This window comes from Lynx rufus, unplaced genomic scaffold (assembly GCF_022079265.1).
Source record: "Lynx rufus isolate CCGP_SWC_20201006 ecotype Redwood Valley unplaced genomic scaffold, mLynRuf1.p SCAF_8, whole genome shotgun sequence".
Taxonomy (NCBI): domain Eukaryota; kingdom Metazoa; phylum Chordata; class Mammalia; order Carnivora; family Felidae; genus Lynx; species Lynx rufus.
In genome coordinates this window covers 52,018,501-52,595,216 of record NW_025814896.1, presented here as the reverse complement: position 1 = coordinate 52,595,216, position 576,716 = coordinate 52,018,501, and the positions used below count along the sequence as shown (strand labels likewise).

General features: G+C 38.1%; 4 protein-coding genes, 1 long non-coding RNA gene, 2 other non-coding genes and 3 pseudogenes across 22 annotated transcripts; 7 read left to right on the top strand and 3 right to left on the bottom strand.

Annotated features, from left to right (window-relative positions):
* The first annotated feature begins 24,990 nt into the window (after positions 1–24,990).
* Positions 24,991–91,477, top strand: GCC2 (GRIP and coiled-coil domain containing 2). 2 transcript variants are annotated; one of them, XM_047067842.1, is made up of 23 exons: positions 24,991–25,063; positions 25,428–25,484; positions 26,465–26,549; positions 27,679–27,746; positions 30,717–30,821; positions 31,525–33,990; positions 34,683–34,752; positions 37,428–37,528; positions 37,754–37,852; positions 44,425–44,544; positions 47,293–47,457; positions 47,757–47,861; positions 48,736–48,898; positions 64,356–64,456; positions 64,544–64,621; positions 65,303–65,440; positions 66,346–66,467; positions 68,261–68,437; positions 71,004–71,221; positions 72,878–73,072; positions 74,058–74,197; positions 83,133–83,334; positions 89,782–91,477. In XM_047067842.1, exons 1-23 carry the CDS (start codon positions 25,058–25,060, stop codon positions 89,850–89,852), a joined length of 5,052 nt encoding a protein of 1,683 aa, XP_046923798.1. In that variant the 5' UTR covers positions 24,991–25,057; the 3' UTR covers positions 89,853–91,477. The 2 variants fall into 2 exon arrangements, with proteins under 2 accessions (XP_046923798.1, XP_046923797.1); XM_047067841.1 differs by having other exon boundaries at positions 25,058–25,159.
* A 34,616-nt stretch (positions 91,478–126,093) lies between these two features.
* Positions 126,094–127,149, bottom strand: LOC124502965 (leucine carboxyl methyltransferase 1-like; annotated as a pseudogene).
* A 13,632-nt stretch (positions 127,150–140,781) lies between these two features.
* On the top strand, positions 140,782–297,910 carry LIMS1 (LIM zinc finger domain containing 1). 11 transcript variants are annotated; one of them, XM_047069448.1, is made up of 11 exons: positions 199,429–199,565; positions 218,453–218,507; positions 271,593–271,752; positions 286,728–286,794; positions 287,599–287,719; positions 288,141–288,290; positions 289,673–289,823; positions 290,564–290,656; positions 291,434–291,482; positions 292,786–292,861; positions 295,181–297,910. In XM_047069448.1, exons 3-11 carry the CDS (start codon positions 271,597–271,599, stop codon positions 295,293–295,295), a joined length of 978 nt encoding a protein of 325 aa, XP_046925404.1. In that variant the 5' UTR covers positions 199,429–199,565; positions 218,453–218,507; positions 271,593–271,596; the 3' UTR covers positions 295,296–297,910. The 11 variants fall into 11 exon arrangements, with proteins under 11 accessions (XP_046925396.1, XP_046925401.1, XP_046925403.1 ...); XM_047069440.1 differs by lacking the exons at positions 199,429–199,565; positions 218,453–218,507 and adding an exon at positions 140,782–140,944; XM_047069445.1 differs by lacking the exons at positions 199,429–199,565; positions 218,453–218,507 and adding an exon at positions 196,892–197,408.
* LOC124504117 (uncharacterized) lies at positions 288,312–319,672 on the bottom strand. Of its 2 annotated transcripts, none has more exons than XR_006960310.1 (3): positions 319,385–319,672; positions 293,733–293,876; positions 288,312–288,420 (listed from the first exon to the last, which is right to left on the bottom strand). It is a non-coding gene; the product is annotated as an uncharacterized LOC124504117 (long non-coding RNA). The 2 variants fall into 2 exon arrangements; XR_006960309.1 differs by lacking the exon at positions 319,385–319,672 and adding an exon at positions 307,164–307,287.
* Positions 314,683–314,779, top strand: LOC124504440 (uncharacterized; annotated as a pseudogene).
* Positions 319,673–319,766: 94 nt separating the features above from the next.
* On the top strand, positions 319,767–401,933 carry LOC124504377 (E3 SUMO-protein ligase RanBP2). 3 transcript variants are annotated; one of them, XM_047069859.1, is made up of 30 exons: positions 319,769–319,895; positions 344,265–344,332; positions 345,722–345,833; positions 346,325–346,477; positions 351,523–351,753; positions 352,096–352,241; positions 354,357–354,549; positions 358,820–358,907; positions 361,471–361,680; positions 363,326–363,507; positions 363,595–363,770; positions 363,970–364,093; positions 365,001–365,162; positions 365,432–365,569; positions 365,649–365,795; positions 367,768–367,947; positions 368,031–368,114; positions 372,136–372,271; positions 375,617–375,711; positions 376,679–381,302; positions 381,938–382,015; positions 384,805–384,975; positions 385,620–385,712; positions 386,226–386,404; positions 392,872–393,076; positions 394,962–395,063; positions 398,819–398,964; positions 399,645–399,918; positions 400,250–400,584; positions 400,977–401,933. In XM_047069859.1, the coding sequence occupies exons 1-30, from the start codon at positions 319,824–319,826 to the stop codon at positions 401,280–401,282; spliced, it is 9,210 nt and encodes a 3,069-aa protein (XP_046925815.1). In that variant the 5' UTR covers positions 319,769–319,823; the 3' UTR covers positions 401,283–401,933. The 3 variants fall into 3 exon arrangements, with proteins under 3 accessions (XP_046925817.1, XP_046925815.1, XP_046925816.1); XM_047069860.1 differs by lacking the exon at positions 381,938–382,015 and having other exon boundaries at positions 319,770–319,895; XM_047069861.1 differs by lacking the exons at positions 386,226–386,404; positions 394,962–395,063; positions 398,819–398,964; ... (1 more) ...; positions 400,250–400,584; positions 400,977–401,933 and having other exon boundaries at positions 319,767–319,895; positions 392,872–392,983.
* LOC124504479 (small nucleolar RNA SNORA42/SNORA80 family) lies at positions 334,758–334,894 on the top strand. Its single transcript, XR_006960452.1, has one exon. It is a non-coding gene; the product is annotated as a small nucleolar RNA SNORA42/SNORA80 family (small nucleolar RNA).
* A 1,776-nt stretch (positions 401,934–403,709) lies between the features above and the next one.
* Positions 403,710–545,569, top strand: CCDC138 (coiled-coil domain containing 138). 2 transcript variants are annotated; one of them, XM_047069862.1, is made up of 15 exons: positions 403,710–404,171; positions 405,796–405,853; positions 407,311–407,431; positions 409,364–409,491; positions 419,842–420,026; positions 425,585–425,743; positions 432,416–432,535; positions 447,045–447,122; positions 447,220–447,327; positions 450,933–451,097; positions 464,631–464,747; positions 479,484–479,676; positions 500,956–501,132; positions 543,211–543,349; positions 545,076–545,569. In XM_047069862.1, the coding sequence occupies exons 1-15, from the start codon at positions 404,079–404,081 to the stop codon at positions 545,239–545,241; spliced, it is 2,007 nt and encodes a 668-aa protein (XP_046925818.1). In that variant the 5' UTR covers positions 403,710–404,078; the 3' UTR covers positions 545,242–545,569. The 2 variants fall into 2 exon arrangements, with proteins under 2 accessions (XP_046925818.1, XP_046925819.1); XM_047069863.1 differs by lacking the exon at positions 405,796–405,853.
* LOC124503192 (ubiquitin thioesterase OTUB1-like) lies at positions 448,512–449,703 on the top strand (annotated as a pseudogene).
* LOC124504528 (U6 spliceosomal RNA) lies at positions 470,844–470,950 on the bottom strand. The gene has a single exon (XR_006960484.1). It is a non-coding gene; the product is annotated as a U6 spliceosomal RNA (small nuclear RNA).
* Positions 545,570–576,716: the final 31,147 nt, after the last annotated feature.

The window sequence follows — 576,716 nt, the reverse complement described above, 5'->3', positions numbered from 1 at the left end:
TATACATCAGAGTGGCCAAAGTGAACAAATCAGGAGACTATAGATGCTGGAGAGGATGTGGAGAAACGGGAACCCTCTTGCACTGGTGGTGGGAATGCAAATTGGCGCAGTCGCTCTGGAAACAGTGTGGAGGTTCCTCAGAAAATTAAAAATAGACCTACCCTATGACCCAGCAATAGCACTGCTAGGAATTGACCCAAGGGATACAGGAGTACTGATGCATAGGGGCACTTGTACCCCAATGTTTATAGCAGCACTCTCAACAATAGCCAAATTATGGAAAGAGCCTAAATGTCCATCAACTGATGAATGGATAAAGAAATTGTGGTTTATATACACAATGGAGTATTACATGGCAATGAGAAAGAATGAAATATGGCCCTTTGTAGCAACATGGATGGAACTGGAGAGTGTTATGCTAAGTGAAATAAGCCATACAGAGAAAGACAGATACCATATGTTTTCACTCTTATGCAGATCCTGAGAAATTTAACAGAAACCCATGGGGGAGGGGAAGAAAAAAGAAAAGGAGGTTAGAGTGGGAGAGAGCCAAAGCATAAGAGACTGTTAAAAACTGAGAACAAACTGAGGGTTGATGGGGGGTGGGAGGGAGGGGAGGGTGGGTGATGGGTATTGAGGAGGGCACCTTTTGGGATAAGCACTGGGTGTTGTATGGAAACCAATTTGACAATAAACTTCATATATTGAAAAAAATAATAAAAAATAAAATGTGATATACACATACACTGGAATATTATTCAGCCTTGAAAAAGAAGGAAATCCTGCCATTTACAATGACAGGGATGAAACTTGAGGGTATTCTAAGTGAAATAAGTCAGACAGAGAAAGATAAATATTGTATGCTGTCACTTATATGTGGAATCAAAAAAAAAAAGAAAAAACTGAACTCATAGACACAGAGAAACAGACTGGTGGCTGTCAGGGGCAAAGATAGAAGGTGGGTACAATGGGTGAAGATGGTCAAAAGATGCAAAAGATCCAGCAACAAGATAAATACGTCCCGGGGACATAATGTACATCATGGTGACTGTACTTAAATTGCTGTACTGTATATTTGAAATATACTAAGAGAGTAGATCTTAAAAGTTCTCACCACAAGATAAAAAAACTCTAAGAGATGGTAGATGTTAACTAAATATATCGTGGGAATCATTTCACAGTATATACGTATATCAAGTCATTATGTTGTGCACCAAAAGTGAATGTTATATGTCAATTATATCTCAATATTTAAAAATTTGTGTTAATAAGAAATTAAAGTGTTTCATTATCCCCCCAAAAAATGAAACACATAGTGAATGTTTCCTAACTTGTCTTTCATAATTTTCAACTATTTGTCTTTTAGCACTAAGTTCTAGGGAATTCATTTGCATCATATTTTAGATTGTTATGACTTGCATCATATTTCACAATATTCATATTTTCAGATTACAGCCATGTCTAGTCTACTTATAAACTTATATAAAGTTTTTTTCTTTTGTTTCATTTCAAAGAGTTGTCTCTTACTCTCCAATTGTTTCTTTTTCAGAGTAGCCTTTATTTTGTGGGTACAATATCATCTCAATCATTTCTGAAAAAAAAAGAGAATTTAAGTCATCAGTTTCCTCTTTAACTGTTTCCTCAGTATTCATTTATTTACTAGTTTAGTTGTTCTTCTTCACACTATTAACAATGTCTAGTGATTTTTAGTAATCTACCCAGAGTTTATAAGTGCAAAGCATCTCTAGCTAGTGTATCAAAATCACTGCATTCTTCTCTTGAGAGCAGAGTCCTGGCCGTGGTGGATGGACACAAAAGTGAAGCCAGGAGAACTGCCTCTCATGCTTCTTGAGGAATTTATTTCATAAGGCAAATCTCTGTGTCCATTTCAGTGGACTCAGATTATGACATCCCACCCTCCAAGGAAGACCCACCCACCCCACTCCACCCCCTGCCACTTATGAAAAACAAGGCTGTCTTCAGCTACTGCCTAAAGAGGGAATGCCCATATGGACACTCTCTGGGCCTGACCCAGCTCCAGCAATCTTGACTTAATGATCCTACCATCTTCCCACAGCCTATTACCCACTGCATTCTTCCAAGCATCTATGACTATTAACTTGTCCAGTATATTGTTTTTGTAGGGTCTTTGCTTTTGCCAAAAATCCAATCCCTTCCTTCACATCTTCCAGAAACCCCTCCTCTGTTGCACCAACAGAATATATATGATTTCTAGTACTGCTGCAGTCACTACTGTTAAACAATGCAGAATTTGGAAAGGAGCTTGTGTAACTGAGTCAGTCAGTCAGCCATCTTGAATCAGAAAGCTGTTCAGCATTTAAACACACTAACATCACTCTTGGTTTAAAAAACACTTAGAGGGGCGCCTGGGTGGCTCAGTCGGTTGGGCATCCGACTTCAGCTCAGGTCACCATCTCGCGGTCCGTGAGTTCGAGCCCCGTGTCAGGCTCTGGGCTGATGGCTCAGAGCCTGGAGCCTGTTTCCGATTCTGTGTCTCCCTCTCTCTCTGCCCCTCCCCCGTTCATGCTCTGTCTCTCTCTGTTCCAAAAATAAATAAACGTTAAAAAAAATTTTTTTTTAAATAAAAAACACTTAGATTTGACTTTTAAAATAGTTGATTGCATGTACCTTCTCTAATGCTCTCTTCCACTCCCTTCTCATGCTAGGTGTAGTCATGCTTCTGTCCCAAGCAGTCCATCAAAAGTATTATTGTCAAGGTCACCCAGGGACCTTCATGCCACTAATCCAATGGATACTTTTAAGTCTGTATCTCTTGATTTCTCTGCATCATGTAACAGTGTATAACCATTATCACTTTCTTAAATTGCTCTCATCCCTTAGCTTCCCTAATAACAAATATTCCAGATTTTTCCTTCTACATTTCCAATATTACTTTTTCATTTGCTCTCATCCTCTTTCTCAATGATTCTAAATTCTTCCTTTTTTTTTCCCTCCACTCACTCCCTGGGTTATCTCACCCACTCAATTCTCTCTACATGCTGATGTCACTTGGATATGTATATTCAGGCTAAATCTTATTCTAGAGCACATCAAACATTGGACATTTCCAGTGGACATGTCCATTGGACATTTTGTTGGCACTTCAAGTTCAACACACAAAACCAAATTTACCACCTTCCTCCATTAAGTCTATTTTCTCTGGTCTCTTATTTCATCAGTAGCCCACCATGCTTCCAACTGCCAAGGCCAGACACACCCATATATCATCCTGAACTTCTTCCCTCATTCCCCATAACATATCACCAACACATTAGAGCCTTGATATTTCTTAAATTCTCCCACTTCCTTCCAGTGATGGATATTGCTGGCATTGCTGGTTTCATACCTAGCTACTATGCCAATTCAGGTATCTACCCCTTCTCCATGTAGCCCATGTGCCTCAGGATAAATTGATGTCAACCTCTACTCCAGTAGTTAGCCTGAAGAGAGACAGGGCCTCAGCATCATTCCAAACTTTCAACAGTACGTATGGCAAATGGACACAAGCCTGTATGTACCAGGTACTATTGACCATGACAGATAAAGTAGAGATATCGCTGGAGCTGTTTTTATAATATGTGCCCTTCCAGGTTTGTAAATGGTTGAGGGCAGCAGTTAATTTCCATATATACTTCTGTAATGGTCCTTCTTGTAAATGAGGACTGGGTGCAGAAAATCCCTCACCATGCCCAACAATTGAGCCATTAGTAGTGGTGTTGATAGTTTGATTATGAACACACAATTGTAGATTTTGTAATGAATTTTTAAGGCGAGCTGAGCCCATAAGGCTCTAATCAATGACATTTCCATAGGAAGTATTTAAAAGAACTCACTCCATATCCCCTCTACATGTTTCCCAAGTCACCCATCCATCCCATTCTGACAACATACAAGTAGCACAAGACAGAAGCATTGGAGGAGTGCCATCAATTGTAAGATTGGAGCCAGAGAATGGGCTGATAGTAAGAAAATATGTTTGTGCTGGTTCCTGTTTTTAAAAATAGATAGCTATGCTTGAGGCTTACTTTTGAGGCAGTTGTTAACCATTTTAATGTAAGGCATAAGGTTGTTCATGAACAGTGGCCCTTACACTAAATTTGAATTCTGTATAGGATATTCCAGTCCCATATAAGGAGGCTGCATTTTGGCAGTAATTGGCTCCATACACCTATTTTCTTGTCATCCAAGCCCTTTTAATGGATTATAATTCATTTTGGACATAATATTGGCTGCAGCAGGAGAAACATAAGGAACATTAGTATATGCTTCCCATTGACTTAATAGGTCTCTTCCCCCCAGATTAATGGCTCTACCAGTAACATAAGGCTGAATAGTAGCAACCTGGACTCCAGGCTCTTTACATAGAAAAATTTCAACACTCTGCTGGATATCAGTAGCTTGTCCTACACCCATAAAGACTGCGGATACAGGATGAGGTGGCCAATTCTTTATTTTTTTAATATGAAATTTATTGTCAAATTGGTTTCCCTACAATACCCAGTGCTCCTCCCAACAGGTGCCCTCCTCAATGCCCATCACCCACCCTCCTTTCCCTCCCACTCCCCATCAAACCTCAGTTTATTCTCAGTTTTTAAGAGTCTCTTATGGTTTGCCTCTCTCCCTCTCTAACTTTGTTTTTCCTTCCCCTCCCCCATGGTCTTCTGTTAAGTTTCTCAGGATCCGCATAAGAGTGAAAACATATGGTATCTGTCTTTCTCTGTATGACTTATTACACTTAGCATAACACTCTCCAGTTCCATCCACATTGCTACAAAAGGCCATATTTCATTCTTTCTCATTGCCACGTAGTATTCCATTGTCTATATAAACCACAATTTCTTTATCCATTCATCAGTTGATGGACATTTAGGCTCTTTCCATAATTTGGCTCTTGTTGAAAGTGCTGCTCTAAACATTGGGGTACAAGTGCCCCGATGCATCAGCACCCCTGTATCCCTTGGGTAAATTCCCAGCAGTGCTACTGCTGGGTCATAGAGATCTATTTTTAATTTTTTTGAGGAACCCCCACACTGTTTTCCAGAGTGGCTGCACCAGTTTGCATTCCCACCAACAGTACAAGAGGGTTCCCGTTTCTCCACATCCTCTCCAGCATCTATAGACTCCTGATTTGTTCATTTTAGCCACTCTGGCATGAGGTGGTATCTCAATGTAGTTTTGATTTGTATATCCCTGATGAGGAGTGACATTGAGCATCTTTTCATGTGCCTGTTGACCATCTGGATGTCTTCTTTAGAGAAGTGTCTATTCATGTTTTCTGCCCATTTCTTCACGGCATTATTTGTTTTTCAGGTGTGGAGTTTGGTGAGTTCTTTATAGATTTTGGATACTAGCCCTTTGTCTGATATGTCATTTGCAAACATCGTTTCCCATTCCATCGGTTGCCTTTTAGTTTTGTTGATTGTTTCCTTTGCAGTGCAGAAGCTTTTTATCTTCGTGAGGTCCCAATAGTTCATTTTTTTAATCATTTTTTTAACGTTGATTTTTGACAGAGACAGATATAGAGTGAGAGTGGGGGAGGAGCAGAGAGAGAGGGAGACACAGGTTCTGAAGCAGGCTCCAGGCTCTGAGCTATCAACACAGAGCCCGACGCAGGGCTCGAACCCACAAACTGCGAGATCATGACCTGAGCTGAAGTCAGATGTTTAACTGACTGAGCCACCCAGGCACCCCCCCAGTAGTTCGTTTTTGCTTTTAATTCCCTTGGCTTTAGAGATGTGTCAAGCAAGAAACTGCTGCAGCTGAGGTCAGAGAGGTTTTTTCCTGCTTTCTCCTCTAGGGTTTTGATGGTTTCCTGTCTCACATTCAGGTCCTTCATCCATTTTGAGTTTATGTTTGTGAATGGTGTAAGAAAGTGGTCTAGTTTCATCCTTCCACATGTTGCTGTCCAGTTCTCCCAGGACCATTTGTTAAACAGACTGTCTTTTTTTCCATTGGATATTCTTTCCTGCTTTGTCAAAGATTAGTTGGCCATACCAAAGTGGCTAATTCTTAGGCCAAAACTTGGAAGCAATGATGGTGACATTAGCTCCTGAGTCTACCAGGCCAGAAAACGATTTTCCATGAATTGTACGCTCATCTAAGGCCTTCTGTCCTTTAGAAATGTTTGCCAAAATACCTGTTTGCCAGTAGATCCAAACCCTCCCTGCCGTTCTATCGGCGTGGGATTTAAAGCAATGTAAGGCAACAATAATAGTTGAGCAATGCAATCTCCTACCATGAAACGCCAAGGAACAGAAGTACTAATCATTACTAAAATTTCATCCTTAAAATCAGCATCTATGATTCCTAAGTGGACATGAACTCCCTTGGACAAGACTACTTCATCCAATAAGAAGACCAACAGACCCTGAAGGAAGAGGGCCATAAATCCCAATTTTAACCTGATAAATTCCAATGGAGAGTTCCAGGACCAAAGAATCTGGGGCAGGGATATCTAATGCAGCGCTCCCTCGTGTGGCATGGAGGAGGTCATGGACAGATTTGAGTGATAAGTCCCCGTCGCTCATGGGATAACAACGTGGAATCTCATTCCCCATATTGTTTACCTTCGGGCCCTGGGGAGGGCCCATTATCCCCTTTCTCGACCGAGGAGGCAGGGGAGCTCCATTTTTATCGACTTTGGATGTACATTGATTTGCAAAATGATAGCCTTTATTGCATCGGGGGCATAACCTAGGAGGTGTAGTATTTCGTTCTGGTAGGAGAACCAAGGTAGATCCTGGGAATTGTTACGATTCGGCTGTCTACAATCCCTTTTATAATGTCCCAATTTGCCGCAGCGAAAACACTTGGACTGTTTGTAAGGTCCAGTGCCTTGAATAGCCGCTGACAGTAACCCCATTTTATAGGCCTCTGAGCCGATATCTTGATAGGCCTTTAAATAATCAGCTAAATCACCCCCTTGAGACTTCACTGGGCATAAAGCTTGTTGGCATTCCTTATTAGCGTTACCAAAAGACAGCAGCTGTAAGAGGAGATCGGGCAAGCCCGCCCCAGAAACGGTTTTTATAACATCATTTAGCCAACATCCTTTAGCTGAGCGATGAAATCTACATCAGGCTCGTTAAGACTCTGTTTAACTTGAACAAAAGAGGGTGTCACCTGTCCCGGGATAGCTATTTTCTCCCAGGCATTAAGGCAGCACAATGTAACTTGCATACTGGTTGATCATCACACTGAAGCCGAACCTGCATGCCAAACCCTTGTCCGGCCAGTAAATTGTTCTAGGGTAATGGGCACAGGAGCTTTGGCGGCCGCATCACGCCGGGCCTGTATCTGTGCTTCATCCCACCAAGTTCTAAATTGCAAAAATTCAGAAGCACTTAGGACAGTGCGACCTAGGACCTCCCAGTCCTACGGAATGAGTCACTCTGAATTTCGCTAAACCAGACACCAATCCCAACATATAGGGGGAAGTAACACCGTATTGTATGCAAGCCTGTTTCAAATCCTTAATTACCTTAAAACTTAAAGGAACATCATCAAATTGTTGCCCTCCTGAGTATATTGCTGATCAGGAGGAATTTGGGGAATGTTGACAGGATAAACTGCAGGCATACTAGCCATTAATTCAGTGTCCCTGCAGCCTCAGCTTGTTGAAGCATCTGCATCATGGAGGACACAGGAACTGTGATTCTCCAAGCCGAGGTATCAAAAAATGGGTTTTTTGAATAAGTGGAGCACTTAGTTTCCTCAAAAAGATTGACAGGCCCAGGGCCGTGGGGCAGTGCAGGAGGCAGGGGTGCGGAAGCTTGAGCTGAGACTATCTCTAGGCCATTAACCCGGCACCCCGTAGGTTTCCGTTCCTCCGTTCCTCCGGTGGTGGGGGTAGGGTCTCGGGTTCCTCATTATCTACAAGCTCATGATCATTTTCAGCCAGTGAGGGGTTGTGAGGACCAATGCTCCCTCCTTCCCCCGATTCTGACTTCAAGGGCTGTAAAGCCAGGGAAATTAAATTACATAAAGACCATATGGAGAGAGGGATGGCTTCTCTTTGTTGATGAGTTTGAGCAAAACACATAAAATCAAATGCCATTGTTTCTGATTCAAAGCATCTTTGCCAGAGGGCGTAAACCAATAACAATGTTTCTTTACTAAATAAAACAAATCCTCAAATACGAACGTTTCACTTTTATCCCTGAGCTCTTTAGTAACGCCTGCAGGAGCTGAATATATGAGTCATAATTAAATGAGGTGGCATTCCCCATACTTGCCCCACAGAAATCCCAAAGGATGAGCTTCCCCGGCTCAAAGGTTCCCTTCGGTTCCCTCCGCACTTCTTCAGCGGTGTTGCACACTTCGACCTTCAGGCCCCTGTTCCAGCACCAGCTGAAGAGAGACAGGGCCTAAAGGTGCGGTGAGGAGAGAATTACAAAGCAGGGGGCTGACTCTCCAGTAGCCAAAGCACCGGTTCCTGCCTCAAGCCTCTTTTAATTTTGCAATATGTCTGATAACAGCAAGCACATACAACATAGTGTTTGTCATCTTGCCAGGTCATGCACTTGAAGTGTATTCCACGCTGGGTCATGAGTACCTTTGGCGCCAGACAAAACATTCTTATCCCCAGGCCTGGGGCCCACATGATGTCCTTCTGAAGAGAACATGCAGTCCAAGGTTTTCCGCCTGGGAACGGAACTGCTTTCAATTCCTTGCTGCTCCGTCCCTTTCCTTCAGGACATTCTTATGGTGGCTCTGGCTTCTTGTTCTCCAATATTAGCCTATTGGTTAAATATAATCCCATTCCCCTGGATGGTGATTAGTTTAGGAATTGGCATGGAATGCACTTTGGCCAATAAAAGCCATGAAGAGGTTTGCAGAGAATTTTGATTTGCAGGAAATTTCTCCCTAGTCTGGGAATGCTTCAAGAATTGATCTTCTTGCTTCCTTTGTGCATTTCATGTGTATGATATGAGGTTTGAACATGCTGCAGCAATTTTGCTGCTATACCCTAAGAATAAAGTAATGAAATAAAGAAAAGCAACACCAATAAATTCATTTCTTGCCTGTCCAGACCATGGATTGTCTCTATGACTAGGCCCATGATACAGATCTAGAGAACTATAGTCTAGAAAGCAATCTAAATATTCCACTATAAAAGTATAAAACCAGCAACATTTGTAAGTAATACAATGGCATCTAAATAAATCAGATCAATTTAAGAATAAACACCCAACAAGATAAATTCAATTAGTCAGTCAAACTTAGGAGAGACAAAAGTTAAACCGAATTGCTCTAAACTTACTGTACAATCAAACCAAATGTCTTCTAGTGTGTGTCTTGCCCAGGTGACTAAAATGGTGTTTATATTATAATTTATGATCAAAAACAGAACAAAAATTATACATTTCTTTTCTTATTTTCAAACAGACCTCAAATATGTATAAGTAGGTCAATGGCCATCAGTATGTACCTGTCACATAAATGAACAGTATCATCTTTACACAAAGAATGTGGTGACTATATAGAACAACAACAACAACCTGAATAACAGGTTCTTGTGGTAACCAGGGCTGAATGAAAGAATAATTTAGTATAGATTTTAGTTTATATTAGGACAAAATTCTGAACCAAGAGATTAAAAACAAGTTTGGGTACGTGGACAAGCACCTCAGAATGAGAGGAGACTGAATTTGGAAAGTGATTTTTAAAAAGTCTTTATATCAGGGCACCTGGGTGGCTCAGTTGGTTAAGTGTCCAATTTCGGCTAAGGTCATGATCTCATCGTTCATGAGTTTGAGCCCCGCATCCGCCTCTGTGCAGACTGCTCGCAGCCTGGAGCCTGCTTCTGATTCTGTATCTCCCTCTCTCTCTGCCCTCCACCACTCACAGTCTCTCTCTCTCTCTCTCTGTCTCTCAAAAAAAAAAAAACAACATTTTTTAAAAAGTTTTTGTGGGGGCGCCTGAGTGGCTCAGTCAGTTGAGCCTCCGACTTCGGCTCAGGTTGTGATCTCACAGCTTGTGAGTTTGGGCCCCGTGTGGGGCTCTGTGCTAACAGCTCGGAGCCTGTAGCCTGCTTCAGATTCTGTGTCTCCCTCTCCCTCTGCCCCTTCACCACTCATACTCTGTGTGTGTGTGTGTGTCTCTCTCTCTCTTTCAAAAATAAACAAACATTAAACAATTTTTAATTAAAAAAAGAGTCTTTGTATCAATTCTGTGTATCAATTCTATGTACCTACCAAGCATCGAGTTTTTACCAGCAGACTGGAATCACTGTTGCTTCTAGAACTATATTCATTACTGAATTTTAGTAGACTGTATTCAGCCTTTGCTTATACAGTCACACAAATTGAAGAAATGAAGTACAGAATGAGATAAGACAAGGGACCTATTGGCCTTTATAACACATTAGATGCCACGTTTGATGTGTCCTTCATAGTGTTGGACTGAAATGTAAACATACAAGTGTTCAAACAAGACACTTCCCAAATGTCTCCCACGTTCTGAAGGCAACAAGGGAAGTGAACTAGCTTGCAACCATCTAGAAGACAGTCATCTATTCACATTGAAGGACACTATCCTTTCTTTAAATTCCAACCATCACATCCCCCTTCTCTCAAAAAGTTTGCATTGTTTACACCATGGGAAATGGTGTGGGAATAACAGATGTTGAAAGTAAGAACACTCTAATCTCCGAAGAGAAATCTCAAAATTTGGGATATTGGTGTGGGGTATGGCTGAGTGAGTCAGAATCCATGAAGTGCTGAATTTCAGGGCAATTGGATGTCATTGTAGTTAAGCTGGTTCTAGAATTATGATGCTGAAGTATTAGATGGGTCATTGGTATGGGTCCAGAAGTGTCTGTTCTGATGGCAGGGGGTACAGCAAAGAGGAAACAGTGAGCCAGTGGAACAGTGTGGTGATTTTCACAAGATTACAAAGGTAGGTTATAGACATTGTCTGTTGCCTTCTTGTTACGCATTTACTTGTTTTCCTTGCCAAGAGAGCCTCAACTTTGTTCAGAATTATGGTGGCCTCATGATCAGGTTCATGATTTGTCTAACCCTTAAACCTAGGTTGGCCTAGTTCTGGGTGGTAAGATGCAATAAGAAGTCTATTGAGGAAGGGTTTTCTGGAAATATTTTGCTGTTTTGATGGTAGGAAAAAATTGTGCTGGTGACTCCTATTTTCCTTGGAGCTATGAGAGCCATCTCTTGATCATGGGGAAATGGCCAAGAAAATAATAGACTCTAGCTCTAGTATGAAATTATTATCTCCTTACTTCCAGATGTCTTGTTTGGGAGAAAATAATCTATTTAAGCCATTGTTAGTCAGACGTTATTGCTGAAAACAATCTTTACTGATACAACTAACATTATAGTAACAATTTTCAGATTCCTTAATTCACTGTTGGTTAATTTATTAGTTTTCTAGGGCTGCAGATTGGGTGGCCTAGACAACAGAAACTTATTTTCTCACAGTTCTGAGGGCCAGAAGTCTGAGATCAAGGTGCCAACAGGGTTGGTTTTTTTTTCTGAAATCCTCTTGTCTGCTTCATGGATGTCTATCTTCTGCTAGTGTCTTAAAGTTTATTTATTTATTTTTGAGAGAAAGAGTGTGTGTGCAGGGGAGGGGCAGAGAGAAACACAAAGAATCCCAAACAGGCTCCGCACTGTCAGCGCAGAGCCCATTGTGGGGCTCGAACTCATGAACTGTGAGATCATGACCTGAGCCTAAATCAAGAGTCAGACACTTAACCGACTGAGCCACCCATATGCCCCATATCTTCTCCTAGTGTCTTCACATGGTCTTCCTTCTGTGTGTGTGTGTGTCCAATTTTCCTCTTGTTATAAAGACACCAGTCATGTTGTGTTAGGGCCTACACCAAGGACATCATTTTATCTTAATTACCTCTTTAAAGACCTTACCTCCAAATATAGTCACATTCTGAGGTATGGGGATTGGACCTTAACATATGAATTTGGTGGGGGGGGGGGGGGGAGAATAGTATTCAGTCCATAGCAGACAACTACAACAAACATTTAATATTTATGGTTCTCAGACTCTTTCAAATGACTGTTGGACAACCACAGCATAGGGTCTTTAAGGAGATTATATTTGTCACTTTTTTCTACTCATTCATTCAACAAATAATTAAATGTGACTGGTGTTATAATAGATGCTGGAGATGAATGCAAGGGAAACTAAGAGAAGTTCCTTCTCTTTAATACTGTATAGATAGTCGAATGTGTGGACTAGAATTGGAAGGAATTCCAAAAGTCATCCAGACAGGGCTGTAAAATGTAAGAGTTGGAAGGACCTGGCCTGTTGTCTTGTTCAAGTTCTCCATTTTATATTTGGGAAGTCAGCAGCCTTCTTATATTTCAGAACCCACTTTACAAACCCAGGCAAGTGGGTTCTCTCTAGTCAAAGAATCTGCTTAAAATATCCCAATAAGCCCAGTTAAAGAGTCTTAGGATTAGTGGGGGTAAAATGACATTTCATGAGCACTTACTGTTATCTAGGCACGATGCTATGAACTCTCATGGGGGACAAGCCCACTTCATGTGAGCCCCACTTTGGGTAAAACACAAATCCTGCTTTGGGTGAGCCCCACTTCTCTCTCTCTCTTTGCCCCTCCCGGGATTCTATCTCTCTCTCACTTATGCCCTCTCATCTCTTAAAGGAAAAAAAAAAAAAGAGTACACTTATGATGACCACTGAGTAATGTATATAATTGGTGGGTATATTGGGGCACCTAGGTGGCTCAGTCAGTTGAGTGTCCAACCTCAGTTCAGGTCATGATCTCACAGTTCATAAGTTTGAGCCCCACGTCGGACTCTGTGCTTACAGCTCAGAGCCTGGAGCCTGCTTCAGATTCTGTGTCTCTCTCTCTCTCTCTGCCCCTCCCCAGCTCATGCTCTCTCTCTCTCTCTCTCTCAAAAATAAACAGTAAAAACAATTTTTAATAAAAAATTTTAAAAAAAGAATTGGTGAGCATATGGTACACTTGAAACTAATACAACACTATGCATTAATTATATTGGAATTAAATAAATAATAAATAAATTTTCTAATTAAAAAAAAAAAAAGAATCCTTGGTTTTGGTCCTGGTTCTGCTACTAGCCATTTTATGGCCTTTAACCAATACCTTAAATTCTGGCCTTAGTTTCTTATGCCTACTTACAAGTATGTGGGCAAGAGTCATACTTTAAGAAACATAACTGAAGCACTAGTGAGCCAAGAACTAATTTCCTGAACTAACTCTTGCTAATGTACTAACAAAAAAGATCAGGCATCTCTCAGAACCCTAAATAACAGATGTATTGTAATGAGGCTTTTCTGGAAATAATGCCCCACCTTTGTCACCTAAACCATATAAGGAGGGAACAGTGGCACCATGGCAAGCTGGTGAAGAAGATATATTTACTTAGGCAGGGCCTTTCAACATCCTCAAATTATATTATGTGAACAATGCTGGTTGACACAAAGCAGTCTCCATCTGGCATACAATGTGCTCAGTAACATAGCATGTATTATTGACAAACACAATGACAAGTGTCTCTATTTTCTATTTCTAATACATTTTCAGGGTGATTTTTATTTTCTGAGATTTTCCTCTATTTTCCAGATGTTATCTTTACAACTGAAAAGAAACACATCATTAAACTGGTGATAGTATCATTACATTAATATATATCTCAAAAACATGAACTAATTAGCAGTCAAAAATGTAAAATATCAATAATAATTTTTCTAAAATCTAAATATGTATTAACTATGGACTGAAGAATATCAGGAGACCTCAGAGTACTCACAATCAATTCATAAATATTGTTTATTTCACTTAAGAAAGTATGAAAGATGATAGGGCACCTTGGTGCTCAGTTGGTTGAGCATCTGACTTCGGCTCAGGTCATGATATCATGGTTCAAGAGTCTGAGTCCCACATTGGGCTCGCTGCTGACAGCACGGAGCCTGCTTTGAATCCTCTGTGCCCTTCTTTTTCTGCCCCTTCCCCACTTATGCTCTCTCTCTCTCTCTCTCAAAAATAAATAAACCTTAAAAAAAAAAAGGAAAGTATGGTACGCCTGGGTGGCTCAGTCGGTTAAGCATCCGACTTCAGCTCAGGTCATGATCTCACAGTCCATGAGTTCAAGCCCCATGTTGGGCTCTGTGCTGAAAGCTCAGAGCCTGGAGCCTGGGTCAGATTTTGTGTCCAGCCCCCCCGCCCCTCCCTTACTCATGCTCTCTCTCTCAAAAATAAATAAATGTGAAAAAAATCAAAAAGAAAGTATGAAAGATGGTAAATATATTTTGGGGATTTCAGTGCTCACTGTAACTAGTAGAATAAGAAATAAAATAATTTTTCCCTTTAGAGGAACAAGAACAGAGCTACCATATGGTCAAGGACATTATGCCCGTCTATGTCATCTCAGAGAATAAAATTCTTGCACAAATGATATCCAGAAAGACAGCTGGCAGTGAACTGGAACTGAGTGAGGTATTTGGTTGCTAGGCAGCCTGGGGACACTGTTAAGGATGCACTGATCTTTGTCTCCCTGAGGATTCCATGCTGCTCTACCTGACCTACAACTTATGGACAGTGTTACTCAACCTAATGCTAAGAGAGAACAGGATGAGGGATGGAGGATCAAAAGGAAGAAAGGTCCTTTTGGTGTCAAATGTGGGAAAGACAGAATTCTACTGTAACAACAATTCTTCTGTGGCTATTCATACAGTTCATTCCTAGAATTTATTTCTTGCTGTGTTTCTCTGAACAACTTCTACAGGATTGGAGTGAACAGTATAGCTGGTTAACCTGCTATTTTATGGCAAGTTATTTTCCTTTGGGTTATTAATCAAAATAGAGTTTACCATAAATTTCTCTTAAGTCTGGAAAATACTTTGCCGTGGATGAAGGTGAAGTAATGTGGGTCTTTAAAAGCAGTGTATACTTCGGGACTATATATATAGTCCACACACACACACACACACACACATTTATATATGGTACATGTGTGCATGTGAGCCCCTAAGCCCACTGTAGAGAAGGCACATGAAATGAAAACATTTGAGTTTTTCCTCTCACCCCAAGACTTAGTGAGTCAGGAATGCTAAAGGGGAAAAAAATCCCAGTAACTTTATTTATTTAATTATTTGTAGAGATGATGCTGTTTACCTCAGTCATGAGGAACAAAATTTGAAAAGAGTGGGAGATCAGAGGATTTCAAAAAGAACAGGATGATTTAGCACAAGAAGCAAGTTAGCTATAAGCACATAATTAGGGTGCCTCAGGAAGTTACAATGAATGGCAAGTAGAAATGAGTGTCAATGGAGCATAAAGGGTACCATCCAACCTGGAGAGCTAAGCACCAAAGATCTATGTTAAAAGAACATGGCCAACTGCAGAGCCAATCTGTAGGGACTCCCATAAACCAAAAATGGGACAATTTGAACAACAGCAAGAATAAGAACTGCAATAAATTTAAACTCATCAACTATTTTTATTTTTTTTATAAGTTTTTAAATGTTTATTTATTTATTTATTTGGGGGGTGGAGAGAGAGAGAGAGCAGGGGAGGAGCAGAGACAGAAGGCGAGAGAGAGAGAATCCCAACCAGGCTCTGCACTGACAGTGAAGAGCCCAATGTGGGGCTCAAACCCACAAACGGTGAGATCTGAGCCACAATCAAGAGTTGGATGTTTAATCAACTGAGCCACCCAGGCACCCCTCATCAACTATTTTTAAATCCATGCATATTAAATAGTTACAAGAAGAAAAATATTTAACTGGTCAATCTGAGAGGATTATTTTGAAGTCTATTGCTTTGAAAACTAGCAAGTAAAGTGCAAATCGAAGTCTTATCTTCAGGGTAACAAAATAGTTAATGAGAGGAAATTTCTCCTTGAAGAATTATTTCAGTTAATAAGTTGAAGAACGATAGAATCAGAATATCACCATTTTGCAACTAATGATCTAGGCAATGATCATCAGTGATTGCTCACATCACAAGACAACAGATTTTATATATCTCCTGGTAGAAGTACATAGCATCCCTTATCAAGTACTCCTCACACACACACATGCATACACACAAACAAATGTAACTAGTAATTTATAGCAAGCAGAAAGGGAAAAGAAATATGGTAAATGGGACACAATCAGAAAAATCCAACTGTAAGAAACTGTTTAGGATAAATGACTCCATTTCTCTAATAAGTGAAAGGAAAAAGGAATAGATGGCAGGGGAGACCTTTAGATTAAGAAACTTAAGAGACATATAAATCCAGAAGGAGGGCAGGGCAGCATGGAACTTTTCTTTTGCATCCCTCATCCCTAAAATGCAGCCAAATCAACACTGAACCATCTTGCACAGCTAGAAAACTGATCTGAGGATCAACACAACAATCTGCACAACTTGAACTACAGAACTTGGCAGGTACGTGGTGCAGAGAGGTGAACTTGGGGAGAGAGAAACTGTTGAGGGTAGGGAGCTGTTTTTGCCTGTGGAGAGAGAATGGAAACAGAAGAAGAGTCCAGGAAAAGCATTGCTCTATGCCCCCTGAGAGCAGCTGGAGAGAAAGAGAGTGGAGTGAGCAAAAAAGGAAGAATGGAGAAAGGGACTACAAGGGACTGAACAAAAAAGGGGGGGAGGATAAAGGAGACAGTCTAAATTCCACTAAGACGCCATAAAAAGGGGAGTTCAGAGTCTGAAACTCCGCAGTTTGATACCTGGAGGAGTTCTAGCGGGAAGAGCAAAGCCTAACAGCAGACAGCAAGGTCCGAGGAGTCCTCAGGCCACATGGGGAATGGCTTTTTCCCTGCTGGGAGGACAGTTGATAGAGGCAGTACAGTCTCCTCCAGCAGACCCCAGAGAACAGCCACTTTCACTGGTGTTGAAACAAGGACATTAAGGGTTCACTGAAGCTTGGAGCCAGATGGGCATTGTGATTTACCATAATCCCTGAAACGCTGCTGCTACACAATCCCCTAAACTTTTTCTGGGGCAGGCTGGCACCAGCTGCAGTTTCTGTGCATCTGTGGCAGCACAGTCTTGCAAACATTCCTGGGGGCAGGCCGGCCTCCGGCCACTGCTCAGCAAACCCTCCCTCAGAGGGTCTGAGCAGGTCAAAGCCACAGGGCACTCAGAAGTGAGGTTTGGAAACACAGTCCCATCTGAGATAAAACTCAGGAGGGAGGTGACACCTGGCAGGCTGACAGCTTGGTCATGGACAGTGTAGAAGCAGGGAGTGGATGGAAGCCAGACACAAAGGAGGGGTGCTTGATTTCCAATCTGTGAGAGCACAGAGTTCTGATACTAGAGACTGGGTAGCTCGGTGATGCCATTTTCACCCCTCCCACGCATGCGCATGCACATGTATACCTACATAATGATCCAGTCCAATTAACTAAGCAGCTCCATCTAGTGGAGAATGGAGCTGCTGAACCAAGACCCACCCAAATGGGCCATAACGCTCTAGTGGAACACCACAAATCTCTCTGCCTACTTAGTTTACATACTATAAAGTACTCCATAGTTTGACTTCTAGGGGAAACTGGACATAATTTCAATTGTATTTCATTCTGTTCATGGGTCTATCTATTCAATTTTTTTTCTTTTTCTTTTCTTATTCTTGAATACAGAAAGAGAAAAAAATTATTTTTATTTTGTTTCTATGAAAAAGATTTTTCTACAATATTTTTTACTTTTTTGTAAATTTTTTAGTTCTATTTTACGTTCATCATTTCATTTGATTCTATTTTATTGCATTCATTTTTTTTTAATTTCTAACATTTTCCTTTTTTTTATCTTTTTTCTTTCTTTTCCATTCTTTTTTCTCTAATCTATCAAACATCCTTCAAACCAGACTGAAATATACCTAGGAGCTAGCATCCTTTATTTGATTTTTTGTGTTGTTTTTATTTTTATTTATTTTCACTTTTATTTTATTAATTCTTTTTCTTCCTTCAAAATTACAAAACAAAGGAATACACCCCAAAAGAAAGAACAGGAAGAAAGGGCAGCCAGGGACTTAATCAACACAGATACAAGCAAGATGTCTGAACCAGAATTTAGAATCACAATAATAAGAATAATAGCTGGGGTTGAAAAAAGCATAGAATCCCTTTCTGTGGAGATAAAAGAGGTAAAATCTAGTCAGGACAAAATTTAAAATGCTATAACTGAGCTGCAATCTCAAATGTCTGCCATGGCAGCAAGCATGGATGAAGCAGAGTAGTGAATCAGTGATATAGAAGACAAACTTATGGAGAATAATGAAGCAGAAAAAAAGAGGGAAACTAAGGCAAAAGAGCACGATATGAGCATTAGAGAACACAGTGACTCATGAAAAAGGAATAACATCCAAATCATAGGGGTCCCAAGAGATGAAGTAGAGAAAAATGAGTAGAAGGTTTTTGTGAGCAAATCATAGTGGAAAACTTTCCTAACCTGGGGAAAGACACAGACATCAAAATCAAGGAAGCACATAAAACTCCCATTAGATTCAACAAAAACTGACCATCAACAAGGCATATCATAGTCAAATTCACAAAATTCTCAGGCAAGGAAAGAATCATTAAATGGCAAGGGGAAAAACATCCTTAACCTACAAGGGAAGACAGATAAGGTTTGCAGCAGACCTATCCACAGAAATTGGCAAGCCAGAAAGGAGTGGCAGGATATATTCAATGTGCTGAATCAGAAAAAATATGCAGCCAAGAATTCTTTATCCAGCAAGGCTGTCATTCAAAATAGAAGGAGAGGTAAAAAGTTTTCCAGATGAACAAAAACTAAAGGAATTCATGACCACTAAACCAGCACTGCAAGAAACTTTAAGGGGGACTCAGAGGGAAGAAAAGAAGAAAATAACAAAAAAGACCAAAAGCAAGTAAGATCAGAAAGGACCAGAGAACACCACCAGAAACTCCAACTCTACAAGCAACACAATGGCAATAAATTCATATCTTTCAGTATTCACTCTAAATGTCAATGGACTAAAGGCTCCAATCAAAAGACATAGGGTAACAGAATGGGTAAGAAAACAAGATCCATCTATATGCTGTTTACAAGAGACCCACTATAGACCTACAGACACTTTCAGATTGAAGGTAAGGGGATGGAGAACCATCTATCATGCTAATGATCACCAAAAGAAAGCCGGAGTAGCCATACTGATATCAGAAAATCTAGATTTTAAAATAAAGACTGTAAAAAGAGATGAAGAATGGCATTGTATCATAATTAAGGGGTCTATCTACCAAGAAGACCTAACAATTGGAAACATGTATTCTCCAAACATGGAAGCAACCAAATATATAAATCAGTCACAAACATAGAGAAACTCATTGATAATAATACCATAATAATAGGGGATTTCAACACCCCACTTACAGCAATGGACAGATAATCTAAGCAAAAAATCAATGAGGAAACAATGGCTTTGAATGACACACTGCACTGGATGGACTTAACATACATATTAGGAATATTCCATCCCAAAGCAGCAGGATACACATTCTTCTTCAGTGCACATGGAACATTCTCCAGAATAGATCACATACTGGGACACAAATCAGCCCTCAACAAGTACAAAAAGATCGGGACATATCGTGCATATATTCAGACCACAGAGCTATGAAACTCGAAATCAACCACAAGAAAAAATTTGGAAAGATAACATACTTGGAGACCAAAGACCATCCTACTAAAGAATGAATGGACTAACCAAGAAGTTAAAGAGGAAATTAAAAAGTATATGGAAGCCAATGAAAATGATAACACCACAGCCCAAAACCTCTGGAACACAGCCAAGGTGGTCATAAGAGGGAAGTATATAGCAACCCAGGCCTTCCTAAAGAAGGAAGAAAGGTCTCAGATACACAACCTAACTTTATACCCTAAAGAGCTGGAAAAGAGCAGCAAATAAAACCCCAAAACAGCAGAAGACAGGAAATAATAAAGATTAGAACAGAGATCAATGCTATCAAAGCCAAAAACAAACAAAAAAAACCCCAGTAGAACAGATCAATGACACCAGGAGCTGGTTCTTTGAAAAAATCAACAAAATTGATAAACCCCTAGTCAGTTTGATCAATAAGAGAATATTATGGGCAATTATATGCCAATAAAATGGGCAATGTGGAAAAAATGGACAAATTCCTAGAAGCATATAAACTACCAAAACTGAAATAAGAAGAAATAGAAAATTTTGAACAGACCCATAACCAGTAAATAAATTGAATTAATAACCAAAATTCTGCTGAAAAACAAGAGTTCAGGGGAAGATGGCTTTCCAGGGGACTTCTACCAAACATTTAAAGAATATTTGACACCTATTCTTTTGACACTGTTCCAAAAAAATAGAAATGGAGGGGAAACTCCCAAACATATTCTATAAAGCCAGCATTACCTTAATTCCAAAATCAGACAAAGACCCCAATAAAAAGGAGAACTACAGACCAATTTCCCTGATGAACATGGATGCAAAAATCCTCAACAAGACATGAGCCAAACGGATCCAACAATACATTAAAAGAATTATTCACCAGGACCAAGTGGGATTTATACCTGGCATACAGGGCTGGTTCAATAACTGCAAAATAATCAATGTGATACATCACATGAATAAAAGAAAGGACAAGAACCACATGATCCTCTCAATAGATGCAGAGAAAGCATTTGACAAAATACAGCATTCTTTCTTGGAAAAAAAACCCTCAAGAATGTAGGCATAGAAGGATCATACCTCAAGATCATAAAAGCCATATATGAAAGACCCAATGCTAGTATCATCCTCAATGGGGAAACACTGAGAGCTTTTCCCCTACAGTCAGGAACATGACAGGGATGTCCACTCTCGTCACCGTTATTCATCATAGTATTGGAAGTCTTAGCCTCAGCAATCAAACAACACAAAGGAATAAAAGGCATCCAAATCAGTGAGGAGGAAGTCAAACTTTCACTCTTCACAGACAACATGATACTCTATATGAAAAACCCAAAAGATTCCACTAAAAACTGCTAGAACTGATCCATGAATACAGCAAAGTCGCAGGATATAAAATCAGTGCACAGAAATCAGTTGCATTCCTATACACCAATAATGAACCAGCAGAAAGATAAATCAGGGAATCAATCCCACTCATAATTGCACCAAAAACCATAAGACACTTAGGGATAAATATAAGCAAAGAGGTGAAAAATCTATACACTGAAAACTACAGAAAGCTTATGAATGAAATTGAAGAAGACACAAAAAAATGGAAAAATATTCCATGTTCATGGATTGGAAGAACAAATATTGTTAAAATGTCAATACTACATATTCAATGCCATACCTATCAAAATAACACCAGCATCTTCACAGAGCTACAACAAACAATCCTAAAATTTGTATGGAACCAGAAAAGACCTTGAATACCCAAAGCAATCTTGAAAAAGAAAACCAAAGCAGGAGGCATCACAATCCCAGAATTCAAGCTGTACTACAAAGCTGTAATCGTCAAGACAGGATGGTACTGCAACAAAAACAGACACTCAGATCAATGGAACAGAATAGAGAACCCAGAAATGGACCCACAAACGTATGGCCAACTAATCTTTGACAAAGCAGGAAAGAATACTCAGTGGAATAAAGCAAATGCTGCTGGGAAAACTGGACAGCGACATACAGAAGAATGAACCTAGACTACTTTCTTACACTATACACAAAAATAAACTCAAAATGGATGAAAGACCTAAATGTAAGAGAGGAAGCCATCAAAATCCTCAAGGAGAAGACAGGCAAAACCTCTTTGACCTCAGCTGCAGCAACTTCTTATCTAATGTCTCCAGAGGCAAGGGAAACAAAAGTAAAAATGAACTATTGGGACCTCATCAAGATAAAAAGCTTCTGCACAGCAAAGGAAACAATCAGCAAAACTAAAAGGCAATCAATGGAATGCGAGAAGATATCTGCAAATGACCTATCAGATAAAGGGTTAGTATCCAAAATCTATAAAGAATTTATCAAACTCAACATCAAAACAAAACCAAACCAAACAAATAATCCTGTGAAGAAATGGGCAAAAGACATGAATAGACATTTCTCCAAAGAAGCCATCCAGACAACCAACAGACACATAAAAAAATGCTGAACATCACTCATTATCAGGGAAATACAAATCAAAACCACAATGAGATACTACCTGCAACACCACATGTTGGCAAGGAAGCAGAGAAAGAGGATCTCTTTTCCACTGCTGGTAAGAATGCAAACTGTGCAGTCACTCCGGGAGACAGTATGGAGGTTCCTCAAAAAATTAAAAATAGAACTACCCTAGGATCCAGCAATTGCACTCCTAGGTATTTATCCAAGGGATACAGGTATGCTGTTTTGAAGGGGCACATGCACCCCAATGTTTATAGTAGCACTAGCAACAATAGCCAAAGTATGGAAAGAGCCCAAATGTCCATCCATGGATGAATGGATAAAGAAGAGGTGGTATATATATACAATGGAGTATTACCCGGCAATCAAAAAGAATGAAATCTTGCCATTTGCAACTACATGGATGGAACTAGAGGGTATTATGCTAAGTGAAATTAGCCAATCAGAGAAAGACAAACACCATATGACTTCACTCATAAGAGGAATTTAAGATACAAAACAGATGAACATAGGGAAGGGAAGCAAAAATAATATAAAAACAAGGAGGGGGGACAAAACATAAGAGACTCTCAAATATAGAGAAAAAACTGAGGGCTACTGGAGGGATTGTGGGTGGAGGGATGGGCTAAATGGGTAAAGTGGCATTAAGGAGGACATTTGTTGAGATGAGTACTGGGTGTTATACATAGGGGATGAATCACTGGAATCTACTCCGGAAATCATTATAGCACTATATGCTAACTACCTTGGATGTAAATAAAAATAAAAATAATAATAATAATAACAAAATAAAAGATATTATAATACCTTCTTCAAAATTTAAAAAAGAGAGAGAGACATATAAACCAGTTGCAAAGAATGGGTGTTAATATTCTGAATCAAACAATCAAATTCTAAAAGGACTACTTTGGCCAACGTGAACATTAATTGGATATGCAATGATATTAATAATTGTTTTTTGTATCATAATAGTATTTGTCTACTTTAAAAAAAAGTATTTTACAAATACATTCAGAAATATTATAAATTAAATGATATGCTCCCTGGGATTTATTTCAAAATAATGTAGGAGAATTAAGGATATGGTAAATGTGAGTAAAAGTGAAATAAGACTAGCCATGCGTTGTCAATTGTTGAGGATTGATGATGTATATCCAGGAGGGGTTAACCATATATTTGAGAGAGAAAGAGAAAGACAGAGATAAAAGGATGTGGCCATCTCCTAGGCCATGCTACAACAGTGGAACAGAGGCCCCCAATAAACAAAACCATAAACCATAACTTTTGGGCCCTCACTTAAAAGACTTAAATGCAATCAGAATGTCATCAAACAGTACACAAAATAGGAGAGAGATGAAGGGGACACAACATGAACATGAGCATTTTCAGAAGTATAGTGGACTGAGGAAAATCATATTTTTAATTTCATCAGACCAAAATTTTATGTTCATAATCAAGACATAATGTTTTTTAAAAGGGAGTATTATTATTGTTATTACTGCACGTACAGAGAGTTGATAAAGGATATCAGTATTAAAACCTATGGCTGGGGTGCCTGGGTGGCGCAGTCGGTTAAGCGTCCGACTTCAGCCAGGTCACGATCTCGCGGTCCGTGAGTTCGAGCTCCGCGTCAGGCTCTGGGCTGATGGCTCGGAGCCTGGAGCCTGTTTCCGATTCTGTGTCTCCCTCTCTCTCTGCCCCTCCTCCGTTCATGCTCTGTCTCTCTGTCCCAAAAATAAATAAAAAACATTGAAAAAAAAATAAAATAAAACCTATGGCTAACATCACATTTAATGGTTAAGTTAAAGACTGAATGCTGCTTCCCTTAGGTCAGATCAAGGCAAGAATGTACACTGGGAACACTCCTTGTGGGATGGGGAAGCACCAACAAACAACCCATTAGTTCCACATAAGGTGCTGTCTCTCACCATCTCTGTTCCTCCATCTTGGCCCTGAGAGAGGCCGTTTCTCTTGCTTCCCACATCAGCAAGGGTTCAAAGCCCCCTTGGACAAAAGCTCCCCTGGGGACCTCCTCACAGCCTTGAGAGCCAAAAAATGCCTGCTTCGGGAGGCCGCATCCTTGGCTCCATCAGCTCAGGAGAGAACTCACAGGGCACCCTGCTGGACGGCATCTGCCTAAGAATCCTCTTGAAAACAGCTATCTGACAGGCATCTGAAGCTTTCCATAAAGAGTAAGGTAACTCACCAGGCGCCTAGGTGGCTCAGTCAGTTAAGGGACCAACTTTGGCTCAGGTCATGATCTCACGGTTTATGAATTCGAGACCTGCCTCAGGCTCTGTGCTGACAGCTCAGAGCCTGAAGCCTGCTTCCAATTCTGTCTCCCTCTCACTGCTCCTCCCCTGCTTGTGCTCTGTCTCTGTCTCTCAAAAATAAATAAACGTTAAAAAAAATTTTTTTTTAAAGAGTAAGGTAACTGGCCTTTTGGGGGTACCTGACCCTCAATACAGTACTCCCATCATCCTAACAGCATTTTAAGGTATGGAAAACGAGGGTCTCAGGGGTGATTTGCCCAATTCTCATAGCTACTAAAACATAGCAGTGGCAGGATTCAAACCTACCAGGGTTTGTGACACCCAATACCAGGGTTTGTCCCCCCCGCCCACCGGAACGTGCAGAAACCTCCCCCACCCCGGGTTAGGCCACGGAGTCGGGCGGAGCTGGCAGATGGCGGGGCAGGGTGCGCGCAGGGACCCGCCTCCCGGAGGAGAAGCGGAAGCGGAAGCGCCATCAGACGGTAGCCATGGAGACGCGGGGGGTGGCGGGTAGCCACGGAGAAGCGCGACCTTTAACCTGCAGCCGAGGGTACGTCAGAGGCGACAGCAGACGGAAGTGCGGAGTCGGCGGCGGCTGGGCTGTGGGGTTGCGGGGCAGCGGGGCTGCGTGGCCACTGCAGGCCGGCTGCCATGGAGGTAACGCTGCTCGGGCGACCGGACTGGGACCGGGGCCCACCATCTCCCCGCGGGGCCTTCCCGAGCCGCGGTTTGAGACACGGGGATGGGCGCCGTGTGAGTTCTTGGCAACCTTCCCTTTGCGCCCCGCAGCCCTGCGCTGCTCCGGTCTCTGCCCCTACTGCCCCAAACTCAGTCCCTAGATTACCTGGCTCCTTAGAGCCAGATTGTATATGATTTGCCACAGCGACAGACCCCCACCTTCCCTAACTCACATAGGAGTTTCCTACACTTGATTCCACGGAGAGGCTTTACCTGTAAAGGTTCCAGCGTTCTGAGATTAGGAGAAGAGTTCTTGATACGTGGGTTTGATTTTGTTTTGCAGGATCCTGTTCAAGATGGGGTGGCTTCACCAGCCACCTCTGGGACCGGGAAATCTAAGGTGAAGAGAATACAGTACTTGACTAGCCAATTCACTGAAGAGTGGAAGGGTGATGAATGGAAAACTTTGGCATGGGTAGGAGGGTGGCCTATTTAAAAGAAACCCTTCCCCAAGGGCTCTCGATTCTAATTGACACAGTAACCAATCTGTTATCTTTTTTTTTTTTTTTTAAGTTTCATGGTGTGAAAGGAATGGACCTTGTTTACTTCCTGCTCCTGGTTAGCACCGCTGAGAGATTCTGCAATTTTTCAAACATTAATCTATGAGGATTTATATAGTGTAGTGGAAAGAGTAGTGACATTAAGTAGGAGTCAACGGACTCAATTCTGTAGGTTACTCCTACAGTATGAAAAAAAGGTTGAATTAGGTAATTTTTATGGTCTGGTACAACGTTTAACATTCCATGATTCTAAAAAGATAGTGGTTTATTGCTTGCATACTAAGTTTTCAGTACTTCCCTGAACAGTTACTTCATCATTTAAGCTTCATGGTAACCATGAGACAAGTACTTTTGTTATCCCAATTTTACAGATGAGAAAACTGAGCCCAGAGGTTAATTTCCCTGATTTCTTAAAAAGACTAAATGCACCCTGATTTGTCTTGTTGCTATATTTATGCTTACATATTTTCAGGTAGCCAAAGACATTTTAGCCTTGAATAATTTTACAGCTCCAAGGAACGTTAAGTAGAATTAGTCCCAGTCCCCTAATTTTACAATTAAATCAAAACCCAGAAAGTATCTTAACCTAAACAAGAATTTATGTGAGTAAGAGGATATGTGCTGTTTTTTATATTTCATAGCAGTCCCTTAACTGGTATTTATTGAGTTGAAGTTGCAGTTGCTACTTTTAAAAAATATGGTTTGGTTGACATGAAGATTTATTCAGTAGGATGTTTTTAAGAAGATATTATATTTCTTTTTTTGTGGTCTAAAAGGAACATGAGTTATAACAAATTAGTAATATCATTACATCTTTCAGCTGGAAACCTTGCCCAAGGAAGATCTTATCAAGTTTGCCAAGAAGCAGATGATGCTAATACAGAAAGCTAAAGCCCGATGTGCAGGTATTGAGTTGAAAATACTCATCTTTACCACAATCTCATTGAATCATGATTTAAAATACTAGGTTTTTAGTTGTATATTGGCTTATTTTGTTTACCAGTGAATCCAATAAAATCTTACTCAGTGTGAAATCTATTATTATTTAACATTCTAACAATTTACCTGTGATTTTTTTTTTTTACCATCACACATCTCTAAACGGCAGTTATTTTTGAACTATTAAAATAATTTAAATAGTAAAATAATAAAAGTCAAGGAAGAGGATCTTAAAGAAAAATTTGGTTAAAATTAAGCATTTTTTTGGATTTGGATTGTATATTGATCTAGATAAATCATTTTTTTCTAGGGTAGTCAGTTGAAATGTCAGAGATAGAAGATTGTGAGCCCAAAGAAGTAAAAAGAGGCCTCAAGTAAAGTAATAAAATATTTCCATTCCTGGAATGTTGAAATATATTTGTTGAAGTTGATTGATTGCTTGTTCAACTTTATATTCCTAAAGAATGTAGATATTAGTATTCTTTTCAATATGTGCTGTGAGGTCATGAATTTCCAATGACTTAACAAATGTTAATTGCTACAAGCCAAGATTTATTTTCTACTAGAAAACGTCGCATTGTGTTTAGGGAGATTGGGCCAGTTTGTGATAAAGAGAGTAATAAATATATTTGGAAACGTGTTCTAGGCTCCAGACCTGGACATGAGTTGATGAAATAGGTTAGTATTTATGCTTAGTATGAGGTTAATTATTGCTTTAAGATTATACAGTAAGAAGTTATTTACAGCTAAAATACTATAATGTCTCAGATTTGCATCAAAAATATCAAGATAGGTAAGAAAAAAGGAAAAATACAGGTCAGGATGAAACAAGAGTCCATGTAATTATTGCTAAATTAAGGTGATGGGTGTATTAATCATACTGTCCTTTCTACTTTTCTTACTTGTCTGGAATTTTCCATAAGAAAAAAGGAAAATAAAAGGTAATATGGGGTGAAATGAGTACTTTCTCAAAATATCTGCTGCTTTATTCTAATTTATAGTGTCTTTTTTTTTTTCTTAAAGAATGTACTTACCACTTTAGACAATAATTATTCTCTTCATTTCTGAACTGGAATTTTTTTAATAATTATTTAGAATTGGAGAAAGAAATTGAGGAATTCAAAACAAAACCTGTTGCTGGAGGAACTGGTGATATTATTAAGGTAATGCAAAAGTTGCAAATATTGCTTTAATTTTTATTTATTTACTTAGAGGAAATGTGTAATAACAAATCAAATTTCCTTTAAAGCTGTCAGTGTGCCAGAGTCCTGTCTGGCTTTTGCCTCTGTTTTTCCACTTCCTCTCTGCCCTTGGTTAAGTTTTTTACCTCTCTTTCTGTGTGAAACGAGTGGTACTCTCTTCTCTTTTCCATCACACACACTCTGTAATTAAGGCGCTGCCTTAATCTCAGCCCTGCTCTTCCGTCTCCCCCTCAGAAAACCCGTGCTCAGGAATTTGATGGTGATTTTTAGGCCAATGGATGCATAAAATCTATAAATAGATATATATACCTGGATGTGATTACTGACCCACATCTCACAGTTGAATCTCTAGCTGTTTGGGGAAAGATTTAAATATTCACCCATTTCTCTTGTCTTTTCTTTGTGTTTAGCATGGCCAAATCCCTTTTACTGGACAACCAGTGGCAGCACTGTTTTTCAGACCTTTTAACTTTAGAGACTCTTCAGTTTTCCTGTTTCCTTTATCCTGTACATGTGTCAGCCACCAGTGATCTATAGTTCCTTCAGGATAATGCTGCAGTTTATCAGTACACTTTCTCTTCCCTAACCCGGCTCTCTCTTCTCTTTTTGTTTTATATGCTCTTGCCAGATCACAGGGTATTGTTTTTATCTTGTTTATCTGTTGAAGAACCTGAATTGCTTATTCTTACTTACAGGCCCCTAATGCTAACTAAATGTACCCTCCCCACCCATTTGGTCTAATCTTTAGAGTTTCCTTTGTTTCTCAAAGCTTTGTAATGTTTTTTTCCATGCTTTTCTAAATTTTCTAAATTTCTAGTAGTCATCTTATTTCTAGTAGTTATCTTCTAGCACATTGGGATACATCTAAAGTTTTATTCAAAGCTGATGTATTTGACTTTCATTTTTAGAAGAGGAATAATCATATTTTCCATGTCAAAATTTGAAGGTATATGAAGTTATATGCTGCTTCCAAATGCAAGGGGGAGGTGAAATTGCATGTTAAGATAATGAAATTTCTAGTACATGTCACTCTTGTTATTATCTCTTTGCTGGAATCAAGTCTGTATTTCCTAAGAAATAACTGTGCATCTGTGCCTCTAATCTTCAAGATTTTTTATAGCTGTTTTCAGTTAATGACCTGTATATATCCCCTAAAAATCAGTGAGTGTTTTTAGGATTGCCCTGATATTTACCAATCAGAAGTTTATATTGCAATATTCTATGTAATGTGAAAAAGCTAATTTTAAAACTAAAATTGTTTTAACCAGAGTAATCTGTGCACATAATTTACAAATAATGCTAATAACTAAATAACTTATTAAAACACTAATAACTTCTAGAAATTGTTTCTGTATTTCTAAATAATACAGTTGCACTGCTATTCCTTGATTTATCCATTTTAGACATTTAGCTATTAACTTGCTGTTAACAGCATATGAAAATTTTGCTATCTTTCCCAATAACTCCTACTTTCCATTGATCAGATAGATCAGATCATCTTTACTGTTTTTTCCTGGCCCCCCCCCACCCCCCTTCTAAAGCCTTCTGTCCTGCATTAATTTGTTCTGGTTGTTCTCTAGGTCTGCCACCCAGTTTTCCTGGAAATGGCCTTGTGCCATGATCCTGTGAATTTTTACACTGCTTTTCTATATTGGCCCCCCATTTGCTAAGTGACATGTTATTCACTTTGGTGGTTAACCTCATCTTCATAGAGTATGCCCTTCTGTAGCATCCTAAGAAGGGATGTATGGGAGGAAAATGTCATCCCATATTTTAAAATGGCTTTATTCTACCTATGTTTGAATAATAGCTATAACTTGATATAGAACTCTAAATTTTCTACATCTGTTGTTTGGTTTGTTTTTATTACTTTACGTAAGTTCAGAAGTAGACAGATATAGAGTGATAGTAGACTAATTTATTTAAGATTTTAACATTTTTATAGATTTTAAACATTTAGGTTTAACTTAATCTGGATTCATGATGAATTGGATTTGTGATTTTCCTGTTTGTAAAGTCTTTCAATATTTGTATCATGTTATGCAAATTTTGTAGAATAACAGAATCTGCTTCTTATTTTGTCTGAACAAGTTCATATGTAATTGGGATAATCTGTTCTTTGAAAATTTGATAGAATTCACCTGTGAAACTATTCCTTCTGTTACCTTAGGTGGACAGTTTTAAACCACTAGTTTAATTTTTAAATTGTTACAGTATTAGGCTTTTTAATTTTTTTTCTTGAGTTAATAAAGCTATATTTTTATTTCTTTCATTTCAGTTTTTAATGTTATTGCCAAATAATTGTTCATAATATTCTCTTTAGCTGTTTAATCTCTGATTTATATGTAGATATGTTTCCTTTTTATTTTTATTGTTGTGACTTCTGTCTTCTCTTAATCAGTCTTGCTAGAAGTTTTACTTACTCTTGTTGATCTAGTTTCCATTTCATTTACTTTCTATCCTGTTAAATTTCTGCAGAGAACAAACCTGTCTCTGAGGAAGATGGGACAGGGGTGATTTCTTGCCTTTTATTCTCATCCTCCCTATTCATATTGTCAACCAATCCCCAGTTTTTGATTCCCACACATTATACTTCCCTCAACAATATCTAGGGCCTCCAATTTCTGGACATTTAATTTACTAGAGTATTTGCCAGCTTCTCGTGTGTTTCCCTGTGAAGACACTGTAAGTTTTACTTTTCTTCCTCTTTCTAATTCAGTTCCTCCTCCACTTTTCAGTTTTTCAAAAATATGGTGAAATTTCCCGTAGTCCTTATTTATTTTCTCCTTTCTCTTTGTTGTTACGTATAGACCTTTTTAAGTCTTTTATTCTTACTTCAGTGTGGTTTGGAAATGGTGAAGAAAAAATTACGCATGTGTTCAATCCATCATTTTTAACCTCTGGCAAACAAATCACCCTGCTCCAAAACAGGCATTGACTGAACGTCTGGATGCTCTTCTTCTGGAAAAAGCAGAGAGTGAGCAACAGTGTCTTTATCTGAAGAAAGAAAATATTAAAATGAAGCAAGAGGTTGAGGTAAGGCAACAATGTAATGTTTGGTTTTTTAATTTATTTACTATAGTCATGAATTTTAGAGCTAAAATCTTAACAAGCATGTGATTTGATGACTTTAATAATTTACAACAACAAATTAATATCTAAAAAAGAAAAACAACTGAAATCCCTCATCTACATAGAGATAGAACTAGCATTTAGTTTTTGCATTTCTTAATCCTCTTTATTGCTGTAATGTTACTCTTTAATGAGAATTATTAAAAATTACTTGTTTTGTGAAAACATACTTGTTTAAGTAAGTTGACTCTCACACATACTCTAAATGAATCATTGTTCAGTTCTGGAATAGTCAATTGCCTATTGGGTCTGGGCTAATTTTCCCCAAAAGTCCCCTATTGTTCAACTCAGGAGATAACTCATTAAAACTTTGTGACTCAATATAACTTCCGTAATTTATCCCTTTTTAAAAGGAAATTAAATCCAGAGATTTCTTAGATTTTAGTTATTACCCTGAATAACACATTTAGTATTGCAACGTGCAGTATGATACTTAAGGTAGTTGCAGCCTGAGCAGAATTCTTGGGAGTCTCAGTGTCATATTGCTCTATGTACATTTTTGCTCACTTCCTTTTCTCTCCAGTTAGCCTGTGGCTAATATTTTTCCTGAAGGCAGGCATTTCTTTTGTCTTAATTAGGTATTTTTGTGTGCTGATTTTTATAATAGGATTCTATTACTAAGATGGAAGATGTGCACAAGGAGTTTGAACAATCACAAGGAAACTATGTGAAAGAAATTGAAAATCTGAAAAATGAATTAATGGCAGTACATTCCAAACACAGTGAAGATAAAGCTAGCTTGCAAAAGGAACTGGAAGAAGCAACAAAAAAACAATTAGAACTTTCCGAACAACTTAAATTTCAGGGTAACTGTGAAGATAATGTTAAAAAACTACAAGAGATTCAGAACATCAAGCCAGTCTTTGAGGAACAAATTTTATATCTGCAAAAACAATTAAGCACTGCCACAAATGAAAAGGAGCAAGAAATTACGCATCTCCAAGAAGTCATTGAGGCTAATTCCCAGCGTTACCAAAAAGATATTAATTGTTTGCAAGAAGAGATTTTGCAGTTGAAAGTTGCACACCAAGAAGAGGTGAAAGATTTGATGTGTCAAATAGAAGCATCTGCAAAAGAACGGGAAGCAGAAGTGAGTAATTTAAACCAGCTAAAGGAGAATTTAGTCAGACAATGTGAAGCAAGTGTGAAGAACATTCAGGAGAAATATGAATGTGAATTAGAAAACTTAGAGAATGTGCCAGATGCAAACCACGAAAATCAGATGTGTCCTATGCTCTTACAAGAAGAAGCTTTTGTAGAACAAGTAGTAAACGAAAAAATCAAACACTTAGAAAACACCTTAAAAGAACTGGAGTCTCAACATAGTATCTTAAAAGATGAGGTAACTTACATGAATAATCTTAAATTAAAACTTGAACTTGATGCACAACATATAAAGGATGAGTTTTTTCATGAACGGGAAGACTTAGAGTTTAAAATTAATGAATTATTGCTAGCTAAAGAAGAACAGAGCTGTGTAATTGAAAAATTAAAATCTGAACTAGAAGATTCAAACAAACAATTTTGCTGTATTGTAGAACAACATAACAAAGAAGTACAAAGACTTAAGGAACAGCATCAAAAAGAAATATCAGAACTAACTGAGACATTTTTGTCAGGTTCAGAAAAAGAAAAATTAACACTAATGTTTGAAATACAAGGTCTTAAGGAGCAGTGTGAAAACCTACAGCAAGAAAAGCAAGAAGCAATTTTAAATTATGAGAGTCTGAGGGAGATTATGGAGATCTTACAAACAGAACTGGGGGAATCTGCTGGGAAAATAAGTCAAGAGTTTGAATCAATGAAGCAACAGCAAGCATCTGATGTTAACGAACTTCAGCAGAAACTCAGAACTGCCTTTAATGAAAAAGATGCTCTTCTTGAAACTGTGAATCGTCTCCAGAGAGAAAATGAAAAGTTGTCCCAACAAGAATTAGTGCCAGAACTTGAAAATACCATAAAAAGTCTTCAAGAAAAGAATGAAGTGTGTTTAGTTAGTCTCAGTCAAAGAGATACCATGTTACAAGAACTTGAAGCAAAGATAAGTTCCCTCACTGAGGAAAAAAATGATTTCATAAGTAAAATAAAAACTTCTCATGAAGAGATGGATAATCTCCATAAAAAATGTGAAAGGGAAGAAAGATTGATTGTAGAACTTAGGGGAAAAGTAGAGCAAACTAGCCACTGCAACAGTGAACTGGAACAAAAGGTAAATGAATTAAGAGGAGAACTAGAAGAAACTTTAAAAGAAAAGGATCAAAATAACCAAAAACTAGAAAAACTTATGGTTCAATTAAAAACTGTCTCTGAGGACCAGGAAGCACTATCATCTGAAGTTAAGTCTCTTTATGAGGAAAATAATAGATTAAGTTCAGAAAAGAACCAGTTGAATAGGGATTTGGAAGTTCTCCTGTCCCAAAAAGAAGATGTTATGCTTAAGGAACACATTTCTGAATTAGAAAAGAAACTTCAGGTAACAATTACAGAACGAGATAATTTAAGTACACTGTTTGAAAATGAGCAGGTTCAGAAGTTATTTGTCAAAACTCAGTTATATGGTTTTCTGAAGCAGATGGAGTCAAAAGTTTCAGAAGAAGATGAAGAGCAAGATGTTGTAAATATCCTACAAGCTGTAGGTGAATCCTTAGCTAAAATCAATGAGGAAAAACACAACTTGATATTTCAGTATGATGAAAGGGTAGCAGAGTTAGAAAAAAAGATTAAGTGCCTTCAAGAAGAGAATGCAGTTCAGCATGAAGAGCTTCAGTCTCTACTAAGAGACCATGAACAAGAGAAAGTTCTCTTAAGGAAAGAATTAGAAGAAACCCTGTCGCATAAAGAGGCCTTGCAGTCTGATCTTCTAGAAATGAAGAATGCTAATGAAAAAACAAGGCTTGAAAATCAGAATCTTTTAAGTCAAGTTGAAGAAGCCTCTCAAAACTTACATAGCAAAAATAAAACCCAAAATGAAAAAGAACAGTCTTTTGTAAGGGAGCTTGAAAACCTGAGGCTATCGCAGGAACAAAAAGAAGCTGAATTGCAGGACGTGAGAGCAGAGTTGTTGTTATTAAAGGTACTATTATTTCAATTTTATTAATTTAAATAAATTCTTAGTTCTAGTACTAGACTAGAAAATACATACATTAAATTTTTACACTTTTAAGTCAGAAGTAAATTGTTTTCTGAAAAGTACATTAAACATTTTCATGTTACGTATTCTGTATCCATATTGGTCACTTTTTGGTTTTAGATCATTTTAGAATCTTGATCTGGCATAAGATTAAATGATTAAGGGGTTAAATGTCTTGGTCAAAATTGCATAACTAGTCAACACCAAAACTACAACATGAAAAAACTAGAATTTCATTCTGGTGTGATACACATTTTACCTTTCTTAAAGAGCACTATTGAGCAGAAAAGTGGGCTATTGTGGTATTTAACTTTAGCCAAAATTTTAGATTTTTGTCCAAAATTTGTGAAAGTATGATAAACTATAATCATTTAATCTTTTCTTTATTGCATTATGTGTTTGGTATGTGTCAGGTTGTTCATCTTGGCCTTGGATACTACTGTTTTTTTACAGTAAATTCTATATGCATAAGGTCAGTATTACTTGGTCTATCAAGGTAAGAAAAAGACTGCTCATCAAATTGCTTTTTGTGTGAATTTTCTTTAATGAGGATTTTCTCATGCTTGATATGATGGCCAATTAGTTCATCATGGGAAATGAAGTGATTTTCTTTTTGTTTTTCCTATAAAATCTAGGATTCCTTAGAGAAATCACCTGTAGAAAATGATCAACCTTCTTTAGTAAAAGAGTTGGAAGAAAAAATAGGTAAGTATGGTTTTGTATATGTTGTCACAATGAATTACACAGATTCTTCTAGAGTTAGAATACATTGAGAAATGTAGCTGATTAATGAGTTGTTAAATCATGATAACTAGCTGTCTCTAATGCCCCCATTTTTGCTTCTCTGCCATCTGTTTGCCTTCCTTTCCAAAATTACCACTCTCTTGTTTAATTGTTTATTCTAAAGGACTGATGTGATTCCATTTATAAATGGTTCCATGATGGTTTGGGGATTTTTCATTTATTTAGCAAAGTTTATTTGAATGCCTAGCTAGATAGGCACTAGTAATAGCAAGTGATTAAAATACAGACCATGTCTTCAAAGAGCCAAGTGCCAGAGGGGCTGTTGTAGTTTGAAGTGTCGACAAGGTGTAATGCTGGAAGTACAGGAAGGCATGATCGGCTGTCTGTCTTCAGGTAGGAAAAACATCACAGAATAGGCTATACTTTTGTGTTGAAGAATGAGAAATTTGACATGAGAAGAAAGGTATTCTGGCAGGAGAGAACAGCAGGTGTGTGAATATCAACATACATAACATCAAGGAGCATACCAAGAAGTTCCTAGAGAGGCAGGAGTATGACCACAAAAGCACTAGAATGTGTGCAAAGAAGTTGAGACTTTGTCCTATACACATCTTTGTCATAGTAACGTTATGGAGTAGCTATTTTATTCCCATTTAAAAATAAGAGACAAATACTTAGAAGTGTTAAGTAATGTGCCCATAAATCTTCAATTTAGCGTCTAGTTAGTCTAGTGAGGGGGAGGTAGCAGCGGAAGCTGGAAGATTTTTAAATGAATGCTAGTTTTCTTATAGTGGATGACTGGGACAAGTGGGGTTAAAAATGAGATTAGGAACTCGGTTTGAGACAAATTTAACAACTCAGATGGTGATGTCAGGTAGACTACTAAATATGCAAATCTGGAGTTATGGGGAGAGAGCTAGATCCGAGGTAAAAAGTTGTAGTTAACAGAACAGTTAAAAGCCATGAGATGGAGATCACCAAGGAAGTGAATGTAGAAAAAATATGAAGACCAGAGACCATTCTCTGTCATTTAAAAGTCTGAAAGATGGGAACAGCACAGGAGATTGGGAAGGAGCGGCCAGTGAGTTGGGAAAACCCAGAATATAAAATGTGTTGGAAATTAAGATCGATGAAGTGCAAGTAACAGAAGTGTTTAAAGAGGGAAAAAAGGGGCGCCTGGGTGGCTCAGTCGGTTAAGCGGCCGACTTCGGCTCAGGTCATGATCTCGCGGTCCGTGAGTTCGAGCCACGCGTCGGGCTCTGTGGTGACAGCTCAGAGCCTGGAGCCTGTTTCAGATTCTGTGTCTCCCTCTCTCTGACCCTCCCCCGTTCATGCTCTCTCTGTCTCAAAAATAAATAAACGTTAAAAAAAAAAAAGGGAAAAAATATTTAACCATGGCAAATGCTAGAATAGGTAAAGTAACATCAGTACAAAGAACTAACCATTGGATTAAGCAAACTAGAGGGCATTGGTAACTTGATAACCTTTTCCGTGATATGCTAAAGCCAGAGCCTGAATGAAATATGTTCAAAAAAAAAAAAAGAAAAAGAAATTTGAGAGCATGTGTACACATGCTTACAAAGGGATTTGCTTATAAAAGAGATGAAATAGTATCCAGAGGGGAAGTGTGGTGGTTTGCCTTTTTTTGTTTGTGTGCTGTTTCAGCAATCCTTTTATGACCTTTCCCATCCTCTTTGGTGCTTCCACTGGGGCACCTGGGTGGCTCGAGTCAGTTGAGTGACCAACTCTTGATTTCAGCTCAGGTCATGATCTCACGTGTTCATGAGTTCGAGCCCTGCATCGGGCTCCATGCTGACAGTACAGAGCCTGCTTAGGATTCTCTTTCTCTCCCTCTCTCTCTGCCCCTCCCCACTCTCTCTCTCTCTTTCAGAATAAATAAATAAACTTTAAAAAAAAAAGGAAAGAAAGAAAAAAAGAAAACTCCATTAGAGAGGGGGATTTGCTGCACTGATTCTTGAGTACGTGAGAGGTGTAGGATGAAATGCAAAAGTGGAACAATTGGCCAGTGCTGCACAAACACACAGACAAAACAATAACCTGTAGCAGCAGAGAAAGGCAGAGTCTGTGAGCACAGGTGCATCTGGATTAATGAGCGAGGACAGAAATTCAGATAACTTAAGCAGAGATATCAAGAAATAAGATCTGGAACACAGGAGCTGAAATAGAGGAAATGGCTAAAGATGTTAAGGAAGAGATCAGGATTGGAGTGTGTCTACAGAGCAAAAGTATTTAACTGTATCTGATATTTCCCCATATGATCCTGATTTGCAAATTGCCGCCTAAAATCCTACCATAGTTGAGTTTCTAGGAAATCTTCTAACGTTAAAGGAGCACTAATAGCCTCTCCAATTCCTAGACACTTATGAAATGAGTAGGCTATTTTGACAGTTGGAAGGAAATGGACATTTTTACCATTGTTTCCCTTGCTTAGGTAATGACTAAACTTTCACTTAAAAAAATAGATACTAATATTTTTGCTACTTATTACTTTAAATTACAGATTACAGATTTTGCGTTCCAGATTAAAGGTCAATTTCTAAGGCTAAAACAAGTAAATAATTTGGATTTTTTCCTTTTGAGTCCATATATATAATCCTTTCATTTTGTGTTTTTAGGATATCTGGAAAAAGAATCCAAAGAGAAAGAGGAAAAAATAAATAAGATAAAACTAGTTGCTGTGAAGGCAAAAAAAGAACTAGATTCTAGCAAAAGAGAGGTAAGGTGACTTAAAAATACAAGATTCAATAATCTTGCATATTAGAAAATCTAGTTTTTCTGTCCATAAAAAACTTTTTAGGGGCGCCTGGCTGGCTCAGTCGGTAGAGCACATGACTCTTGATCTCAGCATCGTGAGTTCAAGCCCCACATTGGGTGTAGAGATTACTTAAAAATAAAATCTTTAAAAAACAAAACAAAATTTTTTATCATATATTTAAAATAGGCCCAGACTCTACGGGAAGAGCTTGAATCTGTTCGATCAGAAAAGGATCAGTTGTCTACTTCCATGAGAGATCTCATTCAAGGAGCAGAAAGCTATAAGGTAAAAATAGTTATTTTAATAGCAAGTTATATTTGTAACTTTTAAGTTAAGGAATGTACTAGAAATGTAAAACTTGTCCATAAGACAGTCACCTTGTATTTTTTAGTAAATTTGTTTCTATTTTTTTGTGTAATGTCATAGCATCCTAGTATCAAGATTTTAAGTGTCTGAGATTTAAAGTACCTTCAAGCTGTTGTTTTTTAAAACCAAAATTCTGTCTTGGGATTTCCTAATAAAATCAGTAACAAAAAAGATGACTATTATTACTGTTATTATTTTATATTCTGGCCAAGTGAATAAACTTGAAACTCAAACAACAGGTTTAAAAGGAAAGTAAAAGCATTATTTGGAGGTAATATGCTTATCAACCTAACAGAATATTATAAAAAAATTTAAAATTAAAATAAGAGAGTGCAACAAAATCCCTGAATGTAAGATAAATACCTTTACATTCTTGTATGTATTTATTCAGCAAATATTTATACAGTCAGAGTGAGTACTGAGTACTAGGGAGATGCAGTCCACCAAATAGACTAAATTCCTGCCCTCTAAGGACTTAAATTCTAATGGCAATAACAGAGAAGTAGACAAAAAAAATTTAAGAAACTTACAGTGTATAACAATAAAAGAGGATGGTATCAACAAGAGAGTGAGCCAAGTGGGATTGATTGAAAGAAGAAAATTCCATAGAAGCCAAAAAATAAAATTTCAGGAAGAACTTTAATGAGTAAATTTGGCACTTCATGAAGAAAACTGCAAAACATATATATAGCAACTATTATTATTTGATATACTTGTTTTCAGGTTGGTTTACATGTTCTGAAACAATTTCAGTAAAGATTTATTTATCTATTTTGGTTAGGCAATCTTGACAATTATTTTAAGTTTCAAATGGGAAATAAGCTCACAAGAATAGTTAATACTTTTTAAAGTGAAAAAAGAAAAGCATCTTGCTCTAGCAGGTGTGAAATTTATTACAAAACCATAATAATGTGATACAATTCTGATATAAAAATAAGACATTAATTTAACAGAAGAGAGAGACCTCTGCATAACAACAAACACTTCTAGGCCAGCCTCTTTTCTAAGCACTTTACATATCTTATCACACTTAATTCTAAAAAAAAATTTTTTTTAGTAAAAAAAAACAAAAAAACAAGAAACATATAATTAACATTGCTGCTATCACAGAGCAAGTAACAGAATAAAGCCAAGTTTGGATTCAGGAAGTCTGGTTCCAGATCTGTTCTATCACCAACTAAGCTAGATTGTATACTAGCCCAGTAAGATTTGAAAACATCGAAACCAACAAAGAAGGAATTAGGTAACTACTTCAGAATAATTAATTAGATTTTTACTTTACTCCCACACACCAAAATAAATTCTAGGTGGATTTAAAGAGTTTTGTGAAAAGTGAAAAGGATTTTTTAAAACCTGGTATAAAACAATCATTTTACTGCTGGATATGAGATATGTTCCTAAACTTAAAAGCAATTGAATTTACAAAGGAAAAGGTAGACTGAACTATATAAAGTAAAAAATTAACATGAAAATATGACAAGGGATTAATATCCTTAATATATAAAGGTATTTGACACATCCATTTTTTTAAAACACTTATTTGAAATTTAAATATAGGCTCATTTGTCTTTTATGAGCCATTAGCAGCTTGCTTCTTTACATTTTAATCTAATTTATTAATTTTTATCAATGGGTAGACCAGGTATGCCAATTTCTTTGTTTAAACTATAGAGATGCCTGGGTGGTTTAGTCGGTGAAGCATCCAACTTTGTTTCAGGTCATGATCTCACGGTTCATGAGTTCGAGCCCCGCATTGGGCTCTGTGCTGACAGTTCAGAGCCTGGAGCCTGCTTCGGATTCTGTGTCTCCCTTTCTCTCTGCCCCTCCCCTACTCACACTCTGTTGCTCTCTCTCAAAAAATAAGCAAACATTAAAAAAATTTTTTTTAATATAGATTTCAGGGGCATTTGGGTGTCTCAGTCGGTTGAGTGTCCAACTTTCGATTTCAGCTCAGGTCATGATCCCAGTGTTGTGGTTCCTGTGTCAGGTTCCGTGCTGAGCGTGGGGCCTTTTTAAGATTCTTTCTTCCTCTGCCCCTCTCTCCTTACACATGTCCACTGTCTCTCTCAAAAACCAATAAAAATTAAATATATATATATAGATAGATTTCAAAAGACAAAAAAAAAAAAAAAGAATATCAAAGAATGGTGAGCCAAGTACAAAAGGTACAACTGCATAATGAGAATGCTCATAGGAAAAGAAAGACATGCCTTTCAAGAAATGTTAAAAATTTAGGGCACCTGGGTGGCTTAGTCAGTTAAGCATCTGACTCTGGATTTCAGCTCGGATCATGATGTTACAGTTCGTGGGTTCAAGCCCTACATCAGGCTCTTTGCTTAGAGCACAGAGCCTGCTTAGGATTCTCTCTCCCCCTTGTCTGCCCCTCCTCCAGTCTCACACATGTTCTCTCTCTCTCTCTCTAAATAAACTCTTAAAATTTTTAAAAGTTCCTTAGAGAAGGAAAATGATGTAGGTCAGACTCAGAAAACAATACTGAAGAAGAACAAAATGGGAGGATTAACCTGACTTCAAGACTTACTATAAAACTACAGCAATCAAGACAATGTGATATTGGTAGAAGAATAAATAGATCAGTAGGAGAGAATAGAGAGCCCAGAGATAGACCCATATAAATATAGTCAGCTGATCTTTGACAGTGGAGGAAAAGATAATCTTTTAAACGGTGCTAAAACAATTAGACATCCACCTGTAAAAAAAAAAAAAAAAATTGAATCTAGATACAGACCTCATACCCTTCACAAAAATTATCTCAAAAGTGGATCATAAGCCTACATGTAAAACAAAAAACTGTGAACTCCTAGAAAATAACTGGAGAAAACCTAGGTGAATTTGAGTGTAACAATGACTTTTTAGAACATCAAAGGTATGATCCATGAAAGAATTGATAAGCTATATGTATACACACACACACACACACACACATACATACACAGACACACACACACATATATGTTTAAATTATAAGTATTTGTTCTGCGAAAGATAATGTCAAGAGAATGAGAAGGCATAGACTGGGAGAAAATATTTGCAAAGGACGTACATCTGATAAAGGACTGTTATCCTAAAATATGCAAAGAACTACTAAAACTCAACAGTAAGAATACAAAAAGCCTGATTTAAAACTGGGCCAAAAAACTTACACCAAAGAAGATAAACAGATGGCAAATAAGCATATGAAAAGATATTCCACACCATATGTCATCAGGGAAGTGCAAATTAAAACCACTGCATGCCTATTAGAATGGCCAAAATCTGAAACACCAACACCAACAAATGCTGACAAAGACATGGAGCAATAGGAACTCTCATTCAGAAAATCTGGTAGGGGGTACAAAATAGTACAGCCATTTTAACAGAAGTTTGGCAATTTCTCACAAAACTAAACCTACTCTTACCATATGATCTAGTAACTATTGGTGTTTATGCAACGGAGTTGAAAACATATCCACGCAAAAACCTGCATGTAGGTGTTATAAACAGCTTTGTTTATAATTGCCAAAATTTGGGAACAACCAAGGTGGCCTTCAGTAGGTAAATGGATAGATAAACTGGTACATCCAGACAATGGAATGTCATTCAGCACTGAAAAGAAATGAGCTATGAAGCCATGAAAAGGCATGAAGGAAACTTAAATGCATGCTACTACCAAGCAAAAGAAGCCAATCTTAAAAGTCTACATAATGTATGATTCCAACTACATGACATGTTGGAAAAGGGAAAAGACAGTTAAAAACAAAAAAATCAGTGGTTGGGGAGGAAGGGATGAATAGATGGAACAGAGGATTTTTAGGTTGTGAAACTACTCTGTATGATACTGATTAATGGTGGATGTATGTCATTATAAATTTGTCCAAAGCTAGAGAATGTACAACACCAGAAGTGAACCCTAATGTAAACTATGGACTTTGGATGGTGATGTAAGGTCATCCATTGTAACAAATGTGCCATGTATTATTGATAATATAGAAGGCTCTGCATTTGGGGGTAGAGGAGTAATGGGAAATCTGTACCTTCCTCTCTGTTTTGGTGTGAACCTAAAACTGCTCTTAAAAAAATGAAGTCTAAACATTTTCAAAAGTAAAACATTTTCAAAAATACATTTTAGGGTCACCTGGGTGGCTCAGTTGATTATTCAAGCCCCACATCAGGCTCTGTGCTGGCAGTGTGGAGGCTGCTTGGGATTCCCTCTCTGTCCCTCTCTCCGCCCCTCACCAGCTTGCTCTCTCTCTCCCTCTCTCTCTCTCTCTCAAAGTAAATAAATAAACTTAAAAATACATTTTATAGTTGTAGAATTTTCTCAGTCTTTGAATAAGCTAGGGATTCCATTTGTGAGGAAACAACAGGATGTACAATTAAATCGGTCCTGCTGATATGTTTAAGAATCATGATCATTTTTTATAAAAATAGACATAACTGAGCTCCATTAGGTTCCTCAGGGAACATCAATATTAGGATGCTGAGGAATTTTGTAGACTTGTGAACCTGGCCAGTTTCTTTTTTCAGTGTTCATATCACTTAAAATAATCATTTTTATCAGTTTTTTAACGTTTATGTTAAGAGAAAGAGAGCAGGTGCACGCACACATGAACAGGAGGAGGAGAGAGAGCGATAGAGAGAATCCCAGGCCAGCTCCATGCTCAGTGTGGAGCCTGATGCAGAGCTTGATCGTGACCTGAGCCAAAATAAAGAGTTGGATGCTTAACCAAGTTCCCCAGATGCCTCTAAGTTGTTGTTGTTGTTGTTGTTGTTGTTGTTGTTGTTGTTGTTTTAAAGATCTGAACAGGGGCGCCAGGGTGGCTCAGTCAGTTGGACGCCTGACTTCAGCTCAGGTCATGATCTCACAGCTCATGAATTCAAGCCCCATGTTGGACTCTGTGCTGACAGCTCAGAGCCTGGAGCCTGCTTCAGATTCTGTGTGTGTCTCTCTCTCGCCTTCAAAAGTAAACATACATTAAAAATATTTAAAAAAAAAAAAAAAAAGATCTGAACGTGCAACAATTCTGAAGCAGTGATAATTTGTAATTATTCATTTGCTTGGAGTCAATATAGGCATATGCATCGAGGAAATTAGACCATTGCACGCATGGCATTCATTTTTTGTTCCAGTGCTCCCCTTAGGAATGATATGTGATTATAGTCAGAATTTCCTGTGGCGAGCCATTATTTATTTAAGTCAGCTTTGTTATAGGAATCCCATTTTTGCAGCTCTTGACAACTATTAGAACCATAGCAAGTAAAAATGAAGATGAGATAGAGTTTAAGAAGATAAAGATCTCTGATCTATAGACTTAGAGGAATCTGCACGAAATACAAAAACAGCATGGAATCTTCTCTCTGTGGAAGATAAATGATTTCTCAACCCCATATTCATTTAAGCCAGGAAATAGCAGAACCCTCAGACACATAAACATGGACAAACATATATATATAAGCCAGATTTTTGGTTCCCACATCCCGTTTTTTGCCGATCATTAGATGGGTAGACCATAAAATTGAAACTCAGATCCCAACATTCAGCTACTAGTGTGGATAATAGTTGATTATGTATAAATCAGAATTAGAAACAAAATTACACTTAGCCAAGAATCGGATTTGGCAAGCAAGAGCTGGAAAGAGCCTATAATTGTCACACATGAAACCCCAGAGGAGCCTGGGAAGGACTCAAGAAGTCCTGGTCTGGATGAAGGTCACTTTTTAGGCTTTCCAAAGTAAACTTTCAAAGAAAACTCAGATTTTGTTAGTTATTCTGTACACAAATTCATTATGTGAAGAACAGTCGGTAGTTTTCCAAGAACCAAGGCAAAAGCAGGATTTATTAGAGGAGGGGGAAAAAAAAAACAGTACACACAGTCTCAAAACAGTGAATCTCATTTACATACTTTGGAGGATAACCTAATTTGCCAGTATGTTGCAAAAAGGTCAGCCTGGGCATTTTGTTCTTGAGTAGGGACCAACCAAAAATATCAAAATTCCATTGGTTTTAGAGTCCAAAAAATGGTAAACATCTTGCCACAGAGAGTGAGACACTGATTGTATGAAATATCTTCCTATGTCCTTCCATTAGCACTTATACCTTATATTAGGCCAGGCCTGAAACATCTCCCTCATCACAATTCTTTAGGTGGAGTTAATAGGCCACCAGGTTAAGCTTTTTCTCCTCCCTCTTTAAATTTTGTTTATGTTACAGGAGTTTATTTTTATTGATGACTAGAATATATTTAACTTGCTGGTACTGTATAAATGTAAAATCCTTTTGCCCTTTAATAGTTCCATCCCATACTAAAGTCCTCTGAACTATGTTAATTTTATTATACAGTGCCAATTAGATGTTCTGTCAAATGTTGAACTTAGCTAAGCGTTTTAAACTTTCAGAATGGACTCAAATGTTATATCAAGATGGTTTGGTAATATAGTCTGATTGGTCAAATGTATAATTGTCTAAAGTTAAATCCTTTTGTTTTTTATTGAAGAATCTTTTATTAGAATATGATAAGCAGTCAGAGCAGTTGGATGTGGAAAAAGAACGTGCTAATAATTTTGAACATCACATAGAAGAACTTACAAGACAATTAAGGAATTCAACTTTTCAGGTAAAAAAATTTTGTGGAGGTATAATTGACATACAACATTGTATCAGTTTAGTTTCAGGTGTACATCATGATTTGCATATATTTTGAAGTCTGGTTACCACCTATCCATACGTAGTTACAGAATTTTTTTTCCTTGTAATTAGAACTTTTAGGATTTACTCTCTTAACAACTTTCAAATATTCAATACAGTGTTATTAACTATAGCACCATGCTGTACATTTCATGACTTATTTATTTTATAACTGGAAGTTTATAACCTTTGACTGCCTACACTTATTTCACCCACCCCCACCCTGTGCCTCTGGCAACCACATATTCTATGAGCTTAGTTGTTTCGTTTTTTTTTTTTTTTAATTGCACATATATGAGAGATCATATGGTATTTATCTTTCTCTGATTTATTTCACTTAGCTTGATGCCCTCAAGGTCCATCCATGTTGCCACAGATGGCAAGATTTCATACTTCTGTATGGCTGTATGGCCAAATAATATTCCATTTCATATATACACATACATACACATACATACATACATATACCACATGTTTTTTATCCATTCATCCATCAGTGAACACTTAGGTTGTTTCCTTATCCTGTCCATTGTAAGTCATGCTGCAGTAAATGTGGTTGTGCATATATCTTTTTGAGTTAGTGTTTCTATTTTCTTCGAATAAATACCCAGAAGTGTAATTACTGGATCATATGGTAGTTCTGTTTTTAATTTTTTGAGAACTTCCATAAGGTTTTCCACAGTGGCTGCACCAATTTACATTCCCAACCCTTTTCTCCACATCCTTGCCAACACTTGCTGTTTCTGTTTTCCGGATGATAGCCATTCTAACAGATATAAGATGATATTTCATTGTGGTTTTGATTTGCATTTCTTTGATAATCAGTGATGTTGAACATCTTTTCATGTACCTGTTAGCCATTTGTATGTCTTTGGAAAAATGCCTGTATAGATATTCTGCCCATTTTTAAATCGAATTGTTTGGTTTTTTGCTTTTGAATTGTACAAGTTTAGGCTGTTAACCCATTATCAGATATAAGATTTGCAAATACTTTCTCCCATTCAATAGGTTGCCTTTTCATTCTGTTGATGGTTTCCTTTGCTATAAAGAAGGTTTTGAATTTGATGCAGTCCCATTTGTTAATTTTTATTTTTGTTGCCTTTGCTTTTGGTATCAGGTTCAAAATATCATTGACAAGACCAGTGTCAAGGAGCATACTGCCATTGTCTAGGAGTCTTATGGTTTCAGGTCTTACGTTCAAATCTTTAAACCATTTTAAGTTAATTTTTGTGTAAGATGAAGGTAGTGGTCCAGTTTCATTCATTTGCATGTGGACATCCAACTTGTCCAACACCATTTATTGGAAGAGACTGTACATTTCTTATTGTATATTCCTGGCTCCTTTGTCATAAGTGAATTGACCATATTATCATAGGTTTATCTCTGGGCTCTTTGTTTCATTGACCTGCATGTCTGCTGTTATGCCAGTACCATACTGTTTTGAGTACTATAGTTTTGTAATATAGTATGAAATTGGGGAGCATGATAGCTCCAGTTTCATTCTTCTTTTTCAAGATTGCTTTGGCTATTTGGGCTCTTCTTAGGTTCTGTACAAATTTTGGGATTGTTCTAGTTCCCTGAAAAATGCCATTGAATTTTTCATAGGGATTGCATTGAATCTGTAGATTGCTTTGGTCAGGATAACAATATTTGGACTTTTGAAAAATATTAATTCTTCCAATCTATGAGCATAGAATATCTTCCCATTTATTTCTGTCATTTTCAATTTCTTCCATCAGTGTCTTAAAGTTTTAAGTCTTTCACCTCTTTGAATTTATTACTAGGTACTTTTTTTCTTTTTGATGCAGTTTTAAGTGGTATTGTTTATTCTTAATTCTTCTTTCTGATAGTTTGTCATTAGTGTATAGAAAACACAACTGATTTCTGTATATTGATCTTGTATTCTGCAGCTCTACTGAATTTGTTTATTCTAACAGTTTTTTGGTGGAGTCTTTAGGGTTTTCTATACATAGTATCCTGTCATTTGCAAATAGTGACAGTTTTACTTCTTCTTTTGTAATTCGGATGCCTTTTCTTTTTCTTGCTTATTGTTGTGATTAGGACTTCTAATACTATGTTAAATAAAAATGTCACAAGTAGGAATCTTGTCTTGTTCCTGATCTTAGAGGAAAAACTTTTCACTATTGAGTATGATGTAGTTGTGGGCTTGTCATATACGGCCTTTATTATGTTGAGGTACATTCCTTACACACCCATTTGGTTGAAAGGACTTTTCAGGTAATTTTAAATTGAGTAAAAGCAAACATGAAAATTGTAATAAATATGTCTAAATTTCAGTATTTTTGCATAAAAACTTTTAATTAAACTTAATATAAACTTAATTGCATTTTCTTTTTCCCCCTGTTGGGGGAAGACTATGACAAAACAGCTGGCAACTCTCCTGTCTTATCTACTGCTCTAATCTCAGCTCCCTGGGGTATTTTTGGTTTTGTTTCTTTTTTGCTTTTCCTCTGCCAGTGCTTGTGGTCTCTTGTAATGTTTGCCAAATTTATTTTAACAATAGTGTTTTAGACTTCTCAATTTTACATTATGTGGAATTGTTTTTGAAATCTTCAGTTTTCAAATTGTGCCATAATCTCATAATGTATTATTTTATTCTTCCTGTCTTGTACATATTTTTCTGCATGTTTACAGTAGTGAACATTTGTCATTCTAGTGTGAAAAATTAAATTCTGATAATGAAGATCTCCTGGCTCGTATTGAGACACTACAGTCTAATGCAAAGTTATTAGAAGTACAGATATTAGAAGTCCAAAAAGCCAAAGCAGTGGCAGACAAAGAGTTGGAAGCCGAAAAACTTCAGAAAGAACAGAAGATAAAGGTACAAACAGTCCCATGGGATTAATTTGTTATATAGTGATATTTGTATTATATTACTTAAGTGAAGGAAAGACTATGAATACAACAGAGTTCATTAATTCCCTAATGTATGTGAACTATGAACTTGAGAATCCCAAGATATAATTTTGGGGTGCACATTTTTTAAATATTAAAAGGTTTTCAAGCTTTTTTTTGTATTTTAGTATGTCAAATTCATTTTATAGACCCTTACAAATACCTTTTTTTAATGCTAGTTGGCTTGGGGGGATGAGGTGGCAATATTTTTATTTTTAATTTCAGGAGCATGCCAGTTCTGTAAATGAACTTGAAGAACTTCAGCTTCAACTTCAGAAGGAAAAGAAACAGCTTCAGAAAACTATGCAAGAATTAGAGCTGGTTAGAAAGGTAAAATAAAATACTAAATTCAAAACTAAGATCAATATTCACAGTGTTAAACTATTCTAATAGTTTAGAAAGGAAATATGTCAAAAATAAGGTTTTTGAGGTACCAAAATAATCATGTGTAAATTGTCAGCCTCAAAAAATTGCAAGTTTAACTTATTTCTCTCAGTCCTGTTTTTTCAGAAGAATCTAGGCTCAAAAATGATTAGATTTTGGTTTGATACTTCATTTTTTGTACAGGATTATTCTATGACACATGAAGATCTAATTAATGTCAAAAATGGGAATTTGTATTATACTTAAAACTTTGGCTAATTTTTCTCTACTTCTTCAAAGATGAGGCCAAAAAGAAAAGTACTGTAAGAGCTGCTTAAAATGTTAATATTTTAGGGGCACCTGAGTGGCTCAGTTGGTCAAGCGTCTGACTATTGATCGTGATCTCACAATTTAAGAGATTGAGCCGCACTGAGAGCATGGAGCCTGCTTAGGATTCTCTCTCTACCCCTCCCTCTCTGTCCCTCCCTGGCTCTCTCTCTCTCAAAATAAATAAATTAATTTAAAAAAATTTTTCAATGTTAATATTTTATAAATAAGAGCTCCATAGGTAGAACTATGAATTGTGGTTAATGAAAATTATGATGAAATTCAGTGAAACTGAGAAAGTTAGATTAAACTATTAGAAAATATTTTATTTTATAAAATTACAAATTAGAAAGTACCAATTTCTAGTTTGTTCATATGTGTAAACTTTCCATATTACAGAAAAGCATAATAGAATATGTTTATTCCTGTGGCATAATTTATAATTATGCAATTAACAGTTTTGCAAATCAACTGATCTACTATTATGTGGATCTTTTATTTCTGATATGTGCAGGATGCCCAGCAAACCACATTGATGAATATGGAAATAGCTGATTATGAACGTTTGATGAAAGAACTAAATCAAAAGTTAGCTAATAAAAACAGCAAGATAGAAGATTTGGAGCAAGAAATAAAAATTCAGAAGCAGAAACAAGAAACCCTGCAAGAAGAAATGGGTGAGTAAAACAAAATTCACTTTAACTTACAATAATTTCATCATAACAGAACACAGGGCAGAAACATTAGTTGTTCATTTCACCAGTCTTTGACTGCCAACCAGAGCTTTCACACAATGCTCACTATTCTTAAGGACCAGGAGGGTTGTAAAACCATGTTTTGTTTGGGTGTGTACAGTCCGCGTTGGTGAATAATGCATTCACTTACTTAAACATTTCTTAAGTACCTGCTATGTGAGTGATACAAAGGTAAGAAATGGTCTTATCCACGATTTGCTGGTTGTCAGCAGAGTAGGAACATCAAATAGCAATTAAACCTTCTTTATAAGGTGATTACATTCCATTCTTTCCATAAAATGATTTCTCATGTATGCACCTAAAGCTCTAAATATCCCCAGGCACTCCTTCAGCCACATCTCATAAGTTGGTATGTTATACTTTTTATTCCACTCAAGATTTTTTAAATTTCCTTTGGATTTCTTTTTTGACCTATGGGTTATTTACAAGTGTGTTATTTAATTTGTTTGAAGGAATTTCAAATATCTTTCTGTTAATGATTTCTAACTGAATTCTGTTGTAGTTAAAAAACATATTCTGCATGATTTCAGTCCTTTTAAGTTTATTCAGTTTTGTATTAGGGTTCAGAATAAGATTTCTTTTGGTGAATGCTTCTTAGGCACTTGAAAACAATGTGTTCAACTGTATTAGTTGTTGGATAGAGTGTTCTAACTAATGTCAATTAAGTCAAGTTAGGTGACTGTTTAAGTTTTCTGTATTTTTAATGATTTTCTGATTACTGCTTTATCAAGTATGGAGAGAGGGATGTTGAATTTCCTGAACATAACTGTGGATTTCTTTCTCTTTTCATTTCTGTTAGTTTTGGCTTCATATATTTAGAAACTCTGGAATTAGCTACATTTACATTTAGAATCATTACTTGTTCTTGGTAATTTAATTTCTCTATTATTATGAAATGTGTCTTATTACTGGTAATATTTATTTTTCTAAAGTCCACTTTGATATTAATGTAACCACTCCAGCTTTCTTTTGTTTATTGTTTACATAGCATGTCTTTTCCTATCCTTCGGCTTGTGACCTAAGTCTATAAAATATTCCTTTTAGATAGCATATAGTTGAGTCTTCCTTTTCTCTCCAAGCTGAGAGTCTCTGCTATTTAATTGGAATATATAAGTCATTTATTTTTAACATAAATATTTATGTGATTAGATTTAAATCTATCTTGCTGATTATTTTCTATTCTTGTAATTCATTTCCTTTCTCCTCTTTTATCTGCCTTCTTTTGAATTAATTTATATGATGCTATTTTATCTCTTTTATTAGCTATACCATTGTACATGGCAAAAAAACATTACCATGTACATTTGTGTGTATCACCTATGGTTACTTTCATGCTATAACAACACAGTAGAGTAGTTGTAACAGATACTGTATCACCTGCAACACTATAATATTTATTACCTCACCATGTAAAACATTTTCCAATCCCTGTTTTAAAGAAATAAAAAACTAGAAAAAAATTTTTTAACTATTTACCCACATATTTACCATCTCTGTTGCTCTTCATTTCATGTATATCCAGATTTCATCAAGTATGACTTTCCTTTTGCCTGAAGGACTTCCTTTAACATATCTTGTACTGTGGGCTGTAGGTATTGAATTCTGTCATGTCTTTCACCCCCAAAAAATTGCCTTCATTTTTTTCTTAACTGTAAAATTTTATTCTTTTTTTTTTTTTTTTTTTACATCCAAGTTAGTTACTATATAATACAACAATGATTTCAGGGTAGATTCCATAATGCCTGTTACCCATTTAGCCCATCCCCCCCCCACAACCCCCCAAGTAACCCTCTGTTTGTTCTCCATGTTTAAGAGTCTTATGTTTTCCCCCCCTCCCTGTTTTTATATTACTTTTCCTTCCCTTCCCTTGTGTTCATCTGGTATGTGTCTTAAAGTCCTCAGAGTGAAGTCATATGATATTTGTCTTTCTCTGACTAATTTTGCTTAGCATAATACCTTTAGTTCCATCCACATACTTGCAAATGGCAAGATTTCATTCTTTTTGATGGCTGAGTAATACTCCATTGTCTATATATACCACATCTTCTTTATCCATTCATCCATCTGTGGACGTTTGGGCTCTTTCCATACTTTGATTGTTGTTGCTAGTGCTGCTATAAACATTGGGGTGCATGTGTCCCTTCAAAACAGCACACCTGTATCCCTTGGATAAATACCTAGTAGTGCAATTGCTGGGTCATAGGGTAGTTCTGTTTTTACTTTTTTGAGGAAACTCCATACTGTTTCCAGAGTGGCTGCACCAGTTTGCATTCCCACCAGCAGTGCAACAGGGTTCCTCTTTCTCTACATCTTCGCCAACATCTGTTGTTGCCTGAGTTATTAATTATAGCCATTCTGACTGATGTGAGGTGGTATCTCATTGTGGTTTTGATTTGTATTTCCTGAAGATGAGTGATGTTGAGCATTTTTCATATGTCAGTTGGCCATCTAGATGTCTTCCTTGGATAAGTGTCTATTCATGTCTGTTGCCCTTTTCTTCACTGGATTATTTGTTTTTTGGGTGTTGAGTTTGATAAGTTCTTTATAGATTTTGGATAATAACCCTTTATCTGATATGTCGTTTGCAAATATTTTCTCCCATTCCATCGGTTGCCTTTTAGTTTTACTGACTGTTGATTTCAAGTTTCATAGCATTGTGGTCTGAAATATGCACAGTATGATCTCGATCTTTTTGTACTTGTTGAGGGCTGATTTGTGTCCCGATATGTGGTCTGTTCTGGAGAACGATCCATGTGCACTAGAGAAGAATGTATATTCCACTGCTTTAGGATGAAATCTTCTGCATATATCTGTTAAGTCCATCTGGTCCAGTGTTTCATTCAAAGACATTGTTTCCTTGTTGGTTTTTTGATTAGATGATCTGTCTATTGCTGGAAGTGGGGGTGTTGAAGTCCCCTACTATTATGGTATTGTTATCAATGAGTTTTTTATGTTTGTGACTAATTGATTTATATGCTTGGGTCTTTCCACAGTTGGTGCATAAATGTTTACAATTGTCAGGTCTTCTTGGTGGATAGACCCCTTAATTATGGTAAAATGCCCTTCTTCATCTCTTGTTGCAGTCTTTATTTTAAAGTCTAGATTGTCTGATATAAATATGGCTACTCTGGCTTTCTTTTATTGACCATTAGCATGATAGATGGTTCTCCATCCCCTCACTTTCAATCTGAAGGTGTCTTTAGATTAAAGTGGGTGTCTTGTAAACAGCATATAGATGGATCTTGTTTCCTTGTCCATTCTGTCACCCTATGTCTTTTGATTGGAGCATTTAATACATTGATTTACAGTGAGCACTGAAAGATACGAATTTATTACCATTATGTTACTTGTAGAGTTGGAGTTTCTGCTGGTGTTCTTTGGTTCTTTCTAGTCTTTGTTCCTTTTGGTCTTTATTTTATTTATTTATTTATTTACTTACTTACTTATTTATTTACTTAGTCTTTTCTCCCTCAGGGAACCCCCCTTAAAATTTCTTGCAGGACTGGTATAGTGGTCATGAACTCCTTTAATTTTTGTTTGGGAAACTTTTAATCTGTCCTTCTATTTTGAATGACAGCCTTGCTGGATAAAGAGTTCTTGGCTGCATATTTTTTCTGATTCACCACATTGAATATATCCTGCCACTCCTTTCTGGCTTGCCAAGTTTCTGTGGACAAGTCTACTGCAAATCTGATTTGTCTTCCCTTGTAGGTTAAGAACTTTTTTTCCTTTGCTACTTTCATGATTCTCTCCTTGCCGGAGTATTTTGTGAATTTGACTATGATAGGCCTTGTTGACAGTTGGGTTTTTTTTAATCTAATGGGAGTCCTCTGTGCTTCCTAGATTTTGATGTCTGTGTCTTCCCCCAGCTTAGGAAAGTTTTCTGCTATGATTTGCTCCCATAACCCTTCTACCTCTTTTTCTCTCTCTTCATCTTCTGGGACCCCTATGATTCTAACGTTGTTCCTTTTTAATGAGTCACTGATTTCTCTAATTCTTAAATTGTGCTCTTTTTCCTTAGTCTCCCTCTTTTTTTCTGCTTCATTATTCTCCATAAGTTTGTCCTCTATATCACTGATTCTCTGCTCTGTCTCATCCATCCTTGATGCCATGGCATCCATTCGAGATTTCAGTTCAGTTATAACATTTTTTATTTCATCCTGGCTGGCTTTTACTTCTTTTATCTCTGCAGAAAGGGATTCTAATCTATTTTGGACTCCAGCTAGTATTCTTATTTCATGATTCTAATTCTGATTCAGACATCTTGCTTGTATCTGTGTTAGTTAAGCCCCTTCCTGTCATTTCTTCCTCCTCTTTCTTTTGGGATGAATTCCTTCGTTTCGTCATTTTGAGGGGAGAATGCCTTCATTTTTGAAAGATAGTTCTGCTGGGTATAGAATTTTATGATGTGCCTTGTTATGTTTTCTTTCCCTGTTTATATCCTGCTTGTGGTTTTTTGCATTTCTTTGCTGTATTTAGATTTTCTAGTTTTCTTCAAGTTGATCATATTTTTGGCCATTGTTTACTTTATTCTTTCTTGTTTAAATCCTCCTTCTTTTTTCCCCTGAGACTCCAATTACACACATTTGACCACTTGATATATCACCATAGATTAGTGATAATTTGTTCATTTTTTCTATTCTTTTTTCACTTTCTGAGCTTCTTTTTGGGTACTTTCTATTATTAAATATAATATAGTTTCTATTCTAGTTGTTTCTATTAGTAAGTAATTTTTAAATTCTCTCATCTCCAGAGTCTAATATTTTATTACCATCCAGTGATATTTTCTTGAGGTATTATATTTTTCATCTCCAGAAATTCCATTTGTGTTTTTTTTTGTTCCTGTTTTCCATTTATCTCTTCATTATATTTTCCTTCCAGTCTTTAAGCATATTCTGTGATTTATTGTTCTAAATCTATTGATTGAATTTTTTTTCTCCTGTTATCAGTAATAATTCCCTGCTTCTTTGCATGGGAAATAATTTTTTAATTGGATGTGAATTTTACATGTTGAGAGCTAGATTTTTTGTATTCACTTACAGAGTTAAACTTTGGCAGGCATTTATAGATCAGTTTTATTCTTTTGTGGCTTGTTTTTCCTTCTTTTTTATTTTTTAGGACAAGTGTAGAGAGCCCTTTCATACAGATTTAGTTCAGCCTCTCTACTAAAATAGGGATCTTCTGATGTCTACTGAGTGCCTATGTATTAAACAAAGTCTCTTTACTCTGGCTGGTTGGAACAATTTATAGCCCTTTGTGAGCCCTGGGAATTGTTCCAATTATAGTTCCCTATTCACTGTTCTTTCCAAAGCTATTGTTCTTTGAATCTCAACAAGACCACTGCTCTGTTTGGGAGTCCCTTTCTGTACCACAGTCTAGAAATTGCCTCCTGACCGAAAGCTGGGACTGTAATAGGGCTCACCTTGTTTACCTTCTCTCAGGGATCACAGCTCTATAGTGCTTATTGTCTAATGTCAGAAAGCAGGATTTTTTTTCATATATTTTGTTCAGTTTTCTAATTGATTACGGTGGAAAGTAAGTCTAAGACTTGTTACTCCCACATGACAAGAAGCAGAAGTCCCATAAAATGACTTGAGGTGGCTGCAAAGATACTACCGTACAATATTTCACATATATAAATGATGAGGAAATGAGATAAAAGCAAATGTTGAGATATAGGACTATACAGTAAAGTCAGACATAAGATCAAGACATAAAGTGTATGTCTGTGCGCTTTTGGTATCACTTTGGTCTCCATAAATTGGCTTGGAGTTTCCCAGAAACCATACAAAGACAGAAACATTCTCAGGTACAGGGTTTATAATAGCCACAATATTAAAACAAATGTGATAATTGCCAGAAACATAGCTTTTCCTGGTACTGAGATGTGTGAGAGAACTTTTTATAAGACATTTTTATAAAAGCGGGTGCCTGGATGGCTCAGTTGGTTAAGCATCCAACCTCGGCTCAGGTCATGACCTCACGGTTTGTGAGTTCAAGCCCTGCATTGGGCTTTGTGCTGACAGCTCAGAGCCTGAAGCCTGCTTTGGATTCTGTGTCTCCTCTCTCTGCGCCTCCCCCACTTGTGCTCTGTCTCTCTGTCCATGAAAAATGAAAAAAAAAATTTTCTTTAAAGACATTTTTATGAAAGAAACACTGTGTTATGTGGTCCCAGACCATAACTTGAATGGTCCTAGACCTAACTTGAATATCACACAGTATTGGAGAGCTTTTTGGAAAGCCCAGGCACAGATGTAAAGAATCAGAATCTTAAAGTGTGGGGCATTAAAATCTGTGTTTTCCAGGCATACCTGGGTGGCTTAGTTGGTTGAGCGTCTGACTTTACCTCAGGTCATGGTCTCATGATTGTGGGTTCAAACCCACCGTTGGGGCCTGTGCTGATAGCTCAGAGCCTGCTTCTGATTCTGTATCTTTCTCTCTCTCTTCCCCTCCCCTATTTGCCCTCTGTCTCTCAAAAATAAAAATAAATGTAAAAAAAAAGGTTTTTTTAATAAAATCAGTGTTTTCAATAGTCTCATATGTGATTTTGAAGCTAATGCTACCTTAGGAATGTCAAACATCCAGAAATAGCAAAAATTAAAACCACCAAATCAATAAATAATATTTAGTAAGAATCTCGTGTGCATATAAGAACATTTCACAAAATGGGAGTTTTCCAATTCAGAGACTGATAGCCCAGGGGTATTACCTTACAGGATAGGCTTGTAAAGTGAAAATAAGTAAATTTAACCTTTACAATGATTGGTTATTACAATGGGGGTTCCCATATGACAAGTTCACTTGTTTTGCACAATAAGCTAAATAAGTTTCAGTTATATGACTTAAATGGTTTTGTCTGCTCGGGGAATTTTCAAACCCAGTATCCATTTTATATTTACTTTTAACAGAAACCACTGATAATCCAGATAATCCAGATTTGTATTTTCAATGGCATCCCCACAATAAATAAAGTAACAAATCTCCCATGAATGTTTCATAATGGGTACTTCATTCAACCTGTAGCCAAATCATAGCTGAATAAACGTGATTCCATGAATAAACAAAGGAATGAAGCCACATATGCAGAGTTCTGATATCTGCCTGCATCCAGGGGGGAAAAAATAACATATTCAGATAATCGAAACGACTGTAGAGTTTCCAGACAATTCACTATGCATGTATCTCTTCTTATGTACATACCATATTTTCCAACTGTGTTCTTGGTGCATTGAATGGTAGAACTCTAGATTATATTCCTTCAATAAAACATTTGGGGTTCTTTTGTTGTTTTTTTTCAATATATGAAATTTATTGTCAAATTGGTTTCCATACAACACCCAGTGCTCATCCCAAAAGGTGCCCTCCTCAATACCCATCACCACCCTCCCCTCTCTCCCACCCCCCATCAACCCTCAGTTTCTTCTCAGTTTTTAACAGTCTCTTATGCTTTGGCTGTCTCCCACTCTAACCTCTTTTTTTTTTTTCCTTCCCCTCCACCATGGGTTTCTGATAGGTTTCTCAGAATCCACATAAGAGTGAAAACATATGGTATCTGTCTTTCCCTGTATGGCTTATTTCACTTAGCATCACACTCTCCAGTTCCATCCACGTTGCTACAAAGGGACATATTTCATTCTTTCTCATTGCCACCTAATACTCCATTGTGTATATAAACCACTATTTCTTTATTCATTCATCAGTTGGTGGACATTTAGGCTCTTTCCATAATTTGGCTCTTGTTGAGAGTGCTGCTATAAAACATTGGGGTACAAGTGCCCCTATGCATCAGTACTCCTGTATCCCTTGGGTAAATTCCTAGCAGTGCTATTGCTGGGTCATAGGGTAGGTCTATTTTTAATTTTTTGAGGGACCTCCACACTGTTTTCCAGAGTGGCTGCACCAATTTACATTCCCACCAACAGTGCAAGAGGGTTTCCCTTTCTCTACATCCTCTCCAGCATCTATAGTCTCCTGATTTGTTCATTTTGGCCATTCTGACTGGCGTGAGGGGATATCTGAGTGTGGTTTTGATTTGTATTTCCCTGATGAGGAGCAACGTTGAGCATCTTTTCATGTGCCTGTTGGCCATCCGGATGTCTTCTTTAGAGAAGTGTATATTCATGTTTTCTGCCCATTTCTTCACTGGATTATTTGTTTTTCGGGTGTGGAGTTTGGTGAGCTCTTTATAGATTTTGGATACTAGCCCTTTGTCTGATATGTCATTTGCAAATATCTTTTCCCATTCCGTTGGTTGCCTTTTAGTTTTGTTGGTTGTTTCCTTTGCTGTGCAGAAGCTTTTTATCTTCATAAGGTCCCAGTAGTTCATTTTTGCTTTTAATTCCCTTGCCTTTGGAGATGTGTCAAGTAAGAGATTGCTACAGCTGAGGTCAGAGAGGTCTTTTCCTGCTTTCTCCTCTAGGGTTTTGATGGTTTCCTGTCTCACATTCAGGTCCTTTATCCATTTTGAGTTTATTTTTGTGAATGATGTGAGAAATGGTCTAGTTTCAATCTTCTACATGTTGCTGTCCAGTTCTCCCAGCACCATTTGTTAAAGAGACTTTTTTCCATTGGATGTTCTTTCCTGCTTTGTCAAGGATTAGTTGGCCATACGTTTGTGGGTCTAGTTCTGGGGTTTCTATTCTATTCCATTGGTCTATGTGTCTGTTTTTGTGCCAATACCATGCTGTCTTGATGATGACAGCTTTGTAGTAGAGGCTAAAGTCTGGGATTGTGATGCCTCCTGCTTCGGTCTTCTTCTTCAAAATTCCTTTGGCTATTCAGGGCCTTTTGTGGTACCATATGAATTTTAGGATTGCTTGTTCTAGATTCGAGAAGAATGCTGGTGCAATTTTGATTGGAATTGCATTGAATGTGTAGATAGCTTTGGGTAGTATTGACATTTTGACAATATTTATTCTTCCAATCCATGAGCACAGAATGTTTTTCCATTTCTTTATATCTTCTTCAATTTCCTTCATAAGCCTTCTAAAGTTTTCAGCATACAGATCTTTTACATCTTTGTTTACATTTATCCCTAGGTATTTTATGCTTCTTGGTACAATTGTGAATGGGATCAGTTTATTTGTCTTTCTGTTGCTTCATTATTAGTGTATAAGAATGCAACTGATTTCTGTACATTGATTTTGTATCCTGCAACTTTGCTGAATTCATGTATCAGTTCTAGCAGACTTCTGGTGGAGTCTGTCGGATTTTCCATGTATAATATCATGTCATCTGCAAAAAGTGAAAGCTTGACTTCATCTTTGCCAATTTGGATGCCTTTGATTTCCTTTTGTTGTCTGATTGCTGATGCTAGAACTTCCAGCACTATGTTAAACAACAGCGGTGAGAGTGGGCATCCCTGTCGTGTTCCTGATCTCAGGGAAAAAGCTCTCAGTTTTTCCCCATTGAGGATGATGTTAGCTGTGGGCTTTTCATAAATGGCTTTTATGATGGCTTTTATGATGTTTTTTATGATGTTTAAGTATGTTCCTTCTATCTCGACTTTCTGAAGGGTTTTTATTAAGAAAGGATGCTGAATTTTGTCAACTGCCTTTCTGCATCGATTGACAGGATCATATCGTTCTTATCTTTTCTTCTATTAATGTGATGTGTCACGTTGATTGATTTGCGAATGTTGAACCAGCCCTGCATCCCAGGAATGAATCCCACTTGATCATGGTGAATAATTCTTTTTATATGCTGTTGAATTCTAGTTGCTAGTATCTTACTGAGAATTTTTGCATCCATATTCATCAGGGATATTGGCCTGTAGTTCTGTTTTTTTTACTGGGTCTCTGTCTGGTTTAGGAATCAAAGTAATACTGGCTTCATAGAATGAGTCTGGAAGTTTTCCTTCCCTTTCTATTTTTTGGAATAGCTTAAGAGGATAGGTATTATCTCTGCTTTAAATGTCTGGTAGAACTCCCCTGGAAAGCCAACTGGTCCTGGACTCTTATTTGTTAGGAGATTTTTGATGACCGATTCAATTTCTTCACTGGTTATGGGTCTGTTCAAGCTTTCTATTTCCTCCTGATTGAGTTTTGGAAGTGTGTGGGTGTTTAGGAATTTGCCCATTTCTTCCAGGTTGTCCAGTTTGTTGGCATATAATTTTTCAGAGTATTCCCTGATAATTGCTTGTATCTCTGAGGGACTGGTTGTAATAATTCCATTTTTATTCATGATTTTATCTATTTGGGTCATCTCCCTTTTCTTTTTGAGAAGTCTGGCTAGAGGTTTATCAATTTTGTTTATTTTTTCAAAAAACCAACTCTTGGTTTCGTTGATCTGCTCTACAGGTTTTTTAGATTCTATATTGTTTATTTCTGCTCTGATCTTTATTATTTCTCTTCTTCTGCTGGGTTTAGGCTGCCTTTGCTGTTCTGCTTCTAGTTCCTTTAGGTGTGCTGTTAGATTTTGTATTTGGGATTTTTCTTGTTTCTTGAGATAGGCCTGAATTGCAATGTATTTTCCTCTCAGGACTGCCTTCGCTGCATCCCAAAGCGTTTGGATTGTTGTATTTTCATTTTCATTTGTTTCCATATATTTTTAAATTTCTTCTCTAATTGCCTGGTTGACCCACTCATTCTTTAGTAGGGTGTTCCTTAACCTCCATGCTTTTGGAGGTTTTCCAGACTTTTTCCTGGGGTTGATTTCAAGCTTCATAGCATTGTGGTCTGAAAGTGTGCATGGTATGATCTCAATTCTTGTATACTTATGAAGGGCTGTTTTGTGACCCAGTATGTGATCTATCTTGGAGAATGTTCCATGTGCACTCGAGAAGAAAGTATATTCTATTGCTTTGGGATGCAGAGTTCTAAATATATCTGTCAAGTCCATCTGATCCAATTATCATTCATGGCCCTCGTTTCTTTATTGACTGTGTGTCTAGATGATCTATCCATTTCTGTAAGTGGAGTGTTAAAGTCCCCTGCAATTACCACATTGTTATCAATAAGGTTGCTTATGTTTATGAGTAATTGTTTTATTTATTTGGGGGCTCCCATATTCGGTGCACAGACATTTATAATTGTTAGCTCTTCCTGATGGATAGACCCTGTAATTATTATATAATGCCCTTCTTCATCTGTTGTGACAGCCTTTAATTTAAAGTCTAGTTTGTCTGATAGAAGTATGGCTACTCCAGCTTTCTTTTGACTTCCAGTAGCATGATAAATAGTTCTCCATCTCCTCACTCTCAATCTGAAGGTGTCCTCAGGTCTAAAATGAGTCTCTTGTAGACAGCAAATAGATGGGTCTTGTTTTTTTATCCATTCTGATACCCTATGTCTTTTGGTTGGCACATTTAGTCCATTTATATTCAGTGTTATTATAGAAAGATATGGGTTTAGTGTCATTGTGATGTCCGTGTGTTTTATGCTTATAGTGATGTCTCTGGTACTTTGTCTCACAGGATCCCCCTTAGGATCTCTTGTAGGGCTGGTTTAGTGGTGACGAATTCCTTCAGTTTTTGTTTGTTTGGGAAGACCTTTATCTCTCCTTCTATTCTAAATGACAGATTTGCTGCATAAAGGATTCTTGGCTGCATATTTTTTCTGTTCTTCACATTGAAGATCTCCTGCCATTCCTTTCTGGCCTGCCAAGTTTCAGAAGAGAGATCCGTCACAAGTCTTATCGGTTTCCCTTTATATGTTAGGGCACATTTTTCCCTCGCTGCTTTCAGAATTTTCTCTTTAACCTTGTATTTTGCCAGTTTCACTATGATATGTCGTGCAGAAGATCGATACAAGTTACGTCTGAAGGGAGTTCTCTGTGCCTCTTGGATTTCAATGTCTTTTTCCTTTCCCAGATCAGGGAAGTTCTCAGGTATTATTTTTTCAAGTACACCTTCAGCACCTTTCCCTCTCTCTTCCTCCTCTGGAATACCAGTTATGCGTAGATTATTTCTCTTTAGTGCATCACTTAGTTCTCTAATTTTCCCCTCATACATCTGGATTTTTTTATCTCTCTTTTTCTCAGCTTCCTCTTTTTCCATAATTTTATCTTCTAGTTCACCTATTGTCTCCTCTGCCTCTTCAATCCGAGCCGTGGTCGTTTCCATTTTATTTCGCAGCTCGTTTATAGCATTTTTTAGCTCCTCCTGACTATTCCTTAGTCCCTTGATCTCTGTAGCAATAGATTTTCTGCTGTCCTCTATACTGTTTTCAAGCTCAGCGATTAATTTCATGACTGTTATTCTAAATTCACTTTCTGTTATATTGTTTAAATTCTTTTTGATCAGTTCATTAGCTGTTGTTATTTCCTGGAGATTCTTTTGAGGGGAATTCTTCCATTTGGTCATTTTGGATAGTCCCTGGAGTGGTGAGGAACTGCAGGGCACTTCCCCTGTGCTGTCTTGAATAACTGGATTTGGTGGGCGGGGCTGCAGTCAGACCTAATGTCTGCCCCCTGCCCACCCCTGGGGCCACAGTCAGACTGGTGTACCTTCTCTTCCCCTCTCCTAGGGGTGGGATTCACTGTGGGGTGGGGTGGCCCGTCTGGGCTACTTGCACACTGCCAGGCTTGTGGTGCTGGGGATCTGGTGTATTAGCTGGAGTGGTTTGGCAAGGTGTACAGGGGCGGGAGGGGCAGGCTCAGCTCGCTTATCCTTCGGTGATCTGCTTCAGGAGGGGCCCTGCGGCACCGGAGGGTGTCAGACCTGCTGCCAGACGGATGGATCCGCAGAAGCACAACGTTGGGTGTTTGCCAGGTGCAAGCAAGTTCCCTGGCAAGAACTGGTTCCCTTTGGGATTTTGGCTGGGGGATGGGCGAGGGAGATGGCACTGGCAGCGCCTCTGTTCCCAGCCAAGCTGAGCTCTGTTGTCCGGGGCTCAACAACTCTACCTCCTGTTGTCCTCCAGCCCTCCGGCTCTCCGATCAGATGCTAAGTCCCACTTGCTGTCTGAACACACTCTGTCTGGCCCCTCCACTTTTGCAAGCCAGACTCGGTGCCTCTGCTTGGCCGACGGGTTGCCCCTCCGCCCCGGCTCCCTCCTGCCAGTCCGTGTAGCGGGCTTCACCTCGCCGCCCTTCCTACCCTCTTCCGTGGGCCTCTCGTCTGCGCTTGGCTCCGGAGACTCCGTTCTGCTAGTCTTCTGGCGGTTTTCTGCGTTATTTAGGCAGGTGTAGGTGGAATCTAATTGACCAGCAGGACACGGTGAGCCCAGCATCCTCCTACGCCACCGTCTTCCTTCTACAAACATTTGGTTTTATGAATTAGTTATTACGTGTATGTTTGATCATCAACTAAACTGAAAGAGAAGATTGATTGATACCTTGGAAAAACTAAAAAAAAGATATTCATTCAATAAATAAGTATAGAAATAAGTGGTACAGGAAGTGAGTACTAGAGTTCAGAGGAGAGAGATTCTGTAGACTGAAACAATTGCAAGTTGGGCCTCAAGGTGAGTCCTGAAGGTAAGGTTTAGAGAGAAAAAGCAGACAGGGAAAGCGTATTCCTTTATGCAGCCATGGTACAAGCAAAAGTTAAAAGAAGTAACATAATTTTGGAAGTCTTGATCAGTTGGAGTGAAAGACTTGACCTGCCAGGGAGAAGTGAGGTATGATTAGGAAGACATTTTTGATCCAGTTCATAAAGTACCTGAAGAATGTATTGGGGCCCTTTTTAAAGACAGTGGGGGAAGATTGGTCTGCCAACATATTGGATTAAATGGAATGGTGTAGAATCTGCCAAAAGCTGCCAGGCTAATGGCAGGAAGGGCCTTGGAAGGCTGGGTAAGGAGATGTGGTAGAGTAGGAAAGAGATAAAACGTCCAGACAATGTTCTGGGGGCGGGGGGGGGAGGTTGCTTAATAAATTAGCAACACACATCTTAATCTGAAACCCCTCCAACATTTATCCCCACTCTGTAACTGTATATCTCATATCTAAAGGAAATCTCCTTTCATGCCCTCGCACTCCCGCCATCATGCCCACGTTTGGGAATCCTTCCTAATCTTCAGTGTTTCCTATTCTATGAATTTTTTTTTTGTCCTGTGCAAACTTTATATAACCTTTGGCTCCTGTGGATCTCTGTAGCCTTTTGTATTTCTTTCATACATTTATATCTTGCTTTATGTTATCATGTGAAATGTTATCCCCCAATTTCATTTTTAGACGGTTTGAGCTCAGGAACTTACTGTATCTTATCATAATTCCTGAAGCACTTAACAAAGGTTTTATATGTAATTTGTGCTTTAGAAAATGCTTTTCAGAACTGAGCAAATAGTTGCCAGAAGTTAACTAAATTAGACTTATAAAAAGTCATAGTTAAGATATATTCTTAAAGTATATGTGTTCATATTTACATGTAGTACAACTACATAAAGTTAATCATTGATTATAATATACTTTAGTAGCACAATTACATAGTGCCCATGTAATTGGCTTAGACCAGGTGTCCAGCACACTGTTTCTTGAAGGACCAGGAAGTCAGTCTCCATGGCTTCACAGGCTACGTGGTCTCTATCATACACTCTTCGTCTCTTTCATAACAGGCTGTTGCCAGATTTGGCCTGCTGGTTGTAGTTGGGCACCTGTGATCTAGACAGTAAATCCACTTATTCCTATATGATTTTTTTTACCTCTGTTAGCATAAAAGTTTTTTGTTTTTATCATGTTTTATTTGTTCCTTAGTGAACTGTCACTGACAGTCCCATTCCATAAAACAATTAGTACCACAAAAACAGACAACCAGGTATGTGCCTCTGCTGTGATAGAATTGGAAATACATGGCACCTCTTTTGAGGTACTTCTTAAAAGTAAAGCTTTTATCTTTTAGTTATACACTAAGTATATAACTTTATTTTAAGAGATGTATACTGAAATATTTACAGTTCAATGGATTTCTTGTGAAGAACCAAAAAAACAAAAAACAAAAACAATCACCCAAAAACCAGTGAGGGCATAAGGAATAGGTAAGGGTATAGGTTAGTGGCTGGCAAACTTTTTCTTTCAAGGGCCACACAGTAAATATTTTAGGCTTTACAGGTCATATCATATCTCTATCGCCATTAGTAAGTTTGTCATTGTTGTACTAAAGCAAATGTGAACAATATGTAAATAAATGAACTTGACTGTGTTCTAATAAAACTCTTTACAAAACAGGCAGCAGCCAGATTTTAGCTTGCAGACCAGATTCCTGTTCTGGGTGAAATAAGATTGGCCATGTATTGGTAATTGTTAAAGCTGAGAGAGGGGTGCCAGGAGTTTATTACACTGTTAGCACTGCTGTCGTGTATATTTGAAATGTTCCATAATAAAAGGCTAAGACAAGTTTCTTTTAAATATGGGTTAATACAAAGAAAAGACTTGTCATTTCTTTATTTAAAGTCATTCATAAAAATTGTTCAACCTCTTCTGAAATTATTTCCTTTGCTAGCTTCACTACAGTCTTCAGTGCAACAATCTGAGGAAAAGAATACCAAAATCAAGCAGTTGCTTGTGAAAACCAAAAAAGAACTGGCAGATTCAAAGCAAGCAGTATGTTAATTTCCCATTTTCATATTTCAGTTTATGTATCTATAAATCCCTTCTTTTCTAAATATAACCAGGATTCTTATTCTTTAGGAAACTGATCACTTAATACTTCAAGCATCTTTAAAGGGTGAGCTGGAGGCAAGCCAGCAGCAAGTAGAAGTCTATAAAGTAAGATTCTTTTTACTTCTGAGGATTTACAAAAGAAGTAAGGTACCATGTAGGGATTTTTCTAAATATCCTTATGTACATATATTTATATACCCACACACATTTCCACCCCCTCCCCACAATATCCTTCCTCAACATTTTGAAAAAGTAGAAGCAGTAAGCCAGGTATGGCATATAACTGGAGTATCCCATTTAGCTTAAGCTAGATTCTCTTCATGTATTTGAAAATCCTTAATGCACTAAGAATAGTGCAACACAAAATCAACACAGCCCCAGAGCTGTATCTGAGCTTTCTAAATGATAGTGCAGTCACAAGAATCAGTTTATAAAATGGTTTCATATGTTTATATTGTATACATATGTATGTATATTTCCATTATTATATATATTTTTATAACTTATATTTATATAATATTTTGATATATTCAATTAAACATTGAACTATAACAAGTAGTCTGGAATTTATGATTTTTCATGATTGATTTTAAGGAAAACTGAATTTATTGGGGAAATGTTCTATTATATTGCCTTTACTCTTTTAATAATAATAGATATTTTAAATTCTATTTAGTTTTATACCTTATACATACTCATGATCCAAAACTCAAGTTTATTTAAAGGAACATCTTTAATTAGTGAGGATCCAATTTGCTAGAGCTTAATTGAAAGGTTTTGTCCCAGATTCAGCTGGCTGACATAACCTCTGAGAAACATAAAGTTCATGAACAGCTGAAGACCTCTGCAGACCAGCACCAGCGCACATTGAGTGCATACCAGCAAAAAGTGACAGCCCTTCAAGAAGAATGCCACGCTGCCAAGGTACATGCTTCACATGGACACAGACGACAGGTGTTGTTATCACCTAGCAAGCAGTTCACGGGAGGGCTGTGGTCTGGCCTTTTAGTGTTTGCTGTTATTTAAGAGCACTTACTAGAGGAAAACTCGGTGCAGCTCATCTGACTCTAACCCCAACCCCATCCCAATCCTGTCATGTGCATAACCTTTTTTTTGTTGTTGTTAATAGGGAAGACATAGGTACATGTTTCCATTTTAACCTTGTTTTGCAATTTCTGTATGTAAGAGTTACTTTCTTTAAATTTTATAATCTAAAAAACATATAGTTGCTTCTGAGGGCCAAATGATTATAAAATAACATTCTACTAGAATGGCTCTGAGGGCCTGCTTTCTTCAGCATACAAAACAAACTCAATACAGTAGCTTTGTGAGAGGTGCAGCTATCATCTAAGCAATTTTGGCAGAAGGGTGATGGGAGATCACCTTGGGAAAGTGAAAGACCTAGAATTTCACTTTTCCCTCTCTCCTTGGAAATCTGAAGTTCAAGTAGCTTAATTTCTTTGAATTAATTTTTCTTGTATTTATGAAAAGAGGGACTATCTTAAGTAAAAATCTTTCCAAGTTTCCAAAGGCAAAAATAGTGCCATTACAAAATTTATGGGTACTCAATGAATCTACCAGGGAGGAAAACATGTAGAAACATCTCCTGTCAAACAAAATTATATCATTCAAAGAATTAAAAAGTGTAAGGCCAACAGAAACACACTTTTTAGGGTAAGTTAATCAAAGGGATAAAGAGTGTCAGCCATTTTATTCATTTTCTAAAACAGGTTTTCATTGTAAGTCATTAATCTGAAAGAAAATAAGAGGATTATGTTACAATAGAAAACACAATAGAAAAATTATTCTCTCTCTTTTAAATGTCATAGGCAGAACAAGCTACTATAGCCTCTGAATTTGAGAACTACAAAGTCCGCGTTCACAATGTTCTAAAACAACAGAAAAATAAATCTGTGTCTCAGACTGAAACCGAGGGAGCTAAACAAGAAAGGTAAAGTCAAAATTGAAAGAAACATGCAGCTTTCCCTTCCTCCCCCTGAGATAGGTCATCCACCAAGTATGTTGAAAATCCGACTGATTTCATTTGACTGTGGAATTTTACATGCAACGAGAGCAGGGTGTCTTGGCTTCACTATCTCCAGGCAGCAGCAGGGAAATATCACTACCAAGGGCACTGTTACAAACTCAGAAACTGTGTAATACGGGCAGTGAAATGAGGAGATGGTCTTTGAGGTATAGACTAAATAGTGCCATCTTGTTGTAGTAGGATCTGGTCATAGTAGAAATACAGACATTGAAGTTACATTATGATTAGTTTTTCCCATTTTGAAAATTTAGAAATAGAAGGGAAAAAAATGCTTTCTTGATATACCCACCATTAATTAAGCTAAATAGGGGTGCCTGAGTGGCTAAGTCAGTTGGATGTCCAACTCTGGCTCAGGTCATGATCTCATGGTACGTGAGTTCAAGCCCTGTGTCAGGCTCTGTGCTGACAGCTCAGGACCTGGAGCCTGCTTCAGATTCTGGGTCTCTCTCTCTCTCTCTCTCTCTCTCTCTCTCTCTCTCTGCCACCACCCCCCCCCCCCCGCTCACTCCCCCTCTCTCTATCTCTCTCTCTCTCAAAAACAAACATTTAAAATTTAATTAAGCTAAATAGAAATTGCTTTAAAACATTTTACTTATTTCAAAAAGTTTTAAATTAAGTACTAAATTCTAGTCTGGAATTAAATTTTTCTTTTTAAATTTATGACCATGTCAATTATTTGTTTCTGTAGTATATTTTTAATGCATCTTTAAAACTAGCATAAGATCACTTTTGTAAATTATTTGAAGGTATGCTAGGAATATTAAACAAGGTATTCTACAGCAAATGTGTTTTATAAGTAGAGATTCAGTGTTGAAAACAATTTTACATCTGCTTCTTACTATTCTAGGACTAAATATTCTGCAATGTTTGTATGTTTACACTTTTGCTACTTTTTATTTAAGTATTAAATATGGGAACTATAGACTGAAAAATGAGATATTTTCTCTGTCAACCCATTTTCAAATTTCAAAGCAGAAATTGAATATTGACACATTTAATATGAAAATGTCAGCATCTGCAAGAGCCTTTTTTGAAAATTTTTGTGCTGTTCTTTTTTTTTTTTTTTAGTGTTTATTCTGAGAGAGTGTGAGTGGGGGAGGGGCAGAGAGAGAGGGAGAGAGAGAATCTCAAGCAGGCTCTGCACTGTCAGCGCAGAGCCCGACATGGGGCTTGATCTCATGAACCATGAGATCATGACCTGAGCCGAAATCAAGTCGGACTCTTAACCAACTGAGCACCCAGGCACCTCTAGAGCCTTTTTTGATCGTTCTGGAATTTTGGATTCAAATTATTTTAATGTAAATGTTTTACATTTCTTCTATTTTCTTATGCATTAAATGCTTTTTTTTTTTTTTAAGGAAATTAAGCTTAGACCTGATTTTTTTTTAACTAAAAGCGTAGCACTATAACAAAATGGGCTATTTTAATACCATTCAATGCTCTCTTCTCCATTTGAAATGGAGTTTATAAATGAAATTTATAAATTCACAGCCTTTTTTGTAAATCTGCATTTGCCTAAGACACAAAATCTGACTCTAATGAATTCTATAACTGAGTTCTTCCAATTATACTTCGCTTAAAATAGTCCATAATAATAACAAGAATATGACATTAAAAGATGAAATGATTAAAGTAAAATTTATTTGAAACCAGGTTTACATCTTTCAAAATTTTTTGTAAAACTGTTTCTGTTTTAGAGAACACCTGGAAATGCTGATTGATCAACTAAAAATCAAATTACAGGACACCCAAAATAACTTACAGATCAATGTATCCGAACTTCAGATGTTACAGTCTGAACATGACACTCTGCTAGAAAGACATAACAAGATGCTGCAGGAAACTGTATCCAAAGAGGCAGAACTCCGGGAAAAGTAAGGTTGCTAGCAGCACTAACAGTGTTTATACTGGGCAGCAAAATATTTCCTTGCTAGAACTCCTAAAGTGTTGCTCCTTGGGATAAATTGAAAATAAGAAACAGATATTCCTAAAGGCTTGGTAACTTTGTTTTCCTATCTTAAAGCCCTCCTTTTTTATTGTTTTTATGCTTCACTTTTTTAAAAAACAATTAACTTTATCTGTTCATCCAATATTCTGTCTCTCCTATGGCCTTCATGACCAGAATGTTTCTTTTAAAAAAAACCCACTTTCCAACTCAAGTTTCAAATTCTAAGCATTTTTCTTTTCTCTGGAGAAGAAAACATTCAGACAGCTGCTGGCTGAAAAGGAATATACAACTTACCTTTGCAACTGTCTTCAACTTGTTATATTATTACTGTTAATCAGTACTTTCAGTAGACCTTAGGGGTACTGGCAGGAGGAGTAGATTATTGTGAACAAGGAACTTTGGATTCCTAATGAAGAAGTTGGGTGGTAATATTTGTTGTATCTTAGACTAAGGAAAAGAGTTCTTCATTGAGCATCATTCATCAAGGATGTTGGAATACTTTACATGTCTCAGGTATGCTTTTAATACCTACCTAATCTATGGTAATCTCAAAAACTTCATTTTATTGGCTTTCTAATCTTTTAGCAGTGTAATTTATATAAGTTAAACATGTAAATCAAAAGTTTCCAGGAAGATCTACCGATTTTCTAGCTCCTTATCATCGGAGTTTACCATGAGATTAGCTTAAGTATAGTGATGCTTGCTTGCTCTTTACATTAGAAATTTCCCACACTTATTCTTTACTCTAGAAAAGTTATTGCAAAATATATTGCTAACACAAATAAAAGTGCAAATGATGCCTTTAAATTTCAATAAATATTTTTTCAGTACCTACTATGTGCCAGGCACTCTTAGTCCTAGAAACTTCACAGCATTTGAGATATCTTTAGAGGTCTTAACCCCCTTCTTCACACATATTAAGAGTAATATTGTTACTATCTGTGTCCCAGTATGAAGAAATAGCCTTTTCTTTATAAATCCTCTTCTTTTTTAAACATCTTAATATTCATACTTTCTCTATATGAGATTGTAAAAACATCTCAAGAGGAATAACTGGGCTGAGAAGCTAATACCTACTACATTGCCCAGAGGGTACAGCTACTATAAACACATCAATAACAGCTGAGATGGATGGTAAACTTCCATCAGCACAATTGTTCCAGGTCCAGGTTGGGATTCAAGCTTCTAGCTTTTAACTAGGTAAAGTCAGAAGTGTCACTGATACCACCTGCAAACTACCAACCTGACCCTAGCTCTAAAATGTAGCTATTATCTTCCTTAGAAAATTGTTGTGACTGCCGATGATTCTTCCTTTACTTTCGTGGCAGATATTATTTAAACAAAGGCTTACGAAAAAAGCAGGCTTGAGGGGTAACATATACACTAGCATTTTCTGAATTCATTGATCAGTATAAATTTGGCAATTAAGAAACCTTTTCTGAAGCATATATTTTTATTGTATGTCACCCTTTAGCCACTAAATTTTGTTTTAAAAGTATATGGTGTGCATATGTGTAGCACATAGGAAATAGCTCTTGGAAAGCTACATGTTGAACCATTAACAATGTCTGTGCCTGAAGTTGGGATTTTACACTGTGGGGGTGGAATTGAATAAAAGAAGGCTCTCACTTCTTTCTGTAATTGGTTCCATATTGTTTGAATTTTTATGAGAGTACTTGTGGCTCCCTTGCATTAAAAGAAAACTTTTTTTTTTTTTTTTTTTTTTTTTTTACCAAATCCAAACATAAAACATCAAGAGTGAACCATTAAACATAGTGGTTCCCAAATTATAGTTGCATGGCTAGCATCAGGCTGACAACATAAAAATTGCATGCAAAACTGCTAAAAGTAGGCAATTTCTAGGACCACCTCCAGACATTCTGATTCAGTGGCTCTAGGATGAGAACTAGATGTCTATGTTTTTAACAAGGGACCCAATGATTCTACTGTGCAGCAAGATCTTAAAACAGCTGTAATAAACCAAGTCTGTGTGTTTCAGAGTTTTGCATTACTTGGCTCAGAATGGCTCAGAAAACTTTCCATAAGGCTTTCCCTAAGGCTTTATTTATGAATCAAAAGAAAGTATTCATTTTTGTGTTTCCAAGGTAATACAGAAAAGGTACAGTAATCCTATTACCACATAAGATAACTTGAAAGGGGGACAATTTAAAATATAATTATATTATGCTCTAAATTTAACCCTATTTTCTGATAAATGATGAAGGAAGTTCCTCATCTGAACCATTGTAACATGGTTACTCAAATGAGGTTCCTCATGAACTATAGAACACAGAAATGATTTGAACTAGATGACTGCCAAAGTCCACAGATGGTTAGCACAGCTAGTACCATTATAGATGCTTTTACAAGTTAATCCATACATTTAGTAAATATCTCAGGGCTAATGATCTAATAGAACCCAGTTGAGAAAAGCTGAGTCAGCATGACAAGTTGAAAGATCTCCTATGAAGTAAGTTCCTCTCACCCTTCAGGTTGTGTTCAATACAGTCCGAGAACATGATGCTAAAGTCTGAACATGCACAGACTGTGAGTCAACTGACGTCCCAAAATGAGGTCCTTCGCAGCAGCTTCCGTGATCAAGTGCGCCATTTGCAGGAAGAGCACAGAAAGACAATGGAAACTTTACAGCAGCAACTCTCCAAAGTGGAAGCTCAGCTTTTCCAGCTTAAGAGTGAACCGACCACAAGAAGTATGTGTGTATGCATGAAAACATTGGTTGTTCATGTTCTCATGTATTTATGTCACTTAAATACATTCTCCACAAGTTCATAAGAAAATAGAAAATGTATCAGGTGAAAGCCAGTGCCAATGAATTTTGGATTAGCTTACTGAGAAGATATTTGAACCATTTGAACCCTTGTTGATTATACTTATAGCCACCTCCTCACCTCTTACAGTACTGACTTTCACGTGTTTGTTACCCTCTGTGTAACACTATTTCCTGTTCTCTCACTCAGACATAACCTGCAGTCTCATGACATGTATCCAAATTCCAGTATTCACTGAATCTGGTGTTCTCCACTGTTGATCACCAAATGTGTCTGTTTTGTGATTAGGATTATGAGAGTTAGCAGCTTACTAACAGCAACTGGGCAACATTGAACTTGTAGGATCAATTGGCCAATATAGTTTCTTAAATTTCTGCTTAATTAGATGGGTGCCTTGGTGGCTCAGTTGATTAAGTGTCCGACTCTTGATTTCGGCTCAGTCATGATCTCATGGTTCATGAGATTGAGCATGGAGCCTGCTTAGAATTCTCTCTCCCTCCCTCTGTCTCTGCCCCTCCCCTGCTCATGTGCATATTCTCTCTCTCTCTCTCTCTCTCTCTCTCTCTCTCTCTCTCTCTCAAAATAAATAAACCTTAAAAGAAAGAAAGAAATGAGGTAACTTCATGGAATGGAAAATAAATGAAATTGGAATTTAACAGATCTGGGTTAGAATTCTTACCCCTAACCCTACTATGATACCTTGGACAAAGTCATTTAATTTCTCTGACCTTTGGGTTTCTTGGGATTAATAAAGTAATGTGTTTGAAAGTGCCTTACAGATCTTACAGATCTATGCAAGTGTTCATTATCAGCAAACAGGAAAGCCTGGCCTGAGGAGTGTAATAGATCCCTGCCCTGGATCCTAGGCCTTTCTTTGGCTAAACACTGAAGATATGAAGAGGCAGTGGTAGGAACCGGCAGAGGTAAAGGTGTAAGGCAGTAATAAACAAGAATATCTGTCCAGCAAATTTCAGCAAGAGTGTTGTGTTAGAAAGCATGCAGCTATCTGAAATAACTAATCCTCAAAAACAGAGTCTAGTTTTAGAATTTCTGCCAGTATTTTGCAACAGTATAGCTCTATTACAATATTTAATAGTATATCTTATCTAGGTGGTAGCAATTAATTTATAGCTTCTGTTGAAATTATTTAAGTGATTAAAAGTTCAATAACTTCTATTTTAATAAATTTTTAGTACTGACAGAAATTCTTTTTTTTAATTTTTTTTTAACATTTATTTATTTTTGAGACAGAGAGAGAGCATGAGCAGGGAAGGGTCAGAGAGAGAGGGAGACACAGAATCCAAAACAGGCTCCAGGCTCTGAGCTGTTAGCCCAGAGCCCGATGCGGGGCTGGAACTCACGGACCACGAGATCATGACCTAAGCCGAAGTCAGACGCCCAACCGACTGAGCCGCTAGCTTAGAAATTCTTTATGCACCTATTGTCTTCTAGTTCTTCAAATTCCCTATCATACCATTTGACATCCCTATGATCATTTTAATCTCATCGTGTATCTCAGTGAATGCTGAATCCATGGTTTCGAACAATCTCACACTTTTAAAAAAAAAATTTAATAGGCCCAGCTTCTTCCCACCAACCTTTGAAGAACCTTCGAGAAAGGAGAAGCACAGACCTTCCCCTACCAGACATGTACACCATAACCCGGGAGGAGGGAGAAGGAATGGAGACAACTGACACAGAGTCTGTATCTTCCTCTGGCACTCACACACAGTCTTTAGAGCAACTGCTTAATTCTCCTGAAACTAAACTTGGTAGGTCTCTCTCTTTGGGTATGTTATTCTTATTTAGCTCTGTTGTCTTGTCTAATAAATCCTAACCCTTAAGTTATACTTGTTTTTTTTAACTACTCAAGGAAAATTTCTTTCAGTGTTCCACCCCAAATGGAAGACTCTTCTACAGAATGAAGCAATTGTTTGTTTGTTTTTAATGCTAGTTCTGCTCTAAGCTTGAGCCAGAAATAGATGGTTGTAAGCTATGTAGTATTAGAAAGTAGGATGAACTATTCTCTCACCCTTCTAAGAAACTGACAGCTTTCATTTATTCCTCTGGGTGACTTAGTAGTGCTAAACGTATTTAAATATGGTAAAGTTTTGGTACATGTTAGTCTTACCTGTCATGAACATTAATGTTCATAATTCAGAGAGACTCTATCCTCTAACTGAAGTTTCAGGATCTAGAGTAAGGACTGTTTGTGTCCACGGTCACTGCAGTTAGTCCTCCAGGCAAGGTTAGTAGTAATGGCATGGAGGCATCATGAGAGACTGGCAGCAGACTCAAGAATCAGATCTGCCAAAATTCCTTGTCAACTTCGAGCCTGTTCCTTCTCTATAAAATTTGAATAATGATACCTACCCACTTCATATAAAATTCTTACAAGCATCCATGATATAAACGATTGGTGAATGTTACTACTCCCTTTGTTTATAAGTAAAATGACATAAACTCTTGGGACATAGAGGAGTGTGAGTAGTGAAACTGATAGAACTGTCTACAAATTCTAGAACTGGGGTTCATAGAACGTGAATGCAGTTAGATTACATGCTTTACAACAGAGATTCTGCCTTATTAGTGTTCTATTCAACATGTAACAGAGATATGTTAAATAGAAGAATGACAGAGAGTGGACCTGAGTAATATTGCAAACTAAAATATCCATACTTAGATATATTTCTTACTTAGAATCTTCATCTATAATCTCTGATTTTGAGAATTAATTACTGGAACAACATCTTGCAGATCCTCCTCTATGGCATGCTGAATTTACCAAAGAAGAATTGGTTCAAAAGCTCAGTTCTACCACAAAAAGCGCTGATCACTTAAATGTCCTGCTTCGGGAAACAGAAGCAACCAATGCAATCCTTATGGAGCAAATTAAGGTAAGATCAAACACTGCCACCCAGAAAATACTCTTTGTACCAGATTGGTTTTCTTGACTGCACCCCCTACTCTCACAGATGAGACACATCCATCACATCTTGATTGTTTATGACACTACATTCCTGAAACTGAGAAATACTACTTGCTTTGGTATGTGTTATATATAGGAAGACTACTTTAATTCCTGCTTTTTCTAAGAAACCATAATAGATTTAGAAATAGATTAGAGTAGGTTCACAAGTCATTGTTCCACATGTGCTTATGTAAAACTCAAATAGGTATGGGCCCTTAAGTTCTAAAGATAAACTGTAGACACTTCTCATTCATATCATTCAGCTGATATTTATGGCCCTAAACTACTTATCACAATTGTGGGTAGAGATAGGAAGGTAGCATAGGAAGCTTTCCTATTTAAAAGCAACAGTAGAAGGGAGAAGCCAAGATGGTGGAACAGCATGGAAGTTTTTCTTGTGTCTCACGTCCATGAGATACAGCCAGATCAACACTAAACCATCCTGCACACCTAGAAAACTGAGGATTAACACAACAATCTGCACAACCTGAACCACAAAATTCAGCAGGTACGCAGCACAGAGAGGTGAACTGGGGAAGAGAGAAGCCGTGGAGGGCAGGGAGCCGTTTTTGCATGTGGAGAGGATGGAGGTGGGGAGAATACAGGAAAAGCACCCCCCCCCCCACCAAAAGCAGCTGGAAAGAAAGTAGAACCGTGGAAACAGCTGCAGGGACTCAACTGAAAATGGAGAAAGGAAAAAGAAAGGGTTTAAACTCTATGAAGACTCTTTAAACAGGGCAAGTACAGAGTCTGAAGCTCTGCAACACAATACCTGGCGATGCTCTGGTGAGAAGGGTGAATCCCCAGGAGCAGAGTGAAGCCTGGGGGTCTTTGGACCACATGAGAGAGGCAGTTCCCCTGCTGGGAGGACACCTGGTAGAGGCTCCGTGACTCCCCCAAAGGCAAAGGCCCCAGTGGACCTGGAAGAACAACCGTATTTACTGGTTCTGGAACAAGGTTGCTGGGGGTGAAGCCTGGTGCCAAATGTGTGTGGTGATTTGTCATAATCCCTAAAACGCTGCTGCTACCCAATTGCGTGAACTTTTTCTGGGGTGGGCTGGCACCTAGCCGCAGTCCCTGGGTACGGGCAGCAGCGCAGTCCCACGAATGTTCCTGGGTGCAGCCAGCACCTGGCCGTTGCTTGGTGACACCCTCCCGCAGAGGGACAGAACAGGTCAAAGCCACAGTTCCTCAGAAGTAAGGGGTGGGGAAAAACAGCCGCATGTGAGATAAAACTCAGGAGGGAGGTTCTGCCTGGGGCATGGCTACACACTGTGTAAAGCCGGGGAGTGGACGGGAGCCGAAGACAAAGGACGGTACTGAAGACAAAGGATGTGTGTGTGATTGCTGATCAGGGAGAACAGAGTTCTGATACGAGAGACTGGGTAGCTGGATGACACCATTATCACCGGTCTTGCACGTGCACATACACACCTACAAGTGCCACACCAATCCACCCCAGTAAGCTAAGCAGCACCATCTAGTGAAGAATGAGCCGTTACACTAAGCCCCACCCAACCAAGCCAACCTCACTCTTCAGGAACATGAGTCTCTCCATATGCTTAGTTTATGGACTAAACTAAAGCTATTATTAAAGCTATTCATATTATTAAAGCTATTCATAGTTGGACTTCTAGAGAAAAATGAAGTCGTTTCTATCATATTTCAGTCTGTTCACTGGTCCATTTATTCAATTTTCCCTTTTTTTTCTTTTCCTTTTTTCTCTTTTTCATTTCTTCTTCTTGAATACAGAAAGAGAAAAACTTTATTTTTGTTTTCAATTTTTATAGAGAATATTTTTCTTTAATTTTCTTCTATTATATTTTTTACATTTATGTAAATTTTTTCTAATTCTATTTTATTTCCATCACTTCATTTTATTCTACTTTAGTCTATTCATTTCTTCAAATTTTCAAAAGATTTCCTTTTTTTCCTTCTTTCTTTCCCTTTTTCTCTGATCTATTAAGCCCCTTTCAACACCCAGACTAAAACACACTTAGGATCTAGCATCACTTATTTGAGTTGTGTGTGTGTGGGTGTGTGTGGGTGTGTGTGTGCATGTTTAATTTTTTAATTTTAATATTTTTTTAATTTTAATTTTTTTAATTTTAATTTTTTTACCTCATTAATTCCTTTTTTCTCTTCAAAATGATGAAATAAAGGAATTCACCCCAAAAGAAAGAACAGGAAGAAATGACAGAGGCTTAACTAACACAGGTACAAGCAAGATGTCTGAATCAGAATTTAGAATCACAATAATAAGAATACTAGCTGGAGTCCAAAATAGATTAGAATCCCTTTCTGCAGAGATAAAAGAAGTAAAAGCCAGTCAGGATGAAATAAAAAATGTTGTAACTGAGCTGAAATCTCGAATGGATGCCATGGTGTCAAGGATGGATGAGACAGAGCAGAGAATCAGTGATATAGAGGACAAACTTATGGAGAATAATGAAGCAGAAAAAAAGAGGGAGACTAAGGAAAAAGAGCACAATTTAAGAATTAGAGAAATCAGTGACTCATTAAAAAGGAACAACGTTAGAATCATAGGGGTCCCAGAAGATGAAGAGAGAGAAAAAGAGGTAGAAGGGTTATGGGAGCAAATCATAGCAGAAAACTTTCCTAAGCTTGGGGAAGACACAGACATCAAAATCCAGGAAGCACAGGGGTGCCTGGGTGGCTCAGTTGGTTAAGCGGCCGAGTTCAGCTCAGGTCACGATCTCACGGTCCATGAGTTCGAGCCCCGCGTGGGACTCTGGGCTGATGGCTCAGAGCCTGGAGCCTGCTTCCAATTCTGTGTCTCCCTCTCTCTGCCCCTCCCCCGTTCATGCGCTGTCTCTCTCTGTCTCAAAAATAAATAAACGTTAAAAAAAAATTTTTTTTTTTAAAAATCCAGGAAGCACAGAGGACTCCCATTAGATTAAAAAAACCAACCATCATCAAGACATATCATAGTCAAATTCACAAAATACTCAGGCAAGGAGAGAATCATGAAAGCAGCAAAGGAAAAAAAGTCCTTAACCTACAAGCAGACCTGTCCACAGAAACTTGGCAAGCCAGAAAGGAGTGGCAGGATATATTCAATGTGGTGAATCAGAAAAAATATGCAGCCAAGAACTCTTTATCCAGCAAGGCTGTCATTCAAAATAGAAGGACAGATTAAAAGTTTCCCAGACAAACAAAAATTAAAGGAGTTTGTGACTACTAAACCAGCCCTGGAAGAAATTTTAAGGGGGGACACCCTGAGAGAGAAAAGACAAAAAAATAAATAAAGACCAAAAGGAACAAAGATAGAAAGGACCAGAGAACATCACCAGGAACTCCCAACTCTACAAGCACAAGCAACATAATGGCAATAAATTCATATCTTTCAGTACTCACTCTAAACGTCAATGGACTAAATGCTCAAAAGACATAGGGTAACAGAATGGGTAAGAAAACAAGATCCATCTATATGCTGTTTACAGGAGACCCACTTTAATCTAAAGGTACCTTCAGATTGAAAGTAAGGGGATGGAGAACCATCTGTCATGCTAATGGTCAATAAAAGAAAGCCAGAGTAGCCATACTTATATCAGACAATCTAGACTTTAAAATAAAGACTATAACAAGAGATGAAGAAGGGCATTATATCATAATTAAGGGGTCTATCCACCAAGAAGACCTGACAGTTGTAAACATTTATGCGCCAACTGTGGAAACACCCAAATATATAAATCAATTAATCACAAACATAAAAAAACTCATTGATAACAATACCATAATAGTAGGGGACTTCAACACCCCCACTTCCAGCAATAGACAGATCATCTAATCAAAAAACCAACAAGGAAACAATGTCTTTGAATGAAACACTGGACCAGATGGACTTAACATATATGCAGAAGATTTCATCCTAAAGCAGTGGAATATACATTTGTCTCTAGTGCACATAGATCGTTCTCCAGAATAGACCACATACTGGGACATAAATCAGCCCTCAACAAGTACAAAAAGATGGAGATCATACCGTGCATATTTTCAGACCACAGTGCTATGAAACTTGAAATTAACCACAAGAAAAAATTTGGAAAGGTTACAAATACTTGGAGACTAAAGAACATCCTACTAAAGAATGAATGGGCTAACCAAGAAGTTGAAGAGGAAATTAAAAAGTGCATGGAAGCCAATGAAAATGATAACACTACAACCCAAAACCTCTGGGACACAGCAAAGGCGGTCATAAGAGGAAAGTATATAGGAATCCAGGCCTTCCTAAAGAAGGAAGAAAGGTCTCAGATACACAACCTAACCTTACATCTTGAAGATCTGCAAAAAGAACAGCAAATAAAACTGAAAACCAGCAGAAGACAGGAAATAATAAAGATTAGAGCCAAAATAATGCTATCAGAACCAAAACAAAACAAAACAAGACAGTAGAACAGATCAATGAAACCAGAAGATGTTTCTTCGAAAGAATTAACAACATTGATAAACTACTAGCCAGTTGGATCAAAAAGAAAAAAGGAAACGACCCAAATAAATAAAATCAACAATGAAAGAGGAGAGATCACAACCAACACAGCAGAAATACAATCAACAATAAGAGAATATTATGAGCAATTATATGCCAATAAAATGGGCAATCCGGAAGAAATGGACAAATTCCTAGAAACATATACACTATCAAAACTGAAACCGGAAGAAATAGAAAATTTGAACAGACCCATAACCCATAAAGAAATCAAATTCGTAATCAAAAATCCCAAAAAGACAAAAGTCCAGGGCCAGATGGCTTTCAAGGGGAATTCTACCCCACATTTAAAGAGGAGTTAACACCTATTCTCTTGAAGCTGTTCCAAAATATAGAAATGGAAGCTGTTCCAAAAAATAGAAATAGAAATGTTCCAAAAAATAGAAAACTTCCAAACTCTTTCTATGAAGCCAGCATTACCTTGATTCCAAAACCAGACAGAGACGCCACTAAAAAGGAGAACAGAAAACCAATATCTACCAAACATTTAAGGAAGAGTTAACACCTATTCTGTTGAAGCTGTTCCAAAAAATAGAAATGGAAGGGAAATTTCAACACTCTTTCTTGAGTCCAACATTACCTTAATTCCAAAACGAGAGACCCCACTAAAAAGGAGAAAGAACTATAGACCAATATCCCTGATGAACATGGATGCAAAAATCCTCAATAAGATTTTAGCCAACCAGATCCAGCAATACATTAAAAAAATTATTCACGGCGATCCAGTGGGATTTATACCTGGGATGCAGGGCTGGTTCAATATCCGCAAAACAATCAATGTGATTTATCACATCAATGAAAGAAAGGACAGGAACCATGTGATCTCAATAGATGCAGAGAAAGCATTTAACAAAATATAGCATCCTTTCTTGATAAAAAAAAAACCCTCAAGAAAGTAGGGATAGAAGGATCATACCTCAAGATCATAAAAGCCATATACGAAAGACCCAATGCTAATATCATCCTTAGGAACAAGACAGATTGTCCACTCTCACCACATAGTATTGGAAGTCTTAGCCTCAGCAATCAGACAACACAAAGAAATAAAAAGCATCCACATTGGCCAGGAGGAGGTCAAACTTACACTCTTCACAGATGACATGATACTCTATATGGAAAACCCAAAAGAGTCCACAAAAAACTGCTAGAACTGATTCATGAATTCAGCAAAATTGCAGGATATAAAATCAATGCACAGAAATTGCTTGCATTCCTGTACACCAACAATAAAGCAACAGAAAGAGAAATCAAGGAATTGATCCCATTCACAATTGCACCAAAAACCGTAAAATACCTAGGAACAAACATAACCAAAGAGGTGAAAAAAAATCATACACTGAAAACTGTAGAAAGCTTATGAAATAAATTGAAGAAGACACAAAAACATGGAAAAATATCCATGCTTCTGGATAGGAAGAACAAATACTGTTAAAATGTCAATACTATCCAAAGCAATCTACATATTCAATGCCATCCCTATCAAAATAACACCAGCATTCTTCACAGAGCTACAACAAACAATCCTAAAATTTGTATGGATCCAGAAAAGACCCTGAATAGCCAAAGCAATCTTGAAAAGAGGCATCACAATCCCAGAATTCAAGCCGTATTACAAAGCTGTAATCATCAGGATGGTATGGTACTGGTACAAAAACAGACACACAGATCAATGGTCAGAATAAAGAACCCAGAAATGGACCACAAATGTATGGCCAACTAATCTTTGACAAAGGAAGAAAGACTATCCAATGGAATAAAGACAGTCTCTTCAGCAACTGGTGCTGGGAAAATTGGACAGCAATATGCAGAAAACTGAACCTGGACCACTTTCTTACACCATACACAAAAATAAACTCAAAATGGATGAAAGGCCTAAATGTGAGACAGGAAGCCATCAAAATCCTCGAGGAGAAAGCAAGTAAAAACCTCTTTGACGTTGGCCGCAGCAACTTCTTAATACATCTCTGGAGGCAAGGGAAACAAAAGCAAAAATTAACTGTTGGGACCTCACCAAAATAAAAAGCTCCTGCACAGCGAAGGAAACAATCAGCAAAACTAAAAGGCAACTGATGGAATGGGAGAAAATATTTGCAAACGACATATCAGATAAAGGGTTAGTATCCAAAATCTATAAAGAACTTATCAAACTCAACACCCAAAAAACAAATAATCCAGTGAAGAAAAGGGAAAAAGACACGAATAGACACTTCTCCAAGGAAGACATCCATATGGCCACCCGACACATTAAAAAATACCCAACATCACTCATCATCAGGGAAATACAAATCAAAACCACAACCAAATGAGATAGCACATCACACCTGTCAGAATGGCTAACATTAACAACTTGGGCATCAATAGATGTTGGTGAGGAGGCAGAGAATGAGGATCTCTTTTGCACTGCTGGTGGGAATGCAAACTGGTGAAGCCACTCTGGAAAACAGTATGGAAGTTCCTCAAAAAATTAAAAACAGAACTATGTATGATCCAGCAATTACACTATGAGGTATTTATCCAAAGGGATACAGATATGCTGTTTCGAAGGGGCACATGCACCCCAATGTTAATAGCAGCACTCTTAATAATAGCCAAAGTATGGAAGGAGCCCAAATATCCATCGATGGATGAATGGATAAAGATGTGGTATATATAGAGAATGGAGTATCACTCGGCAATCAAAAAGAATGAAATCTTGCCATTTACAAGTATGTGGATGGAACTAAGGGTATTATGCTAAGCAAAATTAGAGAAAGACAAATACCATATGATTTCATTCATATGAGGACTTTAAGACACAGAACAGGTGAACATAAGGGAACGGAAGCAAAAATAACATAAACAGGGAGGGGACAAAACATAAGAGACTCTTAAATATAGAGAACAAACAGAGGGTTACTGGAGGGGTTGTGGGAGCGGGGATGGGCTAAATGGGTAAGGGGCATTAAGGAATCTACTCCTGAAATCACTGTTGCACTATATGCTAACTAATTTGGATGTAAATTAAAATTTTTTTTAATTTAAAAAATTAAAATAAATAAATAAAAGCGACACTAGAAACACGTGGTAATAGATAGATTGTGGTGCAGTTGAGGGTTACACAATGCACCCAGGCTCACTGCTAAGTCACTTCTCCAAAAATAGTCCTATTACTTATTGTGCAATTCTCATGAGCCAGGCCCTTGGCTTTACATAGACCATCTCATTTAATCCTCACATCACTGATGAGAGAAATGATTGAAGCTGGTAAGTGGGGAGCAACATTGCAGCTCTTGTATGTCTGGAGAGCACATGGCTTCTGCCCTGTACATGCTTGTCCAAATAGGCTGTCCTTCGGTGGAGAGCCTCAGCTCTCCTTGTTCAGTTAACTGTTTTATACTGAGTTATTACATTATTCATAGTAAATTGTATATACTATGACATTCACTTCTAAATATTGTAATATGCATCTGTATAACATTTTCTACATATTCCAAACATATCACATATAACAAATTGCTAACTAGCCCAATGAGTCTAAGTGACTATTCAAATGTTATATTTCCACAAATTTACATTCCTGAATGATTTCTTGGACCTTATTGTCACTTTTCAGAATGACCGTAGATTTTAGGACCGAGTTTGCTAACTTTCCTGGACTAACATAAAATGATGAAGTATAACTATTTTTGTCTGTTTCAACCCACAAATCTCCAAAGACTTTAACATTTTACCATCTTTTCTATCACCCTTTGCCCCATTTTTTTTGGTAATATCTTAGATTGTCTTATATTCCTTATATTTACTCTATCATGGACTTGGCTTTTGTTTGGTGAAATGCTGTGCATCATGTAAACATAACTTCACTGTGGACACCGTGACTACCTGCAGTCTGTGAGCAGGGCAGGGAAGGGGTTTGTGGCCCTTGTTTTCAAACTCTGGCTTGCCCTCTTCACAGCATATCTTATTCCACAGCCCTGAGCCCACTGGTTTACTTTCTGTAGAGAATAGGAGATGGAGGGAGCACCATAGTACCAACCTATGTAGGCTTTATATCAGTCCCCCATTTTCAGCCCCAATTTCCATGCTCCTCTGTACTTCTGAGGCAGGAGCTTCTTGGTATTTTTGTGGAATCCATTGTGTCCTCCTGTCAGTGGTAGTTGGTAAGCTGCTGGACTGAGTCTTGTCCACTTTTTCTGTTTCTCATCTTTTAGGAATTTCTTGATATTTCTATCTGCTTTTTTTTTCTCCTACTCTCTTTTAGTCATTTTTGGGGGGCATTTCAGCAGGAAGGGAAGAAAAGTGCATGTGTTCAGACCACCATTTTTAACCCAAAGCTCCTAAAACCATTTTTAACTCATTTATTTAACATCAGCTCCTCAAAAGTGAAATAAGAAGACTGGAAAGAAATCAGGAACGAGAAAAGTCTGTAGCTAACCTGGAGTACTTGAAGAATGTCTTGCTCCAATTCATTTTCCTGAAACCAGGTAGTGAGAAAGAAAGACTGCTTCCTGTTATAGATACAATGCTGCAGCTCAGCCCTGAAGAAAAGGGAAAACTTGCTGTAATTGCTCAAGGTACGTGAAGGAAAGTATTAGAACTTCTGTTTCATAACTTACACTAAATGCTGGCCTTGTGGATGAGACTTTGTGTGTGCACTTACAATCTTTTTCATGACACTATGACTTAAAATATGAGTTCTATCATATGTGTAACCTGTGACTAGATTTGAAAAGGTAACATGTAATTTTAAGATGCATCAAAATACAATACAGTGTTTAGTTAGATCTTTTGAATAGTGGACTTGTAATTCTAGCATTGAATTCTATCAAAGAATGTGGTTTTATTTTATATGATACTTTTTTTTTTAACTTGTATTGGTTTAGTCTTTCTTGCTTCATGTCCACCTTTACCTCTTTTCCCCAAAGAGTCTCAAGGCAACAATGATATGGCTCAACACTTGGTCCATATCATACCCAACAGTCCATTTCTTAAGGAACATTCAGCTTTAAAGCTGTCCTGTGTTTGGAGTTTAGATTTTCTATCAAATAGATTTAATGCTGTGATTTCATTAACTCCTTTAAAATGATGCACATACAGCTGCTGTAGTTACCTGACTTAAGACTGCGTCTTAAGGATCATGGTTTAATTTTTTGTTAGTTTCCAATGTTTTTATCACTGACCCTTTCAAGCATGCAGGCAGAATACTGTCATGTCCCTTATAGTTCTCAGTCATCTTTAACAGTTTTCAACTCATGGTCAGACTTCTTTTGACAGGGGAAGAGCAGAGCTAGAGATTTTAAAACAAGTTCCACACATCATATGATTTCCCCAGCAAATATTTGCTGTGTATTGGACCCCTCTGCTGTCTACACCAAGTTCACCCTCAGTGTTCCCATTATCACAGATGTCTTTCTACAGCATCCCAAATAGGGCTCACACAGTGCATCTGGTTGATGTCCCTTAAGCTCTGTCTTATTGTTATTATCTATAGCATTTCCATGTTCTTTTTTGTAGTATGTCGATTATTATTTGAAGAAACTGGTCATTTGTCCTACAGAAGCTCAGTTCTGAATTTGGCACTTGGAGATAGCATTTAACTTGTTCCATTATTGCCTATAAATAGGAAGTTAGATCTCTGATTAGATCCAGGTGTAAATGGGTGGGGTGGGAAACAAAAAATACCTCATAGGTAATGTTGTATAATTTCTGAGACATCGTATCAGTAAGCCCAGAATGTCCAGTTGTCCCACTTTTGACTGGTTTACCTCATGTTGGTGCTCTTTAACATGTTCTTCTATTCCCTATAAGTCCTGATTAAACTGGTAATGCTGGAGAGTGGTGCTCAAAATTGAGCAGGTATCAGAATCATCTGGTGCAATGATTAAAACTCAGATTGCTGGACACCCCCCTCCCCACCAAGTTTCAGATTCAATAGATTCAAGAGTTCACATTTTTAACAAGTTCCCAGATGATACTGATGCTCTGGGGACCTGGTCTGGTGACCATACCTTGAGAACCCCTGATCTAGAGGACTGATATGATTCGGGGTTTGTTGTTTGTTTGTTTGTTTGGTTGGTTTTGGTTTTGCAGAAATACTTCATACATAGTGCTGATTGTTTCTTTCAAAATGTTGTCTTACAATATATCTGAGTAATGATGAGGGAGGAAGATTCTCAAGTAACCTCAGTTCTGCTAATTGTAGGGCACATTACCTTAGCTACAATTGTATTTTTGTCACAAGAACCAAAATAAGAATACATAATGTACATTTTTTGTAATTTAGTTATCCTGATAATAAATTTGCTTTTATATATTACTTTTTGTTTATTCTACCAAAGTTAAAACTATTTTTTTCATTGTAAAATTAACCAGGACTTTAGGAATGACATGTGTATTTTTAAATTAAAACATACTTCAATGAAATGATCTCAAAATACTTAGCATATCTAACAGTCTTTTTTAAGGCCCAGATATTTAATGTTATGTAGGTGTTACATTCAAGTGGCTCCTATAAGTTGAGTGCCTGTTGATTAAAAGATCTCAAAGAGACTAACTTAAGGGTTCTGATAACACAGATGTTAGTGATCATCCCACAGGGTATATATAAGAAGCTCATTAAAAACCCAGAACTCTAATACAGGTTTTTTGCCAAGTCCCGTAAACGTATACGAAAATTCCCTAAACTACTATATGTTATAAAGATTATTCACTTATCTCTTATCTATGTGAACAAACAAAAGAAAACTTATAAAAATTGAATTAAAAACAGTTGTAGTCTGGCGGCAGATAGAGATACAGCTTAAGCGAGAATTATTAAACTGGAAGATGGGTCAGAAGGAATCATTCAGAATTCAGCATGGAAACACAATGGAGGAAAAAAACCCAGAAAAGTAATAGATGTAGAGGATAGAATGAAGACATCTAACATATATTTAATAATTGAAGTTCTAGAAGGAGAGGACAAGAAAGAATGAGGTAGAGATGGTATTGAAGAGAGTGGCTAAAAATTTTTCAGAGCTGCTGAAGGACATCCCTCCACACATTTGAAAAATCTCAATACAATTTCAAGTAGGATAAATAAAAGGAAGTGTACCTCTTCACATAAAAGTGAAAATGCCCCCTAAAAGAATAGAGAAAAGTCTCAAAAGAAGACCCATTACCTCATTACCTTTAAAGGAGTGATAGGCTCACAGTGTACTTTTCCGTGACATTGGTGGAGTACTGTCTTTCGCATGCTATAAGATATAAATGTGAACCTTGGGGCAGCTGGGTGGCTCAGTTAAGCGTCCAACTTCAGCTCAGGTCATGATGTTGCAGTTCATGAGTTCAAGCCCCACGTCAGGCTGTCTGCTGTCAGTGCAGAGTCAGCTTCCAATCCTCTGTTCACCTCTCTGCCCTTCCCCTGCTCCTGCTCATACGTGCACTCTCAGAAATAAACATTAAAAAAAAAACAATAACTGTGAACCTTGAGAAAATATTTCTCAAGATCTTTTCTGATAGAAACTTCAAGAATTCACCTCCATTGGAAATGCTCAACTATGTACTTCATGTATAAGGAAAAGTTAAGTGGAAGATCAGAGATACAAGAAGGAATGCCATGCACAGGAAACCTGGGTCCCCACCAGCCCAACCAAGGACATTTATCAAGACTTGGAAACAATAGACCACGTTACAGATGTCCAGAGTACCAGAAGAGAGGGTCTGAGGGCTGCTCTTCCTGACAGTGAAAGGAATGGGACCATAAAAGCAAAGAACACAAGTACCTCTTGCCCCCTTCATCTCCTTTGAAGCAGGGTTTATACTCTGATTTTGTGTAGAGATTATACCAATATTTTTCATTCAGGTTGGTAATCACTAATGGATATTGAAATTAATTTGGTGAATCACATACAGAACATTTTTTTTAATTGAGACAATGAGAAAAACATCAGACTTTCTTGAATCTGATAAGGGTAAGAATTGTTTCTTGAAGTTCCCTGGGTATATGTGTGAATGTTGGTTTCTGTCTGACTGTATCAGACAGATGTTTGCCTTTCTGTGCATCTGGGTCACAAATATTTGAGAAACATTAACTTAGGGGATAAAGTAGGTTTTCTACCTCTGACAGGTGATGTCCAACTCCTTGTAATAAATACCCAATAAGGACCCAACTTGCCCCACGGGCAAGTGTCATTAGCTGCTCAAAGCTGCCTGTCACATCTCTACATAAGGCAAAACAACACAAAGTGCTACGTTAGTCCCCAAACAAGTAACATGAAGAAATACTGCTCAGTAGCATAGGTTGTTGCTCTGCATGTGGTGCAAATGATAACTCCCCTGCTTCCCTCATGTTGGATCCCAGCACCATTCACAGGCTGCGGATTTCTCTTCTTCTTGAGCCACAACTTGAGGTAAGCAGGTTGTTGGTCATATCGTGCTTCTCTTTGAAAGACTAGAATCTCAACTTGGCTGCTCAAGTAAGAGCAAAGGTTGCTTCTCTACATCTTTACTCCCCAACTAGGTTATAATTTGCAGAACTGTGTATTGTTCTTTACTGTACAGTGTTGCCAAAATCTAATACTTTATAGAAGTAAGTAAAGAGGAAAAATACCTAAAACTAATAGAAGAACCAATTTTACCTCAATTAAGAAAAAAAAAAGAAAGAAAGAAAAAGAAAAAGGCTAACAATTCAATAGGAAAAAAGGTGAAGACCGTGAAGCTTTTTTGATCATCTCCAGACTGGCAGGAAGAGAACACTCACATACTCACTGTACGGGCCTGATTTGGTTTGAAGAGGATGTAGAATTTTATCAGAAGAGAGCAATTACTCAGTGCAGGAGCAAATGCACCCTATCTCAGCCTTTCTGTGGTCCTTGTTTACCAGAGAAGAACAGCTGCCCAGGGGTGCCTGGGTGGCTCATTTGGTTGAGCAGCCAGCTTCAGCTCAGGTCATGATTTCACGGCTCGTGAGTTCGAGCCCCACATCAGGCTCTGTGCTGACAGCTCAGAGCCTGGAGCCTGCTTCAGATCTATGTCTCCTTCTCTCTCTGCCCCTAACCCACGTGCATTCTGTCTCTGTCTCTCTCAAAAGTAAATAAACATTTAAAAAACAAACAAACAAACAAACAAACAAACAGCTGCCCAGAACATTGTCTGCATGGGGCAGAGTCCTGCCAGATCTGAGACACAGATCAGGTCATGATCTCACAGTTTGGGGATTCCGGTCCCACGGCAGGATCTGTGCTGATGGCGTGGAGCCTGCTTGGGATTCTGTCTCTCCGTCTCTCTCTGCCCCTCCCCACTCCCACTCTGTCTCTCTCTCTCTCTCTCTCTCTCTCTCTCTCTCTCAAAAATAAACATTTTTTAAAAGGTTAAATAATAATAAAATAAAGTTCCTCTATTTAAAATTTTGAAAATGCCTTTCTGCATGAGATCCACTTGTGATACATTATACATGCTTGAAAACACAGAAGAGCATCTGGGAGAGAGTATACTGAATTTAATAGTCATCACTTTTGGGGAGAAGTGGGAAGGTGGCAAAGGACATGTAATAAGAAGAGGGGTTCACTTTTTTTAAGGTTGTAAAACTTGCAAATCATATATATTAATATTCAAGTCATAGTAAGAAGACAACAATAAAGGAGGCCTTGTCTGAAATTTTCTTGGAAGCCCAGAATTTTTCTGAATTTTAAGACAGGATTTGTTTGTGTTGATCATAAAAAAGATAAAAGGAAACTGGAACACTCAATACAAAATGATATAATCCCCTGGGAAAAGTTTGGCATTTTTTATAAAGTTAAACATGCTTACTGTATAATAACAATCCCACTCAGAGGTATTTATCCAAGAGAAATGAAAGCCTTTGTTCACACAACAAACTGCACAAACCTAACCACTGAATGATACACTTTAAAAGGGTGAATCTTACGGTATGCAGATCATTTCTCAATAAATGTTAAAATTAAAAACCCATGCACAGGGGCGCCTGGGTGGCGCAGTCGGTTAAGCGCCCAACTTCAGCCAGGTCACGATCTCGTGGTCCGTGGGTTCGAGCCCCGCGTCGGGCTCTGGGCTGATGGCTCAGAGCCTGGAGCCTGTTTCCGATTCTGTGTCTCCCTCTCTCTCTGCCCCTCCCCCGTTCATGCTCTGTCTCTCTCTGTCCCAAAAATAAATGTTGAAAAAAAAAATTAAAAAAAAAAAACCCATGCACAAACGTTTTTAGCAGTTTTATTTTAAATTGGAAAAAAATAGAAACAGCTCAGATATCCTTCACTGGTAAATGAATAAAACAAACTAGTCTGGTACAGCCACACAGAGGAATCTACTCAGCAGTAAAAAGGAATGAACTACTGATACACACGGAACATGGACAATTCTCAAATGCATCCTCCTAAGTGAAAGGAACCAAACTCCAAAGATACACAATGTAATTAAATTTATGACTTTCTAGAAAAGGCAAAAAGGTAGGGATGGTGGTGTTATACCTAAAAAGGATGAATTTTACCATGAGTAAATTATACCTCAGTGTATTTGATTTTAAAATGATTACAGGGCGCCTGGGTGGCTTGGTCGGTTAAGTGTCCGACTTCGGCTCAGGTCATGATCTCATGGTCCGTGAGTTCGAGCCCCGCGTCGGACTCTGTGCTGACAGCTCAGAGCCTGGAGCCTGTTTCAGATTCTGTGTCTCCCTCTCTCTCTGCCCCTCCCCTGTTCATGCTCTGTCTCTCTGTGTCTCAAAAATAAATATACGTTTAAAAAAAATTTTTTAAATGATTAAAAACAATGATTTTTTGTTTGTCTTGGTTTCATTTTGAGGTTTACCACAAAACTATTGGGTTTAGATTCTAAGTTATGTAAGGCTTCTGTTTTAAAAGAATGTAAAAATTCCCCTTATTGTCAATAATACTTAGTTGTGCTGGGGAGTTTCTTTTGGAATTGTCTAATGGAGAAAGCAAATACTGAAAGTTCAAGAACATACTTGTAATGTCAAAGTATGGTATGAAAAGATTAATGCCTTTTTTTTCTTTTTTAACTTTCCAAAGGTGAGGAAGAAAATGCTTCCCGTTCCTCTGGCTGGGCATCCTATCTGCATAGTTGGTCTGGACTTCGATAGATTGACAGGAAAACATTATTTATTTACCAAATAGAATCCATTTGGCAAAAAAGTTTCACATACATTGCTGTCATTCTTTTGTCCAATAGTGTGTGTATATATTCACATCTACATATATTTATACATATCTATGTCAGATGTATTTTAAAAGTCTCCGCTTGAAGTAAAAGTATGAAGTAAGTACAGCAGCCTGAAGTGTTGATACCAGTCCACAGCCCTTTGACTCTGACCTCCCATGTGTGCTACCAGATGAAAACACCAAGAACGAAGTCACTCCCTTCTTCTGTAGAACCTCAGGACCCGCCTGTTTCTGGGCAGTACTGTGAATTTTGAAGTTAAATTTTGGTACAGTACCAACTGGAATTTAGGTTTTTAAAATAATGTTACAAGACTGTTTATTGCAAGATCAGACTTGCAGATGTATTATTATTATAAATTGTTAAAGAAAACTTGTTAATTAGAATATGAAGGAAAATACTTTATTGGTAAAGTTGACATGTTTATTAAGAGATTATAAAGCAAATATGTGCAGTTAATTATGAAACTAAAATACAGTTTAATTACTTTAAAATGAACTGTCCTTTTTTTCCTCTAAAGTATATTATCTCAAAACTCATTATGTTGTTAGAGACTCTACCGTTGGCTGGTGTGACACGGAACATGAACGTAGGGGACAAAGCTCATTACCTCGGGGTGATTTCATGATGTCTCTCCAGGCTCTTGAGGGGACTCATCCACTTTTAAGCCATGAATCTGTTTTGAGAATTCTTTCCATCTCCCCTAATAAAAACTTATCAGCACATTGACTCTGTCATTAGCATTGTATCTAATATGAGAGTGGTGCTTCCCGTGGCCCAGCAGACATGCCATTCCATGAACTCCATCACAAGGAGCTTCAGGAAGACACCTTAGAGGCCAGGGTCATGGTTCCACAGGTCTTGTGAATAACTTTAGGTGGTGGTGGTACCTGCCTTTGATTCCTCTGAGTATATTTTATAGACTAGATCAAAATTGTGTTCCTAAATCATAAATTTGAGAATTCCATTTTTAATATTTATTTGATGGAAAAATCACCACACAGTATGCTCTGTAAAGTTCTCTTAAGCCTTCCAATTTATACCCTAATTTTCAGTCTCAGCTGGTGAACTGACTTTATATTTTGGTTACTCAGAACATTTGTTTCCAATTTAATTTAACTGAAATTTGCTGCTGACATGTTGAGTTTGTTCTTTAAAGAATATCTCCTATTTCTGTCTTTCCTCCTGTTTTAGAAGAACAGACTTAACTAGTGAATGTATTAATGAAAATGCATCCATTTCAGAGCTGACTTTAAAAGTTTAGCTTTTTTACTTTATGAACTGTGAAGATGTGTATGCCAGCAGCATACTATGTAACTACTAGTATTTAAATAAATTTCACTTTAAGTCTAGGCCTTTTTGAAGTCTATATAAACTTGTTTTGAAATACAGTCTCTGCTTATGAATGTAATAACAAAAATACCTTTTTGCATGATAAAAAAATTATTACTTTGATTACAAAAGTGATATTCTTTCATGGCTTCAGCAATGAGAGGAAATGTAATGATTATTTTAATATTTCTATTAAATATATTTAACTGCATATTATATTTTTATGCCTACTCTTTTTCTGTTAGACACTGTCTCTTTGGGGTTTTTTAGTCCATGAATTGGCATTACAAATTCCTTCACTGCTTTCTTCAGACAGTTGGGACCTAGAATGTCATTTGCTTGAGAGAACTGACATTTTGGTGCATAAAGTGTAGCCATGATGCCTTCCATGTCAGACATCTACCTTCCAGCTGGATCCGGGAGCCACATTTAGCCTTACTTTGGGCACCTCTCAAGTTCCAGCCTCCTCTGTGGTGTAGGCCTCTCTTGTATACAGTGAGATTTGCTTATGCTCCAAACTGTGTAAGATCAAGAATTATATTCCTTTAAACAAACTTCCACAATTACGTTCTTTTAAACAAACTTTGGCAGAAGTGTAATTGAATTGCTTACTAGCAAAGCTAAGGCTTGGAAAGGCATGCAGTGTTTTGTGTTCTTTTTAAGCCCCATGTTAGCTAATGATGTCACTGGAAATACATAGTATTGAGGAATGTGAAATTTCCAACAAAGACACAATTTGGTATTTGGTGACACAAAAAAAGTACTCGTACTATGAGTAAGTTGGAATGTAGGTTGCAATTTGGTTTAAGACTATTCTGTTTTGATTTGGTTATCTGAAAATCAGCTATTATTTCAAAATGAATATACACTAGGTAAAACAACCTGATACAACTTTGCAGGTGTCTTTGAGCTAATTTTTACCCATGAGTGTTAAAAAGGATTTGGTTATTTATGCATAAGTTATATATAGCAGAAAAATCTTTTCCTCCTGCATTCAAAATGTGATTACATGGCCTTCAAATTGTTACTTTAAAAAAAAATAGCAAGGTGCATATGAATAGAACACTGAATATTGTTCAATATTAATATGGTGAAGAAATAAGATTTCAGTTTCAATAATGTAGATGACCACCCCAGCTTCCCTTTGAGGTGAGCTCACTTAGAAACCATAGTGGTTAACGCTCCAAATGTCTGCCTAGACTTGAAGACGACAACAATCCTCTCCACCCCTGCCTCTCATTGGGAACTTTTGCCCCACCACCATACCAGGAGGCAACCATAGGCCCAACCAGAATCAACTGAACCAGGCACAGAGCCCTAACCCAGGTGAAATTGATTAGATTCAATGATGTGGATTTGGTACTACAGAGTCAAGTCCGCATTTCTGTGTAACTCAAATTATGACAAAGACAGGAGCTCTGGGAGACCCAGAAAGAGCAAGGAAAGCTCACCTAGGAAGCACAAAGAAAGCTAAGCTGACAGGCAGAGGTAATACATATGGGGTGAGAATGTTGGGAGACTTCAATTCTGCTCTAATGCCTGAGACAGGTACAGTGGATTCTAGACCATGTCCCTGCATCCTCAGCAAACTTCTACATGTGCTTCGAGAGTGACTATCAGGTGTCTGGAACACAGTGCAGTGACGAGAGGAGAAACTCTACACTTAGATCTGGACAGAATGTCCACTTTACTACTGACTGGCTCGGGGCCCATTCTTGACAGTTCTGAGACCCCATCTGTTTATCTGCAAGAGGAAGACAACAAATTACACAATTGTGAGTTATTAAATGACATAATCACCCCAGCACAGAGTGGGCACTCCAATGTTAATTCCCCTTTTTGGAAGTTATCTTCCTACTTCCTCAGCCTGCAAAAAGGTTTACCAATTCACTTTTCTTTTTGTGCCCAGTCCTTACTTAAGTGCACGGCACATAACACTAAAGTGTGCTTAATGAGTAAGTTATTTAATTAATCAACAAGTGAATGTAACATTTACCTGCACATGCCTGTAATAATCACCTCTTGCTTGGGGCACCTGGATGACTCAGTTGGTTAAGCATCTGACTTTGGCTCAGGTCATGATCTCACAGTTCATAAGTTTGAGCCCTGTGTCGGCTCTGCTCACCGCTAAGAGCCTGGAGCCTGCTTTGAATTCTCTGTCTCCCTCTCTCACTGCCCCTTCCCCGCTCGTGCTCTGTCTCTCTTTCTCAAAAATAAACATTAAAAAAATTTTTTAATAAAAAAAATAATCACCTCTTGCTTTTTAGGAGCACCTAAAGGAAATATGTTTAATTTGTTTAGTTTTGATGATGAGTCTGTGCTTTAAAAGAATTACTTTTAAAACATGATGAAATATTTACAGTTGAAATCATATTTGATCCAAAGTATTATGGGAGAAGAGTGGGTGAGGGTGGCAGTGAAAGAGGATTGACAATGAGTAGAAAGTTGTTTTCTTATCTACTCAAACATTTTCACTCAATGCACTCCATAAGCATACATCTTTTTTTTTTTCTGACATCACTTATACATTGTGTTTTGGTTTTTACTCATTTGTTGAGATATAATTTACATATCATAAAATTCCCTTGTTGAAAGTGTACAATTCAATGGTTTTAGTACAGTTACAGGGTTGCAAAATCATCCCCATAATCTGAGTTTAGAAATTTTTATTACCCCCTAAAAGGAACTCCCTGCCCATTGGCAGTCACTCCTCCATTAGCCTGCTTCAGTCCTTGACAACACTAATCTACTTCCTATCAAGTTGCCTATGATAGGCTTTTCATATAAATAGAATCATGTGTGTGATCTTCTGTGACTGACTTCTTTCACTTGGCATAATGTTTTCAAGGTCCTCTGCATTGTAGCATGCATCATCCCTTTTACTGCTGAAAACTAATCCCTTCTATGACATGTTATGTTTTATATATTCATCAGTTGGTAGGCATTTGAGTATTTCCAACTTCTAGCTATTAAGCATATTGCTGCTATGAAAATTTGCATACAAGATTTTGTGTGGATATGTTTTCAGTTCTCTTGGGTACATGTACATACCTTGGAGTGGAACTTTTTGCATCATATAGTAACTGTATGTTTATTTGTAGAACTGCCAAACTTTTCTAAAGGACTACTCCACTTTACAATCCCACCAACAAGGTATGGATTCATTTTCCCCACATCTTCATCAAAACTTATCTGTCCTTTTGATTATAGCCATCCTAGTGGATATGAAGTGGTATCTCACTGTGGTTTGATTTATATTTCCCTAATGACTAATGATGTTAAAAGTGTGTTTCAGGGCACCTAAGAGGCTCAGTCGGTTATGCATCCAGCTCCTGATTTCACCTTAGGTCATGATCTTAAGGTTCATGAGATAGACCCCTGCATTGGGCTTTGTGCTGACAGTGCAGAGCCTGCTTGGGATTCTCATTCTCTCTCTCTCTCTCTCTCAGTATAAATAAATTTTTTTAAAAAAGTGTGTTCCATGTGCTTTGTATTTCTTCTTTGGAAAAATGTCCTGTTTCAATTATTTGCCCATTTTAAAAATTGGATGATTTGTCTTTTTATTATTTAATTGTAAGTGTTCTTTACATACAACTTTATGTGATATACAGTTTTGGACATAAATCTCTTATCAGACATATGATTTGCAAATATTTCCCACCATTCTGTGGTTTGTCTTTTTACTTTCTCGATGACTCATTTGCAGCACAAAAGTTTCATTTTGATGAAGTCTCAATTTACCTACTTTTTGCTTATCCCCTTTACTTTTGATGTCAGATCCAAACTTCATTGCTTAATCCAACAATTACAAAGATTTATTCCTATGTTTTCTTAAAAAAGTGTTCTAGTTTTAGCTCTTACATTTAGGTCTCTGATTCGCTTTGAGTTAATCTTTTTAATATGATACAGGAAGGAGTCCAACTTCATTCTTTTGCATGTTGTCATCAATTTGTCCCAGCACTATTTATTGAAAACTTGGTCCTTTCCCTATTGAATTGTCATGGAACCTTTGTTGAAAATCATTTGCCATAAAAGTAAGGGTTTATATCTTAACTCTCAGTTCTAGTTCCTTGACCTGTATGTCTGCAGCTAGACCAGTCCCACACAGTCTTGATTACTGCAGCTCTTTAGTAAGATTGAAAGGGGGAAGTGTGTTTCCTCAAAATTTTACTCTTTCTTTTCAAGATTTTTTGTCTCTTCCAGATCCTTTGCATTTCCATATGAACTTTAGGATCAGCTTGTCTGTTCTCCAAAAACACAAATTGGGATTTTGATGGGGTTTATGTTGTCTATAAATCAATTTGGAAAATATTGCCTTCTTAACAATATTTAGTCTTCCAACCCATGAACATAGGGTATCTTTCCATTTCTTTGGATTTGCTTTAATTTCTTTTGACAATATTTTGTAGTTTTCAGTATACAAGTCTTGCATTTAAATGTTAAATTTATACCTAAATACTTCATTCCTTTTGACGCTATTGTAAATTGAATTGTTTTCTTAATTTCATTTTTGGATTGTTCATTGCTTATATATAGAAATCTAATTGATTTTCTGTATGCTGATCTATCCTGTAACCACACTGAATTCTTTATTAGTTCCAGTAGCTATCTGTATGTGGATTCCACAGGAATATAGGTAACTATATTCCACAGATCATGTCATATGCAAATAAAGATAGTTTTACCCCTTCCTTTCCTATTTTGATGCCTTTATTTATTTTTTCCTGCCTAATCACCTGTCTAGAAACTCTAGCACAATGTCAAAGTGAAGTGACAAAAGAGGCCATCCCTATCGTCCTGATGTTCAGAGGAAAGCATGCAGTCTTTCACCATTAAGTAGGATGTCAGCTGTGAGACTTTCATAGATGCCTTGTATCGGATTGAGAAAGTTTATTTCTATTCCTAGTTCGTTGAGTGATTGATCATGAAAGACTATTGGGTTTTGTCAAATAGTTTTTCAGTCTCTTTTGAGATAATCATGAGGGTTTGTCTTTTGTTCTATTAATATGGTATATTATTACATGGATTGGCTTTTGGATATTAAACTAACCTTACATTCCTTGAAATAAGAGTTGAGATTTGAAGCTTAATAATGGAGGCTGGAGTATATATAGTAGTATTCTCACCATTTTTGTATGTGTTTGAAATTTTCCATAACAAAAAGTTACTAAAAATTTAAGAGTCCTTTAATTTGTCTGTTTTTTCTTTGTTTGTTCATTTGTTTTTGTTTTTAAATTCCACATATGAGTGAAATCATATGGGATTTTTTTCCTCTGGCTTATTTCACCAAGCATAATACCTTCTAGGTCTATCCATGTTGTTGCAAATGGCAAGATCTCATTTTTTTTTTTTATGCCTGAGGAATATTCCAGTGTGTGTATGTGTGTGTGTGTGTGTGTGTGTATCACATCTCCTTTATTCATTTGTGGATGAACACTTTGGTTGCTTCCATATCTTGGCCAATGTAAATAATGCTGTAGTAACCACAGAGATGTAGAGAACAAACTGATGGTTATCAGAGAGGAGGTGGGAGGGGGGTATTGGTTGAAACAGGTGATAGGAAATAAAGAGTACACTTACAACGATGAGCACTGAGTAATGTATAGAATTGTTGAATCATTGTATTATGTACCTGAAACTGATATAACACTGTTTGTTGGTTATATTTCAATTTTTAAAAACTTTTTTAAATGTTTAAGTTACTAAAAATTGAATAAAGAGTAGAAAGTTCTTAGAGAATTAGTGAAATGTAAGTAGGAGACTAGGAAAGTGGGGGGAGTCAATGTTAACTTTAGGAAACACTAAAAGGTGAATGACAAAGAAGATATAGTACACTTTTGGCTCACTGGATAACAATATAAAGTCAAAACACTATTTGCAAAATATTAGAATGTTATATTGGAAGAATGGGTATGGGTGAAGTGAGGAGACACAAAGTTCCTAAATTCCCACCTCATGTAAAAGCAAATCAAAAAGATAAAAAATGGGACACCTAGGTGGCTCAGTCAGTTAAGCATCTGACTCTTGACATCAGCTCGGTCATGACCTCATGGTTTGTGAATTCAAGCCCCCCATTGGGCTCTGACCTGACACTGTGGAGCCTACAATTCTGTCTCTCTCTCTCTCTCTCTCTGCCCCTCTCCTGCTCTCAAAATTAATAAAAATAAACCTAAAAATCATAAAAAATGGATTTAACAAATCCATGTATTATTTAGAAATATGAAGGTAAATACCAAGAGAAAAGTTGAAAGAGGTAAAAGTAGTACTTTTGGAGAGAGGGCCTTGGGTCAGAAAAGTAGAGCAAGGGATTCATGTTTTTCTTTTATAATCCTTTAAAATAAAACAAGTAAATGTTACATTTACATAATGAACAGGAATCCAAAGATACCAGAGATATTGCTCTAACACACATAGTTATAGACTGAATTGTGCCCCCCTCAAATCCACATGTGGAAGCCCTCCCCCACAATGTGACTGTATATGGAGATGAGGCCTGTAAAGAGGTAAGCTTAAATGAAGTATAAAGGTGGAAACCTAATCCAATAGGATGGGCATCCTTATAGGAAGAGGAAGAGACGGGGGTTCACTCTCCTTCTCCCTGCGTTTACACACCAAGGAAAGACCAGGTGACGACATAGTGAAAAGGTGGCTGTCTACAAGCGAGGAGGAATGCTCTCACCAGAAACCAAATCAGCCAGAACCTTGAGCTTGGACTTCTGCCCTCCAGAACTGTGAGAAAATAGATTTCTGTTGTTTTAGCCACTCAGGCTGTGGTATTTTGTCATGGCAGCTGGAGCTGACCAATACACACATCAACACAGAATAGATGCTAAAGTTATATTTTTAGGATCTATAATTATTGCCTATTTTTTGTTGTACTTACTAAATCTACTGATCTTGGATAACAAATATCAGTAGAAAACATCAATAATTAATGGATTATTAGGACTCATTATTTCTCAGGATAGTAAATGAATGGATTTTTGTGACTATTTTTCCTCCTATTTCAGTATGTAGTACTATATTAGTCCAGGTTCCCCAGAGAAACAGAACTAAGAAGTCCCATGATCTGCTTTCTGCAAACTGGAGAGTCAGGAGAGCCAGTGATGTAATTTGCAGCCCAAATGCAGAAGACCAGTGCCCCAGCTAGCTCAAAGAAGGTAGAGAAAATGAGTTCTCCCTTACCCTGCCATTTGTTCTACTCTGGCCTCTGGTGGACTGGACGAGGCCCACCTACACTGGGGAGGGCCATCCTCCAATTCAAATGGTACTCTCATCCAGAAACACCCTCAAAACACACCAGAATAGTATTTAAACAGATACATAAGCATCCGTGTCTCAGTCAAGATGACATAAAATTAACACTCACAACAACTATATGTAAAAATACTCCTAGAGACGCCTGCCTGGGTGGTGCCGTTGGTTAAGTATCCAGCTCTTGATTTCAGCTCAGGTCATGATGTCACAGTTCGTGAGTTCATGCCCCACATCCAGCTCTGTGCCGACAGCTCAGAGCCTAGAGCCTGCTTCAGATTCTGTGTCTCCCTCTCTCTCTCTGCCCCTCCCCCAGTTGTGTTTTCTCTCTCTCTCTCTCCCAAAAATAAATAAACAATAAATAGATAAAAAATTAAATATTTATAAAACTAATATAAATGACATTTGGATCATTCCTGTTACTGCTTTCCTAATTTGCAAAAGCAATTTAAAATGTAGTTTACCCATAATATTGCAAATTCTGTTAGTTATGTTCCTTGAATATTTTATGATAACTTAAGAGAAAATATGTGTTTTTTTGTTTGTATTTTGATCAACTTTTCTAAACATTGTGCTCACTCTTTCTTAACAGTGTTGTTGCTGGCTAGATATAGGGTTTGCTATCCTTTGGGGGCCTCATCAAGAACTGGCTATGTCTTCTTGCTCTTTTTCTTACTCCAGTGGATTACCAGATCACATTCCCTCAAGAAGCCCTTCAGTTTCACGTTCAGTATTTACTTTCATGAATTTTCCCAAGGAAAGGATCTATTCATTAAGTCTGAGCTCTCTGACTTTCTATATCTATATCCATCTACATCTATATCTATATCATCTATATCTATATCTATGTCTATATCTGTATATATCTTTAGACTATATGTATACTGTATATCTATAGCACTGATGTATTATTGCAGCTGCTTTGTGTGAGCATGGATGTGTTACTCATTGCACAGCTAGGTGGTGATAGAAGGCTAGTGGAATAAAGATTGAGGATAGCTTGAAGTCCCACCACAGACGTGAAAAGGACTCTTTTTAACTGCTTAGAAAACTTATAAACGTGTAAAACAGTTAATAAGTCGATCAATGGTCATACTGTGGTATACCAAGTTCTAGAAAGAGTTACCCTTTTGCAAGAGCACTGTTAGTTAATCACCATTGATTGCTTTTAGTGTCTTGTTTATACACAAAAGCACTACTTTTACTACTTCTCTTATAACCAAAGTAGAGGCTAGGATTCAGACCCACTCTGAGGAAATTAACAGTTTATATTCACTTTAGTGCAGTTTAAGATTACAATAAGATACAAATCCCAAAAAACGAGATATAACTTTTTGCTGAGTATGGTCTATGGTAGTCTATAGAACAATGTATCCTACACTGAGCATAATTAGAAAATGTCTACATTTGGTGGTATAATGTGATCTTATTATAAACTAAAAAGTCATGTTGAGCACTGGACATTGTCCAATGTTTAATTCATATGATTCATTCTGAGTTTCTGACTGAGATCATTCTCTCTGGCCTTGCATATTTCTCCTGGGACCCATAAAATATGCAGCTAACTTAATTTCATGACTGTACTATTTCTGCTTCCTTTCCTGGAAAAGCGGAAATCATTCAGATAAGCTTTCAAACTGCCTTATAGACAATGACTGAAATATTTTAAAAGGAATTCCGTTGTTCTAAAACTGCTCTAATACAGTAGCCACTAGTCACATGTGGATTTTTGAAAGATTAAAATGTGGTTATTTCAAATTGAGACATACTGTAAGTATAAAATACACACCAGATTTCAAAGACATATGAAAAAAATATAATAACGCATCTCATTTTAAAATGTTATAATGTGGGGCACCTGGGTGGCTCAGTCGGTTGAGCATATGACTTTGGCTCAGCTCATGAGTTCAAACCCCACATCAGGCTCTATGCTGACATCTCAGAGCCTGAGTCTGCTTCAGATTCTGTGTCTCCCTCTCTCTCTGCCCCTCCCCTGCTCGTGTTCTCTCAAAATAAATAAGCATTAATTTTTTTTTAATTTTATCATGATTGCATGCTGAAATTTCAAAATTGTGAACATATTGGTTTAAGTAAAGTGTATTTTATTGGTAAAATATACTCTTAAAATTAATTTCACCTATTTCTATTTAGTTTTTATAATGTGACTACTAGATAATTTTTAAGTTACTTATAAGGATCTCATTTGTGGCTTATATTACATTTAGAACAATACTGTTCTAAAGAAACATTCTGTTAAGTTCTAAAATTAACTCCAAATGCCTTCTGGAATAAAGTGCTAACTGAGAGGCTTCCTTGAAATTCAATTTCTAAAAGCCAGCAAGCATGAGAAATACACTTTCTTCCTTCAGAAATATTCACTCTTCGTCTCCAATTACTTATTACTTGGGGGTTATTAAGGTCCTCTTTTAAAATGTGAATTGAAGAAGATTAGGCCAGGGTCATTTCCATCTTGGTATCAATTAATATAATCAGATCATTAGATTGCTTTTTCTCTAAAATCTGGAAAGGATAAACTAGTCTTCAGAGAACTACAGGACTTTTTTGTAATGTGATTCATGAATTACAAACTAAAATAAAGTCTCTCCTTCTCTTCCACAGTAGAGCACAGAGCACATGTGAAAGTTCTGTTAGCCCTTAGAATAGTTAAAAATTCATAAACCTTGAAATAAGTGCAGGGTATAAAAATCATTGCATTTTACAAAACAAAATTTAAAACTGACTTTGAAAACTGCATAAAATAATGAAACATCCTCTCCCTGACTCTCTTTTGTCCAAATGATGAACTCTTTAAAGCAAAACTCAGTTGTCACTTCTGCTTTTAAAATGTTCCTGGCCTCACACCTCAACGTGGACATCTTCCTTTGGGAGCTCACTATGCCTTCTGCAGATATACACCCCTTCATTACTTGCATGCATGTTTATGTTTGACCCTACATAATTGTAAGGTCCTTGAGGACAGGCAGGAGGTCTCACTTATTGGCAAGTCCCCATGTTTCTCACTGTCAGAAAGAGAAAGAAATTACAAATAAGCAAAAGGAGAAGGCTAGAATGAACCTCAAGGTACTAGATTGGAATCAGAGGTATCAGTATAAATCATGTTTGTTGTTTTACTACACACACAGAGATAGAAAACTAGCTAAGCGTATATACATGGATTGATATACATGTAGCCAACAAATATTTAAGGGGGAGATACTTTCAGCTATGCAATATCCTGCTCCTTCTTAAACTATGGTCCATTAATTTTCATATTCATCATTTGGTTTTGCCTACAGCAATTATTAGCTTTAGTATGGTGATAGAAATCTAGCTAAGCGTATATATATGGATTGGTATACATACACATACATTTTTTTTAGCTTTGTTGGCTCAGAGAGCCTAGATGAACATACCTACTGCCCAGCTCTTGGTTTTAAAATTTAAAATATTATCCCCCCAAAAAAAGAACCAAGACTCCTTGGTGAAATGGTTGATGCCAAGGCTGAGTAGGGAAAATACAAAATGAGCCTGGAGCATCTTGCAGTGCCAAAAAGTAAGTAAGTGCCAAAAAGACAAAAAGATGGGGGCATATCAAAGGGACATAAGAGCCAGCCTTGAAGAGCTCCCAATGGCCAAAACTGGAACAATTTGAACAACTAAATAAATAATAATAGTATTAGATTATAATTCAAAGAATAAAATAGATACCCATGAGTACTCTGGGTGAATTTAAAAATGAGGGAGAAGGGACAACTCTTCCATACAGAAGAATTCTAATTGATACATTTGTTAGGAGTGGGAGAAATAAGAATCACCATACCAAAGCTAATAATTGCTATAGGCAAAACCAAATAATGAATATGAAAATTAATGGACCATAGTTTAAGAAGGAGCAGGATACTGCATAGCTGAAAGTATCTCCCCCTCAAATATTTGTTGACTACAAGGAATAACAGTGACTTAACATTGGAGAAACCTGACAGAAAACGCCCTAGGCCAGGGAGCCAAGGCTGATATCACCCATCATGGGACGTATCAGGGCTGGGTACCCTCTATAGGATGCTCTGGAGAGGGCATTACACCTCTGGGGTATCCTTCCCCCAAATCCATGGACTTTATTTAACCATGAGAAAACAGCCAACCCAAACGGAAGGACATTTCACAAAGTAAAGAGAGCCAAAGATCATGAATTGAATCCTGATATAGACAGGATACTGGAGGAAAGGCCGGTGAAATATGACTAAAGTCAGAGCTGACGAATCTTTTAGAATATGTCCTGGTTGAAAAAAAAAAAAGATGAACATAACCTTCCAATAGAGAGATACCTTAACCCCTTGATCTAAGCACCTCTAATAGTTGTGCTCTAGACATTATGTGCCTGATGAAAATAGTATTAACTGTGAATAATCCTTGCTAAAAATGTTTGATAGAAGTAATTCAAACCTTTAGATTAAAGTTCCAGTCTACTGGAAATAAAAGAGACAACAGTTAAAGAAAGGACATAATCAGGAAACAATCAGATAAACACAGAAATTGAGAAAATTGGCCTTAGACAACTGGCTGAGTCTCTCCAACAAGTTCAAGGTCAAGACAAAAAATCAGGGCCAAGTACTGTGCTTGGTTTTAAAAATGTTTAGAGACAAAACAATGAAATGTAATGCATGCTTCTTAATTAGATCCCGATTTAAACAAACCAGCTCTGAAAGGCATTTTATGGTCAATAGAGGAAATTTTAATGTTGTTTGACTATGAGGTGACATTAAGAAAGCATTGTAAATTTTTTTAGATATGAGAATTATATTGTGATTGTGTGGTAAAATAATTTTCTTTTTTAAAAGGATACATTCTGAACTATTTAGGGGTGAAAAGTTTAAAGTCACTTGTAAAAATAGATTGAACAAACCAGGAATAGTTGGGTAGACACCCCCAAGATGTTCTCTACACTCTCCCTGCATTTCCATTGACATAACTTGCTGAATTATTAAATCAGATTCCTACCTTCTCTCCTTGACCCTAGATTTCCTTCTCTCAAACAACATACACATAAATGCATTCATAAATATTGCCTTTGAGTTTTTCTCTATTCAAAATCATCCACATCTACTTTTTTTTTTCATTGAAAATCTAGCATTCTCTAATATTTAGGACTGTTGTGACCTGGATCAACCTGGCTTATTTTAATTTCATGCTCTTTCCTTTGGCTGTTTTGTACCCAGAATATGCTACTGTCTGTCTTTATGCTACATAAAATAAAATTCACCATCCTATTAAGTGTATACTTCAGTGGGATTAAGTACACTGATGTTGTGGGGCACCCATCACCATTGTCCACTTACAGAACTCTTTCATCTTGCAAAACCGAAACTCTGTCCCATAAACACTTCCTCCTCACCCCTCTGTTCCCCGCCCCCAAGGTCCTGGTAACCACAATTCTACTTTCTGTATCTATGAATTTGACCTATTCTAGGGACCTCATGTAAGTGGAATCATATAATTTCAGTGTTTTTAAGATTCTACCTGCTCACCTTTTAAATCAGATCCTGGGCCAGAAGTGAGCCCTGATAACCCCATCTACTCTTATCTCATTTGGTTTTGCTCCCGCCACAGCTTTTCTGACTTCTCCAAATATTTTAGACCCTTAAGTAATTGCCTTGTGTATTACTCTGATTGTCTCACTTATCTCTCTCCCAAATTTGATTATTAGATCTTTGACTCATAAAATTTTAAGTTTTTTATATTTACAGCCATCTGTCTTACATCCATCTTTCTACTGGATGTTGGATGCCCCACAAACTCCTCAAATGTGGCAAATATGATACTGAATGTGTCATCTGCCTGCTACTTCCTCTCTACTTTCTCCTTTGTGCTCTATTTCAGATTATGGCTACACCATTCACCATGTGGCCTAGTCAGAAGCCTGGAGGTCATTCTACATTCTTCCTCTTTCGGTACATTCTTCCTCTTTCCACATTCATGTTCATTCCATCCCATCAATGTCTTACAAACCACTCTCCCTGGTGTCACTCCTACTCCCATTCATCAGCAGAGCTCACTTGGATTTCTATAACTGGGTGCCTCCAACAGCTCTCCTGGCTCACTTCCCTCCACTCATCTTCCACTCTCAGGAACTATGGGACATCTTTATACATTTTTTATTTATATTATACTTGTTATTTATTTATAAGACAAAAAATATTTTTGTTTAACACAAATATAATACACTTTGATTGCAGAAAGTATTTGATAATAGATTTTCTAAACATCCTTCTCAGACAAAACTTTATCAAGGATATAGACGATTTGAATGGAAATAGAAGATCTGAATTAATAAGTTTGACCTAAAGGACATATATAGAGGGCTGCATCCAATAATTAGAAAATACTTTTTTTCTCAACAGAGAATGTAATTTTGGAATATTCACAAAAATTTATCATGTCCATAAAAAAAATCAACAAATTTTAAAGAATAAGTGTTATTCCAAACTAGATCTCTATTACTAAGTCAGACTTAAATAACAAGACAAATATACCAACAAATTGGACAACCTACAAAAATAGGTAAATTCCTAGAAACAGACAACCTACCAAGACTGAATGATAAAGAAAAAGAAAATATGAACAGACCAATTACTAGTAAGGAGATTGAATCAATAATAATAAAACTCCCAACAAATAATAGTCCAGAACCAGACATGTTCACTGGTGAACTCTATCAAACATTCAAAAAAATTTACCAACCTTTCAAACTCTTCCAAAAATAAAAGAGGAGGAAACTCTTCCAAACTCATTTTATGGAGCCAACATTATCCTGATACCAAAACCAGACATAGATGCCACAAGAAAAGAAAATTACAGGTCAATATCCCTGATGAACATAGATGCAAAAATCCTCAACAAAATATTAGCAAATTGAATTCAACAATATGTTAAAAAATCATACTCTAAGATCAAGTGGGATTTATTCCAGGGACACAAGGATGGTTCAAAATATGCAAATCAATGAATGTGATACACCCCATGAACAAAATGAAGGATAAAAATCATATGGTAGTGTTGGGGTATCTGGCTGACTCAGTACAGCATGCAGCTCTTGATCTCAGGGGTGTGAGTTTGAACCCCACATTGGGTGTTGAGATTACTTAAAAATAAAATCTCTAAACAAAACTCTAAACAAAATAAGCATACTGGGAACATACCTCAACATGATAAAGGCTATATATGACAACCATCAGTTAACTTCATTCTCAGTGATGAAAAGCTAAAAGCTTTTCCTCTAAAATCAGGAGCAAGACAAGGATGTCTATTCATAGCAGTTTTATTCAACATAGTACTGAAAGTCCTAGCCACAGTAATTAGGCAATAAATAGAAATAAAACATCCAAATTGGAAAGAAAGAAGTAAAACTGTCACTATTTGCAAATGACATATTATATATAGAAAACCTAAAGATTCCACCAAAAAAACTGTTAAAACTAATGTACAAATTCAGTAAAATTGCAGGATACAAAATCAATATACAAAAAAAAATCTATTTTGTTTTCATTCACTAATAGCAAACTATGAGAAATAGAAATTAAGGGAAAAATCCTATTTACAATCACATCAAAAGTCATAAAATACCTAGGAATAAATTTAACCAAAGAAGTGAAAGACCTGTATACTTACAGGTATAAGACATTGATGAAAGAAATTGAAGAAGACACAAAGAAATGGAAAGACATTCCATGCTCATAGATTGGAAGAACACATTAGGCTCCCAGAAGACAACATAAGCAGTTGTCATGGCTCCTTGACACCAGTCTTAGTGATGATGTTTGGAATCAGACACCCAAAGCAAAGACAACAAAAGCAAAAATAAGCAAGTGTGACTGTATCAATCAAAACCTTCTTCACAGCAAGGGAAACCATCAACAGAATGAAAAGTCAACCTACTAAATGAGAAAAAATAGTTGCCAATCATATATCTGATAAAGGGCTAATATCCAAAATATATACAGACCTTATACAACTCAATAGCAAATAAACAAGCAACACTATTTTAAAATGGGCAAAAGATCAGGGCGCCTGGGTGGCTCAGTCAGTTAAGCATTCGACTTCAGCTCAGGTCATGATCTCACAGTTTGTGAGTTTGTGCTGACAGTTCAGAACCTGGAGCCTGCTTCAGATTCTGTGTCTCCACCACTTGAAAGAGAGCACAAGTAAATAAACATAAAAAAAAATTTTAATGGGCAAGAGATCTAAGTAGATATTTTTCCAAAGAAGACATACAAATGGACAACAGGTACATGAAAATATACTCAACACCAGTAATCTTCAGAGAAATGCAAATCAAAACCCGATGAGATGTCTCCTTATACCTATTAGAATGGCTATTACCCAATAAATAACACGTGTTGGCAAGTATGCGGAGAAAAGGGAACACTTGTGCACTGTTGGTGGGAATGTAAATCAGTGCAGCCACTGTGGAAAACAGTATGAAGTTTCCTCAAATAATTAAAAATGGGACTCCCATATGATCCAGCAATTTCACTTCTGGGCTTTTATCTGACGAAAATGAAAACACTAACTCACCAATATATGCACACTCATATTCACTGAAGCATTATCTACAATAGCCAAAATATGAAACCAGCCTGAATGCCCATCAAAGGATGAATGGATTAAAAAAACTGTGATATATAGATACAATGGAATAATATTCAGCCATAGAAAATAATGTCTTTTGTGACAACATGGACAAATTTGAGGGCATTATTCTAAGTGAAATAAGTCAGACAGAGAGACACAAATACTGTATTATCTCACTTATATCTAGAATTAAAAACAAAACAAAACAAAACAAGCTCATAGATAACAGAGAACAGTTTGTGATTACCATAGGCAGCCTATTTTAGAAAGGTTTATTAAATTTATTATATAAAAAATTATGTTTTTTTATTATTATAAGTAAAACAATCTCTAGTTATTCCTGGGATATATAAAAGCTTTGTTTTTTATATGTTTATTTTGCAATTGTACATCTTGCTGAAATTTTGTAAGAATGCTGTTGTTTCAATTAATCATATCATCTACAAATGATCGCATTTTTTTCTCTTTTCCAAAAGTTATACTTCCTCAATGGTCTCCTTAATTTTATTCCTCACTATAAGCGTGTAGCTAGTTCTTCATTGTAAATATGTCTTTGATTTCATATTTCTTTAAGCACACTGTAACAACATTTATCAGCAACATAACTTGAATTATAACACTTCTAGGCATTTATTAAGATGACTATATGGTTCTTCTCCTTTACAAATAGAGTAAAATGTATTTTTCTTACCAGAGAGCCAACCTTGTATTTCTAAAATTTCTAGCATGCTAGCTTACTTGGTCATGGATTAATGTTCCTGTGATATATAGTTGGTATTGATTTGTTCATAATTATTTAAGATTTTTCAATCTATTTAATTCTTTCCTACTTCCTTTGGCAATTTTTGGTACTGGATTCATGCTAACTGTGTAAAATGAATTAGGATGATTTTTCTACATTCTGAGACAGTTTAAATAGCTTTAAACATTTCCTCCTTGAAATGTTAAAATAATTCTCCTGTAAAACACGTGGACTTGATGTCATTTTTAAAAAGAATTCTTCTATAATTTTATCAGACTTCACTGATTTTCTATTGCAGATTTCTTGAGATGATTTTGATAAGTTGTTTCCTAGAAAAAAAATAGTTCATTTCATCCAGATTTTCAAATTTATCAGCACACGGTAATACAGAATTTCTAATTTAAAATACACTTTTTGGGTGCCTGGGTGGCTCAGTCCGTTAAGCAGCTGACTTCAGCTCAGGTCATGTTCTCACAGTTTTTGAGTTCAAGCCCTGCATGGGGCTCTCTGCTGTCAGCTTAGAATCTGCTTCTGATCCTTCTGTCTCCCTCGCTCTCTGCCCATCCCCCACACTCACTTGCCCTCTCTCTCAAAAATAAATACTAAAAATAGTTTTTTTCAATTTCTATAATGTTTATTTCTGTTTGAGAGACAGACCACAAGCTGAGTAGGAGCAGAGAAGGAAACACAGAATCTGAAACAACAGGTTCCAGGCTTTGAGCTGTCAGCACAGAACCCAATGCAGGGCTTGAACCCACGAACCATGAGATCATGAGCTGAGCTGAAGTCGGATACTTAACTGACTGAGGCACCCAGGCACATCTAAAAAAAAGAATGTTAAGACACTTTTGGGGCATCTGTATGCCTCAGTCAGTTGAGCATCCAATTCTTGAATTCAGTTCAGGTTATGATCCCAGGGTTGTGGGATCGAACCCTGTACCAGGCTCTGCACTGAGTGTGGAGCATGCTTGAGATTTTCTCTCTCTCTCCCTGTCTCTCTCAAAATAAATAAATAACCATTTTTTAAGCTAAAATAAAATACAAATAAAATAAAAAGACACTTTTATTTATCCTAATAAGTGTTTTTGTTCTTTACAAATTCCTGACTTCTGTTTTTTGCTATGACTAAGTATTTTATTTTTCTTCTTCAATGTTTTGAGAATATTGATCCTGCCTTTAATTTTTATAGTAGTTACCTTGACATTTTCCAAAAACATTTCTTCATTGTTCATTTCTCTAATTGTCAACCTTAGTTTTGATATGGAACATTTTGACTCTATTTCTGATGAAAATATGGAAAACTTTATTCATTAGCTCCTCCATCTGTGCCTCAATCTCAGGGCCCCATTAATTCTCAGTTTTTAACATCAGTTAATATAGTTTATCAAAATACTACTGAATTATTGCTTTTCCCATTATTTATCCTTTTGAAGACTTTAACATTTCACTCCATTTTATAAAGAGATTTAGGACAATGACTTAAATTTATTTGTGTTTATGTGATTTCAGTTTCACTACAGTCTTGTGGTATGATGTGGATTTAATAAACTCAATTTTCCTTCATGTCTAAATTGGTTGGAATAATCTAAGTAAGCAGCTTCTTGTCTCAAGAAGTGGTATCATTTCTGAACACTTACATATCTGAAAATGTCTTTCTTCCATTGTCTTCATCTGTGAAGGCATCTTCACTAGGTATAAATTCTTTAATTGGGGCTCCTGGGGGGGCTGGGTCAGTTGAGCATCCAACCTCATCTCAACACATGATCTCACAGTTTGTGAGTTCAAGCCCTGCATTGAGCTCTGTGCTGACAGCTCAGAACCAGGAGCCTGCTTCAGATTCTGTGTCTCTCTCTCTCTGCTCTTCCCCCGCTTGCTCTCTCTCTGTCTCTCTCAACCATAAACATTACAAAATTTTTTTTTAATTTTTTAATTTAAAATTTCCCTCTCTAAAACGCAGGAGGATAGTTTCCTATCTGGTAGTGCATGAGGCTAATTTGGTTTTTCATCTCTTGCAGGTAACTGGCTTTTGTTTGTCCTTGCCTTTCCTTTCATATTTTAATGCTTAGAATTAAATTATAGTTTGTGTTTAAATTACACGATGTGTCTAGTTATAGAATGCTTTTCTCATCAATTTTTCGAGAACATGATGAGCTCTTTCAATCCATACATGTAGATCTTTCTTTGGTGCCCCAAAATCTTTGTTCAACTATATCTCTGAGCAGTACTTTTGCTCTACCTGTTCTGTTTTCTTCTTCAGAAACATCAAATACGCAATGCTCAAATGCCAACCTTTGCTCTTCCATCAGCTGTCCACTCTCTCGTTGGTACCATCTCAAGGTACTTATGAAAGCTACTCTTTTTCCTCGTGACACTGATTCTATCTTCTGCCGTATCAGTGATGGTATATTTTTGTGTCTGCTGTGCATTTTCTTTCTGCATTCTTCAGTGCCTAAAAGTGTCACCATACTCAACCTGTTCTCTCTTTATGGCTTTCTGTTTTGGCTTCACAAACAGCACATTTTTTGACACTCACTTGAAGAGGTGCAAGCGTTTCCTGAAAATTTCTCCCAGTTTCTGGAAATGAGAATATACACTGATACAGCATAATTTTCAGTGTTTAGGACAATGCTCCTTTTCTGTGTTTCTCAGTATTCTGTCCCAGGTCCCACCATCTCCACCTCAACAGACCTGCAGCTACATCACTCATCTTTGGCAGTAGCAAGAAATATCCCTGGATGTTGGGAGACTAAGATATTTGTATGTTTCAGTTATTTTTAATTTTTTAATTTTTTAATTTACTTCCAAGTTAATTAGCATATAGTGCAACAATGATTTCAGGAGTAGATTCCTTAGTGCCCCTTACCCATTTAGCCCATCCCCGCTCCCACAACCCCTCCAGTAACCCTCTGTTTGTTCTCCACATTTAAGAGTCTCTTATGTTTTGTCCCCCTCCCTGTTTTTATATTATTTTTGCTTCCCTTCCCTTATGTTCATCTGTTTTGTATCTTAAAGTCCTCATATGAGTGAAGTCATATGATATTTGTCTTTCTCCAACTGACTAATTTTGCTTAGCATAATATACTCTAGTTCCATCCACGCAGTTGCAAATGGCAAGATTTCATCCTTTTTGATTGCTGAGTAAGACTCCATTATATATATATATATATATATATATATATATATATATACACACTACCTATACTACCTCTTCTTTATCCATTCATCCATCGATGGATATTTGGGCTCTTTCCATACTTGGGCTATTGTTGGTAGTGCTGCTATAAACACTGGGGTGCATGTGCCCCTTTGAAACAGCCTACCTATAGCCCTTGGATAAACGCCTAGTAGGGAAATTGCTGGGTCATAGGGTAGTTGTATTTAAAAAATTTTAAGGGACCACCATCATGTTTTCCAGAGTGGTTGCACAAGTTTGCATTCCCACCAACAGTGCAAAAGAGATCCTCTTTCTCCGCCTCCTCACCAACATCTATTGATGCCCGAGTTGTTAATGTTAGCCATTCTGACTGATGTGAGGTGGTATCTCATTGTGGTTTTGATTTGTATTTCCCTGATGATGAGTGATGTTGGGTATTTTTTAATGTGTCGGGTGGCCATATGGATGTCTTCCTTGGAGAAGTGTCTATTCGTGTCTTTTTCCCTTTTCTTCACTGGATTATTTGTTTTTTGGGTGTTGAGTTTGATAAGTTCTTTATAGATTTTGGATACTAATCCTTTATCTGATATGTCGTTTGCAAATATCTTCTCCTATTCCATCAGTTGCCTTTTAGTTTTGCTGACTATTTCCTTCGCTGTTCAGAAGCTTTTTATTTTGATGAGGTCCCAACAGTTAATTTTTGCTTTTGTTTCCCTGGCTTCCAGAGATGTGTTGAGTAAGAAGTTGCTGTGGCCAAGGTCAAAGAGGTTTTTGTTTGCTTTCTCCTCGAGGATTTTGATGGCTTCCTGTCTCACATTTATGTCTTTCATCCATTTTGAGTTTATTTTTGTGTATGGTGTAAGAAAGTGGTCCAGGTCCAGTTTTCTGCATATCGCTGTCCAATTTTCCCAGCACCAGTTGCTGAAGAGGCTGTCTTTATTCCATTGGATAGTCTTTCCTCCTCTGTCAGAGATTAGTTAGCCATACGTTTGTGGGTCCATTTCTGGGTTCCCTATTCTGTTCCATTGATCTGTGTGTCTGTTTTTGTGCCAGTACCATACCGTCCTGATGATTACAGCTTTGTAATACAGCTTGAATTTTGGGATTGTGATGCCTCTTTTCAAGATTGCTTTGGCTATTCAGGGTCTTTTCTGGATCCATACAAATTTTAGGATTGTTTGTTGTAGCTCTGTGAAGAATGCTGGTGTTATTTTGGTAGGGATGGCATTGAATATGTAGACTGCTTCAGGTAGTATTGACATTTTAACAGTATTTGTTCTTCCTATCCAGGAGCATGGAATATTTTTCCATTTTGTGTGTGTGTGTGTGTGTGTGTGTGTGTGTCCTCTTCAATTTCTTTCATAAGCTTTCTATAGTTTTCAGTGTATACATTTTTCACCTCTTTGGTTATGTTTGTTCCTAGGTATTTTATGGGTTTTGGTGCAATTGTCAATGGGATTGATTCTTGATTTCTCTTTCTGCTGCTTCATTATTGGTGTATAGGAATGCAACCTATTTTTGTGCATTAATTTTATATCCTGCAACTTTGCTGAATTCATGAATCAGCTCCAGCAGTTTTTTGTGGAACTTTTTGGGTTTTCCATATAGAGTATCATGTCTTCTGTGAAGACTGAAAGTATGACCTCCTCCTGGCAGATTTGGATGCCATTTATTTCATTCTGTTGTCTGAATGCTGAGGCTAAGACTTCCAATACTATGTTGAGTAACAGTGGCGAGAGGGGACTTCCTGTTGTGTTCCTGACCTTATAGGGAAAGCTCTCAGTTTTTCACCATTGAGGATGATTATTAGCGTCGGGTCTTTCATACATAGCTTTTATGATGTCGAGGTATGATCTTCTATCCCTACTTTGTTGAGGGTTTTTTTTTCTAAAATAATTTTATTTTATTTTTTAAATTTTTTTTAGTGTTTTTATTTATTTTTGAAGGAGAGAGACAGAGCATGAGTGGGGGAGGAGCAGAGAGAGAGGGAGACACCGAATTCAAAGCAGGCTCCAGGCTCTGAACTGTCAGCACAGAGCCCAACGTGGAGCTCGAACTCACAAACTGTGAGATCATGACCTGAGCTGAAGCTGGACGCTCATCCAACTGAGCCACCCAGGCGCCCCTCTTGAAGGTTTTTATAAAGAAAGGATATTGTATTTTGTCAAATGCTTTCTCTGCATCTATTGAGAGGATCATGTGGTTCTTGTCCTTTCTTTTATTGATATGATGTATCACATTGTTTTGTGGATATTGAACCAGCCCTGCATCCCAGGACCCACTTGGTCCTGGTTAATAATTTTTTTTTTCAACGTTTATTTATTTTTGGGACAGAGAGAGACAGAGCATGAACGGGGGAGGGGCAGAGAGAGAGGGAGACACAGCATCGGAAACAGGCTCCAGGCTCTGAGCCATCAGCCCAGAGCCCGACGCGGGGCTCGAACTCACGGACCGTGAGATCGTGACCTGGCTGAAGTCGGACGCTTAACCGACTGCGCCACCCAGGCGCCCCTGGTTAATAATTTTTTAATGTATTGTTGGATCTGGTTGGCTAGTATCTTGCTGAGGATTTTTGCATCCATGTTCATCAGGGATATTGGTCTGTAGTTCTCCTTTTTAGTGGGGTCTTTGTCTGGTTTTGGAATCAAGGTAATGCTGGCTTCATAGAAAGAGTTTGGAAGTTTCCCTTCCATTTCTATTTTTTGGAACAGCTTCAAGAGACTAGGTGTTAACTCTTCCTTTAAATGTTTGGTAGAATTCCCCTGGAAAGCCTTCTGGCCCTGGACTCTTGTTTTGGGGGATTTTTGATTACTAATTCGATTTCTTTACGGGTTATGGGTCTGTTTAAATTTTCTATTTCTTCTGGTTTCAGTTTTGGTAGTGTATATGTTTCTAGGAATTTGTCCATTTCTTCCAGATTGCCCATTTTTTTGGCATATAACTGCTCGTAATATTCTCTTATTATTGTTTGTATTTCTGTTATGTTGATTGTGATCCCTCCTCTTTCATTCTTGATTTTATTTATATAGGTCCTTTCCTTTTTCTTTTTGATCCAACTGGCTAGTGGTTTATCAATTTTGTTAATTCTTTCAAAGAACCAGCTCCTGGTGTCATTGATTTGTTCTGCTGGTTTTTTTGTTGTTGTTTGTTTGGTTGGTTGGTTGGTTGGTTTCGATAGCATTAATTTCAGCTCTAATCTTTATTATTTCCTGTCTTCTGCTGGTTTTGGGTTTTATTTGCTGCTCTTTTTCCAGGTATTTAAGGTGTAAGATTAGGTTGTGTATGTGAGACCTTTCTTCCTGCTTTATGAAGGCCTGGATTGCTACGTACTTCCTTCTTATGACCATCTTTGCTTCATCCCAGAGGTTTGGTCATGGTGTTATCATTTTCATTGACTTCATGTACTTTTTATAATCCTCTTTAACTTCTTGGTTAGCCCATTCATTCTTGAGTAGGATGGTCTTTAGTCTCCAAGTATTTGTTATCTTTCCAAATTTTTCTTGTGGTTGATTTCGAGTTTCATGGCTCTGTAGTATGAAAATATGCGTGGAATGATCTCAATTTTTTTTGTACTTGTTAAGGGCTAATTTGTGTCCCGGTATGTGATCTATTCTGGAGAATGTTTCATATGCACTGGAGAATAATCTGTATTCTGCTGCTTTGGGATAGAATATTCTGAATATATCTGTTAAGTTCATTTGATCCACTGCCATTCAAAGCCATTGTTTCCTTGTTGATATTTTTTTTATTTTTTTAACATTTATTTATTATTGAGAGACAGAGAGACAGAGCATGAGCAAGGGAGGGGCCAAGAGATGGGGAGACACAGAATCCAAAGTGGACTCCAGGCTCTGAGCTGTCAGCACAGAGCCCAAAGCGAGGCTCAAACTCACAAACCACAAGATCATGACCTGAGCCAAAGTTGGACACTTAACCAATGGAGCCACCCAGGTGCCCCTGTTGATTTTCTTTTTAAATGCTCTGTCCATTGCTGTAAATGCGGTGTTGAAGTCCCCTACTATTATGGTATTATTAATCAATGAGTTCCTGTAAGTTTGTGATTGATTTATATATTTGGTTGTTACAATGTTTGGAGAATAAATGTTTACAATTTTTAGGTCTTCTTGGTGGACAGACCCCTTAACTATGATAAAATGCCCTTCTTCATCTCTTGTTACAGTCTTTATTTTAAAGTCTAGATTGTCTGATATAAGTATGGCTACTCTGGCTTTCTTTTATTGACCATTAGCATGATAGATGGTTCTCCATCCCCTCACTTTCAAACTGAAGGTGTCTTTAGATTAAAGTGGGTCTCTTGTAAACAGCATATAGATGGATCTTGTTTTCTTATCCATTCTGCTACCTTATGTCTTTTGATTGGAGCATTTAGTCCATTGATGCTTAAAGTGAGCACTGAAAAATATGAATTTATTGCCATTATGTTGCCTGTAGAGTTAGAGTTTCTGGTAGTGTTCTCTGGTCCTTGCTTCTCTTTGTTGCCTTTGGTGTTTTGTTTGTTTGTTTGTTTGTTTATGTCTTTTCTCCCCTCAGAGAGTCCCCTTTAAATTTCTTGCAGGGCTGGTTTAGTGGTCACGAATTCCTTTAATTTTTGTTTGTCTCAGAAACTTTTAATCTCTCCTTCTATTTTGAGTGACACCCTTGCTGGATAAACAATACTTGGCTGCATATTTTTCCAATTCAGCATATTGAATATATCCTGCCACTCCTTTTGGCCTGCCTAATTTCTGTGGATAGGTCTGCTGCAAACCTGATCTGTTCCCTTAAAGGTTAAGGACTTTTTTCCCTTGCTGCTTTCATGATTTTTTCCTTGTTTGAGTATTTTGTGAATTTGACTATGATATGCCTAGTTGATGGTTGGTTTTATGTTGAATCTAATGGGAGTCCTCTGTGCTTCCTGGGTTGTTTGTCTGTGTCTCTCCCCAGGTTAGGAAATTTTTCTGCTATGATTTGCTCACATAACCTTCTACCTTCTTCATCTTCTGGGACCCTATGATTCAGATGTTATTCCTTTTTAATGAGTCACTGGTTTCTCTAATTCTTAAATCGTGCTCTTTTGCTTTAGTCTCCCTCTTTTTTTCTGCTTCATTTTTCTCCACTAGTTTGTCCTCTATATCGCTGATTCACTGCTCTGCCTCATCCATCCTTGCCACTGAGACAATCATTCGAGATTGCAGCTCAGTTACAGCATTTTTAATTTTGTCCTGACTAGCTTTTACTTCTCTTATCTCCACAGAAAGGGATTCTAATCTATTTTCAACCACAGCTAGTACTCTTATTATCATGATTCTAAATTCCGGTTCAGATATCTTGCTTGTATCTTTGTTGTTTAAGTCTCTGGTTGTCGTTTCTTCCTGTTCTTTCCTTTGGGGCAAATTCTTTCATTTCATCATTTTGATGGAAGAAAATGAATAAATAAGGTAAAAAAATTAAAATTAAAAAATTAAAAACAACACAAAAAATGAAATAAATGATGTAGATCTCAGGTGTGTTTTGGTCTGGTTGTTGAAAGGAGCATGATAGATTAGAGAAAAAAGGGCAAGATAAGAAAAAAAAGAAAAGGAAAACATTTGAAAATTTGAAAGAATGAATACAATGAAATAGAATAAAATGAAATGATGGAAGTAAAATAGAATTTGAAAAATTTACAAGAAAGTAAAATATATAGTAGAAAAAATTAAAAATAGTTTTAATAAATATTGAAAATAAAAATAAATTTTTCTCTTTCTGTATTCAAGAATCAGAAAAAAAAGAAAAAGAAAAAAATTAAATAGATGCACCAGCGAACAGACTGAAATATGATTGAAATTACATCAGTCTCCCCTAGAAGTCAAACTATGAAACACTTTATAGTCCATAAGCTAAGCAGGCACAGACTTGTTGTGTTCCTGAAGAGCGACATTGGCCCAGTTGGGCAGTGCTTAGTTTAACGGCTCTGTTCTCCACTAGGTGGTGTGGCTTACCTTACTGGGGTGGATTGTTGTGGTGCTTGTAGGTATGTATGCGCATGTGTGGGAGGGGTGAAAATGGCATCACCAAGCTACGCAGTCTCTAGTATCGAAATTCTGTTCTCCCCAACCAGCAATTGTGCACCTGTCCTTTGTCTCTGGCATCCACCCACTCCTCACTTTACACTGTCCATGACCAAGCTGTCAGGCTGCCCGGTGGCCCCTCCCTCCTGAGTTTTATCTCAAATGCTGCTGTGTTTCCCAACTCCTCACTTCTAAAGGACTGTAGCTCTGACCAGTCAGATCTTCTGGGGGAGGGTCGATGAGCAATGTCCAGGTGCCCACCTGCCTCCAGGAATGTTCAGAGGACTGTGCTTCTGTCAATGCCCAGAGACTACTCCTGGGTACCAGCCTGCCCCATTAAATGTTCTGGGATCATGTAACAGTATTTCACGGATTATGGTAAATCACAACACACATCTGGCACCAGGTTTCTCCCGTAATGTCCTTGTTCCAACACCAGTGAATGTGGTTGTTCTCTGGTGTCCGCTGGGACCTTTGCCTGTGGGGTGGCCACACAGCCTCTACCAAATGTCCTCCCAGCAGGGGAACTGCCTCTCTCCATGTGGCCCGAGGACCCTGAGGACCTGAATCTCTGCTCCTTGGGATTCACCCTTCCCACCAGAGCACCAGAACGTATCAAGCTGAAGAATTTCAGACTCTGCACTCTCCAGGTTTATAGCATCTTAGTGGAATTTAAACCCTCTCCTTTCTCCTTTCTCCATTTTTTGTTCAGTCCCTGTGGCTTTTTCCCCTTTTGTACTTTCTCTCCAGCTGCTTTGGGGGGATGGTGCTTTTCCTGTATTCTCCCCCCCAACTCCATCATCTGTCTACATGCAATCACAGGTCCCTTCCTTTTGTGGCTTCTCTCTCCCCCAGTTCACTCTCTGCTCTGTGTACCTGCTGAGTTCTGTGGTTCAGTTTGTGCATATTGTTGTGTTAATCCACAAATCATTTTCTAGGTGTGCAGGATGGTTTAGTGTTGATCTGGCTGTATTTCATGGATGAGAGACAAAAAAAAACTTCCATGCTCTTCTGCCATCCCTTATGTTTCAATTTTTTTTCAAACCTTCTAATGTACATATATAGTTTGGTGATGATTAAATTATTTTGGAAAAAAGAAAAATAGAAAAAAAATTCTTTAATACATTCTCTGTGGAACAAAAACAGACACTCAGATCAATAGAAAAGAATAGAGAACCCAGAAATGGACCCACAAATGTATGGCCAACTAATCTTTGACAAAGGAGGAAAGACTGTCCAATGGAATAAAGACAGTCTCTTCAGCAAGTGGTGCTGGGAAAACTGGACAGTGACATGCAGAAGAATGAACCTGGACCACTTTCTTACACCATACACAAAAATAAACTCAAAATGGATGAAAGACCTAGATGTGAGAAAGGAAGCCATCAAAATCCTCGAGGAGAAAGCAAACAAAAACCTCTTTGACCTTGGCTGCAGCAAGGTCAAAATTGTGTTCTTACTCAACACATCTCTGGAGGCAAGGGAAACAAAAGCAAAAATTAACTGTTGGGACCTCACCAAAATAAAATCTTCTGCACAGCAAAGGAAACAATCAGCAAAACTAAAAGGCAACTGATGGAATGGGAGAAGATATTTGCAAACGACATATCAGATAAAGGGTTAGTATCCAAAATCTATAAAGAACTTAACAAACTCAACACACACACACACACACAAAAAAAAACAAATAACCCAGTGAAGAAAAGGACAAAAAACATGAATAGACACTTATCCAAGGAAGACATCCAGATGGCCAACAGACACATGAAAAAATGCTCAACATCACTCATCATCAGGGAAATACAAATCAAAACCACAATGAGATACCACCTCACACCAGTCAGAATGGCTAACATTAACAACTCAGGCAACAATAGATGTTGGCGAGGATGCGGAGAAAGAAGATATCTCTTTTGCGTTGCTGGTGGGAATGCAAACCAGTGCAACCCCTCTGGAAAACATGATGGTGGTCCCTTAAAATTTTTTAAATACAACTACCCTATGACCCAGCAATTTCCCTACTAGGCATTTATCCAAGGGATACAGGTATGCTGTTTCGAAGGGGCACATGCACCCCAATGTTTATAGCAGCACTACCAACAATAGCCCAAGTATGGAAAGAGCCCAAATATCCATCAATGGATAAATGGATAAAGAAGAGGTAGTATATATATATATATATATATATATATATATATACACATACACACACACACAATGGAGTATTACTCGGCAATCAAAAGAATGAAATCTTGCCATTTGCAACTGCATGGATGGAACTAGAGTTTATTATGCTAAGCAAAATTAGTCGGAGAAAGACAAATATCATATGGCTTCACTCATATGAGGACTTTAAGATACAAAACAGATGAACATAAGGGAAGGGAAGCAAAAATAATATAAAAACAGGGAGGGGGACAAAACATAAGAGACTCTTAAATGTGGAGAACAAACAGAGGGTTACTGGAGGGGTTGTGGGAGCGGGGATGGGCCAAATGGGTAAGGGGCACTAAGGAATCTACTCCTGAAATCACTGTTGCACTATATGCTAACTTGGATGTAAATTTAAAAAATAAATTAAATATAATGGAAAAAAATAAAGTACTCTGTGAAGAGCACAATAAAAAAATCAGTTTTTGTGAATCTAGGATATATATAAAAGTTATGATATGAGGATGGCAGTTAAAAATTATGTGCTTTTGCTTCTGAAAGGGAAGTAGATATATTGAGAAAGAATGACAACATTCTTTCCCTCATAAACTCCAATTTTATTCCAAATAATCACATAAGTTAAAAAATTTTCCTAAAATACTCTTACAAAAAAGTAACCCCAGTGTCACCAATTCTGGAAATTCCATTTTTTACATTAGTAATTACTACCTCAGTTGAGCTGAAACAGTCCAAAAATTCCATAGCTTCTATAGATTTCATCTTAAAAGTTAAAAAAATTCTATTTTTCATGATAAATGATGCTACTGATAACTTTACTTGGTAGACTTTTAGTTACTTTGGTTATTTTTACAATCTTACAAATAAGCAACACATATATATGAAATAATATTAAGCCAGTCTAATGGCTTTCATTGGAGGCCAAGGAGTTGCATTTTGTTAAACCCAAACTGAACAGAGTTTAATTTAGGTTAATACAGAGAAAGGCATGCTCTGGATGTGTTGTCCTTTGTTTTTCTTGAAACATCAGATGAATTGTAAAATGTTCAAAGAGCTTCTTATTACTCCTATAACAGAATGAATACCTTAACTTAATTGCACACAGTTAAGGGAAATTATCTGGAATGGCAATGAGAGATCATTTACTTGTAAATTTGGGCAAATGGCACCTGGTTTTCAACCTAGTGCAGAAAATAAGGAACTAAAGAATTAATATGTAAAGGCAAACAAAAAAGGGTTTTAGGAGAGAAGCCCACAGTAGAAAAGAATTCAAGAAAAAAAAGAATATGCTCTATGATCCTGAAAATTACACTCTATTCATTATTATCATGTTTGAGAAAAAAATAATTTCCTTGTAGCATGAAAAAGGAAAATACTTGATCATCTTATTTTAAGTGAGTAGCAGAATATTGGGTTAACTTTTGACTTAGATCCAACATACCCATTTATCCATCCTCCTCCTAATAACCAGTCGGTAATTTCATTTTCAATCAGAATAATATCTGAAACATATTTCTTATTTCCTTGTCTACATATATTTACCTCCTGAAAGAAATGATCAAATAACCTACATAACCACCCACTTTAATACAAAACGATTCACATCTTTGTGGTTTTAAAGATATACTTTAAGACCTGCTTGAGCATCAGCTATTCCCAGCCCTCCTGTTCAAGCTCTTTATCTCAGTCTGAAATGAATGTGAGCTATAAAACACATCAAGAATAATAAAATGCTTTGACTCAAGGATATACTTGCATTTTGGGACTACATAAAAAAAATTCCACAAATTAAGAGCTAAGACCAGGGGCACTTGGATGGCTCAGTTGGTTGAGCCTTTGACTCTTGATTTCAGCTCAGGTCATGATCCCAGGGTCATGGAATCAAGACCTGCATCAGGCTCCACACTGAACATGGCCCCGCTTCCCTGCTCGTGCTCCCTCTCTCCATCTAAAATTTAAAAAAAAAAAAGCTAAGACCAAATCAAACCCAAGTAATGTTACTGCAGCTTCATAGCACCATAGGTAAACCACAACAGGTCTTCCTGATAATTTACTGATTAAAAATCAAGATAACCATGGTACAGTCAGCCTGTAAGTAAAGGAAGACAATGAATTGATAAGTTTAACTGATGCCAGTCCAAAACAAGTAATTTGGTGAGATGAGTAGTATAAGGTTCGTTTGAGAATTAATAACTTACTGTGGTATGGTACAGTGTACTAGGTACCAAGCAGAACACGTAGGTAGACCCACTAGCACACATCTACAAATAATTTTAAGATGTATCATATTTACTATTCAAGTACACTGAGTCCTGGTAAAATACCTCAGTTCACTACCATGCAAATCCAGGGGAGGGGAGAGGGAGGGGGCAGTGGAGCTGAACCAAAATCAAAAGTTTACTGTTATATACACGGAATGAGACAGGTGCTTAATTGCCCCAAAAGAAACACTGGAGAATACCTCAATATTAGGAAAATAAAGCTTAAAATTTATGTCCTTTATTTATAATTTAATAACTGGTTATATCAATGTCTGCATCAGGGGGAAGAAGAGGAAATGTAGAAAAAATGGCCTTGGTTCTTACAATAAAATACAAATTAGTAGCATAAAAAGTCCATAACTGTTTCCTAAAATAAATCCAGTTACCAACATCATTTTAAATCTCTTCTGACTGCTTCACTTTTATTCCCTAAATTCATTTCAGTACAGCAATAAGGATCTGCAAATATATTTATTATCTTTTTTATTTTCACCTGTGGTATTACAGAGTATCAGTGTGCAGTATTTCACTCTGATACTACCACTTGGTTGCTAAAAACTGCTCTTATTTTTAATTGCCTTACAGTACTCTAAGTTTATTTAGCAGAAATGAACTATGGAACCAGGATGTTCTTAGATGGGCACTCTGATTCTCATTTGTCACTGCGTATATATTGTAGACATACAGTAATAGTTCATGAATCTCACTTTGCTACATTTAGAAATTGGAAATTTCTACACTGGAATTGTGACTTAACAAAGTTGAACCAATATAGGATTCAGAAAGGCCTAAATCATCATAATGATATATCTTTCAATAAAAAATCTTAGAAAAATTCTTACTTGATTTTGGAAAGTTTCTGCAGAATCATATTGTGCTTTCCTAGTATTTGAAGATCAACCTTAGGGGTTCAAAGCAGCACAAAGCAAGAACAAAAATATAAAGTGTTGCTACAGGCTTCCAGGAAAGGCTGCAAGGATTCTGCAAAACAAATCACTGGTGCTTTACTGTTAGGGAGTAGCTAAAAAGGAAATTAAAAACAAAATAAACCAGAACTATGTGGGTTATTCATAAATATTGATTTGGATTTTCACTCTTTTCCTACTTAATCTTTGGGGCAAAAATATCATCATTTGAAAACTTAAAGTCTCCACTGGCTCTTGTTGAACCATGCAAACCAAAAATAAGATTATTTTCCCTAATATCCAACTTCTACTAAGTAGAATTTAGCAGAAATCCCAAGTTTGAAAGAATGGGGGAAGGCCATTTCTTCAATAATTTCATGACAGTAGGCTGTGTTTAATTAGCAAAAAGAAATTTTGTTGGGGGGCACCTGGGTGGCTCAGTAGGTTGAGCATCCCACTTCAGCTCAGGTCATGAGTTCAAGCCCCTCATCAGGCTCTGTGCTGACAGCTCAGAACCTGGAGCCTGCTTCAGATTCTGTGTCTCCCTCTCTCTCTATCCTTCCCCTGCTTGTGCTCTGTCTCTCTCTCTCTCTCAAAAATAAACATTAAAAAAAATTTTTTAAAGAAATTTTGTTGCAGTAGCAATTTTTTAACACTAAATTTAAGGATTTTATTTAAAATAACAAGTGTTGGTGAGGATGTGGAGAAAAAGGAACCCTTGTGCACTGTTGGAAATGCAACTTGGTGCACGACTCTGGAAAACAGTATGGAGGTTCCTCAAAAAATTAAAAACAGAAATAGCATATGATCTAGTAATTCCACTACTGGATATTTACCCCCCAAAATGAAAACACTAATTTGAAAAGATATATATACCTCTATGTTTATTGCCGCATTATTTATAATAGCCAAGATATTAAAGCAACCCAAGTGCCATAGGTAGATGAATGGATAAAAAAGATGTGGTGTGTGTGTGTGTGTGTATACATACATATATATATATATATATATACACACACATAAATGTACACACACACAAAAATGGAATATTACTCTGCCATAAAGAACAAGATATTGCCATTTGTGACAATCTGGGTATACCATAAAATTTCATTTATATGTGGCCTTAAAAAACAAAACAATGAAAAAAGACACAAATGAATAAACAAACAAAAAACAGACTCTTAGATACAGGAAACAAATGGGTGGTTGCCAGAGGGGAGGGGGAGGATGGGTGAGATAGCTAAAGGGATTAGGAGGTACAAACTTCCAGTTACAAAATAAATAAGTCACAGAGGTGACACGTACAGCATAGGGAATAGTCAATAAGATTGTAATGGGGCGCCTGGGTGGCTCAGACGGTGAGCATCCAACTCTTGATTTCTGCTCAGGTAATGGTCCCAGGGTTGTAGGATCAAGCCCCACATTTTGGGATTCTCTCTCTCTCTCTCTCTCCCTCTGCCCCTCTACTCTGCTTGCTCTCTTTCTCTCTCTCTCTCTCAAAAAAGAAAAATTATAATAAGGTTGTATGATGACTATACTTATCATGGTAACACTGATTAATGTGTAAAATAGTTGAATCATTATGATGTCTACTGAAGCTAACACTCCCTGTTAGTATACTGCAATAAAAAAATTTAAAAATATGTCATTTGAGCATTATTGGCAATTTACATAATCTATGTATAGGGAATAACTTTCTACTCATAAAAGCAAAAGGGAGAAAAGATTCATAAAAGAAAAGATTTTAAATTTTTTTAAATAAACCTTTAAATGTCTATGTTAAAAAAATTTTAACTTAAAAAGCTCTAAAAAAGCTCTAAAAAACAAACAAACAAACAAACAAAAAACAAATGGGAAATGTCAAACTTGGGGCAGGGTGGTGGTGAGGAATTCCCCTTGTAATATATCTGCCAGAGGATTGAAATTATTGTTATAAAAGGAGTTCTTATAAGAGAACTTAAGAAAAATATGGACCTAATATTTTTAGTAATGAGCAAAGGGCACAAGCAAGTAATCACAACAGGATAAATATAGAAAACATATTCAATCTTAGTAGGAATAAACTAATTAGAACTTGGCAAATTTGTATCAAAAGCCTTGGAAGGGTATATCCTTTGATTCAGCAATTCTGCCTGTAAGCCTGTGTCGGAATCAGATGTATGCAGAGTTTTGTGCATACGGGCCACAGAAAAGTCTGTAATAGTGAGAACTAAAAGCTCTGCTAAAGTGGTTATGAGCTGAACACAATAACGTATAAACATACTTTCTGAGATGTACATCACGAGTATTGGTAATTAGGGGGGCTTGAAAGGAAGCAAAAATCAGAGAAAAATAATAAATTATGGCCTTTAAAATAGTTACATTCCTGGGGCACCTGGGTGGCTCAGTTGGTTGAGTGTCCGACTTCAGCTCAGGTCATGATCTTGTGGTTTGTGAGTTCAAGCCCCGCATCCGGCTCTGTGCTGACAGCTTGGAGACTGGAGCCTGCTTCGGATTCTGTGTCTCCGTTGTCTCTCTCTGCCCCTCTCCCGCTTGTGCTCTGTCTCTCTATCAAAAATAAATAAAATGTAAAAAAAAATTTTTTTTAATTAAAAAAATAGTTACGTTCCTGTGTAAAAAGCCTCCGTAAAATTCAGTGGCTCCCACAGTAAATACAGGACTTTATTTAACACAGATAAATAAGTCCATAGATACAAAGGACATAAAAAATATGAGAGCTTTAGGGGCGCCTGTGTGGCTCAGTGAGTTAAGTGTCTGACTCTTGGTTTCAGCTCAGGTCATGATCTCCCGGTTTGTGAGTTGGAGCCCCACATTGGGCTCTGTGCTGACTGTGCAGAGCCTGCTTGGGATTCTCTCTCTCCCTCTCCCTCTCTCTCTCTGCCCCTCCAGCATGCTCTCTCTTGCTTTCTCTTTCTCACACACACAAAATAAATAAATGAACTTAAAAAAAAGAAATAAAAAAATGATAGCTTTGTATCATCATTCTTTCTGAACCTACAAACATAGCTTGAAAGACTCTGTCTTTATTGAGTAAAATATTCAATAATGAAACCAACAAAATCCACACTAGCAAAGTCAGAACATTGTTGTGATGACAGAAAATGAAAGGTGGTACAGGCTAGCAATGGAGCACGATGACAATGGTCATGTGTCTTCTGCATATTACCATGTGGCAAAAAATAGGATAAAAAATGTAATACTTTCCCCAGTATTACAGCAGTCTAACCTAAGTATGGACTAAACTGAGTTCACCAAGTCTTGTGTATGTGTGTGTGTGTGTGTGTGTGTGTGCGCGTGTGAGTGCCTATGTGTGTGTGTGCACGCATGTGTATCTCAGTTACAGAATCTCCTTAAAGATTGAAAATGTAAATTACAAATATAGCACACATAATCCACAAATAGCATTAAAATGCATTGATTGAAATTTGAAGCATCTTCATTAAGCAATTAATTTTACATAGTTTTCTTTTTTTTTTTTTTTAATTGGCAACTGAGATTTATTTAAATTAAGTCAATGGGCACAGCAGGTGGTGCCTAGCCCTGGGAACTGAGATTTCTCTGGGTGTGGGATGGGACCACAGCTGGCCACCAGCCAGGAAACACAGCCTGTCAACTCTGGGAAGGTCAGTGTCTTCAGCTCCAAGCTCAGCATGGGCCTCAAACAGATTAATAAGTGATTTCCTTCAAATCTATTTCATTTCCTCCTTTGGTTGCCCAACAAAGGCAGTAATGCTGCAAAAGCTGTTCGAGAAGCTCCATTTCATCCAGAAATTGAAGACTCTGTTCTGTTCCCTTCAGCTTGAGGCAATCTGCTGTACAGTTCCATCATGTCAACTGCTGATGCCAATTCCCACCCATTAGACAGGAGCCGTTCTTTCTGTGACTCTAATGACTTGCAGGTCTCCATTTCTGCCAGGTCACACTTTTGCCTCTGCAGTTTTCAATCATGATCTGTCCAAACCAGTCATCCATGTGTGTTCATAGTTTATGAACATGGCAGTCCCAAAACCATTGGCTGCCCACTTGAGAAACTTGGCCATCTGCTCCAGAGTCATGTAAAGCAGCACACATTCAGTTATCAGGAGTGTTGGCAATTGTGGATTCATGTTACATTTCTTTAGCTTCTCTTCCAGTTCAGGTAAGTTTCAGAGATCTGCTTCAATAATGGCATATCTCTTTGAATCCAACAGGTGTCCATTGATTTGAAGTGTGCCCTCTGAATGTAGTTTCATGATGGGTTGTGATAAGAAAGGTTTGATTTGATGCTATGCTTTCTCATGACTATCAATGGAAAGTAGACTTCAAAATATTTACTTGGGAGATCTTCATCCTTTAATCTCCAGATGGTGATATCCATCCCAGCTCCAAGATTTAGAATTTAACAATGACGTTCTGTCTTCAGTAAAAATACTGACTGATGCCATGGACTTCAGCAAAATATTCTGTTAATTTCAGAGGCCTCCCTCTCCTCAGACAGTCTAACAAAATGCTGGATGTAAGGGTCATGCCAGTAGCCAATGCTTACTGTAAACCTAAACAGACTTGTTTGTTTCTTTTCTTGTGAGCTCTGCTGCTTTCAAGTAGATCTGCAAGGCCTTAAGTTTTGAATCACCTCTTACATATAGAAGCATCTTTGCAAGTGCCATGCACACCCTCATCATCTGTGTCTGTTGAGGAAGAAGAACAGGAGGTGAAAGAGGGCCTCCTCAGGCTAGTGGCCATGGGTGTGGAGGTTCTGGGGTGCTATTCCCACTGAGGATGTGGAAGTGGGATCCACAGATGCCCGGGAAGAGCAAGTCTCTGAGAAAGCAGGAGAGATGTGTACATAGTTTTCTTATTCAGATCCTGAGATAGATGATTCATGCCAACTGTCAACAAGGAAGTTAATTATTGTATGGTGAAGAGAATTGAAGTCAATTGATAAAAAGCAATCATTAGTCACTACCAGAAAGATCACTGAGAGTTTTTAACATACCTACAATCTACAGTATCAGTGTTTTCAATCTGAAAGCCTGGAAACCACATCATAAATTTATGATGGTTGTTTGTATAGTTGACCATTGAACAACACATATTTGAACTGTTCAGGTCCACTTATAGATGCATTTTAAAATAAATACATTACAATACTGTAAGTTTATTTTCTTTTCCTTATGATTTTCTTGATGATATTTTCTTTTATTTAGTTTACTTTATTGTAAAAATATAGTATAGAATACATACATATACAACATATGTGTTAATCAACTATGTTATTTGTAAGGCTTTCATTCAACAGTAGGCTATTAGTAGTCAAGTTTAGGGGGAGTCAAAAGTTATAGACAGATTTTCAGCATTGTTGACCTGATCGTTGTTCAAAGGTCAACTATAGTTCTAAAATTTCTGAAAGAAAATTCAATTAACAAATTGATTCCAACTATATATAAAAGAGGATAATACACCATAACTTGGGTTTATCCTAAGTAGCAAGATAGTTTAATATTAGAAAATCCATAAGTACAATTTATTACATTAACAGATAAAAAGAGGGGTGCCTGGATGGCTCAGTTGGTTAAGTGTCTAACCCTTGGGTTTGATTCAGTTCATGATCTCATGGTTGGTAGGAGTGAGCCCCGCATTGGGGTTTGTACCCGCCATTGGGGTTCTCTCTCTCCCTCTCTCTGCCACTCTCTGGCTCTCTCTCTCTCTCTCTCTCTCAAAATGAATAAACTTTTAAAAAATAGATAAAAAGAGAAAAGTCAAAAAATAAAAGAGGGGCACCTGGGTGGCTCATTCAGCTGAGTGTCTGATTATTGCTCAGGTCATGATCTCGCAGTCTGTGAGTTTGAGCCCCATGTCAGGCTCTGTGCTGACAGCTCAGAGCCTGGAGCCTGCTTCGGATTCTTGGTCTCCCTCTCTCTCTGCCCCTCCCCTGCTCATGCTCTGCCTCTTTCTCTTTCAAAAACAAACATTAAAAATAATTTTAAAAAGGAGAGAGAGAGATGGAGAAAAGGTATTGATCAAATTCACCATACATTAATATAAACTATAAGTAAATGAAAAATAGAAAAAAATTCTTATACAGAGAAAGAATGTGAATGAAAAATGAGGAACAAACATCATCTTAAATAGGCACTGTTAGAATCATTCATTTTAAAATCAGGAATGATAGCATGATGTTCACTTTAATTACTTTGATTTTGTGTGACATTGAAAGCTGTAGATAGTGTAAAAAATAAGAGAAAGAAATTACAGGCACAAGATCTAGAAAAGAAAAAATAAAATTTATAATTCTCAACTGATATGATGGTTAACATTTAAAACACACAAAAACCTATGGATAAATTATTAGAAAAAATAGAAGCACCTGGCAATTTGGCTGATTATAAGATTTATATATATTTTTTTTGAGAGAGAGAAACAGAGAGACACAAAGAGAGCATGAGTGGGGGGAGGGGCAGAAAGAGAATACCAAGCAGGCTCCACACGGGGCTCGAACTCGCCAATGGTGAGATCATGACCTGAGTCAAAACCAAGAGTCGGACGCTTAACTGACTGAGCGACCCAGGTGCCCATAAGTTTAATATATATACATATTTTAATGCTTATTTATTTATTTTTGAGAAAGAGAAAGTGTGTGAGCAGGGGTCGGGGGAGAGAGAGAGACAGAGAGAGAGAGAGAATCCCAAAAAGGCTCTTCGCTGTGAGTGCAGACCCTGATACAAGGCTTGATCTCATGGAGTATGAGGTAATCATCTGAAATCAAGAGTTGGATGCTTAACCAACTGAGTGACCCAGGAGCCCCAAGATTAATATATATATATTTTTTGGGGGGGGGGTTTGGTGATGAGGTGTTTCTTTTTATGAAATTTATTGTCAAATTGGTTTCCATGCAACACCCAGTGCTCATCCCAAAAAATGCCCTCTTCAATACCCTTCACCCACCCTCCCCTCCCTCCCACCCCCCATCAACCCTCAGTTTGCTCTCAGTTTTTAAGAGTCTCTTATGCTTTGGCTCTCTCCCACTCTAACCTCCTTTTTTTTTTCCTTCCGCTCCCCTATGGGTTTCTGTTAAGTTTCTCAGGATCCACATAAGAGTGAAAACATATGGTATCTGTCTTTCTCTGTATGGCTTATTTCACTTAGCATAACACTCTCCAGTTCCATCCACGTTGCTACAAAGGGACATACTTCATTCTTTCTCATTGCTACCTAGTACTCCATTGTGTATATAAACCACAATTTCTTTACCCATTCATCAGTTGATGGACATTTAGGCTCTTTCCATAATTTGGCTATTGTTGAGAGTGCTGCTATAAACATTGGGGTACAAGTGCCCCTATGCATCAGTACTCCTGTATCCCTTGGGTAAATTCCTAGCAGTGCTATTGCTGGGTCATAGGGTAGGTCTATTTTTAATTTTCTGAAGAACCTCCACACTGTTTTCCAGAGTGGCTGCACCAATTTGCATTCCCACCAACAGGGCAAGAGGGTTCCCGTTTCTCCACATCCTCTCCAGCATCTATAGTCTCCTGATTTGTTCATTTTGGCCACTCTGACTGGCGTGAGATGATATCTGAATGTGTTTTTGATTTGTATTTCCCGGATGAGGAGTGACATTGAACATCTTTTCATGTGCCTGTTGGCCATCTGGATGTCTTCTTTAGAGAAGTGTCTATTCATGTTTTCTGCCCATTTCTTCACTGGATTATTTGTTTTTCGGGTGTGGAGTTTGGTGAGCTCTTTATAGATTTTGGATGCTAGCCCTTTGTCCAATATGTCATTTGCAAATATCTTTTCCCATTCTGTCGGTTGCCTTTTAGTTTTGTTGGTTGTTTCCTTTGCTGTGCAGAAGCTTTTTATCTTCATGAGGTCCCAATAGTTCATTTTTGATTTTAATTCCCTTGCCTTTGGGGATGTGTCAAGTAAGAAATTGCTGCGGCTGAGGTCAGAGAGGTTTTTTCCTGCTTTCTCCTCTAGAGTTTTGATGGTTTCCTGTCTCACACTCAGACCTTTATCCATTTTGAGTTTATTTTTGTGAATGGTGTGAGAAAGCGATCAAGTTTCAACCTTCTGCATGTTGCTGTCCAGTTCTCCCAGCACCATTTGTTAAAGAGACTGTCTTTTTTCCATTGGATAGTCTTTCCTGCTTTGTCAAGGATTAGTTGGCCATACATTTGTGGGTCTAGTTCTGGGGTTTCTATTCTATTCCATTGGTCTATGTGTCTGTTTTTGTGCCAATACCATGCTGTCTTGATGATGACAGCTTTGTAGTAGAGGCTAAAGTCTGGGATTGTGATGCCTCCTGATTTGGTCTTCTTCTTCAAAATTACTTTGGCTATTCGGGGCCTTTTGTGGTTCCACATGAATTTTAGGATTGCTTGTTCTAGCTTCGAGAAGAATGCTGGTGCAATTTTGATTGGGATTGCACTGAATGTATAGATTGCTTTGGGTAGAATTGACATTTTGACAATATTTATTCTTCCAATCCATGAGCACAGAATGTTTTTCCATTTCTTTATATCTTCTTCAATTTCCTTCATAAGCCTTCTATAGTTTTCAGCATACAGATCTTTTACATCTTTGGTTAGATTTATTCCTAGTATTTTATGCTTCTTGGTGCAATTGTGAATGGGTCAGTTTCTTTATTTGTCTTTCTGTTGCTTCATTATTAGTGTATAAGAATGCAACTGATTTCTGTACCTTGATTTTGTATCCTGCGACTTTGCTGAATTCATGTATCAGCTCTAGCAGACTTTTGGTGGAGTCTACCAGATTTTCCACGTATAATATCATGTCATCTGCAAAAAGTGAAAGCTTGACTTCATCTTTGCCAATTTTGATGCCTTTGATTTCCTTTTGTTGTCTGATTGCTGATGCTAGAACTTCCAACGCTATGTTAAACAACAGCAGTGAGAGTGGACATTCCTGTCGTGTTCCTGTTCTCAGGGAAAAAGCTCTCAGTTTTTCCCCATTGAGGATGATGTTAGCTGTGGGCTGTTCATAAATGGCTTTTATGATCTTTGAGTATGTTCCTTCTATCCCGACTGTCTCGAGGGTTTTTATTAAGAAAGTTGCTGAATTTTGTCAAATGCTTTTTCTGCATCGATTGACAGGATCATATGGTTCTTATCTTTTCTTTTTTTTTTAATTTTTTTTCAACGTTTTTTATTTATTTTTGGGACAGAGAGAGACAGAGCATGAACGGGGGGAGGGGCAGAGAGAGAGGGAGACACAGAATCGGAAACAGGCTCCAGGCTCCGAGCCATCAGCCCAGAGCCTGACGCGGGGCTCGAACTCACGGACCGCGAGATCGTGACCTGGCTGAAGTCGGATGCTTAACCGACTGCGCCACCCAGGCGCCCCTCTTTTCTTTTATTAATGTGATGTATCACGTTGATTGATTTGTGAATGTTGAACCAGCCCTGCATCCCAGGAATGAATCCCACTTGATCATGGTGAATAATTCTTTTTATATGCTGTTGACTTCTATTTACTAGTATCTTATTGAGAATTTTTGCATCCATATTCATCAGTGATATTGGCCTGTAGTTCTCTTTTTTTTTAATGGGTCTCTGTCTGGTTTAGGAATCAAAGTAATGCTGGCTTCATAGAATGAGTCTGGAAGTTTTCCTTCCCTTTCTATTTTTTGGAATAGCTTGAGAAGGATAGGTATCATCTCTGCTTTAAACGTCTGGTAGAACTCCCCTGGGAAGCCATCTGGTCCTGGACTCTTATTTGTTAGGAGATTTTTGATGACTGATTCAATTTCTTCACTGGCTATGGGTCTGTTCAAGCTTTCTATTTCCTCCTGATTGAGTTTTGGAAGTGTGTGCGTGTTTAGGAATTTGCCCATTTCTTCCAGGTTGTCCAGTTTGTTGGCATATAATTTTTCAGAGTATTCCCTGATAATTGCTTGTATCTCTGAGGGACTGGTTGTAATAATTCCATTTTTATTCATGATTTTATCTATTTGGGTCATCTCCCTTTTCTTTTTGAGAAGTCTGGCTAGAGGTTTATCAATTTTGTTTATTTTTTCAAAAAACCAACTCTTGGTTTCGTTGATCTGCTCTACAGTTTTTTTAGATTCTGTATTGTTTATTTCTGCTCTGATCTTTATTATTTCTCTCCTTCTGCTGGGTTTGGGGTGTCTTTGCTGTTCTGCTTCTATTTCCTTTAGGTGTGCTGTTAGATTTTGTACTTGGGATTTTTCTTGTTTCTTGAGATAGGCCTGAATTGCAATGTATTTTCCTCTTAGGACTGCCTTCGCTGCATCCCAAAGCGTTTGGATTGTTGTATTTTCATTTTCATTTGTTTCCATATATTTTTTAATTTCTTCTCTAATTGCCTGGTTGACCCATTCATTCTTTAGTAGGGTGTTCCTTAACCTCCATGCTTTTGGAGGTTTTCCAGACTTTTTCCTGGGGTTGATTTCAAGCTTCATAGCATTGTGGTCTGAAAGTATGCATGGTATGATCTCAATTCTTGTATACTTATGAAGGGCTGTTTTGTGACACAGTATGTGATCTATCTTGGAGAATGTTCCATGTGCACTCGAGAAGAAAGTATATTCTGTTGCTTTGGGATGCAGAGTTCTAAATATATCTGTCAAGTCCATCTGATCCAATGTATCATTCAGGGCCCTCGTTTCTTTATTGACCATGTGTCTAGATGATCTATCCTTTGTTGTAAGTGGGGTATTAAAGTCCCCTGCAATTACCACATTCTTTTCAATAAGGTTGCTTATGTTTATGAGTAATTGTTTTATATATCTGGGGGCTCCCATATTCGGCGCATAGACATTTATAATTGTTACCTCTTCCTGATGGATAGACCCTGTAATTATTATATAGTGATCTTCTTCATCTCTTGTTACAACTTTTAATTTAAAGTCTAGTTTGTCTGATATAAGAATGGCTACTCCAGATTTCTTTTGACTCCCAGTAGCATGATAAATAGTTCTCCATCCCCTCACTTTCAATCTGAAGGTGTCGTCAGGTCTAAAATGAGTCTCTTGTAGACAGCAAATAGATGGGTCTTGTTTTTTTATATTGTGATACCCTATGTCTTTTGGTTGGCGCATTTAGTCCATTTACATTCAGTGATATTATAGAAAGATATGGGTTTAGAGTCATTGTGTTGTCTGTAGGTTTCATGCGTGTAGTGATGTCTCTGGTACTTTGTCTCACAGGATCCCCCTTAGGATCTCTTGTAGGGCTGGTTTAGTGGTGACGAATTCCTTCAGTTTTTTTGTTTGGGAAGACCTTTATCTCTCCTTCTATTCTAAATGACAGACTTGCTGGATAAATGATTCTCGGCTGCATATTTTTTCTGTTCATCATATTGAAGATTTCCTGCCATTCCTTTCTGGACTCCCAAGTTTCAGTAGAGAGATCTGTCACGAGTCTTATGGGTCTCCCTTTATATGTTAGAGCACGTTTATCCCTAGCTGCTTTCAGAATTTTCTCTTTATCCTTGTATTTTGCCAGTTTCACTATGATATGTCGTGCAGAAGATCGATTCAAGTTACATCTGAAGGGAATTCTCTGTGCCTCTTGGATTTCAATGTCTTTTTCCTTCCCCAGATCAGGGAAGTTCTCAGCTACGATTTCTTCAAGTACACCTTCAGCACCTTTCCCTCTCTCTTCCTCCTCTGGAATACCAATTATACGTAGATTATTTCTCTTTAGTGCATCACTTAGTTCTCTAATTTTCCCCTCATACTCCTGGATTTTATCTCTCTTTTTCTCAGCTTCTTCTTTTTCCATAATTCTATCTTCTAATTTACCTATTCTCACCTCTGCCTATTCAATCCGAGCTGTGGTCATCTCCATTTTATTTTGCAGCTCATTAATAGCATTTTTTAGCTCCTCCTGGCTCTTCCTTAGTCCCTTGATCTCTGTAGCAATAGATTCTCTGCTGTCCTCTATACTGTTTTCAAGCCCAGCAATTAATTTTATGACTATTATTCTAAATTCACTTTCTGTTATATTGTTTAAATAGTTTTTGATCAGTTCGTTAGATGTTGCTATTTCCTGGAGATTCTTTTGAGGGGAATTCTTCCGTTTAGTCATTTTGGATACTTCCTGGAGTGATGTGGAACTGCAGGGCACTTCCCGTGTGCTGTCTTGAATAACTTGCACTGGTGGGCGGGGCGCAGTCAGACCTGATGTCTGCTCCTAGCCCACTGCTGGGGCCACTGTCAGACTGGTGTGTACCTTCTCTTCCCCTCTCCTAGGGTTGGGATTCACTGTGGCGTGGTGTGGTGTGGCCCGTCTGGGCTACTTGCACACTGCCAGGCTTGTGGTGCTGGGGATCTGGCGTATTAGCTGCAGTGGATAGGCAAGGTGCACAGGGGTGGAAGGGGCAGGGTCAGCTTGCTTATGCTTTGGTGATCTGCTTCGGGAGGGGCCCTGCGGCACACGGAGGGAGTCCCACCCGCCAGAGGGATGGATCCACAGAAGCACAGCATTGGGTGTTCGTGCAGTGCAAGCAAGTTCCCTGGCAGGAACTGGTTCTTTTTGGGATTTTGGCTGGGGGATGGGCGAGGGAGATGGCGCTGGCGAGCGCCTTTGTTCCCCGCCAAGCAGAGCTCTGTCATTCATCTGGGGCTCAACTATTCTCCCTCCCGTTGTCCTCCAGCCCTCCCACTCTCCGAGCAAAGCTGTTAGCTTATAACCTTCCAGATGTTAAGTCCTGGTTGCCCTCGGAACACACTCCATCCCGCCCCTCCGCTTTTGTAAGCCAGACTCAGGGCTCTGCTTGGCCGGCGGGTTGCCCCTCTGCCCTGGCTCTCTCCTGCCAGTCCGTGTAGCGCATATCGCCTCTCTGCCCTTTCTACCCTCTTCTGTGGGCCTCTCGTCTATGCTTGGCTCTGGAGAATCCATTCTGCTACTCTTCTGGCGGTTTTCTGGGTTATTTAGGCAGGTGTGAGATCTAAGTGATCAGCAGGATGCGGTGAGCCCAGCATCCTCCTACGCCGCCATCTTCCCCCGATCCCAAGGTTAATATATTTTAAAAGTCAGTTGTTATTTTCATTGTACTATCATCAAGCAACTGGAAAATGTAAAGAGAAGACACCATTGTAAATCAGAGAATACCAAGTACTAGGAATAAGTATAAGAAAAGAAATGCAACACCCCTAGAAAGTGAGAAAGCTTATTAAAATATATATTAAAAGACTTAAGTAAGTAGACCAGATTCATGAGTAGCAAAACTCAATATTACAAAGATGGCAGTTTTTTCCAAAATAATCTATAGATTCAAAGCAATTTCAACCAAAATACAATAGGAATTTTATGGCACTGGAGAAAATCATTGTGTATATTGGAGAGGAAAAGGCAATAACCTGGGCACTTCTCAAAAAGAAAATCAAGGACCAGGGACTTTCTCTAATAAATACCAACAATTATACAAAATGACAAAAATTAAGAGAGGCCACAAAGATAGACAAAGTGACTAATAGACTAGGACTGTGAGCTCAGAATAGACCCACGTGTATATGTAACTTTGGTATTTCAGTGTGTATAAAATCAGCTCTAAAACTATGATATATGCTGTATAACAGAATCTTATTTAGCCTTAACAAGGAAAGAAATTCTAACACATGCCACAACATGGATGAACCTTATGGATGTTATTATGCTAAGTGAAATGAGCCAGTCACAAAATGGCAGATACTGGGGGCACCTGGATGGCTCAGTGAGCAGAGCATGCAACTCTTGATCTTGGGATCATGTGTTCAAGTGTAGAACCTACATTTAAAAAAAGCAAGCAAGCAGGGCACCTGGGTTGCTCAGTCGGTTGAGTGTCTGACTTCAGCTCAGGTCATGATTTCAGGGCTGGTGAATTTGAGCCCCGCATCAGGCTCCGTGCTGACTGCTCGGAGCCTGGAGCCTGCTTCAGATTCTGTGTCTCCCTCTTTCTCTGCCCCTCCCCCACTCATGTTCTGTCTCTCTCTCTCTCTCTCTCTCTCAAAAATAAACATTAAAAAAATTAAAAAAAAAAGAAAACATGTCAGACTAAACAGCTTTAACAAAATAAAAGCAAGCAAGCAAGCAAGCAAAGACTATATGATTCTACTTATATGAGGTACGCAGAGTGACCAAATTCATAGAGACAGAAAGCAGCACGGTAGTTATTAATCTGCTATTTTGGGACAAATAAATGCCCTTTTCCCTGGCCTCTTATTATATAAGTATTTGTTGGAGATTAATGAAGTTGGAAAAAAAGAAAAACCATATTAAATAAGTGTTTATTATGAACACAACCTTCAAAATACTTGCAGTAATGTGATTTGTGTGTGTGCTTGTGTGTGTATGTATACACCTACATATAATACACAAACTTACAAATACCAAATTTCATTTTTAAAAGCTGGGTAATGGGAGTGAGAACAAAAATGAGCAAAACAGTTTTGGGGACATCTGTGTTTTCATTCTGGGAAACTCTGTAGGAACATGAGCAATAAGAGATTCAAGTTAGCATTCAAGACCAACAGACAACATTTTTTACAGCTTTGTGACAGATATTGGTCAACCACGAAAGCAGTCTCCCCCAGACAGCACATTCCACAGACAGGATAGCTATGACAAAAATGAACTACAACTTTAAAACCACCAATAAGAAACCAAGAAGAAGCCACTGTTTTTAGCCAAGTATCCTGAATTGACAGCATGATTAATTGATCACAAACTACAGCATGTTGGAAGCAAGCTACTGTATAAAGAAACCTGCTTTATGAAATATAAGCATAACAACAATTAAGGCAATTTATCCAGTAATGAATCTTTTACTCCACCTTTAAAAACAGGAGCACTTGGTAAACACATGCAAAAAAATAAGTGCTTGTTCAAAAAGAAGTGGGAGATGAAAGTTGTCAGGAGATGGGAAATCAAGACAAATAAGGTCTTTAAATTTTTTTGATATTTATTTTTTTCTAAAAATCAATACATATCATTTCCTAAAAAACAGAAATGTAGAAAAACATCACATTAACTGTTCTTCAAACAAAACACAATTACTAAGCATTTTTAACCTACTTGTAAATCACACACTCTATGTAAACTTTTTAACTTATCCCATACAATTAATCATATTGTGTATTTTCTCATATTGCTACAGTCTCATAACTAATTTTTAATGAATATATAATACTCCATTAGGGAAATATAGATCTTGTGCATGTTGCCCCTCACTTAGTCCCTAGTCCTTCTACAGATTCAATTTCTGTTATGTTTCTTGTATATCTTATCATTCCAGATATTTCTACATATACAAGCAGGTGAATGTGTGTATGTGATGATAGCATACTTTAACAAACTTTTCCCCCTTGTGTCATTTCCTTATTTAAAATGTGTCATTGGAAATCGTTCTTTATTACTGCATAACATCTGCCTTATTTTTATTTTTTAAATTGTGGTAAAATATACAAAACATAAAATTTACCAGCTTAGCCATTTTAAAATGTGCAGTTCAGTAGTGTTAAGTAGATTCACATTGTTGTGGGACCAACCTCTAGAACTTTTTCTTTTTACAAAACTGAAATTCTGTACCCATTAATCAATCAACCCCATTCTCCTTTCCCAGCCCCTGACAACCATTATTCTATTTTCTGTTTCTATGAATTTGACCACATTAGACCCTATTTAAGTGGATTGATACAGTATTTGTCTTTTTGTGTCTGGTTATTTCCCTTAGCATGTCTTCAAGGTTTATCTATCATGTGTCAGACCTGTCTTCCTTTTTATAGTTGACTAATATTTCAGTGTGTATACACCCGTTTTGTTTATCCATTCATCTTTCAATGGACATTGAAACCTTGAAACACTGGGTTGTTTCCACCTTTGACTATTGTGAATAATGCTATGAACATGCATGTACAGATATCTCTCCAAGATCTCGCTTTATGTTCTCTTGAACATATACACACCGAAGGGGGATTGCTGGATCATGGGATAACTCAATTTTTAATTTTTTGATGAGCCACCATAGTGTTTTCCACAGTGGCTGCACCATTTTACATTCCTAGCAATAACACACAGAGTTCCAATTTTTCTACATCTTTGCCAACACTTGTTGATAATAGTCATCCTAATGGGGGTGAGGTGGTATCTCATTATGGTTTTGATTTGCATTTTCTTAATGATTAGCGTTGTTGAGCATCTTTTCATGTAATTGTTAGCCATTCTTATTTTAAGAGCTGAATATTATTGTATATAGAAACTATAATTTTTAAAATTAATATCCTGGTTAATAAACTGTCTCAGTTGCTCTTAAAAACAAAACTGCAATGACTCTCCTTTTACATTCTTCTGGTTTCCATTTAAAAAACCTTTCATTATGGAATTTCAAATATACACTAAAGTAGGCAAACTAATATGAAGAACTCCATGTACCAATGACCCAGTTTCAACAATTACCAACTTCTGGCCAGTTTTGTTTCACTGACATTCTTACCTATATCCCTCACCCCCACCTTTTATTTTAAAGAAAATCCCAGTCATTTTATCATTTAGTTTATAATTAGTTCCCCTTGTATCTTTAAAACTTGTACAGAGTTTTTATGTGCACACAATACATTTGTAAGATAAAGTCCAAAATGTGGATTTTCTGGGTCAAAGTGGAGCTGAATTTTACATTATGATAGATATTGCTAACTTGTCCTCAGTAAAAATTGTGTAGATTTATTCTTCCATCATCAGTAAATCAAAGTACCTGTGCTCCCTATATTCTCATCAGAACAGCATATTGTCAAACTTTAATTTTTGCCTTTATGTGAAATTTTTTTTAACATTTTAATTATGACATTGGATACCTTCTTGTACTTTTAAAAGTCATTTCTATTTCTTTTCCTGTGGAAACCTGTGTATATACCTTGTCTATTTTTCTGAGTGGTTGAACGTTTTCTTACTGACTCCTTTTGTAATAAGGAAATTAGACCTTTTTTGGTTGCTATTTCTCGTATTTGTTTGCTATGTAGAAATTTTAATATTCCTATTTGGTCACATTTATTCATCTTTAATTTTAGGACTTCTGGGGTTTGTATCCTGTTTGGAAAGTATCTCTCCAGAGCAACCTTAATTTTTTTCTCCTGTGTTTTCTTCTAATATTTTAATATGCTCCCCCTTTTTACATGTGAACCCTTGCTCTGTTTAGAATTTTGATATAAGAATATCAAAGTCATCCAGTGACCACTCCGCACATATACAGGCTGGTGGGGCACATGGTTATAAGACCTGATATCCTGAAGAGATCATGTATATTTGTGCTGTGTAACCTATATTACATCCTTGGTAGAGTTCAGGTTTTGGTGGAGGTAATAAGCAAAGAGGATGAGAACCAGCAAGAGAAGAAACAATGCAGAGACAAGACCATCTCAAAAAAAGATTAACTTTCCCAAATTCACCATTTGTCAGCGCTGTGAAATCCTAGAGGGCACCCCAGAACGTGCCAGGCTTCGTGAACAGGGATTCAGTACTGACTGGCCAATGCAGAGAAGGACCGCTCCGAGAGTCTGGGGAGCTTACTTCATTCACCTTCTTACGGAGTCTCCTCGGGACCCCTCACCCAGATGGGGTGGAACTCCAACACTCTGGGCCCAAAGTCTTCGGGCAGAGCCACGCGGTCCGTCAGCCCAGCCAGAGGTGTCTCGAAGAAGGAAAACCTAACAGTTCCTCCGCTCGCGGGGTGACAGCGTCACCCCAGAGGAGCAGCAGAGGCCAGTCCCACTACGTCCAGCGTAAGCCTGGAGCTCTGGGGAAGCCGCCGTCTGGCCCTAGGGCCTTTTTCTCCACCACCCAGGGTTGGTCTCGGGCGCGTGCCTCGGGGCGGAGCTGGGCGGCAGAGATCGGGCAGGGGCGGAGCTGAGGCGGAGCTGAGGCGGAGCTGGAAGCGGGGGCTGTGACGGTAGGGCGGGACTGGGCGGTGCCGAGACGCGGGATGGAGCGCGGGGGGGGGGTGGGGGAGGTGGGACTGGGCGGGGCCTAGATGCGGGGGCGTATTGGGGGCGGGGCCATCCGGGGCGGTGCTGGGAGCGGATCGGCGCCGGAGTGTGGGGTGGGCAGTGCTAAAGTTAGCGAGGTGGGGCCGAGGACTGGCCGGAGGCAGGACGAGGCCCCGGAAGGGAAGGAGTTGGAGGCGGAGCCAGACGGGGTGGGCGGGGGAACCAGGCGGGGCGCCGGGCCGAGGACCGGCCAAGGAAGGCGGGGCCGGCGGGGCGGGGCTAGGGCGGGGAAGAGGCAGCGTTTCGCCGCGCCGCGGGCCGGGTCCCCGCGCCCACCTCTCCTGGACCCTGTCCCGCGCGCGCCCCCGTGCGGCACTCCCAGCCATTTGCCGGCTGCGGGCCGGAGGCGGCGGCGGCCTCCCCGCCCCTTGCTGGCCTCTCCTTCCTGCTTGCGGCCCGCCCGCCAGCCCGCCAGCAGCCGGCCGAAGCGCGAGGGAGGAGACGGCGGTCGGAGCTGCGCCGGCAGCCAAAGTGCAGAGGGACAACGGCCGACTGCGGAGAGATGCTGGGCGTGGCGGCAGGAATGACCAACAGGTAAGGGCCGGGTCCTGCCGGGGCCGCCCTGCGCTCGGCACCCGCCACGTCGGCAGCGGACCGCTTCCCCGGCCTTCCCGCGGGCCTGCGCGCCGGCCGGGGGCGGGCGGCCTCTCTCCCCGCGCTCCGGCCTCGGCCCGAACCGCTCGGTGGCCGCGGATCCCAGCGCGGAGTGCGGTAGCGTCCCCGGTCTCCCGCAGCCACGCTTCCGCGCTGCCCCCTGGGGCGCTCAGACCAGGGCTGGCGGCCGCTCATGAGAGGTTCCACTAGTTATTGGTGACGTGTCCAATATCGCCTAAGCCCTTCGAGGGCTTAGCGCAGCAGCCCACAGCAGATGCTTGTTGACTGAATAATTCATATCCCAGCGGTTGGAGCACGTATATAGACCAGCGACTCTCAAACGTCTTGGTCTTAGCACGCATTTTAAAAATAAGAGAACTTTTTGCTTGTGATGGTTATTCCTGTAGGTATTTACTGGATTAGAAGTGAAATCTGAGGCATTTAAAAATGTTTAATTCATTAGAGAAACAGTTAATTCATGATATGTTAACAGACATAACACATTTTTATGAAAATAATCATTTTCCTAAACAAAAAAATCAGTGCAACGAGTGGTGTTCTTTTACATTTTGCAAATCTCTTAAATGTCTGCCATAGTAGGACAACTAGAGTTTCCTAAATGCATTGCATTCAGTCTACTGCGATGTGTTTTGGTTGAAAACCTGTGTGAAGAAAATCTGGTCTTACACAAATATGTCGTTGGAAAAGGGAGGAGTGTTTTAATACCTTTTTCAGATAATTTGTGGATATTTTTTTGCTGCTACCCCCAATGGTAGATTCGTTTGGAAGTGGAATCTGAAGCCTTACCAGTAAGCTTTTCACACTCTGTTAGGTTAAAATTCATTGGTCTGTCTTGCAGTTTGAATGGACTTGTTACCCATTGTAACATCATATGTTGGTCATTTGGAAAATGTTGGTTCATAGAGTTAGGCACATCTTCCAAATGCTGACACATTTCATTGTACTATACTACGGGATAATATTTGTTAATATTACCACTGATTTCATTAGAAATCTCTTTAAGTATGAGAACATGCCAAGCTCAAGGTGGTGGCAACAAGTTTCCACCATTCGGAATTTCAGTTGAAAGTTTGATTTTTATTATTGGCAGGAAACTACTGTCAGTTGTTTTCCTCAAAGTGAGAGGCTCACTTTTTTGAGCCTCAGGAAATGTCTGCCAAGTACCAGTCTAAAAACCATAGTTTATCACTTATTATTTCCAGTAAAAATGGTATATCCTGAAGAACATTTAATTCACCTCATCACTCAGGGACACATGTGCTTTTCCTGGAGACAGCCACCTTACTTTGGTATGCAGCAGAACTGCTGTATGCATACCTCCCTTTTCATCACAAGTAACAAGAAAGTCAGGATTTAATAACATTAATAATTTGTACCACTTCATCAAGGACATTTTTTCGTTTTTTGAAAAATTAACTGAATATCAAGTCGATACAAAATTTAAAAGATATGTAAGATATAAAGAATAATGATACAGTGGATACACAGTATAAAAAACATAAACTGTTTCCTTTTAAGGCCCTTGAACACCTTCCTGATCTAGGATCCCTCCTTGATCCCATCCCCTTCCCATCTTGAATTTGCTATTAGCAATACTTTTTTTTTTTTTTTTTTTTTTGGTATTAAGTACATTCATGTTGTTGGATGACCATCACCACCACCCATGCATCTCTGGAATTCTTTTCATTTTACAAAACTGAAACTCTGTACCCATTAAACAACAACTTTCTTTTCCTCCCTCCCTATCAACCCCTGGTAACTCCTATTCTGATTTTTGTCTCTGATTTTGATGATTCCAGGTACCTCATATACGTGGAATCAATTATATACAGTGTTTGTCTTTCTGTGATTGGCTTATTTCATTCACTTGGCATAATATGCTCAAGGTTCATCCATGTTCATCAGCATGTCAGAATTTCCTTGCTTTTTAGAGCTGAATAATATTCTGTTGTTTATAAGTACCATTCATTTGTTTTATAAGTACCATTCACTTGGCATAATATGCTCAAGGTTCATCCAAGTTCATCAGCATGTCAGAATTTCCTTGCTTTTTAGAGCTGAATAATATTCTGTTGTTTATAAGTACCATTCATTTGTTTTCTTTATCTGTTCATCTTTTGATGGTTACTTGGATTGCTGTATGTTTTACCTATTGTGAATAATGATGCTATGAACATAGGTATGCATTCTTTAATTGAAAAATTTTTAAGTTTATTTATTTATTTTGAGAGAAAGAGGGTGTGCGTGCATGTGTGCAGGTTGAGGAGGAGCAGAGAGAGAGAGAGAGAGAGAGAGAGAGAGAGAGAATCCCAAGCAGGCTCCATGCTGTCGTGCAGAGCTCCATGTGGGGCTCCATCTCACAAACTGCGAGATCATGACCTGAGTGGGGCTCGAAACCACAAAACTGGGAGATCATGACCTGAGCCAAAATCAAGAGTCAGATGCTTAACCCACAGAGCCACCCAGGTGCCCCTCTTTAATTGAAGTTTTTATAGTTTCACATACAGTTATAAAAAATAATTAAGAGAGATCCAGTGTATCCTTTACCCAGTTTCCCCCAATGATATTTTGCAAAATTGTAGTACAGTATCACAATCATGATATTGATGGTAATACAATCCATCAGTTTTATTCAGATTTCCTAGTCATGTGTGTATGGGGGGGGTGGTGGTGGGTGGATGTGTATTTAGTTCTGTGTAATTTTATCACAGGTGGTGGTGCATGTGTCTATCACCACAGTCAAGAACTAGAACAGTGAGTTCCAGGACCACAAGGATCCCACGTGTTGCCATGTTATACCCACACCCACCTCCATGTTTCTTCCTCTTTCTTAAAGCCTGGAAACCACTCATCTGTTTAGCATTTCTAAAATGTTGTCATTTCAAAAATTTTATAGAAGCAAATCAGACGTATATAACCTTTTGGGATTGCCTTTTATAAAATCCAGCTTAATTCCCTGGACATGCCTCCAAGCTGTAGTTCTTTGTTGTGGCTGAGTAGTACTCCATGGTATGGGTATGGGACAGTCTGTTCTCCAGTTGAAGGATCTTTGGGCTATTTCCAGGTGTGGACTGTTAATAAAGATACTATGAACTGGTTTTTATGTAGATAACAAGTTTTCCTTTCTCTGGGATAAATGTCCAAGAGTGTAGTTGCTGGATTGTATGGTAATTTCAGTTTTCACTTTCTAAGAAATTGATGGATTATTTCAAAGTGGCTGGAATTCAGTTGCACCACTAAGGGACCAGCTTTTATACCCACTTATACCCACTTTTGCTTTTGCGTTGTCAGTGAAAGTGTCAGTACAGTGCAAAAGGCTACAGCAACTTTTTTTGGAACTTCTTGGCACCATTATTAAGAGGGTTTTGATCTCCCAGACCTCTTGTAAAGGTCTTGGAGATTACCCCCCCCCACCCCCCACCCAGCCACCACCTCCTCCAGGGTTTTGAGATTACATTTTGAGAACCACTGTTAATGACATAATCCTAAATGATGAGGGAAGTGCAGATATTTTTAAAAGAATATATAGAAAGATTTCTCTTAAAATATATATTAAAGGCTTGTTGTAGTGTGTGTGTTCTGGTTTTGGAAGTTTTTAGTGGGACTTACTAGCTAAGACTTGAAGAACCACTATGGAAAAAGCAGTTTTCTGCCCTTAAGGATTTTCAGGACAGGATGACTAGTGTTGTTATGAAAAGGGAGAATGTCATGGCAGCGAGGGTCTTCCTAAAACTTCAGTGCTGTATGCCTGTTTGTTTGTATTGGTGAGGAAATTGGGCTCTTCACTTTTAAGAAAAGTAATGAAAATTAGGTGGTGAAAAGATACCTTCAATTCTGGTTGTTCTGTGCCGTATGAGCTTAGAGACAACAATCCAACAGGAATGCTGTCTTGATTTTTTTTGTTTTATCATTGATCTGCAATGTTATATTAGTTTCAGGTGTACAACATAGTTATTGGACAATTCCATACATTACAAAGTGCATACGTTACAAATTGCTCACCACGGTAAATGCAGTTATCATGTCACCATACAGTGTTGTTACAGAATTATTGGCTGTATTCCCTATGTTGTGATTTTTATCACCTTGACTTAATTTATTTTAGAACTGGAAATCTGTAAATGCCCTTCACCTGTTTTGCCCTTGCCCCCATCCCCTGCCACATCTCCCCCACCCCGTGACCACCAGTTTGTTCTCTGAGGCTGTTTGTGTTTTATATTGTTTGTTCATTTTTGTTTTTTAGATTCCACGTATTATCATTCCCATCCCTTTCCTTTTTGGTAGTCCCTTGAACTGTCTTCTGGAAAGCTCTTTCTCTTGCCCAATGTGGATATAGCACTTGAGCTTTCCTATCTTCCTAGAGAGGGCCTTTCTGCCCCTCCACTGGGTCAGAGAAACTTCAATAGCTATAGCAGATCTATAATGGGAGAGCAGAGCTTTGCTCTGAGAGTCTCTATTTTTAATAGTGTTGTGTTTGTTCTTCAGATAATCATTTAAATAAACCCCAGTGTAGGTCATGTTCTTAGTTAAGGTTGCACTTAAATAGAAGACAAAACATCTCAGGCCATTTGTCGATTTTACATTTCTTGTAATTACGCTTTAAGCTGTGGTTTCCCACCCACAGGAGTATTATCTACATTACATGCTGGACTGTTGCCATGTTGTCTTCCAAAAACTTCAATTTTAAGATACTTGAGAAGCAAAGGCTGCTTCACCTGCTGCTACACACTGTGCATTCTACCCCACAGTGGTTTTATCTCCCCTCATACTGATATCATCTCATCTCTTTTATTTGATCTCATCAGACATTTCTACACTGGAGTTCACAGGGGGGGAGAGGTGGAAGCATTTTCCTGCATATTTCTTTTTTTTTTTTCCTTCATGTTGGAGCCTGTTTTGGAGTTTGATGAGTCCACAAGGACATTTAACATAAGGGTTGGGAAGTTGCAGATAAGTCAGGCTCTGAATAGTGTGTTCTGTGTAGGGTAGGTAAAATGGTGCTAGCAATTGAGTTCGAATGCTGACAGATATGTTGGGGGTGGGAGACACCTGAAGTCTGGGGTCTTACCAGGATGTCTGAGGGTCATGTATGATAAAGTGATAAAAACAGATAAAAACTGTTTGCAAAAAATGTGTATATATACACACACACATACTCTGTGTATAAAAATGCAATCATAGTTGTACTGTTTTGCAATTGCTTTTTTTAAAGATATTTTTTAAATTTTAGTAAAATACATGTAACAAAATGTACCATCTTAATCATTTTTCAGTGTACATTCAGTGGCATTAAGTACATTCACATTGGGGTACGACCGTCACCACTGTCCATCTCCAGAACTTTCTCATTATCCCAAACTGAAACTCTAGGCCCATTAAACAGTATTGCCCCAATGTGGGAATAAGCTTAGGAATTCCCTGAGCTTGCACCCATGGGTTAGGAAGGCATAAAGAAATAGAAAGCCATAGGATATACACACCCAAGTTTGGGCAAATAAGATTAGGTAAACGGGGCAAAGTCCCCCAGAATAGGTAAAGTGGGGCAGAGGCTCTCAGTATAGGACAAAGGTATAGGAATAGGGAACCTCAGGATGAAAACATCCAAGATGAGGTAAACAAGATTAGGTATTCAGGGTGGAAATGCCCCCCAATTTAGTAATAGCTGAAAGCTGCTTTCACAAGAAGGAAGGACCAAATTAGGTAAACAGGTAAATAGGGCAGTGGACCTCAGCAGAGTGAAGTTGCCCAGAGGGGAGCTAATTAGCAAAAGAAAGGTGCCTTGTTGACCCTGAGATAGCATGCTTTGTCTTTCTTGTCCCCTAGGCCAGTTTAGGTAAACAGAGGTGGGGCCTTATGTCTGCTGTAAACAACCTTCTGCCTGGCACCAGGATTTTGTTTTGTATTGACCCAAACCCCTAATCCCGCATATCTTCAAAACCCCCTTTCCCCCATGCCCTTGAGTTAATGTTCACAGATTCATGGTCTCTTTGTGCACACCCATCACCACATTTGTAAGCCTTCTGATCCCAATAAAAACGGAGCAACGACCCTTACTTGGGGCTCTTGTCTTCTCCTGGATGTTAGCATCTCTCGCATTTTTAATCCTGCATCCCACTTTCTTGCTGGACAAGAAAGAACTCCAGACCCAGAGTCTATGACACCCCCTTCCTGGCAGTTGTTTTTTCTAACTTAATAAGCTGTCTTACAGGTTTTCCTGTGTGGCATATCTAGATCTACTGTAAGTTTTAACTTTAGATTGGCTGTGTATAGTAGTTCAAAGTATGCATGTGATGTGACTTACATAACCAGCCCTTGATAGACATTTCAGTTCCAGATTTTTGTTATTACAAGCCCTTTGAACATCTGTGCCAGTGCTTCCATAGGAGATACCTGAGGGTAGAGTGGGTGTGTGCATGGATGGTTGGACCCATGTTCCAGTCCCACTTCTGTCCCTTCATGGCTCTGTGGCCTTACCCGGTTAAGCTCTTTAAGGCTTATTTCCTTAATTTATGAAGTAATATCTATCTCAGAGAATCATTGTGAGCATTAAATATAATGGCAAATATAAAGATTTCTGAAAGATACAAATGTAGTTGTTAGTAATTGTTGCCCCTGGAGAGGCAGTCTATGAATCTAAGGAATTTAGGAATCTAGAATGAGAGGGGAATTTTTTTACTATGTGCCTTTTCGTACGGTTTTGATTTTTTTAAAAATCTTTTTTAATGTTTACTTTTTATTTCTTTGATAGCACAAGCAGGAATGGGTCAGAGAGAGGGAGACAGAGGATATGAAGTGGGTTCTGTGCTGACAGCAGTGAGCCTGATATGGGACTTAAACTCACAAACCATGAGATCATGACCTGAGCTGAAGTCAGACGTTCAACTGACTGAGCTACCTAGGCACCCTGTTTTGATTTTTTTTAACCTTGTGCATGTAAAATTTTTTAATGGGTCTGACTTCATGCCAGGAACATAGTAGGTGTTCAGTTAATAGTTAACTGTAGTTGTTGATGTTGATTTTTTCCTATCATCCTGGTTGTTTTTTCCAAGCTTACAACTTCTGACCTCATTGTCTGTTAATGGCATTGATTCAGTCCTTTGTGATTTCTTCCTTTCCTTTACTTCCTGTACCCACATTCTTGCTGAGTTCCTACCTTAGAATTTTTTTTTTTATCCATATTTCTTTCTCATTCCTTTCTTACTAACTTTTCCACCCTCGTCCTGATTACCTTTCAAGTGAGTGTAAGAAAACAATATTAAGGCTGGGGAAGACTTAGAGAATGCAAAATAAAATATATATGCATATTAAACATTTGAGGTGGAACACATAATTTTGTGTGTTCCTGTTTGTCATTTAAATGTTGGTAAAGTACAGATTCTTTTAAAAGTGTTATGAGATTTGTGGTAGCATTTTTGTACTGTATGCTTTCTGTTAGCATATACTGAAAACACAATTACAGTAACATGAAGATCTAAGAAATTTGCCTAGCATTTAAAAAATGTTTTCATGTGGGAAAAAGAATCTACTAAACTGATGTATTCAATGCTTTTGTGGGCCTACTATAGTAGTCCACTAAACTGTTCCTTTATTTTATAGGTCAGGAGTTGGATAGAGAGGTAATTTTATTTATCTCTGTTCAAGGCCACAGAATGAGTGGCTCTAGTGCTTAGGACTAGACCCCAAACTTTGAAGGTAGTGTGGAGTCCTCTCTGCTGTGCTACATTAGTTTGTTCTATTACTGCATTCAAATTGCACTGTTAATAGTTTGTTACATATATATTTTATCTTCCTATCTATATTGTAAATGCCTTGAAGGCTGAGCCTTTTATCTATCTGAGCCCCATTAACATAGTGATTCTGGAAATGTCCAAATGAATTATTAAATGTTGCCTTAGAATTGTTCTGTCACAGAGGTCCTGGATGTCACTCTTTTTTTCAGGTGGATTCCTTTTGTGAAATGTGTTTTTTGGGGCATGGGATTCGTAGGCACACATGATGGTGATTGTATTTGTTCATTCCCAGAGCCTTAGGTCTTTTTACCCACACATGTCCACTGCCCTCACATGGCATAGTCTGAGAGTTTCCTTCCTATCGATAGGCTTCTTTACTGATATATCAGTTAAGTGACAAATATACCAGCTGCTTAAACAGATTGTAAATTATTTCTCATTGGTAAGTGTAGTAGTTGTTGGTTTTGTTTTTGTGTGTTTTTTTGTTTTAAAGCTGGACGCACTGCTGTTCCGTATGGAATCTGCCTTACTAATATAATATGGAAGAGAGGGGATGCAGTTGCTGCCTCTGCCACAGCTGGTAGTTCCTTCTTCTCAATTCAGTAGATTCCACAGATTTTTTAATATATAAGGTACAGTGCACATACAGCTGTGGGGATTGAAAAGGCAAATAAGACATGGTCTCAACTCTAGAGTGTCTTCCAGTTTGACTATTCTGTCATTCATGTTGGCTCCAGATTTTCCTGCAGCACCACTTTGGTCATATTACTCCACTTTTCAGAATATCGAGAAGGCTTTTTATTGCCTATCACAAAGTCCAAACTCTCGAGCCTAAAGTTTAAGGCTCTTTGTGGTCTGGCCCCAGCCTGTCTTTATAGCCTTGTCACACACTGTTCCCTTAGTCTGTGTTTCACTAAACTCTCACCTACTTGCCATTTTCTGAAAACATCTAGTGTTTCCCGTCCCTGTGTCTTTGTTCATACTATTCTTTTGGGCCAGAAAACGTATTCTCCTGTGTCTTTTTGGCACTTGGGACAAAATTGCCACTTCTCTCATGAAATAATGAATTTCTGGAACATTTATTGAGCTCTTGTTGTGTGCTTGGGGAATTAGGGATTCAGAGCTTGTGTTTGTCCTCTGAAAGCATTTAGACTTTTTTTGGTAGTTATCAGCTTCTGTTTTGTGTTATACTTGTTTGTGTATATGTCTAACTTTTTCTGCCAAATTGTGATCTCTGAATCTAAAGGAATGTCTTAATCAAAATTTGTTAAATGTCCAAAGAAAAACAAACTAGATTTAAATCAACTTTATTTCTCCTTTTATTTCTTCATTTGTTAGTGAATGGAAAATTCAGTGCTGGTTCTGCTTAGTGCCTGTGACACCATTGAATAAACCCATCACACTTTGAGTAAAACAACATAGCTTTCACATTTGGTTTAACTTAACTCTTCAGTATAGTGTATATTAGTGGTGGAGACCCAGCACCCATGAAACATTAGGAAGAAATTCAAATGATGTTTAGTCATCCATGTTTATTTAGATAATTTCGTTTCATTGTCAGTCCACTGACAAAGCTTTTGAAAGCTTTCTTAGTGATAACCACCTTTTATTAATTACCTACTTCGACAAAAAGTACTTTAAAGATGTTGAACATTTATGTAACAAATTTTACCTTCACAGTCACATCGTGAGGTAGAGTTTTTTTATGCCCACTTTTACAGATGAGTGATCTAAACTCAAGAGATGAAGAACTCACCAAGTTCCACATTCATGACAGAGCCGGGGTTCACCTGTGTCTCCTCCATTTGCTTCAGTATTCAGTAGGTCAGAGCTCTCTACTTTGCCTGTATTTCAAATCTTTCTCTTATCTTCGCGTGCCAGCCAGCCTATCCAGTTTTATTCCCCATTACTCTTTCTTTACATCATCTTATTGCCAGACATACAACAGTTCTTCTTTCTGAACTTGGTTTTTCCTTTTTTGTGAGGCAGAGAGTTCCAAATCTTGTGCTCAAGGCCCAGCTTAAACTTGAAGATGGTTTCCCTGGCTGCTTCAACCTCTTGTTAGTCTTTTCTTTCTTGGCCTCCTAGAGAACATATTGGATAAGATTAAGTTATTTACTAAAATTTAGTGTGTGGATACTTGTGTGCAACACACAAGTGACTCCTATGTTAAGTTTGAACTCTTGGCTATCTATGCTTGTATATACTAAAGTATTATTTATAAATTTGGGAAGATAGTTCCAATTCAGTGTGCATTCATTTGTGTATGCTGTGGAGCATATTATAATATAGTGAGGGATTACATTTATCTACTTTGTATTGCATCTCATATGTGTATACAGGTATCATAGGAGAAGTTTTAAAAAGTCTTTTAGAAATTTAAAGGAGGAAACGATCATTTGTCACCTGTTATAGACTTACTGTTATTTATTTAAGATGTGGGGATCAGTCAAATGTTTATTGAGATCTCTTTGGAGGTAGAGACATATCGGTCATGGCAGTGTTGAACCAGGGGCTGCTTTATTTGGAACATTGTAGGGGAGATTCGTGACTCTCAGTCTCAATACATGGGCCACAGACCAACAGCGTGGGGGGATCATACTAACTGCAGATTGCTCACCCTCTTCCCGTACTTCTTGGGGGAAAATGTCATGAAATCTGTACTTTTAAATTTTTTATTATGGAGAATTTCAGACATTTACAAAACTGGAGGGATTAATGTATCCCCATGTGCTACCACTCAGCTTCACTAATTATTGACTGATGGTAAATCTTTGAGGGCCAATCTTTTTTCATTCCTCTCTTTCCTATGGCATATCACAAAGATTTTAATATGTATCCTTAAAAGATAAGGACTCTTCTAATAAAACTTTTTAAATGTCACTACAACATCATTATCACACCTGAAAAATATTACTAACAATTCCTTGGTATCATCAACTACTCAGTTAAACTTTCCATTTATTTCAGATATCCATTTTATTTTATAGGTATTCTGAATTGGCATCTAAGTAAGGTTTATGTGTTTTGGTAGCTTGCTAAATCTGTTCATCAGATCCCAGCAGCATACTAAATTCTCTGGGTTTTAACGTATATATTCCAGACTTGGAGCTGAAGAATCTGGCAGTCTGGAAATGCCAACAGATCAGATCAAAAAGCCACAACAAAGGGCTGCTCTCTGTAGCCAAAAGACCAGGAGAGAGACAGTCTAACACGATATAAAACATCTAGACAGCATATGCTGTACTCCAATCAAACACCCAGAAAAAACTGTGGCCACACCACTACTCATGCCAGCAGAGTCCAAGGGGGAGACTAGACTCACCAGGCTGGACCCAGGCACCCCAACACCTCTGTCATGGTGGGGTCAGTGAATGTCAAGGAATCAAGACTTTCATACTCACCAGCTGGTAATTACTGCCCCCCTCTCCCAATTATCACAGTGTTAGTAGAGACAATGTGGGGAACTAGAACTCTCATCCTGGCTCACCATTAGTGAAGAATCCCCATCTTGGGTGTCAACAGAGGCCAATGGGGAACATATACTTCCACCTCCATTTGGCAGTAATGAGGGCACTCCTTTGCCAAAGAGATTTCAGAGAAAGCCAGTTTCATAACATAGTATGAAAATATTCATGTTTTATTAGGAAATAATTTATCCTAGCAAGAACCAGGAAAATCTCAAAGTGAAGAAAAAAGGACAATAAATAGATTTTAGCACCAAGATGACAGAAATGTTAGAATTATCTGACAGAGATTTTAAAGCACTCATAATAAAAATGCTTCAGTGAGCTATTGTGAAGATGCTTGAAACAAATGAGGAAGTAGAAAGCCACAGCAAAGAAATAAGATATAAAGAAGATTCAAATGGAAGTTCTGCAGCTCAAAAATATAATAACCAAAATAAAAATCTCAACGGAGAACTCAATAGTGGATGGGTTCAACTGAAGGAGACTGAGGAAGGAATCAGTGAACTGGAATGTAAAATAGTAAAAATTACCCAGTGTGAACAACAGAGATAAAATAGACTGGGGGAAAAAACAAAGCCTCAGGGACTTGTGGAACTATAACAAAAGAGCTAACTTTGTGTCATTTGAATTCTGAAAGGAGAGGGATGGGGGTAGGGTAGAAAAATACTAGAGGAAATAATGGCTGAAAATTTCCCCAGTTTGCAGGAAACATAAACATACAGATTCAAGAAGCTGCACAAGCCACAAACAGAATAAACCCAAAGAAATTCAGTCCAAGATGCATAATGATTAAACTTCTGAGAACTAAAGACCTAAAAAAAAAGCCTTGAAAGCAGCCAGAGAGGGGAAAAATGACACCTTACCTTTATAGGAGAGAATTTGGATGACAGCAGAGTTTTCATCAGAAACTATGGAGGCCAAAAGGGTATTGGCGTAATATTTTCAAATTTAGAAGGAATAATTGTCACTTGGTATTCTATATTCTCTGAAAATATCCTTCAGGAATAGAAGGGATGCAGTAAATTCTCATGAAGAGAAACTAAGGGAATTTGTGATCAGCAGATCTTAACACCTCACTCCCCTCACTGTTCCCCCATGGGTAAGAGAAGTTCTCTAAACAGAAAGGAAATTATAAAAGAATGAACCATGGGGCACCTGGCTCAGTTAAGTATCTGACTTCAGTTCTGGTTATGATCTCACAGTTCGTGAGTTCGAGCCCCATGTCAGGCTCTGTGTTGACAGCTCAGAGCCTGGAACCTGCTTCAAATTCTGTCTGACCCTCCCCACTCACACTCTGTCTCTGTCTCTCTCTCAAGAATAAATAAACATTAAAAAAAATTTAAAAGAATGAACCGTGGAACCTTAAGAATGAAGAAAGAACGTGGTAAAGCATAAATGTGAATAAATACTATAGACTTTCTGCTTTTGAATTTTCAAAGTTATGTTTGATGAATGAAGCAAAATTGTAACAGTGATGTGATTTTAAATTAATGTAGAGAAAATTTTTAAACAGGGATGGTAAAGGGTTATAGGAGAAAGTTTTGTATACGTCACTCAAGGTGGTAAAATGAGGACACCTGAGGACTATAAGTTACATATATATGGTATACTTAGAGCAGCCACAAAGATATCAAAGAGATACCCTTAAAACTAGACAAATCAAAGTGGAATTCTAGAAAGTGTTGAAGTAACCCACAAAAAGACAGGAAAAAGAAAACAAACAAACAGAATAAACAAAAAACAAATGGCAGACTTAAGCCCCAATATATCAGTAATTACATTAAATGTAAGTAGGTTAAATATACAAATTATAAGACAGAATTTTATGGAGTAGGTTAAACAGTGTGGCCCAACTATATCATATGTAAGAAACTCACTTCAAATATAGTATAATGATATAGGCAGATTGAAAGGAAAAGGATGCGAAAAGATATAACATGCAAGCATCAATTGAAGGAAATCAGGCGCCTGGGTGGCTCAGTTGGTTAAGCAACCGACTTCAGCTCAGGTCATGATCTCATTGTTCATGAGTTCGAGCCCTGCGTCAGGCTCTGTGCTGACAGCTCAGAGCCTGGAGCCTACTTCAGATTCTGTGTCTTTCTCTCTCTCTACCCCTCCCCTGCTCATGCTCTGTGTCTTTCTGTCTCTCAATAATAAATAAATGTTAAAGAAAAAAAATTTTTTTAAATCAAAGGAAATCAGGAGTGATAGTGTTAATATATCAGATATAGATATCAGATAAAGTAGACTTCAGGGTAAAGTAACTTACCAGAGACAGGGGTTATGTAAAGGATCAGGCTACCAAGAAGATGTAGCAATCCCAAATGTGTCTCTACCAAACAACAGAGCTGTAAAACATGGGAAGCAAACCCAGTAGAAGTAAAAGGAGAAATAGACAAAACCACAATTATAATTAGAGACTTCAACACAACACCCAGCAGAAAATTAGTAAGAACATAGTTGAACTATGTTCAACACCATCATTAACTGGAAATTGACATCTGGAGACTACTTTATCCAGCAGTAGCATAATATACACTCTTATCAAGCTCGTGTAGAATAGTCAACACGATAGACCACATTCTGGGCCATAAAATAAAACTTACCTAATTTAAAAGAATAGAAACCAGACAATTATGCTGTCAGACGACAACATAATTAAACTAGAAGTCAACAACAGAAAAAAGACTGGAAAACCATAAAATATTTGATTAAAACACACTTCTGAATAATACATGAGTCAAAGAAGAAATCTCAGAGAGAAATGTAAGAATATTTTCAACTAATGAAAATGAGCACACAAGTTATCAAAGTTTGTGGGCTGCAGTGGGAGCAGTGCTTAGAGGGAAATTTATACCACTGAATGCATATATTAGAAAATAAAAAAGAACTAAAATCAGTAATCTAAGTTTTCACCTTAGGAAACTAGAAAAGGAAGAGCAAATTAAATCCAAGTAAGCAGAAGGAAAAAAAAGTAATAAGAATTAGAGCAGAAATCAGTGAAATTCAAAACAGGAAATGAATAGAGAATATCAGTAAAACCAAAAAGCTGGTGTTTGGAAAAGTTTAACAAAAGTGATAAGGCTAAAAAAAAAAAAAAGTGATAAGGTTATACCAGGCTAAGAAAAAAAAAAGAGGATACAAATTACTAATACCAGAAATGAAAGAGGAGATATCACTACAGATCCCATCCCATGGAAATCAAAAGGATAAGAAAGAAATACCATGAACAACTCCATGCCCAGTGATAATTTATGTGAAATGGACCAATTCCTTGAAAGACACAATTTGCCAAAACTCACACAAGAAGAAATAGGTGATCTGAATAGGTTTATATCTATGAAAGAAATTGAATGAATGAATGAATGAATAAACAAACAAACAAACAAACAAACAAACTTCCACAACAACTCAGGCCCATGTGGGTTCACTGGCAAGTTCTACCAACTATTTTAAGATTTATACCATTTTTCTACAGTCCTTCAGAGGATAACATTAGAAAGAATACCTCCCAATGCTGTCTATGAGGCTAGCACTGTCCTAACACCAAAGTCAGACAAAGGCATCACACAAAAAAAGAAACTGCAAACCAGCAATACCTCTTGTGAACATTGATGCAAAAATTGTCAACAAAATATTAGCAAATTGAATCCAAAAACATAAAAAGAATTGTACATCGTGACTAAATTTATCCCAAGGAAGTAAGATTGACTGAATATCCAGGAAGCAACTTTATTCCTTCTTTTTTAAGTTTATTTGTTTATTTATTTTTGAGAGCAAGAGAGAGAGGGAGAGCATGAGCAGGAGAGGGGCAGAGAGAGAGAGAGAGAGAGAGAGAATCAATCCCAAGCGGGTTCCATATTGTCATCATAGAGCCTGATGCAGGGATCAAACCCGTGAGCGGTGAAATCATGACCCAAGCTGAAATCAAAAGACGCTTAACCAACTGAGCCACCCAGGTGTTCTGCAACTTTATTCTTAATACCCGCATACTCGAAACAGGCCAGATGTCCTTCAGCAGGTAAATGCTTAAACAAAGTGTAGTTCCTCTCTATCATGGTATACTATTCAGCAATAAAAAGAACTAGACTATTGATTTTTGTGACAATTTGGATGGTTCTTAAGGGCATTATACTGAATGAAAAAAAAGCCAATGTCAAAAGTCACATACTGTGTGGTTTGATTTATATAATAATTTCTAAGTGACAGAATTATAGAGATGGAAAACATATTAGTGGTAGCCAGGGGTTAAGAGGAGATGGGGGTTGGGGGTTAGAAGGAGGGAGGGTATAGGTATGAAAGGGCCACATGGGGAATCCTTGTGGTGATAGAATGTTTCATATCTTCACTGTACTTGATCTTAATGTGCTACATTTTCATAAGATTTTACCATTTGAAGAAACTGAGGAAAGTGTACATAAGATATCTATTATTTCCTAGAACTGCATGTGAATCTACAATGATCTTAAAACACTTAATTTTTAAAAATTCATGCTTACCTAAGGGCAACAGCTATCATTTTTCCACCTGTGTCTTACTGAAAATTGTATAGACTTATTACATTGATATAATATTCCCAGACAATGCCTACTCCCAATTTTCACTGACACTCTCTAAGAGTAAAATGGAGAGTCAATTAAGGTAGGGAAAATAAATGTGTTTTTAGGAAACTTGAATTAAATTATCATGCTGCAATCCCAGACTTTAACCTCTACTACAAAGCTGTAATCATCGAGACAATATGATATTGGCACAAAAACAGACACATGGACCAATGGAATAGAATAGAGAACCCAGAATTGGACCCACAGATGTATGGCCGACTGACCTTTGACAAAAGGAAAAGGTATCCAATAGATAAAAGACAGTCTCTTTAGCAAATGGTGCTGGGAGAACTGGACAGCAACATGCAGAAGAATTGAAACTGGACCACTTTCTTACACCATAGACAAAAATAAACTCAAAATGGATGAAAGACCTAAATGTGACACAGGAAACCATCAAAACCCTAGAGGAGAAAACAGGCAACAACCTTTTTGACCTCAGCCACATCAATTTCTTTCTTGACACGTCTCCAAAGGCAAGGGAAATAAAAGTAAAAATGAACTATTGGGACCTCATCAAGAAAAAACCCTTCTGCACTGCAAAGGAAACAATCAACAAAACTAAAAGGCAACCGAAGGAATGGGAAAAGATATTTGTAAATGACATATCGGATAAAGGGTTAGTATCCAAAATCTATAAAGAACTTACCAAACTCAGCACCCAAAAAACAATCCAGTGAAGAAATAGGCAGAAGACATGAATAGACACTTTTCCAAAGAAGATATCCAGATGGCCAACAGACACATGAAAAGATGCTCAACAGGGGCACAGTTGGTTGAGCATCTGACTTTGGCCCAGGTCGTGATCTCACGGTTTGTGGGTTCAAGCCCCGCATCGGGCTCTGTGCTGAACACTTGCTCAGAGCCGGGAACCTGCTTCAGATTCTTTCTGTGTCTCCTTCTCTCTCTGCCCCTCCCCAGCTTGTGCTCTCACTCTGTCTCTCAAAAATAAACAAATGTAAAAAAATTTTAAAAAAAAGATGCTCAATGTCACTCATCATCAGGGAAATACAAATCAAAACCACATCGAGATACCACTTGACACCAGAGTGGCTAAAATTAACAATTCAGGAAACAACAGATGCTGGCGAGAATGTGGAGAAATAGGAACCCTCTTGCACTGTTGGTGAGAATGCAAACTGATACAGCCACTCTGGAAAACAGTGTGGAGGTTCCTCAAAAAGTTAAAAATAGAACTACTCCACAACCCAGCGATTGCACTGCTAGGTATTTATCCAAAGGATGTAGGAGTGCTGATTCGAAGGGGCACATGCACCCCAATGTTTATAGCAGCACTTTCAACAATAGCCAAATTATGGAAAGAGCCTAAGTGTCCATCAACTGATGAATGGATAAAGAAGATGTGGTTTATATATACAATGGAATACTACTTGGCAATGAGAAAGAATGAAATCCTGCCATTTGCAGCAACATGGATGGAACTGGAGGGTATTACACTAAGTGAAATAAGTCAGTCAGAGAAAGACATATCATATGTTTTCACTCCTATGTGGAACTTGAGAAACTTAACAGAAGACATGGGGGGGGGGAAGGGAAGGGGAAAAAATAATTACAGACAGAGGGAGGCAAACCATAAGAGACTCTTAAATACAGAGAACAAACTGAGGGTTGATGGGGGGCGGGAGAGAGAGGGAAAATGGGTGATGGGCATTGAGGAGGGCACTTGTTGGGATGAGCACTGGATGTTGTATGTAAACGATGAATCATGGGAATCTACCCCCAAAACCAAGAGCACACTGTATACGCTTGTGTGTTAGACAACTTGACAATAAATTATATTTTAAAAAAATTATGTTAATTTCTTGCCTTATTTACCAAAAGCAGAGGGACACATACGAAATTGGAGCAGCTATGTGGGTAATCCAGGCTCTGTATGTTGGACCCTCACATCTCCAAAAGGAAATGGCTGAAAAGTCTTTTTTAAAGGACCCCTTCGGGGCACCTGGATGGCTCAGTCAGTTAAGCGTCCAACTTCGGCTCAGATCGTGATCTCACGGTTTGTGAGTTCAAGCCTCACACCAGGCTCTGCACTGACAGCTCAGAGCCTGCTTCAGATTCTCTGTCTCCCTCTCTCTCTGCCCTTTCCCCTGCTTCTCAAAAATAAATAGATACGTAAACATATTTTTTAAAGGATCCTTTAGATCTCAGATTTCTCTAAGTTTCTGTCAGAAACACAGGCTGGCTTCTCCAAATGCAGAGCATCTAACTGAGAACTAGAGTGTTTAAAAATTGCCATTTTACATGGAAAATTATAATTCCATCTCAGATGCTTCTGCAGTAGAGCTCAGGAATAATCTTTTCAGAGTCTGATGTATTTGAAAGGCTCCCACATTGTAAGATTGTCTAGAGCTGTATGTACATTGCTGGTGTTGCATCAACTGAGGAGATGTCCGACTGTCAGTAAGGACTTGGGTCTTTAGTAAAGAATATATTAAGAACCATTGTCTATTTTTGCAGTGCTTTGGAATTGATGAAATATTTAGTCTTCTTCCTCAGTCCTTACTTTTCCAGCCCCACTTAAGATTCATACACCCCTACCCTCAGCTGCCCAGGAGATGTGTTCTACACTTTCAGAACTGTTTGAAATTAGGATCTCTTCTGTGTTTCTTCATGTCTTTACATACCCTGTCTCCCTAACATTTTTATGTTCTGAGAGGCATTCCTAATCTTTCAAGATTCATTTCAAAAACCATCTTTCCCATGATGTTTTCCCTGATGGCACATTTCCCTTTTCCTTACCTAGAGAAATGTTACATATTTCTCTCTCTCCACTGTGTATATTATTCTTAACATACAGTAGCTCCTATGGTGTGAAACCTTCCACATAGCATGTAAGGGGTTCTTTTCCCATATCTCTGCTTTAGACTGATTTCCTTCAGGGAAATGATTTTTCTCCATTCCCCTTTATGTACCAAGATCCAGCAACAATGCCTGACATTAGGCCCTCAATAATAGTAAATGAGTGAGTTAAAGTAAATATGAACATTTTTTTTTAACGTTTATTTATTTTTGAGACAGAGAGAGACAGAGCGTGAACGGGGGAGGGTCAGAGAGAGAGGGAGACACAGAATTGGAAACAAGCTCCAGGCTCTGAGCTGTCAGCACAGAGCCTGACGCGGGGCTCGAACTCACGGACCGCAGGATCATGACCTGAGCTGAAGTCGGACCGACTGAGCCACCCAGGCGCCCCAAATATGAACATTTTTATTTTCACACTAAGAATTGGAGGTTTGGAAATTTAGAAGATGTATTCTGGGTGCCAAGCTGACACAGAAGGAACTGGAGCTTGGATCCAGTAACTGACTTCAAGGATAATGGTTTCTCCCCCAGGGATGCCTGGCCCCTTTTCCAGTTCCATCTTACTGAAATGAAAAGAGCCATTGGTTTCACTGATCTGTGCCAATTAGACATTACAAATGGGAAGTGGCACACATGGAAAGTAAGAGCATTGATTCTGGAGCTAAACTGTGCTCAATCCCAGCTTCTTACCTTTTGGTAATTGTCTGACTTCTCTCTGCCTCATGTGTAATAGTACTCATCCCCTGTGATTGTCACAGAGTTAAATAAGCTACTATGTGTAAAACATTTAGAACAGTGCCTAGCACATTAGGCACTCTATGTATTTATTGATATATGTGTTGTTGATAAAAATGGAGAAATGAAGAATTCCTTAATAAATATAAAAATGCGAGAACTCTTTCAGCTCACAGCTCATACAAAAATAGGCGAGAGGCCATATTTTGCGGACTTTCAGTCTAGATCATTAGTTCATTAAGAGGTTGCAAAGTGATGCTATTGTTGTCTAAGACATTTCATGTCCTATCTGAAAGTGCTTCTAAAAAGAGAAGCTTCTTCCCTATTAACTAATTTGGTAACCTGCTGGTACAACTTGACAGATAACAAGTGTTACTATATAATAGAGTCCAGTCCCTATGGGAAGTCCAGTGCTGCCTTACCATATATCACTTTTGTATTAACTATACTGAGCATGAGATCTGTGCTCAGAAAAGTACATTGTCCATGGTACCTACATAATACTTCCATTTTGCAAGCACTTAAGTTAGAGTTGAGATCCCGCATTCTCTCACTTGGACCGGTGTTTTTTTTTACCTCACTTTCAGGCTGCCTCGCAACTCTTGAAGAGCATGTTGCCTTTGTATTGTGAGCCCATCCAGTTCGGGTGCCATCAGGAAGCCCACTGGAGTGTGGATAACTTCCTCTTCACACCTAGTGATCCCTATTCATTAGCATAAAACCACACCATCCAAGGATGTAGTTAATATTTGTGTTGTTTGTAGTGGAACTAGCAAAGCTTAGCTATTCATTACTTAGCAAACCTGTCTCTAATTTGAGTGACCCTTTTTTAAGGCAGTGGTATAAATGGTTCGTGTTAAATATCACTAACATGTTGTCCAATGAGAGCTATGAAACACCTTATCATTAACGTGTTGTCCAGTGAGAGATATGAAACATGTTATCTTTAACATGTTATCCAGTGAGAGATGTGAAAAAAAATAATCTGTAAAGGGTCAGGTAAGTTGCTTATGGAGACTTTTTAAAAGCACCTACAAATCATTTGAATGTTAATGATATTCACTTTTTTAATGGAAAGCAACATTTCTTTAATGATGCTTGTGCTTTCATTAAAACTTTTTCCTTTCTAGTAGATGCCTCCCTGACTGTAATTATGTCTTTGTGACTTTAACCTGTGACTGGGAGATGAAATGACTGATTTAGAGTTCTTTTTTTGTTGTTGTTAACATTTATTTATTTTTGGGAGACAGAGAGCACAAGCAGGGAAAGAGCAGAGAGAGAGGGAGACACAGAGTCCGAAGCAGGCTCCAGGTTCTGAGCTGTCAGCACAAAGCCTGACACAGGCCTTGAATTCACAAGCCATGAACTCATGACCTGAGCCAAAGTTGGACACTTAACCGACTGAGTCACCCAGGAATCCCTGGATTCTGATTTCATTATATGATAAGAAGAAAGGATGGTGGACTTCATCAGGTGGAGTTGTGTTTGAAGTTAAATTTAATATACATTTTGAGTAATGTGTTTTTCTTCATCCTTTGGATTACAAATGACATTTAGACTCTGACTTCACCACACAACCAGTATGCTTCCACACTTACTAGTCATGGGGTTGAACTTGAAATTGCTGGGAAGTAGGCCAGTCATATTCCAGGGGAGTGGACAACCAGTCAGGATGTCGTTGGGAATTGCAACGTTCTACATGTCATCACCAAAGGGTGGTATGAGGGAGAGATGGGATTTGGTGAGACTGAGGACATCTCTTTTTCAGACCTTTAGAACATGGTAGTGAGAAAATCGTCAACACAGGCTGAAGTTTTCCAACTGTTGGCTCCAAGTGGCTGGGTGCCCTCTGAGGTAGTGGTTCAGATTTTGGTCCTGGTCTTACAGAGACAGAAACAGAAGTAGGTAAAAATGACATGTGCTAAGTGCATAATTAAAGAAGGGACCTTTGGCATTTTGACTTTGGCCTTGTGTCTAGTTAAAGCATATAAATGTAGATTAAAATTTAGCCTGATTCCTCAGGCTTGACTTGAATGCCTCTCTTATTCTAATGGGAAAGTTTAGAACAAAACAAATTTCATTTACTATTTTCAGATTTTCTCATTTAGAGAGTGTGTGGGAAAATGATGTACAAAATAATCACAGTTTAGAGTCATTGCCCACATTAAAATAAATTGATTCCCTTGGGTTTTAATGAGTTGCTGTCAGAATAGTTCTTTCTTTGGAATACAATGCAGATTTTGTCACATAGAAGCATGTTTTAGGGAATACAGTGTGGTCTTCATTAGAATCTTGAAATGGAGAATTTCATACACCAAATGAACAGCCTTTTGTTTTAGGAGTGTGGGTAGTGATATTTTTGTAATAGTCATGATCCTTTGTAAACATGGTTAGAGACTAGTTTTTTTTTTTAATATTTATTTTTTGAGAGAGAGAGAAAGAGAGTGTGAGTAGGGGAGGGGCAGAGAGAGACACACAAAGAATCTGAAGCAGGATCCAGGCTTTGAGCTATCAGGACAGAGACCGATGTGGGGCTCAAACTCACAGACTGGGAGATCATGACTTGAGTTGAAGTCAGACGCTTAACATACTGAGCCACCCCGGCGCCTCTATACTAGTTTTCCTTTTTAAAATGATCCAAGGAAATAAGAGCTTTGTGACTAGCCCCATGACATCTGGAAAATTCTGTTAGCACTTAGCCCATTTCGGGTGATTGAATATAGTTACATGATTGAAGATAATGGTGAAAACACCGTGTTTAAAAATTTTTTTGAAGATATATGTATAGGATATTAGGTTATCTGTTTTATAAAATGGACCAGATTTGCAATGCTGTAACTTTCAAGTGGGTGGAAGGCTAATGTCTGAAATAATTTAATGGAGTTTCTGGACGTAATGTGCTTTTTTTTTTAATGCTGGCTAACTCGAATCTTAAAATGAGAGCATTTTTTGTCTTTTGGGCATTTGCCAGATCTGTACAAAGCATGAAACATCTGCAGATGTCTGTTTAAGGCAGTTTCTTAATGCTTTGTAGTTGAACGTTTTAACCATGAGTACTTATGCAGTTGTACGAAAGCTACTTTAGTTTTGCTACTCTATATAGATCTGGATTTTCCATTACTTTCAGGTGCTTTCCCTTTGGAAGTGTTGCTAATGATGACAAAGGGCACTGGTGAAGTGTAAAAAGTAATGCTTAATTTTAATATATAGCTCTTTTGAACTTGACAAAAGATAAAAAAGTTGCAGTGATTCCTCACAATTTCAGAGGTCTTCCCCCTGCCCCCCGCCCCACAAGGTCATTTTGGGACCGTGAGACCAGACTTGAAGAGTTTTCTGAGCTTGAGCCCTTTTGATTTCTAAAATAAACACTCACATCCCTTTCTGATAATATATTTGGTCATTTAGAGTGCTTTCTATGAAGGAAGTTGTGGTGATAGGTTCTGGAATGTGAAGCCTGCAGCAGGCAAGAGTGATTAAGAGGGTGATGGGAACTCCAAGGATACAGGGTTGGGAACTTTTTAGAGATGAATTTTTCTTATGCTCAGTCAGGATTAATCAAGCTTTCTAGGAAGAAGCAGTGCCAGGTTAGCTGAACAAATGGGATGGAAGTTGAAATATGAGGTTGGTTTTTAAGTATATTTTGATAAAGAGGTTAAGTTCTAAGAATATAGCACTGTCATACAAAAAGCTACTTATGCTTTTTGGGATACCGATGTATCCCAAGCTTATATAACAATAATGGTCATTCAGTAAATACTTGTTAAGTGAATGAATAATGATATAGTATATTTTATTTGGTATATGTGGTTTTTGGTTTAGTGAAGTATATTTAAATACTGCTATAAAATAATGCGTGAGTAAATGCTAATAAATTAGCTTCCAGGAAGTATTAAATTAGACTTGAAGGGTTATTTCAGCTTTTCATAGTTGCGGTAATACTGTGTAAGTACAAGTATTTGTACGGTACTGTGTACATATTTCTTTTCTTTAGGACTTAGTGCAGGAACAGTTATTTGACATGGGAAGATGCTGTATTCTGGATTACTGAAGCTTCTAGGTGAATGGGTTAAATCTTTTAGATCAAACATTAACATTTTCTCGTGAACTTCTTCAGTTTTCCATATTAATACATATCTTCAATAGTATTCATCAGATTTCCAGGTGCAACTGTTTTGATAAAATTGATGGAATATCCTGAAGTTTCTTAAGAGGCATAAACAGGCAAGAATAGCAAAAAGCTAGTTATTGAAGGAAGAAAGGTGGTGAGGGAGAGGACATTGGCTGTGTTTGCTGTTTCAACACATGGTTGGTACAAGTCACACAGTATGTCTCTGAGGTAGGATCAGATATGTCAATGGGCTAGAGTTCGTAGTATGAGCACTGTGATAAACAAGGCTTTGCAGTGGAGAGGAGGCAGATTATTCCATAATGTCCCACAAATGGTGAGATAATTTGTTAGCATTTGGGGGAAAAAAGTTTAGAGCTTTATATGATATCCGAAGACATTCCAGAGGGCGATATTTAATAATTATAAAATTCAAGCCAGATAAACACTAAAATAAAATAGAAACAAATGTTTTTCAGACTTCTAGAATGAAAAGTACTTTTTAAATTTAGTACTTTTAGGAATAAATTCCAAAAATATATATTTGAGTAAGACTAAATTAAACTTCTATGAATTAAAAAAGAGGCTGGGAAGAACATTTACAACAAAACAATATAGAAAGTGTTCATCAGAATATGAAACTCTAGTACATATGTAGGAAAAAATGAAGAGAGACAATATTTTAAAAATAGAAACAAAAGAAAATATAACATATACAAAAGTATAAAAAGTGTTCGATATTAGTGATTCACCAAAGAAGTATATATTAAAGTAGATATTATCAGTTGCCTGCATTATTACAGAGCTTGTTAAGAAATATATTTATCATGGGGCACCTGGGTGTCTCAGTTGGTTAAGTGTGTGACTCTTGATCTCAACTCAGGTCTTGATCTCAGGGTCTTGAGTTCAAGCCCCATGTTGGGCTCTGAGCTGGGCATGAAGCCTACTTTAAAAAAAAAACAAGGGGCGCCTGGGTGGCGCAGTCGGTTCAGCGTCCGACTTCAGCCAGGTCACAATCTCGCGGTCCGTGAGTTCGAGCCCCGCGTCAGGCTCTGGGCTGATGGCTCGGAGCCTGGAGCCTGTTTCCGATTCTGTGTCTCCCTCTCTCTCTGACCCTCCCCCGCTCATGCTCTGTCTCTCTCTGTCCCAAAAATAAATAAACGTTGAAAAAAAAAATTAAAAAAAAAAAACAAAAAACCAAAAAGCTATTTATCATATGTTGCTGGTATGAGGGTATAATTGATAAAATTTATTAGTAAAATAATTTGGCAATACATGTCAAGTCTGACATGATTTATAATTTGTAATCCACAATTTCCACTTCTGTATATCATACCTAAGAAAGTTATTGTATGGGGCGCCTGGGTGGCTCAGTTGGTTAAGCATCAAACAAATTTTTGAATTTACTATTCGAAAATAATAAACGTGGAAAAAAAACCTAAAAAAAAGATTATTCTAAAAGTGGAAAGAATTTAATGTGAAAAGATTTGGCAGCATTATTTATGCTAGTAGGAAGTTTGAACATACATAAGTAATGATAGAAGCTCATTTAAAATGCCTGATGATAGCTGTTTAGTGAAATCATGTAGGTATTTAAAATGATAGTTATTAAAGTTTCATAATGTCACTATATCATGATCACTTTTTAGTCTTTTATTTAAACCTTTAACCTGTTTCAGTTATCACTGTAACAAAACAAGAGTAATTTGAGAATATGTTAGCAAATGGGAGGGGGAGGTTGTGGACTCTGGATGAAACTGACTTGAATTTAAGTAGATGCTAAAATGATTATATTCATTATAAATCAACATTTTCTAATTTAGGCAATTGGTAAGTTTCTTTTTTGTTGATTTAAAAATACTGCTATTTTTCAGCTTCTTATTCCCTGGTATTTCCCTTTTATGCTGACAGTCAAGTTACCCAGGTAAGATGGTTAGAATCATTAGCAAGTCATTGCTTTAACCCCAAGTGGTTTGGCAGATTGTTTTAAAAATTTCGTTTAATGTTTTATTATCCACATTTGAGAGAGAGGGAGACAGAGCATGAGCAGAGGAGGGGCAGAGAGAGAGAGAGAGAGAGAGAGAGAGAGAGAGAGAGAGAGGAAGACACAGAATTTGATGTAGGCTCCAGGCTGTTAGTAGAGAGCCCAATGCAGGGCTTGAGCCCACGAACCATGAGATCATGACCTGAGCCAAGTCAGATGCTTAACTGACTGAGCCACCCAAACGCCCCTGGCAGATTATTTTAGTGTGCGTACCTTTACTGTAGATCTGGCCTCATTTATATAGCATACTTAACTTTGTTGGGTTAACTCAAAGTGTACTGTTGATTTGCTTAGAAGTAACCAGAAAAAAACAGGTTGTCTACTAGCTAGTTAATACTTTCTTCTTAGCAGATATCTGTGTTCTAATCCAGTATAGCTGCACAGAAGTATTTCAGGCAGCATTGAGAGCTATGATTATTTATTATTTCTTCATGTTTGGAATGGGGATAAGGAAAATAGTTTTTCTTCCAGCAATGCAAAATTAGGAAGTGGGCTACCGGTCTCCTCTTTTTCTGTATCTCTCCCCCATCCTCTTTTCTGAAGAGCCCTTCTACTTTGTTCTGGATCCAGTTCCTTTCAGCTTCCTGATGGAGCTTGTCTCTGTACTTTTCTCTTCCAGTAGTTCTTCCTAACAGTGGTAATCCTTCTGGTCTTACTTTTTGCCTTCTATTTAGACAGCTTCCTTGAATAATTTGCCCCATTTCTCACCTTCTTTCCACATTACTCCCAGAAGCTTTGTTTTCACCATTGAGGTGAACTTCTTTAAGATTGATAATGACTTTTCTTTAGCAAAGTCTATATACTTTATTAAATGTTGATTATTAACTTTTCTTGTTTACTTCACATTATTATCACTCTTGAAATTGGCCCTTACTTTGACTTCTCTGTTATTCTATTTGAAGACTTTCCTACTGGATACTCCTGCCATTCTCTTTCTATAGTCCTGCTTTATTGTCTTTTTGAATCCTATCTGTGGTTTATTTCCTGAACTTCACTTCTGCTAAATTAATTCCTCAAGAAACTTTTTGGTGATTCTCCAGAGCTGGCCAAATAAGCAGGACTTCTCTGTGTTTCATCAAACTAAGCTCTGCTTCTCCCCCACCCCCTTCATACAGCCTGCCTTCTATCTATAGCCTGAAACAGATTCACTTTCTATATTACCTTTACTGGTTTTCCATTACCTGTATAAAAAGGGCATTTTAAACCCTTGACAGTTTAGCCCCAACCTAATTTTACTGCTAATTTTCTACTAATCTGTATATTCTTTTTCTCCAAATGTCATTTCCTCTGCTCTTAACTTGCCTTGAATAACTCTTCATAAACCCTTCATAATCTCCTCAGGCCACTGAGTCCCACTCCTAGTTTCTTTTATATTTGTAAATTCCTAATTGTATTTAAGATCCAACTCAAGAAGTCACTTCCTTGGTGATAATGTCCAGAGTTTCTTTTCTTCTTTTTTTTTTAAATTAAATTTAATTAATTTATTTTTTTAATATGAAATATATTGTCAAATTGGTTTCCATACAATACCCAGTGCTCATCCCAACAGGTGCCCTCCTCAATGCCCATCACCCACTTTCCCCTCCCTCCCACCCCCCCATCAACCCTCAGTTTATTCTCAGTTTTTAAGAGTCTCTTATGGTTTGGCTCCCTCCCTCTCTTTTTTTTTTTCCCTTCCCCTCTGCCATGGGTTTCAGTTAAGTTTCTCAGGATCCACATAAGAGTGAAAACATATGGTATCTGTCTTTCTCTGTATGAATTATTTCACTTAGCATAACACTCTCCAGTTCCTTCCACATTGCTACAAAAGGCCATATTTCATTCTTTCTCATTGCCACGTAGTATTCCATTGTGTATATAAACCACAATTTCTTTATCTGTTCATCAGTTGATGGACATTTAGGCTCTTTCCATAATTTGGCTCTTGTTGAAAGTGCTGCTATAAACATTGGGGTACAAGTGCCCCTATGCATCAGCACTCCTGTATCCCTTGGGTAAATTCCCAGCAGTGCTATTGCTGGGTCATAGGGTAGATCTATTTTTAATTTTTTGAAGAACCTCCACACTGTTTTCCAGAGTGGCTGCACCAGTTTGCATTCCTACCAACAGTGCAAGAGGGTTCCTATTTCTCCATATCCTGTCCAGCATCTATAGTCTTCTGGTTTGTTCCTTTTAGCCACTCTGACTGGCGTGAGGTGATATCTCAGTGTGGTTTTGATTTGTATTTCCCTGATGAAGAGTGATGAGCATCTTTTCGTGTGTCTGTTGGTCATCTGGATGTCTTCTTTAGAGAAGTGTCTATTCATGTCTTCTGCCCATTTCTTCATTGGATTATTTGTTTTTCAGGTGTGGAGTTTGGTGAGTTCTTTATAGATTTTGGATACTAGCCCTTTGTCTGATATGTCATTTGCAAATATCTTTTCCCATTCCGTCTGTTGACAAAAGCATATTCTTCCCGAATATCCAATGGAAAAAAGACAGTCTCTTTAAAAATGGTGCTGGGAGAACTGAACAAAGTTCCTTTTCTTCTGATACAAAATTAACAATCACAGGGGCTCCTGGGCTCAGTCAGTTGAGCATCTGACTCTTGGTTTCGGCTAGGGTCATGATATCATGGTTCGTGGGTGTGAGCCCCACATCGGACTCCGCGCTAATGGTGCGGAGCCTGCCTGGGATTTCTCTCTCCTCTCTCTCTACCCCTCCCCTCCTTGCACTCTCTGTCTCTCTTGAAATAAATAAATAAACTTAAAAAAATTGTTTTTAAATCAAAATTAACAATTCCTTTTTTTGTACTTCTGTGGTGCTTTAATTCATACTGTTGGCGGAGTAGCTATCACATTGTGTTTTGTGGTTTATACACGTGTTGTCCCTTTCTAGGCTGTGAACCACTTGAGACATTACATCTTTTTCATGTCTAAATCCCTAACATAATCTCTTGCACAGGATAGACCTTCTATACATGTTGAATGGAATAGGCCTGCCGGTAATACTCAGTAATCATCAGTCCAATACTCTCCTACACTAGAAACAGTGGCATTCAGCCTTTCCCATTCTCTGTACATATTACCTGGCTTTTGCTAATGAAGTTATTTCTCTGTTGATCCACATGTCTGTCTTTATGCCAGTACCACCACACTGTCTTGATTACTGTAGCTGTGGAAAAATTTTGAAATTAGCAAGTATGAGTTCTCCGACTGTCTTTTTCAAGAATTGTGACCTGTTTTAGGTTCCCTACTTTTCCATATGAATTTTAGAATTAGCTTGTCAATTTCTCAAAAATGGATTTTGATGAGGGTTACAGTGAATATGTAGATCAGTTTGGGGAGTAATGCCATCCTAACAGTGTAAAGTCTTCCAGTCCATGAACATGGATGTCTTTCCATTTATGTAGGGCTTCTTTAATTTCTTTCAGCAATGTAAATTTATTCCGTATTTTCTAAAGGGCCTAGAGTATTTATGCTGAATAGAATCTTTCCCCTTGTCTTAGTCTTAGTCATTTAAGTGAAATAATGGAAGATGGCAGCTCTGGCTGAAAGGTCTCTGTTACACTTTTAAAGCTGAATTACATATTATGCTGTGCAGGGAAGTGAGTAGTTCAGAGTTCTCTTTAATCACTCTGACTGTCCATTTGGCTCTTTTGCTTGCAAACAACAGAAAACAATTCTGACTAATTGAAGTCAAGAACAGGAGTTATTAAAATACTGTGAAATAGATAAAAGGAAAACTGATTATTCAGGTCTTGGAAAGAACAGGGGTATTAGTCACAGTCTCTTCAGAAGGACTTTCTTGAGATGAGTCTTTCCAGCTGGTTTTTATGCTTATATCATTTAGTTCAAGATTTCCATATCTGGAGAAGAGAGTTTGCCTGGCCTGATTTGGGCATGTATCCTCCCTTGGCCAGTGGAAGTCAAGGTTTCCTTACTCAGCCTCACCAAAGGAGAATAGAGGTGTTGGTACTAGAAAAAAAGGAATGGATCAGTATATGCCACCATGAGGGTGCCGGCTAATTTGTGGTTCATACCTTTAAAAACAAAGGTAGTTCAGGTCTCATTAATCCTATTATCCAGTGCCCAATCAGGTATGCAGTCAGCTGAGATAGATTCTCTCCAAAGAATTTCCAACACTGACCAACAGACAAATGTTCTACAATCTGATACTAAATAGAGATACAGTAGGACTTTGAGAAGGTAGGTGAGGTGGAAAACACTTTATTAGTCTGAAAAAAATGGAAAAAGGTAGTAGGGATATTCTAGTTCATATAGTAAACAGTATTTTGAGAAACAGATCCTCACAATAAAATATATTTCCAAACTGCTGATTCTAGGAGATGCTAGGTTGATGTGAATTGACATGGTTGACGTGGTTCCTGTCTTCCTACCCAGATTCAGCCTGGCTCAATGCAAGTAAATTCCTTCTGAGAGAATTAGTACCCCTTTGGGGGATCGCTGCCATTTAAAAGAGAGCTTTTTAACTTTAGTTCTTTTAAAAATCGTTGTTCCATGATTGAACAAATGGCCAGTGTTAACTTATATAAATGTAGAGGGGTGGTTGAGGACAGTGGCTGATACTTGGCAGGATTAAGTGGGTTTCATGATAATAGAGGCTTTTGATAGCTATGGAATCTGGGCTAAGCTTTCTCTGAGGCAAGCAAGGCTCTGGATCACAGAATCCTAAAATGGCAGAGCTGGAAGAGACTTTAGAGAACTAACCAGTCCTCTTTTGTTACAAATAATGACAGTTTGCATCAAAGTTATAATTTTGTGGCATTCTCTCTGCTCAGAAAGAACCCCTCACTTTGTAAACTACCCTAATCAGTGTCATAAACCGCTAAGGAACAGGAAATTTCAAATTGCAGTCTAGTGCAGACTCACTCCAGTCATCCCAGAATCTCTGGGGACCTGGCTTCAGGCCATGCACCACCAGGACTGCTGCTGTGGACTCTAGCAGACATACATACATTGTATATGGAAGAGTCAGGGTCCAAATCATTTTCAATCCAAAGTTACAGAATTCATCAGTTCTGGAGGTCTCCGGCAGATGGGGAAACCTGAGCTTTGAATGATGGTGACGAGACATTTGTATACCATTTCATGATTTACAAAGGATTTTTCTCTTATGCCATTTTATTTAATCCCCGCAACTTTTGGAGATGAGCTTAATTCTCATCATTCTCTTTTTTCAGATGAGCAAGCCGACTCAGAAAATACTTGTCACACGGCTAGTTAGTAGAGTGGCAGAGCTAAAATTAGAACCTGGATCCTGGAATTTCAAATCCCATACATTTCTTATAGCATTAACCTGTTTCTGGGTAATTCATTTAGTAGTGGGGAACAAACTTTGTCCTGTTTATTCTCAGACCAAGGAAACTGCCAGGCTGCCAGATGTTTTACAGAGTTTCACCTGTCTAGCTACTAAGGAAGGGGTGGGGCATGACAGCTCCTGGCAGGGTCAGATGGCTATGGAGATCCCAGGAAAAGTCTAAGACATGTTGTTGCTGCATATGTCCCGTGTATTCACTTGCCACTTACTGCTCCTTACTTCTTTGGAATGATTCAGACCAAGGCCTGACTCTACTCTATGCCTCTGGAGTCTGTACCCTGATTCTCAAGGACTTGTCACTCCTCCCTTAGGTTTTTAGGATGGAATCCTTTGATTAGTGCTTTTGGAGGACAGCCTTTCTCTGAAGAAATGTATCTTCCTTTATTCTAGAGGCAGAAATTATGATGCAGATGGGGTGTTAAAATCATAATGGCTTGCCATTAGAGCTAGAGTACATTGTTTATTCATCACCATTGATTATTTTGCCAAGTGTTTTGTGTAAAAAGCTTCTTAGCTTCTGGATGCCGCAGGATAATTTGTCACCTACAGTACTCAACACCCATTGCCATTGCAGCTGAGAGGAGCATGCTGGATTGTAAAATCCAAGGCCCATTTGGCAGCCAGCCTGCCCAAATACATGATGACTTCAGGAGGCTGCAGGTTCTTTGCTGACTAGAGGAGGTGAGTTCTTTAGGTAAGAAATATAGAACCTGATGTTGATTAGCTCCTGAGTATACTGAGGGACCAGCAGCACCAGCATTACCTGCAAGCTGTTGGAAATGCAGAATCTTGGGCCCTGCCCCTGACCTACTGAATCTGCATCTGCATTTTAGTGAGATCCTCAAGAGGATTTGTGTGCATATTAAAGTTTAAAATGCACTGGTATAATGGACATTGTTGGTTGCCTGTCAGCACTCATTTCCCTTGTTTTATGCACATGTTTTTCTGTTATTTCCCTCTCCCCTGCAGATAGCCCTGTGAATCTGTCCTTTGTTTCAGTTGGTCAGAGCATAGTTTTCCCTCAGTGACTGTTGATGGTGCAGGGATAGTCATGTGACTTAGGTAGTTAGCTCAGTCATCAGGAAAGACTGATTCTTTGTTTTGGGTAAGCATTTTCTATCCCATCTAGCAGGAGAGAAAAATAATGAAGCATGCTCCTCACCATCATCATTATCATCATTAATCTTCAGATAATGGAAATGTAGCCCTTATTTCCACTGGTAGCCATCCTATGCCATGAGGGGATTAGTCTTGAGATGAATCTGACATTGAAGTTGTTAGAGCAGAGAAGTAGAAAGAACCCAAATTTCTGATTCTGGCATTGAGCTGTTGATCTATCTTGTATTTGGATCTCTCCTTGCCTTTAGTCTCTCGATTATGTGTAATAATAAATTTTTCTCACTGTTTTATGCCAGTTGTCTTTAAGTAATTTTTATTACTTGCAGGTGAAAGTATCCTAGTATATTCATACACAGAAATGCTTGCTGGATTCCCAAAGTATTGTATATGCTGATCCTCCTGTAAAATATCTACTTTTTCAGCTGGTTTTAGGTTTTTCTCCTAGTATTTTGAATAATACTTTTACCATGTGGTGATCATTAAATTGTTCAGATGAAGGTTGGTATAGGGAAAGGAAAGCTAGAAGTAAGAAGAATGAGAAGGCTGTCCTGAGAAAAGGCATACTTGGACTCACAAGTGCTGTGTGCTTGATTGTAGAGCCCAGTAGGACTGCAGAGTCCCCTAGTGTGTGAGCCCACTAGACTGTAGAGCCCACTGGTTGGGTGCTGACCCATGCTTTGCCCCTAATTTGGTGTTTGGACCTCAGTTTCCTTATTTGTAAAATGAAAATAATAATGAAATACTGGAAGTAGAAATGCTTTGAAAACTGGACTTTTTTTTTCCAGTCTATTTCTCATTTCTAATTGTTTTTGTTTTTTCCTTATTTATGGTGGTAAAACATATATAATGTAAAATTTACCCTTTTAACTATTTTTTGAAAATTTTTTAATGTTTATTTACTTTTGAGAGAGAGAGAGAGAGGCAGAGGCACAAATAGGGGAGGGGCAGAGAGAGGGGGAGACACAGAATCTGAAGCAGGCTCCAGGCTCTGAGCTGTCAGCACAGAGCCCGACGTGGGGCTTGAACTCGTGGACTGCGAGATCGTGACCTGATCTGAAGTTGGATGGATGCTTAACCGACTGAGCCACCCAGGTGCCCCATCCATTTTAACTATTTTTAAGTGTACAATTCAGTGGTGGTAAGTTCACATTAACAGTGTGTGCAACCATCACCACTATTTCTAGAACCTTTCTGTCACCCCAAACAGAAACTCTGTTCCCATTATATAATATCTCCCCATTCTCCCCTGACCCCAGCACCTGGGTACTTCTATTGTACTTTCTGTTTCTATCAGTTTAACTAGTCTAGATACCTTATATAAGTAGAATTACACAGTATTTGTCCTTTTGTATCTCGCTCATTGCACTTAGCATAAGGTCCCCAAGGTTCATCCACGATGTAGCATATGTCAGAAGTTGGGGTAGCTCACACTGGCTATTGCGAGTAATGCTGCTGTGAACATTGGTGTACAAGTATCTGTTTGAGTCCGTTTTTAATTTGTTTGAGTATATACCTCCGTTGCTGGATCATATGATGATTCTAGGGGCAATCACCAAATTGCTGAAAACTTGACTTTTTAAAAAAATAAGTTGTTACCATGTATTTGGAAACAGATTGTAATATGGATGTATGTTTTTTCTCTTAGGACTATAGTGTTTTCATTGAGAGAATGTAGTAGTTTAACATGGGACTCATGAACTGACCCTTTATAACACATTGAATCTATATACTGTCAGATTTATGTACATTCTTCTCCTTAATCAAATAAGAGAATAGTTTCTTTAAGTTAAATGTGTCAAAGATTTATGTGTAAAATGATTCATGAGACTGTTGATGTCAGAATACCCAACTTTGTGTATGTGTTTGAGAATGAATTGATATACTACTAATAAGGACAGTAACATCTTTATGACCTGTGAAAAACAAAAGGCTGAATGTATAATGAAGAAAATATGGGTATAAAAGCTCTTGCTCTTCTGTTAACACTTTTCTATCAAACAAATGTTTGATTATTAGATGCCTAAATAATTATACATACAGAATTAGGAAGAAAGTCATTGTGTGAATTCTTGTTGTAATGTCTCTGAAATATACTAGAAGGTAATCTTGGATTTAAAATTGTTTACCCTTTCTTTACTTGAAATTGTAAAATGGGATCTGTCAGCCTACCAGAGCATATATGCATTTTTATAATACTGAAAATGCCTTTGCTGTTCTGGCATTTCTCATCCTTTTTTAATGTGACTTAGACTGGCTTAGTCTGCAGGATATATTGGAGACAAATATCATTTTACATCCACTGTGAGAAAATCTTTAAGAACACATTTAAAAGTAGGAAAATAACACTGCGGAAACCCTGCCACGGTGACCGATGCCATGCCAGATTCCCACTGTCAGGAGTGATTGATCAGGGAGCTGCATCCCTTCCAAGAAGTTACTCCATATGGATTAATTTATATGCCCTTATATGCCTATGGCTTTAGTTTAGCTTGCATATAAAATCCACATTAGAAAGCTGTGGAGATAGAAAATTGTAACAATCCTGGACTTCTGTGGTAATTGGAGATATTAGTCTGAAATGTCCTCCATGTGTGGAAATGTTTGAAAAATAACTTCTGAAGTGTGTTGTTCTCAAGTAACTCACACTACATATAATTGAAAAAGTTTCTTTTCATTTATTTTTTAGTTTATGAATATGAGTTGATTTTAATTGGCTGTGATTTAGAATTACTTATGTTCCATAAGGAGTTTGAAGATAAAACTTTATAATTGTGGTCTTATAATCTATCTTAATAACATATGAAACTATTACTTTTATTTTGCAGCATAGCGTTAGTTTTGTGTTACATTAGAAACGACTTCAGAATTACGAAAGGGCATGATAAAACTATCTGTGTAAGAATCACATCCTTCACGTTTAGAAGAAATTCTTCTTGAGGCACGTGGGTGGGCTCAGTCAAGCGTCCAACTCATGATTTCAGCTCAGGTCATGATCTTGTGGTTTATGAGTTGGAACCCCATGTTGGGCTCTGAGCTGATAGTGTGGAGCCTGCTTGGGATTCTCTGTCTCCTTCTCTCTACACTTCCTCCACTCGCTTGCTTTCAAAAATAAATAAATACACATTAAAAAAAAAGAAGAGGTTCTTCTTGACTCTTAACATCCTGTCACCCCCTATTCTCAGGTGAAACCTATGTGAAATTAAACATATTCTGTGATATGTTTGCTGGGGAATCTGGAGAGTCTCCTTCAAGATGTGCTTGTGAGCAGTGTGCGTGCGTGTGTGTGTGTGTGTGTGTGTGTGTGTGTAATATTTTCAGTGAGGTGGTTAAGATTTAAGCAGATAGGCAATCATTTATAAAGTGGTTTGATGCCAAATCAGCCTTGAAAACCATTATTCAATAGTCATTTATTCTGCAGATACTTATTCTGTTCCAGGAACATTTCTAGGCCCTGGGGATTTAGCAGTAAGCAAACAGAGCCCACCCCCATCCCCTCACCACCATAGCATATACAGTGTAGAGAGTTCTTTAAATTTTTCATTTTCTGCCCCAGGGAGAGGTGGTGAAGAATGCCTTTCTAGTGCCCTTTCTGAGGGGAGTTTTTCAACCCTGTATTTCTGGGGCCAGCAGAGAGCCTGGCACTAAGTGTGTGTCCCATGAACATGTGCAGAGTGAATAAATGAGTGATAATGAGGTCACTATCACTTCTCATTTGGATTATTGCATTAACTTCCTAACTAGTCTTGCTTTTCTCCTTGCTCTCCCGCCTCCCTAAAACTCCCAGTCTGTTCTTAAAACAGAAACCAAAGTGATCTTATTAAAAGGTAAATCACATCCAGTTGCTCTTGTTCAGAGACCTCCAGTGAGTCTCCAGTATACTGGGTGGAAAAGCTACAGTGTTTAGAGTGACCTACAAGGCCCCACAAGTATCTGGCCTCCTGCTGCCTTCTGGCCTCATGCCCTATTGGTCTTCCCCTCATTCATTTCCCTTCAGCCACACCTGCTTCTTTGTTGTTTCTCAGACTTACCAGCCAGGCTCCCATCTCAGGACCTTTCATCAACTGTTCTGTCCAAAATGCTCTGTCCACAGATGGCCAAAGGGCCCACTCCTTCACTTCCTGTGGATCTTTTCTCAAATGTGTTTTCCTTAGCAAAACCTTCCTCAGCTACTCTTATCAAAAATTGCAACTCTCCTTTCCCTGACACTCCTGATCTCCCTTCCCTTACTTTCCTCCTGGCACTTATCTCTAAACACACACACACACACACACACACACACACACACACACACACACCCCTTGGATGGATGGATGGATTTTAATTTTGTTGTTCTCTTTCTTTTTTTTAAATTTTTTTTTCTACGTTTATTTATTTTTGGGACAGAGAGAGACAGAGCATGAACGGGGGAGGGGCAGAGAGAGAGGGAGACACAGAATCGGAAACAGGCTCCAGGCTCCGAGCCATCAGCCCAGAGCCTGACGCGGGGCTCGAACTCACGGACCGCGAGATCGTGACCTGGCTGAAGTCGGACGCTTAACCGACTGCGCCACCCAGGCGCCCCTGTTGTTCTCTTTCTATCACTATTAATTACCACCTAGGCAATCTACAACATTTATAAGGGTTCCTGTTAGTGACTCAGTATTTGTCAAATAAGTGAAACAAAACAAAAACAACCTATAACAAATGTTTCTGTCTGAAATATACTTTTAGTAGGGCCAGAATGATGCCTTCTGTGTGTGTGCTTTGGTAAATGACCATTGGTTTTGCCAACCCTGTGGCTCTAATTCTAGTTCCAGTTGGACAACAGAAAAGTTTACTTCTGGCCTTCTGTAATGAATATAGTAGTTTAATGAAAAAAATTAGCTGTATTCGTCTTTTTTTTATTTTCTATTTTTATTTATTTAATTTATTTATTTAGTTTATTTGAGAGAGAGAGAGCACGAGCTGGGGAGGGGCAGAGAGAGAGAGGGAGACACAGAATCTAAAGTAGGCTCCAGGTTCTGAGTTGTCAACAACAGAGCCCAGTGCAGGGCTCGAACCCACAGACCGTGAGATCGTGACCTGAGCCGAATGTGGATGCTCAACCAACTGAGCCACCCAGGCTCCCCAGCTGTATTTGTCTTTTGACTGCAAGGTGCCAACACAAATGAGTACATCTCTTAACTGTCTGTGGTGTTGATATTTATCACTTGCCTTCTGTCAGAATCTTTCAGTCTATTGATACTGTTTTTAACTGATACAGATTGAAGGGTATGGCTCACATCCAGAGTGACATGTGCTGACAGGATAAATGTCGAATGTTTGCTCTAAAGATGCAGACAATATCAGATCCTAGAGGCAACCTCAGCTATTCCCTCTCATCTTTTTCACCTGCTTGAAATATCCTAAGCATCTCCAGATCTTTAGTTGGGTTCTCCCTAAGGAGAGGTTTCATTGAATTTTATACTGTGAAGTACTTATCAATTGATGGGGAATGGGAAGGTCCAGAATTGAAAAGTTCCATACTTTCTAATCTTTAGATGAAAGAAATTTTGACATTCCATTTGCTGGTTTAGATGTGTGGAGTCCTTTTGATTGGATATAATCAGGGGCCGGGTAGTGGTGGGGAGCATGGAGTTTGAAGTTGATTAGACCTTTTGCAAGTTGCTTAACTTCTTTGAACCCCAGTTTACCATATTTTACATATTTTATCTTCATGAGTGCCCTATGAAGTAAGTACTATTATTAGCCATTTTACAGATGGGGAAACAGGTTTGAAGAGATTAAGCAACATGATCAAGATCATATAGGAAATTAATAATAATCTGCATTAGGGTTCTCCACAGAGGCAGAACCCATAGGGTTTGTGAGTATGCATATGTAGATTGATTGATTTTAAGGAATTGGCTTGCACAATTATGAAATCTGCAGGGTGGACTGATAGTCTGGAAATCCAGGGAAGAGCTGATGTTGTAGTTCAAGTCTGAAGGCTGTCTGCTGGCAGAATTCAAACCCAGTCTTACTTTCACCATTATGCTATATGCCTCTTCTCAGATAAACCTGCTGGTTTAGGGCTTGGCACAGACTGATACTGAACATAAAATTAAGTTCCACAGGGGTGGTTGAAGTGGAATGCATATTGCTACAGCTATGTTGCCGTGTTAGGACTGAAGCTGAAATGGTGATTGTGTAGAAGATGTGAGAGATGACAACAAGGGTGTGGATAACACAGCATAGCCTGAAGAAACCTGTCTGTTGCAATTATCCAAAATGGGTATATTGTGCTGTAGTCATTGTAGCCCAGGGTTACAGGAACAGACACAGCCAGAACTCTGCCCTAGCTCTTTCAGAAAAACTTGTAGTTTCAGGAAGGATGTGTGCTGGATGAGATCTCTAAGCTTTCTCCAAGTCCATTTCTGTCTAAACCCAGAATTGCTCTGTAACCAAATTGACCTTTGAAATACTTGATTGTTTCAACCCAGCCTTGCTCACTGGGTACTGTTAAAAGCGAAGAGGTGATTTTTTTTCCCCTCTCCTGCATACCCTGTCTACATTCCACAAGGGTTGAAGTGGGATGCATAAAAGGTTGCTATAGTGATGTTGTCATGTTAGGGCTTAGCCAAGGTGGTAGAGTTTCTGGCAAGGTTGCCAAAGTGGATAGTTAAAATTTGGTAGGAACAAAGGTCTCTGAAAAAAATATGGCTGGCACATAATTGAGTCATTTAGTAACCATAGAGGGTGTTAACCAGCTCTTTGCTATCTTAGCTAGAGGAAAAAGAAGTAAATTGTATCAGGAGGTAGAGTTAAAATTCTGTCTTGGAGATAGCTGCTTATTAAAATGACTGCTTAGGGGAGGAATGAACTTGTTTAAAAGATAGGCAGAGTGATTATATGAAACCAGTCCTTGGAAATGTACATTGTAAAGATAAAATTATTTTTCTTAATTCTGTCCTTGTCTGTTTTTTATGTTATGCCCCTTTTTTTTCTTTTGGTGTGTTTTTTAAAAGTTTATTTTGACAGAGAGAGGGAGAGAAGGACAGAGAGAAAGGGAGAGAGAGAATCCCAAGCAGGCTTTGCACTGCTGGCACAGAGCCTGACATGGGGCTTGATCACATGAACCGTGAGATCACGACCTGAGCCAGAATCAAGAGTTGAATGCTTAACTGACTGAGCCACCCAGGCTCCCTGTGCCCCCTTTTGTTTTTATTCTGTCAGTTTTATTTTCTGCATTACTAGCTCTGTCTCATGTCTGTGTGCAATAAAATGAACGGTTTCAGGGTTTACCAGGCATCATCACTTATGCCAGGGCTGGGGCAATTTAGGCCACTTCTCTGCTTCACTTTCCTCACCAGAAGAGTGAGGACTACAATCCTGCCTACTTTCCTTCCTGTGAGGATTAGGTGTGGATTCCTGGTGAATCATCCAGGGCAGTACAAGACTCAGTAATATAATTTGCATGAGCTGCTTTAATGTTGGTGATGCATCAGTGCTGTCCCTGGGGGTAGAGTTAAGGAATCCAACTGTGAGTGTCTTTGTCAGCAGTTGCCATCTCATCTGCAGGTCAACTTTTTAAGGTCTGTATTATTTATGCCCTCATTTATATAGATGAGGAAAGGGAGTGTCAATGGATAACTTGCCCACAGCCATGCAGCAAGTGGCCCAGCTGACCACGTTGCAAACTTGAATCTGTAATACTCACACACCCATGCTCTTTCAAATATATTGTGCTAATTTCTGTTTTGTTTTTATTATGGTAAAAAATATGTGTAAAATTTACCATCTGAATCATTTTTTAAAGTTTATTTATTTTGAGAGAGCGTATGTGCATGTGTGTGTGAGGGAGGGGCAGAGAGAGGGAGAGAGAGAATCCCAAGCAGGCTCTGACGTGGGGCTCAGACTCAAGAATCGTGAGATCATAACTTGAGCCCAAATCAAAAGCCGGATGCTTAACCAACTGAGCCACCCAAGTGCCTGCCCCACCATCTGAACCATTTTTTTTTTTTTCAACGTTTATTTATTTTTGGGACAGAGAGAGACAGAGCATGAACGGGGGAGGGGCAGAGAGAGAGGGAGACACAGAATCGGAAACAGGCTCCAGGCTCTGAGCCATCAGCCCAGAGCCCGACGCGGGGCTCGAACTCACGGACCGCAAGATCGTGACCTGGCTGAAGTCGGACGCTTAACCGACTGCGCCACCCAGGCGCCCCACCATCTGAACCATTTTTAAGAGTGTAGTATAGCTAAGTAGTGCTAAGTATATTTACATTGTTGTGAAGCAGATCTCCAGAACTTTTTCATCTTCCAGAACTGAAACTTTGTAACCATGAAACAGTTCCCCATTTTCTGCTCTTCCCAGCCACTGATCATGGTCATTCTTTCTATATCTATGAATTTCGTTACATTAGATACTTCATATAAGTGAAGTCATACAGTATTTTTCCTGTCGTGACTGGCTTATTTCACCTGGCATAGTGTCCAAGTTCATCCATGTAGCACATGCCAGAATTTCCTTCCTTTTTAAGGCTGTATTGTATTCCACTGTGTATATATACCACATTTTGTTTTATTTGTGCATCAATGGATATTTGGGTTGCTTTTACCTCTTGACTACTATAAATAGTGCTGTGAATATGTGATATGTGCACATATCTCTTGGAGACCCTGTTTTCACTTCTCTTGGATATTTACCTAGAAGTAGGGTTACTGGATCATATGATAGTTCTATTTTTAATTTTTTGAGGACCTGCCATACTTTTTTTAATAGCAGTTGCACCATTTTCAATCCAACCAATAACACACAAGGGTTCCAGCTTCTCCATATCCCCACCAACACTTATTATTCTGCTTTCTGATTTAGGGTTTTGTTGGTTTGTTGGTAATAGCTGGCCTAATGACTGTTAGGTGGTATCTCATCGTGGTTTTGATTTGTATTTCCCTGAGATTTAGTGATGTTGAGCGTCTTTTCATTATGCTTGTTGGTTATGATTGGTATATCATCTTTGGAAAAATGTTCCAAGTCCTTTGCCCAAATTTTTAGTCAGGTTATTGAGTTTCTTGTGGTTGAGTTACAGTTTTTTATATATTCTGAATATTAACCTTTTATTACATACATGATGTGCTAATATTTTATCCCATCCGATAGGTTGATTTTTTTACCCTGTTGATGGTATCCTTTGATGGACAAAAATTTTGAAGTTTAATGAAGCCCCCCACCATTTATCTATTTTTGCTTTTGTTTCCTATGTTTTGGGTATCATATCTGTGGAATCATTGCCCACTCCAAAGTCATGGCGCTTTTTCCTTATGTTTTCTTCTAGGAGTTTTATAGTTTGGAGTCTTAAACATTCAGATCTTAAATCCATTTTGAGTTAATATTTGTTTAGGATATATTTGTTAATATAGTTTAGAATAAGGGTCCAGTGTCATCCTTTTGTATATGGGTATTGAATTTTCTCAGCATCAGTTGTTGAAGAGACTTCTTTCCCACCATGCAGTTATTTAAGGAGAGAGAGAGAGAGCGATGAGACAAGGAACAGGTAATTATTTGGGGAAAAAATAATGCTAAAATGTTTTTTCCTTGTTTGGTGCTACATAGAGAAAGGTATCTATAAATCTTTGCTTGTATGATATGTTTACAAGAATTATGGAGAATCTGTTTCCTTAACTTAGAGTTGAATTATTATTTATATTTGTTCATGTGGAGAAAAAAAAATCAAGGTATTACAGTAATACAGTATTCTCTTTGGCTCTGAAGAGACCAACTTTGCAGAAATCTAGGGTCTCTGGAATCCAGAAGTTGTTGGCAGGTTGGTGGTGGGGGGAAGGAAACCCTTTTAATGGCAAACTAATGAGGCCCTGAGCTCCCAGAAGCAAACAGACATGGAGGAGAAAAAGACCCAAGGACTCAAAGAGCCTGTATTCTGTGTACTCTGATGGCTTGATCCACAGTGGGGGCACCAACATCTCAGAGGGAGTGTGACCATCTCCAGAGGCAGAGGAGAACAGGGAAAATTAGCACAGAAGAGCCAGAAAGCAGAGGCATGGGGGTTAGCAGCACTGGCATGAGCAGTAGACCTTAAAGAAGGGGTCCTGACTGAAGGTACTCAGCACTGTGGCCTGGTGGTGGAGGGTAAAGGGGGTAGGGGGACACAGAACCATTTTCCCTTCACCTGAAGTGTTAGCCTTCAACTAGCTAAAAAAAAAAAAAAAAAAAAGACTTTCCAGAAAAACTCAGTCCATAGGAACTCTGAATAACTAACTGGGGAAGGAAGTGTGTGTGTGTGTGTGTGTGTGTGTGTGTGTGTGTGTGTGTGTAGCTTTTTTACTAATGTGGTAACATTTCTCAGAGTTGCTAAAACTTTTCAGATATCTAATACTCTTGTTAAAATCCCTGGGCTTTGAGTAGGATTATAGAAATCTTATTTGTATCTTTATTCCTTTCCTTTTTTCAGTAAGTATTAAGTATCTGTGTGTTATTCATTGTGAGGGATACAAATATTATGCATCCTTCCGTCAGGGTTATAATGCAGTAGAGAAGATAAATGTTTATAAGTAATAGTAATAATGATAATAAGACAAAAGGTTGTCTTTTTAGATAACCTTTTGAGGTTATCTAAAGGAAGAGGAAGGTCTTCTTAAGGATGGAGAAACTGAGAGCTGAATATTATGTAGTTTATAGGTCTAGGTCCTTGATCATATTACATCTTATGGGAATGACAAAAGACTTCAAAACCGTAATTCTGTAGACCATATTAGCATGAATAGCAACTGTAGAATGTTTGATTCTACTGCTCTCCTACTATACTAGATCTCTCTTTGAGCTATTTACACACAGTAAAAATACCTCTGAAAATAAATATGGAAATGTATAAATGCTTGTTATCCACATCATTTGACTAAACTGGGACAGTAGATACTCTGACAGAAATGTAATACCTTTCATTGGAATACCATTCTGTGGTATACAAAATAGTCTCACATAATACTACAGAAATAGTGTGAATCTTAAACATTTAATCTTTTCTTTCTTTGAAGATTCTCACTTTTTAGTTTATGAGGATGTAGCACATAATCCTGTATGGTGAGAAAATAGAGATAGAGGCATGGGCTAAAAGACATTATTTAGGAGAGCTCTTCATTGTGTGCACAGGGCAACTGAGAGACTTGAACTTTGCTGAGGGCGAGTATCTCATCTGTTCTTCTGGAGTTCGGCCAGATTTGACTGACAATGTTCCTCCAGGCCAAAAACCACTGATCCTTAAATTTTAAAACAGGTGGTAAAGGGTAAAGTTCTACCAGAAAATCTCAATTTAGTGCATCAGTTGCAAAACTGTAATAAAACATACATACATGTGTGTTTATGTTTGAGTTTATGTTCAAATACCGATTGCATTATGAGTGGCCCATTACAAAGCCACTAGAAAAGTTATTCTGAAGAAGGATTTGAGTAACTGTGGCTTTTTTTTTTTTATCATGGGACTTGTATCTTAACTCTGACTTTGTACCTATATTCTTCATGTCTTTATGTTCTCCTTTGCCTTCCATGAATTTTCCTTTATTGAGGTATACTTGGCATGCAGTAAGCCATTCATATTTGAATTTTACACTGTAAGTTTTGACTCATGACATCATCACCACAGTCAAGAAAATGTCATTGCCACTTGTCGCATGCCCCTTTGTCAGTCTCTTCTCCACCCACTGCACCCTGTGCCTTTCTTGGCCTGAAACCCCACAGAAATTGAAGTTTTGAATGTGTAGTACAAGATAGCTTTGTTGGTGCTCGACAGCTTCCTGGGCCACATCAAGTGTGGTTGGCCAGTGCTTTCCAAATTATAGTGAAGAGTGAAGCTTTTCTTTAAAAAAAAAAAACAATAACTTTCAGTTCATAGCTGTCTGATGCTTATATAAAGGACAGTAAAAATGGGTTACTAGAAAAATGAAATGAAAAAGAAGTCATGAATGCAAGTCTCAATTTTTTTTTCTTTAGACCAGCAGATATAAAATTTCTCTGTCAAATTTTAAGTTTATAAGTTCTTGTTCTTAATTTCTGCACTGATTTCATTGCAGATTGACAGCAAAATCTCATGATTACATAGGCTATGCTGAGTAGGCAACCCTGCTTTTCTCCCTGTGTGTTTCACTGGGTATAAAGATCTCTTGGGCATGCTTTTAAAGTTTCCCACTTGGACTGTTCTGCAACTTCTGGCAGCTACTTTCACTTAAGAAATGATAGAAAACTAACAGTTGTTGGGTACTCTCTAAATGCCAGCCAGTATATAAAACATTCTTCTATGAGGCTAGTTGTGAGCTTGTCATATATGGCCTTAATTGTGTTGAGGGACACTTCTGTACTCCCTTTGTTGAGAGGTTTTTGGATTTGTTTTGTTTTTTTATCATGAGTGTATGTTGAATTTTGTCAAATGCTTTTTCTGTATCTATTGAGATAATTGTCTGATTTTTATCCTCCATGTTGGTAATGTGGTGTATCACTTAAATTTGTAGATGTTGAACCATCCTTGCATCCCTGGAACAAATCTAACTCTGATCATGCTGTATAACCCTTGTTGAATTCAGCTTGCTAATACTTAGTTGAAGACTTTTTCATCTGTGCTTGTCAAGGATGTTGTGAGTAGCTTTCTTTGCTTATAGTGTCCTTGTTTGATTTTGGTGTCAGTGTGATGCTGGCCTCTTAAATTTTGGATGTGTTCCTTCCTCTTCTTTTTTTTTTGGAAGAGTTTGAGAAGGAAGAGTTTGGAAGAGTTTGAGAAACATTTAATTAAATGTTTGGTGGAATTCACCAGTGAAGCCATATGCCCTAGACTTTTGTTTGGTTGGAGGTTCTTGATTACTGACTCATTCTCCATACTAGTAATTGTACTCATACTAGTACAATCTTTCAGATTGTCTATTTTTTCATGATTCAGTCTTGGCAAAGCATTTGTATTTTTTCTTTCTGAGTAATCCTCAGAACAACCCTAAAGTATGGGTGTATTAGCCCCAGTGGGAGGTTGAATTAACTCACTTATATTTATGCATTTAGTTAAATGTTTCTGAATCCTTGCTATGGGCAGGCTTGTCCTAGGCTCTGGGGAGGCAACAGGAAGCAGAGCAGACAAAACCCCCTGTCCTTGAGGGACCTACCTCTTTTCTAGGGGGAGACAACATAAACAAATAAATGAAACACATTAGATGGTGATCGATAAGGTAAAGAGAAATAAACTAGAGAAAGGTGTAGGGGACAGGAGGTGGGGATTGCACCTTTAAATAGGGTGGTTAGAGAAGTCTTCACTGCCATGACATTTGGGCAGAGATCTGAAGGGGCTGAAGCAGGGAGAAGCACTCAGAGCTAATAGCAATGGTAAAGTTCCTGGAGTTTTTTGAGATGCTCACTGATATGAAAGACCTTTCTCCCACCTAGTAAATGGCTCATCTGGGTTTGAATTCAAATTTGGCCTTTTCTGTTATGCTTTCCAGTTTTTATTCACTATCCATGCTCCTGATTTAAAGATGCCTAAATCCAAATAAAGTGGAAATCCATTTGGGAGTGGGAATGTAATTTATGTGTGTTAGGGAGTTAGATGGAAAACCTACTCTCTGTGTGATCTTGCTTTTGATTATGTCTGGATATTTTCCAAGACTTTGAGTATCTTACTCCTAAGGGTACAAAATTGGTGAGTTTTGTAGTTGAGTTTCCATTTTTAAGTGGATGAAATTTCTCTAGAGGACATAGAAAGCCAGACAAAATCAGGGAAAGAATTTTCAAAGAACAGATGATTAAAGCTTCGGAAAGAAGGCATTGCTTTTGTTTAAGCACTTTGAAGTTAAGGATTGTGTAAGTCCTTCCCTACCATTAGTGACCTGGTGCTTAACAGACAGCTCTCCTCGGCATTGACTGGAGCCTTTGCTGGGACTCTCTTCTCATCTGGCTGCTCTCCCTGCCCAAGACTTCCCTTCTGCACACGCCGACAGCTCTGACCCAGACCCTTTACCTGTGGTTCCAAAAGAGGACTTCAGCTACCTCCATTTTGATCTCAGTCAATTATTTCTAATTGATTAAGTTCTTCTTGCCAGCTTATCTCAAAACTCAGGCAAAAGATCCTGTGGGCTAAGCATCCTATGATGGGAATGGAAACTACCTCCTCAAACAATACAGACTGCCCTGAGTCAGCAAGACCCCTTGTGACTGACCCCATGACGGATGGACGTGTTGACCTTTACTGCCCACCACCCTTCATCCCACATTTTCCTTATATAAACCTAGATGTATTTTCAGCACCTTGGAGATGGTTAAGACATTAGTCTGCTGTCTTCCTGGTGTTGGCCTCACTGAAGTAAATTCCTTTCTTGTTTCACTGCCATTCCTCTCTCTGCCTTTGGATTTTGTCAGTGGTGAGTGGTTGAACCTTGTCTGTTAAGGACCCCTCGCACCAGGTGCTCTTGCCCCTCTGCATCCTGATTACAGTCCTGGCTGTTGAACCTTAGATTCTTTGCCCTGTCACCTCCTCCAGCAGCCCCAGATTGGGTTGGGGAGGAGGAGGAGCGGTATGTTGTCATTCATGATTGTTAGGGTGCACTGTTCTCAACTGAGCTTGAGGGCTGAAATTGGCAGAGCAGGTATTCCTATGTCTATTTAACAGATGAGAAATGTGAAGCTTAGAGACATTAAATAATTTGTTCAAGCTAATCATCCCCCAGTTAAACCATTATAGATATTTGAACCAAAGTCATTGGTTTCCATATTCCCTGATTGCTGCTATGTGGTTTCTTTTTTTCAGCCTGATTTTGGATAAACAAGCTTTTGTGGATTGGTCATGATTTTGTTGTATGGAATTTATTATATGGCTCCTATGGAAATTGTAGAATTTTAAATAATATAGAATTGGCTTCACATTTTTGATGATTGAGTTGGGGGACTAATTGATGTCATTTTTTTTTAAGATCTTATTTTTGGGGAGCCTGGGTGGCTCAGTCGGTAAATCATCTGGCTCTTAATTTTGGCTCAGGTCATGTTTTTCACAGTCTGTGAGATCAAGCCTTGCATTGGGCTCTGCACTGACAGCCTGGAGACTGCTTGGGATTCTTTCCCTCTGTCTCTCTGCCCCTGCTGCTTCTCTTTCTCTCTCTCAGAATAAACTTAAAAAAAAAAAAACAACTTAAAAAAAGATTTTATTTTTAAATAATCTCTACACCCAGTGTGGCGCTCAAATTTACAACTCCGACATCAGGAGTCCAATGCTCTATTGACTGAGACAGCCAGGAGCTCCTGATGTCATTTGATTTTTACAGTATCTTGCTAATTTTCTTTAAATGGGAAGGTAGATTTCCCATATACCCCCCCGCCTCCACACACGTGTAGCCTCCCTTACTATCAACATCCCTCACCAAAGTGTTATATTTCAGTTGATGAACCTACATTAATACATTATTCACCCATAGTCCATACTTTACATTGGAGTTCACTCTTTGTTGTATTTTCTATGGGTTGCATAAATGTATAATGACATGTATCTATCATTCTGATATCATACAGATTATCTTTACTGCACTAAAAATCCTCTGTGCTCTACCTGTTCTTCACCCTCCCCACCACTTCCCATGTCTTACTGATTTGTTTGTTTGTTTGTTTGTTTTAAACGTTTTTAATGTTTATTTATTTTTGAAGGAGAGAGAGACAGAGCTGAGCAGGGGAGGGGCAGAGAGAGGGAGACACAGAATCTGAAGTAGGCTCCAGGCTCCTAGAGCTGTCAGCACAGAGCCTGACGCAGGCTTGAACCCGCGAACTGTGTGAGATCATGACCTGAGCGGAAGTCAGACGCTTAACTGACTGAGCCATCCAGGTGCTCTCTTACTTCTTTTTTTATTTTTATTTATTTATTTATTTTGAGAGACAGTGCAAGCAAAGGAACATGAGCAGGGGAGGGGCAGAGAGAGAAGGAGAGGAAGAATCCCAAGCAGGCTATGCACGGTCAGCACAAAGCCTAATGCGGACTCATTCCCATGAACTATGAGATCATATCACGACCTTAGCCGAAAGCAAGAGTTGGATACTTAACCAACTGAGCCTCCTAGGCACCCTTCTCTTACTTCTTATACCTACATCTGACTACGTTTTGTTGTGGTCAGGCTGCCAGGCTGAGTGCATCTGGACTGAACACTGACTTTCAGAGGGGCAACTTTAATTACAACTCTCCTTTTCTCCATCTTCCTTTAGGCACTGTTTATTTCTTTTCTTTAAAGAATGTCATGGTTTGATTCATAATGACTATTCCGGAAGTCAGTCTTGAGTCATCAGAGTTATTTAGTCTGTCATCTTGGGTGCATGTGTGTGTCAGCGTGGTGGTATTCATTTTGGATATTTGGAGAACATAAGATATAGTAATCTTGATTCCATAACTAAAATCAACTCAAAAGAGGTTGCCAACAGGACAAAAAACAGCAAGATAATGCTAATAGGCATATGTGCTGTACACGTGCATCAGGAACCAAAAGCAGCTGAGGCCAGGATTCGAAGTTTTTCTACACTTAATGGTAGATGAGACATAACATGAGCAGAGGGCTTGGGAATGGGGGAGAGACCTGGTCTTGATGTTAATGTTAGAGTTACAGCAGCAACAGGGGCTTATTATCAATCATTCGTTTTCCCTAATCATTTTAGCTCTGTTCTTTTTATAAGGTTTTAGGATTCATGTACATGAATGAGAGCTACTAGTTAACCAGGTTTTATTCATCCTGTGAGGGGGTTGTATTAGAACTTTTGATAATGAGTCAGTACCATTACCATTCAGTTTAAGGTTAAGGAACAAAGCTCCTGGTCTCAGATTACAATCTAGTAGGGATAGGCAAAATAAGCCCTTTCTTCCCTTTCCCCTCTCCCTCCTTTTCTTTCTTTTCCTTTCCTTTCTCTATTTATTTATATTGAGGTGTAATTGACATATAGCATTATATTAGTTTCAAATGTATAACGTAATGATTAAGTATTTGCATATAGTGCACAATGATCACCACAGTAAGTCTAGTTAACATCTGTCCCAGATTTATCTTGATATATGAGAGCATATGGTAAATATCCTAAAGAGACAGGGACAGAGTGATCAGTACTCACACCCTTAAGTAGGAAGAAAAGTACTCTCTAACAAGGGTTTATGACCACCCCAAACAAGGGTACTCATTTCTGTTACTGCTTCACACTTCCTGACACTGTGGTTTGATCTTGACTCATATGTCCAAGTTCCTTGAACACGGGTTAAACCTCTCAGAATACCATATGATCTCATAACTGTCAGTGCACTGAGCATATTGTCTAATCAGTGACCATTACTTGTCTCCCGTAATGAACCTAATCTCATTAAAACCAGCGAAACTGTGGCTTCTTCTTGTTCCCTGAGGCACAAGTGCCTGACATGTACTAGCAGATGGTGCTTCTTTGTTATCCCCATCCCTGGGAATGTCCTCTCCCTCCTTTTCTGCTTTGTGAGCACAGCCAGTTGAGACTCACATTAGTCCCTTACCCCCTAAAGCCATCCCTGCAGCTTCTCTGTACCCTGGCTCCTTGCAAACACTGCCTCGACTATTTCTCAGAATACTGTGATGTGTTTTGTATGTATCTCACAGTCTGGAGAGCTACTCAGGGGAAGGGGCTGTGCCTTGTTCAGCCTTCTGTGCCTTGTGCCCATACAGTTAGTTACAAGGTAGTCATTGGGTACATATTTGCTAAAATGAAAATGAAGGGAAGTTTCTGGTGTACAGGTTATTTGTTTGCCACTCACCCCTCTGTTTTAGTGGTACAAACTGGGTAATGATAAGTTAACATTTGCATTGGCACAGAAGTTATTTTTTACTGTTTTACATTCTTAACAAATGCAATTTCTCTGAATTATGATACTTCACTTTTTAAGTAAGAGGTGCTTCATATATTTTTAAACTACTGTTTAGCATTTCTGGGAACTTACAATGCAGGAGTTAAAAAATGAAAAGCTGTTTTTTCTGGGAAATGAAATCGTATCCATCTATTCTTCCTTCTTACCAAATCACTGTTGAATGCACTTATGAGCTTGTACATGTTTTGACACTCTAGGGAAGTATATCATGAATTGCCAGTTAGTCACCAATAATTTCTAATTGTGACTCAGTTTTTAACAAAGTACATTCTTTGCACTTAGGTGTGTAAACACTTGTTTCGTGTGTATCTGACCCATATACCCCATCCTATTTTGTTTTATTTTTTTTTAATTTTTTTTTCAACGTTTTTATTTATTTTTGGGACAGAGAGAGACAGAGCATGAATGGGGGAGGGGCAGAGAGAGAGGGAGACACAGAATCTGAAACAGGCTCCAGGCTCTGAGCCATCAGCCCAGAGCCCAACGCGGGGCTCGAACTCACGGACCCCGAGATCGTGACCTGGCTGAAGTCGGACGCTTAACCAACTGCGCCACCCAGGCGCCCCTCCTATTTTGTTTTATACTCTCTAAATAGAAACATTATTATTTTGAAATAGTTTTGCAGTGTTAAAGCTAACACTATAACTTGGTAGTATGATAAGATCCTGGCCACATGGATATGAAATGTCTTTGCTTTCCTGCACCCCCATTAGCCAGAAGGCTTAATGCTCTGGCTGAACTCTAAAAAGCATCTCTGCTGTCATAAGTATGATGAATGTTTGTGTTAGTTCATAAAATGTAAATGAGTTTTTAATCTATTTCTCAAGAAACATGATGATGTGGGGGTATCCTTTCTTCCTCAAGAATAAATCAAATCTTAAATTTCATGTTAGTATCTGGATTCATTATCCCATTTCACCCTTTTTGGTATGCATTCGTGGGATTTTGCAGGCATTTTTGTGCCAAAGTGTTGTATATTTATGGTTCTGATTTTTATCATTTCAGCTAACACTCACTCTGAGATGATAGAGAATTTTGTAACAAAAGCACCTTGTTTGACTTTTTTTAATTTTTATTTTATTTATTTATTTATTTATTTATTTATTTATTTATTTATTTATTTATTTTTTCAGTATATGAAATTTATTGTCAAATTTGTTTCCATACAACACCCAGTGCTCATCCCAAAAGGTGTCCTCCTCGATACCCATCACCCACCCTCTCCTCCCTCCCACCGCCCATCAACCCTCAGTTTGTTCTCAGTTTTTAAGAGTCTCTTATGCTTTGGCTCTCTCCCACTCTAACCTCTTTTTTTTTTTTCCTTCTCTCCCCCATGGGTTTCTGTTAAATTTCTCAGGATCCACATAAAAGTGAAACCATATGGTATCTGTCTTTCTCTGTATGGCTTATTTCACTTAGCATCACACTCTCCAGTTCCATCCACGTTGCTACAAAGGGCCATATTTCATTCTTTCTCATTGCCACGTAGACTTTTTTTTTTTTTTTTAAGCCCAGTGTGGGTCTTGAACTCATGACCCTGAGATCAAGACCTGAACTGAGATCAAAAGTCAGACGCTTAACTGACTGAGCCACTCAGGTACCCCGCCTTGTTTGACTTTTTACATTTATGATTTCATCTAATCTTTGTGTAGCCAAGTTATTATCCCATTTTGTAGTTGCTAAAGCTGAATACACTGAACCAAGATGTTACATCTAGTAAGTGGTACAATTAAGACTGTAAACCAGGGACTTTTACCTGTAGTCAGGGCACCTTCCACCATTGTATGGTGTTTCCATGCATATTGAACTTATTACTAGCCTAAAGCTGTGGTTTTCAGCTATGTTAAATACATTTACATTTTTTTATTCATGTTTAATATACATACAAAAGAGTGCACAAATCTTTTTTTATTTATTTTTTTAATGTTTTACTTATTCTTGAGAGAGAGAGAGACAGAGCATGAGTGAGGGAGGGACAATGAGAGAGAGGGACACAGAACCCAAAGCAGACTCCAGGCTCTGAGCTGTCAACACAGAGCCCGATGTGGGGCTTGAACTCATGAGCCATGAGATCATGACCTGAACCTAAGTCAGATGCTCAACCAGCTGAGCCACCCAGGCACCCCAAGAGTACACAAATCTTAAGTACACAGGTTGATGAATTTTCACAAAGTGAACACATAAATTGAACTGTTTTGAATATGAATTAATATTAAAGTGAATTTAACATTGAATATGTAAGACCTCTTGATTCTAAATAAATATATTTATTTTCAAACTTCTTTAAATTTTTTTTTTTCCAACGTTTATTTATTTTTGGGACAGAGAGAGACAGAGCATGAACGGGGGAGGGGCAGAGAGAGAGGGAGACACAGAATCGGAAACAGGCTCCAGGCTCTGAGCATCAGCCCAGAGCCCGACGCGGGGCTCGAACTCACAGACCGCGAGATCGTGACCTGGCTGAAGTCGGACGCTTAACCGACTGCGCCACCCAGGCGCCCCTATTTTCAAACTTCTATTACATTTTCCCCAGTACTAATTTGATTGTTTAAGTGGACTTCTAATTTCCTAGTTTGTTCATTTGTTTGAGAAGCATTTACTGAGAGTCTTCTCTCTGGCAGGCATGTGCATAGGTGTGGGGAGATTCACCACTTGTAATAAACTTCCTTTTGGACTCTAATAAGGAATCAGGCAACAGATTGTGCGGTGTTAAACTCCATTTCAGGAGTACTGAGTGCCAGGCCTTATGGGAGCATGAGGAACTTAGGGAAAATATCACGGAGAAAGTGACATCTAAGTCCTGCCAGATGAATGAGAATCATCCAGAGATGCCATTGTAGACAGGAAGAGCAGAGGGAGGAGCAGGTAGGATACTGAGATGTAGCACGTAGGTCCCCATAACTGGCTTAGAGCATGTGAAGTGTGTAGTGTACCTGGGGAATGCAGAGTGGGAGCAGGGACATCTAGATCAGGAAGGATCTTTTGTCAGCCTGAGACTACTTTTATTGTTACTTAAGTTTCCTTGGCTACAAATAAGAAGAATTGACTCTGGCAAACATAGGCTAAAAAGGAATTTATTGGAAAGATAGTAGGGTGGCTCAGAGAACGAAAGGGCCAAACATCCAGGTCTCTGAGAGAATAAACAACTAGAGCAACTCTGAGCATCTCAGCAGAAGAACCTGTGCAATTTCTCTGTAGGATAATATCATTAGTTGACTTGTTCTACTTCCTAAGGATTATTCTCTATTCAGATTTCTAATTTTCAAAACATAGAATCTGATTAGCTTAGTTCAGGTCCAGTGCCCAAACCAGGACCAGTCACTGTGGCCAGGGTTAAGAACAAACGCTGTCTAATCAGTTGCCTGTTACGTGGTCAGGAGAGCTAGCTCTGAAACAGAGAGTGGAGGGAGGTGGGTGTGCTGCCTCAAAAGCCACGTTGCAACAGTGTGGAAAGGGGGTGGGTTGGAGACAGTGATCAGGAAGAAGTGCAAGTCCAGAGACCAGTTAGAAGGCTGTTATATTAATCCAAGTAAGAAGTGATGGCGCCAGAAGTAGGTACTGTCCACAGGGATAGAAAGAGGTGAATAGACTCAGGTATTTAAAGGCAGAAAAGAAAAGACTTTGCGTTTGGACATTGTGAAGTGTGTGGACATTTGAGGAGTTGAGGATGACTCCAGTGTTTCTGGCCTTGGCCACTGAGTGAATGGGGGGACCTTGTGTGGAGAAGAGCTACTTTCAGGTGGGGAACAGGGCTTTCATTCAGTTTTGAAGTGTTGAGTTGACATACCTAAGCAGACCATGTTTAACTTGAGAATACTTGGTGCCTTTTGGGATTCCAACTTTGCCACCAGGGCCCCCTCTCTCTGACATAGAGGCCCTTGCCAGCATTGTCCCTTTTTTGTCATGTCCTTGGGCAACTAGAGTCTTCCTACAATATTGCCATGAAAATTGACAAGCTTCATTCCCCTGCTGTGCCTCCTGTACTTTGGACAGTTTCAGGTCTGAGTGGATATTGGGGATTATACATTGCTCATACTCAAAAAGTCTCCCAGAGCTAGGAACATTCAGGACCAAGTGCTGTCCTTTAGGATCTTTCTTAGATATCATTGTGATTAGAAAAGTCTTGTTCTTTTATGACATTCTTTTCCTGACGTGATTTTATCTGAGTTTGAAAATACTTGAAAATTGAGGAGTTACTTGATTAAAGAGTTTAAATTATAGTTGGAAGTTTTTTAGGTAGTGTTTTAATTTTAGTAGTATTCAATGTCGTAGGTTAAGTCACACCCTGACAAGTAGTTCCTTAAGACACTTTAATCAGTGCTTTGCCATTAGGTAGCTTAATGGCTTCTGAAATCCTCTGGGTCAGTAATTCTCAGTGGGGCTAGAACTGTTTCCTACAGAGCAACTGGGAACTTGTGGGGTAACAAAAAATACTCCACAATGGTTTGGGGTAAGGGGCACATAGGCATTGAGTTGGCTAGGGTCAGGGATGCTGGATGCCATGGACTTTGCATCCATAGGACTTTGATGCAGGTAAAAAAGAAAAAAAAATTATAATTATTTGAGCATAGCACCTAATTCTATTTTAGATATAATCATGGCCTACTTTTACATGATTTCAGTAGACACTAAGTTTTTCAGGAATGCTATGAAATTTGTAAATTGAGTGAAAAATGAAGTTTGCTTAAGATTTTACTGTAAGTTCTACTCTCATAGGTGGTATTAATTTCTTTTTTTATCCTGTTTATAACTTCAAAGACTTTAAGATAATGATGAAAATATATTGAAAATATTAAGATAATTTTGTTTTGTTTTTGTTTTTAATGAGAGATGGTTGGAAAACTAATGTTTTCTCAAGTGAAATAAGGCAGACACCCCAGGGAAAGCATATGTCTGGGGATGAACATGATGAACTTGCTGGGTTATAGATGTGTTTCATAAATAAGAACCTAAGAAGCTTATAGAAAGGTGGAAACATTCAGTAGCACTTGCTAGACTGGGTAAATCAAATTGGGTGAAATTACCCCAGATTTTTTAAAAGGCCAGAGAGGAAAAGATGCAAAGATGCAAAGGCATTGAGTAAGTTACAAAATAGATATGTGTCCATTTAGAGTGTATTCTATGGAAAACATGTATCTGGATTTCCTTTTATCTGTGTGAGAATTATGAAGGAAAAAGGAAGCGTGGCAATGGATGAGTGAAAAAGGCTGGTTCTTTTAACCAGGCAGGGCACCCAAATGGTAGCTGGTAACGATATGGAACCATAGCTCCATCTGCTGGAGAGAAGCAGACCCTCTCTTGCACCGTATACAAATAAAGTGACCCTCTCTGTATATATGTTAGTGAGCCACCCAGTATTTATTAAATACTCCTGTCTGAGAGGCAACACCTTGCCAGGCTCTAGGGTAGCAGTAATAAAAACTTAGATATATTCCCTGCTTTCACCTCACCATGCTTAGCTGTGATAGGCTTTCTGCTTTTAAGAAAAAGGCTTCATTTTTGCATTCTGAGTTTCTCTCTTAGATTTCTCCATGGATGACTTTAAAGAAACCACGTAACCTCTTTCTGAGCATCATTTTCCTTATCTGTAAGATGAGAACGACTGTCTCTCCTACAGGCTCAGTTTAAACTTTATTGAATGCCTAGTGTGTATGGCAGCCATAGGCAGGAAGGGCATAAGATAAGCAGGAGCCTTGTTCTTGCCCTCACTCGGGTTAGAAAAAGAAGCTCTTACGAGATAAGTGAGAGGGCCTCATGAGAGCCCTGAGGAGGAGTGCCTGATGCAGACAGGAGAATGGGACTGGAGAGGGGTTGAGGCACGGTTTTTTGAAGACCTTATGCTTCACTTCAGTTGTACAAGGATGTTAAAATTAGCAAGAGGAAGATGAAAAGCTCTTCCAGGCTGAGGACTGGCATAAGCAGCAACATTGAGATGGGGGCCTACATGGCATATGTCATGGCTGGGTTGCATGAAGTGAGTGGCAGGGAGTGTCCAGAGATGAGGATTGGAGGAGGTTGGTGGGCCAGGGCATATTGGGTTTGTATTCTTCTTTAAGGGGCTTAACTTTGTGCTCAGTGCACCAGAGAGCCATTGCAGAGTTGAAGCAAGTTCTGGAGAGATACCTGGCTCCTTAGATCACTTGTTGGCTGAGTCTCCTGGATTTGGTTAAAGGCAGAGAGTTAGGAGGCTGCCACTGTAGACCAAGTGTGTAATCATGAGGGCTAGAATGGTAACAGGGCTAAAAATGAGAGTGAAGTAGCACAGAGGGACTAATTTAAAAATGAGTTAGGAGTTAAAATTAGCAGAAGTGGTTGGTTTGAAGGTAAGAAATCAGGGGTGACTGGGAGATTCCTAACTTGGGTGACTGGTTGGATAATGTTGCTGTACCTAAGAGAGTACATATAAAAGGAAGAGCTGGCTATGGGCATGGCAGGAGGGGGTGAGTGGTTTATTTAGTCATCTTGAGTTAGGGTGTCTCCATGAAAGCAGCCAGAAGACAATTTGATGCATGACTGCAGGTTCAAGAGAAAGGTCTGGCCGGTGTTGCTAACATGGGGGGAGTAGTGGAGCCATGAGAGATGGTAAGTCATCAGGGAGAATGTTCATATTGTTCACAAGCAGGGAGCCAGGGTACGAATTAGGGAAGTTGCCACACCTAAAAGGCAGGCAAAGGAAGGGGATCCTACAGAGGAGACAGTGATGGGATGATTGGAAGGACAGGATAATGGCCTGGAGACCAAGGGTTTTGAGTTGAAAATGTCCAGGAGAGCACTGTTTATAAATGTCTAACGTAAGATAAGGATTGAAAAATGTGTTCTGGATTTGCTCTTGCCTAGAAGAATTTATCCGAAGAGAGGAGGAGGGAGTGAGATAAAAGCGAGAAGGACTCAAGATAGACTTCTTCTAGTCACCTCCCTAGGCATGTGTGCCCTCTTTGTTCATGACAACACCCTGTTTCCTTCACAGTGCGTGGTGATCAGTAAAGAATTGGGACACAAAGAAATGGCAGATGTTTGCCTCTCTGGATTTTAATTGCAATAACATAAGTTACTTTCTTGAAGAGAATTCCATATGCTGGGAATTTAGCTCACAAGACTTCCGTTCTTTTACTTCTCCCAGGAGAGATTGTGGCTGCTTTCCAGGGTTTATATCTCCGGTATAGTACTATCCCTCATGGGAGTGGGGGTGGGAGGCCTCTTCTTACCCACAAACAGCCTTGTACTTCCAGTTTCCTTCTGTATCCCACTCACACCCCCCAAAACAAAGTAAGTAAATCAAGGCCAGAAAAGTCCTCTGGCTGGAATTGTACATACGTTTAGTCTTGTATTTCAAGTCCAAACCCAACTCTGGTGGTCAGGCTTTAGAGTGAGCCATGGAGATGGAGCCTGTGTGGTGCCTCCAGGGGTGCTGGGCCAGAGCCCTGAAGTTTAGAGCTCACTGCCTACAGCTTGTCTTAGGTGAGCTCTTTCACCTCTCCAGACATCAGACTGCTTCCCTATAGAGTAGATGGAGTTCCAGGGTGCCTGTCACATCTGCCCTTCTACTGACAGTCGCCATCTCTCAATACTGCCAATACCCAGTCTCCATTTTTGGCATAACAAGCAAAGGTGAGGAATTGTTCTCTTGTTTTTAAAGATTAACCTCAGGTCCTATAACCAAGAAATGCTGTTATCATTCTTAAAATGACTGCTTTATAATAAATTTTTTAAGGGACTTTCTTGTAATATTCTCAATGAATCAGGGCAAGGAAGTCTTCATTCATGGAGGTGGAAGCCTGTATTAAATGCTCCTGAGTTCCTCCATCTCTACCAAAGAGCCCTTGATTAGTCTTCAATGGAAACTTGGCATCCAGGAGTCCTGCGAGATGACTCAGTCGGATGTATGAGGCCTCATTAGCATTGGCCCTGCTCCTTCTCTGCACTGTGTGTGTCAAGGATATCTGGGACAGAAGGCTATTTCCCCTACTTAGCCTGCCAGAGTTTGGCCTGCCTGCCTTTAAACTGGGCTGAGCTACCAGGAGGATAAAATAGACTAGCTGTTCAACAATGACATGGTAAAGCATTCAGAGGAGACTTAAAAGAGGCTCTATTATTTCAAACATGTAGATACTATCAAGATCCAAAAGGGTGGAGAATATCTTTTTATGAAAGCTTCACCTCTTTCTATACTAATTATTGTTTGTTTTTCTAAATATTTTCTGCACAGCTTTCAATAAATTTGTGGATGAATTTCTTAACTTAGTAAGGTACATAAAACAACAGGATATGAGTTATGACATTTAGGGGTGTTGCCTTATTGCTTCAGAACTTTGGGGTTATCGTGTAACATACCATGTCACATGACTTGACTGAATGCAGGAAAAAAGCCCTCAATTTGGTTTCATTGGTTTAAATATAGCTCAAGGCAACAGACACAAAATTAAGATGAGGAAGTACTATACAGTATAGGAAACAGGAGCTTTTAAAGATAATCCACTGTAATCTGGAACTGGTTGCCCAGGCCCTGATAAATGAGAGAAAATAAGAGCAAAAGTACCAGAAAGGAGATTCTTTATTCTTGAGGTGAGAAGAGAGTGTAGAGGCTCATCAGGTAAAGTGCTCGGAATATCAACTTGCTTTTGCAGAGGTGGGGCTGTGTGTGCAAAGTGATTAAGACAGAGGAGTGGAAGTCTGAGAGAAGACATCCATCGAAAAGACATTCGTCTAAACTTGCATATCTAGTAACAGGAACAGTCTTGGGTAAGTTGTAGTAGCTTTTAGCCATGGTAATTAAATTTTTCTTTTCGCTGCTGCAAAGTGTAATGGTTGTGGTTCTAACTTCCTGTGGGTGCATATTTAATTACTGAGTATATGTAAAAGTAACTTTATATTTTGTTGGTTTTATTTTTTTTTTAATTTTTTTTTTCAACGTTTTTTTATTTATTTTTGGGACAGAGAGAGACAGAGCATGAACGGGGGAGGGGCAGAGAGAGAGGGAGACACAGAATCGGAAACAGGCTCCAGGCTCCGAGCCATCAGCCCAGAGCCTGACGCGGGGCTCGAACTCACGGACCGCGAGATCGTGACCTGGCTGAAGTCGGACGCTGAACCGACTGCGCCACCCAGGCGCCCCATATATTTTGTTGGTTTTAAAGTGGATGAGGAAGGGAGGCTATACCCTTATATTTGTAGAGAAAACATTAACAGTCTTGATAATGTTTTGTGCCATATGGTCCTGCAGAAGCATAGAGTGCTTTTTGTCATTTTATTACATTAAATATTTTTAACCCACATTCTGTGTAGGGTCTTAAAATAAAATAATCATATACTGTTTAGCACTACGGTTAGTGAGTATCTGTCTTGCCATGGTATGGAAAAAGCAACTATAACTACTTGAGTTATTTATTCGTTAACCTATATAAGTCTGTAAAAACCAGCAGGCCATTTTTAAAGTGACCTTAATGCACTAAATCTACATTTGTAAAACATTTATTGAGAGGTGATTATTCACCCCAAAAGGATCTTGTGCCTTACACATGATCTGCCTTACACAGTGTACTTCCTTAGAGATTTAAATGTAGTTATGAAGACATTTATTTTGCAGTCAGTCTCCAGAAACATGATAACCTTGAGAGGAACAGAGCTGTGATGTAGAATAGGGTGATGTGTAAGGGACTTTCTTATTTTGTATGTTACATATTTATAGATATGTTTTTTATAAACACATTGTCATGAAATAAGCAATAGTTATAGTATTAAGAGAACAGATTTATTTTTTTCAGGGACAAGAAATAAAAAGTTCTAAAGGATGATCGCTTTGCTTTGGGTCTTGCAAGTTAATAGAAATTAACTTCAAATTAACTGCCTTGCAACAACAAGGCAGTGTACATGGCTCATAGAATAAAAAATGAAAAAGATACTTTGGATAAACATACATAAAGGTGGTGTAAAAAAAATTGCCCACAAATAACCAAGCACAATCAGACCAACATGAGTATACTGTCAAGTTTGGAGGCATAACCAAAAGTAGGAGTGACCTGTAATTCTCAGGGACCAGCACCATTTAGTTGATTCTTAAGTTGGGCTTTGAAGAATGAGTAAATTTCAGCATTTAAACAATGATGGGGAAGGGTATTCTTCTAGCGAGTTGGTGACATCTTCAGCAAAGGTCAGTTTTACTTCCTTGTTCAGAATCCTCCCATTGCCTTTTCACCTCGCCTGAATGGAACCTGGAATCCTTATTCTGGTCTGCAAGGGCATACTTGATATGCACCCTGCCCTTGGTTTCCTCTTTCTTTCAGATGCCATATCTCTACTGCCCCTTTCCACTAGACTCTAAGATTGATGAAGCAGGGGCTTTGTCTTCCATGTTCCCTGCTGTATCTCCAGTGCCTAGCTCTAAGTGCTCAATAAATGAGTATACAATGAATGAAAAGAATTCAAAAGACATCTAATGTGCTAGGATGTAAGATGTGTTTGCAGGATAAGAGTGATAGGGAGTGCGCATAGATTACTGGTCTTGAATACGATATAAAGTTTTGGGTGATTTTAAGGGACTGGATATGGTAACATTGCAGTGTGAAGGATGGACCTGGAGAACTCCCGTTGCCTGACTACTATTGCAGAGATTTGCTTCTCTCTCTTTTGCTTTTTTTTTTTTTTCTTAAATCTGCTCCCCTTCTCTTATGTTTTCTTTCTCTCACTAATTCTTTCCCTTACCCCCTGTGATTCTGTTACCATCTTCTATCTTTTCTAAAGGGAGGAAATCTGTCAGGAGCTGGTCCTTCTTCTCTATCCCCCAGCCCCACCAGGACCCACCAGAACCTGGAGTTGTTGTCCTCCTGTGGAAGGGGTCCTAGTGGTAGAATGAGATTCAGACGCTAGATTGCATTGATGCATAATAAACTTCTTCAAGCCAGACTGTCAAAAGGATTGGCATTTGTAATAAATAATAGCAGGTATTTGGGAAAAGTCAGGTGGAAAAAGAGGGGAATTCAGTCTTCAGGGTTGTCAGCTCAGCACACTATTAGCAACAACTTGGAGGAAATCATAAAAAATTTTTCACAGATCAGCCAGAAATAAACTCCAGACTGCCAAATCAGGTGTGATTTCTTAGAGAAGTTGCTTTTCATTCCCTATGATCCTGTTTGGTCTGGTCAGTAATCAAAAGTCAATATTAAGTTTGATTTTACTTCTTTCTAAGACCATTATAAAAGTCTTCATTCATTGTGTATCTGATGAGACACAGGGAAATAAAGGATGTATCCATGCATCTTAGGAGAATGGAGTGCACACACATGAAGTAGCTAAAATTATAACAAAGCTACATTTAAATTTAGGCAGTAGCAGGATGCCTGGGTGGCTCAGTCGGTTAGGCATCTGACTTCGGCTCAAGTCATGGTCTCACACTTCATGGTTTCAAGCCCCATGTCAGACTCTGCTGATAGCTCAGAGCCTGGAGCCTGCTTCAGATTCTGTGTCTCCCTCCCTCTCTGCCCCTCCCCCGCCCATTTTCTCTCTCCCTCCATCTCTCTCTCTCTCAAAAATAAATAAAAGATAAAGAATATTTTAAAAACAAATAAATTTAGGCAGTAGCAATGAGCTATTGATAACGATCCTAAGGAGAAAGTGAGCAGCAGCCAGAATTTTGACATAAATTTTAACGATTTGTCAATGTGTGGACCAGTGGAGAGGTGAAGGGAAGAATATGGCAGATAAATAAATGATGGAAATAGATAATACAACTGTGGGGAAGGGGACAGATTTTGCTAGAAAGCGCCCCACATCCCTGACTGGTAAGGGTGATTCTGTAGAAGTAATTAGAATGGAAAGGAAGGAAAAAAGAGTCTTGTACTCCAGACTTTCTATGACTAACCCCAAAATGACTAAATCAGCAGCCGAACATACCCACAGGGTTTCTGAGACTCCAAGAAAGGGAAGTAACAGTCACTGAGAATGCACTTTGTGTTGGTAAGTGCTTAAATGTTTTCTTTCTATTGAAGTCCTTGAAACATTGAGGGGGTTTTATTATGACCACATTTATAAATGGAGACCTAATCTGTAGGTGAAGAAATCTGCCCTGGCTAATAAGAGATAGAGCCAGGATTCTAGTCCAGGCTGCCACTTCCCCTTGTTTTCTGGGATACATTTCTTTATTCAGTAAACCTAGATTGGTGCTATCCAATAAACACATGAGCCACATCATATGTGTAGTTTAAACTTTTCTACTAGCCAGTGCAAAATGAAACAGGTGAAATTTATTTTCATAATATATTTTCTTTAACTCCATATGCCAAGCTATTGTCCAAACTATATACATATCATGTAACATATTAAAAACTATTGAGATATTTTACATTTTTGTGAGCTAAATCTTTGACATCCCAAGTCTGTTTTACACTTAAAGCACATCTTGATGTGAACTTAGCCACATTTCAAGTTGCTGTATGTGGCTACCAAATGAGCAGAAGTCCAAGAAAAAGGATTGAGGCTCATCCTGAAAAATCAAAGGTAGAAGCTCTGCCTTGAAGTCATAGGGAGGAATTAAGATGGGGCAGGAGAGCAGCTTCCCCTAAGATGGGAAAACCGTGGAAGAAAGGTACCGTACATGGAAGGCAGGACTGCTTATTAAAGGAAAGTAAAGATGCAGAGCACAAAGCACAGAGTTTTGGAGTCGCTGTGTTGTACACTGGAAACTAATGTAAACACTGTGTCTCAACTATACTTCAATAAAAAATTAAATTACTAAATTAAGAAAGTAAAAAAAAATGTTTTAAATTAAGAAAATAAAGACATGGGGTGCTTGCCTGGCTCAGGCGATGGAGCATGTGACTCTTAATCTTGGGGTTGTAAATTCAGGCCCCATGTTGGGTGTAGATATTACATAAAAATAAAATCTTAAAAAAATGTAAAAAAGAAAGTAAAGACATTACCATGTCATTTAAGACATATTACGGACTGAAGGGCCATTTATGGAGAGCAGTAAAGTCATACCAATCTTTATCACTACCTCCAGTAACGACCACAGGAAAACTGTGGCATTGAGTGCTAGATGCTGAACCATATTTAGCCAGGGGGATAACATGTTTTGGCAAATGTGGTAACCATTAAGAATGGAACCACAGCTCTTAATACATATATTTTTATATATGCATGGTGTTGACAAAAGAATGTCTTCTTCCAAAGGCCTAATGCCTTTTTCAGATGGGAAATGTAATGTCCTGCTTTAGGAAATAACCATGAACAAACTACCTTATATGGGAATTTCCACAGACTTCAGCTCCACCTAGAGCAAGATAAATGATAGTTTCAGACTTCTATTGCAGCAAAACAGGAATTATTTTAAAATGTTCTTGGAATTTCCCCTTCATTCCCTTCCTGTGATTGTGCTGCCTACTTTGTTGCCTTTGTCCCACTTAACCCCTGTCTTTCAGTCTTTTCCTGTTATATTTACTTTACTTTTCTTTTCTTTCTTTTTTTTTTTTTTTTTTTTTTTTGATGGTAAGCTGTGTATTAGGGTCATGTTCTCGGTTCTCTTACATCTTGGACTTTAATTCTTCTTCTTTAATTCTTTTTCTACACCTGAAAAATGAAAAGGATGAATTAGAAACCTTCACCATCATTCACATCCTTCACTTTGCAGCTTGGAGACTCATTTTTTAAAATAATAGTGAATATATATATATATATATATATATATATATTTTAATTTTAGAGAGAGCACACAAGCAGGGGAGAGGGGCAGAGGGAGAAGGAGAGAATCTTAAACAGGGTCCACACTCAGCACAGAGCCCAACGAGGGGCTCCATCCCATGACCCTGGAATCATGACCTCAGCTGAAATCAAGAGTCTGACGCTCAACTGAGTGAGCCATGGCCGCCCCCCATGGTGAAATACATTTTTAAGTGTATAGTTCAGTGGCATTAACTACATTAACATTGTTGTGCTACCATCTCCAGAACTCTTTTCCTCTTGCAGAACTGAATATCTTAACTCCCCATTCCCCTCCATCCCCAGCCCCTGGCACCCACCATTCTATTTTCTGTCTCTATGAATTTGACTACTTCAGATACCTCATGTTACGTTTAATCGTAAGCATTTGTCTTTTTGCAACTGGCTTATTTCACTTAGTGTAATGTCTTTAAGGCTTATTCATGTTGTTGTATGTCTCAGAATTACCTTCCTTTTTGAGGCTGACTAATATTTCATTGTGTGTATATATCACATTTTGTTTATTCATTTGTCAGCAGATATTTGTGTTGCTTCCACTTTTGTTTTGGCTGTCATGAATAATACTGCTGTGAACATAGGTGGACAGATATCTCTTGGAATCCCTGTTTTCAGTTTGTTTAGATACAGAAGTAGAGTTGTTCGGTCACATGGTAACTCAGTTATTTTTTGAGCATGACCATACTGGTTTTCATAGTGACTGCACCATTTCATATTCCCACTGATGGTGCAGAAGGGTTCCAATATCTCCACATCCCGAACGTTTGTTATTTTCCTTTTTTCTTTTTTTTTTTAATAGTAGCCATCCTAATTTGTTTAAGGTGGTATCTCATTTTGATTTTGATTTGCATTACTCTAATGACTAATGATATTGAGCATCCTTTTATGCACTTATTGGCCATTTGTATACCTTCTTTGGAGAAAAGTCTATTCAGGTCTCCTGCCCACTTTTTAATCTGGTTGGTTTTTTGGTTGTGGTTGAATTGTATGAGCTCTTTATAGATTCTGGATATTAACTCCTTATCAAATATATAATTTGCAAATATTTTCTCCCATTCCATGTGTTGTTTTTTAACTCTGTTGTTTATGTCCTTTGATGCACAAAAGGGTTTTTTTTTTGCTTTTTTGGGTTTTTTTGAGGGCTTAACGAACAGCATTTATTATCTCTTAGTTCTGGAGGCCAGGTGTCTGAGATCAAGGTGTTGGCTGGGCTGGTTCCTCCTCAGAAGGTTATGGGGGAGAATCTGTTCCATGTCTCTCCCCTATCTCCTGGGGCCTTTCCTGGCAAGCTTTTGCATCCTTGACTTGTAGAATCATCACTACCATTCCTGGGTTTGTTCTCATGGCCTCCTTCCTGTGTGTATGATGCACAGAAGTTTTTAATGTTGATGTAGTCCCAGTTGTCTATTTTTACTTTTGTTGCCTCTGCTTTTGGTGTCCTATCCAAGAAATCATTGCCACATTCAGTGTCATGAAGCTTTTCCCATATGTTTTCTTCTAAGAGTTTTATTTGACCCATTTGGAGTTAATTTCTGTATATGGTGTAAGATTAAGAGTTCAACTCAATTTTTTTGCTTGTGGATATAAATTTTCCCACCACCATTTGTTGAAAAGACTCTCCCCATTGAATGGTCTTGACACCCTTGTCTAAATGGTGTTGACACCCATTTGACCATATTTGTGAGGGTTTATTTCTAGGCTCTCAGTTCTATACCATTGGTCTGTGTGTCTGTCTGCTTTTTTTTTTAATTTTTTTTTAATGTTTATTATTTTTGAGAGAGAGAGAGACAGAGAGCAAGCAGGGAAGGGGCAGAGAGAGGGAGACAGAATCGGAAGCAGGCTCCAGGCTCTGAGCTCTCAGCACAGAGCCCAACGCAGGGCTTGAACTCACAGACCCCGAGATCATGACCTGAGCCGTAGTTGGCCACCCAACTGACCGAGCCGCCCAGGCGCCCCTGTGTGTCTGTCTTTATGCCAGTTGCACGCTTGCACACTGTTTGATATTAGACTTTTATAGTAAGTTTTGAAATCAGTGTGAGACCTCCAACTTTGTCTCTTTCAAGATTCATTTGGCTTTTTGGGGTCTCCTGGAATTTCATATGGATTTTAGGATGGATTTTTTCTATTTCTGCAGAAAAACATTATTGAGATTTTGATAGGGATTAAAGCCTCATTTTTGAATTCTGTAAAGTAAGGGGGTTATTTTTGCCCAGGAATTTAAATCAAGGCAGAAGTTTCTACCTATAGCAAGATGTCAAAGAAGGCTTGGAGGCTTGGGGATGGCCTTAGGCATCTATGGGTGGTGGGAGGCATATGCTGGAATAGTTCTGTTGGAGCAAAGATTAGGAACAAGGAATGATCTCACATATACTTGCAGTAGTGCCTTAAAACATGCTTAAGGAATTGTGTAGGGGTCTTCACTCTCTGCTGCAGACACTTTTGACTTCTGATACCCTTTTTGACTTCTCTGTGACCCAGTAGTAGTATACTGAGTGGCTGACATTGCTATAGTAATTAATTATCTTCCCCACTTTGTTTCTAAATTTTTTTTTCAACATTTATTTATTTTTGGGACAGAGAGAGACAGAGCATGAACGGGGGAGGGGCAGAGAGAGAGTGAGACACAGAATCGGAAACAGGCTCCAGGCTCTGAGCCATCAGCCCAGAGCCCGACGCGGGGCTCGAACTCACGGACCGCGAGATCGTGACCTGGCTGAAGTCGGACACTTAACCGACTGCGCCACCTAGGCGCCCCTTCCCCACTTTGTTTCTAATATGCTATTTAATTCTTACAAAAAGATTGTGAAGTAAACAGACATGTGCTGTCTTTGATGTACAAGCAAGGAAAGTGAAGACTTTGCAGAAAACTTGCTGGTGGCTATGTAATAGCTAGAATGGCAGAAAAGCCAGAGGGAGGCCTCAGGAGCCTAGTGCAGCCTTCCCTCTGTGGGGCACTTGGGCACCAAAGCCAAAGGGTAGAGATGTGATCACTCCTTACAGTGGTGGAGGCTTTATGGAAACCATCTAGCATAACCCACTGGCTTCTTTGACTCTCTGCTGCCTGTCCTTAAGGGGACACAAAAGAGTGTGCTAAGTTGGGGGAACTTAGTGTGCTAAGGCGGCTCATTGTGGGAAGGGGGTTCACAGTTGGAAGGAAAAAAAATGGCTGGCAATGAGGCCAGAAAGGTAAGTACGTTGTGAAGAGTTACGTTGTTAGAAGATGGGGGAGGGACAGTACATGGTTCCCCCAACTGAAAAGGCACTTTGAAACCAGAAAAGGAAGCAGGTGGCTCCATACAGTTTACAGACTTTTATTTAGGGTAATTTACTGACAAGGGGGCAAAGGGTGGGGAGGATAGAGCAGAAAACAATCCATGGCAGCTGCATAGTTATTTTCCACAAAGTCCAGATCTTAGTCTACAGATTTTATAGAGCAAGGGGACATGCAGAAGGGCACTATAGTGAGATCAAAGGGTTTGCACACACCTCAAAGGGCTTGCATGCACCTGACAGCTAACCTTTAATTAGATCTTGTGGCATCACCTGTGCGTCAGGAAGGGGGAGGGCTATGTTATATCTAACATAGAGAGGCCAAAACAAGCCTTACTCATCCCAGCCATGGCAGGCATTTCTAAGGTATGCATGTCAGTCTCCAAGGGGCCTGGAACATATAGCCCCCAAAGAAGCCATCAGTTGAACTTGAACATGATACAGAGCCAAAGGGATGGGGTCAGTATTGTCAGCACTCCTACATATGTTGCATATGTTATGCCAAAGTCTTTAAACTGTATCCCATATAAAATAGACATCCATAGAAATTTTCTAAACTGAGACATGGTATGATCAGATTTGCACTAAGAAAAACTTTGATGGCAGTAGGGGAGAGGAGAAATATTGATAATGGTGATATTTATTTTGTATTTAACACTTAGTATGTGCCACTTAAAAATAAAATAGCCAGTTATTTTCCTAGGAAAATGAGTTTATCTGGGAATAGGATTGGAACTGCAATTTGGGACAAGTAAACTATGGCAAACCATAGGTAAGTCCAAAGGGACAAAGAGAAGCTTGCTTTTATTAGGTGTTAAGGGGAAATTGGGGAGGATTGTTGTGAACAAAAGTTCACTAGGGAAGAACAGGAGTTTGAGACTGTGATTGATTTTGGAGCAGGGAGCAATTGTCCTACTTTTTCTTAAAATCCAGAGATAAAATTTCTATGGGAAAAGTGCCCTTTCTTGTCAAGATAAGAATTACCTTCCTTCTTCCTGCTGATTATGAGTGGTGATGGTGCGTTAGTTAGAGCTCCCCCTTCAGGGCTTCCTGCCATTTTCAGTGAGGTTTCCATGTGCTTTTCATAGGAGCTGTATGGGGTATGGCTATAACAATTTCCTTTTTAGAAATAAAAGTGGGGCACTGGGGTGGCTCAGTCCATTAAATGTCTGATGTCATCTCAGGTCATGATTTCACGGTTTGTGGGTTTGAGCCCCACATTGAGCTCCGTGCTTACAACTCAGAGCCTGGAACCTGCTTTGCATTCTGTGTCTCCCTCTCTGTCTGCCCCTCCCCCACTTGCACTCTGTTGATCTCGCTCTCAAAAATAAATCAACATTAAACAAATTTGAAAAAAAAGAAAGAAAAGAGGGGCACCTGGGTGGCTCAGTGGGTTAAGCATTGACTCGATTTTGGCTCAGGTCACCATGGTTTGTGAGATCAAGCCCCAAGTGGGGCTCAGCACTGACAGTGTGGAGCCTTCTTGAGATTCTCTCTCTCTCCCCCTCTCAAAATAAAGAAATAAACTTTTTTTTTAAAGTGGGGGGCCTGGATGGTTCAGTGAGTTAAGCATCCAACTCTTGGTTTCAGCTTGGGTCATGATCTTGTAACTTCATGGGTTCAAGCCCCACATCGGGCTCCGTGCTGGCGGTGCAGAGCATTCTCGGGATTCTCTCTCTCCCTCTCTGCCCCTCTCCCCTCACGTGCTCTCTTTCAAAATAAATAAACTTTTTTTTTTTTTTAAAAAGTAGCTATTAAGTATAAAAGCTGGGATCTGAGTTCAAGGCTGGTTGACTCTGAACCCAGCCTCTTAAGGAGAGTGAGGATGGGCTCATCAGCTGGGTATGCAGGACACTATGGGAAGGACCTTAGACATGTAAATATAAATGAAGAGAGAAATGGAAATGACATCTCATGCATTAAATCAACTACTTTTGGTGAGTGGGTTGGTGAGAAAGAAGTTGCTGAGGATGACTTCAAGAGTTTAGTTTGGGCATCCAGGTGACCAGGGACCCTCTTTTTTTTTCAGTTTATTTATTTATTTTGAGAGACAGAGACAGTGTGAGTTGGGGAGGGGCAGAGAGAGAGGGAGAGAGAGAATCCCAAGCAGGCTCCACACGGTCAGCACAGAGCTCAACGTGGGGCTCGAACCCATGAAACTGCAAGACCATGACCCAAGCCAAAACTAAGAGCTGGGCTCTTAACCCACTGAGCCACCCAGGTGCCCCACCCAGGGACACCTTTGATCAGAAGGCCATATTGGGCACTGCTGTACAATATTTGGGGGGCAGTGGGGGCAGCTGGTGATAAATAGAATGTAGTGAAACATGCCAGTTATCTAATACCTTTACTGTATAGGTATTGCTTGTGCAATTAATTTTACACAGGGACGTGTTTCTAACTAGTTAAGATTCACTGTGATACAATTTTTAGGTTTATTTCTCTCTAACCTGGATATTCGGGAAAGATGTTGATCTCTCGTAAAATTTACTATTAAAAATACTGAATTCTAGGGGTGCCTGGGTGGCTCAGTCAGTTGAGTGTCCAACTTCAGCTCAGGTCATGGCCTCACAGTTTGTGGGTTCAAGCCCTGCATTGGGCTCTGTGCTGACAGCCTGGAGCCTGCTTTGCATTCTGTGTCTCCCTCTCTCTCTGCCCGCCTCCCCCCAACACCACTTGTTTGTTCTTTCTCTCTATCTCTCTCTCAAAATAAACATTAAATTTTTTTTTAATACTGAATTCTAAAGTACAAAATGAAGTGAAACTTAATGTTATGTACAAGGTTTCTTTTTACTGTGTTCTTTCTGTTCATTTACTTCTGGGTTTTGACGTTTGTGTGTAGATCTTCATTTAGCTATTAATGGAATTGCATCTGAAAGCCCATCTTTCTGCTGGTCTTGACTATTTAACCTTAACGTGTCTTACGTTGATCCTTCTCTCTTAAACAGTTTCTTTCCAATAACTCTCTCATACTTTTCTTCTTCTGAGTGGGCTTCCTACCAAACTGGCTTTTATGATTTTTGTTTTTCCAGCTTTATTGAGATATGATTGGCATATAACATTGTGTAATTTTGAGGTTTACAGTGTGGTGATTTAAGACATGCAATCACCATTTTGTTGACGTTATGGTGAGAACATTAAGACTACTGTCATAGCAACTTGCAAATATATGTATTTTTAACTATGATAGTCATCATGCTGTGTATTACATACCCAAAACTTTCTCATCTTACACCTGGTAGTTTATGCCCTTTGATCAACATCTCCCCATTTCCCCCACCTCTCAGCCCTTGGCAAGCACCATCCTACTCTTCATTTCTATGAATTCGGTGTTTTTAGATTCCACATATAAGTGAGACAGTATTTGTGTTTCTCTGGTTTATTTCACTTAGCAGAATACTCTCAAGGTCCACCCGTGAGGTTGCAAATGGCAGGATTTCCTTTTTTTTTGTAAGCTGAATAATACTACATTGTATATGTATGCATACATATGCTACATTCTTTATCCATTTGTATCAATTGATGGACACTTAGGTTGTTTCCATGTCTTAACTATTGTGAATAATGCTGCAGAAAACAAGGGAATGCAGATATCTTTTTGAGATAGTGATTTCATTTCCTTCAAATGTATACCCAGAAGTGGGATTGATGGATCATATGGTAGTTCTATTTTCAATTTTTTGAGGAACTTCGTACTGTTTTATACAGTGGCAATGCCAATTTACATTCCCACCAACAGTGCACAAGGGTTTCCTTTTCTCCACATCTTACCAATACTTAACTCTTATCTTTCTGATACTAACCATTCTAATAGGTATGAGGTGATATTTACTTGTGGTTTTGAATTTTCCTGATTATTAGTGATGTTGAGTACATTTCATGAACTTGTTGGCTATTTTTATATCTTTGGAACATCTGTTCATGGCCTCTGCCCATTTTTTCGTCAGGTTGTTTGTGTTTTGTCTGTTGAGTTGTATGAGTTCCTTATAAATTTTGGATATTAACCTTTTCTTAGATGCATGATTTGGAAATAGTTTCTTCTTTTCTGTAGGTTTCCTTTTCATTTTGTTGATTGCTTCTTCTGCTGTGTGGGAACTTTCTGGTTTGATGTAGTTCCACTTACTTATTTTTGCTTTTGTCGCTTGTGCTATTGGTATCTCATCCAAAAAAATCACTATCAAGACTGATGTCAAGTTACTTTTCTGCTATGTTTTCTTCTATGAGTTTTATAGTTACAGGTCTTACGTGCAAGTCCTTAATCCATTTCGAGTTAATTTTTGTGAATGGTGTAAGATAGGGGTCCAGTGTTATTCTTTTGCACCTAGCATATGTTTTATGTTTTCTGTTTTATTATTATTTAGAAGTGGTAAGATGTTTTTAATAATGGTTATGTATCAAGTAAGTGGCTTACTCAGGCTTCTCTGTGGGTTACATCCATATGATCTTGTACCTGAGAATTAACAATGCCTCTTTTTAAACTTCCTTTCTTTTTCTGAAAATTGTGTGCATGTAATATCTTTAGGAGCCACATGATGGCAGAAGCAGTGCTTTGAAATTTGTGGACTTACAAATATGCTGTCTAAGAGAACGTCTGCTCTGTATTTTCATCCTTTTTTCATTTAAAAAAAATGGCATAGGATTTACTAGAAGGAGGCTTCAAATGCCTATCACATATCTGAAGAAAGAAAACATTACAAATATAGTCGAGGGGCACTTGCATGGCTCAGACTGTTAATTAAACGTCTGACTCTTGATTTCAGCTCAGGTCATGATCTCATGGTTGGTAAGTTCAAGCCCTGAATTGGGCTCTGCATTGACAGTGGGAGCCTTCTAGGGATTCTCTCTCTCTCCCTCTCTTTCTGCCCTTCCCCCACTCGTGTGCACACACACTCTCTCTCACACATAAATAAACTTAAATAAAAATTTAAAAACATCAAAAAAATAAAAAATAATTTAAAAAACAAATATAGTTGAAATCTCTTGGTATACTTTCCTGTTTCAGATATCCTCCCATCCACTTTTCTTCCATGAGGAAAACATTTTCCTAAATTTGTATTACTTCTGTGTATGTCTTTATACTTTTATTACACAGTTATGTTTTCTTAGCAGTGCATGAGATTGTTTCTTTTGTTTTAGATTGTATATAGTGTATGCTATTTGTGTTACTATGAAACTTAGAGTTTTGACTTAACATTTTTTAGATTAATTCATATGGATTTATGTAGCTTTAGTGAATTACTTTCATTTGTAGCTATATAGTATTCCATTGAAGAGATCACAACTTTTTACATCTTGTTTCTTAATGATAGACATTTAGAGAGACGGTACAATAGAGTGATTATAGATTGGAGAGCTGGGGACCTGATATACCCATTCAGACTCCAGTGCTGTCATTTGCTAAGTATAGAGTTTGGTTTCTACTTCTGCAAAATAGGGATAGCACTTGTGTCACAGGGTGTTGTGACCATTACATGAAATAGTATGTAGAGCATTAACACCATAAGCATTATTGTCATTAGCACCACAACAAGATGACAATAATGTAGAATCAGTGTTATTTTGTGCCATTTATTAAATTCTGTTGAAATGGAAGTCATCCTGTAAGAAGGGGGGAGTATAGTGAAAACGAGGGCTTGTAGACAGTCGAGGTGGCTTCTTTCAGATGACTTCTGTTTTCTCTAAGGTAAGCAAGGTTATCCACAAGAGTGATGGGAAAGGAGGGTGGACGGATGATTTGAGAGTGCTGAGGGTTTGAAGTGGCCTTGTTTGGGGCATTGTCTGGCTAGGTGTTTGCAAAAGAATTTCCTGTTTCGGTGTATATACTCTTGTTTGTTTTGTTTTTTCTCACCAACCTTTTCACCTCACAAGTCATGAAGGCTCCACCTCCATTCTCGAGTCTTCTCTTTCCCTCCTCACATGGCACATCTTGCTGCCTAGCTGGTCTTTCACAGATGGATCTATCCAGGCCTATAACCTTCTCCATCCTGAATCCAAACCATTTGTGACCCTTTATCACACGTTTCATAATATTTCCTAGCTTGGCATTGACAGATCTTCAAAATATGGCCCTGTCTTGATGCCTTATCTTCTACTTCTCTACTCATACTCTTTTCACAAAATGAGGCTATCTGCTGTTCTCTGGGTCAATTTACCACCATTCTGTGCTTTTGTTCTATTTCTTTCTTCTCTACCTAGAATATTATTTTCTCCTCTCTCCCTGTGCATGTGGGGGCTGTTTTTATACTGCTGTCAGGGTATTATGTTATGACTTCAAGGTAGTTATGCTTGTTTTCATCCCCATTGGTTGAATTTTGTTTTAAGTTAAAATAATTTTAGTATGAAAATTTTCTAATATAAAAATGGAAGAAATGAACCTCCATGTACTCATTACTCTGCCTTAGTTACTGTATTACCATGTTTGCTTCATATATCTTGTTTTTGTCTCTTTTTTAATGGAAATATAATTGACATAGTTTCAGGTATACAACAAAATGATTTGATACTTATATACTGTGAAATGATTACTACAGTAAGTCTAAATATCCATTAAGATAGTTACAAAAATTTTCCTTGTAACGAGGACGTTAAGATCTATTCTTAGCAACTTTCAAATATGCAGTGCAGTATTATTAACTACAGTCACAATGTGTATGTTACATCCTTGTGGTTTTTTTATTTAAAAAATTTTTTTTAATATTTATTTTATTTTTGAGAGAGGGAGAGAGACAGAGCACGAGCATGGGAGGGTCAGAGAGAGAGAGGGAGACACAGAATCCGAAGCAGACTCCAGTCTCTTGAGCTGTCAGCACAGAGCCTGACATGGGGTTCAAACTCCAGAGTGGCGAGATCATGACCTGAGCCGAAGTCGGACCCTTAACCCACTGAGTCACCCATGTCCCTTCCATGATTTATGTTATAACTGGAAGTTTGTACATTTTGACCACCTTCACCAATTTTGCCTACTCCCCAATTCCCACATCTGGCAACCACCAATCTGTTCTTTGTATCTCGGAGTTCTTTTTTCTCTGTGTTGTTTGTTTGTTTGTTTGTTTGTTTTAGATTTCACATATAAGTGAGATCATAAGATACTTGCCTTTCCCTGTCTGACTTACTCCACTTAGCATAATGCCCTCATGGTCCTTCCATGTTGTTGCAAATAGCAAGACTTCATTCTTTTTTGTGGCTTAATCACAGTGTGTGTGTGTGTGTGTGTGTGTGTGTGTGTATGTGTGTATACATGAATATATGTATATAAATTGCATTTTCTATATTCTTCCATTAGTGAACACTTAGGTTGGTTCCATGTCTTGGCTTTTGTAAATAATGCCACAAGGAACATGGGGTTGCAGATATCTTCTAACGTTAGTGTTTGTGTTTCTTTCAGATAAGTACCCAGAAGTGCAGTTGCTGGATCATATGGTAGTTCTGTCTTTAAGTTTTTGAGGAACATCCATACTGTTTTCCACAGTAGCTACGCCAATTTACATTCCCACCAACAGTGCACAAGGGTGTTCCCTTTTCTCCATACCTTTGTGAGCACTCCTTATTTCTTGTCTTTTTGTTAGTAGCTAGCCATTCTAACTGATGTAATACAGTATTTCACTGTGGTTTTGATTTGCATTTCTCTGATGATGAGTGATGTGGAGCACTGTAGGACCGTCTGTATGTCTTCTTTGGAAAAATGTCTAGATCTTCTATTTTTTTTTTAAATTTTTTTTTAATATTTGTTTAGTTTTGAGAGACAGAGCACCAGCAAGGAAGGTGCTGAGAGAGTGAGAGGGAGACACAGAATCCAAAGCAGGCTCCAGGCTCTGAGCTGTCAGCACAGAGCCCAATGCAGGGCTTGAACCCACAAACTATGAGATCATGACCTGAGCCGAAATCAGATTCTTAACCAACTGAGCCACCCAGGTGCACTGCCACCCCTTCCCCTATTTTTAAATCAGATTGTTTTATTTGCTGTTGACTTGTGTGAGTTCTTATGTTTTGGATATTAAACCTCATGAGATGTATGATTTCCAATATTTTCTCCCATTTGGTAGGTTGCCCTTTCATTTTGTTGATGGTTTTCTTTGCTGTGCAGAAGCTTTTTAGTTTGATGTAATACCACTTGTTTATTTTTGCTTCCCATGCCTTTGACTTTTGGTTTCAAATTTTAAAAATCATTGCATGGGGCACCAGGGTGGCTCAGTCGGGTAAGTGTCCCACTTCAGCTCAGGTCACGGTCTCACAGTTCATGAGTTCAGGCCCTGCATGAGGCTCTGTGCTGACAGCTCAGAGCCTGAAGCCTGCTTCAGATTCTGTGTCTCCCTCTGTCTCTGCCCGACCTTCTCATGCTATGTGTGTGTCTCTCTCTCAAAAATAAATACACATTAAACTTTATTTTAAAAAAATCATTGCAAAGATGATGTGAGGGAGCTTACTACCTATGTTTACTTCTAGGAGTTTTATGGTTTTAGGTCTTATGTTTCAGTCTTTAAACCATTTGAGTTAGTTTTGTGTGTGTGTGTGTGTGTGTGTGTGTGTGTGTGTGTGTGGTATAAGGGAGTGGTCTAGTGCCATTCTTTGCATGTAACTGTTCAGTTTTCTCAGCACCATTTACTGAGGAGACTTTCCTGTCCTCGTTGTATGTTCTTGGATCCTTTGTCATAAATTAACTGACCATAAATTCATGGGTTTATTTCTGGGCTCTCTATTCTGTTCCATTGAACTATGTGTCTGTTTTTATGCCAATACCATACTGTTTTGATTACTGTAGCTTTGTAATGTAGTTTGAGATCAGCTTTGTTCTCCTTTCTCAAGATTGCTTTGGCTATTGGGGTCTTTTCTCTCTCTTAATTTACTTAAGTATTTAAAAGCAAATCCCAGACATTAGGTCAGTTGATCTCGATACACTTCAGAATTAGTCTCTGATAATCTGGTCATTTTCTTACATAAACATGTGCTATTATCACATCTAACTGAGTGAGTGATAAATCTTTGGTATCAACCAATACCCAGTCCCTGGTCAAATTTTACCACCTATCCTAAGAATATTCTTTTATAGTTGGTTTGTTTGAACCAGGATCTAAACAAAGGCCATACTTATTAATACATTTGATTGTTATGTCTCTTAAATTTCTTTTAATTTGGAGGAAAACCCCTTCCCCATTTTTCTTTCTTGTAATTACTTTTTTGGAGATACTAGCTCTCTTGTCATGTTGAATTATCATTTTGAATTTTTTAAATAAACTTTTATTTTTAGAATAATGTTAGATTTATGGGAAAGTTGCAAAGATAGAGCATTCAGTCTATACCTCTCACCCAGTTTCCTCTCTTGTTAAGATCTTTCATCACCTTCATAGTGTCTTTTTGTCTATTTCAGCATCCTGTCCGGGATACTACCTTGTGTTTATTAGCCTGGGTTGAATTTTAAAGTAATTTCTGATCGTAAGCTCTCTTCTACTGTTGAGAAGAATAGCCATTTTCTGGCTAGGGGGCAGCACACTGTAATGGTTAAAAGCATGATTTAAAACCAAGCGTAAGGTTTCAAATTCTTAATCACATAAAAACTGTATGATCTTGGACAGATTACATGCACTGCTACCACAGTTTCAGCATCTTTAAAATGGGAATAATAGGGGCGCCTGGGTGGCGCAGTCGGTTAATCGTCCGACTTCAGCCAGGTCACGATCTCGCAGTCTGTGAGTTCGAGCCCCGCGTCGGGCTCTGGGCTGATGGCTCAGAGCCTGGAGCCTGTTTCCGATTCTGTGTCTCCCTCTCTCTCTGCCCCTCCCCCGTTCATGCTCTGTCTCTCTCTGTCCCAAAAATAAATAAACGTTGAAAAAAAAAATTAAAATGGAAATAATAGTATTATTTACTTTATTGTATCACTGCAGAATATAAATTTGATAAATGCTTGCAGAACATGCCTGGCTTATAGTAAGCACTCAGTAAATATAGCTCTTAACAGAGGTATTATTTCCTAAATCATAGTGAATGTCAGGGAAGAAGCTGGGTCCCATGGTAGGGGAGAGATGAGTTTGCTAAGAGATGAGTTCCTTTGCTTTGTGTGATATGGATCTCAGTAAGTTTTAGGTATTTCACCTCTATCTTAAGAATTTTTGTTCAGTAGAACATATTTCTCTAGTATGTGGAGACCAAATATGGCTTTACAGGGATTTCTTAATATCAGGATTGGGGAATAAAACTGCATACTTTTTTTTCTTTATTATTCTCATGTAGTGATTGGTTTGTGTTTTGAAATAGCCTCCTTTATAAGGTACCAGAAGCAGGTGGTGTGTATGGCTTAAACACTAACATTTGTTTATGGCATGAAGTGCTCTCAAAGGAATTAAAATGGGCTTGGTCATATTCTCAGTGCCTCTTCCTGCACCCACACCCTCCTAACATCGCTGTGTTGTCTCAGTTGCTTCCAGAGCCTCCCTTGTTGCCATGTAACAGTCTACATGGTTTCAGCAGACTTGCTCTGTTAGAGGAAACCTGTATTCATTAGAAGTTTTGCCTTTTTTTTTCCAGAACTCATGGAAACATTGAGTCATCACATGTACTCTGCAAGGAAGCATTGGTAATTTCAACCTGCAGAACTCAAAGGAATCCAGGAGTTCAGTTAAATTTAAGACTACCAATTTGACTCCTTTCTTTCACAGGCCTTTACTTCCGGACTGGTGGGAGAAAATTAGCTGAGGAGGAAGATGTGTATTAGTGAGTATTGTACAGGAGTGCACTATAGGTCTCCTTCCAAATCCTCAGACTCCCCATTCACAGTATTCATCTAGAGCATAACTAGACTACTTTTCATTTCCGGGGATGGAAAGTGTGGGCCAGCTGTCTCTAGTCTGTGTTTATAGTCTGGGACTTTTCCTCAGGGCACCTGTGCCTGTCAGGGTCCTGAGCTTTCCAGAAGCTTCCTGGGTTAGATTTATTAGTATTGAAAGGCAGTTCTAGTTCAGAGTGACCTTTTGATGATCTGTGAGGAGAGCATTTGGGGGCCCAGAGACAGTGTAGTCATTGGCTAAAACAGGAACATTTGAGTCAGGTAAACTTGGGTTGGGATCCACATTATCTGCCTTATTGGTTATGTTGTTTGGTCAAGACATTTAACTACTGGGGTGCTAAGTGACTCAGTCATTTGAGCATCTGACTCTTGATTTTGGTTCAGGTCATGGTCCCAGTGTCATGGGATCGAGCCCCACAAGGGGCTCTACACTGAGCGTGGATTCTCTCTCTCTCTGTCTCTCTCTCCTTCTGCCCCTCTCCCCGGCTCACACTCTCTGTCTCTAAAAAAAAAGAGAAGAAGGAGAAGGAGAAGGAGAAGAAGAAAAGAAAGAAAGAAAGAAAGAAAGAAAGAAAGAAAGAAAGAAAGAAAGAAAGGAAGAAAGAGAGAGGGGCGCCTGGGTGGCGCAGTCGGTTAAGCGTCCGACTTCAGCCAGGTCACGATCTCGCAGTCCGTGAGTTCGAGCCCCGCGTCGGGCTCTGGGCTGATGGCTCAGAGCCTGGAGCCTGTTTCCGATTCTGTGTCTCCCTCTCTCTCTGCCCCTCGCCCGTTCATGCTCTGTCTCTCTCTGTCCCAAAAATAAATAAACGTTGAAAAAAAAAATTTAAAAAAAAAAAAAAAAGAAAGAAAGAAAGAAAATACAATTTTGAAAAGACATTTAACTGTTTTAACACTTCGTAACTTCATCTGCAAAACGGGAAGAGTGATACACACCTCATAGGACTGAGATGAACATTAAACTAGATAGTAAGTACAGGGTGCTTGGTAGGCACTTAGACCCCTCTATTGTTAGTAATGATCAACCATATTAGAGAGTTGGGAGACTTTGAACTTTGTGAGGTGAACATTTTTGTGTCCCAGCTTTTTCTTTTGTAAACACTCTCTAAAAACTATTTATCAGATTCAAAGTAGGTTAAAAATGCCTGCCTCTCTGTGAACAAGATTAAAGGAACATGAAGTACAGCTCTTGCTGTATTTCCCCAGGTCAGTGTTATTGCTTTGTCACAAACAGAATACGGGGAGATGTTAACGGTGTCAGTGCTTACTGCCTCTCCTACCCCGGCCTCTCCATTACCTCCTAAATTCCTCTCATACCACTATAGCTCAGGCTGTTATCTCTTCCCTGCACTGCCTCCATGATTGTCCCCACTTGCTCCTTAAAATCCACCCTCCCCACATGCCACTGTGACAGCAATCTTTGTGGAACAGATTTGATCCTGTTGGGCCCTTGTTTAACAGTATGGTGGCTTCCCTTCACTCTTAGGTTAAAAGATGCCATGCCACTGCCTGTCTCTCACCTCACCTGCCAGCACTTCCCTTTAGCCACAAGGTGGGATTTCCTTTCCTCCTGGCCCTGGGTCTCTATCAACTGACCCTGTTTCCACAAATGCTCCTCACACCTTGGGCCCTCTTGCCTTTAGTGACTTCATACCTTTTGGGTTTGCGGGGTATCAGATCCCAGCTTTTGGGGGTAATGTTTCCATTTCAGAAAATGTTTCCCTGCCATCCCTCCCCACTCCTTGCTGTAAGCATTCTCATGGTACCCTATTCTATCATTTGACACGTTTTTAAATCTGTATTTGTGTGATTGTATGATTAGTACTAGTACCAGCAGTAGACTGCAAGCCCCACAAGGACAGTGGGTCCCTGGTCTTAGAGCAGGGCTTGCCACATGTTTGGGGCTCTCTCAGTGTGCAATGATTGCCTTGGGGCGGTCACAGCACACTCTTCTGTGCCCTTTTGCTGAGCCCTGCCCATCAGTCCTGATGTAATGTTGTCTGTGCCTGTCCCCTTCTCATTCCCATGAACAGTCTCAGCTGGACCCTCATCTTACACTTGGGCAATGAGATCCTCTGTACATGGCTTTCCTTTTTTTTTTGTGCTACCTTGAAAGCTGTGGTCCTGGCTTAGAAGATCCACTGCTCTGTCAGTCTCACTTTCCTCTTGACATATCTCTCAATCACATTGCACTGATGTTTCCTCCACCTGGAGTGCCGTCCACTTACCTCTCCCCAAATCCTCTTCTGTACTGCTGTTCCCACTCAAACCCGACCCACTCTAGAGGATGCATCCATATTTCATTATATATATTGAGGGTTTCTGAGGTGTCCTTTCTTCCTGATTTGATTAGAAATCCCTTTGGAAGATGGGATAATGGATCTTAATTTAATTTTTCTGTTCGTTACCTCAAGCATTTTAAATTTTGGTTCCTTATTGGGGCGCCTGGGTGGCGCAGTCGGTTCAGCGTCCGACTTCAGCCAGGTCACGATCTCGCGGTCCGTGAGTTCGAGCCCCGCGTCAGGCTCAGGGCTGATGGCTCGGAGCCTGGAGCCTGTTTCCGATTCTGTGTCTCCCTCTCTCTCTGCACCTCCCCCGTTCATGCTCTGTCTCTCTCTGTCCCAAAAATAAATAAAAACATTGAAAAAAAATTTTTTTTAATAAAAAAAAAATTTTGGTTCCTTATTAAATAGAACTATATTTTTCTGTTGTAGAAAACTTAGAAGATATAGACAGTCCACAAGAAAAAATAATTTTGAATCTTTTCAAATACTGCCAACCAGAGATATTTTGGAAGGTATATACTCTTCCAGACTCTCTGGTGTTTGTAGATGTGTGGATGTGCATACATACATGGTGTATACATTTGTGGTCTTTCATGTAAAATGGAAGCAGTGGGCAGTGTCCTCAACTCTGTTTTCACAAAGTACTATATCGTGAATACCTTTTTGTATCAAATAATTGTCATCAGTCACTCTCAAATGGTAAAACTATGCAGGAAATATTGTCCTTATTGAAATAATTATGCCTTTAGAGCTTTCTTAAAATTTTAAATTCTTTTTTTGTCATGGTATTGAACTTTTATCTGAGCTAGGGAGAAAAAAATAACAGTAAGTGAAGAGATGACACTGACATTAGAAATGAGGCGACACAAATTTTTTTATGTTGCCTTTGAGATTAGAATTTATACAGAACCTGGAAGTATTTTGAGAACTTGGTGAAAACAGTTTTGATATAAAAGTTGATGTGTTGACAGTGCTAACTGTTGTAATGAATCCTATACTGGGGTAAGGCAGGTATTGTGGTTTATTTTTTATGACACACCTCTTGAATTCCAGGGCAGGGAGCAGAACTGTATTTCTTCTTCCAGGTTCTCAGAAGATCAAAATTCCTGGCTCGTGACTGACTCTCTTGGAATGTGGAAATAACTGTTTCTTCCCTCCTCTCACACACAAGTACTTCACCTATTGGATTTTTTAAAATGAGAGTTTAGTTTAGAAACAGGCTCAGCACATATCGAGGTATAAGGTGGACAAGTAGAAAGAGTAGAAACAATATTTATAACAATGTTATAAAAAGTTATATTAAAACATATGTCTTAGGTTGAATGTGTGAAAATTTTTATTTTCAGAAAAGCTCCCTTTGTTGAAATATTACCAGTAGGATTTCTTTTTAAAACAAGTTTCCTTAGAGAATTAAAAATTATTCTGTTAAAAAAGTTTAATCTTACACTCAGTTTTCCAAAAACATGTTTAGTACATCAAATGGGGTACCAACATTATAATTTATGCTCAACTGGGTGGCTCAGTCGGTTAAGTGGCCGACTTCGGCTCAGGTCATGATCTCGCGGTCTGTGAGTTCGAGCCCCACGTCAGGCTCTGGGCTGACAGCTCAGAGCCTGGAGCCTGTTTCAGATTCTGTGTCTCCCTCTCCGTGACCCTCCCCCGTTCATGCTTTGTCTCTCTCTGTCTCAAAAATAAATAAACGTTAAAAAAAAATTAAAAAAAGATAATTTATGCTCCGGAGGAAAAGTGCAGTCCTCCTGCAGACACGTACTTCCTTATTCCTTCCCTATGGTCTCAGGACTCTGTTGAGGAGGATTCTCTGGTTTTGCAGCAGATGTGTTTTGGGGCTGGGATGATCAGTATGCCTTTTCATGGCATTTTATATTCTCATTAGATCTTACTTTTGGAATAGTTCTTTTCACCCAAAGAGAAAGTACACAGGGAAAGAACAATCAAGAAAAGTTCAAAGATGCTCAGTATCTTTCTCCTCTGTTCCTGCCTCTACACTGAGGATCTGACATATGGTAGGACTCCAGGAAATACTTTTTGAAGAGCTAATGTATAAATCCTGACCCTTGTGTTCCTAATTTACTCAGCAATGGAATTTCTCACTAATGCAGTCATTAGGGGTAAAGTGTGCTGTGTCAGAACTTAGTCGACATTGGCACATCATGTTACTCAGGTCCTTTCTTAAAATCAAGTCCTTTTAATATAGGGGAAAGACCAGTGATATCATCTAATTTGGTTTCTTGTGTTTCTAAATGGAAAAATTGAGGATTTTCATAGTGAAATGACTTCCTGTGTGCTTATATGTCAAGCATAGCAAGAAGGCTGACAAACATGGAATATTTCTGGTTTCTTTCTTGTACCCTTACACCAACTTACCCTGTACTTAACCCTTTCAAAATGTGGATGGGATAAGTTACTTGAAATTTTATTTCAAATTCCTTTGGAAATAGAATTCACCATATTTTGACAGCATCTTTTGAGAACAGTCTTTAATTGTCTAACAAAGTACTGCAGATGACCTCATGTTGTTGGTCATGAGAGAAACTTCAGTGTGTGTCTGGCTCGGAATGATGCAGTGAAGTTCTCACAAGCCTCTGATGACAGGTCAGGCTGTCCACTCAGGTGTGTCCAGCTTGAGTTACAGAAAAGCTGATTAAGGAAAAAATTCAGGGGGACTTGTTGCGGTGTCATCTCCTTATGAATGGCATCGTTTTTTTGGTGATTTTTTTTTTTTTTTTGACTCTGGCCTGGTTTTTTAGGCAGTTTATTCTGCCTTCCCATATTCTTTGTTCTAGTTAATTTCATCTTCAACCTACTTATGATGGCATGTCAGAGTTAGAACTCTTAAGCAGCAGATCTGTTTTCAGTACTGCGTCCTTCCTGCATATTGATAGCCCAGAGCACTCTAGAGAGGTCTCATTTAGAGAGATAGCAGGGCTGATAAATATTTAGGAAATGAATGTGTTAGACATAGTGAGAAAGGACGATATTCTTACTTTACTAGAGAGTTTGCTTTCCCCTGTAAATGATTATTCATAAGATAAAATTTTAAAAAGGATTCATTTTCATTAAGTTCAAAATTAGTTGCAAAACATAAAATTATTCTCTTATTATGTGTCACACAAGGAAATAAATGGCGTGGAAATGTACAACTGCTCAGCCAGTTTACAGGCTCTTAGTAGCTAGTACAAAAGTTACTGCTAATGAGGCCCACTTAACTCTGCCATGGAATCTGGTTTGTCGCTGTCTTATTTCTGTGTAGGAGAAAGATTCACAGTTTAGTAATACTAATGATCAGTTTTAGAAGTTTGATGTTTAACTAGGTTTCTTTACCCTTTTGTGCCTGAAGGAGTACTTAGACCAAGTACACTAAAAACTGGACTATGTCATAGGAGTACACTTATCATGATGAGCACTGAGTAATGTATAGAATTGTTGAGTCATTATATGTACGCCCAAACCTAGTATTACACTGTATGTGAATTATACTTCAACTTAGAAAAACTAGATCATGTCAGGCATAGGTAAAAATCTAGGCTAATTTTTTTTTTTTTTATTCCAGTCCCAAGTGGGAAGTGTTTATACTGTGGGAGGTACTGTTCAACTCTACAAAAGCTTTTGACTTTTTACAGTATCACCAAGAAAGTAAATTTTTGTAAAAGTATAGAATAGGTGTGCCTTTTAAAAATCTCATTTAGGTAATGTTGAATGTCAAATGCAAAAAAAAAAAGTTTCAAAATCTCACAAGTAGCACTGTAAAGTGATTAGGCTGTCAAAATCAATTGGTTGAACCACTAAATCAAAGAACTTATTTAAATAATGCAAACGTCTACCATGTATCTGGTCTTGTGGACACAGTTGTAAATGATCTGATACATTACTACCCTCACAGACCTGTTATGCTAAGGGGAGAGGTGGGTAGAGAAGCAACCTGTTGTGAGGCTGTGTGATTATGAGGACAGAAGCACAGTTGCCAGGGGAAGGCACTCTGGGAACAACAGAAAGGGAACTGTGGGTGCTTAGGGTCTAGAAATGCTTCTTATAAGTGATGATCCTTGCACTGAGTTGTAGTGGGATGATTAGGAGTTGGTCCATCTTCTAGTCTTATAAAGCTGCATGTGGAAAGGCCAGGAGGTGAGAGGAAGTGATGCCTGTCCTGGGAACCTCCCGGAATTCATTGCAAGTGTGGGAGGGCATGGGCTCAGCAGGGTTCACTTGGTGCCCCATGGCAGTGAGCCATTCAAGAGTTTTTCAGCAGGATCAATACATGATATTTTAAAATTTTTTTTTTTTTTCAACGTTTATTTATTTTTGGGACAGAGAGAGACAGAGCATGAATGGGGGAGGGGCAGAGAGAGAGGGAGACACAGAATCGGAAACAGGCTCCAGGCTCTGAGCCATCAGCCCAGAGCCCGACGCGGGGCTCGAACTCACGGACTGCGAGATCGTGACCTGGCTGAAGTCGGACGCTTAACCGACTGCGCCACCCAGGCGCCCCAGTACATGATATTTTAAAAGAGCACTTTGACGGGACACCTGGATGGCTCAGTTGGTTAAGCATCTAACTTGATTTCAGCTCAGGTCGTGATCTCATGGTTCATGAAATCCAGCCTGCTTGGGATTCTCCGTCTTCCTCTCTGTCCCTCCCCTGCTCTCTCTTTCTCTCTCTCTCTCTCTCTCTCTCAAAAATAAAGAAACAAAAAAAATTTTAAAGAGCACTTTGAAATTTGGAGGATATATTGGAAGAGGGTAAGATAAGTGGAAGAAAGATTGGTTCGGAGACATTAAGGGGAGACAAAGGAACTCTTCTGAAACAGTGCCTAGCCCAGTGCAGAGCACTGAGTGAAAACTTATTGAACAAATGAGATCCAAAGTCCTACACTGTGGTGTTGCAGGTTTCCCCTTCCAGAGAAGGGGAAGATCAGTGCAAATCAGAAGATCCAAGGTAAAGTCCATCTGTTGGCTTCTGAAGAATCTGTCGTTTCCCTGAAATGATGATAAAACTTTGTGTTCACATGCATTTTCTGAGTCATTAACTTTTGTCAGGTTCATGAAAGGTTCCTGACCTTCTGAAAGGTGAAAAACCACTGGGTTGGATGTTAGCCTGGCAGAACAGGACCTTGTGTGAGGCTCTGTAGAACTTTGTATTTAGTCATCTCAATAAAGGGCTTAAATTTATAAAAGATATTATCAGCTATTCTGATGACGTTAAGCTGGAACAGATATCTAATTATGCCAGGAGTCAAAGTACAGATTCAAAGAGAACCTAGCAGTTTGGAGACAAGTGAACAAAAGTTGTAATCAGGTTCACAGCCCAACTGTACTGTATTGAAAGTGGGATAGAAGATGCTTCACCTTAACAACTTTTGTGAGCTGTTGCTCCTTAACAACCACTGGGCATGGGGGCTGAGGAAAGCTCTGGGAGTTCTGGAGTGCTGCCTGGAAGCCTCTGAGAAGAGGCAGAATCCCAGGTGAGTGATGCTGTATAGGAGTATGAGAGAGGAGTATTCCGCATCGGCCCTCAGAGATTGTTTGGAGTGCAGAATGAACTATTTCCCTCTATAGAGACCCACAGAAAATGCACTGGCACAGGCCTCCTCTGTGCTGTTAACAGAGGGCACAACTGAGAGCTCTGTTTCTATGGAAAAGTATAAAAGTTAACAAAAAAAAGATGAAGACATGAGGCCACTTTTGCTGACACCGCCCTGTTGTGTGTTCCAGGGGTGGGTTCTCCTTCCCTTGGTGCTGAATGAAGTTCAGGAACACCATTGTGAGGAGAGGAGTTGATAATCTGGCTATCCCGTGAGCTGCTTGGTCAATGGTGTGTTTTGTGGCATTTGTGAATTTCCTATTCAGAAATTGTGTGGGTTCCCAGCGTGTATCGTAGTGCTGGTTCTACTTACAGCTCAATAAAATCTCAGAGCACATCCGAAGGGGTGCTAGAGACAATGTGAGAAAGCTTTACCTTCAGCCCCAGAATTTAGTTTTACTTGGTTGTGACAATTTCGTTAGGCCTTAAGCATTCATTTACTGAAATTCCTATTTGTCATTACAACCATTTTATAAATTTTTTTTAAGTGCTTATTTATTTTTTGGGAGAGGTTGGGGGGGGAGAGAGAGAGGGAGAGGGAAAACGAGAACGAATGAACATGGGGGAGGGGCACCAGAGTGGGGTAGGGGACAAAGGATCAGAAGCAGGCTCTGTGCTGATAGCAGAGAGCTGGATGTGGGGCTCTAACTCACGAACCGCAAGATCGTGACCTGAACTGAAGTCCGATGGTTAACCAACTGAGCCACCCAGGCACCCCTCATTACAACCATTTTAAAAGTCAGAGAGCAAGAACTGTTTCAGTTTGTTTGTTATATAGCTTGGGAACTTTTTTTTTTCTGTTCACATCCTTTAACCTTAGACTCATCAAATACAGGATTCGTCCTACACAGTTAGGTGTTTCCTGTCTCGTTAACCTTTAGTAGTTGCCAAGCACTTTTTCCCTGTCAGCATGCTGCATTACTTTTTTTAAAGCTCTTTTAAAAATCAAACTCTGTTATTTATATCTTTCTATAGAAACAAGTCCTATTTAATGTTGAGCTTTCTTGAAAGTAATATTACACTCTATGTTAACTAAATGGAATTTAAATAAAAACTTGAAAAAGGAAAAAACAATGTCAAGGTCCCTGTGTTTGTAGTGAATATAATATTAATTTGTATTGTATTCATCAAGCATCTAGAGTGATGCCTAGAGTGAAAAGAAACAGAATTGGTGGTTGTTTCTCTTCATTTGTTTTTCACATCTGTTTTGACAAAACTGTGAGAATTAGACACTTTAGGAATCCTAATTTTATGTTTGTTATGGTAAACTTTAACCTTTTCTGTATTTTAGGTCTCAGTAGGATACTAGGGCTTTGTACAAAAGGCATATGTAAAGACATATGTATTTTTTATTTATTTTTGAATAGGCAGAATATCCAAAGTTCTGAACAGAATTTGGTAATAGAAAGGCTTTCTTCTGCTACTGTCCCCAAGTTCCCCAGAGGCCTCCAGTATTACCCTTTTTGAAAGAGATAACATTCGTCACTTGATTCTTTTACATGTTTCACAACTATTTAAATCTAGTGTTAACAACAAAATTAGTAATTTCTTCCTTGAATCTTTAAAAGTGTGTGTTATGGGGCACCTGGGTGGCTCAGTCAGTTAAGTGTCTGCCCCTTTGTTTCAGCTCAGGTCATGATCTCTCAGTTCGTGGGTTTGAACCCCGTGTTGGTCTCTGCTCTGACAGTGTGGAGCCTGCTTAGGATTCTCTCTCTCTCCCTCTCTTTCTCTTCCCTTCCCCTGCTTGTGCTCTCTTTCAAAAAAAAAAAAAATATGTTACATTTTGGCGGCGCCTGGATGGCTCAGTAGGTTGAGTGTCCAACTTCGGCTCAGGTCATGATCACGTGGTTCTTGAGTTCAAGCCCTGTGTCAGGCTCTGTGCTGACAGCTTGGAGCCTAGAGTCTGCTTTGGATTCTGTGTCTCCCTCTCTCTGCTCCTCCCCTACTCACACTCTGTCTCTTTCTCAAAAATAAACATTAAAAAAAATAATTAAAAAATGTATGTTACATTTTGATGGCAGCTGTAAGTTGTCTGTTTTCTGCTGGGGTGGTGGAGCCAAGGTGACAATTGTGGCCCTGAAGGGAGCTAACATCTGCGTGTCCTGAGTGAAGGAGTAAGATATGGACCCCCCTCTTCCTTGTGGGTGCCTTAATATTTGTATTTATAATATAGATACTCTCAGGGGAATATGTTAATTCTTTAACCCTTGATGCAAAAAGAAGTTTCAGAGACATTTCTATGTGCTCTTGTTGAGGGGATTCTAGAAGGGAAGGAGGTTGATACAGATCACTCAAGGAGAAATTATGGAAACCATAAAGTCAAACTATTGGCTAAGAAGTTGCCAAGGCTCTAGCCTGTATCTGTGAGACAGTGCTGTATACTGAGTGGAACTGAATCAAAACTGGAGGCTACAATCCTGCATGCTGTTGCACTAACATCATTTGGAACTGTAACAGTAAAGACTTGCTCCATGTTATTTGTCCTCCATTTTTTGTGAACCCCTCTTGCAAACACTCACCTATACCCCCCACACACTAAAACAGAGCCCCTTTCTATCTTTGTCACCATCTGGTGTCAAATGTGCATCTACTAGGGCTGCATAGGCACCCAAAACACCTTTAGGCAGACAGTGTTGATTACACTGAGGTGCATATTTGATGAGAGGGAATTTTTAGAATAGGTAGTTACAGATTTAGAAAATCACTGAATGGAGGTTGATAGAAGAAAACATGTTCCTTTCAGTTATGAATTTTTGAGTAACATCTAGGGGGGGAAAGACACTTCCTTTCTAAAAAGGATTTCAGATAGAATGGGGAAAGGGAGGAATTGCACTGTTTCCCTCACAATTGTGCCTTTTTTTTTTTTTTTTTTTAAGGAAAATATCCCAAAGAGCTCTTGATGACCAGGCACTTCTTTATACTGACAGCTGCTTGTGGAGTCTTCGTGCATTTCCTGGCAAATAAAATAGGGCAGGACCCTTTAGTCATTACCCTACTGGAGCTTTTTAGCCTAATTTTAATTCAGAATGATGCTGGAAAGATTTATAAAGGAATTGGTGTGATTATTCATAACAATTAAACTTTGCTTATTAGTAAACACGTGAGACCCAGGTCCCTGACACCTCCCCCCACCCCCTCCCCCAAGGTGCAAGGCCCAGAGATAAGGCAGGCCAGGCCTTGCTGAGGAGGGTGTGTACCAACAGAGAAACAGGAAGCTGTGCTTAGCCCGGCTTGCCTGGAGGTTTCCAACTCTGGTCAGGTGTACTAAAGTCCCGGCAAGAGACACGTTCGTTCTGAGCCCTAGCAGCCACGCTGCTCGGCACAAATGCTTCAGACTGTCAATAACTGATGTGTAGAGAGAAGTATGACTGCATTACAGCTTAAAGAGCTGTCCCACTCAGGTCTCTACCGGAGAAGACGAGATCGCCCCGATAGTGTGAGACTAAATGGGTTACCGGAGGAAGAGCTAAGGTGAGTGCAAAGTCATGGTTGGCTGGAGGTCAAGACACCTAGTGATTGCGGCGAGATTCCTGCCTCAGTGGATGCAGCAGTGGGGAATACACGTTGAAGAGGTTCCACTGAAACCTCTCAGTCTGTAATTAAAGATTGAACACTACCCCCAGATTGTGCTGGATTGGAACTGTGCAAAACTAGAACTCATTTTTCCATTTCTTCACAAATCCTGTAAGTTGTTTTAGCTGTTCCCCAAAACTGCCGTGCTGTCTTTAAAAATTATATAATCATCAAAGTAATATTTGGAAACAATTGATATTTCCCCCTTAGTTTAAAGATAGATTGCTTTGGCTTATTAGAACATGTTTCTGTGAGGAGTTTTTCTTTGAATTTTGGTGGTGAGATTAGTTTGTGATGTTTTGAGTGGGGGTTGGGGGGTGTTCATAGAGCATTCTTTGTTATTGAAATGGTTGAGCAAAGGAATGCAGAAACTATTGAATGTAACCTAGGAAGGAAGGACATCAAAAATCTGGAGACCATTTTAACTAAAAGGTTAGGGTGTTTTGTTTTGTTTTGTTTTCAGACTTAATTTGCCTCATTTTAGTTTTTGTTACAGCTATTAAGAATTGTTTTTAGATTTTTAGGTTTTAAAAAGTCCCTGCAACATTAAGCCATATGTTAAAATATTATGCTAACTGTGAAGGGTTTAGATTTTGTTTCTGAGATGAAGTGTTCCTGTTTTAGTGCTGACAGGAGGCTGCAGTAAAGAGAGACTTCCTTTTCTTTTTATTACGTTTACTCTATAGTACTTAAGTTTGTTTATGGACTCATGACTTAAGTATTTGAATATTTCAACTAGATGGTGAGAGGGATATTTACATGCTGTGTGTTATTTCTCTTTTTTCTATAACTTCATTTTTAGAGTTTGTTTTAAGTTCTGTATTTAAATTTGACAGGGAAACAATTATCAGGAATGCTTTTTTAAACTTCTGTAAGTCTGTTTGTCTTACAGCCAGCTATATATACTACAGGAGCTATACTTTGGGAGGGAAACATTTACTTGAAAATTATCAACTCTTTCATTAACTTTTGAAGAGAATAGTAGCATTAAAGGACCATTATTGATGCTAACATTATTAGATTTTATTCCTTACTATGTCAGGTGTCTCTTAGGTATGTATAATTGTATCAATTTTGAATTGATTGGATTTAAAGACAGAATTTAAAGGCTTCAGAGTTTGAATTGTTACAAATTTTATGAGGTTTAGTGAAAATATTGAGCTCTCTCTTGCTAAACAGATAGGCTTTTGGAAGTGTCCTCTGAAATCAACATTTACAGGCAGACTCCAAACTACTCTTGAGCCAAGAGTGAAAAGTTACCAGAAACAGTTTTAATTTCAGATTTGGGGTCCTAAGGAATTTCCTTTATAAAAAAAAATTAAGATATATAAAACAACATTTGAGACCAACCATATTTTATTTATTTTTCAGACAGTAGCAAAAGTACCCATGAATAAAATTGCGTTTATGCTCAAGGAGGTAGTTATTTTTATAATGACCTTCAAAACAACTGGATATTTTCCTTTTGTGTAGACTTCAAATCAAAGGAGGAAGAATATATTTTTCTTGAGAGAGATGGGGGTAGGTAGGGGCAGAGGGAGAGAGAGAGAATCTTAAGCAGGTTCCATGCCCAGTCCAGAGCCTGATGCAGGGCACAATCTCACCACTGTGAGATCTTGACCATGAGATCAAGACTTGAGCCAAAATCAAGAGTGGGACGCTTAACCAACTGAGCCACCCCAGTGCCCCAAGGAGGAAGAATAATTATTAAGAAGTATTGCTTGTTCTGTTGAGTTAAGGGGAAATATTTTTCCACCCATTCTGGTGATACAGTTCTCAAGTGATAATAAGGGACTTCTGCTTCTGTGATTTCTCTGTCCTTTACTGCAGAGAGAATGACCATTATTCCTTATTTTATTTAAAAAAAATTTTTAATGTTTATTTTTGAGAGAGAGACAGAATGCAAGCAGAGGAGGGGCAGAAAGAGATGGAGACACAGAATCCGAAGCAGGCTCCAGGCTCCGAGCTGCCAGCACAGAGCCCGACGTGGGGCTCAAACCCATGAACTGCAAGATCATGACCTAAGCCAAAGTCAGACGCTTAACTGTCTGAACCACCCAGGCGCCCCTATTATTCCTTATTTTAGGAGTGTGGTACTTAGCTAGTAAAAGTAGGCAATTGTCTGTTTTTCCATGGACTTTTTATCAATTTAGAGAGTCAGGTTGTTTGTTTTTCTAATTTTATAGTAAGCCTATTTTTAGCATTAAATCAGGTTTCTTAGTTAATAGGAATCAGGGAGGGTAGGGACTTTGAAATTAGGCACACTCATTTCAGCACCACTCTGTTGGACAAGTTATGTAATCTTGTTAAACCTCAGTTTGTTCCTCTTTAGAACGAGGTAAAAATAACTGCCATTATTGAGCATCATTTACTATCTCATAAATTCCTCACCACCAACCTACAGAGGCAGAGGCGTTATTTAAAAAAAAAAAAAATTTAATGTTTATTTATTTTAGAGAGAGAGAGAGAGACAGAGCACGAGCGGGGGAGGGGCAGAAAGAGAGGGAGACAGAATCCGAAGCAGGCTCCAGGCTCCCAGCTGTCAGCACAGAGCCCGATGACAGCACAGAGCTGTCAGTACAGAACCGCGAGATCATGACCTGAGCCAAAGCCGGATGCTCAACTGACTGAGCCACCCAGGCTCCCCGAGGCAGGGGCATTATTATATTGTGCATAGTGGTATAGGATTAATGGCTTTCATGCATTATTCAGCTAATTGTTATTAGGTGCCTACTCTGCTAAATAAAGATGTAGTGATGAATCAGACACAGTTCTTCCCCTTTAAGGCATGCCACGGTTTTGGCACATGAACTGTGACCACCAGGTACTCTTCACACAAGCAGTTGTTTGACTTTGAATACATGTAATATCAAACATTTCTCACACCGCCTCAGTATTGCACAAGACCCATACCTGCTCACATTCCTTCTCACTCTCCTGTTCACTTTCTTGGCATATTTATGAACTCTAACAGAATGATAGAAACTAAAAGAGCTATGCTCATTGCCAGAAAACATTTTTCTTGAAAGTTAAAAATAAAAGACTATGCTCTGAAACAAAATACAAGTGTTTAAGGAGGACCGTGAAAGACATGAAAACAACCCTGGCTTCAAACTTGTAAGAGGCAGCATGAAAAACACTGACTTTATAGACTTTTATTTTGATGTACTAAATATAACCTGAAACTTTCCCTATTGCATACTTTGTACAATAGACCATTACCCTCTACATTTGAGGGTTATGTTATGGCAATTTATTTTATTTAAATAGTAGTTGTTACTACCAGTAGAAAGTGTCCTGTGGGTCTTTGTCTTGAGTTCTAGAGCATGTCCTTAATTTTGGCTAGATTCTAACATGTCAAAGAAACCATTGGAAATTATTTTCCCTTGTGAAGCTCAATGTTAAGGATTTGGATAAAGTGTGGATGTTCATTTGTATCCAAGACTATATAAAGTCTGTGTATACAAATACAGATTGTCTTTCTGTCCAGTTCTCATGACCTGGATACAACTGGTATGACTTTCAAATTTGAGCAATGGACTCCTTAGCACAACATAGCTCACACTTTTATGTCAGTCAGCTCAGAGCTTGTTCTGAGTTTCACACCTCTAAAAAGCATTCACCCTTTTTTCCTTGGAATTTTTGATCTTCAAAAATCGCATCTAAGATATACCCTTGGGGCCCCTGGGTGGCTCAGTCAGTTGAGTGTCCTGACTCTTGATTTCGGCCTAGGTCATGATCTCATGGTTCATAGGTTTGTGCCCAACATTGGGCTCTGCACTGACAGTGTGGAGCCTGCTTGGGATTTTCTGTCTTCCTCTCTCTCTGCCCCTCTCTTGAGTGTGTGTGCATTCTTTCCCTCTCAAAAATAGATAAACATTTAAGATATACCCTTATCTGTATACTTAATCCTTAACTATTTATTCCATCCCTCAAACTGTGTTCCACCCAGACACCTTGTTTTTTGATGAAACATGAAGAATACGCCTAACACAATACACACACACATATTCACATACACCCTTTAAAATTCTCACTCACTTTTGGGGTGCCTGGGTGGCTCAGTCAGTTAAGCAACTGACTTCAGCTCAGGTCATGATCTCACAGTTCATGGGTTCAAGCCCCACATCAGGCTCTGTGCTGACAGCTCAGAGCCTGGAGCCTGCTTCGGATTCTGTGACTCCCTCTCTCTCTGTTCCTCCCCTGCTCATTCTCGGTCTCTCTCTCTCAAAAATAAATAAATGTTAAAAAAAATTAAAATTCTCACTCACTTTTGCTCTCTCTCAGATATAAAGGATCTGTAAGTAACTAATTGGGGATACCTCAAAAGTCAAGTCTTTGCTGGGTAGGCCTGAAACATAGTTTACATAGCAACATTGGCCACATCTGGCCCACTGCCTGTTTTTGTATGGCCCATGTGGATTTTATATTTTTCAGTGGTTGGAAAAAAATTGAAAGAATATTGTATAACATACTGAAAATTACATGAAACTCAAATTTCACTATCCATAATAAATGAAGTATTTTTATTTTATTTATTTTTAATTTTTTAAATGTTTATTTTTGAGAGAGAGAGAGAGAGAGAGAGAGAGAGAGAGACCAACAGAGTGCCAGTGGGGGAGGGGCAGAGAGTGAGGGAGACACAGAATCCAAAGCAGGCTCCAGACTCTGAGCTGTCAGCACAGAGCCCAGTGCAGGCCCGAACCCAGAAACCGTGAGATCACTACCTGAGCTGAAGTTGGGTGCTTAACCGACTGAGCCACCCAGGTGCCCCTCAAAAATAAACATTTAAAAAAAATTTCAGGGGCACCTGGATGGCTCAGTCGGTTAAGTGTCTGACTTCGGCTCAGGTCAAGATCTCACGGCTCGTGGGTTCAGGCCTTCTGTCGGGCTCTGTGCTGACAGCTCAGAGCCTGGAGCTTGCTTCAGATTCTGTGCTTCCCTCTCTCTCTCTCCACCCCTCCCCCACTCATGCTGTCTCAAAAATAAACATTAAAAACAATTTAAATATTTATTTTTGAGAGAGAGAGTGGGGAGGGGCAGAGAGAGAGGGAGACAATGGATCCAAAGCAGGCTCTGCACTGATAGCAGCAAGCTCCATGCAGGGCTTGAATCTAGGAACTGTAAGATCTTGACCTGAGCTGAAGTCAGACACTCAACCAACAGAGCCGCCCAGGTGCCCCATAAATGAAGTTTTGCTGGAACACAGCCAAGCTTATTTGCACGGTTGTCTCTAGTAGTTTCTTGCTACAGTGTGCAGTGGCATTAGACCCTTGGTCTAGTTCTAAGATATAAAATCCTTCTGTTTTTCCCTGTTGTTCCTTTAGTTATGCACCTACTCTCTCCACTCCTCCACCTCCCAGTTAGATTTGTTGTACCTGGATAAAATCAGGGCTGTGTCAATCTTGAAATGAGTGAGGAAAACAAAAGAAAAAATACTTTGAAGTTTGTATCCCTACATGAAGTTGACTAGATGCAGCAGTAAGAATTTATTTACTTGTTAGAACTTCTTAATGCTATCTTTCCTGCACTTTTCGTGATGGCACTGGCCAACGAGGAATAGGAGGAAGTGCAAAGTAACCTTTACTTTCTGATTATTAAGTAAACCTTCTGAGCTTGTATCTTTCTAGATATAGGACATAATCATTTTTAAGTAATGGGAATGTCCTTGGGTTTCTGGGGTGGCTCAGTCAGTTAAGCGTCTGACTCTTGATTTGGGCTCAGGCCATGATCTCACAGTTCGTGAATTTGAGCTTCATGTTGGGCTCTGTGCTGGTAGTGCAGAGCCTCCTTGGGATTCTCTCTCCCTCTCTCTGCCCTTCCCCACTCACGCTGTCTCTGTCTCTCTCAAAATAAGTAAATAAAAAGTTAAAAAAAAAAAAGGTAGTGGGAATGTACTTGACTTGGTTTGAGAGTTGAAAACTCAGATCATGTGTTCTGAATAATATATTTCCACTGGTTGAGCCCTTGTTATGGGTTGGGCACTATACTAAGAATTTTCATAGTTTGGGAGTTTTTTGTTTGTTTTTTAACTCACAATTCAATAAGTGAGGAAGAAGAACCTAAAGTTGGAAAAGGTAATCATCATTATTAACCAGTTCCTGTCCTTGATTCTGAGTTCAGTTGAGGTTGGAGTAGGTCAGCTTAGGATGTGCATTTCCTTGCATACTTGCTTTGCAGTTTGCTTATTATTTCTTTGCCTGTATTTTGGATGAAAAACCAATGTTCATGTTTGAGTTTGAGACATATAGTTTGTGAGACAGTTAGGGGGATAAAATTGCAGCTTTGCCATTTTTGTCTGTTCTTATTATTTAATGGTTCAGCGAGAATGTATTTAATCTTCCTAACAGTGAACACATCACATAGTTAATAAATATTTTTTTCTCTGAAAGATGTATCATTTTGTCAGTTTTGGTTTCTTTAAAGGTAGTAGTGCTTTCTTATGTGTGTTTAAGGGTGTAATATAGACAAATACATGGGGGGGGGATCATGCTGGAATATTATGCAGCTGTGAAGAAGGAAATCCTGCCATTTGTGACAACATGAATGGACCTTGAGGGCATTATGCTGATAAGTCAGAGAGGGAGGCACAAATACTGTATGATATCACTTTTATGTGGAATCTAAAAAAACTCACCTTGTGAAACCAGAGAGTAGAATGGTCGTTACCAAGGCCTGTGGGCTGGGGGTGTTGAGCAGATGTTGTTTTAAGGGTACAAACTTGCAACTAGTAGATAAATAAGTCCTGGAAATCTAATGCCCAACATAATGATTATAGTGAACAATACCATATTCAACACTTCAGAATTGCTAAGAGACTAGATGGCAACTGTTCTCAACACAAAAAGGAAATGATAATTATGTGCCATGGTAAAGATGTTAGCTAAAGCTACCTTAGCAATGATACCACAATATACAAATATATCAAACCAACAGGTTAGGTTGGCTTCTTCAAACTTCTACAGTATCACATATCTCAATTATATGAATGTTTCTAAAATAGTATAATCCACAAGTATTTATATTGTAATAATTGGCTTTACAGGCATACCCCTCCTCATCCTGCTCACTTTACCTGTCCCTCTCCTGTGCTCCTCGCCGTTAATAGAGGATTCTCCAAAGCCAGAGGCCTGGCCTTATTTCTGTTGCATCCCTAGCATCTACCATAGTACCTAGGAGGTCATCACTGTCCAGTATCTATTCCTCACTTGATGAGTGAAGAAATTAGAAACTAAACAGGCTTAGAGGTATCTCTTATATCTTCCAAAGCATCATGGTCAAAAAGATCATGGTCATTTTGTTTTTCAGTAGTTTGGGGAAACTTATTTTCTAAAGGGGAATATATTTTCCTCTTTATCACCTAAAATATTTCTATATAGTTTAGAGACTATATGCTGAAGTTAAAAATAGCAATGTTAGTGAAAGGAATAATTAAAAAGTGAAAAGTCTTTAGATAAGGATCCCTTTTCTGTTTCTCTGTACAGCTAAGAGACATTTAGGAATGAACCTCAACTTCAGAATCAGTTTGTGAATTTGTTGTCAATAAACATAAAATTTTCTCAATGATTTGCTATCACAATTAAATGCCAACATTTTAATCATCATAATTGCTTTCCTATAGCTTCAAAAATACACATAAAACCTTAAAGTATCAGTTATAAATCACTTATAAAAACAAAAAAAATAGCAGTTGACTAATAATTGCACTTTACCTACATTATTTGGATAGATGCTATTAAAATGAAACCATATTACTTATTTTGTATATATTTGCATATAAAAATATACATTTTGAAAACATAACCACTTATTGTGTATCTGTGAGACCCAGTTTAATTCTGTGATTAAAACAGGCTTTGAGGGGTGCCTGGGTAGCTTGTAGATTGAGCAGCTGACTTTTTATTTCACCCAGAGTCTGCTTGAGATTCTCTCTGCTCCTCTCCCCTGCTCATGCTCACACTCTCTCTCACTTGCTTGTTTAAAAAAATAACAAGTTTTGAACGTGAATATTCTTTTATAGAATATCTACTTTTAGGGGTGCCTGAATGGCTCAGCTGAGTGTCCAACTCTTGATTTTGGCTGTAGTCATGATCTCATGGTTCTTGATTTGGAGCCCTACATCAACTCTGCTCTAACAGTGTGGAGCATGCTTTGGAAACTCTCTCTCTCCCTCTCTCTGCACCCCACCCCGTTCGTGTGCATGCTTTCTCCCTCTCTCTCTCTCTCTCTCTCTCTCTCTCTCTCTCTCTCCTGTGCACGTGCTCTTTCTCTCAAAAATAAATAAACAACAACAACAAAAAGAATACCTGGGCGCCTGGGTGGCTCAGTATCCGACTTTGGCTCAGGTGCTGACAGCTCGGAGCTTGGGGCCTGCTTCGGCTTGTGTCTCCTCTCTCTGCCCCTCCCCCGCTTGTGCTTGCTCACTCACTCTCTGTCTCTCTCAAAAATCAATAAATGTAAAAAAAAAAATTAAAAAAAAGAATACCTGCTTTTAGAAGTAAATACTGAATATGTTTTCAAATAAATATACGACTCCTTAAGTCTTTTTAAGGCCATGTTGGTTTCCTAGAGCTGTTCCACAAACTGGGTGGCTTCAAACAGCAGGTTTACTGTCTCACAGTTCTGAAGACTAGAAGTCAGAAATCAGTGTGTCAGCAGGACCACATTCCCTCTGAAACCTGAAAGAGAGAATCCTCTTCTACCTTCTGGCATTTGCTGGCGTTGCTTACTTACTGTTGGCTTGTAGATGGCATCACTCTAATCTCTGCCTCTTTTATAACATGGCTGTCTTCTCCATATGTCCATGTCTTCACACAGTGTTCTCCCCATGGGTGTGTCATATCTCTGTGTCTCCTCTCCTCTTTGTGTAAGTACACCAATCATCTTAATTTGTATCTTAACTATATCTGCAAAGACTCTATTTCCAAATAAGGTCCTATTCAGGGTACCAGGAGTTAGGATGTGATTGTATCTTTTTACAGTTTACTTATTTTTGAGAGAAAGAGAAAGAGAGAGTTTACTAGGGAGGGCGGGGGGTGGGGGGGAGAGAGAGAGAGAATCCCAAGCAGGCTCCTAACTGTCAGCCTGGAGCCCAACATGGGGGCTCAAACTCACAAACTGTTAGATCATAATCTGAGCCAAAATCAAGAATTGGACGCTTAACTGACAGCCCCCAAGCACCGCATCAGCGTATCTTTTCAGGAGACAGAATTCAATCCACAGTAGCAGTCTGTTCGTAGAGTGTATATAAAGATTAAAAATCAATCTCGTGTGCAGTTTTTTAAGAAACAGCTTTGTTGAGGTTGAACTAATGAACCTCAATGAAGTGCACAATTTTAATGTGCAGTTTGATCAATTTTGACAAGTAAACACAGTGATATTTTTACCACAGTCAAAATAATGAGCACACTCATCATCCCAGAGCTTCCCTCTCTCTCCCTTCCCTGCATCCCCAGGTACTTTGATCTGCTTTTTGTCATTCTAGATTACTTTAGATTTTTAAGAATTTCAGGTGAATAGAATCATACGATAATGTGCTCTTTGTTTTGATTTGGTTTTTTAACTCAGCATACTTATTTTGAGATCCATCCATGTTATTGCCTATATCAGCAGTCCCTTCCATTGTGTCTTTGAGTGATGTTCCATTCTATGGGTAAGTTATAATCTGTTTAGACAGTTGCTTGCTGGTTGACATTTGAGTTGGTTCCAGTTTGGGGCTATTACAAATAAAGCTGCTGTGAACATTCTTGTACAAGTCCTTGTAAGGACATATTCTTTCATTTCTCTTGGGTAGAATGACTGGTTGTTAGGTAGGTTATGTATATTACATTTTTTGAGAAATATCTAAACTGCTTTCCAAAGAGATTGTACCCATTTCCACCAACAGTGGTTGAGGGTTCTGTTTTCTCCACATCCTCACCAAACTTGGTTTCATAATTTTTTTTTAAATTTTAGCCATTTTGGGGGTGTGTAGTGGTGTCTGTTGTGGCTTTAATTTGCATTTTCCTAATGACTCATGTAGTTGAGTATATGTTCATGTGCTTATTTGCAATCTATGTATCTTTGGCAAAACGTTCAGTTTTTTGCCTATCTTTTATTGGGGTATTTCTTACTGGTATTAAGTTTTCACAGTGTTTATATATTCTACATACAAGTCTTGTCAGATACATATTTTGCAAATGTCTCCTCCCACTGTGTGGCTTGTCCTCTCATTTTTGTAAGTGTCTTTTGAAAAGCAAAAGGGTTTTTTTGATACTTTATTGATTTTTTTGTTTTTGAAGTTTGTACTTTCTGTGTCCTATTTAAAATCTTTCCCAAACCCACAGTAAGATTATTAATACATATGTCTCATATAAACTCATTAATTATTTTTAAAAACCATCATGGCCTTTCATTTAGTGCTTTTCTGGCTATGTGGTAAGTGCGTCACAGCCTCAGTGAATCTTCACAATAATCCTGTGAGGTGCAGAGTATTTCCCCTTTTCACAGAGAAGGGAAAGGACTCTTAGAGACACATGATTTGTAATTTGGGCAATTGGGATTTGAACCCAGGGCTGTACCCATTTGTGTCTTGTGTTCAAAGTGTGAGCTCTTAACCACAGAACTTAGGCTTCATTTAGGTTTTAGGGTAAGGTTTCTTATGTGGAAGTTTTGAATATACGTGATCATATCCTAAAAGTTAAAAATTTACCATTGAACGTGAAAGTAAACATTAACCTCCTGTGCTCGCCTGTAAGTAATAAGATCAAAACAAAAATAGAAATTTTATGCCTCCTTTTCACAGATATTTGTCAGAGAAAATATCCAGGTTTAAAAAGCTAAAAATATTACATTTGTATGTCATAATGAATATATTCCTTTTTTTTTTTTTTTTAAAGTAGGCTCCATGCCCAATGTGGGGCTTGAATTCACAGTCCTGAGATTGAGAGTCACGTGTTCTACCAGCTGAGCCAGCCAGGTGCCCCATAATGAATATATTCCTTAAAATTAAAATTGAACATCATAAAAATATCCAAGTTTTTATCTTGCCAACAATATTGTACTCCTGCCTCTGGCAGCCAGAGTGTGAAGGGAACCAGACTGAGATAGGAAGCTACAATGAATCATTGCGTGTAGGATGTTGACTTATGTTTGACAGTTTCTGCTGCCAACTTTAGTTTTTAATTCTGACATACAGAATTTGTTGGAACAAAACTGAAATTCTACAGTGTTTTGGAAAATTTCAATAATATTTCCAAGTGCTGGAAGATATATTGTTTATTTCATGGTTAGAACTAATAACAACAATCTTGGGAGTATCTGATATAAACTGACATACAAGTATTTTATTTTATTTTTTTTATTTGTAATTTAACTTTATTTTTTATTTTTTAAAATTTACATCCAAATTACTTAGTATATAGTGAAGCAATGATTTCAGGAGTAGATTCCTTAGTGCCCCTTACCCATTTAGCCCATCCCCCCTTCCACAACCCCTCCACTAACGCTCAGTTTGTTCTCCATATTTATGAGTCTCTTATGTTTTATCCCCCTTCCTGTTTTTATATTATTTCTGCTTCCCTTCCCTTATGTTCATCTGTTCTGTGTCTTAAAGTCCTCATATGAGTGAAGTCATATATTTGTCTTTTTCTGACTAATTTCACTTAGCAAAATACCCTCTAGTTCCACCCACATAGTTACAAATGGCAAGATTTAATTCTTTATGATTGCCGGGTAATACTCCATTGTCTATATATACCACCTCTCCTCTATCCATTCATTCCATTGGTGGACATTTGGGCTTTTTCCATACTTTGGCTATTGTTGATAGTGCTGCTATAAACATGGGGGTGCATGTGTCCCTTCAAAACAGCATACCTGGACAGACAGGTATTTTAAACATGAGGTTTTATAAAAGTGTAGCTAGTTTAAAAAAAATTTTTTTTTCAACGTTTTTATTTATTTTTGGGACAGAGAGAGACAGAGCATGAACGGGGGAGGGGCAGAGAGAGAGGGAGACACAGAATCGGAAACAGGCTCCAGGCTCTGAGCCATCAGCCCAGAGCCTGACGCGGGGCTCGAACTCACGGACCGCGAGATCGTGACCTGGCTGAAGTCGGACGCTTAACCGACTGTGCCACCCAGGCGCCCCTAAAAAGTGTAGCTAGTTTAAAAGATAACAGTTTTCCTGCATCTAGAATCATTGTTTCTGTGACAGACAACAAATGCTTTTAAAATGGATTCAACTGAAAATAGTAGCTCTTTTTTAGCACCATTTGTAGTTTTGGTTCTTTTTAATATAATGTTTTCTCTTTCTTTCTTTCTTTCTTTCTTTCTTTCTTTCTTTCTTTCTTTCTTTTTCTTTCTTTTTTAATGTTTATCTCTGCGAGAGAGAGAGCAGGAGTGGGAGAAGAGCAGAGAGAGAGGGAGATACAGAATCAGAAGCAGGCTCCATGCTCTGAACTGTCAGCACAAGTCCCGATTTGGGGCTCAAACTCACAAACTGTGAGATCATGACCTGAGCTGAAGTCAGACGCTCAACCGACTGAGCCATCCAGATGCCCCTATAATGTTCTTTATTTAAAGGATATATTGCTAGGTTGTGAGTTTCCCATGTTAGTAGGTAAAATGTATTTGTCTAGGCATTCTTGGTTCAGTCTACATTTATTAGATCTGACTCTGTGCTAGGGAAATGGGGATATGAAGTTGATCAAACCATTCATTATCTGCTAACACGGAACTTTGTATATGGTGGAAAAACAGACACACAGAGACAATTAAAAGATAGCTGGAGGAATGGCCATGATGCTATAGGATCAGAGTGCATTGGGGGCGCCTGGATGGCTCAGTCGGTTAAGCGTCCAACTTCAGCTCAGGTCATGATCTCACAGCTTGTGGGTTCGAGCCTTGTGTCAGACCCTATGCTGACAGCTCAGAGCCTGGAGCCTGCTTCGGATTCTTATCTCCCTCTTTCTCTGCTTTTCCCCCACTTGTGCTCCCTCTCTCTCTCTCTCTCTCAAAAATAAATAAACATTAAAAAGGATCAGAGTGCATTAGCTACCTATTACTGAATAACAAATCACCTCTAAACTTAAGGGCACCTGGAGTCGGCATACTTTTTTGTAAAGGGCCAGATAATATTTTAGGTTTTGCACACTATACGTTCTGTGCCACAGCTACTCAACTCTGCTGTTGTAGTATGAACACTGCTGTAGAAGATGTGTAAATGAATGAGTGTAGCTCTTTGTGTTACAATAAAACTTCACCTACAAAAGCAGACAGTGAGCCACATTTGGCCTGTGGGTACGGATTTACTGACTAGAGGCTTAAAACAATGAATCTTTGTTATCCCACAGTTTCTGTGAGCACGGAGTCCAGATGCATCTTAGTTCATCGAATTCAGCTCAGGATCTTTTGTGGTATTGCTGTTGAGCTTTCAGTCAGGGCTGTAGTCTTCTCAAGACTCAAATGGATGAGAGGGAGAGAGCTCAAGAATGGCAGCCACAGTCTTTATATAGACAAATCTTGGAAGTGACTTACCAGTTTTGCTGTAATGCCTTCATTAAAAGCAAGTTAGTAAGTCCAGTCTACACTGAAGAACAGGGGATTACGCAAAAGTGTGACTACTATTAAAGAAAAATGGGGCACCCCAGTTGGTTAAGCATCTGACTTCTCAGGTCATGATCTCACGGTTTGTGGATTTGGGCCCTGCATCCCGGTCTGTGCTGATAGCTCAGAGCCTGGAGGCTGCTTTGGATTCTGTGTCTCTTGCTCTCTCTCTGCCTCCCCGCTCCTCAAAAATGAATAAACATTTTAAAATTTTTAAAAAAAGAAAAACAACATCCAGTGACACCTATTACAAAACAATAAGGCAGACTATTCAGGATCAAGATAGATATAGGGACCACTGCAGTGGGCTTCCTGGTGGGGGAGATTGATGAGGGCTGAACTCCCAAGTACACCAAGGAAAAGTGGGGTTTATAGCCAGGGAGCAGAGTAGGGTTCAGTGGATGGAGAATTACTGAGAAGAAACATCAGAGGTAAGGGGGCATTCTGGCAAAACTGACCTAACAGGATTCTTGCTAAAGGCAGGCCAGGTGAGCAGACATCACCTGGGGGGTGGTAGTGTTAGGGAACCAGGCTGGAACGCTGGCGGAAAAAACAAGCGGCACTCGGATATCTTGGTGGATTGGAGATTTATTGTACACCGGCGGGCTCAGAGGAGACTTTCTCCAAAGATCTGAGCCCGGAATGCAAGTGGGGAGGGTAATTTATAGCCGACAGCCTCCATATCTGTGGAGGTTTTCGCGTGCACAGCAAACAAAGGAAGAAGAAACCGGAGGAGGGGTCTCTAAGCTAGAAACCAGAGTTTGTTTTAGTCCAATCAGCCATCTTTGGTGTACTTTATCCACTTCTCCAACAGTAGAGGATGAGGAATTTAATTAGTTGGAGAGATTGAGCAGATCTCAAGGGTGGGAGGTTACAGTCACACTGACCTAAGAGAAATATTGACGAAGGCAGGTCAGGGGAACAGACATCATCTGGGGAATGATGGAGGATGAAGAACCTTGTTAGTTGGAGAGACTGAGTAGATCTCAAGGGTGGGAGGTTAAGTTACTCTGATTCTGGCTGTAGAAACTCAAAAGTCAGGGCCCAGTAAGAAAGAGCTTAAAAGAGCATGGTTGGAGTTCATCAAGGAGAGAATCTTTGTCAGTTCCAAGAGGCGGGGTCTCCAGGGTTATCCTCTGGGCTGCCTGCCACAAAGGGGTGGACTGTGCCACTTAACTCAGCCTGGGGAACCTGGAAAGAATGAAGTCAGGGTAGTCAGGACCAGTTGTGTATGATGCATAGAGAATAAGAACACCAAGTCAGTCAAATGTTAAATGTTAAAATCAGCCCTCTGTTTCTCTTCATTCACAATCCTTATATATATGTCTCTGAATCATCTCATATCCGTCATTGGCCCTGTCCATCGAGATCTGCTTGTACCTTTGTGAATGAATGAAGCACTATGCCTGCCTTCCATGTTTTCTTCCCATCCTGCTGTGCCATCCCCGATTTCACGCTCCACTCACTGCTTTAATTGTTTGTTGAATGAAGACAGAGGGAATCCATGAAAGAAAGTAGCATGTCGAACTTGTATGAAGCTAGTGCTATTAGACATTTTCATGTGTTCTCTTGCTTAATCCTGCCTTTGCACAATCAGTGAAGGGCAAGACTGCAGGAGAGCAGAATTCTTCATCCCCAAGCCCGCTGCTTCTCGTCACCCCTGCCCACCCGGTGCCATGTGCCCCACTATCCCATAGGATACAGTCTAGCTTATGTCACTGTCAGTTGTACATGCATCTAGGCTTCTTTGCTAAACTAAGATGTCTGAAGGCAAAGCTGTGCATTGATCATTTGTTAGGGATTTGTCCCCCCCCCCCATTTTTTTCCTTCACAGCGGTTTCTACGTAATACTCATAAAAAAAGTTCACTGAGTTGTAGGAATAAATGAAAATCATGGTAGCTTGTTGTCAACTTTGTGGTTCCTTGTATTCCCTCCTATCAGCTTGGTCACCTAGACCTCATGGTCACACATCACTGATCCAGAGCCATTCCTTAGGTTACGTTTTCCCTCTCTGGCAGCAGCCTTTATCCGATCATCCCTCTCATACAATCCGTAGTAAGTAGTGAGTCTCTTCGCTGTACTGCTAGCTGGCAGGGAGGAAGTAAGTGTCTGTCGTGGGAGGGAGGCCCACCTCACAATCCCAAGGCTGTCACTATAAATCAAGTTACTTTGCCTTTACTTCTTTTTGAATTTGTATAGCAGTAATACTTCCTTCTTAAAACTTTCTCCTTCGTTCATCTCCCCAATGCTGCCTTTTCTTAGTTTTCCTACTAGTTACTGCTTCTTTTCGATTTCTCATTTGTTGTTGCCCTTGCTAGTGTTTCCAAAAGCTCTTCAGTATTCATGGTGTCAGATACCATCTATGTAAAGGTAACTGTCAGATCCAGGCTGGGAGTAGTTTCTAACTCACTTTGTGACTAGCACAATTTAAACTACTAGATGTTCAGGGGTGCCTGGGTGGCTGAGTCGGTTAAGTGTCCAACTTCAGTTCATGTCACAATCTTGCGGTTTGTGAGTTCAGGCCCACATCCAGCTCTGTGCTGACAGCCTAGAGCCTGGAGCCTGCTTCGGTTTCTGTGTCTCCCTCTCTCTCTGCCCCTCCACTGCTCACGCTGTTTCTCAAAAATAAATAAATGTTAAACTACTAGATGTTCAGTTAATATTTGTGAATAAATGAAATGAACTATGAGAGCATTGTATTAGGTCATTCATTGAAGAGATTGTAAAATCAGAGTAGAATATTTTGGTTTTTCTTTCCAAACTAAATATGAAGCCATTACAAGACATAAGTGAGGCTTTTAAAAACATGACTGTTTGTTTTGTGCTTTAAAAACAAAACAAAACATGGGGCGCCTGGGTGGCGCAGTCGGTTAAGCGTCCGACTTCAGCCAGGTCACGATCTCGCAGTCCGTGAGTTCGAGCCCCGCGTCCGGCTCTGGGCTGATGGCTCAGAGCCTGGAGCCTGTTTCCGATTCTGTGTCTCCCTCTCTCTCTGCCCCTCCCCCGTTCATGCTCTCTTTCTGTCCCAAAAAATAAATAAACGTTGAAAAAAAAAATTTAAAAAATAAATAAATAAATAAATAAATAAAAACAAAACAAAACAAAAAATGTTTCTGGGGCACCTGGGTCTCAGTCAGTTGGGCCTCCAACTTTGGCTCATGTCATGATCTCACAGTTCATAAGTTTGAGCCCCGCGTTGGGGGCTCTCTGCTGTCCGCGTGGAGCCTGCTTCCTATCCTCTGTCTCGTTCTCTCTCTGACCCTCCCCTGCTCATATGTGCTCTCTCTCTTTCTCTCTCTCTCTCTCTCTTAAAATAAATGAACAATGTTTTTGTTATTGAAGTACAGTCAGTATACAAGATATCGTAGGAGTTCAGATGTATGACGCAGTGATTCGACAATCATATACATAACCAAATGCTCACCACATTAAGAGTAGTCACCATCTGTCAGAATACAATGTTATTACAGTATTATTGATTATATCCCCTATGCTGTACTTTTCATCTCTGTGATGTATTTTATAACTGGGTGTTTGTACCTCTTAATTCCCTTCACTTATTTCACCCATTCCCCTCTCTCCTCTCCTCTAGCAACCATCATTTTGTTCTCTGTATTTATGTAGTCTGTTTCTGTTTTTTATTCATTTGTTTTTTAGGTTCCACATATAAGTGAAATTACATGGTATTTATCTTTTCTGCCTTACTTTACATAGCAAATACACTGTAGGTTCATCCATGTTATCACAAATGGCAAGATTTCATTCTTTTAATAGCTGAATAATATTTCATTGTAAATATACATACAACATCTCTCTCTCTCTTTTTTTTTTTAAGTAAACTCTACCTCCAGCATGAGGCTTAAACTTACAACCTTGAAATCAAGAGTTACATGCTTGAGGCACGTGGGTGGCTCAGTCGGTTAAGCATCTGACTCTTGGTTTCAGCTCAGGTCATGATCTTGCAGTTTCATGGGTTTGAGCCCCATGTCAGGCTCTGCACAGGCAGCACAGAGTCTGCTTGGGATTCTGTCTCTCTCCCTCCCTCTCTGCCCCTCCCCAACTTGCACTGTCTCTGTCTCCCTCAAAATAAATAAGTAAACATAAAAAAAAAGTTGCTTGCTCATACCACATTTTTTATCATTCATCTATCATGGGCACTTAGGTTGTGTCCGTATCTTACTTATTATAAATAGTGCTGCAGTAAACATAGGGATGCATATATATGTTTTTTAAACTAATGTTTTTGTTTTCTTTGGGCGAATACCCAGTAGTGGAATTCCTAAGTCATTTGGTGTTTTTTGAGGAACCTCCATATTGTTTCCTGTAATGACTGCACCAGTTTACATTCCCACCAACAATGCATGAGAGTTCCCTTTTCTCCACATCTTTGCCAACAATTGTTATTTCTTGTTGTGTTTTTTTCTTGTTATTTTTTTCTTGTTAACAGTAACAATTGTTATTTCTTGTTGTGTTTATTTATTCATTTAAGTAATCTCTACACCCAATGTGGGGCTCGAACTCATGACCCTGAGATCAAGAGTTGCATGCTCTTCTGACAGAGCCAGACAGGGGCTCCTCTTGTCTTCTTTTTTGTTTTTAATATTTATTTATTTTTGGGAGAGAGAGACAGAGAGAGCAGGGGAGGGGCAGAGAGGGGTGGGGGAGACACAGAATCTGAAGCAAGCTCCAGGCTCTGAACTGTCAGCACAGAGCCTGACATGGGGCTTTAATCCACTGAGCCACCCAGGTGCCCTATCCTCTTGTCTTTTTAATAACTGATGTTCTGACTGGTGTGAAGTGATATCACAAGTGGTTTTGATTTGCATTTCCCTGATGTGTAGTGAGATTGAGCATCTTTTCATATGTTTGTTGGCCACCTGATTGTCTTCTTTGGGAACACGTCTGTTGGATTTTGATAGGTTTTGTGGCCACTGTAACCGATTCTGCAATTTAGCAGATTACTGCTGTCACCTTTGTACATCTTTGTATTGCCATCTGCTATTATAAAAACTTAAAGAAGGCATTGTCAAATGGTACTGAGATTAAATGGTACATTTTATTATCAAAATTCTGTTTAGGAGTTATAGAAATGAAAAAAATGATAGTATTATGGGGAAGAAGTATGATTGTGCATGGACCTAGAACTGGGCCACAGCTTACATGCAGGCTGCTCATTTGGAATGTTTCAGCCATGTTTGAAGGGAAAAAGAAGGAGTTACAAGATTGTTTCCAGGAAAGATGCTTCTCTGTGAATGAACTTAGGGTGGTCTTCTGAGCTATATAGAGAGAACTAAAGACTGAGATTGATCTACTCAGTCACCAGTTAAAACTGGTATATACCAGTAAGTTAACTTTCACTCATAATAGAAGTGGTAAAATATCAGACCATTTCAGAAAACTGGTCAATGTTTTTAGAGCTTCTGATTTTCACAGGAATGGACCAAAAAAACAAAAACAGGTATCTGAAAATCTCAGAAAGAAGTTGAAGTTCCAGTCAGAAGGTTTTTAAAAAAATCATCTTTTCCAGACAGGATGTCCCTGGGCACTGTGGTGTGTAGAACAAAAGCAGTGATGCTCTGTGGAAGTGATGAGAAGGGAAGGGGTGGGATGGCTAGACCGGATTCTTTTCCTGAACCTTCCCCTAGTCCTTTGGCAGCTGCTGAGGTGTCTCAGTATGATTTGAAAACTAGTGGAGGACAGTCTACCCCCACTTATGAGTCCCACAACCCAGGGATCATGACCTGAACCAAAATCAAGAGTCAGATGCTCAACAGAATGAGCCACTCAGGTGCCCCAAGAATCTGTAATTTTGAAATAGTAGTAGGTAGAACTCAAGCATCTCTATAATGAGCCTCCTTCACAATTTACTATGCTATATTACATCCCTGTAGGGGAAAATAGAGCTTGAATATATACATTATGGTTATATGCTGAAGAATTTATGGATCAAATGATATGTATGGAATTTGCTTCAAAATATTTTATGGTTGAAGAATAGATAAAACAAATTGGTCACGGTTTAATAACTTTTGGCACTGAGCTGGATATGAGGGGATTCATTTTATTTTCCCCACTAGTTTAATATGTGTTTGAAATCTTCAGTAATTGGAGTTTATAATTTTTTGATATGTATCATGATGAGTGGCACAATTTTAACCTTTCCCTCCTGTGTAACACATTATAATTTAACACTTGCTGGGCTTATCAGTAGTTTGCCTTACCCAACATCTATAACGAGAGTCTGTCAGTCACTTGCCTGTCAGTGTCATATAAACCAACCAGGATTTCAGCATTTGTGGCTCTAGTATGTGTAATTTGGAGGTTGATGGGAGGAGGAGAGTGGAAAGAGATAGGAGCCCCTTACCTTACCCAAGGAGGTCTACCTGTGGTAATTATTAAGCCTTTCTCAATTTGTATCAAAAGAGATTGGACTGAACATCTCATTTACTGTTCTTACCTCCATGGCAGAGAGAGATTTGTTTCATCTGTGGGACAATTTACGTTTATTTTGAAAATAAGAGCTTGGCTCATGGACTGTGGGCCATTATAGTTTAGAGTCTGGGGTAGCAGAGACTACATCCAATATCTGGTATCACCACTTAGTAATTGACTTTTACGAGTCACTTATTTTTAGGAGCTTGAGTTTCTCCATTTGCCAACTGAATATGATTGATAAAAAGAAAAGGTGTTTTGATATTAACAGATTTAGAGTTATTCAAGGAGGAATTGTATTTCGTTTTGAATATCAAATGACTGGACACTTTCCATTTTTACTATTTGGGAAGACACATCTGTTAGCAAAGCTGAACATTAGTTTCTCTTTGCTTCCTGAGTACCTATGTTAGTAATTTGTTGGAATTCTGCTGTGGTCTCTCCTTGAAAGACACCTTGTTAAAAATTAAGTGCTGGAGCCACTTAACATGTGCAAAATCAAGAAAGAATACCCAAAGGAGCATGTACTCAGAATTCTCATGGTTCAGGACAGTTTGTTCTTTCTCTGCAAGGCAGTGCCAGACCTTAGGGCACAAAATGATGTTTAGGGTCAAATGAATGGTAAATGAGCTGCAGAAAAGCCTCTGGCTTCTTTCTGTGCCATTTGAGTCTTGAAAAATATAAGAGGGAATGCAAATGTTACGAAAGAACCAAAATGTAGATCATGGCCTGTCTGAAACTGCTTCTACAGAGCTAAGTGTGACCCCCTGGGGTTCTGACCTCTGGGCTGTGTGATAATGACTCCAGCTGTCTGCATTTACATGGAAACATTCAATAAAAGGGAAGGTAAACTGGCTTGTTCATATGTGTTTATATAGGCAGTTTACCTAGAGGCAGTCTGTACCTGCATAGCAAGTATATAGATTGATATCTGGATGAGAAAACACATTGCTTTATGAGCCATTATAATATTGAGCACTGATTGTATTTGTGCTCATGATAATGAACTGTGCCATGTGATTTTTCCCCCTCATCCCTTCCCACTCTGTCCCTGAAAGCCTTCATGCATCCCATATGACTCTTAAAATGTTTATCATGACAGCAGTGTAAAATTTGGATTTTGTCCTTTTAAAATATTAACTGTTCTTCTGTCCCTTTGCTTTTGCTAGCATCTTTTTTTTTTATTTTTTTAATGTTTATTTATTTTTGAGAGAGACAGAGTGTGAGCAGGCGAGGGGCAAAGAGAGAGGGAGACACAGAATCAAAGCAGGCTCCAGGCTCTGAGCTGTCAGCACAGAGCCCGACGCTGGGCTTGAACCCACCAACTGTGAAATCATGACCTGAGCCGAAGTCAGACACTTAACTGACTGAGCCACCCAGGCACCCCCCCTTTGCTAGCATCTTAACATAGTGATTAATTTGATGTTTGCTTTTCATTTATCCTTTCAATACAGAACTATTTCCTTTATTTCAGAGCAATTTTATCTAAAAGGATAAAACTGTCTCTTGAAATAATGGTGATCATTTGTCTCTACTTGTTTGAAATATCGTTATCTGTGGAAGAGTAGAAATGACTACCACTTTTAATAGAGACAGATCATTGATTTTTGATGCAACATCACAGATACAATCACTTGAGGGCTAGACAGCTCTTTTACTTATATTCAGACCATATGGTTTTATTAGTTTATGTGGACCATTCTCAGCATTTCATCATTTGATTTGCTTTCCTACTAGATTCCAAGCTGTTTAAGAACTCAAGTATTTTGCTCTATTTTTCCAGCTTAGAATTTGACCTGGTACCAAGTTAGTTTTGATGACATTTTGCTTCCTTATTTATGCCATGAGAAGAGATCATTCTGTTTTATGCGTTGCTATGGTTAAAGATTTATATAGACATTGTCATCCCAGTACACGTTTGCTGTCCTAAACTAAAATCCTTGGTGTCAGTTCTGTTTATAAGAGGATTAGAGCAAGGAGTCTCCATGCCCTATAGTCAGGAAGGTTTAAGTTTTGTTTAATATTATTTAAGCAATTACATATTAGAAGACAACACACACACCAGCATGTGCAGGTGTGTAAGCCTCAATGGTAAAAGTCACTGAAATAGTCTTTGCAAGCTCTGTGGTGTTGTTTCTCTCCCCAAGCCTTTTCCCTGATTTTTTTTCTTGTACGTTGTTCTTTAGAAACAATATTTCTGGAAGGTTTGTAGTTGGGGTGGAAACTGGATGGTGGCTCTGGCCTCTTTGTGGCAAGTAGAGGCCATGCTCCAGAAGGAGGAGGGAGGAGCAGTGTCCTCAAAGAGTCCTGCAAGAATGGGAAGGGAAAGCAGGCTGAACAGCTACAGCCCTTGTGAAGTTGGTCTGTCACTAGCCTGTTTAGGGTTGCAGATGAAGGCCACCAGGATGTCTGTAAAGGGAAGGGAAAGAAGGCCCACAGGGCTGGTCTGCTCCCTGTCGTGCCAGCTGCTGCCGTGTTTCGTGACTCAGAGTTTGTCAGTTCAGCTTTTGTATGTATGGGGACTGAAAGAAGGTAGATGAAGAGGAAACAGAACAGATAATAATAAGATAATGTATCATCCCTTAAAAGCGCATTTTTATGACAGAAGTTGTTTAGAATATTACTATATCACATTTTAGATTTTGCCTGATCTCTCCTCAGAAAATGAAGCTGAGAATCCTGGCATAGGCCTTGGAGCCCTCAAGGGGCTGACTTTCAGGCTCTCCTGGAACTGTGCTTTCTGGCTGTGCCCACAAACAGGCTTTTGGTGTGACCATACCTGCAGAGATGCAATGCAAGTCACTGCTAAGTGGTGTGCATGGTCCTTTCCACCACAAGTATTCTGAAATTGAGGGACTGTTTAGGAAGCAGGCTGCTGCTTAGTTATTACACACCAGGACTGTCATGACAGGAAGGGAAACAGGAATTGCTGTGACCAAGGAAACTTGTATAGCACTGACATGAAGTAGCACAGAATACCCCATAACCAAGTGTTCTGGTACATAGTAAGTGCCCAGGAAGCTTGCAGTTCTTATCATCAGCCTCCTTACAGTCTTGAAGATGTTTAGTAAGTGAGAGCTTACTAAAGGTTAATAAAGGCTCCTTTATTCTCCTCTTTTGTTCCTTGAAGACTGAAACAGAAGTGTGTCCCTTGTTTGCCTCTTTCCTGGGTTAATACCTAGCGTGAAAATATAAGAACCCAGGTTGACTGGTCCCCAGACATGCCCCTGGTACAAGAGAGTGATCACAGGAAGGAATTTCTGCTCTGTACTAGGTTGGGGGGGAGGAGGGGAGTGCCATATACTCTTGCCCTGAGTTGAACCTTGAGTCCATTTGTGGCCTCTGGCTTGGAGACACAAAGAGTGAGGTCGACTGTCTTGAATTCTTATCTAGCTGGCCATTTTATTATGCTGGACTTTTCATTTTATAATCCACGCCTCCCTTCCCTTTCTAGTTTCAAACACAAATCCAGTTGTTTTAAGTGAGACAGATGCCTCATATTGGATAAAGGACCCGATGAGGTCTAAGAACAATCAATTAAAGAGTCCTGATTTTGGCCTCTCATATCAGCTGTGGTTCAGTCTGGATCCAGTCAGGAGAGAAAAAGCCACGCAGTATACTAAAACCTTGGATTGCAAGTAACTTGTTCTGCAAGTGTTCTGCAAGAGCCAACATTTCTAATAAATTTTAACTTGATAAATGAGTGATGTCTTGCAATACGAGTAAGTACATGATGCCAAACATCACATGATCACAACTGTACCAGTGGTTCTTGAAATTTGCTTTGATATACAAGTGCTTTGGATTACAAGCATGTTTCTGGAACGAATTATGCTCACAAACCAAGGTTTTACTGTAATTTGAAGGAGGAAGGTTTCACAAAAAGATAAAAAGAGTTATTAACTCCAGTAAAGGTTTGCAGTAGTAAGAGGTTGACTAGTAAGAAGCAGAGAGAAGGCTAAGAGTGTGGGAATAGCACCTCTAAGCAGCGAAGAGCCCTCCTCCCCACCCAGGACTCACCGTGGATGGGAATAGCAGAGCAGTTGCTACGGTGCTGCCGCAGTGAAACATATGTTGCTAGAAACCTGAACTTGTAGGAGACTCTCCCTGCAGGGTGCCACAAGGCTCTCTACTACAGAAGTGCTAAGAATGGGAGCGGTGGGCAGTGTGGTGGTTGGAGAGGCAGGGCTGGGTGGTCAGTGTGCTGTGGGCTGCCACACGCTGCAGGAGCCAGAGGCCCCCACTGCTGCAGAACCACCAGGCATTGCCACCAGGAAAGCTGCTTGCCATTCACTGCTTCTGGCTGCCATGCACATGTGAACTGGGCACTGAAGAAAATGTATGTGCTGCCAGAGGCTGGACCTGAGAAAGCCCTGCCCCCACACGCACTTGCCTACTGAGCTTGCCAGGAGCAGCATGCAAAACCCTTTCCTCCAGTCAGTGTCTCCAGCGCCCTCTGCTGAAAGGCCTCCGGGCCAGCAGGCTGCGGAGAAAGCACTTTCCCATCATCAGCACACCAAAGATATTCCAGTAATCTTCCATCAGGAAATGAGGAATCTGTCTGCAGTCATAATGATCATACCTTTATGTTATTACTGCTGGATTCACAGAGTATGTCTCCTTGAGAAGAGGTAAAGGAACTGAACATGAAGCTTCCTACCTAACCTTGTAAACTGCTTTCAAAAACCCAGACTTCATTCTGTGACAGAGAATAGTAAGCTCCATGGGGAAAGAGAAGAGCTGAGGACAGGAGGCAGAAAAAGAGGAGGAACATGCCAAAGACACCTGGGAGAAACTGAAGCTCAACCCGTGTACTAGGTAGCCTTACAATGACACCACCAGGTGCTCAGGCCTCCTGATCATTTCCACATCTTTTGATTATACATATGGGAAACTGTAAGTCACGGTAGCTAAAGCAGTTCCTTGTCTTTCTATGTGAACTTCACAGAATATGAAGTTAAAAGAGAAGAATTACCTTTTTAAAGTTAGCCAAATAATTTTCAGTTCTTCTGTTTAATTCTGCCCAATATTTTCAAATGTTGTTTAATGTAACAAAATATACGTGAAAACATGTTCTGTGTTAAAAATAAATAAAACAACTGAAAATGGAAGATGTAGATTTAAGTTTGAAAGGGTTGTTTTACCTCGAGTACAGTGTGGGTTTTTTTCTGTCCTTCCTTACTGAAATTCTCATGGTTTTCTTTTACCTTATCACTCGTGTGAAGCTTATTCACAGAGTAAAAACTCCCATTGACTTCCTGTCCCATCTTAACTGAAGGTCAGTTCAGTGAGACATCCCAGCTGAGTCAGAACTAAAATAAGAATGTAATTTAGAGCCAGAAAGTTGGGTGCTGATGGCCACTCCAGCCATATAAGGTGCCCATGGATTCACTGAGGGATTTCCCTGGTAAGCTGGACATTCTTTTAGTCAACACTCTTAGCTAAAAATACTGTTCTATATTTGAAATAAAAGGCTTTCTCAAATTCATCTATTTTGGTCAGGACACAATGTATCATTTTAAAAAGATGCTTGGGGTGAGAATATGTGTTAGTGGGTCACCATACGAGTAACAGGGAGAAATGATTTGGATAATGGAGGAGCTGCTACAGAGACATTTTCCAGTGAGGATGTTTAAAAAATCAGAGAAAAATTGCCTAACCTATGAAAGAGGATTTTAAGAAAGTTTTTTCAATTGACCAAACACTCTGCTTACTGAGCAACCATGGGGATCTAGCGAGAGAAATTTTGTTAGAAAGCTTATAGGTTTCAGACCGCAGTGATGATATCTTGTTAAGAGAGTTCTCTTTACTGACAAGAAAATGTCATGCTGAAGTACATACTGATGCTACACCGAGTTGTCTTGGGTTTCTGGGGATGGTGGTGGCTTACCAGCACCTCCGTAGCTCTGTTGTATAGCAACTTTTCGCAAAAGGGCCACTTTAATTATTGCCTACTAAGAGGGTGCTTGATATGAAGACTCCATGGAAATTTTCACACTAAAGGGCTCATGGTGTTCTTAAGAGAAGAACCATCTTTGCAGTGTAGAACACAATGTGGAATCGACTGAAATCTTACCCACTTGAGCACTGTACATGCTAAACAATTTAGTACAGGCTAGAATGCTCACAGGAGGCTTCTTAGAGAAGACCTTGAATAGAAATTTGAGGACTGGGCAAGTTTTGGATAAGCAGAAAGCAGGGGAAAAGGGGCAGTAGTATTCATCCAAAGAACTTTATGTCCTTTTAGGTTTGTGTCTTTTTATGTCCAGTACTAGGTATGTTTGATACTATTAAAGATAATTCTGAACAATCACCATGCAACAGTCTTGCCCTGTAAATAAATCATGTGTATATATGTATTTTACAAGGAATAGAGATCAACATATTGCAGTACTTATCTCTAGATGGCAGGTCTCCTAGATGAGTGGGTCTTCTGTGCCTTTTATAAATGTTCTGTAACAAGCTATGTTGCTTAGGGGCTGATGGGGGTGGAGAAATTCAACTTGCCAAACAAAACAGTGCAACCCAGTGATCCTGTCTCAGAGTGCTCACACTTCCATACACATGGGGCTTCCGGAAGCTGAGGTTGCCCATTCACGTCCTTTGTTAGTTTTTGGTTATTACTGATTTTGCCTTGTTGCCACATCTTCTGCCACTTTCCCGATCTAGTTTTGAATTTTTTTAGTGTTCATTTATTTTTTGAGAGAGAGACAGAGTGTGAGCAGGAGAGCGGAGTGTGAGCAGCAGAAAGAAAGGGAGACAGAATTCGAAAGAAACAGGGAGACAGAAGCAGGCTCCAGGCTCTGAGCTGTCCTCACAGAGCCTGATGTGGGGCTCGAACTCACAAAGTAGGAGATCATGACCTGAGCCGAAGTCGGACACTCAGCTGACTAAGCCACTCTGGTGTTCCCCCTCCCAGATCTAGTTTTGTATCTTTCCTTCTCTAGTGGGTTGCTCTGTGGGATGGGAGTGTCATCATTACTGCAAAGACAGGGTGGCTGGATGCAGGCAGCAAGTCAGCACTGTTACATCTGTACCCAAGAGAGAAGGGTGTCACGAACTGTCTTGAACTCTGTTGGTTTTTCTCTGCACGTTGTCCAGAATGTCTCTTAATAAAGTAGACCTGTCAGCATCAGAGTGTAAGGGTTAAATTGTAGTGTAGGGCTAACAGCTTTGTGTTGACGCTGTAGCTTGAAAAATAACAGCTTTGTTCTGACCCTGAAGGTCAAGAGATAACAGCCTTGCTTTACTCTTGTAAATTACCCTTGGTACTCTCGAAAATCTACTCTTGTAAATCAGGCTTCACCAACAAAGGAAACAAAAGTTCACAGAAAAGAGCATCGGGGCAAGGTCAAGGAGATCCACTGGTTGCAACTTAGGGGCAGAAAGTCTAAAATAATCACCTCATCCGGCAACCGTTTCTGACTCATCTGGGAACTGTTTCCAACTCATCTGGGAACTGTTTCTCTGTTCTGTTCCCAGGTAATGATAAAACTATGTGATCGGCTTTAAAAACTCTGTACCCCGGCTGTTCGGGGCCGCACTCTGATCAACAGTGTTGGTCCTGATTGGTTGGCCTTGCCTCTCATTGCAATAAACTTTGTTGTGACTGTCACTGGTGCCTGTAGCATTCTGTTTCAGGAGTCGTGTGGATGCAACAAGAGTGTCATGGAGAAAGGGGAGAAACACTGTGAGTTCTCATTCCTGCATCTTCCCCAGGCTCCCTGTGTCCTCTACATGCTGAAGTTTGTGGATGGGTTGGTTGGGTAACGTTGGAAAACTTCTAGAGATTGTCCAGAGAGAAGTACTTCCCAAGAAGTATTCCACTATGTAGGTTGTTAATACTTATTGAATTTGTTAAGATTGAGAAACTGAACTATAATTTGCGACAATTTGTGCCTGTTGCAGGCAGAGTATTTCTGAGCTGCAGAGCACCTTTGGGACCTGTCTTGTGCCACAGAATCCTCAGGGTGTGGAGGAGAGCCTGAGGCAGCTGTCTGCCTGATGGCTCCTGAGTAGTTGACTCCTCTGTTGTGGGCTTCAAGAATAAAACCAGGGCCCTTCCAGACACCAGAGAAAGAATTTTTACCTCACACACTTTCACTGGAAACAGTGTATTTTTTGATTTTAGGACTGAAAGTGTGCCTGCTAGTGTGCTTCTTGGAAATTTTCAACCAGAGACTGTTTCACTCATTTTCCTTTAGAGGGATATAAATACACTTCTTCAAATATCACAACATTTGGGGTGCTCTAAATCTTCTGTCTTCAACAGCACAGAGCTCTAACTTTTAGGTGAATTTCATTTCAGACGGTGTTACAATCATATGCAAATAGCTTTCTCTTCTGGAGTCCCAGCCTCAGGATCTCTGCTGGACTGTTCTGAGTACTTGGGATGAGCAGGAGGTCCTTTAAGTCTGTTCTTTCCTCCTGGTAGGTGATAACAGTGTTCACTTAGTCTCTTCAGTTCTTTCTAAAGTACAGTAACAAAGCCAAAGATGTTCTTCTCTGCTTTGATTGTAATCAGTAATCAGCACCTGTGCGGGCAGGTAACAACACCTTTCTTCTTTGAAGTTAATTGAAAACACATCTTATTTCTTTCTCACTCTCTTGCCCCTGTTGTAATAAATGCTCTCTTTTTGCTTGTGCAACTCAGAATTAGGAAACAATTTTAACAGACAAGAAAAATGCTATGTTAATTGCAACTCCCGTATCCTTTCTGGCCAGCCGACCTTTGTCTCTTTCCTCATTGACTGTTGAAAGAAAACACAGTGCATTTGTCCTGGTCTCTGGGAAATGAGAAAGAACTTTCCAGCTCCATTATCTTCACTTGCATGTCACGATTGTTGTGTTTTTAATAGTAGGGGGAAAATCAGATTAAATTTTCCATTTAAGTAGAATAGAGAATCACAGTGAAAATAATTCATTTCGTCATATGGTAACTTAACCAGGCTATCTCAACAATTTGAATACCCCAGTATTCATGGAAGCCTTTTTTGTTTTGCTTTTGTTTTTAACGTTTATTCACTTTTGAGAGATGGAGAGACAGAGAGAGAGACTGAGAGTGCTAGCGAACATGAGTCCAGGAGGGGCAAAGAGAGAGGGAAACACAGAATCCGAAGCAGGCTCCAGGCTGTGAGCTGTCAGCACAGAGCCCGACTTGGGACTCAAACTCACGAACCGCGAGATCATGACCTGAGCTTAAGTCAGACACTTAACTGACTGAGCCACCCATGCACCCCAACATGGAAGTCTTTGATTAAAGTTGAAGAAGCTACATTCTAGGTGTTGTTATTGCCAAGTGCTTGGTTAGCCATCCACATCTTCACATCTGTCTATGGAATGGCGTAAAACATGTAAATAGCACTGCCTTTTTTTTTCTGTATTCAAGTCCTGTGTTTTAGAAGCAGTTGGTCAAAATGTTCAGCTTCAATTTTAAAAACCACATAGATGAGCTACGTATCTGGTAGTGATACACATAGTTCAATTGTTGCTATCTGAGAGAATTTTAATTTTAAAATGCCAGTTATTAAAAAGTTGGTGTTTAATTCTGGCAACCATCCTCATGATTGTATCTAGGACTTAAGTATTTGAGCTCCTGATTATAGCTACAATATTTTTGTGTGATGTCCCTCAGTCAGTTATGTATCTCGGGCTAGGCAGTCTGTCAGGGGTGGAGTTTGGGCTGAAATCATGGAGCTCGCTGGACTGGTAGGGTCTGAAGCACTGCAGCACTCTTTACTGAACACTGGAGTGGTCAGCGTAACATAAGATATGTTGTGTGTAGTTTAGCATCTAACAGACTGTTACATGCACTCCACCAGGGTCCTAGATCCTGCCTGCTGTGGTCTGAATATTCATGTCCCCTCAAAATTCATATGCCAAAATCCTAACCCCCAAAGGTGATGGTATTGGTGGGTGGGGCTTTTAGGAGGTGCTTCGGTCGTGAGGGTGGAGCCTTCATGAATGGGATTAGTGCCCTTAAAAAAGAGGTCTCACAGAGCTCCCCAGCCCTAGCCACCATGTAAGAACACCGGTGAGAGGATATGAATGAGGAAGAGGGGAGGAGGGCTCTTACCAGAACCTGAACATGCTGGCACCTTGACCTTGTACTTTGAGCCTCTAACACTGTCAGAAATAAATTTCTGCTGTTTATAAGCCACCCAGTCTGTGGTATTTTGTTATAGCAGCCCAAATGGACAAAAACACAGCACAGTAGATCGCTCACAGTAGATGATCAAAAAATGTTGAGTGTAGGAAATATGAGTCTGTCTACTCCGGATGGATTTAAGGGATGTTTAGGGTTCAGACATGTCCTGTAGGGTCTCCCATAGACCGTAGTCATAGTCCATAGACCATAGGTTATAGAACCTTTTGGAAAGAACCCTTAAGGAATCATGGGCCTCAGGAAACCCTAGTTCTTCAGCAGAAGCCACCTAACAGGCCCACTATTCAGACAAAACTGGCTTTGGGGTATTTTTTTTTTAAACAGCCTCCTGCCCTGTTTCAAAGACTATTTTGATGCCACTGAGGTGCCATCAAAAGCATTTAGGTAAATATTTTTCTCATTGTTACAAACACAATCTAAAAAGATTGTTTGCATTTCTTAGAGAGAGATTATTAAGTGCCAAAAATGGTTTAAAAGTAACAAAATGCCTGGATATAAAACTTAAGCAGTGGTGTTTATTTGGCCTGAAATGACCTCCATGTCCTCTTGGAAAAATAACCATGCATTTCTCTTAGCTGTGTTCTGTTCTGTTATTAGCTTATAGCTGGAAAAGAAGTGATTGACCAGCTGATTCCCCTTTGCAGTCCTTTTGGGTGAATAGTACCACCTGACCTTGCAGTGGCCTCATAGTTACTGATCCTTACTCAGATACAAGGGTGCACAGACAGCCCTTTTCACTCAGCATCTTATATGCTTAAATAATGGAGAATCCATGGATATCCATATATCGTTTGCCTAAGGACATTGTATACTCATAGAAACAGGCTGTGACTTGTATTCACTTGTTTATTCATTTGGCAGGCACTTCTCAGATACCCCTTAGGCCTGTTGCATTGTGAGCACATAGGAAAAGTTCCATATGTTCAGACATGATGTCTGAACCTTCACTGGGTGAATGGTTAAACAAACTATGGTATGTCCATACCATGGACAGCAATAAAAAGTTACACACTGTTGATACATATTAACAACTTGGATCGATATTATGCTGAGTACAAAAAGCCAGCCTTTAAAAGGTTACATACTATTATGATTCCATGTAGCTGTCTTAGTTTGGTTGGCTATGACAAAAATATCATAGACTGTATGGCTTAAACAACAAATATTTATTTCCCAAGGGTCTGGAGGCTGCGAAGTTCAAGATCAAGGTACCAACAGATCCAGTGTCTGGTGAGGATCCACAATTTTTTTTTTAATGTTTATTTATTTTTGAGAGACAAAGAGAGCTTAAGTTGGGGAGGAGCAGACAGAGAGGGAGATACAGAATCTGAAGCAGGCTCCAGGCTCTGAGCTGTCAGCAGAGCCTGACACTGGGCTTGAACTCATGAACCATGAGATCATGACCTGAGCCAAAGTCAGATGCTCAACCGACTGAGCCATCCACATTTTGCTACCTTTGGCTATATCCTCACATGGCAGATAGAGAATGATCTCTGTCTCTTCCTCTTCTTAAAGGATGTTAATCCCATAATGAGGGATTAATGCTCTTCTCTTGACCTAATTTAATCCTAATTACCTCCCAAAGGTCCCACCTCCAAATACCATCACATTTGGGATTAGGCTTTCAACATATGAATTTTGGAGGGACACAAACATTCAGTCCATAGCAGTAACATTCTCCAAATTATAATGACGTAATGAAAAACAGACTAGTGGTTCCCAAGGGCTAAGAGATGGCAAGGTGTGGAGAAGGTGAGTGTGACTCTCAGAGATAATATGAAAGAGATCTTTGTGGTGACAGTATTGTGCTGTTTCTTGATTAGGGGCAGTGCCCAGGTGGTAAAATGACATATATGTAATGTATATACACACCTTGTGTTAATGTCAGATTCCTGGTTTTGACATTGGACTGTAATCACATACAGTGTAACCATTGGAGAAACTACGTAAAGGGTATGAAGAACTTCTCTGTACAATTTTTATAACTTCCTGTGACTATAATTATTTCAAAATAAAAAGTTAGAACTTGATGGCAGATCTTCCACAGTATCTTTAATTCCTTAGCAGGTAAGAGTCTTCATTGTGTCTGTTCATGAACCAAATAGTGTGTGTTCACTATTAGCTTTTTTTCATAGTTCTGCTTTTCTGTCTAGTAAATATAAGATTAATTCTTATGAAGTTAATAAGATAGTTACATTTTTAGACCTTCTGACTCAAAGTGTTTAGCAGACTGGTAGCTAAATTGCTGTCTCACTGTTTTCATGGTTTGCCAGATGAAGTAGATGGATTATTAACCCTAGTTCATTCAACAAATAATTACACACACCTGCCAAGTGGTGGCTTCTCTTGATGATGCTGGGGCATAGGCATGAACAAAACAAAGTTCCTACATTCCTGGAGGTTACATTTCTAGCATGTGAAGTGAGATAAAAAGAACATAGAAAACTTATCCTCAGATCCCCTGGAAACTGAACTGAAGGAAAGGAAAATCTCTAGGACCTACTTCAGCGTCCTGCCCTTAGGTTGGTATCACCAATAGCATTACCTCAGTGGGCAGAATATTTGGATTTAATGATGTTTCTGGTAGGAAAATGAACATGATTTGCAATCATTGTGCTTAGTATGGATTAAGAACTGTAAGCATATTGTAAACAAAACAAACAAATAGAGCCTAATAGCTTCTTTCCTTAGACATAGACACATGTATCAGTTACTGGAAACACCCATACAGTATAGATTTTATTTTATTTCATTTAAAAAATTTTTTGTTTGCTTATTTTTGAGAGAGAGAGAGCAAGAGAGCGAGCAGAGGAGGGGCAGAGAGAGAGGGAGAGAGAAAATCCCAAGCAGGCTCCACACTCAGCACAGACCCCAATGCAGGGCTCCATCCCACAACAGTGAGATCATGACCTGAGCCAGTATCAAGAGTCAGATGCTCAACCGAATGAGCCACCCAGGTTGCCCCTGTTTAAAATAAATTTTTTGGCTTAGTAGGTTAAGCATCCAGCTCTTGATTTCCGCTCAGGTCATGATCTCATGGTTTGTGAGACTGAGGCCACTGAGAGTGCAGAGACTGCTTGGGATTCTCTCTCTCCTTGTCTCTCTGCCCCTCCCCCAGTCCCCCCACTCCTAAAATAAAAACATGAACAAAAATTGTTTTAAATTTGTTATATAACTGTCCTATATTTTATGCAAGAAGTTTTATAGTTTTAGCTTATGTATTTTGGTTTTGGTATGTGTATGTGTGTATATATATATTTTTTGATGAAGTATAGTTGACACTATTATATTAGTTCTGGGTGTACAGCATCATGATTTTACAACTCTATAAGCTGTGCTATGCTCACCACAAGCATAGCTACCATTTGTTACTATATAAGACTATTATAATACCACTGACTATATTCCCTGTGTCATAGCTTTTATCCCTGTGACTTACTTGTCCCGTAACTGGAAGCCTGTACCTCCCACTCCTCTTCACCTTTTTTACCCATCCCCCCTCCCAACACACACACACACACACACACACACACACACACACTCCCATTTAGCAACCATCAGTTCTCTATATTTATGGGTCTGTTTCTGCTTTTGTTTCTTTGTTCATTTGTTTTGTTTGGCTTTAGATTCCACTTATAAATGACATTATATAGTATTTCTCTTTCCCTGACTTATTTCACTTAGCATAATACCCCCTAGGTCCATCCAGGTTGTTGCAAATGGCAAGATCTCATTCTTTTCTATGGCTGAGTAATATTCCACTGTATGTATATGTATATGTATGTGTATATATACCACATCTTTTTTTTTTTTATACCACATCTTCTTTATCCATTCATCTGTCAGTGGACACTTAGGATATGTCCATATCTTGGCTATTGTAAATAATGCTGCAGTGAACATAGGTGTGCATATGTCTTTTCAAATTAGTGTTTATGTCTTTTGTTTTAGCCATTTCTGACAGGTATGAGGTGATACTGTGATTTTGATTTGCCTTTCCCTTATTATTAGTGATGTTGAGACCTTTTCATGTGTCTGTTGGCCACAGGATAGATTTTATGTAGAGGTAAAAAACAAACAGCAACATTGGAGGCAGATGTCTGGATTTGAATTTGGGATCTTCCACTTGCTAGCTGTGTGACTTTAAGCAGGTCTCTTAAGCTAAGAAGGTGATTCTTATTTATTATTTATGCAGGAAAAATTAACTCTGAACACTAGTTGTAAATTGGCAAAGTGGAAGGATTATTGTTGAGAACACAGTGGCAGTGGGGCCCCCTTCCTTCTTTTTGACCATTAAGCCATTGTCTAGAATCTTTTTCCTGAGGAGGGCAAATCCCCGTGTTTGTGGACTTGGTCCCAGTAAACTGAGATAGAAAAGTTTAAAGATAATTAAAATAAAGATTGATTTTTAGGAGTGTCTTAGATAAAGTAGAAATGTAAATAGAAGATAATCAGGTTAAGAGGGAAGAAGTATTCTGGGCAGGAGGCATGGTTCCCCTCTTTCTATTGTGCTACCCCTAATTCAGTGGCATTGTGTTTCTAGTCTCAGAGTCAGTGTGTGTGTGTGTGTGTGTGTGTGTGTGTGTGTGTGTGTGTGTGTTCATGCCTGCTGCCTCCTCTATTCTACGTGGTCGTGATAAAGTTAAAAAACTACATGTTTTATACATGTTAAACCATGAGGCTGTTTCTTTCCTCTTTAAAAATGGTGAGTCTTGGGATGCCTGCATGGCTCAGTTGGTTAAGTGTCCAACTCTTGATATCAGCTGTCTTGATCTCAGAGTCATGAGTTCAAGCCCTGCACTGGGCTCAGCACTGGGTGTGAAGCCTACTTAAAAAAAAAGGGTGAGTCTCTTACTCCATCAGCCACAGGCTTGGGGTCTGAGCAGGATCCATAGCCCCACAGCCTTTAAATTTCTGACCTGTGCTCTGAGATCATTCATTGGGTTTCAAAGTGGGAAGACTAGATCTCATTTTCTGCTTCTGTGTCATTTTGTGTTCACTACTTAAATCTTTTGTAGTTAACTTATTTTGCTCTCCAGTGAATATGTTTTCTGACATGGTAGTTGACAACATAGGCTCTAGAATAAGGTTACTTAGATTTAAATCTTGACTCTCCCATGTACTTAATTAGTTATTCAGCCTCCTTACACCTCAGTTCCTCATCTGTAAATAATACCTACCTTATAGGGATGTGATAGTACTTACAAATGCTTAGGTAGCATTATTTATTGTTATTATTTGGGAGTCTCAGCTGCATTGTGTCTGTTTGCTGATGCTTTCATGGCTCTCATCTCTAGTGTGACCTCTGTTGGTCAGTGTACCTTTTACCTACTCTCTAGCTTTTCTTTCTTAAGTGGCCCTTGGTACCTTGATTTTGGTGAGAAATCGAGCACCTAGGTCTCAGAGGAATGGGCCTGGAGAAAGGTTCTGAGCCCCTCTATTGCCCGTGGCCTTCATCATCATCCTCCTCATCTGTAGCACTGCTACAAGACAACAGTACTGTAGACTGACTATTGCAGGAATGCCAGCAGCATCCTTAACCATGATAAAGGCTAGGATTAGCTGGGGGTTTCTAACTAGACTCTAGCGCTTTCCTATTTCTTCTTGTGTCCATTCATTGAACACATCATCCAACTCTTGCTATGTACCAAGTACTAGGATCAATGAAAGTCCAAAGTAGCTCCAAATCTCAGGGACTCACAGACCCCTGGGGGACGGCAACCGTGGGTATAGCTGGCAAGCATGCCCTGGGCATTACAACGCCCCATAGAGTGTGCCAGCTGCATTTGGCCTCAGTGGGGAGCTTGTTTAGGAACAGAATATCTGGGGATGTTTTACAAGAAGCACAGTGTTTGTGTGGTTGATGCCTGGTGACAGATTCCCCAGGACACATGGATGTTTGTTTCTCTCGGACCCTGCCAAGCAGTTCTTCCTTCCATAGCAGTGTTTACAGACACAGTCCATCAGGAAGATTGTTCCAGCAAAGACTGTCACTGCTTTGTGGAATGTTTTCTGGAGCTTCCAGAAATGCCTCAGTAAATCAGGACTGGCACACCAACTGACTGCTTTGCTGCTGGAGCTCTTAACATGAAAGGCTAGGAATGATCCTGGCAAACGCAGGGCTGACGTCTGTGGGAACAGTGGGAGTGACCCTGGCAGGGAAACAGGGGAGGCCTGGAAATTGTTTCTCTGTCCCTGCCTGCTACTCTCTGCCCTGGGTTTGGGGCTCTCAAGCACCCACGGATGGCGTTCCCGGGCAGGGTGTGCCCCTATGTTATCCCAGAGAATGAAGAAATCCCCCAGACAGCTCTTAACAATGTCCACCAGGCTAATGGCAATGAAGACGAGAGGGCTGTGTCCAAACTGCAGCGCAGGCACAGTGACGTAAAGGTCTACAAGGAGTTTTGTGACTTTTATGCGAAATTGTAAGTGTCTCTTCTCCTGGGAGAGGAGCTCCCCTCTTCCAGATCTAGCCATCTTGGGTTTCGAGTTCACTAGCTATTGATGGTTTTATTTCCTCGACTTTTAGCAGGGGCATTCTAGGGTGATGGAGGGGCTGGGGGTGTATTCCAGCAGGCAAGAATCCACCAGATGAAATGCAGAAGTGAACAAAAACGCTGCCTTTAAAGTAATAGTAGTAACATCTTTGTCTTCAGTAGGTTCCTGATAATAGTACATTTTCATTATGTAGTCCAAGAGGGAGATTTAGAGTTTTTGCTGTCAGGATTTATAATAGAAAAATTGTATGCTCTAAAACTTCCTACACATAAGGGGTCAGTTGAGGGGAACAGTAAAAACTGAACTACAGACTGTTAATAAGGATGCACATTTTTGTTAGGTTTAACAAAGCAGTTTGAAGTAGGCTAACTGGGTTTAATACTGTTTCAAAGGGACTGAATGAATAAATAAGAATGTTGTGTAACCTGCGTGTGTGTGTGTGTGTGTGTGTGTGTGCCATTAACTCTAAAAAGTTAGTCTAATTCATGTCATTAAGTGGATTTTAGCAAACAATAAAAAAAATAGTGCAGAGTAGTATTTAGTATTATTTAGACCACTCATGTAAAGTCGGAAGCTTCGAATTATTGCAGATTCCCAATTTGTCAATTAAGAGTTAAGGAGAATTTAACTGACCTGATTCTCTATTTCCATGAACCCATTCTGTGTGGTATTGTAACAGATGTCATTTATTTTTCACAACTTATAAAGAGTTCTGTTTAAGTATAATTGGGCAATTATAATTATTCTGTAACCAAAATGCTTCATGGACTTTCAAGATGCTTTTTGGATTTACAAATTTGTTTTTCATTTTAATGCCAGAAAATTTTTTCCCATACTTTGATCAATAAGACAAAAGAAAAACAAAAAGCTCAATGATGCCAAGTTTTCTGTGTGCAGCTAATTTGTGGAAGTGGGTCAGTTATGACTGACATAACAATCAGTTATGACTGGCCAGATGTAAAGATACTTCCCAACATATATATTCTTTGTCATCAACACTTCTTAGCATAAATCCCTTTTTGAAAAATCAGCCAAGTAATTATTTCTAGCCTGATGACAGTTATAACTATCATTCATAACTTTTAAAATGTAGAGAGGGAGGCAAACCATAAGAGACTCTGAAATAGAGAGAACAAACTGAGGGTTGCTGGAGGGGAAGGGGGTGAGAGGATGTGTCAAATGGGTGATGGGGATTAAGGAGGGCACTTGTTGGGATGAGCACTCAGTGTTGTATGTTTTAAGTGATGAGTCACTGGGTTCTACTCCTGAAACCAATGCTACATGATATGTTAACTAACTTGAATTTAAATTGAATAAATAAGTAAGTAAGTAAATAAATAAATAAATAAATAAATAATTACCTGAACTAAAAATAATAAAAATAATAAAATAAAATGTAACTTCTATCATAGTAGTGTTAAAGATAAAAACAACTGTAAAAAAAATACACAGGTCACTGTAGGTTCATTAGTTGTAACGAAGTACTACCTCTTTGGTGGGGGTGTTGGTAGCAGGGGAGGCTCGGATGTGGGGGTGAATGGGAACTCTTTACACTTTCTGCTAGTTTTGCTGTGAACCAAAAACTGCTCTAAAAAATAGTCCATTGAATAAATACTGCCAGAGGGTCAAAAACAGGAGAGGAAAAGGAAATGTAAACAGTTCAGTAGCTGGGTGAGATTATTGGGGCTTTTGTTCTGAAAGTTTCCTCTAAGGTTCTGTTTCCTTATCCTGCTTGTTATTAAAAGGAATACCTCTTCAAAAATACACATTACATTATGGCTACAACTAGTTTATTTTTCCTGTGTGTGGGAAACTATGTATTTGTTTTTATAATGGGTCAACCTATTTTCTAATTCTATTTGAGTATTTGAATTTGACTATAACCAGTGTTTAGTATAATGAGTAGTAAACAGGTGATAAATGCTTTGGTCTTGGGACTGCTTTACACTCTTAAAAATTGTTGAGGTCCCCCAGGGCTCCTGGGTGGCTCAGTAAGTTAAGCATCGGCTCAGGTCAGGATCTCATGGTTCATGGGTTCAAGCCTCACATCGGGCTCTGTGCGGACAGCTTGGAGCCTGGAGCCTGCTTCAGATTCTGTGTCTCCTTCTTTCTCTGCCCCTCTTCTGTCCATGCTCTATCTCTCTGTCTTGCAAAAATAAATAAAATGTTTTAAAAAATGAAAAAAAAATTATTGAGTTCCCCAAAGAGCTTTTGCTTAGCGATATTTACTGTTTTTGAAAATAAAACTGAGAACAAAATATTTATTAATCTAAAAAACAATAAACCCATTACATGTTAATACTAATAACTATTGATATTAATTTTTATGAAAAATAACTGTTTTCAAATGACAAAAGCTTGGTGGGAAAAATGGCATTGAATTACATTTTTGCAAATCTCATTAGTGACTGTCTAAGACAGTTTCTCAGTTCTGATTCTGTGTTTATCCTATTGTAATATGTCGCTAATGTATATAAAGAAAATATGCTTCCCATAGAGATATAGTTGAAAAAGGAAGGGAGTTTTTGAACCCCTAAAAGGGTCACAGTGACCCCTGTACTTTAAGAACCAAGATAATAATGGATCAGGACATTCCAGAATGTTCTGCACTTCCTGCTTTTTAGGAGTTCTTTTAAAATTATAAGGATTGAGTGAACCTTTTGAGGGGGTTGAAAATTAATAATGACACTTTGTCTTTGAGTAGCATCTTCTGGCTTCCAAAGTTACATACTTTTTTAAATTTTATCTTCTAAACGATATTAAGAATTATGGGGGCAGGTGCGGGCTTCCCATCCTTCATCTAGGGACACCTGTGGATTTTGGTCAGGAGAAAGGACAAACACAAACCTTTCCAAGGGCTTTATTAAAATTGTTGTAATTCATCTAGCTTACGGCAAAACCCAGTAAGAAGGGAATGTGAAGATTTTTCTCCCTAACCAACAGTAATTTTGAAATGACAAAGTAGAAAATTTGTTTTAATGTGATAACTTAGGCTAGGTTTGCCAAGCAGTGAGGCTGCCTGTCTTCCTTTTTTTTTCTTTTCCTTTTTTTAGATTTTATTTATTTATCTATCTATCTATCTATTTATTGAGAGAGTGTATGCAAGTTGCATGCAAGCAGGGAGAGTCAGAGAGAAGGGGGAGAGACAATCCCAATCAGGCTATATGATGCTTAGTGCAGAGCCCCATGTGGGGCTCAATCTCACAAACCCATGAGATCATGACTTGAGCCGAAACCAAGTCAGTTACCTAACTGACAGAGCCACCCAGGCGTTCCTTTGTTTTCTTTTTTTGTGATGTTTTAATTTTATATTTAAGCCTATTAAGTAAAGTTGAGTTTTGATTGGTATGCGGTTATGAACATGGTACTTCTGCATGAGGTTAGTTATGGCAAGGCTACAAAATAGGAATACTGTTCTTTGAAACATTTGGGGCAAGAAGGCAAAGTTCTCTTCCACTGGGGTGGGGTGGAGGTGAGACAACATATGTGTGAGCCTTTCTGCTAAGGAAACGGCAAAACTTAGAAACCGGCTGGGGACAAGGCAGTTATTAATCTGTAAAATGAAGACTCCTCACCTGCCTCGCAGGGTGGTTGTGAAGATTCTGGAGAATGTCAGCAGTATCTTTACCAGGTGGATTGATTCAATATCTGGGTGGTTACAGGCTGCACCAGGGACCTAGACACACAGGTAGAGCTTGTGCTCTGAGTGGGCATCTGAAAATAAACTTGCCAAATTGTGAAGGACAGTTTGGCCAATGACTGCTCTGGTTAGGGGACATTCCTCACTTCATGGCCTTTTAAAACAAAGCAGTTTTTCTTTTTTTTTTTTTTTTTTTAAGTTTATTTAAGTAATCTCTACCCCCAACATGGGGCTTGAACTCACGACACCACGATCAAGAGTTGCACACTCCTTCGACTGAGCCAGCCAGACGCCCCCAAATACACAGTGGTTAAATAGGGCCTGGAACCCTTTATAGAGTTCTTCCTATATGCTTCAAGGTACAGTGGAATGACTGCAAGGGAGAGATCGGGTCACTGGGCTCTTCAGTGGTCACTTGACTGCCTAATATGTAAAGCGTGATGGTGTCCCTATCACATATTCTCGGATTTTTGAAATTGATACTATAATCTGGTTGTGATTTTATGAATGGGGGCCCTGGATTCTGGTCCTGTATCTTCCATTAACTACTGAGACTTGTGAAGTTGGATAGGTCATTCTACCTCCCTGAACCTCCCTGTGTCATGTCTGTCAGATGATCTTCATAATGGACAATGCTGTGACTTTAAGATACAGCTTATAATGCCAGAGCCTAATACTTGTCTTACTAATGAGATTACAGGACCATGGCACTCTGGCTGGTTTTAAGAGCTACTGTAGCAGTTGCCTTCAGCAGGATATAACCAAAGGGATAACCTGTGTCCAGCCTAGGACATGGCATTCAGTTGACATGCAGTTTAGATTCTGTTCTCAGAAGGGTGAAAAACTGGCTTTGAGATGGTGACCTGTGGATATTTTAATTAGGCTACTTAGGAAGCTATAACCTTAAGCTCTCTCAAGAGCAACTCTTGACTTTAATCTCTATCCCTAGTTCCTCACAGGTAGCAGGCACCCTCTTACAGTATATTTAGCAAGAGGAATGTCAGCAATATTAAAAACAGATTCCAAGCAAGAGACCCTTTCAGCACCTAAGATGCTAAGGCAAAGAGATGGGGAACAGTTTGAGTTGAGTACTTAAGACACAAGAAATTGGGCTTTAGGGCTACAATATGATTTTTGTCATCAGATAGAATTTTCTCCTTAGTCCTTTATGTTGTTTAGTCTTAAGTTTAAGAAAAGGTAGACAGTCTGTGACTTCTGTCCTTTGTGTATTACAGCAACATGGCCAATGCCCTGGCCAATGCCACCTGTGAGCGCTGCAAGGGGGGCTTTGCGCCCGCCGAGAAGATAGTAAACAGTAACGGGGAGCTGTACCACGAGCAGTGCTTCGTGTGTGCCCAGTGTTTCCAGCAGTTCCCAGAAGGACTCTTTTATGAGGTGAGTCAGCCTGGACAGAAGCAACGTTCCCTTCCCACTCCACCTTGTTTTGAGGCATCCTTCTTCGGTTTAAATTTCAGTATGAAGATGGTTTTGAAGTACCAGGTATTTTGGTACCTGTCAGGTCAGTGATGGCTTCTGTGTGGAATGCCCTGACAGACCCACCAACTTGTACTGTTCATTTCACCTTCCTATGCCAGAACCCTTGGTGCCTTGTGACTCGACCCATCAGATCTGTGCACTTCAGCTCAGCAGACAGAGCCCTTTTGTAAGTTTTAGCCGCAGGTTTTCTGATTTGCTTGCCCCCTACACATACCTTCCTGATTCCTGCCTCTGTCTTTCCCCAACTCAGAGCACCATGAAACATCCTCTCTAAGGCAGGGTATCTGTTACCTACCTTTCAAACAATCAGTAGGAGCTTCCATGCATTTATTCTCTAAGAAGGATCTTATTTGGATATTTTGGAGGGATATCCTGTCCATATTAAGCTCTTCTATGTATCTTCTTTTCCAAATTCTTGCTCCTGATTCTCGTGTGTTACCCTGTGGTGTCTACACTTGGATTTCTTCTTACCATTGCTAAAAGCCCCTACTCACAGAATATGTCTGCTTTTGGGAGTAGTCTACAGAGGCCAAGCCCATGTTGTTAACAAAGATGAGAGTGGTTGTGTGTGTGTGTGACCAGTTAGATAGTGCACTTTTACCAGCTTACTCCTTACATATTTATATGTGTGTGTTATTCATATGCATGTCTCTCTGTGATAATATCTGTACATAGAATTATGTTATAGCCAGAGACAGCTGCTCTTTGATTTCTTCTTTGCCTAGCACATTTTTTAATTTCCCTGTTTTAAAAGCCATTCCTGAGGAAGGAAAGGTAATTTTTAGTGGTTATTAGTAAGTCAGTTGTTTGCCACTCAGATGGCATTTTCCCATGGAAATAACGCCTCCTGAGAGGGAGGTTTCCAGGCCAGCCTGCAGAAAAGCTATTTATCCCATCATATGCACATGACATGCAGAACTGCCCTGTCTATAGTAACATAACTCTGGGGAAAGCTTTAAGAGTTTTGATTAGAGGGGCATCTGGGAGGAGGGGGGGGGTTCAGTTGGTTAAGTGTCACGATCTCATGGTTTCATGAGTTCAAGCCCCACATCAGGCTCTGTGCTGACCCTGCAGAGCCTGCTTGGATTCTATCTTTCTCTCTCTCTTCCTCCCCTGCTCGTGCTCTGTCTTTAAAAAAAAAAAAAAAAAAAAAAAGAGTTTTGATTAGAACACATATTTGAGCTCCTGCTGTATCCCAGAAACTATATTCCCCACAATAAAAACCCTAGCAACAGGAAGAGATTCTTGTTTTCTTTTCCTTCATTCTTCCAAACTCCTTCCCTGGGCAGTGGGAATCTCTTTTTCTGTCAAATGTGATGGCTTTGGGCTGGGAATGGCAAGTGACAGTGAGAAGAGGTGTAGTAGGAGGGAAGACCAAGGAGGCAGCTAGAGCAGGGACTGTGCTTCTTGGCATCAGGGTAACAGATCCCTTCCTGAGGTTGTGGGTGAAGCTGCCAGTGGTAATGAGGAGAACGGCAGCTAGATTTCTGAAGAAGAAAAGGAAATCGCTAGGGGTCTAGGCAACAGGGAGAGAAAGGGAGCAGGGGCAGGAGGGAGGGCAGTCCTCAGTTGTAGTAAAAGGAAAAGGACCTGCTTCCGTGGTCTTGATGGAACACTCAGGTTCTCAGGTCAGCACAGTGGGGGTGTGCTGGGACTCTGGCTCAGGTCAGCACAGTAGAGGTGTGCCAGGACTCTGGCAAGGAAGGAGGTCACTTAAAGAGAGCCAAGTGTCTGCCTCTTGAGGAAACATGAGTCTTCATACTCTGTCAGTCCCAACCTTACCCCTACTTTTTTTTCCCCCCTTGAGGCCCAAAGATGTTGAAGTGTTGCTATAACACAGTAGGTCTGTGATGTGAATGGGATTAGAACCTAGTTTGGTCTCCTAATGTCTAATATGGTATTCTTTCCCATGCATATTCTTTTCAGATCTAAGGGTTTTTTTTGTTTGTTTTTTAAGTCAAGAGAGAGAGCACGAGAGCAGGAGAGGGGAAGGGGCAGGGATGGGCAGAAAGAAAGAATCTTTAGCAGACTCCACGCTCAGCACAGAACCTGATGTGGGGCTTGATCCCATGATGCTGGGATCATGACCTAAGCCAAACAAATCCAGAGTTGGATGCCCAATCGACTGAGTCACCCAGATGCCCCTCAAATCTAGATATTTTTATTGAAATGGTTAGTTATGGCAAAAACCTTAGGAGAGAGTCCAGAGGAGGAAGAGAAGGATCCAAAAGGGAAAGGCAGGGTCAGTTTTTCCAAACATTAATTCAATATTATATGGTCCATTCACCTGGCACTTTGGAATTAATAATTGTTGTCAGGCACTGTCACCTCCTAAGGTCCTGGTTCCGCATCTGTGTTCTGTCAGCTGTCAGGCCACTTGTGCTTAGTCAGAGGGGAGGCTCTGTGAGAGCTTTCAGTGGGACAGAATAAAGCATGACTCACACTTGTCCTCCTGCCCACACCTCACTCCTCTTTACTTCTGGACTATAAATATGCTTCCTGGGTCCATCTGATATTATTCCAGAATGTTATGAATACACAGAACTAGTCTATGAATGGGCTGTTGCCCAGCTTAAGGTCCCTTGGGTCCTGAGGAAGATTGCTGTTTTAGCTACACTTAAAATTAAAACCCCTTTTCCAAGGCCAGGGATTTGTAAATCTGCATGTAGAAAATCTGGCCTTTCTTTTTGGTTGAATGATATCCGAGAAAAAGCTATCCAGGGCTTCCAAGAAATAATCTTCATTTTCAGTTATTGAAAAGCAAGCTTAAAAATTTACCTGGCTTGCTTTCCATTTGAGGCACAAAGTATGGACTTCAATCTTGGTAATAATAGCAAATGTGTCCTTTCTACTCTACAGCTTTGTATTGCTTTTGTCTTATTATTAAAACATCAACCTTCCCTTATTTCCACCATCCCTAGTCTTTTCTCTGTAGGATTAGTTCTTCCCCTTGAAAATGGGATTCACTTTATGCTGTGTAACTTCTGATATTTGGGATCAGATGGCCAGGATGCTCCTCCCTTTGGCCCCAAAGGCAAGTCTACTATTACACTACTGTTTCCTACCCATTCATGAGGATGTTTGTCTGGAGGTAAGCTGATTGAGCTCAGCTATTTCTGGCTCATTTGCAGCTCCTCTTAAGACTGTTTTAGCAGCAACCAGGATTATTAACTGCACTGGCTCCTTTATGCAGGGTGAATTCCAACCCACCAGCTTATGTGGTTCAGTAAGTGAACTTAAAAGTTTGCCATTGAGGCTGTAATCTATCACTGCTAAAAAATATAAGGTCTGTCTCAGTGCTTCTTGTGCTCCATAGCTTCTGTCATCAATGACTGCTGTACCTGGGGTGTTTTTATTTACAAGACCACATTAGTCATGTTTTCAGGCCACTCACACCTGTCTCATTTCAGTTGTCTTCTCTGATGACACACAGCACTTTGTTTATACCTTTAGTAAAGACGGCATTTCACAATTTATTACATTGAATACCTTGGGTGCAAGGACTGTTCTCATTGATTCAGTATCTCTATAGTTTGTTATGCAGTATTTGATGACTACTAGGTGCTTAATAAATACAATGGTATGTATACAGTACTTGGATTGTACAGATGGCAAGATAAAATGCTAAGATTCCCACTAGGACCCAGGGAACACATTTTCTAATATAAACATTGCAGGCTATCCTTCAGAGTCTTTACTCATTTACCTATTGCTCATTTCATGAACATTGTCCAGAGTGGTGGATGAAAGAAATGTATTCTTATGTAAAAATAGGAAATTTCAGTTTTGGGTAGAACCCTGAGTAAAATGCCTAGTCATGATGTATTTTCACTACCATAGGTGAACCACTGATTTGGTATATTGGTTCAAGCCAATGTGGTGTTCTTGAATAAACTTAGTTGTTATTTAAAACCTACAGAAAAGTTGAAAGAATAATACAGTGAATATCATGTATCCTTATGCATCTCACACACATACCCACAACACCCATCTTCTGCCAAATTGTTTGGAAATAATTTCCTGACATATAACACTAAATGAAGTTACTTTAAATTTTTGTGTTTTTTTGGGGGAGGAGGTACAACAGAAGAATCATAGTTAAGGGATGATTTTTGGGATACTGGCCTTAACAAAATGTTCTTTTATTGACTGACATGTTATATCTAGTTGGGATTGAAAGGGTATTGAAAGGGATATAGAAAGGGTAAAGTAGTGACTTTGTGGTGGCAAAACCTAGCAGATACTATCTTTTTTTTTTTTAACGTTTATTCATTTTTGAAAGACAGAGACAGAGCATGAGTGGGGCAGGGTTAGAGAGACAGAGAGAGGGAGACACAGAATCCAAAGCAGGCTCCAGGCTCTGAGCTGCCAGCACAGAGCCTGATGTGGGGCTCGAATTCACGGACCACGAGATCATGACTTGAACCTACGACAGGCGCTTAACTGACTGAGCCACCTAGGTGCCCCTGGCAGATACCATCTTTTTTTTTTTTTTTTAATGTTTGTTTATTTTTGAGAGAGAAACAGAGTGCGAGCAGGGGAGGGGCAGAGAGAGAAGGAGACACAGAATCTGAAGCAGGCTCCAGCCTCTGAGCTGTCAGCACAGAGCCTGACACAGGGCTCGAATCCACAAGCCGTGAGATCATGACATGAGCCGAAGTCAGACGCTCAACCGACTGAGCCACCCAGGCGCCCCAATACCCTCTTAATCAAGTGGTCAAGGTAAACATGACCAGTAAGAAATCATGTTGAGATCATGTACTCTCCGATATGATACAAGAAAATAGAGCATATTATTACCCCTGTGGTATTCCCGCAAATCTATGACCTCAGTCTAATCATGAGACAAACACATAATGAGGAGCACTCTACAAAACACAACCCGTATGCTTTAAAAGTGTCAAGGGCAGGGCTCGGTCAGTTAAGCACCTGACTCTTGGTTTCAGCTCAGATTATGATCTCACAGTTCATCGGATCAAGCGCTGCGTCAGGCTCTATGCTAACAGTGTTGAGCCTGCTTGGGATTTTTCTCCCTTTCTCTCTGCCCCTCTCTTGCTTGTGTGTGCGTGCTCTGTCTCTAAATAAATAAATAATAAACATACATTTTTTTTTTAAAGTGTCAAGGTCATTTAAGACAGGGCAAGGTTGAGGAACTGTCACAGATTGAAGGTGACCAAACAGCCTCGATTAGTCAGACATCATGAGATTTCCCATGTGTGTGTTTATTCATTCTTTATTGACCTATCCATCCATTTAACAATATTTATAATATTAGTTAGGTAGTTACAGTGTGTCAGGCACCATGTTACATTCTAGGAGTACAATGATGAGCAAGGTAGATAGAGTCTTAAGGAGCTTATCCTACAGTGTATTAGACTAGGCTGACCAAGATCAAGTCATTGAAAATTAAATACAAAACTTCACAGTATTACAGACTGGTTGGTAATAGGAAGTTAAATCTACCTGAGGACAGATTTCTACCCCAGAATCTACTGAAAACCGGAATAGATGATGTTTATATTTCAGCACAGTGGCAATTGGTAAAGAGCTTAGTAAATGGAAGGTACTTTTTTTTAGAAAATAACCATGATATGATTTTACAGGCTGTCACTACATATATCTGCAGCAGCTTCTAGCATCGTGTCTTGCCTTTAGTGGGTCCTCTGAATATTTGCTGACTGAGAGAAACTGTCAGTGAAGCTGTGCATCCTAGGATGTCTTAGGAACCATGTATCCATAATTAGGTTGTTTCAGGACCTCAGCATTTTCCTCAGATTTGTGCAATGGAAATAGAAGGAGGATTCACTTTATTGGTACGTTGTCAAAAAGGAACACAGTAGTTCCAGGCTGTAATGTCATTGTTCCACATCCAACAGAATTACCTCTTCATCTATCTGTGTTCAGATTAACAGTTCTCAAGTGAAGTTCACATCGTGTGTTGGCAGAGAAACCATGGTTTTTAAGTTGATAGAAACCCACAAGATAATTTAAGAATTCTAGGTTATATTCTGTATTGCTCTAAAAGAGGTGGTGGATATAGAAGAAGCAGTATAGATTTTAGGGTCTGACAGCCTTGGATTGAACCCCAGCTCTACTGGCTTTGGTGCAAGTTATTTAATATTTTTGAATTTCAGTTTTCTCTAACAAGGGATTAATCACATGTGTCTGATACGGTTATGAGTTTGAACCAAGGTAGCATGCTGTCCTGTGCATTGTAGGATGTTTAGTAATCTCTCCCCACTAGATCCCCAGTCCTGACAACCAGAATATCCCCTGGGGCGCTAAATCACCCTCAGCTGAGAACCATTACACTAAACAATGAGGGTTATGATCTTCACTAGGGATATAGCAAGTCCATTGTAAGTGGGTGTGTTCCCCATGTTGGTTAGGCAGTACTCTCACAAAATAAAAAACCTTTTTATAGTTCTGTCTCTCAGAATTTGACTGCAGTTAGAGCTAATTCTTGTTCCATAAATTAAAAAAAAAACTTTTAAGCTTTATTTATTTTTGAAAGAGAGAGAGAGAGAGAGAGAGAGCGAGAGCAAGCAAGCGGGGGAGGAACAGAAAGAGAGGAAAACACAGAATCAGAAGCAGGCTCCAGGCTCCGAGTTGTCAGCACAGAGCCCGACATGGGGCTCAAACCCGCAAACAGCGAGATCGTGACCTGAGCTGAAGTCAGATGCTTAACTGACTGAGCCACCCAGGTGCCCCATAAATTTAATTAGAAAGTATTTCTAGACAGATTTCACTTAAGAAAGACCCTCAAGAGAGCCTACATTTTTCTGGTTTAAATTGACACAAGAAAAGATAACTATACCGTTCTTGGATAGTCATCATTCAACTATTCATAATGAAAATATCATCCTCATTTAGCAGAAGGCAAGATACATTACCTGTGTGGTGATTAGTACTGGTTCCACTAACTGAAATTTATTTTTCTCTTTTCAAATATCCTACTTCTGTGTTTTAATTTTAAACAACTTTTAAATGTTTATGATTCCAGGGGCACCTGGGTGGCGCTCAGTCATTTAAGCATCTAATTGTTGTTTGCAGCTCAGTTCATGATCTCACACTTTGTGGGATCAAGCCCTGCGTCTGGCTCTGTGTTGACAGTGTGGAGCCTTCTTGGGATTCTCTCTCTGTCTCTCTCTGCCCCTCTCCCACTTGTGTGCTCTCTCTCTCTCTCAAAATAAATAAATAAAAATTAAAAAAATAATAAATATTAATGATTCCAAAAAATATTTATCTTTTAATTTTGTCTGTATTGGAAGGTAGTGATCAGGGCAGTAATAAAAACAACATGTTCAAACAGTCATGTTGGTGGTATTGCTTGCCACCCCTAACACCCCCAGGAGTTGAGGTGCTGTTTCTGCTTCCATGTGTCTCTTGAGAGTAAGGTCACCTAGCTTGTTGTGTTAAGTCACAGTCCTTAACCTTGTCTAGAATGTAGTACTTTATGTGTGAATAAATGTCCCACAATTCCTGATTTTAGAAGACTTGTGAATTACACTAATACTTTTATTTCTGAGCCAGGCACTATACTAGGTATTTCTTTCTCTTTTTTCTTTCTTTTTTTTTTTTTTTTTTTTTTTAGTTTTTTAATTTATTTGGGGAGAGAGATTGCACGCATGAGTGCAAGCAGGGAGGGGCAGAGAGAGAGGGAGAGAGAAAATCCCAAGCAGACTCTGCATTGTCAGTGCAGATCCTGACGCAGGGCTCGATCTCACAAACCAACAAGATGATGACCTGAGCCGAAATCAAGAGTCTGATGCTTAACCAACCGAGTCACCCAGGCGCCCCTATACTAAGTGTTTTGTAGACTGTTATTCTTGTTGTTCTTCTTTCATTTGATTCTCACATAAATCCTGTGAGTTAGGTACTTTTTTTCCCAACTTACCTGTGGCCGTGATGAGGCTCAGGGACCTTGACCACGGTTAACTAGTGGGGACGTGGTCAAATCAGGATGTTAACTCATGCCTGCTTGTCTGCACAAACTGGGTTCTCCTCCACTAGGATGCACCAACTCTCACTGAAGTTGAAATGGTTTCCTGGGACTGATATTTTATCATTCTGAGAGATAATGCTCTCTTGTATGTGGCCATCACTACTTTTTCATCCAGTCATTCAGTAAATATTTATGGAAAGCCTACATTGTAGGGTATACTGTGTGGACCACACTATACCCTAGTTCTGGGAGTGAATACAGTTTTCACAGTGATTTGGATAGAACTTGATGATGACTTCCATGCTTCTGTTCCTCATTTTCAGATTAGGAAAATTTAGAGAGGTCAGATAAATGTATGAGTTGTATACAATTAGTGATTTTTGCATTTGGAATTGTAGTTTGCTTCAAAGGGAAATCTGTTTTCATCAGTACTGGTTTTCATGAGTTACCAGTATGTCTAGTCATATTCCAATACATATGAAGAAATATTTGTAAAATGACCAAGTCATTGGTGGCATGAGCAGGCTGTTTAAATGCCATTTCAGAGAGGGATACCCGCTCAGCCCAGAGGTCCTAATGCTAACTATATGTATATAGCCACCATAACAGCTCCCAAATCTAACTTTGTGACATCTCGGCATATCTCCAGTAAAAGGATTATCTTAGTATTTCCCCTAAGAAGGTACTTTTGAGAGTAAAATTGAACCAACAGTTAAAGGGTGATATAATTCTACAAACATTACAAATCAGGATGGACTGGACCAAGAACTAGGAACATGGTGTGCAGCCTTTCTCATTTTGGCATAGTACACATTAAGTTCTTTGTTAATACTTCAGATTTCTTTCTCTCTCCTTAGTTTGAATTTCCCAAATGTGTCCTTTTTTTCCTATCACAAAATGCATAACAGGAAAGACCAATTTATAATGAATGATTTAGTAGAAAGATGGTTTACAAAGGGATTTCTTCACTCATTTCCTCTTACACAGAATCATGATTACTCAGGAAGGCTGAACCCTGAGAAGGGAGGTCTGGTTGGGAGGAAACTTCCCAACTAGATGAGGAGCTTATCTGCTGACCCACTCAGTTCAAAGCAATTTATGACAAACCAGTACAAATCACCAAGTGAAGATTGTCAACATTTGCACTTGCCTTGAAATGAGACTACCAGCTAAGTTTCTAATTCTGAGCTTTCTTTAAAGCAGCAGAATCAAGCCCCACCCTCCTCGAAAGAGAGTCTTCACAGAATTCAAACATAAAACATAAAGCAGAGCTATTTTTGGTTGGAGTTAATCCTCCCCCAGACTGAACAATCCCTGTTCCAGGCAGGTGGCAGCAAGTAGGGTTCTTAGACATTCCGTTTCAACAATATTAATTAATTAATTATTGAATATTCAATATTCAATATTGAATTAATTCAAATTAATATTTCTTATAAGCTGAGGGTATTTTAAACCAGTTTTGGGTTGTAACATGCAGTTACCTAGAAAGGTAGTACTTCTGAAAGTTTGATTTTTTCAAATTTCTGATTTCTGATTTTTCATTTTTATCCTAGAGTTTTACTTTGGATCAGCTTCTGGCCTTTCTCCTAAGCTTGGATATCAAGCCCATAACTGTGTTTGATCATGTCTATACCTGTAGAAAAGAGGCGCTTGTTGTAGCAAAAGAAATTCTCTTGCATTAGTCCTCATACAGGATAAGCACAGCCCAGGGTATACAAAGGGTTTGCATTATGGATGGTTTCAAGGGATCCATTTCTGGATCCTTGTATTTTGGTTTGAGAGAACTAAATTTTTGGATTCTTCTTCCTAAAGTTGATTTCTCTGATAATATATTTGTATTCACAGTAGCACTTGATTTTCCCCCTTCACAAGAGAAAGGAATCTCAAATCTTACTGTGATTAATTGCCCCAGAACACCAACAAAAAGTCATTAGTCAGAAGTCCTCAAACCCATAAGGCTTCTAGTCTTTCCCTGCCTTGTGTATTTTCTTTGTTTTTTTTTTTTTTAGGTTTTATTTACAGTAAAACGTTGCATTGCGAATAACTTACTCTGCAGGTGTTCACAAGAAGAGCAAACATTTCTAATAAATTTTAACTTGATAAATGAGCAGTGCCTTGCAATACAAGTAGTACATGATGCCAAATGTCACATGATCACACCTGAGCCAATGGTTCTTCAAATGTGCTTTGATATACAAGTGCTTTGGAATGCAAGCATGTTTCTGGAACGAATTATGCTTGCAAACCAAGGTTTTACTGATTTATTTTGAGGGAGAGAGAGAGCACGGGTGCATGTAAGTGGGGTGAGGGTCAGAGACAGAGGAAAAGAGAATCCCAAGCAGGCTCCACACTGTTAGCATGGAGCCTGATGCAGGGCTTGACCCCACGAACTGTGAGATCATGACCTGAGCTGAAATCAAGAGTTGGACACCCAACCGACTGAGCCACCCAGGCACCTTGCCTTCTGTATTTTCTTGATAAGGATGAAGCCTAGCTTTAGGAACTGTGCTGGCTGTTCTGGGTTCAGATTTGTAGCAGATTTGGAAATGTAGGGAGTAATCATGACAACTTCCTGTTAAGACTTTGTCTTTTTTTATCTTTAATTTCAAAAGGACTCATCCTTTTTCTTCAGTTTTATTAAAATATGGTTGACAGATAACATTAAGTTTAAGGTGTACAACATGATGACTTCATATGTATATGTATATATTGTGAAATGATAACCACAGTAAGGTTAGCACATCCATCACCTCATGTAATTACCTTTTGTGTGTGTGTATGGTGAGAACATTTAAGATCTACTGTCTTAGCAGACTTCAAGTGTGCGATACAGTGTTGTTAACTGTAATCACTGTGCTGTATCTTAGATGCCCAGAATTTACTCATTTTATAACTGGAAGTTTGTACCCCTTGAGCAATATTTCCCCATTTCCCTGATCCCTCCAGGTCCCAGTAACTATCAGACTACTCTGTTTCTAGGAGTTTGGCATTTTTAGATTCCACACATAAGTGAGATCACACAGTATTTGTCTTTCTCTGCCTGACTTAATTCTTTCAGCATAATGCCCTCCAGGTTTGTCCATGTTGTTGCAAATAGCAGGATTTCCAGGGCATATGGGTCGCTCAGTTAAGCATCCAACTTCAGCTTAAGTCTTGATCTCATGGTTTGTGAGTTTAAGCCCCATATCGGGTTTTGCCCTGACAGTGAGGAGCCTGCCTGGGATTCTCCTTCTCTCCTGTCTCTGCCCCTTACATTCCCCTTCTTTCTCAAAATAAATGAATGAATGAATGAATAAATAAATAAATAAATAACTAGCTAGCTAGCATGATTTCCTTCCTATTTATGGCTGAGTGGTATTTCATTGTATATGTATATCACAGGATTTATCCTTTTAAAGGGAGATGTCTGTGAGAGCAAAGCATAGAGCATTGGTAAGAAATTATGAACATGATGCGTATATGTTAGGAGCCAGAGCCAAAACAGAAGTCTGTGACTCTCACAAGGCACTGAGAGGCTAAACAGCTTGACACAGGTCACACAGCCAGTCAGTGGTTTAGCCAGAATTTAAACTCAGGCATTCTGGATCCATGGTCAGTGTTCTTAACTTCCACTCTATGCTACCTATTTGAATCACGTCTTAAAAGACTTACTCAAATTGCAACCAATCCTATTTTTTTTTTCTACCTTCTGCTAGCAAATATAGTATATATGCTAACTGCTGGACTCATTTTGTTTTTGTCTTAAGCAATATGTCTTTCTCTTTCATTAAATACAAACTAAAAGTTGAATGTTTCTTTTTTTTTTTTCCTCATTAAACTATGTTTTAATGGTCTCCAAATTCTGTGACAGATTTTTTTTTGGTTGTTTCCATTAAAAAGAACTGATTTTAAAAATTATAATAAACCTGCCACACACACATAAGTGGCACACAAAACATTCTGTTTTCCTACTAAAAATGTTGTGGTGCATTGTTATCATTAACCAGTCTTTGCTATTAAACCTACATGGCCAGGGGCACATGGGTGGTTCAGTTGGTTGAGTATCTGACTTTGGCTCAGGTCATGACCTCATGGTTCTTGAGATCAAGACCTGCATCAGGCTTGCTGCTGTCAGCACAGAGCCAGCTTTAAATCCTCTATTCCCCTCTTTCTCTGCCCTTCCCCTGCTCACACTCTTTCAAAAATAAAAATAAATAAAAAATAAATCTTTAAAAAAAAGAATAAAGCTACATGGCCAGTTGACACCAACAGTTCTGAGCCCAGTCTTTCAACATGGATTAAGACTAGGGTAGCCGATGGGGCGCCTGGGTGGCTCAGTCGGTTAAGTGACTGACTTCGGCTCAGGTCATGATCTCACAGTTCATAGGTTTGAGCCCCACATCAGGCTCTGTACTGAACGCTTGCTTGGAGCCTGGAGCCTGCTTCAGATTCTGTGTCTCCTTCTTTCTCTGCCCCTCCCCTGCTTGTACTCTGTCTCACTCTGTGTCTCAAAAATAAATAAATATAAAAAAAATTAAATTAAACAAAAGACTAGGGTAGCTGATAAAAAAGTTTATCGGTTCCAACTAAATCAGTGGAGTTGTTTCTGAGTCTTTATATTTGATTTCTCTCTTTTTTTTAAATTTTTTAATGTTTATTTTTGATAGAACACAAAGGGAAGAAGAGAAGAGAGACAGGGAGACACAGAATCTGAAGCAGGCTCCAGGCTCTGAGCTGTCAGCACAAAGCCCAACGCAGGGCTCGAACCCACAGACCATGAGATCATGACCTCAGCTGAAGTCAGTCACCCAACCGACTGAACCACCCAGGCACCCCTTGATTTCTTTTTTTAATTACTGCTAAAAGCTAAACATCTGATTTCTATATATGTTTGTAACATCCAATAAAGGAACATATTTACTTCATAAATAACTTCTGGTTGGGGCTACCCACAGTGCATTATGACAGAGAACTGGGTAATATAGCATATCAATTTATGATTATCTGTTTGTAACTTCTGAAAACAGATTCATTGCATTAATTTAAAAATTTAAAAAAAAACGGGGGCATCCAACCTGGGTGGCTCACCCACCCAGGTGGGTGTCCAACTTCCGCTCAGGTCATGATCTCACGGTTCATGAGTTTGAACCCCACATTGGGCTCTGTGCTGACAGCTCAGAGCCTGGAGCCTATTTCGGATTCTGTGTCTCCCTCTCTCTCTGCCCCTTCCCTGCTCATGCTCTGTCTCTCAAAAATAAACATGAATTAAATTTTTTTTTAAAAAACAGATTCATTAAACGTATTAGAGTTCATCCATTTGAATTTCAAAATGAAGTAAGCCTTTTTCTGGCACAAAATAACTCTACTTAGGGTGGTCTGCAGATTAAGCTATAGTGGATATGTTCAATAAATTGAGCTAAATCTGCAGCTAATTTCCACAATTGACCAAATTTAGTTGACTACTGCTACATCACTAAAAATGGATTTTGATAGTCAAACAATATGCAATATGTGAACATTGTAAGGAGTTCAAAGATTCAAAGGGAGACATGCTATAATTCTCACGACTTATTTATGTGAAGAGGGTAAAAAGCAGCCCCCAAAATAGAAATTCATGTTGAACTCTTCCATTGGTAAATCCTATTTATCTGTGGATACATGGAATAATTGTGAGAGGAAGGGGAGCCCTGCTCATCTCATTAAGAGACACTTTTCTTTTTTTTTTTAATTTTTTAATGTTTATTTATTTTTGAGAGATAGAGTGTGAGCAGTGGTGTGGCAGAGAGAGGGAGACACAGAATCCAAAGCAGGCTCCAGGCTCTGAGCTGTTAGCACAGAGCCCGATGCAGGGCTACAACTCATGAACTGTGAGATCATGACCTGAGCCGAAGTCTGGTGCTTAACCAATTGAGGTACCCAGGTGCTCCACGATAGGCTTTTTAAGTAAACAAATAGTAGAAAGTAAAATTTGACATTTGTACACATATTCATGTTTTAACTATTTGTGTACTAATAATTATAATGATAACTTAATCCAGAATAAAAAGAATGTTTTTAGCTTTTAGAGTTCATGGGTTCAGGTAGTAAAACAAATTTTAAAGTTTTGTTATATACATTTTAATTGCCGAGAAGTATGGTAGGGTGATCTGTTAAAGACTTTAGTATGGAATTTAGGAAAAAATATCATACCAGGATAAAACTTTGTGGGAAATGAAATGGAAATAGTTCAAGGAGAGAAGTAGAGGATGTGAATTTTCCAACTATTAAAATAGAATTAAAAAAAATTTTTTTTAACGTTTAGTTTTTGAGAGACAGAGATAGAGCATGAATGGGGGAGGAGCAGAGAGAGAGGGGGAGACACATAATCCAAAGCACAGAGCCCGACGTGGGGCTCAAACCCATGAACTGCGAGATCATGACCTGAGCCAAAGTCAGACGCTTAACCGACTGAGCCACCCAAACGCCCCTAAAACAGAATATTTTTAATGGGTTTTGGCCTCATTTTAAAATGTTTAGATCTAAAATATACTAGACTATCTACCCTTTGTAAATATTTAAGTTTATAATACAACATTTCAGATATCAACGTAAAAAAAGTGGGAAACGGTTTGTGTATATATGTGTATTTTCTAGGGAGAGGAGTCCACCACTCTCATTAGACTCCTAAAGGTGAGTCTGCAAGCCAGAAAATAGTTCATCATTGTTAGAGGGAGTTCACTGTACTCTGGAGCCATAGTACCAGTTGTTGAGTATATCTTTCCTGTACCCACATGCAGGTAGGTGTAGGGAAAGTACAAAAGTACATCTGCTTTTAAACATCTCAGTAGAATTATAATTCTTAGGGCAGAGCTCTTAGTTCAAAAACATCTTTCCATATGTCTCCACAGAATAATTATATTCATCCTGTGATTGTTTCATCTGTACAAGCTGATGGTACTTTCTATTTCAGTTTGAAGGAAGGAAGTACTGTGAACATGACTTTCAGATGCTCTTTGCTCCTTGCTGTCATCAGTGTGGTAAGTTTTACTGCTGAATAGCAGAGTAAAAAGTGAGTCTCAAAATTATGTCAATGGTGGAAATGGTGTTTAGTGCTCATTATAAATAGCATTCAGGTACTTTATGCATCCTTTTCCTTATCATTAATATGTAACAAACTGGAAGAGTATCAAAACCCAGAGAGAAATGTTTTTTAAGGACATCTAGTGTAAAGTTTTTTGGGGATTGATTAGGACTTTTATTAGATGATCCTTTGGAATATTCTTGTCCCCTGTTAATTCAGCCTTTACTCGCTTTTGAGGTTGCCAAGAGAGAGACAGGGAAAACATTGGAGGGGTGCTTCACATGCTTAAGGATTGCTGTGTGTAACACAAGTGTTTAACTTGCTTGCATTTTAGCCACCTCATGGGTTGCTAGCAGCTTTACTAGAGAGTCTCCAGAAATTGGAGAAACTGAGTAGAATGTTCTAAAGTTTAGTGAAAGAAGAAATTAAGTATAGGCTTCAAGAAAATGTGCTGTGTCAGCAATGACCAGAAATAAACAAAAGGCATTTGAGAGAGCCCAGTGTATCATTGAGAAAAGGAAAATCAGATTCAGAGATGTGATAAGACAGCCCAAAAATTTGACCACAGAATCAAAACTAAGGACTCAGATGAAATAGAGTTTTTTTCCTAATGCAGTGCTTACTGTGGTCGATATGTATGTAGAAAGTCCCTAGTTGTGGAGAAAGGTTTAAATGTGTTCTTTTTCCTTGCGTCTTTTGCCTTACTGCTTTCAGCAATAAGACGCACCCTGGACATCCTTTGTGTGTTCCTTTCCCACAGGTGAATTCATCATTGGCCGAGTTATCAAAGCCATGAATAACAGCTGGCATCCTGAGTGCTTCCGCTGTGACCTCTGCCAGGAAGTTCTGGCAGATATTGGATTTGTCAAGAATGCTGGGAGGTAGGAGTTTTCCATCCTTGTTAGGTGTGGGTGGAGAAGTAACTACTGCAAGGTCATGCCTGTTTGCCCCTAGAGCTGTGAGGAGGTGCTTTCAGGCACTGAGTTTAAGGTATGGGGACTGCAGCCTGTATTGGCTCATCTGGCGGCTGTTAGGAGAGGACCCTAGAATTTGTGTCCCTGGGCCAACAAAAGGAAGATACGTAGTTAAGATGGAGTTTCTTAAAGATCAGTTGGATTACTTGGGTTGGAATAAATAAATTTTCATGTAAAAAATAGTGGCTTGATTCTGCTGTTAAGCCAAGTGTGATTTTTTTTTTAATTATTCACTTCTTTTCAGAGACATGAGAAGCATATTTCTTTTTAACTATTAGAACCTCAGATTTTAAACTTAAGTTTCTAAAAAAGTGTTGGCTCTGTTTAGACATCTATGTCGCCCCTGTCATAATCGTGAGAAAGCCAGAGGCCTTGGAAAATACATCTGCCAGAAATGCCACGCCATCATCGATGAGCAACCGCTGATATTCAAGAATGACCCTTACCATCCAGACCATTTCAACTGTGCCAACTGCGGGTACTGCAATTTCTTCCCTTTTTATTGCACAAATCGTGGAAATAAAGTAAAACATCACTTTTTTTCTGTATCTTTTACTCCAGCACACCAGATTGTTTTTCTCCACCTTGTAATCTGGAACATTTTAAACCTATAAAGAAGTCAAGAGACTAATACAAAGAATACCTACATACCCATCATTGAGTTTCATCACTTAACATTTTGCCACATTTGAGTGTGTGCAGCACACTCTCCCCACACCCTGTGTGTGTGTGTACATATAACATATATACATATACCTTTAGTATTCAGTTAGTGGTAAAATTCAGTTATCCCAAAAACTGTTTTGATCACTGTGCTTTTTTAATACAGGATTTAAAAAAAAAAAACCTTTAAAAAGTCTTCTCTTTGTACATATATAACTTTTACAGTTGTAATACTTAGGGTATTATCTTAAAATATCTTAAACTACATTTATTTAATTTTATTTACTTCTAAAGGGATTTTTTTTCTTCAAAGACTCATAAATTGTTCAGCTATGATTTTTTAAATTTGCTATCTAAAAATTTAACGGGAAAAGTTACTTTACTATAATCAGTTTGAACATACATGCTAAATTATAGTGGGGGTGGACAGAGATAAGGTAAGCTAAAGATCAAGAAAACAGCTTTGTGCTATGAGTATAGCCACCTCATTTATTTTGGGATTATCAGTTTGTACCTTATTTCATTTTCTTGCCTATTTCCCTTTGGTGGAATTTTTCTCTGTTCATTTGTCATTAGTACTTCTGGAGAATTACTTAAAACAGATGAAATGTAAATAAGTCCATTTGGCTAATTAGGGCCACCTCTGCCTAAATGTTAATATTGATGCAGGAGACTGAAAAGAATAGTGAACTTAAGCATTTGTGGGAAGGAAGGTTCTGGGCATTTCTTTTATTTTCTGTTAACCTATAACTTAAAAGCTGGTGACAGTTTAAATAATTGTTAGTAAATGGAGCTAATCTCTAACTTTAGACCTCCGTTATTTTGTAAAGATAACATCTCCAAGTCTGTCCCAAGCACTGTGATGATTCTTCTCTAGCTTTTTCAGGAAGACAAAAGGACTATCATGTGATCATAGACAAGGAAGTGATAAATATGACCAATGTGATGGTATATATCTGACTTGTTTGTACATTTTATCATTATTGCTTGACATTGATGTTTTGATAGGAATCTGAAACCGGTTCAAGCCTATTAATTTAGGTTACTGTGAGCACTACTAAGAGTGGGGAAAAGAAGGTTATGGGGATTGTTATAGTGAGATCTTCAAAAACCTGCTAAAAAGTATGTCAGTCTCCTCAGTTGCCTGTTTTTCTCTCTCAGTAGTAGTATTCAGTTGGATATATTTCTCATGGACAGGAAGGAGCTGACTGCTGATGCCCGGGAGCTGAAAGGAGAGCTGTACTGTCTGCCGTGCCATGATAAAATGGGGGTCCCCATCTGTGGCGCTTGTCGACGGCCCATTGAAGGGCGCGTGGTGAATGCTATGGGCAAGCAGTGGCATGTGGAGGTGAGTCGTAAATGGTGGAAGGGTTAACTAGTACTTTTGAATTTCCATCATTCAGAGGTACTGGCAAGATTAGGAAATTCTAAAGATTAAATACGGACATTTTCAAGACAAATGACGTTGTAGAAAATTAAGAATACAGAATATACACACTTTTGTGATCTCTCAGTAATGATATAGGGTGTGCTTTTTTGTTCTTAAATCCTTCTCGAGGCAGGAGTGTCATGGTCCATTTCCAGCAGCAGCCCCTCCCTTATAGATGATATTAACATGTTGACCTCTTTTCTCACTCTGCGTTGTTTAATTTTTTTTTTTTTCAACGTTTATTTATTTTTGGGACAGAGAGAGACAGAGCATGAACGGAGGAGGGGCAGAGAGAGAGGGAGACACAGAATCGGAAACAGGCTCCAGGCTCTGAGCCATCAGCCCAGAGCCTGACGCGGGGCTCGAACTCACGGACCGCGAGATTGTGACCTGGCTGAAGTCGGACGCTTAACCGACTGCGCCACCCAGGCGCCCCTCATTCTGTGTTGTTTAAAAAGGCTGTGTCTTAAAGTAACGTGTCAAAAACTCAAGACACCTGAATTAAGACTGAAAGTGTCCCAGGGTTACCCCTGGCCAAATGAAATAACTACCTCAAACTTTCATGTACCTTCTCTGAGAATAATTTAACTTTGGGGTTTTACTTTATTAAATAAATAAAATATGGCAGCTCAAAAATTACCTCTAGCAATTTTTTTCAGCATTTTGTTTGTGCCAAGTGTGAAAAGCCATTTCTTGGACATCGACATTATGAAAGGAAAGGCCTGGCATATTGTGAAACCCACTATAACCAGGTATTGATCATACTTATTGGATACTAGATGTACTTTTACAAGTTTGAGCTTAATATTTTAGCTACAAGGAAAGCTCTTGGAAAATGTACATTGGACTATAGATTTTATTTTTTAATGTTTCACTTGGGAAATAATTTCAGAGTCAACAGAAAGGTTGTAAAATAAAAATATGAAGAATACCTATGTACCTTTTACTTCATCATTTGCATTGGCCCACTCTCTGTAAAAACACACACTTAATAAATGCACAGATCTTCATATACAAATGTATGTATTCATATATACACACATTTTTTTCTGAAGTATTTCAGAAGTTCATCATGGCCCTTTACCCCTAAATACTTCAGTTTTTATTTCCCAAGAATATGGAGTGGTCTCACATAATCATAGTTAATCAGTATTGATATAATACTTTATTATATTTATTCCAATTTTGTCACTTGAACCCATAATGTCATTGAATCATTTTTTTCCACTTCAGTACTAGAGCCAGTCTAGGGTTGTCATTTCCTTTAGCCTCCTTAAATCTGGGACATTTCCAAAGCCATTTTCTGGGTTTTGATAGTGATGAAAAGTAAATTATCTTCACTGTAAAAAGTAAAAACTAGTCAATGCACTTTACTCATTTTCTCTAATAAGGGTAAATTCTGGATCTAGGTAGCCAGCTGTTTATTTTTAAGTGGTAGAAAGAACTGAAACCGTGTTAAATGTTTGGTGTTCTAAACCTTAGTTCTAACATGTCTTGAATTTTTACCACTTTTTTTTTTTCATTTTCAGCTATTTGGTGATGTTTGTTTCCACTGTAACCGTGTTATAGAAGGTGATGGTAAGTATCTGTAGGGATTTTATATGGCATAATTTTGTGTCAAAATTATGACACAAAAACAGAAAGAGATTGATTACTATTTGTCATTTGACCATTATCAGTTACTTTTTCTTTGGCATATTTCTCAAGTAATTCATAGCAGAGATGATAATATAGTACAAGTTGGATTTGTTACTCCTTTATGACAATATTTTAGGGCAGTGCCTCAGGCTTGTTACAGTACATATTGTGTGAACCATTCATGGCCAACCTTGAGATCTGTTTCTATTTCCATGCCCTGGATTTATAGAACTTGGAAGCTGTATTAGGAACAGCTTAATCTGCCTTGGTAGTTAGCGAGAGTCACTTTAACCCTGCAGATGCTAAAACCTGGCAGTTTTCTGTAGACATTTCTAGCACTTACCAGCCTTGTATTGTAAGTAGGCAGGGCTGATTAACTGGGACAGAAAGGAAGCAGCTGTGTTTGCTAATAGCCACTAGCACAGTTTTGCCAGAAACTTCCTGGCAGAGTTTTAAACATTCCTGTTTTCAACATGCTTCGTGTTTCTCGTCAGAAAACCCCACCTGGGAAATACTTTGTGAAACGCTGCCCATGATGCAGTTTGCAAAAGGATTACTTCAGGAGAGCAATCTTTAGTGCCATAGAAAATAAAACTTAGCTCCCTCCTATGTGACATAGTGGTCAGGTGAAAGAAGCTGTCAAAGGAAGCTCTCCTTTTTGTCAGCTATGGAAGACAGGCAAATAAGTTAACGTCTGGATTGTTTTTTAATTACTTATCTAGTCTATATTTCTTTGTTGGGCCAGTGGTAGTGGAGACTGTGCTGGTAGGCAGGGCCTGTGCCAGAAAAGCTCATCTGAGTGACGTAATGCATGTTAAATACACACCGCACCATGCACAGAGTGAGAGGGCAGGCTTTGGCGGGAAGGTATGGTACATACTGTTTATGTGCCTCACAGGATACTCTAAAGGGAAGAAGAAAAGTTTTAACTATAAATAAAGATTGAAAAAGGCAATGGTAATCTTCCTTAAGATGAACCCTACAGTCACGGAAGACATTAAGTGCTCAGTTTTTTTAATAATGTGAAAAAATAGCCTTTAATTAATTTATTAATTGGATTGATTCAGTAAACATTAATTAATGGCACTGAGATTTTTAGTCCTGTGATTCTTTTGCAAAAAAGCCTCTCAGAACCTCTTCTAAGTGTTGTGGAGGCACCCTTAGCTCTGTTTGAGTTGAGGATGTCAGCTCTGCCACTTTGAACGCCAAAGTGTGTGACCATGTGTCTTTGCTCTTTCTCCAGTGGTCTCTGCTCTGAATAAGGCCTGGTGTGTGAACTGTTTTGCCTGTTCTACCTGCAACACTAAATTAACACTCAAGTAAGTCTGCGGTTTAGTCCCGTGTGAATCCTAAGACCAAAACTTTAGGTTAACATTTTTTTAAATAGAGTATTTTTAAAAATAATTATCTGATTCCTTATTCTTTCTATTTAGGCCTCTGAATGTAAAGGTTCTTCCTTTAATTGTTTTATGTTGTTTCTTCTATTCCTTCTTTGTCCTGCTCAAAGGGATAAGTTTGTTGAAATTGATCTCAAACCAGTCTGCAAACACTGTTATGAAAAAATGCCAGAAGAATTTAAGAGGCGACTTGCCAAACGGGAGAGAGAAGCAAAGGATAAAGACAAGCAGAAAAAGAAAAAGCCAGTCTGTTTGTAAACTTTTCTGTCCCTTCTATCATCATTTTCACTACTTTCTTCTTTGGTTAGTCCTTTAGAATGTGTTTTGTTCTCTTTTTGTCTCTTGCTTTTTTGTTGTCTCTTCCTTTTGGCATGTGTTTGTAGCCGCCAGAGATGGAAATACAAGTAGTTGTCCTCTGTAGAGCTGGGCCTTTTGGGTAATTACTAAGATTCTTCTTTTTTTTTTTAAGTAGATTCAAAGGGAAGAATTTCAATCTCTATTTAGTAGATATTAGGGAAAGTTTTAAAGTATTTTCTCTGATAATTGCAGCTTTTAAAATCCTGGTTTTCAGTTTCTTTGCCTAAAATGATTTAATTGATAAACTCCAATCATCACATGTTCTAAGTTCTGCATTAAGTTAAATCCTTTCAGCATGTTTCATATCTAAGCAAAGACCATCTACTGTACATAATAAGAGCTCTAATGTCTTTGGTGTATGTAATCTGCTTTCACAGAGTACCCATATGCTACTGTTTATGGATTCATTTTCTTGATGTTTTCAAAGCCTACTTACTTTATTCCTGATTTTTATGGGAAATATTTCAATCTTTGAAATTCTGTTGAATTCCTAGCATGATTGTCCTTTTTTCTTCATGGTTATCACTGTGTTCTGCACTCCAACGAAAGTTTTTTATTGTTCCAGTTCTCGTGTTTCCTTCTATAAAGAGGAATTAAAATTAAAATATAAATTAAAACAATTGAAGGTTTGCTTAGCAGTATCTCTGAAAGCAATGATAATTTATTTCCCTCATTAAAAAAAATGGCAGTTTTAATAGCTTTTGTTCTAAGAAGTCTTTGGGAGAATATTGTAACTCATTAGTACTATTTAAATCAAATTGTCAATGGAAAAATAAGATCATTTGAATTTCTATCAGCATCAAGAGCTCTGTGAAAAATAGCTAGAGAATAATTTCCATGTAATGCTGTAAAATAAAAGATTTTTCATTTTAAATATAGTAGGAATTAACTTTGTTATTAACCTTATTCTTTAAAATTACATCACCTGATTTAATCATTTGTCATAGATAACAAAGTACCACTAAATTTGTTCCAGAAATGCTGCCTAAATACAAGTTAGGAAAATGCAAAAGTTACAAGGTTGTGCATATACTCAGTTCACAGTTTAGGACCCTCGATTTCAACAGTAATGAGCGATTGTAATGGTATTACCAAGTGGAAATGCATGACAGATACTTAGGAGGCTGTCTAGAAACCTGTGCTCTCCAGAACTGTTTTACAAACAAATTGATAGATAATGTGTATTGCTCTAGCTTTTAAAACATTGAGTTCTCCATACAGCTAACCATTCACAAAATGGAACCACAGGCAATCTATTTCATTTCTGTTTTTTAAGAGTGATTAAAAACATTCTTATATCTCCCCTACCAACTTTTCTGTCAGACAACCAACCAAAAAACCATTATGATTTCAGATTTTTTTGAAGATAATTTTTTTGGTGCTGGAGGTAGGAGGCAAATCATTTCATGCAAGGAAAGATAAAACCTATAGCTCCCTAATTTAAAATATTAAGTACAATGATATTGCCTTCAACAAAGAGAAAGTCATTCACATTACAAAAATACAACTCCTGGCTTTTAATAACTGTTCTTTAAAGTGTTCTTGTGGTACATTAACATGTGATTGACTTTACTTACCTAAATTATATTGACATTAGATTTCCTGTATACATGTGAGCACGGACTAAAATGTAATGTACATTCTGTATTAAACAGAGAGATGTATAAGATCAATTTATAAGGACAATTTTTTTTCCAATGGTATTATAATTTTTGTACATCTCCACAATGACAAGAATTAAGATTAGAATTCATTTTTTGCTATGAATATTAATGTCACCATATTGTATCTTCATTTACTTCAGTAAAATTACCTCACATTATTTATATATCTGTATTAAATACCTTTCTACTGATTTCTTTTATTATTGTTACTGTCTTTTAGGAATAAATTTGTGGAGTTTGACATGAAGCCAGTCTGTAAGAAGTGCTATGAGAAATTTCCGTTGGAGCTGAAGAAAAGACTTAAGAAACTAGCTGAGACCTTAGGAAGGAAATAACTTCCTTTCTTTTGTTTTTTCTCTTCTGTGCAAAGAAAAGAGATTACCAACATTACTTGACTTGGTCCACCCTGTTTAAAGCTGTATCTCAAAATAATTGAGAGTGAAGAGGGCCTATATGAATGGTTTTCTTTATCTCCTTTTTCTCATTAAAAAAGAAAAAAAGCTTGTGTAATCATATTTAAAACACAGATGAGATCATGATGCTTTTGTTAAATACCCTATCAGTTTGTTGAAATGTAGACTATACTTAACAGCAAAAACACATGGTTAAATGTTACATGTTAATCAAGGTCCAAAAAAATTAATTTAACTTTTAAAAATGAAAATAGGGAGTCAGCTTTCACATGACTCAGATACAATAGAAACATTATTTTACTTTGTATTTGAAAGAAAATAAATTCCAACAGCTGTTGGGGAGGATATAAGGAAGAAAAATAACCAACCAAGAAAAACAAATCTTGTAGAATGTTAGTATGTTTATCAAACTAGTAGTTATAAAATGAATATACACATTACTAAGACAAGAAACAAGTGCATTCAAAACTACTTGATTTCATTTTTTGTTAAATTCAATAATTACTATGCTTAGTTTTATATTTTGTTCTCCTTGTGAAACTCTTCTTTCATACAGTTCCTTAACATAGTAGTTATAGCTAGCTAATAGTATGCCTTTTTAAATTTTTTGCAAAAAAAATTTATACTAGACATTTGAAAATTCAGTACACTTTACAATATTGGAAAAAATGAAGTATTTTTTAATGGATTACAGCAATTATGCTTCTAAGCTTAAGGTCAAAGATGTAGTCTTAGAATAGGACACAAAATTAAATTTTATGTAGCTTAGAATGTATCGCTTAAAAACAAGTGAATTTATATGTATTGGTCTTCTTGCCTTTATAACCATGCTGACTAATATCTGTGCTTCATACATAATCAAATTTGCCTTGCCTTAGAAACATACTTAATTCAGGAATCCTAGCTGTTTCATGCAATACCAAAAATAAGTGCATTGATTGAGATTTGTAAACCCAAATTCATTTGCCACCACTAAGATGAGATTTTTTTTTCCTCTCCTTTTTTTGGGAAACACATTGAAATTAATTTTTGTCATCTTATTAAAAGAATGATATTGATATGTGTTTCAAGTTTTTCATTTCAAATCTCATAATTGGATTTTATTTAAGTAGGAGGTAAAAATGACATTTTTAAATTGGAAGGGGATGTTTAAATGTCAATTTTAGATCAAAAGTAGTGAATCATTCTACTTTATAAAATGTTTTTTAAAAGTTTATCCTGAAGTTTCTAGACCATTCTTTCTTGGCAAACTTGTTCGCAATGCAAATTTTGTGAGCAATTGTTAAATGTTGCTGCTGCTATTTTTCATTTAAAAGTAAGTTCCCAAGACAGACTTCTAAGGAGGAAAGTATTGGTTTTTTAAAAAATTGCTGAAATACTGTTTTGCCATTAAAAAAAAAAAAAAAAACACCTCAGGATGCTACTCACTCTGCCATTAAAGTATTTGTATGCATGTATTTTTTAAAAGTTTGTGCATGCACTTTACAAGAGTAAATTCTATCTTGGTTTTCAGATAACTTATAACCAATTATTTTTTAGTGTTCTTTTAGAGTTCAAAGAATTATCAATGATTGAAAATAAACAATATATAGTTTAAGACTGTATATACTCAGAAGTTTAAAACAGTCTTTGCATTGGACAGTAAGAATCAAAATCCCTCTGTGTGCCTTCGTCAGCTAATATGTAACCAGCAAGGAAAACCTTGAAAGTATTTATTAAATACTATACTATGGATATAGGCCAAATAGTACAGGCTTTGGCAGTTTGGGGTCTTGATGCTAAATTCTCAAATACCCCTACGGCAGAAATAAGGAACAGAAGAGCAACCATTTACCCAGTCTTAATCATTTTGAAGATGCATGAACTCAGCTCAGCTTGTTTACATATCTTACACAGCCAGGCCTCTCCTGTAGCCAGATGTCCCACTACTGTCTTTGCTCACTCTTTTAAAATAAGAATTGGTATTTCCTGGAAGTTCTAGTACTCTAGGGTATTTTGTCTAGATGCAGTACTTCCTTCCTTGATAAGGGACATCATTGGAGCCCTTACCTGTGGGAAAGGAAGAGGAAGTCGAAAAGTTGCAAGTGGAATAGAAGACTTGGTTGAGTTCATAATACTTTTCATGGGGTTTTCCCTGGCTGTGGAAAAACTCAGGCTAGTAAGCATTTCTCTGTTTAAAGTCCTACAAGGCAATCTGAAATAATTCATTGTTCTTACCCAATTTCTAAGTGCTCTTTTTCATACCAAGCCTAACATAATTGGGGGAAATGTCTGGGTACAAGTAAAACATTCTTTGGATCATGTTCAAAGCCTTATTAATATTGTACCTAAAATGATAGGTCATTTTGCCTCACTTGCCAAAATAGCCATTTCTAAGTTAAGGAAATTTTGAGGTAGGCTTACAGCATTATTGTTGTATTTCATTTTAGAATGTAAGCTCGATGGCAGGGACACTATATTGTTAATTATGTTTTTGTATAGCAACCATTGCAGTATACTCTTGGTGCTTAATAAATGTTCATAATTATTAAGAGTAATCCTATTGCACATTGTTTCATTTGAATGACTTTGAGACCTAGAACTATGAGAAGATAGGACTAATGTTTAAGAAAACAGCTGGTGAGGGGGTGGTCCCTGGCTGGCCCAGGTAGTGGCACATGCAACTCCTGATCCTGGGGTTGTGAGTTTGAGGCCCACGTTGGGTGTAGAGATTACTTAAAAAAATAAAATCTCTAATAAGAAAACTGTTTTGGAAACAACTTCAGTGTCCATCCACAGATGAATGGATAAAGAAATTGTGGTGTATTATGCAATGGAATATTATTCAGCCACAAAAAAGAAGGAAATCTTGCCCTTTGCAACAACATGGATGGAACTGGAAGGCATTATGCTAAGTGAAATAAGTCAGAGAAAAACAAATACCATATGAACTCATGAACATATGGAATCTTAAAAAAAAAAGGTCCTCGAATACAGAGAACAGATTGGTGGTTGCCAGAAGTGGGGTGTCAAAGTGGGAAAAATGGTTAAAAGAAGTCAGAAGGTACAAACTTCATTATAAAATGAAATGAAGATGTCCTATACAGCAAGGTGACTATAGTTAATAACATTATATTGTATATTTGAAAGTTGCCAAGAGCAGATCTTAAAAGTTCTTATCATGAGAATAAAAAATTTTATAATTATGTATGGTAATAGATAAGTAGACTTCCTGTGATCATTTTACAAGTGTAGATATTGAATCATCTACATCTGATATTAATATAATGTTATATGTCAATTATATCAATTTTTTTCAAAAAGGTTCACTTAAAGCCAATTTTAAATGTAGTTTCTTTGGAACACAATTTAAGTAGTCCTGTATCTACATCCATGTAAAAATATCAAATTAAACATTCTCTACATAAAGATCGCAAGGCGGTTTCCACAAATACTATCTTACTTAATCCTTACAATTGTATGAGTTACTTAAAATTCTTTCCAGTTCATAGCAGAGGAGTTGCACAGTGATGTTAAGTAGGTCCTGGAGGTTGCATGACTTAAAAGTGGCATATCCAGAATTTGAACCAAGTATTCCTGTGGTTCCAAACTTATACATATTTCTACGCTGTTACTTGGGTGGGGGGTGAGATGTATATATGTGTGTGTTTGTGTATGTGAGAGAGAAAATTAAAGTAGTTCTAATTATAAAATATACTCATGTATGAATAAAAGAAAATGATCTAGTTACTGTGTATAACCCAAATCTTGGAACCATATAGAATGGGGGTGGAGTCTTCCTGCTACTCACCATAATTCTGGTTATTTTGAACTTCTTAACAAAAGAGAGATCTTAATACATCACTTTGCAAGCCCTGAGGCACTGTGTATGGTGCTCTCAAGGGGCACCTCTTCCTCTTCCACTGCACCCTCCCTCCCTGAGCCTTAGTCCTCCTTAAACGTAGAGATTCCAGGGCCTCTGTGATGTGAGTCTCACAGTCTTTTCCCGCCCTGGGCAGGTCAGATCTTTGGCTTCCTCTAGCCCAAGTAGGAGAGATGGGCAATTACAGCACCACATGGGAAGTGTTGTGAAGGTGAGCTTAGGGCTTTGCTAGATCGCAGCAGCAGCAGCAGCCCCTGCAGCCGGGGAGGAAAGACTCCTAGAGGAGCTGGATCTTCAGAGGGGAATACCACTTGGCCAGGCAGGGGAGGAGGCCAGGGGTGGGCACCCTGGCCCACTTTCATTTCCTAAAGTCTGCATTTCCTCATTTCCTGTAGTGGCACCACCATCTGTCCAGAATGTAGAGCTAGTACAGGCTGATTTCTATTGTTTCCACCCCCAACAACCTCTCCCTGCCCCACATGTACACACTCCATCGCTTCAACTGTAGAAAGTTCCCAGGGGCGCCTGGGTGGCTCAGTTAAGTGACTTCGGCTCAGGTCATGATCTTAGGGTTCATGGGTTTGAGGCCCGCATTGGGCTCTGTGCTGACAGCTCAGAACCTGGAACCTGCTTCAGATTCTGTGTCTCCCTCTCTCTCTGCCCCTAACCCACTCGCATTCTCTCTCTCAAAAATAAATAAACATTTAAAAAATAATAAGATCTGTGTTAATCAATTGACAAAAATGTAAAAAAATGTTGTGTCAAGGACTTTTGAAGTCAGGCCCTAACCTATTGTCAGGTCTGTCTGTGCATATTGGTTTATGTTCCCACCAGAAGGTTGACTCTGGGAGGAAAGGACTGTGTTGTTTTCATCCTGTACCTTCCAGCCACTTCCAGGGCCCAGTGCCCAGTAGGAGCTCAGCGATTGCTAAATGACTGACCACATACCTGGGCATACATCACGCCATTACCAGTGTCAGCTAGTCTACAAGAACTTTCAAAGCTAAGAACCAGCACAATGTCCACACCTAGGGTTTTCTTTCTAAAAACACAAATGCCATCCCTTCCTTTTTAAAAAATCTCTTAGGAAATGCTTATAATACATACTAAAAGCAGGATCCAAAATCTTACACAATATCATCATAAAAGGTACAAAAAGCCATTTTAAATAGATGGAGAAAAATGCATAAAAATGTTATTAAGATGGTTCCTAAACTTTTTGTTTGGAGTTTTTTGGCAGGGAAAAAGGGGGGGGCTTTACTCAATTCCAATTCAGGTAGTGTTGTCTGGTTTGCCAAAATTAGTATTATACTATAGTAACCAAAATGCTAACTTTATTTTTTGAATGTGTTTTGTTAAATTGGTTATTGTTTACATCTTTTTTGATATTGTTGGCAATTTTTCCTCCACCTGTGGAGCAATGGTGAGCTAAAAGCCTCTCCTGTATAAATTCTCACAAATTCTAACTTTGTAGAGTTGAAAGTAAAGGTCTGTTCCAGGTGTGCTCCCTAAACCATACTGTGATCACCTAAACCTTAAGACTTTACTGGGTGGACCATGAGTTCAGTGCCTCAGACACACCCCCTCACCTAGAATCTCCAGTCACCGTGGGGCCACACAAGTGCACTTGCTCCTGTGTCCTGACGTGCCTCACCTGACTCTACTGGGGAGACCCCAGTGTTTCAGAAGGAAAAAACATCATTTTTTCTCACGTCTAAAACCTTGGAATTTCCTTCTGTACTTTCTAATCCCGCTGTCATATTAGAATTTTTGATGCCACAAGATCAAGTAGGCAACCTCCACTTGACCGTCACTAATCCGGGCAACAGGCAAGTAGCTTCTTCAATCTAAAATTGTACCGCAGGTGACTGGCTTGTGTTCCTACTAGAAACCTAAGTTTTGTTTATATGGACCAAGAAGAAGATCTCAATCCCCAAATTGTTAGAGACCAGCATGAAAGCAGTAGCTTACTAAAAGGATATTCATTTGCACATATCTTTAACATCCCATGAGAGGGTTTATTGGGGTCAACATATCAACATTTTGAAAATTATTCCTACTGCTTTCCAATTAATAATCCCTCTAAACCCCACATTTAATCAGGAGGTATCATTCTTGAATATTATTCTCTACTTTTGAAAACTTGACATGGCTATTTCCCTGTTTCAAGTTGTAAATTCCTTCAGAGGACAGCTAAGGCCTTTTAATTTTGTGTACAGTGATGAGTTCTAAACTATTTGGAACCAAGCTTTCTGGCAACTTCTGCCAGAATACAGGCAAAAAGTAGAAAACAGAAGCTTTAAAAACACCAAAGATATATAAAGTCCATGCACGAATGTTCATTACCCAGAAAGATCTCTTAGGCCCTTGCTTGTCACCTGCTTAGTTTACACGCAATTCTTTTTTTTTTTTTTTTAAGTTTATTTATTTTGAGAGAGACAGAGACAGCGAGAGGGGGAAGGGCAGACAGAGTGGGAGAGAGAGTGGGAGAGAGAGCAGTTGCCATGCTGCCAGCTGAGGAGCCTGATGTGGGACTCGAACTCATAAACTGTGAGACCATGACCTGAGCGAAGCCAAGAGTTGGTCATTTAGCCAACTGAGCCCCCAGGTGCCCTTTTAAAAATTTTTTAGAAATGTTTTTATTATTTTTATTTTTGAGAGAGACAGAGCACGAGCAGGGGAGGGGCAGAGAGCGAGGGAGACACAGAATCCAAAGCAGGCTCCAGGCTCTGAGCTGTCAGCACAGAGCCCGATGTAGGCTCGAACCCACAAACTGTGAGATTGTGACCTGAACCGAAGTTGGAAGTTTAACCTTCTGAGCCACCCAGGTGCCCCTACACACAATTCTAATGAGCTTAATGAATTTCCCATACCAGATAAAAAGATGCCAAATAGAAGTGGAGAGAGGGTAAACTAAAAGTAAACAAATTCAAGAAACATTTATTGAGTGTACACTTTTGCCAGCCACTGCACTGGAAGACAGTGAAACAGCAATAAACGTTCAGGCCTTAGAAAGCTCACAGTGTACCAGGGGCCATTAAAAAATAACTCAGAACATAGTGCAGTAAGAACCAACATTAGAAATAGGAGTAGGATGCGGAGAAATTTCTCAGAGGAGAAAATGGTTAATTCTAGGGAGTCTAGAAAGATTTTCCAAAGGTGGTGATGGCTGAACTGGGGCTGAAAGACACTGCAGAGCTTTCCTGAGGGAGAAAAGGGAAAGGAGCTTTCCAGGCAAAGAGAACAGCCTGTGAAAAGAACCTGTGAGAATTCCCATTTAGTTGGGTTCCAGGAGCCAAAACTCTGAAGGGGAGAGAGTTCTCCAACTGAGCTGTAGGCCCAACAGGGTGAAACCCAAGAGGGTAAAAATGGTGTTGCTTTTATTCCGACTCCGTCCTCCTGCTGCTTGGCCGGAAATGCAAAATGCCTGGCAGAGCTGCTTAGGTAAAACCTCAGTTTTCTGATCAGAAGACTAAAAACTAGAACCTGCAGGAAACAAAAGTAACAGGGAAATTTCCCAGAGAGAGTTGCTCAGGGAAGTGACCCTACAAACCTGTTTATGAACTCCAGGGCCCCTTTCGGAGCGACCCCTGGACGGACCTGGTCCTGCTCCACATACCAAAGAACTGAGCTGAACTGACAGACCACCGTCCACGGTCCTCAGTTGGCCACTAGATGGCACACAAGTGGGACAGAACTTGAATAGCCCTGTCAGCACTCTGGAAACTGAACTGACTTTGGAACCATAGACCACAGAAGGCGAGTTGGAATTTGTGGTTTGAACATAACCAGCTAGATTGTCTGCCTTAACAAAAATACCCACACTCTCCAGAGGATTTAATTTAATTTAACTGAATGAGTTTTTTTTCTTTTTAGTATATTCACAATGTTGGTCAGCGCTTCCATGATTTAATTATAGAACAATTCGATCACCCCAAGAGACCCCATATGTGTTAGCAGTCACTCCCAATACCCACTCTCATCCCTTAGCAACCACTAGCCAACTTTCTGTGTTTATGAATTTGCATACTCTGTACATTTTCACATAAATGGAATTACACAATATGTTGTCTTTTGACTGGCTTCTTTCACTTAGTATAATTTTGTCAACATTCATCCACATTGAACCACAAGGTTCATCAGTACTTCATTCTTTTTTTGCCAGATTAATATTTTTTTTTAAGTAGGCTCCACGCCCAACGTGGGACTTGAACTCATGACCCCGAGATCAAGGTCCTATGTTCTTAAATCTAAAATTGTATCAACTGAGCCAGCCAGGTGCCCCTAGATAATACTGTTACGTGGGTATACCACATTTTGTTTATAAATTTACAGTTGATGGACATTTGAGTTGTTTCCACCTTTTGCTGTTTTGATAATGCTGCTATAAACATTCATATGTAAGCTTGTGTGTGGACACATTTTCATCCAATTCATGAACATGGGGTATCTTTTCATTTATTTGGGTCTTCTTTAATTCCTTTAAAAAATGTGTACTTTTGAGTCTATAAATCTTATACTTCTTTAAGTTTATTCAGAAGTATTTTATTCTTTTTGATGCTATTCTAAATGGAATTGTTTTCTTAATTTCATTTTGGATTGTTCATTGCTATTTTACAGAAGACAAGTGATTTTTAATTGACCTTGTATATGCAACCTTGTTGAATTCCTTTATCATTAAGCTCTAATAGGTTTTTTTTAGAACTCTTAAAGAGTTTTCCATGTATAAGATTAAGTCACTTATGAAAGAGTTATTTTTATGTCTTCCATTCCTATATGGATGCCTTTTATTTGTTTTTCTTGCCTAATTGCCCTGGCTAGAACCTTCAGTACAATGTTAAAAAGAGGCAGTGAGGGGCACCTGGGTGGCTCAGTTGGTTAAGCATCCGACTTTGGTTCAGGTCATGATCTCCTGGTTTGTGAGTTCAAGCCCTACATCAGGCTGTGTGCTGACAGCTTGCTCAGAGCCTGGAGCCTGCTTCGGATTCTGTCTCCCTTTCTCTCTGCCCCTCCCCCACTCACACTCTGTCTCTCTCAAAAATAAACATTAAAAAAAGAATTTTTTTTAAGAGGTAGTGAAAGAGGACATCTCTGTCTTGTTCCTGATCTTAGGGGGAAAGTTTTTGGTCTTTTGCCATTAAATATGATGTCAGCTGTTGTTTTTTTGTAGATAGCCTTTACCAGGTGAAGAAATTCCCTTCTATTCCTTCATTGTTGATGGAGGGATGAATCCCTCCCCAAACCCCATGATTGGGGTTTTTTAAGTGCTTTTTCTGAACCTGTTGAGATGATCATGTGATTTTTTTCCTTTAATTCTATTAATATTTTGCAATTAATTGTTTTATTTTTGTATGTGAACCAACTTTACATTCCTGAGATAAGCCCTACTTGGTATAATCTATTGTAGAAGCTGGATTCAGTTTGCTCCAATTTTGCTAAGGATTTCTGCATGTGTATTCCTAAAAGATATTGCTCTGTAGTTTTCTTTTGTTGTCTTTTCCTGGCTTTGGAATCAGAGTAATAGTTTCATCATGGATTACATTAGAAAGTGTTACATTCTCTTCTAATTTTTTGAAGAGTTTAAGAAGGATCAGCATCTGGGATGCCTGGGTGGCTCAGTCAGTTGAGTGGACGACTTGGCTCAGGTCATAATCTCGCAGTTTGTGAGTTCAAGCACTGCATCGAACTCTGGGCTGGCAGCTCAGAGCCTGGAGCCTGCTCTGGATTTTGTGTCTCCCTCTCTCTCTGCCGCTCCCCTGCTTGTGCTCTCTCTCTCAAAAATAAATAAAAACATTAAAAAAAAAAGAAGAAGAAGGATAAACATCCATTCTTATTTAAAAGTTTAGTAGAAGAGCACCTGGGTGGCTCAGTTGGTTAAGCCTCCGACTTCAGTTCATGTCATGGTCTCATGGTCCGTGAGGTGGAGCCCCACATCAGGCTTGCTGCTGTCAGCACACAGCCTGCATGGGATCTTCTGTCACTCTTTCTCTCTGCCCCTCCCTTGCTCACACACTCTCTCTCTCAAAAATAAATAAACAGGGGCGCCTGGGTGGCTTGGTCGGTTAAGCGTCCGACTTGGGCTCAGGTCATGATCTCGTGATTTGTGAGTTCACGCCCCACGTCGGGCTCTGTGCTGACAGCTGGGAGCCTGGAGCCTGCTTCAAATTCTGTGTCTCCCTCTCTCTGACCCTCCCCCGTTCATGCTCTGTCTCTGTCTCAAAAATAAACATTGAAAAAAATTTTTAATAAATAAATAAATAAATAAACATTAAAAAAAAAAAAGTTTAGTAGAATTCACCAGGGAAGCAATTGGATCCTGGGCTTTTCATTGTTGGGTGTTTTTTAATCACCAACTCAATCTCTTATTATAGATCTGTTCACATTTTCTATTTCTTCTTAAGTTGTTTTGGTAGTTTTTGTCTATGAATTTGTCTACTTCATCTAAATTATCTAATTTACAAGCATATAATTGTTCATAGTACTCCTTTATAGTCCTTTTTCTTTTTTTTTAATTTTTTGAAAAACATTTACTTATTTTTGAGAAAGAGCATAAGCGGGGGGAGGAGCAGAGAGAGAGGGAGAGAGAATCCCAAGCAGGCTCCCCACTGCTAGCACAGAGCCCAATGCGGGGCTCAAACTCATGAACCATGAGAAGTCATGACCTGAGCTGAAACCAAGCGTTAGACCCTTAACTAAGCCACCCAGACTCCCCTACTACTTCTTTAAAAAAAAAAAAAAAGTTTATTTATTTATTTTGATAAAGAGAGAAAGAGAGCATGAGTGGGGGAGGGACAGAGAGGGGGGAAAGAGAGAATACCAAGCAGGCTGCCAGAATGGAGCCTGACTCAGGGCTCGAACTCACGAACCACGAGATCATGACCTGAGCTAAAACCAAGAGTCTGACACTTAACCAGCTGAGACACCCAGGTGCCCCAATATTTTTTATTTCTGTAAGTCAATATTAATATACCTTATTTAATTCCTGACTTCAGCAATTTGAGTCTATTTTTCTTGGTCAATCTAACTAAATTTTTGTCACTTTTAAAAACCTTTCAAAAACTAACTTTTGATTTTCTCTACTATTTTTCAAGTAACTTTTAAAAATTTAATTGTTGTAAAAAATACCTAACATTAAATTTACCATCTTAACCATTTAAAAAAAAATTTTTTTTAACGTTCATTTATTTTTGAGACAGAGAGAGAGCATGAACAGGGGAGGAGCAGAGAGAGAGGGAGACACAGAATTGGAAGCAAGCTGTAGGCTCTGAGCCATCAGCCCAGAGTCCGACGCGGGGCTCGAACTCACGGACCGTGAGATCATTACTTGAGCTGAAGTCGGACGCCCAACTGACTGAGCCCAACCGACTGAGCCACCCAGGAGCCCCTTAACCATTTTTAACTGTACAATTCAGTAGTGTTAAGTATATTTGCATTGTTGTTAAACAGATCTACATAACTTCTTCTTTTTGCAAAACTGAAATTCACATTCACATATTAAACAGCTCTCCATTTCCTCCTCCTCCCTCCCCTGGTGACCACCATCCAACTTTCTGTTACTTTGACTGTGACTACTTTAGATACCTCATACAAGTGGAATCATATGGTATTTGCCTTTTGGTGCCTGGCTTATGTCCTTTAGCACATTGTCTTCAAACTTCATTCATGGTATAGAATGTGACAGGATTTCCTCTTTTTTTGAAGGTTGAATAAAGTTCCATTGTATATATAACAACATTTTGTTTATCCATTAATCTGTCAATGGATGTATGGATTGCTTATACCTCTTGACTATTGTGAATAAAGCTTTTAGGAAGATTTGTGTACAAGTATCAAGATACTGATTCCACTGCTTTCATATATATGCACGCAAATGGGATTGCTGGATCGTATGGTGATTCTAATTTTAATTTTTTGAGAAACTGTCATACCGTTTTCCATAGTGGTTCCACTATTGTACGCTCCCTCCAATAGTGCACAGGGATTCCAACTGCTGCTCATCTCACCAACACTTGTCATTTCCTGGTTTTGTTTTTCATAGTAGCCATCCTAATGGGTATAAAATGATCTTACTGTGATTTTAATTTTCATTTCTGTAATGATTAGTGATGTTTAGCACCTTTTTATATGATTTTTGGCCATGTGTATATCATCTTTGGAGAAATGTGTAAGTTTTATGTCCATTTTTTCATTGAATTTTTTTGTTTAGTTTTCTCTATTATTTTTTTTAGTCTGTATTTCACCATTTTCAGCTCTATTCTTTGTTATTTCATTCCTTCTGCTTGCTTTATGTTTAGTTGTCTCTTCTTTTTCTATGTCTTAAGGCACAGGTTTAGGTTATTCATTTGAGATCATTCTTCTTTTTAAATATAAGACTTTTCTGCTATAAATTTCCAAGTACCACTTTAACTTCATCCCATAAGTTTTGATATGTTGTGTCTTCATTTTCATTCATCTCAAGGTATTTTCTAACTTCCCTTGTGATTTCTTTAGACTCACTGATTATTTTAGAAGTATGTTGTTTAATATGCACATATTTGTGAATTTCTAAGATTTCTTTCTGTAATTTATTTCTGCCTTCATTCCATTGTTGTAAGAAAACATATTTTGTTTGATTTCAGGGTTTTTTTTTTTTTAATTTCTTGAGTTTTGTCTTATACCCTGGCACACTGTCTATGCTGGAGAATGCTCTGTGTACACTTGAGAGTAACATGCATTCTGCTGTGTTGGGTAGAGTTTTCTGTAGATGTCTTTTAGATCTAATTTGTTTACAGTGTTGTTAGAGTATTTTATTTTATTATTTTTTTTCAACGTTTTTTTTATTTTATTTTTGGGACAGAGAGAGACAGAGCATGAACGGGGGAGGGGCAGAGAGAGAGGGAGACACAGAATCGGAAACAGGCTCCAGGCTCTGAGCCATCAGCCCAGAGCCCGACGCGGGGCTCGAACTCCCGGACCGCGAGATCGTGACCTGGCTGAAGTCGGATGCTTAACCGACTGCGCCACCCAGGCGCCCCTAGAGTATTTTATTCCCTTGGTGATCTCTGTCTAGTGGATCCACCTTTATTGTTCTTTAAAATATATTTGATGACTAAAAGAAAAATTATAAGATTGCTCAGTGCAGTTTACAGTGAATGTAAATGTACTTTGAGACATCTATAACATAAGGAGAGGAAGGTAAAGATATCTAATTGGTCATTAGGTTTCTATAGTCTACCTGAAATGATAAAGTATTCATACTAAGTAGTCCATAAATAATTAAGTATATTATAATCCATAGAGCTACCATTTATAAAACAATGATGTGGGGCACGTGGGTGGCTTAGTCTGTTAAGCATCCAACTCTTGATTCCACCTCGGGTCATGATCTCACGGTTTGTGAATTCAAGCCTGGTGTCAGCTTTGCACCGGCAATATGGAGCCTGCTTGGTATTCTCTCCCTCCCCTCTCTCTCTTCCCTTACACCACTTGCTCTCTCTCTCTCTCTCTCAAAATGATAAAAAAAAACTTTAAAAATTAAAAAACAACTATGCAAAGAGATATAGTCAAAGATAATAAATTAAAACAAAATGAGAATATTAGTATTCAAAATATTCAAATAACCAAAAAGAATACAGAAAAAAGTTAGCAGAGAAATAAAAAATTGAGCAAACAGAAACCATTTATTTAGTTTAACAGTAGACATAAATCCAAACATATCAACAATTATACGAGGTATAAATGGACTAAATATAGCAACTAAAAGTTATACATTACCAGAGTGGATAAAACAATACCTAACTATATATGCTGTATAAGAAACTAACTTTAAATATAATGATATATAGGTAGGTTAAAAGTAAAGAGATGGAAAAAGAAATACCATTGAAACATTAATCAGAAGTGATGGAGTAAGTAGCCATATTAGTATCAGACAAAGTAGATTTCAGAGAAATCATCAAGGATAAAGAAGGCTATTGCATAATGATAAAAGTGTCAATTCACTAACAAGACACAACAATCCCAAATGTATTTTCATCTGACACCAAAGGTTCAAAATTCATGAAGCCAAAACTGAGAGAACTAAAGGAAGGAATAGATAAATCCAAAATTGTAGTTTGGGACTTCAATACTCCTCTCTCAATGATCAATATAACTAGTAGATAGAAAATCAGTAAAGACACAGAATGGAACAGGACCATAACCAATGGGATCTAATTGACATTTGTAGAACACTCAACAGGAGAATAAACATTCTTTTCAAGTGCACATATATGATTCACCAAGACAGTCTATATCCTGGATCAGAAACCAAACTTGGGAGGCACCTGTGTGGCTCAGTCAGTTAAGCATCTGACTTTGGTTCAGATCATGATCTTACGGTTGGTGGGTTCAAGCCCCACATTGGGCTCTGTGCTGATAGCTCGGAGTCTGGAGCTTGCTTTGGATTCTGTGTCTCTCTCTCTGTCCCTTCTCCTCTCAAGCTGTTTGTCTCTCTCTCTCAAAATAAACAAATAATCATTAAAAAAGAAAGCAAACCTTGGGGGATCTGGGTGGCTCAGTTGATTTTGGCTCAGGTCATGATCTCATGGTTTGTGAGACTGAGCCCTGCATCAGGTTCTGTGCTGACAGCGCAGAGCCTGCTTGGGATTCTCTCTCTCCCTCATTCTCTCTCTCTGCCCATCCCCCACTTTGTGCTCTTTCTCTCTCTCTCAAAATAAATAAATAAATTTAAAATAAAAAGAAAGCAAACCTTAAAAAAAAAGCAAACCTTAACAATTTTAAAAGAGGACATGCAAATCATGTCCTCTAACCTTAATGGAAGTAGAAAAAGCAAATGGAACAGGAGAATCTCTAACCACCTGGAAATTAAACAACAGACTTCTAAATAATTGACGAATCAAAGAGAAAATCTCAAAGGAAATTAGAAAATATCAATATCCCTCAATTTACATGCAAAATCCTCAACAAAAATTGGCAAATCAAGTAGTATACAAAAGGTTAATACATATTCAGCCATGGAAAGCCATAAAATTCTGAAAAATACTATACTGTGAATGAACCTTGAAAACATTATGCTAAGCCAAATAAGCCAGACACAAAAGGACAAATACTGGATAGTTCCAAATACAAGAGGTACCTAGACTAGGCAAATTCATAGAGTCATAAAGTAGAATAGAGGTTACCAGTGGATGGGGGGAATGGGAACTAATTGTTTAATGGGTACAGAGTTTCTTTTTGGGGCAATAAAAAAACTTTTGGAAATGGATAGTGGTGATGGTTGCACAACATTGTAAGTGTATTTAATGTCATTGAATTCTACTTTTAAAAATGGTTAAAGTAGTAAATTTTATGTTATGTGTATTTTACCACAATAAACTAACAAGCAAACCACATAACAACCATGTGGGGTTTATCCTGGTATTCAAGGATGGTCTAATATTTTAAAATGAATCAATGTAATTATATTAGCAGCTTAAAGAATGTCCACTCATGGGGCGCCTGGGTGGCTCAGTTGGTTAAGTGCCCGACTTCAGCTCAGGTCAGGATCTCACGGTCCGTGAGTTTGAGCCCCGCATTGGGCTCTGGGCTGATGGCTCAGAGCCTGGAGCCTGTTTCCGATTCTGTGTCTCCCTCTCTCTCTGCCCCTCCCCCGTTCATGCTCTGTCTCTCTCTGTCTCAAAAATAAATAAACGTTAAAAAATTAAAAAAAAAAAAGTGTCCACTCAGGATAAAAATTGTTAGCAAACTAATAATAGAAATTTCCTTAACCTGATAAAGGCATCTACCTAAACCTATAGCTAACATCAAGTTAACAGTGAAAGTCATTCTCCTTAAGATCGAAAACAAGGAGTGTTCTCTCTCACTGGTCTTATTCAATATTTACTAAAAATCCTAGACCTGAAATAAGGCAAAATAAAGAAATAAAAGGCATACAGATTAAATTACATGATTGTCAGTGTGTGAAATCCAAGTAACCTACAAAAAATCTACAACTAACAGGTGCATTTAACAATGTCACAGGATATAAGGTCAACATACAAAAATCAACTGTATTTCTCTATACTAGCAATAAGCAACTGAAAGCCAAAATCTAAAAAATAATACCATTTACATTTTTTCTATGAAAAATGAAATAACTATAGTCCAACAAAACATATACAGGATGTAATGACAAAATATTGGTAGAATCGTAGAAGCATTTTGACAAAGAAGAGTCATACTACTTGAGGAATTACATTCCTTGATTATAAGACTTATATATAGCTAGAGTAATCAAGACAGTGTATTATCTGCAACAAAAAATACAGAAATCAGTGAAACAACATGGAGAGTCCAGATATAGACTCATGTTAATACTATCATTTGATTTACACAAAGGGGCAATAGCAATTTAATGGAGAAAGGATAGTGCGGGGACAACTGGACATCACTATGCAAAAAAACACCCAAAATCTTATTTATTTATTTATTTATTTATTTACTTATTTACTTATTTATTTATTCAGAGACAGCACGAGTGGGAGCAGAGAGACAGGGAGAGAGAATCCTAAGCAGGCTCCGCGCTGCCAGAGCAGATGGCAACACGGAGCTCAAACTCATGAAACTTAGATCATAACCTGAGCCGAAAGCAAGAGTCAGATGCTTAACTGCTTGAGCCACCCAGGCACCCTTAAGCCCCAAGTTCTTAACATAAATTTCTCACTTAGTGCAAAAATTAACTCAAAGTGGATCATATATATCAATATAAAGTGTAAGATGTGGAAGAAAACCTTGGTGACTGGAGGTTACACTAGAGTTCTTAGACATGACTTCAAAACCATGATTCATAAAAGAAAAAATTGGAAGTTGAACTTCACCAAAATAAAAAATGTTTACTCTGTAGAAGACACTGTTTAGATAATGAAATAAAGTAGAGACTGTGAAAGAAAATGTTTGCCAACCACATATCTGATAGAGAACTTGCAATCAGAATACATAAAGTCCTCTCAAGCCTCAACACTAAGACAACAAACAACCTGATTACAATATGGGCAACAAATAAAACACAGTTTACCAAACAAGATATGTGGATGGCAAATATGCCTGAGAAAAAACATTCAACAATATTGCCTATTAAGGGCTAAAATACAATCATGATGAGATCTACTCCACACTGGCAAAATGATAACAATAATGCAGAGCCCCTGGACTTCATGTATTTCTGATGGGAATACAAAAATTATATAGCTGCTTTAGAAAACAGTTGGGCAGTTTTTTAGAATTTTAAACATGACACCCACCATAGGACTCAATGATCCCTCTCCTGAGTCTTTAGAGCAGGTGTAAGTGAAGTTTTCCTTACAGGGCCAGAAAGTAAATATTTTAGGGTTAAGAACATAGGTCTCTGTCACAACTACTCAATGGTGTCACTGTAGTGCAAAAGCAGCTGTAAGATAGTATATAAATGAGTGGGCAAGTTTGTGTTACATTAGCATTTTATTTGCAGAAATAGGCAGCCAGCCCTAGTTTGCTACCTCTTGCACTAGAGAAATGAAAACTATGTTCATTGAAAAAGATGTATACAAATGTTTATAGCAGCTCTACTTATAATCACCAGAAATTGGTAACAACCCAAATGTCCTACAACTCATGAATGGATAAGCCTGTGGTACATTCATACCGCGGAATATTACTCAGCAATGAGAAAGAATAACCTATTGACACAAGCAAAGACTTGGATGAATTTCAAAGTCATTATCTGAGTGAAAGAAGCTAATATCAAAAAGTTACATACTATATGATTCCATTCATATGATATTCTTGAAGAGACAAAACTCAAGTGTACAGAAATGATCAATGGTAAGGGCTCAGTTGGGGGTGCAACTCTAATAATGGGAATGAATCTTAGTGGAAGATGGAATTGTTCTGTATCCTGATTGTGGAAGTGATTCCATGAATCTATATATATCAAAATTCATAAATGTACATAAACTATACAGCCCCCAAATGGGCAGTTTTTTGAGATGATTGTTTACCAATAATACCAACATCAATTCTCCCTATTTAAATATTTTTTTAATTTTTTTAAACGTTTTTATTTATTTTTGAGACAGAGAGAGACAGAGCATGAATGGGGGGAGGGGCAGAGAGAGAAGGAGACACAGAATCGGAAGCAGGCTCCAGGCTCTGAGCCATCAGCCCAGAGCCCGACGCGGGGCTCAAACTCACGGACCGTGAGATCGTGACCTGAGCTGAAGTCGGATGCTTAACCGACTGAGCCACACAGGCGCCCCCCTATTTAAATTTTTTAATGTTTATTTTTGAAAGAGAGAGAGAGAGAGAGAGAGAGAGAGAGAGAGAGAGAGAGAGAAAGAGCAAATGGGGGAAGTGCAGACAGAGAGGGAGACACAGAATCTGAAGCAGGCTCCAGGCTCTGAGCTGTCAGTACAGAGTCTGATGGGGGGCTAGAACCCATGAACCATGAGATGATGACCTCAGCTGAAGTTGGATGCTCAACTGACTGAGTCACCCAGGTGCCTCCAATTCTCCCAATTCTTAAAAACCAATTCTCTCCAATTCTTAAAAAAAGACAGTAATCACCATTTTGAGCCTTTATCTCCTTACCACCTAATCCCTCCTTCACAGTTTGCATGCTAGTTTTTGTCTGCACCATTTCTTTCAAAAATGAACTTTTAGGAAGCAAGTCTAAAGAGTTTTTTTCAGGGTGCCTGAGTGGCTCAATCAGTTAAGGATCCCACTCTTGATTTGGCTCAAGTCATGATCTCATGGTTTGTGAGTTTGAGCTCTGCGTCCAGCCCTGCGCTGACAATGCAGAGCCTGCTTGGGATTCTCTCTCTCTCTCTCTCTCTCTCTCTCTCTCTCTCTCTCTGCCCCTCTCCCACTTGTTTTCTCTCTTTCTGTCTCTCTCAAAATAGTTTTTCTCAGTCATCATTCCTGATCTTTTTGCAGCATTTTATGCTGTTAATTATTCTCTCCTTAAAGCTCTGGTTTTTAGCTTCTGGGATGCTGTACTTTTTGGAATTTCCCTCAGCCACATTGAGTGCTACAGGTAGTATCTATTTTCTTACATAACCTGTTCCTCTTCATGTTTAATATCTGAACAACAAGCAACAGAATTATACAGAACTGTGCTGTTCAATACACTAGACACATATGGCACTTGAGCACTAGAAACGTAGCTAGTGCTACTGAGCAATGAAATTTTTAATTTGATTTAATTTATTCATTAAAAATTTTTTTTAATGTTTATATTAAAAAAGAGAGAGAGAGAGCACATGAGCAGGAGAGGGGCAGAAAGAGGGAGACACAGAATCCGAAGCAGGCTCCAGGCTTTGAGCCGTCAGCACAGAGCTCAACGCAGAGCTCGAACCCATAAACTGTGAGATCATGACCTGAGCCGAAGTTTGACACTTAACCGACTGAGCCATCCAGGTGCCTCTGATTTAATTTAATTTAAAAGCTTGATATCTGCTAGCAGCACATAGACTAAAATTGGAATGATAGAAGATTAGCATGGCCCCTGTGCTTGGATGACATGCAAATTCATGAAGTGTTCCATATTTAACAATAAATAACTAGATAGATACGTAAATAAGTAAGTAAACAAACTTGATATACAATTACTGAAAACTTCTAAGTATATTTGGAACAACTTGAGTATATTAATCTATTTTTTTCAAACCTAAATTTTATGAAATCTAAATACAGACCAAGTATTACTGATGAAAACCTGGCATCTGAATTAAGATGTAAATGTGAAATATACACCAAATTTTAAATGCTTAGTACAAAAAAAGAATGTAAGGCAGCTTATTTACAATGTTTATATTAAATGCATGTTGAAATTACACTATTTTAAATATATTGGGTTGAATGAAAGATTATTAAAGCTGATTTCTCCTGTTTGTTTTTACTTTTTAAAGTGTGGCTTCTAGGGGTGCCTGGGTGGCTCAGTCGGTTAAGCGTCCAACTTCGGCTCAGGTCATGATCTCACAGTTTGTGGGTTTGAGCCCTGCGTCGGGCTCTGTGCTGACAGCTCAGAGCCTGCTTTGATTCTGTGTCTGCCTCTCACCTGTTCACACTCTCTCTCTCTCTCAAAAATAAATAAACATTACAAAAATTAATAAAAAAAATAAAGTGTGGTTTCTAGAAAATTTTAGGTTACTTGTTGGGTCACATTATATTAGATAGCAGTGATTTGGGAGTTTCAGTTCCCAAAGACATACATACACACATATGTATGTGCACATACACACACATATATACATGCAAAGAATATACATACATATATGTATTTCTCAATTTATTATTTATACAAGCTCTGCCTCACATGATTCCAGGCAGGGTTGTGCTGTCATGTGATAGTTGCAAATCCTTTCTCAGTTGATGGGTGAAGGATCAATTTCTGCACATGACAGTTTAGGTTATATGGATGTCAAGAGCAGCACATGCAAAAACCTTTATTTTCAGAGATGCAACCAAAGCAAAAGTTTTAAAATGAAAATAACTTATGTCCATGAATAAAAAAATGGCAATGTGCAATCATGTTGGTTTCTCTTGTTCCTAAGGTTCTTTATGAACATTTTAAATATCATCATGTCTATTAAGTTCAAAAGCCATGAGAATATTCAAAATGCTGTCTACAAAGTAGTAGTTTGGGATTACTGTAGAATCATTCAAATTGGTAGCACTGAGAAAATGATGGGATAAACTGACAGTATGAATGGTTCTGAAGTAAAAAGGAATCATGTGATATATGAAAGATGTGTCTGCCATTGATGCTAATTAGTAACAGATACTAGAGGTGTTTGAGGAGATGAAAGAAACTTGTTTTATCAGCATCAATGTTAAATGCCTGTTAGCTCAATTAATTCAGAAGTTGAGGACTCAGATTAATCAGGTAAAACCATTGCTAATGAAAAATGTCATAAGCCAAATATTTCTATGAATTCAACTCTTATTCAAATTGAATTTGCAATGCATCGACGTGACTGATGGAGCTGTTAGAGTGCAATTCATCCCCGTGCTAAGGAGTTCCTTGTAGAGAACATTATAATTAGATGTGTGATTTGGGGGAGGGGTAATTACTTGAGAATAAATTTGGGTGTAACTGGTTTATGCTGGGAAAAGATGTGGGCTAGAATAGACATCATCATGGAGAAGAATGTCTATTTTTAAAGACCAGAAGGTCGGACTCATCCTCTCATTTGGTGAAAATTGAGGTTTTTAAAGCTTACTAAATTGTACTTAAGAAAAGTCATCCAAGTTCCTCAAGAAGATTCTCTTTTTGGCCCATTCCTTTTCAGAATTTTTGACTAAAACAGATTAATGGTGGTAATATAGTAAAATTAAGTGTGCTTGGGTAATTGTGCTTGGGAAAGTTGCTTACTGCTCACTTCCTTGGTTTCTGTATCTGTAAAACCAAGAATAATAATATATAATAGTACCCTCCTCAAGTTGTTGAGAATTAAATGAACTAATACATGTGAATGCTAAGAAAAGGACATGGAACAGCGCAAGTGCTTACTTGTTATCTATGGCTGTTACTACTAACTTTCTTTCCAAGGCAAACTCATAGTTTCAACTGTCACCTAAGGTTTACGACTTCCAATCCATCATAGATCTTCATCCCACTATTCCATCTACCTACTAGGCATCCTCACTTGGATATATAAATGGCACCTAAAGAAATATAAATTAACTTTCTAAAATAGGATCTTCCATCCCAAGCCATATTCTCTTTACATGTTATTTCTAATGTATGTTAGTCACATTACTAATCTCAGAACCATTTCCTTTTCTCTTATTCACATCTAATATGATTGAGATAAAACAAAACAAAATGCTGCTCTTCTCTCTTTATAAAGGCAATATTTACTCCAAAAAAATTGGAAAATATGGAAAAACCAAAAACGAGAGACTGAGATGGCCTGTAAGAGGCCAGGTTAATTTTAAATGATTGGATAAAATTGTATTTCATCTACATTTAAAAAAAGATAAAAATCATCCATAACCATAACATTATAAACTTCCGGTTAAAAATTTCAACATATTTCATTTGTTTGATATTTTCCAGATAATTAAGACTTTACGTATAAAGGGATATGATCTTTTTATGCTTAATGTCTTCACCACTGAAAATATTTTATAAAATTAATTAATATGTTTATTTATTTAGAGAGGAGGGAGAGAGAGAGAGAGAGAATCCCAAACAGCCTCCCTGATGTAGCACAGAGCCAGACTAGGGGCTCAATCCCATGAACTGTGAGATCATGACCTGAGCCAAAATGAAGAGTCAGATGCTTAACAGACTAAGCTACTCAGGCACCCCATAAAACTTGTTTTAAACTAAGATTTTAGATTACAAAAAAAATTTTTTATGTTTATTTTTGAGAGAGAGACGGAGACAGAGCACGAGTGGGGTAGGGACAGAGAGAGAGGGAGACACAGAATCTGAAGCAGGTTCCAGGCTCTGAGCTGTCAGCACAGAGCCCAATGTGGGGCTCGGACTCACAAACCACAAGATGATGACCTGAGCCAAAAACAAGGGTCGGATGTTCAACCAACTGAGCCACCCAGGCATCCTTAAATTAAGATTTTAAAATTCAAATTTCAAAAGTAAACATTTTTAGTGACTTGTTTTTGTTTTATGGTTACAATATATACTCAGATATTCCTGAGGATAATGATTCAATTTTTAAAAGTTTTCTTGTTCATTGTTTCCACTGGTACTTGTTCTAAGCTGGTATTACACTGGATATTCTTTTTTTATTTAAAAAAAAAACACTTTTTTTTTTTAACGTTTATTTATTTTTGAGACAGAGAGAGGCCGAGCCTGAACGGGGAGGGTCAGAGAGAGGGAGACACAGAATCTGAAACAGGATCCAGGCTCTGAGCCATCAGCCCAGAGCCCGACGTGGGGCTCGAACTCACGGACCGCAAGATCGTGAGATGAGCTGAAGTCGGCCGCTTAACCGACTGAGCCACCCAGGCGCCCCTACACTGGATATTCTAAAAAAGCCTGCTGGTAACATTGTTTTCTGTAACGAAAGGATGGATGGAGGGGCTGTGTAGATTACTGTAGAGTTCCCTGCCTTCATCCGAGGTAGAACAATTGAGGGACGCCCACTTATATGCACATAAACTGTTAGTAGGTGTTATGGCTCACTTCATTTGTACTGGTTCAGTGGTCCTGACCAAAAATGGTTTTGCAGTAAGAAAAACAATTTTTGTTCATTATAGAATTCTGCTCATTTTGAATTGCTCTCAAGAACAGAATGATTTATAAAACAGTAGTGTTTTTCTTATAAAGAATAGGTATGAAAGATGTATCTGACCGCAAAAATACAAAGAACCGAAAACCTCCCGTTTCAAAGTAAACTGTGTAATTTCATAAATTAGATAAATTAATCAAAACAAAGTACTATTTTTAAATGGTAAATGTATTTTTTGAAGTTTATTTTGAAAGGGTGAGCAAGGGATGGGCAGAAAAAGAGAGTGAGAGAGAGAGAGAAAGAGATAGAGGGGGAGAATCCAAAGGAGGCTCCCAGCTGTAAGCGCAGAGCCAGATGCTGAGCTGTATTTCACACACAAACTGTGAGATCATGACCTGAGCCCAGACCAAGAGTGGGACGCTCAACCAACTAAGCCATCCAGGCGCCCCTAAATGGAAAATGTATTCTTTATTGTTGAAATATAATTTGAATTCAAATAAGTTTTTTCCAGACCTGGATATAAGTTGAGGAGTATCATTGTCAGAATATTTGACTTAAGAAGTTGATTTATTCCTGTTCTGAGAAAGCCATGCAATAAAAGCAGTCTCAGGGTCGTGGGGGAGGAGGAGCGTGGTGGTGGAAGTAAACATTTTTGAAGATTTGGAAAATACAGATGACTCATCCTGAGATGATTACTGTAAATATTTGGGTATATACGGCTCTGCTATTGAAATATATATAAATCTGGGGGGCTATTCAAATTATTTCATTATAATAGTCTAAAAACTGTATTTATGGCCTATCTTTTAATTATGCACTTTAAATTTCCTCATATAACATGTTCTTTTTTTAAAAAACATGGATTTTTAACATGTATTGCTTCGTATTCACACGTGTCCGACATAATCTATTTAACCAACAGCCTCCAGAAACGTTTTTTCAATTTACCCGCTCACCAAAATGGGCTGAAAATGCTTTTTCTTTCCACGGCATCGCGTAATGAAGATTACGAAGAAACGGCCCAAAGTTTTGAGAACGCATCTGGGAAAACATTATCTCGTTGATCCAGTGACTAATCCTTGGAACCAGCGCGGCGTTGAACTCTCCTTTCCGGCATCTCACTACCCACGCTCTGACAGCCCAAATCCCACCAGGTCTCGGAAGGACCGCGCGGAGCCTAGGGCGGAGCCGGCCAGTCGGCTTCGCGGCGGGAGCGACGCCGACGTCGGCGTGGCGCACAGTGCTGTCGCAACACGCACGCGGGCTGAACCTCTCCTCGGTCGGCGACGGCGCTGCGTCACTGGCTTTCGGGCGCTTCGCTCGCTCCTGGAGACGGAGACCGCTGTGGGCCTCGGCTCTGGCCTCCCGCGCCTTGGGAGTTAGGTCGCTGGCGCGATGAGGCGCAGCAAGGCCGACGTGGAGCGGTACATCGCCTCGGTGCAGAGCTCTGTCCCGTCGCCCCGAGAGGTGAGCGGGGCCTCGAGAGCCGGGCGGCCTCCGCCCTGGCCCTGCCGTGGCACGGCGCAGGGCCGGCGTCATGGCTCCCGGCGGCCGCCGCTCCCTGGCGCGTTGAGGCGCCGGTCGGCTCGCGCGGTCCGGTGGGCGGCGTGGCGCTCGCGAGCTGGAGGGGGAGGAGGGAGTCCGCGGCGGGCTGCCGTTGGCGCCTGCTCTTCCTCTTCCTCCTGGCCTGCTCCTGACGGTCTTCGCTCGAGGGCCCATCCCGTCCGGGGGTTCTTTGGCTGCGCCCGCGCGGCCTCGTCCCTCGCGTTCAGGCGCCTGCCATATGCGGCGGATTTCTTCTTGTGTCCCGGACACTTACCCGCTGTGTTGGAAGCGGCATCTTTCAGGCTTTGGAGGTCGATGGAACCCAGCGGGGGACTGACGCAGCTCCCGGGTGGGCTTTTTCTTGCTTTGACGGGCGACCGTCGTAGGCATCAAGCAGACCGGAGCTGGGGCAACTACAGTTGGAATTCCCTGACCACGCACATGACACTGGAAGTCCCATTTTGAGGCATCTGTCATTGTGCGTTTATGAAACGGTTCTGCTCCTACTCTTCACACTTCGCTCCCATTCCCACCGCTCTTAAGAGGCCTATTTGCCTTTTTGACAAACGCAGTCTTGGGAATTCTGAGTTTCTTACGGGCTATTGTTACTATGGGTTAAAATTTTTAAGCTTTTTGACAACATGATCAGCGTATATTTCCTCTTTTAAGACAGTGTGCCAGATATATTTTGGATCCATCGGAATTTTAGTGATTGAATGTGGCGGGTGGGGAAAAAGGATAAGGGTGGGTGGTGTGCACAAGATCTTGAGTCAGTTTGCTTGGGAGTTGAATCACAGCACTGCCATTTATAAACTATGATTTCAGGCAAGTTACGCTTCATCAATAAGATGGAGTAATGGTGTTGATGGGCAAGTTGCACTTCATCAATAAGATGGAGTAATGGTGTTGATAGGAGAATATAGGTATATAGGATGACCCATATTAAACCTTTAGAGCCATGCTTGGCACATAGTAAGGACAGTCATTCAAGATCTCTTCTCGGCGAGGGCCTATGAAAATAAAGAGGTGTTAGGAAATTAAAAGTCCAGGGACCGACATGATTATAATAGCTATAATTGTTTCTTCGATCATTTACTAGGCATATGTTGTATGCTGTGTTCCCAACAATCCAGTGGATATTGAAACCTGGAGAGATTAAGGTACTTGTTAAAGGTCAAATAGGTGTCTCTGTAGGATTTTGGTAGTAGGTCTGTTTTAGTTTTTATAGGAGTAATGGAGTAGCCTGTTCCATCAGAAGAGAGAAATCAGTACCTACATAGAGACTGTAATTTCAAGCTGCTGGCATAGTCCTAAACACAAACGTGGTGTCAGAGTCTAAAACAGAACTTTTTACGGGTTTCTGTACCACTGAAACTGATACACTTGTTAAAAAGCAAGTTTAGAGCTTTCATGAGATTTTTAGTGAGGATTCTAACTCCCAAAAGATTGAGAGGCACTGGTCTAGACAGAATTTAGAATGTTCTTTGAACTACCTAACTTTTCCATCAAATAGGGGTCGGGGCAAAATTTGAAGGACTGGTTATTATGGCTACCTCTGTTTTACATTTAAAGAGTAGTATTTTAATCAGATGTTTTTCTTCAAACATGAGAAATCATTTACTTTAGAACCTGGGGATTTCAGTGGGATTTTGATTAGCAAGTGAGTAACTTTTATAACAGGTGGTGGTATTCTATAAACTTAGGTCTAAGTGAAAGGACAAAACAGGGTGCTTTGGAAGGCAGATGGAGCAGGCAGAGACTGGTTGTGAAGAGTAGAAAGATTAGTATTTACTTGGCTCGTAATTTGGTAGAGACTGACCACATGTGAACTGACTATGCTTTCTGTGATGTCCAACTTCTGGAATGCAGTGATGGGTCCATAGTCCTATGTTCCCAGGCTTTCATTATGCTTTCATTTGTTTGTCTCCTCTTTTGTCATTTTCTATTCCTTCACACCTGCTTTTGTCCTTATTGAAAATATCACTTGTGTTTCTTTAATTTTTCTTTCTCTAGTTCGCTTCTATTTAGTTTTCCTAGATTTCTGTTCAGTTGGCTTCCCATTCCACACCCCTAATTCCTACTGCTCAGAGGCAACCTGACAGCTCTTAGTTGTTTGTTCTGCCACTTACCATCTATACTTCAGACTTGTGAACAACATATATACATACTTTTATTTCTCCATCTCCTTTTCAACATTTTAGACACTTTCTACACTGTTCCTCCAGATTTCTGTCCACAGATCTTATTTTGCCTCCTTATTCTTCTAGTTCTGTTGTTGTAATTTTTAGTTAAATGAATAGTTTGTGTTTATGTAGTTATGGGAAGGTACATATCATAGCACATTTTTACATTTGAATCACCTTTAATATGTAGTTTTATTTTTCCTGGAGTTAATATTTGCTTTATGTTTTGGTTTGTTTAGTTATCAATGATGTATTACTAATTCTTTACCCAAACTCAGTTTAACTCTCAAGTGTGATCAAAGAGGTCACATAATCTGTCAATTTCAGCTTAATTTTTTTTTTAAGTGTTTATTTTTGAGAGAGAGAGAGAGAGCAGGGGAGGGGCAGAAAGAGAGGGACAGAGGATCTGGAGTGGGATCTGTGCTGACAGCAGAGAGCCCAATGCAGGGCTCCCAACTCATAAACTGTGAGATCATGGCCTGAGCCAAAGTTGGACACTTAACTGACTGAGCCACCCAGGTGCTCCTCAGCTTAAAATTTTTTAAGAGTCTTGCTTCTGGAGCACTCTTGTCTTACTCCTGGAGTCTGGACTGACTTCTGCTTCTCTTTGCTACACAGTTCTAGTCCTGGGACTTTGCTTTATCATCATCCTTAGAATTCCCTTCACTTTTTTTCTGTATTAAACTCTTGGTTTCTTGTAACTCATGTCCTCTTGACGTCCTCTATTTTGGTGTAGCACAATCATGTTTGCTTTGAGAAGGAATGGTTGGGAATTTTTTTTTTTTTTTTAACATTGTATGCCTGAAGAAGTCTTTTATCTAATTTATGGTTTTGTTTGTCAGATTCTAGAAGTATTGTTTCATTTTCTGATCATTTGTATTGTTAGAAATGTGATGTGATTCTTGTTATTGATATCTTGTAGGTTTTCTGGAAGTTTCCTTTCTTTTAAAACATTTTTTAAAAAATGTTTATTTTTGAGAGAGAGAGAGAGAGAGACAGAGACAGACCGTGAGTGAGGGAGGGGTAGAGAGAGGGAGACACAGAATCCAAAGTAGGCTCCAGGCTCAGTTCTGTCAGCACAGAAGCCATCGTGGGGCTCGAACCCACAGACAGTAAGATCATGACCTAAGCTGGACACTTAACTGACTGAGCCACCCAGGCGCCCCTGGAAGTTTCCTTTCAATTGGAAAACGTATTTCCTTCAGTTCTGAGACATTGTGTTATTTGAGGATTTCTGCCCCGATTTCTACCCCCTTATCTATGTTTTTGTTAACTGAAAGTTGGTTCTGGTTTGATCCTCCATATTTTTTTCTTTTACTTGAGTCTTACGTTTGTTCTGTGTTTAACCTTATCTTCCACAGGAAGGGGTTTGGGGAACACATCATTTCAGTATCTTGACTTTGCATATCTGCCTCTATAACCCCTGCCCTCATACTTTTCAGAGGACTCCATAAGTTTGGAGCCCATTAGTTTGTACTGAGAACAAATCCATTTGCTTAAGCTCTTTCCAGGAGGTGTTGGGGACCTAGGAGTGGGGAGTCGGTTGGCTGTGCAAGATGAGGGTAATGTGGCATCTCTCCAGGTCTCAGTGTTTTTATTTTCAGCCCTACATCTGTTCTGATAGTTAGGAGGTTAGATGAATTCAAATATTTGCTTACAGTGGCATAAAATGTCATGAAGAGAAGTAGCGACTGATTCATGGATGTCCTGAATCATGGACTGACTGAATTATGGATAATGTTGGCTCTTTTCTTCCTATCTATGTATCCTTAAACAAGGCACTTAACTTCCTTAAGGCTTTAGTTCCTTTATAAAATGAACTGAATGGGGACAGAAGATTATCATGTTTCCCCCAATTTTATGGTTCTATAGATTATTCTTTAAAATTTTTTTTTAATGTTTATTTATTTTTGAGAGAGAGAGAGAGTGAGTGGGGGAGGGACAGAGAGAGAGGGAGACACAGCATCCGAAGCAGGCTCCAGGCTCTGAGCTGTCAGCACAGAGCCTGATGTGGGGCTTGAACCCATGAACCGTGAGATCATGACCTGAGCTGAAGTTGGACGCTTAACCGACTGAGCCACCCAGGCGCCGTTTGTTCTATAGATTATTCTTTAATAATTGCTGTTCAGTTATCTTAAGGTTGTCTTCTTTAATGAGATATTTGGAAGCAAAATAGTGGAGTTGGTTTTTCTATTATATGTTGACATTTAACTTGTGGGAATCTTCATTTTTTAAAAGGGGAAGAAAGTTGTCATAAACTACTTCTTATCTTAAATTTATGAATTTGGGGAGGGGGATAGAGGCCTTGTGTACCCAGTTCTGCTATATTCATTCTTTGCTTTCAAAAATATTTATGATGAACTACAGTCCTTGACTTGTTTTTCTCAGGTATTTGTTAATACTGAATGAAGTTTAAGATTGTAGTTCTTTTAAAATACATCCTGTTAAGGATGTACACACAATACTGTCATACTAAGGTCATGGAATAGTTTTCTGAGTATATGTCACTATTTTGATATAAAATAAAATATTTTATACAGCTTTATTGAGATATAATTCCCATACCATATAGTCCACTCGTTTATTAAAGTATATAGTGTGATGAATTTTGGTATGTTATGTTATTGATATTTTACATTGTAGTAAAATATATATAACAATATTTGCCATTTTAATGCCTTTTTAAAAAAGTTTTATTTTAATTTATTGTTACCGTAGAGTGTTATATTAGTTTCAGGTATACAATATAGTGATTCAACAATTTTATTTATTTATTTATTTATTTATTTATTAAAAAAAATTTTTTTTAACATTTATTTATTTTTGAGACAGAGAGAGACAGAACATGAACGGGGGAGGGGCAGAGAGAGAGGGTGACACAGAATCAGAAGCAGGCTCCAGGCTCTGAGCCAACAGCCCAGAGCCCGATGCGGGGCTCGAACTCACGGACCGTGAGATCGTGACCTGAGCTGAAGTCGGATGCTTAACTGACTGGGCCACCCAGGCGCCCCATTGATTCAACGATTTTATACATTATTCTGTGCTTATCATGATAAGTTTAAGTTTTTAATCCATATTAGCTATTTCATTGCCTCTCACTTCTCTGGTAACCATCAGTTTGTTCTCTATAGTTAAAAGTCTGTTTCTTGATTTGTCTCTCTTTTTTTCCTTTGCTTGTTTTGTTTTTTAAATCCACATGTGAGTGAAATCATAGGGTAATTTGTCCTACTCTGACTTATTTCACTTAGCATAATATACTCTTGCTCCATCCATGTCGTTGAGAATGGCAAGATTTCATTTTATTTTATGGTTGAGTAATAATCCATTGTTACTCCACACACACCCCCACATCTTTATCCATTTAACTATTGATAGACATTTGGGCTGCTTCTGTAACTTAGCTCTTGTAAATAATGCTGCGATAAACATAGGGGTGCATGTATCCCTTTGAATTAGTGTTTTTGTATTTTTTGGGTAAATAGCCAATAGTTGCTATTACTGGATCATATGGTAGCTCTATTTTAACTTCTTGAGGAACCTCCATGCTGTTTTCCAGATTGGCTTTACAATTGCATTCCCACCAGCTGTGCAAGAGGGCTCCTTTCTCTCCACATCCTTATCAACTTTTGTGTGTGTGTGTGTGTGTGTGTGTGTGTGCGCGCGCGCGCCCGCGTGCACGCATGCGCCTATGCCATTCTGACAGGGGTGAGATGATATCTCATTGTAGTTTTGAGTTGCATTTCCTGGATGATGAGTGATATTGGACATCTTTTCATGTGTCTCTTGACCATCTTGTATGGCGTCTTTGGAGAAATGTTACTACATTGTCTTCTGTCCATTTTTAAATTGGATTATTAGTTTTTTGGGTGTTGAGTTGTATAAATTCTTATATTTTGGATATGTCATTTGCAAATATCTTCTCCTGTTCAGTAGTTGCCTTTTATTCTGTTGATTGTTTCCTTCACTGTGGAGCTTTTTATTTTGATGTCGTCCCAGTAGTGTATTTTTTCTTGTATTTCCATTGTCTCAGGAGACCTGTTCAGGAAAAGGTTTCTATTGCCAATGTCAGAGAAGTTACTTCCTGCGCTCTCTTCTAGGATTTTTATGGTTTCAGGACCCACATTTAGGTCCTTGATCCATTTTGAGGTTGTGTGTGTGTGTGTGTGTTTGGTCTAAAAAAGTGGTCCAGTTTCTTTCTTTTGCATGTAGCTGTTTAGTTTTCCCAACACAATTTGTAGAAGAGACTTTCTCATTACATTATTCTTTCCTCCTTTGTTGGAGATTGACCAAATAATTATGGGTTTGTTTTGGGGTTTTTTATTCTATTCTTCTGTGTGTTGTTTTTGTGCCAGTACCATACTGTTTTGATTACTGCAGATTTGTAGTATAACTTAACTCCAGAATTGTGATACACCCAATTTTTTTGTCTTTTCCAAGAATTGTTTCGGCTGCTTGGGATCTTATGTGGTTGCATACAAATTTTAGGATTGTTCTAGCTCTGTGGAAATAGAGCTAGAGCTGTTGTGGAAATAGCTGTTGCTATTTTGAAAGAGATTGCATTGAATATGTAGATTGCTGTGGGTCAGTAGACATTTTAATATTTGTTCTTCCAATCCATGAGTGTGGAATGTCTTTCCATTTTTTGAGTGTGTTATTTTCAGTTTCTTTCATCATTGTTTTATAGTATTCACCTCTTTGGATAAATTTATTCGTAGATATTTTGTTGTTTTTGGTGCGGTTGTAAATGGGATTGTTTTCTTAATTTCTGTTTGCTGCTTCATACAGATTTCTGCATATTGGCTTTACTGAATTTTATTTATCAGTTCTAGTAGTTTTTTGGTGGAGTCTATGTTTAGTATCATGTCATCTGCAAGTAGTGGAAGTTTTATTTTTTCATTACCAATTTGGATGCCCTGAGATGAATAAATAACTCATTCACCTATATGCCCCAGATGATTTTCAAACTGCTGCTTCTATGCTGTATCTCTGTACGCTGTGGTACTTTAAGGGTGGGGACTCCCCTTCCTAATGCTCACCAGGTTCTCAGAGCTAGATCTTGATTTTTAAATTCCTTGGCCCCTCTTTCAGAGCCAGCTATTATGGCAATTCATCTGCCCCATGAGGGCTCCCTGGTGTGATAAACTATTTCCCTTCACTACACTACTGACTCCCTGCAAGCCGTGGATGGCCATGGTCCGTTTTGCTCCTAAACCAGGTCTCCTCACCTTTCTACCTTATTCCATGTGGCCTCTTCTCAACCTTTAGTTGTGGAATTTGTTCTGCTAGTCTTTGGATCATTTTGTGGGTTATTTACACTGATGTGCGTGTTCTCTAGTTTTATCTGTGGGATGAGGCAGGCTTAGTTAGGGTCCTCTTTCACCACCACACCATCTTCCCAGCCTTCATTTTAACCACTTTTTAAAAAATTTTATTTTTTTTAACATTTATTCATTTTTTGAGAGACAGAGAGAGACAGTGCAAGTGGGGAAGGGACAGAGAGAAGGAGACACGGAATCCGAAGCAGGATCCAGGCTCTGAGATGTCAGCACAGAGCACAACATGGGGCTCCAACTCATGAAGTGTGAGATCATGACCTGAGCTGAAGTTGGACGCTTAACCAACTGAGCCACCCAGATGCTCCTTCATTTTAATCACTTTTAAATGTACAGTTCAGTTGTATTAGTTCTTCTTTTTTTTTTTTTTTAATTTTTTTTTTTCAACGTTTATTTATTTTTGGGACAGAGAGAGACAGAGCATGAACGGGGGAGGGGCAGAGAGAGAGGGAGACACAGAATCAGAAACAGGCTCCAGGCTCTGAGCCATCAGCCCAGAGCCCGACGTGGGGCTCGAACTCCCGGACCGCGAGATCGTGACCTGGCTGAAGTCGGACGCTTAACCGACTGCGCCACCCAGGCGCCCCAGTTGTATTAGTTCTATTCATAATGTTCAACTACTACCACTATTTCTAGAAACTTTTTATCACTTCAGGTAGAAACTTGGTAAAAAAAAATTTGTGTAGAAACTTAGTGACAATTAAGCAGTAACTAGTCAGGTTTCTCCTCTTACCCTCTGATTACCACTAATCTTTCTTTAAAAAAAATTTTTTTTTACATTTATTTATTTTTGAGAGACAGAGCACAAGTTGGGGAGGGGCAGAGAGAGGAGACACAGAATCTGAAGCAGGCTCCAGGCTCTGAGCTGTCAGCACAGAGCCCAGTGCGGGGCTTGAACCCACAAACCGTGAGATCATGACCTGAGTTGAAGTCAGATGCCCAGCCGACTAAGCCACCCATGCGCCCCTCCGCAAATCTTTCTTTATGAATTTGCCTGTATTTGATATTTCATGTAAGTGGGAGCTTACAGTATTTGTCTTTTCATATCTAGATTGTTTTACACTTGGGTTGTTTCTACCTTTTGAATTTTGCAGTAATGCTGCTGTGTACATGGGTGTATGAATATCTATTTGTGACCTTGTTTTCAGTTCTTTTGGGTATATTTCCTGGAATAGAATTGCTGGTCATAATCTGTTTAACTTTTGATGAATCCCAAACTTTTTCCCATAGTGGCTGCACCGTTTTACATCCCCACCAGCCTGTAAGAGGGTTCCAGTTTTTCCACATTCTTGACAAGACTTGTAATTTTCTTTTTTTTATTTTTCTTTTTAAATTTTAGCCATACTGATAGATGTGGTTTTTCATTGTGGTTTTGATTTGAATTTTCCTGATTACTAATAATGTTGAGCATCTTTTTCTGGCTTACTGACCATTTGTATATTTTCTTTATAGAGAAATGTGTTGTCAGGTTCTTTGTCTTGGGCTTTTAATTGAATATTTGTTTTCTTGTTGAGTTGCAGAAATTATATATTGGATATAATTTCCAAATACTTTCTCCTATTCTGTATGTTGCCATTTCACTTTATTAAAAATTTTTTTTTTAATGTTTGTTTTTGAGAGATATAGACAGAGCACGGGGGGGAGGGGCAGACACAGAATCCAAAGTGGGGGGGGGTGGAGAATCTTCAGGCTCCACATAGAACCTGACGTGGGGCTCAGTCCCATGACCCTGGGATCACGACCTGAGCCAAAGTCCAGAGTCACTCAACCAACTGAACCACCCAGGTGCCCCAAAATGATGTATTCTTGATTGATTTTCTAATATTGAACCTTCCTTGCATTCCTGGGATAAACCTCAGTTGGCCATATATTGGGTGTATAATACTTTTAATGTGTTTTGGATTCATTTTGATGAGAGTATTTTGTTGAGAATTAAAGTTAAAAATTTTTAATTTTTTGTACAGTTTTAGGGCAGTTATGTTCACAGCAATATTGTGCAGAAGGTACAGATGTTTTCCACATACTCCCTTTCTCCACACATGCTTGGCCTCTCTCATTATCAACATTCCCTGCAGAGGGGTGTACTTGTTACAATCGAACCTACTGTGACACCTCATTATCACCCAAAGTCCATAGATTACCTTAGGGTTCACTCAAGGTGTACAATCCATGGGTTTTGACAAATATATAATGATATGTATCCACCATTATTGTGTCACACAGAGTAGTTTTATTTCCCTAAAGATCTTTTGTGCTCTACCTGTTCATCCATCTTTCCCCCTCCTCCCTGGCAACCACTGTCTTTTTAGTGTCTCTATAATTTTGCTTTTTCCAGAATGTCATATGGTTGGAATCCTACAGTATGTAGCCTTTTCAAATTGGCTCTTTCCATTCAGCAGTGAACACCTAAGTCTGTATATCTCTTCGTGACTTGATAACTCGTTTATTTTAAAGATTCTTAAAAATTTTACTGGAGACAGCACGTTTGTGAGCCAGGAAGAGACTGGGAGGGGGATAGAGTAAGAGAGAGAATCTCAAGCAGGCTCCACACTCAATCTGGAGCCCAGTGTGGGTTTGTTCCCACGACCCTGGGATCATGACCTAAGCCAAAATCAAGAGTCAGACGCTCAACCGACTGAGCCACCCAGGTACCCTAAAAGTTGATTTGTTTTAAAGTGCTGAATAATATTCTGTTGTCTACATGTATCACAGTTTATTTACCTATTCATCTACTGAAGAACATTTTGGTTGCTTTGAAGATTTGGCTATAAACATCTGTACAGGTTTTTGGGTGCACTTAAGTTCTCAACTCTTCTGAGTAAATACAAAGGAGCATCATTGCTGGATCATATATACGTATATGTTTAGTTTTATAAAAAACTGCCAAAATGTCTTCCACAGTGTCTGTACCATTTTGTATTTCTACCAGAAATAAATGAGAGTTCCTGTAGCATCTCAGTCTTGCCAGCATTTGGTTTGTAAGTGTTCTGGATATTGGCTATTCTGATACGTAGTGCAGTTGCTGGGTGGAAGGGTAGTTCTATTTTTAGTTTTTTGAGGAACTTCCATACTATTTTCCAGAGTGGCTGCACCAGCTTGCATTCCCAAAATTGGCTTGTTTTCTTATTGTCAGTTGTTAGTATTGTATATTGGATAATAGTCTTTTCTCAAATGTTTCTTTTACAAGTATTTCCTCCCAATTGTGACCTGTCTTTATTCTCTTGATGGTGTATTTTGCAGAACAAAACTTTTTTTTCCAGAACAAAATTTTTAATTTTGATGAAGTACAGCATATCCATTCTTTCATGGAATGTGCCTTTGGTGTTGTGTCTTAAAAAGTCATCACCAAACCTGAGGTCAATTTAGATTTTCTCGTGTTATCTTCTAGAAGTTTTATAGTTTTATGTTTCTATTAGGTTTGTGATCCATTTTGAGTTAAATTTTGTGAAGGGTATAAGGTCTGTGTCTAGAATTTTTTGTTTTTTGTTTTTTGCATGTGGATGTCAGTTGTTCACAAACCCTTTATTTTCTCCATTATATTTCATTTGCTCCTTTGTCAGACCTCAGTTGACTCTGTGTCACCGGTGAGTGCTGTTCCCCCGCAAACCCCAATTCAGCCTCCACTGCTGCTAGGTGCTGTACAGCTGCATCAACTGCTTTTGGACATATTCAGCAGCTGGTTGAGGTCCATGCCACGGTAGGTGAATTTGTGGAAGGTGGTCTTCTTTTGCTCCACTTCTGCCATCTTGTCAGTACTTGAGAAGGGATCACCTAATACCACATTGTCTTGATTACTCTAGCTTTATGTAAGTATTGAAGTCAGGTAGTGTCTGTTCTTCCAGCTTTTTTCTTCTTCAGTGTTGTGTTGGCTACTCTGGGTTTTCTGCCTCTGTATATAAACTTTAGGATCACTTTGTTGATATCCACAAAATAACTCACTGGGATTTTGATTGGGATTGCTTTGAATCTATAATGAAGTTGGGAAAAACTGACATCTTGTCAAGATCAAATCTTCCCGTGAACATGGGACATCTCCATTTATTTAGTTCTTTGATTTCATTCATCAGAGTTTTGTAGTTACTCTTAGTAGATCTTACACCTGTTCTGTTAGATATATAACTACAGTTGATCAATGAACAACATGGTTTGAACTGCACGTGTCCATTTATATGTGAATTTTTTTAAATAAATGAGGTATAGTATTATAAATGTATTTTCTTCTATGGTTTTTTTTCCTTATGATTTTCTTAATGTTTGTTCTTTGGTTTTATTATAAGAATACGACATATGATGTCACATGCAAAATATGTATTAATCTCCTGTTTATGTTATTGGTAAGGGTTTTAGTCAATAGTGGGTTATTGGTAAAATTTTGGGGGAGTCAAAAGTTATATGTGGATTTTCAACTGAACAGAAGGTTGGCACCCCAACTCCTGCATTGTTCAAGGATGAACTGTATTTCATTTTTGGGGGTGCTAATATAAATCTTCAAATTCTGCTTGTTCATTGCTGGTATATAAGGAAGCGATTGCCTTTTTTATATTACTGTTGTATCCTTCGAACTTGCTTATTATTTCCAGGATTTTTTTAATCAGTTCTTCTGGATTTTCTACGTGGACAGTCATGTTGTCTACAAAGATACAGTAGTTTTATTTCTTCCTTACCAACTTGTGTATCTTTTCTTTTCTTACTGTATCAGCTGGGACTACCAGTATGATGATATAAAGGAGTGGTGAGCAGGGGCATCCTTTCCTTGTTCCTGATCTCTGACTTCCTTACCATTAAGTATGATGTTAGTTGTTTTGCAAACTGGTGCAGCCTCTCAGGAGAACAGTATGGAGGTTCTTCAAAAAACAAAAAATAGAACTATCCCATGATCCAGCAATTGCTCTATTAGGTATTTACCAAAAGGATACAAAAATATGAATTTTAAAGGGATCCATGCACCCCAGTGTTTATAGCAGCATTGTCAACGATAGCCAAATTTGGAGAGAGCCCAAATGTTCATTGACTGATGAAAGGATAAGGAAGATTAGTATATGGCGCTTGGGTGGCTCAGTTGGTTAAGCATCTGACTCCTATAGGGCAGGTCATGATCTCGCAGTTTGTGAGTTTGAGGCCTGTGTTGGACTCTGTGCTGACAGCTCAGAGCCTAGAGCCTGCTTCAGATTCTGTGTCTCCCTCTGTCTCTGTTCCTCTTCCGCTTGCACTGTTAATGCTCTTTCTCAAAAATAAAGATTGAAAAAACATTTAAAAAATCGGTGTGTGTATGTGTGTATGTGTGTCTGTATATCTGTATGTATATATACATACAGATGTACATATATATACATATACATATATATATATACACATATATATATACATACAGATATACAGACACACACAAACAATGGAGTATTACTCAGCCATCACAAACAATGAAATCTTGCCTTTAAAATGATGTGGATGGAACCAAAATATATGCTAAGCGAACTAAATCAATCAGAGATTGAAACCAATATGGCACTGTATGTTAACTAATGAAAATTAAATTTGTTTTGTTTATTTTTGAGAGAGAGAGAGAGAGCATGCAAGTGCACAGGCAGGGGAGGGGCAGAGAGAGAAGGGGACAGAGGATCCGAAGCCGGCTCTGTTGTCAGCTTGATGTGAGGCTTGAACTCATGAACCATAGGATCATGACCTGAGCTGAACTCGGTCACTTAACTGATTGAGTCACCCAGGTGCCTGACAAAAATTTTAAAGTAAAAAAAATAAATAAAGTTTGATGTTAGTTTTTGTAGATACTCTTTATTAAGTTGAGGAAGTTTGCCTCTGTTTCTGGTTTTGAGAATGTTTTTGTTTGTTTTTTTATGAACGGGTGTTGAATTTTGTCAAATAGTTTGCTACATGTATTGACATGATTAAGATATTTTTTTCCTTTCTTTTTGTTTGTTAATGTGATGGATTACATTATACATCAATTGATTTTTGAAAGCTGAACCAGCCTTACATACCTGAGATAAATCCCACTTGGTCATGGTGTATTAATCTTTTTATACATTGTTGGATTTAATTTGCTGGTTTTTAAAAAATTTTTTTGAGGATTTTTGCAGCTATGTTTGTGAATGATGCTGGTCTGTAGTTTTGTTGTAATGTTTTTGTCTGGTTTTGGTATTAAGGTAATACTGGTCTCAAAGGATGAGTTAAAAGTTATTTGTTTTATCCTCTGAAAGACTGTAGAGAATTGATAGAATTTCTGTCTTTTTTTTTAAATTTTTTTATTTTTTAAAGTTTGATTTATTTTTGAGAGAGGGAGAGAGAGAGAGAGAGAGAGAGAGAGAGAGAGAGAGAGAGAATGAGCGGGGGAGGGGCAGACACACACACACACACACACACACACAATCTGAAGCAGGCTCCAGGCTCTGAGCTGTCAGCACGGGGCTTGAATTCACGAACTGCAAGATCATACCTGAGCCGAAGTTGGATGCTTAACTGACTGAGCCACTCAGGTGCCCCAGAATTTCTTTCTTTCTTCTTCTTTTTTTTTCCCCAGAAATTCTTTCTTACTAAATGTGTGATAGAATTCACTAGTGAATTTGGTGCTTTCTGTTTTGGAAGGTTATTTATTCTATTTACTTAATAGATATAGATCTATTTCTTGTGTGAGTTTTGACAGATTATGTCTTAAGGAATTGATGCATTTCATGTAGGTCACCAAATTTATGGGCATTGAATTATTAATAGTGTTATCTTTAAAAAATATTTTTTGCTTTTAAAGTATTTTGAGTGAGAGAGAGAGCACGTGTGAGTGCGAGTGCAAGTGGGAGAGGCGCAGAGGGAGAATCCCAAGCAGGCTCTGCCTGGTCAGTGGAGAGCCTGATGCAAGGCTTGAACTCATGAACCACAAGATCATGACCTGAGCTGAAGTTTGACCCTTAACCAACTGAGCCACATAGGTGCCCTTTATTCTCTTTTTAATCATGGGGTCTGTAGTGATCCCTTTTTTTATTTCTGATATTAGTGACTTCCATCCTTTGTCTTTTTTCTTAAATTACCCTGACTGTATGTTTATTGATTTTATTGGTATTTTCAAAGAATCAGCCCTTGGTTTTGTTGGTTTTATCTGTTTCTTACTGTGTTTCATGTTATTCTTTAATTTTTATTTTCTTTCTGCCTATTTTGGATTTAATTTGTTCTTTTTATAGTTTCCTAAGGTGGAGGCTTAGATAATTGATTTTACATTTTTTTCTAATATGGGTATTTGTTGCTGTAAATTTCTCTCTAGTGCATGGTGATGGAATGATGGCAGACCCTTCTCTGTGGGCCTTTCATAGTGTACCCGTGCCAGAGGAGCGTGCAGCCCTGAACCATTGCCCAGCCTCCTCACTGGTGGGCTGTGAGCACTGAAGGGGACTGTACAGTGTGAAAAAAAAAATTCTCTGTAAACAATGCTTTTGCTGTATCCCACAAATTTTGATAAGTATGTTTCTTTTTTTAGTTCAGACTACTTAAAAATTTGTCTTGAGACATCTTCTAGCCATGGATAATTTAGTAGTTTGTTGCTTAATTTCTAAATATGGATTATTTAGCTATCTTTCTTTTACTCGATTGTGGTTTGAAATCATACATTATAGGATTTCTGTTCTTTTAAATTTGTTCAGGTGTGTTTCATGGCCCATAATGTGTATTTTGGTGAATGTTTGATGTGAGCTTGAGAAGAATGTATATTTTGTTGTTAGATGAAGTAGTCCATAGATGTCAATTATGTCCAGTTGATAGATGATACTGTTTAGTTCAATTATGTCCTTACTGATTTTCTGCCTGCTGGGTCTATTGCTGATAGAGGGAAATAGAAGTTTCCATATATATATATATTCTGTATATATCTTTATATATATATATATATATATATCTGTATATATCTTTAATATATATATACACACACATAGTGTTTTGTTTTTTACCTTACATGTACCGTGTGTAAGTGCATACATACCACGTTAAGAACTTCTATGTCTCCTAGGAGAAGAATTGACCACTTTATCAAAATGCTCCTCTTGATCCCAGGTCACTTTGTTTGCTGTGAAGTGTTTTTTTTTTTTTAAATCAATGTAGCTACTCTTGCTTGTTTGTTTTTGATTAGTGTTAGATTGGTATATCTTTTTCTAACCATGTATTTTTACCGATTTATGTATTTAGTGAGGTTTAAATGACATAAAATATATTGATTTCAGGCATACAACATAATCAGTATTCATATATATTGTGAAATGGTCACCACAGTAAGTGTAGTTAGCATCTGTCACCACAGAAATTTTTTTTCTTGTGATGAGAACTTAAGATTTACTCTACTGGTAACTCTTTCAGTTTTGTTTGTGTGAGAAAAAAAATATTTCTTACTGAAGGATAATTTCATGGAGTACTGCACTCTAGGTTTGTTGTTTTTTTCTCTCAACTTTAAATATTTCATTCCACTCTTTTCTTGCTTGTGTAATTTTTGAGAAGTTAATTTCTTACCTTTGCTTCTGTTATAGGTGAGGTCTGTTTTCTCTAGCTTATATGTCATTTGTCTTTTATTTTCAGTTCTTTGAATATGATATGTGTAGGTGAATTAATATTATTGGCATTTATTCTGCTTGATGTTCCTTGAGCATCCTGGATCTGAGCTTCCTGGATTTGTGGGATTTTGTGTAACATTAAATTGGGGGAAATTCTCAGTAATTATTGTTTCAGATATTTCTCCTATTCCTTCATCTCTTCTCTTTTATTGTAGTCCTCTTTCATGGATGTTCTTCCTTTTGTTGTTCCATAATTCTTGGATATTATTTTATTTTTCCTTATTTTTCTCCTCTTTGCTTTTCACTTTGTAGATTTTTTTTTTTTTTTGAGATATCCTCAAGCTTGGAGATTCTTACTTCAGCCATCAAAGGCTTTCTTCATTTCTATTTTTCTTCTCTAGAATTTCTTTTTAGTGCTTTAGAATTTTTATCTCTCTGCTTACATTGCTCATGTGTTTTACTTTATCCTTTGGGATCTTTAGTGTATTAGTCATAGTTACTTTAATTTTCAGTCTGATATAATTCCAGTATCTGTTGCATATCTGAGTCTGGTTCTGATGCTTGCTCTATCTTTAAACTTTTTTGTTTGTTTGTTTTGCCTTTTAGTATGTCTTGTCATTTTTTTTTTTTCCTTACAGCTGGACACGATGTAGTTGGTAGAACTTAAGTAATGTGATGGAGTTTTTATCTCTCAAACTTGCCCACACTGAGTTTCCAACAATTGTCTATTACAGTTTAGGTTTTCCTACCTTGATATTGGTTGATTTTGGTTCCTGTGGGGATTTCTGCTGTGGTGAGGTTTGATTCTCTGTATTTATCTCTGATTTTGGAAGGTAGTTAATGACCTAACTTATTTTATTATAGATCTAAAAAGAGCTGTGTTTTTTGTTTTTTGGTTTTTTTTAGTTCAGCTTCTTACTTGTTGTTTTGGGCAGTGTGGCTACTTCTAAGTTCTTATATACCAGACTGGAAACTGGATGTCTGGAGTCAATTTTAAAGGATTTGTCCTTCTTTTTTTCAATTGTGATATGACTATATAAGATGATATAATTGATTTAAATAGTTATTCTTTTGTCTGGTTAATCTTTTCCTATTAGCTTTTGGGTTATAAAAACTAAAATACTGTTTCTGAAACTCTTTTGAGTAATTTGTTTTATCTTTGCATTTCTAAATTGGTGCCACTGTAAATAATCTGAGATTTCCAACTTCAGCTGAGTCTCCAGCATTCCACAGTCCATTTACCTGTCCCTTTCCCTAGGGCTTATAAATTGTAAAAAAAAAAACACATAAAGTTTACATCTTAACCATTTTTAAGTGTGCAGTTTATTAGTGTTAGTGCACATTGTTACGCATCAGAGCTGCAGAATATTTCCATCTTGCAAAACTGAAGCTTTCCACCCCTTGCACAACTCACCATTTTTCCCTTCTCCTAGCCTTTGGAGACCATTTGACTTTGTTTCTATGAATTTATTACTTTGGTTACTTCATATAAGTGAGTTTATACAGTATTTGTTTTTTTGACTGGTTTACTTAGTATAATATCAAGGTTCACCAATGATGTACCTTGTGATAGAATTTCCTTCCTTTTTAAGGCTAAATAACATTCTGTTGTTTGTATTGTGCATACTACATTTTATTTATTCATTCATCCCTTGAAGGACAAAGGTTGCTTATATTAACCCTTGGCTGTTATGCATAGTGCTGTTATGAATATGAGTATGCAGATATTTTTTCTTTTTTTTCTTATTTATTCATTTATTTATTTAGAGAGTGTGAGTGAGTGAGGGGCAGAGGAGAGAGAGATAATCCCATGAGGTGCAGAGAGAGGGAAAGAGTGTGGAGCTAGGAGCAGGGCTCACCAGATGCAGGGCCTGAGCTCACAAACCGTGAGCTACCCAGTTGCCCCTGCAGATATTTTTTTCAATACCTTGCTTTCAGTTCTTTTGGTTATATACCCAGAAGTTGGATTGCTGGATCATATGGTAGTTTTTATTTTAGTTTTATGAGGAATCACCATACTGTTTCCATAATGGTTGCACTGTTTTGCATTTCCATTAACAATGAACATGGGTTCCATCTTTTCCATATTATTATCAACAGTTGTTATTTCATTTTTTTCTTTTTGGATAGTAGTCATCCTAATGGTTATGAAGTACTATCCCATGGTGACTTTGATTTCCATTTCCCTGATGATTAGGCCATTCATATTATCATTTTTAGAGAAATGTCTGGTATAAAGTCTTTTGCTCATTTTCTAGTTGGGTTATTTGATTTTGTGTTACTGAGTTGTAAGGGGTTTTTAAAATCTATCCTACGTATTATTCTTTTATCAACTGTATGGTTTGCAAATATTTTCTCCCATTCTGTAGGTTGACTTTTTATCCTGTTAATTGTGTCCTTTGATGCACAAACATTTTTAAGTTTGATGTAGTCCTTTTGGTCTATTTTTACTTTGTTTCCCATGCTTTTGGTGTCAATTCCAAGAAATCCATTGCCCAATCATATGTCATACAGCTTTTCCCCTGTGTTTTCTTCCAGGAATTTTATAGTTTTGAATCTTAGTTTTAGGTCTTTAATTCATTTTGAGTTAATTTTTGCACATGGTATAAAATATTGGTCCAGCTTTACTCCTTTGCATGTGGATGCCCAGTTTTCCCAGCACCATTTGTTGAAGACTGTCTTTTCTCCATTGAATGATGTTGACAACCTTGTTAGAGATTATGTATACATATGAGTGTTTATTTCTGGGCCATTTACCTGTCCTTGATCACCACCTTATCTTCTTCCTTTCAGTCACTGTATTAGAACTTCACTGTCCACCTCAAATTCTTCACAAGTTTTATGCATCAAACTACCTTGCCTCTTTGGTAAACTGAGACTACTGGCAGTGAACCACCAGGCCCTATTCATTATTCTGTTATCCATATATTTCCTCTTTTTTTTTAATTTTATTTTTTATTTTTTAAAATTTACATCCAAATTAGTTAGCATATAGTACAACAATGATTTCAGGAGTAGATGCCTTAGTTCCCCTTACCTACTTAGCCCATCCCCCCCACAACCCTTCCAGTAACCCTCAGTTTGTTTTCCATATTTATGAGTCTCTGTATATTTCCTCTTCAACATTCCTCCCTGACGCCTTTTTTTTTTTTTTTGTTCTCATCCCTTTCAGCTTTCTGAGCCCTGATTTCTCCTTTTTCATTCAAATTCTCAACTGGCAGTTTTTCCTTAGCATGAAAAACACATTCATGTTCTTTGTCCTAATAACTGTCCACATCCATGTTCTGTCATTGCCCTGTTTCTTCCCTCACTTTGTTAGGCTCTTTGAAAATGATTTTGGGACACCTGAGTGGCTCAGTCGGTTGAGTGTCCAACTTCAGCTCAGATCATGATCTCACGGTGGGTGGATTCAAGCCCCACGTCTGTCTTTGTGCTGACAGCTGACAGCGCGGAGCCTACTTTGGATTCTCTGTCTCCTTTTCTCCCTGCCCCTCCCCTGCTCAAATTCTCTTTCTCTCTCTCTCTTCCCTCCCCCGCCCCCCCTGAAATAAACATTAAGAAGAAAAAACGAAAATGATTTAGCAGTATTGGTTCCTTAAGAGAAGAAAGAGCGTGATATCCAAATAGAAAATTTGTATATATACTTTTATTGAGTTGAAAAAACTGCTTGGGGGCCTCGCCTGGGTGTTAAGCATTCGACTTTGGCTCAGGTCATAATCTTGCAGTTTGTGAGTTTGAGCCATACATCGGGCGCTGTGCTAACAGCTCAGAGCTTGGATCCTTTTTCGGATTCTGTCTCTCTCTGCCCCTCCCCCATTTGTGAGCGATGTTTAATTAATTAATTAATTAGTTTGAGAGAGCTCAAGCAGGGAAGGGGGAGAGAGATTGGGAGACAGGGGATCTGAACCGGCCTCTGTGCTGACAACAGTGAGCCCAATATTGGGCTCGAACTCATGAAATGTGAGATCATGACCTGAGCTGAAGTTGGATGCTCAACTGACTGAGTCACCCAGGAGTCCTGGGAAAGGGGTTTTATTAAGTTAAGGTGCTATAACAGAAGACTTTTGTGGCATTGCTAAGTGACATTCCAAAGCAGTGGAGAAAATATGGATCATATGGATCATTTAGTAGATGTTACTTGAACAGTTGCCAATTACTTAATGAATTTTTTTGGTTTAATAACTTATTTTAAAAAATTGGGCTTTAGCCTGTATTATTGACCAAATTAAGTTTTAGACTTAAAAGTAATTTTAGAGAAACTGAAAGAAAATATAGATGAGTATTAATCTCATATGAGAAAGATCTTTTTACCATATAATTTGAAAAAAATGAACAGCAAAGATAGTTTTTACTGCATACAAGTTGAAGCTTTATTTCACAAACACATTAAACACTGAATTAAAGGTGGCAACCTGGGAAAGCTTTGTAAAAAGCCCTCAAATGTCAGTATGGTTTAAGAACCATTAAGGGTTTTAAGAACTCTTTAGAAATTAGTGAGATAATCTTTTCTCTGTCCTTTCAAAGTTGAGAATGGCTAAAGTATGTTAGCAGCGAACTGATACTATAAATATTTCAGTGTGAATATTAGAAACTGATCTTCTTAATCAGAGAAATACCAGGTTGACTTAGTCATACCTCTTCTACTTACCAAATTAGTGATGACTGAAGAAATGGGAAAAATTAATTGTGAAGAATATGCACTCTGACTTAGGCATTCAGATACTGAGTAGGGAAGTAAATAGGTAGACACTTTAGGGAAAATTGGCAGTATAGCAAACGGTTCAAATATTTATATTCTTTGAACTAGTTATTTAGTTTTTAGGAATTTATTAGGAAATAAGCAGGGGTACACAAATTTATGTGCATTTCAGTAAATTGTGAATATGTGACACCTGCCGGTTAATATTCTTGGTTCTATGGTGGTGGACAAGCCACAGGGGCCTTACCTTAGTGGAGCCTTACAGTTTTGAGGGATAGACACCCATAATAACAAAAATAATTATGACCTGTATGAATTCAGTGAAGGAAATAAACAGGATTTTGTGAGAAATAATGAAGAAGGTGTACTTCAGTCAGGGAAGACAGTGGGAGAGTGCTGTCCAGAATTGTCTGAACCACAACTGTGCTGCTGTGTTGTCCTGCCTAGATGGGATTCTGTAAGTGTTTAGTCAGAACCTCATATGTCTTAGTTGCTCATCTGGTAAGCTCATGCAGGCAGTTGATGTCTGAACTGTGGCTCCTCTTTGTACTGAGCAGATTATTATGTAAACAACCCATTGTCATCAGAGTCAAATCAGTTTGTCTCCTTAAGGTCTACACTCAGCTCGTGTTGGGTGAAGATCTCAATAAACCTAGTTCTCTTAGTGAGTGCACAATACAGTGATAGGTGACTTCTGCTTCACGAAGATAGGAAGAAGTGATATCAGGGACCAAACAGTGAGATTTCTGAGGGTTTGGTTGCCCAAAGTTAGTATGGTAACTTTTCCAACATCTCCTCAAAACTGAAAAAGATCAGAAGGATTCAGAGACCCCACTTTCTGGGTCTGTATTCCTACTGAAAATGTAGATTTTTTTTTCTTTTTTTCCCCCTTTTGCTTCACTGGAGTTTGCTCTCTTTACTCAGCTAAGGATACCTGTGTTATGTTTTTGACAGATATACTGGACCCAGCCCTGCTTCCCCAACGTGTACAGGGGAGGTGAGAGGGAGGTGAGTGGCACAGGTGGCCTCCCTCTTATTCTACACTTCTCGTTGTTTCACTGTGCCAGACTGGAGTCATGCCCAATAGAGTGATTTTTTTTGTTTTTGTTTTTTTGGAGGGCCAGGTGATTCTCTGAAACTTATTTCCCCTTAGTTGTGGTTTAATTAGGATAGTGAGAATCTTGTTTGTTCATTCATTTGTGTGTTTATTTAGATGATGAGGCATTGGTCTACTTTAAGGGAATTATAGTTTCTTTTTCATTTGCATACATTCATTGAATTTCTATGACATTGAAAACACTGGATGGAAATCATATCACATTAATGCCTGCTGTTGGCCAGATTGTTTAAAACATTCCTCAGGGCTGCCCCCGTTAGAGAGATGCATTCTGGTTTTAGTCATTGGCTAAAATTAAACTATAGTATGTAAAGGCCAGATGAAGTAAAGTTGAAGTAAAGAGCTGGATAGGGGCCATATCATGCTAGTCTTTGGTGAGAGATTTGGGCATTTTCAAAGTATAATTGGAAGCCATGGCAGGATTTTAAGTTTTAAGCAAAGGCATAACATGAATTGTCTTATGTTTGAAATTATACCCCTTTGGTGAATGAATTAGATGGGAGGAAAAATATATACAAGGAAGCAGGAACGAATTAGGACTTTTTCAGAAGTCCTAGAGAGAGATCATAGCAGGCTTAGACTTCGGTGATAGCAACAGAGCTGTAGAAAAATGGATGGATTGAGGGGCGCGTGGGTGGCTTAGATGGTTGACCATCTGACTTTTGATTTCGGCTCAGGTCATGATCCCAGGGTTGTGGGATTGAGCCCCATGTTAGGCTCTGTGCTGAGTGTGGAGCCTGCTTGGAGTTCTGTCTCCTTCTGTCCTTCTCCCCCCACCCACCCCCCTGTTCTCTCTTTCTCTCTCAAATTAAAAAAAAAAAAAAAAGAAAAAGAAAAACTAGTAGATTGAGATAACATAGAACTGACAGGTTTTGGTGATGATATTTTATATTTTGCACATAAGTTTAGAGCTCAGGAAAAATGAGAGCCAAAGGTCTATATTTTATAGTCAACATATCAGTGGTCATAGGTGAGATTCAGTATGTGTTGCAGATGAGATCTCCTGAAAGGGTAGAGGGTTTAGGACTAGGGGAAATCTGTGAGGAAGAGCCTGAGAAGGAGTGCTACTAAGGTAGAAGTCAAACTAGAGAGCCTGGTATCTTTGAAGTCATGAGAAGAGTAATTTAAGAAGATGAATGTGATTTAAGAGTATTTTCTGTAGGTTTCATTGAAAAGGAAAAGTTGAAACATAGTAAACAGTGGGGATTAAATTATTGTAATTGAGGTGCTGCCTAGTCTGCCCTAGATAACCACATCACTTCAGGTATCTGATGAAATATCTCCTTGATGAGACCTTTTCTGACAATTCTGTCTCTCTCTTACTTTATAGAATCTATAAATTCTATAAAATTTTTTATCTATAAAATCTATAGAATCTATTTGTGCCCCAGCACTGTTACCAACTAGGAAAGAAGAAACAACTAAATGGGCACAATATTAGTTAGGATTCTGTGATTTGTGAGATGAATACTGATTTTAGCTTTAAAATGTGACGTACTGTAAATAATAGATGAAATAGTACAAAATAGCACTCTGTTTTGCTCCTGTATGGATAACAGTTTGCTTGTCACCACTCCTAAAATGCAGGCTTCGTGACGACTGATGTTTTTGTGTACTACTGGTTCCCCAGTGCCTGGAACAGTGCCTGGTGAATAATAGTAGGCATAGCGAACAAATCCTAAATCTGCATTTTTTAGAATAAAAAGAATAAATGAAAACATACTGCCTTGTAGTAGACTTCTTCACTTAATATATTGATTTTTTTTTTCCTGTGTCCTTGTATAGTTTTCAAAGATTAGGTGTTTGATGGCTGTGTACTCTTTTATCATGTGTGTACAACATTATCTGGTGTGTCCCAGCATTTTAAACTTGGGAATAAAAGAGCCAGCATGTGGACTTGGCTTATTACTGGAAGAATTCAACTTTTATTTCTGCCTTTTTAATTCCTTGAGGGTAAAATAGTGATCTGTAGAGATAACAGTACCTGTACCAGAGAGTCCCCAGTGCCTTACTGGAATGGAAGTACCTGCTTATTTTTCCCCATAAAGGCTTACATATGACCAGAGAAGAGAGGTTTCTAGTATACCTCACCTTCCTTAAGAAAACAGGTTTCTGTCGGTTTAGTTATCTTTAAAGTGAGAGAGTGGCACTACATGGTTTTCAGGTTTCTTGCTGGTAATAAATTCTTAATTTCTGACATCGTCTTTTGTTTTGCTGTTTTTTAAATTTATTTTTTGTTTTATGATGAGAATTATAAAACATGGAGTCATGACTTTTACAATATATACATTTCTACAGGCAGTTTTTTTCCTACCTTTTAGGTGAACAGAAATCAAATATATTAATATTAATCTCATTAGAACAAATTTTTAAGTTCAAAATATGAAAAGTAAAAACTCTTAATTTTTTTTTTTTTTAGAAGTCAATGAAGGGATTCTATTTTGCAAAGCTGTACTATGAAGTAAAAGAATACGATCTTGCTAAAAAGTAAGTACCAAACTGTAAACATACTTTAGTTTTCTAAAATCAATTTTTCCCCTTGTATTCTTACTTGAAATGGCTGAAAATATGATGTTTTAGCAGTTCTTCTTCTTCCATGTCCTGGAAATAAAGTATTCGATCACTTCAGACTGTTATAAAGAACTAGCCTCAATTCCATGGAGATTGAGCCTAGAATGAGTATTTTCTGCATGCCTGCTGCTTGTTTATACTCAGGACAAGAAATCATTAGGCTTAAAACACTTCTAAGGAATAAAAGAGAACTGTGTTTATTTTTAATTTCTTTCTGGTTAGATACCTATTACTTTAATCAGTTTGAAAATTACCAATGAATATAAAATTAAACTGTGATTTCTGGGCAGGAGAATGAATAGCTTCTATAAAAGATCTTTAATTGACTCTGAAGCTTTGTCTCATCTGTAAGGCAAAGAAGGTTGGTGATAGATTGGGAGTGGCTTAAGGCAGGAAATTAGAAGGGAAGGCAGGCAGGTTAAAGCATTAATGGGAAGATGGAAATGCTATTAAGGAAAATGATAACACCTTTATTTAACAGCAATGGGGCTGTCAATACTGTTCCTTATTAATGTGACACTTTTTCCTTCAGATTTGGTCTTTGGTCTAACTTCTCTTAGATAATACTCACTGAGCCTTGAAGATGTTTAACTTATTTTTTAGCTGTTACTTGATGTAAGAAATGGAAATTACCTACATTTACTAGTTTATTTAGTAATTTTTCCTTTGTTCTATTTTAGATGGGAACAGTACTGTTAGATATTATTTTTTTATTTAGAAGGTGAATAGTACATTCTTGGGGCACCCTGGCTGGCTCACTCAGTAGAGCATGCAACTCTTGATCTTTGGGTCGTGAGTTCGAGCCCCACATTGGGTGTAGAGATTACTTAAAAAAAAAAAAAAAAAAAAAGGTAAATACATTCTCTTGGTTGTTATTTGGGAAGTTGTTACTCTTAGTATTTTGCATTATGATACTTTAAAAATATTTACTATAATCGTTTTCTGCTTCCTATGTAAAACCCTTTAAGTGCTTTACCAAAATATCAGGAAGAAAAAGCAATTTATGCATTCATTTCTTATGTGTGAGTAGCATTAGAAAAAACATTTGGTAAATGTAGTATTTAATGGTAGAATGAATTTATTGTCAACTTTTGTATGTATGTTTGTGTTTATTCTTATGGATACTTTTGAGTTGTCTGCATATTCTACTGTAAATAAATAGTGGTAGGCAATAATTAGAATAACAATGTCAATTAGTTTAGTGGTTGCTTTGGTTTAAGATGTTCTCTTTGGTTAGTATTTACATAGAGCTCTGAATGTGAAAATTTAAAGATTATTTATTTTTATATTGTTATTTTTATACAGATATATATCTACATATATTAATGTGCAAGAAAGGGATCCCAAAGCTCACAGATTTCTTGGTCTTCTTTATGAAGTTGAGGAAAATATAGACAAGGCTGTTGAATGTTATAAGGTAAACTGTTAAGATTAAAATATAGCCTTTGTACCACCACACATATGCCCGGCGTAGTTTATATAATAAATTCAAACATATTTTATGGATGCCCTGAAAATAAGCATTGGTATCATAGTACTATTAAGCAATACAGATTAGAACAGATTTTAAATTATTTGGCCCAATGTACACTGTAATTTAATCATTAAGAAGTTAGCACTTGTAAAAGATTAACACCTATAAATTCTAAGTCTAACATGGTCAGAAATGCTGTTCTTGTAAGTGGTTTTCTTTCTTTTTTTTTTTGATATTTACCTAATAAAAACATAATTTTTATTTAATTCATCTGCAAAAAAATTCCAAGGCACTTTAATTTTAACAATTTTTAAGTAACACATTGTCATTTAGAAAAGTTTTTAGTGTAGACAATAATAACTTTTTAGCTTTTATAGGTGAGTGTAGGTACCTTAGGAATCGTACTAATTTTATTATTTCTTTTCTGATATCAGCGTTCAGTGGAATTAAACCCAACACAAAAAGATCTTGTGTTGAAGATTGCAGAATTGCTTTGTAAAAATGATGTTACTGATGGAAGAGCAAAATATTGGGTTGAAAGAGCAGCTAAACTTTTCCCAGGAAGTCCTGCAATTTATAAACTAAAGGTAAAAAACTGAATAAAACAAATCATAATAAAAGCAGTTGGGGACGTGCCTGGGTGGCTCATTTGGTTAGGCGTCTGACTCTTGATTTGGGGCTCAGGTCATGATCTCAAGCCCTGTGTCAGGCTCTGTGCTGACATTGTGGAGCCTGCTGGGGATTCTCTCTTTCCCTTTCTTTCTATTCCTCTCTCCCTCATACTTTCTGTCAAAATAAATAAATAAACTTAAAAAAATAAAGCAGTCAGGGAAAATAAGTCACAACCATTTCTGATATTTGGAGTTTAAGTGACTTTTCAGTAGCAAACCTTAAACCAGTAGGTGTAGGAGTTGATGGAAAATGGATGAAGGTGGTCAAAAGGTGCAAACTTCTGTGTGTAAAATAAGTTCCAGGGATATGATGGATAACATCGTGACTAGTGTTAACCACACCATATTGTATATGTGAAAGCTGTGAAGGGAGCAAGTAGATCTTAAAAGTTTTCATCACAAGAAAAAAATAATTTATAACCATGTGAAGTGATGGATATCAATTAAACTTACTGTGGAAATCATTTCACTATATACATGTCTCAAATCATTGTATTGTGCACCTTAAACTAATACAGAGTTATATGTCATATCTGTAAAAAATGGCAGAACAAATTTTTTTTTCTTCAAAACCTTTCTGAGCATACGCTGTTTTTTTAAGATTCTATTATGTTTTACAAGTGGTATCTCATTTACCCTTATGAAATGATTAATATTTTAGCGATTTTGCAGTTTTGTAGCTACATGGCAGAGCTAAGACTTAAATTGAGGTCTGATAGAAAAATTTTGCTTTATTGGGTGAAAAGAATGACAGGTTAGTGTTATTTTAAAGCCTTTTTTTTTTTTTAATGTTTATTTCTGAGACAGAGAGAGACAGAGCATGAGTGGAGGAGGGGCAGAGAGAGAGGGGGACACGGAATCTGAAGCAGGCTCCAGGCTCTGAGCTGTCAGCACAGAACCCAACGCAGGGCTCGAACTCACAGACCGCGAGATCATGACCTGAGCAGAAGCCAGACGCTCAACCGACCGAGCCACCCAGGCGCCCTATTTTAAAGCTTTTTAAGAACTATTACCTAAAAATGGAAGGAATTGGGGTACCTTGCTAGCTCAGTTGGTAGAGCGTGTGACTCTTGATCTCAGGGTTGTGAGTTTGAGCCCCACGTTGGGTGTAGAGATTACTTAAAAATAAAATCTTTAGGGAAAAAAAGGATTGTGTTATGTTATGGGATAGTGATGTTTTCAAGCAAAAGAAAAAAGGTAGTTTCTCCAGTATGTTACAGATAATTACTAAAAATAATAGGAAGTTCTTGCTAATGTATTGACCAATTCTAATTGTTATTTTTTACTGAGTAAATGTAGTTTACTTAAGTAACTCTTTTGGAGCAAGTCTTTACAAATTTGTTAGGCAAACATTTTAAGTGTGTAGTTAACCCTTGAACGATATGGGGGCTGGGGGCCATGATTCCCCCCCACTTTATGTAGTCGAAAATCTGCATACAGCTTTTTTTTTCTAAGATTTTATTTTTTCTACACCCAACATGGGACTTAAACTCACAACCCTGAGATTAAGAGTTGCATATTCTGTTGACTGAGCCAGCTGGGCATCTCTGCATATAACTTTTGACTCCCTAAAAACTTTGTTAACAGTCTACCGTTGACTGGAAGGAAGCCTTACTGGTAATATAAACAGTCAATTAACACATATTTTGTATGCTATATGTATTACATACTGTATTCTTACGATTGAAATAAATTGAAAATTTTAAGAAAATTATAAGGAAGAGAAAATATAGGTATAGTACTGTACTGTTACTTTTGAAAATAAATCCACATGTAAGTGGACCCCTGTGCATTTCAAACTTATATTGTTCAAGGGTCAATTGTATATTGTTTTAATAGTTCCGTCACGCCCCATTATACATATTTTTGATAGAATTTATTTTGAAATAATTTGTTTTCAACAGGAAAATTGCAAAGATTGTACGGAGAGGTTTTATGTATACTTCACCCAGCTTTCTGCACTGGTTATGTGTTATGTAACTATAGTATAATATCAAAATCAGGAATTTGACATTGGTACAATGTGCGTGTATAGTTCTTTTTCATTTTGTCACATGTAAGGATTGGTGTAACCACTACTGCAATTAAAAGTACAGAACTGCTACATCATCATAAAGATCTCCCTCAAGCTTCACCTTTTATGGTCCTACCCACCCCTCTCCTTCCCATCATCCTTAACTCTGGCAGTTACTATCTGTTCTTCATATTTATAAATTTGTAATTCAAAATGTTATATAAATGGAATCATGCAGTAATCAGTCTTATGAGGTCAGCTTTTTTTCATTGAATGTAATGCCCTTGAGATCCATCCAAGTTGGGTGTATCAGTAGTTTGTTCTTTTTATTATTGCTGAGTAGTATTTTGTGTATGGATATATTCCACAGGTTAACCATTTACTTTTTTTTTTTAAACATTTATTTTTGAGAGACAGAGAGAGACAGAGCATGAGTAGGGGAGGGGCAGAGAGAGAGGGAGACACAGAATCTGGAAGCAGGCTCTAGGCTCTGAGCTGTCAGCACCGAGCCCGACGTGGGGTTCGAACTCCCAAATCGCGAGATCATGACCTGAGCTGAAGTCACATGCTTAACTGACCAAGCCTCCCAGGCACCCTTAACCATTTACTTTTGATGGATATTTTGGTTGTTTCCAGTTTTTGGCTTTTACCTCATATGAACAACTGTGTACAGATTTTAGAATCTAAAGTATTTAAAAAACTCCAGGACACCTGGTGGCTCAGTTGGTTAAGTGTCCGACTCTTGGTTTCTGCTCAGGTCATGATTTCACAGTTGGTGAGTTTGAGCCCCACATTCGGCTCCATGCTGACAGTGTGGACCCCGCTTGGAATTCTCTCTCTCCTCTCTCCTTTCCTCTCTCTCTCTCTCTCTCTCTCTCTCTCTCTCTCTCTCTCTCTCTCTCTCTCCCCGCCCCCCGCCCCGCTTGCACACACTTTCTCTCTCTCAAAATAAATATAAAAATTAAAAAAATATAAAAACAACCCTAGAGATAAACTAGTAACATTGTTTTCCTCTTCCTATAATAAGTAGCTGGGTTTTAAATATTAATCTAAAATGTCAGGTCCAAGTGTGTAGATTTCTTTACCTTATTGTCTTTGTGTTATGCCTGAAATATAATTTCCTTATTGGCCTTGACAATCCAATTTATTTGATGACGTTAACATTAAGGAACATATATATTGGTAGGAGTTTATTTTTCTTGTATTGTAAAAAAAGAAAAATGAGCTGCTTCTGAAGGATGGTGATTTTCTTCAGTAACTTTAAAGACACTGTTGTCTAAAGCTAAACCTTTCTTATATCAGATTTTCCCCCATTTTTTTGAGCTTGAAATGCAATTCTATTTTTTCTAAAATTTAAGACTTAACTAAGGTAAGTAGTTTTTTGGCATTTGTTTAATGAATGAAAATATTGGTGAGAGGGCTTTTTCTCTTGGATATGAGAGTAGAGTTTTTGAAAAGCAGCCATGAAGGTATTGATCTTTTACTTACAGATTTTTTTTTTTTTAATGTTTATGTATTTATTTTGAGAAAAAGATCAGGCAAGGGGCAGAGAGAGAGGGAGACAGAGTCCCAAGCAGACTTCACACTGGCAGCATAGAGCTCAACAACAGAGGGCTTGAACTCATGTTTAACCAACTGAGCCACCCAGGTACCTCTGAAGTAACCTTTTCAGAGAATGGAGAAAGTGAATCTGTTAGAGGACAAGTAGAGTTTTGTTCTAGGCATTACTGGTTTGGAGTCTCAAGGTTATGAAAGTCAGTTAGCCTGGTTGTGATTTCCCCAAATTCCCAAATGTCCTGTCCCCTATTGCTCAACTGTTAGTATATAAGGCTCAAAGGAAGCAGATAGTAGGGTTCTTCTAAGGAAAGGTAGAGGGAATTAATTGAGGGCATCTGTGAGCAAGCAGTGATTATGAATATTAGGGATTATGGCATTTTAGTTTGACAGAGAAGGAAAATATGTGTTTTGTAGAAAATTAAAACTTGGTGATATCAGTGTATTAAAGACAGCTTTCTTTCCATGTGGTAGAGACAAATATATGTGGCAGTGAGGGTATGTGTGCCCACAGTGAGGTGAAAGAATAAGAGGGGTATAGTGATCTAACCAGTGTGACCAAAATACAGACTTTGAAGACCCAAGTCAGTGCTCAATGGATGGCTGAGGCTGGAGTGTAGAGCAAAGCCATGGAGATGAGGTAATTAAAGAACCGAGTAGCCAGGCTGTTGTATATCTTTGCTCATCTTTCAATTGCTGATACTAGTTGGCTATTAGGAATGGAGGAAGAGTGTTGTTTTCCAGCTGCTCATGAGGAATGAGTGGAAGAATTAGATAGCATGTCCTTTGGAAGACAGGATTATAAACGTGTGCGGGGGGATATATGATTTGGAGGTGAGTAGGTCACTAACTGTACCTCCTCTACTTGTATATAGGCTAACAGAGAAAAGGCTACCATGGCAGAGAAGTAATGGGGGTTATCTCAAGGTAATACTCCATTTAGTTAAGGCTAGATGGTGAGGACTCTGAGAAGATAGCAGAACAATAGAAGCTTTAAAGTGGGAGCAGAGTGGATAGGGGATTGAGTCAGATTATGGAGGTGCAGAACAGTTAGAGGATAAGGACCTTGGTATGAGGATTGACAGGAAAGCTAGGCTTCTAGTGGTGACTGGGATGTACAGGGATGTGGGGCAATAGTCCTGGCCATCTGTGAGGTTTATGTGGGCAACCATTGCTATTATGTAATCCCAGATGTTTCTCTCCACCTAAGTTTCTTGAGGTTTAGCTTCTGGCTGGGAGCAGCTTTCTTCCATGAGAGTTGGGATATATAGGATGGTACTAGTTGTGATAGTTTACTAAAGCCATACACAGTAGAATGGTGTTCATAGGAACCATGATGTGCTTAAACGTGCACAGGCATTTCTCTAAATCATTGATTTTTTTTTTTTAATAGGAACAGCTTTTAGATTGCAAAGGTGAAGATGGATGGAATAAACTCTTTGATTTGATTCAGTCAGAACTTTATGCAAGACCTGATGATGTCTATGTAAACATCCGATTAGTAGAGCTATATCGCTCAAATAAAAGATTGAAGGATGCTGTGGCCCACTGCCATGAGGCAGAGAAAAACATAACTTTGCGTTCAAGTTTACAATGGAATTCATGTGTTGTACAGACCCTTAAGGTAGGTAAAAACTCTTGGGTCTCTATGCTTCTATGTAGATAATTACTATACATTCTTTTGTATTTTAGCGGTGCTCTCTGAGACTTAAATTTCTTCCATTTATGTATAGCAACTCTGAAATGAAATTTTTACTAGGATGATTTCAGTTTTATAATGGGTAGATTGGAGAGATAAATGCAATAAATATATATGCTTTTGGTGTTTTCATAGGTTGATGTAAAAATCAGTGGTTTAATGAGTATACGGATGGGCAAAAGCGTTGATAGACCTAAAACTAGACATAAAACTAATTTTACAGTGCTTGGTAAAGCTTTGTAATTGAGTGTTTTTTCTACAAAACAGGAATATATGGAATCTTCACAGTGTTTGGAGTCTGATAAAAGTAGCTGGCAAAGTGCCAATAAAGATCTACTTCTGGCCTATGCTAACCTTATGCTTCTTACGCTGTCTACCAGAGATGTGCAAGAAAGTAGAGAATTATTGGAAAGGTATGTCGACTTAAGGAAGGTACTTTGGTGTCAGTTGTAGATTTTCTTTTTGTAGTGATTCAGTTCACTGGTCTAACCATCTTTACTGGGTCACTATTTCTATAAAATACCCAGGGGTGATAGTTAATACCATAACTCTCTTATGTCTTTTTTGGGGATATTATAATTGGTTTTGTATGACTTTGATTTTTTAGAGAACTGTGTTACTGTACAGACTTGATTACATTATTATAGTTATGTATCCAGTTTTGGCATGCTTAGTAGTCCTGCAAATGAATGTTCTGCTATTTCATATTTTATTTCAAAAATGATATATAATCTTGAGTGAAAATCAAAATAGACTTCCATCTGTCAGATGTTTTAGTAGAAGCATTTAGTATCCCCAACATTTCAGAAAACTTTTAATGTTTTTGCTTAGAAACAAGATAACTAAAATATAATGTATGATTTTTCTGTTTTCCTAAATTTTGATTCTCAGGATCATATCTCCATTTATTAAAATAAATTTCATTGAACAAAAACATCACTTGGATTTGTATGAGAATGTTAGTTGAGAGCAGGGGTTGACCAGAGCTTCTAAGCCAGATATGGCTCACTGCCTGGTTTTGTAAATATGCTTTTATTGGAACACAGCTGTGCCTCTTGTTATGTATTATCTGTGGCTGCCTACATATGGCAGTGTTGGAGTTGAGCAGCTGTGACAGAGATTATATGCCTGCACAGCCATATTAGTATGTGGCCCTTTATAGAAGTAGTTTGTCAGTCTCTGGTATAGATTGTGCATTTGCTTGAAAAGTAGTTTTTGTTCCCCATCTGATGTTAGGGGATACAGTAGTTTCTTGAATGAATTTCTTAGTGTTCTAAGTGGCGAGTAAGGGTGGTATCCAAAACACTTCAACTTTCAGATTATTTTAGAAAATATTTAGGATGTTTTCTTTTATATGGGTTATATACTCAAACATTTTTGATCACCTTAGAACATGAGGGTGGAAAAGACAATTTCTTAGTAGTACTATAAATAATCTAAATTTGGGGCACTTGGGTGGCTCAGTCAGTTAAGCATCTGGCTCTTGGTTTTGGCTCTGGTCATGATCTCAGGATTCATGGGTCGAGCCTCACATTGGGCTTCACACTGACAGTGCAGAACCTACTTGGGATTCTCTCTCTCTCTCTCTCTCTCTCTCTCTGCCTCTTAACCCCCCAAAATAAATAAAACTTAAAAAAATAATTTGAACTTCATGGATACCCTGAAAGGGTCTTGAGAAACCAGGGGGTTCCTGGAACTTACTTGTTATAACCTATTTAGGAATCATGCTTCACATTTCTATCAAGTGTTGCTTTTCTTACAAAGTGAGGATGCTGAGGGCCATTTGAATTTAGAAGCACTAATTAGTACATTTACAAATAATAGAAATTCAATTTAAGCCTGTAGTTATCCCAAATATCTTATCAGTTATTTACTTATAATTTGAAAATGGCATGTCTAATTTGAGAAATTCCACCTTTGAATTAAATAGTGAAACCATATGATCTAGGAGAAACTGGAAAATATTTTAGTTTTCCAGTTTTGTGCTGGTCAGTTATGGAACATACACCATGGACAGTAATCTTTGTTTTTTTGTTTTTTTTTTTTAAGTTTATTTATTTGTTTTGAGAGAGGCAGAGACAGCACAAGTGGGGGAATGGCAGAGAGAGGGGGAGAATCCCAAGCAGGCTCTGCACTGTCAGCATGGAATCTGATGCGGGGTTTGAACCTATGAAACTGTGAGATCATGACCTGAGCTGAAACCAAGAGTCAGATGCTTAACCAGCTGAGCCACCCAGGTGCCCCAGTAATCTTATCTTCTGATTTGTAGCTTTTCTGTGATTGGAGGGCTGGAAATAACTGTTTGGAATAAGATATTCTCGAGGCTAAGCTTGAAGTATAGAAAGTATGTTGAATAAAAACAAACACTAGATGATTCATGATTTATAAAATAGAGAAAGGATTATTAGTTTGAATGTGAAAGATGAAGCTTGAAATAAATTCCTTTGTTAATTTTTAATTAAGTCATGAAACCATGATTATTCACAATGCAATAGGTTTAATACCTGTTTAATAATTTAATATTACAGTTTTGATAGTGCTCTTCAGTCTGTGAAATCTTGTGTGGGTGGAAATGATGAACTCTCAACTACTTTCTTAGAAGTAAAAGGGCATTTCTACATGCATGCTGGTTCTCTGCTTTTGAAGATGGGTCAGCATAGTGATCTGCAATGGCGAGCTCTCTCTGAACTGGCTGCATTGTGCTATCTTATAGCGTTTCAGGTAAGCTTTTCCTAGTTTTGGGTGTAGTTGACATTTCACTGAGACTCTGTTGTATTTTACATGGAGATGTGTCCTGGTATATATTGAAAATATGAATAAATCTGTAGAATTGAAGTTGAAATAGTTTATTTGAAAGGTGAAAAATAAGAATATTTATACAGTATTGGTAAGGTGAAACAGGTATGTTGATGCATTGCTGGTGGCAGTCTGTATTGCTTGACTTACTGGAAGACCACTTTGAAGAGTTTGATCTTTTTACTCTGCCATTTCTGGGAACCTGTAATAAGGAAATAATCTCAAATATGGATAAAATTTGATTCAAAAAGATGTGCATGCATAACTTGGACAGAAACTTAAGTAAGTTTTGGGGATGGTTACATAAGCTGTGATAGAAGAATGTGTTTAACATGTTAATTGAAACACATAATGTATGTAATACGTATATAACATTGGTGATATTATCTACAGTATATAACAGTATCTCTTCATCTTTGGAAATGTAATTCCTTTCTTTATACATAGAACATGACATGAACGGGGTGTCTGGGTGGCTCAGTCAGCTGGGCGTCCGACTTCGGCTCAGGTCATTATCTCACCGTACGTGGGTTTGAGCCCTGCATTGGGCTCTGGGCCGACAGCTCGGAGCCTGGAGCATGCTTCGTATTCTGTGTCTCCCTCTCTCTCTGCCCCTCCCCCACTCAAGCCTTCTCTCGGTCTCTCTCAAAAATAAATAAAAATTAAAAAAAAATTTTTTTAAAGAATATGACATGAAGGAAAGATGCCAAAATGTGAATCATTATGATGATGAGATGCTGGCCATTAACCCTTCCCCAGTCCATTTTTGTAGTTTTAATGTTTTCTTTAGTTAGCTAATATTCTGAAATGAAAAGAAATAAGTAGTCTGCCCCAAAATTCAAAGGGCCTGGCTTATAAGAATAATTGTTAGTTTTAGTGAACTATCTTTTGCTTGAGGGAAAGAAAAAAGGATTCACTGTACTTTTAGGGAAGCTTCCTCCTTCTAGTTCATATTATATAGATCTTTTTTTTTTTTTTTTTAATTTTTTTCAATGTTTTTATTTATTTTTGGGACAGAGAGAGACAGAGCATGAACGGGAGAGGAGCAGAGAGAGAGGGAGACACAGAATCGGAAACAGGCTCCAGGCTCTGAGCCATCAGCCCAGAGCCTGACGCAGGGCTCGAACTCCCGGACCGCGAGATCGTGACCTGGCTGAAGTCAGACACTTAACCGACTGTGCCACCCAGGCGCCCCTATATAGATCTTTTTTTAAACACTGTTGATACTCATCCCATGATGTTAAGTGCTCCTGTTTGCTCCACAGAAGCATTTAGGTTCATCAAGAATACATGTATTAGTGAAAATAGAGTGAAGCTAATGAAGTTGCTAATTTATGTAGGCACTAAAAGGTTCTTACGATTAATACTATTAAAGAATCTTCAAAGAAGTGAGTTATTTTTAATGGAAACGGGACTCTTAATTTCTTAAATATATATTTTTAAGTTAATGTGGTCAACTGTTTTAAACTTTGACCCTTTTTAGTGGTAAAAACTAAATTTCCTTCTTTTTTTGTTATTTTTTTTAAAGTTTATTTTGAGAGAGAGGGAGAGAGAGGCAGGGAGGGGAAGAGAGAGAGAATCCCAAGCAGGTTTCACGCTGTCAGTGCAGAGCCCAGTGCCAGGCATGAACTTGCAAACCATGAGATCATGACCTGAGCTGACATCAAGAGTCAGATGCTTAACTGACTGAGCCACGTGGGTGCCCCTCAATTTCCTTCTTAAACCATTCACTCAAATCTTTCCTACAAGACAAAGACTATTATCAGTATCTTGAATATTTAGAAGTTTTTCTGCATATGTAAGCATAAAACACACCCTTTACTTTTTTTTTTCTTTTAATGTTTATTTTTTGAGAAAGAGAGCATGAGGAGGGGAGGCGCAGAGAGAGGGAGACACAGAATCCGAAGCAGGCTCCAGGCTCTGAGTTGTCAGCACAAGATCCCTACGTGGGGCTCGAACCCATGAACCACAGATCATGACCTGAGTCGAAGTCAGGTGCTTAACTGACTGAGCTATCCAGGCGCCCCTCCTTTCTTTACTTTTAAAACTGTTTTGCCTCAGTGAAGGTGTGCTTTATCTACTGTCTAACATTTTGCTTTTTTCACTGTTTTTCCATTGTCTCATTTCAGCATATAGACGTCCACTTCAGTACTTCTCTTTTACCTACTACACATTTCCATTGAATGGATAAATAATGGAAACCTCTTAGATGCTTGAATTTTATATTACCATGTGTTGTAAAGCTTAATTATCAAATGATTATAAGCATACAGAGGAAGTGTAGACTGGCGTAGGAGTGCTTAAGGAATCCTGTCAGGCTAGCATTTATAATGGTAGGATTTTCAGACTCTTGATCAAGGGATGTTGTGGTTTTAGTAAGTATCTGCGTTTCAGGTAGGCATTACACAGTCTTTCTTGAAACTGTTTAATTTCAGATGAGGATATGTTGGCTTGGGATGACGTGACTGAGTGGATTGATAACTAATTAGTCACAAATGGTAGCTGTAAAAGGGGCCAGTTTTATGAATTGAGGTCAGTTTGAAAGCAAAATGAATTATATCACATTTGTTTTTCATTTTGTGTGCTCTTCAACATCTTCAGAAACAGTTTGCCATCATGTTTAGAAAACTTATGGATAAAAGCATAAGTCTAATGTTTCTAAAATTCAAAATAAGATTTTAGATTCAAGGAATATATTTTGAAAAATTAATGTCTTTGGAAAAGTGATTGTATTCATACGGTTTAAAACTCTAGTGGTGTATAAGAGTATACCGTGAGAATTCCTTTCTACTTCTGTTCTTTCAGTCATTTTTTCTCTTCCCTGGGGGAACTAATACTGCTCATTTCTTGTGAGTTCTTCAAGAAATGTTTTGTGCATATATAAGCAAATAGACACTGCCCCACTCCTACTTCCCTTAAAAAGTTACAGATAGATACATTCTGTACATTTTTATTTCCTTTGCTTTTTACTTTTTAAAACATTTTTTAATGTTTATTTTTGAGGGGGGGGGGCAGAGAGAGGTAGACACAGAATCCGAAGTAGGCTCCAGGCTCCAAGCTGTCAGCACAGAGCCTGACGCGGGGCTCAAACTCACAAACTGTGAGATCATGACCTGAGCTGAAGCCAGACACTCAACCGACTGAGCCACCCAGGTGCCCCTCCTTTGCTTATTTTAATGAAATATGTGTTGGTGGTATTTCCATGTTGGTATAGAAAACATAGCATGAGTATTGCATCCTCATTTGTTTTGATATGGTTGCATATCATTCCATTCCATGAAGGTACTGTAATTTTGGGTTTTTTTTTTGAACAGTTCCCTAAAACCAAGTCATTAGGTTACTTTTACTTTCTTGCTATGCTATTTCAAATAATTCTTTAATGAATAACTTGTGGTATTTCACATGTGAAAATTTATGGGTAAAATAAATTCTTGAAAGAAGAATCAAAGTGTATTTATGCATTTATAATTTGTAGGGCTTTTGCCAAATTTCCACCTTCACAGAAGTTGCACCAGACCACTACCAATTAAGAAAGTCATTGAAATTTAAAAGCAGTTACTCTAACCACTCATGTATTCCTTTTAAAGGGCTATCTCTAGTAAGTGCCTGTTGTCTGTGACTGAATATTTTCAGTGATTGAACATTCACTACTTTTCAAGATAGCCCATTGCATTTTTGATAGTTTGGGTCTTAGTGCTTCCTTATGTGTAGCAAAACTATTTTTCAGCCTGCTACCCATTGGTGTTTTTCTTTTGGTACTATTTAAAAACATTGAACTCATTTGTGAATGATTTTCTTAATATATGAAGGGAACTATTGTATTTTCTTCATCATTTTTTCAGCTCTTCATAGGACACAGCTTGGAGTCCCTTTTCCTCTCTTGGCTGTACCACTTTATCCCAGTGGTGTCCCATATTATCCATGCTCTTTGAAAGCATACTGTCTGTAGTGTGGCATTTGAAGGCGCTTTTATAGTAGAAAGTAATTTCTTGGACGTTAATCTTTGTAGACAGCTTTTATATATTAACTAAATCCTTGATTTCCCAGTTTATTCAGTTGAAAAACTGCAACTCCTACTCAGTTTAACCATTGGTTAATTGTTCATCATCAAAAAAGTGCAATGTAACAGAAAGGAACATATTACTGTTAGAAATATGGGTGTCACTAAATTAAGACTTGATTTTAAAATTATCAGGTTCCAAGACCAAAGATTAAATTAATAAAAGGAGAAGTTGGACAAAATCTACTGGAAATGATGGCCTATGATCGTCTGAGCCAATCAGGTAATGGTAACGTTTAATTAGTTTTATTTTAAAAAGAAAAAAATTTCTCTGTTAGAGTATACCTTATGATAATCCTGTCTGTTTAGGAGATACTTTGCATAATCATTTCTCTTTGCCATCTTGGATGAGGGCGAAAGAGAACTAGAAGTGTCTCCTTCAGAAGGTAACAAATGTTTGGGGCGCCTGGGTGGCGCAGTCGGTTAAGCGTCCGACTTCAGCCAGGTCACGATCTCGCGTTCCGTGAGTTCGAGCCCCGCGTTGGGCTCTGGGCTGATGGCTCAGAGCCTGGAGCCTGTTTCCGATTCTGTGTCTCCCTCTCTCTCTGCCCCTCCCCCGTTCATGCTCTGTCTCTCTCTGTCCCAAAAATAAATAAACGTTGAAAAAAAAATTTTTTTAAAAAGAAGGTAACAAATGTTTGATATTGTTTGCTTCTGGATGGAGAAACTTTTTTTTTTAATTTCTTTTTTTTTTTTTTTAACGTTTACTTATTTTTAAGACAGAGACAGAGCATGAACAGGGGAGGGTCAGAGAGAGAGGGAGACACAGAATCCGAAACAGGCTCCAGGCTCTGAGCTGTCAGCACAGAGCGCGACGCGGGGCTCGAACTCACAGACCGTGAGATCATGACCTGAGCCGAAGTTGGACGCTTAACCAACTGAGCCACCCAGGCGCCCCTGGAGAAACTCTTTAATCCCTCCTTTATCTAGCTGCTAGAGCCTCCATTTGATATTTTAATGAGCTTCTTGAACTAAGAATAATTACTGATTTGCCAGCCATTTAACATCAGTAGTTTCTAAGAAACTGCTATGGAGGATATAAAGGTGAAGTAATGGATCTCTTAAGGAACTGACCACACAGTAAAGAAAATAAAAGATATATACTTACATACTGTTAGGCTTTTAGAATTTGTAAATTTATTTCCACTTTTGACTATTTGGGATGGATCTTAAAGGTCTATTACATATTATCTGGTTTTGCTGAGGCAGAAACTTCAAGATGTTCATATGGCCAGTGAATCAAGCAATGAGCTGAAGAAGCATAATGCTTTATATAAGAAGCAATTTTGATATAAAATTGAATGAACTTTGTAAAGAGCAAGTAGTAGTATTAAATTAAAGTTACTATAAGTTTTGTCTGTAGTTAGGCTGTTGGTCAAAGCTTATATTGCTCCTCTATCCCATAGCTTGCTTTTTTGTGAGAGGTGGACTTTCAGTCCTTAAAGAAGTAACTTTGTATTTTCTTCTTATGTCTCCTGTCTGCCTTGCAAGGCTGTCATAGATGCTTTTGCAGGATTACAGTTAGTAAAATGAACTGTATTTTAATGTCTTTGATCTGGGCATTCCTGAATCTGTCTCTGCAAATTTTTGGAGAGATAAGTCTGGTGGTAACCAAACCTGACTGACTAGCAGAATTATTTCAAGGAGTGGTGTTTTTTGTTTTGTTTTGTTTTTTTAAACAGCTTAATTGAGAGTAAATTCACATAACTATATAATTTATATAAATGTACGACTCAGTGGTTTTTAGTATGTTCACAGAATTGTGCACCCATCACAACAATTTTAGAACATCTTCATCACCTTGCAAAGAAACGTCATACCCATTAGTAGTCACTTCCCATTTTCCCCCAAACCCTCTAGTCCTGGACACCCATTCATATTCTATCTCTTTAGATTTCCTTATTCTGGGCATTTTTATATAAATTGAACTGTACACTGTGTGGTCTTTTGTGACTGACGCTTCTTCCACTTACCATAGTGTTTTCAAGGTGCATCCATGTTACAGCAGGTACGAGAACTTTATCTAAGGAGTGTTTTAAAAATAGATTCCTTACCCCAAACCTGTGGAATCAGAGTCTCTGGGAGTGTGGCCTGGAAATAATTATTTTTTGTTTTTGTTTTTGTTTTTGTTTATATATATATATGTATATACATATATATATGTATATATATATTTACTTATTTTTATGTTTATTTTTGAAGGATTGAGAGACAGAGCATGAGTGGGGGAGGAGCAGAGAGAGAGGAGGCACAGACTCTGAAGCAGGCTCCAGGCTCTGAGCTGTCAGCACAGAGCCCCATTAAGGGCTCAAACTCACAAACTGTGAGATCATGACCTGAGCCAAAGTCAGACGCTTAACTGACTGAGCCACCCATGCACCCCTGGAAATAATTGTTTTTTAAAAGCTTTTTCAAGGATGAGTCTTACCAGCTAGGCTTAGAAATTGGTGTATCAGATCAGAGAATTTGAGCTTGGCTCTGTTCTCCTTTGGCCACTTAAATGACACACTTTCCATCTAAAATGTAAATACTTTAAATACTTTTGGTGTTTTTCACATACTCTCCTCTTTCCTTTCACTCTGGCATGTAGATATAGTTAACTTAAATTTGTAATCTGTGTCCATTTTTTGCTTAAGAACCCTTTTTGTTCCGTTGTGGTTGCTGGGTTGGAGGGTTAGCTCTGAGGTAGTCATGTTTTTTTCTCCTTAGGGTATATGCATGAAACTATTGAGAGATACAAATAAGAACAGTCTTTTTTAATTGATGGTAATAATTTGTTTTTTCAGGACACATGCTGCTAAACTTAAGTCGTGACAAGCAAGATTTTTTAAAAGAGGTTGTAGAATCCTTTGCCAATAAAAGTGGGCAGTCTGCTTTGTATGATGCTCTGTTTTGTAATCAGTCACCTAAGGATAGATCTTTCCTTGGTAAAGATGATATTGGAAACATTGCTGTGCAAGCACCAGAGCCTGATGATTTGGCTAGATATGATGTTGGTAAGTTGTTATCTTTTAAAGTAAACATTTTGTATTGTAATCCTTTTATTTTAGAAGAATAAAAGCAGAAAGAAATAAATTGCTCATAATCTCATTACTCAAAATAATGACTTAATATTTTCCTGTATCCCTTTGAGGTATTTGGTGGTGTAGGCAGGTATGAGGGGTTGGTAATGGTGGCATGTTTTTCTTCTATACTTTAAAAAATTTTTAAAAATGTTTATTCATTTTTGAGAGAGAGAGAGACAGAGCAGGAGCCAGGGAGGGGCAGAGAGAGAGGGAGACACAGAATTCGAACCAGGCTTCAGGCTCTGAGCTGTCTGTCACCACAGAGCTCGATGTGAAGCTCGAACTCACAAGCCATGAGACCATGACCTGAGCTTAAGTTGGACGCTTAACCAACTAAGCCAGGTGCCCCATGTTTTTCCTCTAAATAATTGTTTATTGTGTACATATGATTATTTTCACTCATGAATTCCCTCCCTGTTTCTCTGTTTTGGTAAATGCCACTTTTAATGCCAGTACAATCTGTTGTATGAATTAGCCATAATTTTCAGGCCAGTTTTTTGTTGTTCAGTATCTAGGATGTTTTCAGTTTGTTCACTGTTAATATATCTCCATTGTTCACTGTTAATATATCTCCATTTCACATTTTCCCATAGAGTTGCCTAAAGACAGAATCACCGGGGTAAAGTTGATGAATTTTAAATCTCTTGCAAATTGCCGTATTTACAGAAGAGTTGTACCTCTTTATGCTTCCAAAAGCTCATAACTTTTTCAGTATTAAATTTCTTGTAGAAGAGGGGTGCCTGGGTGTCTCAGTCAGTTAAGGGTCCAACTTCAACTCAGGTCATGATCTCACAGTTTGTGGGTTCAAGCCCCATGTCAGACTGTGTGCTGACAGCTCACAGCCTGGAACCTGCTTTGGATTCTGTGTCTCCCTCTCTCTCAGCCCCTCCCTCGCTTGCGCTCTGTCTCTGTCTCTCAAAAATGAATAAACATGAAACAATTTTTTTTTTTAGTTTCTTGTAGAAGATCTCTTTACTATTCCAAGGGATTAATGTGGTATCCCATTGTTTTAATGACTCTTTTTTTTTTTTTAATTTTTTTTTAATGTTTATTTTTGAGACAGAGAGAGACAGAGCATGAACAGGGGAGGGTCAGAGAGAGAGGGAGACACAGAATCTGAAACAGGCTCCGGGCTCTGAGCAGTCAGCACAGAGCCTGACGCGGGGCTTGAACTCACGGACCGCGAGATCATGACCTGAGCCGAAGTCGGACGCTTAACCGACTGAGCCACCCAGGTGCCCCTAATGACTCTTTACTGAAAGGAAAATCCATTGTTTCAGGATTTTTTACTGGGTGGCTTTTGTCACTACAGTGTTTCATTGAGTTCTGGTGAGTACCTTTTTTCCCTTAGATGGAATTGCAAAGAGCTTTCTTCATAACTATTGTTATTAAAATTCCTAGACAAAAAGTGTGAATATCCTTAGTAAGAAAATGAGACTCTGCTTATCATAGAATTTGCCCCTGTTCATGTAGAAAAACATTTCTAAAATTAAGATACATTTGTTATAAGTAATTGGCGAAACTGATGGCACAAGCAAAATTTCCAAAACCTCAGTCCAGTTTTTTTCTATTTCAGGTGCCATTAGAGCACATAATGGTAGTCTTCAGCACCTTACCTGGCTTGGCTTACAGTGGAATTCACTGCCCACCTTACCTGCAATTCGAAAATGGCTAAAGCAGCTGTTTCATCATTTGCCCCAGGAAACTTCAAGGCTTGAAACAAATGCACCCGAATCAATATGTGTTTTAGATCTTGAAGTAAGCAAAGATTTTAACAAATTAAATATTTTGTGTTTTGTTTAATTTTTTGCCTAATTTAAATTGATTTTTCTTTAAATAAACCAGGTATTTCTACTTGGGGTGATATATACCAGCCACTTACAAATAAAGGAGAAGTATAATTCTCACCATAGCTTCTATCAGCCTCTATGCTTGCCACTTCCTGTGTGTAAGCAGCTTTGTACAGAAAGACAAAAATGTTGGTGGGATGCAGTCTGTAATCTAATTCACAGAAAAGCAATGTAAGTAGTAAAATAAAAATACTCCTTTAACTTACTGCCTAAGTTTTTAACTTAAAAACCTATTTAGTTTAAAAACTTATTGCCTAGGTATCTAACTCTCATGTGAAGATTGAGTTTAATTCTCATGTGATGATTAACATACATGTAAGTTTTGAAATGCACGTTTCTAAATCAGTTTTATTAAATAAAACTTTTTTAGACCTGGAACCTCAGCAAAATTGCGACTTGTTGTTCAGCATGACATAAACACTCTAAGGGGCCAGGAAAAACATGGCCTTCAGCCTGCCCTGCTTATACATTGGGCAAGATGCCTTCAGAAAACGGTGAGTTCGTTAAAGTGTAAGCATTTTTAAGAACATTATGTAATGTTTAAAAATAATAAACTTTTCACTGAGTCTTTTAGTTCAAAGAAACAGTATCAGCTTGTTCCTGTTATGCTAGGTGAAGTGTATTTTTTTAATCTTGCCACGAAATAGTTAACAGTTTACATGTAAGTACTTGGAACAGTGCCTGGCACAGTAAATGTTACATAAATATTAACTGTTCTTATTATTAGTTAATAATTATGTTAATGATAATGATTATCCAGCCTGAAATTTTTTTGTTACATACCAGTAGCAGAAGGCCTTGTAGGTTAAGACCAATACAGATCTTTGTAAATATTTGAAATCTGTTTTGTGGCAAGGTTAGTTGTAGATGTTTAACTCTGTGACTAAACTGTGACACTTACAGAATGGTTGATTTGGGCTATGTAAAATGGCAGCTTTTAAAGTTTATTTATTTTGAGAGAGAGCGTGCATGAGCAGGGGAGGGACAGAGAGAGTGTGCAAGAGAGAATTGCGAGCATTCTCTGTACTGCCAGCACAGAACCTGATGCTGGGTAGAACCCACATCATGAGATGATGACCTGAGCCTGAGATCATGACCTGAGCCTGAGTCGGATGGTTAACTGATTGAGCCAGCCAGATGGCCCTAAAATGGCAACTTTAAAAGAATAGATTGGGCTGCCTCATTAGGTAGTATCATTGAAAGTGTTTAAAAGTTGGGTCTAGAATGATCACTGGTATCAAGATGGTTGGTTATTCCAACATTTAGAGAGTGAGGCATATGACTTTTGAGATTCTTTTTGCCTTGATTTGAAATTTTAACCACTTGTTTAGACCATTTATAAAGGAATTTTTAGATTCTGTTATTTGTGTTCCTTAGGTTGTGTGCTTCTTTCTATTTTAGGGCAGTGGTCTTAATTCTTTTTATGATCAACGGGAATACATAGGCAGAAGTGTTCATTATTGGAAGAAGGTTTTGCCAATGTTGAAGACAATCAAAAAGAAGAGCAGTATTCCTGAACCTACAGACCCTTTGTTTAGACATTTTCATAGTGCAGACATTCAGGTAATGGAGGATCCCTTTGTGAATGAACTGGAGATGTGGATTTCTAGTTTATAAACAAAGAAATGGAGGTATAAATTGCTTAAAATAATTGCCTGGCTACTTGATCCTTGTCTTGTTTTCGAAATCCACTATCTGTTGCAAAACATGGCAGAAAAGAGGGCTGAGCTGTTAATTTCATTAGAAATTATCGTGTAAAATCTTTGGGGAATCACTTGGGTTTGATATTCTGGAGAGAGGCAGTTGGACTAAAAATTACTAAATGTGTTTAGGCATCTGAAGTTGGTGAATACGAGGAAGAAGCAAACATAACATTTGCTATATTGGATGTAGTTAATGGAAATATAGAAGATGCTATCACTGCTTTTGAATCTATAAAAAACGTTGTTTCTTACTGGAATCTTGCACTGGTAAGTAGATGGCGGTAGGTGAGTTAACAGTGTTTTGTGTTAAAAACCTAATTTTTTCATAAGAGCATTCTTTGGATAGATTTTTCACAGAAGAGCAGAAGACATCGAAAATGATGCCCTTTCTCCTGAAGAACAAGAAGAATGCAAAAATTATCTGAGAAAGACCAGGGACTACCTAATAAAGATTTTAGATGACAGTGATTCCAATCTTTCAGTGACCAGGAAGGTAAGCTTCAGGCTGTTTGTACTTTCTTACTATTGATAACTGGTTAATAAGTGTTTTATGCTTTGCTTTTATATATATATTAAAAAATTTTTTTTTACTTGTTTTATTTTTTACTTTTTAAAATTTACATCCAGAATAGCATATAGTGCAACAATGATTTCAGGAGTAGATTCCTTAGTGCCTCTTACCCATTTAGCCCATCCCCCCCCCCCAACCCCTCCAGTAACCCTCTGTTTGTTCTCCACATTTAAGAGTCTCTTCTGTTTTGTCTCCCTCCCTGTTTTTATATTCTTTTTGTTTCCCTTCCCTTATGTTCATCTGTTCTGTGTCTTAAAGTACTTGTATGAGTGAAGTCGTATGATATTCGTCTTTCTCTGACTAATTTCACTTAGTATAATACCTTCCAGTTCCATCCATATAGTTGCAAATGGCAAGATTTCATTCTTTCTGATTGCCAAGTAATACTCCATTGTATATATGTACACCACATTGTCTTTATCCATTCATCCGTCGATGAACATTTGGGCTCTTTCCATACTTTGGCTATTTGCTGCTATAAACATGGGGGTGCATGTGTCCCTTAGAAACAGCACACCTGTATCCCTTGGATAAATGCCTAGTAGTGCAATTGCTGGGTCATAGGGTAGTTCTATTTTTAGTTTTTTGAGGAACCTCCATACTGTTTTCCAGAGTGACTGCACCAGTTTGCATTCCCATTAATTTTTTTTTTTTTTAATTTTTTTTTTTTTTCAACGTTTATTTATTTTTGGGACAGAGAGAGACAGAGCATGAACGGGGGAGGGGCAGAGAGAGAGGGAGACACAGAATCGGAAACAGGCTCCAGGCTCTGAGCCATCAGCCCAGAGCCCGACGCGGGGCTCGAACCCACGGACCGCGAGATCGTGACCTGGCTGAAGTCGGACGCTTAACCGACTGCGCCACCCAGGCGCCCCCCATTAATTTTTTTTTTAACGTTTATTTATTTTTTGAGAGACAGCGACAGAGTGTGAGTGGGGGAGGGGCAGAGAGAGAGGGAGACACAGAATCTGAAGCAGGCCCCAGGCTCTGAGCTGTCAGAGCCCGACGTGGAGCTTGAACTCATGAACCGCGGGATCATGACCTGAGCCGAAGATGGCCACTTAACCAACTGAGCCACCCAGGCACCCCTGGTTTTATATTTTGATAATTTCAGAAATACTCAGTAATATACCTATTATTAATGCACAGAACAGTGTGTGTGTAAATGTTCAGTTAGCATTGCTCTATCTTAGGGGTGGTGTTTTTTAAACTTGGGAACCTAGCTTTTTATTCTTAACAAAAATACTTGTTAGGGAATAAAAGATTTCTAAGGCAGAACATTTATTTTTGTTACCTTGGCAATGTACTCAAAGTAAATATTGCAGCCTAATGCTTTGCTGTTAATGAATTTTGCAGTTAAACATTTCACTGAAATCCGAAATAGTTGCTGACACTTTTCAGATTATTTCTCCTCCTCTTTACCATTTGCTGTGAACTGTCTTTTTTTTTCTTTTCTTTTTTTTTTTTAACTATCAGCAGTTTTAGACTGTCATGATGTTATTAACTTTAGTTGTACTCAACTTTCCAAGTATTTTGTTGATTAATTCATGTTGCTGCTCTTAAATTAGGATTGATATTGTCTGGTGCATTCTAGCACCTGTGTTTCTCTCCCCATTCACAATCAATAAAAATCAGTAGCTTATTTTGTTCATGTGGGAAAATCTTCCTAAGTTAACATTTCTCTACCATTATTATGGCTAATAGCAGGGGTAGATATATCATACACTTTAGAATCAGAAGACTTTAGATTACACAGCAATTTCACCTATGTTCCTATGTAGAGTGGTTATTATACAAGAGCGAGAAAATAGAAGCACATCCGTAAGATAAAATCTTTGTATTTGTTTCAGAGTTGTTTATTTTTGCAAACTTGATTCATGCCTTTTGTTTTTAGTTGCCTGTGCCGCTGGAGTCTGTAAAAGAGATGCTTAACTCAGTCATGCAGGAACTTGATGATTATAGTGAAGGAGGCCTGCTTTATAAAAATGGTTCTTCTCGAAATGTAGATTCAGAAGTAAAACATTCTACACCATCTCCCACCAAATATTCTTTATCACCAAGTAAAAGTTACAAGGTAAGTACAAAGAAATGAATTATTCCATTGCAGAATATATTTCTATTCTAAATGTTTTAAATATTATTTTGTTACTTTTTTAGTATTCTCCCAAAACACCACCTCGATGGGCAGAAGATCAAAATTCTTTATTGAAAATGATCTGCCAGCAAGTAGAGGCCATTAAGGTAGATCACTTAATATCTCTAAACTGTGTCTCTTCTGTTCCAAGATTTCTTCCTTCACCACTCCCTCACATCTTTGTAAAGCCATTCAAAATGACCCTTTGCCATGCTACAATAGAGTTATGCATATTGTTTTGCATACGTCTACCTTGACACTTAACCATATTTTTCCTGTTTTTAATTATAATTTTTTTAATTTTTTAAACTTTAATTCTAGTGTAGTTTAACATAGCATTTATATTAGTTTCAGGTGTATAATACAGTAATTCAGTAATTCCGTATATTACTCAGTGCTTATTAAGATAAATATATTCTTAATTCCTGTTACCTATTTCACCCATTCCCCCCCATTCATCTCCCCTCTGGTAACGGACTATCTGTTCTCTATAGTTGAGTCTGTGTTTTTGGTTTGTTTCTTTGTTTTTAAAATTTTATTTCTTATTTTTTAAAATTTACATGGTGCAACAATGATTTCAGGAGTAGATTCCTTAGTGCCCCTTACCCATTTAGCCCATCCCCCCCTCCCACAGCCCCTCCCATAACCCTCAGTTTGTTCTCCATATTTATGAGTCTCTTCTGTTTTGTCCCCCTACCTGTTTTTATATTATTTTTGTTTCCCTTCCCTTGTGTTCATCTGTTTTGTCTCTTAAAGTCCTCAAATGAGTGAAGTCATATGATTTTTGTCTTTCTCTGACTAATTTCACTTAGCATAATACCCTCCAGTTCCATCCATGTAGTTGCAAATGGCAAGATTTCATTCTTTTGATTGCCGAGTAATACTCCATTGCGTGTGTGTGTGTGTGTGTGTGTGTGTGTGTGTGTACATATACATATATATATCACCTCTTCTTTATCCATTCATCCATCGATGGACATTTGGGCTCTTTCCATACTTTGGCTATTGTTGATAGTGCTGCTTATAAACATGGGGGTGCATGTGTCCCTTAGAAACAGCACACCTGTATCCCGTGGATAAATGCCTAGTAGTGCAATTGCTGGGTCGTAGGGTAGTTCTATTTTTAGTTTTTTGAGGAACCTCCATACTGTTTTCCAGAGTGGCTGCAACCAGCTTGCATTCCCATTTCTTTGTTTTGTTTCTTAAATTCCACATATGCGTGAAATCGTCTGGTGTTTGCCCTTTTCTGGCTTAGTTTGTTTAGCATTATACTCTCCAGATCCGTCCATGTTGTTGCAAATGGCAAAGTTTTCTTCTTTTTTATGGCTGAATAATATTCCACAGTGTATATGTGTATGTGTATACATACACATACACTACATCTTCTTTATCCTTTGATCTATCATTGGACACTTGGGTTCCTTCCATAATTCTGCTGTTGTAAATAATGCTATAGTATATATAGGAGTGCATATATCCCTTCGAATTCATGTCTTTATATTCTTGGTAAATACCCAGTAGTGTGAATACTGGAACATATGGTAATTGTATTTTTAATTTTTTGAGGGACCTCCATTCTGTCTTCCACAATGACTGCACAAATTTGCATTCCTGCCAACATTGTGTGAAGGTTCCTTTTTCTCCACATCCTTGCCAACACTTAACTGTTTCTTGTGTTTTTGATTTTAGCCATTCTGACAGGTGGGGTGATATCTCGTTGTGGCTTTGATTTATATTTCCCTGATGATGATTGATGTTGAGCATCTTGTCATGTGTCTTTTGGCCTTAACCATATTTTTGAAATTACTTGTTTCTGCTTCCTCACCAGGTGTGAATTCTTCCAAGGGAAAGACTCTTTTATCCAAAACATAGCAGCATTCCTGATGTAGAGGTGGTTCCCAAGTGATTGAATTGAATTAGTAAAACTAATTATACTTTGGTCTAGTTCATTTCTCAGACTGGTTGTGTGTGTCATATTTTATAGCTAGGTATTGGTCTAAGTTTCAGAAAGTCTATCTTTTTAATCCTGTCGAATGAATTGGACTTAATTATGTAAGGAAATGCTTATTTATTCATGATTTTATTTTAGCTCTATGAGAGTAACCTTAACTGTAAGGCTCAGAGGAGCTTTATTTACTTCTTTGGAATTGGAACTATGAGTAGGTTGTTTCATGCTCATTGGGCAAGAATTAAATTGGTCATACTTTTAAAGTTACAGCAAAGAGATCCTGATACGTGTTCAGTTATTACAGTGCTATCAGCAATGTGTGAGACTTAACAAAAATACTGTTTGGAAGGGAACAAAATTTCGAATTTGCACAGAGATTTTGTATGCTAATTTTGTATAATCATGGCCTATTTTGATATTCTGTACAGTCTTTTCTTACCTTAAATGGGTTTCAGGCACCCAGCATTGTATTCTGTGGCAGTGTAGTGGAGAGCATTACTCTATGTTCTTGAAAAGCTGGGTTCTAGTAGTAACTCTGCCACTAACTAATGCTCTTGACCCAAGCAGTTCTTTTCTCTTTGCTTGGCTTCTCATCTGTAAAGTGAGAATTGTTGAAACCAGTTATTAGCACATTTTCTAGTTGTTTGAATTTTAAAATTATGATTATAGTATAATTGCATGTTCAAAACTACAGTCCAGATACCAGTAGAGACTACTAAATTTTTCCAGGTGATTCTATCAGTTTCTTATTTTTGGATGTGCAGCATCTGGGCTAATAAACACGGTAGATAGTTGGATGGGGAAAATTTTATTTAACTTGAAAGTTTGAGATATTTTGTATCTCAGTATATATGGCTTTGGGAAATATCTATTGGAAAACACTTGTAGAAGAAGAAAGCAGACATCCTGGATCTGTGACCTCACTTATAACTGGTCAGATACCTGGGCCTATATACAAATATTTGATACTGTTTTTAAAAAAGTGGCCTGTTGGGGTGCCTGGGTGGCTCAGTCAGTTGAGTGTCCAACTTGGACTTAGGTCATGATCTCACAGTTCATGAGTTCAAGCCCCGCATCGGGCTCTGTGTTGACGGTGTGGAGCCCGGAGCCTGCTTCGGATTCTTTGTCTCCCTCTCTCTCTGCCCCTCCTTGGCTTGTGTGCGGTCTCTCTCACTCAAAAATAAATAAACATAAAAAAAAAAAGTGACCTGTCGACTGATACCACTGTAGTTTCTTTGGAAAAGGAATAGTTTCTTGATAAGTACCTGTTTTGAAAGGGACATTTTGTAGCTTGGGGTTGTGGAGGGTGTCATTTAGTTGTCTATAAACAGTGGTTTGATAACCAGCTACATAGCTATTATTAGAAAGCAGTGTGTCTGGTGTTTTGTCTAGGCAGCAGGGTGGTATTATGAAAACATTTTTGGAATAAAATCTGGTTTGAATTCAGCTGTTGTTTTCTGCGTCTTTTTTCTCCCCCTCATTTTAAGAAGTGAGTTAATATTGCTTATTTGTATAAGGATTGAGAACTTAAGTACAGTGCCTGGTCTATATTATTATATGTATATAATATATTCTGAGAAGATATCAGTTGTTTTCCCTTTCCTAGTGGATCATTAGAGCATCAGCCTTGAAGGATTTGTAGTGTTTTGTTACATCAGATGTGCGTAAGCAGAAAGCTAGTGGTGGGAGGTAATTTGGAACATTGAGTAGCCCAGATGGACTGGAGAGGAAAGCATTGTGGAAAGGAGGCGGTGGAAGGACGGTTGGGACAGTACTTCTGAGGACCAAGAATATCAGAGAAGTGTAATTTATAGGTACTTGTATTTTTGAACAAGGAAGTGTCTTGGCTAGAACTCAACTTTAGAAAGATTAATTTAGGTAAGTGTGGAAAGGAAATGGAGATGAGGCCATCTAGGAGGTTATCAGTTGTTTAGGTGATAGCTAACTCTAACTAACCTCGAATGCATTAGGTAGTGGTACTAAGGAATGAAAGAATGGGAACAAATAAGTTTTAACAAATCAAGGATGATTTTCTTAAATCAGTACCTGGTACTCAGATCTTACTGGAATATAAAAACTCTAAAAAAGCATCATCGAGTATTTACATTTAAAATATGTTTGCTCTAGCACTGTTTCTGGCATGATAAAATTGCTTACGGTTGTTTTCTTTCTTCCAACAGAAAGAAATGCAGGAGTTGAAACTAAATAGCAGTAACTCAGGGTCCCCTCATCGTTGGCCTACAGAGAATTATGGACCAGATTCAGTGCCTGATGGATATCAGGGATCACAGACTTTTCATGGGGCTCCACTAACAGGTTAGTTGGCAACTGGATAATTCCAGTTTTTAGTAAAATCACTGTACTTCCCCCTCCTTTACATAGATAACTTGTGAACTCACCTTGTCTATATACATTTGTTTATATACATGTTTATATATGTCTGCTTATATGTTTCTTAAGCTGTGTATGGTATTACTGAGATTTTTCATAACTCCAAGTAGAAACAAAACAAGCTTTCTATGATCCTGTGTATATAAAGACTGAAAGAACCCCTCCATACATACCTCAGAGAAGCTGAGACTGAGATAGAACAATTTCTTATAATTGGGAAATGTTACCTGATGTTGTTGTGCATTAAGAGATGGCTAATTAAAACCTCTTCAGGAATTACTTTGATGATATACTTAGATGTATGACATTCATAGGAAATCTTGTTTATTTTGAAATACAGTGGTTGGTTATACAAAGGAAGGAGGGGGAGCTGGACTATATTGGAATTTGAAGTTGTGGTCTCTAGAACTGACCTCTTGAGCCGTTTTGTGTGTTTCAAATGTGGAGATGAAACTTTGCCTCACATGATTATGTGAGCGTTTGTATATGTGTGGATATTAGGCATTTACTTTAGAGTATTTAGTAAACAGTAATGAACCAAGGGTGTTCCTGTGGGTTGTCTGTGTGCAAAAGTGCTTTGCGCATGTAATTTTATTTAATCATAGTAACCAGAATGGTAGCTACCATTATGAATCCTATTTTTATAGTTGAGGAAGTGGGTTTAGAAAGGTTAGGCAATTTATCCATTATTGTACAGCTAGTTATTGGTAGAGCCAGAGTTTAAACTTCAGTGGTCTCACTTTAAAGCCACTCACCAGTATGATTATGTTGCCCACAGACCACCAGAAATGATAAAAATGTTTTTTTTTTTTTAAATGAGATAGATTCTGAAATGGTAATAGTACCCTCTCCCCCATTGTTTTTTAACCAGGGATGATTTAGAATAGTGTGTTCCAGTTTAGATGAGCACATTTATGTGATGGTCCATAGGGCCATATTGAAGGCAGCCTCACTGTCCTCGTGTGACAGTGTCTTCTAAATGCAGGAAAAATAATAGGAAGGAAATCTTTGTAAAGTCACACTTACTAAATGTCACAAGTCATAGGTAAATACGTGAGATGTCAAGAGTTCAAACACTGCTCACTTAAAAACCTTGTGCACTGTATAGAGCCTTGCATAGAGAAGATAAGTAAACTGGCTAGCCTTTTCTAGGGCTTTTTGAGTGCTGTGTGGAATTGATCATTTAGCAGCTTTTGAGTCACAATTTCCATTTCTTCTATGTACAGACATAAAAGGTCTTCTGGTTGTTAAACATAACATTCACATTGTCTCATTTTATTCTTGCAATTACCCTATGAAATGTGTAGAAGCAGCACATCCTCATTTTACAATTGAGAAAAATGGAGACCCCAAACACCTCATTGACAAGGTCACAAAGCAGTTTTGTGGCCCTACAAGGTGGAGAGCTCAAGTCCCCCATTTGCCGTTCCTGTGTTTATAGATTTTGTTTTTCTTAATAACAGTAAAAATATACCAAGATAGTTCTTGTCTTTTTAAATAAGATAATTAAAAAAGAGTGATTAATAAGCTTATAGGAAATGAAGTACTGAACTGTGTAAATAAACTAAAAACTAACTGTACCACAAAGAGTGCTATTAACATTTTGGAGCATTTCCTTCTGGTTCTTTCTCTTTGTTTACATAAAGAATTTTTAGTGATATTTTTATCATTATTGTCTTATATGTAGATGAGTAATCTGTTTTTTAAATATTAGAGTTCTGAGCATTTTTCTTAAATATTTTTTGAAAATACTGTTAATGAATACAAGGTATCCCATCATGTGGAAGTACTACAAATTTTATTTCTTTATTATTTCCAGTTTGCTGTTAGAAATAATGCTGTGAACACATTCTTAGGATTGTTAGGGTATTTAAAAAATACTTCTGTGTTGGGAAATTGCCTTCTGGAAAAGCTATGCCAGTTTATACTGTTATCACCAATATCTGATAGTGCCTACCTCATTGCATTCTTGCTTAGTGTTAATTATTACCAGTTTCTAAAAACCACCAGTTTTTAAAACAAAAATGGTATCAGTTTTCATTTTTTTAATACTGGGCATGTTCAACACTTTATAATCTTTTATATTTCCTGAATTATCTGTTTGTTTGGTGCTTTTTTTCTACTAGATTATTTTTAGTAGGTTTATGAGAACTTTAATTATTTGTTCACTATTAAGAGTCACTAGTTACTGATAAAGTCACTAGTTAAATTTCAGACTTTATGATTCTTGGGTCATATCCATCAACTTGTTCTGTGTTCTGTTTCTTTTTTCTCCCCCAGAGTGTTTCCAAAATAACCATCTTTACCAGGCAGTCCATTAGTTTTCCAAATTCAAACGAGCTTCTTTAGCAATTTTTACTGTTCTAATCCCTATAAAGAGAAGATAAATAGACTGCTAGTCTTTTTCAGGTCTTTTTCAGGGCTTTCTAGAATCAGTTGTTTAGCACCTCTTGGATCACGATTTCCATTTCTTCCATGTCAAGGCATAAATGGTCTTCAGGTTTTGTTCTCTGATAAAACTTTCATAAAACAGATCAAACAAATGATTGTGGTGGCTTTGCCATGAACATGAATGTCTTCTAGGTGTTGGTTTCCTGATGAAACTCATACAAAACAGGTGGAGCAAATAGTTTGGACATCAGCATGAGTGTCAGTCATGATGTGCCTTTTTTTTTTTTTTTTTTTTTTTTTTTAAAGCAGAGGAACACATTTTGTGTTACTTGTGAGATTCTTTCCATGAATTTATCAGGTGATTTTTGACTGGAACATTTTCAGCTTCAGTTTATAAAATGCAGCCTTGTCATTCTGCATATTTTTAAGTCTCACTTTAAAAATGTGGCCCTGGGGCCATCAGATGTATATTTTAGTTCCTTAAATCCTTCCTGTCACTAGTGTGTTCCCAATATTTCTGATGTTGAACGTAGACTGTGCTTTCATATCATACCAATCTTCCTTAGAAAACGGATCAAACACTTTCTTCTTGGCTCCTTTTTTGGTGCTTGTTGTGAGGGGCTTGTTCTTGTTGACCACTGTGGTGCTGCTCTCTTATTCCTCATGTGTCATATTTAGGGGTTTTTCCTAGTTTGTCATTTGGTATTCTTTATGGTATATTTTGATGTATAGAAATTTTTAAAAATCTATAGTTAAATCTTTCTTTAATTTCTATTGCTTTTGTAATTTATAGTTCTTGCCTAGGTAGTCTTAACTATAGTATAGACTTTTTTAACTGTTTTCTTTCTTTTCTTTTCTTTTTTTTTTTTTTTTTTTTAGTTGCAACTACTGGCCCTTCAGTATATTATAGTCAGTCACCAGCATATAATTCCCAGTATCTTCTCAGACCAGCAGCTAATGTTACTCCCACAAAGGTAACAAAGGAATAATTTATACATTTATAAATATCTCCTTTTTAATTGTTCAGGCTTCCTTCAAAGAAATTCAAGAAGTAGTTCAGCATTAAAACTTATATGTCCCATAAGATACAGATATTTTAAATTTCTCTCCAGATACAGAATTTATGCTTCCTACTCATCTTATTTTTATGTTACAATGAGTGTGAACATTTACAATATTTTCTAAATGGGGTGGTGGTGGTGGTGGTGGTGGTGGTGGTGGTAGTGGTAGTGGTGATGGTGGTGGTGGTGGTGATGATGGGTCCTTCATCATTTTGTTTTGGCGGAAATAGGACTAGAATGGCCTTGCTGAACCACTATGTGGTAAGTATTTCAGGCCTAAAGTGGCTATGTAGGTGTCGATTAACACCCAGTATTACAACCATAGTTGAATTATAAAGCTTTGAAGACAGATGGCTTGGGTGCATTTAGACCTTGGCTTTCTGCTCGCTTGTGACCTTGGGCAAGTTTTTAAATCTCTCTATGCATTAGTTGCCTCATATGTAAAATGAGGATAATAATCCCTTAATTCATAGGGTTTTTGAGGATACTAAAATGAGATACTATATTAAGTGCTTAGAACAGTGCCCAGTTGGCACATTAGTAAATGCTTGATAAATGTTAGTCTCCATCATCATCATCATTATTGTTAACATCATTTTACACATTATTTAGGAATGAAGAAATTTATTCTGTGCATTTATTGTAGAATTGGATTTTTAAGATTCTGTCATTAGTTAAGACAGTTTTTATTAAAGAAAGGAGTATAACTGTAAGTATCTTTGTAAGTAATGTTGTCTTCTCTTGATGATGTGCTACATACCCTAATGATATTTTTACCTTATAATGCTCTTATTTGTGGTTTGTGAGAATTGGTTTGCATCTAGTTATCTGTAATTTTGTAGACAACCTACAAAAAATTTTAACTTTTTTTTTCTTTTAGGGTCCAGTTTATGGCATGAATAGGCTTCCACCTCAACAACACATATATGCCTATTCCCAACAGATGCACACACCACCAGTCCAAAGCTCATCTGCTTGTATGTTCTCTCAAGAGATGTATGGTCCTCCGTTGCGTTTTGAGTCTCCTGCAACAGGAATTCTATCACCCAGGGGTGATGATTACTTTAATTACAATGTTCAACAAACAAGCACAAATCCACCTTTGCCAGAACCAGGTTATTTCACAAAACCCCCAGTTGCAGCTCATGCTTCAAGATCTGCAGAATCTAAGGTTATAGAATTTGGAAAAACTAATTTTGTTCAGCCTGTGCCAGGTGAAGGAATAAGACCATCTTTGACAGCACCCGCACATACAACACAGCCAACTCCTTTTAAATTTAACTCAAATTTCAAGTCAAATGATGGTGACTTTACCTTTTCTTCACCCCAGGTTGTGACACAGCCCCCTTCTACAGCTTACAATAATAATGAAAGTCTTTTAGGTCTCCTAACTTCAGATAAACCTTTGCAAGGAGACAGCTACAGTGGACCAAAAGCTAGTCAAACCATTGGACCTCGAAATACGTTCAATTTCGGAAGTAAAAATGTGCCTGGAATTTCATTTACTGAAAACATGGGTCCAAATCAGCAAAAAAATTCTGGTTTTCGTCGAAGTGATGACATGTTTACTTTCCACGGTCCAGGGAAATCAGTATTTGGAACACCTGTGCCAGAGCTGGCCAACAAGAGTCATGAAACAGATGGAGGAAGTGCCCATGGTGATGATGATGATGACGGCCCTCACTTTGAGCCTGTTGTACCTCTTCCTGATAAGATTGAAGTAAAAACTGGTGAGGAAGATGAAGAAGAATTCTTTTGCAACCGTGCAAAATTATTTCGTTTTGATGCAGAATCCAAAGAATGGAAGGAACGTGGAATTGGCAATGTAAAAATCCTAAGACATAAAACATCTGGTAAAATTCGCCTTCTAATGAGACGAGAGCAAGTACTGAAAATCTGTGCAAATCATTACATCAGTCCAGATATGAAACTGACGCCAAATGCTGGCTCCGACAGATCTTTTGTGTGGCATGCTCTTGATTATGCAGATGAGTTGCCCAAGCCAGAACAACTTGCTATTAGATTCAAAACTCCTGAGGAAGCAGCACTTTTTAAGTGCAAATTTGAAGAGGCCCAGAGCATTTTAAAAGCCTTAGGAGCAAATGTAGCCTCAACCACAAATCAGTCTCTGAGAATTACAAAAGAACCCACAAGTCATGATAACAAAGATATTTGCAAATCTGATGCTGGAAACATGAATTTTGAATTTCAAATGGCAAAGAAAGAAGGGTCTTGGTGGCATTGTAATAGCTGCTCATTAAAGAATGCTGCGACTGCTAAGAAATGTGTGTCATGCCAGAATCTAAACCCAAACAGGAAAGATTTCCTTGGTCCGCCATTAGTTGAAACTGTTTCTGCTCTTACAACTGGCCCAGAAAATACTCCAGATAGATTTGCACCGATGACTCCAAAGAAAGAAGGTCACTGGGATTGTAGCATTTGCTTAGTAAGAAATGAACCTACTATATCTAGGTGCATTGCATGCCAGAATGCAAAGTCTGCCAACAAAAGTGGATCTTCATTTGTTCAGCAAGCCTCCTTTAAATTTGGCCAAGGAGATCTTTCAAAGTCTGTTAACAGTGATTTCAGGTCTGCTTTTTCTACGAAGGAAGGACAGTGGGATTGCAGTGTGTGCTTTGTACAAAATGAAGGAAGTTCTACAAAGTGTACTGCTTGTCAGAATCCAAGAAAACAGAGTTTACCTACGTCTTCTGTTCCAGCATCTGCTTCTTTTAAGTTTGGAACTTCAGAGACAAGTAAAACCCCGAAGAGTGGATTTGAGGACATGTTTGCTAAGAAGGAAGGACAGTGGGATTGTAATTTCTGCTTAGTACGAAATGAAGCAAATGCTACAGTATGTGTTGCTTGTCAGAATCCGGGTAAACCGAGTCAACCCACCTCTGCTGTTCCAGCACCTGCCTCTTTTAAGTTTAGTACTTCAGAGACCAGCAAAGCTCCGAAGAGTGGATTTGAAGGAATGTTCACCAAGAAGGAAGGACAGTGGGATTGTAGTGTTTGCTCTGTGCAAAATGAGAGTTCTTCCTTGAAATGTGTGGCTTGTAATTCCTCTAAACCAACTCATAAACATATTGCAGAAGCTCCTTCAGCCTTCACACTGGGCTCAAAGACTAAGTTAAATGATTCTTCTGGAAGTCAGGTTGGAACAGGATTTAAAAGTAATTTTTCAGAAAAAGCTTTTAAATTTGGTACTTCAGAACAAGGATTTAAATTTGGGCATGTAGATCAAGAAAGTACACCTTCATTTACATTTCAGGGTTCTTCTAATACAGATCCTAAGTCAACAAAAGAAGGATTTAGTTTTTCTGTCCCTGTGTCTGCTGATGGGTTTAAATTTGGCATTCAGGAGCCTGGAAATCAAGAGAAGAAGAATGAAAAGCCCCTTGAAAATGACACTGGTGTTCAGGCTCAGGATATCAGTAATCAGAAGAATGGTAATGGTGTGATTTTTGGTCAAACTGGTAGCACATTTACCTTTGCAGATCTTGCAAAATCAACTTCAGGAGAAGGATTTCAGTTTGGCAAAAAAGATCCTAATTTCAAGGGATTTTCAGGTGCGGGAGAAAAATTATTCTCATCACAAAGCAGTAAAATGGCTGATAAAGCTGACACTTCTGCTGACCTTGAGAAAGATGATGATGCCTATAGAACCGAGGACAGTGATGACATCCATTTTGAACCAGTGGTTCAGATGCCTGAAAAAGTGGAACTTGTAACAGGAGAAGAAGATGAAAAAGTTCTTTATTCACAGCGGGTAAAATTATTTAGATTTGATGCTGAGATAAGTCAGTGGAAAGAAAGGGGTCTGGGGAACCTAAAAATTCTCAAGAATGAAGTCAATGGCAAGCTGCGAATGCTAATGCGAAGAGAGCAGGTACTGAAAGTATGTGCCAACCATTGGATAACAACTACAATGAACCTGAAGCCTCTCTCTGGGTCTGATAGAGCATGGATGTGGTTAGCGAGCGATTTTTCTGATGGTGATGCCAAACTAGAGCAGCTGGCAGCAAAATTTAAAACACCAGAGCTGGCTGAAGAATTCAAGCAGAAATTTGAGGAATGCCAGCGACTTCTATTAGATATACCACTTCAAACTCCTCATAAACTTGTAGACACTGGCAGAGCTGCCAAGTTAATTCAGAGAGCGGAAGAAATGAAGAGTGGATTAAAAGATTTCAAAACTTTTTTGACAAATGATCAAACAAAAGTCACTGATGGAGAGAATGAGAGCTCTGATGGTGGTGCTGCCAGTGCCTCTGATACAACTAACAAGCCAAACCCCGAAAACACGGGGCCCACACTGGAGTGGGACAACTATGATTTAAGGGAAGATGCTTTGGATGATAGTGTGAGTAGTAGTTCAGTACATGCTTCTCCATTGGCAAGTAGCCCTGTGAGGAAAAATCTCTTCCGCTTTGGTGAGTCAACAACAGGATTTAACTTCAGTTTTAAATCTGCTTTGAGTCCATCTAAATCTCCTGCCAAGTTGAATCAGAGTGGAACCTCAGTTGGCACTGATGAAGAATCTGATGTTACTCAAGAAGAAGAGAGAGATGGACAGTACTTTGAACCTGTCGTACCTTTACCTGATCTAGTGGAAGTGTCCAGTGGTGAGGAAAATGAACAAGTTGTTTTTAGCCACAGAGCAAAACTCTATAGGTATGATAAAGATGTTGGTCAGTGGAAAGAAAGAGGCATTGGTGATATAAAGATTTTACAGAATTATGATAATAAGCAAGTTCGCATAGTGATGAGAAGGGACCAGGTATTAAAACTTTGTGCCAATCACAGAATAACTCCAGACATGACTTTGCAAAATATGAAAGGGACAGAACGAGTGTGGGTGTGGACTGCCTGTGATTTTGCAGATGGAGAAAGAAAAGTAGAACATTTAGCTGTCCGTTTTAAACTACAGGATGTTGCAGATTCGTTTAAGAAAATATTTGATGAAGCAAAAATAGCCCAAGAAAAAGATTCTTTGATAACCCCTCATGTTTCTCGTTCAGCCACTCCCAGAGAGTCACCATGTGGCAAAATTGCTGTAGCTGTATTAGAAGAGACCACAAGAGAGAGGACAGATTTAATTCAGGGTGATGACACAGCAGATGCAACTTCAGAAGTTGGAGAAGCATCTAGCACATCTGAAACAACAACAAAAGCAGTAGTTTCTCCTCCAAAGTTTGTATTTGGTTCGGAGTCTGTTAAAAGTATTTTTAGTAGCGAAAAATCAAAACCATTTGCATTTGGCAACAGTTCAGCCACTGGGTCTTTGTTTGGGTTTAGTTTTAATGCACCTTTGAAAAATAACAGTAGTGATGCCAGTTCAGTAGTCCAGAGTGAATCTGAAAGAAAAGTGGAACCTAATTGTGAAGAGACGAAGAATTCAGATAGCAAACAGTCTTCAGATGGCAAAGTCAAAAATCTCTTTGCTGCTTTTCCAAAAGAAGAGTCCTCAACTAATTACACATTTAAAACACCAGAAAAGGGTAAGCGCTTAGTCTTTGGTATAAACAGAATTTTTTTTCCATTAATTTGTAAATATTTTGCTTGATGCATATACTTTTTGGTAGGATACTAACATTTTAGTAAAAGTTGGGTTATAATAGCTTTGTGAATAGTGAAAAAATATTGGTGCAGATTTTTTTTCTCCCTAAATCTGTTTCCCTGTGTTTAAACAGCAATAGAAAGTGTGTGTGTGTGTGTGTGTGTGTGTGTGTGTGTGTGTGTGTGTGTGTGTAAGTTATTTAGGAGATCTGAGTAACTGGAAGATACTTATATCATGCTTAGTGCAGAGAACAAGAACCTAATACAGTACCAAAGTTTAGTGACTCATGTACTTGAATCATGAGTATTACCTCGAGTCTGATTTTTTTAAGTGTCCATTATTCAACATATTATTCTCTTGTCACTCAAAAAACATGGTACTGAGATGTTTATAAGTTATGTAAGGAAGCCTTGCTGCTATTATTAAAAGAGTAAAGAATGAAATTACCAGGATAAATAAATATGTAACACAGCCCCAAATTGGTATAAATTGAGGTATTTTGGCTTTTTATATTTTAAAATCACATTGACTTTGATTCTCAAAATGTTCAAAAATGAAATACTCTTTATTTTCTAGGATTTAATTTTAGCCTTTTTAAATCTAATCCAATGGCTTTTTGGACCAGCATCCCTTCCTCACAGCCTGAGAACAAAGGTATAGAGCTAGCATTCTCGGTATGAGATGACATCAGTTGTTTTTTTTGTTTTTTGTTTTTTTAAGCAGCTGGTAGTCCTTAGCATAGTAACTGGCTGTATGAAATTAAGTATTTAACACACAGTGTGCATGTTAAAGAATGTGTGTTTAAACAAGTACTTTTTGACTAGGGGTGTGTAACACCCTTTAATGCTGTTTTTTTGTTTTTTGTTTTTTAATGTACTTGGATGTCATGTTTTCTCACTATTGCAAAGCATTATTTTGAGGTAGATCCATACGGTCTTTACCTTTCACTGCTTTGTACTTCATTATTCTGTCATTTTCAGCTGTGCTTAATGAAGACCTGTGTTTTTTCTAACATTTATCTTTAGCCAGTAAGTAATGTTTCCAGTATCCAAACATGTGATGGCAGCATGTATACACATGGAACAGGGTTTCCTTTTAAGGCTATCCTTTTAGACAGGGTTTAGAAAAATATCATATTTGAAAGTAGACTTCATTTTTAACAGCCACCATTAAATGCTAGTATGTTATAAAAGTGTTGGTATTAGAGTGGAATAATAGGAAGTGGGGGATCTGTTGAAGACCCTCAAGAGCAAGGTTAGGGAATTGAAAACCCGTTATTAGTATCTGATAACATATCTTGAGTAACCCAAATATGTTCAATGGTAAAGTGACAGTCCTTGATTTTGGGGGGGCCTTCAATTTTTATTTTAAGTTTGTTTATTTATTTTGAGGGAGAGAGGGAAGGAGAGCATGAGTGAGGGAGGAGCAGAGAGAGGGGGTAGAGAGAATCCCAAGCAGGCTCCACACTGTCAGTGTAGATCCCAGTGTGGGGCTTGATTTCATGAACTGAAATCATGACCTGAGCCTAAATCAAGAGTCACGTACTCAACCTACTGAGCCACCCAGGTGCCCCTCTTTTTTTAATAATGTTTGTTTGTTTATTTATATGTTTATTTTATTTTTTTAGAGAGAGAGAGAGAGACAGAGCATGAGTGGGGGAGGGGCAGAGAAAGAGAGGGAGACAAAGAATCTGAAACAGGCTCCAGGCTCTGAGCTGTCAGCACAGAGCCCAATGTGGGGCTTGAACTTGGGAATGGCGATGTCATGACCTAGTCTGAAGTCAGACGTTTAACCAACTGAGCCACCCAGGCGCCCCTTAATGTTTATTTTTTTGAGAGAGAGAGAATGCACGCTCACGAGTGGCAGAGGGGCCGAGAAAGAAGCTGGGAGAGAGAAGCAGGCTCCATGCTGTCAGCACAGAGCCCGATGTGGGGCTTGAACTTATGAACCATGAGATCATGACCTGAGCTGAAATCGAGAGTTGGGTGCTTAATCGATTGAGCCACCCAGGCACCCCTCAATTTTTAAGTATACCAATCACATTACTAGCTAAAGCAGCCCTTAAGCTTTTCTTGAGGATGTATTCTTTGAGAAATTATTGAAGAGTGTGGACTTTTTCCTGTAAATGACATATATTTGCATGCACAGTCTGCAGGACCTAGGTTAATCCTTGACTTGAGCAAATTTGCCAGTATACTACTGCAGGACAGAAAGCTTTATTCTGTTTCAAGTCCAAGAATGTCATAGTCCCAAAGGATCTTAGAGATGGAAAGTTCAGACATGAGGAAACTGAGGCACAGCGGGCTGTCTGAAATGCTCAAATTGTCTTTACCAGTTAATAACAGAATTGGAGTAAGAATCTGTATCCTACATTAGTCATACTATGTTTTTCTAATTAAAGAGAGTAAAAGGCAAGTTTAACATTTAATAGGGCTCTAATTCTCTAGATCAGGTCAAATATGACCTGTGTATATAATTTAGAATTTTCTAATATCCACATTAAAAAATAGAATAAGAAGAAACAGGTGCAAAAAAAAAGGAGATGAAATTAATTTTAACAGTCTATACAGACTATATCTGAAATACCATTTCAAGTTCTAATCATAAAAAAAAAAGATTTTTTTTTTTTGTGTGTGTGTGTGCTAAGTCTTTAAAATCCAGTGTGTATTGTTCTACTTGGAGCACAACTCAGTTTGGAATGGCCACATTTCAAGTGTTTAATAGCCACGTGTGGCTAGGCTACCATATCAGACAGCACCAGTTGGTACATAGCATGCTTCATGATTTGCTTTACCCATTCCTTTTGCTAAATACTCTTCTTTATAGACTATATTGTATGAAGAATCCCTTTATTCTTCCTTTTTTTCAGCTATAAAAATTTGTGTTAGTTTTTTATAGTGTTACCCCTAGGATAACTGTTTTAATTTGGTTTTATCTATTATCATGCTTGGAAATACACAAAACTGGATGTAACTCTGAACACCTGCCATCCTTGGCAATTGTTAACTTTCCCTGTAGTAACTAATCATGGTTAGCTTTTGCATTAATTTCATATTCATACTAATCTTTGCTCATGATTTACGTAAGTTTTTTCAGTTGTTTAAAATGCATGGATATTTTGCTCAGCTATTGTTTATATGCCAAATACAGTTATGGCAGCATTATTTAAATACCTTTTAAAATTATAGCCAGTAATAGCAATTTTTTTTTCAACGATCAGTAAGTAAAAGCAGTTTTTTTTGGTTTTAATGGATTCTATATTCACTAAGGATTTTTGATGGAATGTTAAATCAGGCTTCTAATTCTCTACAGAGCTCTGTCCACATCAAAGTTTATGTGTTTAACCTAAAGATAAGTGGCGTGGTTTTATTTTCAGTTAGAATATTGTTGTTAATACCTACTTAACTCCTGGTCTTTATAATTTTTTTTGACCTGTTTTATAGCAAAAGAGAAGGAAAAGCCTGAAGATTCTCCCTCAGATGATGATGTTCTCATTGTGTATGAGTTAACCCCGACCCCTGAACAAAAAGCTCTTGCAAGCAAACTTAAACTTCCTCCAACTTTCTTCTGCTATAAGAATAAACCAGATTATATTAGTGAAGAAGAAGAGGATGGTAAATCTTTTGTTATTTTAAAAGCATTCTGTCTGTGCTAATTTTAGTAATGTTTAAATTGTTTAAGCCTGCCTCTTAGAGCCCATAACTCCTGTCCTTAGATGTTTATCCTCAGTGTGTGTGTAAATAGTCAGTGGATGCAATGATTGAAACAACTGCATTTTTTAAGTAAGGATGTTTTGGATGACTACTATGAGCAGAGCAGGTATTTTGAGAGAATTGAAAAGAATCCTAATTTCCCTATAGACTTAGAGGGATGAGAGAGTGATGAGGCAGATAGGGGTCTGATTATGGAAAACTTTGTGAGCCACAGTAGAGTTTTTCAGCAGGGGAGTTTGCATGTTCAGAAAGAGTTTCAGCAGGATCAGTTGAGTTAGTGAGATAGAGGATCGGGTTGTGGGACATGGAGATAGGAAGATGAGCCAAAATGATAGTAAAGTAGCTCAGAGGAGAGCCTGAATGAAATTTCTGTGATGACAGGAGAGGCATTAGGAATATAGAATTGGCAAAACTGGGTGCTCTTTCAGTGGGGGGGGGTGAGGGAAAGTATGAAATTGGAGGATAATTTCTAGATTTATGGCTGGGAAAATTCCTAAAACTTACTAGAAATTCTTTTTGTTTAATAAAATCAATTATACTTTAAGATGAAGATTTTGAAACAGCTGTCAAGAAACTTAATGGAAAATTATATCTGGATGACTCAGAAAAATGTAGACCATTAGAAGAAAAGCTAGCAGGTATGTTAAATTAAAATTACTAGTTAAAACGTTTTTTAAAAATCTTCTGTTTAAAAGGAATCTTTAGGGCGCCTGGGTGCCTCAGTCATTCAAACGTCCAACTTCAACTTCAGCCCAAGTCATGATCTCATGGTTTGTGAGTTCAAGCCCTGTATCTGGCTCACCTCTATCAGCGCAGAGCCCACTTCGGATCCCCTGTCCTCCTCTTTGTCTGCCCCTCTCCTGCTCATGCTCTCTCTCTCAAAAATGAGTAAACATAAAAAGAAAAGGCATTTTCTAATCTGATCATTTTTATGATTATCAGATTTACTTATGTGATATGCCTGTGGCAATTTAAAATATTTGAAAATAATATGAAGTGTAAAATATTGTTTTCCTGGTGATCCTTGTTCTCCATTAGCATTCATAGGTATTGCTATCTGGGTCTGTAATCTGTAGATTATATGGAGGACAATTCTTGGAGAGTAGTTGGACTTCTAACTTTCTTTTGCTTGTGTTGTGTGGGATTTTCAGATAATGAAAAAGAATGTGTTATTATTTGGGAAAAGAAACCAACAGTTGAAGAGAAGGCAAAAGCAGATACATTAAAGCTTCCACCTACATTTTTTTGTGGAGTCTGCAGTGATACTGATGAGGACAATGGAAATGGGGAAGACTTTCAATCAGAGTTACAAAAAGTTCAGGACTCTCAAGTAAGAGCATCTCCATTGTTTTCCTTCTGGTTGAGTTGCCATTGTTGATGCAGTAGATTAGAATATTCTTACCAAATGGTAATAATGTGTTGTGAATAGCAAATGGATTAGGCATTTACCAATCAGCTTTGGCCAGAGAAGGAGGAATGTTGTTCTACAGAGAGGACTTAAAGGTTCTCTCCTGTGTATATGTTGGATTTTTGCAGGGATGGGAGAGATGGACTGTGCAGATATTCTTAAGAATGTTTATCATAATACCAAGAATAATATCAAGTAGTTAATTTTTCATGCAAGTTAGTTCATTTTGTGGTGGGCAGAGTGGATAGGAAGTGGCATTTGAGACTTAGTTTCAATGGCATTTGAGACTTAGCAAGGTGGCCTATACCTTGCTTTGTAAATTTCATGATTTGATTACTTTCTTTTTAAAAATTTTTAACATGTATTTTTGAGAGAGAGAATAGACAGCACAAGTGGGGGAGGGGTAGAGAGGGAGGGGGACACAGAATCCAAAGCAGGCTCCAGGCTCTGAGCTGTCAGAGAGCCCGATGTGGGGCTTGAACCCACAAACGGTGAGATCATGACCTGAGCTGAAGTTGGAGGCTTAATCAGCTGAGCCACCCCGGTGCCCCTTGATTTGTTTACTTTCTTAGCTTAAAAGTAGTGATAATTTTAATAGGTATCAACACCTTGGTATCTTAATTTGTATTCCACAGAAACTAGAAGACAAGATCTCTGTCTAGTTAATTTGTTCATAATCTAATATTGACATCTATTCAGAATGTTCCTTTCCCCCTCAAGGAACACTGTTTTTGATGGTTTGTTTTTATTCTTAGATGATTAAGATGAAGTAGAGTTCTAGAATTAGTTATGAATGTGGTGGTTTATTTAAAGGATATATGGCTAGAGAGAGATGTGTTGTAACACATGGTCTTAGTCTGTAAGAAATTTATTGCTCTTCATTGACTCTGAGCAGTCTAGCTGACGACCTAGGATGTGTAGGTTTAAACTTAATCTATCAGTACACATACAATTAATGGCCATCAGCTGATGTAATGCTAATCATGTTCTCATTTACAACCAGATAGATTTATTTGTGGAAATCTGAAGTTTTTGCAGCAGTGGCCTTACTGAGTGTTCCATTTAAGGTGTATTTCAAATCACTCAACAGTTTCCCTGGACTTACTGGGCATACACAGTATTTAATAGCTGTTACTCTAATTACGAACTGCTAGAGGCTTTATCACGTATTTATTCAGCAAATGCAGTAGTCATATTAATATAAATTTAGATTATGCAAATTTAAACAGTATGATTTAAATATGGCCTCTTGTGTGCAAAACTTAAAGTTATTGATTTAAAATGTATTTTAAAATTTAAGGGGCGCCTGGGTGGCTCAGTCAGTTAAGCATCCGATTTTGGCTCAGATCATGATCTTATGGTTCGTGGGTTCAAGCCCCGCATCAGCTCAGTGCTACCAGTGTAGAGCCTGCTTGGAATTCTCTCTCTTTCCCTCTCTCTCGCCCCCTGACCCCACTCATACTTTCTCTCAAAAATAAGTAAATAAACTAAAAAAAAAAAAATTACACTGAAAAATAATTTCAGCACTGATGTACATACTGAATTATACATCATTTATTCTTATTTTCCACCTTGTGGTGCCACTTTAGCTGGTACACAAGAATTTGGTATCTTTTGTCAGTATTTTGTGAAACATGCTTTTATAGGAGTTGAAATATCTTATTTGAGGTGACTTGTGTTATTTTAAAACATTCATTATTGTCATAACTTAATAAAATAATCCTGTAATTATCACAATGTTCATTAAATAACAGTACTACTGGCTGTTCAAAAATACTTTGGGTACTAAAGTTAAATGTGATAAACCTTTATAAAGGTTGAAAAAAATGGCACAATAAATTATAAAATTTCAGGATAGCAAGCACCCTTTGATACAGACATGAAATAGAAAACCAAAAACCATTAAAGCTAATATGCTATAATGGATGTAAATTTATACTCTCTCAGAATGCATTGTTCCTACTGTGACACTCAGTCTAATTCATCTTAGATATGCATCCCTTGCATAAAATGGTTATGTGTACTCTATAAATGTTTACCGTTGAGCTAGCACTGTGCTGACGATTGGGTATACGGTAATGAACAAAACAGAAGTAATCTGACTTGTCTGTGTGGAGTTTTCCATTCAAGGACTGTAAGGCATTAGCAGCTGAATTAAAACAATTCCTCTCACCCAAGCAATTCTAGGCTACTTATTTGGGGTAACGTTTATTGTGATATAATTCACATATTGTGCACCCCATCCATTTTAGAGCATACAGTTCAGTAGTTTTTAGTATATTCACATGGTTATGCAACCGTTACCACAGTGAATTTTGAACAGTTTCACCACCCCAAGAAGAAAACCTCTAACCTCTAACAGTCACCACCCTTCCCCATTTTGCCCGAGCTCTTCCATCTCAAGAAACCACTACCCCTGATGGACTTTCTGTCTCTATAGGTTTGCCTATTTTTTGGACATTTTGTATAAATAAGTCATGATAATATGTGGCCTTTTGTGTCTGGCTTCTTTCATTTAATGTTTTCAAGGTATAGCTACATTGTAGTGTATATCTGCATTTTATTAATTTTTATGGCTGAGTAATACTCTGTTGTATTGGATATATTACATTTCATTTATCCATTCATCTGTTGATGATCATTTAGGTTGTTTTTACTTTACTTTTTGTCTGTTTTGAATAATACTGCTATGATAGCCTAAAACATTTGACACATAGAATGATTTATCTTTTCCTTGTGTTTTGGTACATTAAAAAATAAGGATTTTTTTCATTTGTAGTAATTTTTTTATAGAAGTAAAATTCACTTTTTGTTGTGTGTATATGTGTGTGTCTATTTCCTAGGAGTTCTTTTATATGTTTGAATTCTTGTAATTCTCACCAGAAACAGGATATGGAACAATTCCAACACCCCCCAAAATTTCCTTCATATTGTCCCTTTGTATTCAAAACCTTTTCTGCCCATATCTTTGGGCAGTTGCTGTTGTGTTTTCTGTTTCTATATTTTTGCCTTTTCCAGACTAACATATGAATGGAACCCTACAGTATGTAATTTTTGATGCTGGCCTTTTTCACTCAGCATAATGCCCTTGAGATTTGTCCCAAGTTATTGTGTGTAGTAATAGTTTGTTCCTGTCTACCACTAAGTAGTCCATTGTGTAGATGTACCACAGTTTATTCATTGATCCATTGAAGGTCATTTCCAATTTATTTTGCTCTTTTTCTAGTTTCTTAAATGACTGATTTAAGACCATTTTTCATTTCTATAAATATTTAATGCTGTAAGCTTCTTTCTAGGAACTGTTCAGCTTCATCCAACAAGTGTTGCTATGTGATATTTTTACTTTCATTCCGTTAAAATATTTATTTTCCTTGAGATACTCTTTTTTATATATGCGTTAGATAGTATGTTGCTTCCAAATACTTGGTGATTTTCCAAATATCGTTCTGTTACTGATTTCTAGTTTAATTCCATTATTGTCTGTGAACATAATTTGAGTAATTTTAGTTCTTAGAAGCCTAATGAAGGCTGTCTTGGTGATTGTTGTGCACTTGAAAAGAATGTATAGTCTGCTCTTTTGGCATAGAGTGTTCTATAAATGTTAATTAGCTCAAACTAGTTGATACTGTGTTGTCCAGGTCTCATATATAAGACTAACATTTTAATTAGAGGACTGTTGCTAGGCATAATTGTAGATTTGTCTGTTTCTCCTATCAATTTTTGCTTAATGTACTTTTTTAGAAAGTGCCCCTCTGCTTCTGTTTTCTGGAAGACATTGTAGGAATTGCTATTATTTCTTTCTTAAATGTTTGATAGAACTCACTAGTGAAACCATTTGACCTGGAGGGATATTAATTAATAATACATTTTCTTTAATAGATAGTAGGCCTATTCAAGGTTATCTGTTTCTTTAATAGATAATAGGCCTATTCAAGGCCAGTATCAAAGATTACATACTGTAGGATTCCATTCATATGTTAGTCTGGAAAAGGCAAAAATATAGAAACAGAAAACACAACAGCAATTGCCCAAAGATATAGGCAGAAGAGGTTTTGAATACAAAGGGACAATATGAAGGAAATTTTGGGGTGTGGGTGTTGGAATTGTTCCATATCCTGTTTCTGGTGAGAATTACAAGAATTCAAACATGTAAAAGAACTCCTAGAAAATAGACACACACATCCACACAACAAAAAGTGAATTTTACTTCTATAAAAAAATTACTACGGGGGCGCCTGGGTGGCTCATTCGGTTAAGCAGCTGACTTCAGCTCAGGTCATGATCTCGCGGTCCGTGAGTTTGAGCCCCGCGTCAGGCTCTGTGCTGACAGCTCAGAGCCTGGAGCCTGTTTTGGATTCTGTGTCTCCCCCTCTCTCTGACCCTCCCCCGTTCATTCTCTGTCTCTCTCTGTCTCAAAAATAAATAAACGTTAAAAAAATACAAATAAAAAAATAATTACTACGAATGAAAAAAATCCTTATTTTTTAATGTACCAAAACACAAGGAAAAGATAAATCAGTCTATGTATCAAATGTTTTAGGCTATCATAGCAGTATTATTCACAATAGACAAAACTCTTGTGTGAGTTTTGGTCGGTTTTGTCTTTCAAGGAATTGGTCCATTTCATCTGAGTTCTTAAATTTGTGGGCATAACACTGTTCATGAAATTCATTAAAATTTATTACCCTTTTAATATTCATGAATTAGAAGTGAGTAGTGATGGCTCTTGTTTCATTTCTAGTTGAATCTTCTTTCTTGTTTTCTTGGTTAGCCTGCTTAGAAGTTTGTTGATTTTTATTGACTGTTTGAAAAAGGTCAGTTTTGTTTAATTTTGTTCATTTTTTTTCCTGTTAATTTCCTGCTTTACTGATTTCTGCTCTACTTTTCATTATTTCTTCTCCTTTGTTTAGGTTTATATTGCTTTTCTTTTTCTAGTCTTAAGGTGGAAATTTATTGATTTTAGATTTCATTATATGCCTTCAGTACTTTAAAGTTTCCCTTCCTTGTTTTTGTTGCGTTCTAAGAGTTTTGATAAGTTGTAGTTTCATATTTATTGTTTAACTTATTTTTTTTATGTTTTATTAATGTTTTTATTTATTTTTGAGAGAGAGACAGAAACAGAGATAGAGCATCAGTGGAGGATGGGCAGAGAGAGCGGGAGATACAGAATCTGAAGCAGGCTCCGGGCTCTGAGCTGTCAACACAGGGCTCGAATTCACGAACCGTGAGGTCTTGACCTGAGCTGAAGTCAGATGCTCAACTAACTGAGCCACCCAGGCTCCCCTTCATATTTATTTAGTTAAAAATATTTTTAATTTGCTTAGAGACCTCTGGACACATATATTATTTAAAAGTATGCTGGGAAATCCCAAATATCTTAAATATTTGGGATTTTTTTCAACTGTATTTCTGGTAATGATTTCTAGTTTAATTCCATTGTGGACTGAGAATATACTTTGTATGACTTCTGTTCTTTTGAATTTGTGGAGGTGTGTTTTATGGGCCAGAATGGGTCTTTCTTGGTAAATGTTCCATGTGAGTTTTCTGTTACTGTATTTTTCAGTTGTAAAATTCCCACTTGGTCCTTTATGCCTTCTTTTTTTTTTTTTTTTCCTGCTGAGAATTTCTTATTTTTTCATTTGTTTTAAGAGTATTTGTCCTTATATCTTGGAGCATTGTTATAAGAGCTTCTTTAAGATTTTTTTTCTGATTGTTCAACACATGGATCATTTCATAATATCCCCCACCTCCTGGCCAGGGAGAGCTGGCTTCTCTTGGGACGATTTTCCATCTCTGTCATTGGCAGCTTCAGTTTTTGGGCTTCTCTAGAATCCAGGCTGGAATATAGGTTTATGGAGCAGGAAACACCCCACATGATTCTCACCGCTGAATTATCCCTAATGTCTGGAGGTTCTTAATCCTCCTGTTTTCATCCACCTTTCAGAGACTTTTTATACTTGCTTTATCTGTTTCAGTCCAGTTCAGTCATAGGTATTGGGAAAGATAAGATGGAGTGTGGAATGGGAGAGATAACGAAGTGTGCTTATTACTCTATTTTGTCCAGAACTCCCAAGTCCTCAGTTTCTTTCAAAATAGGGCATGGGTGTGCCTGGTTGGCACAGTCAGTTACGGGTCTGACTCTTGATAGTGGCTTAGGTCATGATCTCACAGTCAGGGGATTGAGCCCTGTTGTGGGGCTGTATGCTGAGCAGGGAGCTTGCTTGGGATTCTCTCTCTTCCTCTCTCTCTGGCCCTCCCCTGCTCATGCATGCACACTCTCTCACTCTCTTTCAAAATAAACAAATAAAAACTTAAAAAAAATAGGGTATGTGATTCTTTTTGTCAGTCAGTATTTAATGGCATTGTTATTTGTTACTTCCTCTTTGCAGAAATCCCAAAATGAGGAAATAAGTAGCCTGGCAGACAGTGTGTATACTGGTGGGACTAAAGTGACTGTACCATTTTTATGTAAATCTGAAGAACCTGATTTTATTACCGAATCTATTAGTTCACCACCAATTTCTTCTGGAACTGTGGACAAACCTGTAGATTTGTCTACTAGAAAGGAAAACGATGCAGATTCTACAAGCCAAGGTAAAATTTGATAAAATGTTTACAAAAACCTTCTAGGGCATGCATTGCATAAGGTGCATCTGTATGTTTGAGAAAATAGGCTTTTAAATGTCAGTCCTAAAAACTCTTTTCCCTTAAAACAAATTTTGAGATGTACAAAGGTGCATGAGATATTTCTGATAATAATCAGAAAATCATACTGCCTTGCCAACAAAGATAACAAATATGTATTTTTATTGTTAGGGTTGTAGTTATTAAGGAATATGAAGCATTGTGACTCTGACCTATCTACCTGAAAATAAATGACAGTAGTTTGCTTACATCGAAATTTTCTTTGTGATAATCATTTCATTTGAATATTGTTTGAATTATATTATCACAGAAGTATATTAAAATTTATGTATGAAGTAATTGTAGATAGTACAGTAGGGTTGTTAAGTTTTTATGATACTTAAATGTATTTTGCTCTACCTGTTACATTATATTAATCAGTTATAGTTACTCATGTTTGATATGCTTTCCTCGTTTTTTTATTTCCATTGATTTTAGAAGAGGGGAATCTTTTAAAATACTATTCTTTTATAATTGCTTATCTGTATTACCTAATGTATTTCAGAAATAGTCTTGAATAATGTACAATTACTAGATTTATAGACACCTGAGAGTCTTCATATTCTAGAAGAGGAAGTAACTGCAGACCTAAAATCGTTTCTTACAAATTTTTTTTGTTTTGTTTCAAATTTTTATTTAAATTCTAGTCGGCTAACCTATAGTGTAATGTTGATTCCAGGAGTAGAATTTAGTGATTTATCACTTAACATATAATACCCAGTGCTCATTGCAAGTGCCCTCCTTAGTACCCTTCACCCATTTAGCTCATCCCCTGCCCACATCCCCTCCATCAACACTCAGTTCCCTGTAGTGAAGAGTCTCTTATGGTTTACCTTCCTTTCTCTGTCTCTTTGTTTTTCCCCTTCCCCTATGATCATCTGTTTTGTTTCTTTAACCACATATGAGTGAAATCATATGGTATTTGTCTTTCTCTCATTGACTTATTTTGCTTTGTATAATACACCCTAGCTCCATACACATCATTACAAATGGCAAGATTTCATTCATTTTGATCAGACCTAAAATTTCATGTTTTCAGATGATGAAAGTAAGGCTTAGAGATCATGTAGCTGCACATTGTCGGAATTAAGATCCCCAAAGTCCTGGTGACCAAAAATAAATAAGACATGCATTTTTTGTGAGCTTAGTATTTAGCATAGAGAACACATTCTTTATGCAGATCATTCCTAAAACCCCACGTGTGAATGAATGTTAGTTTTAGATTACAGAAGACTATAAAGAAGAAACTGTATGGTTCTATTATCTAGCTTAGTATAGATCTACGTCTTGTTTTTTTAAAAAGATTTTTGTCATGCTTTTGGTGTAGCGTTCAATGAGAATAGTACCTGTAAACTTAATAATACTGAAATAGTTCAGAATTGGGTGTATTTTGTAACTTTTTTAAATTTAAAAAAAAATTTTTTTTTTTTAACATTTATTTTTGAGACAGGGAGAGACAACATGAATGAGGGAGGGTCAGAGAGAGAGGGAGATACAGAATCTGAAACAGGCTCCAGGTTCTGAGCTGTCAGCACAGAGCCTGATGCTGGGCTCGAACTCAACGGACCGCGAGATCATGACCTGAGCTGAAGTCAGATGTTTAACTGACTGAGCCACCGAGGTGCCCCTGTAACTTTTTTTAGAGAAATAACCAGAAGACAAATGTTGCACACCCCACACCCGACCCTCTTGGGGGTATAGAATGTCTATCCCCATTCTCTCTGGGTTCTGGGAAAAGCTTTGATATTCAGTATATATTAAATGAAATATTAAATTATTCTTTTCCTTTTGCCAGTGGAAAGCAAAACAGTTTCATTTGGATTTGGAAGTACCACAGGGCTGTCATTTGCAGACTTGGCTTCCAGTAATTCTGGGGATTTTGCTTTTGGTTCTAAAGGTAAGATCAGGAGGAGAGATTTTAATGGTCATGTTATAGAATCAAGCACAACTGAAAGACCTAGTTCTTTGCCACAGTATTGTAACTAAGATGGACATTTCTTCCCTCTTCTACACCCTCCAGTTTGTTTAGTGTTTTAATAGGAAAGGCTCTATATTTTACTACTACTTTAGACGTTTATTAATATAACCGTTAAGAATTTTTTCTTAATCAGTATAAATTCTGTTGATAGTCTTCCCCATTCTGAAATGTAGATCCACTTTTCCAGTTTTGGAATTACCTTGATTTTGGTGCATTGTTCTTTTAATTATACTTTTAGGTTTGGTTTGTTTAATATTTTAAGATTTGTGCATCTGTATTTTTTAAGGAGGTGATTTTATAGTTTTCTATTTTTCCATTTTCCTTAATCAGATTTGAATGTAAGGGTTGTGCTAATTTATTGTGATAAATTTATAATTGGTGGGGGTCTCCCATCTTTTTTCCATGGTTTTTCTATTTTAGTCCATATTGGTATCATTTGCAGAAGATAATATATTTCTTGATTGTTTAGAGTTTATTGGCATATTATTTTCTCATTCTTATAATGTCTTTTACATATATGATTATAGTATCACCTAAATTATTCTTAAACAAGATACTTGATTTGATTTGTAAATGAATTTTACTGAAGATATATACTTACGTGATTTATCTAGTTCAGAATACCTTTTTTTTTTTTTTTCAAATACCTTTAGTTATGCAGAATAGCATTCTTTCCTCTCTCATGCTTACACTGGTTTACAGCATTCACCACTCAATGGAAACACATATAAAACTTTTGGAAATTACCGTCATGTTGTGTTGAAATTCATAACTTTACTGATGTCAAATTTTGTTATTTTTGTTTTAATGTATAGTAGCCTGAAGTCTACTTCAGTATATCCACAGTATATCCACAGTATAGTGGATACAATTATCCACAAAAAAAGTGTTAAATAAAAATTGATGTGTTAGGTTGCTTGTAATTCAGTGTACCTTTCAAAGTACTCTTGTCTGGACTATACAGTAAAGTGTAAAATAGGCAAGGCTCAAACCTCATGACATTTACTCCTCACCACCACTTGTCATTTTTTCAGTGAGATTATTCACCAAGCTCTTTGTTAAACTGCATTTCTTACTTTGTTTTGTTCTTAGATCTGACAGGAATTTATGCTGTCTTTTCAAAGAAGCAGCTTTTGGTTTTATCAGTTCTCCTTTTTTGTGTGTTTTTGATTTATTTTTAGATTTTTTTGTCACTTTAAGGTATTGGTTTTTTTTTTAATTTTTTTAATGTTTGTTTATTTTTGAGAGAGAGAAACAGAGTGTGAGTAGGGGAGGGGCAGAGAGAGAGGGAGACAGAATCTGAAGCAGGCTCCAGTCTCTGAGCTGTCAGCACAGAGCCCGACACAGAGCTCGAACCCACAGATTGTGAGATCATGACCTGAGATGAAGTTGGAAGCTTAATCGACTGAGCCACCCAGGTGCCCCTAAGTTATGTTTTTTTAAGAGGTCATAAATTTCACCAGAATGTGGGCATCATTTTTTTTTTTTTTACTTGTTTCTGGCATTGCATGGACCTTTCTCATTTTAAACTTTTTATTTAAATGTTTATTTTTAAGAGAGAGAGAGAGTGAGAGCACATGAGTGGGGGAAGGTCAGACATAGAGGGAGACACAGAATCCAAAGCAGGCTCCAGGCTCTGAGCTGTCAGCACAGAGCCCGATGTGGGGCTCAAACCCAGAAAACCATGAGATCACGACCTGAGCCAGTGTCGGATGCTTAACTGACTGAGCCAACCCAGGTGCCCCTCTGATCTTAAACTTTTTGTTTTGTTTGTTTTCAAGCTCAGAGGAATCTTTTTTTCTCTTCTCTTGCAAATGTGGTGATTCCTTTTTAAAAAAAATCTGTTCATTTTGTGTTGTTGCCTTTTTTTTTTAAATTCATTTTCTTCCAGAAGTTCTATTCACATAGGTCTATCAATCATTCTGTCTGTTGTGTAATATTTAATATGGAAACTAAGGGAATAATAAGTTCCTATTTAGAGATCCCCTGTCTTTGTCAGTGATCACTATTTTATCATATTTCCTTCAGATTTTGTAATGTTTTCATTAAGCCTGGAAACAGTGGAAGCCTCCTAGGTACTATTACCTAGAACTGTTACTGTGAAATTAATACTGATTATTGACATGCATATCTTCATACTATTTTCTGTAAAATTCTTCCTCCTGGTCCCTTCAGATCAGTGGTTTTCAACTTTTGACTTCATACTCGAATTTCCTGGGAGATCTTTTCTTTTATAAATGCCTGTTATATTGGGCTTTGGCATTGGTATTTTACAAAAAGCTCCTGTGTGATTCTAATAATGTACCCAACACTAGGAACCATTGCTTTAGAGGAATTTTGAAATTTTCTCCCATACCTCTCAAGGGTTTTTGGGGTAATTAAACCTTTTTCTCTGCTTGGGAGTTCCTGAACCAGTTATTTTTGAGCCCCAAACCTATGTATCATCCTAGATCTTTGGTTATTATTCTGAGAAAGCCTCCACACAACCTGAGGTTGTGCTTTTCTAGTTTTCAGAGCATTCTTTTGCAATATTCAAGTTTTTTTTTTTTACTCCCCATTAAGTTGGGCTTAGAGTTATTGTTATAGATATTTATTTTGTGCTTTCTTCAAGGTGCTGAGTTACTTTTTTTTTTTTTTAAATTTTTTTTTTCAACGTTTATTTATTTTTGGGACAGAGAGAGACAGAGCATGAACGGGGGAGGGGCAGAGAGAGAGGGAGACACAGAATCGGAAACAGGCTCCAGGCTCTGAGCCATCAGCCCAGAGCCCGACGCGGGGCTCGAACTCACGGAGCGCGAGATCGTGACCTGGCTGAAGTCGGACGCTTAACCGACTGCGCCACCCAGGCGCCCCGGTGCTGAGTTACTTTTTAAACGATCTGTGATATTTTTGCTTTCTTAAACATTTCTAGTACTGGATATAGAGTTTTCTAACACGATTTTATCAGCAAGCAATTAAGTGTTAAGAGGTGTTTCTTTCCTCTAAGGTAGGCTAAGCCATCTCGGTTGAGATGGGGATGAAGAAGTCATTTTCATCTTCTCCAAAGTGTGAGGGAGAGTAACGTTCTTTTTTTTCTCTGCATGGGAACCAGGGAGGTCGTCAGCCCCAACAGGCTAGTGCCTGTTAAGGATAGTTGGGAGTCCATGAGCTTCTCCCAGTGCTACCATCTATCACCTGGCCAAGAAATCTAAGCTGCAACTCTAGTTACTTCAGGGAGAAGTTGAGGTAGAGAAGTTTATAAACGTGTTTATGCTGCTTTGGCTACTTTGGAAGTAGCAAATTTGGCCTCTGAGAGGATATTTTTAGATTCAAAAGTCACTTTTCTAATTTGATAAAATGTTCTATGAAATACCCTACCTTTGGAGCTAAGTGTTCAAAATTCCAAGGTATGTACTTTTAAAACACTACTTCATTACTGAAAGTTCTTTTGTAGTTTAGTATCAAATTTTCCGAAAGCTCTGATGATCTTATCTTTGTATCTCAAAGCACAAACAGTACTAAAGGTACAGTGTGCTCGCTCCCGGAGTTGAACTTGCTAGAATAATTTGCACCATGTATACTAAAAGTATATGTCATATCATTAGAAATTATAGGGATTGATAAAGTAATGGGAGGGGGGTTAAAAGCTTATAAAATTAGATGCCACTATTTAAATATCCTAATTTATTCATCAGATAAAAATTTCCAGTGGGCAAATACTGGAGCAGCTGTGTTCGGAACACAGTCAACCAGTAAAGTTGGTGAAGATGAAGATGGTAGTGATGAAGAAGTAGTTCACAATGAAGATATCCATTTTGAACCAATAGTGTCATTACCAGAGGTAAATATTAAAGAATGGAACTCTTACTAACAATGTCACATTTTAAGTTTAAAACTTGACATAGCCTAGCTTTGACTTACAGAACTAGCTTTGTTTACATTTCTTCAGAATATTTACAATTTCAAATGGAAGCTCTTTATTACGTATTATATATATATATATATATATATATATATGTAAATCCTACATGAAACTGTTGGAAAGAACTAAATTTTTTCATAGGTCTTTAGAATATCACATTTGTTTTCATAACAAAATTCAGGTGGTAAAAAAGTATCCAATCTCATACTTGGCAAAAATCCTTTCAATAAAAAGTAAACCACATTTTCTGGACAGGAATGTTGTTTTAGGCAAATTACTTGGTCAGTTTTCAACCACAATGGTTAATATTTCTTTTGAAGAATACTTTTTGAAACCTTTACTGTCCTATAAAAGAATGTAGTACTTTCCAGAAGGAGGAAGAATACTACATAAGGGAAAAATGTTCAATGACAAATCAGGTCTTTACTGCTCCATCCAAATCAGATGTATTCGTAGCCCTTGGATATTACTATTTATCTTGATACTGTAGTTCAAATTCTGTTAATGTCATTACAAAGACAATGTCATGAGGAATTTGGATGTTTGGAATTTGTCATGGAATATGTCAAAAGCAGGAGCTTATTTATCTACTGCCATAGGTAGAAGTAAAATCTGGAGAAGAAGATGAAGAAATTTTATTTAAAGAGAGAGCCAAACTTTATAGATGGGATCGAGATGTTAGTCAGTGGAAGGAGCGAGGTGTTGGAGATATAAAGATACTGTGGCATACAATGAAGAATTACTATCGGATCCTAATGAGAAGAGACCAGGTTTTTAAAGTGTGTGCAAACCATGTTATCACCAAAACAATGGAATTAAAACCCTTGAATGTTTCAAACAATGCTTTAGTTTGGACTGCCTCAGATTATGCTGGTGAGTACATTCAATGCTACTTCTCACTTTTTGAATTTTTTTTTTTTTAAGTTTATTTTGAGAGAGGGAAAGCACAAGTGGGTGGGGGGCAGAGAGAGAGAATCCCAAGCAGGTTCCCCACTGACAGTGTGGAGCCTGAAGTGCGGCTCAAACTCAACGAACCGTGAAATCATGACCTGAGCTGAAACCAGGAGTCGGAAGTTTAACCGACTGGTCCACCCAGGTGCCCCCACTTTTTGAACTTTTTAAAAATACATAAAAAATACATAAGACAATTGTAACAGTGATTTTAACATTAAGGTCACTGTTTTGTTTTGTTGTTGTTGAACAGATGGAGAAGCCAAAGTGGAGCAGCTTGCAGTGAGATTTAAAACTAAAGAAATGGCTGAGTCTTTTAAGAAAAAATTTGAAGAATGTCAACAGAATTTATTGAAACTCCAGAAAGGACAAGTATCACTGACAGCAGAGTTATCGAAGGAGACAAATCCTGTGGTGTTTTTTGATGTTTGTGCAGATGATGAACCCCTTGGACGTATAACCATGGAGTTATTTTCAAACATTGTTCCTCATACTGCCGAGAACTTCAGAGCACTCTGCACTGGAGAGAAAGGCTTTGGCTTCAAAAACTCCATTTTTCACAGAGTAATTCCAGATTTTGTTTGCCATGTAAGTATTTAATTGTATGTCACAACTGAAGTCTAGAAAAGCGAACCACACTAACTTAGGAAATTTGAGTGTTTCTCTTAAGTTTTTTAAGATTTCTTTAGCTTTTCTGTACATTAGTTGTTGTCACCACCCAATTTCCTGTCCCCACAAAAACTTTCAACCTGAAGTAGTTCAAATTTCTAATATCTTGAAACCTGCTGGAAATTGAGGATGGAAAAAAGACATTTTCATTATTGTCTTTCAAAATTTTCTTATTTTTAAGAACTATGTTTCTTAGTTTTCAAACCACATTCTCAAAGAAGTTGGGTGTTTAGAATTTATCCTGTAGTAGTAGTTCTGTGTGTATTTTAATATTTTATTCAGGATTCCTATTAACTGAGATGTTTTTTCAGGGGGGAGATATCACCAAACATGATGGTACAGGAGGACGGTCCATCTATGGAGATAAATTTGAAGATGAAAATTTTGATGTCAAACATACTGGGCCTGGCTTACTATCAATGGCCAATCAAGGCCAGCACACCAATAATTCTCAATTTTATATAACACTGAAAAAAGCAGAACATTTGGACTTCAAGCATGTAGTATTTGGGTTTGTTAAGGATGGCATGGATACTGTGAAAAAGATCGAATCATTTGGCTCTCCTAAAGGGTCTGTTAGTCGAAGAATTAGTATCACAGAATGTGGACAGATATAAAATCATTGTTTTTCATAGTAAGTTTTACCTGTATAAACAGTTGAATTGAAGCTTAGCTGTTATGACAATATGGTAATTATGTTCAGCTTTTGAAAATGGACGTTTCCAATGTACAAATGTAAAATTGCAGCTTATAGCTGTTGTCACTTTTTAATGTGTTATAATTGACCTTGCATGGTGTGAAATAAAAGTTTAAACACTGGTGTAAATCAGGTGTACTTGTGTTTATGTACTCCTGACATATCTGTATTAAAATGGAATAATATTAATCTTGTTAAAAGCAATAGACCTTCTCAAACTATTGAAGGATTATGATATATGCAATTTAATTTTACCTTTTAAGATATTGGACTTCCTGCATGGATAAACTTACCATTCGAATAAGGGACCACAACTTGGATAATTTTTATTTTAGATTTGAAATATATTTGGTAATTTTAACTGTTGGTGTGCTCATTTATGCATTGAGACTCACTTTTGAATGGGTAAAGCCACAGAGGGTAGAGACTTAACCAAAGTGCTCTTCTATAATCCTTGCACCTCCTGTGTAGTTAAATTAACTTTTAAGTAGAGTACCTTCTTTTCTTAAAATGATATGTAGTTTCCTGTGCCCTTTCAAAGGTATTAAATTAATTTTTACATTTTAAACAAGTTAAGTATGTCCTTAGTTTTTATTTTATTTTTTTTTAACTTTCCTGTCATCTTTCTACTACCTCAAACTGCAGCTTGGTTCTGATAGAACTTGAATTTTTCCTTGCAGTTATTGTGATAAAGTATGACTATTTTAAAAAGGTCTATACCATGTTCTTTGGTTAAAGATTTGCTTTATACTAGATTGTTGCAGTACTTTTCTCTGGTGAATTTTGTAGCAAAAATAAAGTGACAATTGTTAACAGCCATGACATTTAAAAAATTTATTACTTGTGCATCTAGTTGTTTGTTCATTCTAGAGCCAAAGTGAGGAGGACAGTTAAAGTTCTGTAAACTCAGACTGCCATATAATCTCCAGAGCTCCCAAAGGAAGTGATTTCTGTTCAAGTTTGATACACACTGAACATTTATTTGGAATAAATGTTCCAAATTTATTCCATTGGAATAAATGTTATTTTGGCTAATGACAAAAGTTAGGCAAACTGCTTAAAAGGCGGTGGGGTGGGGGTTGGGGAAAGGTATTCTCATCAGCCTATTCAATATAGAACTACAAAGAATCTAGTTAGAGCACAAAATTTTGTGTATTCCAGTTACCAACAGTGACCTTCCTATACCCTCCTGTGTTCTTCCCAGTGAAATAATTTCATTTTGTTTAGTGAAAGACAGTGGGAGTTTATTCCATTATTTGGGGATTTGGAAGTAGGCTATCATAATACTCGTTCAACCACCAAAGGAGGAAGGGATGTCATGTGTGGTGTGTATGTGAGTAATGAGTGATGAAATACCATCACTAAATTCACTTGGCCACAAAGCCAGATAACGGAAATAAACCTACTCCAGTGTATCAGTTGAACTTAACCTGAACCTTAAAGACAACTATGGATGACATATATGCACATTTAATATTAAGAACTGGCTTCTTTGGAGACCTATGTAAGTAATATAAGTTGACATAAAGTGTGTTGTTTTTGAGCTGGAACCCTTTGACATTTTAGAATAAATTCCAAGTGAAGGCAAGTGTGCTGCTTTAGAGATTATAGAAACCAGTTTTACACTATTTACTGTGCTATCATAAAGCATTAAAACAATGTATTAAGCTTTAAAAGCTAATAATACTTGGACCAAAAATTTGATTAAATGAAATGTAAACTGACTTCCAGAATTAGTATTCCAAAAATGCTTACAAGTGGCTTGGGACATTAATGAGAAAGGACTGATTTCTCTTTATTTAATTGCTAATGCAGTATAAATCCACACTGAGATGTACTCCCCCCCCCCCCAAACTGGTTCGATTTTATATTGTCATTAAAAATCTGCTTAAAATAGAATATAAAAATGTTCATTATTTGTACACTAATATTTGATGGCAGAGAGTATTGGTTTAAATAATTTTCAGATAATACTTTAGTAAGATGATCTTGTAAAACTTTGGCATTTGAAAACTAAAGATAATCCAGAGAATCTAGAATTTGTTAGTCCAGACATGCTGTTGAACATCATCGAGAACCCAAGCAGGCTACGCAAAGCCTGATGAGAGACTCAAACCACCAGATCATAACCTGAGCCAAAATCCAGAGTTGGATGCTTAACCGACTGAGCCATCCTGGCACCCTGAAAGCGGTATCTCCTTACCTGACGCCATGGTGGGGGTGGTGCCTGAGGCCAAGCCTGAGTTCCCTCTCTTGAGGGGCCACATCAGCTAAGGTGTAACTGCTGTGAACAACCCTGCTTTTTTTGGTGCCTTGGATACGAGGGAGGAAAACTTAAGTTAACAAAATTGTAAGACAAGACAAAACACCATCAGTCAAAATAACAGTGGTGAAGGAATTAGTCATTAAAATATTCGGCAGGAAAAACATTTGTACCGCCAGGACGTTTTTAACATAGTACAGAGAGCCAGACCAAGGGGCCCTAACACGCGCGCCTCTGTCGCTGTCGCCTGCGGCGGAGCGTGAGTCCCACCATAGTGAAAGCGCCCCGGGCCAGGTCGAACTACGAGCGCTTCGGCGTAGCTGTTGACCCCCGAGAGGCGGAGCGTGCCGTGCGTCATGACGCAGTTCCGTTGCGCGAGCTCCGCCCCTGCGCGTCCGGCCGCGGTGGGTTTAAACGCTGTTCCCGGGGAAACAACGGCGGACTTGGTGCACCATGGAACCGAGGGTAGTGAAGCCGCCGGGGCAGGATTTGGTAGTAGAGCGTCTGAAAAGCCTCTACGGACTAGGGGGCAGGCACCTCGCCGAGGTGAGGCTTCGCCCTTTCCTCGGCCTTGTCCCTGGGCCCGCGGGCCGGTTTCTGCCGGTGTGAAGCGGCCTGCCGGGCAGCTGCGCCAGAGGCCTCGGGGCGGCTGTTCAGAAGGACCCTGGGGGAGGGAGCCACTCTCCGGGGCTCGAGCAGCTCCGCCGGAACCAGGGTTAGCGAAAGGTAGCTGCGGGGGCAGAAGTCATTTGTGGCCACACATGCACCATATGTGGGAAAAACACATTTTATATAAAAAAATTCTTCACTGTAAATTCTTGAAGGTTTATGTTACTACAGGCATAGCATGACACTGTTGAAAGTGTATCTGAACTTTTATTTACAGTGACTTGAGCGGAGTTCGAAAAGCGATTTTAATTTATTTAAAAATTTTCCTATCTTGGGGCGCCTGGGTGGCGCAGTCGGTTAAGCGTCCGACTTCAGCCAGGTCACGATCTCGCGCTCCGTGAGTTCGAGCCCCGCGTCGGGCTCTGGGCTGATGGCTCAGAGCCTGGAGCCTGTTTCCGATTCTGTGTCTCCCTCTCTCTCTGCCCCTCCCCCGTTCATGCTCTGTCTCTCTCTGTCCCAAAAATAAATAAATGTTGAAAAAAAAAATTAAAAAAAAAAAAAACTTTCCTATCTTGAAAAAAAATTCCAGATTTAAAGTTGCAGGAATATACAAGGAACTCTTGAGCATTTCGCATGGATTTGCCATTGGTTAACATTTCGCCACATTTGCGTTACTATTAATCTTCGTATTTTTGACTCCCTACACACATTTTTTTCCTTTTAACTAAGGATAATTTGCCGGTGCTGTGATACTTTTACCCCCAAATATAAATACTTAAATGTATTTTCTAGGAATAAGAATATTCTCTTATATTTGCAGTAACAAATTGAGGAAGCTGACCATTTATACAATAATATGGAACATATAGTTCGTATTCAGATTTCACCAATTATCTCAATAATGTCCTTTATACATTTTTTCCCTCTGGTGCAGATACAGTCTAAAGATGAGCATTGCATTTGGTTTGTTTTTTGTTTTTTGTTTTTTTAATCTGGAACAGGTTCTTAAGCCCATGTCTTTATAATGTTGATATTTTATTTTATTTTTTTAGTGAGAGAGACCGGGAGCTGGAGAGTGGGCAGAGGGAGAGTCTTAAGCAGGCTCCAAGCTCAGTGTGGAGCCCAACACCAGGCTTGATCCCTGGGATCATGACTTGAGTGGAAATCAAGAGTAGGTTGCTCAACCAACTGAGCCACCCAGGCATCCCTAATGTTGCTATTTTTGAAGAGTACAGGATAACTGTGTATTGGACTGTCCCTTAACTGGAGTTTCTCTGATGGCTGTTCCTCGTGACTATCTGGTTATGCATTTTTGGCAGGAATACTACAGGGAGTGATGTGTGGGTTGCGCTTATTCATTAGGAGACTTGCAATGTTGCTTTGTCCTGTTATTCCAGATATTAATTTTAACCAGTTGGTTAAGGTAGTGTCTACAAGATTTGTCCACTCTAACCTTTGTAATTAACCCTTGTACTTAGTACATAATTGGCGGGGAACTCTTTTTTGAGACTGTAGATTGATTCTTAATATACAAATTAAATATATCTTTTTTTTTTTTAAGTATGATTTTTCAAATTTTGATCAGGCTAAATGGAAGAGAAGATCTCTAACCTCCCCAGGTAAGCTGATAGAGTATTTTGTATACTTGGGGGTTTTAACACATTTAATTTAAGAGAAAACATTAAAAAAAAAATGTTTAGATTTAAGACTAAGTGCCAGATATCTTGTGATATTAAGCTTTCTTCAATCGGGTAACAAACTAATAGTAACCAAGATTTTGTGGGTAAATGTAAGATGTCTTTAAATCAAATTGAATTAATTTTTTTGGTGTTTCAATTACTTTTTTTTTTTTTTTTTTTTTTTTTTTGCCTTTAGAAATTGGGTAAAGTATGTTGGGTAAAGAAAACTGCTTTCTTTTTAAGGCATAGACTTTCCAAGTTACTGAGATAATAATTGTTGCACTGGAAGAATTTATCAAATGTACTTGATAAAGATAATTATATTGTGGGATTGGGTGCATTGGAACATTATGTGGCAATCTGGAAGTAATGTATAACTAACCATTAGTCTTTTGATTTGTTGATACTTCTTTGGTGATGTTTTTACAAGTAAGTACAATCGTTGAATTTTGAGGTGATTGCAACAAAAACAGTATCTTTAAAAGTTTTGTCAGAGTAGATTAGAGAATTTCATTTTTTTCCAAGTTTATTTCATTTTGAAATTTTGTAAACACTCTTGAAACATTTCTTCAGTGTGAAAAAAAGACCCAGTTATTACTGAGTCTAGTATCTAAAAAATATCTTAAAATTGTATTTTAGTTTGAAATTTAGCCTAAAATTTCCAACTTTCTAAAATGTAACAAAAAGTATAGCTCATTTAATTTCTGATGGGGTAAAAATGCATATTAGACAAAGGTGCATACATTTAAAAATATTTATTTATAGGGATTCCTGGTTGGCTCAGTCAGTAGGCATGTGACTCCCGATCTTGGGGTTGTAAGTCTGAGCCTCACATTGGCTGTGGAGATTACTTAAAAATAAAACCTTAAGGAAAAAAAAATTCTAAATTTCTTATCAGAGAAGCTCTCTTTGCCTTTTAGTCTCTGAATTTGGATACAGGCTAACAGTCTGTTAAATGTTGAATGTTTAAAATATATAAAATTAAAAAATAAAATGTTTAATGTTTGAGAGTGATGAAATATCATGATTAGGTAGGAAGAAGGCTGAATTCTGAATTTTAATCTTTCCACTTGCTGGTTCTATTACTTAGATAACTTCACTAACTTCTCTGGTCCTTAGACTTACCACCATTAGAATAGGGTTAAAGGCACCAATTCTGCTTACTTCAGAGTAAGCTAGCTGTTGCTAGCATCAAATAAGGTAATAAATGAAAGAGCATTTTGTAATCAGGTAAGTGCCATATTAATACAAGGCTTGATGCCTGTTTTCTGAAGTTTGCGTTACAGAGATATACACATAAGAAATCATTAGATAATTTTGCCATCTTACCTTAGAAGCCTAGAATGAGATTAGTATCTGATCTTAGTAATCTCTGCTTTTTTCTCTTTTGTTAACAGATGATTTGGATATCTTCTCATCTGGTGATAAAGTTGGTTCATCATTAAGATGTTATTCCGATGAAAGAAAGCATTGCACAACACCACTTTGTAGTTCATTCAAACAGTTAAATGTGAATTGGTAAAGTACCCTGAATCCTTACTGTTGCTATCCCCTCAGTGTCTAAAAAACTGGGAGATTAAAGAGTGGTTTGTTTATGTCTTTGCCTTTTTTTTGTTTTTTTTTTTTTTTTTTTTTTTTTTTTGAGGAAGTAACAAGCAGTCTGGAGCTTGCTGACTGGTTATAGAGACTGATTTATTTTTACTGAGATCTTTGTTATAAAAGCATGAACCTAGCATTCATTACATTTGGTAGTATAATGGAAAGTTATTTACACAGTACAAAACGTGAAGTTATTTTTATGGTTATTCATCCAGGACGCAAATGAACACCATATTCCCTTTCTTTCTTTCTTTCCTTTTTTTTTAAAGGATGTAGGGTAAAAATGAATGCAGGTTTGTTGGGCAGTGATGTTTAACACCACATTCATTGTCTACTAGGGTGGTAAGCTATATTTTAGGTAGTTGAGAGAAAGAGATGGAAGAAACCGGTCTGGTGAGTTGGTAACTACAAAATATGCATGATAGAGTGTTGGTCTGTGAGGGGTAAATAGTTTTGTAGAGGAGATTGTACTGTGTGAGTGAAATCAGTATAAAAACAGTGGAAGCTAAGATGAAATAAAGTTCTAAGTTAGGTGTTATTAAAAGCCAGAAATACATGGCAGAAGAAAGTGCTGTGGTATCAACATTTTGAAATAATGTTAAACCATAAAGATGTATACATACACAAAATGAAATGTTGAGATAATTGTGAGGAGAGGAAGAGTTAACTATGCCTAAAATATACATATAATATTAATGTAATTGATATTTGAGAGCTTGAATATTTTATATAATTGCTTCTTTCTCTGCTTAAATGATTTAATCCATATAAAGCACTTAGAACGGTGTTTAGTACATAGAAAAGCACTCAAAGTGCTATTACTGTTGTTATTACTGTTTAATTTGGCATTCACAAAGTAGCATTGTTAATCTAGATTTAAGATTTGGACATGAGGTAGATTGAATATAGAGTAAGGAAAGTAAAAAATTGTTTTCAGATTGTGAATTTCTGGAAATTATTTTCTTATATTTAACTGATAGTTTTGTCATTTTTTGTTTTTATAAATAATCTGGGTATAATTTCCAGTTATAATTTGAAGCCTTTGAACTATGAAAGTTTTTATAACATTAGACAGTTTTTTCACAATCCCTAGTTATTATCTACTCTGGAATTATAGTACTGTCCAGCACAAGTAGCCACAAGCCACATGAGGCTATTGAGTACTTGAAATGCTGTAAGTACAAAATACACACCGGATTTCAAAGATGGATAAAGAATGCAAAATATCTTAATAATTTTTATATTGATTATATGTTAAAATAATCTTTTAGATATACTGGGTTAAATATAATACATAGTTAAAATGTTATGTCTTTTTATGTTTTTAGTATGACTACTAGGGAATTTTAAATTATCTTATGTGATTGACTTATATTCCTTTGAACAGCACTGCTCTAGAAATTTCAACTTTGAGATCATGTTTTTGGAGAAAACACCTGAGATTCTAGTTCTGCTTTACCTTACTAGTTATGTCACCTGTCCATTATTTAAATTCTTTAGGGTTTGGTTTCTTCCTGTTAGACATTACATTTTTCTAGCTAAAATTATAGCTGACATTACCTGTTATAGTGACCTCACAGAAATATTAGGAATCAAAGGAAAGAGATTGGCAGTTGTAGAACATTCTATAGGTATATGTTATTTTAAATTGTGCCCATTTGAATATGTTTGTAGTGAGTTTTTAGACCATTGGCTGTTATTTTTCATATTTTTATGTTTTCCACTTTAAAATGTTTACTTGTTACTTTTTTTTCAATTTTTGTGCTGTTAATATTTGGAAAGCACTTTTATCTTTTTTAAATACTGTAGAAAACTTCCAGAATGCTGTGATAGAATTTTTTATTTTTAAAGCCTAGATGATGAACTGGATTCTTTTCAAGATTTGAAGCAAAAAGAAGCGAAAGAAGACTTAATTGAAAATGATTATGGAGTTAGTACCTCCAAGATAACCAAGCAGTCTTTTAAAGACATAGAAAAAGGTAAAAGATATACTCATTTTAGAACAGTCATTTCTTTCATTCTTTTTTTTTTTTAATGTTTTATTTATTTTTGAGAGAGAGACCGAGAGAGAGAGAGAGGGAAAGAGCATGAGCCAGAGAGGGATAGAGAGGGAAACACAGAATTCGAAGCAGACTCCAGGCTCTGATCTGTCAGCTATCCACCTGTGAGATCATGCTCTGAGCCAAAGTTGGACACTCAACTAACTGAGCCATCCAGGTGCCCCTAGAACAGTCATTTAAAAAGTAGCTTTGCTACATAGAGCACATAAAGCTTATCCTGTAGTAATAACACTGGTTCTCTGTATATTTCTGTGATCTTGCATTTGTGTAAGCCATGAGGCAGTAATTGTGCTTATTGTTAAACTAAAGATGAGAAAGATAAACTTCATTATTTTCTAGTAGTATTCCCATACTCTCAAAACTTACCAAAATAATTAACATACTGTGTAGTATTGATTTTAGGAGTAGAATTTAGTGATTCATCACTTATACACAACGCCCAGTACCCATCTCAACAAGTGCCCTCCTTAGTACACATTATTTAGCACAACCCCTTGCCCCACCTCCCCTCCAGCAACTCTTAGTTTCATCTGTGTATTTAAGAGACTCTTATGGTTTGCCGCCTTTTCGTTTTTATCTTATTTTTTCTTCCCTTCCCCTATGCGCATCTGTTTTGTTTCTTAAATTCCACACATGAGTGAAATCATAACGATATTTATTTTTCTCTGACTGGTAATTCTCTTAGCATAATATACTCTAGTTTCATCCGTATCATTGCAAATGGCAAGGTTTCATTCTTTTAGATCACTGAGTAGTATTCCATTAGATAGATAGATAGTTATAATCTGTATATATAGATATAATCTTCTTTATCCATTCATCAGTCGATGGACATTTGGGCTATTTCCATAATTTGACTCTTGTTGATAGTGCTGTTATAAACATTGAGATTCATGTGCTTCTTTGAATCAGCATTCCTGTATCCTTTGAATAAATACCTAGTAGTGCAATCGCTTGGTCATAGGGTAGTTCTGTTTTAATTTTTTTTTTTTCAGTATATGAAGTTTATTGTCAAATTGGGTTCCATACAACACCCAGTGCTCATCCCAAAAGGTGCCTTCCTCAATACCCATCACCGACCCTCCCCTCCCTTCCACCCACCATCAACCCTCAGTTTGTTCTCAGTTTTTAACAGTCTCTTATGCTTTGGCTCTCTCCCACTCTAACCTCTTTTTTTTTTTTTCCTTCCCCTCCCCCATGGGTTCCTGTTAAGTTTCTCAGGATCCACATAAGAGTGAAACCATATGGTATCTGTCTTTCTCTGTATGGCTCATTTTACTTAGCATAACACTGTCCAGTTCCATCCACATGGCTACAAAGGGCCATATTTCATTCTTTCTCATTGCCACGTAGTACTCCATTGTGTATATAAACCACAATTTCTTTATCCATTCATCAGTTGATGGACATTTAGGCTCTTTCCATAATTTGGCTATTGAGAGTGCTGCTATAAACATTGGGGTACAAGCGCCCCTATGAATCAGTACTCCTGTATCCCTTGGGTAAATTCCTAGCAGTGCTATTGCTGGGTCATAGGGTAGGTCTATTTTTAATTTTTTGAGGAACTTCACACTGTTTTCCAGAGTGGCTGTACCAATTTGCATTCCCACCAACAGTGCAAGAGGGTTCCCATTTCTCCACATCCTCTCCAGCATCTATAGTCTCCTGATTTGTTCATTTTGGCCTCTCTGACTGGTGTGAGGTGATATCTGAGTGTGGTTTTGATTTGTATTTCCCTGATGAGGAACGACGTTGAGCATCTTTTCATGTGCCTGTTGGCCATCCGGATGTCTTCTTTAGAGAAGTGTCTATTCATGTTCTATGCCCATTTCTACACTGGATTATTTGTTTTTCGGGTTTGGAGTTGGGTGAGCTCTTTATAGATTTTGGACACTAGCCCTTTGTCTGATATGTCATTTGCAAATATCTTTTCCCATTCCGTTGGTTGCCTTTTAGTTTTGTTGGTTGTTTCCTTTGCTGTGCAGAAGCTTTTTATCTTCATAAGGTCCCAGTAATTCATTGTTGCTTTTAATTCCCTTGCCTTTGGAGATGTGTCAAGTAAGAGATTGCTATGGCTGAGGTCAGAGAGGTCTTTTCCTGCTTTCTCCTCTAGGGTTTTGATGGTTTCCTGTCTCACATTCAGGTCCTTTATCCATTTTGAGTTTATTTTTGTGAATGGTGTGAGAAAGTGGTCTAGTTTCAACCTTCTGCATGTTGCTGTCCAGTTCTCCCAGCACCATTTGTTAAAGAGACTGTCTTTTTTCCATCGGATGTTCTTTCCTGCTTTGTCAGAGATTAGTTGGCCATGCTTTTGTGGGTCTAGTTCTGGGGTTTGTATTCTATTCCATTGGTCTATGTGTCTGTTTTTGTGCCAATACCATGCTATCTTGATGATGACAGCTTTGTAGTAGAGGCTAAAGTCTGGGATTGTGATGCCTCCTGCTTTGGTCTTCATCTTCAAAATTACTTTGGCTATTCGAGGCCTTTTGTGGTTCCATATGAATTTTAGGATTGCTTGTTCTAGTTTCGAGAAGAATGCTGGTGCAATTTTGATTGGGATTGCATTGAATGTGTAGATACCTTTGGATAGTATTGACATTTTGACAATATTTATTCTTCCAATCCATGAGCATGGAATGTTTTTCCATTTCTTTATATCTTCTTCAATTTCCTTCATAAGCTTTCTATAGTTTTCAGCATACAGATCTTTTACATCTTTGGTTAGATTTATCCCCAGGTATTTTATGCCTCTTGGTGTAATTGTGAACGGGATCAGTTTCTTTTTTTTTTTTTTTTTTTTTTTTTTTTTTATGAAGTTTATTGACAAATTGGTTTCCATACAACACCCAGTGCTCATCCCAAAAGGTGCCCTCCTCAATACCCATCACCCACCCGCCCCTCCCTCCCACCCCCCATCAACCCTCAGTTTGTTCTCAGTTTTTAACAGTCTCTTATGCTTTGGCTCTCTCCCACTCTAACGTCTTTTTTTTTTTCTCCCTTCCCCTCCCCCATGGGTTCCTGTTGAGTTTCTCAGGATCCACATAAGAGTGAAACCATATGGTATCTGTCTTTCTCTGTATGGCTTATTTCACTTAGCATCACACTCTCCAGTTCCATCCACGTTGCTACAAAAGGCCATATTTCATTTTTTCTCATTGCCACGTAGTATTCCATTGTGTATATAAACCACAATTTCTTTATCCATTCATCAGTTGATGGACATTTAGGCTCTTTCCATAATTTGGCTATTGTTGAGAGTGCTGCTATGAACATTGGGGTACAAGTGCCCCTATGCATCAGTACTCCTGTATCCCTTGGGTAGATTCCTAGCAGTGCTATTGCTGGGTCATAGGGTAGGTCTATTTTTAATTTTCTGAGGAACCTCCACACTGTTTTCCAGAGCGGCTGCACCAATTTGCATTCCCACCAACAGTGCAAGAGGGTTCCCGTTTCTCCACATCCTCTCCAGCATCTATAGTCTCCTGATTTGTTCATTTTGGCCACTCTGACTGGCGTGAGGTGATACCTGAGTGTGGTTTTGATTTGTATTTCCCTGATAAGGAGCGACGCTGAACATCTTTTCATGTGCCTGTTGGCCATCTGGATGTCTTCTTTAGAGAAGTGTCTATTCATGTTTTCTGCCCATTTCTTCACTGGGTTATTTGTTTTTCGGGTGTGGAGTTTGGTGAGCTCTTTATAGATTTTAGATACTAGCCCTTTGTCCGATATGTCATTTGCAAATATCTTTTCCCATTCCGTTGGTTGTCTTTTAGTTTTGTTGGTTGTTTCCTTTGCTGTGCAGAAGCTTTTTATCTTCATAAGGTCCCAGTAATTCACTTTTGCTTTTAATTCCCTTGCCTTTGGGGATGTGTCGAGTAAGAGATTGCTACGGCTGAGGTCAGAGAGGTCTTTTCCTGCTTTCTCCTCTAAGGTTCTGATGGTTTCCTGTCTCACATTTAGGTCCTTTATCCATTTTGAGTTTATTTTTGTAAATGGTGTGAGAAAGTGGTCTAGTTTCAACCTTCTGCATGTTGCTGTCCAGTTCTCCCAGCACCATTTGTTAAAGAGGCTGTCTTTTTTCCATTGGATGTTCTTTCCTGCTTTGTCAAAGATGAGTTGGCCATATGTTTGTGGGTCTAGTTCTGGGGTTTCTATTCTATTCCATTGGTCTGTGTGTCTGTTTTTGTGCCAGGGATCAGTTTCTTTATTTGTCTTTCTGTTGCTTCATTATTAGTGTGTAAGAATGCAACTGATTTCTGTACCTTGATTTTGTATCCTGCAACTTTGCTGAATTCATGTATCAATTCTAGCAGACTTCTGGTGGATTTTCCATGTATAATGAAAATCCATCAGATTTTCCATGTATAATATCATGTCATCTGCAAAAAGTGAAAGCTTGACTTCATCTTTGCCAATTTTGATGCCTTTGATTTCCTTTTGTTGTCTGATTGCTGATGCTAGAAATTCCAACGCTATGTTAAACAACAGCGGTGAGAGTGGACATCCCTGTTGTGTTCCTGATCTCAGGGAAAAAGCTCTGAGTTTTTCCCCATTGAGGATGATGTTAGCTGTGGGCTTTTCATAAATGGCTTTTATGATGTTTAAGTATGTTTCTTCTATCCTGACTTTCTGAAGGGTTTTTATTAAGAAGGTTGCTGAATTTGTCAAATGCCTTTTCTGCATCAATTGACAGGATCATATTGTTCTTTTATTAATGTGATGTATCATGTTGATTGATTTACAAATGTTAACCCAGCCCTGCATCCCAGGAATGAATCCCACTTGATCATGGTGAATAATTCTTTTTATATGCTGTTGAATTCGATTTGCTAGTATCTTATTGAGAATTTTTGCATCCATATTCATCAGGGATATTGGCCTGTAGTTCTCTTTTTTTACTGGGTCTCTGTCTGGTTTAGGAATCAAAGTAATACTGGCTTCATAGAATGAGTCTGAAAGTTTTCCTTCCCTTTCTATTTTCTGGAATAGCTTGAGAAGGATAGGTATTATCTCTGCTTTAAATGTCTGGTAGAACTCCCCTGGGAAGCCATCTGGTCCTGGACTCTTACTTGTTGGGAGATTTTTGATGACTGATTCAATTTCTTCGCTGGTTATGGGTCTGTTCAAGCTTTCTATTTCCTCCTGATTGAGTTTTGGAAGTGTGTGGGTGTTTAGGAATTTGTCCATTTCTTCCAGGTTGTCCAGTTTGTTGGCATATAATTTTTCATAGTATTCCCTGATAATTGTTTGTATCTCTGAGGGATTGGTTGTAATAATTCCATTTTCATTCATGATTTTATCTATTTGGGTCATCTCCCTTTTCTTTTTGAGAAGCCTGGCTAGAGGTTTGTCAATTTTGTTTATTTTTTCAAAAAACCAACTCTTGGTTTTGTTGATCTGCTCTACAGTTTTTTTAGATTCTATATTGTTTATTTCTGCTCTGATCTTTATTATTTCTCTTCTTCTGCTGGGTTTAGGCTGCCTTTGCTGTTCTGCTTCTGTTTCCTTTAGGTGTGCTGTTAGATTTTGTATTTGGGATGTTTCTTGTTTCTTGAGATAGGCCTGGATTGCAATGTATTTTCCTCTCAGGACTGCCTTTGCTGCATCCCAAAGCATCTGGATTGTTGTATTTTCATTTTTGTTTGTTTCCATATATTTTTTAATTTCTTCTCTAATTGCCTGGTTGACCCACTCATTCTTTTGTAGGGTATTCTTTAACCTCCATGCTTTTGGAGGTTTTCCAGACTTTTTCCTGTGGTTGATTTCAAGCTTCATAGCATTGTGGTCTGAAAGTATGCATGGTATGATCTCAATTCTTGTAAACTTATGAAGGGCTGTTTTGTGACCCAGTATGTGATCTATCTTGGAGAATGTATCATGTGCACTCGAGAAGAAAGTATATTCTGTTGCTTTGGGATGCAGAGTTCTAAATATATCTGTCAAGTCCATCTGATCCAATGTATCATTCAGGGCCCTCGTTTCTTTATTGACCGTGTGTCTAGATGATCTATCCATTGCTGTAAGTGGAGTGTTAAAGTCCCCTGCAATTCCCACATTCTTGTCAATAAGGTTGCTTATGTTTGTGAGTAATTGTTTTATATATTTGGGGGCTCTGGTATTCGGCGCATAGACATTTATAATTGTTAGGTCTTCCTGATGGATAGACCCTGTAATTATTATATAATGCCCTTCTTCATCTCCTGTTACATTCTTTAATTTAAAGTCTAGTTTGTCTGATATAAGTATGGCTACTCCAGCTTTCTTTTGACTCCCACTAGCATGATAAATAGTTCTCCCTCCCCTCACTCTCAATCTGAAGGTGTCCTCAGATCTAAAATGAGTCTCTTGTAGACAGCAAATAGATGGGTCTTGTTTTTTTATCCATTCTGATACCCTATGTCTTTTGGTTGGCACATTTAGTCCATTTATATTCAGTGTTATTATAGAAAGATATGGCTTTAGCATCATTGTGATGTCTGTGTGTGTTATGCTTGTAGTGATGTCTCTGGTACTTTGTCTCACAGGATCCCCCTTGGGATCTCTTGTAGGGCTGGTTTAGTGGTGACTAATTCCTTCAGTTTTTGTTTGTTTGGGAAGACCTTTATCTCTCTTTCTATTCTAAATGACAGATTTGCTGGATAAAGGATTGTCGGCTGCATATTTTTTCTGTTCATCACATTGAAGATCTCCTGCCATTCTTTTCTGGCCTGCCAAGTTTCAGAAGAGAGATCAGTCACGAGTCTTATAGGTCTCCCTTTATATGTGAGGGCACGTTTATCCCTTGCTGCTTTCAGAATTTTCTCTTTATCTTTGTATTTTGCCAGTTTCACTATGATATGTCGTGCAGAAGATCGATTCAAGTTACGTCTGAAGGGAGTTCTCTTTGCCTCTTGGATTTCAATGCCTTTTTCCTTTCCCAGATCCAGGAAGTTCTCAGCTATTATTTCTTCAAGTACACCTTCAGCACCTTTCCCTCTTGCTTCTTCTGAGATACCAGTTTTGCGTAGATGATTTCTCTTTAGTGCATCATTTAGTTCTCTAATTTTCCCCTCATACTCCTGGATTTTTTTCTCTCTCTTTTTCTCAGCTTCTTGTTTTGCCATAATTTTATATTCTAGTTCACCTATTCTCTCCTCTGCCTCTTCAATCTGAGCCGTGGTCGTTTCCATTTTATTTCGCAGTTTGTTTATAGCATTTTTTACCTCCTCCTGACTATTCCTTAGTCCCTTGATCCCTGTAGCAATAGATTTTCTGCTGTCCTGTATGCTGTTTTCAAGCCCAGCGATTAATTTCATGACTGTTATTCTAAATTCACTTTCTGTTATATTGTTTAAATTCTTTTTGATCAGTTCGTTAGCTCTTGTTATTTCCTGGAGATTCTTTTGAGGGGAATTCTTCAGTTTGATCATTTTGGATAGTCCCTGGAATGGTGCGGACCTGCAGGGCACTTCCCCTGTACTGTCTTGAGTAACTTGCGTTGGTGGGCGGGGCAGCAGTCAGACCTGATGTCTGCCCCCAGCCCACTGCTGGGGCCACAGTCAGACTGGTGTGTGCCTTCTCTTCTCCTCTCCTAAGGGCAGGATTCACTGTGGGGTGGCGTGGCCTGTCTGGGCTACTTGCACACTGCCAGGCTTGTGGTGCTGGGGAACTGGTGTATTAGCTGGGTTGGATAGGCAAGGTGCATGGGGGCGGGAGTGGCAGGCTCAGCTCGCTTCTCCTTCTTCTCCTTTGGTGATCCGCTTCAGGAGGGGCCCTGTGGCACCGGGAGGGAGTCAGACCCGCTGCTTGAGGGATGGATCCGCAGAAGCACAGCGTTCGGTTTGCGCGGTGCAAGCAAGTTCCCTGGTAGGAATTGGTTCCCTTTGGGATTTTGGCTGGGGGATGGGCGAGGGAGATGATGCCGGCGAGCGCCTTTGTTCCCAGCCAAGCTGAGCTCTGTTGTCCGGGGCTCAGCAACTCTCCCTCCCGTTTTCCTCCAGCCTTCCCACTCTCCGAGTAGAGCTGTTAACTTATAACGTTCCAGATGTTAAGTCCCGCTTGCTGTCTGAACACACTCCATCTGGCCCCTCCACTTTTGCCAGCCAGACTTGGGGTCTCTGCTTGGCTGGCGGGCTGCCCCTCCCCCCCCCCCCCCCCCCCCGGTTCCCTCCAGCCAGTCCGTGTAGGGCACACTGCCTCTCCGTCCTTCCTACCCTCTTCCGTGGGCCTCTCGTCTGCGCTTGGCTCCAGAGACTCCATTCTGCTAGTCTTCTGACGGTTTTCTGGGTTATTTAGGCAGGTGTAGGTGGAATCTAAGTGACCAGAAGGATGCGGTGAGCCCAGCGTCCTCCTACGCTGCCATCTTCCCCTCTGTTTTAAATTTTTTGAGGAACCTCCATACAGTTTTCAACTGAGTACTTTTTATAATTTCTTGGTTTTTTTTTATAGCAGTATTTGTTAGGAAGTCAGTAAATATTGTGGTGGATTTAAGTAATCCCTTAATATTTTAAGACTACTGCAGATTGCTTAAGGTACGACTTCTTCAGGCACTTGTTTAATAACTCTCTCTGTACATGGCTGCATGTCATAGTTTTCTCAGGATTTCAGGGCACCCAGAGATGGCTTCCTCTTGGCTGCAAGACTTTTAGAGCACTGTTCCCTCTCTGATAGCCTCCGTGCATCTTTTCTGGGCATACATTGTCTGTACGCAACACACACTCATTTCTCCCTTCCTGCTCTTTGTCATCCTCTTTGTTCCATTTATCTCAGTTTGAGGAAAATGAAAAATAATTATGCCTGGACTTGTGTTTCCGGCTACATGGTGGATTTCCCCCTGAAAAACAATTGAAAATATAGGATAATGTAAAAAAAAAAATAAAAATAAAGGGTGAATATATTTAAAAGTTAACATAAGTAATATTTAAGCTGATTGTGAGCTGGGAATCTAGAAAGGCAAGCAGCTCACTGAAAGTGTCTTTCACTTTAAGGGTGTTTGCTGGACTGAGTGAAGTGAAACTTTTTCTTTGTAAAAATTCATGTAATTTTTATTTTGGCTCCCTACGGTCTGTCCAAGATGGGGAGTAAAATAGGAGACGCCCTTCTTAAACCTGGCATTCTGGGAGTAAAATAGGAGGCCCCCTTCTTAAAACTGGTGTTCTCAGGAAGGCTAATGCAAGTTAAAACCACAGCTTTCAGTATTAACAGAAAATAAACTCTGACAGTACAGTGTTGGCAAAGAAATGAAGCAAGAGGAACTTGCTCATCCGCTGCTGTTGGGAGAGTAAATTAGTATAACCACTTTGGGAAGCATTTTGGCATCACTAGCACAATTGAACATGTACATGTACCCTGTGATCCAGCATTGTTGCTGTTAGTCATATACCCTAGGTAAACTCTTGAATGCGTGTAGCAGGAGCCATGTGCATAGAGCATCTATGTAGACAAACAGCTCACGTATCGACCTATAGTAGAATGTTGGCATATAAAAATATAAAACAAGAAGTAGTGAAGATTTTGACCTGATTCTGTCATTAACATAAGAACATATTTAAAGGAGGTTATAGAAATTACATAATTGCATCATTAAATGATTACAGATATTATATAAAGTTTAAAACAGGCAAAACAATAGGCAAAACAAAGTCTTAAATTTTTTTTTTACCCAAGTAGTAAAAATTTAAAAAGTAAAGCAATGGTTAATGCTATATTTGGCTTAGTAGTTAATTTGGTTTAAGGGAGAGAAGGGAATGTGATCGGGGGCTTCTGAGGTAATTTTCCATTTCTTGGCCTAGGCAGTTTAATACATGAATGTTTTCATGCACTTTGAAATCAATTTTGAAATAATTTCAGACTTACAAAAAAGTTGCAAAAAGAGCAAAGAGCATCTGTAAGACCTTTACACAGATCTTCTAAATGTTAACATTTTATCACATTTATTGTATAATTCTTTCTCTCTGCAAGTCTGTACTTGGAGACTTCTTTTTTTGTTTTGTTTTGTTGTTTTTGAGAGAGAGCATGAGTGGGGAGGAGGGACAAGGGAGAGAGCGACAGAATCCCAAGCAGGGTCCATGCTTAGCATGGAGGCTGACACACGGCTCGATCTCGCGACTGTGAGATCACAACCTGGGCCAAAATCAAGAGTCAGGTGCTCAGCCGACTGAGTCACCCAGGCAGCCCAATACTTGGAGACTTTTTAACAATACTGTAATTCACATTTAAAGTAACTTTCTGAAGATTACTCTGAAATACTTAAAACTGTAAATTAATAAGCTTGATAATTTTTTTTACCAGTTGCCCAGCCAACTAATTTGGCCGCAAATTCAAGAAATTGGACTGAATGTTGTAGTGATGCAAGTGACTGTCCTCTGAGACGTGTTAGCTATCCGACATCTAAAGTACCAAACAAGCAGAGAATACTTCCATATCAGATTAATCAGATATATGATGAATTATTTCAAATACATCAGAAACTGCAGGTAAGAACTCAAAACTGAATTTAGAATTCAGATGTATTTATGTTCTAAATACCAAACATTTATAAAATTTGAATAGAGTATGTCATTTAAATTATTTTAGGTAAGTCTGTTGAGATACGGTGAGAAGGGACAAATTTATTACAATTATTGAAGGGAAATTTTATAGCTGAGGGAAAAATTTAAATGGTGTTTTTATGAATAGGTATATTTCTTGGATTTCAGACTGTCTGGTGTTTTATGTTTATTTCTTTATTTCCATCCCATCCTTGCTTCTGAAATAAAACAATATCTGCTGGTAAAATGTGCTTTTTCTTTTTTTTTTTTTTTTAGTTTGTTTGTTTGTTTGTTTGTTTATTTAGAGAACCAGCAGGGGAGGGGCAGAGAGAGAGAGCATCCGAAGCAGGTTCTGTGCTGATAGCAGAGAGCCCGGTGTGGGGCTTGAACTCACAAACTGTGAGATCATGACCTAAGCTGAAGTCGGATGCTTAACTGACTGAGCCACCCAGCTGCCCTTAAAATGTGCTTTTTGAAGTAGTGTTCCTGATGCATTGTTTTAAATACTTATACATAAGAAGTTCTCTTGTCACTTCTCACCAGAATTCAGTTCAGAACATTGATATTTTGTCTTCTTTGGGATTTTTTTATTTCTAAAAGATGTAATTCATGTATTTATCAAGTGTCCACTAGGTGGGAGTACAGAAGGAAGCAAAAGTATGTATAATACACAGTTCCTGACTGAAACTGTTCTAGCTGGAATTGTACATATGTTTGCATACAATGAAATGGTTACACATTTTTTTAAAAACTAGTATTAAAAAAAGAACAACCCAGTATTTCATTTTGTCTAAATAATTCAGATTATAATTACTATAGCGTTTCAGAAAAATTATTTTTGCCTAAAATCACTGGAGAAAAGCTCAAGGAGGGTCTAAAGTTGACTGAGAAAAAATTTAGAGAGGAGGTGGGAAGGCCATTCCAGGTGGCAAGGAGTTGGAGGGGAGAAGTTTGGGGAAAGGAGTGATTTGTCAGACTGAGTTTATCAGCCTGTCTGAAGAAAGAACAGCCAGGCTAGCTGTTACAGGCTTTTTTTAAAATGTGCTTTGTTTTTTTAAAGAGAACTATTTATTTATTTATTTATTTATTTATTTATTTATTTATTAATGTCTTTGTTTATTTTTAATGTTTGTTTACATCTGAGAGAGAGGGAGAGACAGAGCGCAAGCGGCTGAGGGGCAGACAGAGAGGGAGACAGAATCTGAAGCAGGCTCCAGGCTCTGAGCTGTCAGCACAGAGCCGGATGTGGGGCTTGAACCCATGAGCCATGAAATCATGACCTGAGCTGAAGTCAGACACTTAACTGACTAAGCCACCCAGGCACCCCTGTTTTTGTTTTATTTTTGAGAGAGGGAGCACGTGCACATTGCGGGGAGGAGCAGAGAGAGAGAGGGAGGCAGAATTGGAAGCAGGCTCCAGGCTCAGCTATCAGCACACAGCCCAGTGTGGGGCTTGAACTCAAGAATGGTGAAGTCATGCCCTGAGCTGAAGTCCAACTGAGCCACCCACGTGTCCCAGCTGCTACAGGTTTTTAAGCAAATGAGTGGCAGAGTAACAAATAGCGCATTGGAAAGATTCTTTTACTAATAATTTATAAGATAAAAAAGAATTAACAGGCAAAAAAGAATAAGCAAGTTTGTAAAGACACATCATTTACTGTAAACACAATATAGATACAAATATTTAATTAAAAATGAAGTGCAGTGGGGGCGCCTGGGTGGCGCAGTCGGTTAAGCGTCCGACTTCAGCCAGGTCACGATCTCGCGGTCCGGGAGTTCGAGCCCCGCGTCAGGCTCTGGGCTGATGGCTCGGAGCCTGGAGCCTGTTTCCGATTCTGTGTCTCCCTCTCTCTCTGCCCCTCCCCCGTTCATGCTCTGTCTCTCTCTGTCCCAAAAATAAATAAACGTTGAAAAAAAAAAAAATTAAAAAAAAGAAAAAATGAAGTGCAGTGGATTAATCTAGTTTAATTTATAGTTGAATCTAACTTAAACATTTTTTTTGGTCATCTGTTATGTTATTAAGTGTACATATTTTGTCTTACTCTTTGATTTTATTCAACATACATTTGAACACTTGTTAATATGTATTTGCATGCTTGGTGTTGAGTGTATGGAAGTAAATAAAATATATATGGTTCTTGCCACACATAGCTTATTAAAATCAATTGTGAGCACTCATATAGTTATACTTTTGTAAATTTAAGTAAATAATATAGGTACAGTATGAAACCTGATTGGGATAGATTGAAAGGTCAGGTAAGGTTTTCTGAGAAAGTAACATTTAAATTAAACTGTGGAGGAAGAGTAAGGGATAAGCCCTACTAGACTGTGATGGTCTAGTATGAGAAGCCCTAGAAGCCTGATGATATGTTCATTCAAGGAAATTTTATTAAGTAACAGGATTTTTAGAGTAGGGGAATTGCTTAATGTAATGTATGCTTATTAAATCAATGGGTTGTAGGGGCATCGGTGTGGAAGTTGGGAGACTGGGAAGGATATCCTACTGTAATCATGCAGGTGAGAGGTAATGGTAACTTGGACTGGATGGTGGCAGAGAAATGGAATTGAATAGATTAGAGATTGCTTTTGTAGGTAAAATTGGCTAGACTTGGTGTAATGAGTTGAATGTGGTATAGGAGAGAATAGGTGTCTGGGATGATTCCCATATTTCTGGTTTGTACAACTTGGAAGAATAGATATAGAGAGAAAGATCAAGATTTTAGTTTGGAGGATTAAGTTTGAGAATTTAATGGAGACGTAATAGTTAAAAGCTTGGCATTTAGAACAAAGGTCTTGGATGTGTAACTAAATTGGGAGTCATTCACATAGGTATTTAAAGCTGTCACCTGTAGCTGAGATCTAGAGAGAGGGCAGAATGTGAAGACATGTGACTAGTCTGATGGTGTCCTGGGTTAGGATGATGGGTAGAAAGAAGTGAATGGAGTCTAAACATTTTTAAGGGATGGGATCAGTAGGTCTTGGAGATTGTTTTGATATGGAAGGTGTACAGTAGGGTTTTATTCTTTTTATTCTTTTTAATGTTTATTTATTTTGAGAGAGAGAAGGAAAGAGAATCCCAAGCATGGGATTGCTGACAATCCATGCTGATAGCTTGGAGCTGGATGCAAGACCCAGTCTCACTAACTGTGAGATCATGACCTGAGTGGAAATCAAGAGTTGGATGATTAACCAACTGAGCCACCCAGGCACCCCATTCAGTAGGGTTTTAGTCAAGAATGAAATGTAGGTTTATTCTTTTGGCTGTTGGATAAATGATGCTGCTTTTTGTTAAGGGTAGAGAACAAAACTGGAGGAGGAGAGAATTCTGTTTTTTTGAAATTTATTTTTTCCTTTTGAATGTTTTTTTGAAATGTATAACTTCAATTTTTGTGCAGGAAATAATTCCTTTATTATTATTAGTATCTTTTCATTTGCAACATTTGACTAGGTAACACTGTATTTTAGTTTTTAAAAGTTTATAAAATACTTAGGACTTACAGAAAAACATAGGGAATATTATAATATCAACTGTATACCCATTAATATTGCATAATGCTAATGTTTTATTAATAATTCTATATATTATTTTTAAAAGAAGTAGAGTATTTCACTTAGAGTTGAAACAGCCTTCTTCCCTCCCATTTCTTCTCCCTTTTCCCAGAATTAAGCACCCCCTTGAAATTGGTGTGGATCCGTTGTGTCCTGTTTTAGCACTTTTATGTATTCACATGTAGTAATTGCTTTGAATGTTTTAAAACATTACATAAGTAATGATATATTGTGGATTTCTTTTTGTAGTTTCTTTGCTTCATTCATTGTTATATTTTTGAGATTTATGTGTTTGGAAAATGTAGATCTAGTTCATTCATTTTATTTTTTTATTTTTTATTTTTTAAGATACTCATTAAAAAAATTTCTTTAATGTTTATTTTTGAGAGAGAGAGAGAGAGACAGAAACAGAAGCAGGGGAGGGCAGAGAGAGGGGCAGATACAGAATCGGACGTGGGCTCCAAGCTCCGAGCTGTTAGCACAGAACCTGATGTGAGTCTCCAACTCATGAGCCATGAGATCATGACCTGCGCTGAAGTTGGATGCCTAACCTACTGAGCCACCCAGGCGCCCCTATTTAACTGCCATGTAGGATTTCGGCCTCTAAATAAACCACCATTATTTATTTCTGTATAAATACATAAGATGGAGTTTATACTTTACAAACAGTTCTGTTTAAGTATCCTTAACTTATAAGAAGAAAATGTGCAGGGTGCTACTAAATTGTTCTCCAAAGTGGCTGTGCCTACTTATTTACGTTCCCATCATCAACATCCCAGAGTTGTCTTTCCCCCATAATCTGATAGCTGTCTCACTGATGTAGTTTGCATTTTTTGTCTGTGAATGTTAAATCCATTAAGATGATTCTGAGTTCTGACACTAATGAGACCATATTTTTAAGCGAACCAGAATAGTAATTTGCAGATGCATATCCACCACTTTGAGTAAAAGTACCAATTTCTTTTATATTAAATCTGAATGTTAAAAGTATATGAGATGACAACTCTGTTTTCAGGAGTTAAGTTTCAATTTTGTAGAATTCTGGGATTCTTTGTTAATCAAACAATATAAGCATCATAGTAGGACATTCTGGCTTTCATCATGCTGAGATAAAAGAATTCCAGCAAGTTTTTGTTAACAGTTGACCAATGGTGGTGCATCTGTTAATGATTGCATTGGAATCCATCTCCTCCAAGGCTAAGTATATCTCCCTCAGGAACTGCTGGAACTGAGGCAGGTGAAGGCAGGTGGAGGCCTGGTCCCAGAAAGCTTCTACATCTTCTGCTGTCTTCTGTATTCCCTGTGAAGTTAGAGATGAGGCTGTCTGAACAGAATGGTGTAGGAGGGAGGTGAGGTTTCAAAGTAAAGAGTGGAGAAGGCTTGAAATAAACACTGTGGAGAGTGAGAGAGAGAGTGAATCATGAAAATATAAAATGATTTCTGGAATCCGATATAGGTTCCATGAATTTACAACAGTATAACTTTTCCTGATGTGTGAGTTTTCTCCATTGGTATGGAGTAGTGTGGCACTGAGGCTGGGAAGGTGCTTAGTACTGTAATGTAGGGCTGGGGCCTTTCAGTCCAAGTGAAGGACAAGAAGGGAAGGGGGCGGAGAGTATAGGAAAAGAGCAGATGGTGAAGTTGAAGTACGACATGGAATTGAAGCTGAAAAGGGGGTTATTCTGCATAGTACTGATGCATTTTGTACCTCAAATTCTCTAGAGTCCTCATAGTAGAATCTCACTATGTTGTCACATCATTTTGCAACAAGATAGAATTTCTGTGCAAGCTTACTTGCTGTGCTAGTCTGGCTGTTACTGTAATCCACACTTTACTTGTACCCATGTAGTCCTAAACACCATTTGATTAAGCTACAACCTCAGTAAATAAAAACATAATTTGTAGAGTTTGTGAATATATTTTCTAAAAACACTTGAATCTGACATTTTAATACAGTGTGAAACTGCAGCCCAACAGGAGTTTGCTGAAGAACTTCAAAAGCGGGAACGTTTTTTAGTTGAAAGAGAACAACTGCTTTTCAGACATGAAACTGCTTTGAGTAAAATTAAAGGTGTCGAAGAAGAGGTTCTTACAAGATTTCAGATTATAAAGGAGGTAACTATGTAGCATTTGATTTCACAGTAATATAATTTGTGTTTTTCTTCTTAATTTAGATTCACTAGATCTTAGCATTTTGTCACATTCTTCTCCAACCTCCCTTCCCCCCACGTATTTTTTCCTGGGCCATTTGAAACTCATTTGCAAAAATCATGACTCAACACCCCTAAATACTTCCTTAGTATTATCACTACTTAATCTTAGGACTATGTGTCTCCTAAGTAAGCATAAGGACATTTGCTGCATGGTTAACATATTAGGAAATTAATGGTACTTGAATAATTTAATGTAATACACAGTCCACATTCACTTTCCCAGTTGGGCCTTGAAATCTTTTGTTTTTATTTTCTGATCAAAGAACTAGACAGAATTCTTGCATTACATTTGATTTTTATGTCTTTTTGGTTTCTTTGAATGTAGAGCAGTCAACCAGTTTTCTTTTTGTAAGACCTTTCTTTGAAGATTCCAGGCCAGCAGTTTTATGTCATGTCCTGGATGGATTTGCTAAGGATTTTATTCAGGTTAAATATTTTTCTCAAGAATATTATCTAGGTGATATAGTATACTTTGTTTCATATCAATAGATACATTACTATCTGTGTAACTTACAGAGAATGAATTTCATTCTGTTTTGAAAAATGCATATAGTCTTGTAATCACCACCATAATTCTGATAAAGAATAATTCTAGCACCCCAAAGGTTTCCTTACACTCCTTTGTAGTTATCCCTCCCTGCTCCCTGCACCCCACCCTGGCAACCCCTGACCTATTTTCTGTCCCTGTACTTCTGCCTTTCCCAGAATGTCATATAAATAGAATTGTGATTTTTCTTTATCTGTGGTTTTCAGCAGCAATTCAATTAGGAGGTATCTCCACATGTTTTTCTTTGAGTTTACCCTGTTTGGGGTTCCCTGAACATCTTGACTTTGTAGATGAATGTCTTTTACCAAATTTGGGAAGTTTTCAACCAGTATTTCTTCAAATATTTTTTATGTTCCAACTGCTTTCTCCTCCTTCTGTGTCTCCAGTGACTCATATGTTAGGTCTTTTGCTGTTACAAACTGCTGAGGCTTTGCTCCTTTTTCCTCATCTGTTTCTTCTGTGTTCTTCAGATTTGATAATATCTGTTGTCTGTCGTTATGTTCATTGTTTATCCTTGCATATCCATGTTGCTACTGAGATCATCTAGTGAATTTTTTGTTTCTGATATTTTATGTTCTAAAATTGCTAATTAGGTTCTTTTTAAAATTATGTTTAATTTTTCTCATGAGCATTTTTATCTTTCCATTTGCATTCATTTGTATTTACCTCATAGGACACACCTAAAAATTCAACATCTGGGTCATGTAAGGATTGGTATTTTTCTTGTGACATAGTCACATTTTTCTTGTTCTTTGCATGTTCAGTGACTTTTGGGTTATATTTGGGACATTGTGGATATTATACAGATTCTGGATCTGGTTATAATCCTCTGGAGAATGTTTCTTTTTTTAAGCAGTCAACCCAATTGAGTTGTTTGTTTATAAATTGAAGTATAGCTTATGGACCTTATGTTAGTTTCAGATGTACAACATAGTGATTCAACTTTTATATATATTATGAAATGCTCACCACGATAAACTAGTTACCATCTGTCACTATATAATGAATGCTATTACAATATTATTAACTATATTCTCTATGGTGTACTTTACATCCCTGATTTATTTAATTTTATAACTGGAAGTTTGTGCCTTTTGACCACCTTCACCCGTTTTTCCTACTGCCTACCTCCTCCCCTCCCATCTGGCAGTCACCACCAATTCTTTCTTTTAGGAGTCTGTTTCTGTTTTATTTTGTTTGTTCATTTGTTTTGTTTTTAGATTTTATGTATAAGTGAAATCGTGTGATGTTTGTCTTTCTCTGACTTCTTTCACTTAGCATAATACCCTCTAGGTTCCTTCATGTTGTCACAAATGGTAGAATTTCATTCTTTTTTACGTCTGAGTACTATTCCATTTTGGATTTATACCACATCTTTATCCATTCATCTATCAGTGGACACTGAGGTTTCTTCCATATCTTAGATATTGTAAATAATGCTGCAGTGAACATAGGTATGCATATATCTTTTGACATTAATGTTTTCATTTTCTTTCGGTAAATAACCAACAGTGGGATTGCTGGATCATATGGTATTTTTATTTCTAATTTTTTGAGGAACTTCCATAGTGCTTTCCAGAGTATCTGTATCAACTTACATTTTCACCACCAGTGCACAAAGTTACCCTTTCCTCATGTCCTTACCAATACTTGTTATCTCTTGTGTTTTTGATACAAGCCATTCTGACTGGTATAAGGTGATATCTCATTGTGGTTTTGATTTGCATTTCCCTGACAATTTTAGTGGATTGAGCATTTTTTTCATGTACCTGTTGGCCATCAGTATGTCTTCTTTGGAAAAGTATCTGTTCAGGTCCACTTCCCATTTTTTAATTGGATTGTTTATTTTGGTGTTGAGTTGTATGAGTTCTTTATATATTTTGAGTATTAACCAGTAGCCACATTTATCGGATATATAACTTGCAAATATCTTCTCTTGTTCAGTAGGTTGCTTTTTTGTTTTATTGTTTCCTTCACTGTTCAAAAGCTTTTTAGTTTGATGTAGACCCAGTTGTGGTTCCCCCCCCCCAATTGTTTATTTTTGTTTTTGTTGCCCTTGTCTGAAGAGACAGACCAAAAAACCATTGCTAAGACTGATGTCCAGAAGTTTAGTACCCTTGTTTTCTTTTAGGAGTTTTATGGTTTCAGGTCTTACATTTAGATCTTTAATTCATTCCTAATTTATTTTTATATATGGTATGAGAGAGTGTTTTCCTAAATTAAGAAAGTTTCATTCTTTTGTATGTAGCTTTTTAGTTTTCTCAGCACTATTTATTGAAGAGACTCTTTCCCTATTGTATCTTCTTTCCTCCTTTGTTGTAGATTACTTTACCATATAAGTGTGAATTTATTTTGGGGCTCTCTGTTCTGTTCCCTTGATCTCCATGTCAGTTTTTGTGCTAACACTATACTGTTTTGATAACTATAGCTTTGCAGTATTGTTGGAAAACTGCGAGGATGATACCTCCAAGTTTGTTCTTCTTAAAGTTGCTCTGGCTGTTTTGGGTCTTTTGTGGTATTATTTGTTCTAGTTCTGTGAAAAAGGCTGTTGGTATTTTGGTAAGGATTGCATTCAATCTGTAGATTACGTTAGGTAGTATGGGCATTTTAACAGTATTAGTTGTTTTAATCCATGAGCATGGTATATCTTATTTATTTGTGACATCTTCTATTTCTTTTATTAATGTCATATAGTTTTCAGAGTAAAGGTCTTTCACCTCCTTGGTTAAATTAATTCCTAGGTATTCTTATTGTTTTTAGTGCAATTGTTAGTATGATTGTTTTCTTAATTTCTCTATCTGCTATTATGGTATTAGTATAAAAACACAACTGATTTCTGTATATTAATTTTGTATCCTGCAACTTTACTGAATTCATATATTCTAATAGTTTCTGGTGAATTCTTTATGGTTTACTATATAGAATATAATGTCATCTGCAGATAGGACAGTTTTACATCTTCCTTACCAACTTGGATGTCTTTTATTTCTTTTTCCTGTCTGATTGCTGTGGCTAGGACTTCCAATGCTGTGTTGAATAAAAGTGGTAAAAGTAGGCATTCTAGTCTTATTCCTAATCTTAGAGTAAAAGCTTTTCGCTTTCACCTTTGAGTATGATGCTAGCTATAGCTTTCCAATGTATGGCCTTTATTACGTTGAGGTATGTTCCCTCTGTACTCACTTTGTTAACAGTTTTTATCATGAATGGATGTTGCCTTTTGATGAATGTTTTTTCTGCATCTGTTGAGATGACCATATGGTTTTTATCCTTCATTATTTTAATGTGTCATATCACATAGGTGTGTGAATATTGAGCCATTCTTGCATCCCTGGAATAAATCAGGGTAATCCTGGCCTCAGAGTGAATTTGGAAGCATTCCTTCCTCTTAAATTTTTTTGGGAATAGTTGAGAGAAGAATAGGTATTAACTCTTTGAATGTTTGGTAGAATTCACCTCTGAAGCTAGCTGTTGACAGTTTTTGATTACTGATTCAATTTCATTACTAGTAATTGGTCTGTTCAGATTTTCTGTTTCCTGATTCAGTTTTGGAAGATTGTGTACTTTTTTTTTAAAATTCTTTTATTATTATTATTTTTTTTTTATATTTGAGATAGAGAGAGGCAGACAGATAGTGTGTGAGCAGGGCAGGACAGAGAGACACAGAAACAGAATCCGAAACCGGCTCCAGGCTCCGAGCTGTCAGCACAGAGCCAGATTCAGGGCTCAGACTCATGACCTGTGAGATCAGGACCTGAGCCAAAGTTGGATGCCCAACCCACTGAGCCACCCAGGAGCCCTGTCTCTCACCCTTCTTGATGTGTCTGTTTCTTTATGTTTTTACCTGTGAAAGAGCTGTCCTGCTAGTCTTCAGGTCATTCTCAGAGGGAGTTGCTGTCCATGTAGTTGCAACCTTGGTGTGTTCATGAGAGGAGGTGAGCTCAGGATCTTCATACTCCATTTTCCCTATTCCATCCTCATTAGATTTAGGCCAGGGTTCTTTCTCACCTTCTGTGGGAAGTGACCCAATCTCAGTTCAGTTTTCAAAGCTTTGGAGTTGTACCTGTGCCACTTAGGTTTACTCTAATACTCAGGCAATGGTTTAAATCAGTTCAGTTCTCAAGACCCTCAGTATGGTGCCTGTGTCTTTCCCATGCTTGCAGAATTGGGGGTTAGTTTGAGATGTGGGTGGTATTTTTAAACCGAACTCTGATCTCTCCACCTTTGCTTTGCCACTTTTGTCTGTGCTATGCTTAGAGTTAAGCCAGATTTCTACAGGTGTTTGTACACCTGAATGAAAAGATTCTTTTTCTGAGTCTCTTCTCTGAGATACTGCACACATTCCGTGGCTCACAGTGGCCCTTTTCCTGGCTTCCCTGACTGTAAAGGCAGAGTTTCTCTCAGTTTAGCCCCCTACACTGCTCTGCTGCACTTCAGAGTGCTGGGGGCCTGCCCTGGGGCAAGACTGCTACAATTCCCTATTTCTGTTTACGTTTTACAGTCTTTAGGGTTACTTTTTGTGTTTTGTCTAAGGTTTTCAGTTGTAATCAGTAACAGAACTAGAATGTAGTGGGCTTATCTTGCCATTCCGGAAATGGAACTCATATCCTATTTTTTAACATCTTTCCGATTTGGAAAAATTTGGACAATGAGAATGTTAACCTAATGTTTGAAATACCTGTATTTGTGGTTAGATACTAAGTTATTTAAAGAATCATTTAATGTAATAATAAAATTGCATAAAGCTAATGTTTTCACGTGGTTGGATTTTTAAACAGGGCAAAAGAAGAAATGCTTGGATTCTCAAGAGGTTTCCATACTAGACTTCTTGATTTTTTTTCTCTTTAGATTTGTCTGCTATTCTTAAGTGTAAAGATAACAGCCTTTTTTTTAATAGTTCCTATATGATTACTTGGAAGAAAGAAATTAATTCAATTTTTTTATTTCCTATAGAAATTTGCTTGTTTTAATACATTATGAATAAATTGAGAATAAAAGGTGACATGTATTTGTACTTTAAATCAAAAAGTGCTATCTCGTTTAAATGTGATTAGAAGGTTAATTGATTTCAATTATTTATAAAACTGATTAAGGAAAGTCAAATAGTTTAAGACTCAGATATATTAATATGTTTTTAAATTTGAGATGTAAACAATTAGCTACTTTATGAGAATAAGAAATTAGTTCTATATCTATGGATATTTATTCCTCAGGGTAACTTAAATCTTAAATTTTAACTTATAAACCTATGAATTGCTAACCAGACTCTTGAAGAAGATCAGAAACCCAGGGAGCCTGGGTGGCTCAGTTGGTTTAAGTGCCTGACTCTGGTTTCAGCTCAGGTCATGATCTCACTATTTGTGAGATTGAGCCCTGCCTCAGGCTCTGCACTGAGGCAGAGAACCTGCTGGGATTCTTTCTCTCCCTTTCACTGCCCCTCCTTCTCTCACACCCACTCACTCACATTCTCAAACATTAAAAAAAAAAAGATCAGAAACCCTTCATTGTTTTATCATTTCATGGTGTGAAAGAAGTTATTTTACTGAGTTTCAGTGGACTCTTTTGAGCAGAAGCACAAAATAGTTTTTTTAGTAAGTACTTAACAAATGCTTTCAATGCTTAGTTATTACTTTGTTTGATGACATCGTTTTTATAATTAATTGTGGTATTAGTCATATATGCTTAAATACATTGATTAAAGTCCTGATTCAAGGAGTTCTATTTTTTTTTTTAATGTTTACATTGAGAGAGAGGGGGAGCACTCACGTGCACGAGGCACAGAGGGGCAGAGAGAGAAGGAGAGAGAGAATCCCAAGCAGGCTCTGGTCCATCAACGGTGAGCCTGACACAGGGCTTGATCCCATGACTGTTGAGATCATTACCTGAGCTGAAATCAAGAATTGGATGCTTAACTGACTGAGCCAACCATGTGCCCAGAGGAGTTCTAATTTTTAATTACTTTGTGTTCAGTAGCATTTGTGACATGGAATCCACACCTAATTTTTAAATCAGATTTTTTTCCCCTTCTAGCAGCACAGTGCAGAAGTTGAGCACTTAACTGAAGTTCTTAAGGAAAGAAATAAAGAAAGTAAGAGGCTAAGGTCCTCTTTTGATGCATTAAAAGAATTGAATGATAACTTAAAAAAGCAGGTAAGATCTATTTTAGTATATACTAGATTTCAAAGTATTCTTAAAACTTCTATCATCTATACTTAAATTATTTATCAAAGTCTTAGAATATATTCTATCTAGAGAAATTTTTTTATTAACTTTATTTGCTAACTTTATTTTGTATAATACTTCCAAATATAAATATGGTATTCTTAAGCTTTTGGTTTTTCATCATCTATTTTAGCAACTAGTTGAGATGCTTTTGCAATTTGAAATTTTTAAAATTAAAAACAAGCAAAAAAACCTGCTTGATAACCTGGGGATTTTTAGGCATTTAGCTAATCTAATACTACTTCTTTTAACTGCTGTTTTACACCACTGCTTATTTAACATTTGTTTATTTTCTGGGTATCTATTATGTGCTAGGCAGTGTACTAGAAGGAAGCCTACACATTGCTTGTAGTCCCATGAGTATAGAGTGCTATCATGTTGTACTGTGATTATGTGTGAGATGTAATCTTGGTTGCTACTTAATACTGAAGTTGCAAATATTTTTATGAGTTGTATCTTTTTTGTTTGTTTGTTTAACTTTCGCCAGTTTTTGACTGAAAGATGTGAAAGAATATGTTGAAGAGAGATGAGAGACTGATTGTGTGTGTATTTGTGGGAAGAGGAGAAGTAGATGAGCAGAAACTGGGCTAAACCCAGTCACTTCAAAAATTAAAGCTTTGGGCTGGAAAACTATATGGATTCTAAGCTCAGACTCTCAGAGATAATATGAATCCTGGAATTCCTTAGGTAGCTATATGTTCTCAGTTTCTCTTTTTGATGTCCTGTAGTCACGGCTTGTTACAGCTTTTCTCAGTGGCCTTGATAACTAGGGATACTGTTTCTCATTTGATCTAAGTTCTTTGGCTTCTCTGAATTCATTTATGGCCTCCCACAGTTGGAGTATGGCCTTCACTTACAGTTGTTTGGAAGCCTGCTTTATCCCTGGTGAGATTACTTTTTCCCATCACACTCAGTGTAGTGCTCTCTCCCTCTCTTTTTTAAATTGTAGTTGACACACAACATTATTAGTTTCAGGAGTACAAATTAATGATTTGACAACTTTGTATGTTACGCTGTTCTTACCACAAGTGTAGGTACTGTCTGTCACCAGACAACTCTAGCACATTTTTTTTGAGAAGGGTTTCTTTAACTACTAGCCAAGGAGCATTGTTGCCTATACCTACCTTTTAAGGTTATACAATTCTTAATAGTCTTGCATGTGTTTGTATGAGTATCTGGTGAGCGGAGTGGATATGTAATTATTAAGTGATCAACCTATTGATAATTGGATTTTTGATCTAGTATGTCCAAACTGAAAAAGCTTGGGAGAAACCCTTTGGTACCAACTGGCAGAATGCTTTTTAAAACAATTTTTTAAGTTCATTTATTTTGAGAGAGAGAGAGCACATGAGCGAGAGAACACAAGTGGGGTAGGGGTAGAGAGAGAGGAAGAGAGAGAATCCTAAGCAGGCTCCCCACTGTCAGCACAGAGCCTGATGTGGGGCTTGAAATCATGAACTGCGAGTTTATGACCTGCATCGAAATTGAGACTCAAGTGCTTAACTAACTGAACCAATCAGGTGTCCCCGGGGTGCTTTTTTATAGTTACTTTGTTTAGTGTGGATAAGGAATCGTTTTTTGTTTTCTGTTAAGGATGAAATAGTAAATACTTTGGACTCTGTGAGCCATACAGTCTGTCACAATGACTCAACTCTGACATAATGCAAAAGCAACTATAGTCAATAAGTGAGTGAGTATGGCTGTGTTCTAATAAGACTTTATAACAACAGTGTTCAGATTTGGCCCATGGGCTATAGTTTGCACTATGAGTGATATATACAGCTGACCCTTGAACAACACGGGTTTGCACTGTTATACTTATATGCAGATTTTTTTGATAAGTAGTACAGTACTGTAAATATATTTTCTTTAGGATTTTCTTAATAACATTTTGTTTTCTCTAGCTTATTTATTGTAAGAACATAGTATATAGGAGTAAAACATACGAATTATGTGTTAATTGACTGTTTGTTATCACTAAGGCTTTTCTGGTCAACAGTAAGCTATTGTAGTTAAGTTTGGGGAGTCAGAAGTTCTATATGAATTTTTTTATTGCCTGGAGGTCAACACCCCTAACCCACACATGGTTTAAGGCTCAACTGCATTTCAAAATTGCTAAATAAAAAGGTAAGTTATTTCCATGACTGTCTTAAGTAGTAATTTGTGGCACCAGTGGGCATAAATAAGTTTGAAACAATAATAACAACATCAACGATAACAAATCCATTAAGTCATGCTAAGCTGAGGAGGCAAAGATTAATATTCAGGACTCACCAGGCTGGAGAGTCCCTGTGGACAACACAGGTCCTCGGTTGAAAAAGCAGCAGGGAAGACACTCTTAAATACTGAGAACAAACTGAGGGTTGATGGGGGGGGGGGGGTGGGAGGGAGGGAAGGGTAGGTGATGGGCATTGAAGAGGGCATCTTTTGGGATGAGCACTGGGTTGTATGGAAACCAATTTGACAATAAATTTCATATACTAAAAAAAAAAAAAAAGCAGGGTTGCACTCTAGGAAGAGGCCAATTAGAGGTAGATGGAACCCTCCTCTGATTGAAATTTCCTAAATGATCTTAGTTCCTGTTTAGAGTAATCAGTCTCCATTTTGAATTCCTAGAATGAGCCCTCTTTTTTTTTTTTATTTGATTTTTTAAATTTACATCCAAGTTAGTTAGCAGACAGTGCAACAATGATTTCAGGAGTAGATTCCTTAATGCCCCTTACCCATTTAGCCCTTTCCCCCTCCCACAACCCCTCCAGTAACTCTCTGTTCTCCATATTTAAGAGTCTCTTATGTTTTGTCCCCATCCCTGTTTTTATGTTATTTTTGCTTCCCTTCCCTTGTGTTCATCTGTTCTGTGTCTTAAAGTCGTCATATGAGTGAAGTCATATTTGTCTTTCTCTGACTAATTTCGCTTATCATAATATTCTCTAGTTCCATCCACATAGATGTAAATGGCAAGATTTCATTCTTTTTGATTACTGAGTAATACTTCATTGTATATATATACCACATCTTTATTCATCTATCGATGGACATTTGAGCTCTTAGAATGAGCCCTCTTTGAAAGAAGATATCATGTGCATAGAATTTGTAAATTTTCTTAGTCATTCTGTATGAAATTAATAATTACACTAAGGGCAGAATCACATGACTATGAAGAGAACAAAAATGCCCCAGACAATATGAATATACCTGCGAGTGATCCAGATATTGGAGCTACTAACCATGACTTTAAAATGATGATTACAATTAAAAAACTGATAGGGATGCCTGGGTGGCTCAGTTGGTTAAGCGTCTGACTGCGGCTCAGGTCATGATCTCAGGGTTTGTGAGTTCAAGCCCTGCGTCGGGCTTTGTGCTGACAGTTCAGAGCCTGGAGCCTGCTTAGGATTCTGTGTCTCCCTTTCTCTCTGCCCCTTACCCACTCTCATTCTGTCTCTCTCTCTCTCCCTGAAAAATAAATAAACATAAAAAAAAGTTCTTTTTAAAGTTCAGAAAGTGATTAATATGTTCAAATAACTAGGAAAAAAAGATTGAGAACTTCATTAGAGAAGCAGCATATGTAAAAAGAAATTAAATTGAAATTCTAAAACTAAAAAATGCACTAATTGAATTTCAAAACTCCAGTGAAAGGATTTAACAGTAGATAAGTCACAGCAAAAGACAGGATTAATGAACTGGAGGATCATTTCCTAAAAAATCTTGAAATGAAAACATTGGAGAAAGAATAAGAAACATTTGTTAAAAGTTTTAACATGGAATTCAAAAAGAGATAATAGGGCTTGATAAATTACTAGCCAGTTTGATCAAAAAGAAAAAGGAAAGGACCCAAATCAAGAATGAAAGAGATCACAAGCAACACAGAAGAAATAAAAGCAATAATAGAATATTATGAGCAGCTGTATGCCAATAAAATGGGCAATCTGGAAGAAATGGACAAATTCCTAGAAACATAAACTACCAAAAGTGAAACAGGAAGAAGTAGAAAATTTGAACACACACATAACCAGTAAAGAAATTTAATTAGTAATCAAATATCTCCCAAAAATCAAGAGTCTAGGGCAGGTGAGTTTCCAGGGGAATTCTACCAAACATTTAAAGAAGAGTTAACACCTATTCTCTTGAAGCTCTTCCAAAAGATAGAAATAGAAGGAAAACTTCCAAACTCTTTCTATGAGGCCAGCATGACTTTGATTCCAAAACCAAAGACCCCATTAAAAAGGAGAACTACAGACCAATTTCCCTGATGAACATGGATGCAAAAATCCTCAACGAGATATTAGCCAACCAAATCCAACAATACATTGAAAAAAATAATTCACCACGACCAAGTGGGATTTATACCTGGGATGCAGGGCTGGTTCAGTATCTGGAAAACAATCAATGTGATTCATCACATCAATAAAAGAAAGGATAAGAACCACATGATCCTCTCAATAGATGCAGAGAAAGCATTTGACAAAACACAGCATCCTTTCTGATAAAAACCCTGAGAAAGTAGGGATAGAAGGATCATACCTCAAGATCATAAAAGCCACATATGAAAAATCCAACGCTAATATCATCCTCAATGGAGAAAAACAGAGCTTTCCTCCTAAGGTCAGGAACAAGATAGGGATGTCCACTCGTAACCACTGTTATTCAACATAGTATTAGAAGTCTTAACTTGAGCAGTCAGGCAACACAAAAGGCATCCAGATTGGCCAGGAGGAGGTCAAACTTTCACTCTTCGCACATGATATGATGCTTTATATGGAAAACCCAAAAGATTCCACCAAAAAACCACTAGAACTGATTCATGAATTCAGCAAAGTTGCAGGATATAAAATCAATGCATAGAAATCGGTTGAATTCCTACACAACAACAATGAAGCAACAGAAAGAGAAATCAAGGAATCAATCCCATTTACAATTGCACCAAAAACCATAAAATCCCTAGGAAGAAATCTAACCAAAGAGGTGAGAACTCTCTACGTTGAAAACAGTAGAAAGCTTATGAAAGAAGTTGAAGAATAAACAAAAAAATGGAAAAATATTCCATGCTCCTGGATAGGAAGAACAAATATTGTTAAAATGTCAACACTATCCAAAGCAATCTACATATTCAATGCAATCCCTATCAAAATAACACCATTCTTCACAGAGCTGGAACAAATAATCCTAAAATTTGAATGGAACCAGAAAAGACCCCGAATAGCCAAAGCAATCTCGAAAAAGAAAACCAAAGCAGGAGTCATCACAATCCTGGACTTCAAGCTGTATTACAAGGCTGTAATCACTAAGACCGTATGGTACTGGCACAAAAACAGACACTCAGATCAATGGAACAGAATAGAGAACCCAAAAATGGATCCAAAAACGTATGGCCAACTAATCTTTGACAAAGCAGGAAAGAATATCCAATGGAATAAAAACCGTCTCTTCAGCAAGTGGTGCTGGGGAAACTGGACAGCAACATGCAGAAGAATTAACCTGGACCACTTTCTTACACCATCCACAAAAATAAACTCAAAATGGATGAAAGACCTAAATGTGAGACAGGAAGCCATTAAAATCCTTGAGGAGAAAGCAGGCAAAAACTTCTTTGATCTTGGCTGCAGCAACTTCTTACTCAACACGTCAAGGGAAACAAGGGAGGCAAGGGAAACAAAAGTAAAAATGAATTATTGGGATCTCATCAAAATAAAAGGCTTCTGCACAAGCAATGCTAAAAGGCAACTGACAGAATGGGAGAAGATATTTGCAAATGACATATCAGATAAAGGGTTAGTATCCAAAATTTATAAAGAACTTATCAAACTCAATACCCCCCAAAAAATAACCCAGTGAAGAAATGGGCAAAACACATGAATAGATACTTCTCCAAGGAAGACATCCAGATGGCCAACCAACACATGAAAACATGCTCAACATCACTCATCATCAGGGAAATACAAATCAAAACCACAATGAGATGATACTACCTCACTCCTGTCAGAATGGCTAACATTAACCAGGCAACAACAGATGTTGGAGAGCATGTGGAGAAAGATGATCCCCTTTGTATTGCTGGTGGGAATGCAAACTGGTGCAGCCACTCTGGAAAACAGTATGGAGGTTCCTCAAAAAACTAAAAATAGAACTACCCTACGACCCAGCAATTGCACTATTAGGTATTTATCATAGGGGAAGAGGTATGCTGTTTCGAGGGGGCACATGCACCCCAATGTTTATAGCAGCACTATAATCAATAGCCATAGTATGGAAAGAGCCCAAATGTCCATCAATGGATGAATGGATAAAGTAGAAGTGGTATATATATACAATGGAGTATTACCTGGCAATCATAAAGAATTAAATCTTGCCGTTTGTAACTATGTGGGTGGAACTGGAGGGTATTTTGCTAAGTGAAATTAGTCAGAAAAAGACAAATATATAACTTCACTCATATGAGGACTTTAAGACACAGAACAGATGAACATAAGAGAAAGGAAGCAAAAATAATACAAAAATAGGGAGGGGACAAAACATAAGAGACTCTTAAAGATGGAGAACAAACAAAGGGTTACTGGAGGGGTTGTCGGGGGGGGATGGGCTAAATGGGTAAATCATTGTTGCACTATATGCTAACTAACTTGGATGTAAATTTAAAAAATTAAATAAAATAAAAAATAAGAGGAATAATAGGGCAAAAACAAAATATGGGAGGAGAAATGATCACTTACTATCCAAAACGGTAAAAAACAAACAAGCAAACCCACCAACCTACAGATTCAAGAAATTATGTTAAGCCTAAGCAGGGTACATATTTAGGAAAACCATACAGAAGAACACTGCTTTAATTTTAAGACTGCTAAAAACATTAACTAAAGATAAAATTTTAAAAGTGATCAGAGAAAAATAAGACCAGGAACAGTACAACTAATGACTATTAAGGAGGAAACATCCTATGTCTTAAATATAAATAGGAAAAGAGAAAAACTCCCTTTCTTGTTGTAATAGGCCAGTGTAATCTTGAAACTAAACATGTCAAGAATGTTACAAGAAAAGAAAAATTCAAACCAGTTACATGAATATAGATGTAAAATTTTTAAATGTTAGGTTGAGTCTAGCAATGCATAAAAATAATACAACTGAGTGGATTTAATACAGGAATACAAAGGTGATTTATCATTTGAAAATTAACACATTATCTAGTAAGAGTAGAAAAAGAGTAGAAAAATCATAATTTCTGCTGATAATAAAATTGAGCACCATGTCGATAATAGTAATAAAAGAAAACTTAATTTTGATAAGTATCTACAAAAAAAATCCAACAGCAAAATCATACTTAATATGCTTTATTGAAATGTCTTCCCTCTGAAATCAGAACAAAGTGTCCTCACTGTTCCTGTTTCTATTGAACACTATAATGAAATTGCTAGTCAGTGCAATAGGGAAAAAAAAAAAAGTAGAAAATAAGGATTGGAAAAATAAGGATTATAAGAAGTAAGACTTATCTACTGATGATATGATAATGTACTTATATACAGAGGTATCCAAACAAGTAAGTAGAATTAAGATAAGTATACAGACAAGTATACAGACAAGTTAGTAGAATTAAATAAATTTAGGAGAATCTTTGGATATAAGTTCAATATTCAAAAACCAGGTGTAGAGCAGAACGGAGTCTCCGGAGCCAAGCGTAGACGAGAGGCCCACGGAAGAGGGTAGGAAGGGCAGCGAGGCGGTGCGCGCTCCACGGACTGGCGGGAGGGAGCCGGGGCCAAGCAGAGCCCCCGAGTCTGGCTGGCAAAAGCGGAGGGGCCGGACGGACTGTGTTCTGACAGCAAGCGCGACTTAGCCTCTGGAGGTCATAAGTTAGCAGCTCTGCTCGGAAAGCGGGAAGGCTGGAGGACAAAGGGAGGGAGAGCTGCTGAGCCCCCGGACCACAGAGCTCAGTTTGGTGGGGAACAAAGGCGCTCGCCAGCGCCATCTCCCTCGCCCATCCCCCAGCCAAAATCCCAAAGGGAACCAGTTCCTGCCAGGGAACTTGCTCGCTCCCAGCAAACACCCAAGTCTGTGCTTCTGTGGAGCCAAACCTCCGGCAGCAGATCTGACTCCCTCCCGCTACCACAGGGACCCTCCTGAAGTGGATCACCTAAGGAGAAGCGAGCTAAGCCTGCCCCTCCTGCCCCCGTGCACCTTGCCTACCCACCCCAGCTAATACGCCAGATCCCCAGCATCACAAGCCTGGCAGTGTGCAAGTAGCCCAGATGGGCCATACCACCCCACAGTGAATCCCGCCCCTAGGAGAGGGGAAAAGAAGGCACACCAGTCTGACTGTGGCCACAGCAGTGGGCTGGGGGCAGACATCAGGTCGGACTGCGGCCCCACCCACCAACTCCAGTTATACACCACAGCACAGGGGAAGTGCCCTGCAGGTCCTCACCACACCAGGGACTATCCAAAATGACCAAGCAGAAGAATTCCCCTCAGAAGAATCTCCAGGAAATAACAACAGCTAATGACCTGATCAAAAAGGATTTAAATAATATAACAGAAAGTGAATTTAGAATAATAGTCACAAAATTAATCGCTGGGCTTGAAAACAGCATAGAGGACAGCAGAAAATCTATTGCTACAGAGATCAAGGGACTAAGGAACAGTCACGAGGAGCTGAAAAGCGCTTTAAACGAAATGCAAAACAAAATGCAAACCACCACGGCTCAGATGGAAGAGGCAGAGGAGAGAATAGGTGAACTAGAAGATAAAGTTATGGAAAAAGAGGAAGCTGAGAGAAACAGAGATAAAAAAATCCAGGAGTATGAGGGTAAAATTAGAGAACTAAGTGATACACTAAAAAGAAATAATATACGCATAATTGGTATCCCAGAGGAGGAAGAGAGAGGGAAAGGTGCTGAAGGGGTACTTGAAGAAATTATAGCTGAGAACTTCCCTGAACTGGGGAAGGAAAAAGGCATTGAAATGCAAGAGGCACAGAGAATTCCCTTCAGACATAACTTGAATCGATCTTCTGCACAACATCATAGTGAAACTGGCAAACTACAAGGATAAAGAGAAAATTCTGAAAGCAGCAAGGGATAAACGTGCCCTCACATATAAAGGGAGACCTATAAGACTCGTGACTGATTTCTCTTTTGACTTGGCAGGCCAGAAAGGATTCGCACGAGATCTTCAGTGTGCTGAACAGAAAAAATATGCAGCCGAGAATCCTTTATCCAGCAAGTCTGTCATTTAGAATAGAAGGAGAGGGGCGCCTCGGTGGCGCAGTCGGTTAAGCGTCCGACTTCAGCTCAGGTCACGATCTCGTGGTCTGTGAGTTCAAGCCCCGCGTCGGGCTCTGGGCTGATGGCTCAGAGCCTGGAGCCTGTTTCCGATTCTGTGTCTCCCTCTCTCTCTGCCTCTCCCCTGTTCATGTTCTGTCTCTCTCTGTCTCAAAAATAAATAAACGTTAAAAAAAATTAAAAAAAAAATAGAATAGAAGGAGAGATAAAGGTCTTCCCAAACAAACAAAAACTGAAGGAATTTGTCACCACTAAAACAACCCTACCAGAGATCCTAAGGGGGATCCTGTGAGACAAAGTACCAGAGACATCACTACAAGCATAAAACATACAGACATCACAATGACTCTAAACCCATATCTTTCTATAATAACACTGAATGTAAATGGATTAAATGCGCCAACCAAAAGACATAGGGTATCAGAATGGATAAAATAACAAGACCCATCTATCTATTTGCTGTCTACAAGAGACTCATTTTAGATCTGAGGACACCTTTAGATTGAGAGTGAGGCGATGGAGAACTATTTATCATGCTACTGGAAGCCAAAAGAAAGCTGGAATAGCCATTCTTATATCAGACAAACTAGACTTTAAATTAAAGGCTGTAACAAGAGATGAAGAAGGGCATTATATAATAATTACAGGGTCTATCCATCAGGAAGACCTAACAATTATAAATGTCTATGCGCCGAATACCAGAGCCCCCAAATATATAAAACAATTACTCACAAACATAAGCAACCTTATTGACAAGAATGTGGTAATTGCAGGGGACTTTAACACTCCACTTACAGAAATGGATAGATCATCTAGACACACGGTCAATAAAGAAACAAGGGCCCTGAATGATACATTGGATCAGATGGACTTGACAGATATATTTAGAACTCTGCATCCCAAAACAACAGAATATACTTTCTTCTCGAGTGCACATGATACATTCTCCAAGATAGATCACATACTGGGTCACAAAACAGCCCTTCATAAGTTTACAAGAATTTAAATTTTACCATGCATACTTTCAGACCACAATGCTATGAAGCTTGAAATCAACCCCAGGAAAAAGTCTGGAAAACCTCCAAAAGCATGGAGGTTAAAGAACACCCTACTAAAGAATGAGTGGGTCAACCAGGCAATTAGAGAAGAAATTAAAAAATATATGGAAACAAACGAAAATGAAAATACAACAATCCAGACGCTTTGGGATGCAGCAAAGGCAGTCCTGAGAGGAAAATATATCACAATCCAGGCCTATCTCAAGAAACAAGAAACATCCCAAATACAAAATCTAACAGCACACCTAAAGGAAATAGAAGCAGAACAGCAAAGGCAGCCTAAACCCAGCAGAAGAAGAGAAATAATAAAGATCAGAGCAGAAATAAACAATATAGAATCTAAAAAAACAGTAGAGCAGATCAACGAAACCAAGAGTTGGTTTTTTGAAAAAATAAACAAAACTGACAAACCTCTAGCCAGGCTTCTCAAAAAGAAAAGGGAGATGACCCAAATAGATAAAATCATGAATGAAAATGGAATTATTACAACCAATCCCTCAGAGATACAAGCAATTATCAGGGAATACTATGAAAAATTATATGCCAACAAACTGGACAACCTGGAAGAAATGGACAAATTCCTAAACACCCACACTCTTCCAAAAGTCAATCAGGAGGAAAGAGAAAGCTTGAACAGACCCATAGCCAGTGAAGAAATTGAATCGGTCATCAAAAATCTCCCAACAAATAAGAGTCCAGGACCAGATGGCTTCCCAGGGGAGTTTTACCAGACGTTTAAAGCAGAGATAATACCTATCCTTCTCAAGCTATTCCAAAAAATAGAAAGGGAAGGAAAACTTCCAGACTCATTCTATGAAGCCAGTATTACTTTGAATCCTAAACCAGACAGAGACCCAGTAAAAAAAGAGAACTACAGGCCAATATCCCTGATGAATATGGATGCAAAAATTCTCAATAAGATACTAGCAAATCGAATTCAACGGCATATAAAAAGAATTATTCACCATGATCAAGTGGGATTCATTCCTGGGATGCAGGGCTGGTTCAACATTTGCAAATCAATCAACATGATACATCACATTAATAAAAGAACAATATGATCCTGTCGATGCAGAAAAGGCATTTGACAAATTCAGCAACCTTCTTAATAAAAACCCTTGAGAAAGTCAGGATAGAAGAAACATACTTAAACATCATAAAAGCCATTTATGAAAAGCCCACAGCTAACATCATCCTCAATGGGGAAAAACTGAGAGCTTTTTCCCTGAGATCAGGAACACGACAGGGATGCCCACTCTCACCGCTGTTGTTTAACATAGTGTTGGAAGTGCTAGCATCAGCAATCAGACAACAAAAGGAAATCAAAGGCATCAAAATTGGCAAAGATGAAGTCAAGCTTTCTCTTTTTGCAGATGACATGATATTATACATGGAAAATCCGATAGACTCCACCAGAAGTCTGCTAGAACTGATACATGAATTCAGCAAAGTTGCAGGATACAAAATCAATGTACAGAAATCAGTTGCATTCTTATACACTAACAATGAAGCAACAGAAAGACAAAGAAACTGATCCCATTCACAATTGCACCAAGAAGCATAAAATACCTAGGAATAAATCTAACCAAAGATGTAAAGGATCTGTATGCTGAAAACTATAGAAAGCTTATGAAGGTAATTGGAGAAGATTTAAAGAAATGGAAAGACATTCCCTGCTCATGGATTGGAAGAATAAATATTTTCAAAATGTCAATACTACCCAAAGGTATCTACACATTCAATGCAATCCCAATCAAAATTGCACCAGCATTCTTCTCGAAACTAGAACAAGCAATCCTAAAATTCATATGGAACCACAAAAGGCCCCGAATAGCCAAAGTAATTTTGAAGAAGAAGACCAAAGCAGGAGGCATCACAATCCCAGACTTTAGCCTCTACTACAAAGCTGTCATCATCAAGACAGCATGGTATTGGCACAAAAACAGACACATAGACCAATGGAATAGAATAGAAACCCCAGAACTAGACCCACAAAAGCATGGCCAACTAATCTTTGACAAAGCAGGAAAGAACATCCAAAGGAAAAAAGACAGTCTCTTTAACAAATGGTGCTGGGAGAACTGGACAGCAACATGCAGAAGGTTGAAACTAGACCACTTTCTCACACCATTCACAAAAATAAACTCAAAATGGATAAAGGACCTGAATGTGAGACAGGAAACCATCAAAACCCTAGAGGAGAAAGCAGGAAAAGACCTCTCTGACCTCAGCCATAGCAATCTCTTACTTGACACATCCCCAAAGGCAAGGGAATTAAAAGCAACAATGAATTCCTGGGACCTTATGAAGATAAAAAGCTTCTGCACAGCAAAGGAAACAAAACTAAAAGGCAACCAACGGAATGGGAAAAGATATTTGCAAATGACTTATCGGACAAAGGGCTAGTATCTAAAATCTATAAAGAGCTCACCCAACTCCACACCCGAAAAACAAATAATCCAGTGTAGAAATGGGCAGAAAACATGAATAGACACTTCTCAAAGAAGACATCCAGATGGCCAACAGGCACATGAAAAGATGCTCAACGTCGCTCCTTATCAGGGAAATACAAATCAAAACCACACTCAGATATCACCTCACGCCAGTCAGAGAGGCCAAAATGAACAAATCAGGAGACTATAGATGCTGGAGAGGATGTGGAGAAATGGGAACCCTCTTGCACTGTTGGTGGGAATGCAAATTGGTGAAGCCGCTCTGGAAAGCAGTGTGGAGGTTCCTCAGAAAATTAAAAATAGACCTACCCTATGACCCAGCAATAGCACTGCTAGGAATTTACCCAAGGGATACAGGAGTACTGATGCATAGGGGCACTTGTACCCCAGTGTTTATAGCAGCACTCTCAACAATAGCCAAATTATGGAAAGAGCCTAAATGTCCATCAACTGATGAATGGATAAAGAAATTGTGGTTTATATACACAATGGAATACTACGTGGCAATGAGAAAGAATGAAATATGGCCTTTTGTAGTAACGTGGATGGAACTGGAGAGTGTTATGCTAAGTGAAATAAGCCATACAGAGAAAGACAGATACCATATGGTTTCGCTCTTATGTGGATCTTGAGAAACTTAACAGAAACCCATGGGGGAGGGGAAGGAAAAAAAAAAAAAAGAGGTTAGAGTGGGAGAGAGCCAAAGCATAAAAGACTCTTAAAAACTAAGAACAAACTGAGGGTTGATGGGGGGTGTGAGGGAGGGGAGGGTGGGTGATGGGTATTGAGGGGGGCACCTTTTGGGATGAGCACTGGGTGTTGTATGGAAACCAATTTGACAATAAATTTCATATGTTGAAAAAAAATAGTAGAAATAAAAAATAAAAAAAAACAAAAACCAGGTGTATTTTTATATACCAAAAATCAGATAATAAATGTTATTTATTGAAAGATACAGATAATAACATCAAAAAATATTAGCTATCCTGGTTAAATCTAAACAAAGATGTCTATAATATATATACTGAAAGGTACAAAACATTTTTAAGATAAAATAAAGAAGACCTAAATAAATTTAAGTTTATGTTATGCTCTTAGGTGGGAAGAGTCAATATTTTTAAGCATGACAGTTCTTCCCAAATGTATATACTAATTCTATTTCAGTAGTTTATTACACTGCATGCTTTAATGATTTGTACACTTTTCTATACATACATTATAGTTTAATAAATAGTTCAATTAAAAGATCTTTCCCATTAAAACATATACTTGTAAGATATCAGGAGACTTAACAGATTTTTATAGAATGCAGTAAACTTAGATACTGTTAGTATTTTGAGGACTAATGATGATTTTTAGGTGTGTTTTGTTTTAATTAAAAATTTTATATGATTTTATTGAAGTATAATTGACATACAATATCCTGTTAATTTCAGGTGTATATCATAGTGATTCAATATTTTTATACATTTCAAAATTATTTCCAAGATAAGTCTAGTTACCCTCAGCTGTGATTTTCTTTAATCATGAATGCTACCTCTGTTTTGTTACATTGTTTGGTAGGCAGACTAGATAAGATAGTAGATTATTTTGGAAATCTTTAGTATGAAATCAGCGTAAGTTTTATATTGAAATATTTAATATTTTCTCACTGTAGTTAAATGAAGTAAGTGAAGAAAACAAGAAGATGGAGATTCAGGCTAAGAGAGTTCAAGCTCGTTTAGATAATTTACAGGTAAGCTGCCTGCACAAGTGAATTTTAAATGATTGCCTTTGGGTTTTCTCACATTTAATACAATTGTGTTTTAATTCATGGATATGCACTGTTGCAGAGGAAATATGAGTTTATGACAATACAGAGACTGAAAGGAAATTCCCATGCTGCTAACGAAATGAAAAGTTTAAGACAAGAAAAAGTACCAGTCTCAAAAACTCACAAGGTATGATGTGATTGAAAATTTCTCCAATATGGGGCGCCTGGGTGGCGTAGTCGGTTAAGCGTCCGACTTCAGCCAGGTCACGATCTCGCGGTCCGGGAGTTCGAGCCCCGCGTCAGGCTCTGGGCTGATGGCTCAGAGCCTGGAGCCTGTTTCTGGTTCTGTGTCTCCCTCTCTCTCTGCCCCTCCTCCGTTCATGCTCTGTCTCTCTCTGTCCCAAAAATAAATAAACGTTGAAAAAAAAAATAAAAAAAAAAATCACCTTTAAAAAAAAAAAAAAAAAGAAAATTTCTCCAATAGAAGGCAAAGACATTTTTTCTCTTTGTTCTTGAACCTTTTTTTCCCTGTCCTTTTTGATAGGAAAGATTCACCATAATAATTCATTTACAGAGAAATAGCCGTATAATGTTTCTAATACGCTTCTATTTACAAAAGCAAAACAACATATTTCAGTAGTGTTTCAGGCCTAGTAACATTGACAGATCACAGGACCTTAAGCTTAATAAGAGCTTTATTATTCATTGTGTTTCAAGAACCCATAAGCTTTCAATGTTTTCTGTCAAGACTGCAGTCCACACCTGAATGAGCTCTAATTTATTTATTTTTTCCTAAGGATTTTTTTACATTGAGGCATAAATTACAGTAACATAATGTATATTGTTAAGTATATAGTTTGGTCAGTATTGAAGAATGCCTATACTCCTGTAACCTACAACTAGATAGAGAATATTTCCATCACTCTAGAAAGTTCCCTTGTCCTTTCTCAGCTCTTCCTTGTAAGAAGTAGCTGTTAATCTGCATTCTATCACCATGAATTCATTTTACCTATTTTAGAACTTAGGTCAATGAGATTGTATAGTATGCATTCATTTGGGTAAGGCTTATTTTACTCATTATAACATTGGGTGTATCAATAGTTTGTTCCTCTGTAGTTGGTCAGTAGTATTCCATTGTATGGCTGTATCACAGAATTTGTTTATTCTTCTGTTGATAGACACCTGGGCTATTTCTATTTTTTGTCTATTATGAATAAAGCTGTTAAGAATATTTGTGTACAAGGCTTTTAGCGGACATGTGTTTTCATTCATCTTGGAAATACAACTAAGGCCAGAATTTATGGGTCATAGATATTTGACTTTTCATGAAACTGCCAGTTTTCCAAAGCTGTTGTACCATTTTATACTCCTATGAATTTTGTGATTGCTCCACAACCTTGCCAACATTTGTTTTCAGTCTTTTTCATTTTGACCTTTTCGGTGGGTGAGTAGTGATATCTCAATGTGGGCTTTTAATAATTTTTATAAATCCTCTACTTATTTTCATAAAGTGGGAACACAGCACTGTTTAAAGATTTTTGTGGAATCTGAGTAGTAAAATCAGGAGCCACCATTGGGCAGTGTGACTCTGAAGGTGTTAACTGTCTGGCTTATGATGAAGACATCATGACTCAGGACCAAATTCAGCAAAAGGTTGCTATACAGAACCTTCTCTTCTTGGAGCTACTAGAACTCACCATCCTATGCAGGGAATATGCTGGATGACATCTATCACTGGAAGATTGAGCACCTCCACCAAAAGTTCTCATACATCTGCAAGACCAGGCTTTATGTGAGCAGCTGCTGCTGCTGCTGCTGCTCCTCCTCCTCCTCCTCCTCCTCCTTCTTCTTAAATGTTTATTTATTTCTGAGAGAGGGGAGGGACAGAGAGAGAGAGGGAGATAGAGCCTCCAAAGTGGGCTCCGTGCTGCCAGCAGAGAGCCAAATATAGGGCTCAAACCCACAAACTGGGAGATCATGACTTAACGCTGAAGTGGGATACTTAACTGCTGAGCTACCCAGATGCCCTTATATGAACAGCTTCTATCGAGGTTTTGAATTCTCCACGTGGAAATGCTGCTGGATGTCAGCAGGGAGTTATAGCAGTTCAAGCCCGTATCTGCCAAGATCAAAGAAGACCTGGTTTCCCAGGACTTCACTGTTCACAGTTGAAGATTTCCAAACCATGTTTATAGACCTAACTGAGCAGATGGAGAAGCAGACCTAAGTAGCCAATTTGCTGCCCTCCTTCAATAACCAGAGGACCTTGGACTTTCTGTTAGTCTACCTGCAACTGTTCACCTCAGGCTTCCTGTAGTATGAGCACTTCATTGAAGGTGGGTGCACTGTAAAGGAATTCTGCCACCAGGAGGTAGAGGCCACATATGAGGATAGTAACCACATTCTTGTCATCATGCTGGCCCACGCCCTCAGGGTTCCATCCAGGTGGGTGGAAGGAGATTGCACAGAGGGTATAGCACCAACCTGCACATCTTTCCTGAAGTCTCTGGGCGTAAGATCTACCTTCTCTACCTCCTGGAACTACGATTTCCTCTACAAATAGGACTTGCCCCTGTCTGCCACTGCCCTGGCCTGCCACTGCCCTCTGCCAGGCAGCACATATGTTCAGAAATATTTTTTGTGGTTTTAAATGGAAATATTTCATACCCCCACTCTGACCTTTTTCCTCTTATACAGCCTTCCATGTTGTATTAACTCAGTTTTATTTCTACTCGGTACTTAATGATGACTGAAGTTATCTAAAGTTTCCATTTGAAGAAAACAGGTTAAAATTACTCATTCAGAATAATGTAACTCTAATCTCATTCTGATTTTGTAGATTGCTGTCTGCTTAATGTTACTTTTTTATTTATTTGCTTTTGTTTGTCTTTTCAGATTTCTAAAAAACTAAATCTAGTGTAGTTCCCTGTTTAAGGTAGATGTGTGGTAAATGTAGACTTAAATTGACTAAAAGTGATTTGAAAGAATACTAAAATCGGTGTAATTGAATCTATAAATTTTTCTGGCATTTTGTTCTTTACTTCGCTTTGATAGACTCTCAGAGAGGAGGATTTCCAGGAAAATTTTCATATCCTGTTTATAGAATGTTATAAAAACAAAGAAACAACTTTTTTGGGAAGAAGAAAATACAAAGTTCTTTGGTGGAAATTGTTTTAACTTTCTAAATCTTTAATTTTATTTTTTTTTTTCAACGTTTATTTATTTTTGGGACAGAGAGAGACAGAGCATGAACGGGGGAGGGGCAGAGAGAGAGGGAGACACAGAATCGGAAACAGGCTCCAGGCTCTGAGCCATCAGCCCAGAGCCCGACGCGGGGCTCGAACTCACGGACCGCGAGATCGTGACCTGGCTGAAGTCGGACGCTTAACCGACTGCGCCACCCAGGCGCCCCTCTAAATCTTTAAATTTATTAAAATATTTTAGCTATGATGGTATATACTTTTGAGTTAAGGCCAATTTTATTGTTATCAAACTTAGGTAAAGAATTTTTATGAAAATTCTTTTTTTGGTAATAAGGCAAAGTTCTTTCAATTTCATTTTTAAGATGAATTTTCTCCCCGTGTCTCAGCCATCATTTAACTTGTTTCTTACGTTAAATGGAAGTGTTTGATTTGGAATTTCCTTTGTTTGGAGAAGCTTTGTCATTCAATACATATTTTAATGGCATTCTTTAAGTAACTTTTTCTATAATCCCCAAATTTAAAACTTGTCTTTGAAATTTTATCAGGTTGTGAACTGAAATATATGTTTGGTTTAATTTTTTACATATAGGTACCACTTAATGCACAAGTTTATGAACTTTTAACTGTCTTCATGGACTGGATTTCAGATCACCACCTTAGTAAATTACAAAGCGAAGAATCTGGAATGGATGGTGAAAAGCCCCTACTGAAATTTGCTTCTCAGAGAAATGATATTCAGGAGAAGTGTATAAAGGTTTGTTTATTGATTTGATATATATGACTTATGAAGATCAAAACTGGAAAGCCTATTGTATATGTTATAAGGGAAAAAATATTGAAAATATTTTTGATTGAAAATTGACCATACCAATAGTTCTGAAAAGATTCATTTCAGACTTAATTAAAATTAATTCATACTTTTATTTTTCTTAAAATAATGGGAATTCTTTTTAAAGATAGAGACTAGAAGTTAACATCTTAATCCAGAAATGGCAAAATAATTGTATACTAGAGTTAGGCAAATGATCAGTGATACGAACAATTCCTGATTGATAACACATGATTTCCACTAAAATAATTTTGTTTTACTTTTTGTCATGAAGGGATGAAAAGTCTATTTGTAAGGGGTTTCTCGTTAACAAAAAGAAATGACCATTTTCTTAAGTTACAGACATTAATTTGGATATTAGTACTCATGATTTCTAGTTAGTATATATGGTCATTAGAGGTTGCCAACTATATTCTACAAGAAATATATTAAAACTTTGAAGAGTAGACATCTAAAGTTGTTTGTTTAGTGTTTTCAGAAACAATTATATAATTGTTAAATATTGGCTAGGGTTTCATTTGACAAAATTACTTCCAGTTTTCATCTTTACGTAACTAAAATGTTTCTTCTAAATGCTTTTCTGCTTGGCAGAATAATGGCTTTCAAGATACTCATATCCTAATCCCTGGAACCTTTCCATATGTTATGTTATATGGCAGAAGTGAATTACGGTTTGCTAATCAGCTGACTTTCCAATAGAGATTGACCAGGTTGTCTGAGTGGGTCCAGTAGTCATGTGAGTTTTTAACCAGACAAAGCAGAAGAACAGGTCAGAGACTCAGCCCATGTTTGCTAGCTTTGAAGGTGGAAGAAAAGTGCCATAAGCCAAGTAATGCTTCTAGAAATTAGTGCAATTTTAGTTATATTTAAGGCTCTGATTAATTTTCAGTTAATTTTTTGTCTCTGGTGTAAGATAAGGGTCCACTTCATTTTTCACAAGTGAATATCCAGTTTTCCCCTCACCGTTTGTTGAAGAGACTGTCCTTTTCCCCATTGAGTGGTCTTGGCACCCTTGACAAACATTATTTAACCATGTATGTGAGGGCTTATTTCTGGGCTCTCTGTCTCATTGGTTTTTATATCTCCATGTGAATATGACACTGTTGTGATTACTGTAGCTTTGCAGCAAGTTTGAAATCAGGAAGTGTGAGACCTTACTTTGTTCTTTTTCAAGATTGTTTTTTGTCTGTTCACTGTGCCTGGAGATTCCATATGAATTTTAGAATGAGTAGTAGTCTATGTTGTATAAAAGTTTTACATTTTTGTGTAATTAAGCCCATATCCTTTCTTATTTATTTATTTATTTATGTATTTATATATGTATTTTTTATTTTGAGAGAGAGTGAGTGAGTGAGCAAGGGAGGGGCAGAGAGAGAAGAGAGAGAATCTCAAGCAGTGATTCCCAAGCTCCTGACAGAGCAGAAGTCCAGTGCAGGGCTCAGTCCCACAAACCATGAGATCATGACCTGAGCTGAAATCAGCAATCAGACGCCTAATTGACTGAGCCACCCAGGCGCCCACCCCCGCCTTATGCTTTGTTTTGTTTCTGCCACTGCATCAGTGTTATTTTTTTTTCAATATATGAAGTTTATTCTCAAATTGGTTTCCATACAACACCCAGTGCTCATCCCAAAAGGTGCCCTCCTCAATACCCATCACCCACCCTCCCCTCCCACACACCCCCCATCAACCCTCAGTTTGTTCTCAGTTTTTAAGTGTCTGTTATGCTTTGGCTCTCTTCCACTCTAACCTCCTTTTTTTTTTTTTTTTTTTCCCTTCCCCTCCCCCATGGGTTTCTGTTAAGTTTCTCAGGATCCACATAAGAGTGAAACCATATGGTATCTGTCTTTCTCTGTATGGCTTATTTCACTTAGCATAACACTCTCCAGTCCCATCCACGTTGCTACAAAGGGCCATATTTCATTCTTTCTCATTGCCACATAGTACTCCATTGTGTATATAAACCACAATTTCTTTATCCATTCATCAGTTGATGGACATTTAGGCTCTTTCCATAATTTGGCTATTGTTGAGAGTGCTGCTATAAACATTGGGGTACAAGTGCCCCTATGCATCAGTACTCCTGTATCCCTTGGGTAAATTCCTAGCAGTGCTATTGCTGGGTCATAGGGTAGGTCTATTTTTAATTTTCTGAGGAACCTCCACACTGCTTTCCAGAGCGGCTTCACCAATTTGCATTCTCACCAACAGTGCAAGAGGGTTCCCGTTTCTCCACATCCTCTCCAGCATCTATAGTCTCCTGATTTGTTCATTTTGGCCTCTCTGACTGGCGTGAGGTGGTATCTGAGTGTGGTTTTGATTTGTATTTCCCTAATGAGGAGCGACGTTGAACATCTTTTCATGTGCCTGTTGGCCATCCGGATGTCTTCTTTAGAGAACTGTCTATTCATGTTTTCTGCCCATTTCTACACTGGATTATTTGTTTTTCGGGTGTGGACTTGGTGAGCTCTTTATAGATTTTGGATACTAGCCCTTTGTCTGATATGTCATTTGCAAATATCTTTTCCCATTCCGTTGGTTGCCTTTTAGTTTTGTTGGTTGTTTCCTTTGCTGTGCAGAAGCTTTTTATCTTCATAAGGTCCCAGTAATTCATTGTTGCTTTTAATTCCCTTGCCTTTGGGGATGTGTCAAGTAAGAGATTGCTACGGCTGAGGTCAGAGAGGTCTTCCTGCTTTCCCCTTCCAGGGTTTTGATGGTTTCCTGTCTCACATTCAGGTCCTTTATCCATTTTGAGTTTATTTTTGTGAATGGTGTGAGAAAGTGGTCTAGTTTCAACCTTCTGCATGTTGCTGTCCAGTTCTCCCAGCACCATTTGTTAAAGAGACTGTCTTTTTTCCTTTGGATGTTCTTTCCTGCTTTGTCAAAGATTAGTTGGCCATACGTTTGTGGGTCTAGTTCTGGGGTTTCTATTCTATTCCATTGGTCTATGTGTCTGTTTTTGTGCCAATACCATGCTGTCTTGATGATGACTTCTTTGTAGTAGAGGCTAAAGTCTGGGATTGTGATGCCTCCTGCTTTGGTCTTCTTCAAAATTACTTTGGCTATTCAGGGTCATTTGTGGTTCCATATAAATTTTAGGATTACTTGTTCTAGTTTCGAGAAGAATGCTGGTGCAATTTTGATTGGGATTGCATTGAATGTGTAGATAGCTTTGGGTAGTATTGACATGTTGACAATATTTATTCTTCCAATCCATGAGCAGGGAATGTCTTTCCATTTCTTTAAATCTTCTCCAATTACCTTCATAAGTTTTCTATAGTTTTCAGCATACAGATCTTTTACATCTTTGGTTAGATTTATTCCTAGGTATTTTATGCTTCTTGGTGCAATTGTGAATGGGATCAGTTTCTTTATTTGTCTTTCTGTTGCTTCATTGTTAGTGTATAAGAATGCAACTGATTTCTGGACATTGATTTTGTATCCTGCAACTTTGCTGAATTCATGTATCAGTTCTAGCAGACTTCTGGTGGAGTCTATCGGATTTTCCATGTATAATATCATGTCATCTGCAAAAAGCGAAAGCTTGACTTCATCTTTGCCAATTTTGATGCCTTTGATTTCCTTTTGTTGTCTGATTGCTGATGCTAGAACTTCCAACACTATGTTAAACAACAGCGGTGAGAGTGGGCATCCCTGTCTTGTTCCTAATCTCAAGGAAAAAGCTCTCAGTTTTTCCCCGTTGAGGATGATGTTAGCTGTGGGCTGTTCATAAATGGCTTTTATGATGTGTAAGTATGTTCCTTCTATCCCGACTTTCTCAAGGGTTTTTATTAAGAAACGGTGCTGGATTTTGTCAAAGGCCTTTTCTGCATCGATTGACAAGATCATATGGTTCTTATCTTTTTTTTTTGTTAATGTGATGTATCACGTTGATTGATTTGCGAATGTTGAACCAGCCCTGCATCCCAGGAATGAATCCCACTTGATCATGGTGAATAATTCTTTTTATATGCCGTTGAATTCGATTTGCTAGTATCTTATTGAGAATTTTTGCATCCATATTCATCAGGGATATTGTCCTGTAGTTCTCTTTTTTTACTGGGTCTCTGTCTGGTTTAGGAATCAAAGTAATGCTGGCTTCATAGAATGAGTCTGGAAGTTTTCCTTCCCCTTCTATTTCTTGGAATAGCTTGAGAAGGATAGGTATTATCTCTGCTTTAAACGTCTGGTAGAACTCCCCTGGGAAGCCATCTGGTCCTGGACTCTTATTTGTTGGGAGATTTTTGATGACCGATTCAATTTCTTCACTGGTTATGGGTCTGTTCAAGCTTTCTCTTTCCTCCTGATTGACTTTTGGAAGAGTGTGGGTGTTTAGGAATTTGTCCATTTCTTCCAGGTTGTCCAGTTTGTTGGCATATAATTTTTCATAGTATTCCCTGATAATTGTTTGTATCTCTGAGGGATTGGTTGTAATAATTCCATTTTCATTCATGATTTTATCTATTTGGGTCATCTCCCTTTTCTTTTTGAGAAGCCTGGCTAGAGGTTTGTCAATTTTGTTTATTTTTTCAAAAAACCAACTCTTGGTTTCATTGATCTGCTCTACAGTTTTTTTAGATTCTATATTGTTTATTTCTGCTCTGATCTTTATTATTTCTCTTCTTCTGCTGGGTTTAGGCTGCCTTTGCTGTTCTACTTCTATTTCCTTTAGGTGTGCTGTTAGATTTTGTATTTGGGATGTTTCTTGTTTCTTGAGATAGGCCTGGATTGCAATGTATTTTCCTCTCAGGACTGCCTTTGTTGCATCCCAAAGCATGTGGATTGTTGCATTTTCATTTTCGTTTGTTTCCATATATTTTTTAATTTCTTCTCTAATTGCCTGGTTGACCCACTCATTCTTTAGTAGGGTATTCTTTAACCTCCATGCTTTTGGAGGTTTTCCAGACTTTTTCCTGGGGTTGATTTCAAGCTTCATAGCATTGTGGTCTGAAAGTATGCATGGTATAATTTAAATTCTTGTAAACTTATGAAGGGCTGTTTTGTGACCCAGTATGTGATCTATCTTGGAGAATGTATCATGTGCACTCGAGAAGAAAGTATATTCTGTTGTTTTGGGATGCAGAGTTCTAAATATATCTGTCAAGTCCATCTGATCCAATGTCTCATTCAGGGCCCTTGTTTCTTTATTGACCATGTGTCTAGATGATCTATCCATTTCTGTAAGTGGGGTGTTAAAGTCCCCTGCAATTACCACATTCTTATCAATAAGGTTGCTTATGAGTAATTGTTTTATATATTTGGGGGCTCTGGTATTCGGCGCATAGACATTTATAATTGTTAGGTCTTCCTGATGGATAGACCCTGTAATTATTATATAATGCCATTCTTCATCTCTTGTTACAGCCTTTAATTTAAAGTCTAGTTTGTCTGATATAAGAATGGCTACTCCAGCTTTCTTTTGGCTTCCAGTAGCATGATAAATAGTTCTCCATCCCCTCACTTTCAATGTAAAGGTGTCCTCAGGTCTAAAATGAGTCTCTTGTAGACAGCAAATAGATAGATGGGTCTTATTATTTTATCCATTCTGATACCCTATGTCTTTTGGTTGGCGCATTTAATCCATTTACATTCAGTGTTATTATAGAAAGATACGGGTTTAGAGTCGTTGTGATGTCTGTATGTTTTATGCTTGTAGTGATGTCTCTGGTACTTTGTCTCACAGGGTCCCCCTTAGGATCTCTTGTAGGGCTAGTTTAGTGGTGACAAATTCCTTCAGTTTTTGTTTGTTTGGGAAGACCTTTATCTCTCCTTCTATTCTAAATGACAGACTTGCTGGATAAAGGATTCTCGGCTGCATATTTTTTTCTGTTTAGCACACTGAATATCTTGTGCCAATCTTTTCTGGCCTGCCAAGTTTCAAAAGAGAGATCAGTCACGAGTCTTATAGGTCTCCCTTTATATGTGAGGGCACGTTTATCCCTAGCTGCTTTCAGAATTTTCTCTTTATCCTTGTATTTTGCCAGTTTCACTATGATACGTCGTGCAGAAGATCGATTCAAGTTATGTCTGAAGGGAGTTCTCTGTGCCTCTTGGATTTCAATGCCTTTTTCCTTCCCCAGTTCAGGGAAGTTCTCAGCTATAATTTCTTCAAGTACCCCTTCAGCACCTTTCCCTCTCTCTTCCTCCTCTGGGATACCAGTTATGCGTATATTATTTCTTTTTAGTGTATCACTTAGTTCTCTAACTTTCCCCTCATACTCCTGGATTTTTTTTATCTGTTTCTCTCAGCTTCCTCTTTTTCCATAACTTTATCTTCTAGTTCACCTAATCTCGCCTCTGCCTCTTCAATCCGAGCTGTCGTCGTTTCCATTTTGTTTTGCATTTCGTTTAAAGCGCTTTTCAGCTCCTCGTGACTGTTCCTTAGTCCCTTGATCTCTGTAGCAATAGATTTTCTGCTGTCCTCTATGCTGTTTTCAAGCCCAGCGATTAATTTTGTGACTATTTTTCTAAATTCACTTTCTGTTATATTATTTAAATCCTTTTTGATCTGTTCATTAGCTGTTGTTATTTCCTGGAGATTCTTCTGAGGGGAATTTTTCCGTTTGGTCATTTTGGATAGTCCCTGGAGTGGTGAGGACCTGCAGGGTACTTCCCCTGTGCTGTGGTGTATAACTGGAGTTGGTGGGCGGGGCCGCAGTCCGACCTGATGTCTGCCCCCAGCCCACCGCTGTGGCCACAGTCAGACTGGTGTGCCTTCTTTTCCCCTCTCCTAGGGGCGGGATTCACTGTGGGGTGGTGTGGCCCGTCTGGGCTTCTTGCACACTGCCAGGCTTGTGATGCTGGGGATCTGGCGTATTAGCTGGGGTGGGTAGGCAAGGTGCACGGGGGCAGGAGGGGCAGGCTTAGCTCGCTTCTCCTTAGGTGATCCACTTCAGGAGGGTCCCTGTGGTAGCGGGAGGGAGTCAGATCTGCTGCCGGAGGTTTGGCTCCGCAGAAGCACAGAGTTGGGTGTTTGGCAGGAACTGATTCCCTTTGGGATTTTGGCTGGGGGATGGGCGAGGGAGATGGCGCTGGCGAGCGCCTTTGTTCCCCACCAAACTGAGCTCTGTGGTCCGGGGGCTCAGCAGCTCTCCCTCCCTTTGTCCTCCAGCCTTCTCGCTTTCCGAGCAGAGCTGTTAACTTACGACCTCCCAGACGCTAAGTTGCGCTTGCTGTGGGAACACAGTCCGTCAGGCCCCTCCGCTTTTGCCAGCCAGACTCGAGGGCTCTGCTTGGCCGGCAAGCCGCCCCTCTGCCCCGGCTCCCTCCCCCTAGTCCGTGGAGCGCGCACCACCTCGCAGTCCTTCCTACCCTCTTCCGTGGGCCTCTCGTCTGCGCTTGGCTCCAGAGACTCCGTTCTGCTAATCCTCTGGCGGTTTTCTGGGTTATTTAGGCAGGTGTAGGTGGAATCTAAGTGATCAGCAGGACGCACGTTGAGCCCAGCGTCCTCCTACACCGCCATCTTCCCTCTCTCCTCGCCAAAATAATTTCTAAAAGAAAATACGAACTGAGCTTTGCAACATTTCAGGCCTGGCATGGAATGCAGTTTTTACACAAATGTCTTGTGGTTCAGAAATCCGATTTCACAGCTTATCTTCCGTTAGATGAAAGTGTTTACGGTGTGTCTGGAGCTGGAGTAAGTTCCTGCGGGTGCCCAAGAGCAGGGGCCTCCTCTCTCCTCTCATTAATTTGCTGATGCCTAACTGCACTGACGCAGCAGTGAGATACCAGGGACAGAGAGCTGTTCTCAGTTTTTAACAGTGTCTTATGTTTTGGCTCTCTCCCACTCTAACCTCTTTTTTTTTCCTTTCCTTCCCTTCCCCCTTGGGTTTCTGTTAAGTTTCTTAGGATCCATATAAGAATGAAACCATATGGTATCTGTCTTTCTCTGTATGACTTATTTCACTTAGCATCACACTCTCCAGTTCCATCCACATTACTACAAAAGGCCATATTTCATTCTTTCTCATTGCCACGTAGTATTCCATTGTGTATATAAACCACAATTTCTTTATCCATTCATCAGTTGATGGACATTTTGGCTCTTTCCATAATTTGGCTATTGTTGAGAGCAAGAAGCACAGATTAAAACAAACCTACAGTGAGATCTCACCTCAGACCTGTTAGGATCTCAAGTGTGTTCTCACCACCAAAAATAAATAAAAGGTAACTGTGTGAGATGATGGGTATGTTAATTATCTTGGTTGTGGTAGCCATTTCACAATGTATACATATATTAAAACATCACATTGTACACCTTAAATAAATTCAGTTTTGCTCATCTTATCTTAGTAATAAGGGTATATGGAAATAACATGAAAGAAAACATGGAATTGGGGAAAAGAGCAATGTATGTTAGTTATTTACAGAAGGTCTGGATGGCTGGAGTACCAGATGTGAAGAAAGTAATGGGCAGTAGTGGGAGAAGAAAGCAGGGTTGAAGCATGGTGATCTTTGGAGTTTTGCCAACAAATTTGGCTTCTACATCTCTACAGCCCTAGCTTCTTACAGTGCCTGATAAAAACACATATTCAATAAATGTTAATTGTTGTTAAGACCAAACCAGAAGACAAAAAAACCTCCATTGGTGAGAAAATTCTAACTAATAAAAATGAAATTTAAGACAAAACTTTTTTTTCTTTTTAACTTTTATGCTCCAGAGGATACCATCATGAAAGTCTAAAGACAATTCAACTGAATAGAGAAAGTATTTTTCAAATCATGTATCTGATAAGGGACTTCCATTTGAAATATATTTTTAAAAGCCTTACAACTTAGTAATATAAAAGAAAACCTAATTAAAAATGCACTATGGATCTGAGTAGACATTTCTGTAAAAATCATATACAATTGGTCAATAAGCACATGAAATGATGCTCAACATTACTAACTTGGGAAATGCAAATGAAAACCATTTTGATATATCACATCCCATCACTAGGATGGCAAATTAAAAAACAAAAAACTAGGTAATCTTAATTGTGACCAAAATGTAAATGAAGAAATTGAAACTCCTATACTGCTGGTGAAATTATAAAACTGTAGCACCTTTGGAAAATAGTCTGGCAGTTCCTGAAAAGATTTAACATAGATTACTATGTAAGTCAGCATTTCCATTCCTAGGTATGTACAGGAGAGATGAAGGCATATGTACGCACAGAAATTTGCAGGAATGCTATGAACATTCCTAGCAGCGTGATTCATAATAGCCAAAAAGTGGACAATCCAAGTGTCCATCGGTGGATAAATGGATATGGTCTATGTATACAGTGGAATATTATTTGGTGGTAAAAAGAAATGCTGTATTGATGCATACTACAACATGAATGAACCTTAAGAATATTGAAAGTAGGGGCGCCTGAGTGGCCTCTGTTGGTTAAGTGTCTGACTTAGGCTCGGGTCGTGATCTCACTGTTCGTGAGTTCAAGCCCTGCATTGGGTTCTCTCTGGTCAGCACAGAGTCTGCTTCAGATCCTCTGTTTTCCTTTCTCGTTGACTCACTCTCTCTCTCTCTCTCTCTCTCTCTCTCTCAAATAAACATTTAAAAAAACAACAAATGAACCCAGTCTCAAACCTTAAAAAAAAAAGAAAGAAAATATTCAAAGTGACAGAAGCAAGTCACAAAAGACCACATATTGTATGATTCCATTTATGTGAAAAATCCAGAATAGGTAAATCTATATAGAGAAGGCAGATCAGTGGTTGGGGCAGTATTGGGATGACTGCTAATGGTTAGGGTTTTTTGGGAGTAGGTGATGAAAATGTTCTAAAACTGATTATGGTAATGGTTTTACAACTGTGTGAATATACTAAAAATCATTTAATTGTACACTTTAAATAGGTGAATTATATGGTGTATGAATTATGTCTCAATAAACGTATTAACAAAAAATTCACCACCACAACAAAAATAGAAATATAACCAGGCCTTTGTGGTTGTCTTGGTCGAGTCTCTTTAAACTTAAGATACTTCACTTTCTCCACCATCCTTCTTGCCTCCCATTTTTATGGTAGTTTGTGGAAGAGCTCAGTTGAGTATCTCACATTCTTAATTTTTCTGCATCCTTCTTTTTGGTATTATGTAACTTGTGTGGCAGAAATGCTTTATAGGTAATGCTGTGTACTCTATCTTGCCTACATATGTGTAGTCTCATTTGAAAGATTTCACTCTGAAAAAAATCACTTTGATGATGATGGTGATGATGATACTTCTCTTCCTTCTCCTCCCCCTCTTCCCCACTTGGGGCTTGAACTCACAACCCCAAGATCAAGGGTCACGTGCTCTACCAACTCAGCCAGCCAAGTGCCCCAAATCACTTTGATTCTTTACCAATTTTAAATCTCATATTAAAATATAGGGTGAAGGGGATTAAGTATAGAAGATATTACTGGAATTATGGCCTTAAGATAGTGAATAGTTATTAAATTCCATTCACCCATAAACATACAGTTTAGACATTTCTCCTTGAGGTGTCTAATTTTTCAATTTTGCTTGAAATTTCATTCCAGAAAATAATAACTAAGACTAGTAGGAAACCAGTGAAGATCTTTAAGGAGAAAATAGCATCAGATTTATGCTTTTGAAGATCCTTCACTGCAGTGAAGGCTCCAGAGCAGATGCTGGAGAACAGTTAGGAAAGTCTTAAGTAGTTCAGATGAATTAAGACAGTAATTTGCATTAGAATCATGGTTATGGAATTAGAAGTAGACTGTTGAGAAAATATTTAGGAGGTAAAACAGATGAGACTTCGTAATGGATCTAGTATATAAGTTGAGGTGTCTAGTTGGTTCCCAGGTTTCTGACTTTTGCAACTGGATGAATGTCAGTAGCATTCTCTCAAAATAGGAAATATTGGAGTACATCTGGGTTTGAGCCTCCTTAATCTGGTAAGTTCTGGACAAGCTGAGTTTGAGATACCAAAATGGATGTGTCTGATAGACATCAATATAAGGGACCAGAGCTCAACACAAAGAGGAGTCTGTGCTAGATATGTAAATATGGGAGTCATCAGTTTGTATGGGCTAATTAGTCTGTGTTGGCTAATACTGAATTTGAGGAACGCCAACATTTAATGACCAAGTGAGTGAAGATGAACCAGCCAGAAAGACTGATAGTGACTAGAGAAGTAGAAGGAAAACTAGGAGAAATTGGTGTCACAGAAGCCAATGAGTATTTCAAAAGGAGGAAGTAGTCAGTAGTGCCTAGATGGTACTGTGAAAGGCTACATATGTCCTTCCAAACTCGTATGTTTATTTTCTGTACCTATTGATCATATCTGTGGTCTAATTACATATGACTTTGTATCCTAGCTTTTATTGTTTTTACTTAATTATTAATATTTTTCTTGTTTATAATCTTTAGTCCACAGAGTGGATATACACTTTTTTTTAAATATGAAATTTATTGTCAAATTGGTTTCCATACAACACCCAGTGCTTATCCCAACAGGTGCCCTCCTCAATGCCCATGACCCACTTTCCCCTCCCTCCCACCCCTCATCAACCCTCAATTTATTCTCAGGTTTTAAGAGTCTCTTATGTTTTGGCTCCCTCCCTCTCTAACCTTTTTTTTTTCCCCTTCCTCTCTGCCGTGGTCTTCTGTTAAGTTTCTCAGGATCCACATAAGAGTGAAAACATATGGTATCTGTCTTTCTCTGTATGACTTATTTCACTTAGCATAACACTCTCCAGTTCCATCCACGTTGCTACAGAAGGCCATATTTCATTCTTTCTCATTGCCACGTTGTATTCCATTGTATATATAAAGCACAATTCCTTTATCCATTCATCAGTTGATGGACATTTAAGCTCATTCCATAATTTGGCTATTGTTGAAAGTGCTGCTATAAACATTGGGGCACAAGTGCCCCTATGCATCAGCACTCCTGTATCCCTTGGGCAAATACCTAGCAGTGCTATTGCTGAGTCATAGGGTAGATCAGTTTTTAATTTTTTGAGGAACCTCCACACTGTTTTCCAGAGCGGCTCCACCAGTTTGCATTCCCACCACCAGTGCAAGAGGGTTCCCGTTTCTCCACATCCTCGCCAGCATCTGTAGTCTCCTGATTTGTTCATTTTAGTCACTCTGACTGGCATGAGGTGGTATCTGAGTGTGGTTTTGATTTGTATTTTCCTGATGGGGAGCGACGTTGAGCATCTTTTCATGTGCCTGTTGGCCATCCGGATGTCTTCTTTAGAGAAGTGTCTATTCGTGTCTTCTGCCCATTTCTTCACTGGATTATTTGTTTTTTGGGTGTGGAGTTTGAGTTAACCATTTCCCTATTGCTAAGTAATTAAGATACTTCTACATTTTTGAAGCACCTCATATGCTTTAGAAGGGGTGTATTTTAGGTGTTTTTCTTAGGGTACTATACCAGAAGTAGGATTCCATCAAAGGCTTAGAATATATCTTTGTGGTCTTGACATTTTCTAGCAAAATGACATATTTTTGAAGCAGTGTTCATAGACATCTTTTAAAAAATTTTTTTAATATTTTTATTTTTGAGAGACAGAGACAGAGCACTAGTGGGGGAGGGGCAGAGAGAGAGAGGGAGGCACAGAATCAGAAGTAGGCTCTAGGCTCTGAGCTGTCAGCACAGAGCCTGATGCAGGGCTTGAACTCACGAACCATGAGATCATGACCTGGGCCAAAGTAGGATGCTTAACCAGCTGAGCCACCCAGATGCCCCATAGACATCTTTTTTAAACATTTGATTATTTTTACAAATTGACTTTATTAATTACTATTATTTATGCAAGTCACACCTGTTAAGAGGAAAGTATTACCCCAATTGCTAAAATTTTATAGTATTTTTAAAAAATATTCTTGCATATATCTTTTTCAATGTAAACCTTAAATGGCATCATATTACACTTGTTTTTTTGTAATCCGCTTTTATCATCTAAATAAAATAACAGATTCCATTATAATTTTTAGTGGCTACATGTGTATCTTAAAATTACTTAATCTTTTAAAGTCCAGATAATAATCGGGGCGCCTGGGTGGCGCAGTCGGTTAAGCGTCCGACTTCAGCCAGGTCACGATCTCGCGGTCCGTGAGTTCGAGCCCCGCGTCGGGCTCTGGGCTGATGGCTCAGAGCCTGGAGCCTGTTTCCGATTCTGTGTCTCCCTCTCTCTCTGCCCCTCCCCCATTCATGCTCTGTCTCTCTCTGTCCCAAAAATAAATAAAAAAAACGTTGAAAAAAAAAATTTTTAAAGTCCAGATAATAGGTTCATCTCATTTAAAAATCTTAGTGTACTGCTGCTGGGTTAAGGGATATATGTATTTAAATTTTCAAATATATATTTCTACATGTGTTGCTTATGGTTTCAAAGTGAGGGTTTTTGTTAGAGAACTCTTTTTCTTTTGAAAAAGGATAATTTTTGGAAAATTGTGGTATTTGATTTCATACATCTAAAATTACTGTGCTTTTGTATCTTCCATCATTTTATCTTTAGCTTTTGCCTGTGATTACAGAGCAGTTACAGTGGATGCCGTTTGTGAATGCCAAACTTCATCAGCCTTTTGTAAAATTTATATATTGGTCTCTAAGGCAGCTAGATGCTGGAACACAGGTAATTGATTAATAGTCTATGTTTTTTAATTATTTTTCTTGATCTTGTTCTTTTACAGGTTTTTTGTTCTGTTTACATTTCAGAACTTTTTGCCTTCTCTGCTTTATTTATTACTTTCTCTTTATCCTTTTATAAATACTGTTTTTCAGTGCCGTAGGTTTTAATCAGTATGTAAAATTGTTTTTTGAGTTTCAAAATTATATAATAAGTGTCACTGTTCGGTTATTGTTAAAACCTACTGCCCCCTCCCCACTATATTTTATAATATTTCATATTTTACTGAAGGTAATAAAAATGTAAGATTTCTTGTGTTTATGCCAATAAGTACATATTAGCTAAATTAGATAATAATTTTTATAATAGCCTAATCAGAGCAAAAAAATTGTTCTAGCATATTATAAAATGAATGCTATATGTTATCTGTTCATATAAGGTTCATTCAATTTAAATTATGTCATGCATATGTAATCATTTGTGCTATGAGCTGTATTAGGTTTGTAAAATTTTATTTCTCTAATTAGTATTGATAAATGCTGTTATAGCTTTCATTTACTTAAAGGAGAAAAATGAATTTGTGCTTGGGTAGTGTAATCTTGGTCCTATGGAATTATAGAAGCACATAGCTAAATCACTCAGTGTGGTACTTATGATTAAGTAGTATTAATTGAGTCATGTGATTATTATGTAGTATGATGATTAAGATTAAGCAAAAATATCTTTCTGAGGTGGTATTCCATATATTTTGCCTCTGTGTTGCACAAGTAAACACAGGAGCATAAATGCACACATGTGCTTGCACACCCCCCAGCCCCATGGAATATCATTTTTAATTTATTAGTCTTAACTACATTTCTCACTAAACAAAGTTATATTGATTATCAGATCTTGTAATGTTGCTATCTTCTTTTTAAAATTTTATTTTGCTGTTTGTATAATGGTTTCTGAATGCTCTCACCCACAAAAGGCTAGGCTCAGAAATTGAATGCAATCTTACTTTATCTTCCTTCCAAATATTCTTCTCATTTTCCTTCAGATAATTTATAGTTTATTTTTATCTACAAATATATACTCTGCACCCTACTCTGTGTGCTATTCTAGACAGATACTAGCCTGCATCTATGTTTCTAATGAAAAGTAGCATTCTTGCCACGGTCCTGTTTCTTTATTCAGCATTGATGGATTTCTAATATTTCAGTTTTAACAGTTGTCTGATTGCAAATACTTTTTCATTCTTTTTAATGTTTATTTTTAAGTTTTAAAAATGTTTATTTTTGAGAGTGAGAGAGACAGAATGTGTGCAGGGGAGGGGCAGAGAGAGAGGGAGACACAGAACTGGAAGTGGGTCCAGGCTCTGAGTTCATGTACTTTTTAAAAATTAAGCTTTGTATTTTGACATAATAGTAGATTCACTCAGTAATAACAACTACTACAGAGAAATCACTTGTGTCCCTAACCCACTTTCCCCCAATGGTAACATCTTGAAAAACTAGTACAATATCACAGCCACAATTGATAGTAGTCAAAATAGTAGGAGTTCTATATCACCATAGAGATTCTTCATGTTGCTTTTTTTATGTATGTGTATGTGTGTGTGTGTGTGTGTGTGTGTGTGTGTATAAATATTTGGGTTCACAGTAAAATTGAGCACAGAAATTCCCCTTATACTCCCTGACCCCACATATGTACTGCTTACCACACTATCAGCTTCCTGCAACAGAATTTGTTACAAATTGTTACAATTTGTTACACTTGATGAACCTATCTTGGTATGTCCTTCCACTCCAAGTCCATACCTTACATTAGAGTTCACTTTGGTGTTTTTACATTCTCTGAGTTTTGACAAAAATATAATGGTATATGACCATCATTTATAGAATAATTTGATACTAAAAATAGTTTTCCCTAAAATTCCTCTGTGCTCTGCCTATTTATACTTCCCTCGCCCCTAATTCCTGCAGACCACTAATCCTTTTACTCTTTGCTTTTTACCTAATGTCATAGCTTTGCCCTTTACAGAATATCATATAGTTAGTTATTCTGTATGTCGCCTTTTCAGATTGGCTTCTTTCACTTAGCAGTATGTATTTAAGATTCCTCCATGTCTTTTCTTGGTTTGATAGCTCATTTCTTTCAGTGCTGAGTAACACTCCATTGTCTGTATGTACCACAGTTTATCCATTCACCTACTGAAGGATCTCTTGATTGCTTCCAAGTTTTGGCACGTATGAATAATGTAAACATCCATGTGCAGGATTTGTGTGACATTAATTTTCAATTCCTTTGGGTAAATACCAAGGAGCACAATTGTTAGATAGATATGGTAAGGGAATGTTTAATTTTTTTGAAAAACTGTAAGCTGCCTTCCAAAGTGGCTATACCATTTTGCATTTTACCAGCAGTGAATGAGAGTTTCTGTTGCTCCACATCCTCATCAACATTTGGTGTTGTCAGTGCTTTGGGTTTTGGCTGTTCTAATTAGTGTAGAGTCAAGTCTCCTTTTAATTTGCAATTCCCTAATGACATACTGTTGGGCATCTTTTCATATGCTGATTTGCCATCTGTATATCTTCTCTGGTGAGGTTTCCAGGTTCTTTTGCCCATTTTTTAAATTGGGTTTTCTTACAATAGCGTTTTTAGAATTCTTTCTAAATTTTGGATAACAGTTCTTTATCAGATGTGTCTTTGCAGATATTTTCTCCTCCCAATCTGTTTCTCATTTCTCATTCTCTTGACAGAGTGGTTTTTAATTTTAATGAAGTCCAATTTCTCAGTTATTTTTTGTGCATCATGCCTTTAGTGTGGTATCTAAAATGTATTTATTGTATCTAGCATCTTACACACTCATGGAGAATTGACCCCTTTATTATTGTGTAATGCCTTTCTTTCCCTGGTAACTTTCCTTGCTCTGAGGTCTGTTTTGTCTGAAATTAATATAGTTATTCCAGCTAGCTTTTGATTAGTGTTTGCATGGTATATCTTTCTATCCATTTACTTTCAATCTGTATTTGTCTTTATATTTAAAGTGGGTTTCTTAAAAAATAAAAAATAATAAAGTGGGTTTCTTGTCGACAATGTGGGTCTTATATTTTGATTTAGTCTGATAATCTCTTTTAATTGGTATATTTTGACTATTGATATTGAAAGTGATTATTGATATTGTTGGATTAATATCTACCATAGTTGTCACTGTTTTTTATTTATTGACAATTATTCTTTGTTCCTGTTTGTTTCTCTCAGTCTTTTCCTGCCTTTTGTGGTTTTAATTGGACCTTTTATATGCTTCTAACTTTCCCTTCTTTCTTAGCCTTCAGTTGTACTTCTTTTTTTACATTTTTTAGTGGTTGCCCTGACTTTGCAATATACACTTAGAACTACTCGAAATCCACTTTCAAATTACACTATACAGCTTTACGTGTAGTGTGAGTATCTTATAATACAGTAGACTCACCTTACCTGCGATTTCAGTTACCCATGGTAAACCAAAGTCTGGAAGCAGATGATCCTCCTTCTGAAGTATTGTCAAAGGTCAGTAATAGTCTAATGCTAAGTAGGGTCACAATGTCTATATCATTTACCTCACTTTGTCTCATCCTATAGACATTTTAGCATCTACAATATTACCATAAGGGTGAGTACAGTACAAATAAGATATTTTGAGGGAGAGAGAGAGGCCACATTCATACAACTTTTATTATGGTATGTTGTTGTAATCTGTTTTATTATTGTTAACCTCTTACTGTGCATAACTTATAAATTAAACTTTATCATAGGTATGTATGTATAGGAAAAGATGCAGTATATAAAAGGTTTGGTACTGTCCATGGTTTCGGATATCCACTGTGGTCTTGCAACACATGTCCCGTGATAAGGGGGGACTACTATAACAAAATACTGCTGATGTCTTCCTCCTGTCTCTTATTCCCTTGTATAATTCCTGTCATTCATTTCATTACACATTAACCTACATAAACGTATATATCTATATCTATGTCTATGATACAGTGATCAATAATACAATTGTGTATACACACATACACAGGCACACATGCACATGCTCACAGACACACAGGCATCCATAATCCAACACATTGTTGCTATTGTTTTCAAAAAACTTATCTGTTAGATCAGTTAATAACAAATAAAAGCACTTATTCCTTCTCTAATGCTCTTTATGTACATCCAGGTTTCTAAGCTATATAATTTTCCTTGTCTCTAAATAACTTTTATTAACATTACTTTCAGTAACAGAATCCCTCAATTTTTGTTGGTGTGAGAAAATCTTTATTTTTCCTTTATTTTTGATAGATAATTTCAGAGTATGTAGATAATTTCAGAGTATGGTGGGGTTTTTTCCTCAGCATTTTAAACATTTCATTATATTTTCTTCATGCTTACATGGTTTTTGAGGAGACTTTGGATGTAATTCTTATCTTTGCTTCTCTGTAAATAACTTTTTTTCTCTTTTGGCTTCTATCAAGATTTTTAAAAAAAGCTTTTATTTTCTGAAGTTTGAATATGATATGCCTTAATGCATTTTTGTGTGTGTGGTATTTATCCTCTTAGGTGTTCTCTGAGCTTCCTGGTTTTGTGGGGTTTGTTTCTTGTGTTAATTTGGAGGAAATTCTGTCATTACTGCTCTCTCTCTATATATGTGTATATATATATATATATATATATTTTTTTTTTTTTTTTTTTTTTTGAGAGTGTGTGAGTGAGTGAGGGGCAGAGGAAGAATCCCAGGAAGTGCAGAGAGAGAGGAGACAGAATGCAGAGCCCAGAGCAGGGCTCAAGGTCACCAGAAGCAGGGCTCAAGATCACCCAATGTGGGGCTCAAACTCACAAGTCGTGAGATCATGACCTGAGCCCAAGTGGGATGCTTCACCAGCTGAGCCACCTAGGATCCCCACTTCAAATATTTATTTTATTCCTTTGTTTATTTTCCTTCTGGTATTTTCATTACCCATGTGTTGCACCTTTTGTAATTGTCTCATAATTTTTGGATATTCTGTTCCATTTTTTCCAGTTTGGGTTTTCCTCCTTGTGTTCCAATTTCTGTTGATGTGCCTTCAGACTTAGATATTATTTCTTTGTCTGTGTCTAGTCTACTAATGAGCCCACCAAAAGCATTCTGCATTTACAGTGTTTCTGATCTCTAGTATTTTTGTTTTTTGGGGTTTAATTTATTTATTTTGGGGGGGTACAGAGAGAGAGGGAGAGAGAGAATTCCAAGGAGGCTCTACACTATCAGCACAGAGCCCAACACTGGGCTCAATCTCAAGAACCGTGAGATCATGACCTGAGCCAAAATCAAGAGTCAGACGCTTAACTGACTGAGCCACCCAGGTGCCCCTCTGTTATTTCTTTTGATTCTTTCTTAGAGTTTCCATCTCTCTGCTCTCTGTTGTCTACTTGTTTCATTAGAGCTCTTAGAATATTAATCATAGTTGTTTTAAATTCTTTGATTATTCCAGCATTTCTACCATATTTGAGTCTGATTCTGAAGTTTGCTCTGTCTTTTCACACTGTGTTTTTTGCCTTTTAGCATGGCTTGTAATTTTTTCTTGTTATCTGGACATGATGTACTATGTAAAAGTGACTGCTGTAAATGAGCCTTCAATACTATGGTAAGATGTGTGGGAAGGGGAAGTGTTCTGTAGTTGTGTAATTCAGTCTCAGTCATTTGGTGAGCTTGTGTCTCGGGGCTATGAACTTCATAAATGCCTCTCAGTTTTTCTCCCCATGAGGTGGGGCAGGATTGCTAGAGTGGGCTGGAGTTTCGTATTTCCTTTCTGCTAGGTCTGTTAGACTCTTATAAAATCTCAGTAGGTTAAGCTCTGGTAAGGTAGTTTCTCTTGAGGACAGATCTTTTTAACAAGGACAAAATTGTGTCATATTTCCAAATGGTTACTTTTTTACCCCCCCTACCTGAAGCATGAGGGGATTTTTCTCCAGTCTTCACTGTGAGAACTGTTAGAGCTCCTCATCTAAAACCAACAAAATCTGAGAACTCCCTTGTGACTGGCCACAGCCAGCATTTTTAACTCTCAGACTTGTTCACATTGGGCCTCCAGCAGTTTTCTTTTCTTTTTCCTTTTTTTAAATATGGCACACTTCATGAATTTGCATGTCATCCATACTCAGGGGCCATGCTAATCTTTTCTGTATTGTTCCAATTTTAGTATATGTGCTGCCGAAGCAAGCACTCCAGCAATTTTTGGTTATGGTTCATATTTTCCTACCCTGGTACCAGTTTCCACAGAGATTTCAGCTCATGGGTTTCTGCTGCAGTAAGCTGTAATTCTCTGTATTCACCTGTCTGTCTCCAAATTTGGGCTTTGCCCTGTGTTCTCACTTCTGTTGGATCTAAGAAAGTTTAATTTTTCAGTTGTTCAGCTTTTTACTGTTGTTAGGATGGAGTGATAACTTCCAACCCCCTTACCTGCCTAACCAGAAATCAGAAGTTCTCATGTTGCATTTTTATAGCAATACCCACTTTCCTCCTGGTCTACCCCCTCTTTAATCCCTCCAGCCACAAACTTCCATTTCTATGATTTTGTCATTTCACAAATGTTATATGAGTGGAATTATATAGTATGTAACCCCTTAAGATTGACTTTTTTTACTTAGCATAATTTGCTGGAGATCTATTTAAGTTGTGGCATTTCTTTTTATTGATTCCATGATAGGAATATACCACATTTTAACCATTCATTGGTTAAAGGAAACTGGTTTTTAACCATTATAAATGCTGTAAACATTTATGTGGAGGTTTTTGTGTATAAATAGTTTTTATTCCTCTAGGATAAATGTCCAAGGGTGTAGTTGTTGTATGGTAGCTCCATGTTTAATTTTTTTAATAAACTGCCAAATTTTAAGAGTGATTTTATTATTTTATGCTCTTACCAGAATATATGAGTGATCTAGTTTCTCCATGACCTCACCAGCATTTAGTGTTTTTATTATTTTTTTAAGTTTTATTTTTTATTTTATATTTTATTTTATTTGTTTTGTTATTTTATTTTATGTTTTTTTTTAATTTTAGAGAGAGAGATTGCAAGCAGGGGAGGGGCAGAGACAGGCAAACAGAAAATCCCAAGCAGGCTCTGCAGGAGCAGTGTGGAGCCTGACAAGGAGCTTGGACCCACCAACTGTGAGATCATGACCTGAGCCAAAACGAAGAGTCAGAAGCTTAACTGACTGAGTCACCCAGGCACCACTATGTTGTTGCTATTTTTTATTTTCACCATTCTGGTAGTATTGTTTTCTCATTGGAGTTTTCATTTGCATCTCTCCAGTGGCTAAACGTATCTTCTCATGTGTTTGCTTTCCAAATGTATATCCTCTTCAGTATGTTACTGTCTTTTGCCCATTCTCTAATTGGATTATTTGTCTTCCGTTGTTTTGAGACTTGTTTACATACTTTAGGTACTAGTCCTTTGTTGGATATGTCATTTGGAAATACTATTTTTCTTTTTTTGTAGCTTGTATTTTCATCCAACCAAGGTCTTTTGCAGAGCTTTAAATTTTGATGATTTCCAGTGAACTGGTTTTTCCTTTTGTGGATGTTGCTTTTGGGGTCAAGTGTAAGGATTTTTTGCCTAACCCTAAATTGTGTTCTCCTGGTTTTTTTCTTAAAATTTTCTACGTTTGCATTTTCTACATTTAAGTCCGTGTACAGTTTGAGTTAATTTTGTATGAGGTGTGAGACTTAGATCAAGATTACATTTTTGCCTGTAAATGTCCAGTTGCTCTAGCACCTTTTACTGAAAAGGCTTTCCTTCCTCTGCACCTTTGTCAGTTGGGAATAATTATGTGGGCTTCTTTCTTGATTCTCTGTTATGTCCATGTATCTGTATGTCTGTTCCTTCGCCAGTTCCATACTGTTGATTACTATAATTTTAAAATATGTTTTGAGAAAAAAAAAAAAAAGAGAGAGAGAGGGAGAGAGCCAAAACATGAGTCTCTTAAAGACTGAGAATAAACTGACGGTTGATGGGGGGTGGGAGGGAGGGGAAAGTGGGTGTTGGGCATTGAGGAGGGCACCTGTTGGGATGAGCACTGGGTGTTGTATAGAAACCAATTTGACAATAAATTTCAGGAAAAGAAAAAAATAAAATATGTTTTGAAGTTGAGTAGTTTGATTTTTTCCCCATTTTCCTGTTTTTCTTTTATTTAATTAAAAAAAATTTTTTTAATGTTTAGTTATTTTTGAGAGAGAGAGAGAAAGAGAGAGAGTGAGCATGAGCAGTGGAGGGGCAGAGAGAGAGAGAGGGAGACACAGAATCAGAAGCAGGCTCCAGGCCTCGAGCTGTTAGCACAGAGCCTGATATGGGGCTCAAACTCACAAACTGCGAGATCATGACCTGAGCTGAAATTGGACACTAAATGGACTGAGCCACCCAGGTGCCCCCTCATTTTCCTGTTTTTCAAAAATGTTTATAAATAGTTCCTTTGCCTTTACTTATACATTTTAGAATAATCTTCACTATCTACAAAATATCTTGCTGAGGTTTTGATACAAATTGCATTAGCCTGTATACAAATTTAAGAAAAATTGGCGTCTTTACAGTGTTGGGTGTTCCAGTTCAGAAACATGATTTCTCCATTTTTTTAGAAAGTTGATTTCTTTCATCCATGTTATGTAGTTTTAAGCATAGAATTCCTGTCCATTATTTGTTAGATTTTCAGCTGCATATTTAGTGTTTTTGAGTGGTTAAAGTTGGTATTTTTAAAATTTTGTTGTCCCTGTTGTTCATTCTGTATCCTATGACCATAATCTTATTAGTTTTAGGAGTTTTCTTGAAGATTCTTTGGGATTTTGTATATAGTCATGCATCTATGAATAAGAAAGTTTTCTTGTTTTCCTTTTTTGACTATATGCTTTCAATTTTTGTCTTTCATAAGCTACAATATCTAGGACTATGGTGAATATGAATGATAATGGAAGTCATTGGCTTGTTCTTGATCTTAGGGGAAAATAGTCCTTTTGCTATTAATATTAGCTATAGTTTTATAGATGCTTTTTGTCAAGTTTAGTTCCCCTCTATTACTATTTTTGAGTTTTTATAATCATGAATGAGTGTTAAAATGTTTTTTAAATGGATTTTTGTATTTACTGATAGGATCATGTGATTTTTTTCTTTAACCTGATAATGTGGCTTTCAAATGGCTTTCAAATACTGAGCTAGTCATGTGTTCCTAAAATAAACCCCACTTGGCCATGTTGTATATTCTTTTTATATTTGCTGAATTCTGTTTCCTGATATTTTGTTAAAGAGTTTCCTATCTATATTCATTAGGGGTATTGATCTACAGTTTTATTTTATACTGTCTTTGTCTGGTTTTGTATCAGGGTCATACTATGTTCATAAAATTTATTGGGAATTGTACCATCCTCTTACTTTTCTAAAAGAAATTAGATAGAATTAGTGTTCATTTTTATTCAGACATCTGGTAGAATTCTTCTATGAAACTCAGCCTGAATATGTCTTTTTTTGGGAGATTCAAGTTCCTTAATAGTTATAAGGATATTCTAATAGGTGATTCATATAAGTGATTTATAGAAGTGTGTGCTTTTCAAGGAATCGAATGACCCATTTTGTCTAAGCTGTTAAATATATATGTGTAAAATTTTTCATAATATTCTCTTATCCTTTTGATGTTCTCAGTGTTGGTAGTGATGCCCTCTCTTTCGTTCCTGGTATTGATACTGTGTCACTTTTTTTTGGCTTTCTTGACAGAAATTTGTTTGTTTTATTGATTTTTTTTCCCCAAAGGATTATCTCTTTGTTTTGTAGTTTTCATTTTTATCTCATCTTTATTATTTCCTATCTTCTGTTTGCTTTGGATTTATTTTGTTGTTTTTTAGGTTACTGAGGTAAAAACTCAGATTATTGATTTGGGACTTCCTTTTTTTTCTAACATAGTGATATTTTTAGTCCTGTTTTTCTTTCAGCACTGCTTTAACTGTATCCCACAAATTTTGATATGTTCCATTTTCATTTACTTTCAATTTAATGTATTTTTAAAAGTTCCCTTCAAACATCCTCTTGACCCATGATTTATTTAGAATTTTGTCATAGATCTCGCTTTTACCTTTCTGTTTTTTGGGGTTTGGTTGTATTGTTGATGTTGTTTTGCTGAAGATATGTAGTCTGCTGTTGTTGTGTGGAGTGTTCTATAAATGTGGATTTGATTCTACTGGTTGATGGTATTTTAGAATTAGTTTAGGTCCTTGTTAATATTCTGTCCAGTTGTATCAAGTGTTCAGTGAAGTCTTCAGCTATAATTGTGAATTTATATATTTGTCCTATTTGGTATTATCATTTTTTTGCCTCATATATTTTGCAACTCTGTTGCTTTGCACATATAAATTTAAGCTTGTTCTGTCTTTTTAGTGGATTGACTCTTTTTTCGTTATGTAATGTCTCTCTCTGTACCTGGTAATTAACCTTGCTCTGAGATCTATTTTCTGATATTAATATGACCAACAACTCTGCTTTCTTTAGTTTTATAATGTCCTTTTCTATTTTTTAATTTTGACCTACTTGTAATGTTATATTTGAAATGAGTTTTTTATAGATAGCATATAGCTAGATTTTCTTTTTACTCAACTTTATCAAGTTCTGTGTTCTAATTGGTATATTTAGGCCATTTATATTTAATGTAGTTATTGATATGTTAGGGTTTAAGTTTGTTGACTTTATTTTGTGTTTACTGTTTGTTTTCATTTCTCTTTTTCATTTCTCTGGGTTTTTCCCCCTGCTTTCCTATGGGTTACTTGAACATTTTTTAAAACTCCATTTTGGTTCATTTATAGAATTTTGAGTATTTCTCTTTTTATAGCTTTTTTATTAGTTTTTCTAGGTAGCACATTGTATATAAATAATTTACCATAGTCTACTGGTGTTTTCATTTCGTCAGTTTGACTAAAATAGAGAAACCTTGCCTTTTCATCCCTTAATTAACCCCCTCTATAATACTACTGTGCTAATATTTCTTCTACATACATTTAGAATCACATTAGACAGTGTTACTATTTTTGCTTCTACTGTCAAACATAAAACTCAGAATTTGCCCATATTTTTTGCTTACTGTGTTCTTTCTTCTTTCCAGATATTATAGGGTTCCTTCTTTTATTATTTCATTTCACCATTGAGAACTTCTTTCAGGCAGTCTTTTAGAAGAGGTCTGCTGTTAACAAATTGTTTTAGTTTTACTTCATCTTAGAATGTCCTAGTTTCCTCTTCATTCCTGAAGGATATTTTCACTGGGCATGGGGTTTTGAGATGATAGTTATTTTCTTATAATACTTGAAAAATGTGTGCTAATTTCTTTTAGCCAATTTTCATGGCTTTACAATAAGAAATCCACTGTTACTTGAATTGTTTTCTTCATATATGTTAATTTCTCTGTTACTGCTCTCAATTTTTTTCTTTTTCTTTAGTTTTCACAAATTGGCTATGATGTATCTTGGATTTGATTAATTTGGCTTGATTACTTTGGATTTATCCTTTCTGGGGTTTGGTCACCTTCTTCAGTGTCTAGATTTTTTTTTGCCCCTAAATGTGGGAAGTTTTCAGCCATTATTTCTTCAAATATTTTTTCAGTCCCCCCTGATTTTTTTTTTCTTTTCAGGATTCTGATTGACATGATGGTTAAATATTTTGTTTTAGTTCCTCAGTTCCTTGAATTTCTGTTTATTATTCCCTCCAGTTTTTTTTTTTTTAATGTTGTTCAGATTGGGTAAATTCAGTTGTTTTATTTTCCAGTTAACCAATTATTTCCTTGTGTTCTCCATTCAGCTGTTTAACCTATTGGTTTTTTATTTTGGTTAATGTATTTTCAGTTATAAAATTTCCATTTGGTTCTTTATATTTCTCTGGTAAGGATTTCCATTTCTTTGATAAGTTTTCTATTTTTCTTTTTTTTAAATGCATAATTACTAATTTTATCACGGCTGCTTTAAAATGTCAGATAATTTTTTTTTTTAATTTTTAATGTTTATTTTTTTGAGAGAGAGACTGAGCACGAGCAGGGGAGGGGTAGAGAGAGGGAGACACAAAATCTGAAGCAGGCTCCAAGGTTTGAGCTGTTAGCATAGAGCCCAACTCTGGGTTTGAACTCATGAACCGTGAGATCATGACCTGAGCCAAAGTTGGACATTTAACCAACTGAGCCACCCAACTGCCCCTGTTTGTCAGATAATTCTAACATCTTTGTGCTATTGGTATTGCCAATTACTGATTTTCATTCCGTTTAAGATCTTCCTGGTTCTTCGTGTGATTAGTGATTTTTTTATTGAAAACTGGACATTTTGGTATTATAAAACTTTGGATCTCTGTTTATCTGGCTTTGACACTGCTCCTGCAGAGAGGAAATACAGGGTGGCTCCTCTTTATTGCCAACTTAAGTAGGAGTTCTGATTCCCCATTAGGCCTTCACTGAGATACCTCCCTAACTGGGAGGGATGGGAGTGCCTCATTACTACCCCTCACATGGCCTTCCTGGACACTTTGTTACTGCCTGGTTTTAGGCTTTCCTGGAAAGTGTAGGCTGTCCTTGAAATTTTGTTCATCTAAGTGGATATTGGACCACAGATTTTTCTGTGGTGTTTGGCTGAATTGTGGTTTTGTTTAAAAGTTTCTTGTCTTGCAAAGCTGCTCTTTTCTTAGCCCTTTGGCTAGAGAGAGCAGGCTTATGTTGGGGCTTTTTTGTCTGCAGTTTCCAGGTTGCCAGCTCTTTCAGCTGCAAGTCTGGGAAATATGAGGCATCAAGAAACTTCTAGAATTTCTAGTATTTTCATCTATTTTTATACCAAGGTTTTAAAACATATATGTATTATCTTTTCCTAATGATATTAAAAGCTTATTTAAAATGGTTTTTCATTTGACTGCAATTGACACACAGTCTTATATTAGTTTTGGGTATACAACATAGTGATTCAACTTTTATATATGTTATTCTATGCTCTACAACAAATATTAGCTACCTACTGTCACCATATAACACATTACAGTATCCTTGACTATATTCCAGTGCTGTGCTTTTTATTCCTAGGACTTATTCCTTCCATAACTGGAAGTTTATATCTTACACTTCCTTTACCCATTTTGTCCTTCCCTCCAGCAACCATCAATTTGTTCTCTGTATTTGAAGGTTGATTCTTTTTGTTTGTTTGTTTGTTTGTTTTTGATTCTACATTATGAATGAAATCAGATGCTATTTGTGTTTCTCAGTATTATTTCACTTAGCATAATATTCTCTAGGTCTATCCATGTTGTCACAAATGACAAAATCTCATCTGTTTTTATGACTGCATAATATTCCTTTGTGTGTGTGTGTGTGTGTGTGTGTGTGCGTGTGTGTGTGTGTGCGCCACATCTTTTTTATCCAGTAGTCTGTTGATGGACACTTAGGTTGCTTCCATATCTTGGCTATTATAAATACTGCAATAAACAGAGGAGTGCACATACCTTTTTGAGTTAATGTTTTTGTTTTCTTTGGGTAAATAACTGATAGCAGAATTGCTGGATCATACGGTATTTCTATTTTTAATTTTTTGAAAAACGTCCCTACTATTTTCCACTGTAGCTATACCAGTTTACATTCCTATCCACAGTGTATGAGGGTTCCTTTTTTTGATTTAGAATTTACTGACCATATATTTAAATAAATTAGATTGCATCTGTTACGCCATTCACCACCCAATCATTGTGTTTTTTGATACCCATAAAACCTCCATATACCTCTTTAATTTTAATATGTAGAAATTCTAAACAAATACTTGTTACCCATATTTAAGTTATTTCAAAGTGTGGGTATGTACCCTCATCTGCAGCAGTGTGAAATGGTTTTCCTTTATTTGGTTCTTAATATATATGTCGAATATCATAAAAGCTTATGTTATTTTAGAAATATTTTTATGCCAGTATGTGTGTTTTGCCCATTGTCTTTAGTTTATTCACCATGAGAATCATCCATGATTCTAACCATGTATTTTATTCTGCAATTGTTAAAAAAGTTATCAAAATCACTGTGATGGTTATGATCATACTGAGTTGTAAAGCAGTGAGGCCCTAGATGATCACTTTATAAGCTAACACTGTAAGGTACACACCCGATAAGCTATTTATCAGTAATGTTGGAGGAGTGAAGAACCTATAGTTATCTACCTCTCTGCTCAATTGATTTCTCTGTGCCAGAAACATATCATATTATGTTCTTAAATAAATATTTTCAAATTCTCAGTTTTCCTAATTTTTTTCATAGAAAAGTACCATTTCCAATTTCTTAATTCTTGTAGACTGCTTATTTCTATTTTCGAATGTTTATTTATTTTGAGAGAGAGAGTGCATGTGTGTGTGAGTGGGAGGATAGGCAGAGAGAAAGGGAAAGAAAGAATCCCAAGCAGGCACTGCACTGGCAGCACGGAGCCTGATGTGTGGAGCTCTATCTCACGAATTGTGAGATCATGACCTGAACCAAAATCAAGAGTTGGACGCTCAACTGACTGAGCCACCCAGGTGCCCCAGACTGCTCATTCTTTTAGAAAAGTAATCAGAAATAATTTTTAAAAGTTGATTGTAAAATTACTACTTTTTAATTTTGTATATTTCTAATCCATTTTTTAATTAGAAAAAATTTGACTTTTTCTAGTTTCTATATTTGATTGTAGTATTTGAAATATATTATGGATATAGACAAATATACTAAGATAATACATATTTTTAACAGCATTCAACTATGACATCAACATTGAGGAGACTGGGTGAAGACATATTCAAAGGAGTAGTAACTAAGGGAATTCAGGATAATTCTTTAGACCATTCAGTGGAGAATAAACCAAAGACAGCTGCTTTCTTTAAGAGCTCCAATTTACCATTGAGATTTTTATCAACTTTAATTGTTCTCAAAACAGTCACTCAAGGTAAGCTTTCAAATGTGCTTATGGTATAATTTTTCATAAACAAGTAGAAGAGAATACTATATAATGAAGCAACTCTTACATAGTCAAATATGTTTTCCATTTTTAGAATGAGATTTTATAATGGTGGCACATTATAGTAAGCTTTTATTTGCTAAATTTGAGAAAATGGATTAGTCAGTTGGATTGTTGCCCCATCCCAGAAGACTTTGTTGATTCTCTTAGATCATGTTCCCATGATGATATTATTGTATTCACCATAAAGTATTGAAATTCCTAATATGTTATTTTTTACTGGAGCATGTGTTGGCAGACTATAGCCTAGTGATCAGATCTGGCCCCACCACCTGTTGTGTAAATAAAGTTTTATTTAAACACATGCATGCTCACTTTTTACCCGTTGTCTATGACTGTTTTTGTCTTATAACAACAGAGGTGAGTAGTTGACAACAGAGACTATATGGCCTCCTAGATGCCTATATTATTATGTGGCCCTCTACAGCAAAATTTTGTCAATCCCTACACTAGTTTGTAAGTTGACTGAAGAAAAATTGCCTTGTTTACTACTGTATCCCCCTGCAACTAGCATAGTGCTTGATGTATAATAGTGAATAGGAAATTAATGGATTAAAAATAATGTTTCAATCAAAGTTGACCATTTTATATATAGTTTTGATATATACCTGTAAGGAGTTATGTTTTTGGGTTACTAAACAGGTGATTTCTTGTTAAAGTAAGTGATACCAATATAGTCAGAAATTAAGTATGCATCCTTTTATCTTTCCTATTTGTTAAATTATGTAACTCAGTGTAGGGTTTTTTTTCAGTGGGAAATGGCAATAACTTAATTTTACTACTATATCTGAAAGTGTGTATGATTTAGTTACACCTGATTATGGACTTTTACAACAACAACAATATGAAACTATAACTATCTTCTTAATTATTTTTTCCTTATGTTTATGGTTCTCATAGTTAAACACATTGGCAACGGTTTGAAAGGTCATTTATGAGAAGGGTGTATTAGCCCAAAATAAAGTTCACCACATACCAACATACATTACAACATCATTTGATAAAATGATCACTGATAAAACTAATGCAATAGAGATAAAACAAGAGAGAATGGGTACTCTCTGTCACCTTCTGTGGAATTCAATATTGGACATGCTGACAGTCTTCAACGATCCATTAAAAAAAAGGAAAGAAATGAATATTGGAAAGGAATACAGAAAACTATTAATAGTCTTAAACTATTAATAAAAAACTATTAAATTTGTGGATACTCTCTATAAATCAAGGCCATCCAATAAGACTAGCTAAGAAATATATTGAATATAATGTGCTATGATCTGAATATTTGTGTCCCCTAGAAATTCATGTGGTGAAATACTAACCCCCAGAGTTGATGCTGTTAATAGTTGGGGTCTTTAAGAGGTGCTTATTAGATCATGAGGGTAGAGCCCTTGTGAATGGAATTAGTGCCCTTATAAAAGATACTCCATGGAGATCTCTCTCTTTAGCCCCTTACATCATGTTGAGGACACAGTGAGAAAGAAGTTGTAGGCTGTGAACCAGGGAGAGGGTCTTCACCAGAAAGTGATCATACTGGCAACTTTGTCTTGTATTTCTCCACCTCCAGAACTGTAAGCAATAAAATATCTGTTATATATAAGCTACACAGTCTGTGGTATTTGCTATAGCAGCCTGATGGAATTTGTTTCAGAAAATCAAAGAAAATTCACAAAGTCTATTGACTTTCAGTAACTGTCATTACCATCTATGACTATCTATGGCTATAGTATGACTACTATGAATATCACTAACAAATAGCAATAATATATTTTTTAAAAAGACTTATTAATATAAACAAAACAAAAAGTGTAAAATATAGATATGTCTAGTACGGTGTCTGTAAACTTAACCCTTTGTGAAATATAATAGGGCATAAAGATATGGTAAATAATGGATGAATGAACAGGGTAATAAAGATTATAGATGAAGTTAAATGACATAAATAAGGGACTTTTATTCTTCCTTATAAATATTTTAAAAACTATAAGATACTCCAAGTGACGTAGTGTAATAATACCAATGAGAATTCAACTATAGTTTAAGTTGAGAAAGTGGTAGGAAAGGTGAAAAAACACTTGAAATGAATGTGATCATTTAAAACAAGTAAAACAGCAACATGGGTCATGGCTTGCCTGAGAAGATTTTAAAGCAACCTTGATAGAGTCCAGGAAGAAGGCAGACTAGAAAGATCCTGAGCTTACCTCCTCTCGGGGACACGGCAAAGCTGCAACTACAAATAGAGCAATTCTTTCTGCAAATGGCCTGAAGACTAGGGAGAACAGCTATTCCACAGCTAAAGACACAAGGAAAAAGTCACATCAAGAAGGGTAGGAGGGACAGAGACATGGTCTGTTTAAGAACCAAATACATGCTGTAGTGGTCAAGAATCAGGAAGGACATCACAGGTGCAGAGACCTCTCTAGGAGTGAGGGGTTCGAGCCCTACATTGGGCACCCCACCCTAAGGATCTGCACTGGGAAGATGAGCCCAATAATGTCTGGCTTTGAAAAACAGTGGGTCATAACTCTAGGAGTGCTGAAGGGCTATAGAAAATGGAGACTCTGCTCTTAAAGTGCCCATGCACACTTTGTAGACAAAGCACGGGGAAACAGTTTGAAAAGCACCTGGGCCATAAATGAAGGAGATTTATTGACTAATTATAGGGCATGTGCTTGGAGGGATAGGGATCTATAGGAACTTCCTCTAGGAACAAAGTGCTGGCAGGTGCCATTTTTATTGCCCTCCTCAGTCTAGCAAGGCATGATGCTGGCATGCCTTTTGACACTCCCTATCTACCTTAATGGCACTGCTTGCTCTCTACCAGTGTTCCCCTGTGAACATGCCCATCCCAAAGCACTTGCCCGAGCAGGCACATTTTTAAAGCGCCTCCTGCCCTTCTTCACACTAGTGGTTGGCCCCACCAACCAGCACACCTGCAGCAATTGACAGCTGGTCCCCTCATCCAGCTGTGCCAGGGCCAGACCCTCCCACCAGTACGTCCATAGTAGTCATGGCTGGGCATTGGTGGGCAGCTGGTTCAGTGGTCACCTCAACCCACCAGTTGGCACAGCATTTGCAGCCCAGTCACAACAGGTAGGTGCACATAGCCCACAAGGATACACTGCTTGAGGGTTGAGTTCTGGTGATCAGAGTACACTGTGATTCCGGACCCTCCAGGATGTTTTCTATGTAAAGCCATTACTTTCAAGATCAGGAGATATACTAATCTACCTAATGCATAGAAACACAGACAAAATGAGGAGACAGAGGAATATGTTCAAAATGAAAGAACAAGACAAAACCTCAGAAAAAGATCTAAACAAAATAGATAATCTACCTGATAGAGTTTAAAATAACGGTCATAAAGAGGACTCCTGAACTTGGGAGAACAAACACACTAGAGGAGTCAACAGCAGATTAGAGGACGCGGAAGAACAGGGTGCCTGGGTGGCTCTTCAATCTGGGAGACAGAGTAGTGGAAATCAGGCTGAACAGCAAAGAGAGAAAAGACCATAGAAAAGTGAGATAGGTTAAGTGACCTCTAGGACAACATTAAGCATACTAATAACTTCATTATAGGGGTCCTAAAGGAGAAGAGAGAGAAAGGGATAAAGAACTTACTTGAAAAAAATAATAGCTGAAAACTTTCCTAACCTGGGGCGGGAAATAGACATCCAGTTCCAGGAAGCACAGAGAACCTCAAACAAGAGGAACCCAAAGGAATCCACACCAAGAAACGTAATAATTAAAATGTAAAAAATTAGAGGGTCGACTGGGAAGATGGAAGAGTAGGGGGACCCTAAGCTCGCCTCATCCCCTAGATACAACTGGAGAACACATCAGCGTAAATAACCCAAAAAATGATTTGAAGACTGGCAGAACAAACTCCACAACTAAAGGTAGAAAAGAGGCCACATTAAAAAAGGTAGGAAGGGCAAAGACATGGTCTGGGAGCAAAGCAGACCATGGCTGTCTATGGTGGGGAGGGAGCCAGTGGTACAGAGAAGGTTGAAAACAGACTTTCACACTGAGGAGCCCACGAATGGGAAGGATGAATCCCCATTACATTTGCCTTTGAAAGCAAGAGGGGCCAAACTTCGTGACTTCTTACAACCAGTGAGACTTACCACCTATAATTTTCATTTTCATTTAGTTTAATTTAGTTTAATTTAATTTAATTTTTTGAGAGAGAGAACAAGCTGGGGAGGGGCAGAGAGAGAGAGAGAGAGAGAGAGAGAGAGAGAGAGAGAGAGAGAATCCCAAGCAGGCTCCGCACTGTCAGCACAGAGCCCACTGAGGGGCTTGAACTCACGAACCTTGAGATAATGACCTGAGCTGAAATCAAGAGTCAGCTGCTTAATTGACTGAGTCACCCAGGTGCCCTTTAACACCTGGAATTTTAAAAATCAGCATCTCAGCTCTGGGGGAGCCTTGAGGGCATTAGGAAGTAGAGTCTACCATTAACGTGACAGCAGGACAGACAGCTGGTGTAAATAACAGCATAGAACCATCAATTTGAAAAACTCCAGGGGCAGATGGGAGGGAGAGTGATTTGCTCATCTTCAAGCATGGCTTGGAGAGACGGGGATCATGGGGAGACCTCTCCAGGAGCAAAGAAGCTGGCAGGCACATTTCCCTCCTGCATAAAAAAAACAAAACAAAACAAAACAGCCATCTGCCAAAACCAGTGCAGTGCCGACACTTTTTACCTAACTCGTTACACCAAGCCTGTGGCCTCCCACTTTGGTGGATCCACTCTTCCGAGTCACACTTGCCTTAGTTTGCTGCAGTCCCTCCCCCACAGAAGACCAGTACAAACCCTGCCAAGACATCTCCTAACCTACATGTCTGAAGGACCTCAGTTCCGCCGGTGGCAGGGGCAGGTCTCCTTTCTCATGCAAACCACTGCACACGTTAAAATGCTCCCCACCCCTGCTGGGGACCAAACACTGCACACAGTAGGCAAAGAGTCTCTACAGACAACTGGACTGAAGTAAAAAAACAAACAAACAAAAAAAAAAAAAAAACTAACACTCAACAGCAGAGCACATGCAACACACATAAGACACACTCCCTGAGTGCCAGGCCCTGGGGAACAGGGGACACAAGACACTATATCATCTCTTCTTTATAAGACTGCTATCGTCAAGAGCAAGAGAAGTAGCTGCCTTTCCTAACACAAAGAAACAGACAAAGAGACAAAATGAGGAGATAGAGAAATATGTCTCAAATGAAAGAACGGGACTAAACCACAGCAAGAGGCCTAAGTGAAATGGATGTAAGTAATATGCCTGATAGAAAATTTAAAGTAATGATCATAAAGATACTCACTGGACTTGAGAAAAAAATGGAGGTAAAAACAAAAAAAAAATGTAGAAATTAAAAATTAAAAAAAAGCGTAAGACATCTTAACACAGACATAAAAATGAATCAGAGATCAAGAACACAATAATGAACAAGCACAAAGTGAAATTAAGAAAACAGTCCCATTTGCAGTTGCACCAAAACCAATAAAATATTTAGGAATAAACTTAACCAAAGAGGTGAAAGACCTGTACTCTGAAAAGATTTCAAACTTGATTACAAAACTGTTGTTATCAAAACAGACTGGTATTGGGGCACCTGGGTGGCGCAGTCGGTTAGGCGTCCGACTTCAGCCAGGTCACGATCTCGCGGTCCGTGAGTTCGAGCCCCGCGTCAGGCTCTGGGCTGATGGCTCAGAGCCTGGAGCCTGTTTCCGATTCTGTGTCTCCCTCTCTCTCTGCCCCTCCCCCGTTCATGCTCTGTCTCTCTCTGTCCCAAAAATAAACGTTGAAAAAAAAAATTAAAAAAAAAAAAAAACCAGACTGGTATTGGCACAAAAATAGACACACAGATCAATGGAACAGAATAGAGAGCCCAGAAATAAACCCATATTTACATAGTCAATTAATCTGTGACAGAGGAGGCAAGAATATATAATGGTGGAAATGACAGTCTCTTCAATGAATGGTGCTTGGAAAATTGGACCAGTTTACTATACCATATAAAACAAATAAATTCAGAATGGATTAAAGACTTAAATGTAAGACCTGAAATCATAAAACTAAAAGAATAAACTCCTGGATAATAGTCTGACCAATATGTTTTTGAATATGCCTCCTCAGGCAAGGGTAACAAAAGCAAAAACAAACAATTGAGACTACATCAAAACTAAAAAGCTTTTGTATAGTGAAGGAAACCATTCACAGAATGAAAAGACAGCCTTCTGAACTGGAGAAGATACTTGCAAATGATCTATCTGATAAGGGATTAATATCCAAAATATATATGGGACTTAGTATAACTCAACACCAAAAAAAAAAAAATCCAATTAAAAAGCAGGCTGAGAACGGGAACAGACATTTTTCCAAAGAAGACACATACATGGTCAACAGACACATGAAAAGATGTTCAGCATCAGGGAAATGCAAATCAAAACCATAGTGAGATGATATCATCTCACACCAGTCAGAATGTCTGTTATCAAAAAGACAAGTGGGGTACCTGGGTGGCTCAGTCAGTTAAGTATCCCACTGTATCTTAGCTCAGGTCTTGATCTCGGGGTTGTGAGTTCAAGCCCCACATTGGGCTCCACACTGGACATGAAACCTACTTAAAAAAAAAGACAAGACATAGTAAGTGTTGGTGAGGATGTGGAAAAAAGGCAACCCTGGTATGCTGTTGGTGGGAATGTAGATTGATGCAGTCACTATGTAAAACAGTGTGGAGGTTCCTCAAAAAATTAAAACTAGAACTACCATATGACCCAGCAATTCCACTTTGGGGCATTTACCTGAAAAAAAAAAAAAAAGACAGTAGTTTGAAAATATATGTGGACTCCTGTCTACTAACTGCAGCATTATTTGCAATAACCAAGATAAGGAAGCAACCTTAGTGTTCATTGATACATGAATTGATAGGAGGATGTGGTGCCCGTGCATGCACACACACACCACACACACACGCACACACACACACAGAGGAATATCACTCAGCCATAAAAAAAACAATGAAATCTTTATATTTTTGGTGACATGGATAGACCTAGGGGGTATTATGCTAAGTGAAACAAGTCAGAGAAAGACAAATACTACATGTTTTCACTTCTACATGGAATCTAAAAAACTAAATAAATGAATAAACGAAACAGAAACAGACTTACAGAGAACAAATTGGTGGTTGCCAGAGAGGGATGGAGGAAACAGGTGAAGGGGACTAAGAGGTACAGACTTCTAGTTAAAAAAATAAGTCAAGAGAATGTAAAGTACAGCATAGGGAATACAGTCCATAATATTTTAATAACTTTGGTGACAGATGGTATCTAAATATCATTGTGAGCATTTTGTAGTGTATTTAAATGTCAAATAACTATTTTGTACAGCTGAAACTAATGTAACATTATATGTCAACTATATTTTTGAAAAAATAAATTTTAGTTAAAACAATCATGATAGATTATAAAAAGGAGTAATTTTAACTTAAAACCTCAAAATAGGGCAATAGGAATGAAATGACACAATTAGTGAATTTGGTGACTTCCTTGTGCAAGTCACTTTTTTAAGAAAATGGAATCGTAAGTGCTTTCAAAGTCACTAGAGTCTGGTGGGTAAGTAGATTATAAATATTTAATTCTGCTTCATCATATAATTTCCACACAGATGTTTAAATAATGTGCTCCTGTTTAAAAGAGAGATGATAAATTACTTTTGGTGGTATGATTGAGGGGATCAGGAGACAATATAGTATAAGCAGTTAGCATTTGAACTGGACTCTCAGGGGTGTGTAGGATTTCATAGGCAGAAAATAAAGAGAAAGACCTTTCCTAAGGGAACAGTATGAGCCAGTGCTTGAAACTGTGGAAAAGCATGACATACAAGGAGACCAGTGAGTTATTTCAACAGGAAAACATTTGTTGGGGTCACAGCTGTTCTGAAATGGTGTTATATCAACCTCTTAAAACATTACTTTTGGTTTATCTTCTTTGAAAAACATACAGAGATTATACCATGTTTTTCTACATGGTTAACCATTTTTAGTTAACAGTGTGTTTACAATTCATTCATACTGGCACAATATGTGGTGAATTTTAAGCTCTGTGTGTTACTTGGTAATAAAATTTCTAGCCAGAATTCACATTATGGTATCTCTTGTCCATCCTCGTCACCTCATAACTGTCTTGTTTGTTTTTGTTATGAGTTTTGTCCAATTTCTAAGCTAATAACTTCTGAAAAGTGTGTATATTTTTAAGTATAATCTTTAGTATATAAAATGAAAGTTGAAAAATTAGACAAAACTCCCCATTAATTTATTTTAAGAAACTAAGAACTGTATAAGTTTATTATCTTTCATCTAAATGTGTGAATACACAATTTATGCTGTTTGTTTAATTTGAAAAATTATTTGTTTAGGTGTTTTTTTCTGATTCTGAAATGGTTTAAAAAAATTTTTTAAAGAAATATCTGAGAAATCACTCAGAATTCACTTAGAAATATATCTTAAAGCTGTTTTTAAGAATCCCATAGGAGATTCCAGAAGTATTTGTATATAAATTGATGATTGAAAATAATGTTAGGTCTAATTTGGCATCAGACAAGATTTGAGAGCTGGAATCAAAATTCAAAAATCAGTTAAGTCATTACAAAACAGGCAGAATGAGTATGATTAACTGAAAATAAGTTGGGTATGTTATTAAAAATCTAATCAATAGCTCAGTCGGTTGAGCATCCAACTTCGGCTCAGGTCATGATCTCACAGCTTGTGAGTTCGAGCCCCGCATTGGGCTCTGTGCTGACAGCTCAGAGCCTGGAGCCTGCTTCAGATTCTGTGTCTCCCTCTCTCTCTGCCCCTAACCCACTTGCATTCTGTCTCTGTCTCTCTCAAAAATAAATAAACTTTTTTTAAAAAGTTATATATTGCCTTATGGTGTATAAAACTTACCACCCATGATTCTCTCCTAATTTTGATTAACTGACAAAGCACATAAAGCAACAAATATGTTTTCCTAAAGTTGTAAAACTATCCCTAATTTTCCATGTGACAAACACATCCGGGGTTAGTTTTTGTTCAATTCACTTTTTTCTATAACAATTTATTTCTTTTTTAATAGAAGTGTTTATGACAAAATATTAAGAGCTGCTAGGTCTATGTGGAAATCCAACATGTGCGTCTTTTTTTTTTTATGTTTATCTTTGAGAGAGAGAGAAAGAGAGAGTGAGTACATGAGCTAGGGAGGGGCAGAGGAGGAGACAGAGGATCTGAAGCAGTCTCAGCGCTGACAGCAGAGAGCCCAGTGTGGGGCTTGAACCCATAACCATGAGATCATGACTTGAGCCAAAGTCAGACGCTGAGCCACCCAGGTGCCCTAACATATGCATCTTTTATACCATTTTTCTAGGTGTATAGTTCAGAATTCATTTTTTGAAATTAAAAATTATTTTTCCAGTGGAAGCTTTGAGAGACTTAAGAACTCTGCGAACTTCCATAGGAAGTAGAGTGAGAACCTAGAGAGGGCCCCAGATACTTCGATTATTACTTTAAAAGACATCTGCATGTTTTCCTAGAACATCATAGCAGTCTGTGTCATGGAAAAGCAGCTCTGTGGGTTAAATAATAGATGTGACTCAAAAAACAGAGAGTTGTGGTCTGTAGTTAAAAACCTTTGAGAAATTTGAGGATAACTAAAATTTAATAATGCCAATACTTTAATTTCATTATCAGTGGGTTTTATGAATCACTAAAACTCAAATATACTATATGCAATATTTCCCAAACTTATTTAATCTCCAAATCCTTTCGGAAGAGTGATATATAGCACTAATTTTCTGAGAACAACTTGGGAAACACTGTCCTACAGTTTATAAAGCACCAGTGTAATGCCTTATGAAGGTTGACATTATCCTGAAGAACACTTTCAAGGAGAGAAGATTAATGTTAAGAAAAGTGAGTGGCTGAAAGGTGAAATTCACATCGGTATCCTATTCTAGAGCTGATGAACTATTTCTTTTTGATCTTGTGGTTTTTGTCTTCATTGTCTGGTGCTCTACAAGTTCAGTAGGCTGAGGGTTGAAAGGCAGTTGGTGGATCAGCAAAGCAAGCCAGGTAGAAGAACCAGAAAAGGAAAGAGATGACATGTATTAAATAAAATTAGGAGAAATGATTATTAAGTGTAGAGCAAAATAAAAGATATACCTGTCTTATGGTGCGCTACAGCAAACTTTGGGAGAACTAAAAATTTACACATAGGAAAAACTTAGAATACTTGTCTTAACTCTGGTAAGAAGATTATTTCCTATTTATAAAAGAAAAGTATCCCTTACAAGATTGATAAATTTAGTATAAAAAGTAAAGACAAAAATAGATAAATGTGTTGGTTAATATACATAATAATAAATACTTGGTACCCAAATATATATAGATCTGTAAGATACTTGGTTTCCATTGACTGGATAGTGCAAATATGTTGTTCAAAAAGATAAATAATACTGGGTGTGATTAACCCTATAATGCTAAGCCCTTTATAGATTGTCTCTGAATATTATTGTTCCCATATTAGTTGTTACTAGTTTATAGAGGTTAGATAATTGTGTCACGGCCACACAGCCAGTATTTGGCAGTCTGGTTCAGCTCACCTCTCTCCATTTCTAGAGCCCACCCTCTTGACCCTTTGTGTGACTTCCTAAGATCAAGTGCTCCTGAGACAATCAAAGAAATAATAATACTTACATAGCACTTACTATGTTACAGGCTAAGCACTTTACATATAGTAACTCATTTAAACCTTATAACAAGGTTATGAGATGTCAGTATTAACATCTCAATTTTATAAATGAGAAAATTGAGACATAAAGAGGGTAAGTCTGCATTCTTACTGTGCTACACTGATTCTCTGAAATAAAATATAACTGTAAGATATAACCTCTCCATTACACTCAGAAAAATAAAATGATTGAATATAATGTATTGCTGAGAAGAAATAGGTACAATTTTAGTCATTGCCAGCGAAAAGTATACTGGTAAAATGCATGTATATTTGACTTTAATAATATAGTATTTCAATATGCAGCACTTCAAATTACAATAGTTCACTTGTAAGATTAATATGTAATATTTATATAAATATTACAATTTAAATATAAAATCAAAACTGTCTTGGGAAATACGGGTTTTTTAAGTTTTTATTGTTTTTATATAATTTTTTAAAGTTTATTATTTTTTAATCTTCATTCATTTTTGAGAGAGAGAGAGAGAAAAACACAGAGCACGAGCAGGGGAGGGGCAGAGAGAGAGGGAGACACAGAATCTGAAGCAGGCTACAGTCTCTGAGCTGTCAGTACAGAGCCCGATGTGGGGCTTAAACTCATGAACCACAAGATCATGACCTGAGCTGGAGTCGGATGCTTAACCAACTGAGCCACCCAGGTGCCCGTTAAGTTAATTTTTGGGAGAGAGCACAAGCTGGGGAGGGACAGATAGAGAGGGAGACAGAATCTGAAGCAGGCTATAGGGTCTGAGCTGTCAGCACAGAGCCTGATGCAGGACTCAAACCCACCAACCGGAAGACCATGACCTGAGCTGAAGTTGGATGCTTAACCAACTGAGCCACCCAGGCGCCCCTAACTTTTCATTTTAATTCCAGTTAGTTAAAATACAGTGTTCTATTAGTTTCAGGTGTACAATACAGTGATTCAACACTTCAATACATCACCCAGTGCTCAAAAGACAAGTGCACTCCTTAATCCTCATCACCTATTTCACCTATCCCCCCACCCACCTCCCCTTTGGTAACCATCAGTTTGTTCTCTATAGTTAAGAGTCGAAACAGGTACAATTTTGATTGTATTGTAACTTAACCATTTCTGAAGTGCATTCTGCTTATAGGAGTCACCAAAATGTATCATAACCTTTAATAAGATTTACTGCAAGGAAATAATTCAAAAGGGAAAAAGTTCAAAGGGGTTAATGTGCTGTTTGTAATAATGATAAAGGATAAATAATTGACAAATCCATAATTAAAGTAGTGAAGGACAGGAGTTCTTGTACTGTTGTTGGCATTTTTGTAATCATTCATTTTTTTTCAATTTTTTTCCTAGCAGTAACCTTAGGAAATAGAGAGTATTGTCATTTTTACAGAAGAGCAAATGGAGGGTCAGGCACTTGTAAGGGAGCCAGATCTTTTCTTGACCCTAAGTAATCAGGCCTTTAACAATATCATCATGAGGACAGTAGAATGTTGTGTGTCATTAACAGATTTAAGTATGCAGATGTGGGAATCAATGTAAAACATTTTAATTAATAAAACTTGCGGTACACATTAATTTCATCAGTATAAAGATATGAGAACTGAAAGCGGTAGTAAGAATCTTACCTGATAGTTAAGCATCCAGCTTTGGCTCAGGTCGGGATCTTCATGGTTTCGAGCCCTGCATTGGGCTCTGTGCTGACAGCTCAGAGCCTGAAGCCTGCTTTAGATTCTGGGTCTCCCTCTCTCTCCCCCTCCCCCGCTCTCACTCTGTCTCTCTCTGTTTCTCTTTCTCTCTCTCTCAAAAATAAACATTTAAAAAACATATATAAAAAAAGAATCTTACCCGATAGAACTATTTTAGGAACAAATTTCTGGTCTTACTAATTAAATATACTCTCTCTTCTCTTTAGTTGTGTGCATCAGAGCTAGTTCTGCTGTACTGCCCTTCTCAACACTTGGCAGATTTATATATTATGCATATTTATTTTACTTATGCAGATTTATATATTTATAAACTATGTAGTTATTTATACTTTAGGCCCAAAGAAATGTAAGGCATTATTGCCATTCTCAGATAACAGGAACAGTGTGGTAGTTAAGAACTTCAGTTTTGCAGTCAGATAACTAACATTTGGGTCTCAGTCCCATCACCAGCTATGTGACATTGGGCATGTCCCTTTTCTGTGTTTCACCACAATTTTTTGAAAAACAAATGAGAATTAATATGAAGGTTTAGTAAAGAGTCTGGCATATAGTAAGTGCTAGCTGCTATCATCATCATAAGCATTTTTGTTTAACATCTAAGAGTTGGTTTTATTTGAGATCAGAATTGAGGTCTGTTAGACTGCATTAGATTTCTGTTGGTTCATAATAAACCACCAAATACTTAGTTGCTTACTTAAAACAACAACCAGCTTTGGTACAATTGATAACTCAAATTTCTTTAAATACTCCTAAAGTTAATTTTTTCTTGATTTTAGACAATCTTCACTATTAGGGAAATTAAAATAAGAATTTAATTTTCACTTAAGGCAACCTAAAAAATATAACCAAATAGCAGCGCCTGGGTGACTCTTCGGTTAAGTGTCCAACTTTGGCTCGGGTTATGCTGTCTCAGCTTGTGAGTTTGAGCCATGCCCCTGGTCACGCTCTGTCTTTCTCTCCTTCGAAAATAAATAAACATTAAAAAAAATTTTTTTAAATATAACCAAATACTATTCCTCTCCCCAAATTCAATAAAGGACAATTTTTTAAATTTACAAATTTGCTGCATCATGTAGCAATTAGCCTATTTAATCTCAGATGATGTATTAATTAGAAGTGAAGTCTGTGTCAAATACAGTAGGTGGCACTATGATAAAAACTTCTGTTTTTGTGAAGAATTGAGTTCAGGATTCATCTGTACTCTTCTGCCTGAGTTTTTGCTAAATAATGGTAAGTTTCTAAATAAGACAAATATGAACAGAATCTAGCAACTTTGCTTAACCTAAATACACATTAATTTACAGTGTTTTATTTTGTTAAATTACAAAAATTAAGTACAATAATGGCAGTGTTCCTTGAATTAAATTCTGAAAGGAAGAATAGAGTGTACTATACATTGATCTAGAGGCACAGATTTTAATTTCTCAAAATTCTTTCATATGTATTTTAATGTGTATGTATTTCAATTCTTTCATAGGTATTTCACACAGGTTATCTCAGCTTCTTATTCTTAATAATTAGGATCTTAAATTACATCTTTAGTGTATGTAAACTGATGCAGCAAATATGAAATGTAACACATCAGCCAGAAGACAGTAAATTTTTTTAAATGTTTATCTCTGAGAGAAAAAAAAGAGAGAATAAGTGGGGGAGGGACAGAGCGAGGGGGACAGAGGATCTAAAGCAAGCTCTGAGCTGACATCAGCAAGCTCTATGTGGGGCTTGCACTCAAAACCACCAGGTCATGATCTGAGCCAAAGTCGGGTGTTCAACCAACTGAGCTACCCAGGTGCCCCGAAGACAGTAAATTTTAATGGATAGATTCTGTCATATTTTCTGTTCATATTTTCAAAGTACTCTTGAGCCTTCTTTAAACAAATCTCAGGAGAAAACTCACTAGTATTTGAACAGCATGAACAGTTTTTTTTTCTTTCAATAGTATATTGAGTTTAGGCAACTGAAATATTCTTATACATTTAAAAGTGCAATGTAAAATTGTTGTAAGAGTACTGATTGGGTTGTTTGGTGTATTGAAGTATAACAATATAAGTATCTTACTATCTCATTTGCATTGATTCTGGTTAAATTAGTCTCAGTTCCGGCTTTGCAAGCTTCCCAGTCATCTGTAGAACATCTTTAGGAGAGTTCCAGGGAGTCTGATCTAGTGGGTGTCATCATAATATTGGCCTTGAGAAAACTTTACTGTGTTAATGGCAGGTATATCACAAAAAAGTAAAACACCAAAGCATATTCAGTCTTCTGAAGTCTTTCAGTGGCTGTTTAATCTTTATTAAGAGACAAAAATAGTCCTTTAAAAGTTTGCATAAAGTTACATTTTGAAGTAAGTAAATACATAGCGATAAAAACCACAATCTCTAGGCGCACTTGAGTGGCTCAGTCGGTTGAATGTCCGACTTCAGATCAGGTCATGATCTCACAGGTTGTGAGTTTGAGCCCTACATAGGGCTCTGTTTTAAGATTTGGAAGCATATGGTAGTTATCAGATATTGAAAATAAACATTACTTGTGGTGTTTACTATTAAACATCAGCTGTTATAATAAAAAGAAATAGATATTATTATTAATTCGGTGTTAAAATATGAAGGAAATTTACCCTATCATAGTGTAATTCCTCTTTCTTCTTCCTTGGAAGCATTTGAATCCTAACAGATTCTAAATTTAGCAGCAATCTCTGGTCATTTAATTATTGTTACCCTTTTTTTTTTTTTTTTCAAATATCCATTTTCTTTCTTTTTTTTTTTTTGGATAATTTATTGTCACATTGGTTTCTATACAACACCCAGTGCTCATCCCAAAAGGTGCCCTCCTCAATACCTATCACCTACCCTCCCCTCCCTCCCACCCCCCATCAACCCTCAGTTTGTTCTCAGTTTTTAATAGTCTCTTATGCTTTGGCTCTCTCCCACTCTAACCTCTTTTTTTATTCCTTCCCCTCCCCCATGGGTTTCTGTTAAGTTTCTCAGGATCCACATAAGAGTGAAAACATATGGTATCTGTCTTTCTCTGTATGGCTTATTTCACTTAGCATAACACTCGCCAGTTCCATCCACGTTGCTACAAAGGGCCATATTTCATTCTTTCTCATTGCCACATAGTACTCCATTGTGTATATAAACCACAATTTCTTTATCCATTCATCAGTTGATGGACATTTAGGCTCATTCCATAATTTGGCTATTGAGAGTGCTGCTATAAACATTGGGGTACAAGTGCCCCTATGCATCAGCACTCCTGTATCCCTTGGGTAAATTCCTAGCAGTGCTACTGCTGGGTCATAGGGTAGGTCTATTTTTAATTTTGTGAGGAACGTCCACACTGTTTTCCAGAGCGGCTGCACCAGTTTGCATTCTTACCAACAGTTCAAGAGGGTTCCTGTTTCTCCACATCCTCTCCAGCATCTATAGTCTCCTGATTTGTTCATTTTGGCCACTCTGACTGGCGTGAGGTGGTATCTGAGTGTGGTTTTGATTTGTATTTCCCTGATGAGGAGCAACGTTGATCATCTTTTCATGTGCCTGTTGGCCATCCGGATGTCTTCTTTAGAGAAGTGTCTATTCATGTTCTATGCCCATTTCTACACTGGATTATTTGTTTTTTGGGTGTGGAGTTGGGTGAGCTCTTTATAGATTTTGGATACTAGCCCTTTGTCCGATATGTCATTTGCAAGCATCTTTTCCCATTCCGTTGGTTGCCTTTTAGTTTCGTTGGTTGTTTCCTTTGCTGTGCGGAAGCTTTTTATCTTCATGAGGTCCCAGTAGTTCATTTTTGCTTTTAATTCCCTTGCCTTTGGAGATGTGTCAAGTAAGAGATTGCTACGGCTGAGGTCAGAGAGGTCTTTTCCTGCTTTCTCCTCTAGGGTTTTGATGGTTTCCTGTATCACATTCAGGTCCTTTATCCATTTTGAGTTTATTTTTGTGAATGGTGTGAGAAAGTGGTCTAGTTTCAATCTTCTGCATGTTGCTGTCCAGTTCTCCCAGCGCCATTTGTTAAAGAGACTGTCTTATTTCCATTGGATGTTCTTTCCTGCTTTGTCAAAGATTAGTTGGCCATACATTTGTGGGTCTAGTTCTGGGGTTTGTATTCTATTCCATTGGTCTATGTGTCTGTTTTTGTGCCAATACCATGCTGTCTTGATGATGACAGCTTTGTAGTAGAGGCTAAAGTCTGGGATTGTGATGCCTCCTGCTTTGGTCTTCTTCTTCAAAATTCCTTTGGCTATTCGGGGTCATTTGTGGTTCCATATGAATTTTAGGATTGCTTGTTCTAGTTTTGAGAAGAATGCTGGTGCAATTTTGATTGGGATTGCATTGAATGTGTAGATAGCTTTGGGTAGTATTGACATTTTGACAATATTTATTCTTCCAATCCATGAGCAGGGAATGTTTTTCCATTTCTTTATATCTTCTTCAATATCCTTCATAAGGTTTCTATAGTTTTCAGCATACAGATCAATTACATCTTTGGTTAGATTTATTCCTAGGTATTTTATGCTTCTTGGTGCAATTGTGAATGGGATCAGTTTCTTTAGTTGTCTTTCTGTTGCTTCATTGTTAGTGTATAAGAATGCAACTGATTTCTGGACATTGATTTTGTATCCTGCAACTTTGCTGAATTCATGTATCAGTTCTAGCAGACTTCTGGTGGAGTCTATCGGATTTTCCATGTATAATATCATGTCATCTGCAAAAAGTGAAAGCTTGACTTCATCTTTGCCAATTTTGATGCCTTTGATTTCCTTTTGTTGTCTGACTGCTGATGCTAGCACTTCCAACACTGTGTTAAACAACAGCAGTGAGAGTGGACATCCCTGTTCTGTTCCTGATCTCAGGGAAAAAGCTCTGAGTTTTTCCCCATTGAGGATGATGTTAGCTGTGGGCTTTTCATAAATGGTTTTTATGATATTTGAGTATGTTCCTTCTATCCCGACTTTCTCGAGGGTTTTTATTAAGAAATGTTGCTGAATTTTGTCAAAGGCCTTTTCTGCATCGATTGACAGGATCATATGGTTCTTATCTTTTCTTTTATTAATGTGATGTATCACGTTGATTGATTTGTGAATGTTGAACCAGCCCTGCATCCCAGGAATGAATCCCACTTGATCATGGTGAATAATTCTTTTTATATGCCGTTGAATTCGATTTGCTAGTATCTTATTGAGAATTTTTGCATCCATATTCATCAGGGATATTGGCCTGTAGTTCTCTTTTTTTTTACTGGGTCTCTGTCTGGTTTAGGATTCAAAGTAATACTGGCTTCATAGAATGAGTCTGGAAGTTTTCCTTCCCTTTCTATTTTTTAGAATAGCTTGAGAAGGATAGGTATTAGCTCTGCTTTAAACGTCTGGTAAAACTCCCCTGGGAAGCCATCTGGTCCTGGACTCTTATTTGTTGGGAGATTTTTGATAACTGATTCAATTTCTTGGCTGGTTATGGGTCTGTTCAAGCTTTCTCTTTCCTCCTGATTGAGTTTTGGAAGAGTGTGGGTGTTTAGGAATTTGTCCATTTCTTCCAGGTTGTCCAGTTTGTTGGCATATAATTTTTCATAGTATTCCCTGATAATTGCTTGTATCTCTGAGGGATTGGTTGTAACAATTTCATTTTCATTCATGATTTTATCTATTTGGGTCATCTCCCTTTTCTTTTTGAGAAGCCTGGCTAGAGGTTTATCAATTTTGTTTATTTTTTCAAAAAACCAACTCTTGGTTTCATTGATCTGCTCTACAGTGTTTTTAGATTCTATATTGTTTATTTCTGCTCTGATCTTTATTACTTCTCTTCTTCTGCTGGGTTTAGGCTGTCTTTGCTGTTCTATTTCCTTTAGGTGTGCTGTTAGATTTTGTATTTGGGATGTTTCTTGTTTCTTGAGATAGGCCTGGATTGCAATGTATTTTCCTCTCAGGACTGCCTTTGCTGCATCCCAAAGCGTTTGGATTGTTGTATTTTCATTTTCGTTTCGTTTTCATTTTTGTTTGTTTCCATATATTTTTTAATTTCTTCTCTAATTGCCTGCTTGACCCATTCATTCTTTAGTAGGGTGTTCTTTAACCTCCATGCTTTTGGAGGTTTTCCAGACTTTTTCCTGGGGTTGATTTCAAGCTTCATCGCATTGTGGTCTGAAAGTATGCATGGTATGATCTCAATTCTTGTATACTGTTTTGTGACCCTGTATGTGATCTATCTTGGAGAATGTTGCATGTGCACTTGAGAAGAAAGTATATTCTGTTGTTTTGGGATGCAGAGTTCTAAATATATCTGTCAAGTCCATCTGATCCAATGTATCATTCAGGGCCCTTTTTTCTTTATTGACTGTGTGTCTAGATGATCTATCCATTGCTGTAAGTGGAGTGTTAAAGTCCCCTGCAATTACCGCATCTTATCAATAAGGTTGCTTATGTTTGTGAGTAATTGTTTTATATATTTGGGGGCTCCCGTAGTTGGCACATAGACATTTATAATTGTTAGTTCTTCTTCATGGATAGACCCTGTAATTATTGTATAATGCCCTTCTTCATCTCTTGTTACAGCCTTTAATTTAAAGTCTAGTTTGTCTGATATAAGTATGGCTACACCAGCTTTCTTCTGACTTCCAGTAGTATGATAGTTCTCCCTCCCCTCACTTTCAATCTGAAAGTGTCCTCCGGTCTAAAATGAGTCTCTTGTAGACAGCAAATAGATGGGTCTTGTTTTTTTATCCATTCTGATACCCTATGCCTTTTGGTTGGCACATTTAGTCCATTTACGTTCAGTGTTATTATAGAAAGATATGGGTTTAGAGTCATTGTGATGTCTGTAGGTTTCATGCTTGTAGCAATATCTCTGGTACTTTGTCTCACAGGATCCCCCTTAGGATCTCTTGTAGGGCTGGTTTAGTGGTGACGAATTCCTTCAGTTTTTGTTTGGGAAGACCTTTATCTCTCCTTCCATTCTGAATGACAGACTTGCTGGATAAAGGATTCTCGGCTGCATATTTTTCTGTTCATCACATTAAAGATTTCCTCCCATTCCTTTCTGGCCTGCCTAGTTTCAGTAGAGAGATCGGTCATGAGTCTTATAGGTCTCCCTTTATATGTGAGGGCACGTTTATCCCTAGCTGCTTTCAGAATTTTCTCTTTATCCTTGTGTTTTGCCAGTTTCACTATGATATGTCATGCAGAAGATCGATTCAAGTTACGTCTGAAGGGAGTTCTCTGTGCCTCTTGGATTTCAATGCCTTTTTGCCTCCCCATATCAGGGAAGTTCTCAGCTATGATTTGTTCAAGTACACCTTCAACACCTTTCCCTCTCTCTTCCTCCTCTGGGATACCAATTATGCATAGATTATATCTCTTTAGTGCATCACTTAGTTCTCTAATTCTCTCCTCATACTCCTGGATTTTTTTCTCTCTCTTTTTCTCAGCTTCCTGTTTTGCCATAATTTTATCTCTAGTTCACCTATTTTCTCCTCTGCATCTTCAATCTGATCCGTGGTCATCTCCATTTTATTTTGCAGCTCATTAATAGCATTTTTTAGCTCCTCCTGACTGTCCCTTAGTCCCTTGATCTCTGTAGCAAGAGATTTTCTGCTGTCCTCTATACTGTTTTCAAGCCCAGCGATTAATTTCATGACTATTATTCTAAATTCACTTTCTGTTATATTGTTTAAATCCTTTTGATCAGTTCATTAGCTGTTGTTATTTTCTGGAGATTCTTTTGAGGGGAATTCTTCCGTTTTGTCATTTTGGATATTCCCTGGAATGGTGCGGACCTGCAGGGCACTTCCCCTGTGCTGTCTTGAATAACTTGCGTTGGTGGGCGTGGCCGCAGTGAGACCTGATGTCTGCCCTCACCCCACTGCTGGGGCCACAGTCAGACTGGTGTGTGCCTTCTCTTCCCCTCTCCTAGGAGCGGGGTTCACTGGGGGGTGGCGTGGCCCTTCTGGGCTACTTGCACACTGCCAGGCTTGTGGTGCTGGGGATCTGGTGTATTAGCTGGGGTGGATTGGTAAGGTGCACAGGGGCGGGAATGGCAGGCTCAGCTCGCTTATCCTTCGGTGATCTGCTTCCGCAGGGGCCCTGCGGCACCGGGAGGGAGTCAGACCCGATGGATGGATCCGCAGAAGCACAACGTTGGGTGTTTGCGAGGTGCAAGGAAGTTCCCTGGCAGGAACTGCTTCCCTTTGGGATTTTGGCTGGGGGATGGGCAAGGGAGATGGCACTGGCGAGCACCTTTGTTTCCAGCCAAGCTGAGCTCTGTTGTCCGGGGCTCAACAACTCTCCCTCCTGTTGTCCTCCAGCCCTCCGGCTCTCTGAGCAGATGTTAAGTTCCGCTTGCTCTCTGAACATACTCCCTCCGGCCCCTCTGCTTTTGCAAGCCAGACTCGGGGCCTCTGCTTGGCTGGAGGGCTGCCCCTCCGCCCCGGCTCCCTACCGTCAGTCCGTGTAGAGCTCACTGCCTCTCCGCCCTTCTACCTTCTTCGTCTGCTCTTGGCTCCAGAGAATCCGTTCTGCTAGTCTTTTGGCAGTTTTCTGGGTTATTTAGTCAGGTGTAGGTGCAATCTAAGTGATCAGCAGGACGCGGTGAGCCCAGTGTCCTCCTACGCCGCCATCTTCTCCTCCTCAAATCTATTTTTTCCCTTTTGAATTTAAGTGATGGTATTTTCTTTTTATTTTATTTTATTTTTTTTGATTACCAACTACACTCCTGACTGATAACAGCAGTTGATTTTATGTATTTTTTTTTCAGCTGACTACCTGGCTCAGGCGTTTGATTCTCTGTGTTTAGACTTGAAGACAGATGAAGGAAAAATCTTGTTTTTGGAGTATCAAGCTGTTCCAGTAATACTAAATCATCTAAGAATATCCAGTAAAGGACTCCTCTCCAATGTCATTGATAGTTTGCTTCAGATGACAGTGGAATCTAGTAAGTTTTAAAGTTTTTAGATACACAAAGAAAGGACAGTAAGATGATTCTCCTCATGTGTTCTGAGTGTATAACTCTACCTAGACATACTGTATTTTATAATAGAAATGGTTAAATGTACTTTTGGCAGCTGTATAGTAGAGTCATTAATAACATTACTAGGAGTTATGTGTCTAGATTTCCACTAAGCACAATTTCCAATATTCAGTCGTTTCAGTTATATAGATATATTCTGCATTGTTAGTCATGTTTTTGAGCTTCCCTGTCTGTTCTCCCATCTAATCATTCTGACATATGTAACCCTGTATTCTCTGTTTGCTCAGAGGGAGTGAGATGTTCAAGTGTATCTCCATCTAAAGTGAGAGTAATGACAAAGCTACTCATTGCCTCTTCAACCTTACTGTTTTTGTTGGAGTTTGGGGGTTGGGGGAGCACTCATCTATATATATGGGTACTCTTTTTCATGCATATTTGTAACATTTGTAGCCTGTGGATTTATTTGACCTTTTTGGTTTTTATATTGGCATAACAAGTTCTTCAAACTTACTATTTTGATGGTTCCTAATTTAGCCCTGATATATATGGGGATGTTGAACATAAATATTTTCATTTGCTTTGGTTGGTATTGCTCTTTGAAACTCAAGTAACCCCTTGACTTGTAACAAGCAACCATTTTGCCTCAGTAATTCTTTTTCACTTTAGTTTTTCCTCTTCCCTATTCCTTTTTCCTTCTACAGTACTTCTAAAAATGAAATGTTTATGCCTTTCAGAAGGTGGAAACTAAAATTGGAAAGCCATTGCTCAGTGTGATAGTAAGCAGTCTGTGGAACTTGATGCTGCTTGTGGGCGATTTCCTAAGAGCTGGATATAAACCATAGTTATATTTCTAACTAGGTACATTCAGTGTATGGCTTCACATTTTCAATTCACTTTGTATACTTTCTCGTTTTTTCCTTTACAACATCCCTGTGAAGGGCCTGTATAGAAAAACTGAGGCCTGGAAAAATTAGGTAACTTGTCCATGGTTCCACAGTGAGGCAGAGGTAGGACTTAGACTTGAAACCAGGTCTGATTCTAGATGTAACAAGGTACAATTCTACTGTTGCACTGTAATTAGGTTTTCCAGAGGCTTTTTTCCTGCTGCGAAATGTCAAGTCTTCTCTGACATATTTAATATTTTTAGCCATTTTTGACTATTGGGTGTCTAGCTACCTAGATAAGTAATCTCAGGGTTTTGTATCTTGATTAACTAATGTAAGGTATAGAGCGAAAAAGTGAAAAATTAGTAAAATGAGACACAGCCACCCAAGATTACTTGTTTAAAGTGGGTAGATTTACAGTTAAGTTTCACAGGATTTTTCTTAATGAAGAGAACAAAAATTTTACCAGAGGCAAATGTCTGTTTATTAGAAACAAATCTGTGTGAACATTTCTAACAGAGATGAAATCTAGCATCCAAAGGAAAACTAAATATAATTTTATGAAATAGTGGGCCTACTTGGGTAAAATGACTTTATGGCGCTGTAACATTCATATTTGGAGAAATATAGTAGATAAAAAGTCAACAGATGTTCAGTTCATTCACTCATGTTTTCCTTTGTTCAAATTATTCTCAAATCCAGCGTTATCCTTTCTTGTTCAAATTGAGTAAGTAAAACAATTTCTTATGCGGAGTGCTAGAAAGACATGTCATTTTTAGTGATGGGAAACTGTTGGAAGGTTAGAAATGAGTAAACCTTTGGGGTGCCTGGGTGGCTCAATTGGTTAGGCATTCGACTTCAGCTCTGGTTCATCTCATGGTTCATGGGTTCTAGCCCCGTGTTGGGCTCTGTGCCAATATGATGACATATTTCAAGTGTTGTGTTTGCAGTACTTGCTGAACATTATGGCTTCCTTCAGTGTCCATTTTGGGCTTTGGAGAAAGGCTGGAGGAAGGTGTCAGTGGACCAAGCTCTAGCCTGGGAGTACTCAAAGTGCTTAGTACTGGTTCTCTAACACAGGTTAGTATAGAAATAGTGTTCAAAACCTGTGTAGTAGTTGTCAAGTTACTAATTGTATGCCAAACTCAATAATAATTTAAAACATTTGGACTTGTGAGGTGCCTGGTTGGCTTAGGTCCATCCTGATTTCAGCTCAGGTCATGACCTCAGAGTTGGTGAGATTGAGTGCCGTGCTGGGCTCTGCGCTGACGGCGCTGTTGCAGAGCCTGCTTGGGATTCTCTCTCTCTCTCTCTCTCTCTCTCTCTCTCTCTCTCTCCCCCTCCCCTGCTTATACAAAAATAAATAAATAAACATTTAAAAAATACATTTGGACCCTTATTTTGTATGTTTGTTTTATTTCATTTCTAGTGTTTTTTAATGGTATTGTAAAAAGATAAATCTTAATAGTTTATTTGAGCAAACACCAATTCTAGTGGGGAGCACCAAATCTGAAATGATTACATGTGCTCTGCCTGTGGGGCCTAGGGCAGAGGTTTTAATAGAAAAGACAGGGAAACAAAACAAAAAAATTATTTAATTGGTTTTAACTTAAATGTTTGCTTTGTTTGGGAAAATTTAGTTAATTGGCCGTGATGATAGTTTTTCTTGAGGTTCATTTTCCTAGATTTGAGAAAATCTAGTTGACTGTTGATGAGTAGTTTTTCTTGGGTTTTGTTTTCTTAGATTGAAGCACATTGACTGCTTTAGAATTTGATTTGTTTAGGTAGGGTACCATGAGAGCTCTTCAGTGTAATAGCCTCTTTGTTTAACTATTTTAAACCGTATTTTGTTAAAGTGTGTTATATTCTCTGTGCTGGATTGGAAATCTCAGACTGGTGCTGACCCACAGTAGTTTGAGGAGCAATAGGATACTCCATCTCTACTTGATATTTCATATTAAGCCACGATATAGTTTGTATTGCTATAGTTGATGGTTTTTCTCTTGTACCCTCGTGCTCTTCCCCCAGATTCATCTTTTCAGATATGAGAAATGCTATGCTATTTAAGTATTTACTGTTTTTTGAAAGCTGGTAAAATGCATTTTCTAAAATCTAGATCTATTTTATTTAAGATTTTTAAATGTATGTTTATTTTTGAGAGAGAGAGAGCACGAGCCGGGGAGGGGCAGAGAGAGAGGGAGACACGGAATCTGAAGCATCTCCAGGCTCTGAGCTGTTAGCACAGAGGGACTCAAACTCACAGACTGTGAGATCATGACCTGAGCCAAAGTCAAACACTTAACCGATTGAGCCACCCAGGCACCCCTAGATCTATTTTAAAATGCATTTCTTTGAGTATAAATTGAGATCGGTACATTGATTTACCTCAACACATGTTATGAATACTTTTTTTTTTTTTAAGATTGAGTGCTTCTGATAATATCTCTTTTGGGTGTGAGTGTATATCATATAATAACTTAGTAATGTTGCTTTTAGAAAATTACTTTGTGGTTTCTTTTTTTCTTTTTCCTGTCAGTGGCTAAAAGCTATTATTCATTTACCTGGGTTTAGCTGGGTAAGAACTTGAGTCTTATTTTATTTCAAAGAACACTTTCCTTTTCTTGTCAGACTTAGTTTAAATTTTTTTTTTCAACGTTTTTATTTATTTTGGGACAGAGAGAGACAGAGCATGAACGGGGGAGGGGCAGAGAGAGAGGGAGACACAGAATCGGAAACAGGCTCCAGGCTCCGAGCCATCAGCCCAGAGCCCGACGCGGGGCTCGAACTCACGGACCGCGAGATCGTGACCTGGCTGAAGTCGGACGCTTAACCGACTGCGCCACCCAGGCGCCCCCAGACTTAGTTTAAATAGAGGGATTTAAGGTTGTATTTGTATTATTTAGTTCACTCTGTTTTGTGGCTAAAAACTGCCTTGTCTAAGATAACATGCTACCATTTAACACTTGAATTGCAATAATGTTTTTGAGTATATTTTGCAGATACTTTTTGAAGTTTATTTTTATTACAAAAATAATAGAAAATTGGAAAACTACAAGCTAGAAAAAAAGTCTTACTATCCGAAGATACCTACATTTACTTCATATGAATATTACTTTCTCTCTTTTTTTCCATGAACAATTTTTATGATGTTGGGTATTTCTTTTCTTTTTCATTGTTTAGCATGGTTAAATTCTAGTGTACATTTAGTTGTATCAGTCTCTGTTTATCTGTCTAAAATACCAAAATACAGGAAAATATTAGGGTATTTTGCAAAAAAATATACTTGAGTTTGTTTAAATTGTGAATATGTGTAAAAAATATAATAAAGATAGCACAGAATTATCAAATACTTTGGACTATGCTACATGCATTAAATTTGTTCTATGGATCTAGAAATTATGTGTTTATATTTTTTAGTTTGGTGCTATTTTTGATTGGCAGTTTGATTTTTCTTGATTTGGGCAATATTTCTTCCCTTCTTGCTGTCATTCTATTATGTTTTTATTCTTAAGGAGATTAAAGCAAGGGTAATTTCAATGAAATGATATATGTGATATTTCCAATAGTGTACCAACTTAGTATGCACACACCCATGTTTCTAGTCATGAATCCCTCATGCATATAACCTGTTTTCTCCGTTAAAAGCTTTCAAATGAAAGAATGTTCTCTATAACAAAACACCATAGGAAGATTTGTTTTTAATAACTGAAGAATATATAATAATTTTTTAAGTCTAAAAGAATTTGACACCCCTCTTAATTCCACCACCTTGATAACACATAGTTTGCAAATTGCCTGATATGTGTTTTTTTTTACATAGTTGCAATCATAATATGCATACTTTGTTTTATAAGAAATGCATATTCATTATAGAAAGATTAGAAAATACAGATTTATTTCATTCAACAAATATCTGTCTGTAGACTGCACATTTATCCCTGGCACTGAGTGGGGCACTTAGGGATACAGCAGAGAACAAGATAAGTAAGTCCCTGTCAACGTGGAACTTCTTGTCTACTTGACTTTTGTCAAATTCCTGGTATACTTGGGATGATAATAATACTACTATCATAGAATTATAAAAATGGTAAGTGAGTTAGCCATGCAGAGGTTCGGGAAACTATTCTAGGGATCAGGAACCGCTAGAGTAAAGACATTAGGGTAGGTATTAGTTATTAGGTATGATATTTTCAAGACACAGCAGGGAAGTCAGTGTAGCTGAAGCAGAGTAGTAGAAGAATCAGAAGATGGGGTCTGGCACTTGTTCAGAAGGGCCTTGTTGCCCATTAGTGAGACGTGGGGACTTTTGTTCCCCTGGGAATATCCTGGGTGGCTCATTTGGTTAAGTGTCTGTTTGTTTCAGCTAAGGTCATGACCTTACAGTTTGTGAGATCAAGCCTTGTATAAGGCCCTGTGCTGACAACATGGGGCCCGCTTGATATTCTCTCCCCTTTTCTCTCTGCATCCCCCAATAAATAAATAAACTTAAAAATTAAAAAACCCAGAACTCCTGAAGCTTTCCCTTTCTATTCCACTTTGTTGAATGTCATATTATGAACCTTTTTTGGGTATATTTCTGCATAGCCCTTATTTTTGCTTATTTTCATTATATTCATGTACTATGTATTTATGTAATATTCATTTATTATTGTTACCATTTATTAAGACATTTCTTGTGGGAAGTTTGTATGAAATTTGATAAGAAAATCAATTCATTGGTCTTCCATCCCACCGTCAAAGAGCTTTCAAGTAGTTTGTGGCCAGCCCCATGAGGGATATGTGGCACAGGGAACTAACCTAGTAGACCCTTGCATGACCTTTTGAAGTCTACTTAAGAGTCAGTTGATGTTCACATGTAGCTCTACATTTGATAGTGGTCTGAATGCTGTCAGATTCATAGGTATATTATAAGTTGCATAATTGCTTTAATGATGTTTCCATTTTCTAGTCTGACACTATAAGAGAATCTTTTTTTTTTTTTTTTTTTTTTTTTAGATCTAAGCCTGGATTTCCTAGTGTAACGCTAGATGACAATGAGCCCTTTTTTGGTCAGGTTTAGGTTTATTTTATATATAGCCTGTCTTGAGGAAACTTGTTTCAATATTTTGTGACAACAAAAGAAACCAGTGTGTATGTTAGGGAGTAAAATCCCACCTGCCAATTAGTATGATAGAGGAAGCCAAGAAGAAATCAAATAAATAATTAAATGTACAGATAATGAATATACTATTTTTATTTATTTTTTTTAAATAAAAGTTCTCTGGGTATTTAACTTAAGGGTTTTTTTTCAACACTGCATTTATTGTTTAAAAGATAACACATTCACATAGCTAATCATTTCAAAGGTACAAAAGTGAAAAGTCTTCTTTTCCTTCCTTTGAGAAAGCAATTTAGCTAGCTTTTTCCAAATTATTTCATAGGTGTACCATGTCTCTCTACATACACACACACATGCCAGTTCTTACTCCTTCATTTTTTTCAAAAGAATGTTAACATACTATATGTGTTATGAAAAATACATCTTAGAGATCTTGTATTAGTACATAAAGAGTTTCTTCAATGAAAACTTACTCATTTAAGATGACCATTGATAGATGTGTTAACCTTAAAAAATAAAACTACCAGTTAATTCTATCAGCAAAAATGGGTTTATTTGGTAACAGCAGAGAATTGAAATACAGAACAAACAAGCTACCAGACAACCACAGGCAAGACCAGAGAACAAAGGAGAGGAAAGCTCTCCTCTGAATACAAGAAAGTGGTGGTGGTGGTTGGGGGGTTGGGAGGGTGGATGGGTGGGAGGGCTGTTATAAACAAAAAGCTCATCTGAGTAAACTGGGAGTTGGAAGTAAAGGGGCTTTCATTTACTGAGTTGTGACCATTTCTCCTTGGCTGGGCTTTTGCTGTGGAAGGAGGAAACCTTTCTTCCACCTCCTGGCTTAGTAAAGTAGTATCCATGTGCAAGGTATATCTCTTTCTGTTGGGTCTGCAATTGATCACAAGTGTTAGGGCATGAGAGCGCCCTCTGCTGGCCTTCTGACCCCATTTAAAATGAGATTTCCTTTTATTAATTTTCACAGATATTTGGGTTGTCTAGGCTTTTACTAATGCAAACAGTGCTTCTTTATACAAAAACAAATTTGCACATGTGGGAGCTTATTTGAATTGTATAGATACCTAGAAAGAAGAATAGATACCTAGGAAGTAGAATTGTTGGATCAAAAGAAAATTTATCAGATTGTGAGAATGACATGGAGTAAAAAGTAGGTAAAATAACAAAAGAAAAAGAACAGAGAAGTCAAAAAGGCAGTTACAAAATTGTTTATTCATTTACTTTGTTGTTTATGTTTTACAAAATGATTTTTTCTAATAATTCGTAGTTCAGAGACGTAAGAATTGAGTATATAGGTGGGTATGGTGATATGGATAATTCAGGCAGCTCTTACACCCCATACCCTTTTCTTTATGTGACTCCATCCTCCCTACCACTTCAGCTCTTTGCTCCTTCTTTCCCTACTCCTAAATCCATCTACCTGCTACTCAGTATAGTGCATTGAATGGGTGAAGGTAGCCCATTTGCCCAGCTAAGACAGCAGTGCTGCTGACATGGAAACTTTGGCTTTCTGAGCTTCTCAGTGGTTGTTGCACAGCAGTCTAAGTACAGGAGGTAGTCTGGGGGGTTTCCAGATATAATGTTTGGAGGCTGAGGACTGCCTCTGTAGACATCTTATTTCAAGTTTAATCAGGGACAGGTGAAAAGCAGGTTTTTTTTTTCTCTTTTCTAAAGCATTTCCAAAATGCCACTTACATATCAGTTTTAGTTCATTTTCTTTGAAATAGTTTTTTAATTGTAAAATACATATATCATAAAATTTGCCATCTTAACCATTTTTAAGTATATAGTTTGTTAGTGTTAAGTACATTCACATTGTTGTGCAGCCATCCATCTCCAGCCATCTTCAGAATTGTTTCATTTTCCCCAGCTGATAATCTGTACCCACTAACTCCCCATTTCCCCCTCCCCCTAGCCCTGGGCACCCACCATTTCACTTTGTATTTATGAATTTGACTACTGTAGGTACTTCACATAGGTAGAGTCATACAGTATTTGTCTTTTTGGGATTGAAAATCACTTAGCTTAATGTCCTCATGTGTCAAAATATCCTTCCTTTTTAAAGGCTAAATAATATTCCATTGTATGGATGGTTATGCTACATTTTATCAATTAACCCATTGATGGACACCTGGCTTGCTTTCAACTTTGCCTATTGTGAATAATGCTACCAAGAATGTAGGTGTACAAATATCTGTTTGAGCCTGTTTTAAATTTTTGGGTTTTAGTCATCAAATGTGAACAACAGTCATCAGAGTGAACAACAATGTTTGAAATTGTACTAAAATTAAGACAACACTATAAGAAAATAACAGTCAGAACTTGGTTTAGGGGGCGACTGGCTGAAGTGTCTGACTTCTGCTCAGGTCACGATCTCATGGTTCATGAGTTCAGGCCCCACGTTGGGCTCTGTACTGACACCTCAGACCCTGGAGCCTGCTTCAGATTCTGTGTCTCCCTCTCTCTCTGCCCCTCCCCACTCACGCTCTGTCTTTCTCTCAAAAATAAAGAAACAAACAACAAAAACAAAAACACCTTGGTTTAGGTTATTCCCAAGGCAGATTCAGCTACCGAAGCAACATGTAAACTGTTTTCAACATCTGAATTTGTTGTAGTTTAAAATAATTGTTTATAAGCTTCATTTAAATCCAGACACCATAATGTTACAGAAATGTAGTTTCTTGAGAAGTCCAAAATGGTATTAGTAGCACACCTTTATATCCTCCTCTGTCCCTCTTCAAAGACCTATTTATCCTCTTGATATTTGAGTCTGCTGATCATTGAGAGAACAGTGACTGATTTCTGGATATGTGAAACTGAAATGGCCATTTCAGTGTTTGTGCCATTGTTAGAAAATCAGAGTTGGAGATTGCCTTTATATCTTTTAAGACAAATTATTAAGAAAGGAAAAAGTTTAATCTTACTTTGAGTCTTGGTTAATCAGGTCAGATTTTCTGTTCTTTTATAGATTTTAGCTAATCCTTCTGTGTTTTGTGGTTTAAAATAGAATTCTTGTGTGTTTTTGCTTTTTTCTGGTACTTTTATGATTCTTACTACCATCCATTGCCAAACTATCATATCTTATGTGAACTACTGCAGTAGTTTCTCACTGATTTCCTTGCTTCCCCCCTTGCTACTCTTCTCGCTGCATTCTCTGTGCCTCCACCAAAGTGTATGTCACTCCCTTGAAAAACATAAGTGTAAGAACTCCCCAAGTAGCTTCTTGTTGTAGATAAAAGGTGAGATTCTTGAAATGATCCACAAGGCCTGTTAAGGTCTGGCCTCTGGCTGTCTTTTTCAGTTCATGTCTTACCACTTTCACCAATTGTCAGACTTGCTCCTTCCTCAGTGGTCTTTGCAGCTGATCCTCCCACCTGCAATACTTTTCAACCAGATAGTGGCAAGGCTTGCTTACCTCCATGCCTTTGGGTCCCTGCTCCAATATCACATCCTCAGAGGGTCCTTCTTTGTTCTATGTAACTGAGCCCCATGCACTTTCCTTATCCCCCTTACTCCATTTTATTGTACCCTCTAATGCTTACCTGACATATGTACATGCACACGCACCGATCTCTGATTCATTTACAGTTTATCTTAGTGAAAGCTATGAGGTGTTATGGATTAAACTATTTTTCTAGATGGCTACCCACCCTTTATTCCACAAACTGTCTTTCCCCCTTTGTTTAGAAAGTCTATTTTAGAGTATTTAAAGTTTATCTGCATTCTCTAATTGTTTGTAATGGTTTTCATTCCATTCTTTTGGTTTCTCCAGATATACAGTCATATTATCTGTAAATAATTTATCTCTTCCTTAACAATCTTTATAATTTTATTTTGCCTTGTCTCATTGACACCCAGTCACCTTTAGTACAATGATAAATAATGGCAATGGTAGTAAACATTTTCATCATAGTCCTCATTTTATTTTATTTATTAAAAAAATTTTTTTATGTTTATTTTTGAGAGAGAGAGCATGAGTGAGGGAGGGGCTGAGAGAGGGAGACACAGAATCTGAAGCAGGTTCCAGGCTCTGAGCTGTCAGCCCAGACCCCGAGATGGGGCTCAAACTCACCAACCATGAGATCATGACCTGAGCCGAAGTTGGAAGTTTAACCGACTGAGCCACCCAGGCGCCCCAGTAGTCCTCATTTTAATGAGAATGTTCCTAGTGTTGTTTCATTCAGCAAAATGTTGCTGGCTTGGGTTGAAATACATACGTCTTCTCATTTTAAGAAAACATTCATCTACAGAGTGCGTGTTGAATTTTGTCAAATGAATTTTTAGTATTTATGGAGTTTGATATATCAAAAAAGGATCATGTGATCAATAGAGGGAATTAAAATGGTGACTTTATACCATCTTTAGATTACTAAAATAAACTACATTTAGTCATGGGATGTTTTTCTTATACTGTACTGCTGATTTTGTTTGCATCACAAAAGAAAATAACCTGTCTCATTTATGATACCCATTCAAAATTCTAGACTGAATATTAGCATTTATGTTTACTGTAACAATTGAATAATGAGTTTTATTTCTTTCTATTTTACTTTATGTGTAAAGTGTACTTTATGTGTAAAGCTCTGGGATGTGGACATGTTACTAGTTGTATAAGTTTTCTATGGCTGCTGTAACAAATTACCACAGACCTGGTCCTTCACACAACAGAAATTTATTCTCTCACGGTTCTGGAAGCCAGAAGTCTGACATCAGTTTCACTGGGCCAGAATCAAAGCATTGACAGGGCCATGCTTTCTTCAGAGCCTCTAGGGGACAGTCTGCTTCTTATCTCTTCCAGCTTCTGGTAGCAGGTAGCATTCCTTGGCTTGTGGCTACATCATTAATATCTGCCTCCTAGGTCACATTTAATATGTAAAATGATTTCTTTATTATTCAGGTATGTTGAATCCAACAAACAGATCAGGAGGTGACTGCCATTAAAAAGATCCTTTATACTTAACAGTCTTTTTTTTTTTTTAATGTTTATTTTAGCGAGTGGGGAGGGGCAGAGAGAGAGGGAGACAGAGGATCTGAAGCAGCTCTGCGCTGACAGCAGAGAGCCTGACACTGGGCTCAAACTCACACACCATGAGATCAGGACCTGAGCTGAAGTCATACTCCTAACCGACTGAGGCATCCAGGTGCCCCTGTACTTACAGTGGCTAATCGAAACGGGCACACCATTTGTAGGGGGCCACACAGGAAGCACCTAGGTCAGTCAGCAGGCAGAGGAGGGAAAGGCAGGGAACTGTGAACAAGAACCTTTATTTGGCTTCCCCTGGGAAGGTATGGGCAAGGCAGAATAAGCGGGTTTAGGATTGGCTATTTTGAATAATTTCTGTGGGTACCGGGGCACAGGGGTTGGTACCTGTCCTGAGAGTGATTAGAGCAGGTGGATAGTGGTCTGAAGTGTAATACCACACAAGAGATGATTGGGGGGCATGGGCTGTAGATTGGTTGGTTTGCATATGGAAGATGCATTCACAGGCAGATCATTTACTATCTGTAGGAACTATCTCTCCCCATCTCACGATCCTTAATTTAGTCACATCTGCAAAGCCTTTGCCTTTTCATCCTAAGCACTAGCACATTCACAGGTGCTAGTGGTTAGGATATGAAGCAGGCTCCAGGCTCTGAACTTTCAGCACAGAGCCTGACATGGGGCTCAAACCCACAAACCTAGAGATCATGACCTGAGCCAAAGTCAGACACTTAACCTGACTGAGCCACTGCAACCCAGGCGCCCTTTCCTTTGTGTTTTAAAGGAACTGTTTAAAATGTTGTATAAAATGTTTATTATAAAAAGATGGCATGAGTCACTGAATTAGGAACTGCTCCTCTAGTTCAGCTACTTATTTTATATATAGAGGAGATTGCAGGCCGGCAAAGAGATTGCAGTAAAGTGAATATTGCAATAAACTGAATCCTAAACTTTTTGGTTTCCTAGTGCATATAAAAGTTATGTTTACACCATATTGTAGCCATTTAGGTATGGAATAGCATCATATCCCCCACCCCCCCAAAAAACCAATGTACATACCTTAATTAAGATATATTACTGGGGTGCCTGGGTGAGTCACTCCATTAAGAATCAAGCCTTTTTTTTTTTAATTTAGTTTATTTTTTTAAGTTATATCCAAATTAGCATATAGTGTGACAATGATTTCAGGAGTAGATTTCTTAATGCCCCTTATCCATTTAGCCCTCCCCCACCCCCACAATGCCTCTAGTAACCCACTGTTTGTTCTCCATATTAAAGACTCTGTTATGTTTTGTCCCCCTCCCTGTTTTTATTATTGTTTTTGCTTCCCTTCCCTTGTGTTCATCTGTTTTGTTTCTTAAAGTCATCATATGAGTGAAGTCATATGATACTTGTTTTTCTCTAATTTCTTTTAGCATAATACCCTCTAGTTCCATCCATGTAGTTGCAAATGGCAAGATTTCATTCTTTTGATTGCCGAGTAACACTCCATTGTATATATATACACCACATCTTCTTTATCCATTCATCCATCGATGGACATTTGGGCTCTTTCCATACTTTGGCTATTGTTGATAGTGCTGCTATAAACATTGGGGTGCATGTGCCCCTTCGAAACAGCATATCTGTATCCTTTGGGTAAATACCTAGTAGTGCAATTGCTGGGTTGTAGGGTAGTTCTACTTTTAATTTTTTGAGGAACCTCCATCCTGTTTTCCAGAGTGGCTGCGCCAGTTTGCATTTCCACCAGCAGTGCAAAAGAGATCCTCTTTCCCGCATCCTCTCCAACATCTGTTGTTGCCTGAGTTGTTAATGTTAGCCATTCTGACAGGTATGAGGTAGTATCTCATTGTGGTTTTGATTTGTATTTCCCTGATGATGAGTAATGTTGAGCATGTTTTCATGTGTCGGTTGGCCATCTGAATGTCTTCCTTGGAGAAGTGTCTATTTGTGCCTTTTGCCCATTTCTTCACAGGATTATTTGGTTTTTGGCTGTTGAGTTTGATAAGTTGTTTATAGATTTTGGATACTAACCCTTTAACTGATATGTCGTTTGCAGATATCTCCTCCCATCCCATTGGTTGCCTTTGAGTTTTGCTGATTGTTTCCTTTATTGTGCAGAAGCTTTTTATTTTAATGAGGTCCCAATAATTCACTTTTGCTTTTGCTTCCCTTCCTCCAGAGACATGTTGAGTAAGAGGTTGCTATGGCCAAGGTAAAAGAGGTTTTTGCTTGCTTTCTCCTTGAGGATTTTGATGGCTTCCCACCTCACATTTAGGTCTTTCATCCATTTTGAGTGTTTTTTTTTTTTAATGTTTATGTTTGACAGAGAGAGAGAGAGAGAGAGAGAGAGAGAGAGAGCATGAGCGGGGGAGGGGCAGAGAGAGAGGGAGACACAGAATCTGAAGCAGGCTCCAGATACTGAGCTGTCAGCACAGAGCCCAACATGGGGCTTGAACTCACAGACCACGAGATCGTGACCTGAGTCAAAGTTGGACACTCAACTGACTGAGCCACCCAGGTGCCCCATTTTGAGTTTATTTTTGTGTATGGTGCAACAAAGTGGTCCAGGTTCATTGTTCTGCATGTCGCTGTCCAGTTTTCCCAGCACCACTTGCTGAAGAGAGTGTCTTTATTCCATTGGACATTCTTTCCTGCTTTGTCAAAAATTAGTTGGCCATATGATTTTGGATCCATTTCTGGGTTCTGTATTCTGTTCCATTGATCTGAGTGTCTGTTTTTGTGATAGTACCATACTGTCTTGATGATTACAGCTTTGTAATACAGCTTGAAGTGTGGGATTGTGATGCCTCCTGCTTTGGTTTCCTTTTTCAAGATTGCTTTGGCTATTCGGGGTCTTTTGTGGTTCCATACAAATTGTAGGATTGTTTGTTCTAGCTCTGTGAAGAATACTGGTGTTGTTTTGATAGGTATTGCATTGAACATGTAGATTGCTTTGGGTAGTATTGACATTTTAACAATATTTGTTCTTCCTATCCAGGAGCATGGAATATTTTTCCATTTTTTTGTGTGTCTTCTTCAATTTGTTTCATAAGCTTTCTATAGCTTTCAGTGTATAGATTTTTCACCTCTTTGGTTAGATTTTTTTCCTAGGTATTTTATGGGTTTTGGTGCAATTGTAAATGGGATCAATTCCTTGATTTCTTTCTGTTGCTTCATTGGTGGTTTATAGGAATGCAACCGATTTCTGTGCATTGATTTTATATCCTGCAACTTTGCTGAATTCTTGAATCAGTTCTAGCAGTTTCTTGGTGGAATCTTTTGGGTTTTCCATATAGAGTACCATGTCATCTGTGAAGAGTGAAAGTTTGACCTCCTCCTGGCCGATTTGGATGCCTTTTATTTCTTTGTGTTGTCTGATGGCTGAGGCTAAGACTTCCAATATTATGTTGAATAACAGTGGTGAGAGTGGACATCCCTGTCTTGTTCCTGACCTTAGGGGGAAAGCTCTCATTTTTTTCCCCATTGAGGATGATCTTAGCATTGGGTCTTTCATATATGGCTTTTATGATCTCAAGGTATGATCCTTCTATCCCTACTTTCTTTTATTGATGTGATGAATCACACTGATTGTTTTGTGGATATTGAACTGAACCAGCGCTGCATCCCAGGTATAAATCCCACTTGGTCTTGGTGAATAATTTTTATGTTTTGTTGGATCTGGTTGGCTAATATCTTATTGAGGATTTTTGAATCCATGTTCATCAGGGAAATTGGTCTGTAGTTCTCCTTTTTAGTGGGGTCTTCATCTGGTTTTTGGAATCAAGGTAATGCTGACTTCATTGAAACAGTTTGGAAGATTCCCTTCCATTTCTATTTTTTGGAACAGATTCAAGAGAATAGGTGTTAATTCTTCCTTAAATGTTTGGTAGAATTTTCCTGGAAAGCCATCTGACCCTGGACTCTTGTTTTGGAGGAGATTTTTGATTACTATTTCAATTTCTTTACTATTCAAATTTTCTATTTCTCCCTGTTTTAATTTTGGTAGTTTATATGTTTCTAGGAATTTGTCCATTTCTTCCAGATTGCCCATTTTATTGGCATATAATTGCTCATAATATTCTTTTATTATTTGTATTTCTGCTGTGTTGGTTGTGATCTCTTTAATTCTTGATTTTATTTTTTGGGGTCCTTTCCTTTTTCATTTTGATTCAACTGGCTAGTGGTTTATCAATTTTGTTAATTCTTTTGAAGAAACAGCTTCTGGTTTCATTGATCTGTTCTACTGTTTATTTTTGGTTTTGATAGCATTGATTTCTGCTCTGATCTTTATTATTTCCTATCTTTTGCTGATTTTGGGTTTTATTTGCTGTTCTTTTTCCAACTCTTTAATGTGTAAGGTTAGGTTGTGTATCTGAGACTTTTTTTCCTTCTTTGCGAAGGCATGGATTGCTATATACTTCCCTTTTGTGACTGCCTTTCCTGCATCCCAGTTGTTTTGTGCTATGGTGTTATCATTTTCATTGGCTTGCAAATACTTTTTAATTTCCTCTTTAACTTCTTAGTTAGCCCAATCATTCTTTAGTAGGATGTTCTTTAGTCTCCAAGTACTTGTTATCTTTCCACATTTTTTCTTGTGGTTGATTTCAAGTTTCATAGCATTGTGGTCTGGAAATATGCATGTTATGATACCGATATTTTTGTACTTGTTGAGGGCTCATTGTGTCTCAGTATGTGATCCATTCTGGAGAACGTTCCATGTTCACTGGAGAAGAATGTATATTTCGCTGCTTGAGGATGAAATGTTCTGAATATATCTGTTTGGTCCATCTGGTCCAGTGTGTCATTCAAAGCCATTGTTTCCTTGTTGATTTTGTTTACATGATCTGTCCATTGCTATAAGTGGGGTGTTCAAGTCTCCTACTATTATGGTATTATTATCAATGAGTTATTATAATTATGATATAATGCCCTTCTTCATCTCTTGTGACAAGTCTCTTTTATTTTAATATTATTTTTTAATTTTATTTTTTATTTTTTAAAATTTACATCCAAATTAGCATATAGTGCAACAATGATTTCAGGAGTAGATTCCTTAATGCCCCTTACCCATTTAGCCCCTCCCCTCTCCATCAACCCCTCCAGCAACCCTCAGTTTGTTCTCCATATTTATGAGCCTCTTCTGTTTTGTCCCCCTCCCTGTTTTTATATTGTTTTTGTTTCCCTTCCCTTATATTCATCTGTTTTGCCTCTTAAAGTCCTCCTGAGTGAAGTCATATGATTTTTGTCTTTCTCTGACTAATTTCACTTAACATAATACCCTCCAGTTCCATCCATGTAGCTGCAAATGGCAAGATTTCATTCTTTTTGATTGCCGAGTTAATACTCTATTGTATATATATATACACATTTTCTTTATCCATTCATCCATCGATAGACATTTGGCTATTGTTGATAGTGCTGCTATAAACACGGGGGGGTGCATGTGTCCCTTTGAAACAGCACATCTGTATCCCGTGGATAAATGCCTAGTAGTGCAATTGCTGGGTCATAGTGTAGTTCTATTTTTAGTTTTTTGAGGAACCTCCATACTGTTTTCCAGAGTGGCTGCACCAGCTTGCATTGCCATCAACGGTGCAAAAGAGATCTTCTTTCTCTGCATCCTCACCAATATCTGTTGTTGCCTAAGTTGTTAATGTTAGCCATTCTGACAGGTGTAAGGTGGTATCTCATTGTGGTTTTGATTTGTGTTTCCGTGATGATGTTGAGCATGTTTTCATGTGTTGATTGGCCATCTGGATGTCTTCCTTGGAGAAGTGTCTATTCATGTCTTTTGCCCATTTCTTCACTGGATTATTTGTTTTTTGGCTGTTGAGTTTGATAAGTTCTTTATAGATTTTGGTTACTACCCCTTTATCTGATATATCATTTGCAAATATCTTCTCCCGTTCCATCAGTTGAATTTTAGTTTTGCTGATTATTTCCTTTATTGTGCAGAAGCTTTTTATTTTGATGAGGTCCCAGTAGTTCATTTTTGCTTTTATTTCCCTTGCCTCGGGAGACGTGTTGAGTAAGAAGTTGCTGCAGCCAAGATCAAAGAGGTTTTTGCCGGCTTTCTCCTCGAGGATTTTGATGGCTTTCTGTCTTACATTGAGGTCTTTCATCCATTTTGAGTTTATTTTTGTGTATGGTGTAAGAAAGTTCATTCTTCCGCATGTTTCTGTCCAGTTTTCCCAGCACCACTTGCTGAAGAGACTGTCTTTATTCCATTGGACATTTTTTCCTGCTTTGTCAAAGATTAGTTGGCCATACGTTTGTGGGTCCATTTCTGGGTTCTCTATTCTGTTCCATTGATCTGAGTGTGTCACAGCCTGTCTTAAAGTCTAGATTGTCTAAGTATGGCTACTCTGGCTTTCTTTTGGCGACCATTAGCATGATAGATGGTTCTCCATCCCCTTACTTCCAATCTGAAAGTTCCTTTAGGTCTCAAGTGGGTCTCTTATAAACAACATATAGACAGATCTTGTTTTCTTATCCTTTCTGTTACCCTCTTTTGATTGGAGCATTTAGTCCACTGATGTTTAGAGTGAGTACTGAAAGATAGGAAGTTACTGCCATTGTGTTTCTTGTAGAGTTGGAGTTTCTGGTGGTGTTCTCTTGTCCTTTGTTGCTTTTGGTCTTTTTTTTTTTTTTTTTTTTTTTGTCTTTTCTCCCCTCAGAGAGTCCCGCTTAAAATTTTTTCAGGGTTGGTTTAGTGGTCACACACTCCTTTAATTTTTGTTTGGGAAACTTTTAATCTCGCCTTCTATTTTGAGTGACACCGTTGCTGGATAAACAATACTTGGCTGCATATTTTTTCTGATTCAGCACATTAAATATATTCTGCCACTCCTTTCTGGCTTGCCAAGTTTCTGTGGATAGGTCTGCTACAAACCTGATCTGTCTTCCTTTGTAGGTTAAGGACTTTTTTTTGCCTTGCTGCTTTCATGATTCTTTCCTTGCCTGAGTATTTTATGAATTTGACTACGATATGCCTTGTTGATGGTCGGTTTTTGTTGACTCTACTGGGAGTCCTCTGTGCTCTATGGATTTTGATGTCTGTGTCTTTCCCCAGGTTAGTAAAGTTTTCCAGTGTGATTTGCTCACATAACCCTTCTACCATGTTTTCTTTCTCTTCATCTTCTGGGTCCCCTATGATTCTGATGTTGTTCCTTTTTAGTGAGTCACTGATTTCTCTCATTCTTAAAATGTGCTCTTTTGTCTTAGTCTCCCTCTTTTTTTTTCTGCTTCATTATCCTCCATAAGTTTATCCTCTATATCACTGATTTGCTGCTTTGGCCTCATCCATTTGAGTTTGCAGCTCAGTTATGGCATTTTTTATTTCCTCCTTACTAGCTTTTACTTCTTTTATCTCTACAGAATGGGATTCTAATCTGTTTTCAATGCCAGCTAGTATTCTTAGTGTCATGATTCTAAATTCTTGTTCAGACATCTTGCTTTTATCTCTGTTGATTAAGTCCCTGGCTGTCTTTTCTTTCTGCTCTTTCTTTTGAGGTGAATTCCTTCATTTCGTCATTTTGAAGGAAGAAAAGGAATTAATAAGGTAAAAGAAATTGAAACTAAAAAATTATCAACAACACATAAAAATCAAATAAACGCTAGATTCTAGGTGTGTTTTGGTCTGGCTGTTAAAAGGAGATTGATAGATTAGAGAAAAAAAGGGAAGAAAAAAGGAAAACATTTGAAAATTTGAAAAAAATGAATACAGTGAAATAGAATAAAATGAAATGATGAAAGTAAAATGGAATTTGAAACTTTACGAAAAAAGTAAAAAATATAGTAGAAAAAAAGAAAAATATTTTTAATAAAAATTGAAATAAAATTGTTTTTTCTAGTCCTGTAATAAAGAAAAGAAATGAGAAAGAAAAATGAAAATTGAATAGATGGACCAGCAAACAGACTGAAATACAATTGAAATTACATCGTTTTCCCCTAAAAGTCAAACTTTGAAGCATTTTGTAGTCTGTAAACTAAGCAGGCGGAGAGTCTTGCGATGTTCCTGAAGTGTGAGGTTGGCCCAGTTGGGCTGGGCTTAGTATAACAGCTCCATTCTCCACTAGATGGCTCTATTAGCTTACTGGGGTGGATTGTTGTGGGGCTTGTAGGCATGTATGCCCATGTGCGGGAGGGGTGAAAATGCATCACCCAGCTACGCTGTCTCTAGTATCAGAACTCTGTGCTCTTCCCGCTCAGCAATCACACACCTGTCCTTTGTCTTCAGCTTCCACCTGCCCCCTGCTTTTACACTGTCTGTGACCAAACTGTCAGGTTCCCAGGCGGCACCTCCCTCCTGAGTTTTCTGTCAGATGCAGCTGTGTTTCCCGACCCCTCACTCTAAGGGACTGCAACTTTGACCTGCTCAGACCTCCTGAGGGAGAGTCTCACTGAGCAATGGCCAGATGCCGGCCACACCCAGGAATATTTGCAGGAACGTGCTGCTACCGATGCCCAGATACTGCTGCTGTGTACAAACCCGCCTCAGAAAAAGTTCATAGGATCATGTAGCAGCAGTGTTTAAGGGATTATGGAAAATCACAACACACATCTAGCGCCAGGCTTCACAAACCTTAACGACCTTGTTCCAGCACCAGTGAATGTGGTTGTTCAGTGATTGTGGAACTTTTGCCTGCGGGGTGGCCACACAGCCTTTACCAGATGTCTTCCCAGCAGGGGAACTGCCTCTCCTGTGTAGCCTGAGGATCCCTGGATCTCACTCTTCTCCTGGGGATTTGCCCTTCCCACCAGAGCACCACCAGGTACTGAGCTGCAGTGTTTCAGACTCTGCACTCCCCCTCTTTGTAGAATCTTAATGGAATTTACACCCTTTGCTTTCTCCTTTCTCCCTTTTTAGTTCAGTCCCTGTGGCTGTTTCCTCTTTTCTACTTTCTCTACAGCTGCTTTGGGGGGTGGGGAGTGGGGGGTGCTTTTCCTGTACTCTCCCCCTGTCTCTGTTCTCTCTCCACAAGCGAAAACAGCTCCCTGCCTTCTGCGGCTTCTCTTTCCCCCCAGTTCTCCTCCCCACACCATGTACCTGCTAAATTTTGTTGTGCAGATTGTTGTGTTAATCCTCCATTCACTTTTCTAGGTGTGCAGTATGGTTTAGTGTTGATCTGGCTGTATTTCATGGATATGAGACACAAAAAGTCTTCCATGCTGTTCTGCCATCCTGGCTCTTCCCTTAGCATCCAACTCTTGATTTGGGTTCAGGTCATGATCTCATGGTCATGAGATCGAGCCCTGTGTTAGGCTTTGTGCTGGTTTAAGATTCTCTTCCTCCCCTTCTGCCCCTCCCTCCTCATTTACTCTAATATATATTATATATTATATATATATATTACATATTACCAAAAAATGTTAACCATCATCTAAGCTTTCAGTAGGTTGTAGTATTTTTGCTGTTGGAGGGTCTTGCCACCATGTTTATGGCTGCTGATTGATCAGGGTGGTGGTTGCTGAAGTTTTGGGTGGCTGTGGCAAATGTCTTAAAATAAGACAATGAAGTTTGCCACGTCAATTAACTCTTCCCTTCATGTGATACTGTTTGGTAGCATTTTACCCACAGTAGAACTTCTCTCAAAATTGGAGTCAGTCCTCTCAAACCTTGCCTCTGCTTTATTTTATCTACTAAGTTTATGGAATATTCTAAAATCATTTGTTGTCATTTCAGCAATCTTCACCAAGAGTAGATTCCATCTCAAGAAACCACATTCTTTGCTGATTTATAAGAAGCAACTCCTCATCTTTCCAAGTTTTATCATGAGAATGCAGCAATTCAGTCACATCTTCAGGCTGCACTTGGAATTCTAGTTCTCTTGCTCTTTCTACTACATCTGTAGTTACTTCCTCCACAAAGTCTTGAACCCCTCAAAGTCATCCATGAGGATTGGAATCAACCTTTTCCAAACTCCTGTTAGTATTTTTTTTTTTCAACGTTTTTATTTATTTTTGGGACAGACAGAGACAGAGCATGAACGGGGAGGGGCAGAGAGAGAGGGAGACACAGAATCGGAAACAGGCTCCAGGCTCCGAGCTGTCAGCCCAGAGCCTGACGCGGGGCTCGAACTCACAGACCGTGAGATCGTGACCTGGCTGAAGTCGGACGCTTAACCGACTGCGCCACCCAGGCGCCCCAAAACTCCTGTTAGTATTGATATTTTGATGTGTTTCCTTGAATCATGAGTGTTCTTAATGACATCTAGAGTGGTGAATTTTTTCCAGAAGGTTTTTAATTGATTTCGCCCTGAACCATCAGAGGAATCACCATCTATGGCAGCTATATCCTTACAAAATGTATTTCTTAATAATAAGACTTGAAAGTCAAAATTACTTCTTGATACATGGGCTGTCAAATGGATGTTGTATATCTCCATGAGAGCTGTTGGGTGACCAGGTGCATTGTCAATGACCAGTAATATTTTGAAGGGAATTTTCTTTTCTGAGCAGTAGGTCTCAATAATAGGCTTAGAATATTCACTGAATCATGTTGTTAACAGATGTGCTGTTATCCAGGCTTTGTTCTATTGACAGAGCACAGGCAGAGTAGATTTAGCATAATTCTTAAAGGCCCTAGGATTTTTTGAATGGTAAATGAGCATTGGCATCAACTTAAAGTCACCAGCTGCATTACCTCTTAACAAAAGAGTCAGTCTATCCATTGAACCTTTGAAGCCAGGCATTGACTTCTCTCTAGCTATAAAGTCCTGGATGGCATCTTCTTCCAATAGAAGATGTTTGATCTACACTGAAAATCTGGTGTATGGTGTAGCCATCTTCATTATCTTAGCTAGACATTCTGGGTAATTTGTTGCAGCTTCTACATTAGCACTTGCTGCTTTACCTTGTACTTTTATGTTATGGAGATGGCTTCTTTCCTTAAACCTCATGAACCAACCTCTGCTATCTTCAAACTTTTCTTCTGCAGTTTCCTCACCTCTCTTAGCCTTCATACAATTGAAAAGAGTTAGGGCCTTGCACTGGTTTAGGCTTTGACTTAAGGGAATGCTGTGGCTGGTTTGATCTTCTATACAGACCACAATTTCCCCATATCAGCAATAAGGCTGTTTCACTTTATCATCCATGTACTTAACTGGAGTAGTACTTTTAATTCCCTTCAAGAACTTTTCCTTGCATTCACACCTTGGCTGTTTGGTGTAAGACACCTAGCTTTTGGCATATCTTGGTTTCAGCATGCCTTCCTTCCTGAGCTCTTCCTTTTACTTGAACATGTAGAGGCCATCACAGGATTATGAATTGGCCTAATTTCAATAGTGTTGTGTCTCAGGGAATAGGGAGGCCTGAGGAGATGAGGGAGAGACGAGGGAATGACTGGTCAGTGGAGTAGTTAGAAAACACACAACATGTATCAATGAAGTTCACCGTCTTACATACGAGTGTGATTTGTGGCACCCTAAAACAATTAAAATAACATCAAAGATTACTGATCACAGATCACCATAGCAAATATATTAATAGCCAAAAATCATAATGAAATACTGCAGGAATTACAAAATGTGACCCAGAGACATGAAGTGAGCAAGTGCTGTTGAAAGATGGCACAGATAGGCTTGCTTGCCACAAACTTTTAATTAGTAAAAAAACACAGTATCAGTGAAATCAATGAAGTGAATAAAACATGGTATTCCTGTAGATAAATGGGTACCTGATGCCCTGAGAAATTATGTGACTTGTTTCACATCACATGGCTATGGCCAGGGCAGTGATGAGGAATAAATGTCTTTCAGAAGGAGAAGGTAGAGACAAGGGAGAAACTTCCCTTGGACTGAGGACCCCAGAACCAAGGGATTCCAGAGCAGAGAGTGGTGGTAGCATTTACTGTGTTCCAGGGATTAAAAAAGAAAGAAAAAAGGGGAATGGGAGGAAACTTTGGAATTCTCTCAAGAATGAAGAAGTAGAAGGAGGACCAAGGATTTGAGCACTTTGTGTGGGATTGTCCTGTTCCAGAGAGAGATCTTGTCCCTGGACTATAGTACATTTCCCCACCTCAGGCCCATGACAGACTCCCTCTCGTCTTTCATGAAATAATCTTCAGTGTGTTTTACAACCTGCCTTGTTCCAAAAAAGAATGATGGTAGACTTGGAAAAAATACTAAGGTGGGAGTTTATGTAGAGTTGCGTGTTTTCAAAAGATTACCTATGCATGTCCTTCTTACTATTGCTCTTGTTTCCTGTTTAAGTATTAGTGACCTTTATTCAGTGCAAGGATGGGCAGCTGAACTTTTTTGGCTGGTGTTGAATGTTGCCATATTAGAACTTTGGAACCATCAGAACTAGAAGTAAAAAAGCCTTATTATTAAAATATTACACATTTTGTCCCATGTAATAACTTGTTAATATGTCTGAGAGTTGAGAGTTTGATTTAGAAATAATTTTATTCTGATTACCACTTTGCCTTAGAATTCTGAAAAGATTAAAATAGCTGCTACCTGGGAAATATAGACTTAAATTCTTAGTGTGTAAACTGCGTAAAGTATTCTAGTCAGTTATCAACAAGCTGATGTCTAATATTTGCAGACATATTCTTTATCAAAGACTGTGCTGTATTGCTGATAGCACATACTTTTTAAAAACATACCACGATTAGAAATGTTGGCAGATCTTGGATAAATAATTCTCTTGAGATATTTCAGTGATTGACTTTTAAATTTATAAGAATGTGGTTATTGTCTTAAGTTGCCCACTAATACAGTATTTTGTCAGATATTAGTATAATGTTGGTGTAGGGAGTTCTTATGCCACTCTCCCCTTACTATTGAAAGTAACCTGTCACTGAGATTGTGTCTTTAGGTAATCCTTTCTCAAATTGAAGATTTAAACACCTCCCACCAAGTGTATGGAGTATAAATTTACATAAAATACTGTGACTCAAGAAAACATTGAAAAAAATTGTTTTCAAGAGGTAATTTAATTTAGCCCCTTGTGGCAAACATTATGGGTTGGCTGCCCCATCACCATTCTCATCTTTCTCCTTCACCTTCTCTCAGCTCTTTTGCTGGCAGGAATGGCCACATGCATGACACACATGTGGTCAGTGAAGGGGAAGTTAGAAGTTCACTGAGAATTTCCTGGAAACCTTTTGCTTTTGATTTTCTGATAAGAAGGAACAGATGATTGGCACTGTTCCTAGTCTACATCCTTCTTTTTGTCTTGTTGTCTAGAGCCTTTTGATCATGAATTACACTTGAAGAAACAAAGAGTCTGAAATGAAAAGTTTGGGTTTCTGATAGCATAGTCTTCTACCTGACCAGTTCTAGGAAGTGCCTGCCTCTTAAGAGAGAAACAATAATCTGTTTGATTAAGCCACTACAAATTAGACTTCTGTTACATTCCCAACTGAACCAACATATACTTTATTTCATACTTAGACTGAATTTCATTTTACTCTCTAAAAATTCTGTTTTCTTTAAAGTCTTTTTTGGGGGATTCAAAGTATATGTTTATTATTTTAAAATTCAAGTAAAGATAGATTTCAGCAAGATGGGATACTGGGGTGCTCCAGGCCCTCATTCCTCCCATAAATATCAATTTAACAACTACAGACTAAATTAACTTTATAGGAGCTCTGGAAACCAGTCAGAGATCTGTAGCATTCAACCTAATACACATTCAAGAAAGCCATAATCAAAATTATAGGAAATTTTGTTACCTTTTTGTTGCCTCTGCACCATCCCATCCCTGGAGTGGTACAGGGCAGATGGGAGGAAGTGGCTCAATTCCTTGCTCCCTCCCTTGGGACAGAAAAGACAAGGTAGAACTAATCTTCAGTATTCTGGCCTATCTCGGTTGCCCAAAGGATTGGTTTCTCTCTTGCCTGACTTAGAGTACAGACTAGGATGTTTGCTAATAGCTTGGATCTCAGACTGAAGGCTGAGAAAGGCAGTGGTAGGCACCATGGCACTTGATAGTTGCAGGGGGACTGTAGACCTACAGATGCATGGGACAAGAAATTATGGACAGAGGAATACAGTATAACATTTAATGTCTCAAGAGTAAGCTGGGGTGAGACTCTGGAAAATTAAGACATGTAAAAGCAGTCAGGGGAAATTGGGAAAAGAAAAAGCACACACACAGGCCCAGACAGGACTTATGCCTAAAAAAGACCAGAGAAGACCTTAGGCCTATACCCAACACTGTTCCCAAGGTCCCAGAGGACTGCTAATTAATGAAGGAGATCTTCCATACCAGTCTGCAAGGACTAGGAAAGGTGACTGTTTTTTCAAATAATAAATTTTCAGCCAAAAATTACAAGGCATACAAAGAAACAGGAAACATGGCCCATTCAAAACAAAACAAAATAAATCTTGAGAAAATATCCCTAAAGAAACATGCAGTAGATTCTCTCAGCAAAGACTTTAAAACTACTGTCTTGGGGCACCTAGATGGTACAGTTGGTTAAACATCTGACTCTTGATATTGGCTCAGGTCATGATCTCATGGTTGTGACATTGGGCCCCGCGTTGGCCTCCATGCTGAGCAGAGAGCCTGCTTGGGATCCTCTCTTTCTTTTTCTCAAATAAATAAACTTAAAAAAAAATTGTAAGGCAACTGCCTTATATATCCTCAAAGAGCTAAAAGAAAACACAGAACCAAAAGAAATCAGAAAAACTATGAAAAAGTGAAAATTTCAACAAAGAGGTAGAAATGATAAAAAGAACCAATTAGAAATTCTGGAGCTGAAAAATACAATAACTGAGTTGAAAAAGCACTAGACAGCTTCAACAGATTCAAACAGGCAGAAGAAAGAGTCAGTGAACTTAAAGACAGAGCATTTGAGGGACCCCTGGGTGGCTCAGTTGGTTAAGTGTCCCAACTTTGGCTCAGGTTATGGTCTCATGGTTCATGGGTTTGAGCCCTGCATCGGGCTCTGCGCTGTGTGGAGCCTGCTAGGATTTCTCTCTCCTTCCCTTTCTGCCTCTTCCCTGCTCATGTGTTTGCGTGCACTCTCTCTCTCTCTCTGTCTCTCTCTCTCTCAAGAAATAAAAACTTAAAAAAAACTTTTTTTTAAAAAGACGCATTATTGAGACTGAGGAGTAAAAGGAAGAATGAAGAAAAAAGAACAGAGCAGGGCCTAAAGGACTTAGGAGACATCATTAAGTAAATCAATATACACATTATGGTAGCTCCAGAAGAAGAGAGAGAAAAGAGTAGAATAATCTGCCTCTTCATAATCTATTTGAAGAAATAATGGCTGAAAACTTATCAAATTGAGGAAGGACATGGTTTTACAAATCTAAGACGTTCACCAAATTCCAGAGCTCGGTGAACTTCAGGATAAACTCAAAGTGCCTACAGTAAACACACATGATAATTATATTGTCAAAAGTCAAAGAGAGAATCTTGAAAGCAGCAAGGGAAAATGTGATGTATACATAAAATGGAATATTATTCAGCTTTAAAAAGGAAGGAAATTTTGATACCTACTACAACCTGGATGAACCTGGAGGACATTATGTTAAGTGAAATAAGCCAGACATAAAAAAACAAATATTACATGATTCTACTTACACAAAATACCTAGAATAATCAAATCTATAAAGAGAGAAGTAGAATGTTGGTTGCCAGGAGCTGAGGGAACACATGGAGGTGGGTGTTAGTGTTTCATGGGTGCAGTTTCTGTTAGGAAAAATGGAAAATTTCTGGAGATGGATGTCTGCACAACAATGTGAATGTATTTAACACTAACAAACTCTACACTTAAAAATGGTTAAAATGGGGGCGCCTGGGTGGCGCAGTCGGTTAAGCGTCCGACTTCAGCCAGGTCACGATCTTGCGGTCTGTGAGTTCGAGCCCCGCGTCGGGCTCTGGGCTGATGGCTCAGAGCCTGGAGGCTGCTTCCCATTCTGTGTCTCCCTCTCTCTCTGCCCCTCGCCCGTTCATGCTCTGTCTCTCTCTGTCCCAAAAATAAATAAACGTTGAAAAAAAATTTTTAAATAAAAAAAAAAATAAAAAATAAATGGTTAAAATGTTAAGTTTTATGCATATTTAACCACAACCTAATATTAAATATAAATAAACTTTTAGAGCTAAAGGAAAAAAATCAAGTTAAGAAGAAGTGTAGAAAGCGTGTTGTTGTTGTTGTTTAAGCATCACCATAAACTTTATCATTTAGAAATGACCATCAGGGTGCCTGGGTGGCTCACTTAAGCATCTGTAGCTGTTGATCTCAGCTCAGGTCTTAAGTTAAAGCCCTGTCATTGGGCTCCATGCTGGCTGTGGAGCCTACCTTAAAAAAAAAAAAAAAAAAAAAACCACCATCATTAACATTAAGTAAATGTTATTTCGGGCACCTTTCTGTTGTGTACATGTGAAAATATGGATGAATGGATAAGCAGATGGAAATACTTTTACAGAAATGGGATTTATTATACATGTTACTTAATGAAATCTATTTTTTTCAAGTTTTTATTTAAATTCCAGTTAAGGGGTGCCTGGGTAGCTCAGTTGGTTAAGCATCTGACTTTGGCTCAGATCATGATCTCACGGTTTGTGATTTCAAGCCCTGTGTCAGGCTCTATGCTGACAGCTCAGAGCCTAAAGCCTGCTTCGGTTTCTGTGTCTCCCTCTCTTTCTGCCCCTTCCCCGCTCATGGTCTGGCTGCCTCCCTCCCTCCTTCTCTCTCTCTCTCTCTCTCTCTCAAAAATAAACATTAAAGAGGAGGGGAGAAGATGGCGGCATAGGAGGACACTGGGCTCACCGCGTCCTGCTGATCACTTAGATTCCACCCACACCTGCCTAAATAACCCAGAAAACCGCCAGAAGACTAGCAGAATGGATTCTCTGCAGCCAAGCGTAGACAAGAGGCCCACGGAAGAGGGTAGGAAGGGCGGAGAGGCGGTGCGTGCTACATGGACTGGCGGGAGGGACCCGGGGTGGAGGGGCATCCCACTGGCAAAACAGAGCCCCGAGTCTGACTTGCAAAAGCAGAGGGGCCAGACCGAGTGTGTTCTCACAGCAAGCAGGACTCAACATCTGGAAGGTTATAAGTTAACAGCTCCGCTCAGAGAGCGGGAGGGCTAGTGGACAACAGGAGGGAGAGTTGTTGAGCCCCAGACGACAGAGCTCAGCTTGGCAGGGAACAAGGCACTCGCCAGCGCCATCTCCCTCGCCCATCCCCCAGCCAAAATCCCAAAGGGAACCACTTCCTGTCAGGGAACTTGCTTGCACCTGGCAAACACCCAACGCTATACTTCTGCGGATCCATCCCTCCGGTGGCAGATCTGACTCCCTCACGGTGCTACAGGGCCCCCCCTGAAGCGGATCACCAAAGGATAAGCGAGCTGAGCCTGCCCTTCCCGCCCCTGTGCACCTTACCGATCCACCCCAGCTAATACGCCAGATCCCCAGCACCACAAGCCTGGCAGTGTGCAAGTACCCCAGACGGGCCACACCACCCTACAGTGAATCCCGCACCTAGGAGAGGGGAAGAGACGTTACACACCTTTCGGACTGTGGCTGCAGCAGTGGGCTGGGGGCAGACATCAGGTCTAACTGCAGCCCCGCCCACCAACGCAAGTTATTCAAGACAGCACAGGGGAAGTGCCCTGCAGGTCCCCACCACTCCAGGGACTATCCAAAATGATGAAACGGAAGAAATCCCCTCAAAAGAATCTCCAGGAAGTAGTGACAGCTAATGAACTGATCAAAAAGGATTTAAACAATATGACAGAAAGTGAATTTAAAACAATAGTCATAAAATTAATCGCTGGGCTTGAAAACAGTATAGAGGACAGCAGAGAAGCTCTTGCTACAGAGATCAAGGGACTAAGAAACAGCAGGAGAGCTAAAAAATGCTATAAATGAACTGCAAAATAAAATGGAGGTGACCACAGCTCGGATTGAAGAGGCAGAGGAGAGAATAGGTGAACTAGAAGATAAAATTATGGCAAAACAGGAAGCTGAGAAAAAGAAAAAAATCCAGGAGTATGAGGGGAGAATTAGAGAACTAAGTGATGCACTAAAGAGAAATAATCTTGCATAATTGGTATTCCAGAGGAGGAAGAGAGAGGGAAAGGTGCTGAAGGTGTACTTGAACAAATCATAGCTGAGAACTTCCCTGATCTGGGGAAGGAAAAAGGCATTGAAATCCAAGAGGCACAGAGAACTCCCTTCAGACATAACTTGAATCGATCTTCTGCACGACATATCATAGTGAAACTGGCAAAATACAAGGATAAAGAGAAAATTCTGAAAGCAGCTAGGGATAAACGTGCTCTAACATATAAAGGGAGACCTATAAGACTCGTGACTGATCTCTCTACTGAAACTTGGGAGTCCAGAAAGGAATGGCAGGAAATCTTTAATATGAACAGAAAAAATATGCAGCCGAGAATCCTTTATGCAGCAAATCTGTCATTTAGAATAGAAGGAGAGATAACGGTCTTCCCAAACAAACAAAAACTGAAGGTATTCATCACCACTAAACCAGCCCTACAAGAGATCCTAAGGGGGAATCCTGTGAGACAAAGTACCAGAGACGTTGATACAGGCATGAAACATACAGACATCACAATGACTCTAAACCCATATCTTTCTGTAATAACACTGAATGTAAATGGACTAAGTGGACCAACTAAAAGACATAGGGTATCAGAATGGATAAAAAACAAGACCCATCTATTTGCTGTCTACAAGAGACTCATTTTAGACCTGAGGACACCTTCAGATTGAAAGTGAGGGGAGGGAGAACTATTTATCATGCTACTGGGAGTCCAAAGAAAGCTGGAGTAGCCATACTTATATCAGACAAACTAGATTTTAAATTAAAGGCTGTAACAAGAGATGAAGAAGGGCATTATATAATAATTATAGGGTCTATCCATCAAGAAGAACTAACAATTATAAATGTCTATGCGCCAAATACGGGAGCCCCCAAATATATAAAACAATTACAAACATAAGCAACCTTATTGACAAGAATGTGGGAATTGCAGGGGACTTTAATACTCCACTTACAGCAATGGATAGGTCATCTAGACACACGGTCAATAAAGAAACAAGGGCCCTGAATGATAATTGGATCAGATGGACTTGACAGATATATTTAGAACTCTGCATCCCAAAGCAACAGAATATACTTTCTTCTCGAGCGCACATGGAACATTCTCCAAGATAGATCATATACCAAGTCACAAAATAGCCCTTCATAAGTATATAAGAATTGAGATCATACCATGCATACTTTCAGACCACAATGCGATGAAGCTTGAAATCAACCCCAGGAAAAAGTCTGGAAAACCTCCAAAAGCATGGAGGTTAAAGAACACCCTACTAACGAATGAGTGGGTCAACCAGGCAATTAGAGAAGAAATTAAAAAATATATGGAAACAAACGAAAATGAAAATACAACAATCCAAACGCTTTGAGATGCAGCAAAGGCAGTCCTGAGAGGAAAATACATTGCAATCCAGGCCTATCTCAAGAAACAAGAAACATCCCAAATACAAAATCTAACAGCACACCTAAAGGAAATAGAAGCAGAACAGCAAAGACAGTCTAAACCCAGCAGAAGAAGAGAAATAATAAAGATCAGTGCAGAAATAAACAATATAGAATCTAAAAACACTGTAGAGCAGATCAATGAAACCAAGAGTTGGTTTTTTGAAAAAATAAACAAAATTGATAAACCTCTAGCCAGGCTTCTCAAAAAGAAAAGGGAGATGACCCAAATAGGTAAAACCATGAATGAAAATGGAATTATTACAACCAATCCCTCAGAGATACAAGCAATTATCAGGGAATACTATGAAAAATTAAATGCCAACAAACTGGACAACCTGGAAGAAATGGACAAATTCCTAAACACCCACACACTTCCAAAACTCAAACAGGAGGAAATAGAAAACTTGAACAGACCCATAACCAGCAAAGAAAATGAATCAATAATCTCTCAACAAATAAGAGTCCAGGACCAGATGGCTTCCCAGGGGAGTTCTACCAGACGTTTAAAGCAGAGATAATACCTATCCTTCTCAAGCTGTTCCAAAAAGTAGGAAGGGAAGGAAAACTTCCAGACTCATTCTATGAAGCCAGTATTACTTTGATTTCTAAACCAGACAGAGACCCAGTAAAAGAGAACTACAGGCCAATATCCCTGATGAATATGGATGCAAAAATTCTCAATAAGATACTAGCAAATCGAATTCAACAGCATATAAAAAGAATTATTCACCATGATCAAGTGGGATTCATTCCTGGGATGCAGGGCTGGTTCAACATTCACAAATCAATCAACGTGATACATCACATTAATAAAAGAAAAGATAAGAACCATATGATCCTGTCAATCGATGCAAAAAAAGCATTTGACAGAATTCAGCATCCTTTCTTAATAAAAACCCTCGAGAAAGTCGGGATAGAAGGAGCATACTTAAACATCATAAAAACCATTTATGAAAAGCCCACAGCTAACATCATCCTCAATGGGGAAAAACTCAGAGCTTTTTCCCTGAGATCAGGAACCCGACAGGGATGTCCACTCTCACTGCTGTTGTTTAACATAGTGTTGGAAGTTCTAGCATCAGCAATCAGACATCAAAAGGAAATCAAAGGCATCAAAATTGGCAAAGATGAAGTCAAGCTTTCTCTTTTTGCAGATGACATGATATTATACATGGAAAATCCGATAGACTCCACCAAAAGTCTGCTAGAACTGATACATGAATTCAGCAAAGTTGCAGGATACAAAATCAATGTACAGAAATCAGTTGCATTCTTATACACTAACAATGAAGCAACAGAAAGACGACTAAAGAAACTGATCCCATTCACAATTGCACCAAGAAGCATAAAATACCTAGGGATAAATCTAACCAAAGATGTAAAAGATCTGTATGCTGAAAACTATAGAAAACTTATGAAGGTAATTGGAGAAGATTTAAAGAAATGGAAAGACATTCCCTGCTCATGGATTGGAAAAATAAATATTGTCAAAATGTCAATACTACCCAAAGCTATCTACACATTCAATGCAATCCCAATCAAAATTGCACCAGCATTCTTCTCAAAACTAGAACAAGCAATCCTAAAATTCATATGGAACCACAAATGACCCCGAATAGCCAAGGTAATTTTGAAGAAGACCAAAGCAGGAGGCATCACAATCCCAGACTTTAGCCTCTACTACAAAGCTGTCATCATCAAGACAGCATGGTATTGGCGCAAAAACAGACACATAGACCAATAGAATAGAAACCCCAGAACTAGACCCACAAACATATGGCCAACTAATCTTTGACAAAGCAGGAAATAATATCCAATGGAAAAAAGACAGTCTCTTTAACAAATGGTGCTGGGAGAACTGGACAGCAACATGCAGAAGATTGAAACTAGACCACTTTTTTACACCATTCACAAAAATAAACTCAAAATAGATAAAGGACCTGAATGTGAGACAGGAAACCATCAAAACCCTAGAGGAGAAAGCAGGGAAAAACCTCTTTGACCTCAGCCGCAGCAATTTCTTACTTGACACATCCCCAAAGGCAAGGTAATTAAAAGGCAAGGGAATTTAAAAAAATGAACTATTGGGACCTCATGAAGATACAAAGCTTCTGCACAGCAAAGGAAACAATCAACAAAACTAAAAGGCAACCGACGGAATGGGAAAAGATGCTTGCAAATGACATATCAGACAAAGGGCTAGTATCCAAAATCTATAAAGAGCTCACCAAACTCTACACCTGAAAAGCAAATAATCCAGTGAAGAAATGGGCAGAAAACATGAATAGACATTTCTCTAAAGAGGACATCTGGATGGCCAACAGGCACATGAAAAGATGCTCAACGTCGCTCCTCATTAGGGAAATACAAATCAAAACCACCCTCAGATATCACCTCACACCAGTCAGAGTGGCCAAAATGAACAAATCAGGAGACTATAGATGCTGGAGAGGATATGGAGAAATGGGAACCCTCTTGAACTGTTGGTAAGAATGCAAACTGGTGCAGCCGCTCTGGAAAACCATGTGGAGCTTCCTCAGAAAATTAAAAATAGACCTACCCTATCACCCAGCAGTAGCACTGCTAGGAATTTACCCAAGGGATACAGGAGTGCTGATTCATAGGGGCACTTGTACCCCAATGTTTATAGCAGCACTGTCAACAATAGCCAAATTATGGAAAGAGCCTAAATGTCCATCAACTGATGAATGGATAAAGAAATTGTGGTTTATATACACAATGGAGTACTACGTGGCAATGAGTAACAATGAAATATGGCCCTTTGTAGCAACGTGGATGGAACTGTAGAGTGTTGTGCTGAGTGAAATAAGCCATACAGAGAAAGACAGATACCATATGTTTTCACTCTTATGTGGATCCTGAGAAACTTAACAGAAACCCATGGGGGAGGGGAAGGAAAAAAAGAAAAAAGAGGTTAGAGTGGGAGAGAGCCAAAGCATAAAAGACTCTTAAAAACTGAGAACAAACTGGGGGTTGATGGGGGGTGGGAGGGAGGGGAGGGTGAGTGATTGGTATTGAAGAGGGCATCTTTTGGGATGAGCACGGGGTATTGTATGGAAACCAATTTGACAATAAATTTCATATATTAAAAAATTTAATTAAAAAAAAAAAAGGAAAGAGCCCAAATGTCTATTGATGGATGAATGGACAAAGAAGACATGGTGTATATATACAATGGAGTATTACTCAGCGATCAAAAAGAATGAAATCTGGCCATTTGCAACTACATGGATGGAACTAGAGGGTATTATGCTAAGCGAACTTAGAGAAAGACAAATATCATATGACTTCACTGATATGAGGATGTTGAGATACAAAACACATGAAAACGAGGGAAGGGAAGCAAAAATAATATAAAAACAGGGAGGGAGACAAAAACATAAGAGAATCTTAAATATGGAGAACAAACAGAGGGTTATTGGAGGGGTTGTGGGAGGGGGGATGGGCTGAATGAGTAAGGGGCATTAAGGAATTTACTCCTGAAATCATTGTTGCACTATATGCTAACTAACTTGGATGTAAATTAAAAAAAGAAATTAAAAATTTTTTTAAATAAAAAAAAAAAAACTAAACATTAAAACCATTTAGTGTACATACTTAAATCTGTTTAATAGGAAAGATGAAATGGATTTGAGTTATATTTTGTATCAAAAATTCCTTCTGGTAAGAACAAGGTAAAAATCCTCTCTCTCTCAAAAATAAATAAAACATGAAAAAAAATTGAAAAAAAAGTTAAAAAGCATTGAGTCTTTTTTTTATTATAAAATAAAAACATAAAATTTGTCATTGTAGTCATTTTTAAATGTATACTGGATTTTGAATACTGTTTTTAGTTTTAGACAGTATTGACTCCCAGCCAAAAAAGATGAAGACATCAGCAATAGTGCACTTTCAATCTCTCTTCCTCCATTTCTGAGTTTTTTAGTTACATTATTTTTTTTACATTATCACAGTTTATATTTTTCATTCTGTGACCACAATTTGTACATGTGCTTCATATTAGTTTTCTTATTATTTTTCTTTATTTTAATTTTACATTCAATTATATTCACTATTCAAGTTCTTTTACTGTAACTTCTACATTTCTTTGTTCATAATTGTGAACAGTCTCTTAATTGCTCCCTCCCCCATGTGTGTCCCACACTCCCCCTTCCCCAATTTAGGATGTGCTTTGCGGGGTGCTGAGTCATTTCATGTTTGAAAATGATGGCATTTTGTACTTAACAAGATCTTGCCTGAGTAGAGTAAGTTTAGATCTCCCTTTCTTTTGTTCAAAACTTTGTAAACCATGGTTTTACTGTTGCAGAGAAGTCAGAGGACAACCTGTTTTTTCCGTTAGTGGTAATTTATTTATTGTTTTGCTTGGTTGGCTAACAATTATTTTATCTATGAAGTTTAGGGTATATCTTGCTGTTGAATGTTCTGAAGCAAATTTTCTTGGATCACTATTGTGCTCTTTCAATCTGCAGATCCATTTCTTTGTTCATTTAGTATTTCATATATACAGTTGATCCCTTGAACAACACAGGTTTGAGCTGTTGTCTGTCCACTTTTTTTTAATGTTAATTTTTGAGACAGAGTGTGAGTGGGGGAGGGGCAGAAAGGGGGTAGTTAGAGGATCTGAAGCAGGCTCTGTGCTGACAACAGCAAGCCCAATGTGGAGCTCGAAACTCACAAACTGTGAGATCATGACCTGAGCCGAAGTTGGACACTCAACCAACTGAGCCACCCAGGTGCCCCTGAACTATGCCTGTGTACTTCTATGTGGATTTTTTTTTCCAATAAATACAGTATAGTACTATAAATGTATTTTCTCTTCCTTATGATTTTCTTAACATTTTTTTCTCTAGCTTACTTTATTGTAAGAATACAGTATGTAATGTATATAGCATACTAAGTATGTGTTAATCAACTGTTTGTTATTGGTAAGAGTTCCGGTCGGTAATATGCTGTTAATAGTTAAGTTTTGAGGAGTCAGAAGTTACACACAGATTTTTGATTGTGCAGGGGTGGTCAGCACCCCAACCCCCATGTTATTCAGGGGTCAACTGTAATATATATTATTTTATTAACTTTAACTCCTTATTTTTTAAAATTTTAATTAGTTAACATACACTGTAATATTGGTTTCAGGAGTAGAATTCAGTGATCTATCACTTACATACAACACCCAGTGCTCATCATAAGTGCCCTCCTTAGTACCATCATGTACCTAGCCCATCTCCCACCCACCTCTCTCTGTCAACCCATAGTTTGTTCTCTATCATGAAGAGTCTTTATGGTTTGTTTCCCTCTCTTGTCCTCCCACCCCCCCCCGCCCCCTTTCCTATATATTCATCTTTTTTGTTTCTTGAATCTTATTTTGGATCTTTTTTGGTCTTCCATATATTGACTTCTTTCTGATTATTTCCATCATTTTCATTTGTATTCTCTATAATTATCTCAGATTTTTATGATAGTAATATAATTTTCAGCTGCATCATTTCAGTTTTGTGATGTTTTAAATTTATCAGTTTTTTAATGGTGGTTTAAAATTTTTCTTTTTAAAATCTTGTTTGTCATCTCTTCTTATTTTATTGATTAGCCATATTTTTATTAGGTTAATATAGACCTCAAAACTCTTAGGAAAACTGTTCTGTTCTTTGAGCTGTGTCTTCTTTTACATTTGACTATCTTGTGCTTGTTTTGTTCCTGATTGATTGATTGATTGATTGATGTAATATTTATGCCAGGTTGCCATACTGTTTCTAAATCAATCTTGTTCTTGCTTGGACTTCCTTGTCCATACTTTGTGTGTGTCCTCATAGAAGGGTGTGAGGCACTGTCTTCTTACCATCCTCTCCAAGTCCAGTTTTCTTTTCTCCTTTGAGCTACAGTTTAAAAGCCATTTTCCTTAATATATACATTTTTTTCTGTGGCCCATGGGTGTAGTAATGACATGCTATTAGATTATCAGGACTGTGTTCTCACTTCTGAGATTTGGCTAAATATTTTGTTTGGGTTTATTTCACCTAATTAGGAAAGTGAGAGGTATGAGTATCCTATTCCCACAGAGAAATTCTTTTGGCTTCAGACTGGTTCCCCAGTGTAGTGTGTGCTCAGGAACATCATTTTCAAATTGACCCTGGTAACCCCTTTCTCTGTTTCCCAATCAGAAGAATGAAAAGGTAACAGCTGTTTTATTTGCTCCTCTTCAGATTTGGGGGTTATTAGTGAGAATTCCCAAGATTTTGTCAACCCCAGTGTGTGATATGAAAGAAGGATGATGAAGGTATGCTAGGATCCTGGCCACACTTCTAACTCTTCTCCACTCTAGAACTTTATGTTTTTATCCTAGACCATTTGCGAGAACTTTTTAAGTTTGTGACCTTGATTTTTGCCTCTTTCTGTTTCTGTGTTTGTGTTTGGTTGTTATAGGTAAGAGGTTTTTGAGGGGACTGTTTTTTTTTTTTTTTACAATTTTTGATCAATACGACTAGGTATTAGGGGAGAGAAATTATCTCAGTCATTATCTTTCCATTTTAATGTAGAAATCCGTGAAGACATGCTAAGTAATTTGTCCAGTGTTACATGAATTTTAGAAGACAAGTCACCTGGCCTTTTGGGCCTTCAATTTTTTTTCCCACTCTTGTACTAGCCACCTTTATTCAAATTGAAGTTCTTCTAAGCTTAAAAAAATGTATTTAATTTGAACATTTTAGAATTGAAAAATGTTAAAACTGTAGAGTTTCAGTCATACAGTTAAACCTAACCCAGTACATAAAGAATTCCAGAATTTCCTTTCTCTTTATTTTATGGCTTTCTCATAGGTTTAAGAGTGACTGGAAATCAAACCAGTGAATCTCTTTTACTTTTAAAAGATCTGTACAAGCTTCACATTTTAAGTATGCTGATGTATTAAAGTTTTTGGATGGTCTTGTTTTTTTTTTCCATTATAGAAGTCATACAAGGAAGTTCACTTTTATTTGGCAATATTTACTTGGGGCTTTTAGTAATAGCCCTTAAATGTGTGTGCTTTGTTCATTCCAAGACTTGATTTACATTTACAGTGTAGTAAAATAAAGGAAGATACACTCTTTCATGCCTTTACACTACCCACCCCCCAAGCAGTTGAAAATCTGCATAGAACTTCTAACTAACTCCCCTAAAACTTAACTACTAATAGCCTACTGTTGACTGGAAGTCTTACGGATAATGTAAGCAGTTGGTTAACACGTAGTTTGTATGTTATATGTATTATGTGCTGTATTATTACAATAAAGTAAGCTAAAGAAAAAAATGTTACTAAGACTATCATAAGGAAGAGAAAATACATTTATAGTACTGCACTGTTTATTGAAAAAAAATTGTGTGTAAGTGGACCTGTGTAGTTCAAATCCGAGTTGAAGGGTCTACTATACAAAAAACCATTATAGTTTTCTTATGTGGTTTCTACGCTTTTAAATTGAAAACATCAATATTGTAAATTATAGGTATGTTAAGAACCCTCAGTGGTCTTTCTGGCAGTGATTTATATGATTGTTCTTTACCCATTAATTTCAAGTATATTAGCCATATATATAACTTTCCTGTTCAGAGTTGACATGAATCATATGTCTTAGGATCTGAAATAAAACTGTGTGCATTTTTTTAATGAAGCTGCTTTAATGAAGCTGTTTTTAATGCTGTTTGTAGATTATGTGTGCTATATTTGTAACCTATATTTCATTCTTTAAGAAGATTCTGTAACTGATCCTCACTTCCCAGGATAATAGAACTATCTTAAGAATTATGCTTGCTTGTATTTGATTCACAGTTCTTTGGATCTTCTTTTCTGGTATGTTTATATTGTAGCAGTGGAGTTTCTCCCCCACCCCCCCACCCCTCTATTGGGAGCACATTTAAGAAACTCCTTATTGGAAGGTGAATTTGGTCTTGTATTTAGCATTTGCATTGAAGAAAAAGTGCCATGCCTTTAACTTAATTTCTTAGAAAGATGAGTCTCACTAGCCCTAGTGTTTGTCAGCTAGTAACAGTGTGACAATGATGCAATGATGAGAGGGAGAAAATGGGAAGGGAGAATTCAGGAAAAATTAGTTTAAATACCCAATAGAAATTGCTAAAACTTGCAATGCAAAGTAATAGTAATGCAAGATGGAATTCTGCTTCTCAAGAAATGGTATTGAGAAGGCTTTAAAAAAAGGCAAATAGCTTTTTGTAAATGATTTCAATGGAATTACAGATGAGAATTTCAAGACTTTACATATTTGCCCCAATTTTTACTAATGTGTAGACATATGTTTAAAGAGATACTTGAATAATTTGGAATTTTAAGATACTGGTTTAAAAGTGTTTACAGAAACATCTTTGTGCAGAGACGAACCTGAGAAGAGATCTCATTTCGTTTTTTTTTTTAATGTATTTTTATAATGTTTTATTAACTTACCTAGTGGTCAGTGGTGGGAAATATATTGGTATCTAATTAAAGTTTAGAGCAGTAAAATGCACTAAAGAGCTCTTGGTGTACCATCAGGATTATAATTCAGATCTTAATTTTAGAAGACCTCTGAGTAAAAAAAGAAACAGTATTTCGACTTCAGGAAAAATTAAAAAGCGTAAAGTACCATGTTGGTGAAGGATTTTGCAGTTCTGTTAGTAACTTCCGTTGATTAGGTAGATGCATTCAGGTAACCCATAATCCTAATTTTTCCCCCCTTAATTAAGTATCCAACATAGAAGTTACTTTGCTGAGAAATACTTGAATGACACACTCCTCCCAACCTCTCCAGTCCCCTGCTTTGAAACAGGGCTTTTCACTTGTAAAAGAAATTAGGTAGGCTAATAAGAAAGTGTGGTTTTTAAGAAAAGAAATTTAACTTCAGTCTTTTCAGTAGCGTATAGGCACATGTCATTTTCCTCCTTTGTAAAATGGGATTACTACTGGCCCTACCTCATAAAGGTATTATATGAGAACTAATTTGTAGCTGTTTCAAATCATGAAGTACACAATATCACAGATGATAGAATATTTATAACTTTTATTAGATGCTTAATGTTCATTTAAGTAATTTTGATGCAAAAAGTAAAAGCATACACTTAAAAAATACCATAAGAATTTTCATATTTTTAAACAAAGCAGTTTTATAGTCTTTTAAGATGAAATACAGCTGCTCCTGTTTTTGTTTAATTTTTAAACAGAGGCTTTGGAATATTTTGTGTGAGTAGGTAACTTCTAGGAGTTCAGAAAGGTTGAAATGTTTTTTAACTAAATGCAGTGCACATTCCTGGATCAATTTTCAAAGACTGATCAAAACCTGCTGTGTTAAAATAACATATGCTGTTTTTCATCAGATTTGTTGATGATGTAAATAAGATGTGTAAATATATTAGTAAATGTTAATATTCGTGTATTTTAAGTTAAGGTTATAAGATTTGTCACAATGTGATTTTTTTTAATTCACATAAAGTGAAAACAGATGTGTGCAACTATTTTGAATATTGGTTTATTAAACATTCATATTCTTTATCAAATAAAAAAAAGATTCTATAACTGAGATACACATGCATGCACACACACACATAGGCATACACACACACACACACACACACACACACACACACAGAACACAGGACTTGGTGAAGTCAGTTTAGTCCATACTTGGGTTAGACTGCTGTAATACTGGGGAAAGTATTAATTTTTTTCTCCTACTTTTTACCACATGGTAATATGCAGAGGACACGTGACCATTGTCATCATGCTCCATTGCCAGCCTGTATCACCTCTCATCTGTTATCACAACATTCTTCTGACTTTACTAGTATGGATTTCGTTGGTTTCATTATTGAATATTTTGCTCAGTAAAGACAGTCTTTCAAGCTGTTCTTGTGGATTCAAAAATAATGATTATACAAAGCTCTCATATTTTTTTGTCCTTTGTATCTATGGACTTATTTACCTGTGTGAAATAAAGTCCTGTATTTACTGTGGTAGCCTCTGAATTTTACAGAGGCTTTTTACATGGGAATTTACCTATTTTAAAGGCGATAATGTGTGGTCTAAAAATCTCTGATTTTTGCTTCTTTCTTTTCAAGCCCCCCTAATTACCAATACTAGTGATGTGCATCTTTTTTTTTTAATGTTTATTTATTATTTTTGAGAGACAGAGACACAGAGCGTGATCAGGGGAAGGGTAGAGAGAGGGGGAGAACAGAATCTGAAGCAGGCTCCAGCTCTGAGCTGTCAGCACAGAGCCCGATGCGGGGCTGGAACTCACAAACTACGAGATCATGCCCTGAGCCGAAGTCAGTCACCTAACCAATTGAGCCACCCAGGTGCCCCACTAGCGATGTGCATCTTAGTATGTTTATACGTTACTGTGTTCAGCTCATAACCACTTTAGCAGAGCTTTCAGTTCTCACTATTACAGACTTTTCTGTGGCCCATATGCACAAACCTGTGCATACATCTGATTCCGACACAGGCTTAGAGGCAGAATTGCTGAATCGAAGGATATACCCTTTCAAGACTTTTGATACACATTTGCCAAGTTCTAATTATTTTATTCCTCCTAAGGTTGAATATGTTTTCTATATTTATTCTGTCATGATTGCTTGCTTGTGCCCTTTGCTCATTACTAAAAAAAAATATTAGGTCCATCTTTTTCTTACTGATTATAAAAGCTTTTTTAAAAATAGTATCAGTCTAAAAAAAAAAGTATCAATCTTCTGGCAAATATATTACAAGGGGATTTCCTCCCAATCCCTCTGCCTCAAGTTTGAGATTTCCTTTTTTATTTTTTTGCTTTTGTTTTTTAGAACTTTTTGCTTTTTAGGTTTTGTAATTTTTTTTTACATAGACGTGAAAAATTTTTTATTTTGTAATATTTTCAGTCTTTTCACCCTTTTGCTCTTATGTTAAAACGTTATTCCCTAGCCATTGATTACGTAAATTGTCATTAACACACAAATGAAATTCTTAAAGTTAGGGTTTTTTTAAAAATTGCTGTTCTTGGGGCGCCTGGGTGGTGCAGTCGGTTAAGCGTCCGACTTCAGCCAGGTCACGATCTCGCGGTCTGTGAGTTCGAGCCCCGAGTCAGGCTCTGGGCTGATGGCTCGGAGCCTGGAGCCTGTTTCCGATGCTGTGTCTCCCTCTCTCTCTGCCCCTCCCCCGTTCATGCTCTGTTTCTCTCTGTCCCAAAAAAAATAAATAAAAAACGTTGAAAAAAAAATTTTAAAAATTGCTGTTCCAAAAATATTTCTTATTGCTAATTGTTTAAACTCAGTCTACTATTATGAACTTACTGAAGAAATGACTTTCCCCGATTCTTTCAAGCATGGAATTTCTGCTAAGTGCTGACTAATGGAAGTTGGATATTAGGGAAAATCATCTTATTTTTGGTTTGCATTGTTCAACAAGAGCCAGTGGAGACTTTAATTTTTCAAGTGATGATATTTTTTCCCAAAGTATGAAAAGAATGAAAATCCAAACCAATATTTATGAATACCCCCATATACTTCAGGTTTATTTTGTTTTTAATTTTTTTTTATCTACTCCCTAACAGTAAAGCACTGGTAATTTGTTTTGCAGAATCTTTGCAGCCTTTCCTGGAAGCCTGTAGCAACACTTTATTTTTTCGTACTTGCTCAGTGCTGCTTCGAACCCCTAAGCTTGATCTTCAAATACTAGAAAAGCTCAGTATTATTCTGCAGAAACTTTCCAAAATCAAGTAAGATTTTTTTTTATTTCTAAAATTTTGTATTGAAAGATGTATTATTGTGATGTAGAAACTTGAGAATCATAAAATATTAATGCATCTCTAAGATACATACTCAGTAACAGATGAGAATTGGAGTATTCATCTAGCAACGTCTTGTTTCCATAGTTCATTTCTGCTAAACAAACTTTAAGTACCACAGGGTATGTAAAAATAAGAGCAGTTTTTAGCAACTAGGTGGTAGTATCAGAGTGACTTACTGCACACGGATACTCTAATACCACAGGTGAAAATAAAAAAGGTAATAAAAGTATATATGCAAATCCTTATTGATGTATTGAAACGAATTTAGGGAATTAGAATGAAGCAGAATTATGGGCTTGTTACGCCACTAATTTGGATTTTATTGTAGGAATTAAGGGCTTTTGCATTTCTTCTTCTTTCCCCTGATGCAAACTTCGATATAACCAGTTACTAAATTATAAATAAAGGACATAGATTTTAAGCGTTATTTTCCTAATCTTGAGGTATTTTCTGGTGTTTCTTTTGAGGCAAATTAAACACCTGACTCATCCCATGTTTATAATGGTAAAATTTTGATTTTGGTTCAGCTCCACTGCCCCATTCCTTTCCTCTCCCCTGTGATTTGCATGGTAATGAACCTAGGTATTTTATCTGGCCTCGGTGTACTTGAATAGTAAATATAATACATCTTAAAATTATTTGTAGATGTGTGCTAGTAGGTCCACATGTTCTGCTTGGTGCTTAGTACACTGTACCACACCACAGTAAGTTATTAATTGTCAAAATAAAACCTCATACATTATTAGTTTGGGACAAATGTCAGGTAAACTTATCAATTAATTTTCTTCCTTTATTTGCAGACTGACGGTACCATGGTTATCTTGATTTGTAATCAGTAAATTCTCAGGAAGACATGTTGTAGTTTACCTGTAGTGCCTTGAAGCTGCAGTAACATTACTTGGGTTTAATTTGGTCTTGGCTCTTAATTCACGGGTTTATGTTTATGTATTCCCAAAGTGCAAGTATATCCTTGAGCCAAAGCATTTTACTATTCTCGATGTGTTTTATAGCTTACGTTCATTTCAGACTGAGAGAAAGAGCTAGAACAAATCTCTAAATGGAGGGCTGGGAATAGCTGACGCTCAAGCAGGTCTTGAAGTAAATCTTTAAAACCACAAAGATGTGAATCATTTTGTATTTAGCAGGTGGTTATATAGGTTATTTGATAATTTCTTTCAGGAGGTAAATATATATAGACAAGGAAATAAGAAAGATGTTTCAGATATTATTCTGATTGAAAATGAAATTACTGACTGATAATTACAGGTAGGTTGGTTGAAAAGGTATTTTTGACCTAAGTCAAAAGGTAACCCAATGTTCTGCTACTTACTTAAAATAAGATGATCAAGTATTTTAATTTTTCTAACTGTGAGGAAGGAAATATTCTCAAGCATTTTAATGGTGAATAGGGTTCAGTTTTCAGGATCATAGAGCATATTCTTTTTTTCCTTGAATAGTTTTCCACTTTAGGCTTCTCTCCTAAAACCCCTTTTTGTTTGCCTTGACGTATTAATCCTTTAGTTACATATTTTCTGCACTATGTTGAAAACCAGGTGCCATTTGCCCACATTTACAAGTAAATGATTGCTCATTGCCATTCCAGATAAACTCCCTAAGTGTGTGCAATTAAGTTAATGTATTCATTCTCTTCCAGGAGTAATAAGAAGCTCTTTGAACTTTTTACAATTCATCTGATGCTTCAAGAAATGCAAAGGACAACACATCCAGAGCATGCCTTTCTCTGTATTAACTTAAATTCAACTCTGTTCAATTTGGGTTTAACAAAATGCAACTCCTTGGCCTCCAGTGCAAGCCATTAGAATAGCTTAATATTATTTTATATAAATTATATATGTGTTGCTTATTTGTAAGATTGTAAAAATCACCAAAGTAACTAAAAGTCTACCAAGTAAAGTTATCAGTAGCATCATTTATCATGAAAAATATAATTTTTTTCACTTTTAAGTTGAATCTATAGAAGCTATGGAATTTTTGGACTGTTTCAGTTCAGTTGAGGTAGTACTTACTAATGTACAAAATGGAATTTCCAGAATTAGTGATACTGGGGTTACTTTTTGTAAGAGTGTTTTAGGAAAATTTTTTAAATTATGTGATTATTTGGAATAAAATTGGTGTTTATGTGGGAAAGAGGATTAGATCATGTTGTCATTCTTTCTCAAAATATCAACAATTTCCCCTTTCAGAAGCAAAAGTATATAAGTTAAAAAAAAATCTTTTTAATGTTTATTTTTGAGAGAGAGAGAGAGAGAGCATGAATGGAGGCAAGGGGTAGAGAGAGAGAGGGAGACAGACACAGGATAAGAAGCAGACTCCAGGCTCCAAGCCTCAGCACAGAGCCCAACGTGGGGCTGGAACCCACAAACCATAAGATCATGACCATGAGCCGAAGTCGGAAGCTTAACCACCTGAGCCACCCAGGCGCCCCAAAAGTATATAAGTTTTAACTGCCATTCTCATACCATAACTTTTGTGTATATCCTAGATTCACAAAAACTGATTTTTTATTGTGCTGTTCACAGAGTAAAGAATTTTTTCTATTATTTTTGCCAAAATAATTTAATCATCACCAAACTATATATGTACCATAGATGGGTTTAAAAAAAAAAAAAACATAAAAATATCTTAGTCTCTCAACACCCAGGGATATCTCTTGCTATATAACCCAAGATGGGTGAAGTAGCCACAGGTCTGGGTGAGGTGGATGGAGATGGTGGGAGTTGGGACAGAATACTGAGAAACACAGAAAAGGAGCATTGTCCTAAATTATGCTGTATCAGTATATATTCTCATTTCCAGAAATGGAGAAATTTTCAGGAAACGCTTGGGCCTCTTCAGATGAGTATAAAAAATGTGCTGTTTGTGAAGCAGAAACAGCCATAAAGAGAGAACAGGTTGAGTATGGTGACACTTTTAGGAACTAAAGAATGCAGAAGGAGAAATGCACAGCAGACACAAAAATATACCATCACTGATATGGCAAAAGATAGAATCAGTGTCACGAGAAAAAAGAGTAGCTCTCACAAGTACCTTGAGATGGTACCAACGAGAGAGTGGACAGCCGATGGAAGAGCAAAGGTTGGCACTTGAGCCTGGCGTATTTGATGTTTCTGAAGAAAAGAACAGAACAGATAGAGCAAAAGTACTGCTCAGAGATATAGTTGAACAAAGATTTTGGGGCACCAAAGAAAGATCTGCATGTATGGATTGAAAGAGCACATCGTGTTCCAGAAAAATCAATGAGAAAAGCATTCTATAATTAGATGCATCCTATAATTTAAAAATGAACTGTAATTTAATTCTAAGTATTATGAGGATAAAGGCAAGAACAAACAAAAGCCAGTTACCTGCAAGAGAAAAAAAACCAAGTTAGCCTCATGCAATGCCAGAAGTTGATAGGAAACTACCCTCTCATGTTTTGGAGAGGGAAAGTTTTACTTAAAGAATTTATACCTAGTGAAGATGCTTTCACAGATGAAGACAATGGAAGAAAGACATTTTCAGATATGTAAGTGTTTAGAAAGGATACCATGTCTTGAGACAAGAAGCTGCTTACTTAGATCATTCCAACCAACTTAGACATGAAGGAAAATTGGATTTATTAAATCCACCTCATACCACAAGACTAGTGAAACTGAAATCACATAAGCATAAATGTAATTAATTATTGTAAATTTGTAAAATGGAGTGAAGTGTTAAATTTTTCAAAAGGATAAAAAATGGGAAAAGCAATAATTTAGTGATATTTGGATAAACTATATAAACTGATGTTAAAAACTGAGAATTAATGGAGCCCAGAGATTGAAGCACAGATGGAAGAGCTAGTGAGTAAAGTCTTCCATATTTTCATGAGAAATAGAGTCAAAATATTCCATATCAAAATTACCTTTGACAGAGAAAAGAAGGATAAAGGCATGTTTGTCAAAAATGTCAAAGTAACTACTATTAAAGGCAGGATCAATATTCTCAAAACACTGAAGAAGAAAAAGAAAATACATAGTCATAGCCAAAAAATAGAAGCCAGGAACTTGTAAAGAATAAAAATATTTATTAGGATAAATAAAAGTGTTTTTTTAATATTTTAAATTATTTATTACCCTGTTCTGATAAATTTGAAAATCTGGATGAAATAAACTACTTTCTAGAAAACAATTTATAAAAATCATATCAAGAAATATGCAATATGGGACATCTGGGTATCTCAGTTCGTTAAGTGTCAACTTCGGCTCAGGTCATGATCTCACGGTTTGTGAGTTGAGCCCCACATCGGGCTCTGTGCTGACAGCTTGGAGCCTGGAGCCTGCTTCAGATTCTGTGTCTCTTTCTCTCTCTGACCCTCCCCCACTCACACTCTTGTCTCTCTCTCTCTCAAAAATAAACACTAAAAAAATTAAGAAATATGCAATAGAAAATCATTGAAGTCTTCGATAAAATTATGGAAGAATTCTTTTTAAGTGTATTTATTTTGAGACAGAGTGTGTGCATGCATGTGGGGAGCAGGGGAGGTGCAGAGAGAGAGAGGGAGAGAGAGAACCCCAAGCAGGTTCTGTGCTGTCAGTGCAGAATTCTACACAGAGCTTGATCTCACAACCATGAGATCATGATCTGAGCCAAAATCAAGAGTCGGACACTTAACCGACTGAGCCACCCAGGCATCCCAAAATTCTTTTTAAAAATGACATCAAAAAAAAAAAAAAAATGACATCAAGTCCAGGTGTTTTACAGGAGAATTGTTTTAACATTTTAAGGTGAAAATATTTAAAGCTGTTCAAACTGTCCCAGAATGTAGAAAAAGTATCCTAATTCATTTTATACAGTTAGCATGAACCCAGTAGCAAAAATTGTCAAAGGAAGTAGGAAAGAATTTAACAGATTAAAAAGTCTAAAGAATTATGAACAAGTCAATACCAACCATGTATCACCAGAACAATCCATGGCCAAGTAGGCTAGCATGCATTCTAGAAATACAAAGTTGGAAATTGTGGTTTATATACACAATGGAATACTACGTGGCAATGAGAAAGAATGAAATATGACCTTTTGTAGGAACGTGGATGGAAATGGAGAGTGTTATGCTAAGTGAAATAAGTCATACAGAGAAGGACAGACTCCATATGTTTTCACTCATATGTGGATCCTGAGAAACTTAACTTAATGGTGTTCTACCATGGGGGAGGGGAAGGAAAAAAAAAATGGTTAGAGAGGGAGGGAACCAAAACATGAGAGACTTCTAAAAACTGAGAACAAACTGAGGGTTTATGGGGGGGGTGGAGGGAGGCGTGGGTGGGTGATGGGTATTGAGGAGGGCACCTATTGGGATGAGCACTGGGTGTTGTATGGAAACCAATTTGACAATAAATTTCATATTAAAAAAATAAAGTAAAATATCATTGACTATAAAAAAAAGAAATACAAAGTTGGCTTTCTGGTAAGAATAATATATTTTAGTGTATTTTTATAATAAAGGGGGAAAGTCACACAGTCTTAATAAATGTCTAAAAGGTTATAATTCAACTCCTATCCCTGATATATGCTTAAAGGAATATGAAATCAACAACAAATTTATGAAGCACTACATACATGCTTAAGGTTAGGAATAAAATTAAGGAGTCCAGTGAGGAAGTGTAACTTTGGGAAAGGAAAAAAACAATCATTTGCAGATAAATGTGATTATCCGGAAAATGGTAAGATTCTTACAAAACTTCATCAAGATACCCAATTGTAAAATAAACATATTAAAAGCAAAAACTTTTATATATTCCAGCAATAAATAATTAGAAATTGTTTTTATTTATAATGCATTTAATAATTTAATAGACTTTTATAAAATATGAAACAAACATGATAGAAATGTTCAGAACCTAAATGAGGGACTGCCAAATGTTTGCTGAGGAATATCAAAGAAGACTTAATGATATACCATGTTTCTGGATGAAGAGACTTGATTTTGTTGAGATGTCAGATCTCCCCAAATTACTCCTATATTTCAACCAAAATTTATTTCAGTCAGAATTCTAAAAGAATTCTTTTTAGAAATTGAAAAAAAAATTCTAAAGCGTATCTGGACTTCAAATAACCAGGCAATATTAGAGAAAGAAGTTTTTGAAAATAATCATAGCTAATATTTGTTAACTGTTTTAAGTACTGGACACTGATCTACATTTTTAAATGCATGATTTAATCCTTATAAGCACTTTGAGATGGGTCTTACAATCATTGCCAGTTTACAGATTGGAAAAGAAACAGCCTCGGGGAGACCTGAGAGGCTGGCTAAACTAAGCCACTATTACTTATATGACTGGAAGTAATCTACACAAAGGGAGATAATGGGGACAAAGTCAATACAAGATTTTTACCCATATTATACTTGTGGCTCAAGGCCGTGCATTTTCCTTCTCTCCCAACATCCAAATTCTGTGGGAATAAGAGAAGAAATACTTCTAAAGTACATAAAGTTAAATAGAAAATTTTTGTTTCCAGCAGTGTGGTATGCTACACTTATCCTCCAAGTGCAGTACTGCTAAGAATGTTGAGGATACACACACACACACACACACACACACACACACACACACACACACACCCCTGAGCAAATGGCAAAGTAAAAAAATTCCTTGGAGGCCCGAAATGATGATAAATATAAAATCAAAAGGGTAATTAAGGACTGGAGCCCAGTGTTTCCCCTCAGGTACCTGCCAATCACTAGTAGCCAGGGTAGGCATATGGGGCAGAAGGCAAAGACTTGAAACGATCAAGATGGTAGATTGAACCAGTGATCCCTGCATAAAGTTAGGACTCCTGAAGGACAGTGTGTGTGATAGAATTAGGGAAAGCCCTACTCTGCAGAGGGAGAAAGTGGGAATGCCTGTCTCAGCTTTGACTCTGGGAAGGAAATCTCTCCTGGAATTCCTAACTACCTGTCCACATTTACATGGACATGGGACTTCAATTTGTTGGCAGTCAAAATAGTTAAGCAGAGAATCTGGTTGAAATGAGTCCCAGACTGGTTACCCTTAGGTGCCTGATCGAAGAAGCATCCCAGACCTTAGAAGTTTACTCAGATAAGGTGCAGAGCAACATGAGTTCACAGTGAACACACACACACAAAGCTATAAGTGAGAGCAGAAATTGACTCACAATTGAGATACCGAATTACAACATAAAGTACGTTCAATAGGTTTAAAGAAACAAGGTCATTAGAAATATAATGAAGAAACAAAAGATAGAAAAAACGGCTAGTAAGTTTTGAAAAGTAACTTCATAGAAGTGAAAATATTGAGTTAGAAATTCAATGGATATGGTTTAGAAGAAAATTGGTTATAGAAATTATACAGAATGCCTATAAAGAAACAAAAATCTAAAAGATGTAATAAATGAAGGAAAAAGCATAAGGAGATCTAATATACATGTTAAATGGGTTCCAGAAGGAGGGAATAGGGCAGATATAATGTGTGAAAAAATGATAAGGATTGAGAATAAATTATTGAGAACTGATGAAAAATATGAATCCCTAGTTCAAGAACCCGAATGAATTAATAGAAAGATAAAACAAAGATATAAAAACATCATATAGAATATGAAAGAACAACAAAGACAGAGTAGAAACTTAAAAGCAGCCAGAGATAAGACAGATTAATTTCAAAGCAGCAACATAGATCAAAAATGACTTTCAACAACAACTGGTCCATTAAATGGTGGAATATTTTCAATGTACTAAAGAACAATGACTGTCAAAGTAGAATTTTCCTACTCTTCAAAATATCTTTCAAGAACAGTGGCAAGATAAAGACATTTCAGAGAAAGTAAATATTTACTACCAATAAACTACATTTAGGGGAATTTCTAAAGGATGTACTTTAGGAAGAAGCAAAACGCTCTCCGGAAGTTGAAGAGGTGAGATAACACCAAAGAAAATGGTAAATGTGACTATAGCAACTTATAAAATAGCCATATTTAATTTGGTTAGAAAAGAACTAAAACCCAGGACATGAACAGCAACTCAGGAATGGGGTAACTAGAATTAGAGTTAAAATGTTCTTTTGTTTTAAAAAAATTTTTTTTTAATTTTTACTTATTTTTGAGAGAGAGAGTGCAAGCAGTGGAGGGGCCGAGAGAGAGGGAGGGAGAATCTGAAGCAGGCTCCAGGCTCCCAGCTGTCAGCACAGGGCCTGATGCCAGGCTCGAACTCACGAACAGTGAGGTCATGTCCAGAGCTGACGTAGGACACTTAACCGACTGAGCCATCCAGGTGCCCCAAAGTTAAAGTATTTTAAGTTATTATGTTGCTTACCAAAGTAACTCAAACTTTTAAATTAAACATGATGTTAAAATTTCTAGATAAACCACCAAAAGATTAAAAACAATAATTTCTATACTAATAAAAGAGGTAGAGGACTCTACCGATGAAGGCATGAAGAAAATAAGGGAAAAAAGGAAATCTATATAAAATAAGATAGTAGAAGTTAATCCAATTACATCAGTAATCACAATCAATATAAATGGATTAAACTCACCAGTTGAGGCAATGATTATTGGAGTGGATTTTAAAAATTCAGCTATAAATTGTTTTCAAGAGCCATTCTAAAAACATAAGGACACAGAAAGAGTGAAAATAAAACAGTGGGAGAAAAAAGATACACTGACAAGACATATCCAAAAAAAAAAAAAAAAGAAAAAGAAAAGAAAAGAAAGGAAAAAGAAAGAAAAAGGGGGAAAAAAAGTACAACTCTAAAATACAAGTAGTGTGAATAATTTTTGAAAATCAGAAATAGGTCATTATTATAAGGGGAGATTTTCATACATCTCTTTCAGTAATCAATAAATCATGTCATAAAAAGTACTAAGCATATAAAAGATTTGAACAAGACAATAAACTTAATATAAGAGTATATGGAATGTTGACTGAACAAAATACACATTCTTTAAATGTGCACAGAACATTTCCTACAATTAACCATGTATTAGGCCATAAATCAAGTCTTAAGTTTCAAAGTACCAATTTCAAAATGAGCACATTTTCTGACCATGTGCAATTGTTAGAGGTCAGTAACAAAAAGATAATGTAAATACTCATACATTGAGAGCATTGACATTGTTTTAAATAACTGAAAGATCAAAAAATCATACCGGAAATTAGAAAATACTTTAAAGGATGATATGCTACTTGCCAGACCTTGTATTATGCAACTAACTGAAGTAATTTTTCCACAGAAATGTGGGGTTGAATTATCAGAAAGGAAGAAGCTGAAAATATGTGAACCAAACATATAGAGAAGATGGAATAAGAACAACAAAGTAAGTATAAATAAAGTGGAAGGAAGGAATATTAAAAAGATAAGCAATGTAACAAAGGATCAATACTGAAAGCTGGTGCTTTGAAAGACTAAAGCAAATCTCTGACAAGATTGTCCACAAGAAAAAGACAACACAAAGTATCATATTAATAGGAGTGAAAAGTAGTAGGAAGTCCCTGGCCAGCCTGAATTTTGTTCCTTTAAGGAGTGGAACAAAGTAGTACCCAACATTTATTTAAACTTGGGAATTTACTCATAGTGTTTTCAGGGGCCCTTTATTTTGTTTAGTTTTCACTTTAGCACTCATTTAGTGCTCCAGTGTATCATTTCCAATCTTACTGTTGACAGTGAAGTTAGTTTCCCCAAAAATCTTCTCCATTGAACCTATCTTTCTTTTTGCCTAATACTTTTACTTACTCATTGTAATGGCTTCTTTTTGGCTCCAACTGAGCCACCCAGGCGTCTTCCTGATTTTAAAAGAAATGCTTCCACTATTTTGTGTTAAGTGTAGTGTGTGTGTGTGTGTGTGTGTGTGTGTAAATTTATACAAAGTATTTGTGTATATACGTGTATATGTGCATATATGTATATATGTATACACAGACACACATATATAGCTGTGGGATGGGGAGGAAGGGAATTTCTAGGTATGGTCTGTGGAAGGAAAGAGTCGCTAGGTTGTTCTGTAAAGAGAAATAAATGCACATGGCACAGTGGATATGCTGTGCAGCCCTGCCCTGCAAAGTGTTTTGTGTAATGCATCCACAGTGGAAATGTCTGAGTCCTTGGATGGTCAGGGTCGAGGTGAGAGGTGCTTGGCTGAAGCTGGTGAGAACTGACCAGCATCAGGTGGGGGGAATGGAGAAGGGAGGGACTCCCAGGGTCAGACTCCTTTGAAAATCACAGTGATAAGCCCACCCACAGGAAGGGGATGCAGGCAGAACAGCCCCACCAGCCATGTGGCAAGAAGTGCTGGCACTGATTGGGATTCCTAATCTCTCCATCTTACAGTCTTCAACCACATTCACATACTTGATCTCATCTGTTCTCACAACCACCTCATGAAGAAGAATCATAGGAATCCCCATCCTCCTGATGCAAAAAAATGAGTCTCAGAAAAGTAAGCTGTAAGGCGAAGAGCTGAATAGCAGACCCAGCCCCTATACTTTCTGTGATTCTCTGGGCTTTCAAACTCAAAGCTCAGTGTGGCAAGTAGCAGGCTTGAGACCAAGGGCACAGGGAAATGTCCAGTCCAGTTATCCATTGTGCTACAGGTACACTGTTAACTTCTTCCCCAAATATTTTTCACCATCATGCAGACATAGGTGAGGCTGCTGTTACACCAACAGTAGGATTTTTTTTGTGCTTGGTGGCCCTTGAGACTGTGTTGATGAAGGGCCTTTATGAGAGATTGTATAAAGGCTGTCCAGGCTCCATCAGTGACAGAGAGTGATATGTGAAAGATCCCTGTGCTGGAAAGCTCTGACAGTGATGGTCTGGTTTCCCTTTGCCTCTTCTTCATGAGCCTGAACTGTAGTTCAATTTCATCCTGACCCAAGTGCAAGGAATAACCACAGTCACTGGAACGGAGAACAGAGTTCCACACAGGACCATGTTCTTGCCTCTTCAGGGATCTTGCAGAGAAGAATACTTTAGATCTACACAGCTGGGGTGTATGGTGGGAAGAAGTGTGTATTAGTCAGCTATTTAAAAAAGTGATTCAGGAAGGCCTGAGCAAAGCTTTTCACCATCGTCTTGTTTTATGTTCTGTAGGAATACTTGTTGGAGCATTAGAGCCACAAGAGATAGACACAAACAAGCCTGCCTCCTTCAACCCCACTGTGCCTGGACCAGCTCATACCTCTACTTCTCAGCCTGCCACGAAAATAGCCACTTGTTTCTTTGAGCCGTGGAGCTAACTGATTTCTCACCATCTAGGCTTCAGGTGAGGGGCTCCTCCAGATCATTGGACACTTGAGTTGCTTTTTGTCCAGGTGTGAAGCTGACACCTTGAGTGGCACATGGAAAGGCACAGCCTAGTCTTGTTTCTAGAAGCAGCAGGTTGGCTGGAAAGTGCTTGAGGTGTAAAGGAGATGACAAGTTTCCTTTTGGGTCCAGGTGGTGTGATCCCAAGCAATCGCATTTCTGAGTCACAGTTTATCTAGAAAATAGAGGATTGTGTATGCAGTTAGGGAGAGGTTTGTGATTGGAGGCCTTCTGAGGGCTGGCAGTGTTCAATCTCATGACATGGGAGGAAGTTATGCAGACATTCACCTTATGATAATGTATTATTATACCTCACATGGTGTGTTTACATGGTGGGCACTTTTGTGTATGTGTGTTATATTCACATGAAAGATTTTATTTAAATAAAGAAAATGAGAGTAATGATGGTATTTCACAGGATTATTGTGAAAATTAAAAGCAAGGAAAGCCCTGGGTGGATAGTAAGCAGTGCTGTGCAGGTGGCACAGTGCATGAGAGTGAGCCCGTCACTGTCACCACTGTAGCCAGTGCACATAGATATCACAGGACCACAGAATAGCAGCAGAATGTGTGCAGAATGTGGAGTTGGCATCCTTCTGATGGTTGTACACTGGTCTCAAATCCCTTCCTGTGCCAGTGAAGGATTTAAGGGTTGGGAATTCAGAAGCAGAAGCTCCTGAAAAGGTGTTATCGGCCAAAGCTGTATGCCTTATTTCTCTCTCTCTCTCTTTCTCTCATCTTTACCCATTCAAACCTTCCCCTCATTGTGGACCCATCTGCTGTATCATCACAGAAGAAGCCCCCAACCCCTTCCTTCCTCCAACCTCCTCTGTCCACTCCCATCCCCCACCTCATGCCATCCTCCTTACCTCTCTATGCCACATGTTCATCACATCCCTCGCTTCTCGGGCCTCCTCTCCCTCTCTCATGATCTCTTTCTAATCCATTTATTCTCTAAATTCTTGGACACCTAAACTGGCCTGGCGAGGCAGCAAGCTATGCAGTTAGGTGAGCATCTGAAGGAATGTCAGTCCCATGCAGTTGACGACTCATGCACAGACCTTGAGAGCTGAGAGATGTGAGGTTGGGGCTCAAGTGTGGTATGGTTGGGGATTGGCTAAGGAAGAGACTTCTCTTGGTGTAACAGTGCCATCAAGCTAGAACTCGTTATGGAATTCAGTAGTGCTCAGTTCCATTCCTTATTTTTACCTGTATTTTGTTTCAGTGTGGTTTCAATCCATCCATTCCACTTGACAAGCCTGAAGTCTTTAGATGTATATAGAGGAAGTTATGATAGAGCTTTCAAATCCATTAAATTTGCCCAAGTAATAGTTTGTAGCACAAAGTCTACAGTTACTTTTTTCAAAGCTCTAAAAGCATTTCATAGCAAACGTGTAGCACCCAGCTGAGATGAGACCAAACCAGAAGAACTGCCAATGACTGCATTATAGGTTCTGTGAGGTGAAGATGAGATCAACAATCAGAACATCCAGTTTGCTGGGCACTTACTTGGCACTGGGCCAACTGCTTTTCAAGTATCATCTTCTCCCCAGTCTTCAGCACAATGTCAGAGTTCAATACTTGTACCATTCCTAACACATAGATAAAGAGATGAGGTTAAATCTAACCTCTCCCCAAAGTAACACAGCCAGTAGTGGAAGGGCTAGGATGGGCACTGTGTGTGTCACTTTCCAGAGACTGGCATATGTACAGTGCTCTCTCCAGAGTCTTTGGCTTTGTGAAAAGAGACTAGATCCAGGACATCCAGTTTTAGCCTCTCTGGCTGTGCTGGATTCATTGGACCCTGCAGATGGAAGGCTGACCTATGTGGGCTTCCTGCTGAGTTTGGCCAGCAGAGAGCATAATCAGGAGGTGGGAGGGTGTTTATTGCTCAGCTCCTTCCTACAAGGTCCCTGAGGCCAGGAGAACCCTTTTGCCCCAGGTCACAGCCTTGTCAGGCTGCCCCTCTACATGGTGCCCTCTGGCTCCAGGGTCTGGTAACTGCTGCTTCTCCTGCCCCTTCTGGTTTCTTTAGACCTTAGACAGGACAGTTCCTCTCTTTGTAAATAATTCCTTCATATCACCCACTTTGAATGTGCCATCCATTTCCAACTGGGAGCCTGACTGATTCACCAGCTTCACTCTTAAATAGTGTGAACTTGCAAGCCATTTAAGTTCCCTGGGCCCAAATTTTGTTGTTTTTTCAGGTTTATTTATTAATTTTGAGAAAGACAAAGACAGTGCAAGTGGAGGGATGCAGAGAGAGGGAGACAGAGAATCCCAAGCAGGCTCTGCACTGACAGTGCAGTCTGGCATGTGACTTGAATGCACGAGACCACGAGATGATGACTTGAGCCAAAACCAAGAGTCAGACACTTAACCAACTGAGCCACCCAGATGCCCCTATTTAAAATTATCTTGGGGGAGGAGCCAAGATGGTGGAATAGCATGGAAGCTTTCTGTGTGTCTCACGTCCATAAAATACAACCAGACCAACACTGAACCATCCTACACACCTAGAAAACTGATTGGAGGATTAACACAACAATCTGCACAACCTGAACCACAGAATTCAGCAGGTACATGGCGTGGAGAGCTGAACTTGGGGAGCAAGAAGCTCCGAAAGGTAGGGAACCGCTTTTGCGTGGAGAGAGGACAGAGACTGGGGAGGGGAGGAGAATACGGGAAAATCACCCCTCCCCAAAAGCAGCTGGAGAGAAAGTGGAAAATCGGAAACAGCCACAGGGACTAAACTAAAAAGGGAGAAAGGAGAAAGGAGAGGGTTTAAATTCCATTAATACTGTAAACATGGGGAGTGCAAAGGCTGCAACTCTGCAGCTCGACAACTGGCAGTGCTCTGGTGGGAAGGGCGAGTCCCCAGGAACAGAGTGGGGTCCAGGAGGTTCTCTGGCCACATGGGGAAAAGCGGTTCCACTGCTGGAAGGACATTTGGTAGAGACTGTTGAAGCCACCTGGTTCCAGCAGACCCCAGAAGGCAACCACATTCGCTGGTGCTGGGGCAAGGTTGTTAAGGGTGAAGCCTGTTGCCAGACGTGTATTGTGATTTTCCATAATCCCTGAGATGCTGCTGCTACACTGTCTCACAAACATTTTCTGGGACGGGCTGGCACCTGGCCGCAGTCTCGGAGCACCATCAACAACAGGGTCCAGCAGGTGTACCTGGGTGCAGCTGATATTTGGCCATTGCTCATTTGGCCATTGCTTGGTGAGACCCTCCTGCAGAGGGGTGGAACAGGTCAAAGCCGCAGTCCTTCAGAAGTAGGGTGCCGAGGAAAACAGCCACATCTGAGACAAGGCTTGGGAGAGAGGTGCTGCCTGGGGCCTGGTCATGGAGAGTGAAGAAGCGGGGAGTGGATGAGAGCTGAAGACAGAGGACGGGTGCACAATTGCTGATCTGGGAGAACAGACTGGGTAGCTGGGTGGCGCCATTTTCACTGCTCCCGTGAATGTGCATACACACCTACGAGCCCCGCAACAATCCACCCCAGTAGGCTAGCAGCACCACCTAGTGGAAAGCGCAGCTGTTACACTGAGCCCCACCCAACTGGGCCAACTTCGTCTCAAGAACACAAGTCTCACCGCCGCCTTAATTTATGGACTATAAAGAGCTACATAGGCTGACTTCTAGGGGAAAACGAAGCAATTTCAGTCCTACTTCAATCTGTTAGCAGGTTCATCTATTCAATTTTCTTTTTTTTTTCCTTTTTCTCTTTTACATTTCTTTTCTTTTTCTTGAATAAAGAGAAAAAACTCATTTTTATTTTCAATTTTTATTAAAAAATATTTCTTTAATTTTTATTACTATACTTTTCACTTTTGTATAAATTTTTTCAAATTCTACTTTACTTCCATTATTTTATTTTACTCTACTTCAGTGTACTCACCTTTTCAAATTCTCAATTTCCCTTTTTTTCTTTTTCTTTTTTCCTCTTTTTCATTTCTTTTCCTTTTCTTGAATGCAAAGAGAGAAAAACTTCATTTTTACTTTCAATTTCTATTAAAAATATTTTTATTTAATTTTTATTACTATATATTTTTTGCTGTTATGTAAGTTTTTTCAAATTCTATTTTACTTCCATCATTTTTTTAGTCTACTATAGTGTATTCACTTTTTCAAATTTTCAAGCTATTTTTTTTATTTTATCTTTTTTCTTTTTCATTTCTTTTCTTTTTCTTAAATACGGAAAATGAAAAAATTCATATTTATTTTGAATTCTTATTAAAAATATTGTTCTTTAATTTTTTTCTACTACATTCTTTACTTTTGTGTATATGTTTTCAAATTCTATTTTACCCCATCATCTCATTTTAGTCTACCTCAGTGTATTCATTTTTTCAAATTCTCAAACGATTTCCTCCCCCCTACACCTTTTTTTTCTTGAATCTGTCAAACCACTTTCAACACCCAGACCAAAACACACCTAGGATCTAGCATCATCTATTTGATTTGTGTGTGTGTGTGTGTGTGTGTTTAATTTTTAATTTCATTTTTTTTTAATTTTTTTATTTCAATTCTTCTATCTCATTACTTCCTTTTCTCCCTTCAAAATGACAAAACGAAGGAATTCACCCCAAAAGAAAGAGCACGAAGAAACGACAGCTAGGAATTTAACCAACACAGATACAAGCAAGATGTCTGAACCAGAATTTAGAATCACGATAATAAGAATACTAGCTGGAGTCAAAAATAGATTAGAATCCCTTTCTGCAGAGATAAAAGAAGTAAAAATAGCCATAATGAAATTAAAAATGCTATAACTGAGCTGCAATCACAGATGGATGCAGTGACGGCAAGGATGGATGAGGCAGAACAGAGAATCAGTGATATAGAGGACAAACTTATAGAGAATAACAAAGCAGAAAAAAAGAGGAAGATTAAGGCAAAAGAGCACATCTAAGAATTAGAGAAATCAGTGACTCATTAAAAAGGAACAACATCAGAATCATAGGGGTCCCAGAAGAGGAAGAGAGAGAAATAGGGGTAAAAGGGTTATGTGAGCAAATCATAGTGGAAAAAACTTTCCTAACCTGGGGAAAGACACAGACATCAAAATCCAGGAAGCACAGAGGACCCCCATTAGATTAAACAAAAACCGACCATCCACAAGGCATATCATAGTCAAATTCACAAAATACTCAGGCAAGGAGAGAATCGTGAAAGCAGCAAGGGGAAAAAAGTCCCTAACATACAAGGGAAGACAGATCAGGTTTGTAGCAGACCTATCCACAGAAACTTGGCAGGCCAGAAGGGAGTGACGGGACATATTCAGTGTGCTGAATCAGAAAAATATTAAGCCAAGAATTCTTTATCCAGCAAGGCTATCATTCAAAATAGAAGGAGAGAAAAAAGTTTCCCAGACAAACAAAAATTAAAGGAGTTTGTGACCACTAAACCAACCCTGCAAGAAATTTTAAGGGGGACTTTCTGAGGGGAGAAAAGATGAAAAAAAAATATATATATATATACTTATATTTATAATTTATATGTATATAAATTTATATGTAAATTTATATGTATATAAATATGTATATTTATATATACATAAATACCAAAAGCAACAAACGATTCAGAGAACATCACCAGAAGCTCCAACTCTACAAGCATCATAATGGCAATAAATTCCTATCTTTCAATACTCACTCTAAATGTCAATGGACTCAATGCTCCAATCAAAAGACATAGGGTAACAGAATGGATAAGAAAACAAGATCCATCTATATGCTGTTTACAAGAGACCCACTTTAGACCTAAAGACACCTTCAGATTGAAAATAAGGGGATGGAAAACCATCTATCATGCTAATGGTCAACAAAAGAAAGCTGGAGTAGCCATACTAATATCAGACAATCTAGACTTTAAAATAAAGACTGTATCAAGAGATGCAGAAGGGCATTATATCATAACCAAGGGGTCTATAGACCAAGAAGACTTAACAATTGTAAACATTTATGCAGCAAATGTGTGAGCGCCCAAATATATAAATCAATTAATCACAAACATAAAGAAACTCATTGATAGTAATACCATAATAGTAGGAGACTTTAATACCCCACTCACAGCAATGGACAGATCATCTAATCAAAAAAATCAACAAGGAAACAATGGCTTTGAATGACACACTGGACAAGATGGACTTAACAGATATATTCAGAACATTCCATCCTAAAGCAGCAGGATATACATTCTTCTCCAGTGCACATGGAACATTCTCCAGAATAGACCATATACTGGGACACAAATCTGCCCTAAGTAAGTACAAAAAGATCAAGATCATACCGTGCATATTTTCAGACCACAACACTATGAAACTCGATATCAACCACAAGAAAAAAATTGGAAAGGTAACAAATACTTGGAGACTGAAGAACATTCTACTAAAGAATGAATGGGTGGGGCGCCTGGGTGGCTCGGTCAGTTGAGCATCTGACTTTGGCTCAGGTCATGATCTCAGTCCGTGGGTTTGGGCCCTGCGTCTGGCTCTGTGCTGACAGCTCGAAGCCTGAAGCCTGCTTCAGATTCTGTATCTCCTTCTCTCTCTGCCCCTCCCCTGCTCATGCTCTGTCTCTCTCTGTCTCAAAAATAAATAAATAAATAAAATTTAAAAAACATTAAAAAAAAGAATGAATGGGCTAACCAAGCAGTTAAAGAGGAAATTAAAAAGTATATGGAGGTCAATGAAAATGATAACACCACAACCCAAAACCTCTGGGATGCAGCAAAGGCAGTCATAAGAGGAAAGTATATAGCAATCCAGACCTTCCTAAAGAAGGAAGAAAGAGCTCAGATACACAACCTAAGCTTATGCCTTAAGGAGCTGGAAAAAGAACACCAAATAAAACCCCAAACCAGAAAAAGACAGGAAATAATAAAGATTAGAGCAGAAATTAATGCTATTGAAACAAACAAACAAAAAAAAAAGCAAAACAAAACAGTAGAACAGGTCAATGAAACCAGAAGCTGGTTCTTTGAAAGAATTAACAAAATTGATAAACCACTATCCAGTTCGATCAAGAAGAAAAAGGAAAGGACCCAAATAAATGAAATCAGGAATGAAAGAGGAGAGATCACAACTAACACAGCAGAAATAAAAACAATAAGAGAATATTATGAGCAATTATATGCCAATAAAATGGGTAATCTGGAAGAAATGGACAAATTCCTAGAAACATATACACTACCAAAACTGAAACAGGAAGAAATAGAAAATTTGAACAGACCCCATAACCAGTAAGGAAATGGAATTAGTAATCAAAAATCTGCCAAAAAACAAGAGTCCAGGGCCAGATGGCTTTTCAGGGGAATTCTACGAAACATTTAAGGAAGAGTTAACACCTATTCTCTTGAAACTTTTCAAAAAAATAGAAATGGAAGGAAAACTTCCAAACTCTTTCTCTGAAGCCAGCATTACCTTGATTCCAAAACCAGACAGAGACCCCACTAAAAAGGAGAACTATAGACCAATTTCCCTGATGAACATGGATGCAAAAATCCTCAACAAGATATTGGCCAACCGGATCCAACAATACATTAAAAAAATTATTCACCACATCCAAGTGGGATTTATACCTGGGATGCAGGACTGGTTCAACATCCGCAAAATAATTAACGTGATTCATCACATCAGTAAAAGAAAGGACAAGAACCATATGATCCTCTCAATAGATGCAGAGAAAGCATTTGACAAAATACAGCATCCGTTTTTGATAAAAACCCTCAAGAAAGTAGGGATAGAAGGATCATACCTCAAGATCGTAAAAGCCATATATGAACGACCAAATGCTAATATCATCCTCAATGGGGAAAAACTGAGAGCTTTCCCCTCAGGTCAGGAACAAGAAAGGGACGTCCACTCTCGCCACTGTCATTCAACACAGCATTAGAAGTCTTAGGCTCTGCAATCAGACAACACAAAGAAATAAAAGGCATCCAAATTGGCCAGGAGGAGGTCACTTTCAATCTTCGCAGATGACATGATACTCCATATGGAAAACCCAAAAGATTCCACAAAAAAACTGCTAGAACTGATTCATGAATTCAGCAAAGTGTCAGAATATAAAATCAATGCACAGAAATTGGTTGCATTCCTATACACCAACAATGAAGTGACAGAAAGAGAAATCAAGGAATCGATCCCATTTACAGTTGCACAAAAAACCGTAAAATACCTAAGAATAAATCTAACCAAAGAGGTGAAAAATCTATACACTGAAAACTATAGAAAGCTTATGAATGAAATTGAAGACGACACCAAAAAGTGGAAAAATATTCCATGCTCCTGGATAGGAACTAGGAGCCCCTAGTTGGCCATACATTTGTGGGTCCATTTACAGTTCTCTATTCTGTTCCATTGATCTGAGTGTCTGCTCTTGTGCCAGTACCATACTGTCTTGATGATTACAGCTGTGTAGTATAGCTTGAAGTCTGGGATTGTGATGCCTCCTGCTTTGGTTTTCTTTTTCAAGAGTGCTTTGGCTATTCAGGATCTTTTCTGGTTCCATACAAATTTTAGGATTAGTTGTTCTAGCTCTGTGAAGAATACTGGTGTTACTTTGATAGGGATCTCATTGAATATGTAGATTGCTTTGGGTAGTATCGACATTTTAACAGTATTTGTTCTTCCAATCCATGAGCATGGAATGTTTTTCCATTCTTTTGTGTCTTCAATTTCTTTCATAAACTTTCTATGGCTTTCAGCGTATATATTTTTCACCTCTTTGGTTAGATTTATTCCTAGATATGTAATGATTTTTGGTGTAATTGTAAATGGGATTGATTCCTTGATTTCTCTTTCTGCTGCTTCATTATTGGTATATAGAAATACAACTGATTTCTGTGCATTGATTTTGTATCCTGCAACTTTGCTGAATTCTAGCAGTATTTTGGTGGAATGTTTTGGGTTTTCCACATAGAGTATCATGTCATCCGTGAAGAGTGAAAATTTGACTTCCTCCTTGCAGATTTGGATGCATTTTATTTCTTTGTGTTGCCTGAGTTCTGAGGCTAGGACTTCCAACACTATGTTGAATAATAGTGGTGAGAGTGGACATCCCTGTCATGTTCCTTGACCTTAGGGGAGAACTCTCAGTTTTTCCCCATTGAGGATATTAGCAGTCTGTCTTTCATATATGGCTTTTATGATCTTGAGGTATGATCCTTCTATCCCTACTTTCTTGAAGGTTTTTATCAAGAAAGGATGCTGTATTTTGTCAAATGTTTTCTCTGCATCTATTGAGAGGACCATGTAGTTCTTATCCTTTCTTTTATCAATGTGATGTATCACATTGATTTTTGGATATTGAATCAGACCTACATCCCAGGAATAAATCACACTTGATCATGGTGAATAATTCTTTTAATGTATGTTCAATCCAGTTGGCTGATACCTTGTTGAAAACTTTTTCATCCGTGTTCATCAGGGAAATTGGTCTGTAATTCTTCTTTTTAGTCAGGTCTTTGTCTGGTTTTGGAATCTAGGTAATGCTGGCCTTGTAGAATAAGTTTGGAAACTTTCCTTCCATTTCTATTTTTTGGGAACATCTTCAAAAGAATAGGTTTTATCTATTCTTAAATGTTTCATAAAATTCCCCTTGAAAGTTATCTGGCACTAGACTCGTTTTATGGGAGATTTTTGATTACTGATTCAATTTCTTTACTGGATATGGGTCTTTTCAAATTTTCTATTTCTTCCTGTTTCAATTTTGGTAGTTTGGCCATCTCTTCCAGATTGTACAAATTGTTGGCATATAATTGCTCATAATATTCTCTTATTATTGTTTGTATTTCTGTGGTGTTATTTGTGATCTCTCCAATTCATGTGTGACTTTATTTATTTGGGTCCTTTCCTTTTCCTTTTTGATCAATCTGGCTAGGGGTTTATCAATTTTGTTAATTCTTTCAAAGAAGCAGCTCCTATTGATTTCTGCTCTAATCTTTATTATTGCCCTTCTTCTGCTGGTTTTGGGCTTTATTTGATGTTCTTTTTCTAGCTCTTTAAGGTGTAAGGTTAGGTTGTGTATTTGAGACATTTCTTTCTTCTTTAGGAAGGCCTGCTATATACTTCCCTCTTATGACCACCTTTGTTGCATCACAGAGGTTTTGGACTGTGGTGTTTTCATTTCCATTGGCTTCCATGTACTCTTTAATATCTTGGTTTACCCATTCATTCTATAGTAGGGTGTTCTTTAATCTCCAAGTATTTGTGGTATTGCCAAATTTTTTCTTGTGGTTGATTTTGAGTTACATAGTGTTGTGGTCTGAAAATATACAAGGTATGATGTCAATCTTTTTGTTCTTGTTGAGGGCTGACTTGTGTCACAGTGTGATCTGTTCTTGAGAATGTTCTATGTGCACTTGAGAAGAATGGTTATTCTACTGCTTTAGGATGAAATGTTCTGAATATATCCGTTAATTCCACCCAGTCCAGTTTGTCATTCAAAACCATTGTTTCCTTGTTGATTTTCTGCTTAGATGGTCTGTCCATTGTTGTAAGTGGGATGTTGAAGTCCCCTACTATTATGGTATTATTATCAATGAGTTTCTTTATGTTTGTGATTAATTGATTTTTATATTTGGGTGCTTTCACATTTGGAGCATATATGTTTACAATTGTTAGGCCTTCTTGGTAGATAGATCCCTTAGTTATGATATAATGCCCTTCTTCATCCCTTGCTACAATCTTTATTTTAAAATCTAGTTTGTCTGATATAAGTATGGCTAATCCAGCTTTCTTATGATTACCATTAGCATGTTAGATGGTGCTCCATCCCCTTACTTTCAATATGCAGATGTCTTTAGGTCTAAAATAGGTCTCTTGTAAGCAGTATATAAATGGGTCTTGTTTTCTCTTCTTTTTTAAAAAAATTTTTTATGTTTATTTATTTTTGAGAGAGACAGAGAGAGACAGAGAGAGAGAGAAACAGAGAATGAGTGGGGAAGGGACAGAGAGAGAGGGAGACACAATATGAAGCAGGCTTCAGGCTCTGAGCTGTCAGCAGAGCCCGATGCGGGGCTCAAACTCACAAACCGTGAGATTATTACCTGAGCTGATGTCAGATGCTTAACCAACTGAGCCACCCAGGCACCCCTGGGTCTTGTTTTCTTATCCATTCTGATACCCTGTGTCTTTTGATTGGAACTTTTAGTCCATTGACATTTAGAGCGAGTACTGAAAGTTAGGAATTTAGTGGCATTGTGTTGCCTGTAGACTTGGTGTTGTTCTCTGGTCCTTTCTAGTCTTTGTTGCTTTTGGCCTTTTTTTTAAATGTTTATTTTTTTTTATTTTTGAGAGCCCACAAGCACGGGAGGGGCAGATAGAGAGACACAGAACGTGAAGCAGGTTCCAGGCTCTGTCCTGTCAGTGCAGAGCCTGATGTGGGGCTCAAACCCACAAACTGTGAGATCATGACCTGAGCTGAAGTTGGATGCTCAACTGACTGAGCCACCCAGGTGCCCCAGTTTTTTTGTTTTGTTTCATTTCTTTCCCACTCAACGAGTTTCCCTTAAAATTTCTTGCAGGACTGTTTTAGTGGTCAGGAACACCTTTATTTTTTGTTTCTCTGGGAAACTCTTTATTTATCCTTCTATTTTGAATGACAGCCTTGCTGGATAAAGAATTCTTCGTGCATATTTTTCTGATTCAGCACATTGAATAAATCCTGCCACTCCTTTCTGGCCTGCCAAGTTTCTGTGGATAAGTCTGCTGCAAACCTGATCTATCTTCCCTTATAGGTTAACGACTTTTTTCCCTTGCTGTTTTCATAATTCTTTCCTTCTCTGTGTATTTTGTGAATCTGACTATGATATGCCTTGGTGATGGTAGGTTTTTGCTGAATCTAATGGGAGTTCTCTGTGCTTCTTGGATTTTGATGTCTGTGCCCTTTCCCAGATTAGGAAAGTTTTCCACTATAATTTGCTCACATAAACATTCTGTCCCCTTTTTTCTCTCTTCATCTTCTGGGACTCCTATGATTTGGATGTTATTACTTTTTAATAAGTCACTGAGTTTTCTAAGTCTTGTATTGTGCTCTTTTGCCTTCCCCCCTTTTTTCCTGCTTGTTTATTTTCCATAATTTTGTCTTCTCTATCACTGATTCGCTGCTCTGCTTCATCCATCCTTGCCACTGTAGCATCCATTCAAGCATGCATCTATGCTGACAGCTCCGAGCCTGGAGCCTGCTGTGGAATCTGTGTTTCCCTCTCTCTCTCTGCCCCTCCCCTGCTCGCACTCTGTCTCTCAAAAATAAATAAACGTTAAAATTTTTTTAAATAAAAACAAAGTTAAAAAAATAAAGATGTGAATGGAACTGGAGAGTCTTATGCTGAGTGAAATAAGTCATTCAGAGAAAGACAGATACCATATGTTTTCACTCATATGTGAATCTTGAGAAACTTAACAGAAGACCATGGGGGAGGGGAAGGGGAAAAAAGTTACAAACAGAGAGGAAGGGAGGCAAACCATAAGAGACTCTGAAATCCAGAGAACAAACAGGTTTGATGGGGGGTGGGGGGAAAGGGGAAAGTACTAATGGGAATTGAGGAGGTCATTTTTGGGATGAGCACTGGGTATTATATGAAGCCAATTTGACAATAAATTATATTTTAAACAAATTAAAGACAAAACAAAAAATCAAAGGAAGCTCAATCCTAGGTGTGTTTTGGTCTGCTTGTTGAAAAAAGCATGATAGAATAGACAAAAAAAGGGAAAGAAAAGAAAAAAAAGGTAAGAAAAATTTTAAATTAAAAAAATCATGGAATAAAACAGAATAAAATGAAATACGAAAAATGAAATAGAATAAAAAGTTTAAAAAATAAAAAAAGAAAGCAAAAGATAATTTTAAAAAATTTTTAAAATTAAAAAAAGAAAATAAAAATAAATTTTTCTCTTTCTGTATCCAGGAAAAAGAAAAGAAAGGAAAAAAAGAGAAAACAATGTAAACAAAACCAGAAGGAAAAAAAAAAAAAAAACAGAAAACCGGACTAATAAATTAACCAGCAAACAGAATGAAACCTGAATGAAGTTACATCCACTTTCCCCTAGAACTGAAACTATGAAGCCCTTCTATAGTCCGTATACTAAGCAGATGGAGGGACTTGTCCTGGTCTTCTAGGGGATGTACTTGGAGGGCACAGGGGGCAGGGCTTGGTATAATGTCCCCGTTCTCCACTAGATGGCACTGCTTAGCTTACTGGATCAGTGTGGTAAGCATGTGTATGCGTGGGAGAGGTGGAAATGGCTTCATCCAGCTCCCTAGTCTCTGGCACAGGAATATTATGCCCTCACAGACCTGTAATCAAGCACCCCTGCTTTGTCTCAGTCCTCTGTCCACTCCCCACCTCTACCTTGTCAGGTGCTAGGTGGCACCTCCCTCCAGAGTTTTATCTCAAATGCAATGTTTTTTCAAAATCCCACACTTCAGAGACCCCTGTAGCTTGGACCCACACTGATTCTCTGGGGGAGAGTCTTGCTGAGCAATGGATGGGTGCCGGCTTCCCCAGAAAACATTTGTGTGATCACACAGCAACAGAGGTTCAGAGATTGTGCCAAACACAACACACAGCCAACACCAGTTTTACAGTACTCTGGCATCTTTGTCCCAATACCAGCAAACTGGCTGCTCTCTGGGGTCCACTGGGACCTTTGCCTGTGGGGAAGGCATATGGCCTCTACCAAATGCACTCCAAGCAGAGGAACTGCTTCTCCCAGTGTGGAACATGGACCCTTCAGACCCCACTGCCTGCTCCTGGGGATTCACCTTATTTCCTCACCAGGCACTGAGCTCCAGACTTTCTGACTCTGCTCTCCATTGTTTATAGAATCCTAGTGGTATTGAGACCCTCTCCTTTCTCCCTGTCCGTGGTTTTGGGGAACAGATTTCTTATTCAGTCCCCTGCAAGTGTTTTCACTCTTTTTCTTTCTTTCTCTCGAGCTAATTTTGGGAAACTGTTTTTCCTGTACTTTCCTGATGTGCCTCATTCTCCCCTTTCTCTGTTCTTTCTCTGATATAACAGCTCCCTACCCTTGGTGGCTTCTCTCTCCCACAATTCACTTCTATGTACTGCATACCTGCTAAGTTTTGTAGCTCAAGTTATACAGATTGTTGTGTTAATCCTCAGATCAATTTGCTAGGCGTGCAAAGTGGTTTGGTGCTGATCTAGCTGCATTTCAGGGATAAGACAAGCTGAGGTTCTCCATGCTGCTTCACCATCTTGATCCAAAGCCCAGACCTAACTTTCTTTACCTGTCAGTCAGGGATCGTGATCCCTGGCCTCACTTGCTGTGAATGTTGAAGAAAATAACAGATGGAAAGGCACTTTGGAAAACATAAAAAGGGTGTGCTATCAATGTAATTCTGTGAGGCACAGAATGGGCATTTAATGCATAACCTGATTTGAATTAGAACATCTTTCATGAGAAAAATGGGACTCTGAGATGGTGAGTATGATTCTATTCTGAAGAGCCTAATAAAAGCAAAATAGCAGAAATAATATTACAGAAGAGAATGAGAGGAAACAAGATCTTTGTTTTATTTTTTGGTTTTTGGTGGTAGGGGTGTTGTATTTAAAAAGCCCCTTTACTTAGGATCCTGTGATAAAACTACACATAATAAAAACATCAGAAAGTCAAGGCTGATTTCGTCCAAGGTGATGGTCTTGGCCAAGAAGCAAGGTAAACACACCGCAGCTGTCCTACCGGGTTCCTCTCGGTGAGTGTGTGCCAGAGGCCATCTCCCTCCCCTGCCCAGCTAGAACTCTCCGGCAGCTGTGGTTGCAATCTTCAAGCTGGGAAGGGCCACTTGGCCTTTTTCTTTCCCTTTCAAATGCCAGGCCGCTGTGAGTCCAGGCATGCCACCTCTGGGTGCAGGCACAGGAATGGAAGGTGTGCCTGCCAAGCCAAACTCCCTCATTTGAAAAAACCTTTGCTCTGTGGCCAGGTGTTTCAGCACCTCCCCACTCTCTGTCAGCAGAGGCTTCTGGAATTTCCCTGTCTGCAGAATGAGAACAGCCACACCAACATTCCTTCCCAGGGAGCTAATCCAAATACTGCCAACAAAAATCTTTGCAGAAGACTGAGGCTGAGAGACGCTGAATTATGATTCAGTGGATATAGTTTACTCATCAGTATCTCCTTCCCGGGAAATCTGATGGGAGCTAGACCTCTGAGCTTTCTTTCTGTTCACTCTACCAGTGCTTGACTCCTGATGATGAAGTTGTGCTTGGACATTTTATTGTTTGGGAACCAAATACATTTTTAAAAATTATCTTTAAAAAATGGCTGTTAGAAAGGGTTACATATGTTTTAAACAAATAGGCTTTGAGTCTCCTAAACATTGTCTAAAAATTAAAGAACAAAACATTATAGCTCCTCAAGCAGTTTTTCTTTATTTAGATATGTCTTGTCTACCAACTTAATAATGAAAGGTGACTTGTACACATCAACAACTTTGAGAAATTTTCCAACTGCATTTTGTATGGACAACTGTCCTGTTTACTTGAAGAAAATGCTCTGAGTGAGGATGATGACTTTGTGTTTGATGTAGGTTATTTCCCCATCGTGTTTTATAAATTGAAAGGGTAAGTGGAGGAAGATTTCTGATGAATAACCAGCTTGGGGTAGGGGAATTCCAGTGCACATAGCAGATGCTACTGTTAGTCTGCACCCACTCTCCCCTTCTGCCTTCCTAACAAAATTCTGAGTTGACTGAGGGTAATGACTTAGTTAAAAGACTCGGCTTGCCAGATTGCCTTGCAGTTACGATGGCTGTGAGACTCACTCTGATGATGAAATGAAGTTACTAACAGGGCTTCCAGAAGAGCTACTGGGACTGTACCCACCCCCCAACATCCTGCCTGGGCTGTAGCCCCTACTCTTTGTTCAATGCATAAACACAGTGGGAGCCTAAGTCTCTGCTGGCCGTGCTGTGGGCTGCCCCTCTAGACTTCCTGTTACAGGCAAGAATAAACCCTAGAGTTCTGCCACTGTGCTTGCCTTACTGTTATACAAGTAGCTGGGAATAATCCTAACACAGAAGGTCATGCCCAGGATGCCAGGCCTTTTTAACCTGGGCCTTAGAGGTAGGTTCAAGTGATCTACCTCTAGTCCCGGAGAAGATGAATAGTTAATGTTTATCAGCATCATGAGTATAACAAGGGGAGAAATTTGCACAAGAAGTCCAATTACCCCCTACCTGCCCTTTGGCAAGCTGCTTCATTTTGGTCACCCTCTCTTTGAACCTTGAGCCTTGCTCCCAACCCACTCTCAGACCTGAAAAGTCTGCCAGGGCAGGGCCCCTGGAGAGCCCTGATAGGAGGTCAGAGAGAGGGGAGAGCAGGGGGGGTTATGGGATTCCCCACATCCTTCCCATGGGGCTACATTGTTGGCGGAGTCCTGGCCTCTCAAGATGGCCTTCTATTCACTACTTTCTGCTTCAAGGTTCTGGAAACTGCTCCCTATGCTCTCCAACTCCCTGCCCACCCCCCTTGGGCCCAGGGCTGGGAACAGCTGGTCTGGAACTGCATTTATGGCTGTACACCCTGGGCATATGTTGGTAACCAACCTTTCATGAAACCTCCCTTATCTTGTCCTGATTTGGGTGCCGTCTGTGCCTGGGGGCTCTGGCAGGTACACAGACTAAAGCATAGGGAGGTCAGCATGGCATCATCACTGGACAGCCCATTCCCCAGCAGTGCTCTGTCCTGTCACACTTCCCTCTTCACGCAGGATTGTAGAGGGAAGGGACCTTTTTATCAGTGATACTTAATGTATCCAGTTATTCATTCATCAGCAGTTTGCATCTATTTTGTTATGAGACAGATATCACTGTTTGCTCTAAGCTCGCTTGGCTTTTTTCTTTCCTACCTTTCCTCTCCCTGATGCGGCCTCCTGCTCCATCCCCTCTAGCCTCCCCTTTTTGGGCCATGTGCCCTTTCTTCCAGGAAACTGCTTTGTGCTGGCAGCTTGCTGGATGCCCTCCCCAAGACATACACACATCCACTTGCCTGCTCTCTCCCTGATGTGGGACTCAGGTCTCTAGGCTCATTTGGATAGGTAACAAAGACTTCTATTAATATATTTTGCTTATTTAGATTTCAGAATACAGGAGGCCATTTTTATCTCTAGTTTTAGATTCCCTTATAGTATATTTAAAATTTGTCTTATATGACATCTCTCCAAGAATTTGTTACTCCTTTTTCTTTGGTGTTCCCCATATTTGATTTTTAAACTTAATTTTATTTATTTCATTTTGTTGAGATTGTCTTTCTTATGGAGATATAGTTGACATAGTATACTGGTTTCAGGTGTACAAAATTATGATTTAATATTTGTATCTATTATGGTATGATCACAATATGCCTAGTTAACATCTACTACCACACATAATTAGCTTTTTTTCTTGTGATGAAAACTTTTGAGAGATCTACTCTCTTAGCAACTTTCAAATATACAATACAGTATTATTAACTATAGTCACCTTGCTATATGTTGCAATCCATGAACTTAATTATTTTATAACTGGAAGTTTGTACCTTTTGACCACTTTCACCCTTTTCACCTACCCTCACACTCCATCTCTGACAACCACCAATCTGTTCTCTGTATATATGAGTTCTTTTTCTTTTCTTTTTTAAAAGATTCCTCGTATATGTACAGTATTTATATTATTTGTCTTTGACTTATTTCACTTAGCATAAAGCTCTCAAAGTCCATATATATTGCTATAAATGACAAGGTCTCCTTCTTTTTGTGGTGGAATAATATTCCATTTGTATATATTATAGATATATGAATCTCTTCATTCATCTATCAGTAGACACTTAGACGTTTCCGTCTATTGTAAATAATGCTGCTCTGAACATGAGGGTGCAGATATTTTTTGAGTTTGTGTTTTCACATCCTTTGGATAGGTACCCAGAAATGGAATTACTGGATCATATGGTAGATCTATTTTAATTTTTAACGTTTATTTATTTTTGAGACAGAGAGAGACAGAGCATGAACAGGGGAGGGTCAGAAAGAGGGAGACACAGAATCTGAAACAGGCTCCATACTCTGAGCTGTCAGCACAGAGCCCGACGCGGGGCTTGAACTCATGGACTGCGAGATCATGACCTGAGCCAAAGTCGGCCGCTCAACCGACTGAGCCACCCAGGCACCCCATTCTATTTTAATTTTTAAAGGAACGTTCATACTGTTTTCCACAGCGGCTACACCAATTTGCATTCCCGCTAACAGTGCACCGGGGTTCCCTTTTTTCCATATCCTCACCAACACTTGTTTTGTCTTGTCTTTTTGACAATAGACATTCTAACAAGTGTGAGGTGATATCTTACTGATGAATAGTGATGTTGAGCATCTTTTCATATACCTGTTGGCTTTTGGAAAAATATCTGTTCAGATCCTCTGCCTATTTTTTAAAATTTTTATTTTTTCCTGAGGATGTTGTGCTTTGGGGTTTTACATATTTTTAAAAGTAATCTCTACACCCAGTGTGGGGTTGGAATTTGAATTCATGACCCCATGATCAAGAGTCACATGCTCTACCAACTGAACTAGCCAGGTGCCTCCACCTCCTATTTTTTAATTGAATTATTTTTTGTGCTATTGAGTTGTAGGATTATCTTTTTAACATATCTAGATTTTGTAAAAATATATCTTACTTGACTTTCTAACTTGGAATTTTGGAACTAGTGATCCTAATACTTTCTAGGTACAATTTTTACCCTATCAATCTAGTAATTTAAATATATTTATAATCATATACCTTATATAACATCCCATCAGCTCCATTTTATCCTTGAAATATAGTAATGAAATATATTAGATGGAGCCAGTCTTCTAGACTTGGAAATTTAGCCTAAATAAAAACTTCAAAGAAGGAATATGTGTTAAAAATGTTTCTGGCAACATATTTTTTAATAGAAAAAAAATCCCTAGAAACCTGTTACACGTCTAAGTATAATAGAGCATAAAGCTTGATGGTTTACTTGAGGAAGTATTATGCAAACATTCACAAAATAAACTCAACAGCTGTCTACATGCATGGGGAAATTCAAACGAAATAGCATTAAGCAGAAAAACTTAAACTAATATATATATTTACTGTGGATCCAGCTACATATAAATTGTTACTTTAAGAGAAAAGGACATGGGTCTACATTTGTTGGCATAAGTGCCTTCCAATGAAAGCAGCCAGCACCTTGGATAGTATGGGTACTGAGTGGTGTTTCTTGGAGCCTGATCCTTAGAAGATGAGATATCTAGAAGACCCTCCCCAGTGGAGAAGGCTAAGAGCTGAACCACAAACCTAATTATGTACCTGGGAGCTTGGATTTATGAGGAAAGGCCTAGTGAGAAGTAAGTTTAGCTTGGCTCAGTTGCACATCCTCATGTCCCTAAAAACCATTAACTTGAAAGAGAGGGTCAGAGCCTGATTATAGGAAATAATCAGAACAAATATGGAAGGCTTAAATGATCTGATTTAAAAATGACTATTAAGTCACAGTAATCAAGGCAGTATGGCATGAAACATATAGATCAGTGGAATAGAACAGGACTTCAGAAATACACCCACACTTCTATAGCCCTTTGATTTTTGACAAATGTGATAAAGCAATTCAATGGGGAAAGAAGTAAGTGGTGCTAGAACAACGAAAAAAGTGAATCTCAACGCTTACTTTGCTCCATACACAAGTATTCGTTTGAAACAGACTCTAAACATAAAAGTTAAGCATATAAAGCATTTATAAGAAATAATAGAAGAATCTTTATAACTAGTGTAGGCAAAGTCTCCTCAAAACAGTAACCAAAAAGAGGAGGTGGACGGAAGCAGTATGAGAAGGGAAGAAAGAAAGAGGAAGAGAAAACTGAACTAATAAAAATTATACATTTTCTGCTCATCAAGAGACACTTTTAAGAAAATTAAAAGCAAGCCACTCACTCAGAGATAATATTTGCCGTACATGTACTTGACAAAGAACTTGTATCCAAAATCTACAAGAATGCCTTTACATTATTTTAAAAAGTAAACAAGAAAGCTTGCTCCTAGAATGGCCATGTGAGAAGCTACATGGATCTGCTTTCCAGGGAAACAACTGTAACTAGTAAAAGTTATCATTTAAAATCTCTGGAGGTTGGCCTGTGGGTGGGCATACATACAGCAGTTGAAAAAAAAAAGATAAAAAGCTTCTTCACAGCAAAGGAAACAATCAGCAATGCTAAAAGGCAACCTATGGAATGGGAGAAGATATTTGAAAATCACATACAGATAAAGGGTTAGTATCCAAAGTCTATAAAAAACTTATCAAACTGAACACCCCAAAAACAAATAATCCTGTGAAGAAATGGGCAAAAGATATGAATAGACACTTCTCCAAGGAAGACATACAGATGGCCAATCAACACATGAAAAAATGCTCAACATCACTCATCATCAGGGAAATACAAATCAAAACCACAATGAGATACTACTTCATGCCAGTCAGAATGGCTTAAATGAACAACTCAGGCAATGACAGGTGTTGGTGAATATGCAGAGAAAGAGGAACCCTTTTTGCACTGCTGGTATGAATGCAAACTGGTGCAGCCACTCTGGAAAACAGTAGGGAGGTTCCTCAAAAAATTATAAATAGAACTATCCTATGACTCAGCAATTGCACTAGGTATTTATCCAAAGGATACGGGAGTGCTGTTTCAAAAGGGTTCCATGCACCCCAGTGTTTATAGCAACACTATTGACAATAGCTAAAGTATGGAAAGAGCCCAAATGTCCATCAATGGATGAATGGATAAAGAAGAGGTAGTATATACATACAATGGAGTATTACTCAACAATAAAAAAAAAGAAATCTTTCCATTTGCAACAATGTGGATGGAACTAGAGTATTATGCTAAGCAAAATAAGTCATTCAGAGAAAGATAAATATCATATGATTTCACTCATAAGTGGAATTTAAGATACAAAACAGATGAATATAAAGGAAGAGAAGCAAAAATAATATAAAAACAGAGAGGGAGACAAACCATAAGAGACTCTTAAATACAGAAAACAAACTGAGGGCTGCTGGCAGAGTGTTGGATGGAGGGATGGGCTAAATGGGCAAGGGGCATTGAGGAGGACACTTGCTGGGATGAGTACTGGTGTTGTAAGTGATGAATTACTAAATTCTATTTCTGAAATCGTTATTGTACCATGTTAACTAAGTTGGATTTAACTTTTTTTTAAGTTTAAAAAAAGACTTTGAAAGAAGTAGTGTGATAGGCCACTGATCATGATGTGCATCTGTTATTATGTAGTGATTTGTGCACTGAAGAGCCAGTAAAAAATTTGTACTTTATTCAATTACTCACAGTTCATATTTCATGGTAACTGAAATCTGAACTGTGTTGTTGGAGGAGTAGTGTTTTTAACTAAACTATAGCAACTGATAAGCATGCATATTGAATCCATGGAAAGCAAGATCTGCCTGTATATTGGGATTTTTCTTAAGTATTACTATTTACCAGTATGATGATTTGAAATCACAAGGGAATGAATTTAAAATTTTCAAAAACTATTAGAAAGTTTAGCAAGGTGCCAGGTCACAAGATAATTTTTTTTATCTTTTTAAAATTTAATTTAATTTTTTATTTTTTAAACTTTACATCCAAATTAGTTAGCATATAGTGCAACAATGATTTCAGGAGTAGATTCCTTAGTGTCCCTTACCCATTTAGCCCATCCCCCCTCCCACAAGACCTCCAGTAACCCTCAGTTTGTTCTCCATATTTATGAGTCTCTTCTGTTTTGTCCCCCTCCCTGTTTTTATATTATGTATATATATATATATATATATATATATATATGTGTGTGTGTGTGTGTGTGTATATATATATATATATATATATATATATATATACCACATCTTCTTTATCCATTCATCAGTTATGGGCTCTTTCCACAACTTGGCTGTTGTTGATACTGCTGCTATAAACATTGGGGTA

What these genes read in the sequence shown, in the direction of transcription:
- GCC2 (XM_047067841.1), top strand. Translation starts at nt 25,058, where the DNA reads ATGGAGGTAACGCTGCTCGGGCGACCGGACTGGGACCGGGGCCCACCA. An exon ending in TTCTCCTGAAACTAAACTTG is followed by an intron (nt 73,073 to 74,057) that starts GTAGGTCTCTCT and finishes AACATCTTGCAG; the next exon opens with ATCCTCCTCTATGGCATGCT. An exon ending in TCCTTATGGAGCAAATTAAG is followed by an intron (nt 74,198 to 83,132) that starts GTAAGATCAAAC and finishes ATTTAACATCAG; the next exon opens with CTCCTCAAAAGTGAAATAAG.
- LIMS1 (XM_047069450.1), top strand. Translation starts at nt 266,463, where the DNA reads ATGGCGTTCCCGGGCAGGGTGTGCCCCTATGTTATCCCAGAGAATGAA. An exon ending in TTCAACTGTGCCAACTGCGG is followed by an intron (nt 288,291 to 289,672) that starts GTACTGCAATTT and finishes TCTCATGGACAG; the next exon opens with GAAGGAGCTGACTGCTGATG. An exon ending in CCGTGTTATAGAAGGTGATG is followed by an intron (nt 291,483 to 292,785) that starts GTAAGTATCTGT and finishes CTCTTTCTCCAG; the next exon opens with TGGTCTCTGCTCTGAATAAG.
- LOC124504377 (XM_047069859.1), top strand. Translation starts at nt 319,824, where the DNA reads ATGAGGCGCAGCAAGGCCGACGTGGAGCGGTACATCGCCTCGGTGCAG. An exon ending in TTTGGCTAGATATGATGTTG is followed by an intron (nt 361,681 to 363,325) that starts GTAAGTTGTTAT and finishes TTTCTATTTCAG; the next exon opens with GTGCCATTAGAGCACATAAT. An exon ending in ATTTAAAACACCAGAAAAGG is followed by an intron (nt 381,303 to 381,937) that starts GTAAGCGCTTAG and finishes TTTATTTTCTAG; the next exon opens with GATTTAATTTTAGCCTTTTT.
- CCDC138 (XM_047069863.1), top strand. Translation starts at nt 403,982, where the DNA reads ATGACGCAGTTCCGTTGCGCGAGCTCCGCCCCTGCGCGTCCGGCCGCG. An exon ending in AAATACATCAGAAACTGCAG is followed by an intron (nt 420,027 to 425,584) that starts GTAAGAACTCAA and finishes ATTTTAATACAG; the next exon opens with TGTGAAACTGCAGCCCAACA. An exon ending in CAGTCTCAAAAACTCACAAG is followed by an intron (nt 447,328 to 450,932) that starts GTATGATGTGAT and finishes TTTTACATATAG; the next exon opens with GTACCACTTAATGCACAAGT.